Here is a 533,608-nt window from a genome sequence, read left to right on the forward strand (position 1 = left end):
TGATGACAGGCTTTAAAACAGCAAACATTATAAAGAAATAAGATGGGTAATTCCTTTGGTTCCTGTGGCAGCCAAGAAAGTACATTGCTCAGAATCCTATGAGTGAGAACCAGATGCAAAGTGTACAGTCAGTTGACAGCCTCTAGCTAAGGTCCGGTCCCAAGGCAATTTGATAACTGAGTATAGCAGGGAAACTCAGAACTGGTCATCCCTTCCTCAAAGAGAACTCCCCATTGGGTTGCCTACAGCTTCCTCATAGGTACATCACATTCAGAGATTCTTCATTCCAAATATTCCTTCCTTCCCCCATCTCTTCCCATAAATGGCAGACCTGTGTCATACTCTTAAAGTATTTACCTAGCTCCTTCTCCTTTCTCCCAGCTTTATTTTTCAAAAGCATTGCCTTCAAACATTCCCTTGCAATTCTAATTCCATCCTGAAGGGTCTTAACTGACTCAGCTCCTCCTGAAGTGCTAGATGGGGAGGGACATCTGTAGGACATCCTACACTTCTTCCACAGTGTAGGAGAGCTGCTTCCATCCACTGCAATGGCCTAGCATCAGGCACTGATGAGAAAGAAGGAGGATGTTATGCAGGGCAGAAACCAAACTCATCCATCCTGGTCTAGAGGAGTGTGGATGGGAGTGAGAGGTTGGAAAGGCTAGGCATGAATAACGTGTATGAACCTGTTGGGATAGGCACTCTGCCAAGGGACATAAGACCTCCTGCATGTTCCTGCTGAGTGAGCCAAGAATTCAAAGCCTTGACTTTTCTTACCTAGATCATTTCTCAGGGTTGAATTGGCAGCAAGCAATCATAAGGGAGGATGCAGTGTATCTCTGCAGAGCAAAGACAAAACTCAACATAAAAAGCAACAGATTTCCCCAAATCAGTGATTTCAGCAGTGAATGAAACCCAGAGTGGATTCAGTATTTACCTGAAGGCCACTGTGTCACCTCCATGGAACTTGGGGGACAGGAGGAAACAGTGCTGACACCATACTCATGCTACTCTGTGTTATGAGTAGTAAGTCCTTTGTTCTTATCTAGGGATCTTGTATCTTGTGACAGCATCTATGAAACAATAACAGAATACCTCAACAACTTGTAAGTGAGGAAAAATATCAGGACTTGATACCTTTTCCCTTTCAGTTCCTTTAAAATGCCAGAGCATACAAAAGTGGATAACAAGAAGAGGTCACTGTGGGTAAAATAACCCACATCCCACCTGGAAGACTTAGGGGATGCTACAATATAAATGGTCCATATACTAACCTGGGACCAAGTCTCACCAAGAAACCTGGCGACACAGTGAGAGATTAGGTAAACAAAGCCTAGACATCAACTCCCAAACTACACAGGCGTGTCCACTGAACACATGGAGTTGAATAAAATTAACAAACGTTCTTGTTCTCCTTGAGGAAAGAAGTGAAAGAGAGTCAAGAGTGTCATCCAGCTAACGTCCTAGAAAAGGTGAAGCAGTGCTAGAGGTGGACAATGTGGGCTAAGCATTTTATGTGGGGCAGAACCAGATTCCAGTGTAACTCAGCTCCAGGGATTTGTGAGGTGAGGTTGAATCATCAAGGTTTTGAAAGGAAATGAGTGATTTTAATAGCGTCATAATTCTACTGAAGGCTCCAGGAGCCCAAGGACATTCTTAGGCATGGCTTGGGTATGAAGATATGTACATTCATAGCGACACAAGATCACATGTCTTCTGTCCCACATAGCCCGGCACCACCTCTGCCTGAGAGACCTTGAGTGGGAGATGGCCACCTGAGAATTAGTGTCCAGGAAGGACTGTGGCCTACCTATAGGTCTGTCAGGGTCGCTTCATCAGACCAAATGCTAATAAAAAGGATTCAAGGGTGTCTTTATTTTTTTTCTGATACCTGGATTCTCAGAGCTTGTGAAGAGCACATGGGTTTGATAAAGACAATAAAGAAACCCGTGTTTTCTGCATATCCAAGTTGTAAGTGGAGGACAGCTCTATTTTATAAAGTACCAGGAGTTGAGTGTAGCAACGTAAAAATATTTTAAAAGGCCCCATATTTTTGGTAAGTTTTCTCAATTGTTATATAGCATAAAACTCACAAGACAATGCAGTTGCCTTGGATGTCAGGCTAAGGAGTTCTGGCTTCATTCTGCACAAAGAATACAGTCCTTGGAGGGATTTTTAGGAGGGTAGTAAGCTTCCCTGGTAGCTCAGCTGGTAAAGAATCCACCTTCAATGCAGGCGACCTCAGTTCAACTCCGGGGTTGGGAACATCCCCTGGAGAAGGAATAGGCTACCCACTCCAGTATTCTTGGGCTTCCCTGGTGGCACAGAATCTCTGGTAAAGAACCTTCCTGCAATGCAGGAGACCTCAGTTCGATCCCTGGGTTGGGAAGATGCCCTGGAGAAGGGAATGAATGGCTGCCCATTCCAGTCTTCTGGCTTGGAGAATGTCATGGGCAGAGGAGCCTGGCAGGCTACAGTCCATGGGGTCGCAAAGAGTTGGACGTGACTTTCACTTCACTTTACTTCAGTAAAAGATTTAGTAAAGCTGTTTGGAAAGGTTCCTTCAGGTATAAAATGTATCTATAAACCTATCTATCTAGGACTGAAAAGAGAATGACAAGGGAAGGAGATTGATAATAACATTTGAATTGGGGGCAGTCCCTTGGTGCAGAGATAATTTTTAACATAATGCAGAGTCAGCTTTGCACTGTACCAAATACAATATCAACCACATGCCTAAAACAAAGTAGATGATGGACAGATCAGTGTAGCACATAAAATAGTGATCTCCTCAGGAAAGTGCCTCAGTCTTTCATTTATGAATCCTCTGAAAACATTCTGTAGTAATTTTTTTTTCTGTATCATAAAATGAATGCAGTTTTAAGATCTCCTGTTTAGAAATGCTCTGACTCTTAGGCTACATATAGATATGACAAACTGGAATAAATAAATTCACACTGTTTTAATGTGTGTACTCACTAAACAGAATTAATTAGTTTCAGAAAAGAGGCATTCTCACATTTAAAAATAAATTCCAAGCTAATTTTCAGTTTGTTACCAAGAATATATCTGCAATATCACTCCTGATAGACTAAAAGTGTTACAGTAAATGTTCATTTATGGACAAATTTTAGGAACTAGTTTATTTTTGACATATTATTCTACATATTATAATGATCTTAATAACAAACATGACAACTAAATATACATTGAAAATTTTAGAAGATGATTTTTCAATAGAATATACTAGTATTAAGATTATTTTGCAGACAATTACATCTTTGAGGAATTAAACGACTTTTATGATGATATAACACAGAAACCTCTGCCCAAAGGTATAAGCTGCATTTTTTGGCATACTAGTTTGGTTACTCAAAAAATGTACCATCCCTAAGGAAATACTGTTGAAAACAATTATTGAATTACTTTGAAAGTCACAAGAATCTTTTAAATCAATATGTCCCGGAAAGACTTCACCTGAGATACTAACTAGCCCGAACTCTGCTTTCTGAGATTTAAGGCCACATAAAGCAGAGAAGAGGAGGAAGAACCACTGGTTTTTAAAAGCTCAGGAACTGTGCATGACGGTGGACAATTAAGTTGAAGGGGATTGTAGAAAGCACTAAAGTTTATACCTTTTCCTGAATAAGGAACAAAACAAATACAGGGAGAATTGTGTAAAAAGTCATTTTATCTCCTATGAAAATTTCTTACTTCTTAGGGTGCACATTTCTCCTTTGTTACTCTAATTTTTCAATCAAGGCCTAAACTTTTCCTTAGAGCGTTCCATTCTAAAAAGCCAAATAGCTCATTCCTTTTCTCCCTTCACTTCCTGCTCCCACCCCTACTCCATCAACAATGTCATTTTAATAGTTCGTATGACTCTAGATGGCTGACTGATCTATCTGATATTGCTGATCTTAATTCTACTTTGTCTACTCAGTTCTAAAAGAGTTATTGGCATTTGTAATGAAGGTGGCTTGATAAATCATTCTTTATCTGACAGCATTTTTAAGACTTAAAGGACTTTCGTATATATAGAATGTTATATATTTGGGCACAGGAATATACCATTAAGTCTGGTAGGTTAGCCTGATTCAGTCAAACTAAAGATTTTATAGCTGACTGACTTCATCAAAAGGTGCAAAGACCATGAAAAGACGCTCAACATCACTAATTTATTAGAGAAATACAAATCAAAACCACAGTGAAGCATCACCTCACACAGGTCAGAATGGTTTATCAACAAAAAGCCTGCAAGTAGCAAATGTCAGGGAAGTTGTGGAGAAAAGGGAAACTGCATATGCTGTTGGGAATGTGAACTGGTGCAGTCACTATGGAAAACAGTATGGAGGTACATTTAAAAACTAGAAATAGAGCTACCATATTATCCAGCAATTCCACTCCTGGGCATATATATGGAAAAAATGAAAACACTAATTTGAAAAGATACATGCACCCCAATGTTCATAGCAGTACTATTTATAGTAGCCAAGACATGTAAGCAACCCAGGTGCCCATCAATAGACGACTGGATTAAGACTTGGCATTTATGCAATAGAATGTTACTCGGTCATAAATAAATGAAATACTGCTATTTGCAGCAATGTGGTTGGGCCTACAAAACATTATGCTTAGTGAAATAAGTCAGACAGAAAACGACAATACTGTGATATCACATATGTGGATTCTAAATAAATGTATATGCAAAACAGAAACAGTCTCACAGACATAGAGAACAAACTTGCAGTTACCAAAGGGAGAGAACAGAGGGGGGAGGAACAAATTAGAGGTATGTGTTTAACAGGTACAAACTGCTCTATACAAAATAGAGGGACTTCCCTGGTAGGTCTAGTGGTTAAGAATTTGCCTTCCAGTGCATGGGACGTGTGTTCCATCCCTAGTCAGGGAGCTAAGATCCTACATGAAGTGGGGCAACTAAGCCCAATCGACATAACTACTGAGCCCACATGCGCCGCAAGGCAAGAGTCAGCAAGACACAACGAAGATCTTGCATAATGCAAGTGAGATCCTGTGTGACGCAAGGAAGATCCCGTGTGATGCAAGGAGTATCTCGCATGATGCAAGGAAGATCTCGTGTGTGGCAACAAAGTGCCCATGTGCTTGTAAGGAAGATCCCACGAGCTGCAATTGAGACCTAACATGGCCAAATAAATAAATAAATACTTAAAAATAATCCCCCCAAACAAAATACAAATGGCAATAAAGTTTTACTGTAAAACAAGGGGAATTATGCCCATTATCTTGTAGCAACCTATAATGGAATATAATTTGCAAAAATATTTAGTTACTACTCTGTACACATGAAACTAACACAATATTGTAAATCAACTACATTTCAATTTTTTAAAAAAGGTGCAGAGACAGTTCATTTGGGGAGCCATTCTTTCAACAAATGGTACTGGAAGAGATGCCACGCAGAAAGAAATAAGTCTTGACAAATATTCTATAGCACACACAAACTAACTTCAAATGGATCACAAATCCTAAATGTAAGTGCTAAAGCTATAAAATTTCTGAATGAAAATAGTCAAAAAAAATCTTAGTGACCTTGTGCTTGGCAAAAAGTTCCTAAATTTAATGCAAAAAACATGGAATGTCAATAAACTGAACTTAATAAAAACCATCTGCTGCTCATAAGACAATGAATGAAAATGTCCCCAAACTGAGAGAAATATATACAAAATTTATACCTGACAAAGGTATTATATCTAAAAAATATAAAGAACTCTTACAACTTAAAAATGAGAAGTCAAATAACTCAGTAACACTGGGCAAATTATTTGAATAGTCATGTCCACAAAGATATAGGAATAAAATATAAGCACATTAAAAGGTGCTTCAACATCATTAGTCACTGAGGAAACATAATAAAGACCACAGTGAGATACAACTGCATACCTGATAGAATGCCAATTCAGAAGACTGGTCATTTCAAGTGTTGCTTTCCAAAATAATTGTAATTCTCATATACTTCTTATATTGTGAATATAAAATTGTAAAATTATTTTGGAAAGTAATTTGGTGGTTTCTTTGAAAGCTAAACATATACCAACTACATTATATAGAATTTCCACATGTAGATACCAAGAAAAATAAAAGCTTATGTCCATACAATGAGTTGTATATGAATGTTCAAAAGACTTATTTGTAAGAGACAAAAACTGAAACAACCAAAATGTCCATCAACTTTCTGTATAACCATTATAGTGGAATATTACTCAGTAATAAAGAAAGACAAATTACTGATACGCTTACCAAACTGGAAGAATCTGAAAATATGCTAAGTAAAAGAAGCAAGATAGAGGACATACTATGTTTCCACTTATATACAGTTCTAGAAAATGCAAATTCTTCTACCGTATTAGAAAACAGATGAGTGAGTGGTTGCCTTGGCAGGGGTCAAGAAAGGGAGAGAATTAAATTAAAAAGGAGCATCAGGAAACATTGGGGTGGAATGGGTATATTCATTATTTTGATGGTGGTAGTTTCACAGATGTATACATGTATAGAAGGTCACCAAACTATACATTTTAAATATGTACAGCTTATTTTACAAAACTATATATCAATAAAGCTCAGAAAATAAAAAGTTTAAAGAGAAAGGAGTTTGGCCTCATACTAAAGAATTCGAGTTTTCTACAGAAGACAAGACTACAGAGAACTCTGCAGTTACATAGTTGTATTGCCTAAGTTATGTTGCCTGTGGGGGATTAGGAAAGTGAGTGTGCAGAAAGCATTCCAGGAAATTCTAGAAGAGGTAAGACACCAGGTAATAGTTAGGTGAACTAGGATAAATAGAAATAAATATAGCAAGTAAATAAAGAGAATAAGAGGGCATGAAAACTGGAGAAAGTTAACTCAAAAAGCATGCAAAGTCAAGTTAAGGGATTGGAGCTTTATATCAGCAACACAGAAGTCGCTGAAGCAGAAGTGGGACAGGATCCAATTGGTATTTTATAAAGATGACTGTGGCTGCTGGGTAAAGAATGCATGAGAAGGTGGCAAAAAGCAGGGAGACCAGAAGGTAGGATGATGATACAAATTCAGGAGCAAAAAAATGGAGGCTTGAACTAAAAGCTATTAAAAAGGTGAAGAGATATTCATCTAATATTATAGAAAGAAGCCCTCACACATCATCAGATGGTCCCAGAGTTCCACTTCCTTGACTTTCATGTGAATATTGTTTAATTTATTTTCTTGTTTGTAAGATCTACAGATTACTTCTGCATCCTCATCTGTAATTAAAGATACCTGGTTCAAAGAGATTTTATTTTTCACTGTTAAATGAGATTATGTTTGGAAAATATTTATTACTTAGCATAACAATTTAGGAATATAAAATATTTGTTATTATTTTCCCTAAAATTCTATCTTCACTTGACTTTTCCATAAGCCTTTCAGGAAATATAACTGTCAGTTTAGCATTCTCACTAAGCTGGTAGAATATTATATACAGCCTTAACTCATTCGATGTCATCTATCAATTATACATCATCTTGGTACTAATAGAAAAAAAACAATTTTTTCTAAAATTCAAGGTTGAGGTTATTATCTGTGTACTTCATATTAGTGTTTTCTAGGAAAAGCTATGTCTTTGATTTTGGTATTAAAAAAAAAAAGAGTCCAGAGAATGGGATAGACAGCATACATGGTAAGATGGATACTGAGAGGGCAAAGCCAAGAGCCACAGGAGAATACTCCCAGGCCTTGAAACCTAATGTGAGGTTTCCCAGCTGAATATGCAAACTGCTTTGGACTGGTGACTCCATTTTTGTCTGCCATTTTCTCCTTGTTTAATCCAGAATATCTGTAGAGTATTACCCTATGCTGACCCATCATTATATGTTGGATGCATAAAATTTGTTCCTTTAGTTTCACAGGACCACAGATGGATAGGAACTGTGTCCCAAAGGGTAAATGATGATACACTAAGAGCTTTACTCATACCTGATTTAGAAGCAGATGAGAAGACTGAGGACTTCCAAGCTGAAGCTCTAACAGGGTAAGGCATTAGAAGACCTTGAGATGGGGTAAATGTATATTGCATTTGAGAAGAATATGAATCTTTGGGGGCAAGAGGGCTTACATGGTCCTTGAAATAAACCCACACCCTAATCCTCAGAATCTGAAAATATTTTGTCACATGGCAAAAAGAACATTAGCAATGTAACTAAAATTACAAACTTTACCTGGGTGGGCCCAATCTAGTCACACAAAGCCTTAAAACAGAGATATTCCTCTAACTGGAGGCAGAAAAAGGCAGCATAAGAGAAAGACAGAGATGGTCTGAGTCTGACAGGGACTCAATAGCACGCTGCTATTAACATGGGGCAGGGCAGGGCAGTCCTGGAACCACAAGGAACAGAATTCTCCTATTTGTCTGAATGAACTTGAAAGTGGATTCTTCACCAGAGCCCAGGCAGCTGATGCACTGATTTTGAACTTTTTAGGTCCTAAGCAGAGAATCCAGCTGAAATACTTTGTGCCTGGACTTCTGATTAATGGGAATCACATGATAAATTTGAATTTTTTAAATGATAAATTTGAATTATTTTAAGCTGCTTTAAAAAAACATGTAAAATTAAGAAACTCTTTAACCATTCTTTCAAAATAGGTTAAATTTATCGAATACTCTCTAAGGGATCATCCTGTTTGTCACTAGCTCTTTTGCTTTTTTACTTGACTATTGAACTTATAATTTTGTCTTCCCCTTTTTCCAAAACCTATTTTAGGGCACAAAGAATGCCCTAACCAGATTGCTCTAAGCCAACAGTTCCAGTTGAGAGGCCACTTCTCATCACTTTTTCCAGATGTCACTTAGCTTCAGATATTTTGAAATGTCTTGGAATATTGATTCATAGGCTCCTTTTGTATGTTTCTATTTCTTTCTCTTTTTGTTAAATTACTATTTTCTTTCTTTTTATCTACCAGCTATCATTGTCACATCATTGTAGCTCCTCTGTCAAAGTGTGGCTTTTTTAATGTCATCCTGACCAGAAGTCCCAAGATTCATATTTAGAAGTACTTTTCACAACATTCCAAACACACAAGAAATTTTTTTAAGCTACACTCTTGTTGAGGGTCTTAATACACAGAGTAAAATGAAGATTTGGACTATTTCCCATGAAAACATACTCTCAGAACAAATGCAATTCAATTTTATCCATTCACATAACTTAATGGCATTATTAAGCAACTCTCCACTGCCTGGCATACAGTTTTTGAATAAAAAGATGGGTGCATACTTTTGTTCCCTTTGAATAACAAGTACGAGATTTCTAATCCTCACAATTATTTCCCTGCTTTCCCTCAACTAATGACTGAATATGTATCTACAAATCCATTTCAATGGGTTCATCAAATACTACATTAAAAGTAGGTCCTGTATTATACATACATGCAAGTGTGAAACATGTATAAACAGTTACCGTTAATGGCACTCTCTTACCACAAAGCTGCCAGAAACAGTGCTCTAGATTGCTGCCAAATTCTTCCTTTAATACATTGGAAATAATTACTTACTGATACAATAAAGTTGGCCTTGAGAACAAAACTCCCAAAAGGAGGAGTCATTTAACATTAAATCTCATTAAATGACCTCCCCAAGTAAGTAAATAAATAAGTGTTAGTCGCTCAGTTGTGCCTGACTCTTTGCGACCCCATGGACTACAGCCCACCAGGCTCCTGTGTCCATGAGATTTTCCAAGCAAGGATACTGGAGTGGGTTGCCATTTCCTTCTCCAGGGGATCTTCCAATCCAGGGATTGAACCTGGGTCTCCTGTAGTGCAGGCAGATTCTTTACTGACTGAGCTACAAGAGAAGCCCAAGTTCTTATGAAAAATAGCAGTTCAGTTCAGTCAGTCATGTACAACTCTTTGTGACCCCATGGACTGCAGCACTCCAGGCTTCCCTGTCCATCACCAACTCCCAGAGATAGGGAAGACAGCAATTTAGACACAAGTTAAGGCTTGCAAAAATCATAAACATCCGACCAGTTATCATCTTAAAAGCATTCATTTTCCAATGAATGAACTCTTACCTGGATGATGCAGCTTTGAAAGGAATTTCTGGCTACTGGTCCTAGAAACACGGTGTGGAATGCACAAATCCAACTGCTGCAAGGCAATTAGATGAACACTCTCCTTCTTAGAAAGTTGACTTATACATTTGAAACAAAAGTGAACTAAATTCTATTCTAAATTCTTAAAAATTAATGCTCATCCAGTATTGTATGTTTACATTCAGGCTTGACATTATTATGAAACTTGGGTTCAACAGACAAAAACTTAGAAAACACTCCTCAGACAACACTTAAGGGTTTCACAAATATTTATTTCTTTATCCTATAAGTTGAACTAAATAGAAATTATACATAATGGTACAAATTATGCAGTGTACATTGGCAGATCCATGTGACAGTCAAAGAGACCCATTGTCAATGGTCTTTGCAGCTTGCCACCTTGTTGTAATAAGTCTCATAGCTTATCATCAGTGAGAAGAAACAATATGGCACATGCTGTTATGGATGCAGGCAAGCAAATAAAAGGAAGTCATATAGACAAAAATACCCCAGTACAGTCCTCCAGCTTATAACTAAGCCATTTAAACACAAACAGAACACACTCATTTCATAATGAAAGCCAAAAGATAATGCTATCTTCCCAAGAAAAATAAACTTACCAGTTTAAATAACATACTACAGTCAAAAGTGTTCATTGAAAATCAATTATTTATATCTGATTCAAATGCAACAGTTGTTGGCCTGAAAAATGAGCACTGTATTTGAAGAAGTAATTCAACGTGATCTTCTATGGTAAGAAAAAGAACATCAACTCCCTACTGTCATCATGACTGTGGCACTTTTTCCTGGGATCTCAAATACCTATTTAAGGCTAGGTAATTATTTTTAATATTTTAATGTATCTGTCAAGCTGAAAACAATGCATTTTAAGGACAACAGCTGCTGTGTTTGATTCATGCTTAACACAAGCACTCAAAACGATTTACTCTATTTTACAAGTTTTACAAATGTTCATAATCACTATGAGGATTTACAAAACCCTATACCCTATAGTAAATATTAAACACTTGATAAAAATCTCCTAAGTATTTAACTAACTTTAGGAAGGAAAAAGACTCTAATATATATATATATACATATATATGTATATAGAATTGCCACTTACTTAGCAGGCAAAGACTTTCTGTTCCCTTTTTTTTCTAGAGCTTGTATTAGAGTTTACTTCTATTTTTAATCTGTTTCTCCAAATTCATAAATTTGCACTGAAATATTCAGTATAAACACAAAAGAAAACATTAATGTAAAAGACTAGATGTGTAAGAGATCTCACAAATCATAAAGTAAATTCCATTCAAGTTATAGTCCTTCTAGCTAACAAATCTCCATCTTTAGCTTAACAGGTACACAGGACTGAAAACTGAGGTGCACATGACTTTATGCCAAAGTTCATTCTATTCACAGGTCCTCTCCCTTCCCAGAGAATAGCACAGAGGGCATCTGAAGAAGCAGGAGACTGGCTTACACGGAGATGTCCCTTAGGATGAGTGGCTATGATTCTTTCTCACCTTGTGTTCCCAGAGGGCATGATGTCTGGGGAAAATGTGCAGGGGTCAAGGTAGGTGACTAAGTATGTGTCCTTCCTGAGTGGGCATAAAGAGGATCAATTCACTTGTGATTTTCCAAGTTTGCACATTTCTCAAAGGAGATTCTCCATTTGATTTCTAATGCCAAACAGAACAAAAGGCTGAATGTGTTTTGTGGTATGTTTCAGATTCTCAAGAAGGACAGGACAGCATAGGTTGTTGGTTTGTCTTTTGAGAAGGCAGTATCTTAAAAGAGTGTGTGTGAGTGTGTGTGTGTGTGTTTGTGAGACAGTATACCTGCACTCATGTATGGGGGAGAATACAGGAAGGAAAAAAGGGTGGCAGACAGACAGAAAGTAAGAAGGTGGAAAAATAAGTATATATGAAATTTAGTCCTCTCCCTAAATTGTGAACTTGTGTCCTCAAAATTTTCTTATCAGGCTTCTATGAGCATTTTAAAAAGGTTTTTTTTTTGGTCTTATTAAAATAATCATCTCATTTTAGTTAAAACAGATTGTAGAGTCATTTAATTCTTAAGAGTTACATAACAGAAAGGTTATTGTCCTCAGTTTTATTTCTTCAGCTACAAAATATTTTGGTTTACTATTAACATCACTGCTCTCATTAACTGCTTTTGGGTGTGTTATTGAGATGAAAGTGATAGCCACTTATACTGTACCTGCCTTACTTTAAAAAAAACAACTGAATACAGGAGAAAATCCTCTTTCCCTTCTCTTGTGTTAATAGAACAATGTTTTCTATGGTGCTTTGCCTTATCTGTTCACTTTGAGTACTGCAGACACAAACTTTGCTAAGGACCCTCAGGTCTGGGGTTATGGTTCTCTTTCTCCACCCTGGGTAGGCCTTTATTGAAATGTGTACAGCTTTCCCTTATACTGAAATGGACAGTAATGACCTCCAGTGGATTTTTAGGTAAATAACAACTGCGCATTTCAGAGAATGTTAATTTCTAATATATTTGTTTCCTTTAGGACTTTTGGAGCTTGGCAACTTATTTAATGAACTTTCCAAACTTTCTTAAATTTATTAATTCTTGAATGAAATTGCAAAACATCACATTATCAACTATAGCCTATAAGCTAATTTTGAAAACTGAGAATAATGTCATTCAAACTTAAATTTAAATAAATATTCATAATTATTATGTGTAATTCACTTGCATTCAGTTTTAGTTAAATGAAAACTCTCGGAATTTCATACTTTAGAAAATTAACAGCTAAATAAAATAAGAGAAAAAACTTCAGGAAATAATCATTTTCAAATATAAAAATCTCTGATAATATTTATAAGAAACAAGTAAAGATGCTCTAAACATCATGGTAGTTAATTGAACCTCATGAAACAACTTCCCTATTTAATATAAAATTAAAAGGAAATATTGATATCTGAGTGCAGAATATTTTACTTTTTTAAAAATAAAACATGTTTCTTGGAATAGCTTTTAGATTTCTGGGAAGATTATTTTTTTAAATAATCTTTACAATTTAAGTTTTAATAGGGCTTCAGTGCTTTAATAACTTCATTTTTGGTTTGTGAGGTAATAAATTATTCATAAACATTATATTATAAGAATCACATTTTTACTTTAGTTTTTTTTTTTTTTCCTGAAAATGACCTAGATGTGTTGACTGAAAAAGTGGTTCTAAATCTTTACTGGACAATCCATAGAATTAAAAAAAGAAGTGAGAATATACCCATTCTACCACAAGAGGGCAGCAAAAATGTTTTCTGTCTCTCCATCTGTCTTGACATTCTTTGCTGTCTTTGAGATGTTATATTAACTTTCTTCTTTCTGCCCTGGAGTGAAATTCAAAGAATGTGTTTTCCTTCTGAAACAGAACTATTGTGAATGTGGTTTATTACTGAACGGTTTAGGAAGGACACAAGCCTCAAAGTGACCACAATTTTTCTTTCATAGTTTACAATAATTACAATAGACCTGCTTCATAAAGCTCATGGCTTAGACACAACACTACTACATTAATATTTAAAAGAGTACAGATGGTTCACATGAGAATGTTAAAGTATGTGATAATCTACATATTTTACATTGTGATGGAAAGGCAAAATTCATAAAGATTAAAACATTTATTTTTGCCATGATTATGAAAATATCTAATTTTCAGCAATATTGCATTAATCTTAAGAGTAAAATAATAACTGCCATGGAAAAGCAGCCAACTACTCAAAGCTACAGCTATGGTCATCTTTTGATAAACAGAATGTGAAATCATTGAGAAATCCACGGTTTTAAAAAAAATTAGTTAATTTTATGAGAGGTTAACCTGTCAAATGAGTATATAGAACAATTTATGATATCACCTCTATAGTCCTTTCTATATTACAGAAAACTCTTTTTAAGCAATGCAAAGAAAGTATATGGTTTCTCTCTCTCTTTTTTTTTTAGTTTCTAAATATAAATTTTTCAGAAGCCAGTAGAAGGTTTCACTCCATCAGGAGTCCAGAGCGTGCCTCGGCAGGCGATAGTGCTCAGTTTTGGGACGGAGCTTCTTTTCCTGTGGGTTGGCATACTTCCACTTGGACGGGGACATTTTAAGCTTTTTTCTCTTCTTATCTGTGCACCATACCTTTTCACAGTATTCTTCCACTCTCTGGAAGTTGCTATAACCAATCAGCTGCAAGAATTCCTTGTACCATGGTTTTGTCCCACGTGGGATGATGCTCTGAGCTGGACAAGGCATCTTATGAAGCCTATCCTCTTCAAAGTCTTTGTTAAACATCTCCTCCACTCTCTCCTCTTCCACTACCTCCAGGGTGATTTTACGGATTGTATGAACAAAACTATGCTCTACTGTCTGGCAAAAATAGGTCCCAGCATCCATTCTGCGTACTCTTAGGAAGAGTAAACCAAGGTCCATCTTAACCACTCTATCATCTGTCTTCACCTGCACAAGAACAAGAAAATCAAAGGCACTGAAGTATTAGCCAGGAAATAGAGTACCAGCTTACACCTTTCCACTATCTAGAATTTTTTTTTTATTTTTGCAATCATATGATAAAATCCTATAAGTCATATATACATAATTATATATTATACATATATTATGTATTAAATATATAATATATTATATGCACACTGGGTCACTTCAATCATGTCTCATTCCATTGAGACCCTATGGAATGTAGCTCACCAGACTCCTCTGTCCAGGATTCTTCAGGCAAGAATACTGGAGTGTATTTCCAGACTCCTCCAGGGGATCTTCCTAACCCAGGGATCAAATCTGCCTCTCTTTTGTCTCTTGCATTGGCAGGTGGGTTCTTTACCACTAGGACATCTGGGAAGCCCATAATATACTATATAAATGTATATGACTTATGTTAATATTTTATTTACACATTCATATTTAATACATATTTTTATATTTATATTATTATGCTATATATATATAGATACATAGGAGAAAGAGGCTAAGTAATTACATTAGGTGTGTGTGCATTTGTGAACATGTGTATCTGTGCACATATGTGTTTGTTCTAAACTTATTTATATTGAGATCACTTCATTTCAAAGACTTAAGAGGTAATTTTACATCAGTATTGTTAAGAGAAAACTGAGAGGGCTTTTTCCCTAATGATTTCCAGTACCCATTAGAAAAAACATTCAGTTCAGTATAGTAGTCAAGTTCTGAGTGAAATGAAGATCTGTCAAATATAATTTTTTAATGGCAGAGTAAATACAATTTCGCACATTATTAGCTCAGAGGTTCTTATGTTTCCCATATCACACTGGTCAATCTATGAGGCCCTGTGTTGGGAGAGCTGTGATACCCACACTCTCTCTCCTTATCAAAAGGAATCCATCCATTCATTAACTCAGTGAGCGCTTCCTACAATTCTACCAGGCTGTCCATTTAACAGACTAAAAAATATCGGGTGGAGAGGGAGGTGGGAGGGGGGACTGGGATGGGGAATACATGTAAATCCATGGCTAATTCATTTCAATGTATGACAAAAACTACTGTAGTGATGTAAAGTAATTAGCCTCCAACTAATAAAAATAAATGGGAAAAAAAAAAAACAGACTGAAAAATAAACTACAAAAGTCCAGACTCTGCTCTGAAGAACCTCACAGGTCTAGTAAATATTGTCTGCATATACCTTCAGTACTCAACTATTTTCTTTTCATGTCTGTGACATAATAAATTACACACATTACTTCTCTCAGTAAATAATTATAATTCAGGGTAAGAAGAACACAGTAAGGCTTTCAGTAAATAGCTAATATTTTACCACTAATAGCTGTACTAGTGAGTGAGTAATTTGACTTTAGACAAAGCTAGATTCAAACACTGGCACCACTGTCTACTAACTGTGGCCTAGGGGCACTGATGTATATTTTCTGTGTTCATTTTCTCTGTAAAAATGGAAGTAATAATTCTAATGTAACTTGAAGGATTGCTGTGAAGTTTAAATAACAGTGAGAATACTGTGTACAGAGCTATGAATACTTACCTTTACCTTTCCTATATACAGATATACTTTATTATGGGTTTCACTCCAGATGACCACAATCAAAGAGCATATCACAATAAATGAGTCACATAAATTTTTGGTTTCCCAGTGCATATACAATTTATGTTTCTACTATACTATTGTCTATTAAGTGTGCAATAGTGTTATGTCTAAAAAATAATGGATACACCTTAATTAAAAACACTGTTAAAGTCAACTGTCATCTGAGTCTTCAAAGAACTATTAATCTTTTTGCAATATCAAATATTACTGATCACAGATCATAATGTTAGGCAGTTAGAATAGGAAAAAGGAGTCCAGAATGGTGGTGGCTAAAAGACAAGCGAGGGAAAAGCCCACGAAAACAGAACAAAGGAAGGTCAGAGAACAGGCGTGAGGACCTCAGGTAGAACAAACAGCACTCCTGGCTAGCCCAATTTACGTAGGGCAGGTCCGGGGGAGGAGAAAAAACATAAAAAGAGGAGCCAAAGGGCCGGGGGTCTCTCTCTCTCTCTCTCACTCTCTTTCTCACTCTTTCTCTCTCTCTCGCTCTTCTCTTCGTGTCTCTTGGGTTGGCATGCCCTCACATCTTGAGGATTTATTTTCCTTTATTTTCTAAATAAAGCTGAGCTGTTACACAGGGCTGTAACACTGATCTGTCCGAGAGCTGTGACACGGTCTGTTCGAGGGCTTTAACACTGACTGGTCCATCACTTCAGATTTGTGTTGTGAGGAGACAGAACCGAGGAAATTACACACTGTCCCGACAGTAACAAATATAGTAACAATGAAAAGTTGGAAATAGGGTGAGAATTATCAAAAGGTGACATAAAGTGAGCAGAGGTTGTTGGAAAAATGGTGCCAATAGACTTGCTCCACATGGCACTACCACAAAGCTTCAAATTGTAAACAACACAATATCTACATAATAGTAACAAAGCAAAGTCCAATAAAATGGACGCCTGTCCATTCCATTAGCTAAAAACAAACTAGTATGTGTTTTCTAATGGCCTAAGATCCTATTACCATGGGAGAAAGGTGATTTGCAATACACTGGCTGACTTCCCCTTTGAGAACAGACCAAAAAAACACATTAGCCTTTGCCAGTACAAGCGGGGCATGCAAAGCCCCCCTGCCGCTTTGGCAGGAAAGGCCATTACCACAAGCACAGTTTTTGTCCCAGTGTTAGGTCAGGGCAAGACCTGCCAGGCTCAGCTCTGTCGAGGCTTAATCAGTTTGGGCACAGCTAAGGTGCAGTGGTGCTCCTCACGTGCGATTACCCCTGTGTGGCCTTTTATATAATCTGTGAATGATGTAACAAATGGCATTAGTTATAGTAAGAGACTATAGGACTTCCCTGGTGGCTCAGTGGTGAAGAACCTGCCTGCCAATGCAGAAGACACAGGTTCAATCCCTGGGTCAGGAAGATCCCCTGGAGAAGGAAACGGCAACCCACTCCAGTATTCTTGCCTGGGAGAATCCCATGGACGGAGGAGCCTGGCGGGCTACAGTTCATGGGGTCGCAAAGAGTCACACATGACTTAGCAAGTAAGCAACAACAAGAGACTGCAAGCCAAATAGGGATATTAATGATAAATTACAAGGCTCCCAGCCATTACTCTTTTCAGCCCTGAAAGGTCAATTATTCAGCAGCTTCATAGTGACACAGGTGATAAAAGGGGCTCTGGAATCCTTCACAGCGGCTTCCTTGACATGTCAGGACCATGTCCTCGTGGACAGCCATTAACTTAGGAAGTTCTCCAGTGATGAGACAGGAAGAGCCCTCAAACCAAACCATTTTCACTATATAGAAACTTTTTGTTATCCTTGAGAATGTATCTTTTTCCTCTGCCACAGAAAATAACTCAAAGGACTCTGTGCCACTCTGTTCATCTTCCCCAGTCCTCTGTGGCAGTCTTCTTTACCACTAGCTTTTTCCACAAATTCATGACCTATGGAACCTAGCTGTCACCACACCATGCCTCTGAAAAAAAAAAAAAAAAATGTCTCTGAAACACATCCTCCACTGCTTTTAAATTAGTGGCTTCCTTGGACACAGATGGGCTTGACTCCTTAAATGTCTTTTGTTCTGTGTAGTACATGCCATTATACTGGTGCTCTCCTTGGTCTTTCTGTTGACTTTTCTTTCCTTCAGAGGCATAAGCCTCTCTCCTTCCTTTATCTCACATTTTATTTGCATCCATTGATAATTCTTCTATTTTCTCATTTTGATCAACTTCCCTAAGATGGTTCATCTTACACATAAATAGTCCATCATTTTGTGTTTCTTATTAATTATAAAAGACTGATGAGGACTAAGTATATGACAATTCACTAACTATAGTTCAGTGTCTTTCCACTCAAACTGAACTCCCCTTCCACTTATTAAATTCTCTCTTTCTGACCATATCATCATTATTTTTGAACTTACCCTCAACTGCTGATCATTTGTATTTCACTATCATTGTTCTATCTATGTATCAAATAGATCAAAGTCTCACCAACATTTCTTCAGTGCTGACCAGCATAAACAACCCTTCCATTTCCCTACTTTTACTACATGTTAGACTCTCCTATTTCATGACTGGTTTTTTTTTTTTTTTTGACCTTATCTCATGGCAGTCACCCCCCAAATCCTTCTTTCTGTTCCTGCTTTCATGCCCAACTTGATTCTGTTTCAGGTCCTGAAGGGACTCCCATACAACTGGCTCCTTCTCATCCCAAAGAATGAACTAAATGTCACCTCTTCAGGGCTCTATTCTCCCTTAATATCATCATTTCACCTACTACCATTTATACATTGGAGCCTGCAACATTAGCTGCAAATACATAATAGTCCCGTAATGAGTTTTCTTTTGACTGGTATCTTTCCCCTTTATTTGAACATATGGGTGGGTGGTGGTTTAGTTACTAAGTCATGTCCGAACCTTGGGACCCCCTGGACTATAGCCCACCAGGCTCCCCTATCCATGAGTACCATTTGACTCTTCAAAGTTCATTCCCTTTTGTAACATTACTGACTGAGAACTTATTCAGACTTTATTGTGCATCTGGCAGCTCATACAGTAAAGCATCTGCCTTCAATGGAGACCTGGGTTTGATCCTGGGTCGGGAAGATCCCCTGGAGAAGGGAATGGCAACCCACTTCAGTGTCCTTGCCTGGAGAATTCCATGGACAGAGAAGTTTGGTGGGCTACTATAGTCCATGGGGCCATGAAGAGTTGGAAATGACTGAGAAGCTAAACACACTGTCTGAGCAGATAAGAACTGCTCAGTTAAATAGACGTTACCTTTCTAACTCTCTATACCAAAACAGCTTCATGTGGTGTTTCTCACTAGGGTTGGTAGAAAAGGTAGATTTTGGGAGACAAGTGAATTTTCTAGAAGGATTTCTCAATGTATTTATTTTTATGATAATCAATATAAATTAATAAACTACATGGGATCATGTGGAAGATCAACCTTCTGGTGAATGTTTGTGTTTATCATTGATTCTGAGCCATTTTCAGTGCTTGAACAGTTTCCAGCTGCTGAGAACAAAGATGGATTTAATATGTTAATGATACATGCCAGCCAAATGAAAACCAAACAACACCCCTATGTACCAATGCACATAAAAATTTTTGAAGTCACTTGAGAAAAGTGTGGGGGGCTGAGTCATCATAAGGCACAAAGTGCTATGGATAGATGTTTTACACACGCACACACGTGGTAGCCTGTATCCCATAATAAGTTCATGGAGATACCTTATTTCAGTGGGAAAAAAAATCATTACATCAACTAAACATTTAAATGATGCCTACGTTTGTTTATATTTAGTTTGTAAATTTATCTTCATTCTATATTTGAATGAAAGCTATAAGCATAAAGAATGCATTTCCCACTTCAGTCTTGTGAATATTTAATAAACATTATAAGTCATGGTAGTAGCCCAAGAAAATGCTGTACTGTTCAGGGCAGGTGGTGGTGGGGGGAAACCTATACAACCCTAGAATCGAATCTTTCCACGCCTCACAACTCCTGCTGCTCCTGGCCTCTGTACTGCCTCTTTACTTCCCACTCCTAGGTCTTATTCTGGTCTTAGTGTTTCTTTCTTTCCATTAGTTGAACTCCTTTCTGTTGTTCACCCATCCATTAAAAAAATTTCTCTCTAGGTGTAAGTTTTCCCTTCTTAAATGAATACACTCTTCACAGCCCATGTAGAGCTGGCTCTTTGTAACTCAATAACATTCACATTTGCAGCATACAAGCTGGTATTTTTATTCTTCTTCAAATTATTTTTCTATACAATTTTTATCTCTTTAACCATATTATAAATTTCAAAAGGGCAAACGCCTATATCTTAATCATTCTAAACATTTTTGAGTGCTCAGAACATGTGAAAAATGAAGTTATACTAATTAGTTCATAGTGTACAAATGTACAAGGCAATAGGGGTTATCAGTAAAGATAAATCCAAAAGGTATTCACTTTTTTAGGTTAAGTTCAATAAGCATTTGGATAGAGAGGAAGCAAGCATGGTTTCTGGAACTGTTAGCAACTAATTAAGAAAGCTATGCTCCACAGATAGAATAGGAGAAACAGTTCCAGGACACAGTCTTTTCCTGAAAAGAATCTGCATACAAACATTATCACAAATATGATCCTTTGTCCCCTCCCTACCATACTTCTTATGAGAATGAATAATATGTGAGAAAACATGAAAGTCATCTAGTTTAGTTTCTGGCATATAGCAAGTAGTCTATGAAAGTGTTTTAAAATAAATCAAAAAAGCAAAAATATAAATAAATACAAATATTTCATTACTGAATCAGAAGTATTTTCATGGGCTTTTTTTCCAATTCTGATATAAAAATCAACTGTTTCTTTCATAATCAGAAACCCAAGGTTGAGAAACAGTTCACTATGTATCCATAAAGTCCAGGCTGGTTCAAAAATATAGAAGCACAACAATTCCAATGGGAAAGTCCTACACCATTTATTTGCATGTTACAGATGGTGCCTGTCTCACAAGTGTGGTCTCCACTCCTGGTTAAGTGAATCATAAATTCAGGAATAAAAGATGTTTGAACTCTTGAGTCTGTACACTACTGTTACTAGTCTTGTAACTGTACACTATGTAGGTTCAATTGTTCTGAAAGTTAAATATATCTTCCATGGCCTACAAGTACCTAAAAATTAAAAAAAAAAGGCTTAGAAATTTGTATTTGAAGTCTTTCCACGACTTAATCTTTTCACTTTTGTTAGCATGGGTACCTTCAACAATCATATCTTGATTACAGAATTGTTTTCATTCAGCACTGCTGTCTGCAGACCAGATTTTCTTGGTCAAGAAGATGGTACATAATACATCATTTTATCAAATATTCTCATAGAAAATCTATAAAAACACAAAATTTCTTACTGAAAATGGTTTTAATATTGTTAGCTATAAAGATTGATTCAATATGTTTCATAATGTTGAATAAAAGAAGTAATCGAACAAAGAACTCTGCACATCTGGTAGCTGGTCAGGAAGAAGCAGTGATTTCCATGTGTATCAACCATATGGTTCCATACTTTTTATAGGAAATGGATAGACAAAGGCCTTGAAATGGTTTAGTTCAGAATATATTTAACAATGAAATCAGTTTTAGTCGAGTGATAAAGACCACAGTTTATATATTTATTTGTTTATCTGGCCTGCCTTCGATACAAAATAAATTCATTTGACTTACAGAAAATATATGGTTTGCAATAATATAAACAAAAAATTTTCCTTTTGTTAAAAACACTTTCCAGTGTGAACTTGCTATATGATAGAGATGATTCCCCAATAGAGATAGGATGAATTACTTAGTAACTCATTTGGAGAAACATTATACTGTACGAAGAACAAACAAAGTTGTATTTATATTTCAGATTAATTAAAGACCCAAATGGAGAAGCAATGCATCTAATACAAGAAGATGCTGAGAAGAAAGTTATTATAAATAAGAACGCCATTCTGTGAAAAACTGTATTCACAATATCAGCTATATCAAAGAAGTTTGAATATTTATATTCAATAATGAAATAATGTAAACAGAATATGCAAAGAACTCTTGAAAGCCAACAAAGGGAAGTAAAAAGTGGAATGGAAAAAGTCTATGAATAAGTAATTTGAAAAAGAGAAACTCAAGTATTTTATAAGCATGCAACGTCAATGTTCAACCTTACTAGTAATTTTTAAAATGCAAATTTAAACAAAATACTACATCGTACCCAGAAGAAAGGCAAAAATTAGGAAATACCAAATATAGGTGAGGATATGGGCAAATGGGAACCCACATGAACTGCTTTGAGAGTGCAGATGGTGCATTAATTCTGGAAAGCAAGCTGACAATAGTTACCGAAATGAAGGATGTTGACAGATAATAATTTAAGAATTTGCACTCAGATTTATAAGGGGTTACCTAGAGAGATGACTATTAAAGATGTGGTACTGGGAATTAATGACAATTGGTCTACTTGTAGGGGAATGCATCAATTAGGAGCAATGAATGCACGCTGTGACATAAGCAGTTGTCAGAAACAATGAAACAGAGACATACATAGAACAGTGATAAACCACACAAACATAGTGCTGTTTAAAAAGTAGAAGCAGAATAACAGCTGTAACAAAATACATTTATTTTCACAGCTCACATATACTAAAAATGTTATATACCTGTTCAGTATACAAATGCAATGTTGGACTTATTCCAGTCCTTGTAGTGGATGCATATGGAGAAGCAAGGATGAAAGTGGAGAAAAAGTCAAACAAGAGAGGAGATTTGTGTGGACTGATGATGACAATGTGCCCTAAAACAAGGAGTATGATTAAATTATGCAACTGAAGTAAAAAAGTAAGAACTAAAAATCAAAACAAACAAAAACTCCTGCTTTTTTGTAATGATTATCCTGGTTTGGCAAACAATAAAGCTGTCTATAAGATCTGTTCATGCTCTAGAATACTGTAATCATACACTTTTACACATACTGCTTGAAAATGAATGGCAGCTTAAGAGTAATATTTTATTGAAAACTTTTATAGATAAGAATAGCAGGATGATCAGGGTGAAGGGCATGAGGACAGGGGATGAAAGTAAAGATAATGTTTGAACACAAAAATGCACAGCATAAGGCACTCAACAGCTACTTTAATTGGAGTATCAATTCAAAACTAAATTTTCTAGTAAACAAAGGAAAGAGGAAAGTATCATAAATTCAGAGACAAAAATATCTCTAAAATATACTATTAAAATTACTTTCTGCATTGCCATGCTACTTTGTTTAATCAGATGTCCAGAGTCAGACTGGTCTCAGTAGGATAAAACAGATCTGGATCTGATTTCATAGATCTAAAAGATATGTTTAATTTTCAAAGATGTTTAGCATTATCTTGGAAAATTAACAGAAGAAAGTTATTCTAGACCTATTCTTAAGATCACAAAGTTGTTTTATATTTTCCTACCATACATAAGAAAGTGTGTCTTTGCCATTGCAAAGGAAAAAATAAAATTAATGAGCTATACTGCTAATTACTCCAGAATTAAAATATGGAGCATATGATATTATAAAAACATGCTTGTCAAGGCTAAAAAACACAAGTTTTGAATATTTACCTGTAAAGAGTTGTTAGTTTAGAAAAGATGAACACATTTTTAATAGACTTAAGTATAAACATCAAAACTACTAAACAGATGTTTCAAATGAGGCAAAGAGTTCATGCATTTTAATGTCATGACAACTAGAAAAACGAAGAAATAATATTCACGTGGAACAAATCCAATGCTTTCAAAACATGTAAATAAAGACAGAAATGTAAACTTAAGGCTGTCATTGATCCCTGTCATGGATTAGCTAGCACTGGTGAAAGTCAAGAAAATGAGTCATCTAGCAAACAAGATAACCAAATGAAGACAGGATTTTACTTCAAGTCTCCTAGTTTTGATGACATAATGCAACTGCAACATTTAAAAGATGTAATTTGTGTATTTTTATTTCTTTTGTTTTCTCAAGAGAAGTTATCTCCACAAGGTATGGCTCATCAATAAAAATATGCTTCCATGGAGACAGTACAAATTTAGTATCGATGCAGTGAACTCTAAGTTACCTGGAAAGAACTACTGATTGGTAGGTTAATCATGTCTCAGATTTCTCAACAAAATTTAAAATGACTTTGAGGAATTCATCCTACTCAGTAGGTTGAGTAGACAAAGTTGAGAAGTGACAATTTCTGGCACAGAGTTAAAAAAGAATTGAGAGTGAAGTCAAATTGATGTTTTTGAATTTTGATGTCAATTTACATCCTCTCTTGAATTTTCTGTAAAAAACATGTACATTTGAGCATTATTTAGGCATTCTACACAGTGCATACAACTGCTATTTTATTTTCAAGAAACACAAACACACAAAAATTGTTTCTTTTAAATAGAGAAACTCCAATGGAAAGATTGAAAAGGATTAAGGAGAAAATAAGCCTTCCATGCTCACCAACGGATAAATTATGATGGTAGTCTTATGGACCAGCAGTTTACTGGCCTGCGTTATACCTCATTGGCATGGGCGTGAAGAACATTTTATGTATCTTGGGATTGCTCCAAATTTCCTCACTGAGGATTTATGACCTGCTTCCTATAACTCCATCTTGTTTACAGTGTCTTTGGGAAGCACACTGGCTTTGTCAGTAAAGAATAAAATCCAAAAGAACACATTCCAAGAAAATATTCATTTTGTTTGGCTTTGCTGAAAACTCATTCCAATAAAATTATAGTGCTCAGCACAAAATGAGGGCTTGGTTTTTCATAAAAATATATTTTTGTCCAAAATACAGAGATACTTAATGAGGCTTTACTTGTATACATTTTCCTTTGATCTCTTTAATCAGAGGTCAACAAATTTTCTATAAAGAGCAAAAAAGTAAAGATTGTGGTGTTTATATGTCAGGCGGTCTCTGTTATAAGCACTCGACCTTGTAGCAAGAGCATGAAAACAGTCATAGACTCTAGGTAAACAAATCAGCATGGCAGTTTTCAAATAAAATTTTATTTATAAAAGAGGCTGAGATATGGCCCCCAGGTCGTACTTTGCCAACTTCTGCTTTAAATCATTGGCAAAGTTTAAAAGATTATTCTATTTTCAGGTTAGAAATAACATATTCCAAACTTACAACATTCAAAATAAGGATCATAATAATGTGAGCAGTTATACTAATCTTCTGAATATCTTAAAGAAACTATGGCTTACTTTGTCATGATAGATGAAAATTACACAGTGAACTAATAAATATTTAAACCTAAGCAAATCAATGCATACTTAAATTTTTCCTCAATTATTAGTTTTAAAATATAATGCTTATGTCTTTTAGAGAAAGAGAAATACATGGTGAAAAAATTCAATTGTACAATCACATGCCTTAGCAAGTATGGATGCTTTCCTTTGGGATGTTACTAAGAATCAAACTTTTTCAATCATCTTGGAAGTTTGTAAATCCAAATACATGGAGTTATAGAAACTGAGAGTTCATAAACTTGGGTATATCATTTCAGGGTGATTCAGTGGTGTTTTCTAACAGTTTTTTTTTTTTCTTTGGCAAGCACACAAACACTTTATACCTTCTTCCTATAAGGAAGATTTGTGCTCTGTTCCAAATTAAAACTATATGCAGAAATATATATATGAGTACCTAATTCAAATAACTGTAGATGGACTATCGAACCGCTAAACTTGGATTTTGTGAATGAAATTATCCACACACATAAAATATTTTCTTTTCTCCCCAGTTCAGAGAATGGGGGTTTTTCCACTTCCTTCTTAAAACCCATCCTGTCACTTTTGTTTGTAATGATATTCTCTCTCCCATACTTTTTATCTTGCTCCATCACTTAGCTATACATTTTCTTCTCTATGGATACTTCCCTTCAACCTCTAAACATGACCAAGCCAAAAAAGGCAAAAGTTCTCTCAACTGTCGTCTCCTACTGCTGATCTCTCTTGAATTTCTCATCCAAACCTTTAGGTGGAGAACTCTATACTAGCTGTTTCTAATCCCACACAGCCCCATGCTTAAACCATCTAGCCCCATCACTTAACCTGTTGCTAGATGGCTCCTGGTTTAACCATTCCAATGAACATTCTCACTAGAGCCTGGGTGCTTATTTTGCTGAATTTTTCCAAGGATGCTGTTTCTTACTTCATTCTTATCCAAGTTCTTTTCTCTTGAGTTCTATTATACCACATTCCCCACTCCCGTGTCTATACCTCCTCAAGCTATACCATTCCAGTGATACTTAGCATCTGTGTACTATCAGTTACTTAACCTCATCTCTGTAATGCACAGAATAAAACTAACTGCCACAGAAAAATGTTACAAGTTTTAAATAAACTACAACACATAAAGCACTTAATAGAACAGGGTACATAAGCACCAAATGAATGTTAACTAAAATCATTACTTGTTTTTCTTAATAATTTTACTCATCTTTTAGAATTTTTTCTTTTAATTTTTCCTTACATGTGGGTTTCTCCCTTGCTTCTAGCCTTAGTTCACACGCTTCTCATTCACTCCTTCTCCAAGGTAGGCTATGGCAGTTGGAGGGCCTACTGTACTGTAACTAAGGGCTCAGAGCTGAAACCAGAAAGTCTGGCTCAAATTCAGACTGATTTCACAGGCAAGTAACTCAATCTCTCTGTGCTTCAGTTTCCTTAAACATAAAGTGGGGACAATAATACTAACTACTTCATAAGGCTGTTGCAAGGATTAAAAGTACAACTATATGTAAAATTCTCAGGACAGTACCTGGTACACAGTAAGCAATTTTAAAATGCTGATGCTTGCTATATTATTCTTACTTTTATTATCTCCATGAATTCATTGCCTCTTTGCTGAGGCCTCTCACTCATCTCCTGCCATTCCAAATCTTCTCTTTGGGCTTTATATTCCCAATCATGAATACACTGGAAGGATAGCTCTGTCTGCATGCTTTACAGGGGCCCCCAATTCAATACGGCCAAAACAGAACTCAACCTTCCCTCCCTATATTCTTGGAATCATGTCTTTGCACAATCAACCACAGAAACACCCAAAGCTGGAATAGGTGGATTATTTTTTCCCTCAAATATCAAATACACTCAATGTTATCTCATAAAAATTAGTATGTGTCTTCTTCCTTCATACTACCACTGTTTAGTTTGGCCAAAAATCTTTCATCTGCCTACTGAAACACTTTCTTAAATGTTCTTCTTGACACCCTGCCTATCCTTTAACCCAGTAAGCTAGTTTCTAGGGTAATATATCTAAACAGCTTGTCTGAGGCATTCTCATTGGCTTATAGATGAAGTGAAATGGTCCTTGACAGATCTACTCGCTTTTGCCTTCTCATGTCCACCGCAGATCTGCATCAACTGTTTTGTGTCCCCTCTCTAGCACATACACTTATGCTCCTCTCCCTGCAAGTTGGTTTCTACCTATCCATTAACACAGGGCTCAAACGTCACCTCTGCCTTGAATTTTTTCCTAACTGTCCATCATGACACCTCCACTCCTGACCTACTAGTTGAGGCACTTTCCTTTTCCTCTGGATTCACAAACAGGGGAAAAGATAATATATTGTATAATATACTGTAACAAATACAATATATTATAATTATCTGTTCACATTATTATATTCACTATAAGACTAGAGGCTTCAAAAGGGCTAAAACTATGATTTGTTCATCAACTAGTCAAGTAGGCTCTGAGTGAGTATTTGTTGAACCAAAACACTAAATTTAGACACATAAACAGGGAGGAGAACAGAAGGTTGAAAAAGTATTCCCTGTGAGATGTTAGATAGCCTTTCCGGTTTTACAGCAAAGAGTGTATGTGAAGCATTTGCTATCATGTGTATGAGGAGGCCACTTGCCCACCCTTTGACACTGCAGGTTAAGGGCACATGGAAATTGTGTCACTGAACATAAAGATGCATGTTCCTACCTCAATGATAACCTGCTTTCACCGTCACCCTACCCCCACATACCATAGTCTTAATAACCAAAGTGATCTGTTTAAAATCAAATTGTGATCATATCACAGCTCTATTGAAACCTACCTCACGGCTTTCTTTTGAATTCAGAGCAAAAACCAAAGCCCTTTATAAGGATCTACAAATCCCTCATGAGCTGGCCCTTCATCTCACTTTTTGACTCAGTTTGTTAGTTTCCTTACTGCTGTTTCCCCTCCAGCCATGCTGCCCACCGCTCTAAGCTTCTCTGGATATATCAGGGGCCCTCCTGATAAGGCAGGGCCTTTGCATATGCTTTCCTAGTGCCAAGAAAGCTGTTATCCAACACTGTCGTATGGCCTACAACCTCACCTCTTTCAAGTCATTACCTAGTGTCGCCTGGTTGGTAAACTTCTTAGTATGGCCTTCTCAACCTTCCCTGCAAGTAACCTCTCTTGTACTTTTCTCCTGTACCATCATCTGACAGATTAAATAGTGTTCTTATTTAGTCATATAATTATTATTACTATCTTTCTCTGTGCTCCAGAGTATATGTTCCATGAAAGAAGGACATAATAGGTGCTCATTAAATAAATTTCAAATAAATGAATAGAACATTATTTTAGTTAAAAACAAGGAAATGAGGTAGACAATTCTGAGTTTTATATCTACACAGGCTCAAATGATACAGCACTTATTTTGAAAGAGAATTTTGATAGAGAATCTTTGATAGAGAATTTTTGATTCTTATTTTGATAGAGAATCTTTCTTCTACCAACTGGCATACAGTAAAATCCTGAAAAGGCAGTTTGACACTGGAAATGCACGGATGTATGCATTGTATCTCAGACAGTAAAGAATCTGCTTGCAATGCAGGAGACATGGGTTCAATCCATGGGTTGAAGATTCCCCTGGAGAAGGGAATGATGACTCACTCCAGTATTCCTTTTTGGAGGATTCCATGGACAGAGGAGGCCTGGTGGGCTACAGTCCACAAAGTCACAATAAAAGAGGTGCATTTATAGGGCGTCCCTGGTATCTTACATAATAAAGAATCTGCCTGCAGATTCACACTTTAGGTTCAATCTCTGGGTCAGGAAGACCCCCTGGAGAAGGGAATGGCAACCCATTCTGGTATTTGTTCCTGGAGAATTCCATGGACAGACCACAGGGTCACAAAGAGTCAGGCACTACTAAGGGAGTAACACTTTCAATTTCATGAACTGTATAATAATGATTTCTGTGTCAGTGGGAACTGTAAATTATTGGCAGCTTCTCAGACATCTAAACATGAGAATAATACCTCTGCCACCAAAGCTACAGTGACATACTCCACTATACATTGTTGGAAAAAAATATGCATTTTTTTCTCATTTGCCCCATGTTTATCCCAGAGCATATGAAAATGCATTTAGAATTCTGATCTCAGAAGGTTGTATAATTTAGTAGAAAAAACTAACAGACCTGGATATGAATCTACTTCACTAGCTGTGAGTAACTAGGAAAGTGATTAAACATTCTGTGTCTCAATGATCTCATCTATAAACACATCTTTTAGAATAAATTGGTATATTTTATAAAATGCATATAGCAAACTCCTAGTTAGTTGGCTGATGAAGAAATGTAAAGCAGCTCAGCTTACGAGTCAGGAACACTTGAGCTCAAACCTTGGGCCTGTCATTGATTCTGTTTATAAGCTCTACCTCTTTGAGTTTTAGTTTCTGCATTTGTAAGAAGAGGATTATTATGCCTAAGGTACAGCTGTGAGATATGGGAATAATAAGGCAAGGTGCTGACCCCAGTCCCTATATGTAGTAGATAAACATGAAAAAAACCCTCATCTCTCAAGTCCCTTCTATGAAGTTTTCTCCCCCAAAATGTCATTATAATGGACACATACACCATAATTAACCAGTTCATCAAGCCAAGGGAAAATGCTCCCTTATGAAGGACTTACAAATCAGGCTTTCCATAAACATTTCTGGAATTATAAAACATGTAGTTTACATGTCATATATGTTATTTAAGGAAGCAGGAAACTATAAAGTGCATATTTGAAAGAAATGAAGTAATCCAGTTTGTAAACTAAATAACTGAACTGCTAGATTCTTTCTAGGCATGTGGTTATGGAGCATTTCTATAGATTCATGTGATCAAAAATGTTATGCACCTGATTATGTGGTTTCTGGACCACTTAAGAGGGTTGAGAGTGGACTTACAAGCAGATTCCAGACTCAAAAATTTCAGTTCAATAGAAGGACATGACAATCAAAACTTTTACAAAGGCTATGGTCTGACTGCAGCTTGCATTATCAAGGATGAGCATTGTTGGCCATTGTCAAAGATACTCTAAAAAGTATTCCCATATAAGGTAAGAACTGGACTAGGTGACCTTAAACATCCTTTACAATGGTCAAGATTTAATGATAAATTTACCTTATATGTTTTATAATAACTACAATAAATGAAAAAATGTTCAAACTCTAAACTCTAAAACAACTATAAATGGACTCTAAAAAACTCTGAAAGAACTCATACATAGAGTCAGTATGCTTTGTGTACACAACATGCCTACTGAGCTTTTGATGAAGTTAGCAACTGTGTGCTTTGTTTCAGATTATGAAAAAATCAATATACATCACTATATCTATAGAAACCAAGCACTATCTGACTATAAAACAACTCATAATGCATCGTGAAAGTGAAAGTGTTAGTTACTCACTCATGTCCAACTCTTTGCAACCCCGTGGACTGGAGCCCACCAGGCTCCTCTGTCCATGGGATTCTCCAGGCAAGAATAGTAGAGTGGGTAGCCATTCCCTTCTCCAGGGGATATTGCTGACCCTCGGATTAAACTTACCTTCTTCCACATTGCAGGCAGATTCTTTACTTTCTGAACCACCAGGGAAGCCCATAATGCATAGAGTAATCTCAAAATTTCAAATACCAATAAATATATTAGGGAAGTTTGAATTTAGTTGAAAGTAGGGACAAAAATTTTGGGGAAAGAAGTACATTATATTAACAGTCTGAGAAAGAAACTTAAAATTGAACACTGCTGGGTACAGCATGTCAAAATGACTTGGTAAAGATTTCCAAATGAGGTAGATTACAGTGAGTTTGAAATTAGAAACAGAACATACTGAGTGAAGAAAACTACTGATGAAAGAATTACTTTCCTGTCTTCTGAAGTCATTCAACTGGAGGAACAATAGAATACTCCCAGACCCTCTCCTGCCAAGTGAGTTATGACAAAACTCAAAAGCCAGTTTTACCACAGATACACAGAATGGAAAACACTTTCAGTTTAGTTCGGTTCAGTTCAGTTCAGTTCAGTGCTCAGTTGTGTCCGACTCTTCGTGACCCCATGAATCGCAGCACACCAGGCCTCCCTGTCCATCACCAACTCCCGGAGTTTACTCAAATTCATGCCCATCGAGTCGGTGATGCCATCCAGCCATCTCATCCTCTGTCATCCCCTTCTCCTCCTGCCCCCAATCCCTCCCAGCATCAGGGTCTTTTCCAATGAGTCAACTCTTCGCATGAGGTGGCCAAAGTACTGGAGTTGCAGCTTCAGCATCAGTCCTTCCAATGAACACCCAGGACTGATCTCCTTTAGGATGGACTGGTTGGATCTCCTTGCAGTCCAAAGGACTCTCAAGAGTCTTCTCCAACACCACAGTTCAAAAGCATCAATTCTTTGGTGCTCAGCTTTCTTCACAGTCCAACTCACATCCATACATGACCATTGGAAAAACCATGTGTCTTGACTAGACAGATCTTTGTTGGCAAAGTAATGTCTCTGCTTTTTAATAGGCTATCTAGGTTGGTCATAACTTTCCTTCCAAGGAGTAAGCGTCTTTTAATTTCATGGCTGCAATCACCATCTGCAGTGACTTTGGAGCCCCCCAAAATAAAGTATGACACTGTTTCCACTGTGTCCCCATCTATTTCCCATGAAGTGATGGGACCAGATGCCATGATCTTAGTTTTCTGAATGCTGAGCTTTAAGCCAACTTTTTCACTTTCCTCTTTTACTTTCATCAAGAGGCTTTTTAGTTCCTCTTCACTTCCTGCCATAACGGTAGTGTCATCTGCATATCTGAGGTTATTGACATTTCTCTCGGCAATCTGATTCCAGCTTGTGCTTCCTCCAGCCCAGCGTTTCTCATGATGTACTCTGCATATAATTTAAATAAGCAGGGTGACAATATACAGCCTTGTCATACTCCTTTTCCTATTTGTAACCAGTCTGTTGTTTCATGTCCAGTTCTAACTGTTGCTTCCTGACCTGCATATAGGTTTCTCAAGAGGCAGGTCAGGTGGTCTGGTATGGAAAACACTTTAGCACTACATTAATAATTTATCCCAGTGCAATAGACTGTATCATTTTTGAAAACATGTTTATTCTCACGATGTCATGAAAAATTTAGGAGAATTCTCCTCTCCTGATTGCCTTTCTATGTTATCTCTAAGTAGCCTATGTTAAGTTGAAGCTCCTTCTTCTCTAATAGCTAGCCCAGAAACCTAGGATTTACACATTTAGTCATTTCCCAGAATGTACTGCTGATTCTCAACAAAAAACATTTTTAAGTTTCACAACAGGCTACAGGGGAAAGAGGCAAAAAAATGTCTTTGTGCTCTACACATAGAACCAGTCATTTAGACTTCCAATGACAAATGTTTGGTTTTCACTATCAAATGAGGTGGAAACTTCTGGATTCACTATCTGCTGAGTACCTATCAGCTGTCCTCTGTGTCCTAAGGCAGGTCTCTAAAATTTCTTAACCCAATTTAACTTGTAATATCTTTACTAAGGACCATTTCTTCAATATTCACCAAGATCTATCTCCCTTTATTTTTTTTTCCATTTATTTTTATTAGTTGGAGGCTAATTACTTTACATCATCGCAGTGGTTTTTGTCATACATTGAAGTGAATCAGCCATGGATTTACATGTATTCCCCATCCCGGTCCCCCCTCCCACCTCTCTCTCCCTCTAATATAACCAAATTTTCTTCTATTTTCTGCTTTGTACCATTTTGTTGTTGTTAAAATTGAGTTCAAAGCCCACATCAACATAAACAATGTTTATCTGTCTTCCCTAACATTTATCTGCTTCACACCCTAGCTAGACCTCTCCTACATACAGCCAGCAACCTAGACCTACATTCATCTGTCCAGCGACTGCTTCCAGACTGTTCTGTATGTGTGTTTTAAATGCTACCTAATCTTCCATTACAAACAGCTGAGAAAAGAAGAAAAGTGAAAGGCAAAGGAGATAAGGAAAGACATATCCATCTGAATGCAGAGTTCCAAAGAATAGCAGAGAGATAAGAAAGCCTTTCTAAGTTATCAGTGAAAAGAAATAGAGGAAAACAATAGAATGGGAAAGACTAGAAATCTCTTCAAGAAAATTAGAGACACCAAGGGAACATTTCATGCAAAGATGGGCACAATAAAGGACAGAAATGGTCTGGACCTAACAAGCAGACGATATTAAGAAGAGGTGGCAAGAATACACAGAAGAACTACACAAAAAAGATCTTAATGACCCAGATAACCATGAGGGTGAGATCACTCACCTAGAGCCAGATATCCTGGAGTGTGAAGTCAAGTGGGTCTTAGGAAGCATCACCATGAAAGAAGCTAGTGGAGGTGATGGAATTTTGAAACAGCTGAGCTATTTCTGAAATAGCTGAGCTATTTCAAATCCTAAAAGATGATGCTGTGAAAGTGCTTCATTCAATATGCCAGAAAATTTGGAAAACTCAGCAGTGGCCAAAGGACTGGAAAAGGTCAGTTTTCATTCCAATCCCAAAGAAAGGCAATGCCAAAAAAAATTCAAACTACAGCACAATTGCACTCATCTCACATGTTAGCAAAGTAATGCTTAAAATTCTCCAAGCCAGGCTTTAACAGTAGATGAACCGAGAATTTCTAGATGTTCAAGCTGGATTTAGAAAAGGCAGAGCTGACATTCACTGTATTATCGGAAAAGCAAAAGAATTCCAGAAATACATCTATTTCTGTTTCATTGACTATGCTAAAGCCTTTGGCTGTGTGGATCACAACAAACTCTGGAAAATTCTTCAAGAGATGGGAATAACAGACCACTTGACCTGCCTCTTGAGAAATCTATATGCAGGTTAAGAAGCAGCAGTTAGAACCGGACATGGAGCAACAGATTGGTTCAAATTTGGGAAAGGAGTACATTAAGGCTGTATAGTGTCACCCTGCTTATTTAACTATATGCACAGTATATCATGCAAAATGGTGGGCTGGATGAAGCACAAGCTAGAATCAAGATTGCTGGGAGAAATACCAATAACCTCATATATGCAGATGACATCACCCTTATGGCAGAAAACAAAGAGGAACTAAAGAGCCTCTTGATGAATGTGAAAGAGGAGAGTGAAAAAGCTGGTTTAAACTCAACATTCAGAAACTAAGATCATGGCATCCAGTCCAATCACTTCATGACAAATAGATTCGGAAACAATGGAAACAGTGACAGATTTTATTTTCTTGGGCTCCAAAATCACTGCAGATGGTGACTGCAGCCATGAAATTAAAAGATGCTTGCTCCTTCAAAGAAAAGCTTTGACAAACCTAGACAGAATATTAAAAAGCAGAAACATTATTTTGCGAACAAAGGTCCAACTAGTCAAAGCTATGGTTTTTCCGTTAGTCATGTATGGATGTAAGAGAAGGCTGAGTGCCAAAGAATTGATGCTTTTGAAGGGACTCTTGAGAGTCCCTTGGATAGTAAGGAGATCAGTCAATCCTAATGGAAATCAATCCTGAATATTCATTGAAAGGACTGACACTATAGCTGAAATGCCAATACCTTGGCCACCTGATGCCAACATCTGTCTCATTAGAAAAGACCCTGTTGCTGGGAAAGACTGAAGACAGAAGGAGAACGGGACAACAGAGGATGAGATGGTCAGATGGCATTACTGACTCAATGGACATGAGTTTGAGCAAGCTCCAGGATATGGTGAGGGACAGGGAGGCCTGCCATGCTGCAATCCATGGGGTCACAAAGAGTTGGACATGACTGAGCATCTGAACAACAATTCTTTCATCTATAAAAGCAGTCCAATTCATTCATTTCTCAATATCTAGATACCTATAATAAATATAATTTCCACTACCAAACCTGCTTAGAAGGATGAAAGAACTTACATCTTTTTTGTTGTTGTTCCCAGTAGACAACATTGGAACCTCACAGTAGATGTCTTATGTGTGACTTAATAACTATATCAACTGCTTTAATGTTGCTGCTGTTGTCTTCATTCTCTTATCCATATGTCTAAGGTATATGTAATAATGGTATTTAACTTTGCTATTTTTCTAAAGCACTTCCTTGGGCAATACAGTTTGAGATATCATTTTGACAGAATGACACTAAAATCATGACACAATGAGCATTTCCTCAGTAAAAAAATCTAAGTCTAGGTTCCAAATTTTATATATACATATATATAACATTTGTTTTTATATGTATATAAATACAGATGTATATAAAAATCTACATGTATATGTAGTTTAGAACCTTTATATACATACATTATGGGCTTTCCAGGTGGTGCTAGTAGTAAAGAACCCACCTGTCAATGCAGATAGACGTAAGGGAAATTGGGTTCGATCCCTGGGTCGGGAAGATCCCCTGGAGAAGGAAATGGCAACCCACTCCAGTATTCTTGCTTGGAGAATCCCCATGGACAGAGTAGCCTAGTAGGCTACAGTCCATAGGGTTGCAAAGAGTCAGACATGATTGAAGCAACTTATCACACACGCACATACACATACATATATATACACCTATACTGATACACATATATATTTATATGAATCTAAATCACACATAATAAAAAAGCAGTACAGTACAATAGACTTTAATTTTAAGTGCTCAAATAAATAATAATCTATTTACTAATCATGCACTATATGCAAGTCACTATTGTGTGAACGTGCAGTTATGAATTACCTCCTCTTTTCTTGCATCACGTCCTTTCTGTACAAACCAGATAACTTTTGCTTGTAAAGATCGTGGGGTACATTCCAGCAAAGTACTGTTATTCTCTATGCCATAGGCCAATCTCTCTTCAGTTTTATCCAAAGCATCCCCTGTAACATAAATGTGAACATCAGCCTTGAGAATTTCGTTTTACTGGTAAATAATATTTTTAAATGACTCCTTATTCAGATCCCTATAGCAAAGTGAATAGGTTTTATTGCTTACTGCTAATATCTATACAAGGTCATATACATGAGTTATATAGAAAGAGTGGCATACTAAAATCTAGACAACAAAAAGGCACAGCAGATTATGGAGTGAGAAAGATCTATCTAGGGGTTTGGTTACAAAAGATGGGTCAGAACATTTAGAAGGTATGTCAGTGTTACATTAATAGGAAATTAGTGACAACATCCACTGATAAAGTAGGTAAGAGAAGATGAGCACCAAAAATCAAACACGTATAGGACTCAAACTCTTGTCTATACACAGAAACAGAAAGCGAAATCTAGGAGATGTGGCTCTATATAAACACAAGTGTGAGTGATATCTTGGCATAGGATTGCACCTGTCCAGATACTGTGGGAAGAAAAACATGTGAAACTGAACCAAAGACTTTGTGAACCAGAGCTACTTGATTATAATCTGCATTTTGGCCGAGAAAGGCTCTCTTTGAACCTGAAACCCAAAATGCATACAGGCATGTATACCTAACTGCAGTGGAGAAGCAAAGCAAGTGGATTTATTTTTAGTTGTTTTAACCAAGATCACATTCAATACTAGATTCCAGGCTTTTTTCCTACATCTGAGTCCTTCACGCTTTCAAAACAGATCTCTGAGTTTCTCTAAAGTTAGAATCCCACCTTTCTCTAGCCAATATTCTCAGAGGCTTACATTTTGCACCAAATCCCCAGCAGACTGGGGATTAGCAAAGTGATCCTGGGCCACAATCTCTGGACCTGTGTATATAAGCAGCCCTGGCCTCTCAATCATCAGGAGCACAGTGTGCTCACCAACTACCATCATAGTGTGGAGAGACAGGTCAGCGGTTTTCTGTCTTGTTTGACTTCCTTACATTTGCCTAAAGCTGACATTTTCTTTTTCTTTACACATTGGGCCACCCACTACCTTTTGTCAGAAATGCATGTCTGGACCACCAACCCCAGGTCTGGGCTTACTCTATTCTAGTGAAAGAGTCAAAGTACTTCACTTTCTTCTATCCAAAGCTCACTAGGTAACCTGATTCAAGTCAGATCACTCTTGATAAAATTAAGTTATAAAAACACAGTGAAGATATTCCCAGGGTTGAGGTGGTAAGATAAATCCTGCAAATTACTATGGCACCTGCCACCTAAAGTATACAACATTTTTGTTCTAAGTGTCCCCTTTTTGGGGTCTAACAATAACGCTTGCCGTCTACATAAACATTTTTCCAAACTAAGAAAGTGTATAATCCATAAAATTTTAACTATACAGAATACTCTCAGGAACGTTGTTTTAGTATATATCAATCACAAATAAAACAAGGACCATTTGAAAGAGGTTTGCATTTTATCTTCAATGCCCACACTAAATACCCATGGCAATTGATTTTCTATGAATTACCGACAAACTGCTGCCCAAGGCACTGCTGAGCTGCATTCCCATGCCGAACATCTTGTCTGCGGAACCGCCTGAAAGAAAGTAAGTGCATTTGGGAGATGTTCAGATTTCAATTTTCCAGACTTGAAAATATTGCCAACCTCATTAAAGTTTGAAGTAGCATTCTGCTACTGAAAAAATTGATCAGTCATATAAAACAAGGATAAAATCCAAGTTTCATAGTTTTCCATGTTTCCACTGAATATTATTCAATGGAAAAGATCTATAAAACTGTTTTTTAAATGGTCACATGAGTTTGAATTATGGATCCTGAAACAATAATCTAAAAAAGTTCTCTTTACATTTCATTAGGAATTTAGTTCAACAGGGAAGTCTTCTGGTTTTAAATGAGTATCTTGGTTGGTAAAGGCTATGTGCAGATAAAGACAGTCAGACTTGAGGCAGATTACCTATTTGAGTAAAAAATGGATAAAATTCCCATATATATTTAAGTGCATTATATAAAGCTATTTGGATCCAAATATTTTGTTCTACAGCAATGATGATCAATGTGATTGTTAATAAACTGATAATATACTCAATTTATTCTTTTATTCAGTTATAATATTTAAAAAGTATATGCCTTTATTAAATGTGATGGTGCATTACATATTTAACAGAATGTCTTACATAATAGTGGTCCTCAAGAAATACTGTATTTTTCCTTAATTTGCCTCTAACAGGTAAATATAGTTCCAGTATATTTTCATATTTTCTGGTTGATTAAACATATGATTGACAAATAATAATAGTCTTTATCCATGGAGAAAGAATTCCAGAATATATGTTGTTCTTGTTGCTATTTAGTTGCTAAGTCGTGTCCAGCTCTTCGCAACCCCATGGACTGTAGCCATATGGTCTCCTCTGTCTGGGATTTCCCAGCCAAGAACACTGAAGTATTCGTTTCCTTCTTCAGGGGATCTTCCCAACCCAGGGAAGATGTCTCCTACACACTGTCAGGCAGACTCTTTACCAATGAACCACCAAGGAAGTCCTCTAGAATATATACCATGTTGCCAAATTGTAGGCATCGTTCTTAGGAATTAATAATGGAATTTATCCTTATTAGTACTGGAATGCTAAAATTAAGGTCTTCAGCATATTAACTCAAGCTTGAGATGGAAACAGAAATATTACACAAAGGTAGAAAATATCACTTGCTTCTCTAATCATGGCATTTCTTCAACACTGAGGGGAAACCAGAAGGCAGAACAGAACGTTTATCCCAGAGGGAGATGGTGAAACTTCCCAAGTGACAAAGAGACGCTTTTACCATATGCAATGGTCAAATTTGGAAAAGGGGATCAGGTTCAAATTGCAATGTCACCACTCAAATTCTGCACGATCTTAAACATATCCCTGGTCTCTCCTGGTTCAGCGCAACCTCTTTTGTAAAGGAAGCTGGGCTAACTGACACTTAATTTCCAGTCTCTCTCTCTTTTTTTTTTTCATTCTAGGTTTTCCTCATGGCCACCAAATAGCGATATTAGAATGTTATCGAGAAATGGAGGACTTTCTCATAAATGAGTTCAGAACTTAGTTAAGAACTCAATCTTTTGAGTGTTTCCTTATATTGAATGCTAGGACAGATGAATATTTCCAGTCAATTTTTAGAGTTGTGATCTGTGTGCAAAAGCAATTTTTAAAGTCTATTTAAAAGAATTAGACTGTTGATCAGAAAACCTTACTCAAAGACCTGAGATTTTATGAAGTTAAGATTAAAACTGCCATATGAATCATTCTATAGAGCTAAACCAAAAATAGAAATGGACAAAAGAGGAGCAAAATTTAAAGGTTTTATGCTCCTATACTGTTTTATGCTAGTGTGTGCTTCTATTATGTAACTGATAGAAGCTCTGGATGACAATCAAATGGTTGTTGTTAATTCCTCAGTTCACTTGAATGTTGCTTTGATATTGGGAATCTCAGGTCTGCTGAGCAATAGTGCGTAATGAAACAGGAATAAATTAATGAAGTGGGAAATAGTTTACACATTGCAGAAAGGATATTGTATCACATTTATTATGCAAGTAATGTAAGGAAAAAAGGAATTACAACCAGCTAATTCTAGGTAAGCATTGTGGGTAAGTGTGCAAAAATTTTGTATAAAATCATTGGAAATATGCATTTAAAAATATAGATATCACATTCTCCAACAAGACTTCAGTTCATTTTATACTATCCTAGTATAGCTGTCCTTTATTTCAGCATTAAAAAAAGAAGGTATTAGGATCAGGAATATTAGAAAGGCTAAGCTCTCAAAGTCACGTATTTTTCTTATATCTCTTACCTCTTGGAAACTTTTCAAAAGAATGCTGGAAACAAGACAAAATACAAGAGCAAGGGGGAGAAAAAGACCTAGTTCTATAAATTATAGTGTACTTTGGAAGACTACTTTAAACAAGTGGTTTGGAGTGTGAACTGATGTTTTTCCTCTGTTGACTCATTTTCACTCTGTGAACAGAAGTGTACTTATTTTAATGACCAGTTTTCAATTTCTACTGCTAGTCAGGTCTGAAGCAAAAACAATCTACTATAAAAGCAAACTTTATGTGCTGGAACTTATCCAAAATGTTCTCCTCCAGGGGTGGGTGATGGTTTTAAAGAATCTGACACTAATGAAAGATCTGCATTTCATGTCATTGAACTGAACTAATTCATTCATGAGCATGGCTCCTGATTCTACCATCTCACTACTTCCTGTCTATGATTTTGCCCATTCATTTAACTTCCCTAAAGAACTCTTTTGTCCACCCTATAAAACACCATAAAACAAACCTATGAATATACACTTTTACAAGAGGCACCATATACCAGGAAATACTTAGCTATGGAAACTTCTCAGTTAAATTCATCATAAATGCTGCATGCCTAATAAAAAGCTTGTTATTAAGTAGTTGATGCAAGGCTTATAAATATTTTTGTTGCTGCTAAAAGCATTAGGATGATTAATGTTATTATTTTTGGTATAATTATCTTTCTGCCCTTAGATTCTACTACATCAAATCTAACCTATTGAACTACATGGTTTTCTCAGAGCACTTTTCTGTGCCTCTGTAGAAACAATTAATTCTCTTTAACTGGAATCTCCTTATATCCTTGCCTTCAAGATTGACTCAAATGTTGAATTATTCTGAGAATCAAATAATGTGTTATGTATATTGCACTTAGTCTGGTGCCTTATACATAGTAAGTGCTCAGTGGTGAGCTATCACCCTTATTTACAATTCTATTCTTCACTTCCGGTTCTGTTTTCCTATGCACAGGGAACTGGGATTGTTTCCTCCTACCCCTCAAACATAGTACAAAAATAGACTGAATGAGTGAATAAAGCATAAAATAATATTTTCAGTTAGTAACACAGCTGTATTCTTCAATAATTGATTTTCAATATCAATAAACATGGGGTAGAAAATCAACTGACTCACTCAGTTCTTCAATACAGTTGATACACTAGTTCATAAATGTCCTCTCAAAGCATCTTTTTACTATCTTCTTAATATATCCTTTATTTATTCATTGGAATGTTAATTTAGGTAAGGTCAAATTAATAAAAGTTTGAATTAGTGACTAATTTTTTCAAATGAGATTCTAGTATTCATGTGAATTTATAAAAATAACAATTATATTAAATTGGATTAAATTAGATTTTGAAAAAAGGTATAAAGGTAGCCTAAAGTGAAAGAGCAATAGTAAATGAAATTAATTAAAGTTGCTTTCAGCAGGGAAACTGTATATGGTTCTATATCTTTGCTTCATATTATCTTTAGCCACTTTATTAAGAGAAGAAGATAATTGCTTATTCTATAATAAAAATAGTTTCCTTTATTTTTTCCCTAAAGAATGCACAATTTCTTATGACTTGAGGTAAGAAAGATTCGTATTCTTCAAAATACTTTCTGTACTGTAAGATCTGTTCAAAGAATTCTAGGATTTACCTTCTCTAACTAGTGGCAATGACCCCACTGAATTGCAGATATTAGAGTTTGGAGGTCTTTAAGTACCTTTCATTTGTGTTGAATTAAATCACACATTTCATTAATTACACAGGTCATGTATTTGCCTAGGAGTTAAAATATTCACTTTCAAAATGTAATAAATGAAAACCAGCTGGTCAGGAGAACATGGGGCAAATGCAGGATGTATTTTAGAATTTATTTATTTTCCTTTTAAGTCTTTGAATTCCTCATGTGTGGGTTTACTTGCTATTTCCACATTTTAAGTTTATCTAAACTGGTTTCACGTCTTGCAGCAAAAGTTTCAGGAGGGAAAAGAGTTGATTCAAACATGGAGGAAAAATAAAACCCCTGAAAGCAAGTTCAGCCTGTCTCTACACAATAGTCAATGGAAGTTATTTTTCAGAAAAAGTGAAGTTTTCAAAGTTTATATTACGAACAAATTAAGACTATGATGATTAGGAGTTTGGGATTAACATATACACACCACTGTATATAAAATAATCAACAAAGACCTACTCTATGGCACAGGGAATTCTCCTCAATACTCTGTAATAGCCTCTATGGGAAAAGAATCTGGAAAAGAAGGGATATATCTATGGATACCTGAATCAAGCTGCTGCACACCTAAAACAAACACAACATTGTTAAATCACCTACACCTCAATATAAAAACAAAAAACCAAGTTACTTTAGAATAAATGGAAAATCACTTAAAAAAAAAAAAAACAAAAACAGATTGTTTTCATGGAATGGGTACAGAAAGTGACAAAAAATAAGGGAAAGGTCCCAGGGAAGAACGGTCTCACCGTTTTGCATGTGTGCCTGTCGGGTAATACCGAGAGCAGGAGATGCCATCCCAGGCGCAGTAAGGGTCTCGAGCCAGGCAGCAGTCTGCACAGGCACTTCCGTACATGTCACACTGGTGGAATCGGACTTGGGCCACAGCAGAAGCAGATCCAATATAGAGCTGTTGCTATAGGCATCAAGGAAGAGAGAGCTCAGCAGCAGAAATGGACAGAACTCTGAGTTCTTACACTTACATTTTCACATTCCTATGTAATCATTTCTGGGAATGTTCATTTAAATAACTACAGTTACTCAGGCCTGATGATGGAACACTAACACTTTGGTTTTCTCCAAGATCTGAAATACTTTTATAGACTTGTCTGCCTGAAGGACAAAAGTGCTAGAGTGAGGCTGACAAAAATCTTAAGTTGACTATACTTTCATTCATTATCAAAGTAGAAAGACTCTTTTGTCATCTAACATTGTAGATCTTTTTTAAAAGTCTACAGGACTGTCCAATAGGAGAGTGAAAAAGTAAATGGTCTTTTTTTTGCATTTTTAATGGATACAATTGACATATAACATTATATTAGTCTTAGCTGTATAACATAATTGTTTGATACTTGTATATACTGTGAAATGGTCACAATCATTCTAGTTAACCTCCCTCATCTCACACTACACATCGAAAAATATTTTTTTGTGATGAAAACTTTCAAGATCTACTCTCTTAGCAGCTTTCAAATACATAATACAGTATTGTTTACTATAATCATCATACTGTACATTACATCACCAGGACTTACCTATTTTATAACTAAAAGCTTGTACATTTTAATAACCTACACTCATTTCACCTAGCTCCTGCCTCTGGCAACCACAGATCTGTTCTCTATCTATGAGCCTGTTTTGTTGTTGTTTTCCAATAGTTCACATATAAATGACATTATATGGTATTTGTCTTTCTCGGACATATTTCACGTGGCATAATGCCCGCAAAATCCTTTCATGTTACTGCAAATGGCAGGATTTCCTTCTTTTCCATCACTGACTTTCACTCCATTGTGCACGTGTGTATGTACATGTGTATGTGTACAACTTGTTTATCCAGTCATTCATAGATGGATGCTCAGTTCATCTCCATGTCTTGGCTATTATAAATAAACCTTAAATGAGCATGGGGATGCATGTATCTTTCTGAATTAGTATTTTTGTTTCCTTTGGATAGATACCCAGAAGTAGAACTGCTAGATCATATGGCAGTTCTATTTTTAATTTTTTGAGTAACCTCCATACTATTTTTCATAGAGGCTGTACCAATTTACATTCACCAACAGTGCATACTGACATATAACATTTAGAAAAGTGACACAGATATATACATAGAATGATGTGGAATAAACTGTAAGATATGTTAGTAAGTAAAAAGTATAAGTAGCAGAACAATAACCTCATATGTCCCTATCTGCCTTAACATAAAAGATTACTTATAAATAAATGAGGCAATATATGTAACATCTACTCTCAAAGTTACACCAGAAACTTGTTCCAGTAAAGTAGAAAGGAGGTTTATTTTTCATTGTACACTCCCTTGTATTATCATTACCATGATTTTTTGCAAAAATATTAGCAAAAAAAAAAAACCCATGGAATAATGTTCTATTATGGTTGTACAGGTAACTCTATTCTTGTCTATTTTTCTAGAAACAGAATATGAAGAAATCTGTTACCTACCTGTAGATCACTATGTATTTCTGTCAGAATAAAGCTGTAACTTGTTAACATATAAGAACATATATGTAAGCTTTCTATCTTTTGACCTTATCTGATACATAGAGTGCACACACAGAGACACCTATACAACTTACTCTCTTTGATGAAATCTCCATAGAAATAATAGGAACTGGATCCTGAAAAATTTTAAAAAAAAGTTCATATTTAGGAATAAAAATATAGAAACATACCTTAGTATGGTTATAAATTAACTGAAATAATATTAGGTATGTGTGTGGTTCTCTGTCAAGCAGTATATAGCTTTCATTTTAGTAAATCAAAAGGAAAATACAATTAAATAAAATATGATTTCTTCCAAAAAATATTTTCTAATAGAGTAGGACAAAATATAGATGAGAAAAGTAGTGAATAATCTAATTATCTTTCAGTTTGTCTCTGCATTATAATTTTTGTGTTTGCATTTGAGTATTACTCATGTTTTGGAACTCAGTTATGTTTAAATAATGAAGTCAGAGTGGTATTTCTTATAAAGAAAATTGAACCATTAGAAGGAAAACAGTTATATCTTTGAATAGGTATTATTACCAATAAACCATGTGATCTTTAATTGTTTTAACTCAGGCCTAAACAAAATACTATGATCTTTCTTAGCTTTTTGAATGTTGAGTTTTAAGCCAACTTTTCACTCTTCTCTTTCACCCTTATCAAGAGGCTTTTTAGTTCCTCTTCTCTTTCTGCCATTAAGATGCTTGCTCCTTGGATGATAAAGCTATGACAAACCTAGACAGCATATTAAAAAGCAGAAAGGTTACCTTGCCAACAGAGGTCCATATAGTCAAAGCTGTAACCATAGCTTTTTCTCACAGATGTGAGAGTTCTACCATAAAGAAGGTGGAGATACAAAGAATTGATGCTTTCAAAGTATGGTGCTAGAGGACTCTTGGGAGTCCATTGGACTGCAAGGAGCTCAAACCAATCAATCCTAAAGAAATCAACACTGAATATTCATTAGAAGGACTGATGCTGAAGCTGAAAGCCCAATATTTTGGCCACCTGATGCAAAAGAGCTGACTCACTGGAAAAGACTCTGATGCTGGGAAAGATGGAGGGCAAGAGGAAAAGGGGCAACAGAGATGAGAAGGTTGGATGGCATCACCAACTCAATGGACACGAGTTTGAGCAAACTCTGGGAGATGGTGAAGGACAGGGAAACCGGGCATGCTGCAGTCCATGGGGTGGCAAAGAGTTGGACATGACTGAGCGACTGTACAACAACAAAATATTTTTCTGTCAATCTCCATTAATCCAGAATGCTCTGAAAAATGTGCATTATCATCATCACTGTCCTGGAACTGCACCAGAGGAAGGACAATCTACAGGAGAGTTTTGAGCGCCTCTGTGCAATTCTAGGGGTGGTGATTAAGACAAGAATATTTCTAAGGACATCACAAACTTAGTCATTTCTGTAAGTGGAGAAGTCATAGGCACATGGGATACACTCCTGGATAATTAATGGATAATTATCCTTCAAATAGTTATTTTTTGAAAGAGAAAAATTTGATCATCTATATTAAAATTTTAAATATTTAAAACTACAGAAAACTTTATTCACGTGTCGTTGTTTAGTCACTAAGTTTAGTCACTAAGTCACTATGTTCGCAACCCCACAGACTGTAGCCTGCCAGGCTCCTCTGTCCATGGGATTTCTCAGGCAAGAATACTGGAGTGGGCTGTCATTTCCTTCTCCAGGCTGTCTTCTCAACTCAGGGATCGAAGTCATGTCTCCTGCATTGGCAGGCAGCTTCTCTACTGCTGAGTCACAAGGGAAGCACATACATGCATTTATTCATTCAAAAAACAATGTTTCTTTTTTTTTTTTCCATTTATTTTTATTAGTTGGAGGCTAATTACTTTACAACATTGCAGTGGTTTTTGTCATACATTGAAATGAATTAGCCATGGATTTACATGTATTCCCCATCCCGGTCCCCCCTCCCACCTCCCTCTCCACCCGATCCCTCTGGGTCTTCCCAGTGCACCAGGCCCGAGCACTTGTCTCATGCATCCAACCTGGGCTGGTGATCTGCTTCACCCTAGATATACATGTTTCAATGTTTCTTAAGATTTATGTGAACAAGACATTGTTATGATGAATGCCCTTAATATGAGATCTGTGATTCCTAACATGAAATGAAATCTTATAGAGGCCCAATATGCAAAATAAACAAAAATATAGCTGCTCTGGGGATTCTCCATTGGCTCAGCAGTAAAAGAATCCACCTGCAAGGCAGGAGATGCCAAGACATGGGGTCGATTCCTGGGTCAGGAAGATAACCTGGAGAAGGAAATGGCAATCCACTCCAGTATTCTTGCCCGGAAACTCCCACGGACAGAGAAGCCTGGAGGGCTACTGTCCATGGGGTCACACAAGAGTCGGACACAGCTGAGCGACTAAGCAACAACAGCTGCTCTGGTTGAGATAAGAACGCAGTTAACTTTGTGTGAAGCTATGAGGAATCTAATCTTCTGAACAGCTAAGGTGAAATAAACTGTTTTCATCAAAAATATTTTCATACACATTCATTACATAGATACACAATCTTCATTATTGCACATTGTGATCTTGTACATTTAATTACTTGCCAAAATTTATGTGCAACCCCAATATCAATACTTTTGGTATTTCACTGCCATTCACAGCCATGCTCATGTCAGAATGGCAAAAAAAAGAAAATCTGAGCTGCCCAAAATGTACATTCCCAGCTGAGGTTGATCAAGGTATACCCTGCCTTCTGGTTTCAACTCTCATACTGTAAACAAATATCTTCATGTTCCATTTGGTACCACATTTTTATTTTTGTCCTTTTTGTTAATGATTTACTGTTTAAAAGGCCCCTAAGCATGTTGAAGTGTTGTGTTCCTAAATTCAAAAATGCTGTGATGTGCCTTATGAAATAAATATGTGTTTTAAATAAGCCTTGTTCAGGCAGGAGTTATTAGCGCTATTAGCCGTAAGTTCAATTTTAATTAATCAATAGGATAGTCCTGGTGGCTCAGTGGTAAAGAATCCACCTTCAGTGCAGGAGACATGGGTAGATCCCTGGGTCAAGAAGATCCTCTGGATGAAATGTCAACCCACTCCACTATTCTTGCCTGGGAAATTTCATAGACAGAGGAGTCTAGCAGGCTACAGTCCATGGGTTGGCAAAAGAGTTGGACACAACTGAGCGACTAAACAACAAATATACTAAATAAGGTGTCTCTAAAAAGAAAGACAAACAAAACAAGTTTCCATATCAATCAGCTGACAAATGCTGTGACTAGAGACTCTCAGGAACCCAATGCTGTATTTCCTCCTCGTATTTCAGTCGCTCAGTCGTGTCCGATTCTTTGTGACCCTATGGACTGCAGTGCGCATCTCCCCTAGGAGCAATGATCCTAATTAATTCAGTGTTCAAAGACCATAACTGCTACAGATGGCAATATGGCTGTGTACGTGTGTGTGTAAAAAAGAGAGACGATATATACAACTGCTTTTGTCATGCTTAATATTTCCATTATCATTTTCCATTTTTCTTTTAGCAAATTCTCTGTGTAAACTGCATGTGATAAAAAGGCAATCTACTTATCACATAACAATGCCCACAATATGAAACCTGCTATTTTTTAAATTTTTTTTATTGATAGTACATTTGCTTAAGATGATGATTGTAATAATTATTCTACAATTCATTTGTGGGATAAGTGTCATTTATGTCCCAGTTCATATAATGAAATCCTTTTCATGCTTGGTAAATACTGGCCTTTTTATCTGAATAGTGAATAGTCTATGATAACCAAATAGATGTACCAGAATTTTAAATCATTCTTCACCTTAAAGTACTCTGAATTTACAACATACTGATTAGGATAAAAAAAAAAAAACTGACGTAATGTTTTTTCTATTTATAATTCACTTGCAATTGTCTGCAATACATAAATGTTGGCTATATGTTTCACTAAAAATACCTTAAATATCTGAAGTTCTTCTAGAATTACTTCTTCCATTGATTCTGTTTCTTGGTTGTAAATTGTGATCACTTTCAGCACAATTCCATTATCTATAAGAAAACAAAAGAAGAGATAATCCAGAAAATTTGTCACAATGTGGTTTTCAAACAATTAAAAACCATGGAGAGATTATAAATTTAAATAAGATTTAAAATCTAGATGTATAAAATATTTACTCATTAGCAGTTAAAACAATATGGCTAATTATACATTCATATTTTAAATTAGTTAAAAAAAATCAATTTTGTGTATCTGGTCAAAGGATAAGACCAAATAATATAAAATTATTTTTCAACAATTTGATTCAAAAACTCAATTAAATGTTCAGAAATCAAGATGTCTTTTGGAATTAATGAAATAGAAGACAGAAAATTATTCTAGTTTTTTCTGTGATGTATGATGAAAGAATATTTTTTACCTAAAGTTACCTCCTGGTAAGACTATACCTTTAATCTTAGGGACCCTTCCAAGCAACATACAATGGAAATCTTGACATATTGATATATAAATAGAATATATTTATATCTATACACATGCATTTTTCCTCCCAATTTTAATGAGATATAATTGACATACAACACCATATAATTTTAAGGTATACAGCATAATTATTTGACCTACATATATCATGGGCTTCTCTTGTGGCTTAGCTGGTAAAGAATCCACCTGCAAAGGGTTCGATCCTTGGATTGGGAACATCCCCTGGAGAAGGGAAAGGCTACCCACTCCAGTACTCTGGCCTAGAGAATTCCATGGACTATACAGTCCCTGGGACTGCAAAGAGCCAGACACGGCTGAGCACGTACATCACAAAATAATATCACAATAAGTTTAGTGAACATACATCATACAAAAGAGTTCATTTTTTCCCTTGTGATGAGAACTTTTAGGGTTTACTCTCTTAAAAAGCTTCATTATAACATACAGCACTGTTAACTATATTAGTCATGGTATACATTATATCCTTAGTACTTATTTATCTCATAATTGGAAAGATGTATCTTTGACAACCTTCATCCAGTTCTCCCACTGCTCACCTCCAGTAAGCACAAATCTTGTTATATACACTTTCAATAAAAATATCAAGTATACACTATAGAGAGAATAGGGTAATGAGTCCTCCTGTACTAATCATTTAGTTTATATAATTATAAATAATTTTATAAATTTATACCTACATTTTAAAATCCTACCTTGTTTTTATAATTCCTGATATTCTGAACTTGTTCTTTCCAATGAAAATTTAATAAAACACTAATTTGAGTGTAAGAACAATTTAGTATAGTGCTAGAAATAACTAGGGGGGGAAAACCACTTTGGAGGTTCTGATCCTGGAGTTTCTATAGTACTTATGCAATTTCTTTAAAAATTATGAAATCATGTGGTTGGCTTAATATAATGTAATTAAAATAAAACTAATAAAAATTACCAAAAGGAACAAAATTATCATATCAAGCACACATTATAAATATCCCACAATTATCATATCAAGTAAAAAAGCAAAGAGGAACTCAAATTATCAGTTTACAACTAGTGATCTTTCAATAAAGACTACTATATATAGTACTAAAGCATGTGTCTGGTAAATTTGGGAGAAAATAACTCTTTTGTGGGATTATTCAAAGTTTTACTCATCACACATTCATCAAATATGTTCTTTAGTGCTGAAAAGTTGTGGTTCAATATAATGATATCTTTAAGCTCAACATAGGTTACATGAGAGCCTAAGTATAACCTTATATATTTCTGGAATTCTCTCAAATAGCTTTGGTCAATCTAACAAAAAAGTATTTCTGAAAACATTCTTGGATTTATATACATGACTTCTACTTTCCACGGTGGTTAAAAGTAACATGCCTTTTTCTGATTAATTTTATCAAATATTACTCTTGCTTATGAAATTATTCTTTTTTTTTTAACTTTGTTGGATACAACAATAAGTGAATTCATGGCCAGGTAATTTTAATTTTGTTAAAGAAATGTGATGCTTTGTTAATCTTGAACCCACAGTGCAGAACATATTGCCTAGTCATTTCAGTCATATCCGATTCTTTGTGACCCCATGGACTGGAGCCTGCCAGGCTCCTCTGTCCATGGGATTCTCCAGGCAAGAATACTGGAGAGGTTTGCCATTTCCTTCTCCAGTAGAACATATTACTAATCTCTTAAATGAATAAAATATAGCCTGCAAGAGACATCAATTTTTGGAAATCAGACAATTACCTCCTTACTTGTACCTCTGCTTTTTCAAAAAGCATGAGTGGGAGAGTTCAAGCACCAATATTAATACTATATACTAATTCCTGATCTGGGCATATGTAATGTCTCTTTAGAATATGTCAATGATTGAAGTTATATATAGTAGAATGCTTACTCTTCTAAATAGGATTTGCTATAGCAATTACTATAATGCATATATATAAAAAAGAAATGATCATTTTAATGATTCTTTAAATGACTATATAATTTCAAAGTATTTGACAGAATTTGATACATATTACCCTGCATACTAAACAATTCCAAGTTCTCCTCCATAAGCTAGATCTAATGAATGGCACTAATTGAAATTACAGATCTATTTTACATTTCGACTTTTAGCACATTTATTATACTTTATTTTAATAATGCAGGATATTATAGCTTTAGTCTAAAATTTTATCTCCATTATGTATAACATCGGGCTTCCCTGTGGCTCAGCTGGTAAAGAAACTGCCTGCAATGCAGGAGACGTGGGTTCGATCCTTGGATTGGGAGAAGCCCCTGGAGAAGGGAAAGGCTACCCACTCCCGTATTCTGGCCCGGAGAATCCAATGGACTGTATAATTCACGGGTCGCAAAGAGTCAGACACGACTGAGCGACTTTCACTTTCTTTCACTTTAATGTATAACATTTAGATTGTTTCATTTCACATGATTGACTTCTGATGGGGCTTGATAAGCACAGTTGAGATAATAGATTTAGGTGAAATTACCTAAACTCTACCTAAAGATTGAAAAATCTTGAGCCCTTACTGAGAAGCCGAGGGAAGCAGTGGCCCCGAGGGCCTAACAGAAGAGAACCATCCTTGCTATGGCACCCTACTTCTGCTCTGAGTTCTTTTCTGGAACCAACATTGTTTATTGACATCAATTATTCATTCCTTAATGTATGCATTTTGTTCAAACGTATTAAATATTGACCATGTATCAGGAATTACAGGCTGTAACTGCCCCAAATTCTTCTCTTCCATTGCAGTGGACAGACAGTATGTAAGAAAGCCAAAAGGGTCAACAGAGGTTTTGTTGACAGGCAGGGATTTTTAATGTAATGTGATTGATTTCAAGGTTCAATCTAAATGTCTGAGTACTTTCTAATTTCATTACCTGTCCCAATGAACAAGACATCATATTGGCCATCCTCAGCTTCTACTCGATCCACCGCTATTTGCTTCAGGTTATACTTTCCATCTGTTTTCACTAGTATTGGCTTTTTATGGGCAGGTCTTATGGGCTGGTACATAAGTGGATGGCTTCGAGCAAATCGGATGGCATCATCGGGATAGTCTTTGGTGGTCTCATACCTCCCTCCGTTCACCTTGCTGGCACACTGGAATACAAATGGATCAGATTTTCCCGTGAAATCTAAAGTCAATTAGAAGGAGAATTACAAAAACAGTATGTTCAGTTAATCAACTATGTACTTAGCAATATTTAATAACCACATGTTCTTTACTACAGAAATAAAATCTGAATTAAAAATTGCATAGTGGGGCTGAATTATTTAAAAAATGTGGCACTAGACATATACAGCAATGAAATCCTGAAAAAGAATCAAAGTATATATTGTTTGGAGATAGTACAAGCATAATATTAAAATATTTTAATTATTTTCCTGCTTCTAAAATTTATTTTTCATGTTGAAAATTAAATTTTATGAATTTATGAACAATGTACTGTTCATAGCAAAACCAGGTGACTTGTTATTGCACTAAATCTTTCCCCCAAATTAAGAATTACAACCACACAACAGCTTTCCCATTACTGACACTGATTGGTGAGAGTTTCAATTGTCTCACTGACTATAGAATTTTAGTGCTATAACAGAAACCTCTTCAAATTCCATCATTGTTAATTAAGGTGGGGAAAAAAACCTCCTCTGTTCTAGTGTAATTTGTATGAATTTATATTATATTTGTATGAATCAGACACAATAATATGAAAAAAACAGAAATACCCACTATAACACGTCTCAATTCTTAAAATCACCGAATCTAAAAACAAATGTTCAGCGGTACCTAAGCTACTTCTTAGAATACCTATAAGTATGTTGATTCATGCTTGTTATTTAGTGCTCCCTCATTTCACATATTTTCTTCTAGAACCAGCAGCACTTGTAACGGTGACCTTGATAAAAATTTTCCACTTTAGAGTATAAACACAGTACTTTATTAATCATTCTGCAGAGAGGGCATTTCTTAAATGGTTTGTTTTAAAATTTTGGACCATATTTCTTAATTTGGCATCAATATTTCACGTGAGTGCACTTTCATGATATATAATTGGAAACATTCTAGACCAGCCTGGAAGCAGTTCAGTAACCAGTCACTTCCTCTGAATCTCCTTTAATACCATGTGGTTTCAAGAAGCATTTCCAGCAAAGCCACAGGAGTGGGTTTTCTCCATTTAAATTGTAATTTCAATCAATAGAGTGAAATAAAATATACTTTATGTCTTATTGGAAGTAATAATTTTAACCTAGTGAGAGAGAGTGATTGAAATGGTAAAGCCTTACACTTGTTAACTGAGGTAAGGTTTGTTTCCACTTTGAACTGTGGCTCTGCAAAAATGATTTCTACTGACTTAAAAGTACTTGTGGAATCAGCATAGTGATGGGTTTTCACCAGCTGCTCATAATGGTGTAGACTGACTTGCATGACAAGTTTGTTCGCCATGAACAGCAGATACAATGCTGCTACCTTTTTTCAACCTAATTGTGTACAGGACACATAATACAAAATCCTTCCCATCATTTGTTATCATCATGTGTGCAATATAAAGCACAGTTTGAATGGCTAGTTAGGGAGAATCTTGGTAGCACCAGTTAAGAGGCAAATGGTGGAACTTCCTCTTGGCAAATGGGTTGCTCAGTATTCTAAGAGCCAGAGAAAAAACTTCCTCTCAATATGCTTAAGTGAGAAGCTGGGATAAAGTCTGATCTAGGGAACTGAGAGCCTGACTCAATTATCAGAATATATAATAACAATATGGTAACATTCTCTTGCTTGGAAACCACTTGGGGGCACTAATTCTTCTAAAGAGGCTGAGAGGAATATGATGCTCATTTTGTTGATATTTCTGTATTCACCAGTACCTCTAAAAATAAAAATTTAGTTAGAGTCACATAGATAGACAAAATATTAACAATAATATATATTTTATAATGCTAAGATGTATCCATTTTAGATTACATTCTTTTCATTAAATAACAAGCATACATCTAGATGTAAGAAGCAATATTTCTTTACCATGCAAGTAACCAAGCAGATTTTTAGTTGTAGAATTTCTTAACTGTTTCATGCAAATTTAATAAAGCATCTGAACAATGAACAGAATATTACTAAAAAAGCCTTTCAAAAATAATAATGCTTTGCTAAATGCCTAAACTTACAGATCCAGGTCTTGGATAAGGTACTTTTCCTTCATAGAGCGACCAGTGGTATTCAGGTCCTTCCTTATGTGCATATGGTCCATTAAAGGCTGCCCGGATGCTAGACATGTGGTAAACACATATAGCATGGCCTCTAAAAATATTACTGGGGAAAAAAAAGATAATTACTATTCTGGAATAGACTAGGAGGTCATCTAGTCAAACCCTACAGACACCCTAGATAAGGAGGAAGTCTTTTGGGTGAAAGAGTTGCAATCTCTTAGGTATAAGGCTAGAGATATTATCTACTACAATACTCCAAGTATTCAAACTCCAAACTTACTGTTTTTTGCCTTTTTATTAGAGCAAATTAAAAATGACATTGTTAGAATCACAAAAGCAGTCATGTCATTTTTTTTCCCAGTTGAATCTTAAAATTTTAATTGAACTATAATTGATTTACAATGCTGTGTTAGTTTCAGGTGAACAACACACACACACAAACATATGTAAATATATTCTTTTGTGTTTTACATGTCTTATTAAAGAAGATTTCATCAATATTTTTAAAGATTCATTTCCAAGTTGAGGAAGGTTTTATCTTCTTGCATCTCTTTCAGGTATACTGTGTTTTTCTTCTTGCCAAGCTGTTAATATTGTTGTAAATTTTATTCAAATTTTCAAATTAGTGTATATGATTTGAAGAATAAATTAAAGTCTAAAGAGAATTAGGGGCTTTGTTCCATTCTTGAGCTTGGCTGTCATACAAACATTGATTGGTTTACTGTGTATTACTCCCTCCAGGTCACTGAAAACAGTGCTACAGTGGCAAGATAACTGGGCTGCACCAGATTAATTTTGAGAAAAAGACTTAAATTATGCAAAACTCAGCTTCCTTACCTAAAGAATTAGAAGAAGTTGAAATTATTTTCTTGATAAAAATTTCTACTTATCTTGGATAAAGACAGCATTTGAGCTTTCTTTATAAAATAAAGCTCCAGCAACTTTTATTGTGAGTATTTAAAATAAGATTCTGTGAAAGAACATTTTAAAATTATTTGTTTTAAAGATTAGGCCACATTTCTTAATTTGGCATAATCTGAATGAAGTCTAACACTTCCCTAGCCTCCTTATTGTAAGAATTAAAATAATTAGATTGTGAAAGTGCTCTGCAAAATGCAAAGTTTTTTAAAAGTATAACATTTCCTACATTATGAGACACCTGTAGAACAGCAGTTATGTTACTGTCTAACGACATCAGTTCACACATTTTATAACGCACCTTGAAGCAATTGGAAATGACTGCAACACTGAGAAAACCAGAGATAGTCTTCCAGCTAACGTGGCAGTAAACCTTTGATCACTATGCTATGATATCAACCTTTATGTCAGATAACACCTGGGAAGCCTTTCCTCAAAATTATGCATATATTGAACAGCCAAAATTGAAATTATGGAGGAAAATAATTTCTGTTTTTGAAAACTCAGACAGATCAATTATGCTATCATTTATGAAAACAGCTTATAAGCTGATCATTCTAACTCATTAAAAAATCTATAACTCATTAAAAAAATGACTATTCTATAGCTTACATTTATCATATAATGCCATGGAATTATCATGCAATGTACAAATTCTTCACTGGCATAAGAAAGAAGATGAAGTGTAAAAAAAAAGTTAGGGATTTTCCATAGACTGTGATAATTATCAATCTACATTAACTACTACTTCTTGCATCAAGGAATAATTGATAGTAAAATTGTCTCTATGTTTCTGTGCTAAAGAAAAGGTCCCCTTAGGACAGCAGGATGCTTATCTAAAGAGTTTTATTATTTTTTTCAAAGTGAGAATAAGAAATTACCTGCTGAAAAACTAGACAAAAAGTTAATGCAACACCAAGGTGGGGGGACAGGGGAGATGAGCTGGGAAGCTGAGATTGGCATATATACATTATCTAAATACAAAATAGAGATGAAAACAGACTTGTACAGCACAGGAAACTCCACACCGTGCTCTGTGGTGATCAAAATGGGAAAGAAATTTTAAAAAGGGGGATCTATGTATACATATAAGTAATTCACTTTGCTGTACAGTTGTTATAGTTTAGTTGCTAAGATGTGTCCAACTCTTTTGTGACCCCAGGCTCCATTGTCTATGGGATTTCTCAGACAAGAATACTGGAGTGGGTTGCCATTTCCTTCTCCAGGGGAATCTTCCTAATTCAGGGATAGAACCCACATAACCCGCATTGGCAGGTGGACTTTTATAAACTAGTGAGCCACCTGGGAAACCCTTGCTAGACAGTAGAAACTTAAAAAGTATTGTAATGCAATTATATACCAATAAAAATTAATAAACAAAATTTTATGGAGAGATCCTAAGCAAATAAAGTACACACGACAACATAAAAGTTTAAGGCCAGTGCAAAACAAACAAGGAACTGAGTAATATTTTTCTATCCCCATCAAGAGAATTGAAGTATGTTCTTTATTTCTCATTTTAACCATCTCATCTCCACTCTGATTTATTTGGAAAGACATGCAGGGAATTATATATATAAACTTTCACTCAAACTGATTCTAATAACATATTTTCATTCACGTATCAGACACATGAAATGATCTTTGATTCATTTTTCCAGCACTCTTCAATGGATACGTAACACAAAAACATAAAAATATCAGATCATGAGCCCTAAATTTGAGTAGTTTATTTAAATTTAAAACATGGAGGGCAAATCAGAAACGTGTGTTCTCTAAGAATCCACACAGGGGCAGGACAACCAGAGGACAGGAAGTGAGCAAATGCTTTGTGATTAAGGAATCAAGGAGTGTTTCATGAAGATGGTAACTGACAAGTACTGGAAGAGAAAGTAGATAAAGCAAATCATAGTGACGGGCAAACCAGACATTGGGATTCTGACAGGTTATTATCTTGTCAAAAGCAGAGTTTGAGGGAAGTTAGAGGAAAAACTTCCAATCTTAAGTGGGAAATAGTGGGTAGAAAGACTTGAAAGCCTGACCCAGATAACAGTATATGATAACTGAAAGAATGATCCTAGACTTTACAGCATGGAACTAGTACCTTAAAACAAGCAAACAAACAAAAAACTGTATAGAAAAAAAATGTCATTCTGTTGTAGATCGGGGGTGAAGAGCTTAGGATATTGAGCAGAGGAGGATGCTAGTACTTTAAACCAAAAGAAATAAGGATTTGGATTGAGATTGTGGTTTTAAAAAAGTACAACTGCAAATACAGAAGAATGAAGAGAAATTGGTGACTTATAAAGTATAGAAAGTGAGAATAACAGATTGAACAGGATTTTCAATTACATCCACTGTAAAGGGATGAGGCATCTCTTGTTTCATGACACTTTGACTAACCATATAAATTTCTTACCTGGTAGTGTTGAAGAGTCCAAATATCACTGGGTTCTTATGATCTCTGGTATGCAGCAAGAACACATCCTCTGAAACATTAAAGATCATTACATTAACTTAATATGTTTAGCCCTCAAGACATGTGAAGAAAATACAGTGACATAAAGTAGTTTAGAACCCATGATATATTTTAAGATATATCTTATATATAAGATGATATATATATATTATATAAGATGATATATTATATATAATATGATATATGCATGATATGATATGTATATGATATACATATTATATATAATATGATACAGATTTCCATATACAGTTAAGCAACCATGACCAAGTCACAACAGTGAGATGGATGAACTGTTGAGGATGACTTTGAGCTGGGCCTGAAGGAAGGAGCCGGAGGTGCTGACTCTAAACTAAAAGGAGGGGTCTTTTTGCTTTTGCAACTCCTTTGGCCCAACTTGTAGACCCAGCTGAGATGAGAATAAAAACTTGCTCTAAGTTAGAAGTCAATGACAGTGGAAAGCAAGTTTTCTATGCATGCTAAAAACAGTGAGGGTTATACAAAGAAGCACATATATCAAAGAGGAAGATTTAACTCTCCTAATAATATTTACCTAATTCATCAAAATATGTATCAATCCCATTCATGCCCGGTACTGAGCAAACCAGTCGAGCTTTCAGGAAAGTGCTCCACTTATTCACCAGGATTCTCTGTCCTCCCATATCATTCTGTGAAAAACAAAAATCAGGTCAATGGGGACCCAGAGGACGTTTACCAACAATGGATTTTGTATTATTAAACATGAAGACGGCAAGAGTTACACCTTTTTTACTTAAGTAGAAATTTTGGTCTACTCCTCAAATAATATTAAAGATGCAATTCCTCATAAAACTTTTCCTTTTTTTCAGGTTTACACATGCTGCCTTGTCAGCGTGCTTTCACAATGGCCCAGTAAACACAGTTTCCAGGTATGCAATAATATTAGTTGAGTAGGTGCCCCCAAATAAATAGTAACTTTTATGATACAGTAGCTTTTATTATTACTTTATTGATAAATAATCTGCTTATCTCAGAAATACAGACACATCTCTTTTTCTTCTTTTAGGGAAAAAGACTTGTGATACAAACACACATGCATACATACACACAACAAGCATATATATTTGTACACATATACAAAATACATACATGTGTATATGTGTGTGTACATCCATACATGTACATATGAATATCTTAAATTTATTGAGTATCTTTTTAAATATCAAAATAACTTCTCATTTATAATACTATTAGGTTTCTCTCAATATATAAGGCTACTTCAGTTGGTTTTGAATATTCACTAAATCATCTATCTGAATTCCAACAAACTATAGATGTTTTTCCCTACAGAATCAACCATCTGAATTGTTGAAACGTAATTATGTAAAATTATTTAGAATGTGGATTACAGAAATTAGAAAGATTTTGGTGAAATTAACTTTTTAAAATGGAGCTTAAACTTCTGTATGGGAAGAAGTATAGCTTAATTATACACCATTTCTTCTTAATAGGGCTTTGAAAATGGGGAAGATAACACAAAATGCAAAGTTCTTTTCAGATTAAACTTTAGTTGACATGAAGTCTAAAGATTAGACACTAAATACCAATTTTAGGGAGCCTAAGAGAATACTATAAAACATTTTAAAGTAGAAACCTATTATAAAATGAGCAAAGGCCTGACATTAAATTGTGAGATAAGCAAGCTTAGTGAGAGAGGAAAACAGTCCTCACCACACAGAGTCGCCCCACTCTGGTATAAATTGCATGGGCACTGTTTTCTGCCTCCAGGGCCTTCTCCGTGAAAAAGAAATACACTTTGTTGTCATCTCGGTCTTCATTGTCAGGGATCATATAAGAACCTACAAATTTTGGTTCTAGATAAGTAAAAAAATAGAAGAAAATGTAATAGTTATTACAACAAACTTAAAATATTTCCTTGACATTTTGTACTAAATTTTAATATCATGTAGATATCTCCATGTTCTTTGCAAATCAACAGTTTTACGGAAGTGTTAAGAGGATTTAAAATTTAACTGAGTCAAGGAGGAAAATAATCTGATTTCAAACAACATACACTAGAGACGAATTCAAAAAAGAATAGGTTAAGAGCAACATGATGATACTCTCCACAAATTTCCTGTCTGTCTCTCTATCCATATAAAGTCAATATAAATATATGAAAAATATTTTAGTAAAGAAGTCTATCATTACTTTTTTTTAACTCATAAATTGTCTACTAGTCCAGCCCATGGAAAATCATTTTAATTTTAAGGTAGAAAATTCACTTTAAGTTTTTGTATTTCTAATCGAATGGATCTGAGTAAATGACTTTTGACTGATACAGAATGTCAAATGTTTTAATGACAAAATGCTGGCAATAACAACTATGCACTCTAAAGCTTAATAAAAAGGTTGAAAATAATGAAACTACTCACTATAAAATGATTTTAGTTTTTAGATATACCAATGTGCCAAAATATAAACATGACTTCTTACAAAGAATCCTATGTAAATGAATGCCTAGTGATGTTCCTAGAATTTTATTTGTCTCTAAAGTACAATGTGATTCTGTTAAACAAGCAAAGAAAAGCAATCAATTCATGCAAAATTATACCAACTGACAAGAGACAACAACTTATTGGATGAAAGGAGTTTTCATTCTACATACATTTGCTTTGTTCATTAAAATCCTGATTTCTAAGTATTGCTCAGAGTAATTTGGTTTTATCATAAAGCTGGTCAATTTTTATATAAAATGATATGCATATATCATATAATACTTTAATCTGAGAATATTGCTAAGAAAAAAAGCAGAAATTTGCAAAACCTATAGATTACATTTGTATTGTTATCATTATCAAAATGTCAAGTTTCCCATCCGCTCTGGACTTGCTTCTCAGTTCTGAGTCATAAACTTTTCTTCTCGACCCCACCTTTCAACAGGCGCTCATCATCATGCTCAGTGCGGATCTGAGCCAGTCGGCCCAGGCTCCTGAAGATGGCAGCATCTCTGCCCCAATAGTCACTATAGAGTCCGGTAAACAATTCGCTACCTGCATGAAAACATCAGTTAAAGAGCGGTGAGTGTCTCTGGGTCTGATGACAACATGCTATGCTGTCCTGTGCTTAGTCACTCAGTCGTGTCTGACTCTTTGAGACCCCATGGACTGTAGTCTGCCAGGCTTCTCCGTCCATGGGGATTCTCTAGGCAAGAATACTGGAATGGGTTGCCAATCCCTCCCCCAGAGGATCTTCCCAACCCAGGGATTGAACCCAGATCTCCCGCTTTGCAGGTGGATTCTTTACCAGCTGAGCTACCAGGGAAGCCCGATGACAACGTATAAAACCACAACTGCAATCAACATATCCAGGTTTACCATGTATATGGCCTTAGAAAATCAGCACTACAGTACAGAGCAGGAATGGTGCAGTCAGACAGCCAGGGTTTGAATCATGACACTACCACTTACTAGGTGTGTGACCCTGGACAAGTTGCTTAACATCTTTGCCTCAGTTTCCACATTTACAAATAGGAACAGCATCCAAAATTGTTGTTAAGAGTAAAGCATTTAGAAGAGCAGGGGCATATGCTAAGACCTATATGATCAGTTGATAAATAGGCTGACTTTATGGTATTTTAATAAACTTCTTTCAATTTTCATATCATCAGGGTATTAGTGTTGGTATTATGTGTGACTCAGTTAATTCAAATGCTTCTTATAGTAAGAAACTGCCTCCATTAACATGACTTTAGAGCAGGAACCACTAAGTCCGACAAAGTAGTATATAATTTAATTAGTTGTCATTTAATTTGTAAGTGTGTGGCTCGTTTAGATAGAAATGATAAAAAGAGTTTGTGATTTAATCAGGCAGTCAACAGAATGAATAAAGCTAGCTGTAACATGTGGTGAAGGTCACAGACTTAAATCGGGCCAAGGAATACACAAATATATGCAGGATCTCAAGAAATGACTGTATGTCTTTGGGACAAGCCTGAAAAAAAGACATTAAAATAGCTTTAAATAGCTTAAAATAGCTTTACATTTAAAATAGCAATAGAGAAAAATAAATTAACAGGGAAAAAAAAAGATAAAACTAGGCTTCCACAAAGATCAAAACCTCTCAAGCACAGGGATGTGAAGTCCTCTTTTGTCAAATTGACAACAGAAGGTAATGATTGTGCCCTTCAACTGAGGCCAGAAGGATTGTCATGGGCATATGCAGCTCGAATGTTGTCTTGGGCAAAAATCTCTGGCCATGAAATGATAGAAACAGACCACTGGAGACAACACCCTCCATTTAGGGTGATAAAATTACTTCCTTTATGAGCATCATGTAACTGCTCAGGTTTTAAAATATAGAGATGATAAGTATACTAAACTTGTCCACATGCTATTTAAAGTGTTTTTAAGTTTAAGATAATTCAAATTAATCGTATTTCCAATTTAATAAAGTTAGTTGTATACTCATTTTAGAGTTAGAACTATTAAAGCTACAGGTATAAAAATGTGACCAAGTTTTCACAGAATTTAAGAAAAACTGAGTGTCATATTTATAAACTTTATTTGCTATATTTAAAATTGGTTCAATATGTATAAAGAGTTTTCTCTAAATTAAGGCCTTTAAAACTTTAAAAAATTTGAACAGGATAAATATATTTCTATGGTTTCAAATTTGAGAAAGTAATCAGCTGAGTTGCAAATAGGACACACTGCAGGGAAGTTTAAAAATAAAGATGCGGGGACTCCAAGGCTGTCCAGGGTTATGACTCTGTTTCCAAAGCACGGGGTGAGGGTTCGATCCTTGTTTGGGAAACTAAGATCCCACAGGCTGTGGGGCATGGCCAAAAAATTAAATTTTTTTAAACATAAAGAATCTTGCTTTTATCATACCAGATTTAGAAAAAGAAAACTGATATATAAGTTGAATTTTAAAACTTATAAGAAAAATAAGTTTTTATAAATGTTATAGCAAACTAGTTTTCATTCATAAAAATGTGAGTAAAGCCATAAATGGTTTTGTTTGTTTGGTTCACAAAGTCCCCTATGGATACTTTAAAATTATATTAGGACACAATTAAATAAAATTCAGGCTTCCCACAAAGGAATTCATTTTAAACTATATACATACATAATATTATGTTATATTATATTATATTACGTAAGAGAAAGAGAGAGACAGGAGAGACAGAAGCAAATGTGGTAGAATATTAACAGTTGGTGAATCAAGGTAAATGGTATAAATTTTTACTCCTCTCTCAATTTTTCTTTGTATTTGAAAATTTTCAAGACAACAAACTTAAAGATGAGCAGTATTTTCTAAATTAATCCCATATATTCAATGTATGCTAAGTGAGAAGTATAATAAGAAAAATAACAAAAGCTAAAAAATAAAGATGCTTTGTATCTGGACTTAAGAAATATAATTTGGTAGAAAAGAATTATATCAGAACTCATGTGTAAGCAAGTTCTTTGGAACTAGAAAGGGTGGGAAGAAGAACATAATTTGTATCAGATTCAGTCAGTGTTATCTTCACTAGAATTTTCATATCCATATGTGGAAAAAGAATATTTTGAGATAAAATGCGTTCAGTGGTTAGAGATATGAACCATGGGATTCCTGCACACACAGATAAAAGAGGGTCATGCTGAATTCATTAAAAGGCTTTGGGGATCATCATCTCTATGGAATAAATGAATGAGTTGACCCATAAAAAAGCTAACTGACTACTGAGCCACCAGAGCAAGGGTTTTTCTGAAATTTTAAAAAAACTATTGTACTTGGTTATAGCTTCCACATAAAATATAAAGGCCATTTCACATGGATGAACTTAAGAGATTTTCATACAAAGTGAAATAAGTTGGACACCGATAAATATCATATGATACCATTTATATGTGGAACCTAAAAATAAAATGATACAAATGAACTTATTTATACACAGAAATAGACCCACAGACATAGAAAACAAATTTGTAGTTACCAAAGGGGAAAGAGGTGTGGGATAAATTGGGAATATGGGATAAATGTGGGATTAACAGACACACATTACTATATTCAAAATAAACAGCAAGGATCTACTGTATAACACAGGGAGCTATAATCAGTATTTTGTAATAACTCGTAATGGAAAAGAGTCTGAATAAGAACATATACATGTGTATAAATCAACTATACTTCAATAAACAATAATAAACTATAAAGGTCATTTTGTAAAACTGTCCTAAACAGAACTTATTTTTCTAATATGGCCTGGGTGAATGTTTAACACATAATAGGCACCCAAAAATTTTTTTTCTTTAAAATCACAACAGTTTTATACTTCTTAAGATTTTAACGTAATTTAATTTCCTAAAATATTTATAGAATTTTTATATGTGAAAATATTATTATGGAAAATAATCTTTATTTTATTTCACATCAATTTTGTTGCACTTATCCCAATTTGAACAGTTTCCAAGTTCTATTAATACTTGTTCTAATCAATTCTACAAATTTAACAAATAAGTTTCACATGCAGCCACTAGATGGAGCCATATGATACCAAATGTGTGTGTGTGTGTGTGTGTGTGTGTGTGTGTGTGTATACGTGTGTGTGTGTGTGTGTTTATACGTGTGTGTGTTTATACGTGTGTGTGTGCGTGCGCGCGCACACACATACATACAGAGGGCAGGTTATCTGCAAAACGGAAAAGATGATATATTACCAATTTCAAACAATTTCCCTTTTTGTATTCAGATAAAAGAAAATGGCTTGTGAACAATTCAAATAACACAATATGAACTGTATGATTTAAACTTCAAAGAAGCTAGACAGGTGCTAAAAACTATATGCTATATAAACTGAAACAAATGTGTTTCTGTTAGAAACATTAGATTTTCCTCAGAATGGAAAGATTCTCCTTTCACATTATATTATCACTCTAAAGAACAAAATAAACTCATAGTAACAGATAATAATGATTTTTGGTAAAATACTTTCCCAAGAAAATATGAACACTTTAATGAAAAATAATAAATTAGAATAAAGCTTTAGGCACAAATGTTAACTAATAGTAATTAAATGAGCAAAAAACTCAATATTACTATAAATACTGATACTATTTATGGCAACTATACAATTGCTAGCTGAAAACTTAAAAATCATAACTGTTTGGCATAGAGAAAATTTATGAATCAATATTCTGCTATTTTATAGAGCATAAAAATAGTATCTGGATAATTCAAACCTTCATGGATTAAAAAGAAAAATGTTTAATACAAATAGTAAAATATGTTTTAGAGCTTCAATGAGAAGAACAGAACTACTCAAATTTTTAGTTTTCTGTGTCTATGAAGACATTTAATAAACATATGAACTTGGCCATACACTTAGCTGGCATTTATTTTGACATTCTGAATACAAATAACCAACTTAATTTGTGAGCCATGTATTATTTTTCATTGTTATAACACTGATTTCTGATGGTAACTGATGCTATGTTAATCTTAGTTGGTCAAGTGTGGTTATAATTAAAAAATAAAACACATCTGCAGGGTATTTTGACAGGTGAATGTAACTTATCATTGTCATGTTCAACAATAGTCTCTGTGTACAGACAGGATAAGAGTGGAAACAGTTCTGCAGTGGAAACCTGGCAAACTAAGCCCCCAGCCCCAAATCTGCAATTGTGGCCAACTGTTCAGAATCTCACTGCCTCAGTTATTTGGAGAATCAGAGAGACGTACGAGTGATTTCCTGAGGTTGTCATGCTTCTCTATGTGTGAGTGCTAAGTCACTTCAGTTCTATAAGATTCTTTGCTACCCCACGGACTTCAGCTCGTTGCTAGGCTTCTCTGTCCATGAGACTCTCCAAGCAAGAATACTGGATGGAGTAGGTTGCCGTGCCCTCCTCCAGGGGAATCTTCCTGACCCAGGCATCGAACTCATATCTTCTGCATTGCAGGCAGATTCTTTACCCACCGAACCACTTAGGAAGTCCCCTCTTCTCTCTGCTGCCCTTTTATTTGTTCTTTGCCTGGAATTCTCCACCTCCCTGCTTCCCTCTTTACTACCCATTTATCTGGCCATGGCCCAGGTAAATGAAATCTTCCCTGAGCAAACTTGTGTTACTTTAGTAGTTCCCAGTACCTCCACAGCCCCATGCCTATTTCTATCATATTTCTTATAGTACTATACTTTGTCTCCTGTGTTTGACATTGTTTCTCACTAGACTGCAGACTTTTTGATGTTGCTGTATTCTTCTGTCACCAATATCTTACACAGTGTCTAGAACACAGAAGATGCTCAATAAACATTTGCTGAACCAAAGAATGGCATAATTAATTAACAAGAGAATATATCTAAAATTTTTAGTTTATGAAAACTATGAAATGCAATTTAAAGAAAACCTCAGGATGAAATACTGATTCTTCAAAAATGCTTCAGGGAAAGTAGAGCAAAAGAAAGAAAAACCTATTAGCCTTTACATGAATAACACTGCATTTTTGTTCCTCAAGAAGCTTGTTATTTAACAGTTTTAATTTATGAACACAGAGACTCTATTTTCTTCTAGTATCTGTTCCTAAAACTTTCAGCCCCAAAGACTATGTCTACAAATAACTGTTTGTAAGAAAGAAAAGAACAATATCATTTGAGCTGGAAAAATACAAAAACAAATTCATTGCAAATAATTCTAACTTAAAATGCATAATTAAAATATTTTTCTACACAGCTCCTTTTTTACAATACAAACTCTAATTGAAGTTTTAGTGAAACATACTTCATTCCCTTAATATTTTATCAAACTTATCAAGAGCTTAGTTCAAAGACAGTATTACTAATCAAAGTTTTTACTCACCATGTTGTAAATATAGGTTTTTAGTTGTTTAGTGAGAAAAATTCACAGTAGTTTTTCATGTCCTCATTTTCTTAATTCTTGCTCAAGCATTTCTCCTATTTATGTTGTAAACAGATCTGTATAATTTGTGAAACCTATTTGCCTCATGAAAAAACATGGCTAAAAACAGACTTAACTGTATCATTTTATAATTGAACTTTATCATTTTATTAGAAAATCATTATATTTTAGAGGCACTATTTCACAGAGTGACTGTGACATGCATAACTACCAACAAAATGCATTTGGGAGGATGAGGATTGGTAAGAATGGTCTATAGATTCCAACCTCCCAATTCACACAATCTGCAGAGACACTGAAAAGAAATCAGAAAAAGCAGATCCTTTTATTAGTTACTTAGTTGTTGTTTGGACTTTTTCTTTGATTTTGCTTTAGCAAACAACATTAGCTATTAGTGTTAAGAAGGTTGTTTCTGTGGCATGAAGGAAAAAGAAAAATGTGTTTAGAATCTGTTTATTTGCATTTTCTGGCATCTGTGACAATACTGCGAGTTTCCTTGGTGGCAAGCCAATGACACTGATGCCAGCATGGTCAAACCAGATTTCTAAGGGGAAGAATGTCAATGGGGAATTGAACATGACATTATTTTTCTTCTATCATTTTTTATTTTTTGTTTGTTTTGAGGAAACCATAACCAAGTAGTTAAATAGCCCTTTAGCAACTAGTATCGACGTCCAGAAGCAACAGTCAGCCTGTGGATGCTTGGCATTCAACCAAATGAGAGAGAACAGTAGTCTTGGATAAAAAATTACAGATACTCTTTAGGGACAGAGACAGGAACATGGTAAGGAAATGGATTTCTACACAGTTGGGTCGAATTCAAGAAACGAATCAGCATATTCACTTATTATGTTTATAGAGGTTGTAATCAAAAAGACATATTTTACCTTCATCTCGATGATTTTCATTTATTTTTCTAATATTTATGAAGTCCAATTTTGTGCCAGAACTATTCATTTATAATTCTACCCTGAATATATAGTTAATCAAATAGAAGCATTTATTTATAAAAAACATTTTAATAATATTAAGAGCTTGAAATAATCACTTAAATTTTCCCTGAATGAATTCTGACTCCCTTTCCTTCAATCAACATTGACCTTTAGTTTACAGAATTTGTAATGAGGGGATATATTCACAAAGGTCTCATGTTAAAACAAAAGTGCAGGAAGAAAATCTCAGTAGCTGTAAACTTGTATAATCTTATTTGCTGAAAAATGTAACATGGGACGTAAAAAGTGTGGAAAGAAAATTTCAGAGACTGTGAAATATCTCATTCATGATTATTTGTTGACATAAAAATTTGTAAGTCTTTAACTTGAAAGTATCCTAAAATATTCTAACAAAAAAACTAAGACTTTCAAAGCACAGTGTGAAAAGTTACCTGACAAATCAAAGTGGTTCTCCCCCAAACATAAGTAACATGTACATTAGCATACTTTAGGAACTTTAAGTATGGTATGTATTAAATTACACCTAGAATTGGCAATAAAAATTTGAGTCAGAATGAAAAGTTGTTTTTTTTTAAAAAAAAAAAAAAAACAGCAATAGAATTGAGTGGACAAACTATCAAAGAAATCCCAAAGTTACTTAATAAAGAGGATATTACATCAAATTTAAACTGATGCAAAAAAAAAAAGAAGCCAGCTAATAGTTTTACTTCCTAATGAAAATGACATATGACACAAAGAAAATAATTCCTGAATTTTGGTTGGCTAGCCAGCAAACCTAATAATTTTTAGTGGCAAGGTAAGTTCTCAGTATCTTTGCTTGATTCAAAAGGTACAGACAAGTAATACAGCAATTCAATTTACTTAATTCATTGTTTCAACAAACTATTTTTAAAACCAGATTGCAATGCCTTACCTTCTTCAGATATTTATTTAAGACCCTTTTATATGTAATATTTTCCAATGAGTCAACTCTTTGCATAACATGGCCAAAGTATTGGAGTTTCAGCTTCAGCATCAGTCCTTCCAATGAACACCCAGGATTGATCTCCTTTAGGTTGGACTGGTTGGATCTCCTTGCTGTTCAAGGGACTCTCAAGAGTCTTCTCCAACACCACAGTTCAAAAGCATCAATTCTTCGGCACTCAGCTTTCTTCACAGTCCAACTCTCACACCCATACATGATCACTGGAAAAACCATAGCCTTGACTAGACAGACCTGTGTTGGCAAAGTGATGTCTCTGCTTTTTAATATGCTATCTAGGTTGGCCATAATCAGGGATTGGGGGCAGGAGGAGAAGGGAACGACAGAGGATGAGATGGCTGGATGGCATCACCGACTCCATGGACATGAGTTTGAGTAAACTCCGGGAGTTGGTGATGGACAGGGAGGCCTGGCATGCTGTGATTCATGGAGTTGCAAAGAGTCGGACACGACTGAGCGACTGAACTGAACTGATATGTAATATTAGTGATCACAGTAGGGGGGAAATGTGGCTAAACATATAGAAATATTGCACCTGTGATGTGAATTTATAATGCCACCATGATAAATTATGATAATACAAAGTCGGGTTTAAAAAGAAAGTCTAATTAATGTATGATTTCATCTTGATTGGCTTCTGAACATACAGAACACGGCTCAATAAAGAGCTTGTTTTACTCTTTAAATCTTGCTTCACACAGAATCGTTTTCAGTTACTAATGTTTCCATTCTAAATTAGACTGTAAATTTAATAAAATGTTCATTAACGTCTATCACCTAGCTAATAATGTTTATTTCTTATTTGGCTTTTCATTAAGCTTTTACTCCATGTGATCTTTAGTCAGCTGAATTTAAATTAAATAAAATGAAATTTGTATCTAAAATTAACATATTATGAGAAATTATGATTCGTGAGCATGTTTTTTCTTTCAAGGCCTTGTTAGTTTTATAAGTATAGTTACAGAGTTTTTTCTTTTCTTTAAATCATGAAAGCGAATCTTAATGTAAACAGGCACTAAAAGTTAAGTGTGACCTATAATTAACACAGAAGCAGAAATGGTCTAACCATGGTCATCTTTTTGCTGAAGTCCTGTCTTAACCCAACAGTAGAGAACATACATGGTCATAAAATACCACATTAATGCATTCTTTCCCTGTCAAGAGTAAGCTACACCGAGACTGCCAATTTCCATCTCAGGTAGCTCCATTTTTTTCCAACTCAAATTCCTGCTGCTTTTTCATTTGAGTGAATTATTTCTACTTCCTGTCTTTTAAAGAGTTGCTGGCTCACAAAGGTTATCAGATTTCCATCCCAGTGGCTGCTGCATATCCACAGTAAGTGAATGATCTCTCAAAGGTACTTTGAGATGAAAGCTAGTGGATAAATTAGAAGAATTATATTTTTATTTCTTCTCTTTGGAGGGATTATTCTATAACTTTTGTGTTTAGCTTGGAGGACTCTCAAGATTTAATTTTTCTTCTAAATAAGTGAAACAGTCACCCAGATGGCAAACACTTCACATTTTAGCATAGTGTAATTCAATTTGGAGGTCCAATGAAACTCACTTGGAAATGTCCCTCCAGTAATATTTCCCCTCTTAAAAAAATTCAGTTTTAAATTTCTGGTTTCACACATAAACAAGCTCCAGAAAGGCTGAGTGGAGAGTGGTGGGATGGCTAAAAAAAGTTACTTTTAACCACGTAAAAAAAAATGTTAAAAATAAATGGTGTTCTAATTGTCTTAGGATTTTACCAGAGAAGGAGTGCCTACTCTGTAATTTTTGACTTTCGATACCTTTTATAAGGTTCTGTGAATACTATCCCCTAATTTGTTTTTGGTTTGTTTGGTTAAGAACACTTATATTTCATTCAGAAATCCTATGGACAGAGGAGCCGAGCAAGCACGAGGGTCAGAAGAGTCAGCAACTAAACAAGAGTATTCATAGGAGACTCTTCTGTGCGATATATCGTATGGTAAAAGAAAGATAAGACAGTCCCATTCTTCCAGACATATTCAAATTTTAAGTCTATGAAGTTATAAAAATCAATAAAAACATTAGAAAAATTGTGAGTCTATCAAATGCATATATTTTAATTCATATGCTGCCAACCTACTAGGAATTTCTAACACTTGTTAGAATTTGGCATTCTCCAAAAGTAGAACTCTTAAGGCTTGATTCCAACTAAGTCCAAACTGACTTAAACAACTCTATTCCCCTATTTAAAATCTCCCTTCTTCACACTGTGTTTACACACACACACAGACACACACACAGACAGACAGACAGACATACACACACACGGGTAAGTCAAGGAACTCAGGATATCTTAGTATTTTCTTTAAAATTTTATATTCTTTAAAAATACCTCTTTATTAAAGCTCCTGAAGAACTAGTTACTTTGTGAAATTCTCATTAACAGGTCTTTCAAATTATGAAACTGAAGTAAATTAAATGTCCCTACTCATTAAAGCTAACAAGATTTTTGTTCTACAAGTAAATACACATGTATAAAAGCTGTACTTATTTGGACCTGAGTACCATGATAGGCATGGCGGGGTAGGGGGAATGGGGTGCAAGGCCAATTGGAATCAACTGTCTGGAATAAATTGAGGGAATGTGTTGTCTCTAGAATATCCAGGAACATTTGCATCAACTCTAAATCAAGCATTGATTGATCATATTTTGATGATTCATCAGTGGGAAAAGAAAAAGTCTTATTCTGAGATTTAAGTGAGGTTTTCATGAATCTCATCTAATTTAACTGAAACCCAATTGAAAACTAGATCTGACATGGCCAGTTTGTTCTATTATTCCAATGCGGACACAGTTTGAGTCAGTCAACCTCTATGGCTTACATTTTAAAATAACTGGAATCTAAATAAGTGACTCAAGTTCTAAATTGAGATGACTTTCTGCTGAATTCTACTGATACAGAGAAAGGCACCAGGAAAAGACTATTAGAAGTTCCCATAAAGAATAATTAAAACAGAAAGAATAGACATATGTTAAAATAGTTTAGTTTCTCTAGCTATATTTTTATAAAGTATTTACATAATTGTATTTTGTGAACAATAAATGATAATACAAAACACCTTCTATCAGGTACTGACAATTTGTGTTTTCTGGATGACATACCCTGTAACTTCATAGCACTGTACTTACACCAGTAAAGCTGGCTCAAGTGAGCATGACTCGAAAATTAATATCCTTGCTCCCAGAACCAATGAATAGATACGACACAGCAACATATATGAAGGAATACCAAAGACTCTGAAGTTTCATAATCAATGTGATACCACCTGATGTCTACAGCCATGAGATTTACCTATTAAAGTGGAGATGAAGGAGGAGCTGGGATCAAAGGGACATCTGCCCCTTCCTCTCTCAGATCTGTGCGATTCCAGGTGAAAAAGGGGAGCCTGTCCAGAAAACCAGAAAAACCATTATGTATCTGCCAACTTTAATAAGAAGCTAATTTCTCAGAAGGAAATATATTCAACATTGATTATTTACAAAACAAGTACTTAAATAAGGCTCCAGTGAGAAACATCAAGGAATTTAGGAACAAATTGGATTTTATAAATAAATATGTGGATTTTAAGGCCCATGTGGTTTTCTCACTCCTCTCAAAAAGGATGCAGGTGCTGAAATTCACAATTTTTATCATTTTATCACACAGTATTAGCTATGTTGAGATGTCAGTTAAATATTCCAAATAAACGGAGACTTGATGGGGGGAAGAAAAGGTTAGTAAAAAGGAGACTCATTGATAAACATGGAAATGGGCTTTTATTCCACAAAAGCCATTATTGATTTTTTTGAATAATCTCTAAAAGAACATAACATGTTCTGTCAATAATTTGGAATATCTATTTTCAATCATTTTTATTCCTTATCACATTCTCTTTGCATAGACATCTAATATTTAATAATTTAGAGAATGATTACTACATAAATAATCACTGGGATATATATATCTGGAAGTTGATGCCACATTATAAACAATATTTCAGTACATTTTCACACAAATGATATAATGAAAATAAATATATTCTAGAAAATTACTACTTTATTGGTTCCTAGTGCAATTGCATAACTACAGGACTTTTCTTAAGTGTTCTCAGATTTCAAAATTCTCATTAATGGGTATTTCTATAATTAATTTTCATTAAGTGTGCTATAAGTGGCTTCAGTTTAAAAAAATGTAGTTTGGCAAAGTGACAATAAAAGTCAATATATAAAATTTTGTAGGGGAAAAACTACCTTGCAATAGAATGTTGCCAATACTGCCCATTGCAGCATCTATAAATAGCCCTGCTCATCTATAAATCATGAATCTGTACACAATCCAAAGTTCTGAGGACCCTATGAAGGTTGCATACACTTTTTTACAATTCCATCTTGACTTCCCAATAACCAACTCATTTACTCGACATTATCTATCCTGTCCTTTTCTTGGTGTTCTTTTTCAACTTTTCTCTTTGTCTCTGATATTCTAAAGTCATTGATCCTGCCATTCCAAGACTTTTCTAGTAAGTGCAGAGATCACCTGACCCCTATAAACTTCTTGTCTTGTCTTTGGAAATGAACCATAGTCTACAGAACAAAGAAATACTAGAAGGCAAAGTGGTTGTCTGAGGAGGTCTTACAAACAGCTGAGAAAAGAGAAGTGAAAGGCAAAGGAGAAAGGGAAAGCCATACCCAACCAAATGCAGATTCCAGAGAACAGCAAGGAGACAGTGAACAATGCAAAGAAATAAAGGAAAACAAAACAATGGAAAAGACTAGAGAGCTCTTCAAGAAAACTGGAGATACCAAGGGAGCATTTCATGCAAGGATGGGCATATAAAGGACAGAAATGGCTAAGCAGAGGTTAAGAGAGTTGGCAAGAATACACAGAAGAGATATACAAAAAAAGTCTTAATGACTCGGATAACCACAATGGTGTGGTCACTCACCTAGAGCCAGACATTCTCTGGCGTGAAGTAAAGTGGGCCTAAGGAAGCATTATTGTGAACAAAGCTAGTGCAGGTAATGGAATTCCAGCTGAGCTGTTTCAAATGCTAAAAGTTGATGTTGTTAAAGTGCTATATTCAATATGTCAAGAAATTTGGAAAACTCAACAGTGGCCACGGGACTGGAAAAGGTTAGTTTTTATTCCAATCCTAAAGAAGGGCAATGCCAAAGAATGTTCAAACTGTTGCACAATTGTGCTCATTTCATATGCTAGCGAGGTAATGCTCAAAATCCATCAGGCTAGGCTTCAGCAGTATGTGAATCGAGAACTTCCAAATGTACAAGAAGGATTCAGAAAAGGCAGAGGGATCAGAGATCAAATTGCCAATATCTGTTGGATCATAGAGAAAGCAAGAGAATTCCAGAAAAAAACATCTACTTCTACTTCATTGACTTTGCTAAAGCCTTTGACTGTATGGATCAAAACAAACTGTGGAAAATTCTTAAAGTGATGGGAATATCAGAACACCTTACTTATCCCCTGAGAAACCTGTACGCAGGGCAAGAAGCAACAGTTAGAACAGGACATGGAACGATGGACTGGTTAAAAACTGGGGAAAAGAGTATGTCAAGGCTGTATACTACCGATCTATTTATTTAACTTATATGCAGAGAACATCATGCAAAATGCAGGCTGGATGACTAACAAGCTGGAATCAGAGACTGGGAGATTTATCAACAATCTCAGATATGCAGATGACACTACTCTATTGGCGGAAAGCCAAGAGGAATTAAAGAGCTTCTTGATGAAGGTGAAAAGTAGAGTGAAAGACCTGGCTTAAAACTCAACATTCAAAAAGATGCTTGCTGCCTGGAAGGAAAGCTATGACAAATCTAGTCTTTATTAAAAAGCAGAGACATTGTTTGGCTAACATAGGTCTGTGTAGTCAAAGCTATCATTTTTTCAGTAGTCATGTATGGATGTGAGAGTTGGACCATGGAGAAGGCTGAGTATCAAAGAATTGATCTTTCAAACTGTGGTGCTGGAAAAGACTCTTCAGAGTCCCTTGGACAGCAAAGAGATCAAACGGGTCAATCCTAAAAGAAATCAACTCTGAATATTCACTAGAAGGACTGATGCTGAAGCTCCAATACTTTGTCCACCTGATGTAAAGAGCTGACACATTGGAAAAGACCCTGATGCTGTGAAGGATGAGGGCAGGAAGAGAAAGGGACCACAGAGGATAAATGATTGGATGGCATCACTGACTCAATGGACGTGAGTTTGAGGAAACTAAGGGAGATTATGAAGGACACAGAAGCTAGAGGGCTGGAGTCCATGGCATCGCAGAGAGTCAGACACAACTTAGTGACTGAACAACCACCACTATGGAACAAAAGTGGCCTCCAAATGCCACTTTTAGTCATAGAGGTATGACTAAACTGATATTTTAAGCCAAAAAAAGTTGACCAATTTAGATACTTCACATAATTGGTAGAGAACAGGAATGGCCATAAGTAACTTGAGACATTTTTGTGTTCACTTCCCATAGATGATAGATTTGCAATGACATGAAAAGAAAATATTTGTTGAAATAAGATAGAATTACTGGTCTGCCAAACTAACACTTAGGTTGAAAGGGTTTCTTCTACATTTGTAAAACAGATCCAAAGCATTATATGGAGGAGGGAGTGATTAAGCATATGAATATAATACTTGATACCCCTTTAGTGACTGCTACCTTGTATTGGTAAATACTTGGTAAAAAACAGGTAGGATATACATACTATACTTATTCTAATATAGTCAAATGTCCAAATGTTTGGTCACAGAAAGCAGCTGAAGAAATATACTGAAAGGCTTTCTTAAATCAAGACTCTCTATAGCATCAACATTCTGTGATGCTCAATTTTTTTGTCTCTAATGACTAATGAAGCAGATTTATCTAGTGGATATAGATATCCTAAACATTAAAATTAAAACTGCAAGAGAAAAACAAATATATTCCTTATTTACTTAAGGAATTACAACAAATTCATTTAAATTTAAACTATCAAGTGAGTGAAACAGAAAATGCAAACTGTAAGAGTGCTAAGATCAAGAGAATCTTCAATTTTAAAGAACCACTGAGTTAAATGAAGGAAATAAAGTCACAATCTTAGAAAAGTCACAGATTTTTAAAACTAGAAATCATAATCTAGTCTTCTGAAGCCAATATTGATTTGTGAATTTCAGCATGTTTCTGAGATATCAAATATCTAACAGAGTAGTACCTTCATCAGTCAAGAGAAGTAAACTAAATCAAGCAGAAACTATATTCACAAAATCATATAACCCTAACATTCTGAAAACAAATAAGTGGAACCCAGGATGCATGAAGCATAATTCTGTGCAATACATAAAATCTATCTGAATCTGTAAAAGGATATAACTCTTTTATGAAACTTCAAATTTGAAAACGGAATAGTGAATACTAAATGCTCATATATTCTCAGAGATCTACACCTGAAATTCAAGCTCAGATGTAGCTTAACTGAACCCTTCCTGACTTTCTCCAGAATTCTTCAAATATCTCTCTCTAATTAATTTGATTAACACCTAAAACTACCTGAACACATTATAAATTAAATCTTTTTGCCTGCTTCTCACAGCAATATTAAAGGTCCACATTCTTGAATAGCTTAAAGGACAAACATATCTATCATTCTAATTTTTTGAAATGTGTAGTCTCAATGTACACATATATCAAATCATCATGTGTGTGTGCATGCTAAGGCACTTCAGATGTAATTTTAAACATCTGGCAATTGTTTTTATCAATTACATTTCAATAAAGCTGAAAAATTCATATATTCCATAAATTTGTTGTTTTTCACCCCCTATACTAAAAAGCAAAGACATTACTTTGCCAACAAAGGTCTGTCTAGTCCAGGCTATGGTTTTTTTCCAGTAGTCATGTATGGATGTGAGAGTTGGACTGTGAAGAAAGCTGAGCATCGAAGAATTGATGCTTTTGAACTGTGGTGTTGGAGAAGACTCTTGAGAGTCCCTTGGACTGCAAAGAGATCCAACCAGTCCATCCTAAAGGAGATCAGTCCTGGGTGTTCATTGGAAGGACTCATGCGGAAGTTGAAACTTCAGTACTTTGGCCACCTCATGCGAAGAGTTGACTCATTGGAAAAGACCCTGATGCTGGGAAAGATTGAGGGCAGGAGGAGAAGGGGACGACAGAGGATGAGATAGCTGGATGGCATCACCGACTCCATGGACATGAGTTTGAGTAAACTCTGGGAGTTGGTGATGGACAGGGAGGCCCAGCATGCTGTGATTCATGGGGTCGCAAAGATTTGGACATGACTGAGTGACTGACCTGTACTGAATGATTTTTAAGAAAGATAAACAGTTGGAATATCTCTGCTTTAGATAAGAATCACTATCTTTATTAAAAAGGAAAAGGTTCAAATCTGTAGAGGACACAGTCATTTCATCCATACATAACCCTAGGAGTCAAATAATACAAAAATGGATGACAACATTAACAAGATTGTAAATTGTGATGCATATTTAAATTTGAAGACTATGTAATGTGTGTTTGAACTCTATAATACTTGTAACAAAATAATGAAGAGTTGTTTTGAACACCTGAAAGTTCTGTTAACTCCTGTCTTATTACTTTGACCCTACTATCTTTGACCCTGTCCCCACACCTGGCTAGTTGTTAAATGAACATTTTTAATTACTAAATTAGGGTATCAGTACATAGTACAGAAAGTCCTATACTTATTTTTATTAATCATAACATACCTTTCTTTAGAAGTATAATATAGGATTCTGTCAATATCACTTACTTAAATCCCTGAGCTTTAACAATAATATTGCATCCCTGCTTTTTACTTTGTTTTTTAATTACTAAGTTAAATGAAGTTGTAAGAAAAATGTGTTGCCCAGTTTTGTTTTCCAGTGTTTTTTTTTTTAGCAAAGGCTGTTATAATGCAATGACTAAAATAACATTTGACAATAAAAGCTAGTGAAGGGTTGGCATTTTTCATGTGAATGACTTGAGAGTCTAAGTACAGCTAATGATCGCACACAACCTTACATTCCTATTATTTTGAATTTAGCCTTGTTTGCTGATGAGGGTTTCCCTGGTGGCTCAGCTGGTAAAGAGCCTGACTGCCAATGCAAGAGATGCAAGAGACATAGGTCAGTCCCTGGGTCGGGAAGACCCCCTGGAAAAGGAAATGGCCACCCACTCCAGTACTCTTGCCTAGAAAACTCCACAGACAGAAGGGACTGGTGGGCTACATAGTCCATGGAGTCACAAAGAGTCAGACACAACTGTGCAACCAATTCAGTTGTTTGCTGATACAAGGTATACAGTTTCATTGCAGCTGTGGCCTCAGTAAATTTTATCTGAGCACCTTATGTACAATCATAACCTTAAAGCATGATTAGATGACAATTTAGAGAAGCTAAACAGACAAAGTAATGCCAGAAAAAGTCAGAAGATAAAATTATCTCACACCTAATCAATATTTTATAACATGGTAAAAACAAACAAACAAAATCTGCCTATGGTGAAAGTTAATCAAACCTAAAAATGGTTTGCCTCTTGAACATACTCAAAACTCCTATTTTTGTCACATCAATCTTGGTTGATAACAAGCATGATATTTCCATTGAACAAATCATAAATGATGAACAAGTTCAGAAAGTTAATTTCTACTGGAGATAAGATGATACTAAAACCATATTTCTGGTCTAATTTTATTGCTTCTCTGAAAATTTTTCACCATGCATTCTAAAATCCTTAGTGAAAGTCACTTAGTCGCATCCAACTCTTAGGGACCCCATGGACTATACCCATGACCATGGAATTTTCCAGGCCAGAATACTGGAGTAGCCTTTCCCTTCTCCAGGGGGTCTTCCCAACCCAGGAATTGAACACAGGTCTCTGGCATTGCAGCTGGATTCTTCACCAGCTGAGCCACAAAAGAAGTCCAAGAATACTGGAGTGGGTAGCTGATGCCTTCTCTAGCAGATCTTCACAACCCAGGAATTGAACCAGGGTCTCCTGCACTGCAGGCAGATTCTTTACCAACTGAGCTATCAGGGAAGCCCATTTTATAAGTAAACTGCTAAGACCACACTCAATTTACAACAGGCTTCAACACCTCCACGCCTTTATTAAGTCATAGCTCCCATACTCAGCATAATTATGGAGCCTCACGTTCATGTCCTAATGCCTGGAACCTATGAATATCTCATTTTGCATAATAGCAAAAGGGCTATAGGGATGCTGCCAAGAATTATCCAGGTGAGCCCAATGTTATTATATGAGTCCTAAAAAATAGAGATTTGTTGATGATAGCCAAAAACCAACCAGAGTGATGCAGTGTGGGGAAAATTAGACCTGCCATTCATTGCTGGCTGTGGCAATGGAAGAAGGGAGCCATGAGTCAAGGAATGTGGGGGGTTCTCCAGAAGCTGAAAAAAAGAATGACATGGATTCTCCTAAATCTTTTGGAAGGAATGCATTTCTGTTGACATCTTGATATTATTCTGGGAGGATCATTTTAGACTTCTCACCTACCGAATTATTAGATAAAACATATACTTCATTGTAAGCCACTACATTTGTGGTAATTTGTTACAGCAGCCTTAAAAAAATGAATGACACTCCTATGAGGATATTGTTCCATTCAGTTTCTCATCCTTCCAGCTCTTTTACAAGATTAATTACAATATTTTTTATGCAATACAAAGTGGAAACCCTTTCTTTTTTTTTATCAAAATATGAAGGTCCCTTCTCATCTTCTCTTTAGTCAGCCTTCCCTTTGTTCCTGTTCTCTCATCCACGTGTCTACCTTCCCTATTTCTATAAACCTACAGTAGTGATGCTGCTAAAGTAAACCATTCAAAAATATAAAGCAATCATTTACAATCAGAGATTTTAGCTTAGCCCTCAAAATTGCCAAGGAATGTATTAATATGTTTTCCTGGCCATGTCCTTTCACAACTCCTTTGAGTAGCTATATGCTCAGCTAGTCTGACTCGTGATCTCTCTTGACAATCAGCCGACAATCTCACACCTTATGTCTGATGGAGAAAATCAGTTTCCATTAATAATGTAATTATTTAAATAATCAATTTCCTCTATGCCAGGTCCCAGCCCTAGAGCAGAAAACAAAGTACTAAACAAACCCCAAGCCTCCTCAGTCTCCTGTTCTCATAAAATGACCCCGATAGACTTTCCCTACCCCCTCCTTTTTCTTTTACTATATCTATCTGCCATATTCGATGCTGTTGCCCACACCACGGCACTTATTTAATTCACGCCTTTACCACTTATCACCTTAATTTTAACACAGCCTCCTGAGCAGTGTCCCCAGCCCCAGCCATTAATCCTTTACTTTGTAGCCAGAGACTTCTTTCTGAACTTCCTCTTATCAACTCCCTACTTAAAATCTTTCATTGACTTCCCATAGTCTCTAGAGAACAGTCTAAAGCCCTTAGAGTTTTTAACATAGGGACTTAATACAAAAGTTCTTCACCTCTAAAATGCTGCTCTCACAGTCTGAGTACCAACCACTCTTGTAGTTTTTTTCATCTTACTTGGGCTTGTTAATGTGCTTAGGATATTAATGCCCACACAATATTAAAAATTCAGCACGGACCTTATCACTTTCAAGAATCCTGATCTGACTCTTCTGCCTGCCCTAATATTGATTTCTTTCCCTTTCTGTGTCCTCCTGAAGCATCATGTAAATTCCTCTTTTATACCATTTACTTCTCTGTATTATAATTGTCTGATTCTTTTCCCTACTGGTTTGTGAGGCCTCCTTGGGGAAACTGCCTATATGACATTTGTCTTTGATTCCCTGTATCAAATAAAATATCTGACACATAATAAATGCCCAACTGTTCACGTTTTCTAAATAGTTTTATCTCCTTTGCTGTGTGCTCTTTGTATATTTTCTAATGGACCTAAAACAATTCACAAAACATAGCTGTGGATAGGCATGTTGATTGAAAACTAAACAATCTGTACAAACTATAATGTTATGCTATGTTGTACATGATTTCTTGGGGCTTCGCATATAGCACTATCATCATTCTATTTTTCCTATGTCTTGATTGCCTTTGGCTTTAGTAAAGGTGACTACATTTTTAAAACAACTAAAGGAAAAATAAATGTGTTTTTTTAAGATCATATATTTTAAAAAACATGTTGACAGTTTATGATAAACTCTTGCCAGGGTTAATATACTAAAGGTTAGGGTGAATATAACATAATTTAATATAATATGGCAGTCATTAAAAATAATATCAAGTACTAAAGAATTCAAGAGACAACATATTTTATCTTCAAATATCTTATTAATGACAGCATGTAATTTGAAGTACTATGAAGGTGTGACTTGGAGGTACAATTACTTCTTAGATAAGGTTCCCCTTTTCCACATGACTTTTTTAATGAGGAAAGGTATTCTCTTGATGCTGTGGTATATCATCATAAAACTCCAAAATTTAAATGACAATAAAGACTGAGTTCTTAATTTTTATCTAACAACCAACTTGACAATAGGTTTTAATGAACTAATTGGTATTATGCTCCATGATTTTAGAGGAGAGGCTTTCTTTGTCTTGTTAAGCTACATGTGATAGAAAAATACATTGATTCAAGTCATCTTAATTCCTCAGAATTCTACATATTATTTTGGCAACTTTATACTGAGATGTGGAAATTTTTAAAAGGAAGAAAATTTACCATAGGTAGAAGAGTATTGATGTTATGATAGAAAACAGGCAAATTCTAAACTTTTATTGCTTTGTTTTGCATAGGTCAAGCTAACTTCAAAATTAGCTACAAATTCAAGAATTCAAAATTAGCTACAAATTCAAGAATTTTCACATTATTTTGAGAATTCACTGTGCTCTTAAATTTAGTGCACAATCCAATAAAATATTAAGAAGCAAGTAATATAATTTTCTTCCATAATGTAGACCGCAGCACCCAAACCAACCAGAAAACTTGAGTCATGATGACCCTTGTCAATGACCCCAAAGCAATCGAGTTTATGGTTCAAGTAATGTGTAATGCTGGTGTTTAACCCTACTGAGAATGCTGGTCACTACTTACACTGGATTTCCATTATCTATGTTTTAACAGCTGGAATTTCTGCTTGAGTTACGTGGCTTAAACTCACAAGACATCGCTGGTATTAACAATGTGAGACGCACTTTTTGTTTCAGTATGACACAGAGAAGTTTTTCAATAGATCCTTGTGTGCTAGAGAAAAAGCAGGACACCTAGCTTACCAATGTGTGCAGATGCATGTGTTTCTCTGAAAAATGTTTGCAAAGAATAAAGGGTACATTGTCCCAGGAGAATTTTCTCATTTAGGTCTTGAGAAGAGCCCTCAAAACCCAGAAAGCCTGCTATAAGCTCCTATCAATAGGTGTGAGTTACTACATAATCAGGTGTTAAATGTGATGTCAATGAAATGAAATGAGAGTTTCCCCATTAATAAATCAGCTTTGTGAACTAATACTATTCTTGCCCTCAGCACCACTGAGATATTCTGAAAGATGTCAAAAGTAAATTAGAAAATTATAAACACAAGATTGTTTTATTATCTATTCCAATAGAAAAATAAAAGCAAAATATATAGGCTCACACTCATGTATCCATCAACAAAGGTTGCTTAGATACAAAAATGCCCCAAATAAATAGCATAACATGCACTTAAATTCTTCACAAAAAAAAAAATAGCTATTCAACTGTCTGTATCACAAGTTAATTTTGTATGTGATTCACTACATTGTTTATTTTTCCCTTTCTTCTGCCAAGCAATAAAATCATTTATTAAAGAATATGAAACATTTCCCAAAGGCTAAATAAATAAGTTGAAAAAACTGCAAAAAGGAGTCAAGTTGTAAGTAAATGTTTTGACTTTAAAGCTATTAATTTTTCATTTTAATTTTTTTCTTTACATTTTTCCCAAAAATGATGCATTATGTTTGTAAAATACTTTAAAATTTAATAAGTATTCTTCCATATATTGTTTCATTCTCAAGATAAATCTGTAAACTAAGACAGGGTCAACAGTATTGTTCACAAATATTAGTTTCTAAGTGGGGAATCACAGGCAAGATGAGTTTTTGCGGTCTCAACAAGTGTCTTCTTGTTTCATATTATTTGACAGTATTATCCTACTTGCCATTGTAAAAGGAGAATATGGGTATATTTGTGTTGCCAGGCATTGCTGTTTTTTTTTTCATGAGATATTCAATGTATAATCAAGGTTTAAAATGTATATTAAGATTTTTTTAAAGAAGACAAGTATCTTATTTATTTATTCAATTACATGTTCAAAGGTTTTATTTCCTTAAATATTATTGGAATGGCTTGCAAAAACACTGAAATCTTTTAAAATCTTTAAAAATCTAAGTAAAATTCTAACTCAATTGTCTTGTGTTCAATTTTTTAAAAAATATTTGCTTTAACCTTTATTTGAAGGCAAACCATCTTTCCCCCTCTTTTGTGTATCCTTTAACTATTACTTCCATTCTGTCTCTCATTCTAAGTGACTTCATCACATGACAATATTATCTTAAATTCCACACTGATATCTCTGTCTACTGGATATGTATGCCAGGGTGTACTAAGAGTATTAGAAGCAAATACTCTTCAAATTGTAATTATAATGCTGTCTTGAAGCCTGCTTTTACTAGCAAACAGCATCACTCTTGCCTCCCACATCTTCCTCATCATCTTCTTCAAAATAATCATGTCGCTCTCCCTCTGAAAAGTCTTTAGTGCTTCCTCATTGTCATGAAATAAAGTCTAACTTCTAGAATGATAGTTCAGAATCTTCACAGTTTGATAAAGGCTTTATCCTTTATACTTTTCACCATCCAATCAAAATTTCAGCAGTGTGAGCTGACTATCTTTAAAATTTTATGCATCAAAACCATCCACAGCTCTAATTACACTTTCCCTTTGGGAAAAGAGAATTTTATCCTTCATTTTCTTTACAATACTAACTCCCAGTAATGACCAAATGATGCTGAAAAATTATTTCACTGATACTCTTCAAGGCTTTTCCAAGCAAAACTTCTCCCATGTCCAATGCTATAAATCTCTTGCAGCTTTATCCTCATTGCATATGCATCACACATATTGTGATGATGTGTATTTGAGTAGTTCCACAAACATTTCAGAAGCCTATTTTCCAATCGTTCAGAAAATACTGAATTTAGGAAGCAGATTCATGCTACTCCTTTTAAATCTCATAAAATTAAGTAAAGTAGCCTAACTGTCAGGGAAGATTAGAGAGAAGTTCATAGTAACAAATGCCTACCTCAAGAAACACGAAAAGTCTCAAGTAACCTAATTTTACACCTCAAGAAACTGGAAAAAGAAGACCAAATAAAACCAAAGTTAGTGAAAGGAAGGAAATAACAAACATCAGAGCAGGAATAAATGAAATAGAGACTAAAAAGGCAATAGAAAAGATCAATGAAACTAAGAACTGGTTCTGGAAAAAGATAAACAAAATTGACAAATATTTAAATAGATTAATCAAAAAAAAAAGCAGGAGGAGTCAAAGAAATAAAATAATATATGAAAAAATGATATTACAGTTGATACCACAGAAATACAAAGAATCATAAGAGACTACTATGAACAATTACACACCAACAAACTGGACAACCTAGAAAAAATGGGTAAACTCCTAGAAATATATGGCCTACCAAGACTGAATCATAATGTAACAGAAAATATGAACAAATATATTACTAGTAAGGATATTGAAACCATAATAAAAAAATCTCCAAACAAATAAAAGTTCAGGACCAAATGGCTTCACTGGTGAATTCTACCAAATATTCAAAGAAATAATACCAACCCCTCTCAAAGTATTTCAAAAACAGAAGAGGTGGGACCTCTTCCACATTCATCTTGTAAGGTCGGCATTACCTTGATACCAAAACTAGACAAATGCATGAGAAAAGAAAATTACAGACCAGTATGCCTGATGAACTTAGAAGCAAAAATCCTCAAAAAAATTAGCAAATTAAATTCACTAATGCATTAAAAGGATCAAATAAGAATGGTCCAACATTCGCAGTCAATATGATGCACCACACAAACAAAATGAGGAATAAAAGTCAGATGATCATCTAAATAAATTCAGAAAAAGTATCTGACTGTATATATATATACATATATATATATATATACACACACACATATATATAATAGACTTATTATATACGTATATATAATATAGAAAGAACTCATAACAACTCATACAGTTCAATAGGAAAAAACTCAAACAATCTGATTTAAAAAAAAAAAATGAGTGGAAGATCTGAACAAACAAATTCATCCAAAGAAGATATATGATGGCCAATTGATATATGAAAAGATCCCTACATCATTAATTCTTAGGAAAATGCAAGTCAAAACCAGAATAACACCTCAGACTTGTTAAAATGGCTATTATCAAAAAATCTGGAAATAACAAGTTTTAGCAAGGATACAGAGCAAAGGAAACCCTTACACATTGTTGGTGAGAATGTAAACTGGTACATCAATTATAGAAAATAGTATGAAGTTTCCACAAAAAATTAAAAATGTAACTACTGTATGTCTAGCAATTCTTCTAGGTATATATCAAAAGAAAACAAAAACAATAGATCAAAAATATACAGGCACTTCCATGTTCCCTGAAGCATTATTAACAATAACTGAGACAATGCCAACAATCTAACAATTTTGTTATCCATTCATCTATTGGACAAGCAGTTTGTTGCCATTATCTCAGTTATCATTAATAATGCTGCAGTGTATACACACACACATATATGTATATATACATATATATATATGGCTTTGCCTGCAATGCAAGAGACTCAGGTTCGATCCCTGGGTTAGGAAGATCCCTGGAGAAAAGAATGACAACTCACTCCACTATTCTTGCCTGGAGAATTCCATGGACAGAGTACCAAGGTGGGTTCAGTCCATGGGGTCACAAAGAGTTGGACAAGACTAAACAGTCATCACTTTCACTTTCATTTTATATACACACACACACACACACACATATATATCAGTTCAGTTCAGTCGCTCAGTCTTGTCCGACTCTGCAGCACACCAGGTCTCCCTGTCCATCACCAACTGCCGGAGTCCACCCAAACCCATGTCCATTGAGTCGGTGATGCCATACAAGCATCTCATCCTCTGTCATTCCCTTCTCCTCCTGCCCTCAATCTTTCCCAGCATCAGGGTCTTTTCAAATGAGTCACCTCTTCGCATCAGGTGGCCAAAGTATTGGAGTATCAGCTTCAACATTAGTCCTACCAATGAACACCCAGGACTGATCTCCTTTAGAATGGACGGTTAGATCTCCTTGCAGTACAAGGGACTCTCAAGAGTCTTCTCCAACACCATAGTTCAAAAGCATCAGTTCTTTGGCACTCAGCTTTCTTTACAATCCAACTCTTACATCCATATATGACTACTGGAAAAACCATAGCCTTGACTAGATGGACCTTTGTTGGCAAAGTGATGTCTCTGCTTTTTAATTTGCTATCTAGGTTGGTCATAACTTTCCTTCCAAGGAGTAAGCGTCTTTTAATTTCATGGCTGCAGTTAACATCTGTATTGAGTCTAGAGCCCAGTAAAATGTCAGCCACTGTTTCCCCATCTATTTGCCATGAAGTCATAGGACCGGATGCCATGATCTTAGTTTTCTGAATGTTGAGCTTTAAGCCAACTTTTTAACTTTCATCAAGAGGCTCTTTAGTTCTTCTTCACTTCCTGCCATAAGGGTGGTGTCATCTGCATATCCAAGGTTATTGATATTTCTCCTGGAAATCTTGATTCCAGCTTGTGCTTCTTCCAGTCCAGTGTTTCTCATGATGTACTCTGCATATAAGTTAAATAAGCAGGGTGACAATATACAGCCTTGACGTACTCCTTTTCCTATTTGGAACCAGTCTGTTGTTCCATATCCAGTTCTAACTGTTGCTTCCTGACCTGCATATACATTTCTCAAGAGGCAGGTCAGTTGGTCTGGTATTCCCATCTCTTTCAGAATTTTCCAGTTTGCTGTGATCCACACAGTCAAAGGCTTTGGCATAGTCAATAAAGCAGAAATAGATGTTTTTCTGGAACTCTCTTGCTGTTTCGATGATCCATTGGATGTTGGCAATTTGATCTCTGGTTCCTGTGTCTTTTCTAAAACCAGCTTCAACATCTGGAAGTTCACGGTTCATGTATTGCTGAAGCCTGGCTTGGAGAATTTTGAGCATTACCTTACCGGCGTGTGAGATGAGTGCAACTGTGTGGTAGTCGGAGCATTCTTTGGCATTGCCTTTTTTTGGGATTGGAATGAAAACTGACCTTTTTCAGTCTTGTGGCCACTGCTGAATTTTCCAAATTTATATACCCACACATATATATGCATAATACATATATGTATGTATAAGATTATTCAGTCATAAAAACAATGAAATTTTGACCATTGTAGCAATAGGAATATACCTTGAGGGCATTATGCTAACTGAAATAAGTCAGATAAAGACAAATACCATATGCTCTCCCTTATTGTGTAATCAAAAAAAAGAAGAAAACAAGCTCATAGATACTCATAGATACAAAGAATAAATTTGTGCTAGTCAGAATCAGGGAGTGGGGGTAGGAGACATAGCTACACCTTTTTTTAGTTTAAGTTTTTTAGTTTAATTTTTTAAGTTAATTCTAAAAATATTAAATAATAATAAACATTAATTTAACATGGCTAACAAAAATAAACAGTTGATTGCAAGTACTATGTAGTAGGCTGATTTTGTTCATTAACCAATATATTAACTGCATTTCAATAATAAAAACACTGTAATTGTTGAATCAAATTAGACAAATACATCATTTCAATGGCAGAAATGAAATAAGGTCTCTGATATGTTCTTATAAATTAGTGAAAAGAAAAAAAAATGAAGAGGAAGAAAGGAAAATTAGAATGGGAAAAAGAACAAGAATCAAGACACTTTCCAAATAAAGTCAAGTCAAAGTGGAGATAAGAAAGGTTCTGATTTGATCTTGCCCAAGACCTCTTTCAACCTCAATTTCATTACTTGTAAAAAAAAGAAATAATACTTCTATGCTGCTATCTCCTACAACTTTTGTGACAATCAGAGGAAGTAAATGGGTATAAAGACCACCGAGAAACTACAGGAACTAGAACATGTGAATATATGACAAAACCATATATAAAATAAAACATATCTTATAAAACCAAGGGTTTACAACCAAATATTTTATATTCAACCCAACAGTGCATAATGCTGATTTCATTCAGCAATTTGTTTTTTTTGTTCTACAGTGAACTTTATAAAGCCTTCTATAATATAAGAAGTCAAAGTGGTATAAGAATGCACATTAATATGGATAGTATTTCAAAGCACAGTAGATAAGTGATGGATTATTCAAAAAACAGTGTTTGGACAACTGGATTGCCATCTGGAAAAAAATAAAGTGTGATTACTACCTCATGTCCTATCGCCCTGTAGACAAATTCCAGACTGATCAACCATTTAAACATAAGAGATCGGATTATACTAGGAATAGAGAAAGACATAAAAATTTTGTATATAACCTTGGATTCAGTGACAGGACTTTTAAAATAAAACACAAAATTCAGAAGGCTTAAAAGAAAGACTGATAAATAATATGACTGAAAAGTTTTGAAAAATTCTATATGGAAAACAAATATTTTTTCACTCAAAAAACAAGACCTTTATTTTCCTTAATTTATAATAAATTTATAAAAATCAATAAGATATCACAAAATCAACCTTTAAAAAATGCTCTGGGGTCACAGATACACAAAGTATGCATGGAATACCATTTCATTCTAGAAAGCAAAGGAAGTTATCAAGACTATTAGGGTTATATCATAAAGACTTAGATATCAACTTAACAAGGTATCTACTGTACAATTATGGGACAATCCACTGATCAACAAGAATAATGACTGCAAAGGGTTGAAATAAGCCTAAACAGCCTAAGGATATAAAAAGGTGAATACTGGCAACATTTCCTGAAACTATCATAAAAGGCCATATTAGTAAGCACCCTATTAAAATTAAATATGTAGGTCTAAGATTAAGAATGCTGGTATTTTAATTATTTGAAAGATTCACACAGCCAGTTTTCTTATAATTATAACATGGGTTCTGATTTGATTCACTTACCTTATGGTCATCTGTGTTTGATTTTGGAAAAAAATTAAATTTAATGTGATAGAAAATCCATCACATATGTCTAGTCAGTCCTTGCCTGAACTACCCAGTTAATCTGACTTTGAATTTACATATTGAACTGACTTTGAACTTATACTGAGACTGAAATAGCATTCCATAACAAATTACTCAAATGGCTTACTTGCAATCTCTTTATACAAACAAATTGCACAATAGTTAAAGCAGGTGCATCTATATATAGAAAATGCTGAAGAAAATAAAGTTTTGTAGTAACTGATATCACAGTCTAGATTATGAAATCTAGCTGCTGCTTAATAGAGGGCCATAAAATTTAGTGAAGTAATTATGGCTATATTTTTGAGCAGGTATGGATAGTATAGATACTTCAGGGTAAATTTTGTAGGAAAATATAGTTACAGTAAATATTTGTCCAGTGTAAACAGATGTTTAACTTCTGGTAATCTCTATATACTGTATGATAAAATAATTGGCATAACAACCAACAAGCAATTGGATTAAACTGTTTCTTGAATAAAACATATGCTATCTGTTAATTTATATATAGGCATATAGGATAATCTATATATAAGAATATAAACATATATATTTTAATATGTAAAATATAAATAGGGGATATTATTATTAAATATCCTTTACTATTAAATTATTAATATAAAAATTAAATAGAAGAAAGCTAGAAATAATCTAGAATAAGTACTTATGAATCCCTTCAAAAATGCATGAAGGATGGAGATAATTATCTAGATGTTTACACATGGCAAGAGAAAAGCCATATTGACTGAAGTCAGCTTAGAGATCTGGGTTTCTCTTCTGCACTGCTCTTCCCGTCCACCTTCTCTGGGTTTGACTACTCTCAGTGTTATTTCTGACCACACACAATGAAGCAAGAATAAAAATTCTTTTTTGAGAACAAAGATGCTTTTCATGAAACTATGAATATCTACTTTTCATGAGAAGGAAGTCATAGCCCCTTTTCAGTATGCAGCCAGCCTGCCGAGCCATCCCTCATTTCTGAGTCCCTGTTCCCTTTCACTTGGACACTTTTGAAAACTCTTCCGTCCTGAGTGTTCCTACTGCTGACTGACTCATACATGATCACAAAGGATCCCAGTCCTGTGAGGAGAAGAAAGAAAAGAATTGCTGGTAAAAGGAAAAAGAAATCCACCATCTGCACAGCAAGGACTGGACAGCTGCAAGGGTAGGGATGCTTGCTGTAACAGCTGATTTGTGATTAGGCTCTGGCTGGAGCCATGCAGCTCTCAGAGTTAAAAGTGCCAACAAAGGAAATTTTGAAAAATAGGGTTAATGGATATAGTCTTTGATGGTTATCAAAAGAGTCTAGGTTAGGGGATAACAGGCTTTTTCTCAGGGAAGGAGGAAATGTACCTACATTGCAGTCTTCTTACAAAGTTAGAGTATTTCAAAATTACTTTCAAAGCTGACAATAATTGAACCCGTTCTGATTTTATGATGTCCATTACACACACTAATCCGGTCTCTATGCCTCAAATGGGAAGTCTGCTCCATGATCTAGTCTTGAGTGTGAAAGTATACATTCTCTTTTTCTTGCATTTCAGTCCTCCCTTTCTCAAACCTCCCCAATTAGCTTATCACACAGAAGTAAAAGGCATGTGAACATATCCTTAGCATGCTTTACTTTTTATGTGATTATTCTGGAGGCTCATACCCTGATATAGAGTAGAACAGAAATAGAGTACAAATAAAAGAGACAACCAGCATGTTACACTAAGGCCACATGGTCAATGATATAGAATGCAGGATAAACACGGGGCCTAACATGCATTTCAGAGGACATCATTTCAATGTGCACTTAAATTCAATGAGCACTTCACTCTTCCATGCAGGGCACTGTGTTACGTACTGCAAGTTAAAAGTCATTTCTGAAGAGCCCTTAACAAAGATACAAAACACTTTTACCTACATGTTCTTCACTGCTTATCTCAAGTCTTTAAGATAGATATTTAACCTATTTTAAATACAGTGATCCTTCAAAGAACATCACACAAGAAGGAACTGTGTCTTCTGGGCTCTAGATAGGGAAATATAATTAATGTAACAAGTGCATCAGTGTCAAAAAGTCCTATACTGATATTATGAGGACAGTAAATTGGAACCTAATTCTAGTACTAAGGGTAGAGTACTCTGTCTGGCTTGAGGGAGGGAATGGTAATATTCTAGGATGCTTTTCCTGAAGGAAACAAAAGAACAGCTGATTGGAATTTATACTTGGAACACTTTCTGTGTTTCAGATATTGTGCTATGAACATTGCTTATTTATTTCATTGTTTTTAAGGTTACTACAACCCTAAGGATCATTTTATCCTCATTTTTCAAATAAAATTTCTGAGGCTCAGATACCTTAAAAAATGTATCCAAATTCACACAGCTCATAACAGGAAGATCTAATTCAATAGTCTCTTGACCACTCTCTTAAAAGGAAAGCATTCTAGAAGGAGGAAAAAAAAATCATGATGACAGAATAGGTATGAAAGAAGCAAGTAGCCCTGATTAATTGTGATCAAATGTTTAATGAGGAAGTTCAAAAACAGGAAGGAGAGAGGGCTGAGAAACTACATTAGAACTAGACAGTGAAGGATGCTGAGATAAGGCGTTTGGACTTCCTTCCCTCAATGTGCAAAGGGAATCAGGAATACATATTTTGAAAAGACTTATTTTCAAGCAAGGTTAAATCTGACAGCAGACTGAGGAGCAAGTGAAAAGTGAAGGAGAGCTAGTGGGGGCAGTCAGGATTGCCAGTGATTCTGGCAGAAGGAACATAAAGAGGAATGGACGGGTTGGAAAGAGAGTTTAAAGATACAGCTGAAAGGATACTGCTACTGACTTAACTTGGAGGAAATCTAGAGGCATTAATGCATGAGTGAAAAGGAAAAAAGTATTATCTTTTAACTGTGATAAGAGCTCAGTGAAAAGGAATGAAGGAATAGGTTTTTAGGAAATGATAAATTTCATATTAGAAATGTGTTTGATTATTGATTTGGATACTTTATTAGGTTGTGTATTATTTTTACTTTGCAGACTATGCTGAATACGATTGCCCTTTTAAATAAGTCAACAAAACATTCTTGTCATTTTCCTGTTTCTGAGACTTTCCTGGTTATTGGTTTTACCTTAGAAGCATACACGATCCATCTTACCCTTCGATCTGTATACTTTGTAAACAATGACAGGAAATAACAGAAATGACATAGGATATCAAAAGATGTGTCAGGGCTAGGAATTCAGATTTGTAATCAGTTGATGCCACTGACGAAGCTAAAGGAATGAGGCTAAAGATGCCGCCACCACTTTCGACAGCTGACAATTACATAATATTTATCATCAGTCAAGCACTAGTCAAAGTGCTTTACTTATATTAACCCAATCCTCAGAACAAAACTATACATGAGATTAGCTCCATTTTATGTAAGAGGACATTGAGGCATGGAGACAAGAGTGACCTGCTCTAAATTATTACACAGCCTGTAAAAGACTGGGTGGGATTAAGCCTCAGTTCAGTTCAGTTCAGTTGCTCAGTCATGTCCGACTCTTTGAGACCCCATCAATCGCAGCACGCCAGGCCTCCATGTCCAGGTATGGAATTATTTTATACACACACACACACACACACACACACACACATATGCAATTAATATCGCCACTGAACCACTACCACTGGTTTGGTCTGTGGCCTTCCAGAGAGAAAGAGAGATCTGAAAGACACAGCCTAAAATGCTAGTGGTGATTTAGTCTGGAGGAGAAATGGAGACTATGAAAATGTTCAAGAAACACTTTCAATTTGTCTCTGTCCTTTGACTACCCCATAAAGGTGAAGGCAATGACATTTATGACTATAAATGACTGAAACAATGTAATTACTTACATATTAAATCAATATATAATTATGGAGAAAAATGTAGAATATAAATCTTTAAAGGCTAAAAACAATAAATTTTCATAATTTGACTATTTAAGGAGAACCACTGAGAAGCTGTTATATTTCCTTCTAGTCTTTAGAGCATCTTTGATGTCTTATTTCATAGAGCTCGTGTTATACTGAATTTCACTTGGATGTCCAAAACACAATATGGAGCTCTATCTCCATTTCCTTAATGAAAACCTCTCCATCTCCAGTGCTACGACACTTTATGTGCAGAACCTTTTCTTCAGCCCCAGCATTCACTGACTTTTATTTCCATAAATAACCCTGGGTGAACAAATGTCTGCCAGCCTGGTTTTTATCATGAAACACGGAGATACGCAAGCCTCCATGTATTGATCTCAGTGTCCTTTGGGCTCTTGTTATTTGTGTCCTCTCGCCTGTTCAGCTCCCATATCATCTTAGAGGGGAGGGAATGGCAGACCTACAGAAATTCCTAAAAGGAAAACACCATCTGTGCAGGGTTGGTTTACTTGCTTTCCTCCTTCCTGTGTTTGCGAAAGCTGCTGCACTGGAGGTCACATTTTTCATTGTATGTTTCTGTCCTGTTTTATAGCCTTTTTGCATACAACTTTATGTTCAGGCCAGCTTCTACAGCATGTAAGTAAGATGTTGTCACCTAGCCTCTCTCCAGATGTTCCTGGTAAAGTCCTGAGAGCTTACCAGAAACTTCTCTGCTCCCCCTGGGGAGGCACTGCTCTCTTAAGTCGCACTATGTGACCCAAAGCACCTTCCTCCAATCTGATTCTGCATTACAGCTAACAAAATGTCCCTGGATTTTCCAGCATACAGTAGCATCTTGTCCTTAGTAGCAAATGCTGATGCATTCTCCTCTTTGATGTAACCTCCCTAGAAATTTCAACAGAAAATCAGCAAGAAGGTGCTTCTTAAAACTTGGAGTAGGTTATGGCCTGTATCAGCTTGGATCCAATCAAGAGATCAAAAAAAAAAAAAAAAAACCCACAAAATTTAAACAAGGAACATTGAACATAAACAAATGTTAAGTGATGATAGAAGATTAAGCATAAAGATGAAATGAGGACTAAGGAAGGACAAACTGGGAAGGATTTCCACACATTGAAGGATGTGTGGTTGCATGCGGGGGGACAGTGGAGAAACGTGTGGGATGTCCAGGTCAGGGTTCTGCTCAACGTCTCCAGGCAAGTGGAACCACCTTCAGGCACCCCCTCAGGCGCACAGAGAAAACCGCTGGAGTTCAGAGTATCAGAGGAGAACCTGATGTGCCGGGGCGGGCGTGGCTCACTGGGTGACCAGCCCCGTGCGTCCCCCAGCTCCAGGACAGGAAAAGGTGCGGGGAAGCAGCGCTTCCGCCTGGGCTGGGGACAGCCCCAGGTGCACTCTCCCATGCCACTCCAGCCTAAGTTGAGCGCTGCAGCCAGGTGTGAGAGAAAGTTGTGTCCTCTGGGCACTTCAGACTGAAGAATACCAAAGAGGCTGAGGAATGGAGAAAAAGGTGCCCTCTCCAGAAGCCTGCTGAAGGAGCCCCAGCCCGAGCACAACCTGAATCAATGACCACCTCTTTCTTCTGAAACATCTTGCAGCGCCACCTACTGACAAAAGTTTAGCAACCTGCAGCTTAAAGGCAACTAAGGACTAATGAATTACACACCCAGAATGGAATTCCCCTTTGTCACATAACATGATCAGGAGAGTGATATCATATCTCTTTTGTTATATTCTATTGGAGAAGCAAGTTATAGGTCCAGGTCCTGAGATTAAACAGAGCACGGGGCTGCCCACCACCAACTACATTATTCACAATCACCAAAAGCTGGAAATGACCCAAATGCCCCTCAAAATGTGAATGGATAAGCAAACTAAGATACATCCATGCTATGAAATACTCCATAGTAATGCAAATGAATAAACTATTGATATACACACGGCTTGATCCATCTTAAACAATTTATGCTAAGTGATAGAAGCCAATCTCAAAGTCTGCCTTCTGTGCAATTTCCTTTAAATGGCATTCTCAAACTTACAAAACTACTGAGACAGGTAACAGTCGCTGAAGTCTGGGAAGGAGATCAGAAAGCTTGACTGGAAATCCTGTTAGTGGTGGCAGTTGTCAGACTCTATACACATGACAAAATACACAAAATAAATTTAGAATGCATTTATCAAATAAAAGTGAACTATACTGGATGCAAAACTAAATAATAATGATGCCTTAAAAGTAACAGGCAGAAAGCCTGTCCAGTTTTATGTTCCCACCAGAAAGAAGTATGTGTAACAGTTCCTGAGTCTAGACAACCACAACTGACTGAATATGTTTAAAAGTTGGGGCTTCCCAGTTGGCACTAGTGGTAAAGAACCTGCTTGCCTATGCAGGTTAGATGTAAGAGACTCAGATTCAATCTCTGGGTGGGGAAGATCCCCTGGAGGAGGGCATGGCAACCCACTCCAATATTCTTACCTGGGAAATCCCATGGACAGAGGCACCTGCCGGGCTACAGGCTATGGGGTCACAAAGATCTGGACACAACTGAAGCAACTTATTATGCAAACAAAAATAACTCTCTTTTGTTTAGGATTTATTTAATTATAATGAGCTTGCACATTCCATATATTTAGTAGTATATGCATTTAATCTTTTGAAAATTTATCTTGATGTCCATTAATTAAGTTCTTAGCACACTTTTAATGCTTTACAGACACTCCTCAGAATTTAGGATATTAATGTTTGCTACCTGTTACAAATATTTATTCATTCTGTTACTCATATATTGAGTCAATTTATGATACATTTTAAAATATATAATTTTTATGAATTACCCAATATAATCCAAACATACCAATATTTTCCTTTTGCCTTTTTTTTGGTCTTATTGACTTTTTCCTCCCTTGCTGTGCAGGAGATAAATTAATCACAAGTATGCTCTTGCAAGTCTTTTTTATGCTTGATAATTTATCTCTTTAATCAAGTTTAGTATTCAGCTTGTTAACAGAAGCTTTTTCTTTCTTTTTCTAGCACAGAAGCAGAGCATGTTTGTTTTTTGAGCAGAAGAAGGAACAGTGGAAACTTGCAGGTCTAACATCACTAGCCTTCAGTGTGTGAAAGCTGAGTTGATCAGCCTGAGCCTAGATAAAGGCCAAGACTAAAAAGAAAGAGGAAGATGAAACTGATGGACAGATGAAAGCGAAAGTGAAAGTTGCTCAGTCGTGTCCAACTCTTTGCAACCCCATGGAACTCTCCAGGCTCAGAATACTGACTGGAGTGGGAAGCCTTTCCCTTCCCCAGGGGACTTCCCAACCCAGGGATTGAAGCCAGGTCTCCCACAATGCGGGCGGATTCTTCACCAGCTGAGTCACAAGTGAAGCCAGAAAGCATAGGACAATATGGACAGATAGCATCAGATAATAGTGAATAATCAGAAGCTGTAGTGAGGATGTGGATGTGAAGGACTGAGGAAACAGAACGGGATTATAGAGAGATGAGTTTGCCACAGCTGAGACCCATGACTGAGGCCACGTATGAAGGTAAAGCCAAAAATGTAAGATGAGACCCAAATAAAAGAGTAAGGCTATTGTAGTAAAGCAACACCTAGTTACTGACCAGAGTGTTAGTAAATTCATGAAGGGAGAGAGAGCAGGTTAAAAGTGTATCTGAGTGCAGAACATATGCAGACACGGAAGCAAGATAATAGGTAAGTAAGTGACAGTCGCTCAGTCGTGTCCGACTCTTTGCAACCTCAAGGACTATAGCCAGCCAGGCTCCTCTGTCCATGGGATTCTCCAGGCAAGAATACTGGAGAGGGTTGCCATCTGGAGATAAAACTAGAAGGAGGATATACCAAGGGCTTAACTACAGTTCAAAGACAAAAATCCAAACCAAAGAGCCTACTAGAGGCCTACTTATCACGGAAGAAATGTATCAAGTGTCATCATAACAACCAAAGCATTACCATGGTATGAACTGGCATAGGTCAGAGCAGAACCATAGCAAGATAGATTAGATGCTGCCTCCTATGATTTACTCAACCAAGACTTTGCTAATCTGAGCTAAGCCAAGGTTTACATGCACAGCCTCAGATAGGGACAGCCTGCAATGGATTCCAACTGAGGGTATCGAGAGATGATTGGAGCTGAAATCAAGGCAGTTCACTCTAGGTATTATATGAGAAGTAAAGATCTAACTGATGATTATGAACTTAGTAGTATGGAAGAGGAAACATTCAAAAACACAGTCCAAAAAGCTGAAAATAATCTTCATATATACATATCTGTGATCTTTTTGAATTATCAATAAATATTGATAAAATCTTTTAAGACGTCAAATGTCCAAATGTTTGTTCTTACCTCATTTTGACTCTAGGGCTTCCCTTGCGGCTCAGATGGTAAAGAATCTGCCTGCAATGTGGGAGACCTGGGTTCAATCCCTGGGTTGGGAAGATCCTCCTGGAGGAGGGCACAGCAACCCACTCTAGTATTCTTGCCTGGAGTATCCCCAAGGACAGAGGAGCCTGGCGGGCTATAGCCCATGGGGTCACAAAGAGTCAGACATGACTGAGCGACTAAGTACAGCACATCTGGACTCTAAAATGTCAATCCAACACTCAATTCCATTCAGAAGCATCTTTTTTAGATTCATATTGATTCAACAAATATGAAGTTCTGGCAAATAGTAGGCTATAAAAAATGAGGCTAAGTAAAATGAAGAGCCTGAAATATACGAGACAGGCTGGGACCTGGGACCCCCTGCACTTGCACCTGGACAAGCATCTGCTCAACCAACAGAATACAAAGCAAATGTAAGGGACTAATAGTAACAGCACACAAGAATAGTTGGGCAATTATGAACAATAGGATACAAAAAGGACACAGACCAACTGCCTCCTCTGAGGTGCTGGGAGCAGAAGCAGGGTCCTGCACATATCCCCGCGCGCACCACCATCAAGGGGTGTGCAGACCACCTATGCCGCCCATCCAGCCCATCCCATGGATCCGCCTTTGCTCTCACCCCATTTAAGGAAACAGTTTGCTCCCCTCAAACAAGTGAACCTGTTTCTTATTCTTGCTCCCGTATGTTGCAGCACAAATCCTAATAAAGCTTTGTCTGATTCCTTGGGTGGCCTCTTATCGATTTATAAAAATTACAGAGTTTAAGAATCCAGGTCAGTAACATATATGCTCAGGACATCTTTCTTTTTTAACTGAAGTATAGTTGATTTGCAATGTGTTATTTCAGGTATATAGCAAACTGATTCTGATACATGTATAATTTATATAAATATTATTTATGTAGATAAAAATTATTTTCCAGAATCTTTTCCACTATAGATTATTACAAGAGACTGAATGTAGTTCCCAGTGCTATACAGTAAGTCCTTGTAGTTTAAATACTTTATATATAGCAGTATTTATTTGTTAATCCTAAAACTCCTAATTTACCCCTTACCCTCTTTCCCTTTTGATAAACTAAATTTGCTTTCTATGTCTGTGAGTTTGTCTCTGTTTTGTAAATAAGCTCATTTGTACATTTTTTTAGGTTCTACATATAAATGCTATCATATGATGATTTTTGTCTTTCTCTGACTTACTTCACTTAATAGGATAATCTCTAGCCCATTACATCTTTTTAGTGAATGATTTCAATGACTACTGCCAGGATTATATTGGACCATGAAGAAACTGAGATAGGAATAAATGTGTCTACCCTACAGACACTCTGGCATTAGTACAGAAATAATTAATAATTGATGTTTGTCTTAAGTACAATAAAAATCCAAAGGAAAAGTAATTAACTTCACTATGTAGAGGTCAACTTAGCCATCACAGAGGAGGTAATGTATGAGCTGGGTTTTGAAGGATGAATTTAGTTTCTAAAAAGAGAGTAAGGATAAGAGTTCCTCAAGTAAAGGAATCAGCTCATGTGCAAAAAACATGAGCAAGTGAGAGAATACAGTGTCTTTAAGACATGGCACAAAATGTAGAGATTGTCTCATTGGTCCCATAGGATCAGGGCAGTCATGATTACCAGGTAGGATCTTCCTTCTCCTCCCCACAATGAGATTCTCCCTCCTTCGTCAACCTGAATTTTCAGATATTTATTATTAAAGAAACTTTCCTTGCAATGTCTCCAGAAAATTCTTTTCCACATGTCCAGTAGGTATAGAGAATGTGGATGTAGATTACTGTCTAGCAGTTTGTTAATAATGCTCAGAATTTTATTCTAGAAATCAAACTGAATCTACATATTGATCAATTAATCAAGACCAACTACCAAGGTCTTACAAATGTGTGAGTTATGAGGCTATGGATAGACAGATAAGACCATATCTAATGTTCTAATCTTAGAAGAAGGAGGGATTGTTATTGGAGAAAAGGGGGTAAGGGGAACACAGAAGGTTATGTACTTCAAATGCTAAAACAGGAAAGTTATCTAGGAAGAGAGAGAAAAATTATGGCATCTATACTCTCCCATGGCACTAAGGATATAGTGAGTGTAAGAAAAGACAATAAATCAATAAAAGGAGGTATAGTGGTCAAATGATATTTTATCCAACATCAGGATAATAAAAGAGCTCCACTTTAAGTGTCTTATATTACTTTTTTTCTTTATTTTCCTGTAAGAAGATAATGGTGATAAGCAGTACATTAAGAATCCTGAATTCCTATCAAATTTCCTCACTTTTCTTTCTTTTCTTTGCCCAGTTGTTACATGTATGCAAATGCTAATAAGTAAGTTTTCTGTGGAAAATATATCTACAACAATGTAGGATTTTAAAAGTTAACTCAATAAATTGAGTTTACTTATGTTAATACATTTTAAAATTTCCCTTTGGAAAATAAAACCTGAGAAAATTCAATTTGCCAGACTGGAATAAGCAAGTCATTTTAATTGTCAGTATTTTAATTAGGCTAGCAAATTTAACTTTAAGTACATTTATTCTATGGGGCTTCTCAGGTGGCACAGTGGTAAAGAATCTGCCTGCCAATGCAGGTGACATGGGTTCGATCACTGGGTTGGGAAGATCGCTGGAGAAGGAAATGACAACACACTCTAGTATTCTTGCCTGGGAAATCCCATGAACAGACAGCAGTCTGGCAGGCTAAAGTTCATGGGTTGGAAAAGAATAGGATGCAACTTAGCAACTAACAACAACATCTGCTCTACATCATGTTCATGAAATATCAGTACAGCATGTGACTGAATGTATAACTAATTTAACTTAAGTCCACTAATAAGATTCAAATTAGTTGTAAAGAGCCAACATATTACTTAATCATCTAATATTGTTCAAGTGTCTTAGTGAAAAAATTCTTGAAAATAAGAAAGTCCCAAGTTAGCATATTTTACCCCTATTGTCACTATTGTGGTGAATGTCAAATGTATCTTTAGAGAACCAAACATATTCAGAGGTATTTTTTCAAAATTTCTCTAGAAATTTTCAAGACAATATGTAAAAAGTGAATCCATTTGACAGAATTTTTAACCTAAAGCAGGCTGAAGCAACTACTACAAAACACGCACCATTACCCAACTGGATAAGGAACAGAAATCACCTGGGTGCCATAGAATTATAAATGTGAAAAGTGATATGTGATGATGACACTAAGATTTTGACATGAGGTACAAAATTCCATATTTAGAAACTCTCTGCTTTTTTCCTAAATATTGAACTTACAGACACTATTCATTGTATTGCTAGTATTTCTTATATAAAGAATTATGTCATAATTATACCTCAAAGTTAAAATATGGAAAAATTAATAAAAATAGCTAGTTTTTATTAAGGTACTACTTAATTATTGAAATAAATTATATATATATGTATACATATGATTTTTACTATATTTTCATATATAAAATATTTTATGTTTAATTATATATACACATATATACATACATATACAGACATGTAAATGAAAACTCTGGTACTCCTATATCTAGGCTTTTGTCATGAATCTTTACATACTTCCTTCCTGATGAGACTATAGCATTTGTTTCCTAGATTACACTGATTGCCAAGAAAGTCAATTATCATAATTAGGACATATTGGTTTTATTCTACTCTTCCTCTTTTCACCACTTCTTTATACTGAATCCAACTGTTCTCTTCTACCATTTTCACCCAATTATATTTCTGACCCTTGTTTTTAATTTTCTATCAGTTTCAAAAGGCAAAGAAAAATGGTCCCTGTAAGAATTAACTTTCACTGACTATCTTGTCTGTGTCCAACACTGAACTGGATATTTTACATTTGCATCCTTATAAAATTCCCCAGCAAACCTATTTGGCAAATGTTAAATAGCTCTTTAGCAGCAAACTGAAGACTTTAACTCAAGAGTGACTCAATAACCCTAAGCCTCAATAAATATGTGAAACTGCTTAAGTTTATTAGTCATCAAGAAAGTGAAAATTAAAACCACAGTGTGATACCACTATGCATTCATCAAAACAGAAAAGGACAACGCTACATATTGTCTGTAGACTGTGGAGTAACTGGCACACACATGCACTGCCAGAGGGCATGGAGTTGGTACAATGACTGGAAAACACTTTGGCAGGATTTACTAAAGCTGGACATACGCATTCTCTATGACCCAATAATTCCGCTCCCAGAATAGACTAAGAAAAACACGTGCACATTTACCAACAGACATGCACAGGAGTGTTCATGGCAGCATGATCACAGCGCTGCAACTGGAAACAAGCTAAAGGCTCAGCAAAGACAGAATGGGGTCAATAAACTGCGGTGCACCCACACAAAGAAACACTACACAGCAATGAGACTACATGAACTGTGACTATACACAGCACAGATTAGTGTCACCATGTTATTAAGCAAAAGAAACTAGCCATACACGAAATAGTGTGCTCTATGATTTCACTTAAATAAAATTCTAAAAGAGGCAAAACTAACCTATGGTGATTGAAATCAGGTTAACTTGTCTGTGCGGGGAGGTGGTGGATACTGACTGGAAAGGATCACAGCAGAGATTTTGCATTACTGGTGATGTTTTCTTTCTTGATCTAGACGATGGTTACATAGATGTGTTCAATGTGTGAAACTGAACACGGATACTTCTTTTTTCACCTCTATACTTTTCTTTATAAGTTAACAAAAAGTATACTTAAAGAATGTATCTGCTCTCTGTAATGCTTCTGAATTTATATTCTAAAGGCAAGAAAAGTAAAAACAAATATTTATTGCATAATCACTGAACCTTTTCAAGAGTTGGCAGAAGCCACATAATTAAAAGAAACAAGTATGTGTATAGACAGGACTTGTTTATTATTGCATTTATAAGGTAGAGTCTATCTTATAAACACTTTTACCAATTGAATCAAATAAAATTAAAGAACAAAAAATTTTAAACTTATAAACCTCACAAGAAAGCAGAGATTCACCAAATCTAACTAAAACTTTCAAGTATCAAAATAATGTCCAGAAATGTCTCAGTTTGGATGGTTAGAATGTTAGGGTGTCAGATCGAAGTATGAATGTAACAAAATCCATTCACTCATCAATTCATTTGCTCAGTCATTCATTCATCCCATGCTTACTGGTTATTAGATTCTAAGCACTAAAGGGTTTTGAGGAGGTTCACAATCCTTCCTGTGCGTGGGTAACAAATGTAAATGCCCATTAGTGCCAGGTGGAGATGACCAACTAGCAGAGCCGGGCGTGAGTGGCAGGAACTGTGGACTATCGTTAAGCAACGTGCCCTTATGTGAGGAATGCGGCAGCAACGTCTAAGCACCCACTGATTCTTTTCATGTCCATCCAATGGAAATCACAATTTACTATGTGAAACCAACTGGCTTTCAAATGTAGGCTCTTTAAAAGAAAACAAACAAGTAACACTGTGACGAAGCACATCTGTGAGCTGAATCAGACATATGGCTGCCAGTTTATAACGTCCGACCAAACTAAAGAGGCATGAATGCTTCTGGGCTACAGCCATGAGCAGCTGATGTGCCTGTAAGGAGTCCAGCCATTCGAGTACCACATTCATTCTCTGCTTCACTGTAGCCTGAGAACTAACGGTTTAAAAGTAAATCACTTGGGAGAAAATAACAGCAAATGAAACAACTGACATAGGATTAATTTCCAAAATATACAAGCAGCTCATACAACTCAATACCATAAAAACAAACAACCCAATCAAAAAGTGGGAAAAAGACCTGAACAGACATTTCTCCAAAGAAGACATACAGATGGCTAACAAACAACATCGTTCGTTCATTGTTAGAAAAATGCAAATCAAAACTACAATGAGATATTGTAGTGGTCACACCAGTCAGAAAGACCATCATCAAAAAGTCGAGAAACAATAAATGCTGGAAAGGGTGTGGAGAAAAGGGAACCCTCTTGCACTGTTGGTGGGAATGTAAACACACAGCCACTATGGAAGACAGCTGGGAGATTCCTTTAAAAACTAGGAATAAAACCACCATATGCCATAGAAATCCCACTCCTAGGCATATACCCTGAGGAAACCGAAACTGTAAGACGCATGTATTCCATTGTTCGTTGCAGCATTATTTACAATAGCTAGAACATGGAAGCAACCTAGATGTCCATCGATAGATGAATGGATAAAGAAGTTGTGGTACCTATACACAATGGAATATTACTCAGTCATAAAAAGAAACACATTTGAGTCAGTTCTCATGAGGTGGATGAACCTAGAGCCTATTATACAGAGTAAAGTAAATCAGAAAGAGAAACATAAATATTGTATTCTAACACATATATATGGAATCTAGAAAAATGGTACTGAAGGATTTATTTACAGGGCAGCAATGGAGAAATAGACATAGGGAATAGACTTATGGACAAGAAGAGAGGGGAGAAGAGGGTAAGACGTATTAAAAGAGTAACATGGAAACTTACATTACCATATTTAAAATAGATAGCCAACAGGAATTTGCTGTATGGTTCATGAAACTCAAACAGGGGCTTTGTATCAGTCTAGAGGGGTGGGATGGGGTGGGATATGGGAAAGAGGTTCAAAAGTATATATGGTATACTTATGGTATACCTATGGCTGATTCATGTTGAGGTTTGATAGAAAACAACAAAATTCTATAAAGCAATCAGCCTACAATAAAAAAATAAATTAAAAAGAAAAAAAGTCAATCACTTAATTACATTAAGTGTAACATATGCTATGACATGCACCATTTAAATGAATGAGATAGAATTGTTATGTCCAAATATATAAATAGGAATGTCTGTGAAATATTTTTGAGCAAAAATTAACAAAATCAGAAGTTCAAATAGAGTACATGTTTTGCTATCACACATATATACACATGTGTTTGGAAAAATAAACATCAAACTATTAACAGAGAGGGATGCTACAAAAGAGGTGGGCAAAAGTTGGCACTGGAACACTTTCACTTTTGATTTTATTGACTTTTTCCATGTATTCTGTGTATTGTGAGAAAAGAATAGCCCACATGGCAGAACTCACTGCTCCCTGAGGATCTGACCTGCTACTTCTTTAATTAGAGTCCATGCCTCTCCTGGTGCCTCATCCCCAGGGAGCATTAGAAAATCAGCACAGCAATACAGTTTCACTTGCTTTTCTCTGTACCTTCTCTTTGATTGCAGGCACTGGGGCTAGAGAGTGGGTTTTCCCACTCACTGCCTCACCTGCAGAGCACGCACAAGCGTGAGCTGTAAGGGAAGTTTCTCAAGCAGTCTGCCTTTCCAAAAGTTTTCATATCATCATTCTTGGACAAAAACTAGCCTAAGGAATCTTCTTTTCCTTCCCAGCAAGAAATCATGTAACTGGCTTTCACTTTTAAGGCTGATAGAAGAGAAAGACCCTGAAGGAACAATCCCTATACCTGAGACATTTTTAAATAACCTTAGGGATATTAAAACTCATAAATATAATAGACTGCAAGTTCCTGGAGAAAGTGTCATGCTCACTTTCTGATTTAACAGGGATTGTAACAATTGCCTTTTCTACCAGTTGCATTGAAAACCATCTTTTGATTTGCAGTAAAGAAAGCAGAAAAACACTGTAGAAAATGACTGAACACCTAATGGACAAGATATGCAATTTCTTTTAAGATATTAATTGCTATTTAAGTCTTCAAATGCTGACTTCTAAATAAAAAAATCTTGATACAATGTGCTATGAAATTTATATTAACCATCTTCACCTTACTCAAAAAATGTATTTTTTTTTAAGATACAAAAGAAGAGAAATAAAAAGTATTTTTCCTTCTGAAAAGAACTCTTAGGATATCATTTCTTTAAAACTATTGATACATTGTATTTATTTGACAATTACCATATTAGTGTAAATAATTTCCTTTTTCACATTTAAATTTTAATATCTATTCCAATGAATAAAATATTTCCATTCATCCTGCTTCAATAAAAGTATTATTGTTAGGTAATCACTATGTTTATTGCTTATAATTTCCATTACCCCTCCAGTAAAAAATACCTATATAGCATATGGTCTCCAGAATGAAAACCTCAGAGACTGAGGTCAGAACAAAACATAAACATAACTTTATAAAGGCATACATATGACCTTTAAGTCACCTATTTGAAATGGGTTATAAAATAAATTACCATAATTTTTAAATCAATCAAATATTTCTATATATTATTTTCACATGTCTATCAATAAATTATAGGCCATAGTTGCCCATGAAAACATGCAAGGAATAAGATTTATAAAAATATCTTGGTGCAACTTCTAATCTGGACATTTTTGTTAACCACCAGCAAATTTTACATATAAGAATAATTTTAAAATATGAATATTGCTAAGTGTAAATTTTCATGTATTTATTCTATTCAAATAGCTACTGCCCACCCTAGATTTTTATGAAATTACCTTAAAATTATTACATTCAACATTTTTTCACCAACTGTTAAAATAACTGTAGGTAAACAAATAGAAATAAATAAGGACATAACAGAAAACCTTTAAGTGAACAAATCTGGAAATCGTTGAAATTTTTTATGTTTAAAAGTTGGGTATAAGAAAACCCAACTTTTGTGTGAACAAAATAATTTGTAAAATCAAAATATGCACATTTCTTTGTGAAAAACACAAGAAATATTAAATGCATGGCTATACTGATCTCAGTTGTGTAAAACGAACTATTAATAGCAGTCAGGCAAGCCTAATGGGTAACTTTTTCAACTTCTAAAAACTGTTATTAGCTTTGTTGGCTCTCCCAATGGAATTCTGATTCTGTACTATAGGCAGAAACTAAAATTTAATCTGCTGTGTGTGTCAGTCACTCAGTAGTGTCTGACTCTTTGTGACCCCATGGACTGGAGCCTGAAAGCTTCTCTGTTCATGGGGATTCTCCAGGCAAAAATACTGGAGTGGGTTGCCATGTCCTCCTCCAGGGGACCTACCCAACCCAGGGACTGAACCCAGGTCTCCTGCATTGCAGGTGGATTCTTTACCTGCTGAGCTACCAGGGAAGCCCTTAATCTGCTAAGAAATAACTATTAAGTACCTGTGAGGAAAATATATCTGATAAAAATCCATGTAGTCATAATATGATATTTCAATCTATTTTTGATACTTGAAGTATTGCTGCCCGAAAAGATATTTTAAATAATTATTGAAAAATAAAGGGTTCAAGCTCAAAGGGAACTGTAAGATAATATTACAAAACATATGACTCTACAAATGCAAGAAACTGTTATGTCTGGATAGTAATCTTTTACTGGCACATCACAAAATATTTAACTAGGGAATACAAACAATTAGAAAAATATATAATTTCTAGTCTATGAAGTACAAATGTGGATTAACTAGATAAAAATAATACTTGAGACAGTTTCTAACATATTTTCAAAGAGACTTAGATTGGATGAGGTATATGTATAATTCTTGATTTTGAAGCTGACAGTATCCCAATTTGAATAGTTGAGCTGCTACTTTCTGTACTTGATGAAATGTGTGTCAAAACCATATACTGAAAATCAAAAAGCACATTGTCAACTTGGTGCCAAACACATTTGCATAATGACTTTAGTCTGCAAATTTAAAAACTGATATAATAAACTTTAAATAAAAATACACTGAGAAAATTTACGCTATACTAATGAAATATGAGCAAGAGAGTTTCAGAAAAACATCTACTTCTGCTTTATTGGCTATGCCAAAGCCTTTGACTGTGTGGATCACAACAAACTCCGAAAAATTCATAAAGAAATGGGAATACCAGACCACCTGACCTGCCTCCTCTTGAGAAACCTGTATGCAGGTCAGAAAGCAAGAGTTAGAACTGGATATGGAACAACAGACTGGTTCCAAATAGGGAAAGCAGTACATCGAGGCTATATATTGTCACCCTGCTTATTTAACTTATATGCAGAGTACATCATGAGAAACGCTGGGCTGGATGAAGCACAAGCTGGAATCAAGATTGTCTGGAGAAATATCAATAACCTAAGATATGCAGATGACCCCACCCTTATGGCAGAAAGTGAAGAAGAACTAAAGAGCCTCTTGATGAAAGTGAAAGACAAGAGTGAAAAAGTTGGCTTAAAACTCAATATTCAGAAAATGAAGATCATGGCAACTGGTCCCATTAGTTCATGGCAAAGAGGTGGGGAAACAGTGGAAACACTGACAGACTTTATTTTTGGGGGCTCCAAAATCACTGCAAATGGTGATTGCAGCCATGAAATTAAAAGATGCTTGCTCCTTGGAAGAAAAGCTATGACCAACTTAGACACCATATTAAAAAGCAGAGACATTACTTTGCCAACAAAGGTCCATCTAGTCAAAGCTATGGTTTTTCCAATAGTTATGTATGGATGTGAGAGTTGGACTACAAAAAAAGCTGAGCACTGAAAAATTGATGCTTTTGAACTGTGGTGTTGGAGAAAACTCTTGACAGTCCCTTGGACTGCAAGGAGAAATCAGTCCTGAATATTCATTGGAAGGACTGATGTTGAAGCTGAAGCTCCAATATTTTGGCCACCTGATGTGAAGAACAGATTCATTTGAAAAGACCCTGATGCTGGGAAAGATTGAAGGCAGGAGGAGAAGGGAATGACAGAGGATAAGATGGTTGGATGGCATCACCAACTCAATAGACATGAGTTTGAGTAAACTCCAGGAGTTGGTGATGGACAGGGAGGCCTGACGTTCTGCAGGCCATGGGGTTACAAAGAGTCGGACATGATGGAGTGACTGAACTGAGTTAAACTGAATGAAATACAGGGATCACAACCTTGTCGTGGCAAAGGGGCCTAAGTAACTCAATGAAGCTATGAGGAATGCCTGCAGGGCTACCCAAAATGGATGGGTCATAGTGAAGAGCTCTGACAAAAAGCAGTTCACTGGAGAAGGGAATGGCAAACCATTCCAGTATTCTTGCCCCTAGAACCCCATGAACTGTATGAAAAGGCAAAAAAATGTATAAGCTCCCTCCCCAACTCCCGGCCAGAAGGTGTCCAATATGTTACTGGGGAAGAGTCGAGGGCAATTACTAATAGCTCTAGAAAGAACGAAGCGGGTGAGTCAAAGCAGAAATGATGCTCAGTTGTGGATGTGTCTGGTCATGAAAGTAAAGTCCAATGCTGTCTGGGAGAGGGTGAAAGACAGGGAAGCCTGGCATGCTGCAGCCCATGGGGTTGCAAAGAATCAGACACTAGCGACTGAACAACAATGATGAAATACTACAGCAATTCTTATTCAAATGCTAAAGGCCTGAGGACAATCAAATTTTCCCATATTTGGGCAGGCAACAATCTGGAGGTGGCCCACATATTCATTCCTTGGTCTTTATAATTCTTACAGGGAGGAAAAGAAGTTTCTTTTAAGAGGAAAGTCATGGACAGGGTTTAGAAAAAAAATGACTATTTCTCACCCTTTGCTATGTGCATTTGCCTTGCTTACCAAGAAACATATTCTTAAAACACTAAATATTAATTGGAAAGACTGATGCTGAAGTTGAAACTCCAATACTTTGGCCACCTGATGTGAAGAGCTGACTCATTGGAAAAGACCCTGATGCTGGGAAAGATTGAGGGCAGGAGGAGAAGGGGACAACAAGGGATAAGATGGTTGGATGGCGTCACTGACTTGATGGACATGAGTTTGGGCAAGCTCTGGGAGTTGGTGATGGACAGGGAAGCCTGGCATGCTGCATTCCATGGGGTCGCAAAGAGTCATGACTGAGCACCTGAACTGAACTGAAAACACTTGCACCGACACGATCTTCGTTTTGTATGAAGATATGTAAGGGAGAATATGGTAGAGAGAATACTAATGGTACCTAACATTCCCACTTCCTCTTACAGTTGGATGTTCAGGATAACTACCACACCCTGGTTATGGTCAAGAACTGCAGACATGGTGGAAAAACCCTCTCTAGATCACATTATTTTATAAGGTGACGGTATAGTAATTCTCATGATTAGGTTATATTATATAACTTGCTCTTAGTAAACTGGACAGAAGATTGTCCTGCTGCCTTCAAAGGCGTACATGGTCATGATCTGATAGGGTCACATGGCAAAGAACTGCTGGTGGGCCTTTAGGAGCTCAGAGCAACCTCTGAGTGATAGCCATCAAGAAAATGGAAACTCAAGTCCTACAACTGCAAGGAACTGAATTCTGTCAACCACAGCCCATGGGAAATGATCCTGAGTGCCAGAAAGAGGCAGCCCGGGCCATACCTTGCTGTCAGTATTCGGAGTCACGGAGCAGGGAAGCTAGTAAAGCAATGCCTGGCCTCCTCCTGCTCCACAGAACCCGTGAGGTCATAAATGTGTGCTGTCTGAAGCTGCCAAACTTTTGGTAATGTGTTTTGCAACACAGAAAACTAATACAAATAGTAGAACGCAAATCTCACTGTGATAAAGTCACTGTGTTCTAAGAGAAACCTAGTCTGTTAAGTAACAAAAGCAATCTCCATTCTGCCTCAGTTCAAGGCCTCTGCCAGTTCTCTAGAAACCTATATATTATAGCTGAACCTCTGGGATTTTTTTGTCTGAACCTCTATATTCAACCCATAATTTCCATTTTCTTCGAAAGGTGAGTAAAATTAGAGGTAGATGAAAACCTATAGTATTTTATATTTGTATAGCATTTACTATTTGAAAGGCACTCTCAGTGTCAACAGAGAAAAACAAACCTAACTGCATATTGGATCTATTCCTTTAATTCTAACCTCTGTGCTTTGTTGCTTGTGCTTAGCCATGCTAGCTCTGCATTGTTTGTAAAAGAATGTTTCCCATAGTTTGAAATACATAGGACAGCCTACTCTATACTCTCAGGGTTCTGACCTTTAAGAGTCCATTCATTCAGAGAGAAAAAGTTGTAGGACAGAGAATAGCATTTGCTTTATTGGAGATTTATAGGAACATATGACCAGACCTACACGGATAGCTGCAACAACAAAAGATTCCAGCACCGAAAATTTTGTGACAGTCAGTAACACCCCTCCCCGTTTAGGATAAAAGAAGCCCAAATCTAACTTGGGTAAGATGGTTCCTTGGGACACTAGTTCAGTATCTTCTCAGTTTGCTGGTTTTCCAAATAAAGTCACTATTCTTTGCCTCAACAACTTGTCTCTCCATTTACTGGCCCATCATGCAGCAAGCAGGAAGAGACTGAACTCAGTATCACTAGATTTTTGAGAGGATAGCAGCAGAGGCATACATTTTATTCTCTGTAAATTCTCCCAGGAAAACAGATGGATCAAGCAGAAATGCCAAAACAACACCTACAGCAAAGTGACTATGAAGACATCGTCATGAGCTCCCAAGTTACCAGCAGGAGTGGATGAACTATAGCAAGCTATAAGACACACAAGGTGTTAATATCTTACAGGAGGAAGCAGAGAGAAGCAATCAGATTTTGTCAAATGTGATAAGACCTCTCACATCTCTAGTAAGTAGTGTAGAATAGCATCATTTTAGAATGGCAGCTGAACTTGAGAGAAATTCTTGCTGATTAAATCTTTGGGTGATTGCAAGGGGCCTGTGGGAAGAATAGAGGCCTTGAATCCCCAAAATTAAGTAGCCTGCTTCCCTTCCAAGTAGAAACTGCTAAGAGTAGAATGTAATTTGCCCAAGAAAGTAATAAAGAAGGTGAAGAGAAAGCAATATCCAGACAAAACAGGAAGAGAAGTCAGAAGAATATCTATATCTATACCCATGTTCACATCTATATTCTGTATCTATATCCATATCTATATCTTTATCTCCATATTTTTGAACATTTGACAAAACAGAATGGTGAGTTCTAAAAGGTGAGGCTAGGCATACATCTATTCTGGTCTATATTTTCTTTTTAAAAATTCAGGAAAACTAATTTTATATAAAAATGAACAGTAAAAAAAGATACTACCTGAATCCAGTATGTTACTATAAAAGAATAAGAAACAGAAAAACATTATCATAGAAAGCTTGTTAAAAAGGCACACCACAAAATAGATATGAGAATCAAACATAATATTTCAATACAAGCTGAAATAAATTAAGGAAAGATACAAGAAATAAAAGAAAATATAAATCAAAATTAGAAAAAATAAAAAATGAAGTGAAAGAATTCAGGAAGGACACTGAAATGAAGACTAAACTAGAAGAGGCATAAGTAAAAGAAACAAAACCAAGAATTTATGAGGAAAGAAAGAGTGAAAACAAAATTAAAAAAATAAAAAGAAATTATTTGATTTGGTGTCCATTACTCAGGGGCATTCAATTTGTGAAAATGATCTAGCAATACATTCACATTCTATGTACTTCTTAAATTTATATTATACTTCAGTAAAAAAAATAAAAATACTGAAATGAAAAAAGATAAACGTAATTCAAGGGAAACTTGGTTTCTACTCTTTATGCCAGAAAACCATGATTTGCATCCAAATTTTATTGAAATTCCTTTCATAAATGTCTCCAAAGACTTTCTATATACAATGACACTAACTCTTTGAGACTTCAAACAATGGTGATCACATCCTCATTTCTGCATTATCTCACTCTCCTATTCCTCTCCTAACCCTCATAGTCAACTTCTCAATAGATTCCTTTGTTTTTCTTCCTCTACTACTCTTTAAAATATTGATGTTTCTGGGCACTATATTCAGTTATTTTCACTTTTTGCTCAAATTCTCTTCCTAACCAATGATATCACACCTAGAGCTCAGCTTTCACACATATATAGGCTGTTAATCCTCAACTCTGCATTTCTAGTCCGGGTTTCTCTCTTGAAAAATAGGCCTTTATCAGTTCAGTTCAGTTCAGTCGGTCAATCATGTCCGACTCTGTGACCCCATGAACCACAGCATGCCAGGCCTCGCTGTCCATCACCAACTCCCGGAGTTTTCTCAAACTCATGTCCACTGAGTCAATGATGACATCCAACCATCTCATCCATTGTCGTCTCCTTCTCTTCCTGCCTTCAATCTTTCCCAGCATCAGGGTCTTTCAAATGAGTCAGCTCTTTGTATCAGGTGGCCAAATATTGAGTTTCAGCTTCAACATCAGTCCTTCCAATGAACATTCAGGACTGATCTCCTTTAGGATGGACTGGTTGGATCTCCTTGCAGTCCAAGGGACTCTCAAGAGCCTTCTCCAATACCACCGTTCAAAAGCGTCAATTCTTCGGTGCTCAGCTTTCTTTATAGTCCAGCTCTCACATCCATACATGACTACTGGAAAAACCATAACTTTGACTAGATGGACCTTTATTGGCAAAGTAATGTCTCTGCTTTTTAATAAGCTCAGAGGTCTCAAACAAACCTTATGTGCACTAGGACCCAGGGACCCCACAGAGACTGAGACAGAACTGTGTCTGAGCATCTCCTATGGAGGTACAGGTCGGCAGTGGTCTGTGGCAGGGACAGGGGCTCTGGGTGTGGGTATGGCATAGGTCCTCTTGGAGGAGGTCACCATTAACCCCACTATAGAGCTGCCAGAACTTACACAGGACTGGGAAATAGACTCTTGGAGGGCACAACAGAACCGTGTGCACCAGGACCAGGAGAAAGGAACAGTGACCCCACAGGAGACTTGCTGATGGGTGTTCGGAAGTCTCCTGCGAAGGTGTGGGTCGGTGGTGGCCTGCTGCAGGGTTGGGAGCACAGACTGTAGCATACATGCCTGGGATATTTTGAGGGAGGTCACCATTATCTTCATTACCTCCACCACAGTTTGCCCCCAGGTAAATAGCAGGGAGGGAACATAGCTCCACCCATCAACAGAAAATTGGATTAAAGATTTACTGAGCATGGCCCCACCCATCAGAACAGGACCCAGTATCCCCCTCAGTCAGTCTATCCCATCAGGAAGCTTTCATAAGCCTTTTATCCTTCTCCATCAAAGGGCAGACAGACTGAAAACCACCATCACAGAACCACAGCCTTGTCTAACTCAATGAACCTATGAGCCATGATGTGTAGGGCTACCCAAGACGGAGGGGTCATGGTGGAGAGTTCTGACAAAATGTGGTCCACTGGAGAAGGGAATAGCAAACCACTTCAGTATTCCTGCCTTGAGAACCCCATGAACAGTATGAAAAAAGCAAAAGAGAGGACACTGAAAGATGAACTCCCCAGGTCAGTAGGTGCCCAATATGCTACTGGAGATCAGTGGAGAGATAACTCCAGAAAGAATGAAGAGATAGAACCAAAGCAAAAACACCACCCAGCTGTGGATGTGACTGGTAGTGGAAGCAAGATCCGATGCTGTAAAGAGCAATATTGCATAGGAACCTGGAATGTTAGGTCCATGAATCAAGGCAAATTGAAAGTGATCAAACAGGAGATGGCAAGAATGAACATCAACATTTTAGGAATCAGAGAGCTAAAATGGACTGGAACGCATGAATTTAACTCAGATGACCATTATATCTACTACTGTGGGCAAGAATACCCTAGAAGAAATGGAGTAGCCATCATAGTCACCAAAAGCATCTGAAACACAGTACTTGGATGTGGTCTCAAGAACGACAAAATGATCTCTGTTCGTTTCCGAGGCAAACCATTCAATATCATGGTAATCCAAGTCTATGCCCCAACCAGTAATGCTGAAGAAGCTGAAATTGAATGGTTCTATGAAGACCTATAAGACCTTCTAGAATTAACACCCCAAAAAGATGTCTTTTTCATTATAGCGGACTGGAATGCACAAGTAGGAAGTTAAGAAATACCTGGAGTAACAGGCAAATTTGGCCTTGGAGTACAAAATGAAGCAGGGCAAAGGTTAATAGAGCCCTTTATATCCAACTGTTAATGAGATCTCTCAGTGATTAGCAGACAGTATCTCTCCTTTCAATCTTGCTCCTTAACCAAACCTTCTTATCTCCAAGAAGGGAAATGATCATATCCTCTTGCTCATAAATAAGTTTCCTTGTCTACTATCCTAAGAAAACCCTTCTTTCAACATTCCACTTTTTGTTGTTGTTGTTTTTAGTTGTATTGAAATACAGTTGATTTACAATGTTGTGATTCAATTTGCTATACAGTAAACCCATTTCCATTGTGGTTTGTCACATGACATTGAATATAGTTCCCTCTGCTAAACAGTAGGACCTTGTTGTTTATCCCTTCTATATATAATAGTTTACATCTGCTAATTCCAAATCCCAATCCTTCCCTCTGCCCCCCACCCAATCCAGCAATTACAAGTCTGATCTCTATGTCTGATCAACATTCCAGTTTTATATCCTTCTCCATATTTCTTTTCCTTAACACTTCTATTTCTGGATTAAATTGGCAATATTACTGCCTTTATTTTCACTATTCAGTCATTTCTTCATCTACATTCTAATTACTCATCCGTGTACCAAAACTGCCCTCTCTTGTAGCACTGATGATGTTGTCTATTATTTTGTTCCTTTTACAAATGATTTTAGTTGCAATAAACTGATTTGCCTTACACTGCTCTGCTCAGTCTGCTCATTAATATTCCCTAAACATTCTTTCATATAAAAAAAAAAATGCCACTTTCCAAGTTAAATACCTGGATAAAGCGGACTGCAGAAAAGGGAGGTGAGAGAAGAAAATAAAGAGAATAGGGGAGAGAGACAAAGAAAATCCTTCAAGGATCCTTAACTTCCTAGGGTTCAACAACTCAACCTATTCTGACAACATGCTATCCTAGCTCCAGCATCAATATTTTAAATAACTATACATGGAAATAAAATAGTTATAATTGAGAAACACTAAGTATTTTTTTATGTTCTCTAGCTTCTTAATCCTCTCTTGCTATTAGACTTTGTTTTTCTCCCCAATCATCAAGAAATAAAATTGGAATTGCTTTCTGATTCCTTTTTGTCAGCAACATCTGATAAAATGTTAAGTTATATAAACTCCTGCTGAGTGTCTTCTCACATCAGCCCCACACTTCCTTTCCTTTGCTATTGTGACAACACTCAAATATCCTCGTGATCTCTCACGAAGACTCTTATAGCAGTTCCCTTTAATTTCTCTCTTTCATCCCTCTCCACTTGAATCAATCCTAAATATTACTAATGACATATCAATCAAACACTCTGCTCAAACTGCTCACTGTCTCTATGCTTTTTCTATAAATAACTACAGAATGCCACTGTCTAGCATTAAAATCCTCCACCAATTTGCCCCAGTTTTATCTTCTGTTGTTTCCCAACCAACTGAACTAATGTCTATGAACCTATTCCCTATATGCTATCTTTGTATTTTTTAAACATTTTTCTTGCCTACAACATTTGTAATTTCCACTCTCTTATATGAAATTTTATCAAGCCTCCAAATAGAGTTTTGGGAATAAATCTCTCACTGCCCTTATTATCATCTGCCACATATTCCTTTTTGAAACATACATTTTTTTTAAAATATGTTTTTAATCAGACCTAGTATTTAGATAGTCATATGAGAAAAATATTCAACATTATGTGTATGAAGGTGAATTACATGGAGTTTCATTTCTACTAATGACACAGTTTGTACTGAACTAATTTCCACAAATAATGTTGACTAAGTTAAAAAAAAACAATTATTTGAAGGCAATGGAAATCAGTTAAGAGCAGACAAAGATGAGAGTTTTTCATTCAAGAAAATCTCCTGATTAATTAATCTCCATTCCTGATTAAGGAATGGATAGAACTCAAGCAGAAAGCTGGAGACCTTCTAGCTTGGAAAGACATAGGACATAGATTTAAGGTATCAGATCAACTTAAAAGTAGGAAGGTATATCTAGAAACTGAAGGAGGTGCCCTGATATATGTGAATATACTCTTTCCCAAGACCTTAGCTGACACCTGAACTGCATATGGAAGCAGACCATGAGAGCAGTGGCTGGAAACGAAAGCGATGTGTGGTTGTTGACTGCAAAGCAGTTTTGAACGGGAATCCAGCCAAGTAAACTGCTAGAACAAAAAGCTTCAAAGGAAACAGAATTCAGAATCAAGAATTAAAGTATACAATCTATTTTATAATGTACAGTACAAAATAAAAATTACTGTATGTGCCAAAAAAAGAAAACATGATTCACAATCAAGAGAAAAACCAGTTAGTACAGTTCAGTTCAGTCACTCAGTTGTGTCTGACTCTTTGCGACCCAATTAACTGCAACACGCCAGGCCTCCTTGTCCATCATCAACTCCCAGAGCCTACCCAAACTCATGTCCATTGAGTTGGTGATGCCATCCAGCCATCTCATCCTCTGTCGTCCCCTTTTCCTCCTGCCCTCGATCTTTCCCAGCATCAGTCTTTTCAAATGAGTCAATGCAAACTCTCCTTAAAGTAACTCAGATGTTAAAATTAGCACACAGGGATTTGAAAACTGCTGTTAAAATATGTTAAAAGGTTAAAAGAAAGAGTCATACTAAATAAAAATATGGGGGGGAACACTCAGTCCAAAAGTGGAAAATATATAAAATGGAAGTTCTAGAACTGAAAAGTACACTATTTATATGGACCATTAATGGGATGGTCTTAAGAGCATATTGGTGATGCTGGAAGAAAGGGTTGAAACTTGAAAACAAATGTAAAGTATTTACCCACTTTGAAAAACAGAGGGAAAATAGATTAAATAAGAATGAAGAGAATCTCAGCAATCTGTGGGACAAGGCCCCAAAGTCAATCTATTTCTATCTATTTATATTCATCTTTCCATAAGTCCCTGAAGAAGGGTGAAGGAATGAGGAAGAGGTATTATTTGGAAAAATGATGGCCAAAAATTTGGTGTAAAATATAAACTCTGTTTCTGAAAAAACCTTAGTATTCCAAGAAATAAAAATATCAATTTTTTATCAAGTATCCCAAGAAATAAAAATACCCATCTCTCCACTATCACCACCGCACACATAGGCACAGTATAAAAAAACTACTGAAAACCAAAGATGAAGAGAAACTGTTGAAAGATAAAGCAATTACAAACAGGGTGATATCAATATGAATGAAAGCTGAACTTACATCAGAAAGAGATTAGGTGACAATGAGGCATTTTTGAGATGCTTAAAGAAACAAAAGAAATACTGTTAACCCCAAATTCTATACTCAGGGAAAATATATTCCAGAAATAAAGATGAAATAAAGTCATTTTCAGATAAATGAAAACTGAAAGGATTTCTTTCCAATAGGTCTGCACCACAAATTGTCTACATTCTGAACTGTATATATGTATATTTATGTGTTTGTGTGTGTGTGTATACATATATATATATATGCATATGTATATACATATGTATACTTGGTATATTTGTATATATATAAATATTCTGACTTTGCACTAGCCTCACTTGCCTTCTATATTTCTGCCTAAGTTCTCCCACTTTATCACTTGCATTGTTACTCTAAAATAATTTAGTAAATACACTGTGATGTGTTTGTGTATGCTATTTAACTTTAATCTACAACTAGAGGTGGTTTGTTAACATTTAAAATATGTTAATCAAAAATCCTGCCTATAAGGATGCTTATCAGCTGAAGTGCTTCAACCAGGGGCACTTCCTAGAGGTACTTAGAGCTAGCACTAGACACTGCTAATTATGTGTGCACCTGAGTGTTAACTAGTATCAGGAATAGCAGAAATAATCTTTCAGGAGTATCAGTGAAATGAATGCTGCTCTTCATACATGGTAGCTGAAAATACTTTACAGTCACTGCTGCCTTTTCACAAACGTCCAAGAGTCACGGGGTTAGCAGATGTAAACTATTACATATAGAATGGATAAACAACAAGGTCCTACTGTATGGCACAGGGAACTAGATTCAATATCCTGTGATAAATCATATGGAAAAAAGTATTTTTAAAAAAGGGTGCTATATGTGTATACCTGAGACACTGTGCCGTGTACAGTGGAGATTGGCATAACACTGTAAATGAATTAGAATTTTTTAAAAAAGAGAGAGAGAGAGAGTCTAGCTGCTTAACTAGAGATCATTCCAGAGCTCTGTTTCACCTGGGTCCCATCTTGATGTAGGATTCTGCCTTCCGATTACAAGGAAAGGTTACAGATCCTGACATCAGAACATTGCTTAGTATGTTTCACAGTGAAACTGAGATCTAAAGTGCTTGACATGTGCCTAAATAAACGAGAGTTGGTAGTTTACCCAGTTTGTTGAAACGGGCTATATGACTGATCATCAAGCCTGCTGCTTTATATATGCAAGTAGCAGAATTCAATTGGGATTTGCTTAAATAATACTATATCACCTAGTGGTGGGATCTTAGGGGAAGACATGGATAGCACTCATCAACTATTATTTATCTCAAGTCAGTTTGCAATCTGTCCCCCACCTCAACTCCACCTCTCCTAACTCACCTGGCCAAGAAAAGGAGTTATTATAGGATCAACAAGCCTGTGCATGTCTTTTAAAAGATATTGTATGTAGTAATTTTGCTTATATAAATTTATTTACAAATACACATGTGTGTGTATACATATACATATATGTCCAAATATATATATAAATACATTCATTCTACTCTGGGGCTTATACCAATACAAATCATATAAGAACACAATAGAGAACACCGTTTGATACTAAAAAATATTTTTAACTGGACAAATTAATTCAGTGAAGGAATGCATAAAGAATTAACTGGTTCACAGATTTCCTAACTGACAAGAAATCTTTTTGCCTCTCACTCAAGCAAATTAATTCAGAAGATCACAAATGCTCTTCTCTTTTATCCGAAGAAATGCCATAACCTTTCTTTTAAAACAAAGTTATTTTAAGCATGACTTTTGATAATTCATTCAGAGCAATGACTGAAACTGTCATACCTCCAAATGGTATCCAACTCTGATGAAGGCACAGAGTGGGTCAAAAGCTCCTGTCCCGCAGGTCAGTAGATGTGTTCTGTTATAGTGATGCAAAACCCGAACATAATTTGCACATTCATTCTAAAACCGGGAGAAAAAGAAGGAATTGGTTAGTGTAATAAAAACTGTTTAGCTTTTTTTTGGCTGTTGTTTTTCCTAACCCCAGACATCATATGTATAAGCCTCTCTTGGTTAGGGAAGGCAAAGGGGGCAGATGAAAAGGGGACAATGACCAGCAGAAAGTCGGGGCAGACGGATATAGCGAGGTATCAATTACAATCAACAATGGGAGTGCATCATTTTGAGGTATTCTAGTACACAATTGAGGAGTTTTTTTTTTAAAAGCACTGGTCAGAAGTGTATTCAGGTGTAGATTTCCAAGGCAATGTTTCACTAGGTAATTATTATCAATACTGTTATTTTTTAAAGTACATATAAATCAACATAAAGTCAGACGACCAATCAGTAGAAGTAGTTTCATTACCCTCAAGGAAACATATGCAGACTTCAGGGCACAAAGAGTTCTGATGTTTGGAAAAGTAAGTCCTGTATTTTCAAACTCATAAATTTATATAAAGTACTATAAGATTACAGTCCTGGGATCAGCAAACTTTTTCTATACAGAACCGGAGAGTGAATATATTTAGTTTGATGGGCCATCTGGTCTCTGTTTCAACTACTTAACTTCTGCAGCTATAGTATAAAGCAGCCATTGTCAACAGAAAAATAAATGGATGTGGATATGCTCCAAGAAAACTTCATTTATGGCAGGTCACATTCGGCCTCAGATCTCGAGTTTGTCTAAAATGGGATTCAACTGCAAACTTATCAGAAAACAGAACCTCAGTTTTGCACATCCTTATATTCCGTAGTTAAACAAACTCAGTACCTAATACACAGCCCACACTCAACAAAGTTTTAACAGATCAATCATTAGGTGAGTGTGCTAAGTGAAAAAACGTTCTAAAACTATTTCAAACCAACTTAACTAAATTTTAGCGAATACCTTGTTGGCAAATTAATCCCAGGGACAGAGGAGCCTGGTGGGCTGCTGTGTATGGGGTCGCACAGAGTCGGACTCGACTGAAGCGACTTAGCAGCAGCAGCAGTGCATTTAAATTATGAGAGAAATACCAAACCCTTTTATTGCTAAATATTACCTTGATATTACTAGATGCAATAGTCAGTAAAAGATACTTTATAAAGACAGATTCTTATTTTTAAAGTCTCTCATGTAACAGTATAGGGATGAAAAAAGTCAGCAGAACATCATACCATACGTGACTGAGATTATAGCATTCCCTTGGCAAGAACAAGTAATGCGCTAATGAACACATTATTTGGGGTACTAAGATTTATTTCTTTAATTTCCTATTAACATAGCATCCTAGACTATGGATGACCCACACAGTTGGGAAAACCTAGTATTCTATTCTCATCTTGCTGTAAGCACATGCTTCTCATCCCCTGAAATGGGCACATCTTGAGGGGCCAATGAGACCATGTTCTGACTCCGCCAGGTTTAGACCAACTCAGCCTCTGGATGTGTTCAGTTAGCCAGCAACACGCTGCAGACTGAGGAAGCAAGTCATCCCTTGACTGTTACCCAGTTGCTATGCAAGAATGAGGTGTTGGTAGAATGTGTGTTAATTTTTCACATGTTTTTGCTTTTTTTTTCTTACAGAAAAAAAGAACAAGTTAACTTTCTAGAGGAGATGTGTACGCTTTTTCCAAAGTTGTGAACTGTGTCATCAGCTGGTCACACCTAAAATGTTTGAAAAGTCCTTTCACTCTTGTGTTCGCGTGCTCAGAACTGTGGAATAGGGCTGCTGCTGCTGCACCACCTCTTCCCTTTCACACACTAAAGGTAAGTTATGGAGAAATGAAATACTGATTCCTTCAGGAGGCGATCTGCTCAAAACACGTGGAATACATAAAGCATGTCTATTGCCTTTGCCATCTTCTATCGAGGTTTTAGTTTTTTCTCCTTCAGCTTCTTCATTCGTTTCTAATTCACTAATCAAAGTGAAACGAAATCTCACAAAGACGGTGCTTAGCTTATCTTTAAGATACTACCTGAAATTATTTTTCTAATACATAGGAAATAAACATTACTATAAGAATGTATAAATATGAATTGATTAAATATAGTAAGATATAAGAGAAAATAAAAACAGCATCTAGATGGCACCTTGGTTCCCTACACTAACTCCACAATGAAAATAATTTTTAATTATGTACACATAGACAATGAACATGTATATATCAAATATGCATGTATGTATATGTGTGTGTTTGTGCTAAGTTGCTGCATTCATGACCAGCTATTTGCAACGCTATGGACTGTAGCCCCCCAGGCTCCTCTGTCTATGGGATTCTCCAGGCAAGAATATTGGAGTGGCTTGCCATGCCTTCCTCCAAGGGAACTTCCGAACCCAAGGACTGAACCCACATCTCTTTTATCTCCTGCATTGGCAGGCGTGTTTTTTTTTTATCACTAGTGCCACCTGGAAAGCTGTGTGTGTGTGTGTGTGTGTGTGTGTGTGTGTATTGTTGTTCAGTCTCTAAGTCATGTCTGTCTCTTTGCAGCCCCATAAGACTGCAGCATTCCAGGCTTCCCTGTCTTTCACCGTCTCCCAGAGTTTGCTCAGACTCATGTCCATTGAGTAGGTGATGCCATCCAACCATCTGATCCTCTGTCCCATTCCTTCTCCCCCTACCCTCAATCTTTCCCAGCATCAGGGTCTTTTCCAATGAGTTGCCTCTTCATATCAGGTGGCCCAAGTTTGGAGCTTCAGCTTCGGCCATCAGTTCTTCCAATGAATATTCAGGGTTGATTTCCTTTAGGATTGACTGGTTGGATCTCTGCTGTCCAAGGGAGTCTCAAGAGTCTTCTCCAGCACCACAGTTCAAAAGCATCAATTCTTTGGCAATCAGCCTTCTTGATGATCCAACTCTCACATCTGTACATGAGTACTGGAAAAACCATAGCTTTGACCAGATGGAACTTTGATGGCAAAGTGATGTCTGCTTTTTAATATGCTGTCTAGGTTTGTCATAGCTTTACTTTCAAGGAGGAAGTGTCTTTTAATTTCATGGCTGCAGTCACCTCCACAGTGATTTTGGAGCCCCCCAAAATAAAAACTGTCACTGTTTCTCTTTTTTCCTCACCTATTTGCCCTGAAGTAATGGGGCCAGATGCCATGATCTTCAGGAGAGGACACTGGTGACCCACTCCAGTGTTCTTGCCTGGAGAATCCCAGGGATGGGGAAGCCTGGTGGGCTGCCGTCTATGGGGTCACACAGTCGGAAATGACTGATGCGACTTAGCAGCAGCAGCAGCTGTGATCTTCATTTTTTGAATGTTGAGTTTTAAGCCAGCTTTTTCACTCTTCTCTTTCACCTTCTGAATGTGTGTATATATAATATATGTGTATATATCTAGATATATGTATTCTTCCTTACATGAATTGCATATATGCTTTTTAGGAAAAAATAACAGCTAAGAGACTCAATCCTTTGTCACTGACCAGGACTACAATTAATGATATATTTAGTTTATAATGAATAATACTTACAGCATCATTTCCTTTCATTATGCATTCTTCTGTTTTTAGTGCTGTACTTGGCCAGTGTATCTGAAATAAAATATAATGTACTATTATGCAAACACATATAAAAATAAACTACACTGAAAACCCATTTCATTTTTTGTGTAAGTCAATACTTTATACTTTATTTTATTTTTGTTGGTTTTATTTCTTTCTTTGAGAAGATCAAGAGGTTTATCACTTAACTCAGATATTATGGAGCCAAATCCAGGCCCTAATACATGAAAATATTGGGGACTTATAAAAGTGGTGACAATAGCATTTAATTATGATGATCTTGTTATGATTAAAGTTACTATCATAGGAGTAAGCACTACATGGTTTCAACTATAGGAACACAACATTCCTTTGATATTGTTCTTACTGTAACAGGCCCCCTAGGTTTCTTACTAACAATATCCAGCATCATGTGGTCCTTTGCTTTCACCGTGCAGTATATAAACTTTTAAATACTTTGGCCACCTGATGCAAAGAGCCAACTCACTGGAAAAGACCCTGAAGCTGGGAAAGACTGAAGGCAGGAGGAGAAGGGGGGCGGGCAGATGACAAGGTTAGATGGCATCACCAACACAAGGGACATGAATTTGAGCAAAGTCCAGGAGATAATGAAGGACAGGGAAGCCTGGTGTGCTGCAGTCCATGGGGTAGCAAAGAATTGGACACGACTTAGTGACTGAACAACTACAAACAGAAACACATGAGCACTTTTTGTTATGTTGCAACATAAAAAAGAAAGACACAGAGTAAGTAGAGATACGAAAGAAAGCCAGTTAAAAGCCAAAAGCACACATAGAAAAGCCTAGAATCAATGCTCTTCATTATATCATAGATCTATCGATGGAGCATATATGATTCAGGAAAGATATCACATTAACATAACAATGTCAGGTTCAACTGCAGACTTGCATCAGCCTGAAGAGGGTCCTTAACACTACTACAGAATAAGGATGCTGGAAGTGAAACTGTTGAATTTATAAGGATTTATTGATCCTTTTTTGGAAAAAATTCAGACACTGAGCGATAGGTTTTCCCAGATGACTTCTAAAATATATCCTAATTTGAGATTCAATTTGGTTTTGGAATTATAGTTTTACTATGGATGCATAAATCATTCAAAAGGATATGCTACAATGTATGTGTGTATATGTGTAAACACAGACTCAAAATACAAATTAATTTTAGGATTATTCATCACTGGAAAGATAATTTGCTTATTAATATGAGTAAATCAGAGAATACCTCACCCGTCAATCATAATGATTAACATTCTTAACATCTTAAATTACAAGAAGCAGGGCTTTTCTTCTTATAATATTAACACCCTTTTTTATTCACTTTTCATCATTATGTAAAATGAGACTTATTTAAACTATATTTCTACAATTTCAAAGTATTTGATAACCAATTCTTTGGAGAAAAATACCAAAGTTCAGCTTTTCAATGTTGAAACAGTATCCAGACAAGAGAATAACCTCAATTTACTACCTCCTTCTCAATCATTGGCTTCATGTGGATTATTTCTGGGATTATTTGAACACACTGTTTTGGGGGAGCAGTTCTCTAGAGAATTCCTATATTATTTTGACTAATTTTGTTTTCAGCTATCTTTTCAAACAGCCTTGGAAGACAGAGATAGATCCTCCCTCCAGGGCAAATAGATTTTTTCTTGATCAGGATAATAAAGAGAACGTCTCCCTCTGGGCAAAGGCTGGACAGGTTTGCTAGAAGACTCCTTTTAAGACTGAGAGTATTCTGAGCTGGAAGTTGGTAAAGTGGGTGCAACATATATTCACTGTGTATCCAACATCTCTTTAGGCTGCTTTGCTTTGTGGGACTTAAGGAGGAAAAGACAATGGATGGAAACATGAGGCTCATGGAGTCTGCTGTTCTGGGAGTGACAGTCCTCTGTCTCCAGCCCAGGTGCCTCCTGTCTTCTGCCAGCATCAATGAAACTATGACAGGCTGACTTGCCTAGCAAGGTAAAATTCACAGTTCTTGACACAAACAAAAAAATAATATATTCTGTGGTGGTGAAGACAATACATGGTTCTTCTAGGATTGCCAGAATGTGTTATTTCTAACAGTGAACCTAATAGTGATGACAGATCTAGGAATAATGAAATCATTACTTCAGGCACATCTTAAATGATGTTCCCAGATAACTTTCAACAGACGGCATTTGTCCCTCCTTTAATGCTCTGAATTGTTTTTCTTACTTTTTCTTCCTATGATATCACAGTATGTGTATTCAATTTTAGCTCTCTTGTTAGGCTGGAAGAGGGCAAGCCTGCGACTTACTGCTGTAGCCCTAAAATGCCTACCCGGCACAGGGTCTTTAATGCCATCACTGCTTATTCACTGGCTACTGACAGATTTGTATCAGTCAACACTTCTTTATCACATTCTTCAAAAAGTCAGTTCACTAAAGGATCCTACAATACAGTTTAAGAGAGAGATCACTGACATGAAAATGCTGCAATCGGTGTCAAGTAAATGAGACAAGCAGCACTTTCCAGTTTAATCAGGGAGGAAATCCTACAGAGTTTAGTGAGTGTGAAAGACTGGCAGGATTTCCGAGGGCAGAGGAAACGGTCTTAACCAGATCACTCTGGGTTCACAGAGGGAAAGAAGTAGAGGATTAAGTTATGAACACTTAACCACTAAAGTCCAACACATCAGAACTCCCCTGAGGAATAATACACTTGAGTTTTGCTTTTCTTGTTGTTCATACTTTAGTTTGCTTTGGTTTGTTTTTTTTTTTTTAACACAATTTAACAGGCTCAGGACTGTATTCAAATGTCCACTCAGGTGAGAAAAGATAAGAGAATGATCTCACTGAAAATCATAAGTTATTTTAAAGCCATCATGTACAGATGTTCTGCCAAGACAGTAAGGGAAATGATTTTCTTCATTTGTTTTGGCAGTCAGGATGTCTTTTGGTTCTGCTCCAAAGTATAGCATCAACAAAAAGTCATAAAATTAATCTATCTGTTCTGCATAAAACATTTTTAAAGGCAGTTAAACAACAGGGTGTAATGACATTTCCAAATTCTCTGCACCAAGAAAGGTACAAAAAGCAAAAGGTTAAATACACATGATTTCATCACAATATTCCTACTATATAATTTAATTGTTCTAAAGCATTTTAACAGGCCATTTACTACTCTTGTATAGCTCAAAGGAGAAAAATAAAATAAAAATTAAATTACAAAGTATTCTTTTCTGGACTCCCTATTGAACCTCCTAATTATACCAGGATTAAGAATTTAACAATTCTATTGTTATATGATGTTAGAACACTCAGAAATTCTGGAGAGCAAAAACAAATGAACAAAAAAGTAATAATTTAACTGTCTAAAAAACATTATTTCCTTTTTTATTGAAAAAGATTAAATAAAATGATCCAGTAAATGTAAATCTCTCTTGGAATATATTTAAGTGACTAAGACACTATTATAACTTCACCTAATATTCTCTTCCTAATTCTATTATTCTAATGAAAAATATTGTTTATATTTTAGTTTTTTCTTTCTATATTTTACATCTATATGTAGTACCAGTGCCCATCGACATATTTTAATTTAAGGTCCTACAAATGTCATTAAAATCAAGAAAATATATTTTGAATATAACACATTAAAAGAGACTTAATGGTTTATAAGTGGTAGTTTCAACCTGTCATACTTCATCTTACTGTTTATCCTTTTATAATTAGTTATAATGACTGTCATTATTCAAATACTTTGTAACCAGAATTATTATCTTCTGCATTACAGATAAAATTTGTTCTTGAAATGTTGATAATCAAAAGCTTTTGAATTAGAACACTATTATTATGACACAAACATATCTGGCCTGGTAAGACTCTGATGTTGGGAGAGATTGAAGCCAAAAGGAGAAGGGGCAGCAGAGGGTGAGATGTTTGGATAGCATCACTGAGCCAATGGGCATGGATCTGAGCAAAGCTCCAAGAGAGAGCAGAGGATAGAGGAGCCGGTGGTGCTGCCATCCATGGGGTCGCAAAGAATCAGACATAATTTAGAGACTGAACAACAAATGCCCTTTTTAATGGATGAAATTTACTAAATTGCTATCATTAGTGTGAAACACCATTTGCCATTTTATACGCAAATTATATTTTAATGCTTTTCTCCCACTTTAAAAAAAGTTCTAAAATGGAAGAATTTTTTTTCACCTTTGATTCAATAAACTTGAGTGAGAAAAGTATAAATATTTTTACAAATAGAAGTGACTAAACTTTATTTATAGATACCCAAATTAAGTAGTGTAACTTTAGCTTTAAATAATAGTGGTAGGAATAATTTTAGAATTAAAAAAAGGTGAAATTTAGAAACAGAAAAGCCATGGGTAAAAGTTAAAGCCAATATTTATTATTAAATATGGAATATCCGATGACATCTTCCCTGGTGCCTCTGATGGTAAAGAATCTGCCTGTAATGTGGGAGACCTGGGTTCAATCTCTGGGTTGGGAAGATCCCTGGCGGAGGGCACGGCAATCCATTCCAGTATTCTTGCTTAGAGAACCCCCATGGACAGAGGAGCCTGTCTCAAAGAGTAGGGCATGAATGAGCAACTAAACACAGCACATGAAGTCCTATAAAATACAGCTTAAATAAACCAACATTTCCACTTTTGATTTCTTTATGAAATGAAAAAAGAAGATTTTATATGTCGAACTATATAGTATTGCTATGTCCCCCAAAATAACTTTATTTTTCAGGAAGCCTTGGTAATTCTCAAATGTGCATAGATTGCAAGAGGCTACATCAACAGAACACAGACAAGCTAGTCCCTATGCTGTCTTTGAATACCAGAGCCTCCTTGGACTCTCAACTTTGCCACAAAATAACAAAGGGGAAACAGCTCCTTCTTGTTCTTGTCACTGGTTTTCCTCTGCTTCTGTCACCAACAACTGTTTCACTAGTCTATTAACCATCACTAAAGGAAGCACTAGTGATGCAAAGGCAGTAAGGACCAAGAGGAAAGAGACGCCTGATAACAAAAGGCAGAACTAATGGTAAGCTGAAGACGAATTTGGGAGACGCAGTTCACACCAAAGTAGCAGCCTGGTTCTCAATTCAATGGTGTAGTAGAAATAGCTTAGGCTTCTGAGACAAATGAACTTGGTTTTAAGTTCTAATTGCTACTTACTGGCCTCATGGCCTTATTCTTCTCTTTTCTCCATTTACCCAAAACGCTGCTGCTAAAGCAATCACCCTAAACTCTCATTCTCGTTATGTCATACAAGTACTCAGACTCTCCCACTGGCTCCAGCTCAGCAGCCAATGTTCTTCAGGGTCTGGTCTAAGCCATATTTCCACCCTTAACTACCATCTCCCCTGTTCCCACCCACATGCCCCCACCCCACCCATCTACTCCAGCCAAACCACTACTTCAAGTTGCTCTAAAATTTCTCAGTTTCTCCCCTGTCCTCACTACCAAACTGTGTGAATCAAAATTCCAACTACTATTCAAAGTCCACTTTTAAATTATATCTCCTCCAGGAAACCCAACTCTCAGTTTATGCATATTTTCTTAGTATTTTATTTGGACTTTTATTATAGTTCTCTTCAAATTGTGCTATCTATGACAGACGTGTATATATCTTCTCCATTGCGCTAGAAATATTTCAGGGTAGGGACTGTTTTATTAATTTCTGCGTACTTCATATTTCCATGACTAGTTCTAGAACTTAGTTGAATGTCTTTAATATGTAGGACTCCTATACCTCACTTAGAAATGGAAGCACACAAGAATCATGCACTACAATATTGTAAAGTAATTAGCCTCCAACTAATAAAAAAAAAAGAATCACGCGCTAATTCTGTGCCTTGTTTAGATAATAACCATGATAGCAAATACTTAGATAACACTGCATATTTTTGGCACTGTTCAAGGCAATTAATAACTCAATTAATTGTCTTATAAAGTGCTCAGTTGCTTCAGTTTGTGTCTGACTCTTTGCAACCCCATGGACTGCAGCCCACCAGGTTCCTCTGTCCATGAGATTCTCCAGGCAAGAACAGAGTGTGTTGCCATACCTTTCTCATGTTTTTCTCTTTCCAAGTCTTCATCTATAAGTGACTGCTATTGTCACATAATGATCAGAATCTCAAGATACTTTAATATTTTCACCCGAATAATGATTTCCTCTAGCTGAGTCCAAATCATTTTGCACCAAAAGACTTAAGACAAAAGTGCAAAGGAAAAAAAACAAAAAGTTTAAATAAATTTCTTAGGAAGTTCCTGATGAAATCAGAGTTTAAGTATGGTGTTATCTGTGGATTTTAGAGACTTTTCAAGAGCGTAATCTGCAGAAGAAATTTTTTCTGGCAGGTAGGAGGTTCTCATGAGGTAAAACAAATGGAATAATAAGGGTAGAAATTTTACAGTGTTACCACCAGGATTGACTCTTCCATTTTTGAGTGAAGGTCAAGGGTCTTTTATGAATGTGACATAGATACAAGAGAACAGAATTTCAGGGTGAAAGTATTACATAGTCTGGGACATGCTATGAATTAATTAATTTATAAAGCAAAGTCAGTATCTAAAAATACTAACAGTAAATTTACTAAATGGTAGTGAAAATGTTAGTCACTCAGTCATGTCTGACTCTTTGTGACCCGATAGATTATAGCCCACCAAGCTCCCCTGTCCATGGGATTTCCCAGATAAGATTACTGGAGTAGATAGCCATTGCTTTCTCCAGGGGATCTTTCTGACCCAGGGATCAAACCTTGGTCTACTTGCATTGCAAGCAGACTCTTTACCTTCTGAGATACCAGGAAAGCCCAGCGATAGGTAAGTTCTTACCTATTTCAAAATTGCACAGGAAAAATCAGTCTAATGAGTATATGATAGTACAAGTTCTGATAGTTATAGTTGATCCTTGAACAACATGGGTTCGAACTGTGAAGGTCCACTTACACGCGGATTTTTTTCAGTGAATACCCTAATATGTCCCCTTTAACATATGAGAAAGCAGAAGAAAAAAGGGATTAAGGAATTTGCCGAGTACTACAAATGCAAAGCCAGGATTTAAACTAAAAATCTAACTTGTGTTCCTCATTCAATCTTCATACCCCTACAACAAAGGAAGTACAGTCACAAGTAACACAGTTGAATCTAGTAACTAATACTGAATAAAACAAAACAAAAAAGCAACCCCAGAAGACTACAATAAACTATTGTGTATCATTTTTACATAGCTTAAAACAAGTAACTCTAAACAATACACTGTATAGGGAAACACTTATGATAAAATAATTCTTTAAAATTTAAAATTAATAAATAAATAAACCAAAAATCCATCAGAGTGATGGTTTCTAGGCAGTAGGAGACACAGAGGAAAAGAGGGAGGAAACAAAAGGTAACTGCAGGCACAGTGGGAATGGTGATAATGTCATTCTTGAGTTGGCTGGTGAGTTCTAGGTATTTATTTCACTATTATACCTTCTAAGATATTTACATTATTTATTATTTTATGTAACAGATATTGGGCTTCCCTGGTGGCTCAGTGGTAAGGAATCTGCCTGCCAGTGCAGGAGACCTGAGTTCAATCCCTGCGTCAGGAAGATCCCCTGGAGAAGGAAATGGCAACTCACTCCAGTATTCATGCCTGGGAAATCTCATGGACAGAGAAACCTGGTGGGCTACAGTCCATGGAGTCACAAAATAATTGGATACGAGTTAGTAACTACACAACAATAATCCAAGCAAATGAAAAAAAGAGAAAAAATTTAATCTGGGGGAGGGGGAAGAAGTGTGATCTATTTTCTTAATTATAGTAATGCATATAGTTACCACTTAGCTAAAAATTGTGGTACAGCTATAATAGGAAGATGACAGGGCAGATTAGTAGGGGCTGCTGCTGAAATTGTGCAGATATTTTAGCTATGTCACTGCAAGAAAAGGAAGCAAAAATCCTCATCTTCCTTTACAGAAAGTCAACAGATTTTGTCTAAAACTAATGATATCAAGAAAGAACAGTACACAAATGTCACTTAGACATACGGAGATAAGAACCAGAAAAAACGAGAGCTTTAAATGATTTCCTCTAGAGATTAGGAATTGGATGGGATGAAGGTGTTCTGCTTTTTATGATAATTTTTTTAAATGACTTTAAAAAATATGGACATTGTTCATTTTGACAAACATAAAAGTATACAAGTAAATTATAAAGAAAATGTATTATGTAATATATACCTTTATGCCAAAAAATGCTATAGTTTACATATATCTGAATGTTTTATGTAAGGTTGATATAGTTCTGGAAACATATTAATTCAACTCTACAAGCACAGATTATAAGGACCATTTTTCTTCTTATAGTTAACCTTTCTCAAAAAAGTTGAGTGCTTGCCTATTTTAATATATTTTAATCCTTTAGGTTTAAAGAGCATCCATCTGAATTAGTGATCTTACCAACAGAAATACACGAGTCAGCTACACTGAGTTCACACATCCATATTTCTTCAGGCTGGGATTTTTGGAGTAATAAAGCCCAAAGGGACTTTAAATCAGAATATGCAAACTTAGGTGTCAGGAGAGTGGGTGTGGTACAAGGGCCACTAGGCAAGAGAGAGTTTCAATGCATCAATCACAAGTCTTCTGGGGATTTGGGGATCAGTGGTGTGTGTGCTAGAAAAGTTTATTCTGCATTATTTATAAATCTTCTCAAAATGATTTTATTTTTAATGTATATTTTATTTCTTTCAATAATATTATCACTCAGAATGTTCACGTGGTCAAGACAATGAAAAATCTAATCCAAGTAATACCCATTCAAGAAGATTTCTCACTTACTCCTTTTCTTTCTCTCCTGAAATATAGTTTACTCTTTCATACCTCTCTATAGCCACTGCTGATGTGTTCTAAGCTGAGGGAATATACAAGATCCTTGCCTCCCACGAAGAGTCTCTCTTGATATTCATCCAGCAGCATTGTCTGGAGATTAAGAAATCCAAAAGGGCTATGAAAGACCGATGTTCTGTTTAGATCCAAGAGCTCTGAAATGCAAAACAAAATGTACCCTAAACACAGAGAAAATACAAATACCTTTATAACACTTTTTTTCATGGCTCTATTTTCACATGTATTAATACTGTGAAGTTAACATTCATTCATTTTATCATAAATACAAACTCAAATTTATTGTTCAGAAAGACTAAAAATATATAATACACTTTCAATACTTGGTTGTGTGTTTGAAAGTTTCTAAAATAGTAGATATTCTAACCATGTAAAGGGATGGATATTAACTAAACTTATTGGGATAGTCATTTCTTGATATGACTTGATATCAAATCAATATGTTGTAAACAGACTCATACAACATTACATTCAACTATAATTTTAAAAACAAAAAAAATTGTTCAGCATTTAAAAACAGAGTATAATGGAAATAAGTCACCATGTGCACAAATTAAAATATTTTTTAAGTTTATGAATAGAAAAGCTTTGACACAACTTAATATGTAAATAGCCTATGCTTTTTAATACAGAATTATTTTTCACAAACTTTAATGTAAAGCACTACATAGAAACATCATTCCACTATGACTTTTATATTTACTTCTCTGTATAATAAAAATCCTAATTCTAAAATAAATATCCCCAAAACAAGTCCATTTAATTCCAGATGAACACCAATTCAGAAAAAATGTTTCCACTTGAAACTGGTTTTGAAAGTCATGTCCAAAATCAAATCACCCAAGTCTGGAAACTATCAGGACTGTGAATGCAATGAAGTAAAACATGGTAGTATTCACTACAGTGGGAATAACTGTTAAAACTGACACGGATCTACTGTCTAAAACTGTGATTTAGGCTACTGTTTATGCACTACTCCTACTTCAGAAGGACTAAAGAGCCTCTTGATGAAAGTGAAAGAGGAGAGTGAAAAAGTTGGCTTAAAGCTCAACATTCAGAAAAACTAAGATCATGGCATCCAGTGCCATCACTTCAAGGCAAATAGATGGGGAAACAGTGGCTGACTTTATGTTTTTGGGCTCCAAAATCACTGCAGATGGTGATTGCAGCCATAAAATTAAAAGACACTTACTCCTTGGAAGGAAAATTATGACCAACCCAGACAGCATATTAAAAAGCAGAGACATTATTTTGTCAACAAAAGTCTATCTAGTCATGTATGGATGTGAGAGTTGGACTATAAAGAAAGCTGAGCGCCAAAGAATTGATGCTTTTGCACTGTGGTGTTGGAGAAGACTCTTGAGAGTCCCTTGGACTGCAAGGAGATCCAACCAGTCCATCCTAAAGGAGATCAGTCCTGGGTGTTCATTGGAAGGACTGATGCTGAAGCTGAAACTCCAATACTTTGACCACCTGATGCAAAGAGCTGACTCATTTGAAAAGACCCTGATACTGGGAAAGATTGAGGGGAGGAGGAGAAGGGGACGACAGAGGATGAGATGGTTGGATGGCATCACCAACTCAATGGACATGAGTTTGGGTGAACTCTGGGAATCCGTGATGGACAGGGAGGCCTGGCTTGCTGGGGTTCATGGGGTCGCAAAGGGTCGGACACAACTGAGTGACTGAACTGGACTGAACTTACTTCAGAAAGTCAGAATCTGGCAAACCTGTGGCATTACTTGTTTGTTGAAGCTATTTCACTGCATATGGCAGTTCATTACTTATGGTTGCTAAATGATATGTGAGAGACTTTGAGGATGAGAAAGAATATGACTCCAATATGAAAAACCCCGCAGGCTGAAAATTCCCAGGAAGGCGCCTTGGAAATTTTGACAAGTTAACAGATAACTTCATTTCCCAAAAATTTGTTCCTAATGCAAATGACAGAGAAGTTTAAATACTGGTAACCAAAACATTCAAATCCAGATAGCAATATGAAATATGACAGATCTACATCATTTTGTCCACTCTTACACTATTTCTGACAAAAGAGAAATAAAGTATTTTTTCCCCTCTATTAAGAATGTATTAACTTCTATTTCTCCACTCTGAAACTGCTGATGCCCAACATTTCATGGGATAAGGCTAACTTTAAATCTTTATTTTAAAACAAGTAATATTGCTAGCATCAAAGTATCATTTATAAAGGTAAAACCTGTGATATTGAACCATTTGACAATTCATCTAAATAAAGAACTTAAACTTTTTAGGGAGAGATAGAAATAACAAGGTGCTTTATTTAGGGAGGATGAAAATAGGAATTTGAGAGATTTACGGGTTCTTGAATCCTGGAAGACAAATTTTTTCCTACTTAGCAATTTTGTCAAGGTATAATCATATTATTTTCCTTTCTTACTAGGCATTCACAGAAAGAGATGCACTTTTAAGGAATTCAATACCATAACAAAAATATAAATCAAAGTTCTCCACTGCCATTATACCTTGTCTTTATATGTAATCAATTAAGGTGCTACATCGGGTCTGATCAGCAAACTTTTGTAGAAAAAGCTCCCCAGTTATTCTGATATAGTTCTAAAATTCTTCAAGTGTTAAGCATGGTGAAATCATTATCTGAATACACTTAACTGATCAAAGAATGGGTATATGCTAAGTAGAATTAACAGATCTCTAAACTACAGACTTACTAAGAACAGTAAGGTACAGAATTTAGGAAACTAAGTTGGCTGGAAAATGAGAGAAAGTCATGAAAGGAACAAATATGAGGAACCTATCCCAAAGTGTTGCCACAGTTGAGTACTCATTGCGAATTTTTAAAAGTATGAGATGCAAAGAGAGGCACCCTCACCAGTAAAGGAGGCCCTCTGTAAGTGAATTCCAGTAGGGATGGAATGACCTTGCTTTTTCCCAATGAAGTCATTAAAGTCTCATTACCTCCATATACACCTAGAGATATAGACATCAAAACTTCTACTTGTTTTTTTGACTTGCCAACTTCTGCAGGGCTTATTATGCTTACTCTAATTTTTATAGCGTAAAGGTGGTAGTTCCTATTTTTTTTATCAGTAATAATAAGAGACTAACTACTGATCCAATAGTGATATACAATTGTGATATCCAATAGTGAATACTGATGGCATCACCGACTCAATGGACATGAGTTTGAGTAAGCTCCAGGAGCTGGTGATGGACGGGGAAGTCTGGCGTGCTGCAGTCCATGGGGTCGCAAAGAGTCGGACACAACTGAACGATTGAACTGAACTGAACTACTGATCCACCAGTCTTATTTTCTTTTAATATATCAAATTTTATTCTGACCCATCCTCCATCTATATGACTAAGTCTATCCCATGAGATAACAAAGATGAACTCATGTTTCTGTTGAGGAGTAGTTTGGGAAATGCAAAGGGAAAAATTCCAACAATTGCAAATTTTTCACAAGTTCCTTGCTCATGGCCTTTATATTTATTGATTTTTTTCCACCACAGTAAAGAACCACAGTGTAACAGTTTGAATTATTATTGTCCTTTACGTGACTTATGAAGAAACTCAGGTGCCTAGAGAATAAATGGGAAAGAGAGAACTATCCTACAGATATGCACTATTACAATGAAAAAAAAATCACCAAAGAAAAAAAAAGAGAGAAAGAGAAAGAGAGAGAGAGAGAATTAAAGTACAACAGATATAGATGCTATTATGAAAGTCCTGTAGACTGAGAAGCTGAAAAGCCAGGTTCTGGTCTTGGCTTTGCCACTAATTACCTGAGTAACCTTGAATAACCACTTAACTTCTTTAGACTGGTTTCCTCACATGTTAATTACCCTTCTGTCCTCAAAATGATTAATTCTTTGCCTAAATTGCATTTCTAAAATGGAGGTGGTAAAACACTGTTAAAAATATACAAATCCAAAGACAGATATTTTTAGTCTTTCAAAGTATAGTGCTGAATCTATATTTTTGACATCTTCAAAAATGGAGTGATCAATGAAAAATTCTAAATAGCTGATGACCCATATTTAAACTTGCCTAAAGGGAAGTAGTTAAAACATTAATTTATGACTTTTCATATATTTAAAATATTACAGGATCAGGAAATACTTTTAGTTTATCAGGAATTTTTGATCTAATTTATTTTGATTCATTCATATTGCCTCAGAAAAAACTGCTGCCAAGATATGCCTGGATACATATGATGTACATGCCTTAGGCAGTAAGTTAAGAAATTTCATTTCACTTATAAAGACACTTCCTGGGATAGTTCCTAAGTTATTTTTTAAAAAATATAAGATCTAATAAATAGACTGTAGTTTTCTTTAAACATGTTCCCTATATGAGGGGTGGGCATTCAATGCTTCTGTAACTCTCTACTTTGACCAGCACAGCAGAATAGCGCTGATGACTGATTCCTAATAAGTTCAGGCTTATCATTAGAAATTTCAGAATCAAGGTACTAACCAAAACATATCAGTTCAATGGTTTATATTTTTCTTGTTCACTTGCATAGAGATAAATCCTGATTGTGATCCTTAACTCACTCTGAGACCCAAAGCCTCCTTCCTGTCTGGGACTCTCCAGTATCTTGAGCTCTAAGTCAGGGAAGGCCAAAAGTATCCACTATGTGTAAATGTCTGTGCTTCAGATGTATATTTGGAATAATGGACACAGAGGAGGAATTATAAAACATAAACATTTTTAAAGGTTGTGCATATTTATGCTTTAATACTAACTAATTTTCTACTTTTATTTGATTAATTTACCTACCTCTTTCCCAAAAGGATCTGAGATGACTCATGCAAATATTCAATTGAACAAACAAATATATACTTAGGGGTATTAAAATATTGGGAAATAACAAAGTGAGAGGTCTGGAATAAATTTTATTAAGTGTAAGTCATTCTCTAATATCCAATGCAATGTTAAAGTGAACATCAAAATTGACCCCAGGCTTCTAAAAAAATCCAAAGTCACTAAAATACAAGAGAAAAACTATTAACAATTGCTTAAGAGCACTGCCTGATGTGATGATTAATTTTATGTCTCAATTTGACTGGATCACAGTTGTCTAGGTATTTGGCTAAACATCTCACTTAATCATGTGGCACTTACTTGTAAGAGGTAGGACCTACAACTATTCTTGTTTCCCAAATGCAAAAAGAAAGGTTTTAAGGAGATTCAGTACACAGATAACTGGAGGAGGGCATGGCAACCCACTAATATTCTTGCCTGGAGAATCCCAAGAACAGAGGAGCCTGGTGGGCTACAATCCATGGGGTCACAAAGAGTCAGACAGGACTAAGCAACTAAGCACAGCACACAGCTAAGGCTATTTGGTCATTGCTGGTGCCAAAATTTAAACAAGGAAAGTTGACTGGAGAGCTTTGCTATTAATTATCCATGGTAGATGGGGTGTCTGTCACCACTGTGCAGCACACAGCTTAGTCTTCCCCAGTTCTGGTCCCCAGAGACAAACACCATCAAGACAGTTTGATTTCTTAAAAGTTTGTTCCTTATAAACAAGAACTCCACAATCCATTAAATCTAAAACTTCCTACAGAAGGAACTAAAAACAAACTGTAGACAATTCTTAAGGAGATGGGAATACCAGACTACCTTACCTGTCTCCTGAGAAACCTGTATGCAGGACAAGAAGAAACAGTTAGAACTGGAATTGGAACAATGGAATGGTTCAAAGTTGGAAAAGGAGTATATCAAGGCTGTATACTGTCACCCAGCTTATTTAACTTCCATGCAGAGTACATCATGCAAAATGCTGGGCTGGATGACTCACAAGCTGGAATCAAGGTTGCCACAAGAAATATCAACAACTTCAGATATGCAGATCATACCACGCTAATGGCAGAGAGTGAAGAGGAACTAAAGAGCCTCTTGATGAAGGTGAAAGAGGAGAGGGACAAGTCTGGCTTAAAACACAACATTCAAAAATGTAAAAGACAAACAAAAAAAAATAAGATGATGGCATCTGGTCCCATCACTTCATGGCAAACAGAGGAGGAAAAATGATAACAGTGACAGACTTTATTTTCTTGAGCTCCAAAATCAGTGTGGACAATGACTGTAGCCATGAAATTAAGGCTCTTGCTTCTTGAAAGAAAAGCTATGACAAACCTAGACAGCATATTAAAAAGCAGAGACATCCTTTGCTGACAAAGGTCCATACAGTCAAAATTATGGTTTTTCCTGTAGTCATGTATGGATGTGAGAGTTGGACCATAAGAAGGCTGAGCCCCAAACAATTGATGCTTTCAAAATATGACTGGAGAAGACTCTTGAGAGTCCCTTAGACAGCAAGGAGATCAGTCAACTCTCAAGGAAATAAACCCTGAATATTCACTGGAAGGACTGATGCTAAAGCTGAAGCTCCAATACTTTGACCTCCTAATGTGAAGAGCCCACTCACTGGAAAAGAACCTGATGCTGAGAAAGACTGAGGGCAAGAGGAAAAGGTGGTGACAGAGGATGAGATGGTTGGATGGCATCACTGATTCAATGGAGATGAGTTTCAGCAAACTCTGGGAGATAGTGAAGGACAGGAAACCTTGACGTGCTGTAGTTCATTGGGTCACAAAGAGTCAGACACAACTTAGGACTGAACAATAACAACACAGAAAAGTCTAGTCTATTAAGGGATTATAATATTTCTGAACTTGAATACATTTTTTTGCAGAGACTCCTACTCATAATAAAATAAAATGAAAGGTTTTCCCAATATTCAGTTGTTAGAATTGACTTAATTCAAATAATTCAACAGCATTTACAACAAGAAAACTCAGGTTAATATCAAGTTAAATTGCCTTTCATTTGTATTAAAAAACTGTCTCAAATAACCACTGAATTTTTCATGTTGCTTTATGAATTGGTGACATCCTCAATTTTATATATCTTACTTTAAAAACCTGAAATCTTTGTACTTCACTTCCTATAGTTTTCAAATGAATTAAATATTTTTTTGGTATACACTTAGGCAAACAAAACAAAAACCTTAAGCAGGAAGCTTTCCTCCTTCTTTAAGAATATTTTCTCCTTTTAGTTTTAGAGCCAGCATTTTAAGTCATAATAGTGGTCTTAGCACCAAATTATAGTCCACAGACACGGCGTATTTACCAAGCAATGGCTAACTTCTTTATCCCTCTGCACTGCTGCAAGCTGCTTAGATGAAAGAATCAGAAAATATACAGGAAGAGGAGGACAAAAGAAACTCTAATCTCAGGTAATCTCCAGAAAACACAGTGCAAATAATGGACATTGCTGACTCCGGTAAAAGGAAGGAGCTCATCTTGAGTTTTTCCTATTCTAAAAATAACACGAATTACTTGGGGGAGGCAGTGGACAAAAAAACAAGACAACTGAGATGCACCAACTCAGGGTTCATCCGGAAATTTTCTCAAGAGGGAACTAATTATTATTGCTAGGCTGCCTGCTAATTATCAGCTGTCAATGAAGATATATGCAGAGGATTTAGTCATTTCCTCTCATGGTCCTTCTTTTAAAACTGCAAGGGAAACAGTTTTAAAACTCACTGACCTCAATATATTATAGAGACAGTTCTCTTCACTTTGTCAAAATATATTTAAATTCCACACAGGGAGGCAAGAGGATATATTTTTCAGTTTTCAAACAAAAAATAGATTTCCAAGGGATGGGCGTTTTCTTAATCAATGCACACTCCTACCACTGTCACCTGCAAAGCAGTAAATTTTGAGATCCAGGACTTTAAAATTTTTCATTATTTTCCAAATCAATTCTTTTATTCAATGCCTTAAAGCTAATTCAACAATAAAATACCAAATCACAAAGTAAGCATTGTTAAGGGAAATGAAATGTATAAATAATGGTTAGAAATTTCTTCAACTTTTTAACAAGTCCAAAGGAAATGTTCTTACAACATGCTTTGATGATTTTGACAGATCTGATCAATGCTCACTAATGGCTTATAATAATGTTGAAACAGAGTTGTAAAGAAATAAGCAATTAACTTTTTTAAAGTGTAATCAGGGCTTACTAATTGGTCTTTCCAGCAATGGACTGTGCTCATCCTTTCACCTACCCTCTGAACTTATAGATTTCTATCTTTCTAACAAGTCAAAGGTCCAAAACAGGCACTGTGGTGTTCCAACTTTTAATCATATGCTGCTTCCAACAAAAGCAAAGAGTTCAAAGGTACACATGAATGGCCTAGGCATTTAGTAGCCTTTGATTTCCTCAGTCAAGAAAAAAATAGTGTCAGAACTTTAAGATTTCTTATGTTCCTATATTATATAACTTACCATTATTTGGTATTACACATGATATTCTGACTTACAGGTCTCTGAACTCCATGAACACAAGATTACCAGTGGACAAGGTTACACAGAATCACTGTCCATGCATATACTGTACATGTGTGTGAGTACTCATATTTAAAACACCAAATCAAACAAAATCATACAATACAAAGTGCTACCATCTAAAAGTCAACAATTTAACAATTGTGACTGCCTTCTAAATGTTGAATTACATTTTATTTCACTGGAGGTCAAAGGAGCAAGTGCTATGTGAACAGCTTCTGAAGCTGAGTCTATAGGGCAAGGGACCCTGCGCTGAGAGCAGAGTGTCCGTTCAGCATGCCTCTGGGGCCTTGTGACCAGGATATGATATTCTAAATGTAGTGGAAAGGCCTTCAGTGGTTTTAAGAGCAATTGTATGACTGGATTTATCTTTAAAATACCAATTGATTTTCATGTGTGTAATTGTTAGCAGGGGGCAAAACTTGAATAAGAGGAGGCTTGAAGAATTATTTTTTAATAAGCATGTGAGAACGATAGTAACAAAACAAGGTATATTGTAGAGGTAGAGACCTAAAAGGTTAAATGAAAGAAAGCTAGGCAACAAATTTTACACAATATGGTAAAAGTTTTTCTTTTTCTCAATTTAAACTGATTAGGATTGGGATAACAGATTGTAATTCATTTTGATGCAACATTCAGTATGGACTGAAATCCTCTGCATTATGTACTATATCTGGGGTGTCAGAAGGATATTAGAAATCAGTAATCTATATAATACAAATCAGATTTTGGCATTCTTCATTCTATTTCTATAAATTAATTTCAGAGGTAAGTTTTTTCATGCTAACATACTAGATAATATCAGGTCTGTTCACTTGTTTTTTTTTTAGAAAATACTTTTTAGAGTTCAAAACCAGGAAAACTATAAAGGGAGGAGGGATAAACTAAGAATGCAGGATTAATAGATAAAAACTACTATATTTAAAATAAACAATAGAGACCTACTATATAGCACAAGGAACTACTCTCAGTATCTCATAAAAACCTATAATAGAAAGAGTACATAAAAGAACATATATATATATATATATATATATTTAACTGAATCACTTTACTATACATCTGAAACACAACACTGTAAATTAACTGTACCTTAATTTTTAAAAGTGGTTTGAATAATAGCACTACAATGTATATACATGAATATATGGCAATTCACACACATGAAAATATATTTATAAGAAATATTTTTAGAAGTGGAATTTTTTTTTGTTTGTTTTTACAGATACTGCCAATGTGCCTCTGTGGGAATTATAGTTTAATATTCTACCACTGCAAGTGAGAATGACTATTCCCCATCACCAAGAGAACAGTATGTCATTATATGTCATTAAAATTTAGGATATTTGCAGATCTGACTGTGGAAATACTAATTAAATTTACATTTTTCTTATGGGTAAAGTTAAGCATCTTTCATGTATTTTAGAATACTTTCACTTTTTGTCATTTTTATGTCCATTGCCTATTTTTCTACAACTTAAGCTTTTTAGTTAAGATCTGAATTTAAGACATGTTAAAACTGTTAAGTTTTATATTTTGTGACATCATGGTTGCAAGATGGAGGAGGCTAGGCTCTTCAATGTAGAAATGTATGCTTCAACCATGTGAGATATTTTTAATGTGTTAAATTTCTGCTTTAGTAAATAAACCTAATTCTTAATTATTTAGTGTTTTGAACCAGTTTGGCATTAACAATTCACCAAAAAAAAAAAAAAAGTTATGAATCAGGGAACATGCTCAGTCTCCCAGAGGCTGAACTGCCTGTCAACAAACTCCGAGGCAGAGCTGTTCAGCTGGGAGCCATGTGGGGCAGGAGTGTGGCGCCTCGCCCACAGAGGAGGTGCCACTGCTGGGAGATGACAGTGGTTCTATAACCAGAGGCCTTGGCGAAACTGTCTTCCCTAAGGACACTACAGTTGATCCAGATTTTTTCTCATCCATTCTCCCCGGCTTCAGGGTCATGTTTTCCATTTGGCCTCTTCAGACTTCAATCCCCTTCACACTTCCTCTATACTTTTCCTATAGCTCCATTTTTGAGGCTCCCTGTGGAATCCATTTTGACTCATTTGGTTTTTCTTTAAGCAATTATTTCCAGTCACTGATGAGTCCCAAATCCACAACCCTTTCTCACACACAGATTAACTAGGAGTTACATTAAGTGGCATCATATAATATCTTCTTAATAATTTACTATCTACTATAAAATATCAGAAATGTTACATTTAGTTTTCCAAGGCCACTGCTGTGGAGGTCAATTTTTACTTATGGTCAGGCTTTTATTGAACACTAGCCAATGAGGAAGTTTCTTTCACATGGAGGGAAAAATGACTCAGTCAAAACTGATCTTTCGACCCTCCTGTTAATTTGACACTCGTTTATGAGAATTCCAAAATTCTAAGTAACAAATATTTTACAAGATGTTTTAAATGTTCAATCAAAGCAGAAGCTAACGAAGCCAAGAATATATGTGAAATACTGTAATGTTGTTGTTTTATACTGTTAGTGATTTAAAACTTTTCTAGAGGAAGCGATGAAAGGAAACACATTTCTAGAAGTCCAATAAAGTGCTCCTAGTATTATAATAGTGTGCTCTAGGTTTGATCATCAAGTGAACATCTTCCTTTCAGATTATTTTCATACAATCTGTGAAATTATCTGTGGTAATAAAGCTTTGTTTTCATTTATTTGTTACTTATTTCTAAATGTTAGACTTGTATAAATAGTGTTCATTTTATAGTAATATCTGAAAAGCCACCTTTTCTGGATTATGTCATTTCAGCATGGATTGGTTATCATTTAATATTTAAAACTTGAATAGTAAATCAACTGTTCTATATATTTACACTATATTCTGTTTTAGAATTAGGTTTAAAACAAATGAGCAATATTACTTCATAATTCATTTCCTCTAACACACTTAACAATCCTGACTTCCACTGTTCTGTCTACACCCCACCAAAAAGTGCAATTTGTAAGACACTTTTGATTTTCAAAGTTGGTTGAGGTATACACAATTGTAAATAGCTATTAAATTCTAAATATATTTTAATATTATCTTAATTCAGAAATATTCTATGCTATAAAGCTAATATACTGCTTATAATATATATGTTTAAGTGAATTTAAGTCACACTAAGAAATTGAATATGCCTATCATGCGTATTTTTCATATTGCAATTGATCATTTTGGTGTTAGAGTAACATAACATGCTGTGCTGTGCTATGCTGCATCACTCAGTCAGGTCTGACTCTTTGTGCCCCCATATACTGTAACTTGCTAGGCTCCTCTGCCCTCGGGCAATCTCCAGGCAAGAATACTGGAGTAGGTTCCCATGCCCTCCTCCAGGGGATCTTCCCAACCCAGGGATCAAAGCCAGGTCTCCCACACTGCAGGTGGATTCTTTACTGTCTGAGCCACCAGATAAGCTGAAGAGTACTGAAGTGGGCAGCCTATCCCTTCTCCAGGAGATCTTCCTAACCCAGGAATTGAACCACAGTCTTCTGCATTGCAGGTGGATTGTTTACCAGCTGGGGTACCAGGGAAGCCCAATATAACATGCCAGTACATAGCATAAACATTTATAGGCTTTTCTCCCCAATACTATTGAGATAAAAATGAGATATAACACTGTTAAAGTATGCAGCATAATGATTTGATATATGTATATATAGTGAAATGATTACTATGATCAGTTTAGTTAATATCCATCATATCACACAGTTATTTTTTCTTGTGATGAGAATTTTTAAGACCTACTCTCTAAGCAACTTGCAGACACATGATACAGTACACCATGCCACACATCACCTCCCCACAACCTATTTATTTATAACTGAAATATTGTACCTTTTGAACACATTCATCCATTTCCCCCACCTCTCAATTTTTATCTTATGTTTTGTTGAAATTCTGTATCTTTCTATAACAACAAGTGTATTGATATTTGGTCTATAATGTTTTCTTTCATAAATAACCCATCATATAACAACAAAGAAGTAAATTAGCTAAAATCAGAATTGTATTTTCACTTCATCATATATTGGTTCAAGTATTGGATGTCTGAAATTCTTCAAAGTAATATGAAGCTCAATTTCTTATTCCCTATACTGACCTCCAAATTCATACCTTTTTAGTCAAGTGCCTATGTGCTATTTTTTCCAGGAGTCTAACAAACAAGCTTCTCCAACTGAGCAAGTGAAGAATAAACTTTTGATTTTCAACTATAAACTAACTCATTTCTCAGACTTTCACTCTCAGTAAGCTTTTCTTTGTATCTTCCCAAAAATGTAGGGTTTCTCCGGATTCTCCTTCCCCTGAATGCCTCAATATCTGTCAACATCTCCACTATAACTATCCAACTGAGTCAATGAAAGGGCTTCCTAACTGCTTCCACTCCTTTCTTACCAGCCAACTGGTTTATCTCACAGTAGCCAGAGTGACTATTCCTTTAAAACTATTCAGTGGGTCATGATGTTCCTTCCCCCACATAAAACCCTCCAATTAATTCTTAGTGTCCTTAGGTTAAATCCGTATTCCGACTGTGGCATGATGTATGGTTGCTAATATTGCAATATTACCCTGATGCTGCTACACTCTTTCCCTTGCTCACCAAGCTCCAGGGCCCAGGCTTTAGCGCTTCGCCTTGACTCTTCTTCCCGCCTGCCCCGGGCCTCCCTCTGACCTCTACACTGTGGCCCTTCCTGCTATTTGGACCTTCTCTCTGTGCAGTCCTCCCAGACCAAGGAATCTGGAGTTCCCGCCTTGACAACCCCAGCTGCATCACTCTCTCTTACTAGTTTACTATTGCATGCATGCTACTTGGTTTTGAATTTTTCTTAACTTGTGTATTTTCTCTCTCCTCTGACAGGAAGTTCCATGCAAGGAGTGACATTTTCCATCTTGGTCACTGTGCTAGCCCTAGAGCCAAGGCCAGTGCTAATCATTTGTTTACTAGACACTCAACAAAGGTATGTGAAATGAATGAACTTCTCTGAATCTCAACTTCCTCAAGTATGAATTGGGGATAACAACAAATTAGGAGCATTGCTCTAAGAATCAAATGACTCCTAGAACCTAACGAATGGTCGATATGCATGGGTTTCTTTCTCCTTTCTTTTGATGTTGATAAATTATTGGCAAAGGGTATGAATTGTAATTTCTCCCATAGAAGTAGGCTTTTCTTAATTACATTCTGTCAAGCGGACATATGTACTCTCTAGGCTTTTTATATAGGCTTAAAGTGAAATAGGAAATTTTCTAAGTACATGATTACTATGATCAGTGTAAACAGCTACTCTGTATTTTAAGTTAAAGTCTTGTTTTCCTACCAAGAATAGTTTGGGATAGCTTTCTATTCCTTTCTTCAATCCACATCCATCTCCACTTGCAAGAGAATCGTTCCTTTGAAAATGTGCTTTATTTCTTTATCATCCATTTATTTATAAGCTCAATCTAAAATATGTTATACTAAACTATCTCTATTTCATCCCTGAAATTTAAAGTAGCAGAATAGCAGGCAAACATTCTTTCAACATTTTTGCTACTACTCTTAAATACTGGATGTTTATGAGCTTTTCAGTATTTAATTTGGTACTTGTTTTTATAAGAACAGAGTTGTCAAGTTTTAGACAGGTGCGTGATTTGACATGGTGTTAAAGCATCACAGTTAAACACCCTCTGCATTCTCCTCTTTTGACCTCTAATAAAGATCTTTAGTCTCATCTTTATAAAAATAAAGTCTTCTCTCAACCCATATAATTTAATCCCATAAAACATTCCTTCTAAGAAAAAAATGACTTCCAGATGTCTGAAGAACTTGGAATCTGATAATCTGACACATTGAACATTTGCACCTTTAAAAACATGTCATTTCCAGACTGACTTATTACCATAAAGTAGTGACTACTGTGTAATTTGGATACTTTCTCTATTAACATCACGTTTTCCTTACAGTTTCAACACAGACAGAATAATAACTGAATTCCAAATCTGGGTAGAATGAAAGGCAACTTTATAAGTTTTTGATATTACATGAATTAAATGGAAACAATCTATTCATCCACATTATGACAAGAAAATAATATCATTGGTAGATGTATTTCTCATATAGAAATGAGGCTGTGTGTTACAGGCCATCATTTGATAGGTTTGAAATGCAGGACAACCACTAAAAGGTCATTTGCTCTTAAATTACATCCCTCAATTACTGTAGCTGCTGCCACGTGAACCAGAAGCTCCTTAAGAGGTAATGGGCCCCCTTGGTAGGTGGGTTCTCTTCAGATGTGGCTAACTCAAAAGAAATTGAAGAGGAAAGACAAACCCATGCTATGTGTACAATTCACTGATGACTACCTTAGTGACTAAGCTGCTAACAAATTCTTCTGTTTTCCTTTCCTTGCAATCTTCAATAAGCATTGAGTCACTTCCCAGAAAATACTGTTTATAACCTGTCACAAGGCAAACAGTACCTAAAAAGACCACCCGTGATTTCTCTGGAAAGTTGAAAGGAAGGGAAACAAGAAAGGCTCCTGAGTCGCAGGTACTGTGTGAAATACCCACTTTGTGTAACCTCATTTGCCATTCATATCACTCCAACAACAGATGGATAACCCTTCCCATTTTATAGATTAGGAAACAGAAGCTCACACAGAAACTTAAAAACTTCCCAAAGTCACACATCATTTGAGGGTCAGTATCTCTGGATTTAGTAACATTATTTTGCTTATTTTGTGTATTTGACCATAACAGAAGAGTTTGTATAGTTATACAGTTTCTTCACAGACTCAAGTAAATCATAAGTTGTCAGCGAGGTAAGCCCCTGAGGAGTATGTTACAGGTGTTCCCCATGTTTCCTGCACTTATCAAATAACACTTATCAATAATAAGTGGTCATAGACAACTCTGGAGGTCATCAATGTTTCACCTATACCTCAGCCTTTCAGCCTTTTCTTGTAATTTGTCTCACTTATCCTAAAGGCTTTCTCATGTCAGCCATGTTTACATCACATAATCCAATACCAACAAACAGAAAACAATGGGGCCCAAAGGGTCAGACAATACAGGATCAGAAGCAAATAAAAAATATACCTCTTAACTTCAAATCAGTTAGAGGGGCTAATGTTCTGAAAAAGAAAAATTATTTGAAAACAGAAGTCAAGACATCTGTGTTGTGTTCCCTACTTTATCACTGAATATACCATTTATAAGGGATTAAGTTCCCCATTTGCAGGAATGAGAGAGGTGGATGGGATCATCACTAAGGTTCCCTGGAGTTTCATATCACAAACTATACTATCTCCATTGGGGAAACCATAAATTAGAAGTGTCCATGGGATGCTCTCTAGGGTTTTTTAGTTTTGTTAGCTTTTAGTTGGTGAAGGACAGGGAAGCCTGGCATGCTGCAGTCCATGGGGTTACAAAGAGTGGGACATGACTGAGGGACTGAACTGAACTGATAAATCATGAGAACTACAGAATTACTTCTAGCTGTATGGAAAGAAAAAAATTAATACTGAAGATACAATTTCATATCTGTTAAGTTCTTGTGTCAAAAAAGGGTATTACTATGGATTAAAAAAAACACAAGGAATGTATTGCTATTGATCTGTTTCCTAAAATTTTTGATATGCTCTAAATATAAGGGCCAAGCAATAAATCACATACATTCGAGTTTCATACTGCTGTTTTTAAGTTATTAAGAAAACATGAATTAGGTCATGCTACAATCAGAAAAGCTGAAAGATTTGACAAAACCTTTATAAATTACAATGCAATCACTTAAGCCCAAACCTTACTACTCAGGAAACCAGTAACTTGGCAAATGTGGACACTGCTCTACATGCTGAGAACAAGAGTATGAATGATAAATAAGAAAAAGCATAGGAATCTTGGAAGACATTTTTATGGGATAAATTAAAATGTTTTTCCTAGAACTCACTGGAGAAATGTTAAAGTATAAAATTAACTCTAGACAAGTAATTCATTAGTAGACCAAGTTGAAAGAAACAAACTTAAGTTCTGCTATGAAATTCAAGATTAGTTCCTTTTTCTACATTTTATGATAGAACCATCTCCTTTGAGAATCAACTGAATTTCTGAAAATATCATTCTGGCCAGCTGGAGGCAAGAGTGAAATGCATTAACATGTAGCTGCCCTATCCCCAGGTCCTCAACTGTATCAGAACAGATGCTTGCACCCAGGTAAATGGCCATCCATCATCAAGTCAAATATGATTTTACATGTACTTGGATCCTTCTGGCAAGGTCACTGCCCCTATCTCGGAAAAAAAATTCCACATAAAATTGGGAACAGGAGGTCAATTTTCTTTTCCTACCATGACGAGGCAGAGATAGCCTCTGCCACTGGAAGGGAGCAAATGCATTAACTCCCTTATTGGCAGACACCTTTGAAAATGATGATGCAGTTTTTCAGAACGCTTGTCACTAGTGGCTGCTAGGATTCATCACCATAAAACACATACATAGCATAAAACACATACACATGCTGTGTGCACGTGTATGAAAGAGAAAGGGGACAATTAAAGGATGTGAATGTAGTTGTGGGGAGGTGGCAAGCAGAGGCAAGTAGAGGTGTAAAATCTTTCCCATCAACATTTCCACTTACTTTGCAACAGGGGAAAGAGAACAAGAAAGAAGGTAATTAAAAGTGATGTAAATAACACCAAGAAGTGATCGTTTTGGTTACAGTTCATACTGCTAAAAATAACATAAATTAACAGATATGTTAATAAAGTGTTTAAAGCTATCGAGTTCCAGCCTGCTTTTATAGAACATATCAATTTCACCCCTCAAGAGAGCTTCCTCATTTTCCACACAAGAAACAAAAACATATATACTCTATCTAAATTATTAATGCATTCCAATTGTTAAATGGTTATAGTGAAAACATTAAAGAGCATAAAAATTACACGATTAATTGATAACACAATTTTCTTTGGCAAAGACAAGATTCTTAACAGAGGCTATAACTCCTGTAATGTCAACTGAAACATTTAAAATTCCTCAGTTACCTCATTCTTGTCTTTAATATTCATTGACATAGCATAGTACATATGAATCTCATAAGGTATTTTTTGATAATAAATTATCTGGAGAAATTAAATTTTTAAAGGCAATTATCACACAGAGTTTCAGTGACAAATTACTTTGAATAAAATAATAATTAATTAATTTCTAGTGTAATCGATACCCTACTTATATGACCAAGGAGACATCATACTTGGAACCAAATGGACCAAAAATTGTTTTTTGAACGGGTAACAGTGAGTTCTTTGAACTTACTATGAACAGAAGCTTAACGTTTTCCAGAGGGGCTAATCTAACAAGCAAAGCTGCCTATGTGGTATAATTTGAAAAGGGGTAATGAAGAGGGCCCTTTGAGTCCAATTATTTAATCCTCTCCCAGTTACTACTGTCATTAAAGTTTTACAACTTTGATATTTCCAGCTTTCAGGAGACCTTATTAAAATTGTAGAACCTCTGGGAGGGATTATACCTTAAACCTTTGTCAACCAGTAATTTAGCTTTGTCTGAACACTAGAACTGAGTTGAGCATAAATTCACCATTGGATGAACCTAGAGAGGAGGTGTCTTTCATGTGGAAAAAAGGGGTAATGTAATGTTAGGGTGTGTGGGGAGAAGTGGGGGTATGGAGGTTCACGCCGATAAATGTTCCTAGTGTCACACTAGCAGGCCAGGTTTCCAGTCCACGCACACAGCTTTGCTTTGTTGCCAATACACAGAGTGCAGAACTAACTAAATTGTTCACTTTGGCCCTAGCTGTCTGGAGGCAATCAAACACACTCCGTGACACATGAGGGTGTGTCTCAATAGTGCCACAAAAGTCTAAGCAATTTGTTCAAAAATTTACTTTGGCAACCATCAAACTGACAGGAAAACACTATTTTTATGGTAAATTCAGGTCAGTGGGGGAAGGGGGTTTTCTTCATGCTGATTTTGATTCTGTTTCTTTAGGGCAGTGGTTCTCCACTTTGATTGCACCCTGAAATCCCCTGGAAGCTCTAAAAAAGTCTAATGCCTGGGTCCCTCACCAAGAGAGGGGTGTGTATTTGATCTGGCATTGGTATGTTTTAAAAATCTCCCCAGGAAAAGACTGAGAACCTCTGCTGTAGAATGATTCTCCTGAAGATTAGCCATTAGACAAGATGCGAGCAACATTTGCACATAATCACAGGTTTTACAATCTTGGAGGTTAGTTACAAAGAATTGCCAGGATGCCAAACTTGCCAAACTTTTCCAGTCATTATCCAATTCTAAGTCAATAGTCACTGCTTGATATTAGAGACAACACTGAGAAGGGGTGAGAAAAAACCTTATTTGAATATCATGTCACTGGATTAATACACTGATACTGAAGCAAATTAAAAGACGCTTACTCCTTGGAAGGAAAGTTATGATCAATCTAGACAGCATATTAAAAAGCAGTCACATTACTTTGCCAACAAAGGTCCATCTAGTCAAGGGTATGGTTTTTCTAGTAGTCATGTATGGATGTGAGAGTTGGTTGGTGAAGAAAGCTGAGCACTGAAGAATTGATGCTTTTAAACTGTGGTGTTGGAGAAGACTCCTGAGAGTCCCTTGGACTGTGAGGAGATCCAAACAGTCCATCCTAAGGGAGATCAGTCCTGGTTGTTCACTGGAAGGACTGATGTTGAAGCTGAAACTCCAATCCTTTGGCCACCTGATGCAAAGAGCTGACTCATTTGAAAAGACCCTGATGCTGGGAAAGATTGAGGGCAGGAGGAGAAGGGGATGACAGAGGATGAGATGGTTGGATGGCATCACCGACTCAATGAAGATGGGTTTGGGTGAACTCAAGGAGTTGATGATGGACAGGGAAGCCTGGCGTGCTGCAGTTCATGGGGTTGCAGAGAGTCAGACACGACTAAGCAACTGAACTGAAATGAACTGAACTGAAGCAAATGTGGCTGCTCTTAGGTGTCTCTGTACATATTTCATGGCGCCATTAGCTGATATGCAGCACTATGCCCTGTATCTGCTCCATAAGACACCTCGCAAGTAATGAATCTATTTTGTATAATGTTCAAATAATTATATTTAAAATATCATGAATTTTGAATAATGTCTATCCCTGAATACTTGAGCTGGAAGAAAGTGTTAAAAGACGGTGCTTCATCACTCAGATTTATCACAAATAAAAGGGGAATAAACACAAAAATAAATTTCTGTACTGAGGTCCACAGGTTTGATCTTGAGCAGTTTTTCAACTCTCAGATTTCTTAATAAATTCTATGTGTCTCTTGTCATCTGTAAGGTTTGTAAGGCCCTGAGGTAAGAAACTGAACTAGTATAAAAGACTTGAGGTCCTGTCTAGCTCAAGAGCTGCAAAAATGTGGTGGGATATTTTATGAAGTGTTTATCAATATTAGACGTAAGCCCTTTCTTTGGGTTAGACTTAAATGCATTTATTTTACAGTAAAAGACAAAGCATGCATTTCAGGACACCAAGATACAGATACCTGTCAAAGAGATCTAATGTCATCTTCTCCATGGAAAAAGGCTTGAAACTACGTTCACAGTTACTCACGTCTACAGTTCTCTGCTCAGCAGATGAGCATTTTAAGAAGGTCTGAGATGATCGAGTCCCTGCCCACCAGCAGATGGAAGCTTCTAAGGGTTAAGGATAGAGAACGCATGAGATCTCCATTCATCTACGCAGGTCAGTTAGGGTCAAGGGGAAAGGCCCTCTCTCTTCTCTGACAGCAACATTAAAATAAGGCTATCACACATTCTATCACAGACTATAAGATGGCAGAGAATAAGGACGTGCGCTCACCTTCTCCTGTGAGAACTCCAAATTTACAACTCACTGCTTAACAACCATAAACAGGAGAATATCAGATCCCACCAAAAAAAAAGATACCCCACATTCAAGGGCAAAGGAGAAGCCCCAGCAAGACAGCAGCAGGGAGGAAATCGCATTTAGAATCCAACCCCATACCCACCAGACATGCTCAGAGGGATCAAACAAAGCCTTGTGCGCACCAGAAGACCCCACAGAGACTGAGCTAGACACACCTCTCAGTGTTTGAGTGTATCCTGCGGAGGTACGGGTCAGCAGCCCGCAGGGGCAGGGGCCTGGGTGCAGCAGTCCTGGGCACAGTTGCACTCATTGCACATGATAGCAAAGTAATGCTCAAAATTCTCCAAGCCAGGCTTCAACAGTATGTGAATTGTGAACTTCCAGATGTTCAAACTGGTTTTAGAAAAGGCAGAGGAACCAGATATCATATTGCCAACATCCACTTGATCATCAAAAACACAAGAGAATTCCAGAAAAACATCTATTTCTGCTTTATTGACTATGATAAGACTTTGATTGTGTGGATCACAACAAACTATTGAAAAATTCTTCAAGAGATGGGAATACCAGACCACCTTACCTGCCTCCTAAGAAATCTGTATGCAGGTCAAGAAGCAATAGTTAGAACTGGACATAGAACAACAGACTGGTTCCAAATCAGGAAAGGGGTACGTCAAGGCTGCATATTGTCACCCTACTTATTAAACTTATATGCAGAGTACATCATGTGAAATGCTGGGCTGGATAAAGCACATGCTAGAATTATGATTGCTGCAAGAAATATCAATTATCTCAGATACACAGATGACACCACCCTTATGGAAGAAAGCAAAGAAGAACTAAAGAGCCTCTTGAAGAATGTGAAAGAGGAGAACGAAAAAGTTGGCTTAAAACTCAATATTCAAAAAATAAGATCATAGCACCCTGTCCCATCACTTCATAGCAAATAGATGGGGAAACAATGGAAACAGTGAAAGACTATTTTCTTGGGCTGCAAAAATCACTGCAAGATGGTGACTACAGCCATGAAATTAAAAGGCATTTGCTGCTTGGAATAAAAGTTATGACCAGCCTAGACAGCATATTAAAAAGCAGAGACATTACTTTACCAACCAAGATCCATGTAGTCGAAGCTATGGTTGTTCCAGTAGTCATGTATGGATGTGAGAGCTGGACTATAAAGAAAGCTGAGCAGCAAAGAATTGATGCTTTTGAACTATGGTGTTGGAGAAGACTCTTGAGAGTCCCTTGGATGGCAAGGAGATCAAATAAGTCAATCCTAAAGGAAATCAGTCCTGGAAGGACTGATGCTGAAGCTGAAACGCCAATACTTTGGCTACCTGATGCGAAGAGCTGACTCACTGGAAAAGACCCTGATGCTGGGAAAGATTGAGGGCAGGAGGAGAAGGGGATGACAAAGGATGAGATGATTGGATGGCATGACCGACTCGATGGATGTGAGTTTGAGCAAGCTTTGGGAGTTGGTGATGGACAAGGAAGCCTGGCGTGCTGCAGTTCATGGGGTTGCAAAGAGTTGGACACAACTGAGCGACTGAACTGAACTGATCACACATTCTAGTTGTTACAACACATGAAAGGTATTTTCTGAGGAAGAAGTATACTATGTCAGTATTATCTCAGTACAGGAGATAAAGGTCCTAATTTATTTGTTTACCTGATAAAAATTAATATATTCATATATATATATATATAAAACATATGTATATATCACGTATATGAAATGGGAAAGTGAATGGTAGAAACTGTTTAAGTCCATAACAGTAAATCTATCCAGAAATTTCCTAGGACTAACATTTTCACTCACTTGATTCCCACAGCTAATTTAACTGAAGTGATCATCCAAGACACTGATTTCTTTAGCCCTCCCAAATCCTTACTTATACTGCTCCCTCAAAATTGTGTGCTTGGAGGAAGTAAATACACTTCTTGCACCAAAAAAGGAAGAGTCTTTGGACAGGGATGTACATTTAGCATATTTCTCAGGCTGGCAACCCTGAAGAAGCCATGTGAACACTGTTAAATTACTTATGCTGAAGCTTTTGATCTGAGTCTCCATTTATAAGGACTCAGAGACTTGAAATACAGGCTATGGATTAGTTGCATTCATTTTACTGTTTTCCTAAACACTGGATATGATGAGGCAAAGGGAGAAGACTTATATGCAAAAAGGCATTATATTTTGTTCTTATACTCTGTAAGTTCTCAAGAAAGGAAGCAGAAAAAAAAAGTCAGATAATTATTTTTAGAGATATTTGTATTTAATATTAATTTAAGCTTAACAAGAATGAATAAAATCTTTGTCAAATTTCTTTGTAACTGTAAGTTATTTTGCTATTATAAAACAGCCTTATTAAATAGTGCTTGAAATTAGCAATTTGTTCTGAATATGCACAGCAATGTGCTGAAAAGGAATTAGAGCCATACAAAGGCAATTGTACTAAATTAGGTAAATAAGGTATTTTAAATATCCTAACACAAGCTATTTCTGTACTTTGAATGTGACAATGTGATGTAAGTTATATCTGCTTTTTAATTTTGGTGTAATATAGAAACACACATAATATGATGCATTGAAATTATCAGTATCATTTTTTCTAACTTCATTTAATACATAAAAACAAAAGTGATGTGAATTCAAAGCTTCACCACTCACAAAGCATTTCACTCAGTTTCTTACATAAAGATTAAGGCTAGAATAGAGATTAAACTATTCATATGCTTTGAAATACAGATAGTGAAGAATCTATATTTTTTTAAATAGCAAAGAGAGGGTACACATCAATTATAATATGAAAGTCTCTATCAGGGTATTTGTTGTGATGAACGGCCATTCATATTTGATTGTTCTGGTTCTTTGTTTGAGGAGTTAAGCCTCATGCTCACTCATTTCCAATTAGTTAGCTGAGTCCTCCCTGGTAATAGGTCGCTACCACATCACAGCTTTCTAGTTTTCAGACTCAATTAAAAAAGTGATAGTGAGTCTTGGCTCAAAATCAAGGCTGTGACCCCTGCAACCATCACATCTCCTTTAATCTCCCACAGCTCTGTTCCCTGACAAATTCCCTGGACAGCGTAATTACCCCTTCCCACAACACTTCTAAATGCTCTGCATAGGGTTCCCAGGAGAATCAGCACAGAGATGCCATAAATGTTTTAAGATAGGAGGGAAAAGATGCACACATTTTTTCTCAAATTAGTTCATACAATGATTGTTTGAAGCTGAATGCACAAACACATTTTAAAATTGTATAAATTTAATTACATCATTTACGGTGAAGGTGAACTTGCCACAGGATTAAAAGTCTATGAGACTACATTCAGGTTATCTTTTCCTGCTAATGGCAAAGCTATCACAGGATCTTCTTTTAAAAAAACACATATACATACACTTTCTATTACAAGAGAAATGATTTAATAGGGTGACTTTGGTATACACTTTTAGGAAACCAATACACATTTTGTTTTTACAACTTACAAAGTTAGGTTTTCAAATATCATTAACTAATTATATATGTTTCAACTTAATCCCATACTATTTTGATTGAGTTGTCAAAATCTTTAGAAAATTTCTTGTATAAATATACCAAGCATTCAAATTCAGGATTTAAAGCTTCTATAATAAATGTCTACCACTCTAACTTTTCTCTTGAAGATTGTGTTTTCTTGAAAATGAAGAAAAATAACAAAAACTTTATTGTCAAAGGTAGCTGCACACCAAAGGTTACTTTAAACATAAAATATATTGTATTAGTGGATCTGATATCATGATTAATGCACAGTCTAGGGTCTGTTTCTGTCTTCATTTGGAAACCACCTAGCTGTAACAGGAGAAAAACATTCCTATTCTTAAGGAGGAAAAAAGATTAATGAAGTAAAGTTAGGTTTACACAGTCATCATTAACCAGACATTCTGTAACAAACTGAATAATTACATGGACGTATGCTGCTTTTGCCTGCATTATTCAAGATTTTTTAAGACATCAGGAAAATCAGGAAGAGGAACAGGGGGAAAAAATCAATCTTTTATTCTTCATAATGATTTAATATTATATTTACTCAGATGCTTCACCTGCCTACAGGCATGCACTTTTCTCCCACAGATGCTATACACAGTAAACAAAAACTGAAAAACAATTCTTTTTCCCACATAATATTTTCTCTTCCCTCTTGAAACAACGACCACTGTTGCTAGCAAAAGCCTGACTAATTGAAATGCGCTTTGTCCTTGCCAGGACAAGTAAGAGATTAAATTAAACTCAGCACCAGCCTTGGTCAGATGGGAGGGGGGAAACAATGAGCTTGTACCAGCCCCCCCAGGCAAGGCCTCCTCCCCTCTTCCGCCTCATCTTCTTATCCTTCTGAGTACTCCAGGCAGGGGGTAGGGGCCTCTCAGGCAGCCTTCTGCCCTGCAGGTGTTCTAATTTTTAAACTCAATAAAGAGCTTTGCTCATGAAAAGAACTGTCCTGAATTCCAAGCAAACCTTGTTACAAAGCATTTGGAGCAGTAAGCATGAACTGTTCTTCTATATTAAAGAAGATCTGAAACAGTAATATAAACTATTAAGAAAACTAGCAGAAAATTATATTGATTTCTATAACCCACTGCCTCCTCTTCTATCCTTCCTCTACTGCTTGGAAGAGGGCAGCGTTCGAGATATTTCTATTGTACATGATCCTCCCATCATAAAGTACTTCTGGAAGCTAAAGCTTTGCCTGTAGCATGATTGCTAATCCATCTGCTTCCTCCGTAGAGTTCACTACAGAAATACTTACTACCAGAAATAGTTACTATCTCTAGGAAAGTCAGGTCACCTCAGCAATGAATGGCAAGGCCCTTAGACTATTAAAAAAATTGGTTTTGATATATTTTTTTCTCCCTAATACTGAGCTTTTATATATATAGTTATCAGTGATTTTCTCTGGTCATTAAATTGGTAATTTACTATAACATTACAATCAACAACATATTAATTTTTCCCATGTCAATGCAATTACTAAGTATTTTATGCATAGCACTAATTTCTGGGTATACAGATGTATGAAACTATCATAAGCCCAGGCTTCACAGAGTTTCCTTCCTAATAAAACACATTCTTTCCTTTAAAGAAAAAATAATTTCTTTCTAAACAGGCATTTAGACAATTATAGTAACTATTAAGCACTGTCTGACAGAGTTGTATAAAAATGTAAATACAGTTTGTTTTACTTTTTTCAACACTGATTGTACTCAGGAAAAATTCATAGTAAGGTTAAATTATTTAGGGAAAAATACATTTATATTATAAAGATAATACAAATTTGAAATCTTTCAGATTATAAGAAAAATAGTAAATCTTAACAAGAATAGGACTTTCTTGCTTCTGGCATTGCTGAGACATAAATTCACAGAACAGAGAGAATACATTATAGCCATTAAATCCAATGTATCCATATATCATCACCAAATCTGAATATTCAACTTCAGTGAACACAAAATGGTGTCTAAGCAATAGTAGAAATTTGATAGTTTCTTAACCTGCCACATTGTTTTTAACTATATCACACAAGCCAGACATGCTTGAGAGAGTTTAATTCTTAATAGTACTTTCCAGTTAAACTACAACAAAAATTTTATCAATAAAAGTAAGGATGTAGAATCACAGGCATCCTGAGTGTGTGTCCTGAATATATATAGCATATAGCACATCATATATATAAAGGAAATTTGTGACTGTCAGAATACTGCATCCATTTGATACAAAGTTTTACTTCAGGAAATACAACTTTAAGCTCAATATACTCTTGTCAGCATCAGAATGAAAGACACATCTTTGGTGTTCTGAAAGCAGGGCAACCCTATTCCTTTCAGGGTCTACAAGCACATACATTTAAGCTGAACATCTGCATTGACAAGGAAAGACTTCAGCCATGGCCTTGATGCTCCAAATCATGTGTTTTTGCAGCTGCCTTATGCTAGACAGAGCATGAAAGACTCTGCTCCGTGGCCTTTATACATTCTGTTCTCTAAATACAAGTTGGCTTTGTAGAGGCAGAGGAAGAGCGGGAAATGAAGCACTGTTGCTTCCAGGCCTTGTTCTAAATACATCAACTTTAGTTACCCAAAAGTTTACAAGAAGAAAAACTATTCATGTTTTGTGACTTAACTATAATTATACTCTAGGAAATGCTGCTTTTGCTATCCTCCCTCAAACCAGGAATAAATAAAAATACTAATTCAGCATTATCTGTGAAAAATATTAACTTCACCATCCATTGTCACTCCACCCACTTCTAAGGCAACAGAATATTTTTCTTGACTAGCTAGTACCTTGCCTTACCATGAAGAATGGAGTGAAGCTTAGGGGGCAGAAGAGTGAAAGCTTAGCATAGCAAAATGATATACACAGAGGATAGAAAAAGGAAAGTAGGGGATGAGGAAAAGAGATCAACATATAAACAAAAATACCTCTAGAGAGCCAACTTCAGGTGTTGGCCATTCACCCCACATACCTGTCATGCAGTGGAAAATGAGATTTTTCCAGTTCTTAACCACTACTGAGGGCTGAAGCAAAAGCAATTTGAAAGACAGCAAGCACAGGTACATTTTTAGGGTAAATGAAAATGCTTTCATATGGAAGTCATAAATGAGGACCACAGTGATAGGAAATGATGTGGGGATTCTGGGCGAGAAAGGGAATTACTAGAGCTAATTTCATTAGAAGTTTTGAAACTCTAAAGCTCTTGTTTCCATTAGAGGCACATAAAAGTATGGGGGATTGTAAGGAGGAGACTGTATACAGAAAAAAATGACCATAGTTTCAATTTGAGAGGTATTTTATGGGGAATAGGTCACAGAATGGACAAGATGCATATAGAAAACGGTCTGAAAGGTTACAGCTGAAATTGGAGGACATAAACAAGCAAGTGTAAGTTTTGCCAAATATGTTCATTAGTCCAGAAATAAGAGACAGCAGGTGGGTGAGAACTTATAACTCATAGGTAAGGAAAGGAAAAGGTACAAGGAAATCCACAGTGATAGTAGTACCAGTGGTTGAAACTCAAAAGAGGTAAGAGGACATATAATCAAAAAAGAAGTTCACAGTTCGAAAAAATTCTATAGAAATCGCTTTTGGTATCAGTCGGACCTGAGTTCACGTCTAAGCTCACCTTCTTACTAGGTATTTGATCTTAACCAAATCATTTATTATCACTTTGTATTAGTTTCTTTATCCATACAATAAAAATATAGCACTTACCTGATAGAATTATCAGAGTCAAATAATTTATATAAAACAACAAAATAGCAGAAATCGATGATAATTCATAAAAATGGAGGATAATGGTGCAACAGGAAATCTCAATGAACCCCAATGCTCATAGTTCCCTGTCCTTCTGCATTTCTTCCTTTCCTCAGTGATGTCCAGAGATCCCAGTGCAGCACCCCCTCTCAGACAAGCTCCCCACTTTTCCCTACTATGTCACAAGCGTTGAATTTACCTTCTGTCCACCAGGGCCTATTTCTTTGCTTTGCAGCATAGCGAAACCCTCCACTCCATTCTTCTTTCTCATAAATTTCTAGCGTGCCTTGGCTTTAGGAATTAGCAGCTCAATTACATCTTTCTCACTAGACCTAAACCGAGCGAACTTTCTAGAATCTGACTTGACTAATGTCCTGCAACAAAAAGTGACATTTTTAAGTGTGGTCTGGCCCCTTCTCTAACCCCAACTTCCTTCTCTAATATGAGTCCAGTGACTCCTCCAGCAGCAGATGTGCTAAATCGTGTAAGATCCCTGGAAGGCACTGCTCTCCTCACGGCTCTGTATCTCTTCTGTAGACCTCATCCTCTTGTCTCCTTGGTCAGTCCTTAAAATCATCTCCCTCTCCTCAGAAAAGGGGAACCCCCCCACTGTGAGTGCCACAGATTTGGAACGTATCTTCTGTTACAGCATGTGGTACACTGAGTTTTCACCATGAATTTCCTTTAGATCCCACCAAACTGTGAGAATCTTGGAAGCTTTATCTTTTTTATTTCTGCATGGATAGAATCTACATAAACATGGCAACAACAGCTATTCCATCAAAGGCTACTACCATGTGTTAGACATAATCAAGCTACACAACTTGCCTATGGGATGTGTATCTTTTTTATCATCACCATTTCATAGAAGAGGAAACCAAGGCATAGTGAGGTGAACTAATTTGCCCAAAGTCACAAACTTTTAAGGGTTAGAACTGGGCCATGAACCAGGCTGTTTGAGCTGTCCAAGTCTGCTAAGCACTACACTAGCCAATAAACCCCAAATCTTTTTGAACGGTTGGTGCTCAATAAATGTGTAAAAGATGAATAAACATGTAAGCCACAGTTGAAGAAAACTTACAATAAAATCAGCCTTGATATTTTTCTAGCATTGGCACTACTAGGCTGTTACCTTCTTTCAGGCAATCTCCTGATCTCTTTATGTAGAAAAAGCTTCTCATTCTGCACCAGAGAGCTTGCATGCATTTGAATATTTATTAAGTGCCACTTACAACTCTTCTCTTAAGTTATGCCTGAGAGAGTACAGTTAGAAAATTACATTCATTAGGAGATAGGGGAATCGCAAGAAGGGGCCTGGCCAGACAGCTGCTCCCAGCTCACTTACCAAGTTCCTTCACCAATGAGAGGACCTTGGAGAGAATGTTTGGCAACAGAATCAATGATAGATTTTTGTGGGGTTTTTTTTTTTCCCCTTTCCCATTTATACTTTCTTCTCTCTTTATCAGCCAGCACAAAAGTTCGTCTGATTTCTCTGACACCTCCCATCACTGTCACTCTACTAGTCGTAAATGAGATGAATTGAAAAGTGTGGGTTCAGAGGGAGGCTGAGCAAAGTGTAAGGAACATGAAAACAAGTTCAAGGCTGGCTCTGCAAACTCCATGGGGAACAAATCCTAACCTCTATTTCATTTAAGAAAAAAGACACAAATTTAGCATTTCCTACTCAAATACTGTTTAGGGGACAGATAGGATAGTAGTTACTGATGAGTCCATGCAAACACACAGCCACTGAAAGATAACTTAAAGCCAAACTTAGCCTTGTCAATCACTGCAGATTGGCAAGTTCAAATTCTTTGTGCCTGGCGAGTTATAGACACCCTCCCTAGAAAAGAAGCTGGAGTGCTGCCAGGTCTTGCTGGCCAGCTTCCAACAGCAAGCTCTCTTGCTCTGCTGTGTGGGGCCCTGGGAGGATGGGGCCTTACGTTGTGGAATGAATGTGACATCCGCGACAGGGTTCCCTACTTCATCTGCAGCAGGAGTGTAAACAGCAGGTTTTCACTGCAGTTAACAGATACTTTGGTCCTGTTCTGGGAAGCACCCGTGTAGAGATGCACAAAAAGGGCAGAGGAAGTTTTATAGAGACCTATGCAGCCGTTCTTGCCAAGAACATTTTCATTTCAAATCATAGTCCTTCCTGTGGGTCTTGGAAACCCATCTCTGCCAGGTGTAGGTTCTGACTTTCTAAACATGGAAAGAACACTTTTACCAAGACAAGCAGACAACAGGTAGGTTCAGTCAGATTCTTTCAACCTTACCAGTCTCCCCTGTGAGCACCTCTTTAACAAATCCCTTGCACACCAATACTTATCTTAGGGTCATCTGGAGAATGCAACTTCAGAAAGCACTTGAGATAACATCTATTACACTATCAAAAGGCTACAAAAGGGATAAATAAGAGATGTCAAATGTCAACCATCTTTTATACTGACATCCTTCTAGCTAACTTTTTTTTTTTTAGCAATTCAAACTCAATTCCTCATGCTTTGGTTCACCATCTCACCTAGGACTTTTTTGCCTTAAACTTTGCTTAGCCTGTGTGAAACACGTTGTTTCACCCAGTTTCCTCCATCCCCCCTAACACTCCTGTTATCCTTAATGAACTACAAAGCACATTTCTCAAGATTGATGGAAAAATAATTGGGAGGGTGGGTAAGTGTCAGGCTGAACTGTTTGACTGACTACTAACAGGGACTTGAGCAACACAGGTTAACTGCAACACCAGCATAAAGAAGGGATGAATCCAAGGACACAGACAGGAGGCTGGCAGATGGTGGTGGCAAAAAGAGCTAGAGGGAGAACAAGGAAGGAAATGGGCCTCCACACCTCCTGATCAGTGTACACGCCATGGGCTCAGGGGTGGCTCCACCTCCTCTTTATAAGCGGTCCTAATAAGGACTCAGAGACCTGACCACCACCTTCCTGACCTCAGGAAGAACACTCAGAAAACTGATCGCCATCCTCCTGACCTCAGCTTTAAACAGAGAACGGTCTCAGGAGAGAACTGGTTTTTAGTTGAGGAGGAGAGGAGACAGCAAAGAGGTCAGTGATTCGGGGTAGGGAAACTCACAGGGTTAGTACTTAAAAATCCCCACAAATAGGGAACTCCCCAGGGGTCTAGTGGTTAAGAATCACCCATGCAATGCAGGGGGTGCTAGTTCAGTCCCTGGTACGGAAAACAATATCCCACATCCCACATGCCGCAGGGCAACTAAGAATATGCATGGAAACTCCTGAGCCTGTGTGCCATAACAAAATATCCCATGTGCCACAACTAAAGCCCAATGCAGCCAAATATATATATATATATATATATATATATATATATATATATACACACACAAACATACACACACACACACACACACACACACACACACACACATATATAATCCCTATGAATATACAAGTTCACCACAATGTGTTTCAATCTGACCAATCCATGGAGGTGTTATTCAGGAAGGTAATCAAATAACTCTGTCCTGTCAAATTCACTATCAGCTCTCTTGTCATGATCCTTTTTTCCCTCACAGAGGCATTTTTTCCTGGTGAGCCATTCTGCCATCTTGAACTCTGTCTGTCCTTGATTTTCCTGGTACCTTCTTATATGTTCTTCACCTTCTCTGGACAATCATTCTGTCTCTTTGGATTTTTCTTCTTCAATGTTCCCAGAAACACTGATATCATTAAGGCCTTTCATCATATATATTTTCTTTTGCTGTCCCTATATTACATGTATGATTTCAAAAGTATTTTATCAAATTACAAGGAATAATATGGGTGCATTTTTTTCTTTTTTAAGTCTAAAAATTCCACTATGAGTGCAAATTCTATCAGTCAGTTCAGTTCAGTCGCTCAGTCGTGTCCGACTCTTTGCGACCCCATGAATTGCAGCAAGCCAGGGCTCCCTGTCCATCACCAACTCCCAGAGTTTACTCAAACTCATGTCCATTGAATCGGTGATGCCATCCAGGCATCTCATCCTCTGTCATCCCCTCCTCCTCCTGCCCCAATCCCTCCCAGCATCAGGGTCTTTTCCAATGAGTCAACTCTTCGCATGAGGTGGCCAAAGTATTGGAGTTTCAGCTTCAGCTTCAGTCCTTCCAATGAACACCTAGGACTGATCTCCTTTAGGATGGACTGGTTGGATCTCTTTGCAGTCCAAGGGACTCTCAAGAGTCTTCTCCAACACCACAGTTCAAAAGCATCAATTCTTCTGCACTCAGCTTTCTTCACAGTCCAACTCTCACATCCATACATGACCACTGGAAAAACCATAGCCTTAACTAGATGGACCTTTGTTGGCAAAGTAATGTCTCTGCTTTTTAATATGCTATCTAGGTTGGTCATAACTTTCCTTCCAAGGAGTAAGCGTCTTTTAATTTCATGGCTTTTAATTTTTTTTAATTTTTCTTTTAATTTCATGGCAATCACCATCTTGCAGTGATTTTGCAGCCCCAAAAAACAAAGTCTGACACTGTTTCCACCGTTTCCCCATCTCTTTATTTCCATTGCCTGAGACATGAGTGAATAAATAACATACAATCAAAAATAATTCATACACTATCCTTTTGAGAAAATGATTTAAAATCTTATTTAAATATCCCATAATTAGGAACATTATATTTGCCTAATCATTGAAAGAACTATGAAAACCTCTTATTTTTGTGTGTTAACTATTATAAAAGAGTGTTACCTATTATTTTATAAACTTTGTAAATGAACCAAATTGACTTTGCACAAGAATACAGCTTTGAGAAAAAGTTACACTTCTGATTCATACTTAGCCACCTCTCTCTTATGTAACTTACAAGAATAGCTTTCCTTCTCCTTTAACAGAGAAGTCATTTTAGCACAGAAATTTACAGAAGCTCTAATGCATTGATTTTTGTGAATCTTTTCTGTGAATCAGGTAGCTGAGGCACATTAAAAGAAAAAGGCATTCTCAAATCATCTACCTTAGAATGAAATAAAAGGGCCAAAATTATCTTTAGGAAATCTGGACTTAAAGTTCCAAAAGCTGAGAAATGTCTGGTATCTCTGAGCACTTAGTCAAAGGAAAAAAACAATTCTAAGTTGTTTCATTACTCACCAAGTTAGCACTTCTAGGAATGCAGAGAACACAGTCTGTGCAGTGGCCATGCCACATTCCTAGAAGCAGGTGCTCTATTTTCTGAATTTATCCAGTCATTCATTGTATGCAACACAGAACTGGGATTTTTTAAAGTTTGTCTTAGAACACAGTTATTCATAATAAGAATATATTTTCTTTCTTTCTGGTCTTCCTTTAATCATTGGATTTAATATTCTATGTCTGATTTTTTTTATTTTCTTTATTTTCTATATGTTTAACACAAATCCAAACTCCAACCCCCCAGCTATTTTAATTCTCTTTCAGTACCTTCAGCTTTATCTGGTAGTCCATCAGATTCACTGTCACCAAAGAAGTCTCCCTTGAACCCTCTGCCCACAAGCCTCTTGGATTGACTGTCCTCCCTCGGTGCACATTCTCACTGTGAGATGGCCCATCTCTTTTATACTAAGGACTTCTCTTACTTCTTCCTGGTTTGAATCGCTTCTTTCTAGATTTAACCCTTTTTAGTTTACCAGAGCTTCCTTGGTGGCTCAGACAGTAAAGAATCTGCCTGCAATGTGGGAGACTTGGGTTCAATTTCTGGGTCGGGAAGATCCCCTGGAGAAGGGAATGGCTACCCACTCCAGTGTTCTTGCCTGGAAAATTCCATGGACAGAGGAGCTTGGCAGGCTACAGTCCATGGGGTCACAAAGAGCTGGACACAATTGAGCGACTTTCATTTTCACTTTCTTTCACTTGGTTTACTATCCTGTTTTGGTGAGCATATCTTCAGTTTCTTAAGAAATGGTATATCAATGTTAACTGAGAACTTCCATGACTAAAATGTATTTAACCTTTAAAACTAATTGAGATTTTGGCTAGATATAGAATTCACTGTTGGAAAGCATTTTCCTCTGCAATTTGAAAGCATTTTCCTGTTGCCTCCTGGATTTTAGGATTGAAGCTATGAAGAACAAAGCATTTCTAATCTCTGAAAAGCATATAATCTGTTCATTTTCTCTGGAACTTTACAGAGTTTTCTATTTTTTCCCCAGTGGTCTAAAAAGTTATGATGACTGACTGTGGTATGAGTTTGTTTCCATCCATTGTACTGGACCCTCTCAATCTAGAAATAATTTAAATACTGAGAAATGTTCTTCAGTGTTTTTATTGATGATTTCTTTTGTACATATCTCATTTTGTCTTTCTTCAATGCTTATTTTTTGAGCTTCTGAGTTGGAGCCCAATTTTCTTCTTATCTCACTTACTTTGTCCATGTACCTCCTCTTTTTCACTCTACATCTAGGATATTTCTGCATCCTTAATTTTCAAACCTTCTTTTGCAATTTTTATTCATCTCAGACTTTAAATTCAAGGAGCTGTTTTATTTTCTGTCCCTTTTAAAAACAGTACTTGATCCTGTTCCATGGATGCAATATCTTCTCTGATCTTCATCAAGATCTTTCTCTCAGCATAGATTCTGTTCCAAGTTCCTCTATTTGTTACCATTTTTAATCTCTACTTATTTTCGAAGCTTTCCTCAGCTGTCCAGTGGTCTTGAATTCAGTGTTTACATTTAAGAGGGGGCTTAAGAATGGGTGGCCTAAGACATGAATCAGTTCAGTTCAGTCGCTCAGTCATGGCCGACTCTTTGCGACCCCATGAATCGCAGCACTCCAGGCCTCCCTGTCCATCACCAACTCCCGGAGTTTACTCAAACTCATGTCCATCCAGTCGGTGATGCCATCCAGCTATCTCATCCTCTGCCATCCCCTTTTCCTTCTGCGTCCAATCCCTCTCAGCATCAGGGTCTTTTCCAATGAGTCAACTCTTCGCATAACGTGGTCAAAGTATTGGAGTTTCAGCTTCAGTATCATTCCTTCCAATGAACACCCAGGACTGATCTCCTTTAGGATGGACTGGTTGGATCTCTTTGCAGTCCAAGGGACTCTCAAGAGTCTTCTCCAACACCACCACATGAATAGGCCTTGCAAATTGAGACCTTTGCTATAGAGAGGATCAGTAGATCATTTCTTTGAGAAAGCCAAATATCAACATGTTTCTTTAGACTGGTCATATTCCTCTAAGAAGAATATTCCAAGTGTGCCCCTAGAGGGACGCCAGAAATCTAAAGTCTTAAGAGAAGAAAGGCATTTTTCAAGCAGTAGTAGGCTGGAGCTGATAAGTCCTCAATCAGAAGGACTGACTGTATATATATCTTCTGAAACTTTACACTGAGGAAAATCATGTTGATAGCTTGAAACTGAGCATGGTGGTAATATACATACCACAGAAGTCAGCAAATGCAACAAATCAAGTAGAGAGCTGATTGTTGAACATATACCAGCACAGTGCAGGTCTTACTAATTAATATTTAGCTTTTCACCTGGTTCCTCTGTTTTCAGTCCATTCCATCAGTGCAGAGACGCTCTATTTCACATACTCCAAAGAAAAAATTTCAATCTTTACAGAGATATGGGAGAAGAAGTGGCAGGGTTTTGCTGAATGAGACTGGAGATCTTGGGATATAATGCTTATTAAACAGACTTTCAAAGTTCTGAATCCAGTCTTTACTTTCACTTTCATAGGTACTTGATATTTCCAATTCCTGATGTTTCAGAGGATTCTAAGCTATGACTCAGTTTTTGTTTTTTGTTCTTGACTGGTGCTTCTGTTGGCTTAGGATTTGCTTCTCTTGGTTATGCCAAATCAATTACACTAACCCATGTGCTATTCATTTTCCAAAATTGAGTTGCTATTATTTTCTGTCTCCTTTTTGTGTAGCAGTTTGTGCCTTTAAAATCCTTTTATGGTGATTTTATGGAGGACTGGGGAACAGATGAAAATATAGGCACATAAGCTGCTATCAATATTTGACTATTTTTTAATTAAACTTTTGCAGTTAAAGTATGACAGCTTCCAAAGAGAACTTATTTGGGAACTGGGTTTTGCAGATGCAGTCAAGGCAAGATTAGGTCATACTAGATTAGGGTGGGCTCTTATCCAGTGACTAGTATTCAAACAAGAGGAGGAAAATTTGAACACAGAGATGCAAGGAAGAAGGTCAAGTGACAATGAAGAAGAATGGAAATCAAGGAATACAAGCCAAGGAATGCCAAAGACTGTCAGCAACCACCAGATGCTAGGAAGAGGAAAGGAAGGATGCTTCCTTGAATCCTTCAGAGGAATCCATGTCTCTGCCAACATCTTGCTTTTGCACTTCTGGCCTCAAAAATTATAAGAATAAATTTTTGTTGCTTACAGCAACTCAGTTTGTGGTACTTGGTTAAGGCAGCTCTAGAAAATTAATACAACCTCCAACAGTCTGCCCCCAAGACTGGTGCTTTGCTCTTTTTCTGGAGTGAGTTAGGCAAAGAGAGAAAAGGAATACCAGGGGATTCACACTCATAAAACCCCTCCTACATTAAACCCTGATCCAATGGAGTACATGATGTTTAGTTCCCTTCTTATGCCTACATTACCCAGTTATCTCAGGCATTCAAGAATCAATGTTACAACTGCATTCTAACTCCAAGGGCCTCAGAAATATATATTCACATCTACTTGTGCTTAAACACTGAAAAGCTACAGGTGCCAGAGATATAATAGCAGCATTTTGATCTAAATATTTCACCCTTGAAATTTACAGTTCAATCTTAGTTGGTAGTCAAGACCAATAATTTCAATGATTTCTTGAGCTAAAACGGTATTTGTATCATAATTTTTACTCAAAATCAAATATATTATAAATATTTATACAGCCCTAGCAATGAGTGTATTTGTTTACTTTGGTAATAGTGATGGGAAGATTCAAGCTATATCATTTGTGGTAATTATAATAAAAATATTTACACAGTGATTATATCTTGAACCTAAGTTTTAGGCTAAAGAAATTGAGTAAATATAGATGTGAGTGGTTAAAAAAAAAAAAGAAAGAAAAAAAAAGTTGTGATGAGACATAGACCTTTAAAACAAAAACAACTTCTAACTCTTGTCTATGAATATGATGAAAATGACTCTCTAGTTTATATTTATTTATGGAACTTATGTAGTTATATGCTTACATATGGTTTATGTCATAGTTGCTATGGTAATACCCTAATTGTCATCTAAGTTAAGGAAAATATGGAATATTTTCATATATAAATATGGAATTTATATGGAATATAAATAAAGTACAAATAGTATTTTTATAATATTCATTGTAAAACTAGTCTTTAGCAAAGGAGTTCTTAAGCATTTTCAAAATTTTACAAAACCTCGAAGGATGAAAAAACTAAATATCAAAAATCACAAGTGTATAATATCCAACATTTTCATCTATTTCACTGAAGTCAGACTTGCACTACAATATTATCAGGGATTGATAAGAGCTTTGTTGAAACTAAGAACATACTTTAAGACTAGCTGGAGTGAACCACTGATCAGGCCTTGAAAATGGGTGAAATAATAAGCTGCTAACTATGAACTAAGATATTATTATAAAAGAACAGTATTTGGCATAGATAAATATTATACCCAAACTTTTTTCTTAATCCTTTCAATTCACTATTTATTTTCATATTAAATACTCACTCAATAATCTATAAAACCAAAAAAAAGCTGAATAAGTAAAATCCAAGACCTTATTATAGAAGCTACTCCTACCCAGATCTTTAACTGTTTCAACATTTTTGCTAACTCCATTTGCAACATATGACACATAAAATAAATATCCATTTAACATGAATAAGATATGATTAAGTTCTGAAGTTCTTTTAAAAAAAACTTCAAAGTAAATAATTTTCAGAAAGTATTATAAGGATAAGAAGTTACAATAAAATTCAAATGAAATTGCAGTGATTTATTAGTCTTCTCTAGCTTCAGAGACTCTTTTAAATTTTGTTTAATGAATCATACTGTAAAGGGTTTAAAAATGTGAAAAATACACTCAAGTGGAGAGGTAAATACTTCTTAGATAATGAGAGTGCTGTGTCCTTACAAAAATCTTCTAGACATGTCTGAGAAGAGAAGAGCACTCAAGTTGCCTATTCTACCTTCATTAAAGGTTATCTTTTTGGTAGAGTTTTTCAAATCATTCACATAGTGGTCACTGGAATGTAACATAAGTGTTTTAAATAGTAACTAAAGAATTTTATAACTGCCAGTAGAAACAGCTCTTCAAATAACTAGAACATTATATTCTTGATCAAAGGGAGTTTATTTCCACCACTGGTGAGTGTGCTGTCAACAGGGTTCAGCTATCAGCCCATCCAGGGAACGTCTCAGCTGAAAAGAGAAAGACAGCCACCTTGCCTGATGTCCAGGTCTCAGCCTATACCCTATGCCTGACCCACACGGAGGTAAAATGCAGATCTGCTCTGAAGGATCATCCTAGTCTCAGAGCTTCCCCCACATCTGGCTGAGGCTACAGTTAAGAGAGTATTTCCAGTCAACTCACTGTCACAGTCCACTCTTGGTTTCCCCCTCTCCTTCCATATGTGTCCCTCTAAAAAGCACTCTCTAATAAACTCCCTGCATGCCAACCTCTCTCTGAGTCTGCTTCTAAGGGAACCCAACCTGTAATACTCTCCACTATTAATCCCAAGTGCCAAATTCTGTTCCACTGGGACAGAAACTCTACAGATGACATAAAATACACTGGGTTATGGATATATACTGGGTTATGGTTCAGGGTCGCAGAGAACACAATAGAAATATTTATTTATGAAGCATAAATGTGATGCAACTCTATCAAAAGATAACAGAAGCAAAGAGTGACTCTGTGTTCACTCTTTCATTCTACAAAGTGCTCTCCTATACTTCATTGCACTACTATACTCACTGTTTTCTTGTAGAATTGATCGTAGCTATCCTAGTTACTTTTTATGGTCCTGATTTCCACATCCCTAAGTCAGTTTGGTGCCTCTAAACTATTCCACAGTATAATTTTTGGCACAGGACTTGTCCTCCCTAAATTTTTTTCCTTTTAATTATCCCCAAGAGATGAGCAAGAGAGCATAGCAACTATACATATCAATTTGGATCACTGTAAGTGAAAAGCTTCATGCCTATTTGTGAACTACTTTAAATATTTATTTTGGATAAATGTTTTAAATATTTACTAAATCTTGTATTTATAAATATAATAATTATATGATAGTTGTTTCTCTTCCACAGAAAATACTGCCATTTTTAACTGGAAAGTAAATGAGTATTATTCAAAGTAGATTTCTCAGTCTTTCAAAGAGATCAAAATACCTCTTATTTCTTTCTTGGTTTTTCTAATTTTCAAAACAGCACTAACAATAAAAAAAAAAGCACTAAATAAAAATGACCATGATATCACAATGGAATAAATAAGAATTGTACAACATATTTACAATTTAAAAATTTTTTAATATATTATTTATTGGTTGAGAGGAAGTATTACAACAAACACTGAGATTTTTCTTGATGAACTTTTCTAGTCCTGGTTATCTTCACTGTGTTAGGCACATCATCTAACTTTCAAGCTTCAACTTCTCTATAACATCAACAATCTACTTTTTCTAACTTTAGGGTTTTTAGAAGAAATCAAATAATATGTTGAAAAAGAATATTGTATAAATATAAGCACTAATAATAATTCCACTGAAAAGGAGAATAATGGGTTACACAGTAATTTTGTTATATAAAACTTAACTATCTAGCTGCCTAAGTGAAATTTACAAATGTGTCTAGAAGTTATTTGACATGTAGATCATATCTTTTTTGCACTAGGGGTGGGAAGGTGTGCTCACTGATGCTCAGGTGATGTCTGAGGTTCACAGATGCCTTCTTCTAAGTCTTCTGTGTTTTAGTTTCATTGCCTCAACAATTTTGCTTACATGATTAATTCAGGAAATCACATATTTTCTCTAGCTCAGCATATTTTGCCGATGCATTACTTGCTCTAATTCTCATTTCCTTCCCGAGTTCTAAAGTTGATACTGTACCTTAAGATGGAACAGTATATAGCCATTAAAAAGTAGGAGGAAGTCTTATTTGTCATATGTAAAACCATTTCCAAGACATATATGTATGTCTTAAAAATATGTATTTAATTCAACATTCTAATCAGCATAAAATGAATCCAAGGTGTCTGTGGAAATATATGTTTCAAATTAAATACATATTAAATTAGGTATATTATTATAAATGATATATTTCACATTTATACTCTACTTTGGATTCACACATATGTCTATAAATACATGTATACATTTTTCCCTGAAATTACCATGGATTTTCTTAAAGAAAGGAAAATTGGTATTTACTGTTATATGAAAAGTTTTATTTTGACATACAGTACATCTATAAAAAATAAGAATCAGCTTTTCCTAATATGTGCCTAATATTAAAACTTATTATTAAGAATCTAATGCTATCATTTTATTCCAGTATAAATATTTATTTCTTCTTTGTAGGAAAATCAAAGAAGCAAACAAGTAGAGAACATCTGCATATCCTACTTTGTTTTAAACAAGTCATTGTGTGTGTATGCTTCTTGACTAGAATATTCTTAATATCAATGTCTTCAAAAATCTGTAGTTTTGTGCATGTTTATATGAGATTTATTTACTTCTATTTTCCAATTTAGAACAGGTACTAAGTATGAAAATGCATACATTTAAAGATACCAAAATATTTTACTTATCAAATATTTTTCTTCTTTTTCATTGTAAAAATCTTGGGGAAAGAATTGTTTATTTTCTCCTGGATTAACTTGAACCACCTTAAGACATAAGGTTGGCACCTACAAAAATAACTTCAAGACAAATATTTGCATTCCGCTGTTCCATATGGGCATCCTCAGGAGATGTGACATTTGGCTTTTGGCTCTCAAACCAATACGTGATAAACGTGACTTTTAAAAATTAGCCTGTGTTTGCTGATTGCTATTTCTTCTGGGTAAAAGCATGGACAAATTAAGGAAATCTCGAAGGAGATATTTCAATGCAAAAATTTAAGTGAACATTTAAGAAACAAATTAGGGGTCTTTTTAGAGTGTCAAGTTTCTTCATTTTATCACATCTTTATTTTTCTTGTATAGTCTTTGACTTTTTAAACTTCATTTTGAGGACATAAAATGAAGCTGGAAAGCTATTCTTACACTCTAGAGAACAGGATATTTAATGAACATTGACAGATATAAAAATTTATTAAACTTGTGTTCAACTTCTTTTCCTCTCCAGAACTGAATATTCTCAAAGTGATTTAATGTTTCTCTTCTCAACTAGAGCATGAACTTTCTACTCATTTTACTTTTAGAGAGAAGCACTTAGTAGAGTGACTGGCACAAAACATGAATTCAAAAATGTCTGAAAGGATGAATGAATCAATGCATGAATGGATTGCATAATAACATATAGTAAGGTGTAACTTTCTCTTTATGAGGAAACAGACGTTTGCTTTGATGGAAACACTCTAACCAGGAATCCTGAAACCTGGGATCAATTTCTTAAGTTATTTTGACTATCTTACTCTCAATATTTCTGTTTAATAAGAAAATAAATAGCCTGAAAGGGGACAGTCCTTTCCATTTTTAGATTAAATCTAGGTGAAATTATGATCTGTTTGAAAAAAAATAAAATAATTGTGAAGCTACAGTCTTGCTTTGTATATTTATGTTCATTCATTGATAAACTACCATGTGGACTGTAATGTAAGGAACTCTCACTAGAACATTTGTCTTATAACTTTAATGAAGATGAATGATAAATCTCAAATGTAAATGGATTAATTTTATATGGTCTTCTCATTTGCCCACTACAAATCCTTAAGATTTCTCCATCCCTGAAACAGAAATAGCTTCACTATACCAATGAAATCCCATAAGCTATACTACCACCAATTCCTTTCACACGTTTCCCTCCACTTTCTGCTGGGCACAGTCTAACTGCCCCTCTACCGGAATTTCCTTCAGGCATCAGGTACAGTCTTAGGATTTACAACCTAAAAGGGAAGCTCCCCTTTCTCACTTACATTTATGTTTGAGGCAAGTGGAAAGAAAACAAGCAAGGTCCTGAGGCAGGAGAAGAGGAACAATTAAACGCCACATGGATCTTTCGCTTGGCACAAAACAGGGAGATGGGTGGTTTCTGCTCCTAACTGTGCCTCAGCCAGGGTTATTCCCGGAGAAGGCAATGGCACCCCACTCCAGTACTCTTGCCCGGAAAATCCCATGGACACAGAAGCCTGCTGGGCTGCAGTCCGTGGGGTCGCCAGGAGTCGGACACGACTGAGCGACTTCACTTTCACGTTTCACTTTCACGCATTGGAGAAGGAAATGGCAACCCACTCCAGTGTTCTTGCCTGGAGAATCCCAGGGATGGGGGAGCCTGCTGGGCTGCCGTCTGTGGGGTCGCACAGAGTCGGACACGACTGAGGTGACTTAGCAGCAGCAGCAGCAGGGTTAGTCCATCCTACATGGAAGTTACCTCCAGCCGAAATTTCCTTCCCTTTCGTTACTCCTCTTAGCTGAGAATTTAGTAATTAAAGAGGAGGAGCAGGAAAAGTAGTGACTGACCTCCTCTGTCAGACTGCGGAGGCACCGAGGCTGGCTAAGGTCCTTCCCTGCTGCCACCATCCTGAAGAGGAGCTCACTCTCCTCACTAATTTCCATGACTCCTTTATGGAAGGGCTTCTTGCCTCTGGAGTTCTCAAGAGATATTAACAACTCAGTATTGTTCTATGTAATATATTCCAAGTGGAGACAATACAGCTCCCACTCAAACCTATGCCAGGCAATTCAGGGAAGCTTTCAAAGTTTTCAGAACACGCCCACAAGTAAACAGATTTCATTTTGTATCCATTAGACACTTTCATGTCAAACACATATCCTAAAACAAGGTTTCACAAAACAATACTTACTATATGCAATATACACTGATTATTTTAATCTAATATTAAAACAAAACAATGGCTGGACCAATTAAAAGCACAATTTCTTGGGGGTAAGACCCAGGCATCAAGTTGTTTTTTGTTTGTTTGTTTTTGGCATTTCCCAGGTGATTATCATGTGGGAAATCAAGGGTAACTTTGGGAACCACCACTCTAAAGGGCTTTTAGGCGATCCGCTTTAATTTTTGAGAAATATGGTCTTACCATTTATAAACAATAGTTCTCCTTTCATTTACAATCATTGCATTTCTTAATTTTGTTTCTTGTCCTACTGTTTTACCCAGAATTTTAAAAACAATGTTGAATAATAATAAAAACAAGCATCTATTAAACAAAACTGGCCTTTACTAGTTGTGGAGCCGCGCAGTGAGGAAGTCTTGTCTATACCTGCAGCCGTGCGGCCGAAAGATCCTCTGCAGTCTGCAGATCTTCGGAGGCGAGGAAAGAGGCACTGCAAACCTGGCTCACTGCAAACCTCACCGAGGTGAAACAAGAAGCCACAAATGGAGTCGGAGTCGCAAAAGCAGCCGCTCCGCGACCGACAGGAACTGGAGCTGCTTCTGCGCGACAAGCCACCACTCGGGGGGCGTGGTCGCACGTGTGCACAGAAAGGGCAGTGGTCTCTTGGCCCAGATTTACACCATCTGCCGCTGCATCTCCAAAGCCTTGGTGGCTTAGCACCAAAAATTGATGGATGAGTCTTCCAACATGGAGAGCAAAGATATCCTCATCCAGTGTGGCCAGACCGTGCTAGTGGCTGATCCCTGCCACTGCTAATCCAAAAGCTTGGGAGACTCGGGAATTGTTATTCGCTACCAGAAATGCTACCCCCATAGCCCTTCCTGAGGATCAGGGTTCACCTTATTTTAAAAAAAAAAAAAAAAAAAAGGTTGTGTGATTTGCAGTTTAAATCCTATATCATAAGACCTATAAAATTGATCATGCACATTATTAAGTGAAAGTCGCTCAGTCGTGTCTGACTCTGCGACCCCGTGGACTATACAGTCTGTGGAATTCTCCAGGCCAGAATACTGGGGTGGGTAGCCTTTCACTTCTCCAGGGGATCTTCCCAACCCAGGGATCGAACCATGATCTCCCACATTGCAGGCAGATTCTTTACCAGCTGAGACACAAGGGAAGCCCTTCTGAGTCCTCTCTTAAACATAATTTGTAACCAACTGATACAGAGCAGGAGTTGGCAAACTCTGGCCTATGGACCAAATCAGGCTCGCCACCTGTCTCAGTAAACAAAGTGGCATTGGCCTACAACCGTCCCTCCCTTTGAATGGATGGTCTATTGCTGCTTTCTGTAGCCACGGCAGAGCTGAGCCAATTTGGCAGAGGCTTTATGACCCACACAGTTTTAGCTATTTTTTACCTGACTTACAAAAAGTTTGGCCTACCCACCTTGCATAAAGTAAGTATTTTACCCTAGGAGGGGTGGATTTGGGGTAAGAAGCAAATAGGTTAGAAAAGATGAGGGGGTGGGCAATAATGAACCATTTCCATGTAGAAATGACACTTTTTCTAGTCTCCAGCTGGGTTCTGAAAGTTTGAAAATAGAGTGCATCAGGCAGGGATGAAATTAGGTCTTATTCCTTGTGTATTTCTAGGCCCCAATAGTTAATGTTCCCCGTGAATTCTCTAAATGTACAGTTAACCTTTGCTTCTCTTTGACTGTGAAACTGCTGGAATTTATAACCTCCTTCCTATTTTTAGATTAAAGACTCCTGCCTGAGTCTCATCAGAGGATTTCATAACTCTGGAGTGTATTCCATGGGCATTCTGGCTCCATCTAAAAAGGTGACTTTCCTCTGCTCTCTAAGGAGAGGTGGTACTGGGGATCAACTATGCTTCCTGCCTGAAGCTGCTGGGTTTTGACAATACATAAAATAAACAGTAAGCCCATTAAATTAAAGGTGGTCAAGAGACCAGTTTAAAGAAAAGAAAGAAAAAAGCTACTTTTATTTTTCAGCAGGTAATGCTAAATTAATTCATCAAACTGACACAGTAAACATTTACACTATTCATCTATATCAAATATGCTTTGTTTTAAGTAAACATAGCAGCCACTGAGTTCTTAATGGCAACTGGATTCTACATGCTTGCTTCAAAGATAGCACTGAAAAACTTGTTGACCTTGAGAATGATTATTAATGCTTTACTATTCTGATGTTATCATTTAAAGCTGCTTTTCTTTATTATCTTTTCATATTCTAAAAGGTATAGTAAGAAAAATATGCTTGAGGCAAAAGGTCTCAATTAATTATTTTAATGTTTTATTTTATTCACCAGGTGGGTTTTATTAACCAAGGTTAGAAAAAATAGATCTTCACAACATGTAGTTTAGTAGGTAAATGTATGTAAGCTTACAAATAAAGTTCCTATAAGGCTTATGAAACTTTATGAAAAGACTTCTAAAGAAAAAAAATTCTAAACCTAAATTATGGCTAAATCTGCATTATAAAGTAAATAAAGGTGGTTTCTAAAAGGTGCTTATGTGATCAAAGTGAGATGTGAAGAATGCAGAAACTTTAATAAAACCAAGCAGGATCTCATTAATCAAACATTCCCAAGTGGAAGAAATGATCTGACTTGAATTTGCCTCTATACACACCAATGATGGAATCTGCTTTTTTTGTGAAGCAGCCAAAATGTCAGCTTGATAAATGGGGTAACTCTTTCAAAAGTACCTACTCCATTTTTTATATGTTGATGAAAGTACATAGTAAAACCCAGATTAATTTTTAAAAAATCTAAATGAAGCTTTGATCACTTTGACTAATAAGATTTGGTTCTTTTAAATGAATTGACCAAATAAAATCTTTAAACTGAATCTCTGTTCAGAGGATTGAACATACAGGAAACTAACCACATCACTGAATAATTTTAGTTTACCAGGACAACATCTTAGGTTAGAATTAAAGCTACTGTTACTAATCATATTTAGGGGTTTGAATAACAATTTATAAAAATAATGTAATAATGCAGGAGACCTAGGTTCGATCCCTGGGTTGGGAAGATCCCCTGGAGAAGGGAAAGTCTACCCACTCCAGTATTCTGACCTGGAGAATTCCATGGACAGTCCACGGAGTCACAAAGAGTCGGATTTGACTGAGCGAACTTCACTTTCACCTATATATTTCAGTCCTATATGAAAGTGCTTTAAGGATGATCAAATTAATCTTTCATTTATATGTCACTTTTTCTCTTGAATCATTTGAAAAATATGGTAAATATTTATATCCAAGGCAACTTAAAGGAAAACAAAACAAGTAAAGCAAGTAATCAAAAAATCTTGCTTATAAAACAATTACTTAATAAGTGAATGTATTGAGATAGTTTAAGAAACTGCCACAAATGTAATTTGGGAATATTATTGCCAAATGAATGTGCGTGCATGCGTGCTACGTCCCTTCATTCGTGTCTGACTCTTTGGGACCCCGTGGACTGTAGCTCATCATGTCTTCTGTCCATGCGCTTCTCCAGGCAAGAAAATTGGAGTGGTTTCTTCCCAACCCTGGGATTGAACCTGTCTCTTCTTCTGCCTTGGCAGGTGGGTTCTTTACCTCTAGTGCCACAATGGAAGCCACATAAGAGCCAAATGAATATAAATAGCCAAAAACCAAACAAGAGAAAAATACTATTCCTATTATAGTTAATAACATCTCCAGTAACAGTAAATATTTTAATGCCTAATTTTATCATAGGTTTCCAGGGAAAACACCCAGTATTTAGTTTCTGTTTTATTCAGAAGTATACATTGCTTTAGACTGAATTTTGCCCCTTCCTTGAAAAAATTCATATTTTGAAACTCTCACCCCTGATGTAACTACATTTGGATATAGAGCCTTTAGGAGGTAATTAAGTTAAGAGGAACTGATAAGAGTGGACTTTAACCCAGTAGAATTGGTAGCCTTATAAAAAAAGAAAAAGAATATAAACCTCAAGGACCTACTGTATAGCACAGGGAACTAATTCAATATCTTGTAATATCCTATCACGGAAAAGAACCTGAAAAATAATCAACATGTATATGTATGCATGTGTGCATGTTCAGTTGCTTCAGCTGTGTCTGACTTTGGCCACCCTGTGGACTGAAGCATGTCAGGCTCCTCTGTCCACGGGATTCACCAGACATGAAGACTGGAGTGGGTTGCCATGCCCTCCTCCAGGGGATCTTCCTGACTCAGGGATCAAACCTGCAGCTCTTGCTTTGCAAATGGATTTTTAACCCACTGAGCCACATATGTGTATATACATATATAACTGAATTATTTTGTGTACACCTGAAACATGTAAGTAAACTATACTTCAGTTTTTTAAGTAGCATGAAAAAAAAAGAAGAGGAAGAGAGAGTGAGAGATCTCCTTCTTACCTCTCACCATGTAAGGGGACACAAAGAGAAGGAAACAACTTAACGCCTGAGAGTGCTAATCAGAAACTAAATCTTAATTGCATCCAGAACCGTGAGAAATGAATAAATTTCTGTTGCTCCATCTATCCTATCTGTGTTTCCTGTTATAGCAGTCTGAACTAAGACATACATGTTCATAGTTTAAATAACCAAACATTTCTTCAGTTGTGTCATGAAAAATAGCCATGCCTCTACACTGTAGCCCTCCCCTACACCAATTCCCAATTCCCAGAGCAGTGATTCTTATCTAAGGAAAACCAAGCCCCCAATCCCATCTCCACTGGCTATTTGAAAATGTCTAGAGACATTTTTGGTTACCACAAATGAGGGGAGAGAGGGTTGCTATTGACATCTAGTGGGTAGAGGTCAGTGATGCTTTTAAACACTCCACAATGCAGAGGGTAGCACTGCACAAAAAAGAACGATATGGTTCTGAATGTTAACCATGCCCTGGATGAGGAACTCTGCCTTAGAGAGAATCACTTTTTTTTAAATTAGTTGGAGGCTAATTACTTTACAATATTGTAGTGGGTTTTGTCATACATTGACATGAATCAGCCATGGATTTACATGTGTTCCCCATCCCGATCCCCCCTCCCACCTCCCTCTCCACCTGATCCCTCTGGGTCTTCCCAGTGCACCAGGCCCAAGCACTTGTCTCATGCATCCAACCTGGGCTGGTGATCTGTTTCACCCTAGATAATATACATGTTTCAATGCTATTCTCTTGAAACATCCCACCCTCGCCTTCTCCCACAGAGTCCAAAAGTCTGTGCTATACATCTGTGTCTCTTTTTCTGTTTTGCATATAGGGTTATAGTTACCATCTTTCTAAATTCCATATATATGTGTTAGTATACTATAACTCTTTATACTATACTCTTTATCTTTCTGGCTTACTTCACTCTGTATAATGGGCTCCAGTTTCATCCATCTCATTAGAACTGATTCAAATCACTTTTATGCTGTAACTTTTTAAGTTTATGCTATAACTTTTATAAGGATAATTTTCAAACCTCCAAATAATATGGTCATTTTCCTCCTTCTTAATTTTCCTTTAAGCAGTTTTCTGTCCGACTCTCTGCAACTCCATGGACTGTAGGACACCAGGCCTCTCTGTCCATCACCAACTCCTGGAGTTTACCCAAACTCATGTCCATCGAGTTGGTGATGCCATCCAACCATCTCGTCCTCTACCATCCCCTTCTCCTCCTGCCTTCAATCTTTCCTAGCATCAGGGTCTTTTCCAATGACTCAGTTCTTTGCATCAGGTGGCCAAATTATTGGAGTTTCAGCTTCAGCATCAGTCCTTCCAATGAATATTCAGGACTGATTTCCTTTAGGACTGAATGGCTGGATCTCCTTGCAGTCCAAGGGACTCTCAAGAGTATTCTCTAACACCACAGTGCAAAAGCATCAATTCTTTGGCACTCAGCTTTCTTCAAGTTCAACTCTCACATCCATACATGACTACTGGAAAAACCATAGCTTTGACTAGACAGACCTTTGTCAGCAAAGTGATTTCTCTGTTTTTCAATATGCTGTCTAGGTTGGTCATAGCTTTTCTTTCAAGGAGCAAGTGTCTTTTAATTTCATGGCTGCAGTCACCATCTGCAGTGATTTTGGAGCCCCTAAAAATAAAGTCTGTCACTGTTTCCATTGTTTTCCCATCTATTTGCCGTGAAGTGAAGGGACCAGATGCCATGATCTTGGTTTTTTGAATGTTGATTTTTAAGCCAACCTTTTTACTCTCCTCTTTCACTTTCATCAAGAGGCTCTTCAGTTCCTCTTCACTTTCTGCCATAAGGGTGGTGTCATCTGCATATCTGAGGTTATTGATATTTCTCCCTGCAGTCTTGATTTCAGCTTGTGCTTCATCCAGCCCAGCATTTCTCATGATGTACTCTGCATATAAGTTAAATAAGCAGGGTGACAATATACGACCATGATGTACTCCTTTCCCAATTTGGAACCACTCTGTTGCTCCATATCTAGTTCTAACTTTTGCTTCTTGACCTGCATACAGATTTCTCAGGAGGCAGGTAAGGCGGTCTGGTATTCCCATCTCTTTAACAATTTTCCACAGTTTGCTGTGATCCATACAGTCAAAGACTTTGGCCTAATCAATAAAGCAGTAGATGTTTTTCTGGAATTCTCTTGCTTTTTCTGTGATCCAATGGATGTTGGCAATTTTATCTCTGGTTCCTCTGCCTTTTCTAAATACAGCTTGAACATCTAGAAGTTCACGGTTTTAATGATGTTTAATTTATATATCATACAATTCACCCATTTAAAGCGTATAATTAAACGGGTGTTGGTATATTCTCAGATAAATATACAACCATCACCATAGTAAAGTTTGGAACATTTTCATTACCTCAAAAAGAGATCCATACCCTATAGCTATCACCCCTCTACCTCTCTACATTCTCCCCTACCCCTAATCCCACCTCACCAGCTTAAATAACCACTAATCTACTTTCTTTCTCTGTAAATTTCCCTATTCTGGACTTCCTTATGAATGGAGTCATACAGTATATGGACTTTTGTGACTGGCTTTCTTTGCTAAGCATGTTTTCAGGCTTCATCCAAGTGGTAGGTAGCATGTATCCGTACTGTGTTCCATTGTACTGACATAACACATTTAGTTAATCTATTCTTTTGATTGACATTTGGGGATGTTTCCACCTTTTAGCTCCTATGAATAATGCTACTATAAACATTTATGTACAAGTTTCTGTGTGGACACATGTTTTCATTTCTGTGTGGATATATGCTGTCATTTCTTTAGGGTATACATTAATACTAGTAGAAATGCTAGGTCATATGGTAACTCTCTGTTGAATCATTTGTGGTATTGGCAGCTGTTTTCCAAAGCAGCTGTACCATTTTGTATTCCTACTAGTACTGTATGAAAGTTCTGATTTCTCTGCATCCTTGCCAGCACTTGTTTTCTGACTTTTTGATTCTTGCCATCCTAGTGAGTACGAAGTATTATCTCATTGTGGTTTTAATTTGCATTTCCCTGATGACTAAAGGTGTCAAGTCAAACATCTTTTCATGTGCTTAATGGATACCTGTGTATCTTCTAGGAGAAATGCCTATTATCATCTGTCTCTCATCCTAATTTAGCAACCCTACATCATGCACAGGCATACATGATGTTCTCTTTCTACAATATATTGAAATTTTACTTTTGTTAAATCAGTATTTGGTTATTACATTATTATAACTATATATTTTTGACAGCTGAGCCACATAGTATATTATGATTTCATAATTTCACCTCTGGAATAATTATCTTTCTGTCATCTCTTTTATGGATTTCTCACTGTTGTATCTCAGAACCTTTTTGCAGTTGTTATCAGTCCCTCGATACATTAAAATCAATTCTACCTTCCTGAATTAAACTCACTGACCTAATCTAAATAAGCTATGCAAATATTATTTGGGGAGTCTCTCTTCACAATCACCTAGGAATTCCCTATCATCTTTCTTTTACTGAAGACTAATTCCTTCTCTTTTATACTGAAGACTGGTTTTCTGGATCCCAAGACTTTTACTTTCCTAGTTTACTTTTTTGTTTGGGCAGTAGAACACATCTTTAGTATCTTCCTGAGAAAGTGTCTCCATTTATCTGTTTTCCTTTCACCGAGATTTCCTTAATCCTATGCCCAACTCAACACCTGATGCAACTATCACTTGTTCAACATGAAAGTTCTTTTTTTCTCTAAGTTTAAAAAATAGTATTCCTTTGTTGCCTCATGATTGCCACAAGTCCTCTTATCTCTGAGGATCTCAATGGATTTCTTTTTTGTCTGCTTAGTTGTATTCCTTCTGCATAATCTCTGTTTTCCTTACATAACCTCTTTTTTTTTTTTTAATAACAATTTGGCTTCTTTATCAAAGTCTTTCCTCAACTACCTGCTGAGATGTAAGACTGTCTGCTCACATATAAGATTGGGACATTAAAAAGTTGATTAGAAGTTCTAATTTGGTAGCTGGCATTTTTTTCATCTATAAACCCACAGGGTGGTTTTGTTTGGCAACTTTCTAAGGAAGTATAGGATCTTACCTTTGGGCTAGTCTCATTCATCACAAAAGATTCTTTAAATCTTTTTATGTTAGGTATAGCTTAGTGCCAGGCTCCGAGAGCCCAGGGGAAAAGAGAGCTAGAATTTTAACATGCTCTAGTAAAATTTCTCTTTATCGCTAGATTTTTTAGAAGATTTATTCTCCCTCTCAACTGTGCCTGGTATCCCCCAGTCAGAAAGTCTCTGCTTTATCCTTTACAGGTAATAAACCTTAACTCTTCTGATGATATACAAAGTGGTAGACATCTGGTTGTGGAGAAGGGAGGAGAGTCTGATGTTCTAATTACTTTTTTTTGTTTTATTGAAGTAGAGTTGATTTACAATGTTATGTTAGTTTCTGGTGTGCAGCAAAGTGACTCAGTTATATATACATTTTCAGATTCTTTTTCATTATAGGTATTCCAAGGTATACAATACATTTTCCTGTACTATAAGCAGGACCTTGCTGTTTATCTATTTAATTATTTCTTAAACAGAATTCCGAGCGATCTACCTATATTACCCTGCACTTAGCCCAATTTTGCAGACTCTTTTGCAGCCAGTTCCCAAACCTTTGGGGTCTGCCCTAGAGTTTAAATTTACCCTCAGTCTTCTTTATTCCTATTTAGGACCCAGTTTTCTTGCTTTGCTAAATTAAGAATTACCTCTGTGGTTTTCAGTCTCCCAAATGTTACTGCAGCTAAGTCTGCTCTCATCCTCTTAAAATCATTGCTCCCCTGTTCCCCACCCCATTCTCTTTTACTATTTCCATGGCTCCCAAATTTTCCATTGGTTTTATCCACACTTACTGAGTTGTTGAAGAGAAGTTGAAAGCAAATGTACATATTTAATCTGTCATTTAACAACACCACCACCAAAAACTCTTTCCAAATTAAAAGTTAATTTTAGTATTGAAAGTGGTTAAAGAACAAATTAAATTATTCTATTGATACCTTTTGGCATAAAGGGACATGGATGTCATTTTTAGATATGAATTATCCACATAGTATAATTTTTATCCAAACATGAATCTAGTAGATCATATTAATGTTGAGTACTATATAGTGGGGGTGTCAACTAGCACTGCTGGTCTTGGAATTGGAAATAACCAAATACATATTATAAAGACATTTTTCTAAGAACATATATGGCCATAATATATTTAATAATATTTCTGCCTTAGACTCTGCCTTACTTTATGTCCCTAGAATGCATATATCCATTCTAAATATATCATCCTAAAATATGTAATACTTTAATAAGTAGATGTCAACATTAATATCCTACCAGCTATTCTGTCTCCACAATTATGGGATATATGACTTAAAGTAATATTTCTCAAGGGTTGATCCATAGACTATTTACAGTAAAAATGCTAAAATTTTAAATAAAGATGTCAATACCTTAACTTCAGCCAAGAATTATTGTGTATGACTTTTTAATGTATGCTCCTAGATAAACGTGAAGCACGATAAAATTTTAGAATCACACTGAAATGAAAAGAATGTGTTTTATGTGGTTATGGAATTTATTTTATATCTAGATTTTAATGAATTTTTTATATACCACAAATGGCATAACACAGGGGGTTTAAACTGTTTTCTAAGAAAAGATTTGGCAGATGTGTATGCACATGATTCAGAGGTCATGTTCATGTTATGTCTGGAGAAGACAGTGCAAGGAAGGAGATGAGATGTGTAGACCCTTAGTGAAGGAATGACTGAGTATTTTCGGATGCTCAGATCATTAGGAAAGGGCTCTAACAATGACTCCAAACAATTTATTTGGAGGTTGCTGGCATTTTCTGCACCTCATTAGTTTAGTGAGAAAGAATACTAGAGTCGGATATACACGGATTTGTATATGTCACACTGACTTTCTTGAGAGAAGGACTTGACAAGACTCTTCAAAAAAAAAAAAATCTTTAAAGTTATATAAAGGTTGTAATGAAAGTTTCTATATACCATAAAGGCAGGGATCATTTTTATCAAATTCCTTATTTTACCTTCTGTATCCAGCAAAGTGCCCATGACACACAGTAGGGGTCAGTAAACATTGATTGAATTTAGGAACAGATACTGACACTTGACCATGAGAGTCTATAATGCTAAGAAAATGTAAATGCTGCATAGGGTAAATGCTACTGGACTCAACCAGCGTCAGCACTGAGTCTGATTCTTTCCATTAGTCCCTCTCCTCTGCTCAAGAGAGGCAAAAGCAAAGGTTGCTGTTAGCTTATCTAAAAGGCCACTCTCAGAGACCAGTGAAACATCAGCAACATAGTAATGGAAGACTACTGAAAGGAATGATTTTGGCTTAACTTTGATCTCTTCTAAGCAGATAGGGGAACTCTGGACAACTAATGCAGTACTGCCAGCAAATTCAGGATAACTGAGAGTAGCCATGAGGCCTACTCTTTAGAGAAATTGAAAGACTCACTCTGGTGGAAGTGCACAAAATGAGATCTCTAGTGATGGTGGCAAAAATACACATGATGATAGGTGGCTTTCTGTAAGTCAGAGGAATATATAACCTCCCATGTTGTCAAGGCATGTTCTTAGAAGGATAACGCATGGAAAAATATCCTCTGAAAGAGGTCCCAGAAGGACTAGGTTAAAGAAAATAGAATCTGTGGAGATGGGGATGGAAGAGCCTGGCATAATCTCACTGCTATAGTCAGTGGTATCCTGCAGGACTTAGCTTTTGTCAAGGACTGCTGCGCAGTCAACCAGTGATAGCCGAGAGTAGGGTCTAGCTCTTAATGACTAGAATTTAAATCAAAAGAGAATGCTGAGGATTAAGTCTGAGAGCTTATATTTAAAATCTTTTAACCCAGAAAACAATTTCTTTTTGCTTATATATATGTTTATAAATTATATGGCTTTATTATGCATATATGATTTTATAATACGTTCAAATACATGTGTATTCAATAGAATATGTAGATATATATAGGATGACAGAGGATGAGATGGTTGGATGGCATCACCGACTCGATGGGCATGAGTTTGAGTAAGCTCCGGGAGTTGGTGATGGACAGGGGGGCCTGGCGTGCTGCAATTCATGGGGTTGCAAAGAGTCAGACAGGACTGAGAGACTGAACTGGACTGAAGTATGTATACATATGTATATATATTAAATGCCTATGTTCTGTTTTGTATATAATAAGAGTAGTCATGTGTATTATATATGTAATAGAATACTTGATAGAACTTTGTACTGCTTGAATAGTTGGATGAGCCAAATAAAATCCACGGGGGAAAATATGACATTTTTGAAAGTCTAACTTGAAATATTACATAATAATTCACCCTAGAAGACAGACATGGCATTGCCGATGCAATGGCCATGAACTTGGGCAAAGTTTGGGAGATGGTGAGAGACAGGCAGGCCTGGCATGCTGCAGTCCGTGAGGTCACAAAGAGTAGGACACAACTGAGCGACTGAACAACAGCAACAGAAGACAGACAGAAATACAGACCTTTAGTCCCTGCCTCGTTTTATCCTTATCATTATAATTACTTGATCTCATAATCATCTGAAATATCTGGACCTCTCACTAGACTGTCAACTCTAGAAGGGCAGGGTTTAGGCGGAAATTTATCTGTTTTTAAGCCACTATAACTGGTAAAGAGTAGATGCTCAACAACTATTTACCAAGTTTTTAAATTATAAATTCATATTAATAATTGGATACATAGTGGAGAATTTTAAACAACAATCTTTTGTGGCTTAAAAGTCCACAAAAAAAGAGAGAGAGATATGTGCAGATAATATAAAAATTTAACTAGTCCTGAGACTTTGAGAAGGTTACTTCCTATATTAATATAGGCCTCAGTTTTTCCCAACTATACTACTTGCAGGATTGATATGAGACAATGTGTAAGTTCCTTGTAAATAGTCTATGGTCAGTAAATGATAGTTGTTATTATTGATAGTTTTGCACTGACAAAATACATAGGTGGACTAATTTTGGAGGTAATGAGAGAAATAGATTTAAAGTGATATAGACAAGTCAGACAAAAACAAACAAAACAACCCTCACAAACCTCAATCTTAAATATGCCTATTAATTTACATGGATCCTCTGAAACACTAGGTGTGTTATTCCAAAAGCAGTGATAACATAAAACTAAATAGGTTTCTCTTCATTTCTTAGGCAAGATAAAAAGCCAAATCTGTTAGGGGTTGCAAACACTAAAATACCTTTCTGATTCCAGGGAGCCTGCATATGTGTCTAGACTCATACAAACTCAAGTTTGTGTTTTTGGTTACTCAATATGGTAATGTTCCAACTCATATCCTCCTCTTAACAAGCTCCTTTGTAATGGGAAGTCTGTGATTTAATGGCTCTAGAAATTTTAGGTGATATATGTGTGTAAAAATGCTTGTGGGGAATCAACAAGCTAAGACAGTTTTATTGTAACTAAAACAGTAAAATGAATCCCTTCTGGCACAAGAAAATGACATCAATGGATAGAGGTGGGGAAATTGGTTAAATATGGCTCTTTTTCTAAGCAGATGAGTCACGTATTTCCCTGGACTTGTCCTGCATGCCTGTAAAATGATGCACTAAACAGTCTTGACTTCAGAATTACAAATATGCTGCCCTTTTGCTAAGCTTGAGGGAAAATAGAAAACACAAGCTAAATCCTCAGTCAGGATGATGTTCATACTACTCTAGTTTCAAACTTATTGATCAGTTTACTTTCATCTCTATATTTTCATTAGGTCAAAATTCTTTAATCATTATATTTTCTGTTTAATCTTTCCTCCTAAAAAATCACCTTTAAATTGTGGTATTCTCTTTCCTCTTTCAGAGTGAAGGTTCCTTTTAAAATAGACTTTACTAAAAACAATTCTATAAAGTACTGATAAAATACTTCTAATACTTCATAAGACATCTTGGAAATAGGCAGTTGCATAACTGCCTATTAGGAGATATCAACACTGTATGGGCTTTTAATGGCAGGCTGGTTAAAACATGTAAGTGGACTCTGTAAATTCTTTATATTGTTTCTTTCCTTATTCAACTTTTATTTAAAACTCTAATTACAGATAATTGAGAACTATAGTGCTTGAACAAATCCAGTGTATAGCATTGCCAATAATAATATTGTATAGAAAGCAGTGTTCATTCTTCATTTGAGCAACTACACATATAAATAGTCATTTGTAAACCCCAGGTTGATGAGCATTTACTGGTATGATTTGAAGGAGACCACAGCTCTACTTGGAGAGACATGAAAGCAACACTGATGAGAGAGAAAGCTGTCTGCTATACTATGTTTAGAAGTTCCAGTTAACATAAGCGTCAGATACTAAGAGCCTACATGTCCTAAGTACTTTGTCCTAAGTACTTTACATGTGTTGCTTTCTTTAACTATCACAAGAACTCAGTATGGTAGGTACTTTATTTCTGTTGTATTCATAGGAAAACTGAGACTTAGGTTTAATTAGTTTCAGCAAGGACATACTGCCTCTACAGAGGTAGAGCTGGTATTCTAAGAGAAGTATCTCTGAACCTCAGCCGTGAAGGTGGCCTTCTCAAACCTTAAGCCAGTAGGGGTCTCATGATGTAGACTCATAACATTTATATCTCATCTATAGATCTCACTCCTTTATAGTTAAATTAGCTATGTGTTTTCAAAGCCATGATTTAGTGGTTTCCTTGAACAAAACATGTTTACTAATAAAATCAGAGGTTTCATTTCTTTTTATTATTCACAGGAAAAATAGGCTACTGGACAAAAACAGTCTCACACTTAAATCTTTGGTGCCAGCTAATAAAGGCTACCAGTTGAAAAAATTAATGAACTAGCATCATAAACACAATAATAAGAAATTTAGCTGACCTGGCTAAATCCAACAACCTAGTTATTGTTTGCTGCTCCTGAAATGAATGTTTGGAGATATGATTTTATTGCATACTGCATACCCCATTTGGCATTAGGAATGTTCAGAAATGGGAACCATAATAGAATAAGCTCTATAAGAAGCATATCCATTTGGAACTATATCCATTTGCTTAGATGGCAAATGCTCTTCCTTTTTCTTCCAAACCTCTGAAGCCAAGATAAATTCCTGGGGCCATGGCTAACCCAGTTCCTAGTCCTATTCATTTTGGGTTAACCCTCTCAGGGTGCAGTGATGTTCACCATGCCCTTTATAATGACAAAAATTTTCTCCCAATTTCAAATACCTACTGATTTTTCTTGAAAGTATTTTAGACTTTATTAAATTTGTAGTATTATATCCAGTGTGATACTCTTCTTTGGCATTTTTTTTTTTTCAATTATCCTGGATCAGTTCACGAGAAATAAAAAGAAATGGTGGAAAGAGAGACCATAGTGGAAAAATTAACAGATGGGCCAGCAAGAGTCCAAATGAGGCAAGTGTTGGACAATGTGAATTTCTAGTTGTTGAGGATGTATGACCAGGCTCCCTTGCCTTTGTTGTGAATACTATAGAAGAGAACTATATGTTAACAATATTTTCCAGTAATAGAATGGATACACAGATTTCCAAGATTGCCAGTGTTATATCAACACTGAATACTGGATGAGGCAGAACTGCACGCTTATATTTTATGTTTTAATTTTTCATTTTAGAAAAAAGTTCCATGTTTGGTTGATAGTATTAAGTATATCAGTAACTTACAATGCTCCACTAAAGCACTAAGATTTAGAAGGATCTATGAAGTGAAGTTGCTCAGTTGTGTCTGACTCCTTGAGACCCCATGGACTGTAGCCTACCAGGCTCCTCCGTCCTTGGGATTTTCCAGGCAAGAGTACTGGAGTGGGTTGCCATTTCCTTCTCCAGGGTATCTTCCAACTCAGGGATCGAACCCAGGTCTCCTGCATTGCAGGCAGACGCTCTACCGTCTGAGCCACCAGGGAAGCCCAGAAGGATCTATAATCCAAAACAAGTAAAGGCTTACTGGATGATTTGACAATTTGGCTAGTTGAATACTGTTTGATGGACTATGTTCAAGATGCTGTGTGTGTGTGTGTGTTGGGAAGGGAGGGGAATGTAGTGTATGCAGGATAAGTATATGGCCAGTGGGAGAGGGTGCCTTCCAAAGCGACAGGCTCCCAGTTTCCTAGCAGCAGGAGAGTGAGAACTAAAAAGGACTCCAGAGACCAAGACAAAAAAGACTATTTCCTATGTTACAGTTTACTTAGAAAAAGTCTTATATCCATTTCTTTTTTCTCCATTAGCTCATTTAGATTTCACTGTAGCATCAAGATTGTACTTGTATCAGTATCTTACTATGTACTTAAAAATCACTTTTTACCACTCTCAAACATTTCAGTGTTTCTTACTGAGGAGAGGAAAAGATCTCAGGTTCATTATCCTGCCAAGTCTCACATTCTAATGAAGAATAAGTCAGTGATATTTAATACAGTGAACATTTGAATGTATACACACACACACACAAACACATATATCCTTACCAACAGAGATATGAAGATTAGTGTTCAAAATGCAAAGCAAACCATTTAAAGTAATTGATACCAAATCCTAGGTCAAAATTCTATTGATGGAGATATTTATCTTCCTCAAAGTTGTTTAAAGAACGGTGCAATGCAAAGTAAATAAAAAATGAAATTAGGCAAGCATAATGTTTTAATAAAAAACAAGAATGACAACAATTGAAAACTATAAGCAAATCAAAACAAGCCTGAGGATTAATTAATAAATTATCCTTCCTAAAATTTCAACCACCTGTCTATTTGATGCTGGGAAAGATTGAGGGCAGGAGGAGAAGGGGACAACAGAGGATGAGATGGTTGGATGGCATCACTGACTCGATGGACATGAGTTTGGGTGAACTCCAGGAGTTGGTGATGGACAGGGAAGCCTGGTATGCTGCGGTTCATGGGATCTCAAAGAGATGGACATGACTGATTGAACTGAACTGAACTGAACTGAACTTAAAGTTTTGAACAACTACTGAATGTTCATTGGAACCAAATTTTCTTTTTAGAATACTGAACTAGACTCCTAAGTGCACTTTAATAAATTATACAATGCTATCTATGGATAAATTATAATAAAAATTATAATATAATTATGAATGAATTCATATTTGTGGATTTTATTATTAATTTCATTTATGAATATTATTTATTTACTACAATTTACAAAATGTACTTTTAAATAAACTTTAATAAGTTATACTTTAGAATATTAATTAGCATTTAGGCAGAGAAATCACAGTATACAGAACTGCACAGTATTCACCCATAAGCACCACATAAGTTCTAATATTCTGATACCATTTCACCAGGGTGCCAAGAAGAATCACTAGTCTATAACCTTCCCATAATTTTTCCTCCAGTTTGCAAAACTGTTGGCAAAATTTTAGCAGAAAGCACAGACTTTCTGCAAAAGTATTATCAACTATCATACAATTTTGTATATATTGGTGCTTTCTCTTCACAATGAATAACTCATTCTGCCATCTACACAGCCTAAATAAGGAAAGTAACGAATGGTAGTTTGGTTTAACTGGTTTGCGTGGTCAGACACACTTTGTTAAAAACACCACCCGGATAAAGAATGTATGGTATTATATTCTTATCAAATCATATTTAAAGATTTATGTTTAACCTTGAAAATTGGCTGCTAGCCCAAAACTTCTTGGTTGCAGCTAGAGGTGGTGGTTACGAGGCTTGTCTAATGCAAACACAGGCCAAGTCAAATTTTCTTCCACCCACAGAGTTTCAGAGGGGTATATCCTGCCTGTTTGCTGCCAGTTGAGGCAAGTTGCCAGACTCCAGTAGACTTACTGAGGCAGATATGTGAAAAAGTTCGCCCACTCTAATGCAGAAGTAATCATCAATCTTTCAACAGAAAATGAGACACACAAGAATGAGGAATTAGTAGCATTCCCCAGTCTGGATAAGGCTGCCAGATCCAGAGTAATGAACTTTGCTACCCTCAGTAGAATATCTTCTTCCATATCTGGCTCCAGTGAGTCCAAGGTAGGCTCACAAACCAAAGGTTTTGTCTCTTCTATTTCCTGTCTTTGTTCCAGGATTAATCTTTCTCTACTTTCCTTTTAATGCTGTGGGCCTATCCCCAGGCCTTTCTTTTTCCATTTTCATACTATGTGTAAGAGCTTGCTGAGAAACAGAGAACTTGATCACTTCTCACATCACATTGATGCTGTCATTATGATACAGGTAATTACAAATATTTAATGACTTTAAGTTTGTTCCACCTCAGAGCCCTATTGCACATTTTTCACTGCTTGCTAGAAATAAGTCAAAGTATAAAGGTCTATGATTTGTCTTTCCCCAGGATTTATCCTTTTTATAAAAGTTGTGAATATTACAGTACTTGTTAGGTATACTCCAAATCTCATATTTATTTACATATCAAAAAATATATATATTATTCTGAAACTCCTCTATACAGGAAGGAAAAGTTTCAGTTTAATGCACCCCTGAGAATTTTTCCCTCCCTATGGAGTCTTGAGAAGACCCAAAGGATCTTTCATATCCAGAAGAATGTTTGGTGGGTGGATTCTCTAGTTTACATGCACTTTCTTCATCTCTAAATACTCTATGGTCCCAGATAGCATAGCCCATTGATAGGCTGTCATCCCTCTGGTGTTTCTCAAACTTGGGCATCAAGCTTCTTATTGAGGTTGAGAATCCTAGTGTTGCGAGCACTAAGTACATTTCCCTTAAATAACCACACAGCATTTTTCTCTTAGATATAATCATCTCCCTGGAGCAGGGAAATCAAGGAGAGTAAGTGTCCACACTACTTTCAGGATGCCCTAACTCTCTGGGCCCTTCTAATCTAAATGACTCTTTTCATCCACAAGTTCAACTCTTACCTCTCTTATCTAAGCAGAAACCCTAAGCATTTCAGGTTTCAGAAAACAAAACCTAGGAGAGGGCTTACCTCTGTATGATAATTTCTTCTTTCAGCCTAACCCCACACATGCCTCCAAGACAAAGGTACTCACAAACTTCTGGGAATTTTGAAGTGAGAAAACGAACCAAAACACATATCTCATTTTACAGTACATTTTGTTTCCCACTGAACACTTTTTTTTAAAAAATGAAATTTGCACACTACCAGTCCAGTCCAGTCACTCAGTCATGTCCAACCCTTTGCAACTCCATGAACCAAAGCACGCCGGGCCTCCCTGTCCATCACCAACTCCAGGAGTCCACCCAAACCCATGTCCATTGAGTTGGTGATGCCATCCAACCATCTCATCCTCTGTCGTCCCCTTCTCCTCCTGCCCCCAATCCCTCCCAGCATCAGGGTCTTTTTGAATGAGTCAGCTCTTTGCATGAGGCGGCCAAAGTATTGGAGTTTCACCTTCAACATCAGTCCTTCCAGTAAACACCCAGGACTGATCTCCTTTAGGATGGACTGGTTGGATCTCCTTGCAGTCCAAGGGACTCTCAAGAGTCTTCTCCAACACCACAGTTCAAAATAATCAATTCTTCGGCACTCAGCTTTCTTTATAGTCCAACTCTCATATCCATACATGACTACTGGAAAAATGATAGCTTTGACTAGACGGACCTTTGTTGGCAAAGTAATGTCTCTGCTTTTTAATATGCTGTCTAGGTTGGTCATAACTTTCCTTCCAAGGTGTAAGTGTCTTTTAATTTCATGCTACCACACACTGAAGACTCAGTTTTTGAGTCATTTGAAACACCCCTATCAATATCCTTGATCAATTTATAATTGTAAATCTCTTTAATTTATTGTAATACAAAGAATTACAACATGTTTTCTCATTTAATCCCTTAACAAACCAGTACTACTCTTATATCTAAATATTCAATCACTGGATTACACACTCTAAAGAATACAGCTAAATGTAAATGGAATAGTTTTTCAGATGAACATGAGTAGAATCCTGATTTGTACCACTTATCATCTGATAATGAAATCCAATGATTCTTTTCCTGTTTTTAACATTTGTCACTATTTTACTTGGCACACTATCTAACAGTTTCTTTAATGATATATTTTTTACAGTTTTATGTTTAATATTTATCCCATCTCTATTATTAAAACTTAATGGAAGTTCTGCTCTTATTTAACTATTTCATCAATTCCCATTGAATCATTATTGTCTATACATCTAAGGTCTAACTCACCTTTATTTATTCATGTAACCTTAAGACATTTCCACCAATATCATCATTGAAGATAAAACAATATTTTGAAAGGAGTTTATTCACCTATCATCTTCTGCTAGATCCCAGACACAAATGCCTTATAAGTTCAAATTTTCACTTTATTGTCAGCAATATGAATATTTTCTAATTTCCTCAAAATACGATCTTTGTAAAGTCAAATTCAATTGTCTTACCCTCTTTTCTATATTCCTTGCCTTATCAGTTTTTCCACAGCAATGAATGGTGAATCACTGTATTTAAGAATTTTCATATTCAAAATCAAGGGGTTTTTCCTAGTAAGTCAAACAAGCTAGATTATTCACACTATTAGCAATGGAATATCAGAATCCCTCCCCTTAATCTGCAGAAAATTTACTCTAGTCCATTATTTTTTTCAAATAAGGACCACGGTTTTTACAATGCTTGAGGTTACACAAGTCAATCCATAGAAAATATGTTAAAGAAATATCCAGAGACAAAAAAATCAACTGTCTTCATTTATCTAATCCCCCTTCAATTTTAAACACATATGGTATTGAATATGTTGGTCACCTATCATTTGAAGAAGAGGTAACACCTATATTCACAATTGTATAAGACAGCTGATACTGTGTTGATCAGAAATTGCTGCCTTGAAGGACGTATCAGATTTTTATTTTCTTAAACCAGTTATCCTATACAATTTCCATAGGCCAGCTTCTGAATTCTTATGCATATGTGTGACACCCAGTGATATCGGGGAATACTTATATCAGTACATCTATAAACATATGGAGAAGGAAATGGCAACCCACTCCAGTACTCTTGACTGGAGAATTCCATGGATGGAGGAGCCTGCTGGGCTACAGTTCATGGGGTTGCAGAGAGTCGGACACGACTGAGCGACTTCACTTTCTTTCTTTCTATAGTTCCTTTTGGAGAAGGAAATGGCAACCCACTCCAGTGTTCTTGCCTGGAGAGTCCCATGGACAAAGGGGCCTGGTGGGCTGCAGTCTATGGGGTTGCAAAGAGTCGGACATGACTAAGCAACTAACACACACACACATACACATATAGGCATGATTGGGCAATACTTCATTTTGCCATTTTATATTTATCCTTTCCAAATAAGGGGAAATGGAGTCATTGCTTTTTCTTTTTCATTTTTTGGTGATTCTTTAAAATTTGAGCCACATCTTTTTCAGAAGGGAAACATAGCAATATACCCTCAATATGAAAAAGAAGTTAATGTCTGACATTCCATTCACTTACCAAAACAAAATATGACTTTTTAGGGAATTTTTTTCCCATTTTCTATATTCTAGCATAGCCACCAGTTTCAGTATCTCATCTCTATTACTGTTAATGTAATGTGACAGATTAAAGATAAACTATTTAAAATGGCAAAATACCACATCGCAAAATGAGATTTCTTTTAACATTCCTTTATCATCTACCCATCAGAGGATTCAATTTTTTTAAGATGAGTTTCAAAGAGACGCTAAGAGGAATTCAAGCAGACCTTGCTAAGGTTCCCCCAGTTTCCTATACTTAACTTTTACCCTTTTCCCCATCATATTTTCCCATGAATATCCATTTTTCATCAAACTTAGCATAAAAAGACAGGTTTAACCACAACCTTGGGTCTTCATTTCCTTATGAAATTTCCCATGTCATATGAAACTTACATTAAATAAATTTGTATGCTTTTCTCCTTGGAACAGAGCCACAGCTGAGAATCTAAAAGATTTTGCTTCCTTCTGTATGCAATCCTAATCCATAAACTAAATATAAAATCTCTTGCTGAGTCATCTTTAAAGAACTATGGAATGTCTCTTTTAGCTCAGGATTTTTGTATTTGTATTATGCAAATTTTCAAGCATACCTAAGAAAGAATATCACTATGAATTCCCACACACTTATCATTTAAATCCCTTGAGTAAGACTGTTCTGTTTTCTCTACCCACTTTGATTTTTTTTATTTTCTTTGTTGAATTATCATTTGAAATTCCATATGTCAGTAGTATTTCACTCCTGCACACTTAGCTACGCAATTCTAAAACACTTGAATGTGTCAAGGCTTTTTCTTACAATCACATTTTCAATAAAAATTAAGAAATAAATATAACAAATCTCTGTCATAGCATGACTTTAACTCAGAGTTATACATGTCATATGTATAAACTGATTTTTTCATATTTTATGACCAAAATAACAATTACTGACTTTCTACGTAAACATAGATCTTAGAGTCTGCAATTTCTTCTAAGATTTCAATGTAATCATAAATGAATGCTATCAAATTAACAAGATATGGAAAGACGAATCCACAGAGAAAAACTGAAACCAAATTTCTCGATATATGATCAGGCAATCCAAGACGGCTGTTCTCTCTCAGTCCATCGTCTGCTGAATCAGTCCCTGCTTCACATACACCCTACTTATGTGACTCACCTTACATACTGGCCCTGCCCCATCTAGTAATTGTTTGAAACCTTAGATTAGAACATCTCCAACAAGATAGCTTGTCAAAGGAACAGTAAGAGGTATACCCCTTTGCTGGTTTCCCGGTAACCAACTGATCATCCAACCTGGAGTCAATTCCCCCTAAAATGGTAAGCTTCCCCAGTCCTTCCCCTGCTGCCATGTCCTGCCACTTATCTGCCCACCTGTCACTATGGAGTCTTGCCTCAGACATGTAAGTTCCCCCATCCATTAAATCACAGAAGTCTCTGTTGCTGACTCCAGACTCTTTCCTCCACCTTGCAGATGGACATGAACAGGGCTTTCCCGCCTGCGGGGTACAGGCCTACACATGACATGAGGCAGCCACTCATGCTTCTCCAGACTTTGAGTAGATATGTGCCTTCACTAAGGCTTCTAAATTCTGTGTACAGCTGAGACAATTTTGTGACCATTCTACGCACATAGAGACATTTGAGAAAATTAAAGAGGAAAGAAAAGCATTGGGGCTTATAAAGAAATTCCGTTTACAAAACTTAGTATGTCAGCATTTTCCTAATCCAATAAAATAAGAGCAATTACCTTGCCACTTAAGATAAAAGAAGAGCAAGTTTCTCATACCTTATCCTTAATGCATCATTTTCAGAACATTTAATTTATAAAAACCATAAGAGCACTTCAAAGACTTGGATTTGTCATAGAAACAATCCAAGTTGATAGAGAAAATTTAAATATAAGTGAAATAATCATGCTTTTTACAGAATAGATGCTGCCTTGAATTCTGTAAAGCAAATACTACTTTTCCTATTGTTATTTATTTTGGACCAAACATTCATTTCACAAAAAAAAAAAAAAAAAAAAAAATTTTTTTTTGCCCTGACATAAGGTATACAAATAAATCAATCTAGTAATAGTTTGCTTTTTACATCAAAAAGTGTGTGGATGAATGTGTTAGTTTTTCCTTGTTTCTTTCTTCCATCTAAATGGTTTGGAAGGAACCAAGTACATGGTAGAAGTCACAGCATTTTTTTCCACCACAGAGACAGAGTATGTGATTTATTAGCTAAACTTATCTATATCCTGAACTACTTCTATTACCTTTGCTTTTTACCTACTCCTTTTTTTCCTGTCAGAGGCCAGGTATTTCTCCCATGTATAAAATGGGACCTAAGAAAGTGAGATGCAGTACAATCAAGATTTGTTCATGTTTCAATGCAAATCAGTGAACAAATCAACTCATAATTTTTACAGATGTAAGAAAGATACTAGAGGTACCCCGGCTGACCCATTTTACACATGAGAAAACTAGACCTCCTTTTTTACATCATCATTTTTTCAATTCAGTTCAGTTGCTCAGTCATCATACCTTTTCATTTTTTTCCTAAATATATTAATTTCTCCTGCCAAGCTTTGGCAAATCTGATTTGTTTTTCTTTGCTTCACACTCATATTTGGTACCATGGATCACTCTATAAACTGGTCATCAATGGATATTCTAAAACCACAAGTATAGATCTTGCAAAGAATTCCTGCCCAAGAGGGACTATGCCATGCATCCAGTATTATCTGAAATCAACTTTTTAAGCTACGGATTTTTAAATTTCTGTTCTGCAACCTGTAATTGTTCTCGATCTAACTTCTAATAAATGAAATGGCAGTTCCAAATGTCCTTTGGTTTATTCTCTTTCTGGCATGATAGCAAATATTCATATAGGTGTGAATTTTTAATCAGAAAAAAAGGGAAAAGAAACTAAAAGGAGAAAAAAAGTCTCCTTTTCCCCTTACTTTCTCTACATATTCTCTTCTCTTCCTGAAGTAACTATTGATAAAAATTTGTTATGTATTTATTAAGAAATAAAGCTTTCAGATTGCCAAGAACTTTTCAAGGATATTCTCATTTAATGTATCTTATCCAAGCCAATAAGATATTGGCTGGTTTAAGTATTATTCATTCATTCAACAGCTGTTTATTGGCCTCTTTATTAAATGTCAAGCACAATTTTTAGAGTCATGATAAATCAATGAAAAAACAAGCAATGATTCCCACTCTCATGGATCTCATATTTTATGAAAAAAAGTGTTTAAAAAAGACCTAGGTATTCACAGGATAGGGAACAAACTCTAAATGTTAATGACTCTGTATTTTGTTTAATAGAGCTTAAAAATGGAGGCATTTGTAGGTTTCGGTAGCAGGTATATAATAATGATATAGAATATTATTTGGGAATCTCAAAATATGTTTGATTTATGAATTATTGTACTAAGTTTAAAATTTGCTGAATAAATATAAAGATTACAATATATTAAAGATCAAAAAAGGCTTATGTCACTATACTTTACTTGAAAGTGAATTTGCTTTTATTACTAAATTTATTTAACAATTAGATTTATAATGTTTCTTCAGTTAGATGCATTTAAATTAAAATGAACCTTACCTAATTTTTCACTGGGCAGGTAAAAGATAAGTAATTTATATTAATCTATAACTAGGACACAAAATCAAAACAGTCACTATATATTTTAAAATATAGGAATGAATATTATGTATTAATATAGTTTAATGAACCTAATGCTATTTTATTGAAATGAATGCTTATGAGAAAATAATTTAAAATTAATTCTATCTAATTTACATTATAAACATCACAATGCTTATTATTTGCAATTTTAAAATATTAATGTATTCATTAATTATCATGAATGCCAGTTATTAATGAACTCTCAAAGGATACAAGTAGTTATTTTAAACAGTTGAGATTTTAAACAGTTGAGATTTGACAAATTATTCAAGAAAATACTTTTACAAGGTTCTATAAAGTATGAGTAAAATTCTGCACTTCATATCAGTAAAAGATGCCAGTAGTTGCACAAAGGAAAGAACTATATCCTTATTTTCTCCTATTATTCTAAAAGAATAAAATTGTTATGGCTGGTACCTTGTGTTTATTTAGCATAAAGCTTACATGATTAAATGCATTCCCCATCTTCCACAACAAAGCATTCTTCTGACAGGGAGGTATGAGACAAACTCATTTTATTCCTAGGAATAAGGCATTATCACTTCATTAAAAATGTACACAATGTGATTCTGAAATAATTTTCTTCTTATTTGCACATATATTCAAGACAAACCCAGTAGCACAGCTTTTCTGTATAAACACAGTGTAGAGGAATAAACAATAGTTTTTTTCTGTGTACCAGGTTATAGGAAAAAATTGAAGTCCTTGTCCTGTTAATCTCTCCATTTCACTTGTTCACTTAAACATATTCCTAAGAATAGCTTTCACAGGGTTCATAATTTAAAAATCTAGAAAAGTAGACATAATGTATAGCAAACAATTTCAATCCATGGTGGGAGAAAGCTCTGAAATAAACAGCACCTTAAAAAAAAAAAAAAAAAACCGACAAAGATTTGAGGATATTTCTAGTCATCAACCTGACTAGGCCATGAGATGCCTAGGCATTTGGTCAAACATTATTCTGGGTGTGAAGGTGAGGGTATTTCTGGATGAGATTAACAGTTGAACCTGTAGACTGGTTAAAGCAGAGTGTGCCTCAACCAATCAAAAACCAGAACAGAACAAAATTGCTGAGTAATAGGGAAATCCACTAGCCTGAATGATCAGCTGAGAGACTGATCTTTTCCTGCCTTTGGATTTAAACTGAAAAGTTGTCTCTTCTTGGATCTTAAGCCTGCTGAGTTTCAGATGGAATGACATCATTGCTCTCTTGAATCTCCAGGTTGCCAACTGCATGTCTTGACATTTCTCACGCTCTGCTTGCATGAGACAATTCCTACATGAATCTCTTTCTCTATGTATACATCCTATTGGGTCTGTTTATCTGGAGAACCCTGACAAATATATCACTAAACGTGCCCCATTTTACCATAAGTTAATATTTCATATAATATAGTTGAAAGCCCTGACCACCTATGCAATAGAAAATCTGCATGTAATTTATAGTTGGCCCTCCATATCCTCAGATTCAGTCAACTGCAGATTATACACTACTGTAGTACATAACATTAAAAAAAAAAAAATCTGAGTATAAATGGACCTGTGCAATTCAAACTTGTTGATCCAAGAATCAATGGTAACATATGTGAAAAAATACCAGGCTTGATTTTTCAAAACAACAATTTTTCCATATTGTTTTAATTTATAGAGACTGGTACAAAGATTTTACTGAATAATATTTGTGGTCTTCTATGCTACTGGTATTTGGTTTCAAAAGACAAATATAGGATTGTTTAAATAGCATTTCTTTAGTAATTTCCCTTTCAAATGTGAATGTGGCATTTGGGGAGGGGAAGAAAGTTATAAAAATATACATTTATCCACTTTTCAAAAAACACAGTTGTCAAATTATGAAGCAGGAAAAAATAATAGAGCCACTAATATTAGCAGAGATGTATTCCAGATGGGTTTCTTAAATTATGGTTATATTTCAGAACTAAACTAAATATTTTAATACATTTTAATAAAAATATGGTTGAGAATCAATGCTACATAACAAACCATAAAAAATATACTAACAATTCTTCTATTTTAGTATCCTAAAGAAGGAAGATTAAAATTCTTAACTACAGTAGATTAGGATAACTAATAATGTGTCATGTAGTTACAAAAATCAAATTTTCAACAAATATTTTCTTTAATAAACAAGTACAACAGAAATTAAATATAAGCTTCCAAATTTTGCTTTCTGCTTTCCTTTTCTTGACTTGATAACTCCAGTTACATCACTGCTTGAAAGTGATGTTTATTTTCAACAATACTGTACCTCGCAGGCAATAAGTAAAGTAAAAATTTAGCCAGCTATATGTTATTTGATAAATGAAGTCCATTTTGATGTTTAATCATCCTAAATTAGCACCAATAATTATTGCTTTTCTTCGACTGTATCAATTTTGATGTACCAAACAGTTTTGGATTTGGAGCAAGAGAAAAAGTCCAGATCATTAGTGTGATAATTGTTTGCTGAAGTGCTTTTAAACAGTTATCCTCTTAAGCCCTAGTTCCCTCTTCTGTAAAATGGTACCTTTCCCTAATAATATTTGACAGAATTAGAAGTATATATATATGAAAATAAAATAACATTTTATTTTTGTGTATTTATATGTGTGTGTGTGTGTACACCCTAAATCACTTTAGTTGTGTCCAACTCCTTGTGACCCTATGGACTGTAGCCTGCCATACTCCTCCATTCATTGGATTTTCTAGGCAAGAATACTGGAGTGGGTTGCCATTTCCTTCTCCAGGGAACACTCCAACCCAGGGATCCAACCTGTGTCTCTTATGTCTCCTGCATTGGCAGACAGGTTCTTTAGCACTAGAGCCAGCTGGTTAGCCAGATACATCCACTGCAACTAGAGAAGAGCCCATGCAGCAAGGAAGACCAGCACAATCAAAAATAAATAAAGTTTAAAAAGAGCGGGGGGGTGGGAAACCATGATGTCCCCTCTAGCTCACCTAATTGCCTTTCATGTAAAAAAACTGATAATAATCCAAAGGATTCTTGCTCACCGAAATGCAAATATATTGTATGTGACGATATGCAATTGATCACTGCCTTTTGAATAAACGTTTTGCATGCATTTATAAATTCATTTCAAAATTCCTTATTTCCTATACATGTGAGTTTCTTGAGTTTCTCAGTCGCCTTTGAACTGATTATAACATCTTATTAGTTCCCTCCTTAATAATGATTTAAATTAACCATCGACACATGTTCATTTAATATTTATATGAGCTGAGATTTTAACTTTTAAAAGTTATTCTTAAAAAGCGCTCTACATTTTAAATAAATTGTATGTTTATATACTAATGGAATTTACACATTAGAAAAGAATTTTTCAGAAGACTACTTTTGAGCATATTATTTTTGCTCCTTTTAATCTTTTTAATTTTCACACTAGATAATTTTTTGAAGTCTGCAATAGAGTTTAAAACATATGGAATGGGGTAAACTAACCTTGTCAATTACATAATATTGCTTTCCAAAGCATAGATTTTTTTTTTAAAATGGGATAAAAACACATGATAAACTAAACTATGATGAAGTTTATTAGAATTTCCTAATCTAGAAATCCTAAAGAGATTATAATATACACTGTGGGAATTTTAGCGTACTTTTACTGTGCCCTTAATTGTGCTAGGAAAGTATAGCTGTTTTCAAAGAATTAACAAAACCAACAAGGAATCTGTATTTACCGCACTATGTACAAATTTGCCAGTGTGAAAATATAGCATAAGTGAGAGTTAGATTTACTTTTTCAACATGACAGATGTGAAAACACACCTTTATCTAAAAAAGTAATAATCCATTTTAAGAGAGCTTTAATCTTACACAAAATAAATCAGGGGTTTATTCAAAGGAAAAAAAATTCATTCCTCTACACTTCTCTTTTGATAAAATATTTCCTAAGGGGATCCTCTCAGATTTCCTTAAAACTTTGACTGCCCATCTTCCTGTTGAACTTCTAAAATAATTTCATGGTAAAGTTTTCAGGTTTCTAAAAAATACTTCAATTTTCTCTTTCCTGTTTTTCAATTTTGCCTGCCTCTTATTCCCTGATGATACTTTTACCTCTTGCAGGCAACTTAGTTCTTAACACCCTGTCCCTGAAGCAATCAACTGAAGCTTTGAATTGAGCTGCTTTTGTAACTCATGTGGGTTCTCACAGTAACTAGTTGATAGCATTTTCAATTCACCCTATAAATTGAGTGTCAATTTTATCTGTAGCTGAATCATAACAAACTGATTTAAAAAGTTAAGCTATTCATTTGGGATAAGCATTTCATCAATATGCTAACAAAACGATATTTTCAGATACCCATTGGTGATGTATATATCATCGCTGATTTATAGTTAATAAAATTGAAAATAGACATTTTAGTTTGCATAAGTGGGGAAGCATACTAATTATCATCCAAGCATTGAGTTTTCAAACAGTCTTAAGTCATAGAACTCCTCTTGAAAGAAAGGCATACATGAAATCATCACAAAGCTCAATACTGACCTGGAGCCCTGTATGCAAGGAGGAGGCATTTTGTCCATGGCTTATATCAGAATCCTATACACATAGTATGAAAAAAGGATACCAAGCATTTCACTTGTAATTTATCAGTCTGACATTCAACATTTTAGTTATTGAATGTGCATACTTGAAATGAAAACCTTTCAAAGAAAATTAATTGAAAAGTAAATTAAAAAAAAAAAAACCCAATCCACATGGTTTTCTTAACCAACTTGATATCTTTATCATGGACAATTTCTGGTTACATTTACTTGCATGGGGTGGGGGTGGATAGCAGTTGAAAGTTTTAAATTGAAAAAGGACTATTTCTAAATATTGACTATAAACTCTTTTTAAACAGTGCAATTAAGAATGGGGATGTCAGTAAATTTTCCCACCTGGCTTTGGCTTCTGCCAAGAAGCATTTGGAATCCTAGGTACACATCCAGAATTCCTGCTGCAGGTAGTGGCACCAGCCAGAGTGAGCTTCCTAGAATCTCCTTTTTCAGTTGAATCTATAAAAGGACTGCAACAGTACAAGCACTGTCTTAGAAAGGCATATTTTGGAGGAGCCAAGATGGCGGAGGAATAGGACGGGGAGACCACTTTCTCCCCTACAAATTTATCGAAAGAACACTTCAACACAGAGCAAACTTCACAAAACAACTTCTGATCACTAGCTGAGGACATCAGGCGCCCAGAAAAGCAGCCCATTGTCTTCGAAAGGAGGTAGGACAAAATATAAAAGATAAAAAGAGAGACAAAAGAGCTAGGGACGGAGACCCGTCCTGGGAAGGGAGTCTTAATAGAGGAAGTTTCCAATCACCAGGAAACCCTCACACTGGCGGGTCTGGGGGAAGTTTTCGAATCTCGGAGGGCAAACTAACTGGGAGGAAAAATAAATAAAACCCACAGATTATGTGCCTAAAAGCAACTCCCAGCAGATCAGTACCCCAGACACCCACATCCGCCACCAGCAAGTGGGGGCGGAACGCAGAGGAGCGGGGCATTGCTTAGGGTGAGGACCCGGCCTGAGTGCCCTGAGGGCAATCGGAGGGAGCTTTTGTGAGTTACCAACTTAAACTGTGGGATAGCAAAAGAGAGAGAGAAAATTAACCGGCCCGAACACACTGCCGGCCGTTCGCAGAACAAAGGGTCTGAGCAAGTCCAGAAGAGCTAGCCGGCTGTGGACCGGCCCAGCCCCGCCGGAGGCAGGAGGCAGGGGGGAGGGGAAAGGGGCAAACTTGGCCCCAAAGACGGCATCCCCTACCACACTGCAAACAGGCCTCCAGTTTCTAGCCAAAGACTTCCTGAGATTCTGGATGGTCGACATCCCCCGGGAGGGTCGTGGCTAAACACAGGGCGCAAACACCCGACCTGCGCGGGTGGAAACTGAGGCTGGGGCCACAGAGGGGAGAAGGCGCATCGCCCCCGGGGAGAGTGTGCCCGTCAAGCTCCTGGCTGCCTGAGCTGCTCGGACTGGGGAAGGCACAAAATGCAGGTGCAACCGAGTCCATGCTTTTGTGGAGTACCTAAAAACTGGAACCGCATGCAACGCAGGGCACACTCCATATAGAGCAGCCAGGAGCCTGAGAGCATAGATGGGGAAAGCAGCGCCCCTCCCTCCCCGCCGCACTACGCAACTAGCGAACCTGAACAAGAGACCACCTCCGCCCGCCTGTGTCAGGGCAGAAATTAAACACTGAAGAGACTGGCAATCAGAGGCCAAATAAACAAGGGAACCACTTCAGAAGGGACCCGTGTAACAGATTAAAATCCCTGTAGGTAACACTGACTACACCAGAAGGGGCCTATAGATATCGAGAAGTGTAAGCTGGAACGAGGAGCAATCTGAAACTGAATCGAACCCACACTGACCGCAACAGCTCCAGAGAAATTCCTAGACATATTCTTACCTTTTTTTTTTTAATTAAAAAAATTTTTTTTTCTTTTTCTTTTTCTTTTTTCTCTTTTATTTTCTATTAAAATTCCCTATTACTCCCCCATTACTCCTTAACTTTCATTTTCATCCATTTTTATGATTTTTTTTCATTAGGAAAAAAATTTTCTTTCTTGTTTCTTTTTCATTTCTTTTTTTTTTCTCTTATTTTCTTTTAAAGTCCTCTATTACTCCTCTACTACTCCTTAATTTTCATTTCACTATAACCTTGCAAAAAAAAAAAAAGAGAGAAGCCCTATTTTTAAACTGAACTTCATATATATTTCTAAAATTATTTGTTTTTGTTTTTAATATTGTATTTTTAAGAGTCTAACCTCTACTCTAGATGTTTAATCTTTGTTCTTCAGTATGTGATATAAATTTTGGACATTTAAGAATCCAATATTCCGTTCCCATTTTTACTCAGGAGTGTGTTGATTACTCTCTCCCACTTTTGACTCTCCATTTTCTACCTCACAACATCTCTATTTCTTCCTTTCCCCTTCTTTTTTTTTTTAATTTTTATTAGTTGGAGGCTAATTACTTTACATCATTACAGTAGTTTTTGTTATACATTGATATGAATTAGCCATGGATTTACATGTATTCCCCATCCCAGTCCCCCCTCCCACCTCCCTCTCCACCCGATCCCTCTGGGTCTTCCCAGTGCACCAGGCCCGAGCACTTGTCTCATGCACCCAACCTGACCTGGTTATCCGTTTCACCCTAGATAATATACATGTTTCAATGCTGTTCTCCTGAAACATCCCACCCTCTCCTTCTCCCAGAGTCCACAAGTCTGTTCCATACATCTGAGTCTCTTTTTCTGTTTTGCATATAGGGTTATCATTACCATCTTTCTAAAGTCCATATATATGTGTTAGTATACTGTAATGGTCTTTATCTTTCTGGCTTACTTCGTTCTGTATAATGGGCTCCAGTTTCATCCATCTCATTAGAACTGATTCAAATGAATTCTTTTTAATGGCTGACTAGTATTCCATGGTGTATATGTACCACAGCTTCCTCATCCATTCGTCTGCTGATGGGCATCTGGGTTGCTTCCATGTCCTGGCTATTATAAACAGTGCTGCGATGAACATTGGGGTGCATGTGGCTCTTTCAGATCTGGTTTCCTTGGTGTGTATGCCCAGGATTGCTTGTAGACTTTTGGATAGCAGCCATCCTGACTGGCGTGTAATGGTACCTCATTGTGGTTTTGATTTGCATTTCTCTGATAATGAGTGATGTTGAGCATCTTTTCATGTGTTTGTTAGCCATCTGTATGTCTTCCTTGGAGAAATTTCTGTTGAGTTCTTTGGCCCATTTTTGGATTGGGTCATTTATTTTTCTGGAGTTGAGCTGGAGGAGTTGCTTGTATATTTTTGAGATTAATCCTTTGTCTGTTGCTTCATTTGCTATTATTTTCTCCCAATCTGAGGGCTGTCTTTTCACCTTGCTTAAAACTCTCCAGAAGGCAGGAATAGAAGGAACATACCTCAACATAATAAAAGCTATATATGACAAACCCACAGCAAGCATCACCCTCAATGGTGAAAAATTGAAAGCATTTCCCCTGAAATCAGGAACAAGACAAGGGTGCCCACTCTCACCACTACTATTCAACATAGTTTTGGAAGTTTTGGCCACAGCAATCAGGGCAGAAAAAGAAGTAAAAGGAATCCAGATAGGAAAAGAAGAAGTGAAACTCTCGCTGTTTGCAGATGACATGATCCTCTACATAGAAAACCCTAAAGACTCTACCAGAAAATTACTAGAGCTAATCAACGAATACAGTCAAGTTGCAGGATATAAAATTAACACACAGAAATCTCTTGCATTCCTATACACTAACAATGAGAAAACAGAAAGAGAAATTAAGGAAACAATACCATTCACCATTGCAACAAAAAGAATAAAATACTTAGGAGTATATCTACCTAAAGAAACAAAAGACCTATACATAGAAAACTATAAAACACTGATGAAAGAAATCAAAGAGGACACAAGCAGATGGAGAAATATACCATGTTCATGGATTGGAAGAATCGATATTGTCAAAATGGCTATACTACCCAAAGTAATCTATAGATTCAATGCAATCCCTATCAAGCTACCAACAGTATTTTTCACAGAACTAGAACAAATAATTTCACAATTTGTATGGAAATACAAAAAACCTCGAATAGCCAAAGTAATCCTGAGAAAGAAGAATGGAACTGGAGGAATCAATCTGCCTGACTTCAGACTCTACTACAAATCCACAGTCATCAAGACAGTATGGTACTGGCACAAAGACAGAAATATAGATCAATGGAACAGAATAGAAAGCCCAGAGATAAGTCCACGAACCTATGGTCACCTTATCTTCGACAAAGGAGGCAAGGATATACAATGGAAAAAAGATAACCTCTTTAACAAGTGGTGCTGGGAAAACTGGTCAACCACCTGTAAAAGAATGAAACTGGAACACTTTCTAACACCATACACAAAAATAAACTCAAAATGGATTAAAGATCTAAATGTAAGACCAGAAACTATAAGACTCCTAGAGGAGAACATAGGCAAAACACTCTCCGACATAAATCACAGCAGGATCCTCTATGACCCACATCCCAGAATTTCAGAAATAAAAGCAAAAATAAACAAATGGGACCTTTCCCCTTCTTTTCCCAATCCATTTCTGTGAATCAGTGTGGGTGTCTGGGCTACGGAGAACACTTTGGGAACAGACAACTGCATAGATCTGTCTCTAGCCTCTTGAGTCCCCCTTCTTCTGCTCCTGCTCATCTCTATCTATCTCCTCCCTCTCCTCTTTTTCATGTAACTCTGTGAACCTCTCTGGGTGTCCCTCATGGCAGAGAATCTTTTCACCATTAACCTAGAAGTTTTATTAGCAGTGCTGTATAGTTGGAGAAGTCTTGAGATGACTGGAAGAATAAAACTGAAATCCAGAGGCAGGAGACTTAAGCCCAAAACCTGAGAACACCAGAAAACTCCTGACTGCACAGAACATTAAGAAATAAGAGACCATCCAAAAGCCTCCATACCTACACTGAAACCAACCACCACCCAAGAGCCAGTAAGTTTCAGAGCAAAACATACCACGCAAATTCTCCAGCAACACAGGAACATAGCCCTGAGCGTCAACTTACAGACTGCCCGAATTCACACATAATACATAGACCCATCTCAAAACTCATTATGGGCACTCCATTGCACTCCAGAGAGAAGAAATCCAGTTCCACGCACCAGAACACCAACACAAGCTTCCCTAACCAGGAAACCTTGACAAACCAATCGTCCAACCCCACCCACTGGGTGAAACCTCCACAATAAAAAGGAACCACAGACTTTCAGAATACACAAAGCCCACTCCAGACACAGCAATCTAAACAAGATGAAAAGGCAGAGAAATACCCAACAGGTAAAGGAACGTGAAAAATGCCCACCAAGTCAAACAAAAGAGGAGGAGATAGGGAATCTACCTGAAAAAGAATTTAGAATAATGATAATAAAAATGATCCAAAATCTTGAAAATAAAATGGAGTTACAGATAAATAGCCTGGAGACAAAGATTGAGAAGATACAAGAAATGTTTAATAAAGGACCTAGAAGAAATAAAAAAGAGTCAATTAAAAATGAATAATGCAATAAATGAGATCAAAAACACTCTGGAGGGAACCAAGAGTAGAATAACAGAGACAAAAGATAGGATAAGTGAGTAAGAAGATAAAATGGTGGAAACAAATGAAGCAGAGAGGAAAAAAGAAAAAAGAATCAAAAGAAATGAGGACAACCTCAGGGACCTCTGGGACAATGTGAAACACCCCGATATTCGAATCATAGAGTCCCAGAAGAAGACAAAAAGAAAGGCCATGAGAAGATACTCGAGGAGATAATAGCTGAAAACTTCCCTAAAATGGGGAAGGAAATAGCCACCCAAGTCCAAGAAACTCAGAGAGTCCCAAACAGGATAAACCCAAGGCAAAACACCCCAAAAAACATATTAATCAAATTAACAAAGATCAAATACAACGAACAAATATTAAAAGCAGCAAGGGAGAAACAACAAATAACACACAAAGGGATTCCCATAAGGATAAAAGCTGATCTATCAATAGAAACCCTCCAGGCCAGAAGGGAAGGCAGGACATACTTAGAGTAATGAAAGAGAATAACCTACAACCTAGATTACTGTACCCAGCAAGGATCTCATTCAGATATGAAGGAGAATTCAAAAGCTTTACAGACAAGCAAAAGCTGAGAGAATTCAGCACCACCAAACCAGCTCTTCAACAAATGCTAAAGGATCTTCTCCAGACAGGAAACACAGAAAGGTTGTATAAACGTGAACCCAAAACAATAAAGTAAATGGCAACAGGACCATACCAATCAATAATTACCTTAAATGTAAATGGGTTGAATGCCCCAACCAAAAGACAAAGACTGCCTGAATGGATACAAAAACAAGACCCCTATATATGCTGTCTACAGGAGAACCATCTCAAAACAAGAGACACATACAGACTAAAAGTGAAGGGCTGGAAAAAAATATTTCACGCAAACGGAGAACAAAAGAAATCAGGAATTGCAATACTCATATCAGATAAAATAGACTTTCAAATAAAGGCCGTGAAAAGAGACAAAGAAGGATACTACATAATGATCAAAGGATCAATCCAAGAGAAAGATATAACAATTATAAATATATATGCACCCAACATAGGAGCACCACAATATGTAAGGCAAACGCTAACGAGTATGAAAGAGGAAATTAATAGTAACACAATAATAGTGGGAGACTTTAATACCCCACTCACAATTATGGATAGATCAACTAAACAGAAAATTAACAAGGAAACACAAACTTTAAATGACACAATGGACCAGCTAGACCTAATTGATATCTATAGGACATTTCACCCCAAAACAATCAACTTCACCTTTTTCTCAAGTGCACACGGAACCTTCTCCAGAATAGATCACATCCTGGGCCATAAATCTAGTCTTGGTAAATTCAAAAAAATTGAAATCATTCCAGTCATCTTTTCTGACCACACTGCAGTAAGATTAGATCTCAATTACAGGAAAACATTTGTTAAAAATTAAAACATGTGGAGGCTAAATAACACGCTTTTGAGTAACCAACAAATCATAGAAGAAATCAAAATATGCATAGAAATGAATGAAAATGAAAACACAACAACCCAAAACCTATGGGACACTGTAAAAGCAGTGCTAGGGGGAAGGTTCATAGCATTACAGGCTTACCTCAAGAAACAAGAAAAAAGTCAAATAAATAACCTAACTCTACACTTAAAGCAACTAGAGAAGGAAGAAATGAAGAACCCCAGGGTTAGCAGAAGGAAAGAAATCTTAAAAATTAGGGCAGAAATAAATGCAAAAGAAACTAAAGAGACCATAGCAAAAATCAACAAAGCTAAAAGCTGGTTTTTTGAAAAAATAAACAAAATTGACAAACCATTAGCAAGACTCATTAAGAAACAAAGGGAGAAGAACCAAATTAACAAAATTAGAAATGAAAATGGAGAGATCACAACAGACAACACTGAAATACAAAGGATCATAAGAGACTACTAACAGCAACTTTATGCCAATAAAATGGACAACTTGGAAGAAATAGACAAATTCTTAGAAAAGTATAACTTTCCAAAACTGAACCAGGAAGAAATAGAAGATCTTAACAGACCCATCACAAGCAAGGAAATTGAAACTGTAATCAGAAATCTTCCAGCAAACAAAAGCCCAGGACCAGATGGCTTCACAGCTGAATTCTACCAAAAATTTAGAGAAGAGCTAACACCTATCTTACTCAAACTCTTCCAGAAAATTGCAGAAGAAGGTCAACTTCCAAACTCATTCTATGACGCCACCATCACCCTAATTCCAAAACCAGACAAAGATGCCACAGAAAAAGAAAACTACAGGCCAATATCACTGATGAACATAGATGCAGAAATCCTTAACAAAATTCTAGCAAACAGAATCCAACAACATATTAAAAAAATCATACACCATGACCAAGTGGGCTTTATCCCAGGAATGCAAGGATTCTTTAATATTTACAAATCAATCAATGTAATATACCACATTAACAAATTGAAAGATACAAACCACATGATTATCTCAATAAATGCAGAGAAAGCCTTTGACAAAATTCAACACCCATTTATGATTAAAACTCTCCAGAAAGCAGGAATAGAAGGAACATACCTCAACATAATAAAAGCTATATATGACAAACCCACAGCAAGCATTATCCTCAATGGTGAAAAATTGAAAGCATTTCCTGTAAAATCAGGAACAAGACAAGGGTGCCCACTCTCACCACTACTACTCAACATAGTTTTGGAAGTTTGGGCCACAGCAATCAGAGCAGAAAAAGAAGTAAAAGGAATCCAGATAGGAAAAGAAGATGTGAAACTATCACTGTTTGCAGATGACATGATCCTCTACATAGAAAACCCTAAAGACTCTACCAGAAAATTACTAGAGCTAATCAACGAATATCGTAAAGTTGCAGAATATCAAATTAACACACAGAAATCCCTTGCATTCCTATACACTAACAATGAGAAAACAGAGAAATTAAGGAAACAATACCATTCACCATTACAACAAAAAGAATAAAATACTTAGGAATATATCTACCTAAAGAAACAAAAGACCTATACATAGAAAACTATAAAACACTGATGAAAGAAATCAAAGAGGACACAGATGGAGAAACATACCGTGTTCATGGATTGGAAGAATCAATATTGTCAAAATGGCTATACTACCCAAAGCAATCTATAGATTCAATGCAATCTCTATTAAACTACCAATGGCATTTTTCACAGAACTAGAACAAATAATTTCTCAATTTGTATGGAAATACAAAAAACCTCAAATAGCCAAAGTAATCTTGAGAAAGAAAAATGGAACTGGAGGAATCAACCTGCCTGACTTCAGACTATACTACAAAGCCTCAGTCATCAAGACAGTATAGTACTGGCACAAAGACAGAAATATAGATCAATGGAACAGAATAGAAAGCCCAGAGATAAATCCACCAACCTATGGACACCTTATCTTTGACAAAGGAGGAAAAGATATACAATGGGAAAAAGACAACCTCTTTAACAAGTGGAGCTGGGAAAACTGGTCAACCACTTGGAAAAGAATGAAACTAGAACACTTTCTAACACCATACACAAAAATAAACTCAAAATGGATTAAAGATCTAAATGGAAGACCAGAAACTATAAAACCCCTAGAGGAGAACATAGGCAAAACACTCTCTGACATAAATCACAGCAAGATCCTCTATGACCCACCTCCCAGAATATTGGAAATAAAAGCAAAAATAAACAAATGGGACCTACTGAAACTTAAAAGCTTTTGCACAACAAAGGAAACTATAAGCAAGGTGAAAAGACAGCCCTCAGATTGGGAGAAAATAATAGCAAACGAAGCAACAGACAAAGGATTAATCTCAAAAATATACAAGCAACTCCTGAAGCTCAATTCCAGAAAAGTAAATGACCCAATCAAAAAATGGGCTAAAGAACTAAACAGACATTTCTCCAAAGAAGACATACAGATGGCTAACAAACACATGAAAAGATGCTCAATATCACTCATCATCAGAGAAATGCAAATCAAAACCACAATGAGGTACCATTACACGCCAGTCAGGATGGCTGGTATCCAAAAGTCTACAAGCAATAAATGCTGGAGAGGGTTTGTAGAAAAGAAACCCTCTTACACTGTTGGTGGGAATGCAAATTAGTACAGCCACTATGGAGAACAGTGTGGAGATTTCTTAAAAAGCTGGAAATAGAACTGCCATATGACCCAGCAATACCACTTCTGGGCATACACACCAAGGAAACCAGATCTGAAAGAGACGTGCACCCCAATGTTCATCGTGGCGCTGTTTATAATAGCCAGGACATGGAAGCAACCTAGATGCCCATCAGTAGACGAATGGATGAGGAAGCTGTGGTACATATACACCATGGAATATTACTCAGCCATTAAAAAGAACCCATTTGAATCAGATCTAATGAGATGGATGAAACTGGAGCCCATTACACAGAGTGAAGTAAGCCAGAAAGATAAAGAACATTACAGCATACTAACACGTATATATGGAATTTAGAAAGATGCTAATGATAACCCTATATGCAAAACAGAAAAAGAGACACAAATGTACAGAACAGACTTTTGGACTCTGTGGGAGAAGGTGAAGGTGGCATGTTTCGAGAGAACAGTATCGAAACATGTATATTATCTATTGTGAAACAGATCAACAGCCCAGGTTGGTTGCATGAGACAAGTGCTCGGGTCTGGTGCACTGGGAAGACCCAGAGGGATGGGGTGGAGAGGGAGGTGGGAGGGGGGATGGGGATGGGGAATACATGTAGATCCATGGCTGATTCATGTCAATGTATGACAAAACCCACTACAATATTGTAAAGTAATTAGCCTCCAACTAATAAAAATAAATGAAAAAAAAAAAAAAAAGAAAGGCATATTTTGTCCCAACTATCCTTTGAGTTTGGCAAATATTGACAATTGAAGCAGGATCTTCCTTAGAAAACCCCATTTCTCTGTAACAAAGGGAATTCAGTTTCAGCTGACAAAACTGCCTGCTGCAGCCTTTAGAAGTGGTTATTATTTGCAACTAATGCCAGGGAAATAAGCATTTAAGCCCTAGTGTGAGCTTTTTGGTTACATGGAGAAAAGACATATCCAATCTATCTTCAAAAAAGGAGAGAAAGTAATTCGGTTCAGTTCAGTCACTCAGTCATGTCCAACTCTTTGAGATCCCATGGACTGCAACACGCCAGGCTTCCCTGTCCATCACCAACTCCCAGAGCATGCTCAAACTTATGTCCATTGTGTCAGTCATGCCCTCCAACCATCTCATCCTCTGTTATCCCTTGCTCCTCCTGCCTTCAATCTTTCTCAGCAAAATAGTTTTTTCTAATGAGTCAGTTCTTTGCATCAGGTGGCCAAATTATTGGAGTTTCAGTTTCAGCATTAGTCTTTCCAAGGAATATTCAGGACTGATTTCCTTTAGGATGGACTGTTTTGATCTCCTTGCAGTCCAACAGACTCTCAAGAATCTTCTCCAATACAACATTTCAAAAACATCAGTTCTTCAGTGCTCAGCTTTCTTTATGGTTCCTCTCTCACCTCCACACATGATTACTGGAAAAACCATAGCTTTGACCAGACAGACCTTTGTCAGCAAAGCAATGTCTCGGTATTTTAATATGCTGTCTAGGTTGGGCATAGCTTTTCTTCCAAGGAGCAAGCGCCTTTTCATTTCATGACTGCAATCACCATCTGCAGTGATTTTGGAGCCCCCCACCAAATAAAATCTCTGTTTCCATTGTTTCCCCATCTATTTTCCATGAAATGAAGGGACCAGTTGCCATTATCTTTTAGTTTCTGAATGTTAAGTTTTAAGCCACTTTTTCATGCTCCTCTTTCAGTTTCATCGAGAGGCTCTTGGGTTTCTCTTTGCTTTCTGCCATTAGCATGGTGTCATCTGCATATCTGAGATTTATGATATTTCTCCCAGTAATTTTGATTCCAGCTTGTGCTTCATCCAGCCTAGCATTTCGCATGATGTACTCTGCATATAAGTTAAATAAGCAGGTGACAGTATACAGCCTTGATGCATTCCTTTCCCAATTTGGAACCAGTCTGTTGTTCCATGTATGGTACTAACTGTTGCTTCTTGACCTATATACAGATTTCTCAGGAGGCAGGTAAGGTGGTAGGGTATTCCCACCTTGTTGAAGAATTTTCCACATTTTGTTGTGATCCACACAGTCAAAGGCTTTGGTTAGTCAATAAAGCAGAAATAGATGTTTTTTCTTGGAACTCTTTTGATTGCTCAATGATCCAAAGAATGTTGGCAATTTGATCTCTGGTTCCTCTGTCTTTACTAAAACCAGTTTGAAATTATGGAAGTTCACAGTTCACATACTGTTGAATCCTGGCTTGGAGAATTTTGAGCATCACTTTGCTAGCATGTGAGATGAGTGCAATTATACAGTAGTTTGAACATTCTTTGGTATTGCCTTTCTTTGGGATTGGAATGAAAACTGACTTTTTCTAGGCCTGTGGCCACTGCTGAGTTTTCCAAATTTGCTGGTGTATTGAATGCAACACTTTCACAGCATCACCTTTTAGGATTTGAAATATTTCAACTGGAATTCTATCATCTCCACTAACTTTGTTCTAAGTGATGCTTTCTAAGGCCCACTTGACTTTGCATTCCAGGATATCTGGCTCTAGGTAAGTGATCACACTATCATGGTTATCTGTGTCATGAAGATCTTTTTCATTTAGTTCTTCTGTGTATTCTTTCCATCTCTTCTTAATCTCTTCTGCTCTTGTTAGGTCCATATGGTTTCTATTCTTTATTGTGCCCATCTTTGCATGAAATGTTCCCTCGATAGCTCTAATTTTCTTGAAGAGATCTCTAGTCTTTCCTGTTCTATTGTTTTCCTCTATTTCTTTGCATTGATCACTGAAGAAGGCTTTCCTATTTCTCCCTGCTGTTCTTTGGAACTCTGCATTCAGATGGGTATTTTCTCAGCTATCTGTAAGGCCTCCTCAGACAACCATTTTGCCTTTTTATACTTCTTTTTCTTGTGGATGATCTTGATCACTGCCTCCTGTATGTCATGAACCTTCACCCATAGCTCTTCAGGCACTTTATTAGATTAATCCCTGGAATCTATTTGTCACTTCTACTGTATAATTGTAAGGGATTTGATTTAGGTCATACCTGAATGGTCTAGTGGTTTTCCCTACTCTTCAATTTAAGTCTGAATTTGGCAATAAGGAGTTCACGATCTGAGCTAAGGTCAGCTCCTGGTCTTGTTTATGCTCACTGTATAGAGCTTCTCCATCTTTGGCTGCAAAGAATATAATCAATCTGATTTCACTATTGACCATCTGGTGATATCCACATTTAGAGTCTTCTCTTGTGTTGTTGGAAGAAGGTGTTTTCTATGACGAATGCATTTCTTGGCAAAACTCTTCATTTTGTTAGCCTTTGCCCTGCTTCATTTTGTACTCCAAGGCCAAATTTGCCTGTTACTCCAGGTATCTCCTGACTTCCTACTCTTGCATTCCAGTTCCCCATGATGAAAAGAACATCTTTTTTGGGTGTTAGTTCTGGAAGGTCTTGTATGTCATCATAAAACCATTCAACTTCACCTTCTTCAGCATTACTGGTTAGGGCACAGACTTGCATTACCATGATATTAAATGGTTTGCCTTGGAAATGAACAGAGATCATTCTGTCATTTTTCCATTTGCACCCAAGTACTGCATTTTGCACTCTTCTGTTGACTATGAGGGCTACTCCATTTCTTGTAAGGGATTCTTGCCCACAGTAGTAGATATAATGGTCATCTGAGTTAAATTCTGCTATTTCAGTCCATATTAGTTTGCTGATTCCTAAAATGTTGATGTTAACTCTTGCCATCTCCTGTTTGCCCACTTCCAATTTGCCTTGATTCATGGACCTAACATTCCAGGTTCCTATGCAATATTGCCCTTTACAGCAATGGACTTTGCTTCTATCACCAGTCACATCCTCAACTGGGCATTGTTTTCACTTTGGCTCTGTCTCTTCATTCTTTCTTGAGTTTTTTCTCCACTCCTCTCCAGTAGCATATTGGGCCCCTACCAACATGGGGAGTTCATCATTCAGTGTCATATATTTTTGCCTTTTCATACTGTTCATGGGGTTCTCAAGGCAAGAAAAGATATTCAAAAATCTTATAAGACTTTAAGAAGAGGAAACAAGTAGTGCAAATTTCAGTGGCACAAGAAAGTCATCCGAAGCAGAGCAGCTGCTCTCAAGGATGGGGCTACATCTTCCCAAGCTGTCTTCTCTCTACCTACTGGCTTCTCTGTTTATTCTTGGTTCCCACTTGCTCATGCTTTGGGGGAATCAGTCCACTTCTTAGTTCCAGTGTACACTGTGGACAGGCATACTCTATGTGTCTCATTTCAGATTCCTGAGAGTCAGAATCTAGTCCTTAGATAGCCTGTGGGTTGAATAAATTGTGCAGTCAGAGACAGTGTGCTATAACACACATAGCAATGAACAGGACAGGCAAAGTCCCTGACTTCATGGAGCTAACAGCATCTTGATTATCACTTGATAGTTATGTGGTAATTTAAAGGCAGCAGGACTGTGGGGACATTCACTTTTCTATAAATGCACTCTAAGAAAGCACACAATGAAATAAATCCCTAACACACTTTGCTCACTTCTTTTTCTTTTGCCATTGTTTTGCCTCTGCCACTACTGTTACCACTTTTGTTTTTAATGTTAGAGGCTTTTTACTCAAAGGCTACTACTATTATCCAGACATACTCTAAGCCAGTGGGTCTCATAGTGTGGTGCCCAGATTACAGGCCATAGAAGTACCTAGCAATTTATTAGAAATGCCAGTGTTAGGGTATTTACCTAGACCTACTTAATCAGAAACTGAAGAACCACTGCTCTGCTCCTTCAATTCAAATATGTCAGTCTACATTTATTCTGCCTGCTTCCTAATAACTTCAGTGGATTCTCTGAGTTCCTCACTACTTGATTTGAAAATATAAACACATATTGTTCAAAAATGACTCTCCCATCCTCATTTAGAATCTCTGTCCCTAAACTAAACAAAACTTTTCACATTAGTCTTCTTGCCCACAGGAGTCAAAGCTATTAATCAAGTCCTACTTGGTATCTGTCTGGAACCATGTTAAAATTCAACTCACCAAAAAAGAAATACAATCTACCAATTTTAAATTTCAGATGAATCAATTCAACTAGATTGACCATTTCTGCCTTCATCTGTCAACCAGTCCAACCTATCATGTATGAAAACAATGCCAAATAAAAGCACTCAAACTTCCTATTACTTTAGATAGAGGACAACTTCGAAAAGATAATAAAATACAGAATTAAAAGCTCTCAGTGGGCAATGAACTTAGTTTCTCTCAAAAGTCATTGCTTATTTAGCTTCTCAAAATATATTCTGCAAACAAAGCCACTTTTTAAAATGAACCCGTATTCTGGGGGGAAATTACATTGCAAGGAGTTTAAAAAAAAAGCTTTGAATGTTACAGAAAAAATTGCATTCACAAAACTGCATTCCTGGAATACCGTGTCCAGGTCTTCTTGGTCAATGTTCTCTGCACTACACTTTTGTTAGCATATTTTAAAAAGTTTTCCACCAATATATCATTACCATTTTTACTAAAATACCTGCTTGCTAATAACTTACTTAGTAAATATTTTTGTTCCTTAGGCATTACTGTTATATAACAATTGTTAAGTTAATCATTTATGCAAACTTCTTACTTCCAATCAACCATCAGCTCCACAAAGCTAGGTAATTGTAACTGCTGTAACTTTAGCATCTGACTCAGTAGCTGGCTCATAGTTTTTTATTTTTTTAATTTTTTTTATTTTTTAATTTTATGGCTGTACCATACAAGATGCAGGATCTTAGTTCCCTGACTAGGAGTTGAACCTGTACCCCCTGCAGTAGAACCAAGGAGTCTTAACCACTGGACTGACAGGAAAGTACCGCTGACTCATATTTGTTGTTCAATATATGTTTGCAGAAATGATGTTCTACAAGAATGAAAATGTGTCTTGTGAAAAATAATAAATATAATTTTTTAAAAAGAAAATACTGATAGCCTTAGAAAGTATTATGAACTCAATAATACCTCCTGGGAATAGATAGCAAATGCATGAAGGTTTAATGTGTTTTGTAATTCATTAGCAATTTGTGTCCCAATGTCCAGAATATACACTTGATAGTCAACCTTTAATATTGCTTTGTGGAAAAGACTTTGAGAGTATTTGTGCCCTAGCTTCCTTACCTCAAGGCTGCAGGATATTGAAACAGAACAAACAACTGTCAGAGTTTTTCTCACTTTCCAGGGGTGGAAATTTTATGAGATCTTTGGAATTCTTGCATTTTATCATACTGACAGTAAAGAGGTTACTCCTTGAAAGAACCTAATTATGAAATCCTTAGGCAATGTATCCTAACTCCTGACTTATGCCTTCCGAATACACACCATACCTTACCTAACCTGTTGATTATTTTGATAGATTAAAAGAAGTAAGAATGAGGAATTAAGTAGTTAAAGAATGACTAGCTCTTTAGTCATATAGGCTGAACGTACGGGAAGATAACATGTGAAGAGAGTCAGCTAGTCCACAGCCTTTGGGGAATGATGCAGAACCCAACCTTCTGCCTCAATGATCCACTGAAAATCTCCCTCCCTTTTTCTCTTTAAAAATTGTCATATCTGAGCAGAATTGGTCTCAGAACATGAGTCCACCTTCTCCTCAATTGATAGCTTTTCTGATTAGAGTATCATTCCAGTCTACTGACACTTGCCTCTCACTCACATTTGTGTTGCAAGTAACTGAAATTTTATAAGAGACTGTCAGATAGAAAAAAAATTTTAGTACAGTAACTTTGGACTCTTAATTCTGGCTTCAACACTTTATAGATATTTGATAGTAGACAATCTGATTTTTCATTCTCAACAAACTTACTTTTAGAGGAATAGAGGCAATAATGTGACAACTAGGGATGACAAATCCTGAGTGAAAAAGAAACAATAAATGCTAGCTACTTTATTTTTAAAATTGGTTTTAAACTTGTATGGACTTCTCAGAATTGGTTTCTATAAGACGCTTCTGTTGAAGAAGAATTCCATTGTCAAGTTTTATTGTCTTTAACTCTTTTTTTAGCTATCTTCAAATTAGTCAAATTCATACTTTCATAGATTATCATATCTAATATAATTAAAATTCATACCACAAGTATCAGTGTATGAACACATACAAAAATGTTTAATTTGTCCTAAGACAAATTTTGTCACGGAAAAAACTGGTATTATTTGGCAAAAAAAATCAGCATTCTGGGAATGAGGGTGGGAAGTCTAGTTGGTTGATATCACTATTCTAAAATTGATTCATCAGTTAAAAACTAAAAGGAAGATAAACACATTTTGAAAAGTGAAAGTGAAGTCATTTAATCCTGTCTGACCTTTTGTGACCGCATGGACTGTAGCCTACCAGGCTTCTCTGTTCATGGGATTTTCCTGGCAAAATACCAGAGTGTGTTGCCATTTCCTCCTCCAGAAACACATTTTGACTTAAGTATAAAAAATAAGCATATATTTGTAATTTTCTTTGACCTTTGCAATTAAATATAACCTTCAAAATTTTGGAGTTCAACTTATTTAATATATACTGTTTTGACTTTCTTATCTTTCTTCTTTGAGTAACTAGTTCATCATAGATAAAGACATGCATACATTAATGCTATCTTTTTAAGTTTTGGAGGTAATAATAAAAATAACTTCTTTATTATAGATCAGACACTCCTCTCTTCTTGGGTTCTTACTTTTATAAGAAAAATAATCTTTTACAATAGTGTCTCCTTTAGCATTTTGTAAAATAAAATCACTTAAAAAATAGCTCTAATCAGCTTCATTACTGGCTCCTGGAAACGGGGGGGGGGGGGGACATTTTAGGTAAAACTTTAAAAATAGGCTTAAGATTATACATTTTATAACTATAAGATCTACTGCCTCTGATCACTGCTCATGGTTTTAATATGTATAGTAGGATTACAGCTTGATCTTCAAATATTAACCTTCTCCTTCCAGTTCTTTACCAAATTGAAATGCAAACTAAATCCTCAGTAACTTGCATTACTTCTTGTAGAATTTTCGTCATTTGGGCCTCGTTCTGCCCAAAGGGCGTCTCAAGTTTGTATCCAGCACTATTTAGGATTTAAGAACAAAGCTATAGAAAGAGATAGAATTCTGTTTTTCTAATTTGATATTAGTCAAATATCTTTACTTAATAAAAGTGGGAAAATACAATTTAATGTATTTTAACTTTTCACCTTAGGAAAAGAGGGAATGAATAAAAGAAAATGGAAAGGATAGGGATATGCGAGAGAAATCGTTCCCATGGTAAAGAACTGAAAAGAATCTCCAAAGACCATAATACATACAATGAGAAGGAGATCCATACTCTGAAAGAAATAAAAAGAGAAAGAAAAGAAAAATAAATAGAAGTTTAAAAAAAGGAGAGAGAGAGAGAGAGTGAGGGCGATTGCTACCAAAATGTCACTAATAATTTTACTGCATCTGCATCACTGGGTAATCCTCACCCACATAAACCCGTGTTGAGCCATGTAATTCTCTTTGGCCAATGGGATATTTGTAAGCATTACACAAGTGGAGACTTATCAGTGTCTACCTACTGACACTTCCTCTCTTACTGTGTTTGGAAACCTTACACCACTAAGTGAATATGCCTGTGCTAACCTGCTGGAGAATAAGGGGCCATATGGAGAAGTAAGGAGCCTCAGCCCACAGCCCACTAGCCAACCATTTGCCAATAGCCAGATGTGTGTGAGGCCATTCTAGATCATCCAGCAGCCCGCCAACCTGGCAGCTGCCCACAGAGCCATCAAAGAGCCCAGCAGGGATCAGCGAAGCTATCGCAAACCAGAAATCCTGCCCATTCCGACCGCAGAACAAAAGAAACTGGAATGCTTTAAGTCATTAAGTTTTGGAGTGGTTTGATGCACAGCAAAAGTCAACTTTCCAGGGAACAATAAACAAATGGGAGAACAATAGCTTTCGTTGAGAAATAAGACAAGGTAAACTTCTCCACTTGGTAGTTCATTTTAGCTGTTGGCTTCAGAATAAGTTACTATTTCACTTCTCTTTGAAATGTGCATTTGTTTAATAAACCTGATCCACTATAGGTTTGTTTTTACCCTAAAAGACCATCCTGCAGAAAAAAGCTAGAAGTAACAATACATTCTTTCCATCCTGTTCCTAGGGAGGTGTGTGCCAGGAGAGATACAAAATCTTGAATTTTCCTTTGGGTAGAAACAGATCACAGTGTTATCTTCCTGCTTACAAAAAAGAATCAAACCAAAGATCAGATTTAGCAGTGTATTACACTGACTGTGTTATCTTAAACATAATATATCATTCACAGACAAAGTAAAAATAGTATTTTTATTAATACTCAGTTGCTTATGTATTATTGATTAATTTTACTTACATATGCTACTGGATACAAGTTTTATTTGGCTCCACTATAAATTCAACAAGTATTTATCAACAGTGACTTTCAATGTGCCTGACATTTTACTCATATGTCTGTTCTCTCCTCTTTTTGAGTGTTATGATAAAAATTCTCATGCAAAATTATTTGGCTTCTTTTATTTTTCCTCCAGCCCTTGAGCTCATAATTACCTGGAAGAGTTATAACAGTCTGCTTTCGGTGATAAATAAATATTATAAGATGTGGGTCACTTTCTTTCTAAACACCAAAGATACATACCATCTCCTTCCTTTTTCTATCCCCTGAATAATTGAAAAAGGAAACATATCTGGCTACTTGTAGGGGAAAATATCAATTTACAAATCCTTAATAGAAGGACAAAGATACATGTTATAAAGTGCAGAGTGTGATTTCAATAAACCCATGAACAACTATATAAACTCATCTATTTACAGCACTATTAAGAAAGCTTTGTTCATGTAGTTAAACACTTGGGTGGTTAACTGTTGGGTTGGACAAAAATTTCGTTTGGATTTTTCTGTAACATCTTACGGAAAATCCAAATAAACTTTCTGGCCAATCCAATATTTATTCAATTGCAAAGCTTCAAGTCCTCACAAAATATATTGTTATATCCATTTATAAAGAAAAGGTAAATTCAAGTGAATGGCATCACATTATCATCAAAAAGTATGAACTAGAATATATATTAGGATATAAATCTACTGGGAGAATATACATACATAAAAATAAATTTCATTGTAAGAATTATTATACTAATGATAATCAACTAAAGGTTTGTTTCTCATTGCCAGCATCTTAATAAATAATTTAAAAATTTATTCACATATGCTAGATGCCTTGACTATTCTTTAATTTACTGAGCACCCTTTAGAAGCTTGTCTACTGAGTATGGACAGTTAATATTTTTAAAACTTTACTGAGAATTGTCAGATATATGCAAATGTTGATTAAATAGTATATAAATTATAAGGGACTAGGAAATACAGGCTTTAAATTAAGCCCAGCTAAAAATTAGAATCTGTTTCTTAAAAAAAGGAGAGGAAAATGTCACAGAAAGATACCCGGGAAATACTAAAACTTACCAAGGAGTTTCTACTTCATGGCTTTTTGTGCAAATAAATTTGCCATAGGACCCTATGTTAGTTAATATCCGAGATGAACATCTAAAATGTATTATGTTGAAAAAACATGACTGATCTATATTTAATAGTCATCATTAGCTAAAATTTCAATAGTTTTCATGATGGCTATGTTCATTTTATATCATTTAAAAACCTATAAAAAGGACTTAACAGTTTCTCACCTAACGAATGTTTTATATTCACCTCACATATATATTATGTACCTAATCACTATTCAAACCACCAGAGTTAGACATAAATTTTAAAATAATTATATTAAAATTTATACATGAACATGTGCATAAACACCTGATGCTCGATGTATATAGACAACAGATTAGATAGATAAATAGATAGGTTGGTACTACTCTGCCCTTAGTCTCTAATAAGAAGGTTGAGACATATTTTACATAAAACTAGAAAAAAAATAAAGAATAAAAAAATAAATTAATAGACATTGGAAGAATTACAGCTCCTTTTGTCCAAAGAGATTAAAACTTGAAGAAACTTTTAAAAATCCATGTTGTACAATAGCTCTTTGTACTTAGTTTATATTTTCCATACTCATTACTAAACAATGCAATGTCTAATTCATCTCCTAGTAGTTATAAAGTCACATATGTCTTGTAAGTAGTCACATAATCAGTACTGTATTTGTTTTACAGCTTAGGAAAGCACTGTAATGTGTTACACAGATTTGCAATGCTTAGCCTAAATGAGTTATAATACTGTAATATACAAAAACTAAATGAAATTGAAATAAAGTGTTGGCAGATTATCCACTCATTTTAACTCTAGATGAGGCATGTGAGAAGTGATAGAGGGTTTAAAATAAGAATAGAGGAAAATTTCCTTTAGGAGACAAAAAGTATAAAGAGATTTTTCCTAATTGAAATAAAAAAATACTTCAGAGGTTTGAAAATAATGTAATATTTTGCTTTCCTTTTATATTTGTCATAAGTATAAATAATCCTACAGCATTTCCACTTTAACAAGTCATAAGGAAACAGCAAAAATGTCACCACATAAGATTTTAATCTCAATTTTTATATCATTCTTTTTATTTTTAAATAGAGAAATCTGAAGTATATTGATTCTGAGGAAAATGTATGATATAAATAGCTGCCAGAATTTGAAAAATATCTAAGTATTAACTCATAATGTTGGCACATGCAAGACAAAGGATATTGCCTCATGCTTTCTACCTTTTTAAGGTTTTGTGAAAGAATATTATTTGCATTCACTTATGACTACAACTGCTTTCCTGTAAGAAAATACTGCAATAATAAAAATGTTTCACACATCCCAACAAAAGTTTTCTTAAGTTTTTAATATTAAATTTGGTTTAACGGTTATGTTGTATAATATTGCTGTGCCAATTACCTTTTAAACTGTTATAGTTATTAAAAGATAAAATCCATATTTCGGACCATTAAATGGCATCATTCAATACAGAAAAATGTTTTAAACACTCATTACAGTTTATAAAACAAATGAAAAATTAATTATTAAAATGAAGTTACAGATTATTTTCTTCCATGATTATTCCAAAACAAACTTCCTTTAATATCCTACTATTATTTCTTAGTTATAACTAAGAAGAGAAGACCTAGGAATGACAGACTCACTATAATAAAAAGCAGATGACTTCAGAATAAAAATATATTATGCCTAAATTTGATTAAATATAGACATAACAAAAGACAGCTTATTCAAATATTGGCCCTTTATAGAGTTGTGACCTTTATTAAGTCCTTGAATAATAAATCACAGAAGTTATGTAATCAGTAACATTATTTGAATTAATCAGAAGTGTATAGAAATTTAGTTAGTAAGTATTCATACTGTAGTATTTAATATATGAAAAGCTAAGTTTGGCCATGTTTTATTAGGACAAATAGATTCTAAAAGATCTAATGCAATTCATCCTATTATACAATTTAACTGTTTGCCAATATATATTAAATAGGATAGAAGTTTTGTTAGATTTTTACTTCTCATAGTTGAATGACATGTTATATAATTATATTTAAATTTAACAGGATAGAGATTTAAAAAAAAAACACTAAAGCTATTGATTATTTATATTGTGCATAAATTGTGTATTATAAACTATGCAAATGAAATCTATTCATATGTTTTAAGCTTTAGTGTGATAATCTCAGCTTGGATTAGCAGAACAATTTTGAGTATTATTTTTAAAAATTACAAACAATTTTCAAATTTAAATTTAAAATGAAAAAATATTTTAGAAAGTTTCTTTAAAAAAATCAGTCTATCATTTGTAATATAGACCAGTAGAATTCAGAGTTGCACCACCATATAATATATTTAGACATAGATTAGCATAAAGCAGGTTATAATTAAAACTGGCCCACTATGTTGGCAGATATTTCTAAACACTTGTATACCATTGGTATCTGCTAAGAAATACAGAAAAAGAAAATATTATTCTATACATCTGAGTCTCTTTTTCTGTTTTGCATATAGGGTTATCATTACCATCTTTCTAAAGTCCATATATATGTGTTAGTATACTGTAATGGTCTTTATCTTTCTGGCTTACTTCGCTCTGTATAATGGGCTCCAGTTTCATCCATCTCATTAGAACTGATTCAAATGAATTCTTTTTAATGGCTGAGTAATATTCCATGGTGTATATGTACCACAGCTTCCTCATCCATTCGTCTGTTGATGGGCATCTGGGTTGCTTCCATGTCCTGGCTATTATAAACAGTGCTGCGATGAACATTGGGGTGCACGTGTCTCTTTCAGATCTGGTTTCCTTGGTGTGTATGCCCAGAAGTGGGATTGCTGGGTCATATGGCAGTTCTATTTCCAGCTTTTTAAGAAATCTCCACACTGTTTTCCATAGTGGCTGTACTAATTTGCATTCCCACCAACAGTGTAAGAGGGTTCCCTTTTCTCCACACCCTCTCCAGCATTTATTGCTTGTAGACTTTTGGATAGCAGCCATCCTGACTTGTGGACTCTGGGAGAAGGCGAGGGTGGGATGTTTCAAGAGAACAGCATTGAAACATGTATATTATCTAGGGTGAAACAGATCACCAGCCCAGGTTGGGTGCATAAGACAAGTGCTCAGGCCAGGTGCACTGGGAAGACCCAGAGGGATCGGGTGGAGAGGGAGGTGGGAGGGGGGACTGGGATGGGGAATACATGTAAATCCATGGCTAATTCATTTCAATGTATGACAAAAACTACTGTAATGATGTAAAGTAATTAGCCTCCAACTAATAAAAATAAATGGAAAAAAAAATAAAAAAAGCTGTGAAAGTGAAAGTAAAAAAAAAAAAAGAAAATATTATTAATAAAAATTCTGGGTCAGTGCAAAATGTCTTGAATGTTAATAATTTTCCACTTTATATAGAAACTACAAAATACAGCTCAATAAAAATTCTGGGAACAAGTTTCAACTCCAGAATATTTTTCCTTAATTCACATTTACCATAGTCAATTTATGATTGTCTAGCAACAAAACTACCTGACATTAGTTCTTAGACCTGACTTCATAAATTTGTTTTTGAAAGACCAACAATGAACGAACTCATTGAAGGAGTGTGTCATTCTTTGTTGTTGTTCAGTCACTCAGCTGCTTCTGACTCTTTGTGACCCCATGGGCTGCAGCACGCCAGGCTTCCCTGTCTTTCCCTGTCTCCTGAAGTTTGCTCAAACTCATGTGCATCGAGTTGGTGATGCCATCAACCATCTCATCCTCTGTTGCCCCTTCTCCTCCTACCCTCAATCTTTCCCAGCATCAGGGTCTTTTCCAAGGAGCCGGCTCATCGCATCAGGTGGCCAAAGTATTGGAGCTTCTGCTTTAGCATCAGTCCTTCCAATGAATATTCATGGTTGATTCCCTTTAGGATTGACTGGTTTGATTTCTTTGCTATCCAAGGGACTCTCAAGAGTCTTCTGGAACACCACAATTCAAAAGCATCAATTTTCATTGCTCAGCCTTCTTTATGGTCCAACTCTCACATCTGTACGTATATATCTGGAAAAACTACAGATTTGACTATATGGACCTTTGTTGGCAAAGTAATATCATTCTTAGGAACATCATAGAGATTCTTACTCTTTTCCATTTTACTTAACCAAAGCACACCTAGTCTGACTAAACAACAAACCAACTTAGTTCTATAAGTGAATTCTGTTTAGAAAAAAAAGAAAGAAAGAAAAAGAACAACAAAAATCTTGACTTAGGTAAAAGGATGACCTTGACTACATCTTAAGTCCTTTATCCAAAATTCCTCGTCAAACTCAACATGGATAATTACAAACAGAATATTCTAACCTCTCTATTTCCTATCTTTAAAGAAGGAAAATTTCTTGACTGCTCAAGAAATTCCAGTTTCCTGATTGCTCTCAATTTTTTTTCTCCTTATACTAATCACTTCTACTGTAAACAATATAATGTGGTCAGAGGTGAATGCACCCCTAGCACTGCCTTCATTTTAGTTAACATAGTAGGGTCAAGTTGAATCACTCCGGTCACTTTCCTATCAGCTCCCTTAGTTCCATTTTCTCATCAAATCCTGTATATTCTATCCATTTATTCTCTGTCAAGTGCATCCCTTCCTCTTTACTTTCACTAGTCCTTCGTTCATTCAGACTATGATCATTTTGTGTTTGTATCTTACTAATTGAATAATTTTCCACTTGTCTCATAGGTACTTTCTTAACTCCCATTCATGTAACTCAAAGTCTTAAACACTGTTCATGAATTATCTCAGGGAGGCCTTCTTTAACATTTCAATTTGATGTTTCTTTTCTATACTTCCTTAGCCCTCTCTATTTTAGTATTTATGCCATTTACTATAATCATCAATTTTTAGAACTGTCTCCTCTTTCCCTTGAGGGCAAAGCTTATATTATTTTAATTTTTAAACTCCTGTTCCAAGCAAATATGAGGCATAAATGCTTTGAATGTTTGTTCAATTAATACTGTTACCAAGAATTTTATTTTCAATTCTTGATCCTTGTATCTAAGAATATGTTGAATTTCATGTCAAAAATAACATCAGATATTTATTATTTCTTAGTTTATTACATTCCTTAGATGAATTTGGAATATAATAAGAAAGTTAAATTAATATGAAGTATTTTACAGTTTCACAAATTAAGCCTGTGTATGTCTGAAGTGGATTTATTATCCTAGCACTTCAAAAGTGATATCAGAGTGCTAAAGTCATTCTACATGGTAACTGGAATTAAGACTTAGAACTTCACTAGATTCAATATCTTTCAAAGTACCATATCATGGCTGAGGTCCTTAGCTCCTCAAATGCCTCTAAAAATAAAAATCAACACATATTTCCTATATCCCTACCATTGTGTCTTATTTCACCATTCAAGATTCCAAACTGTTTTTTTTAATATTCCACTCACAGTCTATTGCAGCAGATTGCTACACTGCTCATAGCAATCACTTTAAGACCTGGACCTTGAATTATTTTTCTTGTAACTTAAACTTCCATGTTTCAAATAGAGAGAAGCAAATTCTATCCATTTTCCTGTTTGAAGGACCTTTTTTAGTGAATAATAATACTACTGGGTTTTAAACTACGAACACTGTTTTGTTTTTGGTTTTTAGATATGCTTATTTGTTTAACCTTCATGTTTTTAAAACTAAAATCTTCTAACTAATATTTTCAGTGTTTTCCATTTAATAAATTGAATTTTGTACTATGGAAATTTTGCAAACATCAGTAGACTAAAAACAAATATGGCATAAAATGAGACATAACTTAAATCACTGTAAGTGATCATTAAAATGTGGGATTTGATGAAAGCTATTAGCTGATGAATAGCTCATTAAACTGCTACTGAGGTCAGAGTATTAGCAATTAAACTAAAACCCCATGTAAAACAGTCTGTCAGAGTGTATAGGTAGAAGTGAACTGGAAATATTTTTATTTCATCATAAGAGGTTTCCTCTACAATGCCAATTAAGGATAATGTTTGGAGGTCTTGACTTAATAATAGGAAATCCTGTCACTATCTTCACTAGTAGAAAGTAGCTAAATTAACTGCAAAATACCAACATTATTCTTCTTCATGTGATGTGAGAAGAAATAGCATTACACATCATAAGAATACTAAAGTGTTTAAGGCAGATCTAATGGGGTGTCATAACTCTACACCAACTCTTAACTTCCAAGTCATGGAAAGAATACTAATTTCTGTTGCAGTCAGAAAAGCAAATATTTTCCCCATACATTCAAGGAAGAAAAAAATTATATTACCCCAGTTTAAAAAATAAAATCTCAATTAGAAGTCTGGCCTTATTAGGAAAAATGGAATTAAAAACTAGCTAGAGTTTTCCTAAGACACAAATTATAATTCTATTTTCTGACTGTTCATGTGCAAATACATGAAAATCTAGACAAAAAGGAAATATACCTCCTGTTACCACTGGCTGGATGAAGCTCTGGCCAGTAATCACTGTGCTATGTATACTGTGCGCACTCCATCAGGTGTTCAAGTGAGAGCAAAGTTGGGAAGCAGCATAAACAGGTAAATAATGATCACTGTTAAACAATGACATACTTCTATTTGGATAGTCAGATGCTTGAGAGAAGGGATTGCTATCTAATCCTTCCTTGGAAGAAATGATTTTTAGATAAATTTTCTCTTTTACATAACAATGAAATATATTTGACTACCATATATATGTATATATATACATATATATATTTGATTACATATATTTGACTACCATATGTATATATATATATATAACATATACATAATATATATACACACATATGTATATATACACATACATTCAATAATTATAGAGTAAAAGATTTATCAGTTTGGTTCAGTTCAGTCGCTCAGTCGTGTCCATCTCTTTGCGACCCCATGGACTGCAGAATGCCAGGCTTCCCTATCCATCACCAACTCCCAGAGCTTGCTCAAACTCATGTCCATCAAGTCGGTCATGCCATCCAACCATCTCATCCTCTGTTGTCCCCTTCTCCTCCTACCTTCAATCTTTCTTGGCAAAAGAGTCTTTTCACCAAGGCAGTTCTTCATATCAGGTAGCCAAAATATTGGAGTTTCAGCTTCAGCATCAGCCCTTCCAATGAATATTCAGGACTGATTTCTTTTAGGATTGACTGGTTTGATCTCCTTGCTGTCCAGGGGTCTCTCAAGAGTCTTCTCCTACTCCACAGTTCAAAAGCATAAATTCTTCAGCACTTAGCTTTTTTTATGGTTCAGCTCTCACATCTGTACCTGATTACTGGAAAACCATAGCTTTGAGTAGATGGACCTTTGTTGGCAATGTAGTGTCTTTACTTTTTAATATCATGTCTAGCTTTTCATCCAAGGAGCAAATGTTTTTCCATTTCATGGCTGCAGTTACCATCTGCAGTGATTTTGGAGCCCCCCAAAATAAAGTCTGTCACTGCTTCGACTTTTTTCCCATCTTTTTGACATGAAGTGATAGGACCAGATGCCATGATCTTAGTTTTTTGAATGTTGAGTTTTAAGCAAGATTTTTCACTTTCCTCTTTCACTTTCATCAAGAGGCTCTTTAGTTCTTCACTTTCTGCCTTAAGGGACCACCCTTAAGATGATGACACCATCATCTGCATATCTGAGGTTATTGATATTTCTCCTGGCAATCTTAATTTCAGCTTGTGCTTCATCCAGCCCAGCATTTCACATGATGCACTCTGCGTATAAGTTAAATAAGCAGGGTGACAATATACAGCCTTGACATACTCCTTTCCCTATTTGGAACCAGTCTGTTTTTTCATGTCTGGTTCTAACTATTGCTTCTTGACCTGCAAGCAGATTTCTCAGGAGGCAGGTCAGGTGATCTGGTATTCCCATATCTTAAAGAATTTTCCACAGTTTGTTGTGACCCACACAGTCAAAGTCTTTGGCATAGTCAATAAAACAGTAGTAGATGTTTTTCTGGAATTCCCTTGCTTTTTCAATGATCCAGAAGATCTTGGTTATTTGATCTCTGGTTCCTCTGCCTTTTCTAAAACTGGCTTGAACATCTGGAAGTCCACGGTTCACGTACTGTTGAAGCCTGGCTTGGAGAATTTTGAGCATCACTTTGCTAATGTATGAGATGACTGCAATTGTGTGGCAGTTTTAACATTCTTCGATATTGCCTTTCTTTGGGATAGGAATGAAAACTGACCTTTTCCAGTCCTGTGGCCACTGCTGAGTTTTCCAAGTTTGCTGGCATATTGAGTGCAGCACTTTTACAGCATCATCTTTTAGGATTTGAAATGGCTCAACTGGAATTCCTTCACCTCCACTAGCTTTGTTCTAAGTGATGCTTCCTAAGGCCCTCTTGACTTTGCATTCCAGGATGTCTGGCTCTAGGGAGTGATCACACCTTCGTGGTTATCTGTGTCATGAAGATATTTTTGTCTAGTTCTTCTGTGTATTCTTGCCATCTCTTCTTAATCTCTTCTGCTTCTGTTAGGTCCATACTGTTTCTGTTCTTTGTTGTGCCCATCTTTGCATGAAATGTTCCCTTGGTGTATCTAACTTTCTTGAAGAGATCTCTAGTCTTTCCCATTCTATTGCTTTACTCTATTTCTTTGCATTGATCACTGAGGAAGGCTTTCCTATATCTCCCTGTTGTTCTTTGGAACTCTGCATTCAGATGGGTATATTTTTCATTTTCTCCTTTGCCTTTAGCTTCTCTTCTTTTCTCAGCTATTTGTAAGGCCTCCTCAGACAATCATTTTGCCTTTTTACATTTCTTTTCTCAGGGATGGTCTTGATCACTGTCTCCTGTACAATGTAATGAACCTCCATCCATAGCTCTTCAGGCACTCTATCATATCTAATCCCCTGAATCTATTTGTCAGTTCCACTTTTCTCTTCACTCTATGTACCTTCTATTCTGTGTCTCAGCTACTTATGTTCATATATTTTCTATTTCATTACATCACAAATTCCAGGAAGACTTCAAGAACTTTTGTTTGTTCTGATTTACTCCAGGTAACTGAGTCCTTTTTACTAAGCGTTAAACAGTGAGAATATAGGCCAAGCAGGAACTCCATCAGTAACTAAGCTGTATGCAGTCTGGAATGTTACTTAACTTCTGTGGGTCTCCAGTTCCTCCTTGGTAATAAGTACCCTTTTTCATACTTCACGGAATTTTGGTAAAATCAAAAGAAATAGTATATATAATACCGCTTGCCTAGCACATGATCAATAATGATAACTACACAACTTAAACGGTATCCCCCCAAACATACAAGATCATCCTGATGGACCTTACATGCAATGAGAAGTGTTTCCTTATAAGTGATACATGGATAGAAGAGGAGAAGGCTATAGGAAAGTGAAGGCAGAGATTGGATTTCTTAAACTCAACATGTATTACAAAATGTTAATATACCATTGCACATGCATGTAGAGATAAATGCACTCAGCTGAACACATATTCCTGTATCATCACCTTCATCTTGTCAATTATTAGCATTATTTGTGTAACAAACAACAGCATCGGACCAGATTAGAAGTTGTGACTCTGATATTACTGGGCCTCATGGGTTGCCTGCAGATCCCTGAATCCCTGCCAACCATGCAAATATTATAGTATTGCCAAATCTGCGTTTTTCAAAGGAAAACATGCATAGAATTCAAGTCTCAAAAGGGTTTGGGATCACCAAAAGAGAAATAATCTCATATCTGGAGGATCCTGAAGTCCCTTCCTGGCTGTTATATTGATATTATGTTTCAGGTTTTTATGCCTTTAAAACAGCCAAAGAGATTTGGCATGCTATTTTAATCAGTAAAATCCTTTATTCTAAGACCAAGAGCAAGTCAAAGAAGACACTATAATAGAGGCTGTTTTAGGTAAACTTATCTTCCTCCAAACATTATAATGAAAATCTACAGCTTTCTGTTTTCTTATGTGCAGTCTGTCATTACCCACCATCCTCCAGCAAAGGAAATAATTTCTACAGTCAACAGCTTAAATACAGACTCCAGATTTCCTTGAGCTCCAAAATTGCTATATTCAAGTTAAAAGGTCATAGTAAGCATGAAGACAGAGGATAAAAAATAAATGAAAAATACAGTTTACTTATTTCTTTCAGCAAAAAAAAAAAAAAGCTTCAAGGTCATTCTTATCAGAACAGTCATATTTCTGTGTTTTTTACATTGAAGGCTATCACAGAAATGTTAGAACAGAAAGGCATCTAGGAAGAATTGGACACCAAAGTTCTTAAAGTTCACTATTTTTCTTTTAGTTCAGTTCAGTTCAGTCGCTCAGTCTTGTCCGACTCTTTGTGACAGCATGAATCACAGCACGCCAGGCCTCCTTGTCCATCACCAACTCCCGGAGTTTACTCAAACTCATGTCCATCGAGTCGGTGATGCCATCCAACCCTCTCATCCTCTGTTGTTCCCTTCTCCTCCTGCTCCCAACCCTCCCAGCATCAGGGTCTTTTCCAGTGAGTCAGCTCTTCGCATGAGGTGGCCAAAGTATTTTTCTTTAAATCCTTCTAAAATTTACCAAATAAAAACTGAAGAACTTTCTGCTGTTTATCATCTCATGAAGCTAATGTCAAAAATACAAATATAAATCATAGGTCAAGTGATTTGTTATAAGGAAATTATATATGTTTCTCATCACTTTCAAGTTAATAGAATTTTAGTTTTGAGGTTTGAAGTAATTTAAGACATAAGAAATATACTATGGATATTCTGTAGAGAGTGTGGAGAAAAGAAACCTTCCCTATTACACTATAAATGGGAACATAAACTGGTACAGTCATTATGTAAAACAGTATGAAGGGTCCTTAAAAAACTAAAACAGAGTTGCCATATGATCCTGTAATCCCATTCCTGGGCATATGTCTAGAGAAAACTCTAATTCAAAGATACATGCACCTCAATATTCATAGCAGCACTATAGATAATAGCCAAGACGTGGATGTAACCTAAACCTAAATGCTCATCAACAGATAAATGAATAAAGAAGATCCACTTTATAAATGGATAAAGTGGTATGTGTGTGTATGTGTATGTATTCAGTTTAGTTCAGTTCAGTCACTCAGTTGTGCCTGACTCTTTGCGACCCCATGAACTGCAACACGCCTCCCTGTCCATTACCAACTCCCAGGGTTTACCCAAACTCATGTCCATTGAGTCAGTGATGCCATCCAACCATCTCATCCTCTGTCATCTCCTTCTCCTCCTGCCCTCAATCTTTCCCAACATCAGGGTCTTTTCAAATGAGTCAGCTCTTCACATCAGGTGACCAAAATACTGGAGTTTCAGCTTTAACATCAGTCCTTCCAATGAACACCCAGGACTGATTTCCCTTAGGATGGCCTAGTTGGATCTCCTTGCAGTCCAAGGGACTCTCAAGAGTCTTCTCCAACACCACAGTTCAAAAACATCAATTCTTCTGTGCTCAGCCCTCTTTATAGTCCAACTCACATTCATACATGACCACTGGAAAAACCATAGCCTTGACTAGACAGACCTTTGTTGGCAAAGTAATGTCTCTGCTTTTTAATACACTGTCTAGGTTGGTCATAACCTTCCTTCCAAGGAGTAAGCGTCTTTTAATTTCATGACTGCAATCATCATCTGCAGTGATTTTAGAGCCCCCCCAAAATAAAGTCAGTCACTGTTTCCACTGTTTCCCCATCTATTTCCCATGAAGTGATGGGACCAGATGCCATAATCTTAGTTTTATGAATGTTGAGCTTTAAGCCAAGTTTTTCACTCTCCTCTTTCACTTTCATCAAGAGGCTCTTGATGTGTATGTATGTGCGTAGGGGTGTGTGTGTGTGTGTGTGTGTGTGTGTGTGTGTGTATTTATGGGGGAAGAGAGAGAGAGAGCCTTCCCTGGTGGATCAGTGGTAAAGAATCCACCTGTCAATGCAGGAGACAGGTTCGATCCCTGGGTCAGGAAGATCCTGAAGATCCCCTGGAGAAGGAAATGGCAACTCACTGCAATATTCTTATATTCTTGCCTGGGAAATCCCATGGATAGAAGAGCCTGGCAGGCTACATCCCATGGGGTCACAAGAGTTGGACATGAATTAGCAACCAAACAACAACACTACATACATACACACATATATGTATAAACACACATACACATACATACACACTCAAAATGAAGTATTACTCAGCCTTAAAAAAGAATGAAATAATGCCATTTCCAGCAACATAGATGGACCTAGAGATTATATGAAGTTAAATAAGTCAAACAGAGAAAGATAAACATATGATATCACACATATGTGCAACCTAAGAGAAAAATAATACAAATGAATCTCTACACAAAACAGAATCTGACTCACAAACATAGAAAACAAACTTATGGTTACCAGAGGGGATAGCAGGCTGGTAGAGGAAGAGATAAATTAGGAGTTGGGGATTAACATATGCACAATACTGTGTATAAAATAGGTAACAACAAGGACCTACTCCACAGCACAGGGAACTATACTCTATATCTTATAATAGAAAAGAATCTGAAAAAGAATATATATATATATATATATATATATATATGTGTGTGTGTGTGTGTGTGTGTGTGTGTGTGTGTATACACACACATGTGCTTCCCTGGTGACCCAGATGGTAAAAGCATCTGCCTGAAATGCAGGAGAACCGGGTTCTATCCCTGGGTCGGGAAGATCCCTTGGAGAATACATGGTAACCCACTCCAGTATTCTTGCCTGGAGAATCCCATAGACAGATGGGTACAGTCCACAGGGTTGCAGAGTCGGACATGACTGAGCAACTAACACTTCCACTTCACTTCATATATATATACTTTTTGAATATACGCATGCACACACACACACACATATATATATATATAAACCGAATCACTTTGCAACAATACACTTGAAACTAATACACTGCAAATTAATACTTCAGTTCAAAAAGTAAATATATTATGGATTATCAGGCAGTTTCTTTGGAAAATAAAAGCAAACAATTTTCAGTTTATTCACTATGTATATATAAATGAAAAACACAGGGAATACAAACAAACTATTAGAACAAGGTGTTGTACATCTAACAGCTCTTTTCATATACCATATGGGCAACAGATGGCATCACCGATTCAGTGGGCATGAACTTGGGCAAATTCTGGGAAACAGTGAGGGACAGGGAAGCCTGGCATGCTGCAGCCTTTGGGGTTGTGAAGAGTCTGACACAACTTGGTGCCTGGAGAACAGCAATGGACAATAAAAGCCCTTTATTATTTAAAAAGTACAAACGTAATTGTGTTGGTGAAAGCCTTCCACTTGAAAGCCTTCCACTTCCGATCATCAGATTGGTTTAAAAGTTGATTACTTTCTTTTAAAATGAACTTCACTGCAGCTTTTAAAAATAGCTTAGATGAATTGGTATGTGAGACAATGGTAAACAGTGGCTAAGAGTACAAACTCTTGCAACAGGTTTTCAGGATCCAAATGTTTCCACCAATGAAAAGTTAAATGACTTTAGCAAGTTACTTAACTTATGCGTCTCAGTTTTCTCTAAAATGCAGGTAATAGTAACTGATTTAGAGTTGTTTGAGGATTCAGTGAGTTAATACTGCATCTTAATTTGAATGTATTAAATACATGGAATATAGTAAGTGTCCAACAAGTGTTAATGTAAATCTTATTTAAGTCATTATGAAAACATTTTTTTAATTCATATTTTTCTGAATATAAGTCTCAAAAGTTTTTTCTATATACCAATATCATGGCATTGAAATTTATAGGAAATGAATTTTTGATGTATTACCAATCATGTTGATCACTCATTCTTGTATTTAGGTTTTTATAATCAGATATTTGTAATATCTTATAATATCTTTTTAAAGTCTTATAATCAGGTATTTGGATTATCTGATTCAAAAATACATAGGATATACTAATAATCCCATTTTGTGCTGTGCTGCGCTTAGTCGCTCAGTCATGTCCAACTCTTTGAGACCCTACAGACTGTAGCCCACCAGGCTCCTCTGTCCATGAGGATTCTCCAGGCAAGAATACTAGAGTGGGTTGCCATACCCTCCTCCAGGGGATCTTCCCAACTCAGAGATCGAACCCAGGTCTCCCTCATTGCAGGCATATTCTTTACCTACTGAGCCACTGGGAAATCCCATTTACATATACTATTGTCAGTTTCACCATTAAATATTCTCACAGGAATAAATCTGTTAGGTCAGAAATTTAATTATGTACCCATTATCTAAAAGTGTAAGTTTTTAACAAAGTCTACAAAAACCAGTTAACCCTTTATTAATTAATCATACTTGTTCCATGGCATTACATTCTGATGTGGTTTCCATTTCTCTTCAAGAACATCTATTCTGTATCTTGCTCAGGGATTCACTCTCTTACAATTCAGTTTTTATCATGTGTGCTCTTTCCTTCATTTCGAATTCTTTAAGAAACCATTACTCCCAACTGACACTCCTCAGCTTGGTATTTATTTTAAGGCTTCTAGATCAACCATAGAATGCATTTGTATTTCTCCTTCCAATACTTTCTGTTTCTATTCTTGCTATTATTTTTGCTTATTCAAAAATTTTTGTTTAACTTTATATGCCCTTATACAGCGTGCTAAATACTTTTGATCTGATTCAACCACCAGGGAACTTCCTCTATTAGGTAATTATTTTGGTATTTTTTTCTTAATCGGAAATGCTACTTCATCACAACTATATATTCAGTTCAAAAATATATTCTTTTATACCATCCTTAATTCAGTCAAATTTTATTCACACAACATTGACATAAAAATGGGAGGCTACCAAATACAGAACATTGACATAAAATTTACCGTTTGACCTCAGTTGATATAGAATCCGCCTGCAATACAGGAGACCCTGGTTCCATTCCTAGGTCGGGAAGATACGTTGGAGAAGGGATAGACTACCCACTCCAGTATTGTTGGCTTCCCTGTGGCTCAGCTGGTAAAGAATCTGCCTGCAATGCCGGAGACCTAGATTCGATCCCTGGGTTGGGAAGATGCCCTGGAGAAGGGAATGGCTACCCACTCCAGCATTCTGGCCTGGAGAATTCCATGGGCTGTTTAGTCCGTGGGGTCGCAAAGAGCAGAACACGACTGGGTGATTTTCACTTTCACTTTGACCTGGAGTAAGTTCCTCTGCTCTCTGGACATGGTTTCCTAATATGCAAATAGACATGATAATCCAGGGCATATGAAACCTTTGGAAACTCCCATGCTCTAGACTGAAAATACATAGTTTAGTGAAGTGGCTCGGTGGTGTCCGACTCTTTGCGACCCCATGGACTGTAGCCTGCCACGCTCCTCCGTCCACGGGATTTTCCAGGCAAGAGTACTGGAGTGGATTGCCATTTATTCTCTCATAAATAAAGCAATTTGCTTTCTTTAACTCTATAGAAAGTCATTTTACTTTATTTATTATGCATACTATAAAAATCCAAGCAGCCCTTTAAAAGAAAATGTGCTAATACAGGAAGGATACCATATACACTATTGATTAAAAATCAAGTTCCCAAATAGACTTTTTATGGTATGAGCCCATTTATTTAGAAAACAGCTAAGACCCATACTTACACATACAAAAATTTATGCATACATGGTCATGTAAATATACACACGTGTACATAATTGTAAATAACATATTGTAACTACATGAGATTATGTAGAAAATGTTTGAAGGTATACTACACAATTTTTTAAGATAATGATTATATAAAAGGAGTGGAGATAAAAAGGTATAATAAAATATGCATCCATGTTATATGACTTTTCAACCCAAACAGATATCTGAGAATTATTTATGCAATTAAAATATCTAAATACAGCTCTAATCAGCAACTTATATATATTCATAATCCTTTATACTTCAGTTATTACTAGATTAATTTGATTTGTATATATGTATCTTAATTATGTTTGATTGGTTTGAAGCTGACAATGTTCATACTAGTAGTTCTTCACTAGGTTATTTTTATAATTAAAAGTCACTCAGTTTTTATGCTGGATATAACTGATTTTCACATGCTTAAAGAAGCTCAAAAGCTGTTTATTAAAAACATACGCATTGTGAAATCCTCTGTAATCAAACACCTGGGCAGATGAACATTTAGAAACTGCCATGTAAAAGGAGCCAACTACTTATCCGGCTGGAGACACTGACAGCAAAAGAAGTGGCTCAGTTAATTTGAAGAGTCTCTGGTAATTAATTTTAATATTAATTCAATGTCACTTAGCATTCTAAGCTAGCGAAAGAGATGACAAGTCACACATTATTATAGATGCATTTGCTAATAAAGTTTAAAGGTGTTAGACCCTTTTTATTCTATCTTAATGGTCCTAAATGACTGACTTAATCTCATTTCTGAATGTTCTAAATAGTAGTCCACATTTGCCTTAGATCACATTAGCATGAAAGCTTAACAAAGGCTAATAAAAATTAAAAAATAATTGAATGGGCAATCTTAGTCACAGCCCCACAAGGGTAATCTCTGGAAATCTCATCCTCAAATCCCCATGGCTAATTCCTAAAGCTCCCAGGGGATCTTACAACTATAGCATCCTACTCCTCAGATGCTCCCAGCAGAGGCTGACAAGCTCCTGTTTCTGTGGTGACATCCTTGGAACCTTCCAAGTATGATGCCTCCCTTACTTATCTTTTGCAGCTCACTGCACTGAGGTGCATGAATTGCAGAGGGGTAGAAATCCTCTTCAGTCTCATGTTTAATTCCATCATCAAGTCAGAATCAAGAGCATCCTCATCCCTCTGGGTACTTCATTGGCTCCATCAATGTTTGTTTTCTGAAATTAACTGTACTTTTACTCCATCGTTATAGTTAACGCAGAAGGTAATTTGATTGACAGGATATTCTGTAAACTCTCAACAGTATTCCTTTCCTTAGACTTTAACAAATAAGGATCCTTATTTGATTTACACTCTACTCTCGTTTCTTCAGAGTGAGCTTCTTTTCCACCTAAGATGATTATTTTTCAGGATTCTGCATATATATATATATATATATATATATATATATATATGCATGCCTAAGTCATAATTATCTATGAGATTAAAAATTCCTGAGAGACTTAAAGATGTGAGTTTGGTAAATTTCACTTCATTCCAAGCAGGTTCTAGTACCGATCTTTACATGAGGCTGCTTAGTTTTCAGACATTGGAACCTAACTGGACCTCCTCATGGGACCTCTGGAACTCTGCTGTAAAATAGAAATACAGTGTGAGTCGTGGACACAAACCACATATGTAACTTTGTCTTTTACAGGCTACATTTTAAAATAGTAAATAAGAATCAGATGGAAATAGTTTAAATAATGTTTTTGTTAGTCAAATCTATCTAAACTATTATTTCAATATGAAATCAATATAAAATGCATTGAAAATTTGTATATTTATTAAAAATTAGAATCTATTTTACACTTACAAAAGTGAAAGAAAGAAAGAAGGTAAAGTCGCTCTGCTGTGTCTGACTCTTTGCGGCCCCATGGACTGTAACCTACCAGGCTCCTCCATCTATAGGATTTTCCAGGCAATAGTACTGGAGTGGGTTGCCATTTCCTTCTTCAGGGGATCTTCCTGACCCAGGGGTCGAACCCGGGTTTCCTACATTGCGGGCAGACACTTTACCATCTGAGCTACCTGGGGAGCACTTTTTTTTTTTTTTACACTTATAGTATGTCTCAATTTAGACTAGCTAAGACTGCAAGTGCATAACTACATGTGGTTAGGGGCTATTATACAGGTAGGTAGAGATCAGAATAGTGTAGAAATTCTGGGTACCAAGTGGCCCAACAGCTTAATGAAAAACTGTTTCATTTAAAGATGTTTCTCAAATATCATTCTAACTTCTGTATACCATGTACAATGATGAACAATCCTGAGAAATTGTTTCCTTGGATCGATACATAACAGTTTGCTCTCTGACACATGCTTTATTCTGCTTGTTTAAAAAAATGCAAAAAGAATATTTCTTTTTAATGCAATCATTTTGCAATTTACACAGAGTTAGGAAAAATTATTTTCTTTGTTTTAAACTACAAGATTAATAATAAATCCTTACTGTAAAACATAAAACACTATAGAAGCATATAAATTAAAAACTGAAAGTAATTGCTCCTCGTATTCCCTATTTTGCTTCCTAGAGTTACTTAAGTTTGCTGTGTATCTTTCCAGACATTTTTCTACATTAAATAGATGTGTAGACAGAGCTATTAAATACCCAGATGTGTTTAATGGGAATGAACAGATTCATTGGCAAGGTCTAGTACACAAACGTGCTTGATGACTTGGAAACATCAGGTTGCCTAACGGAAGGCACTACACTCTTTCTTGCTGGCAGAACCCCTATTTTGTCTGAGTATTCACAATTACTGTTGCCACATGTGCAGAGAAGAGCTAAAAAGTGAGATACTGATTAGTCTGAGCCTGTGAAGTAATTTCCTTTTCTTAGCCAATGACTGACTCTGTCAGAGGTGTATGATGTGGTTTTGTCCAATAAAAACAGTGGACAAGGGAGGGAATTTCTTTCATGTAAAAGAGCTGCATGAAAAAGAAAAGAAAATAAATAGCTGCATAGAAAAGAACAGTCTTTTTCTTTTCGATTTTGCTGTCTACCTGTGATGCCTACAACGACATGTTGGGGCTCTGAAGGGAATCAGCTTAAGGACAGAAATTAACGTATCAAAATCAATATATGAAATAGTGGACAGGATCTTTGATGTCATTGCAGAACTCTTTCTGGGATGTGAGACAACAATCCTCTTACTGCTACTGTTTAGTCCCGAAGTCATGTCTGACTCTTGTGACCCTCTGGATTCTAGTCCGTCAGTCTCCTCTGTCCATGGGATTTTCCAGGCAAGAATACTGGAGTGGGTTGCCATTTCCTTCTCCAGGGGACCTTCCCAACTCAGGGATTGAACCCACATCTCCTGCTTGGCATGCAAATTCTTTACTAATGAGCTACCTGGGAAGACCTTTCTTATTGCTAACCCACTGTTAGTTGTATTTTCTGTTATTTGAAAATTAAAACATCTTAATTGAGGCAAACATCCAAAACAATATGTTTTATAGAAAGTCAAAATGAAGTAAGGATAATTTTCATTAGTGAAATTGATTTAAGCTACCAGTTATTGATGAGGAAGTTACTAATTTTCTGCCAACTTATTTCCATACATGATCCACACATTATAATTATCTCAGTTATCTGCAAAGAAAGAGTAGTTTTCAAAAGAACAAATAAACAAATGTTTAGTGTTACTGCTGTTAGAAATAACACTGGTACAATTTAGGTAAGCAAAATGTAAGTTTACCATCAGAATTATCTGTTTTAAAATGTTTTTGTATATATGCAAATCTTTAATAGATTATAGAATATCATGAAACCTGCTGTCAGTAGCAAGTTATAACTGTTTATTTTAGTACTGTGGTGATTTTCTTCCTGTTTGGTTACAATAGTCTACACTTTGCTCAGAATGCCCAACATCCTGAGTTTGAGCAAAAAGTAATATATAAAAATAGGTATTATATTTATCATATATAATACAACCTTAGCTAAAAATAGTTTTAGCTGCCATTTAATAAAGTTGAGTTCAAATATCCTTTCAATGTTTCTATTCAATGTATAGTTTTTAAACATAGAAATTAAGGACTTTGAATAGATTTAACTGATTGGAATCAAACCATATAAATTAATCATAAAGACAAATTTTTATAAGCAAAATGATGAAAAATTAGCAATTTAACATGATGAACTAAAATAGACATTTAAAACTTTTCAAAAATATGTGAAAACTGGTATTGTTTTTAGTTTCAAAGCTTTTTTTCTTTTCATAATGATCATTGAAGTTTAGTATGCTTATGTCACTTACCTAGAAAACCCAGACTAGAGCTCGACTTGATAAGACAAGTGTAACATGGCAAATGGGACAGGGATTGGCTGAGGATATCATTTTTTTCTACATAATTCTAAGGCAAACATCTTTGATAAGTTATAACATTAAATCTGTTTGAAGATATAGTCATACAAAATATACAACCACATTTCTTTATAACTCTAATGAATGTTCTATTTTAATTGTGAGAATAAAAAATATTTATACATATTTGCATATTCAGAGTGTGATGTTAATATGCTAATGCATATTTTTAACAGAGTTTATAGAGAGCATGATGAAAATAATATTTGCCATAAACTTTAGAAATACTATACATGGTAATGCTCTTATTTTTAGAATATCATTTACATGGAAAAGGATGAAATTGGGACTTCTAAGTTATTCAGCTGCTCTAAATGAGGATTACTATTCAATATCAAACTCATGCTTTGTGCTAAGTATGACAGAAGCTAGATTAAAATGAATAAATATCTAATCAGGGTTTGTCAAATGGGTATGTTAGGGGTAATATTTTGCTTGGTGTATTTACAAAGCATTAATTATTTCTCGGTCTTAAAATCCTCTATTTTTAGCATTTTCTCTGGTTCATATCATTTTAAAATAGCAGACAAAAATTTACACTTTTTTCCTATCTCACCCCAACCAACAGCCATTATTCAGATTAAGCCAAAAGTCTTACAACTCTTCTGACATCATTGTGATATTTAGCACGTGGGATTATCAATGCTTGATGACTGAATACAGAGGGACATATAAATGGGCAGAGGAAAGTGATAGGCTCAATTTGGTATTCAGGAGGATATATCAAGTAGTAGGCAGTTGATATACAAATTTGGGATTCAGGAAAGTATGTCAGCTGAAGATACTAAACTAGGGAATTATTAGTATAGAGGTGCTAGCTAAAAGAAGGGTCTTCCCACTGGCTCAGAGGTAGAGAATCTGCCTACCAAGTGGGAAACAAGGGTTGGATCCCTGGTTTGGGAAGATTCACTGAAGAAAGAAATGACAAACCACTCCACTATTCTTGCCTGGGAAATCCCATGGTCAGAGAAGCCTTGTGGGCTACAGTCCATGGGATCACAAAAGAGTCAGACACAACTTATGGACTAAACAACACCACCAAGCTAAAATAAAATGGAGGAAAGAAATTAAGAAAACCTGGTCACAGAATATAATGGATTGAATGTTTGTGTCCCTTCCAAATTCATACGTTGAACTCCTAACACCCAGTGTAATGGTATTAGGAGATGGGATTTGGGGGAGGTAATTAGGTCATGAGAAATGCTGGGCTGGAAGAAGCGCAACCTGGAATCAACATTGCTGGGAGAAATATCAATAACCTCAGTTATGCAGATGACACCACCCTTATGGCAGAAAGTGAAGAAGAACTAAAAAGCCTCTTGATGAAAGTGAAAGAGGAGAGTGAAAATGTTGGCTTAAAGCTCAACCTTCAGAAAACTAAGAACATGGCATCTGGTCCCATCACTTCAGGGCAAATAGATGGAGAAACAGTGGAAAAAGTGACTGACTTTATTTTTTTGGGCTCCAAAATCACTGCAGATGGTGACTGCAGCCATGAAATTAAAAGATGCTTACTCTTTAGAAGGAAAGCTATGACCAACCTGGATAGCATATTTAAAAGCAGAGACATTACTTTGCCAACAAAGGTCTGTCTAGTCAAGGCTATGGTTTTTCCAGTGGTCATGTATGAATGTGAGAGTTGGACTGTGAAGAAAGCTGAGTGCCAAAAAAATCGATGCTTTTGAACTGTGGTGTGGGAGAAGACCCTTGAGAGTTCCTTGGACTGCAAGGAGATCCAACCAGTCCATCCTAAAGATCAGTCCTGGGTGTTCATTGGAAGGACTGATGCTGAAGCTGAAACTCCAATACTTTGGCCACCTCATGCGAAGAATTGACTCATTGGAAAAGACCCTGATGCTGGGAAGGACTGGGGGCAGGAGGAGAAGGGACGACAGAGGATGAGATGGCTGGATGGCATCACCGACTCGATGGACATGGGTTTGGGTAGACTCTGGGAGTTTGTGATGGACAGGGAGGCCTGGCGTGCAGCCATTCATGGGGTCGCAAAGATTTGGACGCGACTGAGCGAGTGAACTGAGCTGAATTAGGTCATGAGAGTGGAGCCCTCTAGAATGTCTACCTACGATGCACAGTTTACGCCATGTGAGGATACAAGAGAATTCCACAGTGCCCAACACTGAAGAGGGCCTTCATGAGAGCTTGTGAGATTTCCAGCCTTCAGAAGAGTGGGAAATAAACTTCTGCTCTTTATAAATCACCCAGACTATGGTACTTTGATATAGTAGTCCTAACTAAGACAAGGAAGGAAGAGAAATAGGAAAGAGAGGTATCTTAGAGGTTGAGACAAACATGTGCTTTTTTAAAAGGACATGAAATGAAGTCCATGAGGCTGAGACATAAAAAGTATTTACCCAAGTAGACTGCTAAAACAGTTGGTGACCAAATCATGAAGAGACTTGCCTATCAAACTTTAGTTACTAGCTGGCTGTCAAATATTTTGAAGAAGGGAGAGACAAGATCATAAAATCTAATCTACGAGGTAGTAATTATCTCTGAAAGTGGTGTGTGTGTGTGTGTGTGTGTGTGTGTGTTGTGTGTGTGTGTGTGTGTGTATATATCTGTGAGTCTGAGTGTGTATGTTGGTGGAGGGGATTGCTGTGGGGAAGCGGGTTGCTAGGACAAAGAGAGAATTTTGGACCAGCTAGAAAATATGTAGTTTGTTGTAAGGAGATGATCATTACATGAAATGGAAGGAATGGAAAGGAAAGCATGGATTAAAATCTTAGATATAAAAATTAAGAGCAGTAACAGCATGTAGAGACTGAAAATCAGCTAGGAGGAATTAAGATGACAGTGGGAGTCAGAGACTGTGGTCACTGGCATGGTGGTGGTGCCCTTAAATGAAAGTAGAGATGTGGGGAGAAAAACAGGTTTGGGTTGAATTATCATGAATTCCATTTTGAACAGACCAGCAAGAAATAGGATACCCGGATCTATTGACATAAATTTCAAATCTATAGATGTGGATCCAATCTTCCTCAGTGCAAGAGAAATGTACCCACATATTTTAAAATATTTTTAAATATACCATAGAAACATCCAGCAAAATATGTAGTGCATAAATGGAAGTTGGTTTCCATTGATGACATTTGTAAAACTATAATTGCCCATAGATAATCACTTTTACTGAAGTATAGTTGATCTACAATGTTGTGTTAGTTTCAGGTGTATAGTAAAATGATTGTTATATATATAATTTTTCAGATTTTTTTACCTCGTAGGTTATTATAAAATGCTGAGTACAGTTCCAATAATAATTTTTAAAACTATATTTAAATGCAAAAAGTAAATGAAAGCCACTTTATTTCACATTTGTTTAAAGTTATGCTTGCTTTTGGAGGGACACAAACCAGTTTTGTCATTTCTTTCCAACACATTCACTATTGTCATTAGCGGCTGAGATTTTTCCATATAGTGAATGGTGCCAACACAGAGAACTTTGCCAACTTATTCCAATTAAAGACTGTTTCTCTCTAGAGGGCATGGAATATTTTTACCCTCTCTGTCGAAAGACACTCTTTTGTTTTGTGTTTCATGTAACACTTTGTATGTAAGAAGGTGAAGAGCTTATGTGAGGCAATTTTAAACTGTTTAGCCAGCAGGAAGCTTATGTAATGCTTTGTTCCTTAATGAGGGCACCTGAATCTTCAAACAAAATTACCAGTTTTTCCAAGTGCAGGTGATCAAATTAGGTGTGGGACATGTGCCAAATGTATGTAAACAAAGGAACCATTTCCAAGGATGCTGACTGAAACAAGTGGAAACGGGATCAGACTAATCAGTGACGGAATTTAAAGGATTAATAAGTTAACCTACTGGGTCTCACCAGATTGCTGAAATAATTATAGCACTGCTGTAGAGAGGATGGGTACAAGCCTTCCCAGTTTTTCTAGAATGGTGTAAATTTCAGATTTGCTTGTTTGTTTGTTTCTGTATTACAATATTTACTAGTAGCGGGTCATATGTACAATTTTTATTTTGAAAAATGTTACCATGGGCTATTTTGTTCCTTCCTAATAATCACTTCTCCTTCTTAAGACTTTGATTTCAGTCCATCTACTTAAACCAGCTTCACTCAGCTTAGCATCCCACCCTCAGCTCCAGGATGGGCACAGTACTTGAACTCTACCCTCAGCTCCAGGATGGGCTAGTGATTGCTTATAGAAGCCAGACCTATGACAAATAGTCTACGTGATCCCCCTTGCATCTTCAGTTGGCTTAGTAAAGAGCATCCTACCTAACCTATTTCAGTTGGATCTTTGGGCGATGATATTTTCCTAGGGATATCTGGGAAAGACAGGTTCTTACCTTTTTAAAAATAGTCATTGCAACTAGCAGGCCTCTCATTCTGGCCACTAGTGATCAGCCTAGAACTCTTTCAGCTATCTCATTATGAGGATGAGGATAAAATGGTTTGTGAAGGAGAGCTAAAATAAAGGGAATGTAAGTTGAAAGAAGCTAGAGTCTTGATAGAACAACATTTTGGATTGATCACTGCCTTACTTTAAAGATTTGTTCAATTAAATAAGCATTCATTTAAGACAATTAAGTTGTCTTTGTTGTCAACAATTTGTTGCAGCCAAAAGCATCCTAATGGTAGTTTGCTTAAACCACATTTTTTCACATTTCCATGACACATAAAACAATTCATGCTTTCCTTCAGTCTTGTGTTACTTTATTTTGGAATGATCTGGGGTTTACAGAAGAGTTGCAAAAACAGCACAGTTTCCGGATACCTTTCATTTGGTAAAATCTGATTGTGGTACAATGATCAAAACTAAGAATTTAACAGGGTACAATGTTATCAACTACAGAATGTAGTCAGGTTTCACCTGTTTTTCATTAAGGTCATTATTCTGTATCAAGGCCCAAACCAGGGTCCCAGGTTGCATTTAGCTGTCATGTCTTCCTAATCTCTTTTATTCTGTGATACCTGTTCGTTCTTTCCTTGTCTTTCATGACTTTGACCACTAAACAGTCAGCTATTTTGTATAGTGTCACTCAATTTGGTTTTGTCTGGTGTTTCTCAAAATTAGACTGAGGTTATGCATTACTAGGAAGGATACCACAGACACATATTATGTCTCAGTGCATCATAACAGAAGCTCAGGATTTTATAAGTCTGCTGATGCTTACACTGATCATTCTATAAGGGGGCATCTTATACTTCTCTAGTGACCTGTAAAGTTACTTTGTGTTTCTCTGTAACTGATAGATTTGGGGAAGGTATAGATTGTGAGTATGCAAATAGCCTCTTTCTCCTTGAACTTTTGTCTACTAATTTTGCCACCCATCACTGTGTCTTGCCTGCAGGAAGCCCAGTTAATTATCACTACGGTGTTCTGATTTTCTATTTCTTTCACTTCTTCTACATTTTTAGTTGGAATAATTCTATAAGAAAGACTTGTCCACGGAAAACAGCAAAATTCTGTAAAGCAATTATCCTTCAATAAAAAATAAATAAATTATAAAAAAAAATTTAAAAAGTCTTGTCCATTCTCTCATTCAAATTTTTATTTAATTATTTATTTACAATATCATGGACTCGGAGATATTTGTGTCATTCTCTTGGTAATAATCAAATACGTTTATAACTTATTTGTTGCTCAAATTGTTCCAGCTTGGCCATAGCGAGCTTTTCCTGGCTGGCTCCTATGTCCTTCTGACACTTCACCCTTCCTTACTTTCTGTTCCCTTTTCTTCTTTCTTTCCTTCCCTTCTTCCCCTCCCCTTCGTTTCTCTTCCTCCCTCTTCCCTTTCTTCCATCTTTCCTTCCTTCCCTCTCTTTCTATCTTTTCTTCGCTTTTTTTTTAATAGTTCCAGACTCACTTTGCATTTTCCCTACTCCAGTCAAACCACTCCAATCACTTCACCAAAGAACCTCAGCAACTTTAAATGAAGAATGCTACTTACTAAAAATTCTTATTGCTGCTTTTGTCATTGTCTCTAGGTTCTGCCAGTGAATAAAGACAGGAGACATTTGTATGTGTATTAACACATTCACATACACTGTTGTACACTTCAGTCTCTTTCCTATGCCCTGCTCCTGCCCTCTGATCACATGATGGCATCTTGGAACTTGGACCTTTCTATGTTTATATGAACTTATGTGAATCTTTTGGCTGCTCCCAACAATTTTCCGAGGCACAGAGAAATATTATCAGTGGGGTCAAATAATCTAATTGAAAATGATAACTTCCTAAGGTAGAACTGTAGAGATCTCACTTATCTGACACTTCTATCAGTGGTTTACCACAGTTGCAGAATTCCTATTTATACTCAACACCATGACCACACCATTCTCAATTAATGTATGAATTGAAGGCTTGACCAGCTGGACAGGTAAAAGCCTGACACTTTTAGAAAGAACACTAATATTCAGCTTATAGAATCATCAGTGCGATCATCTATCTATGGATAGCACCCATATACTTAATAGTCCTGACAAGGGACACATCCATGTAAGTATCTCTTCTGACTCTAACATTGGACATAAAGTCTTATCCCACAGTGTACCAGAGTAAACAACAGCCAGGATGAAACCCATGAAATCATGCTGGAAGTCTAGTCAAAGTTTTGATCATGAAGGTCTCTTGTTAATGTAGGACTCAGATCTCATGTCAGAAAGCTTGATACTTCTTTATGTTGGATAGTTTTGCTATTTCTTGTCACTGCCAAGAAGAGACTTCAGTGATATTCACTTTGTAATCTTCCATCCCTATGGACTTTCTTATAAGAATGTATTAGATCAATACACTGTCTTGGCCCCTGTTCTTTATGTCTATCCATTTTACTATCTTGACTGTGTTTTACTTAACACAAAAGTTCTTTTGTTATCAGCTTTCACTCAGTTGTGGGTTCCATGAACTGTATTACCTGTTAATATTAGAAACTGTCCTATGAATACTTTCATACACATTGTTTCAGTTTAGCAAGCTTTGCCTCTTGCCCATTTCCAATCAGTAATCGACATTACATCTTATTAGACTATAATCGACTTTATCCAAGCTTAGGTTAAACATATAAATGACAATATAGCACAACTATACTTTTCTCAGTTATTACTGTGGTAACATAATATGAATTTATGGAAAAGACACTCTGTAGATAGTATCGGGTCAAGTTGTGATCTAACATCAAACTCAATTCAAATACCTCACCATGATCCCTCACTGTTCCTAAACAACTAATATTTCAATACTCTGATATGAAGAAAAACTTAATCACAAAAGAATATATATGAGACAAGGAGTTAGAAATAACTTAAAAGAATGACCAGGTTCACCAGATGGTGTATTTCTGAAAATTGAGAGTGAGAAAAATATTTGGAAGGCATTGCAACTAACTTTGTACTATTAATGTAAAGCCTCATATAAATACATCAGTGAGGGCTTCCAAGAGTCTCACATGTGCTAGAGTCGCTCATGAATGTGGAGACTGATGATAGTTGGCTCCACTGAAGCTGAGAATGCTAGGGCAGAGGTGAGCAAAATCTACCTGCAGTAGCAGGTGTAGGGTAATCACCCAGACAGCACAAGGACTGTGCCAAAACATAAACTCAGTGAGATCCTGGGTCTAGCATTTCTCCAGTATCTTTCCATATACATCAGGCTTTCACAATATCAAAATGTAATCATTTAAAAGATAGTTTTAAAAGGCTGTAATAATGGCACCATGATAAATGATGCCATTTTATTCTGTTGGTCAACTTTAGTAAATGAGTTAGTGAGGGAAAGGAGTGAAATAATTAAATAATATAAAGTATTGAATATGAGTGGCTTTTATAAAGTGATCTTGGGTGTTTTATTCATCCATTTTTGCTTGCCCATATAGACAACTAAGTCAGTATTTATATGTAAAAATAAAGTATTTATATGTAAAATTCAGTGGTGAGTCAATGCTGTTATATAGGCTAGAGTCCTCCCACTCGAAATATGCTGCATTCATAATGCCTAGAATTTGCTACTCTGCGTATTTGCAGAGCTTAAACTAGGAGAATTCCAATCTTCTCTTAAGGAATCAAATACTCAGAGTCAGCAAGACTCCTGAGGCTTAGTGACAGCATAATTCACCTCCAGAAAACCTGTTGGAATACCCCTCTGTGCTTCTACAGTATCTCTACATGTCTTTGTCAGCACTCATCCTATAGAATGCTATATATCTCACTGTGTATCAATTTCCCCCTTAGAACAAAATCCATATTATACATCTTTATATCTCTTAAACTTCACATCTCTCTAAGACTGCATCTCTAAATACGTGGCACTGAGTAAAGACCAGCTAAATAACTTTAGAAGCAGTAAATAGTATAGACATTTTCCTTTATAAACACAGTCTCTAGGGAAATATTTATAGGAAAAGATAGTTCTAATTTGCTGAAATGTTTGGATTTATTTTTAAATAAATATTTCAGAAAATAATGTCAAACATGAAAATTTTAAGAAATTCAGTTTTTGAGAACAAAAATGAAATCAGATAAAGCTCCATGGTTTTAAAAGTCTTAGTGAAGTATTAGGAACAGTCTTTAATTAAATACAGAATGATGTCATTGTAAGTCACTAGCGTCTAATACTTTCCACTTCGAGCTCTTTCTAAAACAGTAAATCTAGAGGAAACATTAAGTTACACATAACACAATGTCCCTTTCATTAAAAAGCTATGAGATTATTATTTTTTTTCCTTCTAGAGGGTGAAGTACTTTGTGGTTAAGCAAAAGTACAAAACTTCCTATGTGAATATGAGACACAAGAGAGAAGCAATGTAATCATTTTAATCTAATGAGTGCCAAAATAGTTCATTTATACTGTGAGCTGAAATTGAATAACCCACTTTTGCTCCAGGGTTGATTTATAGCTATTAAATATTAAATATTAATATTAAATATTTTCATAGTTCTTCCTTAATGACTGTGAAATCAAGCTGATTTTTGTTACATAAATATGAGTAGTTCTACCCGAGATGAATACAATAGGAGTATACAGACAGCCTATTGCGCACCTACTACCTAACAGTTTACATATAGACTTCTTTCAGACATTCAGAAAATCATTCAGTATTATTGAACATCATTAGAGCTACATAATGAAATGAGCGGAATAAGTAAACTCTTGTTCAAATTTATGTGTCTAAATTGTTTGAATCCCATTTTACAACCAGAGTTGAGTGAGGTACTGCTTGTATGTTGGGGGCTCTGTGTATGTGTGTGTGTAGGTATACCTGTTTCTAAATAATAAACAGTACAATTGTTTGTGAAAGACCTTTTTGTAATTTTAAAGGTCAGTGTATGTAAAAATAGCAAGCTTTTAAAAACTGGGCATTTTCCTACACAATAAACACATTTTACAAATAATGAATTTGTAGAAAACTTAATTTTGAGATAAAAGTCATTTTTTTCCCACCAATCATTATACATACGTATACTAGTGATTAATTTGAAGGTTTTAGAATTGTGGCTCCCATATTTTACTTTTCCTCTCTCGTCCTTCTATCAAATGTTCCCTGCAGACTAGTTAACACTATTTTATTTGGTTCTACCTTATATATCTTGATCTGGGCCTTTGTTCATAGAAATTATTTAAAAAAAATACTCTCCCTTTATTTCTATCTGTCAAAATTAAAACTTTCTTCAAAGTCCTTCTCCAAGAAATAGATGAATTATATCAGATATTAAGAATTCAAAAATTACCAAGACCAAGAACTATTCATTATTAGAAGTATGGCAGAATATCAAGTAATGCTAAGGAAAAACAATAAAAAATTATTTTTTGTTGCTGGTTTTTTTTTTTTTTTTTTTTTTTTTTGCTAAGCAGGGTCATGATCTAGGAGAAATAAGGATAACTAGAAATATGTGAAAGAGAGGTTACAAAAAGAAGATAAAATGATGATTGCAATGGCAAAATTAAGTAGGAACAGACTAGGCTCTAGAGAGCTGTGGTAGGCTGAATAATGGCCTCCTCAAAGATATGGACACCCTAACCTCTGGAATTTGTGAAGATGTTATCTTACACAGCAAAAGGAGTTTCAAGGTTGTAAAGAATTTAAGGATTTTGAGGTGGCAGATAATCCTGAATTATCTGGACAAACCCAACATAATCACAAGTGTTCTTGAAAGAAGGGAGAAGGAGGATCAGAGTGAGAAAAAGAGGTATGATGAAGAAAGTAGAGGTTTGAAATGATTCAAGAAGAGGCCACAAGGCAAGGAATGTAAGTGGCCTCTAAATGCTATAAAACACAAGAAAATGGATTCTCTCTAGGGCCTCTAAAAGGAACATCCAACCCTTCCAACCTCCAGATCTGCAAGATAGCAACTTAGTGCTCTTTAAAGATATTAAATTTATAATCATTTGTTACAGTAACAGTAGGAAATGAATACAAAAGTCAGTACAATTCAAAGAATGCCACTTGAACTTTAACTGAGACAAAATTTGTGCTCCTAAGTTCCATTTTGCCATTTACTTACTGTGTGAATTTGGATCAACTACTTTCCCTTTTTGATCCATCCCATCCACTGTAATATGCACACAAGATCTCTTTCCAAACACATGTCCCCAGATATGCTTCATGTGCATCTGACTCTCCAAACTAAGGTTTTTTTGGATCCATCTTAATACCTGACTCAGGCTCTCAGTAGTCAAGTTTTCCTTCCTGAGAATTTGGGGTTGGGCTTGAGAAAGAGCTATTAACACTGACTTATCTCCTGAAACTGAAGAATAACCACTTTCTCTCTTTGTCATAGATACATAGATAAACCAAGACAAAGATATAGAGATAAAAGCAAATACGAGACTGAGAGAGTTTTTTGCTTCCTGAATTCCTAACATTGTCAGGCCTTTCTCCTTTGTCAGATTCTTCTCCTTTCTTAAGGCCTGGTTATATTGTGACCATTGGTTCAGGAACCATCACTTATCATACTGTACATTTCCTCTCCTTGTTTCAGTTCAGTTTAGTTCAGTTTAGTCGCTCAGTCGTGTCCGACTCTTTGCGACCCCATGATCGCAGCACACCAGGCATCCCTGTCCATCACCACTCCCAGAGTTTACTCAAACTCATGCCCATAGAGTCGGTGATGCCATCCAGCCATCTCATCCTCTGTCGCCCCCTTCTCCAACTGCCTTTAATCTTTCCCAGCATCAGGGTCTTTTCCAATGAGTCAGTTCTTCACATCAGGAGGCCAAAGTATTGGAATTTTAGCTTCAGCATCACCTTCCAATGAATATTCAGGACTAATTTCCTTTAGGATTGACTGGTTTGATATCCTTGCAGTAAGCTTAAGTTTAGTTGTTTAACAAGTTAATTCTAATACCATCAATGAGCTGGGTAGAGTTTTATTTTAAAGTGTAAAGAAGAAGACCAAAGTTCAATGATTTTCTCACAAAAGTAAATATCTTCTAATCCTTTAAGCCACATGAATATGTTGTTTGCTGTAGAAATTTGCACTCATCTAAAATATTGTATAGGGCTTTCCAGGTGGTGCTAGTGGTAAAGAACCTGCCTGCCAGTTCAGGAGAGGTAAGAAATGGGAGCTCAATCCCTAGGTCAGGAAGATCCCCTGGAGAAGGAAAGGACAACCCACTCTAGTATTCTTGCCTGGAGAATCCCACAGAAGAGGAGCCTGGAGGGTTATAGTGAGTAGGGTAGCAAAGAGTCAGACCTGACTGAAGCGACTAAGCACACACGCATAAAATACTGTATAAAAACCTAGCATTTAATCCTTGGAGCTGTCTACTACAACCCAATGGTACTTCAAAGAAGTATTTATACAACCACTTGCATTCTTTGGATATGCCAATCCTCTTGCACATGTGTTCTTTAAAAGTTGTAAGAAAATTAAGGCACTAAGAAACTGAATAGGAAGTTAAATTCGTGTAGAGCTTATCTCACCAAATCATCTACTGTCAGAACTTTCTTCAGGTAGCGAGAAGGAAGATTGATATCCCTAATTGCATGGTTCACCTAATGAACCACAATATAATCACATTTCTGGAAATACTGACAAAGTGCTGCCTCTTAAACTGTTAGAATAAAGTGCATTAGTGCATTTTGCAAAGCAAACAGGTTCTAGGAGGAGGACTGAGGTATTTCATCCCTTACTCCTGAAAGTGAAGCAAAATTTGTTTAAGAAGCAATAAGTGTATAGAAAGAAAGAGAATGAAAAAAAATAGAATACCTTACTTCATATATATATTGTTCCCTTTAAGTCCTATGTGTACAGTCTGAATCAAGCTGTCTATAATTGTGAAAAAATACTTGGATGTCAGGGCTCTTAGATGGTATTCAGGTAGAAATGATCCAGTTTTTCGGTTTTAAACCTAAGTGGTTTCTTCTTACCAGTTAGATATCCATAGAATCCTTTTATTTTATGAACTCTTAAATATGTACAAAGATACAGTTTTAAAATTAAGAACAACTGAAAAAATTAATAAAAGTTTTCATATCTCAGATATGAAATTGCCCAAATTGCCTTTTGGTGAAGAGCAGTCATTAGATATCTACTCAACTTCTGCAGCTCTAGGTAACTTTTCATGGTAAGAAAATTGAAAACTTTCAGATTACTGACTACACCTTAAACTTCAAAACCTTTGAATATCTTGATGTTAAGAATGAAGGCAACAATATGGTTAATGGTTCTTCTTGTCAGAGTGATCTGCAAAAAACCATTGAATTGATGATTTGTTAGCCTTGACATTTTAGCAGCTCATCCATTTCCTAAGTAATTTCATGAGATTAAAAATGTCAGGTTGGATATTATTGTTTTAAACAAATATATATATTTTCCTATTTGCATATTATATGGTGACCACCATAAGATAGGATCTACTAAAGTAAAGCTTCTGAGAATATTTGAAGTGAAAGCTAAAAATAGCACAATTTCATGATTTTTGTTGTGTTAAATTTGAAGTGTAGGATGTGATGTATACCACAATTCCTTAAATGTTAAATCCATAGGAATGATGCTACATCAACTCATACCAATGCTTTCTGTTCAGTACAACTGGCAATAGTTCAGGAAGACTGAACTTCTATGTGAACACTCAAAGTGCTATTCTAACTATAGAGATGATGCTGAGATTAGGTCCTACTGAGTGAATTTGTCTTTTCTTTTGAATCCCCAGTGTGAAGTGATCTAAAGTGTGTATGTTAGTCACTCAGTCGTGTCTGACTCTTTGCAACCCCATGGAATGTAGCCCGCCAGGATCCTCAGTCCACGGAATTCTCTGGGCAAGAATACTGGAGTGGGTGGCCATTCCCTTCTCCAAAGTATTTGCCTACCCTGGGGTCAAACCCAGGTCTCCAACGTTGCAGGCAGTTTCTTTACTGCCTGAACCACTAGGGATGCCTCCAAGGCAGTACCTACATAACTTTAAAGAAATATAGATTCAGTTGGTTGGCTATTGTGTCCACACGACAACAAATAACATGTTTGACTTATTTTTAAACTTAATTGACTTTCATTTTCTCTGAATATTTGAAAGTTGCTGAATGTTTTGAGGTCATGATATCAGCCTAAATCTCAAGAAATAAAGTATAAGTGTCATAAAATATCTTCTCTACTCTACTCACTTGAACACTTTCTCCACTTTAGTGATTTTCTTACTGTACTATCTTGAAGAGGCCTTGTCTTACATATGTTAATCTTAAAGGAACAATGGAGGTGGGGGGCACCTGTATTGATTTAAACAGACAATTGTAATTCTTAACTCTCAGTATTACCTGTATAAAAACCTCCATGTTTTTAATATTTTATAAAATATTAAGTGGACTGTGGGTTTATTGATCATTAAGTCCACAAATAATCTGTGAAATAAAAACTAGAAAGCTGTATGAATAATGTGATACTATTCTCAAACTGGACAATAATGACTGTCCTGAAGAAGTATATTTGGAGCTGAAATCTAAAGAATTAGTAAGATTTAGGAAAGGACATCAAGAGTACAAGAGAATGAATGTGCAGAGACAAGCACAGAGGTGAGTAGGCTTTATCTGGGAAAGGCTGATGAATTGGGAGAAATGGTAGGGAGTTGGACACAGATCATCTCATGAAAAGAAGCCTTAGTGACCATAATCAAATGCCACTGAGAAGTTTTAACTGGACAGGTGGTATAATCAGATGGAATTGCTTTAAAAGATTATTTTAGCATCATTCAAGAGAATAAAAAGGAAGATGATAAAAGAAAATAAAGAAAGAATGATGCTCAGTGAGCACATAGGAATGACTGAAAGTGTCTAGATTATAAATTATCTCTTTTTTGGGGTTTCCCTGGTGGCTCAGATGGTAAAGAATCTGTCTGCAAAGCAGTAGATCTGGGTTTGATCCCTGGGTTGGGAAGATCCCCTGGAGGAGGGCATGGCAACCCACTCCAGTATTCTTACCTGGAGAATACTCATGGAAATGATAAATTATCTCTTTTCTAGGTTTCTCATATAACAATATTATTTTTAATACAAAGCAATATAGCATTTTTAAAAATAGGAAATTTTTTAAAGAATAAAATTCATTCATAATCCTATTATACTCTTACAAAACTACTTTTGTTTTATTTAAGTTTTTAAAATTTTGGTCCAGAGCATGCATATTTTATATCATTGTAATTGTAGCATATATGTAACTTTGTATTTTGCTTTTGTCATGCTTTATCATAAGCATCCCCTTGTTCCTGTTATATATTATATTCATCAAGATAAGTCATAATTGGTATAACCAGGCTATTACTGTTAGTTTAGAAACACTGTAATTTGAAGTACATGGATATCCATGGGTTGCTTTATGTGAATCCATGAATTATTTGAATTTGGATGCAATGTTTTGAATGTACATGCAAAGTTCTGAATTTTTCTAGAGAATTCATATTATTCATCTGGTTTTCAAATGGCATGCAACACAACTGGCTATGAGTATACATAAGCATTCAAAGTTGGTAAAATTCCAAGTCGCATTGTTTGAGAGAGTGAAGGGAAAGAAAAGTGCACTGTGGTACAACTTGCACCATAAAATTGCATTCATTTTAAGGATTCAAGGGATGCCTGCCAAGAAGTAAAAGAAAAGCCATCTGACAAATTTCTAGGAATTGAGAAAGTATAGAGAAATGTCTAACGAATTACTATGTACTGAGAAAGATAATTTAAATATTATGCCATATGCAATGTATTCCTACCTCTCTTTCAGTCACCTCTCTTAAAAAAAATTCTAAATAATGTTTTAACCATTGCTATATATTTGATCATATAGAGTAACCATGAATTTCAGAAAATGCCCCATCAATAATACAAAAGGAAATGTTGAAAATATGTATTCTAGTCTCCTACTTAAATATTTGTTATGTGTTTTCTTCATTCTCTACTGTATGTTAAACATTACATACTGAGTGAATATGGATAAAAAGTTTTTAAAAAGCCAAAGAGATTCCCTTCTAGATGTATAAATAATTTTTAAATTTGTTAAAATGAACTGGAAAATAAAATCAAGATATTTATGGAAAGTATTAAATCTTGATTTAAAGACATGCTATAGATAAAATTTTTGAAATTGTATACTATGTATTAAATATCTAAACAAAGAATGCACATCAACTTTTCACAGTGAATAAAAGTCTGTCTTAAAGACTAGCTGAAGCTGGACTTTATTCTGAAGGTCACAGGATGAAAGACAGAGAGAGTTCACTCTACCAATCTCCTCTGCTTTTCTGATTTTCTAATCTTGACCCTCTGTGGGCACAATTTATGAATTAACAAATATAAATCACTTGGCAGAAATACCTACAACATACATATGCATAGTGAAGAAATCTAGAGCTATTAGTATTTTCTATTTTATCTTCTGTACAATTAAACAAAGTATATGTAAAGAAAATAGTTTTACATTTAATTGGCATGAACAGAGTTATTAAAACTTTTAAGTTATCCCTTGATTTTCTTAGATCTTATGGATATTACAAATGACATGACCGTGACTGAATAGTTTTATAGCATTAACTGAAACACTGCCATACAATCCTCAATGTCCCCTATCCATTCTCAGGAATTTTATCATGCTTTCCTCAAATTTCAAATCCCTTTTTATGGTTTGAATTGTATCCCCAAAATTTATATGTTAAACTTTAAATTCCCAGCACTGCAAAATGTGACTATACTCAGAGATAGGCTCTTTAAAGAGTTAAGTTAAAATGAAGTAATTAGGATGGGGCCTAAGTGAATGTGACTTCATAAGAAGAGGAGATTAGAACACAAATAAGCACAGAAGGACGATCATGTAAAGACACAGGGGAAAAATGACCAAGCCGAGGAGAGAGGCCTTAGAAGAAACCAACCCTGCTTACACCCTGCTCCTGAAATTCTAGTCTCCAGAATTTTGAGAGAAAAATTTCATTTGTTTAGGCCACCCCACTTATGATATTTGTTATGGTAACCCCAGCAAAATAATACACATCTTTCTTTCTTGCTCTCCTACAGTGGAGGACCTTGCTTCACATATAAGGGGGAAACTAGAAGTTGTAAGAAGAGAAATCCCAAGTTCTCCTACCACCATCACTTCTCCCTAACCCCCCACAAGGGACATGGGTTCGACTGCTGGGTTGGGAAGATCTCCTGGAGAGGAGCATGGCAACCCACTCCAGTATTATTGCCTGCAGAATCCCATGGACAGAGGCCTGGCAGGCTACAGTCCATAGGGTCACACAGAGTCAGACACGACTGAGGTGACTGAGCATCAGTACTCCTGTACCCCGCAGCCCTCTGCATTCCTCTCACAGCCCAAACTCTGCCCTGCTTTAAAATCCTATCTCTGACCTAGTCAAGGACTTTATGCCTTCTTTGGCATCATCAACTGTTCCCTCTAACCATATCATTCCACCACCAGGCAAGCATGCGGTACATTACCCACCTTTAGCCATCGCTCCCCTTGACTTCAGGTCCCCATGCAGTCACCACACAATCTCTCTGCATACTTTCTCCTCCAGCAATATTCCCCATAAGGAAGTAGCAACTCCATGATTCCAGCTGTTTAGGACAAAACCCTTGAAAGCATTTTTTGGCTCCTCTCTTCCTCTTACATCCCATAAGAATCTATCATCTAACGCTGTTGCATCTATTTTTAACATTCATATGTTTTCTATCACCATCAATACCACTTACCTCCAAGCCACCAGATTCCTTTACCTGAACTATTTATATAGCTTCCAGATTGGTTTTCCTGCTTTAAACTTTGTTTCTGAAGTCTATAATATATAATACTTATTCAGTAGTCAGGGATCTCTTCAATCTGAAAGTCAGATCAAGTTATCTATAACTCAAAACTCAAATGGTTTCCTATTCACATGGCTTAAGTCTACTCTTCAGCACAGCAGACAAGACCCACAGATCAGCTCCCCATCGGCCTCCCTGATCTCACCTCTCACCATTTCTCCCTGCTCTGTTCACTGTTAGAATGGACAAATGACCTTTAGCTTCAGGGCCTTTGCACTTGCCAGTCTACCTGTTCATAATGTCTTCCCCCCAGGTTTCCTTATTTCTTTTAGTTCTCTTCTGAAATATCACCTCATCAGAGATACTCTTCCTGATTACCTTATATAAAACAGAACCCTTGAAACTTTTCATCTTACCCTGTTTTATTAAATTGTATTCAGGATGGGTACATTTTACAGATAATTCCTGAGACTTAGGTAGTAAAACAACTAAGGTCACACTCCCAGAATTTGACTTTTCAATTGATGAGAAAAATAAGCAAACAAAAAACCTCCCCAGCCCCCACGGTCTTCCTGATTCTGAGTATATTCTGATAATTGCATGTTTGTCCAGTTCAAGCCTTCTTTGCCTAATTTTAACCCTGGGTTTTAAAGAACAGGGTGTTCCAGTGTCATTAAGGATGAGGTAAAACACATGAGTCTCTATTTCTGGGATAGCTCTACTCTTATACTGTGGAACAAATTCTTTCCTAACTCCTAAACAAGATCTCTCTGTCCTTAAAACAGAAATATTACTGAAGCTAATATTTCATATAGAAAAATATAATGAAGACTAACCTATATACTATTGGAAAGATAGTTTGATAAACTAAATGGAAATAACCTTTCAAGACCCCTATCTATAATTTAGCCTGTTGTATTCAAACAGTACAGACGGACATGGGGTTTGAATACACTTCTGTTGTTTGCATTTAAATAACTGAGCCTCATTTAGCTTATTCATAAAGTATGAATAATAATATGATGACATTTGGAAGGTTTGAGATGGTGTACATATGTCATTGAGCAAGTAGTAGGCACTTAAAATGAGTAATTTTGATTCATGACAGAAGAAGCATGTTAACTTCATGAGTACTCTAAGACCTGAAATCAATGGAAACTTGTGTTGTTTGTATCTCCCAGTGAATCCATTTAACCCATCTTGCCCTTCTCACCATCCTCTTGTCAGTAAAACAGCACACAGAATATAATTTAAAACATACAGAAGTAAAATATGGAAAGGAACTGTCAATTCTCCTTTGTGAATCAGACTGTATGATTGCTTGAACTAAGCCTCACAATACCATGCTATTTTTAATGGGGCACTGTAAATGCCAAAACAATATGAACAGACTACTGTTTTCATAACATATTCTTTCTTATTCTTTTCATCTAAAATTAAAACAAGGGGCTCTATCTACTATCTATAAAAAGAAACAGACTCACTCTAATTTAATGTGAGAGCAATAGCTCATAAGTAGTTCATAAAATAATCCATATTAATACGATTAACAAAGTTTTGAATGAAGATTGTTTCTATTTTTCTGTATTTAATACTCTTTTGTATTCTACAATCCATGTGTCAACCTTTCATCATAATTTTTTTTCTTAATGCCAACATGGTAAAACTAATGTAAAAAATCAAGAATCAACTCAAGGCCAGTACTATTGAGGATGGTGTAAGCAAATTAAAAATAGCATTTTTTCATACACTTCTCTTAGTTGTCATTAAAACTACATATTTCATCCTGGTTTCCCATTCCTTCCCATTAGAGAATGTGAAATGTAATTTTCATCAGAATCATTTATTGAAAAAAACGTAACAAAAATGACTTCGAAGGATGTAGCATTTTTTAAAGCATTTAAAATATGAAACAATATTCATATGTAAAGGCAGGGAAATAAGAATTCCAGAAATAATGGTTCAGTCTCTCAAAGAATTACCAAGTCTGTGGAAGTGAGGATTATTTCCTTTACCCTTCAGTCTTTGTTGCTGTTGCCAAGACAGGAGTGACTGTGTTTGCCCAAGTGATCATTTAAAACTATACCTGTCACAAGTTGTCACTTCACTTTATACTTTCTAACGCATAAGCAGAGATAAAAAAGAGGATAAGATACAATTATATAGGTAAGTCTAGCTCTTCATATTCCTCCTAAATCCTACAATCCAGGAGATGACAAAACAGCCAGCCAGATTTTATTCCCAATTCAGCACTGTGGACAGCCAGCCAGAAGCTGTTTCCCTATTCAAATATAACAGATGCTGTGTTTTTTCCTTGTAAGGAAAGAATTTCACCACATGTAGTGTAGAGAAAGTTGGCATGGCACAATCAGTTAGGCAGAGAGACACCTGAACATAATTTATTTGTATTCAGAGAAAATAGTTTGCTTAGTCATGTCTAGGAGCAAAAATGTTTTCTTCCCAAATAAATGTGTTGCCAATTGTCAGTCAAGAGAGGACAGGTTAGGATGCAATTAAAAAAACAACCCGGAAATCTCAGGGGCTTGAAACAACAGACATTTATTTCTAGCTCAGTTTATGTATCAAGGCAAGTCTTCAAGTGAGACCCTGCTTAGCAAGTAACTCTGCGACCCAGGGTATCAGAGCCTCCATTGGCAAGCGCATCTGTGACTGCTGAGGCCAGGAAAGCAGACCTTACATTCTTGGTCTGAGTTTCTGACAGTTTTTGCACAGAAATGGCATTTGTCAATTCTGATTGAATTTAATTGGCCAAAGCAAGTCACAAAGCATGTTAATGTCCAAGGTGAAGTGGGGATGTGCAGACCTATCATGCATACAATGAAGAATCAAAAGATTAATAAGCTGTTCAAATGATTCTACACAACAATGTAAATATTTAAGTACTTCCTATTATTATTAAGTAGAGGATTTTATCTGGTTGAATCAAATACATACTTACTGAATACATGTATGAATATATGTATTGAATATATCTATGACTAGAACAAAACACAATATTCCTGGCAGAAAATACAAATGAACATAATACAGCTCGTCTCCTGACATATTTGAACAAGACCACCACTGCCACCATCTTCATCACAGCTGATAACAGTAGCTAATACCAACTGAGCACTTGCCTTGTGCCCAGCTTGTTCTAAGGGTTTCAGTGACAGCCACATAGCTTATAGTTCTACAACTAACCTAAAATTACTTTGTTACCCTTAATTTGAGGTTCGATGCTTCCAAACTGTTCTAAAATGTGAATATACTGTTCATAAAGCTTATTTTATTTATGGATAGCATTTAATTCACATAAGCCTGTTTCTAAACACCTTACTTAGCAGACAGTGCAGCATTAAGGGATCTAGAAACAGAATAAAACAATGATGATAAGGAAAACGTAGGGAAAAAACAAGAGCTTAGACTACAGCTTACAGAAAACAGACTCGGATGGGCTCTACCATCATGGGGTCAGCCATGAGTAAGCTCCTAGAGAGTTGGAAGGGGACGTCTTTCTGTTTTTAAGGAAGGTGATTTACATATGAAAATGACATGAAACATCTAAGGTGATAAAAATAGAAACTTTAATTATGCCACACTTTATATATCTCTATCATTGTTTTTAACACTTGGGGAGAGAGGTTTGTACACATATACCCACACCTTCCCACCTAAAGGCAAACTAAACTATAAAACAAGTCTGTCGTAAGTGAACCAACCACACAACACTAGAGAAAATGGCAGATGCATGGGGGAGTTTACCTTAGACATAATAAAGAGCTTATTTTCAGTAAGCTTTCTAAACACTAAGCCTTGCTCAATATCAAGAGTTTGTTGTGGAATCTCTCTCTCCCAAGGGTTTTATTTATTAAATGGAATTTTTTCATCAGGAAAGGTTTTAAACAATCCTGCCTAAAGCTAGTTAAATGGATTAGCATGATTACGAAAAAGGAAAAAAAAAAGTCTACAATAAGTAATAAGTACCTGTGTTGTAGGTTAAATGTATGCCCTTGAAGAAACTAGGCCATGAACTAGAGGATCTGTTAAAGTCCTTTCCAAAGCTATGCTTTTATAATTTCTATCATTTAGGTTCATTTGGGGGTAAATAGCTGCTGTTAATTATGTGTGAGTCTATTTTCTTAAGCTTTTGGCAAATAGGAGTATGCATACTGCAAAAACATTTTGAACTATGGCAACAATTGTGACACACACTACAGAAATATTTGGATTATTTCAAAGCTTGATGTAAGTAGCAAAGGCAATTGTCACTCATGTTATAAAGTATTTTATATAAGAAAAAAATCTGCTTTTTCACTTCCTAATTTTTGTACAAGCACATTCTAGATCAAATAGAAATATCATATATCTCACATTAGACATAACCAGCTATAAGATGGAACATTTTGCCAGAATAGGAAAAGAAACTATATTTGAAATTTTATTTTATTAAGGTCAAAATTTGTCACATTTCAATATCTTCTAATAGAAAGAATCTGGCAAAATGGCACCAGTCTATTTACCCAATGGTTTTTCTTGTTCTTTTTATTCAAAAGTTCAGCTTTCTCCTAAAAAGCCACCATTTCCACATTTTTGCCTTTGCATCAGTCTGTAATTTCCTCCTTCTCATTTTTTCTTTCTGAAGTCTTACCTGTCTTTTTTGTTTGTTTATTTTGTTTTTTATTTTTTTCCATTTATTTTTATTAGTTGGAGGCTAATTACTTTACAATATTGTAGTGGCTTCTGTCATACATTGACATGAATCAGCCATGGATTTACATGTCCTACCTGTCTTTTAAAGACCAGATGCGATCTGAGATCCCACCTCTGTCAGGAAACATTCTTCAAAAATTCCAACTGACTCACTTTACACTCTTCATTTAAACGTTAATTTGGTTAAAATTCCAAAATACATGCTAAGAGTAATTATTTTAAATGGAAAATAGAAAGTGTAAGACTAAAGTGTATACTTTATTGCTGTTATCAATTCCTTTGCATCATTAAAATATTTTTATATTTTTTTATGTTTTATGATCCTATACCTTCACTTTACTGTGGTATTTATATGTATATAAGTCTCTGAGAATGACCAATTTCCATTTCTCACTTGAGGGCCAATAAATGCTCTAAGGAGGTTAACTTTAAAGGAATGTCAAAATATTTTTCCATAATATTTCCAAAATATTTTTCCTCATCAAATATTTTTGCATAACTGTGTTACAGAGTATAAAGAGCTCCCATTTCCATTATTATATTTATAATTTGGATACATTGGTAACTAAGCGACTATACGAAATAGGAAGCTGTAAATCACTGTTTGATGAGTTTTTTAAAAGGTTTCTTCAAGTACTAGATCTTATCAAACAAAGATACTGATCTGGAATTCATATATAGTAAAGCGGCCCCTAAAAGGTATTCTTCCACAATAACAACAAAATAATATGACTCCAACCTAAAATGATTAAGTTTATGGATACCATATTTGTGAATAAATTTGGAGTTATCATATTTGTGAATAAATTTGGATGAACAGGCTAGCTGTGGCTCTCCTAGGGTAGAGAAAGATTCTTTTGTACCACTAAAGTATAGCTTTTCTCACATGTTTCTTGTGCAGAATGACTGCCAGAAAAGACAAGTTGACCACAACACAACACATTCATCCATGTATTTAATAAGTTCTTACTGTTTGCTAGATATTATGAAATGTGTTTGTGATATATGATGAATAAAATATTATCCCTATACCTAATGAGTTCACTGTAGTAAACTAAATAGATAAATAGACAATTGGAATACAGTAAAAAAAAAAAATCTAAAGTAAATGGAGTGCTGTGGAGGTTAAAAAAGGCCTGGCAAAAGTTATCATGTCTAAATTCCTAAAAATGAGCAGATATTAACAGTAAGCAGCACAAGAAGGGAGGATGGAGACAAAAGGAAAAGACATTCTAGGAAGCACAAACAATATACGAAGGTCCCGAGCAAGGAGAAGTTTGACAGGTGCCCAGAATGTCATGAAACTCAGTATTACTGGAGACTGGAACTCAAAAAAGACACAAAGCCAAAAAAAGGGGAAAGATAAGCAGGGTTCAGATCACAGAAAGCCTAGTATACCATGCCAAGAGGGGTGTGTTTTCTCTAGAAAGCCATATCTATCCTTCCATTAAAGATTTATTATGGGGAGCTGAAATAAGTAAGATTTGCATTTTTAATGATCACTCTATGTGTAGTATGAAGAGTAGATTGGATTGACAATAAGATATGAGTCAAGAGGCTGCAGTAATAAAGCAGATGGACCATAAAAAATTAGTGGGACCAGACAAATGCAGTGTTCCTTGGAGTTGACAACCACCTGACTCAACACTGTTCTTAGTCATTCGTTCTCTACATTCAGAATTACAAAAAAGTGTAAGTAGATTATAAACTAATAAAGAGATATAGGAAAAGAGTATTTGATAAAGTTAATCCTTTGAAACTAAGTAAGTTTGGTACAAAAGTTTATAGGTTTTTTAAAAAGTTAATTTTAATGATGCTAATTTTTTTAAACATTAAGTCTTCCACATTTTTATAGAACTTACTGTTTGATTTACATGGAGTTCATGAAAAAAATCATCCTGAAAAAATCATATGCCTCATTTTTCAAATCACAAGATTTTCTGCCAATACCCAGAGAGATTGGGAAATCTACAAAATGGCAGCAAATTAAAGTTACAAAATCAAGTGATCATAGTTTGATGGTATTTTAATTCTGTCATTCTGTGGTGGTGACCATTACAGATTCTTTTTAAATAAAAAAGTTTAAGACATTTAAAAATCTCCTATTTATTTCAGCAGTGAAGAAAGACTGTATTTTATTTCTTCATATTAAAGAATTTCAAATGAACCTTTCATTTACTATATGAAATAGATTATTTTATAATACTTGCGTAGAAAATTGGCAATGACATTTACTGGTCTACACAATCCTTGAAAGCCAAAAGCATACATTTTTATATTTTCTAATTTAAAAGTTGTCTTTTATCTATATTACACTTCTTCCAAATACTGGTATTTTAGAATGAAGCCATAAAATTATTTATTCTTAAATTTTTTTCCCATTTATTTTTATTAGTTGGAGGCTAATTACTTTACCATATTGTAGTGGTTTTTGCCATACATTGACATGAATCAGCCATGGATTTACATGTGCTCCCCATCCCATCCCTCTGGGTCTTCCCAGTGCACCAGCCCTGAGCACTTGTCTCATGCATCCAACCTGGGCTGGTGATATGTTTCACCCTTGATAATATAAATTTTTAAATACTTTTAAAGAATTTCTACAACGAATGCAAGTTTCATCATTCCTAACTAGCTAATAGTTTCCTAAAGACAATAAAATTGGGCACTGGTATTAAGAAAGTTAAGTGAGAATACATAATAGCAGAAACAGCCTGAATTTAGGAATGTTTAACTACAGGTTTTGTTCAGGACACCACAGCTGTTGTTACTCTGCTTCTGATTCACATTCTGCACAGCAGAGTATAGGAGAGGGTTTTCCTTATCTTTAACAAATAAACTACAAGTGTGAAATAAAGGAAAGAGCATGTGAAAAGCCCTTAGAAGAACTGACAGTCATCTCAACATAAACCAACAGGCTGGCATATTTGCCTAATAAGCCACTGTCAACTCAGGTGGCTTCAATAAATAAAAGACACCAGTTAGCAGTGCCACTATTTTGTGAAGGCGGGCATCTCCTCAGCATTGATTGTGGTGCTCCATTTTAAGGGGGAAATTAACAAAGAGGGGCCTGATCAGAACACTGATACCAATCAGGACAACCATGTAAGGAATATTCACCCACCAACAAGGGGCATGAGAACTATTTTTAAACATTGGAGGTCTGCTGTGACTTATGATCTTATGAGAGGAAAGAACCACAGCGAAACAGTAGAAGATTCAGTAAGGTAGATTTGGGATTAGGTATGTAAACACTTTCTCTTTATCAGAAGATTCAAAAACTGGGATGGACCTCTTTCCCAGGCAGTGACTTTCCTTTCCATGAGAATGTGCAAATTCAAAATGAAAAATGTGTCTGACCACCTGTCTAGATGCCATGAATAGGATTAAATCACTAAAATTCCTACCTTCAGTAAGCTTCTCTGATTTGGGTAAAGTTCCACAAGCTTTCCTAAACTCCAGCCTTTTTCTAATGATTGATTTTGGGGGGAAGGGATGCAGAATAAGATATATAAAATGCTAAGTGTGAAATACAGGTCTTAATAGTGTAAGTGTAGTTATTGGTTTTTCCACATTCCAGCAGTGATTCCTCCCTCTCTCCCTCCCTTCTACTCTTCCCTCCCTTTCCTTTCCCTCATTTGTTCTCTCCCCTCCATCCTGCTCCACTCTTGCTTTCATGGGCTCTCTTTCCCTCTCTCTCTCTCTGACTTGTCATCAAATACTTAGCATTTACTATGTGTCAGGCACTGTACTCCCTACATTCAAATGTTCATTCATTTAATCCTTGTCAAAGACAATCAATGACGTAGGTACTATTTATCATTTGCCTCTTGAGTCAGAAAAAGTTGAAGTAACTTGTCCAAGATCACATGAATAAATTTGCTTCTGCTGCATTTGTTTCTTAAATGGTGTTTAAAAGTGGAAAAAATAACAATGTGCAAAATGAACCATTTTGAGCAGCCAGGTATAAAAGAGTCAAATCCAGATGAGGAAAACATTTTGGAAAAAACATCATTTACCAATTTTTTAAAAGTTCAGCAGAAAGAAAGATTAGGAAATTAAATGAAATAATAAAGTTAGGAATGGACGCACCCAAAATTATTTAGATGCCAAAGTAAGCCAATCCCAGCTGTTATTCTTTACTCTGGCTGCCATCCTCAGCAAGATCAGTATGGGGGAGTGTGGGCAACCGGCTGTAGTAGCAGCTGGGCCTATTTGTTAAGAGGGAAAAAACCATCAGTGAAGACAAAAGGAAATTTCAGTGGCTAGGAGAGTGAATGGAAACGCAGAGCCTGGCTAAGAGAGCCTCAGAAGTGAAGTGCAACCGAGCTGGCGGCAACCAAACTGCAGGACTGCACAAACCATTCCCGGAGACAGTATGCCCTATAGTCATGCTTTTACTGGCAAGAGTTTATTCCATCACGAGCAAAATTTACTAAAGACAAATTATATATATATTTTCTCATATTACCAGAATTCCGGATGTTAAAAAATTAAGCAATATCAAGGTCTGTTCTAATTAAATAATGGGTATAAATTAGCAGACTAAAATGGGCAAATGGCATTTCCAATAAAAAAAAAACGTGCTGTTACATAGTTCACTAACATAGAAATGTAAATGTGTAGTAAACATAATCACATATTCCAAAGCATAACTGCATGTAATAAAATCCTAGTATTCTATTTATTTAACATCCCCTGAGGCCAATATTATAGAAGGCATCTAAATGTGTTTCTGAGTGATCATTGCTTGATTTGCATGTAGACTTTCTTATCAGTATCAATTTTCTAATTTTATTTTTCATTTTTATTTTTGCTCAATTGTATTGACATCTTAGAGACTTCCATTTTTTTCTCCAAATATGAAAAACTCTTCTACAATCCTAAAATATATCAGACTGCAGTTTGGGCATACACATTTTGGAGCAAGCAAAAAACATTTGGCAAAAAAATCTGTCAAAACCAGTGCCCAGCACACAACTTTTGTCTTATTTCTGAGAATTTTAATGACAAAGATACAATTATAGTCTTTTAATTATAAGCATAATTGACTTAATTGTAATATTTTTCTTCTTTCTATAGTTATTTAAATATTTCTGTAATGGAGTTTTGCTTTGTGGAATTACTAGGAAGTTAAAATATATTAATATGAAGTTTAAACATATCTTGTGTGCTGTGTGCATGCATGCTTAGTTGCTTCCCTCCTGTCTGACTCTTTGCGATCTTATGGACTGTAGCCTGCCAGGATCCTCTGTCCATGGAAAACTCTATGCAAGAATACTGGAATGGGTTGCCGTGCACTTCTCCAGGAGATCTTCCAAACTCAGGGTTCAAACCTGCATTTCCTGCATTGCAGGTGGATTCTTTACCACTGAGCCACCAGGGAAGCCCTTAAATATATTACCTTCCCATAACTGGAGCAATAAAGTAACGAAATTGGTATTTTTTTGGTAGCTCATAATATTCATTCCAAATTCATATATTTCAAATATTTCAAAATCAAATATTTCAAAATCACATCTTTTATTTTTCTTCATTCTAGATGAACAAAAAAATAGAGTATTTTGTGTTCCTTTATTAATGGGAAGATGCAATTTTATGGGCAATTGAACATGCCAACAACTAAAATTCTAACATTTGACTTTGAAATTTTTTTTTCCTTTTAAATTTTAAACATGGGGTAGTATGACTATTCTAAGAATTCACCATATGGTTAACTCAAGTTTATGCAGACCCTTAAAGAGCCAGCAAGCTCAATATCCTAGAACCCATTTTAAGTAATTATAAAGTATCTGTTAAGATATCTTCATCTGACCAGAAATATGTATAGCATCTATGCATTGTAATAGTGTCAAACTTGAAATTTCCTTTTTATCTCCTTTCTTTTTGGTAAGGAAAAATTAGTCATGTCATTTTGATCAATAATGAAAGAGCTACTTCAATTTTTACTTTCCATTACTTTTCCCATTGTTTTCTTTACAAAACATTATTTTTTCTACTCCTTATAGTAAAAAGCAGTGACAAATGTGTGTTTTCTCCTGAATTTATTTATGACATTTCTATTTATGTCCATTAATTTCTTCTTTTATGTTAGGTGTATTATATTTGATTAATTCATATGGTGCTAAAAAAACTCAGAGGTACAATATTTCAAAATATGGTGTCAATTTTTATAAGGTTTGTACACAATAAGGTAATTTTTTTTCCTTAGTCAAAATTTTCATTGGTTCTTTCCCAATTAATTTTGGTTGGAAAATATCTTACATAAGTTAACTATAATTATAAAACTGGTAACAATTGTTTATTCTTCTACAGTATTATTACTGATAGCTATGCTTTTAAAATTTAATCAATTAACAAGAAAAAAAGACAGCATAGTCAAATTATTCATAATATAACCTCTGCACAGGGATTAACTGATAAAAATGAAAAACATTCTTGCTTTTGATCATTTAGGGCATCCTTTAAAAATAAAACTGTAGGTAAGTTACTATGTTTTTCAAAGTCCTGACTAGGCTTTTGGCTTTGTCACTTGATTTCATGCATTACTTGTCTCTCTTTTCATCATTCATCACTCTAGACATGAATGAATTTCTACATAGGACACTGGAAGATCACAATTGGGGCTAATGGGAAGAAAAGGTAACTGAAATGGGACATTGATCATGTAATGACCCAGATGAACTCAAACCACTCTCTGCCAAAGCTTTGTACTTTATTTCAATAAAATATGAATATTTTCTGAAAAATTTTAAAGCTCTTCTGGATTTCTCTTTATAACATTTGTAACAGAAAGCCTGAAGCCAAACTAGAGCCTAACATTTTGAAGCAGGGACAGAAGAGAGGTATTCCTATCATTTTTCCTGACTTCTGAATGCTCCCTCAAGTTCCATCATCTCACTTTCTGCCACCTCTTTTTTTTTTTTTTTTTTAGGAATCTAGTTATATATTGCATCAGACAAAAGAATGAAGACAGATAATACTAATGTGAATAGACATAATGAGGGGCTTCCCTGATAGCTCAGTTGGTAAAGAATCAGCCTGCAGAACTGAGACCCTGGTTCGACTCCTGTGTCAGGAAGATCCTCTGGAGAAGGGAGAGGCTACCCACTCCAGTATTCTTGGGCTTCCCTTCTGTCTCAGCAGGTAAAGAATCTGCCTGCAATGCAGGAGATCTGGATTCAATCCCTGGGTTGGGAAGATCCCCTGGAGAAGGGAAAGACTACCCACTCCAGTATTCTGGCCTGGAGAATTCTTGCAATTTTATAGTTCATGCGGTTGCAAAGAGTTGAGCATGACCAGGAAACTTTCACTTTCACTTTCAGACATAATGAAATATTTTTACATTAAGTGAAATAGGTATGATTAATTTATTAAGTACCTTAAATTTGTTAGATTCTAAGGATTTAAACAATAAAATGCAATATACTTGCCTTTAAAACTTTCAAAATCTACTCGCAAATATGCATTAATCTCATATTAGTCATACAAAGAAAATAACAATTCCTTAAAGTCATATAGAAATGAGGCCAACTTAATTTAACATGAATAGAGAGCGCTTGTGATGCTACCAGTAGTAAAACCATGAATACAATGGAATCCAGTTAGTTAGATACCTATATGTCTAGGAGGAGACAGTGCATTATACACAGAGGGGTAGCACTGGGAGCTTAGCAGGAATGGAGGCAAGATGGCCTCAGACACATCGTTTGCCCACTGTTTTTCAACCAGTCTCCTCCTGTTTACCTCCAAGACTGAGCTCTGGTTGTTTCCTCCCCCACTCCATGCTTCCATAGCACTTTGTTCTAACCTTTAGTATGTAAAGAAAAAAAAAAAATCCTGCTTTATTACAACTTGTCTCTTTGTACAACTAGTCTTAAGCTTCTTGGAGAAAGGGTTTGGGTAGAGGCACTGTGTGTGTGTGTGTCTGTGTGTGTGTATTTTAATAAACTTTTAATATTAGAATAGTTTTAGCTTTACAGAAAAGTTGTTAAGCTAGTATAAAAGTTTCCATAAACCCACTGCCAGTTTCCTCTATTATTAACAGTTTACATTAGTGTGGTACATTTGTCACAGTTAATGAGCTAACATTGATACATTATGGTTAGCTAAAACTCATACTTCCTTCAGATTTCCTTAATTTTTACCTGATATTCTTGTACTGGTCCAGGCTACAATCCAGTATACTGAATTCCATTTAGAGAATTATGTTTTTTATTTGAAAATTCCTAGCATGATGCCCAGTATCTAAAACACTGAAGAAACTCAACAAATAGTCATGTATTAAGTGAATGATTGAGTGAATAACTATTAAAAACATATAGAAACTTCTGAATCCATTAAGGGAAAGATCAGGATGTGTAACAGGAATGAAATGCACCTAACTCCATTAGTCTGAGAAAACTTTCCATTGAGAGATAAAGGATACCTGGAATCTTACAAAATGCTTTTCCACAATCCACTAATATTAAATGTTTTCTTATCTAAACTCAATGATAGCACCATGTGTCACAGTTTATGCCATGAAAAATTATTAAAAACAGATTTAATTTATATATTAAATGATTATAAATAACTGTACATACTATATATGTATATATATCTTATCTAATAAAACACATAATAGGCAGAGAATGGCATAATAGATATTTATGAATTTAAATATATTTTGGAAGATTAAGGCTGTAATTTGGAAATTTAAATAAATGACACCTTAACCTCGTGTCACTACTGATGTATCTGGGTGATGGATCTGAAGGAGGAAGACTGAAAAAGTTAATATGAAAGCAAGGCTCCTCTGTAGCATCATCCCAAACACTTAGCCTAGTACTTCCCATGCTTAAGAGTGCATTAAGAATCCCCTACAGGGAATAGAGACTCAGACATAGAGAACAGACTTGTGGACACAGCGAGGGAAGGAGAGGGCGGGATGAATAGAGAGAGGAGCATTGAAATATACATTACCCTGTGTAAAATAGATAGCTAATGGGAAGTTGCTGTCTGTACAGGGAGCTCAGCCTTGTCCTCTGACTCTCTAGAGGGGTGGGATGGGGTGGGAGGCGGGAGGGAGATTCAAGAGGAAGGGGGTATATGTATATCTATGACCGATTCATGTTGATATATGGCAGAAACCAAAACAGCATTGTAAAGCAACTGTCCCCTAAAAATAAAAATAAAAAAGTAAAAGAATCCCCTGCAGGGCTTGTTAAAACACAGAATCCTGAGCCCCAGAATTACTGACTCAATAAGCCTAATTCTGGAATGTGAAGTCAAGTGGGCCTTAGGAAGCACTGCTGTCAATAAAGCTAGTGGAGGTGATGGAATTCCAGCAGAGCTATTTAAAATTCTAAAAGATGATGCTATCAAAGGGCTGCATTCAATATGTGAGCAAATTTGGAAAACCCAGAAGTGGCCACAGGACTGGAAAAGGTCAATCCTTATCCAAATTCCCAAAAAGAGCAGTACTAAAGAATGTTCAAACCCAGATAATTGCACTCATCTCCCATGCTAGTAACTGCTACTGCTAAGTCACTTCAGTCGTGTCCAACTCTGTGCGACCCCATAGACGGCAACTTACCAGGCTCCCCTGTCCTTGGGACTCTCCAGGCAAGAATACTGGAGTGGGGTGCCACTGCCTTCTCCGCCATGCTAATAAGTTTACACTCAAAATCCTCCAAGCCAGGCTTCAGCATTATGTGAACCAAGAACTTCCAGACATCCAAGCTGGGTTTAGAAAAGGCAGAGGAACCAGAGATCAAATTGCCAACATTCACTGGATCATAGAAAAAACAAGGGATTTCCAGAAAAACATCTACCTTTGTTTCACTGATTACGTTAAAGCCTTTGACTGTGTGGATCATAACAAACTGCAGAAAATTCTTAAAGAGATGATAAAAACCAGATCATCTTACTTATTTCCTGAGAAATCTGTATGTGGGACAAAAAGCAACAGTTAGAACCTTGTATGGAACAAATGACTGATTCAGGATTAAGAAAGGAGCATGATAAGGCTGTTCATTGTCATCCTTTTATTTAACTTACACGTAGAGCACATCATGAGAAATGCTGGGCTGGACGAGTTACAAGCTGGAATCAAGATTACCAGGAGAAATATGAACAATCTCAGAATGCAGATGATACCACTATAATGGGAGAAGGCAAAGAGGAACTAAAGAACATCTTGCTGAGGGTGAAGGAGGAGAGTGAAAAAGTTGACTTAAAACTCAGTATTAAAAAAACAAAACTAAACTAAGATCATGGCATCTGGTCCCATCACATCATGGCAAATTGAAGCGGAAAAAGTGGAAGCAGTGACAGATTTCCTTTACTTGGGCTCTAAAATCACTGTGAATAGTGACTGTAGTCATGAAATTAGAAGATGATTGCTTCTTGAAAGGAGAGCTATAGCAAACCTAGACAGTGTGTTTAAAAGCAAAGACATCACTTTGCAACAAAGGTCCTTATATTCAAGGCTGTGGTCTTTCCAGTAGTCACATACACTTATGAGAGCTGGAACATAAAGAAGGCAGAGTGTGAAAGAGTTGATGCTTTCAAATTGTGGTGCTGGAGAAGACTCTTGAGAACCCCTTGGACAGAAAGTAATCTTAAAAGAAATCAATCCTAAATACTCATTGGAAAGAATGATGCTGAAACTGAAGCTCCAATACTTGGGCCACTTGATGTGAACAGTCAGCTCATTGGAAAAAACCCTGATGCTGGGAAAGACTGAAGGCAGAAGAGAGTGACAGAGGATGAGATGGTTGGATGGCATCACCAATGCAATGGACAGGAACTTGGGCAAACTTCAGGAGATGGCGAGGGACAGGGAAGCCTGGCATGCTACAGTCCATAGGGTTGCAAAGAGTCAGACATGACTTGGTGACTGAACAACAGCAGCCTAATTCAGTAGCTCACAGGGGTTGCTACTGTTGCCAGTCCAGACACTTTGGAAGCACTGGATTAATTGCAGTGTCTGTCTCCTCTCAGCCCCTACTTTGGAGGAAGAGTGTAAGAAAAGTATCGTAAGTAACATTATCTCCTCTGAGATGAAGCTCAACTAAGCCTCTCTCAGGTTAATTATTCAGCAGTAGCTCTACCTCTTAAAGAAATAAACTTTTGTCATTTTGACAATAACATGGAAGCCAAAAACAATCATAAAACTTTTTTGTTTGTTTTTATTCAGTAGATGCTAAACCTCCAGCGTTTAGGAATGATCTGATTAAGTCACTTTATTCTGTCCACAAGGATCTCACCAAAAAAATACTCCTTGCCCTCAAGGATGTTAAAACATAGTTAAAGACACATAAGTCAGAAAATATAATAAGTCATTATTTCACAATATCCTACATCTCCATGGTATATTTCTATTTTCTACAACAATCGCATGAGATAGAAATTAGTTCCTGTGTATTTATGAGGAAATTAAGCCTCCAAAGAAGTCCAGTGATTTAGCATCAATAATATGACATCAAATAGGATAAGCTGCAGATTCAAACCTAGGATTTTTTTAAAACTCAGAATCCATACATATTCTTTCCATGAGCACATGCTGTCTCCTAATAAAACGTTCAAAGTGTTTTGGAGAAATGAGACACACTGGGAGGTCTGGGAGGAGAAGTAAAGAGACCTACATTTCTAGAATTGGAAAGGATCTCTGAAATCACATGGTCCATGATAAATTTTTGACTCAGGGTTAGGAAAAAAGCAATCAGCAGGAGTGAATAGCTATATGCAACATGGTCAGCACATTTCCTCTTCAGCTTTATTTCCACAGTGCATCCTGAGCTTTGAATTTAAAGTTTTCTCCTCACTTTCCATCATTTCCTGGGAGGAAACTAGTCAGGAGGGAAAAGGTCAATGTCCTCAACTGACCCCTCACTTTTTTATTCCCATTTTCATTGCTGTTTTTCTTTTCTGGTTCTGGAGTTGGTTGAGCCACCTAAAGTCACCACTGAGACATAGCCTTAGGGATGCCACTCTTCTGCTCTAACCTGTAAATGAAACACCCTCTCTATTGTGGTTTCAATGGGTTAAAAATCATAACTCAGAGAAAATGAGCCCAAACTACTTGGAAATAGATAGTTTTACATAATTAATATTTTTACACTAAGCTGAACATTATCCACAGAACGAACGGGCTGGCAGGCTCTGTTCTGCCCTGCTCAGGACCCTAATTCTCCCCTCCAAGTCCCCACGGTGTCATGGTGCTGGGAACATCAGGCACCCACTGGTTACACAAACAGGGTAAGTGGTCCAAGTCACTAGTAAGCTATTTACTGTTTCATTATTTCCCAAGCCATACATTTCAACACATTTTTAACACCTAATGAGTAAAGTCATGTCTTCTATTCATTGAACTAGCCAATAAAATAAATACACAGGTAAACTCAGACCAGTAAATAGACATCATTCACTTAAAATGCTTTTATTTCATCTTTGGCTTAAAGTAGGGAAGAAATCATAATATCTCTCTGGAAAAGAAAGGTGGGGAGAAAAAGAGAGAAGGGGGTGGGTGACAACACTGAGGAGAAGTCAAAGAAACAAGTGATAGGAGAAGTAAAGGAAGTGGTTGCAGTGATTCAAGAATGATGAGAGCATCAGGAAGTAGGTTTGGTTTTGTTTTAAAGAGGACCGATTGATTACAGATTAGAGAATGTGGCTGACCTGCTGGAAAGTGTCTGGAGGCCCCAGTAGCTCCACACAATGCAAAGCTGAGGTGAAGGAAGGTGGACAGGGAGAGAAAGTCCCAGCCTTTCTCCTCATGCATGTTTTATCAAAGGAGCCATAAATGTTTGTTCTGGATTCCTTAGTTTCTTTGGAACTCTTTACCCCACCCAAGTATCAGGTATTTCTTTAAAAAAAAAAGGCTGTTCTAAATCATTGTGTTTTATTCACATACCTGGTCAATGAACATTGACTGAACACCTACTAAGGGTAAGGGACTGTGCTCGGGAGCATATACCTTACCTGATTGTCCAGGGTAAAGGTAGGATGGAAAGCTTTCTCTCACTTTCAAATCAAACAATGTATGTCGGGCTGATTGCTTACAGGCCACTCTTTCGTTTAACTTCTGACAGTGTGATCTGCTCTTAGTAATATCTGTTCCATTGTGTCTTACAAAGCCGGGTCTACAATTACCTTTGTTAGTAACTTCTCTTTATTTTCTGGGTTTGGTCTCTGTCTCCAAAGTGCCATCACATAAAGTTCCAACTTTCCTTTAATTATCAATGAAATAATCTTATGGTAACTTACAAGCATAAGAGATACCAATATCCTATGTTCTTTCCAGTCATCTACTCCGTTTAGGGCTGGACTTCATTTAAAAACAAAAAACTTTGCTTTCAAGTTAAATAAAAACAAAACTGTTGATTAAAGATTCTCCCTTATTTTAAGAGGTTAAGTTAATAATTAACTCATGATTGCTTTTAGAATAAAAAAGGGAGCAAGAGTAAGGTAATTCTCCCTGAACCTCTTCTGATTCATGAGTAATTTATGAAAAGCTTCCTAAAGCTAAAGTATTTACCACACTAATTTGCAGTATCTCATGTAATTCTTTCAGGATGCTGCAAGTTAAATATTACCACATTTTAAAAATGAGAAAATTCATACCCAGAAAAGATAAGTAACTATCTCAAGTCATGCAGCCATAAGCAACATCCACAATCTAGAGATTTTAGGCTATTGACATTAGAATGTGAGAGTGTTTTGTAATTCTTGGGCCTAAGCTACTTTTCTGTGTGTACTGTGCCAAGGCTCTGAGCTAAGTCCTTGACCAGAAAGCAGTGATGATTAAAGATAGAAGTAGAAATATGTTTTTAAGCCCTAGAAATCAGGCAAGTCATGAATTTCTCTTTTCCTTTTCCATACTAGTTCTAGAGTAGTTACCAGGGCAATGGGGCCTTATGGTGGGAATATTCTGAACTAAGCATTGGACCCAAGCCACCAATTGCTTTGACCACCCACCAGGGTTATAGGAAATCAACTTATCAATTCCACAAACATTCCTGTTTCTGAAATCATCACATTCTCTGACAGAAAATGTTCTCCACTATCAGAAACTATAACACTTGGTTCAAATGAGGTACTAACATATCTTTCTCATTCATAGTCCAGGAAATCCAGCTGATAAAATATCCAGTCTTGTCATTATCATCCTTAACATGAATACAAAGAATAATGCTTGCTTAAGCCCAAGAAATAACTAATGACATTGATAGTTTCTCTTATGCTCCAAATGTTATGTAAAATCATACTTGGAAAAAATTCTTCATTAAAGTAATCATCATCCTTTGTATAATTTATATAGTATTCCAAAGTATCATATGTGCTAAAAACTACTAACAGCAATTGATCCTGTCTGTTGAAACCAAAAAAATGATCGAAATCTTTACACCTTCAGGAAAATCTAAGTGGTATAATTTCAGTTTTGTTTTCTTTTAAATTCTCTGAGACTGAACTTACCAGACCATTTTAACACAGCAGTGGCTATGTATGAAGGGGCATGCATGCATGCAAAGTGCCATTTCTGGATTCCTGCAGACTAAATTCCTCTACTAAACCACAGAAGAGTTTTACACACAAAGATAAAGTAAATCTTTTGTGTAAATCTTTGTGTCTCCCCCACTAAGGACTCCCCAGGATGATTCCAATTGATATCTTTGATGAAAGAAAACCACTCAGCAGATTGTTAACAATAATTTTTTTACCAGCAATGACCAATTTGATGTTTGGTGCTTTATTATGTGGTCATAGAACTGGGGTCACCAAGTCATCTTATCTCAGACAGGAAGAGAGGCCATCTCTATGAAATACCCTCAAAAATGACAAATCTGACATGGACAATAAAATAACACTGCAATATAAATTTTTGAAAGAATATTCCATTGTGACAACATGATTACTGCATGTATTTCTTAGTCAAGAACAACTATTGGTTCTTTATTATGTATAGAACACAGTCTTCACAAAATTTTTGAGACATAATTTTATATGACTAGATCATTTTTTGGTCCAAAATTGGCCCCATTTATTTACAACTTTACCTAATTCTGACCTCCCCTCACCCTGTTTTACATTAAAGATAACTGTTTTCTCACTGTCATACTCAACATATACATATGAACTGAATAATTCATAGAACCATTCTGAAACTTTTGATTATCCAGGTGCATTTCTGTGATACATGAGCAATATTTGTAAGTAACAGATGAAGATGCAAAGAATAGTGTTATTTAAAATCCTTACATAGACTTCTATGAAAAGCACATTCTGTGTAAACAAAACTCAACAAAACTTATTGTAATCCTTTCATCTTACCCAGTGTCTTCTTCTTTTTTTTTTTTCAAATGTAAACTGTTTCTTAATAAACTTATCAATTAATTCTCACTAACTCTCCCTCATGGAGATCTGGACAGTAAGGTTTGTATTCACCCCTGGGTCCTTTCTAACTACTTTCTTTATGAATCATACTTTATAACCACTTTTATTTATTAACCACACAGGGCTGTGTAACTAATGTCATTATTGATAATACCTAGTTACTGACTGAGAATGAGCCGGATCAGGAAAAACCGGCTCAGTCACTGCCTTTTTTTAATTGGCCCTGGATATAAAATAAATACTACAACCTCCAGGATGATCATTCAAAACTTATTTATTCTTGTACTCTCCTAGAATTTTATCCATTTTTTTTGTATAAATGGAAAAACAATTCTAAAATGTGTGATATAAGGTGAGTATGCATAATAAATAGATATATGCAGACTTCTATTGCAAAAATACTGGCCATGAATCTTGGAATATACACAGATGATGCAATTATCTTATAAATTACTATAAGTAGAGGTCAAAGGTATGAAATGGGATTTGGAGTGAATGCATCCAGGATAGATTACAAATTTTATGCAAATCACAACCAAATTTTGCTGTCATCTATTCTAGCATTACAGATGCTGGGACTTATTGATATCCAAACTTAAGGCATTTCCAAAAGTTTTTTGTCTTTGGGATATGTTTCCTTCTAACCTTCTCATTTTCTATCAGTCTTCAGGAAACATCAATAAGATAATTTTTAGGTTATAAAGTGTGTTTTTATAGCATTATTGATCTGTTTTGATCTTCTCAAAAACCCAGTGAAAAATATCATTACTATCACTATTTTCAAATTAAGGAAACTGAGGCACAGATAATGACCATTAGTATAAGTGAAAGATTATAGCTGGAGTAGAGACCTCTCACTTCAAATCTGAGCTCTCTGAACTATGAAAAATCTGCATTTAATTGCTTATGATATTAAAATACAGATAGACTAGTTAATACTCACTATCCCATATTTATATGTATAGATACATATTCAATGCTCAAATCTACATTTATAATATCAACATATTTTAGCAATGATCCTCTGTCATATTTGGGCTTCCCTGGTGATTCAGATGAAAAAGAATCCATCTGCAGTGCAGGAGACCTGGGCTCACTTCCTGGGTTAGGATGATCCCTTGGAGGAGGGCATGGCAACCCACTCCAGTATTCTTGCCTGGAGAATCCCATGGACAGAGGAGCCTGGTGGGCTGCAGTCCATGGGGTCGCAGAGTCGGACAAAACTGAGTGACTTTCACTTTTTAATTTCTGCCATATTTATGTCTTTATTGAGCTATCTTTTCATCAAATATCCTGGGATAATACCCTATGCTTATCGGCAGCCATTCTGCTTGGCTTCTGCAATTGTGAAGTCTCTTCTGGGGTCTTTGAACACCTACCCCATCTGGAACCTCCCTTGATTGCATTTCTGGGACTTTCCACATACACTGGGATTTCTTCTTCTTTGACATGGGCTTTCCTGATTTGTTTTTTTCTTCTTTGAGCTCCATTATCAGGAAGGCTATATTTTTGCCTTCCCTGTAACCTCATTAATGCAGGATGGTGAAAAATAAAGAGACCAGACATCACAGAGGGAAGTGGCTGAATCTACCAGGACACTTCTCCCTTTATTCTCTTGCCTTCATTCTCATTCCTCTCTGTCAGGAGGCTTATGGCTACTTTTCAAAGAAATCCTTGGGTAGAATATTATAAATTTGTACTAATTATATCAAAATTACCCTCTTTAGGGTATTGGCTATAAAACTGGTGATAAATTCTTAACTGTTCAGAAACTTTCAAATTCTTATCTGACATAGTTAATCTCAACCCATATCTTGACTGAACATTCTGACAGGGCAAGACAGAATCTTGCCATTTTTGGCAAGACACGAAACAAAGATACAAAGATACAACATCTTTGTATGTTTTGGTTAACCCAATTTATCTTGAACCTGTAAAATGCATTCAAAGATATATGTATTGCCTCAATAAAAGCAAATATTTCATTTCTTTATTTACAAGGCTTGCCTTAAGTTAGCGTTTTTGCTTAATATCAGAGTGGAGTAGATATTCAGCAGAAGAGGGAAGAATTCAGTATTATTTCACTGTGGGTGGAGAGCAGTGAGGAATAAGCTGGAAGATGCTCCATGTTTGATCCCAATGTCCTAATTTGTCTCCCTCCCTCTCTGCCTTTCCTCCCTTCTGATCCAAATGGTCTTCTCCTCTCAAGCTCTGTTGAAGAAGATGCCACTTGCAGGGTTAGAGAAGAATGAAGGAGAGAGGGAAAAGGGCAATTCCTGGATACTTTTCTTCTGAACATATTTTTATACAGTTTAATTCAAGCTTTATATTAATATATGACACTGAGACTTTCCCCTCCTCTTTGGGAAGAAACACGAGGCTTGTGGTCTCCAGCACCATCTTGATAATAGAAGATATAAGAAAGATGCTTGTCTTTTTCCCACATGGCATAGACCATTGCTATGAAATGATTCCCTGGATGAATCTAGCAGACCACCTCCAGGAAGCCTTCCTGGATTTCTCCACAGGGGGTCAGGCAGCAGGGCAAAGGTGCTAGATTACTTGTGTCTCATGTATCTTATTTTTAATGACCATATATTCATTTACAATATTAATCACCGAATTTACTGATTAGTAAAATTTCACCTATTTGGATGTCATTTATGATAGCAAAAGAGTATACTCTAAAATATTCTGTCCCCAGTTTTTGGACACTGCTAAAATGTCTATTGATTCTGAAGTGCAGAGAGGTGAATGTGTTATCTCTACTGTATTAATGGGACAGAATGTCCCTGCTCTGACAGGTCTGTGCTTCCCTTTCACTGTAACACCTGCAGTGCAGGAGGCATTTGCTGCTTCAGGCTGCAGCTCTGGTGTGATCTCTCAACTGACTTTGGCAATTAAACTGCACAGGTGGGAACATCCTATTTTCAGGTAACTCTATACTATCTTTATATAAGAGCACAACATTGCACATTTTCAGCTAGTGCCATTAAATCAAAAGGTTAAGAAAAGTCGAGAGGAAACCTTCTGGGACTTTTCAGTCTAGTATCCATAGATACAAGCAGTGGTCCTCCCACAGCACTTAACACAACTCATAAAATCAGTTACAGTTACTCCTCTGATCAAAAGAGATGTGTTGAAGATGAGGCTGATAACAACATTATGCACTAGAGTTCTGGTATGCTCTAAATTAGAAGTTCCCCAAGGAAAAATATTAAAATGAGATGTCTCTGGAAACACTGATATTAAGCTATCAAAAAACAAGCATCTGAGTAATGAAGTATAGAAGGTTGATACCATGCATAGCAGAATGGTAACTTGACAAATTTGGCAGCTTATCCACTTGTCTACAATAGAAAAAGAATCCATTACTATGTTTTCTTTCTCTGACATCCTTATGTGTCCATATTCCATCACATCAAATTTTAACATTTAGGTATATTTGCTCTTAACTTCTTGGGAATATGTATGTTGGTACATACCATAATACATCTTCCAAATCAAATAAATTGTACTAATCCTAGGCACTATATTTTAAATACTTGACAAATTCAGGGTCAATGTGTTTCTTAAATTTATGTTACATACTTGGGAGTATTGTCAGAAATCTATTTAAACTAAGAAAATATCCATGATTTTTAGCTGTTCTAAAGTTAAATCAACTGATAATTGTCCAATTAAAAAAAGTGTCATTAAAATTGAGGCCTCCCTTTTGGTTTCTCCTTCTGGTAAAGATTACACTCATATTTTTAAAATACAGAATATTTTCTACAGTGGGAGACAATTTAAAAGCTTACACAATTGAAAAATGTTTCTTATGTAATTTTCACTATTCCATCTATTATCTGTCTCAATGATTAATGATAATAAATATTTCTTTCCTGAAAATTTATTTCAAAAAACTTTTAAGTCAGTAAAGTCACTTTCATAGAGTATGGGTTTTGTTTGTTTCTTGTTTGTTTGTTTATAGGAAGGGTCATCGAACCTATTTATGACTCGCTTTTATGGACCTTGATGCAAAAGCTATCATTTGATCATTTATTTATGACTAAATGCTGCCTTACAAAACATAGTAGCAGAATAAAATAAGCATTTCAATTGAAGATAGATCTTCAATTAAGCCATACAAATTTACAGAAAAAAAAATAGATGCTAGTGTACAGTATCTAACACTTTAAATCAATATAAACCAGTTTACAGGGACTGTTAACTGATTTTTTTCTTGCCACATAAAAAAAATTTCTAATAATCAATTTAATTAGAAAGCTAGCTTATACCAGTTGTGAGTCATTTTAATCACACAGTGATGACTTTGTTATAATGGGCAAGGAATCATTTTATTCTCAAGAATCTTTTTTCCTCTTCTCATCCCCACTATGGACAACACAAAACAAAAAATCAATTACACCTCTATTTCTACAGCCCTTCGCTAACATCCTTGCTTCCCTTTATGCATGAATCGATATTTAAATACCCACTGCTAACTTGGTGGATTCAGCCCCTCCAAGCTCTTTACAACCTGCTTCCTTCTCTCTCCTGTTGTGTCAGCTAGTGAGTGAACTTACTAACAAAACCTAATATTTACAAGACAAAAATAATGTCTCTAAAGTTAGCCTGTGATTTTACACTATTTTCAGCTGTGGTTAGCTATGACCTATTCATTAAAGGTACTTAGAATCTTCAGTCAGTTTTGCAGTAATTTTTTTCAGGTGCATGTTAAGAGTCTGGAGACCAAAGATCAATGTTAAATGATTTTAATTTTTTTCTCATTTTTTCCTAAGCAAAAGGTCACCTACCTTTATGTGCCAGGCGCAGGCGGGGGTGCGGGGTGTCGGCTGCGTGACCGCCCGTCCTCAGCTCCAGCAAGTAGCCCCACAGAAGCCAGGTGACGAGGTGCCCAGCCGATGCCATGCTGCCTGCCGCTGCGATCCTCACTCTCTGGCGGGCTGAGTTTTACTTAGGACTCCCCTCCAGGGGCAGCGTACGAGAGAGGCTTTGTCACAGATCGAACGCGTTGTCATCAGAAAGCACAGTTCCAAAGTGCCATTTGTCAGGCTGTGTTTGGATATGTAAAACCTGCCTTTCCCCAGGACAGTTGTTTATAAGCCGGGAGCAAGAGGACATTCCAAGGAGTGAATCTTCCCTGCCATGTCCTGCCTTCAGCTCTTTTCAGTCACTAAGCGGGGAGATTCAGGAAGAAACTGTATTATCTGAGTCACTTATGCAAGCGATTCATTCAGAAAAAACAACAACAAGCCCAGCACACGCACTGCCTTCACCCCCGTGGAGCTCCTCTTCTCTTCTGGCTCCTTGAAGCCTCTCAGAAGTCAGCTTCTTGCACCGACTTGCCAAACAGCTAGTTTTAATTCACCTTTCACCTTGCTAATTAAAAACAAGAAGTGCCATTCCCTCCAGGAGTTGCAGGATCCACCCAGCAGGGATGCCGCTGTCGGCGAGCTGTGTTTACGGGGAAAGTTCAGGCGGGGTTGAGCAGCATACTTGCTGTTTCTAGGAAGTGTTTCTGGTCCACGTGCCCTCGTCGCAGCCGCCCTCCCAGGATTATTGGCCCCGCGTCACTCAGAGACAGGAGAGAAGTTCACATTTTGATGGGAAAGGGGAATCAGAAGAGAGAATGATATACAATAGGCTGATTACTTAAAAATCGGTATAACCTAAGAGGATGGAAGGTCAGGAAGGGCTTTTAAATTCTCACTCATCAGGATTAACCCTTGAGTAAATACAGATTCATTTTAAACAATGTGTCACCATTCAGTACCCAAACTGATTTTTTTTTTGTTCCGTTTCCACTGAAATTGCATTTTTTTTCACATTTTTGCCTTTTTATATTGATTGCATCTTAGAAATGTCATTTTCAACTGCTATAAGGAAAACTTTTCAAGAACCTGAAAAAATGTGTCTGTGATTGTTTTGTTGATATGTTAAAACTAACCAAGTGTCTTGTGCCTGCCGTTCTTCAAATGTGCAAATTCTTCAAATCAAAAGCAAATTCTTTTTTATAAGCAGGTCATGAATTTCATCTCAAATTTTGGAATAATTAATTTTTGAGGTGATTCTTCTCCTATATAAGATAACTATGGTAAGTGAGATTCTCTACAGGACAGATCCCAGTAGATACTAGAAAAGTTGGGATGTAAAATACCTTGGGGTTCAACTGCTATGCACTTTTAGAATTTATTTTTCAAGACACTATGTTTGTGTAAATAAGCTTAACACAATAGGTCAACTTTACAATCTACTTTCAATCAATCTCAATAACTAAACCAAACACTCCATAGCTGTTGGCATGGAAATGAATGGTATTATTTTAAGATACCAATAAACTTGAATGGATATTAGACTTGATAGCTTAAAGTTAATGATCAACAAATGATTTCAACTCTTTTTCTCATTCTGCATTTTAAAAGGTAATGATTAAGAACACTTCTTGAGAATTATGGTTTTAAAATAATGCATTTATAACAAAAAGATAACAGAGTTATTTTGCATTACATATAAACAAATGTAGAACCAAGCATTCTTTATCCATTTTCCTAAGCATGATATGTTCTACTACAAGCAAAGTATATTCAGCAAAATATAAATGTCACTGGATATTATAAATAATTAGATTTCCAAGGTCTACAAAAGATAACAAACTCTAAACATTATTTAACAGTAAAGTAACATGAAGTATTTAGATACTTTTAAGCTGGGGTGGTCTTTGTAGACACTTGCATATTTTAAGAGCCAGTCTGATGAGCTATAGACCTAAAAGTTGTTCTAAGTGTGCTATAACATACCTTTGGAATCCTCTTTTACTTTCTTCCAGAATTGAAATAACTAGAAATTAAATAGCAGCTTTTAGATGTGTTATCTAACAGTGGGATTCCAGAAAAAGTAGATATAATGGATATAACTTTTATTACAAATGCATGCCTACACTCATGCAATGAAATTCCATTTAAGCTTGTAGAGAGCCTGTCCTAACCCTATTATGAAACTACAGCAATGTAACATTTCACAACCATTTCATTCAGATACAGAATTCACACCATTAACTACTGATGCAGGGATAAATGTTATGGATGCTAGTTACATACATACCGCTACAACCCAGATTCATCTTCAGTGTTTATATGTCCTCCTTTAGATAAGGTTAGAGCATTTTGAAGTCTGTGCCAGATCCATGAACTCCTTTGGGTGCCTCAAAAATGTGCTTTGGTTTATCCTTCAGTCATCAATGTCATTGCTTACTCCCTTTAACTTCTCTCTATGTCCTTTTATCCTTTTTTCTAGTCTACACAGAGCATACGGATGATGTCCCCCCAAAATGACTATTAAAAATACTAACCATAGCCTCGGCTACCCCTGTGTGGCTCTAGCCACAAGCAAAGGAATAAAGAGTCGTTAGGACCAAATCAGTCATTCACATCATAAAATAAAAGAATTCTCAGGAGCAGGGTCATCATACAATTTACCATCCAAACCAAACTTTTTTTTAAAAAAAGTAAAAGAGTTTTCTATTAATCATCACAGAGAAAGAATGTTATAGACAAATTAGGATGTCAAAGCCACCTTCCTTGGGAGAGATTTCTAGGCACCCTTAGAAAACATGTAAATAGGAATGATAATAATAAAGCTGACGGCACCAACAGTGAATGAAGAGCTTAAGTAAATGGAAAGGCTTTTGGAACTAGCAGTAATATCTGTCTGTAATATTATATTTGATCTGAGAGGAGTGAGACTGCCAGTTTGAACAATCTCAGACAAAAACAAAAACCAAATAAGAAGGAAAATGGTAGTCCTGAAGGTATTCCCTACCAGGTCAAATGTTTCTGTCCCAACCCTTTGTTGTTAACTGTTGCAACAAGGCAGCAAGAAAAAAGGCCAGAACTGAGAATTTATCAGCAGTTCCGGGCTCCCCTGTCCCTGGTTCCCCAGTTTTAACAGCAGAAGAGCAACTGGCCTCTGAAACAATTCTCCCAGCATGTGGTCCAAGACAGTCTGCTGCTGAAGCACATAGGGTATCCGCTAAGAGCAGATTCTAATGCCTCACCTTGTACTCCCAGTTTACTTAAAGTTTTACATACTAATATTTCAGTTGCATGGTGGTTCTTTTAGGTCAATGTTATTAAAATATTAGATATCTGTTTGCTGCTTCCTACCACTTTTATCATAAGAATATAGTATCTGCAATTGAAGTTTAAATTTATATAAAATGAAGCCAAACTACAGCGTGCACTTACATTTTTCAAATACATGTTGAAAACAAGCAAAAATTGTAAAAATCTTCTCTGCACCACTTAAAATTATTTCACATATTGTGGGATGGGACTTTCTACTTACTAATACCCTTGAGAATATCCATTCTTTCTTTTCTTCGTCCCCAAGAAAATAGGATATAAATACGGGAGCCTACATTTCTCAACCCCTTGGCAGTTATGCTAAACCATGTGGCAATTTCTTTTTTTAAAATATTTATTTATTTGTAATTGATTGATGATTGGTTTACAATATTGGTTTGATTTCTGTCATATATCAACATGAATCAACCATAGGTGTACATAGGTCCCCTACCTCTTGAATTTCCCTCCCTCCTGCCACCCATTCTCATCCCTCTAGATTATTACAGGGCCCCAGTCTGAGTTCCCTGAGTTGTACGGCAGATTCCCATTGGCTCTCTATTTACTTATACTAGTATATATGCACCCATGATACTCTGTCCATTTATCTCCCCCTCTCCCTCTTTCCCCCCACCCTTGTCCATAAGTCTGTCCTCTATGTGTCTCTATTGCTGCTCTGTGAACAGATTCATCAGTACCATACTTCTAGATTCCATATATATGCATTAACATACAATATTTGTTTTTCTCTTTTTGACTTACTTCACCCTGTATAATAGGCTCTAGGTTCATCCACCCCATTGGAATTGACTCAAATGTGTTCCTTTTTATGGCTGAGTAGTATTCCCTTGTATATATGTCACCACATGTGAACATTTCTGACCAAATAAATGAGCAGAAGTGACATGTATCACATCGAGGCTGAGGCAGTGAAATACTACTAAGCAATTCTTTCTCTCTCAAATACTTTCTGCAACAAAGGTTGAAGAAAAGGAGGAGGCCATACGTCGAAATGTGAAGGTACAAGATTGAGGCATCTTGGATTACTGAATCATCATAGTAGGGACAGTTGCCCTGGAAAGTTATTCAGCCCACAGAAAACTTTATATAAGCAAGAACTAAACATGCTATGTTAAACCTTTTGGTTTACTTGTTACCATTAGCATGCATAGTCTCTCCTAACTAAATGCACCCACTTTACTTACTGTGCTTTGGGAAACAGGCTCATGGACAAACATATAACATAAATAAGTCACTAATACTGTATTTCTTCCTATCTACTAGTAAAACTTATTTCAGTAGAAGTTATTGTAGTAATACAGCTAGAGAGAGATGTGGACAGTTGAGGGTTGAGTGACTTTCCAGTTGAGCACTGCACACAGAAATGTCATGAACAGTATTTACAGGTGAACAAATAGTACTGCATCTCAAGAACATCATGATTAAACCATTAGTAACCACATGTCATGATAGCAATGATGATGATCCTTTGTGAACTAAAGATAAACTCTCTCTTCTGTGATCATGGCCTTCCAGGATCACTAAACCTTCCTCTACTCTTGCTAGCCCTACATTCTGGAGCATCTCAAATCACTCACCAGTACGGCTAGCTACTGCCGCCACTGCAGCATCAAGGCTGATGGGTTTTATAACTAAGACTGTTGATGTATTTATTGGTCAGGATTCCAGAAGTCTAGATTCACTTTTTCCCACATTCAACAATTCAAGAGGATGATGGAAAAGGGAAAACTAAGTTATCCCTGATTTTTATGCTATTGAGAGTAGTTCACTACCAGCCGGGATCCAATCTAGTTGCTTGCATGAAAGATTTGGCTGATGCCATTCTGATGTCATCGACATAGTTAATTATTTTAAAACACTGAACTTTTATTTTTCCATTTTGATCATCTAGTATTAAAAAAAGACATAAAATTTGAGCAAAATTTACATTTGGTAAAATCTTGAGTTATTTGTTTCTGACTCATACTAGATTTATTCTAATTTTCTTTTATGTCCTTGAGAATAAAGAAAAGCACAAGCATTTTGAGATAGGTATCATCTTTAATTGATTTTAATCAAAGAGTAGTGACCTTTTATGCCCTTTTTATGGCAAAATGAAATTATGTGTGCCATTAACTCTAGAAATCTTTAATTTATAGATCCTGGGAGGTTTCCCTATATACTCTTCCTTATAGGTAATAGAGAATTCCTTATAAAACCAGAGATCCAATTAGCTACCTTTAAAAATGTAACAGAGGGGGAGGAGCCAAGACGAAGGAGGAATAGGACAGGGAGACCACTTTCTCCCCCACAAATTCATTGAAAGAACACTTAAACGCAGAGCAAACTTCACAAAACAACTTCTGATCACTAGCAGAGGACATCAGGTGCCAAGAAAAGCAGCCCATCGTCTTCGAAAGGAGGTAGGACAAAATATAAAAGATAAAAAGAGAGACAAAAGAGCTAGGGACGGAGACCCGTCCCGGGAAGGGAGTCTTAATAGAGGAAGTTTCCAAACACCAGGAAACCCTCGCACTGGCGGGTCTGGGGGAAGTTTTCGAATCTCGGAGGGCAAACTAACTGGGAGGAAAAATAATAAAACCCACAGATTATGTGCCTAAAAGCAAATCCCAGCAGATAAGGACCCCAGACACCCACATCCGCCACCAGCAAGTGGGGGCGGAACAGAGAGGAGCGGGCGGCATTGCTTAGCGTAAGGACCGGGCCTGAGTGCCCTGAGGGCAATTGGAGGGAGCTTTTGTGAGTTACCAACTTAAACTGTGGGATAGCAAAAGAGAGAGAGAAAATTAACCGGCCCGAACACACTGCCGGCCGTTCGTAGAACAAAGGGTCTGAGCAAGTCCAGTGGAGCCAGCCAGCTGTGGACCGGCCCAGCCCCGCCGGAGACAGGAGGCAGGGGGGAGGGGAAAGGGGCAAACTTGGCCCCAAAGACGGCATCCCCTACTACACTGCAAACAGGCCTCCAGTTTCTAGCCAAAGACTTCCTGAGATTCTGGATGGTTGACATCTGCCGGGAGGGTCGCGGCTAAACATAAGGAGCATGCACCTGACCTGTGCGGGTGGAAACTGAGGCTGGGACCGTGGAGGGGAGAAGGCGCGCCACACCTGGGGAGAGCGCGCCCGTCAGGCTCCTGGCTGCCTGAGCTGCTCGGGCGGGGAAGGCACAAAACGCAGGCACAACCGAGTCCGCGCTTTTGTGGAACCCGAAAACTGGAACCGCACGCAATGCAGGGCATGCTCCATATAGAGCAGCCGGGAGCCTGAGCAGGGTAGACGGGGAAAACAGCGCCCCCCACATCCCCGCAGCGCGATGGAACTAATGAACCTGAACAAGAGACCACCTCTGACAGCCTGTGTCAGGGCGGAAGTTAGACACTGAAGAGACCGGCAAACAGAAGCCAAATAAAAAAGGGAACCGGTTCAGAAGGGACTGGTGCAACAGATTAAAATCCCTGTAGATAACACTGACTACACCGGACGGGGCCTATAGATATCGAGAACTGTAAGTTGGAACGAGGAGCTATCTGAAACTGAACCAAACCCACACTGACTGCAACAGCTCTAGAGAAATTCCTAGATATATTTTTACCTTTTTTTTTTAATTAAAAAAAAATTTTTTTTCTTTTCTTTTCCTTTTTTTTCTCTTTTATTTTCTTTTAAAATTCGCTATTACCCTCCCATTACTCCTTAACTTTCATTTTCAAATATTTTTACAATTTTTTTTTAATTAGGAAAAAAAAATTTTTTCTTGTTTTTTTTCTTTTCTTTTTTTTCTTTTTCTCTTATTTTCTTTTAAAGACCTCTATTACTCCTCTACTACTCCTTAATTTTCATTCTCATTTCACTATAACCTTGCAAAAAAAAAAGAGAGAAGCCCTATTTTTAAACCGAACTTCATATATATTTCTAAAATTTTTTGTGTTTTTGTTTTTAATATTGTATTTTTAAGAGTCTAACCTCTACTCTAGATTTTTAATCTTTGTTTTTCAGTACATGATATACATTTTGGACATTTAAGAATCCAATATTCAGTTCCCATTTTTACTCAGGAGTGTGTTGATTACTCTCTCCCACTTTTGACTCTCCATTTTCTACCTCAGAACACCTCTATTTCCTCCTTTCCCCTTCTCTTCCCAATCCAATTCTGTGAACCTGTGTGGGTGTCTGGGCTACGGAGAACACTTTGGGAACAGAGAACTGCGTAGATCTGTCTCTCTCCTCTTGAGTCCCCCTTCTTCTCCTCCTGCTCATCTCTATCTCCTTCATCCCTCTCCTCTTCGTCATGTAACTCTGTGAACCTCTCTGGGTGTCCCTCATGGCAGAGAATCTTTTCACCATTAACCTAGAGGTTTTATTATCAGTGCTGTATAGTTGGAGAAGTCTTGAGCCTACTGGAAGAATAAAACTGAAATCCAGAGGCAGGAGACTTAAGCCCAAAACCTGAGAACACCAGAAAACTACTGACTACACAGAACATTAAGTAATAAGAGACCATCCAAAGCCTCCATACCTACACTGAAACCAACCACCACCCAAGAGCCAGCAAGTTTCAGAGCAAGACATACCATGCAAATTCTCCAGCAACGCAGAAACATAGCCCTGAGCGTCAACTTACAGGCTGCCCAAAGTCACACATAACACATAGACCCATCTCAAAACTCATTACTGAGCACTCCATTGCACTCCAGAGAGAAGAAATCCAGTTCCACGCACCAGAACACCGACACAAGCTTCCCTAACCAGGAAACCTTGACAAGCCAATCATCCAACCCCACCCACTGGGTGAAACCTCCAATACAAAGGAACCACAGACCTCGAGAAAACAGAAAGCCCACTCCAGACACAGCAATCTAAACAAGATGAAAAGGCAGAGAAATACCCAACAGGTAAAGGAACATGAAAAATGCCCACCAAGTCAAACAAAAGAGGAGGAGATAGGGAATCTACCTGAAAAAGAACTTAGAATAATGATAATAAAAATGATCCAAAATCTTGAAAACAAAATGGAGTTACAGATAAATAGCCTGGAGACAAAGATTGAGAAGATGCAAGAAATGTTTAATAAAGACCTAGAAGAAATAAAAAAGAATCAATTAAAAATGAATAATGCAATAAATGAGATCAAAAACACTCTGGAGGGAACCAAGAGTAGAATAACAGAGACAGAAGATAGGATAAGTGAGTTAGAAGATAAAATGGTGGAAATAAATGAAGCAGAGAGGAAAAAAGAAAAAAGAATCAAAAGAAATGAGGACAACCTCAGGGACCTCTGGGACAATGTGAAACACCCCGACATTCGAATCATAGGAGTCCCAGAAGAAGAAGACAAAAAGAAAGACCATGAGAAAATACTCGAGGGGATAATAGCTGAAAACTTCCCTAAAATGGGAAAGGAAATAGCCACCCAAGTCCAAGAAACCCAGAGAGTTCCAAACAGGATAAACCCAAGGCAAAATACCCCAAGACACATATTAATCAAATTAACAAAGATCAAACACAAAGAACAAATATTAAAAGCAGCAAGAAACAACAAATAATACACAAAGGGATTCCCATAAGGATAACAGCTGATCTATCAATAGAAACCCTCCAGGCCAGAAGGGAATGGCAGGACATACTTAAAGTAATGAAAGAGAATAACCTACAACCTAGATTACTGTACCCAGCAAGAATCTCATTCAGATATGGAGGAGAATTCAAAAGCTTTACAGACAAGCAAAAGCTGAGAGAATTTAGCACCACCAAACCAGCTTTTCAACAAATGCTAAAGGATCTTCTCTAGACAGGAAACACAGAAAGGTTGTATAAACGTGAACCCAAAACAACAAAGTAAGTGGCAATGGGACCATACCTATCAATAATTACCTTAAATGTAAATGGGTTGAATGCCCCAACCAAAAGGCAAAGACTGGCTGAATGGATACAAAAACAAGACCCCTATATATGCTGTCTACAAGAGAACCATCTCAAAACAAGAGACACATACAGACTAAAAGTGAAGGGCTGGAAAAAAATATTTCACGCAAACGGAGAACAGAAGAAAGCAGGAGTCACAATACTCATATCAGATAAAATAGACTTTCAAATAAAGGCTGTGAAAAGAGACAAAGATGGACACTACATAATGATCAAAGGATCAATCCAAGAAGAAGATATAACAATTATAAATATATATGCACCCAACATAGGAGCACCGCAATATGTAAGGCAAACGCTAACGAGTATGAAAGAGGAAATTAATAGTAACACAATAATAGTGGGAGACTTTAATATCCCACTCACAACTATGGATAGATCAACTAAACAGAAAATTAACAAGAAAAGACAAACTTTAAATGACACAATGGGCCAGCTAGACCTAGTTGATATCTATAGGACATTTCACCCCAAAACAATCAACTTCACCTTTTTCTCAAGAGCACACGGAACCTTCTCCAGAATAGATCACATCCTGGGCCATAAATCTAGTCTTGGTAAATTCAAAAAAATTGAAATCATTCCAGTCATCTTTTCTGACCACATTGCAGTAAGATTAGATATCAATTACAGGAAAAAAATTGTTAAAAATTCAAACATAGGGAGGCTAAATAACACGCTTCTGAGTAACCAACAAATCATAGAAGAAATCAAAAATAAATCAAAATATGCATAGAAATGAGTGAAAATGAAAACACAACAACCCAAAACCTATGGGACACTGTAAAAGCAGTGCTAAGGGGAAGATTCATGGCATTACAGGCTTACCTCAAGAAACAAGAAAAAAGTCAAATAAATAACCTAACTCTACACCTAAAGCAACTAGAGAAGGAAGAAATGAAGAACCCCAGGGTTAGTGGAAGGAAAGAAATCTTAAAAATTAGGGCAGAAATAAATGCAAAAGAAACTAAAGAGACCATAGCAAAAATCAACAAGGCTAAAAGCTGGTTTTTTGAAAAAGTAAAGAAAATTGACAAACCATTAGCAAGACTCATTAAGAAACAAAGGGAGAAGAACCAAATTAACAAAATTAGGAACAAAAATGGAGAGATCACAACAGACAACACTGAAATACAAAGGATCATAAGAGACTACTACCAGCAGCTCTATGCCAATAAAATGGACAACTTGGAAGAAATGGAAAAAATTCTTAGAAAAATATAACTTTCCAAAACTGAACCAGGAAGAAATAGAAGATCTTAACAGACCCATCACAAGCAAGGAAATCGAAACTGTAATTTGAAATCTTCCAGCAAACAAAAGCCCAGGACCAGATGGCTTCACAGCTGAATTCTACCAAAAATTTAGAGAAGAGATAACACCTATCTTACTCAAACTCTTCCAGAAAATTGAAGAAGAAGGTAAACTTCTCCTATGAGGCCACCATCACCCTAATTCCAAAACCAAACAAAGATGCCACAAAAAAAGAAAACTACAGGCCAATATCACTGATGAACATAGATGCAAAAATCCTTAACAAAATTCTAGCAAACAGAATCCAACAACATATTAAAAAAATCATACACCATGACCAAGTGGGCTTTATCCCAGGAATGCAAGGATTCTTTAATATCCGCAAATCAGTCAATGTAATACACCACATTAACAAATTGAAAGATAAAAGCCATATGATTATCTCAATAGATGCAGAGAAAGCCTTTGACAAAATTCAACACCCATTTATGATTAAAACTCTCCAGAAAGCAGGAATAGAAGGAACATACCTCAACATAATAAAAGCTATATATGACAATATAAAGCTATATATGACAAACCCACAGCAAGCATTATCCTCAATGGTGAAAAATTGAAAGCATTTCCTCTAAAATCAGGAACAAGACAAGGGTGCCCACTCTCACCACTACTATTCAAACGGAAGTTTGGGACACAGCAATCAGAGCAGAAAAAGAAGTAAAAGGAATCCAGATAGGAAAAGAAGAAGTCAAACTTTCGCTGTTTGCAGATGACATGATCCTCTATATAGAAAACCCTAAAGACTCTGCCAGAAAATTAGAGCTAATCTGCTAGAGCTAATCAATGAATATAGTAACGTTGCAGGATATAAAATTAAAACACAGAAATCCCTTGCATTCCTATACACTAACAATGAGAAAACAGAAAGAGAAATTAAGGAAACAATACCATTCACCATTGCAACAAAAAGAATAAAATACTTAGGAATATATCTACCTAAAGAAACAAAAGACCTATACATAGAAAACTATAAAACACTGATGAAAGAAATCAAAGAGGACACAAACAGATGGAGAAACATACCCTGTTCATGGATTGGAAGAATCAATATTGTCAAAATGGCTATTCTACCCAAAGCAATCTATAGATTCAATGCACTCCCTATCAAACTACCCACGGTATTTTTCACAGAACTAGAACAAATGATTTCTCAACTTGTATGGAAATACAAAAAACCTTGAATAGCCAAAGTAATTTTGAGAAAGAAGAATGGAACTGGAGGAATCAACCTGCCTGACTTCAGACTATACTACAAAGCCACAGTCATCAAGACAGTATGGTACTGGCACAAAGACAGAAATATAGATCAATGGAACAGAATAGAAAGCCCAGAGATAAATCCACAAGCCTATGGACACCTTATCTTCGACAAAGGAGGAAAGGATATACAATGGAAAAAAGACAAATTCTTTAACAAGTGGTGCTGGGAAAACTGGTCAAGAATGAAACTAGAACACTTTCTAACACCATACACAAAAATAAACTCAAAATGGATTAAAGATCTAAATGTAAGACCAGAAACTATAAAACTCCTAGAGGAGAACATAGGCAAAACACTCTCCGACATAAATCACAGCAGGATCCTCTATGACCCACCTCCCAGAATATTGGAAATAAAAGAAAAAATAAACAAATGGGACCTAATGAAACTTAAAAGCTTTTGCACAACAAAGGAAACTATAAGCAAGGTGAAAAGATAGCCCTCAGATCGGGAGAAAATAATAGCAGATGAAGCAAAAGACAAAGGATTAATCTCAAAAATATACAAGCAACTCCTGCAGCTCAATTCCAGAAAAATAAGTGACCCAATCAAAAAATGGGCCAAAGATCTAAACAGACATTTCTCCAAAGAAGACATACAGATGGCTAACAAACACATGAAAAGATGCTCAACATCACTTATCATCAGAGAAATGCAAATCAAAACCACAATGAGGTACCATTACACGCCAGTCAGGATGGCTGCTATCCAAAAGTCTACAAGCAATAAATGCTGGAGAGGGTGTAGAGAAAAGGGAACCCTCTTACACTGTTGGTGGGAATGCAAACTAGTACAGCCGCTATGGAGAACAGTGTGGAGATTGCTTAAAAAACTGGAAATAGAACTGCCATATGACCCAGCAATATCTCTTTTGGGCATACACACCGAGGAAACCAGATCTGAAAGAGACACGTGCACCCCAATGTTCATCGCAGCACTGTTTATAATAGCCAGGACATGGAAGCAACCTAGATGCCCATCAGCAGACAAATGGATGAGGAAGCTGTGGTACATATACACCATGGAATATTACTCAGCCATTAAAAAGAATTCATTTGAATCAGTTCTAATGAGATGGATGAAACTGGAGCCCATTATACAGAGTGAAGTAAGCCAGAAAGATAAAGAACATTACAGCATTCTAACACGTATATATGGTATTTAGAAAGATGGTAATGATAAACCTATATGCAAAACAGAAAAAGAGACACAGATGTACAGAACAGACTTTTGGACTCTGTGGGAGAAGGCGAGGGTGGGATGTTTCGAGAGAACAGCATCGAAACATGTATATTATCTAGGGTGAAACAGATCACCAGCCCAGGTTGGATGCATGAGACCAGTGCTTGGGCCTGGTGCACTGGGAAGACCCAGAGGGATTGGGTAGAGAGGGAGGTGGGAGGGGGGATCGGGATGGGGAATACATGTAAATCCATGGCTGATTCATGTCAATGTATGACAAAACCCACTACAATATTGTAAAGTAATTAGCCTCCAACTAATAAAAATAAATGAAAAAAAATGTAACAGAAATTCCATAATAATACATTGTAACTTACTGGTTTTTATGCCTGTTTTAACACATATTTTTGAGCTACTGGTGGCACTGATGGTGACTTATTCTTGATCCATGATTAGTGTCTTCAGCATATAGCACTGAACTTCAAATTGATTCCATTTCAGTAGAATAAAAATGACTGCTATAATAATAACACAAATGTTCACTTGTTTTCTACATGTTAGACACCATACAGGGCACATTCACATATAATCCAATTTAATCCAGACAACAGCCATATTCAATAGAAACCATTTTTACTGCCATTTACACAGAAGAAGAATCTGGGACACAGATGTTAAGTAACTACTTGCCTGAGGTGAAGTTGGAAGTGTTAGTTGCTCAGTTGTGTCCAATTCTTTGTGACCCCCTGGACAGTAAGACCCCAGGTTCCTCTGTCCATGGGCTTCTCCAGGCAAGAATGCTAGAGTATGTTGCCATACCCTTCTCCAGGGGATCTTCCTGACCCAGGGATTGAACAGGGTCTCCTGCATTCAGACAGACTTTTTATCACCTGTGAAGTACTGATAAAGCAACAGATCTGTACTCTCATACCCAAACTCCAGGGCCTGTGTTCCAACCATTACACTTACCTTCTTGGAGAATACTATTTAAAGACTTTATATTGACTCTTCCAAATTATTACACTATCTGGAACTTATCTTTATTAAGTATTAATAAGGACGTAGCATGGTTTAGTTGCTAAGTCGTGTCTGACTCTTGATACCCCAAGGACTGCAGCCTGACAGGCTCCTCTGTCCATGGGATTCTCCAGGCAAGAATACTGGAGTGACTTGCCATTTCCTTCTCCAACAGGAAGTAGTATAGTTTTACAATAAAAACCTTTCAAGGCAGTTGTACTTTAATCAACAACCAGCTCCAATGACTGAGATTACACCCACCACATAAAAGCCTCCATCCAAGGTCATGTCAGATGGCAGTGAACACTCTGTCCATATCATCCCATAAGCTGTTAGGTTTGACTAGGGTCTTTGGAGCTTGGTAGTCAGGCACAACACTGGAGCTAAATACAGTAGGCAAAATTACTAAAGATGTAATATCAAAGGTACCAAAGAAACAGGTTTTTTTTTCTATTAATAATTGTTATCCTGTATTGCAACATGCAGTAATTGTGCAACAAATAGGTATTAAAAAAGAATCTGTCAGATAATAATAGTGACTATTTTTGGAAATATATATATATATATATATATATACACACACACACATATAGGCATACATACACACACAAACACATCTCTAGTTATGGTTGCAGGGGAAGAAAGAAGTTTCCAAGGAAGGATTTAAGGCTAATAAATCACTTACCAACAGTTACTGATGTTTATATTATTTTTTCCAAAAGATTGCAACATTTTCAAAAAAAATGTTACCACTAATATACCTAAAGGAAATAAAACAATTTATAGTCAGTCCACTTAAGAGAGGGACTCAGTATGAGGCCAACAATAAATGCCATAAACTGTAATAAAGAAGTTATCCATCCATGGGCTTCTTTAATTTCATTCTAGAATTTAAGACCACCTGTATTGTTTTTGTCTTTCTGGTAAGAAGTGATATAATTTTTTCAAGGTCGGTTTATGGATTATTTACTTTAAAAAAAGGAAGAAAGGAAGAAGGGAGAGAAGGAAGAAGGGAAGAAAGTAAGTGATAATTCAAGGTAATATTTTTTCAGCTTTCTTTTATTTCAAGTCTTGAATCCTCTTTCATTTTCTCTATGATCTCCACTGTTGTCTGACTATCACTGGTAAAACCAGACCCAAACCAGCTGGAATAGGGTAGTTTTATCAATAAATATTTGTGTGATAGAAGCAAGGCACTCATATAGCTTAAACTATCTAGAAATCAGAGATTAATTTCTTTCTGTTAATTATTTGGATCATTTTTTCAGATGTTCACTTTGACTCTACAGAGGACAGTGGCCAATACATAAACGTAAAATGAAGAAAACAATTGTATTCCATTATGAAAGAAGAAAAGGAATTACATAAAGCAATGCAATTACCCATTAGTCAGTTGGCAAGAAACTCAGGAAAATGGCCAAATATTTTGTAATATGTTATAGTATCTTCAACTGTCATACAGTTGGCAGATGGATATAAACTTTTATATATCGCATAAAGCTGCCATCAACTCAATGAATGTACCTGTTTCACATTAAAATAAATGGAAATAAACAGTAACTTTAAAGTTGTGAAGAATCTGACAGAAAATCAGAATATTCAAAATAAATCACATTTTGGCTATGAGAGTGAATCTTAGACTTCAAAGGAATCACAACCACCAAAGAAAAAACCTGGCAGAAGTCCGTGAAGACTCTTTCCCCCAAGGACTTCCTTTCTTTAACACCATTCCAAATAACCATCTATGGAAGAGCGAAAACAATCCATAGAGAAAAGAACATGATGTTGAACCCACTGGTGAGATCCCAAAGATGAAAGAAGAAATCTAAACTCGTTATTTCATTTCACCTTTTGTTTAGCATTGCTATAATTTCCACAGATGATTTGGCAAAATTGTTATTGCTCATGAGCCAGATTTTAAAGAAGGCAGGATTTCAGGTGTAGTGTCTTTTCGTTTGAATCTGTTGTTTCATTACTGGAATTATATTTGATGGACTGTGTGAGTGGTTATTTTGCGTGACCAGGTAGTTCTGGCTTGTGATGTCCCAGTACATAACACTAGCACCATATGGAGGCCAAGACTGGTACTACAAGCTTTCAATTGTAAATGAAACCACATTGCATGCCAATTTGTGCTCACAATTTGTTTCCTACTACAAAATAAAGAACGTGCTTTATCCAATGATAATGTAACCCTTTGTATTCTGAGCGTGACCACTTTATGTGGCTGGTAGATGGGTCTTGCTAGTTAAGGGAAAATAATTTAAATGTACTTTATAGAATCTTAAATTGAAAAAACACCAAGATTTCTGTTCAGAAACTATTTCTTAACTAGAGGTTTAGAATGTTGAAGAGATGACCATAAATATGTCAGAAATAAATGTATTAAATAGGAAAATATCTCTTGTGAAAATGTGCTTTATACTTGAAAATGTGTCTTATACTTGAAACAGGTCTATTATGACCATTACACAATGATATAATTGCATGTAAATATGTCTCTATATAATTCCATGTTTATACTAGGTAATAAATAAGGAAAAAATATGAACAAAATATCAAGTAAATCCAAACCTCACTCTATTTGCTTGCCAAAAAATATAACCACATAAAATAATGTCTTTCCCCAGAGATCTAAACAGAAAGAATATTTCAATCTAGGAATTCACTTTGTATTAGATTTGACTAATACATTAGCATGTTTTCAAGGATAAATTAGTATATGTGCATAGCACTCTGCCTAAAATTAATTGCAGAATTTAAACAAATTGCTTAATGATCTGAAGGTGGATCACTTATTGCAAAGGTATAAAAGTTGAATTTCAATAAAATCTGTACACTTTGAATGAAATTTTAATAGCTAAGCATGAAAAGTTAATTGGTACATCATATTCTCACAATAAACTTGATAAGCTTTATCCAGAACTAAAATATAAGAAACTGTGTGTTGCAAATAAAGGTGAGAATGAAACATTTCCTGATTGATGTAGGTTTTAAAATGAAAAGTCTACTTTGCCAGTTATTTTCAATATGCCAAGCTTTACAATATTAAAAATATGGTACATTTTTTCCTGAAAGTCTGGTTGAAAATTATGCAAAGTTGCTTGAATCCCAAGAATACTGGTTTTATAGTTTTCAACTATAATATTAACATCTATATAAGAGGATAATTCAAATATAATTTCTCCCATTCTGAGTAAGCAGACAAATAAGTATTTCTCCAAGAATTCTATTATTCCTATTTTTCAGCTCACAATTCCTTGCATCAATTTAATCCTTTTCTATAGGATAAATGTGAAAGTGTTAGTTGCTCTGCTGTGTCCGACTCTTTGAGACCCCTGGACTATAGCCCCGCCAGGCTTCTCTGTCCATGGAATTCTCCTGGCAGGAATACTGAAATGGGTTGTCATGCCCTCCTCCAAGGGATCTTCCCAACCCAGAGATTGAATCCAGGTCTCCCACATTGCGGGCAGATTCTTTACTCTTTGAGCTACCTGAGAAGCCCCATAAGATAAACAATAGCTCTCTATTAGATAATCCCCAATCTTACAGAAAAATGTGGTAACATTTCCCATCATAAAAAAATCTCTCCCTATTTTCACTAATCCTCCAACAAGGGACCAATTTATAGGTAAAATCCTTCAAAATATTGGCTATAATCTATCTTCATGCATTGACCTCTTATTTTCTATTGAATCCACTCGGTAAGTTTGAATTAGATTTGATTGCAAGTGGCAGAAAACACCAATCAATAGTGGTTTAAATGTGACAAATTTTACTTTTCCCTTTTGTTAACATGGTTTGGAGGTAAGACCAGGGCTGCTGTCACAAAATAGGGAGCTAACTAAGGCATAACTAACAGGAGCATTTTCTGTCTTGTTACTAGTTCATGCGTGCAAAGTCGCTTCAGTTGTGTCCATCCCCTTTGCAACCCATGGACTGTAGCCCACCAATCTCCTCTGCCCATGGGATTCTCCAGGCAAGAATATTGAAGTAGGTTGCCATGCCCTTCTCCAGGGGATCTTCCTGACCCAGGGATTGAATCCACATCTCTTATGTCTCCTGCATTGGCAGGTGGGTTCTTTACCACTGGCACCACATGGGAAGTCCTGTCTTGTTGCTTATCCATTCACAATAGGTGGCCTCCATCTCACAGTCCAAGCTCCAGCCATCACATCCTCTTTGTAGCCAAAGACATTTAAGAATTAAGGAAGAAGGATGTGCCCTCTGCATTTAAGGAGTTTTGCTAAAAAAAAAAAAAACCTTCATATTCTTGATCTCTACTTTGAGTGCCACATGATTCAAACCTACAACCTCATCTCTTCTCTACCTACAGTCACCCCTCCCTTCTTGTAGTTTGCAGCAGGTCAACTTGGCTACCTTTCCCAGGACTCCCTTTCTTCCCTGTTTCCATTTAGGTTGAGCCAAAGAGGAAATTCTTGGGAGATTTGGAGGGTAGAAGGGAAACAACAATCATTTTGTAACATATATATTTTCTTATATTTGTCTCTGCAACTGCTCCACCTTCCCAAGAACCTCCTTCAGCTTATCTGTCTCCTGGGTCAGATGTATGTGTTTAACTCCATGACTAAGGGCCCTGGCTTTTGCTATACACCCACAGCAACAAGGTCAGAGGGTTTCAGTCTTCCCTCATTGGGTTCCAGTTCATACTTGTAGGTTCCAGCTAGTAATTCCTCTCCCATTTTACATCCTTCTTCTCTTCTTACTGCCTGCCCTGTGGACTTCAAAGTCCAGCATCAGACATGAGTGCAACAACTTTAAGGAGACTTACTAAGCAGTTCCACAAATGCATAAGGTTAAATTTCTATAACAAATCTATCAGTATGCTCTAGAGGTTCTTCTCCTTCCACTGGTACATTCCCTAGTCCTCTTGCCCAAGACCATGACTTTTCAGAACATCTATACACTGAATATTTCAAATTCAGCTCCTCATGCCCTCCATGAAACACAAACAGATTTGTATATTTGACTGTCTTTCAGAGATTTCCACTTGTGTGTCTAATAAATATTTTAACCTTAACTTGTTCAAATAGAACTGTTGGTTTCTCCTTGTCTTTTACCTCCTCAGTTTGCAGACCTGCTTCCCTCATCCCAGTAAATGAAAATGTCTAGGTCCCCTCCCATCAATGCTTTTCTGCTCTATGTCAATTAGAATAAAAGTCAGATCTTTATTGTGGTCTCTGAGGTCCTTTTTGATCTGGCCCCTGTGGTGTCATTCACTCTACATACCATTCCTCTCTCAGGCCACTGGAACCACACTGAATTCATGGACAGCTTCCAACCTGGCTAAGCACTCCCACTTCAGAGCCTATGCAGTTGCTATTTCCTCTGCCTATACAGCTTTCACTTCAGAAATCCATGTCTTACGTTATAATAGCTCTAAATTTTTCTAGCAAATCAAGCCTAAGAAGATGTAATTACTAAGAAAAAAAAAAAAGCTGAACACAATTAAATTATAATGTAAAATATTAAACACCAATTTCTGATATTTCAACTATCTACAAATATCTATCATATTTGTAAGTGAAAGAAATTTTTTTCAGATATATATTTAGAGTAAAAAGGCATGTTTTAAATCCTGCTTTAATACTATGGAACTGGGTGCCCTTAACCTAAATATTTTTTCTGACCATCATTTTCTAGCATCTATAATGGAGAAATTATAAGAGATCAAATTGCCAACATCTGTTTGATCATAGAAAAAGCAAGAGAATTTCAGAAAAACATCTACCTCTGCTTCATTGACTACACTAAGGTCTTTGTATGGATCAAAACAGACTGGTAAATTCTTCCAGAGATGGGAATACCAAACCACCTTACTTGCCTCCTGAGAAATCTGTATGCAGGTCAAGAAGCAATAGTTAGAACCAGACATGGAACAATGAACTGGTTCCAAATTGGGAAAGGGGTACATCAAGGCTGTATATTGTCACCTTGATTATTTAACTTATATGCAGAATATATCATGCAAAATGTGGGCTGGATGAAACAAGCTGGAATCAAGACTGTCAGGAGAAATATCAACAACTTCAGATATGCAGATGACAACACCCTATGGCAGAAAGCAAAGAGGAACTAAAGAGCCTTTTAATCAAAGTGAAAGAGGAGAGTGAAAATGTTTGCTTAAAGCTCAACATTCAGAAAACTAAGATCATGGCATCTGGTCCTATCACTTCATGGCAAATAGATGGGGAAACAGTGTAAACAGTGACAAACTTAATTTTCTTGGGCTCCAAAATCACTGCAGATGGTGACTGCAACCATGAAGTTAAAAGACACTTGCTCCTTGGAAGAAAAGCTATGACAAACCTGTGTGTTAGTTGCTCAGTCCGTCTCTGACTGCGATCCCATGGATTATAGCTCACCAGGCTCCTCTGTTCATGGAATTCTCCAGATAAGAATACTGGAGTAGGTTGCCATTCCTTCCTCCAGGGATCTTCCCAACCCAGGGATCGAACCTGGGTCTCCCACGTTGCAGGATGATTCTTTACCATCTAAGCCACCAGGGAAGCCTGTGACAAACCTAGATTACACATTAAAAATCAGAGATATTACTTTACCGACAAAAGTCCGTATAATCAAACCTATGGTTTTTCCAGTAGTCATGTATGGATGTGAGATTTGGACCATAAAGAAAGCTGAGCACTTAAGATTTGGTGCTTTTGAACTGTGGTATTGCGGAAGACTTTTGAAAGTCCCTTCGACTGCAAGAAGATCAAACCAGTCAATCCTGAAGGATATAAGTCCTGAATATTCATTTAAAGGACTGATGCTGAAGCTGAAGTTCTAATACTTTGGCCACCAAATGTGAAGAACTGACTCACTGGAAAAGACCCTGATGCTAGGAAAGATTGGAGGCAGGAGAAGGGGGCGACAGAGGATGAGATGGTTGGATGGCATCACTGACTTGACAGACATGAGTTTGAGCAAGTTCCGGGAGTTGGTAATGGACAGGGAGGCCTGGCCTGCTGCAGTCCATGGGGTCACAAAGAGTCAGACAATGACTGAGCAACTGAACTGAACTGAAGCTTAAGTGGAATAAGTATTTTGAAGCTGATATGATTATATTCAAAGCCTTAATATATAAACATTTCTGTATTTCTCTATATTGTTTTATATTAACACTGTATTTACGTTCTATTTCAATTTTGAAAGCATGAAAAGATCTGCATCAAGGTCTATAAATATGTTAGCTTTTTTTCTCCTAATATTTGAATAATGGGTTAATTTCTTAATTTTTTTCTTTTTAAGAACTATCTGTTATCAGGTACTTCTAGAAGTAACATTACAAATGAATCCCTGATTTTTCAGGATTCAAATAACTTAACTCTTGTATCTGACTTTATTTTTTGGGGCTCCAAAATCACTACAGATGGTGATTGCAGCCATGAAATTAAAAGACGCTTACTCCTTGGAAGGAAAGTTATGACCAACCTAGATAGCATATTGAAAAGCAGAGACATTACTTTGCCAACAAATGTCCATCTAGTCAAGGCTATGGTTTTTCCAGTGGTCATGTATGAATGTGAGAGTTGGACTGTGAAGAAAGCTGAGTGCCAAAGAATTGATACTTTTGAACTGTGGAGTTGGAGAAGAGTCTTGAGAGCCCCTTGGACTGCAAGGAGATCCAACCAGTCCATCCTAAAGGAGATCAGTCCTGGGTGTTTACTGGAAGGACTGATGTTGAAGCTGAAACTCCAATACTTTGGCCGCCTCATGCGAAGAGTTGACTCATTGGAAAAGACCCTGATGCTGGGAGGGATTGGGGGCAGGAGGACAAGGGGGTGACAGAGGATGAGATGGCTGGATGGCATCACTGACTCGATGGGCATGAGTTTGAGTAAACTCCGGGAGTTGGTGATGGACAGGGAGGCCTGGCGTGCTGCGATTCATGGGATCACAAAGAGTCGGACACGACTGAGCGACTGAACTGAACTGAACTGAGCTCTTGTATCATTTCTAATGTTCCATGAATTCAGAGGCAGTGTTATAGATATAGCACTGTCTCCTGCATACTCTAAGAGATATGGGTACTAGGCAACCCAATACCTCTCCATTCTCGCTGGTGAAATGGATGACTTTGCAGAAAGACAATCTCACCTCAGAATAAAAGAGAGCTAATATCCTACAATCAATATAGGAATATATATGTGTCTTTAATACATTTCAACAAGGTCAGAATTTAACAGAGTATAAAATGCTTTTAAAACTATGCTGAATAGTTGAATTTGCAGAGCAAAATATTTTATAAAATCTATATCTTAGAGTAATTTATTTTAGGGATGTCTTTCTTTGTAAAAATGATTTTTTTTTTTTTTTGGTAAAAATCTCTTATCCACAGATTTAAAAAGAAATATTCATTACTTATATATTGGATATTTATTCTAACCAAATTTATACTCCTTGCTTAGATGAAATTATCCTTAAAAGCCTGAGCATGTAATCACCTCAATATTTATCTCAGGGTACTCATTTATTCATTACTGAAGAATGAAAGAACAAATGAATGAAATAAAATGTATCAAATACTTCAAGTTAAATTAACTTTATAATATAAGACATTATATTAGAATAATATAGTAATAATTAAAAACAAACTACTGGATGAATACATTCAGTATCTTGATTATAGTGATAGTTTCATGAGCATATACATGTTTCAAAACTTACTGAATCATACATCTTAAATATTTTCTTATATGTCAGTTTACCTCAATAAAGAAGTTAAAAAATTAACAATTAAAATATTAGGTATAATTTTTGAGCTTATAAACTTTTTTTAGAATATAGCCATTCAGGATTAGTCTAGTATAGAGATACTTTGAAAAACATCTTAACTGATCATGTTCTGTTCTAAATATAAGTAAGATGATCATTTAAAACTCTATTTGGCACAAACACAAACTCCTCACATGATAGAGTTTGTCTAAAAAATATTCTTTAGCTTCTTCTGGCTGTGACCAAGGCTTTGATTTGATGAGAATAAAGTGTCAAAGCTCATCTCTTCCTCTCCCAACAGGATAGTTTGGGTTTCCCACCACTCTGCTCTAGAAGCTGAGAAAGCAGCACAGAGTGATCCTATTCAATTTCTATCCTCCCAAAAGGCAATTGCTTATTGCTCTTTTAGAAAGCTCCACTATTTTAGCACTTGTACCTTTGAGCTAACCATTTTCTCCCTACAAATGGCACTACAACCTCATCATGCCTCCAATCTTTCATCAGAGACTAGAGCACTAGTTCCTGGCACTTAAAGGCCTCTACAATATGAATGAATGACTTATCCAGCAACTCTTCCAATTCTTTGACCCTCTAATCACCAGTGATTTGCTTCAAGGTTTCAACCTGGGTATTTTCACTACCAAACATCTCTATTTTCAAATGTATCAATTCAGTAATCATCTTTTGAATAAAAATTCCTCTACCCCAAGTTTGATTTCTCAATTCCTGATGTTTTTGGCCTCACACTTGAGTTCTTACTACATTTTTTACATGCCTTGAAATACCCATCTTTGATAATTTCTCAATCATTTTACAATGTAAAAACCTTTTTTCTTTTTTACTATAGGTTGTACAAAAACAGGTTCAGATTTGGCTACATCTCATCAGGACCTTTAGATTACTCACCTTTTGACTTTCCTCCATTTCGTCAGCTCTCTAATGTCTTTATTTCCCTCTTTATCCTGATTTTATTCTAAGATTGTGCTATTTTAATACTATTGCCAATAAGCTAATACCTTAGTTCCTCTCTTATTATTCAACAATCTGGCAAAACTCTTGCCTTAAAATAGCTTGATTATCTGCTTTCTTAATGACTAAAGCCAAGGTTGCAGGACACTGCTACAGAAAATCAGGGAAAGGAGGAAAGATGTTCCTTAAAAGATAAAAAAGCTGACTCAGTTGGACTTGCTATATTCCATGGCAGTCTTAGGAAGTTTTACTGTTAAACTCACAGTCCTATTCTTCTCAGTACTTTCTTCCAAAGATTTTCTTCTCAAAGGTGTAATCAACCCTTCCTTCAAATTTCTCCTTAGTCATAGCAGATTATCTGGATGCTTAATTCACAGAAAAAGCTAGAACCTTACTGCACATACAGTTTCCTTTTTCTGTTTGGTTAAATTAGATGTGGTGTCCTTCCTTCATCTGCCTTCAGATATCCATCTGTACACTGGACTCTTTCACTCCTTTTGAATTTGACATAATCAGTTGTTCTTTCTCTCACTCCCTTTCAATTGTTCTTAAAGTAAATGTTTAAATATTTCACCCTGGGCTCCCTGGTGCCTCAGTGGTAAAGAATGTGCCTGCAGTGCAGATGTGGGCTGGATCCCTGGTTGAGGAAGATCCCCTGTAAAGGGCACAGCAACCCACTCCAGTATTTTTGCCTGGAAAATCCCGTGGGCAGAGGAGCCTGGTGGGCTACAGTTCATCAGGTTGCAGAGTCAGACACAACTGAAGTGACTGATCATGCAGGCATGCACAAGTCTCTCCATCTTAAACACACACACAGACAAATCAATCTTCCTCCAAAAACCTCGTTTCCAGGAGGGGGGTTCAGGATGGGGAACACAAGTAAATCCATGGCTGATTCATGTCAATGTATGGCAAAAACCACTACAATATTGTAAAGTAATTAACCTTCAACTAATAAAAATAAATGGGAAAAAACCAAAAATCAAACCTCATTTCCTCTATTATTTCTTCATCCTTCTCTTTCTTGATGCAGCAATCATTTTCAGTCTCCTTTACTCCTTTTTTCCATTCATCTTTTTTTTTTTCAATTGTTATCTGTAGTCAGACCACCCTTCCCATTACCAAAGCAGTGTAATGTTCTCTACGTCACTAAATCACTGCTCATTTTCCAACTCTTATTTTAAAAAATTAAGCAAATTAAAAAAAAAATCAAAGAAAACTAAAAAACAATGGTCATATAACTCATATCAAGATTTACCACAGTCTCTAACCATTTCCTTGTTCTATTTAAAGACCTACTTTCTCAATCATCTATTTTATAAACATTTAGTTTTCAATAGAAAATGTCCTGAGCATGCATTTTTAAAAATCATTATCAGTATTCCTTTCACACCATCCTTTCACACCATGCACACCATGGTACATTATCTACTGCTGAGGAACAATATTACAAAGTCAAGTGTTTAAAACAACACATTGATTATCTCAGTTTCTGTGGGAAGACCCTGGTATGGGTCCTCTGCTTAGGGTCTCACAAGGCTACAATCATAGTTTCTGCCAGGGCTGAGGTCTCATTTCAGATTTCACTAGCAAAGGATCCACTTCCAAATTCCACTACCAAATGTTGGTAGAATTCAGTTTCTCGTGACTGTAGGATCACAAGGTTCAGTTTCTTACAGTCTGTTCCCGAGGGCTGCCCTCAGTCCAGGTTCTAGTCATGTGGAATCCCCCAACACTCAGTAGCTTCCTTAAAGTGAGCAAGGGAGAAAGAGACCCAACAATATCGGCAGTGCAATCTCATAAAACATAGTTACTCAGATGTTTTTCTAAATACACATTACCTTGACACTGGAAAAATATGTCCCAGTGCCTTCATTTCATATATCCAAGCGCACACACTTCCTTGAGGTGATTCCTCAATTGAGGTGCTTATTCATCTTCTGAAATCTATAATTTGCTATGCCTGCAGCCCTTCTTATTTTAGGTTTAGGTTGTTAAGCTGAGTAATCATTACTCATTCTCCAATGAGTACTCATTCTCATCCTTATTATGTTTTCCACTAGTCTCTTAAGATACCAAGGCCTTGGGTGAAACAGATCACCAGCCCAGGTTGGATGCATGAGACAAGTGCTCAGGCCTGGTGCACTGGGAAGACCCAGAGGGATTGGGTAGAGAGGGACGTGGGAGGGGGGATCAGGATGGGGAATACACGTAAATCCATGGCTGATTCATGTCAATGTATGACAAAACCCACTACAATATTGTAAAGTAATTAGCCTCCAACGAATAAAAATAAATGAAAAAAAAAAAAGATACCAAGGCCTTATGAAATGAGACAGTCTCATGCTAGAATATTAGACTGTTATTTAAAAGTATGTGTTTCAGAAGCCTATTTAATAACACATAAGAGGCTAATGAATTTAGCATTAGGTGGGAAAATTTTAATGTAAAATGGCACAAAATGTATGTGTACAAAAATATCTTGCTAAACTGAGAGTTTAACAGTGACTGTTCCTGACAGAAATAGTTTCCATGATTCAAAATTTCTTCTTTATAATTTTCAATATAGTCTATAAGCATATACTATATACATAACAAAGGGCATTTTCTTTTCATGACTGTCTTATTACTTTTAAAATTATCTTTAATATGATTTGCAGGTGTTTGAGACTAGACCTGTCCTATTTGCAGTTCTACACTTCGGTTTCATATATCCTATTACTCTGGCATCAAAAGTCACCTTATGGAAGACTACTGTGCTGTAGAATCATGCTCAGTACTCACTCTCTCAGTCATGAATGAACCTTTGTGACCAACCCCGTGGATTGTAGCCCATCAGACTCCTCTGTCCATGGAGCTTTCCAGGCAAGAATACTGGAGTGGATTGCCATCTCCTACTCCAGGGGACCTTGCCGACCCAGGGATCGGACTCATCCCCTGCATCTCCTGCATTGGCAAGCATGCGTATTCAGTCACTTCAGTCCTGGCCAACTGTTTACAACCCTGTGGACTGTAGCTTTCCAGGCTCTGCTGTCCATGAGATTCTCTAGGGAAGAACACTGGAGTGGGTTGCCACTTCCTCCACTAGGGCATAGGCAAGAGAATTCTTTACCAATGCACCATCTGCAGAGCCCGTGTTGTAGAACAGGGATCATGGAAATATAGCCCATGGGTAAAGGGAGCCCAAAGTGAGCTATAAATGATTTTAAATGGAAGGGGGATAATCAAAACAAGAATAATTTTTTTTGACATCTGAAAACTCAATTAAATATAGTACTAGTTCATAAATAGTATAGTATAGTTCATAATATAGTATAGTTCATAAATATAGCACTATTGGAACATAGCCATTCACATGTTTCTGTATATGACTACTCTTACACTGAGCAATTACAACAGAAACTAAATAGCCCACAAAGCGTAAAATACCACTTACAGAAGATCTGCTAACCCTTGATCAAGATTTTCACCTCTCAAATCTTACATGCATACAAATCACAAAGAAGACCTTCTTTTAGTACAGACTTTTATTCTGGAACCTGGAACTCTGCATTTTAAATAAGTTCCAAGTGATGTTAATGTTGTTGGTCCATGAACCATACTCTGAGTGGTAAAGTTCTGGATTGCCACTACAATGTAATATGTGAAATGTACTAGTATATTAAAATAAAACAGGAAAAATATACATTATTTCCAGGGCATTTCCATTGTACATGCGTGTGGAACCTTAGCTCATCCTTCTACTGAAAACCAATGAAAATGGATGTGGACAGTTGATAAGTAATGATAGAGGAAAAAACTAATAAAATAGTTGCAGAACATTGACATATAGTAAACTTTTAGTGAAAAAAATTTTAATGTTCTAGCATATATGAAGAATTCAATACACTGACATATACCAGTAGATTATATTTTCTAATATAATAATTCACATAATAAAAGAAGAATTAAACATGCTACATTCCTACAGATATCAAAATGTTCAATTCTAATATACTAGCAATAAATGCACATATAAAGTCTATAATAATTTTTAGCTTATAATTTCTTAGTTATTTCCCCTTCTTGAGAAAATTATCTCAAAGAAAGTAGCTCTGGTCAATTATTTTAAGGATTGGCTCTACACCATATAAATGGCCCTAAGCCTGTCTTTCTCAGCAGGGATAAAGTAGGCCATTGTGTTGGAAGAGCTTTCCCAGGGAGGAGCTAAGGGGTTACAAACTTTGTTGTGTGGAGTGGTCTCTGTTTGGATTCTCCCTTCTTTCTAAATTGCTTCCTTTCCCCTAGGCTGGTGTGGCAAAGATGAGATTGTGATTATCTCTTCTTGGGAGGTCCCTTTGTCCTTGAAAGATCTAGCAAAACCAGGGAAAGCACACCTGGGGTGGCCAATTTATGGCAGCTTTTCTCTAAACCTTAAGGAGAAATATTCTTTTAATTGGGTTGAGATTTTCTGATGCTCTGAAGAACAAGATAAGGAAAAAGTCCATTGAGCCTAATTCTAGTCTAGACCTTAAACTAGAGAAATAGTGATATTCCTAGAGTATTTTAGGGTTAGAACCCTGCTAATAAAAGCAAATAAATAACCCATAAAACTGTACATTCATCTACACTGTAGTTGCAAGAGAGAAAAAGAAACTGAGCTTGCACATAAAAAAAAAAATCATTATATATCATTTGCATATTATTAATATCAGCTTACCTAACCTATTAAATTCATTTCAGGCATTTTGGTAAGCTTCTCAATTTTCTTTGCCTATCTCATTCTGAGTTTGGTTAACAGCTAGTTTCCTTCATTTATTTCACATCTACCAAGCACATGCCCATGCTCATCACAGTGATTAATATTTTCTTACTCTGGTTTAGCCTTTAAATCAGAACAGGATCTCTGATTAAGTTATCTGTGAGGGTGAAATTGAGCCCTTTTATTTCTTACTATGTTCAAATTCTATAAATGTATAGATATCATTTTATAGTTTGTTTCCACTAAATCTATGAAAATTATATATTTTATGCATCTAAAATTCATCTACACAGGAAATCCCTTCACCTACTATTGGTATCTGGTCTTATGCCTTTACATTTTAAGTCAATTTCTCTTTGGAGATCTGGTTTAAATTTCTGCTAAACACAAGACACCTGAATGAGTAGCATAAGAAACCGATTATAATGCTTTCCTTTATAGAATATTATATTTTCTGGGAAATAAGCCAGAGTCTGATCTAATTCATCTCTAGCACTTTTAGCTTTGAATACTTTACCATGTATTGCCTTGCAAAATCTACAAGCAGTTATAAAATATATTCTTCCAAAATAAATTGATTACCATTTATATGCATTTACTAACAACCTCATAGGACTGTTAGAACAAGAATTTTAATTCCTTTTTTTCAAGACCTAAATTGTGACCAAAGGTTTTTATGAGAAATTACCATTTTTACTGAGTTTAGTGTTTTTCCTCTTTTCTTTTCACTCCAGGTAAAATGTGCTATTAAATCAAAAGAGTTCCAGTCCTAGAGTGGTTTCTAAATGGAGAGTTAGAGTAATTTATTTCCTTTTTGTAATTTAGGAATGGGCTTCCAGGTTGATTCATAAGTCTAAAAACAGGGCAGAATTTATTTTTCGCTTTTCTTAGGCAGAAGTCACTTCAACAATTTCAAAAGCACTGTAAATGACTACCTTTGACAACCTGGAGGCCAAGGAGGTACTCACAGATCTGGAAATGGAAACAGCTGGACTGGTTACATGGTGATGAATCAGCCTGAGTCACAAGCCCACACCCAGATGGAAAAGGCAAACCCTCAAGGTTTTAGGGGATCCCCTCTGAGACCTATCATTGTGTCTGGATTGGCCCAGGTTTCAGAGAGTATTTCTAACTCCTTTAATTTTTGTATGGTCCCCCATCCTATTCATTATAATTTATAAGATTCTCTATTTACATTTCTAATAAGTAAAAGGCTCCCCTGACAGCTCAGTCAGTAAAGAATCTGCCAGCAATGCAGGAGACCCTGGTTCTATTCCTGGGTGGGGTAGATCCCCTGGAGAAGGGAAAGGCTACCCAATCCAGTATTCTGGCCTGCAGAATTCCATGGACTGTATAGTCCGTAGGGTCACAAAGAGTCAGACACAACTGAGAGACTTTCACTTTCAATAAGTACTGTTGAGTGTGAGCAATTGCAGAATAAATTAAGATACACTCAGTTCATAGTTAACATGACACAGCCCAGGCATCAGCCTGCCCATACCCTCCTATAGGCTGAAGGAGCCCAGATTTCTAGAGCTACAGAGGCATTAGCACTTCATGGCTAACATTTGGGCAAGCAGATTTAATGAGATAGAGCATACAGGACCTATAGTACTATCTCCCTGCCCTCCTCTCCATTGTAACTAAAACAATAACTAAAAATTACCAGTATTGAATCTGGCCAGAAACTCTACAAAACACTCTACACACTTGAACTCCAATAACAGATCACAACTACTCTCTAAAGTAGACATTGTGACTGTTGCAGAGAAGAAGCCAATTCTGACTCCATGTTGGAACTGTTTCTTTGACTAGCTTTTCATTTCTTTTGTCGTTAGAATCATACAGAATGGCCTGCCTCAGAGAATTCTGCCCTGATGCCTGATTGTTAAACTAAAGAGCCTTTCTTCAGAACCCTGTCCACCTGTATATGGCAGGAAGGAAGAAATTAAGACATCCCTTGCCTAAGGCTTGCCATTCTAGGAGATATTTGCAAAATTAATGTCCTTTTAAAACTGCTGCTTTCTCATCTCCCCCCATCTTTTGGTCTATAGAAGAACTCGGCAGCAAGATCTCAATAAAATGGTTATTTTGAGGTGTTAGCCTGCCATCTTCTTGATCAGCCAGCTCTGCAAATAAAGTCTCTTCCTTGCATCAACCCCTCATCTTTCAGTTACATTGGCCTGCTTTGCAGAGAGCAGAGTGAGCTTGTACTCTGTAGCAATATGGTTTGCCAGCCAGGAGCCTTGCTGCTCATGGCTAACCAACCCTGATCAGGGAATATTGGGGCAAAACCTTAGCAGCTGCTGGGACAACCTGTCCTGAGGTTCTTTCCTTCAAGATTCCCTGAAGCAGCACTGGCTGCCCCTAGTACTTGGCAGTTGAGACAAGGAACCAACAAACTTCTTTGAGGCCACAGACGCGATTTCATTTGTAGGGTGAGTGTACCCAATTCAATAGCTGGTTCAGTCAGTTTGCTTGTTTTGTATGCCCTTTTATGTTATGAGCCAATGGGCTTGATTTTGGAGGGTAAGTTGCTCGGGTGTGCACATCAGCAACAATTTTTTCCCCTCAATTTGGGCTTTTTCTTTCTGGCACACCTGGAGAAGGGAAAGGCTACCCACTCCAGTACTCTGGCCTGGAGAATTCCATGGACTGTACAGTCAATGGGGTCACAAAGAGTCAGACACGACCGAGTGACTTTCACTTTATGGGAAAAGCCAATTTGTTTGGGGTACCCTGTTGGAGAGGGAAATTGTTGGACTCTACCCTGAACTGGTTCATTGGGGAACTAGTTCTTGTGGGGCAACCCCACCCTAGTTGGAATTAGCTCATTTATTTTGTAGGGTAAATTTATTTGGAATTTGGTTCATTTGGAACCGTTTCTTTGGGGAAGTAGTTCTTGGGAGAATGGGTATCCTAGTTAGAATTAGTTCATTTGTTTTGTAGGAAACATTTATTTACCTAATTGGAGAATCAATTTACCTCATTGGAAATCAGTTGTAGGGTACATTTATTTATCTAATTGTGCATCAGTGCTGAAATTTATGCTGTTTTGTTATTGAAATTTGTCTGCATCTTTTGTGTTTTGGTGTTTTAACCTCATAAAAATGGGAAATATTTCATCTATCCCAAAAGAAAAGATCTTTGGGGTACATACTAGATATGCTAAAATCAGAAGAGCAATAGCCACTGACAGGCTCACAATTATACAATGGCAGTCGAAAGCACTTCACAAAGGAGTGAACACTGTGATTATGAACAGGCCCAGGGGGTCTCTTGGACTTGAGGCATCCAGTTCTTACTTCCACTATGGGTGCCACAGGTAACTTTGACTGTGGGAAACATATTAATTGACTCTCTAGTAGATAGTACTCTCCTTTAAATTAAATCCTCAGATAAACTTGTTCTGGGAACAGTTTGACATCATGGTCCCACTGGGGCCTTTCTGACTTTGTCCAATTTGGGGAGCCTTAGTTCTCAACTGGGAGGCTTTGAATCCAACTTGGGGTATTCTCCCAGTGAAGGGAAACTCCATTCATAGGTGCTTTGGAGAAAGGTCACTGGTTTAATGGGACTGGGAAGTCACATTAACTCGACTTCCCAGCTGGCTAGGTGTTAGTTTATTCTGGTCACATTGTTTGATCCCTCGGTTGCAAATATCCCCTGGAGATGGGAAAGGCTACCCACTCCAGTATTCTGGCCTGGAGAATTCCATGGACTATATAGTCCATGGGGTCATAAAGAGTTGGACACCACTGAGCTGTCCCAGCACTTCATGGCAAATAGATGGGGAAACAGTGACAGACTTTATTTTTTGGGGGCTCCAAAATCACTGCAGATAGTGATTGCAGCCATGAAATTAAAAGACGCTTACTCCTTGGAAGGAAAGTTATGATGAATTTAGACAGCATATTAAAAAGCAGAGACATTAGTTTGTCAACAAAGGTCCATCTAGTCAAGGCTATGGTTTTTCCAGTGGTCATGTATGGATGTGAGAGTTGAACTATAAACAAAGCTGAGTGCTGAAAAATTGATGCTTTTGAACTGTGGTATTGGAGAAGACTCTTGAGAGTCCCTTGGACTGCAAGGAGATCCAACCAGTCCATCCTAAAGGAGATCAGTCCTGGGTGTTCATTGGAAGGACTGATGCTGAACCTGAAACCAATACTTTGGCCACCTGATGTGAAGAGCTGACTCACTGGAAAAGACCCTATGCTGGAAGGAATTGGGGGCAAGAGGAGAAGGTGATGACAGAGGATGAGATGGCTGGATGGTATCACCGACTAGATGGACATGAGTTTGAGTAAACTCTGGGAGTTGGTGGTGGACAGGGAGGCCTGGCGTGCTGCAATTCATGGGGTCACAAAGAGTTGGACACAACGGAACGACTGAACTGAACTGAGCGACTTTCATTTTCACCTTTTTTTGGTAATGTGAAGACAGTATCAGTATCAGTTAAGTAACTCAGTGGTATCCAACTCTTTGTGACCCCATGGACTGCAACAGCCAGGCTTCCCTGCTCATCACCAACTCCCGAAGCCTACTCAAACTCATTCCATTGAGTCAGTGATGTCATCCAACCATCTCATTCTCTGTCGTCCCCTTCTCCTCCTGCCTTCAACCTTTCCCAGCATCAGGATCATTTTCAATGAGGCAGTTCTTCGTATCAGGTGGCCAAAGTATTGGAGTTTCAGCTTCAGCATCAGTCATTCCAATAAATATTCAGGACTGATCTCCTTTAGGATGGACTGGTTGGATCTCCTTATAGTCCAAGGGACTCTCAAGTGTCTTCTCCAACAGCACAGTTCAAAAGCATCAATTCTTCAGTGGTCATCTTTCTTTATAGTCCAACTCTCACATCCATACTGACTACTGGAAAAACCATAGCTTTGACCAGACGGAACTTTGTCAGCAAAGTAATGTCTCTGCTTTTAATATGCTGTCTAGATTGGTCATAGCTTTTCTTCCAAGGAACAAAAGTCTTTTCATTTCATGTTTGCAGTCACCATCTGCAGTGATTTTGAAGCCCAAGAATACAAAGTCTGACACTGTTCCCATTTTTTCCCCATCTATTTACCATGAAGAGACAGGACCTGATGCCATGATCTTAGTTTTCTGAATGTTGAGTTTTAAGCCAACTTTTTCACTCTCCTCTTGCACTTTCATCAAGAGGCTCTTTAGTTCCTCTTCACTTTTTGCCATAAGGGTGGTGTCATCTGCATATCTGAGGTTATTGATATTCTCCTGGCAATCTTGAGTCACCTTGTACTTCATCCAGCCCAGTATTTTGCAAGATGTATTCTGCATAGCAGTTCAATAAGCAGGGTGACAGTACACAACCTCGATGTACTCCTTTTCCTATATGGAACCAGTCCATTGTTCCATGTCCGGCTCTAACTATTGCTTCTTGACCCGCATACAGATTTCTCAGGAGGCAAGTAAGATGGTCTGGTATTTTCATCTCTTTAAGAATTTTCCACAGTTTGTTGTGATCCACACAGTCAGTGGCTTTGGTGTAGTCAATAAAGCAGAAGTAGATGTTTTTCTGGAACTCTTTTCCATTTTCTATGATCCAATAGATGTTGGCAATTTGATATCTGGTTCCTCTGCCTTTTCTAAATCCAGCTTGTACATCTGGAATTTCTCAGTTCACATACTGTTGAACTGAGAGCCTTGCTTGGAGAATTTTGAGCATTAATTTGCTAGCATGTAAGACAAGTGCAACTGTGCAATAGCTTGAACAGTCTTCAGCGTTGCCTTTCTTTGGGATTGGAATGAAAACTGACCTTTTCCAGTCCTGTGGTCACTGCTGAGTTTTCCAAATTTGCTGGCATATTGAGTGCAGCACTTTCACAGCATCATTTTTAGGATTTGAAATAGTTCAACTAGAATTCCATCACCTCCACTAGCTTTGTTCATAGTGATGCTTCCTAAAGCCCACTTGACTTCTCACTCCAAGTGTTTGGCTTTAGGTGAGTGATCACACCATTGTGATTATCTGGGTTATGAAGATCTTTTTTATATAGTTCTTCTGTGTATTCTTGCCACCTCTTCTTAATACCATCTGCTTCTGTTATGTCCATACCATTTCTGTCCTTTATTGTGCCCATCTTTTCATGAAATGTTCCCTTGGTATCTCTAATTTTCTTGGAGATCTCTAGTATTTCCCATTCTGTTGGTTTCCTCTCTTTCTTTGCAGGAACACTTAGGAAGGTTTTCTATTCTCTCCTTGCTATTCTTTGGAACTCTGCATTCAAATGGGTATATCTTTCCTTTTCTCTTTTGCCTTTAGCTTCTCTTTTCTCAGCTGTGTGTAAGGTCTCTTCAGACAACTATTTTGCCTTTTTGCATTTCTTTTTCTTGGGGATGATCTTGATCACTGCCTCCAATATGATGTGACAAATCTCCATCCATCTGTCTATCAAATCTAATCCTGTGAATCTATTTGTCCCTTTTACTGTATAATCATAAGGGATTTGATTTAGGTCATACCTGAATGGTCTAGTGGTTTCCCCTTACTTTCTTCAATTTAAGTCTGAATTTTGCAGTAAGGAGTTCATGATCTTAGCCACAGTCAGCTACTGGTCTTGTTTTTGTTGACTGTATATTGTATATTCACCTTGAATGTATATTCACTTTCCAGTGTGAAGACATCTGGTACTAAGTGCTTCCTCTAAGTCTTCTTCTACAGTTTTCTCGTTTCTTTCTCCTGAACCCTCTGCTCACAGGTAGTGGCTGTGGAAACAATTGAGGAACTTACTCCAAGGTTACCCTCTGGTGTGTTCCAAAAGCCCACAGCCCGCTGTGCCCCAGTAGCTTCCACCCAAGTGCATGAAGGCTCTCCTTCCTCCTCCTCCCTTAAGCTGAGGACCAAACCTATGGGATTAAAGGGCGGATTCCTCTTCCTTGTTGCCTTTGCCTCTTTCCCCTTTGGAGGGAGCCTGGCTGTTGCCTCTGGGCTTTTCTTATTAGCCTTCTCCCTTAGGCTAGAGGAAGAAAAGGGACACTTTCCAACATGGGTGGATAGATGTGTCAGTCACTGCTGGGAGGGCCACTCAAGTCTTTTGGGAAAGGAGGGAAAAACAAAACTGTCCTTGGTTTGCAAATGTAGCCTTTACGGGTCAGGCTTCCCTGCTGGCTCAGACGGTAATGCGGGAGACCTGGCTTCGATCCCTGGGTCGGGAAGATCCCCTGGAGAAGGAAATGGCAACCCACTCCAGTGCTCTTACCTAGAAAATTCTATGGATGAAGGAGCCTGGTAGGCTCCAGTCCAGGGGGTTGCAAAGAGTCGGACACGACTGAGCGACTTCACTGGTTCACAGGTCGGAATGGTGGTTCCAAAAATCCTTTCAGCACTCCCCAAACCTTCCCTGTTCATATTATGAAGTTGTAAATATTAAACAAGTCATCCTAGAAATAACTTGTCTGCATCTTTGAGACACAGATGTCCTCTTTGTTCTTCTCAGAAAACTTTTATCACTGCTGTTTTTTTAACGTAAATTTTAGAAAGTGTAAAATAGACACGACTGAGCAACTTCACTGGTTTGAAAGTGTACAATTTTGAGTTGGCTTGTTCAAGGTGATTAAAAGTTGCTTTTTCTTCAAATATTAATATTTAGCCATGTAGCCAAGGGAGCATGACTTATTTCATTTGTGAGAATCCCAATTTTAATCCCAACTTCTTTTGCAAACTGATGGGCTTTACATTCCTGATATTTACATTCTGGGCTTTACAGTTCTGTACCTGACTCAACACTGAAATCTTGAAGTAAGAACTCTTTTGTGTCTGTATACACACACACACACACACACATATATATAACCATGTTATATATACACATATGTACACATATATACACATATGGGCCTTCCCTGGTAGCTCAGTTGGTAAAGAATCTCTCTGCAATGCAGGAGATCCCAGTTGGATTCCTGGGTTGGGAAGATTCGCTGGAGAAGGGATAGGCTACCCACTCCAGTATTCTTGGGCTTCCCTGGTGGCTCAGCTGGTAAAGAATTTGCCTGCAAAAATAAATGAAAAAAAAAAAAAAAAAAAGAATTTGCCTGCAATGCGGGAGACCTGGTTTCAATCCATACAGTCCGTGAAGTCGCAGAGAGTCAGACATGACTGAGTGACTTATTATATTATATAATAAGTGACTTATTTTATATATATATGTATATATATATACACAGCCTTGACATACTCCTTTTCCTATTTGGAACCAGTCTGTTGTTCCATGTCCAGTTCTAACTGTTGCTTCCTGACCTGCATACAGATTTCTCAAGAGGCAGGTCAGGTGGTCTGGTATTCCCATCTCTTTAAGAATTTTCCACAGTTTATTGTGATACACACAGCCAAAGGCTTTGGCATTATCAATAAAGCAAAAATAGATGTTTTTCTGGAACTCTTGCTTTTTTGATGATCCAGCTGATGTTGGCAATTTGATCTCTGGTTTCTCTGCCTTTTCTAAAACCAGTTTGAACATCTGGAAGTTCATGGCTCATGTATTGCTGAAGCCTGGCTTGGAGAATTTTGAGCATTACTTTACTAGCATGTGAGATGAGTGTAACTGTGTGGTAGTTTGAGCATTCTTTGGGATTGCCTTTCTTTGGGATTAGAATGAAAACTAACCTTTTCAAGTCCTGTGGCCACTGCTGACTTTTCCAAATTTGCTGGCATATTGAGTGCAGCACTTTCACAGCATCATCTTTCAGGATTTATAATAGCTCACCTCCACTAGCTTTGTTCATAGTGATGCTTTCTAAGGCCCACTTGACTTCCCATTCCAGGATGTCTGGCTCTAGGTGAGTGATCACACCATCGTGATTATCTGGGTGAGAAATGCTGGGCTGGGAGAAGCACAAGCTGGAATCAAAACTGCTGGGAGAAATATCAATAACCTCAGATATGCATGTGACACCACCCTTTTGGCAGAAAGTGAAGAGGAACTAAAAAGCCTCTTGATGAAAGTGAAAGAGGAAAGTGAAAAAGTTGGCTTAAAGCTCAACATTCAGAAAACTAAGATCATGGCATCTGGTCCCACCACTTCATGAGAAATAGATGGAGAAACAGTGGAAACAGTGTCATACTTTATTTTTTGGGCTCCAAAATCACTGCAGATGGTGATTGCAGCCATGAAATTAAAAGATGCTTACTCCTTGGAAGGAAAGTTATGACCAACCTAGATAGCATATTAAAAAGCAGAGACATTACTTGCCAACAAAGGTCCATCTAGTCAAGGCTATGGTTTTTCCAGTGGTCATGTATGGATGTGAGAGTTGGACTGTGAAGAAAGCTGAGTGCTGAAGAATTGATGCTTTTGAACTGTGGTGTTGGAAAAGACTCTTGAGAGTCCCTTGGACTGCAAGGAGATCCAACCAGTCCATCCTAAAGGAGATCAGTCCTGGGTGTTCATTGGAAGGACTGATGCTGAACCTGAAACCAATACTTTGGCCACCTGATGTGAAGAGCTGACTCACTGGAAAAGACCCTATGCTGGAAGGAATTGGGGGCAAGAGGAGAAGGTGATGACAGAGGATGAGATGGCTGGATGGTATCACCGACTAGATGGACATGAGTTTGAGTAAACTCTGGGAGTTGGTGGTGGACAGGGAGGCCTGGCGTGCTGCAATTCATGGGGTCGCAAAGAGTCGGACACGACTGAGCAAGGAACTCCACTGAACTGATGTATATACATTTGAATAATGTTGCCTTGGTTGATTTGTAAAAAGAACTCTATTTAATTGACTTAAGTAACAGTAATAAGCAATAATAAACAAAAAAATTCTAAATACAAGAGAAATCAAGTTAAATGAGTTTCAGGTTCACATGAACTGGGAAACATGTGATATTAAATTAGTACCTGATGTTAATGTTTAAGATTGCTGTAATAATAATATAGACTCTCTGAGTCATCAACATATTAAATATAATATTAAGTATAATACTTTCATTGTGCCTAGGTTTAACATAAATATAGTATTACATTTATTATAAATTTGTCAGCCAAAAAAAAAAAAAAAAGATGTATCTCAACGTGGAAAAAAATTAAGGAAACTAGGATATGTTTTTTTCAGTATAAGATATGAGGAAAAAAATACTGAAAAGGGTTTTGTAAATGATCAGTCAGCATAAACTAAGTCTAAAATAAGTTTAATTGAGTAAATGAACTTTTTAAATAAGCTCATGCAAAATGTAAATTTGGTTTTTCTCTCTGATAAAACACACAAATATTCTGAAGAAGCTAAACTGCCTTTGATAATAGACTTCAAGTTCATTTACCTTTGAAATGACCAGTATTTGCCTTTGAAATCTTTTGTCACTTTGACTAGGTTTCATAGTGATCTATAGTGTTGCTATATTAAAAACATAAAAAATTGGGTGGATATTTCTTTAAACAGGGCTTCCCAAAATTAAATTATAATAAAGTTCCACTGATGTCTAGCTAACTTTGGGATGCTTCAAAGAGTCCCTGAGGTACCCCAAAGAGAGATATTAAACTAATCAGGTTCATTTAGCATGTTAAACTATAAGGGAGGTATTGTCAAATGAGTAATGCATTTTAAGTTAATTATTTGGTAAATGGTACAAATACTCTAGAAATTACGTGGAGTTCCTAAAAATCTGTCTTGGTAAATATGTCTTGGTAAAATATTATGTCATAATTATAATTCTCTGAAGGTGTTATATGTCACAGCTGTAATCAAATTTAAATTTGCCATCTTTAAGTCTTTTTATGGTTTCACTCTGATACCTTTATAAAAATGCCTCATGTTTAAGAATTATAAAAAGGACTTTCAGATAACTAAAAGTTTCTGACTTTCAGAACATAATACTAAACTGAGTGAACAATCGAAAAATTCTAATAAGAAACTCGATAACTTAATAAAGCTGTTAACAAAAAGGATTATTAACATAAAACTAAACTGGTAAATATGGTTGTAATTTTTATAGTTTCTACCTGAAAAGATTACTGGTCTAAATCTTTGCTTTCCAATTATAAGAAAAGCTTCTTCAATTAATTATCACTTCCAATAGTTTGATAGATTATGCCTTTTGGAATATAAATCTTTTTCTCTCTACCTGGTTGAACTGCCAGTTACATATACTGGTCTCAAGATTAGACCATGCATAAGTTTGGATGGCCAGTGCAATGAAATGTAGATAGCTCATTAAATCAGTTATGGCTCCTTTGGTCATTTGATTATTAAAACTGGATTACAACTAGTTATACTAATCATTGTTTAAATTTGTTCTTTGTTTTCAAATTGTGTTTTGTGTCTCCCTGCCGTACTATATTATTGTCTGCATTACTTATATCCATTTAATTTACAAAATTGTTGTCTCTTGCAGTAACCAATGTGTAATCAGGCCTCCAACAAAGATTCTGTAGATAATATCTTGAGAAAACAACATTTACAAAATAAAATAATTGTAATAGTGTGATTCTCAGTTCAGTTCAGTTCAGTCACTCAGTTGTGTCCAACTCTTTGTGACACCATGGACTGCAGGACGCCAGGCTTTCCTGTCCATCACCAACTCCCGGATTTACTCAAACTCATGTCCATTGAGTCGGTGATGCCATCCAACCATCCCATCCTCTGTTGTCCCCTTCTCCTCTTGCCTTCAACCTTTCCCAGCATTAGGGACTTTTCAATGAATCAGTTCTTTGCATCAGGTGGCCAAAGTACTGGAGTTTCAGCTTCAGCATCAGTCCTTCCAATGAATATTCAGAACTGATCTCCTTTAGAATGGACTGGTTGGATTTCCTTGCAGTCCAAGGGACTCTCAAGAGTCTTCTCCCACAATACAGCTCAAAAGCAACAGTTATTCGGTGCTCAGCTTTCTTTGTAGTCCATACATGCCTACTGGAAAAACCATAGCTTTTACTAGATGGACCTTTGTCAGCAAAGTAATGTCTCCGCTTTTTAATATGCTATCTAGGTTGGTCATAACTTTCCTTCCAAGGAGCAGGCATCCTTTAATTTCATGGCTGCAATCACCATCTGCAGTGATTTTGGACCCCCCCCCCCAAATAGTCTTTTCCTATTTCCACTGTTTCCCCATCTATTTGCCATGAATGATGGGACCAGATGCCATGATCTTAGTTTTCTGAATGTTGAGTTTTAAGCAAACTTTTTCACTCTCTTTCACTTTCATCAAGAGGCTCTTTAGTTCCTCTTCACTTTCTTCCATATGTGTTGTATCATCTGCATATCTGATGTTATTGATATTTCTTCCTGCAATCTTGATTCCAGCTTGTGCTTCATTCAGCCCAGCGTTTCTTACGATGCACTCTGCATGTAAGTTAAATAAGCAGGGTGACAATATACAGCCTTGACATACTCCTTTCCCTATTTGGAACCAGTCTGTTTTTTCATGTCTGCTTCTAACTATTGCTTCTTGACCTGCAAGCAGATTTCTCAAGAGGAAGGTCAGGTGATCTGGTATTCCCATCTCTTAAAGAATTTTCCACAGTCTGTTGTGATCCACAAAATCAAAGGCTTTGGCATATTCAACAAAGCAGAAGTAGATGTTTTTCTGGAACGCTCTTGCTTTTTCGATGAACCAACGGATGTTGGCAATTTGATATCTAGTTCCCCTACCTTTTCTAAATACAGCTTGAACATCTGGAGGTTCATGGTTCACATATTGTTGAATCCTGGCTTGGAGAATTTTGCGCATTACTTTACTAGTGCATGAGATGAGTGCAATTGTGTGGTAGTTAGAACATTCTTTGGCATTGCCTTTCTTTGGCATTGGAATGAAAACTGACCTTTTCTAGTCCTGTGGCCACTGCTGAGTTTTCCAAATTTACTGGTATATTGTGGAGAAGCCAATGGCACAGCACTCCAGTGCTCTTGCCTGGAAAATCCCATGGATGGAGGAGCCTGGTAGGCTGGACACGACTGAAAGACTTCACTTTCACTTTTCAGTTCCATGCGTTAGAGAAGGAAATGGCCACCCACTCCAATGTTCTTGCCTGGAGAATCCCATGGACAGGGAGCCAGATGGGCTGCCGTCTATGGGGTCACACAGAGTCGGACACTACTGAAGCGACTTAGCAGCAGCTGGCATATTGAGTGTAGCACTTTCACAGCATCATCTTTTAGGATTTGAAATAGGTCAACTGGAATTCCATCACCTCCACTAACTTTGTTCATACAGATGCTTCCTAAGACCCACTCGGCTTCACACTCCAGGATGTCTGGCTCTAGGGGAGTGATCATGCCATTGTGATTATCTGGGTTCTGAAGATCTTTTTTGTATAGTTCTTCTGTGTATTCTTGCCAACTCTTCTTAATATCTTCTGCTTCTGTTAGGCCCACATCATTTCTGTCCTTTATTGTGCCCATCTTTGCATGAAATGTTCCCTTGGTATCTCTAATTTTCTTGAAGAGATCTCTAGTCTTTCCTATTCTATTGTTATCCTCTATTTCTTTGCATTGATCACTTAGGAAGGCTTTCTTATCTCTCCTTACTTTGGAACTCTGCATACAAATGGGTATATCTTTCCTTTTCTCCTTTGCATTTCACTTCTCTTCTTTTCACAGCTATTTGTCTCCTCAGACAATCATTTTGCCTTTCTTTTTCTTGGGGATGGTCTTCTCCCCTGCCTCCTGTACAATGTCACAAACCTCCATCCATAGTCCTTCAGGCAGTCTATCAGATCTAATCCCTTGAATCTATTTCTCACTTCCACTGTATAATTGTAAGGGATTTGATTTAGGTCATATCTGAATGGTGCAGTGGTTTTCTCTACTTTCTTCAATTTCAGTATGAATTTGGCAATAAGGAGTTCATGATCTGAGCCACAGTCAGCTCCCAGTCTTGTTTTTGCTGACCATGTAGAGTTTCTCCATCTTTGTCTGCAAGGAATATAATCAAGTAGAGTTTCTCCAACTTTGTCTGCAAGGAATATAATCAATCTGATTTCGGTATTGACCATCTGGTGATGTCCATGTCTTCTCTTGTGTTGTTTAAAAAGGGTTTTTGCTATGACCAGTGCATTCTCTAGGAAAATCTCTATTAGCCTTTCCCCTGCTTCCTCTGTACACCAAGGCCAAATTTGCCTGTTACTCCAGGTATGTCTTGACTTTCCTACTTTTGCATTCCAGTCCCCTATAATGAAAAGGACATCTTTTTTGGGTGTTAGTTCTGGAAGGTCTTGTAGGTCTTCATAGAATCATTCAACTTCAGCTTCTTCAGCATTACTGGTTGGGGCATAGACTTGGATTACTGTGATATTTTCAATATCACAAGCTTGCCTTGGATATGAAAAAGAGATCATTCTGTCATTTTTGAGACTGATCCAAGTACTGCATTTCAGCTCTTTTGTTGACTATGATGGGTACTCCATTTCTTCTAAGGGATTCTTGCCCACAGTAGTAGATATAATGGGAAGCTGAGTTAAATTCACCCATTCCAGTCCATTTAGTTTGCTGATTCATAAAATGTTGATGTCCACTCTTGCCATCTCCTGTTTGACCACTTCCAATTTGTCCTGATTCATGGACCTAACATTCCAGCTTCCTATGCAATATTGCTTTTTGCAGCATTGGACTTTATTTTTATTATCAGCCACATCCACAACTGGGTGCTATTTCCTTTGGCTCTGACTCTTCATTCTTTCTGGAGTTATTTCTCCACTGATGTCCAGTAACATATTGAGCACCTACTGACCTGGGGAGTTCATCTTTCATTGTCCTATCTTTTTGCCTTTTCATACTGTTCATGTTCTCAAGGCAAGAATACTGAAGTAGCTTGCCATTCCCTTCTCCAGTGGACCACGTTTTGTCAGAACTGTCCACCATGACCCATCAGTCTTGGTTGGCCCTACACAGCATGGCTCATAATTTCATTGAGTTAGACAGGGCTGTGGTCCATGTGATCATGGTTAGTTTTCTGTGATTGTGGTTTTTAATCAGGCTGTCCTCTTATGGAGAAGGATAAAAGGTTTATGGGAGCTCCTGATGGGAGAGACTGGCTGAGGGGAAAACTGGGTATTGTTCTGAGGGGCAGGGCCATGCTCAGTAAATCTTTAATCCAATTTTCTGTTGATGGGTGGAGCTGTGTTCCCTCCCTGTTATTTACCTGTGACCAAACTATGGTAGAGGTAATGAAGATAATGGCGACCTCCTTCAAAAGGTCCCATGCATGTACTGCTACAGTCAGTGCCCCCAAGCCTGCAGCAGGCCACCGCCAACCCACACTTCTGCTGGAGACCCCTGGACAGTCACGGGCAAGTCTAGGTCAGTCTCTTGTGGGGTCATTGCTCCTATTTCCTGGGTCCTGGTGTGCACAGGATTTTTTGTGCCCTCCAAGAGTCTATTTCCCCAGTCCCAGTATGAGTTCCAGCAGCTTTATGGTGGGGTTAATGGTGACCTTCTCCAAGAGGCTTATGCCATACGCAAGTCTGCTGCACCCAGAGCCCCTGACCCTGTGGCAGTCCACTGCTGACCCGTCCTCTACAGGAGACACTCAAACACAGTTCTGTCTCAGACTTAGTGGGGTCTCTGGATCCTAGTGCACACAGGGTTTGTTTGAGCCCCCTGAGAATCTCTGGCGGGTATGGGGTTTGATTCTAAACACCATTTTGCCCCTCCTGCCATCTTGCTGGGGCTTCTCCTTTGACCTTGGGTGTGGGGTATCTCTTCAAAGTCGCTCCAGCGCTATGCAGCCACCACTCCAGCACCTATCGCCTTGTTGGGGCTTCTCTGCTCGTGGACGTGGGATATCTCCTCACAGTTGCAGGTATGGGAAAAACCAACAAGGGAAAATGCCTCCTGGATTATAGTTAGACAGAATCCAGAGAATTTTTAATTATTAATGGGGCGTGGTCCAAAACTTAACAACTGGAGTGGCATACCAGGAATTTTTGACCAGACTGGGATCAGCCTCCCAGCACCATGGGATAAAAGTTAATCATGAAATGTTTCCCAGATAATGGTCAAATTCATGACCAAGAGGGAAAGGCCCTAGAAATAGAATCAGTGACTACAACCCTTCAACTTGAGACCCAAGGAAGGGAAATACCTGCTACCTAGCAGTCATCAGACTGCAACCATTCCAGCCACTCCCTATGGTGAACCCTGAGGAAACTCTGAGATTGTCACACCCTTTTTTCCAGAAAATTATGGAATGGACTTTGACAGCTGGAAATTGTTGCAGAGAAGAGGTCAATTCTGACTTCATGTTGGAACGGTTTCTTTGACTTGCTTTTTGATGATTTTGTTATTATAATCATACAGAATGGTTTGCCTCAGAGGATTCTGCCCCTCTGCATGACTGTTAAAGTGAAGTGCCTCTGTTCAGAACTCTGTCCACCTGTGGATGGCAGAAAGGAAGAAATTAAGATACCCCCTGTCTGAGGTTAGCCATTCTAGGAGATGTTGGCAAAACTAATGGCCTTTTTACTTTGCTTCCTCACCTCCCCTCACCTCTGATCTATAAAAGAACTCAACATTGAGATCTCAATTAGATGATTATTTTCAGGCACTAGCCTGCCATCTTCTCAGTCAGCTGGCTCCCTGAATACAGAGTCTTCCTTGCCTCAACCCCTTTTCTCTAGGATTCATTGGCCTGTCATGCAGGGAGGAGAGCAAGCTTGGACTCAGTAGCATTATTAACTACACATTGGGTAATTGTGGGGCCAAAAGTGAACACAAGATCTTTGATCCTGGAGCATAAGCTCTTATTAATTATGAGAGTTAAAAACCAATTGTACTTTCTTTTCTGGATAAATAATTGAAATTTAAGAAAGAAGCATAATCACTATGGAAGAGTCATAATCTAGATAACAAGCATATATTAAGAAAAAAAATATGCAAGCACTATTCCAGTTACTAAAAAAAATAAACAGCAAATAAAAGACAAATGACCTAAATAAACAAGCAGAATGTATTGTGGTGGATAATAAATGCAATAAAGAAAAAAAAAAAAAACAACAGGAAAGAAGAATGGATTATGGTGACATTAAAATTTAAATCCTGTGCTCAGTGATGATCTCCTGAGGTGGTAATTAAAGATAGTTAAAGACTTGAAGGAGGTGAGGAAACAAGCCCTTTTCCATCCTTGGGGACAAGTTCAAAGGCCCTGAGGCAAATACAATGAAGAGAGAAAGAGACAAGGGAGCTGAAACAGTATGCAGAATGATCATAACAACTAACCACAGGCTGTAATTAGGGAAGAATGATAAAATATGGTGGGTTAGGAAGGACATTGTAGAGATGGTAAGATCAAGGACTGTAGACTCTAGTGAAGCTGTAGAATTGTTGGAGTCTATAACTGGACAGGTGATTAATCAGCATAAATCATGGCTCCCTCAAATCAAAAATTTATTAGAATGTGCCCTAGCCAGAGTGCTTAATTGTGTCTGATTCTTTGCGATCCCATGGACTATAGCCCAACAGGCTCCGCTGTCCATGTGGATTCTCCAGACAAGAATACTGGAGTGGTTTGCCATGCCCTCCTCCAGGGGATCTTCCCAACCTAGGAATTGAACCTAGGTCTCCCACATTGCAAGTAGATTCTTTACTGTCTGAGCCACCAGGGGAGCCTATGAATACTGGAGTGGGTAGCTTATCCCTTCTCCAGGGGATCTTCCTGACCCAGGAATTGAACCAGGGTGTCTTGCATTGCAGGCAGATTCTTTACCAGCTGAGCAACCAGGGAAGCCCAGCCAGAGTCCCTAGTGGAGACCAGTTCCTGGGACTCTTCTATATTCCATTTCCATATTAACTTCAGAAAACCTAGATTCTTTAAAACATTGAAGAACTGAATAGTTTTCTGGTTATCTATAAATCAAGGTCTCTCAACACCCAGTATTTGAGTACTTATAAGATTTGGCTGTTTAGGATATATTTAAAAATTCCTGGAATAAAAGAGATTGTTTTTCATTAGCAGTCAAAACACATCTGGGCCATAAGTCATTGCATAATAAAAAGAATTAAATAAAATATATTAGTATAGAGATTTAAAGTTTCAGTATGTATCCCATTCATTTAAAATGAATTGAACTGATTTTCAATATTTAAAGCTTTAATATTAATCAAATGACTGGCAAAATTTTATGCAACCATTTTATAAATAATATTTAATCCTTGAAATATAGACTATAATAAAATTATATTTTCTGAGAAGATTTTTAAAAGTAGAAGAATGTTACTAGCTGCAATTTTGGTCATACAAACTATTTCATTCCTTGATGTCTTATAAGTAAATGTGACATTCCCTGTTTAAATAAAAATTCTACATGATAGATTCCCATGTTTGAGATTTTTCAATTTGTGGAGTTTGGAAAATACCTGGCAGTGCATTCTTCAGGGAGGTGATTTTATTTTCTGTAAACATTTGCATGCTTCATTCCTGCAGTTCTGAGTAGGTCTTATAAGACCCACTTATAATATAAATAGGTCTTCATTGCATAAAAGTGAGTGCATCCCAAAACACTTTTTACAGTGCTAATTAATCATAAAATAGAATTTGTATAGCCAGTAAGAATTTTTAGGACAATCATTGCTATTTATTATTGGCTAATATTTTACTCTTATTATTCCCTTACTATCAAAATGATTTCACTTTTATCACCCTATCAGTGTATCGATGATGAATCATGTTTGAATAGCAGAATGTGTTCTCTATGTTGTGAACATCTATCCCATTACATAGTTTCTAGAAGTATCTCTCCATAAAGGTAGCGGTTACTCATAAAAACTATACTGTTTATGATTTTTTAGTCAAATGTGAAAGAATTTTAATCTTTTCCCCATTATTATGAAAGATAACAGAACATTTTGTATTAACAAAATTATTATCATGTTGGGGAGACAGAGAAATTGATTTGTCTACCTGTATATATGTTCAAATCTGAGATACCACATAGCTTACATTTCCAAAATATGACCTTTGCTACCCATTGAAAGGCTTGCCATTATATCCATTTCTATTGTGTGTCTGAAGATCCCTACCTTAACAATATACATTACTTTTGAGGTTTAAGGTACTGGCTCAGAAGTTACTTTACATTGTCGATATTCAATCATAAAAGCAGAAAGTCATGGCGAGAATAAACAATGATCAGGTATGCTTTCATGGACAATATGGAAAGGAAACGATCTTGAGGAAGGGGTTGGACCTAAGGGACATAGGTCCAGGTGAGATGACAAAGGGATGATAGGCTGGTGCTTTGCATCTTATCAGCTGAAGTACTCATTTATAAGAAGGAAAGGAAGACAACTTTACACTTCAACAATTAAGTACAAAACAGCAACAACAAAAAGACTAAAAAAATTTTAATTAACCAAACACTGGTCCTGGAGTATTGCTTTTGATTAAAACACAGCAGATAGTCTTTTCATTATGTGATTAAGATCTTTTGTTTTTTATTTAATAAAAGGTAATTATATAATACCTACAACAGTATGTATAGGTAGAGGTTCAGTGATTTCTATTTTTTTGACAATGTAAGTGATTTTTCTTTTATAAAGTAAAAAAATACATTTTTAGGGAGAAAAACATGCAAATTAATTTTATGAATTGGGAATGCAGTGTAAAAGCCAAGAAAACTTGCTATTATATGTAAAAATGTTATTTCATAGTTATTATTGTGTTATCTATCTATAAAATGATATAAGACAGGCAAGAAAATATATATTTTAAATGGAAGAATTTCCTTGTGTCTAGAGAAGAAACTAGGGACATATATGTTTATCTCTAATATTGTATCAAATTTCAAAATTATTATTATATTGTCATTCTTTAGGCATCCTGGCTTAATAAATGATAAATGTATGTCTGGCTTTGTATCCCCACAGGGTCAGTTCTTCAAGATAGCATGTTTATTTTGAAAAAATAAACTTATAAACCTGTACAGACACATTTACTATGTATATCAACTTTTAGTGATAATAATGATGGGCCAGAAACTGTTATAAGCAGCTTCCAGGTACTAATACATTATACAAACTTTCACATGGATTCCATTATTATACAATTTATAGATGAGGAATATAAGAGAACTGTCAAATATCTTGCTGAAAATTGTACAATAAGCAAGAAACTCGGCTGGCATTCACATGTAATAGGAACATATTGTGAAGGTGCCAACATGGTCAGATGCCTCAGATAGTCCATTTTTAACAAGTCTAAATATTGTCAGTTGGCTTTTCCTATTAGCTTCAGTGGGAGGAAGTAGTAAAAGCCAAATTTGGATGGGTTAGGGAATGAAGTAAGAAAGTGAAAACATTTATTTTAGTCAAGTGACAGGTAATAATAAAATTTATTGATTGCTAAGGATATCAATCCCAGCCTGGAAAGGAAGTGGGGGGTGGATCCGAGGTTTTCAAGTGGAAATAAGACCTTTTTGAACTTAAAAGGCAAGTAGGAGCTTTTCTAAAAGATGAAAGGCTGGAGGCTGGGGCCAGTCTAGGCCAAGGGTGTGGGATGAGCAGAGGGGTTTAGGGTGGAAGGGGAAGAAGGGAAGGATGAGGGTGGAGATCCAGGAAAGGCTAAGATTAGGGAGGCCTTGGATAGTCTGCCAAAAAGCTTTATCTTTATCCTCTATATAATAGGAGGCTTTTCTTGATTTGAAGCAGAGGCACAATATGTTTGGTTTCAAGTTTTATATAAATCACTTTGGCAGCTTAGAGAATGCATTTGAGAAGGGGAGAATTGGTATTAGAAGATTGCTACAATGATCTAGGAAAAAGAATATATGATTTAAGTGATTTTTGGGAAAAGCAGACATAAGTACAAACATGTAAAAGGTGAAAACAGTAAGTCTTTGTTATTATTTGGAGAAGAGTAAAGGAGGAATCATCTCCAGGTTTTCTTGCCTGGATTGTAGGTGCACATTGGCATAAAAAATAAGAGAAAACACAACAGGAAGTGCAAAATGATGCAATGAATTCTAGGCAAGTTGAATTTGAGGTTCCTGTGGGACATAACAGTGAAGATACGAGGCAGAAAGTAGGATGTGTTGGAATAGGCCAGGAAGGATGGGCTGAAAAGACTTGTTTGCCTGTAAACAGTCTATGGATTCCAGGTGGAACAGCAGATTAGAATTTCAGAGTTATGAGAATGGATGAGAATACTCAGCAAGAGATAATTCAAAACAGCAGTTGGCTTAGGAATAACTCAAGAGAACGGTAACATTTAACTTTCAGAAAGAGAAAGAAAAGTCCAGGGGAAATGAACTATAAACCAATGGTAAGGTGTAGAAGATACAAGGGAAGAATTTTAATAAGGAAGGGGAAACTTACTTGAAATACAAACTCTATGTAAAACAAGAAACTGGCTTCAACAATGGGACTGCTGAGTCTGGTCAATGGTTTGCTTCCTGGTGCAATTACTTTCTGTAGACTCAGAAGCCAGATCATAGCTGCCTGAAGAGGGGATGGAAAACTTAGGATCCCAAGAATCCCACATTTCAGAATTCCACATTTCTCTCAATACTTCTCACCTTGATCCTACCAGGTAGATGACTGTCTTCTGGTTTCAGTGGTGGAAGGGAGGTTCATGATTTGTATCACTCGTAGCAGTTTCACAACCAAAGCTTTAGAACTTAGGCCTTTCCTGGTGGCTCAGAAGATGGTAAAGAATCCACCTGCAATGTGGGAGACCTGGATTCGATCCCTGATCCCTGGGTTGGAAAGATCCCTTATAGGAGGACATGGCAACCCACTCCAGTATTCCTGCCTGGAGAATCCCCTTGGACAGAGGAACCTGGTGGGCTACAGTCCCTGAGGTTGCAAAGAGTTAGACATGACTGAGTGACTAAGCACAGCACAGCACAGGAAACACATTATGTTATAAATGTAATGTGGTAATTTATCAATTGGTAGTAAATTATGATATTCTTAGAAATAGTTATCTTTTAATACAAAATTGTGCATAGAATCTTGCTCTATAATTTCTACCACTAGGAGAAAAAAATGTTAGACCCTATACTTAATTGTTGGGTTGTTTATTAATATACAATATATAAAAATATTATAAGATAATTTCTACTATTTAAAAAAGGCAGGCTTATAATTTTTTTACTCCTTTACAATTTAAAGGAGGTGATTATGCCAGACTCTACAATTTTTATTGTCTTAGAAAACCAAATCTGTGCAATTGTCACTATTTCATTCAATAACTGTCTATCTTTATTTTATAATCTGAGAATGAGATTATTTGCATACTCTGATAAGCATTATGAATATCTAAAGGAGAAATCAAAATCTTTCAAGGATGATTTTTACGGTTTCTATTAGGAAAACTTCCAGCTCAAAATTCAGTCTTCTTGGGTCTTTAAACTAGCCGTGGAGACTGAAAGTCCAGAGGTACAAAGTCATTAGAATATCTTACCTAGTAAGAGCTCTGTGTTATATAACATCAATTTCCTTTTTCAAGAAGGCCCTGAAGAGTGTTTAGTCCCTTGCCATCATTTTTAATAATTAATAAACTCAATGCAAGTACATACATCTTCAAGAAAACAGGAAAAATATAAAACCAAGGTGGTCATTTTAGCTAGAATTTCCTATTTGATGAAAATATTTAGAAACTATAAATAATTGTATCACTGTTTTATACTTTTACAAGCATTTTGAAGATCATCATTAAGAACAGTAGAGTACCTATTGACATTACAAGGTTATGTAATATTGCAACAACATGTCACTGAACTAAAGAATTATATTTCAAGAAGTTTTCTTTTTTTTCAGTCAATAGAGTGTTAGGATGCTCTCATCGTTGCATTTTAAATAGATTTGTTGGGAATAAGTGCCTGTTTGTATATTTTCTCAAAGAAAAATTAAATTGGCTTTAGCTGTTGAATTATTTAAAATTCTAATTTTTAGCCATAGTGTGAATTAGTGCCTATCTTTACCGTCTGAACCACCGGGAAAGGCCTAGTGCCTATCTTTATAAAAAATCTCAAGGACTTCTTTAAGAAAATAGGAAATAAGACCTTATGCCAGCATTCTGACTTTACTGCTACTCGATTTCAAATTTGGGGACATATAACAAACCTGAAATAAGAAATGGGGTGAGGAATATTCATTTGCTTCAGTGGCTGTGAGAAAGGTGCTCACGAAGCACTCTGAGTTTTTACCTGATTCACAGGAAGAAGGGAGGCGGAAAAGGAGCAGGTGCAGAGGTGAGATCCTGGGTGGAATCCTGGGGCAGAGCTCCTGGACTGACAAGGTCTAGGGCTGTGGGAATCGCCTCTGTGCTCTGTATACAGGCCTTCCTCCTTGGGCGGAATGGATGGAATGTGGATTCCCCCACTTTACCTTGGGCTGTGAAGCTGCAGGGAGCTCTTTACCATTTTGAAGACCTTAGTCTGCTGAAGGCATTCAGGACTCATGGGGAGAGGGTTCAGGATTCCCCCACAAATCATAGTGAAGACTGCACTTTCATAACCTCAGTGATCACATAATCCTGGCATTATTTCAATATATATTTTAAAATGAAAGCAAACAAACAAGTTGAGAAATGGAGAGAAGGTAAAAGAGTACATTATCTAAAACCCCTTATTACAGACTTGGCATAGCCAGGTCTTTGAATCAGATTATGGAGCTGCACAAAATTGTGGTGTAATCTTTCAGCATTTAAATAATATAAGCATGTGTACATCTACCTAATTATTTGGAATGAAGAAAACAGACTTAAAAGCATTATAGAATCGCAGGATTGGCATGCATTGGGTACTTAATGAGCTACATAGAGATGATAATTTTACCTCTTTAGGGTTCAGTTTATCTGAAAAATAAAGACTTTTGACTAGATATCTAAAATCATTTTCTCAAGTTCTTGATTTTAAAATTTTAAAAATTTGTCTGCTTTAAATATTGCATGATTCACAAATTGTCATTTTAATTTTAATTTTTTCCAAGTAGAAAATCATTTGTGCTTAATGAAAAACAAAAATCAGAGAGCTATTTAAAAATTAAGAAAACCTGTAAACTCATCACCCTGAGAAATCTAAAATACATGTTTTTGTGTTTCTAAGTACAAACTACTTATAAAAGATATATATAAAATTATAATAAATTTGGATTATACAGCACACAAAATGTGCTTTTTTTTTACTATTCCTTTTTGTCTTAAAATATGTTGCTTATGTTTTCGATGACTATATTAGTTCTCTTTATTTTTAATAGTTGTATATTTTATTGTGTGTACATTTTATATATATGTACCATCATTCATTTAAGAAATCATCTTAATGCCAATCATTATATACTGATAGTAGTCAACACCATCTATTGATGAACAATTGCTTCTTTCTGCTATTTATTTTTCAATGTATCAGTAGGTATATATACACTTTGAATATTTCCCTATGATAAATTCCAAGTAAAACCATTCTATCAATGAGAGTGTGCTATAATTTGTGCTATAAAATGTGCTATAATTTGATAGTTATTTTTTAAAGACCTCTTTGAAAAAAATTTGTACAATATATAAAAATCATAATTAGTTATAATTTTGGTTAATGTTTTGTTGAACTTTCATTAAGTGATTTTTCTATGAAAATATTTTATAATATGGCTGAATTTAAATACTTGGCAAGAATACATTCTGAAAATAACAGTGTGTTTTCACCTCCACAGAGGTTTGGAGAATGGAATAAGTACTAAAACCCAAGCTATTAATTCTCTGGCCCTGGGCTTCTCACAGAGCAATTAGCAGAGAGACATGCATTGAGCAGGCCCTTCATTCTGGACACTAGCTGCAGTTGGCCATGAAGAGCTCTGGGTTGCTGCCTGTGTGTGTGTGTGTGTGTGTGTGTGTGTGTGTGTGTTAGTTGATCAATTGTGTTCAACTCTTTGCGACTACATGGACTGGAGACAGCCAGACTCCTCTGCCCGTGGAATTCTCCAGGCAAGAATACTGGAGTTGCCATTCCCTTCTCCAAGGGATCTTCCTGACCCAGGGATCACACTTGGGCTTTTGTATCAGAGAAGCCCCTGCTGCCCCTCTGAGCCCATGTGAATTTGCTTCTCTCTCTTTTCACAAGGTGTAAGTGATGCTAGACCACTTTAATAGCCTAAAGTTGTGGAATCTATCCAATTATTTTATAATTTTGATTTGTACCAACCTAGAAATGTCTACTTAGCTACAAATGAGTCAAAAGTACTATTTTTAAACAATCTTTTTTGAGACATAATGCTCTGTACCTTAAATGCATTTTCATTAATCCACAGGAAGAAAAAATGAGTGCTGCAGTTTAGGTCTATCAGGCCTGTGGAAAGGTGAGGCAATTAAAGCATCAGTTCAGCTCAGTTCAGCCTCTCAGTCGTGTCCGACTCCTTTTGACCCCTCAGCACACCAGGCCTCCCTCTACATCACCAACTCCCGGAGTTTACCCAAACTCATGTCCATTGAGTTGGTGATGCCATCCAACCATCTCATCCTCTGTTGTCCCCTTCTCCTTCTGCCCTCAACCTTTCCCAGCATCAGGGTCTTTTCAAATGAGTCAGCTCTTTGCATCAGGTGGCCAAAGTATTGGAACTTCAGCATCAGTCCTTCCAATGAACACCCAGGACTGATCTCCTTTAGGATGGACTGGTTGGATCTCCTTGCAGTCCAAGGGACTCTCAAGAGTCTTCTCCAACACCACAGTTCAAAAGCATCAATTCTTTGGCATAGGATTGTTAACATTCCCAGGTCAAAAAGTAGTAAATAGAGAATTGAAACTAGGTTTGAAGCACTTCCATTCTTTATCCCATTATTTTTCTTAGATCATGTTTTATTTTTAGCAGATTTACTGAGCATCATAAATTCATCTCAACACAAACTCTGAAGCTCATCATTTTATCACAGAAGTGAAAATAGTTACATTCTTGCACTTCACATGTTTGTTTCTGTCTCCTACTTGCCCATCCTAAAAAACAAGCTTTGGTGTAAATTCTGTTTCCTACCCTTTCTTCTACCAAGCTAAGGATGGATAAGTTGCTCTAACTTGCTATTTTTCCCCTTCCCCAGTTTGCTTTCTCAAATAAAGTGACATTACCTATATCACTCTTATTCAGTTATGTCGAGTTTTGGGAGGATTTTTTTGGGGGGGGGATTTTTTTTTTTTTTACTATTTTATTTGCTATTTTATTTTATAAATTAAATTATTTTATTTAATATTTTATTTTGTAAATTAAAAATTTATAAAACTTTTTTTTTTACTAATTACATAACTAATAAGCCCTTTATCCTAAGAACACAAAGTATATCTCAACATTGTTAATGATCAGTAACATTTTACTCAAAGCTGATCGGAGATTTGAGAAACTACTAAATAAGATTTTACTTTTGTTTTATAAAATATGCATATATAAAAAATGTCTTCCATCATGTAAATCTTTATTTATGGAGCCTGTATAACCTCTCTATGACACATGGATTAATTTTCCCTCTTTAAGTAGTTAAGAGAAATGGAATCACAGAAATATATTATATGACTGCCCCAAGGTTATTTAGAACACCAGCTGCAAAATTGCAAAGTTTTGTTCAAATCAGCTTCAATTAAAACAAGGGAGTACTTTTTAAAAAATGAAGCTGAAGAAGCTTTTCAGAACAGATTAAAATTACATAAAATATGCTAAACAACCAATGAGGCTGTTTTATTTTCAAACAAGGGCAGGTAGATATCTAAAAGCATTTTGAGTTTTTGGGTAAATAAGATTCACACAAGGGATTACATCTATTTAGTCCTGTTCAATGTTATGGAGCAAGTACAGTAAAGAAAGCGTAACAGAGAAAGACTTTGAGAAATCTACTTGAGTAAGCCATTGTGATCTTTTTATCTGATTGCTCTTTATCTCCTGATAGTTTACATCTCATTTTTAGTGTAGGGTTAAAAAAGTTGGTTAGCCTTACTTTGTGCTGGTCTGCTTGTTGAAATGATGATTCTGTGTCTGTAATATTCATTCCACACTGTACTGTGTATATTCTTTGTTTAAATGGTTGGTGCCAGAAATATTTAAGAAGCTTTCTTTACCTAAAGTAAACATTTTCAAGAAACATTAAGGAGTTAGAGAGATGATGAGTGGTGTGTTTTTTGTTAAGCATAACTGTGGCTCACAGGGTGAAATCTTTGCTACTATTGTAGAAATAGTCTCAATTCCTCTTCATTAAAGCAAATAATTTGGTTGCCTGAAAGTCTAAGACACACATATCATCCAAACAGAAATTCAAGAGCTGAGCTATGTGTGGTATTTGTTACTTGAATTCCCATACCTTTTGGTGCTAGAGTGTTAGCTGGCAGGTAAATTGTAAAACAAAATCAAATACAAAATAAATAAAATAAAATACAAAAATAAAATCAGGTCATAAGTTGAAATATTTACAAGTTAATATAATATTTAAAAATTCTTACTGAAAGTTTTGTGAAATTTATTTAGTATAGAGGCGAAATCAATCTCATTCTGAGAAATTAACACATGTAACTGATTCTTCCATTAAAACCTGATCCCTGGGATTTGTCTGGCAGTTCAGTAGTTAAGACTCTGTGCTTCCACTGTAGGGGGCACGGGTTCAATTTCTGATCCTTGGTTGGGAAACTAAGATCCCACATGCCAGGTGGTTGCATGGCCAAAAAACAAACAAATGAGAAAACCTGATCTTTTAATGTGACACCTTAATATCTGAAAAGTCTTTTGAGTAAAGAAAGAAAAATAAATATGTCATACATTAAGATACTCAAGATCAAGAACCAAATTAATTTAAATAATGTTTTTTAAAAAAGATCTCTATATATGTACATGTATATGTACATATGTATACATACAAAGAAAAAATATATATACACATTAGTACAAAGGTTGATATAATCATCTTAAGCATTAGTTCATTTTAGAGCAACTTATTCTAAAACTCATACTTTCTCGACCCTCATTTCATAGCAGTGATCACTATGAAATTCTGGAAACAAAAAAGAACATGTTAAAAGTAAGTTTTATAAAATGGAGTTTCTCAAGAAATATCGTAGTTCCATAATTTTAGAGATCAAAATTTATATAATATACATTTGCATGTGCGTGTACATATTTAGAGAGAATTTACTTGTATACCAGGTTTACATATGAACACTTCTATAGCTTATGATTAGATCTGGCAACTTTAGGGTCTATTGAATCTAAAGAAAATAGCTGCTTTAAAAAAGTCTTTTAGGCAGAGGAAATAGCATTCATATTAAAAAAATTATAAATATGTAATCTTGGATCTTAACATTTTTAAGTTGGAAATCAGTGTTAAGCTTTACAAATGTCAGATAAAAGTAAATTTTGATCTATATTACTATCACTTACCAAAGTAACAACTTTCAGTATATTCTTTTCAAAAGGAAATAAAGGCAGATATATGATTACTATGAAAGATTAATAGTAGTTAGTATAAAAATATTAACTCTATTACTTTATAAAAATCCCAGAACTCATTGATTGTAAGTTAAAATCATAAACAGCAAAAATAACATATCCAGTAATAAAATGATGATTTCTAACTACAGCGTAAAATTACCAATTCCCATATGGCTACAAAATTTCACACCATCACATGCTCCATATATATATTTAAGTGACTATAATAAATTGACTATTTATTGCCATGCTTCTGACACTATTAAGGTAGAAATACATGGGGAATTCTTAATGGCCAGATTTTCACTCAGCAAATACATGTGAATAGAAATTATTCAATTATCTTAATGCTAATCTCAATGTAATATAAATGGTACTTTAGACATAATTTTTTCTTAGGAGACTATATCTTGAAAATTTCAATTATCTTGATTATAAAAGATAATTTAATTCCATCATTAGTTTTATTCATTAAATATTTTTAGACATCTATTACTTGCAGCTCTCTGTACAAATGAATGTTGCAAAGAGTCAGAAGGTATGGGTTTCAGCCTGAGTTCTGCCACTTAGTTATTATGCTACCTCTATCAATCAACTACTCTTTCTCTACTTCAATGCTTTCATTTGTGTAAAAGATAGATTGGAGTAAGTAATTTCTCAAGGTCCAGCTACCTCTAAAAATCTCAGTCTACAAATAAGATGTGACTTCTACTTTTAAGGAGTTTATAGTATTGTAGGAGAAAACAGAGTAGTAGAGAATGTTTCTAGAGTTCTAATCATAGGGGGAAGAAAAATCTTTCCCCTTTATCCTTCCAGGTTCTTGATTAAGACACGACACCCCATAATAAAAAAGAGGTTAATGGGAGGAAAACAACCAAGATTAATAACATACATAACTCCTGTATACATAGGAGCGACCTGCTCCTACGTTAGTTGTTAAGTAACGTACGACTCTTTGCAACCGCATGGACTATAGCCCTCCAGGCTGCTCTGTCCACGGGATTTTCCAGGAAAGAATACTGGAGGGGTTGCCATTCCCTTCTCCAGGGGATCTTCCTGACCCAGGATCAAATCCAGGCCTTCTGCACTGGCAGGTGGATTCTTTACCACTTTCCCAGGTCTCACCTTGGAAGACCAGGAGAGACCTAGGAAGACTGAATTACTCCCTGAATGGCCTCAACTACCACTTTAAATGTCATTTCCAACTAAAGACAAAAAAAGCTGGTGTAGGGAGAGCCAGTTATGGGAGTTCAGTGGGCAAAATACAGTAAACAAGCGTATAATTGTCACACAGATTTAAGTCCAGGCCTTCTTCATCAATAAGTTTCTAGAGAGTTAGTCATTCTCCTTTTCCTAATACAAAGAAATCCTTTAGTGGCCCTCATAAATGGAGATTTCCCTTATAAATGTAAATGTCTCTTACAGAATAGTAACCTACTCAGTTTTCAGGGCTTGTCCTGTGTCTGCTGTTTCTTAAAAATAACCTAAAGTAAGTCTTGTGCCAAAAAAGTATATTTTGGGGTGGCAAATTCTGCTCCCCTTTATGTCAGCCCAAAAGCTCAAAGAGTGAAGGCAGGAGGTCAGTAGGTAAAAGGGAAGTCCAACTGGAGGAGAAAGCATATGAAACTGAATCTGAAAAGTAATAGGAAATAATATTTTAAATAACAATGCAAGAATAAATTACTTTAGGTGAACTGAAAGCAATGGAAGAAGGAATAAAATTTGGAAAGCTTTTACAACTTTTGGTTTCATGACCCTTAGTGTCTCAGTAATTTTTTTCATATAAACTGCAGGTCAAAAGATATGATGGATCCATTTGTTACCCAGTTTGTTGTTGTTGTTTATCCATTATTAAGTCATGTCCTAGTCTTTGCAACTCCAGGATTGCAGCCTACCAGGCTTTCCTGTCCTTCACTATCTCCCAGAGTTTGTTCAGATTCATGTCTATAAAGTTGGTGATGCTATCTAACCATCTCATCCCTCTGTTGCCTTCTTCTCATTTGCCCTCAATTTTTCCCAGCATAAGGGTCTTTTCTAATGAGTCAGCTTATATATTAAGTGGCTAAAGTATTGGACCTTCAACTTTAGCATTAGTCCATCCAATAAATATTCAGGGTTTATTTTCTTTAGGATTGACTGGTTTGATCTCCTTGCTGTCCAAGGGATTCTCAAGAGTTTTCTTCAGCACCGGAGTCTGAAGGGATTAATTCTTCAGTGCTCAGCCTTCTTATGATCCAACTCTCACATCCACACATGACTACTGGAAAAATCATAGCTTTGACTATACTGATCTTTGTCAGTAGAGTAGTGTCTTAGTTTTTTAATATGTTGTGTAGTTTGGTCAGAGCATTTCTTCCAAGGAGCAAGTGTCTTTTCATTTCATAGCTTCACTCACCATCTGCAGTGATTTTAGAGCCCAAGAAAATAAAATTTGTCACTGTTTCCACTGTTTCCCCATCTATTTGCCATGAAGTGATGGGACTGGATGCCATGATCTTTGTTTTTTTTTTTTTAATACTGAGAAAGCCAGCTTTCTCACTCTCCTCTTTTACCCTCAAGACACTCTTTAGTCTATCTTTAACTTCTGTCATTGAGTGGTGTCATGTGCATATCTGAGTTATTGATATTTCTCTCAGCAATCTTGATTCCAGCTTGTGATTCATCCAGCCTGGCATTTCACATGATGTACTAAGTTAAATAAGCAAGGTGAAAATATACAGCCTTGTTGTTCTTCCCAACTTTGAACCAGTCAGTTATTCCATGTAAGGTTCTAACTGTTGCTTCTTGACCCACATAGCATTTTCTCAGGAGACAGGTAATGTGCTCTGGTATTCCCATCTTTTTAAGAATCTTCCACAGTTTGTTGTGATCCAAGCAGTCAAAGGCTTTAGTGTAGTCAATGAGCAGAAGGAGATTTTTTAATTTAAATACCCTTGCTTTCTCTCTGATCCAACAAACGTTGGCAATTTGATCTCTGGTTCCTCAGACTTCTAAACCCAGCTTGTACATCTGGAATTTCTCAGTTCACCTACTGTTCAAGCCTAGCTTGAAGAATTTTGAGCATTACTTTATGAATGTGAAAAGTAAGCACACTTGTAGAATAATTTGTACATTATTTGCACTGCCCTGCTTTGTGATTGGAATGAAAACTGACTTTTTCCAGTCCTGTGGTCACTGCTGAGTTTTCCAAATTTGCTGAACATATTGAGTGAAGCACTTTAACAGCATCGTCTTTTAGGATTTGAAATCGTTCCACTGGAATTCCATCACTTCCACTAGCCTTGTGTGTGGTAATGCTCCCTAAGGCCCACTTGACTTCAGACTCCAGGATGTCAGGCTCTAGGTGCCTGAACACACCATCATGGTTATCTGGGTCATTAAGATTTTTTGTGTAGTTCTTCCATGCATTCTGTGTATTTTGTATAGTTCTTCTGTGTATCTTAAAATCTCTTCAACTTCTCTTAGGTCCTTACAGTTTCTGTCCTTTATCATGCCCATCCTTGCACGAAATGTTCCCTTGATATCTCTAATTTTCTTGAAAAGCTCTCTAGTCTTTCCCATTCTGTTGTTTCCCTCTACTTCTTTGCACTGTTCCTTTAAGAAGGCCTTCTTATCTCTTCTTGCTGTTCTCTGGAACTCTGCGTTCAGTTGGGTATATCTTTCCTTTTCTTCCTTGCTTTTTGCTTCTCTTGTTTCCTCAGCTATCTGTAAATCCTCCTCAGACAACCACTTTGCCTTTTGCATTTCTTTTTCTTAGGGATAGTTTTGGTCACTGCCTCCTGTACAATGTTACAAACCTCTGTCCATAGTTCTTCAGGCACTCTGTCTACCAGATCAAATCCCTTGAATCTATTTATCACCTCCACTGTATAATCATAAAGGACTTGATTTAGGTCATACCTCAATGGCCTAATTTTTTTCCTTACTATCTTCAATTTAAGCCTGAATCTTGCAATAAGGAGCTGATCTTGGGCATAGTCAACTCCTGGTCTTGTTTTTGCTGACTATATAGAGTTTCTCCATCTTCCGCTGCAGAAAGTATAATCAGTCTGATTTGGATATTGACCATTTTGGTGATATCCATGGGTAGAATCATCTGTTGTGTTTTGGAAAAGGGTGTTTGCTATGACCAGTGTATTCTCTTGACAAAGCCCTGTTAGCCTTTGCCCTGCTTCATTTTGTACTCCAAGTCCAAATTTGCCTGTTACTCTAAGTATCTCTTGACTTCCTACTTTCACGTTCCAATCCCCTATGATGAAAAGGTCATCTTTTTTTGGTGTTATTTCTAGAAGATCTTGTAGATCTTCAAAGAACCATTCAACTTCAGCTTCATCAGCATCAGTGGTTGGGGCATAGACTTGGGTTACTGTAGTTTAAGAAATTAGGTAGTTTAAGTCCAAACAAATTACAGTAGTAGTTCATACATTATGCAACAAATATCATTGTATTTCTGTTGGATATGTAAAAGAGCTTACAGTGTCTCTGAGAATTTACTCCAGTTCTCCGTGGTATCTTGATTAAATGTTTAGGAACCATGGTTATAGTGTATTTGGTTATAGTGTATGCAGGAAATGGCAGAAGAGATTTTTACAGTGTGAACTGCATGTAAAGACTGTGAAATCTTAATAAAAGCAGGGCTATGTGGTCCAGTCTATTTATGGACTACCATGTAAACAAATCTAAAAATTAGAATTAAAAAATTTTCAATACATTGTCCTCCTTTATCCTAGGTTTCACTTGCCATGGTTTTAGTTCTACATGGTCAACCATTGTCCAAAAATATTAAATGAGATGCTTTAGAAATAAATAACTCATAAATTCTAAATTATGCACTATTCTGAGTTGGGTGAATGAAATATCTCCCCATTCTGCTCATCCCACTCAGGACATGAACCATCCTTCTCCATCGTATCCACACTGTTTATGTGCCTACCTATTAGTATAATATAGATCTCAGTACTATCCTCAATTTGAGGCATCCACTGGGCCTTGCAATGTATTTCCCTCAGATAAGGGTGCATGACTGTATTTAATTCCATCTTCTAAAGAAAGAACAAGAGACTCAATTCATTACCTACAGCAGTACTTCTCTGAACTTCTCCCCACCCTTTGCCCCCACAATGATCCCAGCTTTCTTCCCTTTATTCTTTATGCTAAATCCTTCCCTACTTTCTCTGAACTAGTTGAGTAGTCTATCTCAACTACTCTCCACATTCTGAATTACAAAAAATCCTGGAGTTGGTTGGCAAAGCCATTGAAGACAGAAGAATCATAGCAGAGTCATGATAAACAGAAATTAGTCATGTTAGTATGGAAGTAAGTGAAATGCAGGTCTTAGGTACATGTTAGATAGATCCTATTTCAGTTACAGATTCTCCCATCTCATGAAGCTCCTTAAGAGGGCTCCAATTTTAATTACTCTGTTTAGATACTCTATTTATGGTCTAATCCCATTCTATTTTTTCGTGTTTAATGTGATGCCTCTGGAGGTTCTTATTTCGTCTAAAAATTTCCTGCTTACAAATCTAATTGGAGAGAATGTGGGGGCAAGGGGAACAGAATTTGCTACCCCCAGATTATGTCTATTCAGCATAAGGTTTATTTTAGACTAGTTATTTTTAAGAAACTGCAGACACAGGAGAAGTGCTGGAAATTGGGCTAAAAGCGTGAAAATTTTTCTTTGTAAGATCTATTTACATTTGTAAGATAAATCTTGCTTTGTGAGAATGTCTCCCCCTCTATACTAGGAAGAGGAAGATCAAATCTCTAGAAATTTATCACTGAAGAAGGCTTGGACTTAAATCTGCATGACAATTATACACTTGTTTACTAGGCTTTTCCTGGTAACCTCCCACAACTGGCTTTTCCTCTCTCTAACATCTTTCTTTTGTTTTTAGCTGAAGATATTGTTTAAGGTGGTGGCTTGGACCATTCAGAGTTACTGTTTTTCTGGTCTCTCCATGTATACAAGAGGTATACACATCATTAAACTAGTTCACTTTTTCTTATCAATCTCTCTTTTACTACAGGTGGGTCTTAGTCAAGAAACTATAAGTATAGGGTTAAAGTTATTTTTCTTCCCATTCACGGGCTTCCTGGAAAATAAATGCCTCAGTGTTAGAGTTCAGTAGCTTCCTTTGCAGTTCAGGCAGTAAAGAATCTGCCTGCAATGCAGGAGACCTGGGTTCAATTCATGTGTCAGGAAGATACCCTGGAGAAGGGAATGGCAACCCACTCCAGTATTCCCTGGAGAGTCCCATGGACAAAGGAGCCTGGCGGGCTACCATCCATGGGATTGCAAAGAATTGTATATGACTGAGCGACTAATACTAATGTTAGAGTTCAAATATCATTTTCTTTTTCTTCTTAGCAGAATGAAAAAAATAAATGTATACTCTGAATTCTTTTCCTCATAAAGTGAAATTAACATAAGACATTCCTTGAGGTCGCAAGTAAGGAAATGCTAAACCCACTCAGAGCTTTCAGCTATCTAAGGATAAACACTGGATTTGGCCTACACTAATTATTTATAAAGTGCCAGAAGATGAGAGCACAATTGCTAAGAGAAGCCCGCCTGTTACACTCTTCATCACATTGTAACTAAATGAGTGGGAAGAGCCTCCCACTTTAGCTCTTGACTTTCTTAGGGAGGGATGGGGAGATGCAGGAAGAGCGTTCTCTTGAACATAATGCAGAATATATTTAACTCCAGTCCCCAGGACCTTGTTTATAGAACTATTATTGAAGCATCTATTATCACTGCTCAGACTACCAGGAAGGTAGGTCTTAGCTCCACTGTTCAGCCCTGATCAGGGAGCAGCATCATGGGAGTAACTCTTTTTTAGTCCTTGTTGGGCTGCTCCTGTAGGCCTGCAAGCCTTGTAGTTGTCCAACCAGGAGACTGAAGAAAGAGCCCAAATACAGTGACAGAGACACCAATGGTTTATAGGATAGGGGACCTTACATGTCTGAAGCAAAAGGTCCTGGAGTGATATAAAAGGCAGGACATGAATGCCATTGTTACTACTCATGGGAGAGGGAGGCTACCATTTATAGAGAGAATTGACATCAGGTTGGCTCATCGGTTGCCAGTGAAAGCAGTGGCTGGGCAGGGGCGAGCATGTAGACAGTTATGGATTAAGCCCTATAACGTAGAGGACTGAATAGTCATGTGAGTGACTGGTTGAGCAGGACAGAACAGAAAGCAAGAGAACAATCATCCTGAATAGCATAATTATACAATCATTAATTTCAACAGTGATAGGAATTCACAGATCACTGGATTTATATAGAGGACCACTCTTCTGGTCATACCTTTAAAAATCCTTTATATGTTTAAATATCTTCAACCTCATTTGCAAATATTTCATGTCCAACTGATTCCTCCCAACTTTCTAGCTCCAAATTAGAACCAAATTAAACAATCATTAGGCCCTCCTCAGACATAGCTTTTATTAATCCTGCCACATTTTAAATTTCTTCTTCCATTATGTCTTTACTTTCCTCCTATTACAGCTTAAATTTTAGACTCTATCCTTATCACTCTTTGGTATGCACGCTCAATTCTCTTGAACTTCTCCCTTCCAAGTGTTTGCTCAATCAAACTACAATAATGGTTAATTCCACCATTTGTATAAGCTTAGCCAACATGTACACTGTTGTACAAGGCTAGGGAAGAACACACACTCAGACTTTCAGTTTTCACTTGAAGCTCATGCCAAGAACATGGAAGCTACCTGATGATCATGTTTTATTCCCCAGTACCTTCACTCTACCAGTCTCCTGATTCAGTGGTTTACAAAGTTTGATCCACAGTCTCCTAGAAGCCTCTGTTAGGTAGTTAGAATAGGGAAAAGGAGTCCAAAATGGCGGTGGCTAAAAGACAAGGAAGGGAAAAGCCCAAGAAAATAGAACAAAGGAAGGTCCGAGGACCAGAGTGAGAACCTCAGGTAAAACAAACAACGCTCCTGGCTGGCCCAGTTTACATAAGACAGGCCCAGGGACAGAGAAACATATAAAAAGAGGAGCCAAAGCTCTCTTCTCTCTCTCCCTTCCCCCAATCCCTTTGTAATCTTGGGAGAAATCCCACCCAGTGCCAAGTGGTTTACAGTCTTGGATCTCAAAGATGAGTTTTTTTGCATACCACTGGCTAAAGAATCCCAATATCTTTTTGCCTTTGAGTAGGAGGCCCCAGGAGAAAAACACCAACAGATGACTCGGACAGTATTACCTCAGGGGTTCAGAGACAGCCCCGACTTGTTTGGACAGGCCCTTAGCCGGGATCTCCTAGACCTGGACCTGGGACCTAATGGGAAAATATTACAATATGTAGATGACCTACTAATCTGCTCTCCAGATGAGAAAAGTGCCCAACAACATGCAATTCAGGTTCTGAACTTTTTGGCAGAAAGGGGATATAAAGTCTCCCATGCTAAGGTACAGATTGTCAAGACAAAGGTCACTTACCTGGGAGTTCAGATTACACACGGGTCCAGGACGCTGTCCTCTGATCAAGTACAAGGAATCATCCAGTTGCCCTCCCCCATGACTCAAAAACAATTGCGAGCTTTCCTGGGGCTAACTGGGTACTGTAGAATCTGGATACCCAACTATGGTCTAATTACCCAGCCCTTGTATGAAAGCTTAAAGGGACGAGATGATTCAATCCCACTAATGTGGGGAACTCCTCAAAAGAAGGCAGAGGCTACACTAAAACAGGCCTAACTCAGGCACCTGCCTTGAGGTTGCCAGATCCAAAAAAAGCATTCCAACTTTATGTCCATGAAAGAGAGGGAATAGCCTCTTTCTCTCTTGGGAGGGAAAAGCCTTGGAGTGTTAACTCCAAGGTTAGGATAGCCTTGGGAGTGTTAACTCAAAGGTTGGGATCTGAGCCACAGCCTGTAGCTTACTTATCCAAGAGGCTTGATCCAACCACCCAAGGTTGCCCCCCCTGCCTTCGAAATCTTGCAGCTATTGCAATCATGATAGAAGATGCTTTAAAACTCTCCTTTGGGGGCAAACTAACTATTTTTACCAGCCACCAAGTAAAACAACTCCTAAATGGGAGAGGCCATTTATGGATGTCTGATCAAAGAATCCTCAGATATCAAGTAATACTGATGGAAAATCCAGGCATCACTATATCCCCTTGTGAGGTTCTTAACCCAGCCACCCTCCTGCCTACCCCCGAGGGCTCTCTCCCCTTTCACTTCTGTCTAGAAACCTTGGACCACTGGACAAAACCCCGAGAGGGATTGTCAGAAGATCCTCTGACCAATCCTGAGGAAATCTGGGTACACTGATGGAAGCAGCTTTGTCTTAGATGGAAAAAGAAGAGCTGGATATGCAGTAGTCTCCAATTTTGAGATCATAGAGGCTAAGCCTCTGCCACCAGGTACTTCAGCCCAATTAGCTGAGCTCATAGCCCTGACTCGAGCTCTAGAGCTGGAAAAAGGAAAAAGAATAGCCATTTATACTGACTCCAAGTATGCCTTTCTGGTGCTACATGCACATGCAGCTATTTGGAAAGAAAGGGGCCATTTGACCACCCGAGGGTCCCCAATCAAATATGGTGATCAAATCCTCAGGCTCTTAGAGGCAGTCCACCTGCCCACTGAGGTTTCAGTCTCCCACTGTAAAGGACACCAAAAAGGGAGCACGGAAGTGGCATGAGGGAACCAAGCAGCCGATCAGGCAGCTAAGAGAGCAGCATTACAGAACCATGACCTAGTAGGGGTTGCCACCTTAGTTCCACAGACTAACTTGCCAGAAAGTCCTTCATATACTGAAGATGAGACTCTTAAAGCTGAGAGTGAGGGCTTTCAAGAAGATCACATGGGGTGATTCCAAAAGGAGGGGCTCCTTTTTCTGCCTGGGAACCTCCAATGGAAATTGGTTAACTCCTTACACGCCACCACTCATTTAGGAGAAAAGGCCTTCCAAAGATTACTAGAAAGGTCTTTCAGAGGAACAGGCTTCCAAACAACTATAAGACAAGTGGTCTCCTCTTGTCCCACTTGCCAATTAAACAACCCCCAAGGAGCTTGAAGACCCCAGCTGGCCCAGCCCGTCCAACGACGTGGGGCCTATTCAGGAGAGGACTGGCAGATGGACTTCACCCAGATGCCAGTTTCTCAAGGGTAAAATACCTATTAGTCATGATAGATACATTCACAGGATGGATTGAAGGCTTTCCCACCTGGACTGAGAAGGCTGAGGAGGTGGTAAAAAAAAAAAAAAAAAAACTGCTCTATGAAATCATTCCAAGATTTGGTCTGCCCAGTTCATTACAAAGTGACAATGGGACATCATTTACTTCTAAGATCACCCAAGGAGTCTCTAAAGTATTGGGCATTACTTATTATCTCCATTGTGCCTAGAGGCCTCAGTCTTCAGGAAAAGTAGAAAGAGCCAACCAATTCTTAAAATCAGCGATAAAATAGATAACCCAAGAGACCTCCCTGGGATGGAAGGAAGCTTTACCAATAGCTCTCCTCTGCACCCATATTGCCCCTAAGGAACAGGTTGGTTTTAGTCCTTATGAGATGCTTTATGGGAGACCTTTTGTTTATGTCAACGACCTCTTCCTAGATCCAGAGGTTCAGACCCTCCAGTCTTATACCATGGCCATTGGGCAATTCCAACAGGATATACGCTTGGGGTATGAACCAGGACCCAAAAGACTCTAAGGACTCGCCACTATATGCTCCAGGGACTCAAGTCCTAATTAAAGTCTGGAAAGATGGGTCCCCAAAGGCTCAACTCCAGCCCACATGGAAGGACCCCTACCCTGTAATACTTTCTACTTGCACAGCGGTCAAGGTGCCAGGACATGACTCCTGGATTCACTACTTACGAGTTAAGCCGTGGAAGAAAACAGAAGAGGACACTCAATACATCTGTGAGCCCCTGGGAGCTCTCAGATACCTATTCAAAACTACAAATAAGTGTCCTTCTAATAAACAACCCCAAAATCTGGTCTTTGGGGATAAGATTTCTCAAGACAGCTTTAAAGAGCCAACACAGCTTGGCAAAAATAATACTCCAAAACAGATAGGAGATAGATCTTCTGATATCTGAACAAGGAGAGACTTGAGCCACGCTGGCGATGTAAATTTAAAATTGGCTAATGCCCCTACTAGTCCTTGTTATGCCATACTGATGCTGCTAATGATTGTTCCATGTACTGTCAATTGTCTAACCTGTCTTGTCTCTGCCCAGGTCAAGCTATGACATGCAGCGTAGGTTCAACAAAGATATAAAACTACAGCCAACCACGGAAAACATCAGTCACCTTTAGATCGACACCGCTATAAGGACTCTGAGGCCTGAGACTAGCCAGAGGGGGAGGCCCAATGCCCCTCGCCGTCCCAGTTCAGCAGGAAGTAGCCAGAGAGACCTCGACGCCCCTATTCCCAAAGAATTGGGCCTCCCATCTCTTGAGGGGGGAATGTTAGGTAGTTAGAAAAGGGAAAAGGAGTCCAAAATGGCGGTGGCTAAAAGACAAGGAAGGGAAAAGCCCGGGAAAATAGAACAAAGGAAGGTCCGAGGACCGGAGTGAGAACCTCAGGTAAAACAAACAACACTCCTGGCTGGCCCAATTTACATAAGACAGGTCCAGGGACAGAGAAACATATAAAAAGAGGAGCCAAAGCCCTCTTCTCCCCCCCCCCCCCCCCCCCCCCCGCGCGATGGGGCAATCTTCTCTTCACGTCTTTGGATCGACGTGCCCTCATGCCTTTAAGATGGATTTTCCTGCTGTCATCTAAATAAATAGAGCTGTAACACTGAGCTGTAACACTGATTTATTTAAAAGCTATAACACGGTCTGTCCTCCAAGAGCTGTGACCCGCCGAGGGGGCTTCAATATCCGTCACTCCAAATTTTTGTTGTGACGAGACAAAGAACCGAGGAGCATACACTCGCGTGACACCTCCATGACCTTTTCAGGGGGGTTGAGAAATCAAAACTATTCTCATAAAAATATGGACATGTTGTTTGTCTGTTTTACCATGTTCTTGACATTAGCTCCAAAGATACAAAAGCAATAGAGGGTAAAATTGTTGGTGTCTTAGCACAGCTAAGGTACTGGCACCAAACTATTGTAGAAGTCATCAACAAGTACTTTCAGTTAAAAGAAAAAGTCAGTTTCTTAAATGACATTTAAGAATGTCCTAGTGGAAACAGTAAAAATATAATTATATGTAATATTAATATAATTAATATTAAATCTCAACTGTTGTGTGCCTTTTTTAATATTCTGTGTGACACAAAGGATTACTATTGCATACTAAAATATGATAGTTGTCCCTAGGAAAAGCATTTATGCTTTTTTCATGGAAAACACTTTTTATTTGAAAGAACAACTGAGAGACAAATTGTTGTGATCCTTAACTGAGTGTCTGGCAGGCATTTTCTCCCAAATGAAGAAAGTGAGTCATTTCAAGAAAAACAATGGACAATTTGTTGCCAGTGATAAATTTTGAGCTTTCATGTGAAAGTTATGGTTATGAAGGATTTGTATTCATCATCTTGTGCTTCCTGATACTTAAGGTGTTGTTTTTTGGTTTTTGTTTTTTTTTTTTAATAAAATGAACATGATACAAATGAAATTGCTATTTTAGAATATATCAACATTTGGAATATTTGCATAACACAATGAACTGGTATTTTCCAAATGACCAAAACATGACATAAGATCATCGATGAATAAAACATCCAATCAAAGTGCAAGGTCAACCAATGGACAACATAGCAGAGCATAAAATGTTGGTAGATACAGCTTCAGGCTCCTTATTGCAACTAATGTTAAAAAGACTAGAGTTAATTGACCTCTGGTGTAGTGACAAAGAAGCACCTATCTGCTATTAGTTATCTCGAAAAGTAACTTCTCCCTTTCTAATCACATACCTGTGGGAAGCCTGACAAATCCACTCTCCTCTCTGTGACATAACTGAGAGCCCAGAAAGTTGTAGTCACCATTTTCTTGCAGGGAGTTCTCTCTCCCTGGTCTAGTTTATATTTGCATCTTAAAAAAAAAAAATAAGCTGTATCTGTTGGTGCAGGTACCTCTGCTTGCTTTTTCACGGCCATATTTCCCTGCTTTTGGCTTTCTCTTTTTAGCCTCAACACAAAGACCAGAGCGATTTTGTAAAATATACAAGTTAAATTATGTCATGCTCTGCTTTAATCCTTCAGTGTTTCCCAAGTTGATTACTCTAAAAGTTCAAGTCTTTACCGTAACCTAGAGGTTACACACACAGGATATGGCTCCCTGTTACCTTTCCAATTTCATCTCCTGTTGGACTTTGCCCTCATACAGCATCTGCCCTGGAATCCTGGGTTTTTGAATACTTAGTCTTTAGCTTCAAGATCTTTGTCTGTGCTCCACCCTCTCTTGAAACGCTCCTCCTCCCTATTTCCACACAGCTGTTCTCTCACTCTTCAGGACTTCACTCAGATAGAAGCTCAGTGGGAACATATGTGACTACCCTTTTTGAAACTGTAGCTGTCTCTATCGCATCATTTACTATTCCTGTTCACAGATCTAATTTTTCCCATAGAATTTACTAACATCCAGGGTACTATATCATCTGTTTTAATTTTTATTGTAAGTTTCACCATTCTAGAATGTAAATGCCATGAGGCTAAAGATTTTTTTTAGTTTTTATACATTGTTATAACACATTACCTAGAGCAGGGCCAGGCAATGAATGGAACTCAGGAATTGGATGAAGTAAATAAACATCCATGAATATCTATTCTATATGGGCCCTGTGCCAGATTCTGGAGACCAAACAATGAAAAGGACATAGAATCTAACTAAATTGCCAGTAGAATGAGGAAATGTTTAGAGGATATAGGGTATGCAGTAGGAATATAATTAGATAAAATTGGTTTACTCTATGTGACAATTTTTTATTCAAAGTTTCCCATTAACACTTACATATGCTTTCTTAAATGACATCCAGTTTGACATAATATGTTTATGGTGAAGAACTCCATAACTGTATCTCTAACACAACAGTGTCTGATATATGGAATCACATTGATATACAAAATATAGAAATTATTTTCAATAGAGGTACTTATAGAAGAATGAACTGATATTAGTACTATTTCATTTAGAATTATAATGATATAAAGCAGCTATCTGAAGCAGAAATTGAGGCACTAAACCTTCAGCATCTACCAGCCTAGCCCAAGATAATGAAATGATCTTATTTGGAAACATAACTAGGTTGACACATTTAATCCTTCTTCTAACACGTTACTCAAAATTATGTGTGAATTATATATGTAAAGTGTAAATGACTTGGCTTAAGAATTTAAAATGCCATCCTTATTTTTTTTTTTTAACTGCAATATGCTAACTCTGGGAACTACACTACCTCTAGAGGCATTGTGTATTCTGAAGTGAGCCTGCCTTATAATAAGGATTTGAGGGAACCATATCTGGATGTGACAATGAAAACAGTAATGTCATTTACTAAATTCTTTTATCATGATAATAGGAGAATACTGCTGAATATTGAAATGCATATGGGTCAATCCAGGCAAAGAAATGTTAGAAAAGTGTCAGATGAACAAAATAAACTGAGAGATTTTCATACTTGGCTAAAAGTCTATAGAGAATGGTAAACAAATTGTAAGGAAGTTAGTGATTTTCTGTTTCTTTTCATTCACATAATGCAATTCAAAATATGAAAATCTTTATAACTTTTTTACACCTCCATGTAAAATAAACTTCTAACTATTGTTTTAGTTCAGTGTTTTACTTGGACTGTTTATCAGTTCTCACTTTGAATTTTTTTAATTAAAATTTTTAATATATGTATATGAGTTAAGTATTTAGTGTGTTCTTTGCTCTGGACTTTGGAAAAAAATTTTGAATTTCAATTTTAAATGTGTTTTTGGTTCACATTTGTAGTTCAATAGATTAAGTTCTGCTATTGATTATCTTCTAATTACAAACGTGTCTCCTATGTCAAAGCTATTACAGAAAAAATTGGAAAGTAGCCAGTATTCCATGAAAGCTTGAATTTTTAGCAAAGAGAAAGGAAAATGAATTACCAGTGGGACCTCTCACTTCTTCCCACTGATTTCTCATTTTACCTATTGATGCTTGGAGGTTGCTGTATTGTTACTACATTTCAAGTGATTTCATCAGATTTATCTAAAGAGAATATACACTTGATAATGAGTCCAATATGCACTTGATAATGAATTCACATGATTCCAATACTATAGTAAATAACTAATATAATATAAAAATCATCAATTTATAGTCAAATAAATAAAACATTGCCTAAATCTCAAACTTCTATACTCTTGCACATGGCAGCTCCTGACTGGACTATCCATTCCCACATCTCTTACATCCTTCTATCCCTTTTGTTTGTTTGTTTTCACTAAAGTAAAAAAGGAAATTTTATTGGAAGGATACTAGAGTATCTTACAAAGTGCAGGACTGCTAGGCCTGGTGGCAGGAGTAGTAATCAGTAAAGTCATCAGTAATCCAGTAGCATATGCTTCTCATTTCTTATCTCTGCTTCTCTCTGGGTATCATTTTCTTTCTATCCATCTTCCCAGTCTGGCTTTCTCATTCCCTCCCTATAGATAACAGAGAATGGCAGGCTCATAATTCCTGAATTTATATCCTTCAGTTCGAGTTATACCTATCTACACTGATTAAGTCCAAATTCCTAATTCCTAGGACAGAAGATCTGGAACAGTTTGGGTCAGGGGGTTGTTTATGGTCTAGTCAATTGTGACCTACAGAGAGGACCTAATAATAACAATATGATGGTCAAAGGCAAATCCCTGGTGGAGGGTGTGGGGAAGGGGAGGGTAGTTCTCAGAATATATGGTAACTTTTACTTGGCTAACTTCTTACATAACCATCAAGGCCTAATTTTTGTGTCTCTTTTCTGGTAAAATTCTTCTACCCCTCCCCGCTTACTGCCGCCACATGGGGAAATGCATTCGTAGTATTTAGTGCTATTAATACTTATGCAGCTGTCGTCTTGTCTCTCTCACCCACTGTACAGAACTTTGTTTTTATACTTCATATCTCTAATCCTGCATTGTATTAATTATTCCATGGTAAACACCTTGAATTGTCTGTTGAATAAATATATCATACAAAGATATATAAATATCTTTATACATATAAATATGTATATATACATATGAATATATCAAATAAAGATTCATATTGGACCACAGTTATTAGCTTGCATTCCCAGAACACACAGCAGTCTCATAAGAAACATAAATGATTTGGAAATATATAGTGTCTAAGGTTTTCAAAGACTTTGGACTCTATCCTCTCTCTTGTTTCCACAGACAACTTTATTGAGATACAGTACTCATGTATGGATTTGAGGGTTGGACCATAAAGAAGGCTGAGCACTGAAGAATTGATGCTTTTGAACTGTGGTGTTGGACAGGATTCTTGAGAGTCCCTGGAACTATAAGGAGATCAAACCAGTCAATCCTAAAGGAAATCCATCCTGAATATTAATTGCAAGGACTGATGCTGAAGCTGAAGCTCTAGTACTTCAGCCACCTGGTGTGAGATGCTGACTCATTAAAAAAGACCCTGATGACTCATTAGAAAAGACCTAGGAAAGATTGAAGGCAGGAGGATAAGGGGATTACTGAGGATGAGATGGTTGGAGGGCATTACCCACTCAATGGACATGAGTTTGAGCAAGCTCCAGGAGATGGTGAAGGACAGGAAGGCCTGACGGGCTGCAATCCATGGGGTCACAAAGAGTCAGACACAACTGAGCGACTGAACAATAACAATTGAGACACAATTTGTATATAACATAATTTACCCTTTTAAAGGGTATGAACATTGAAGTGAAAATGTTAGCCATTCAGTTGTGTCCAATTCTTTGTCAACCCATGGGCTGTAGCCCTCCAGATGCCTCTGTTTATGGGATTTCCCAGGCAAGAATACTGGAGTGGGTTGCCATTCCTTTCTCCAGGGGATCTTCCTGACCCAGGGATCAAACCTGGGTCTCCTGCACTGCAGGTGGATCCTATACCTGAGCCACCAGAGAAGCCCTTTAAAGGTTATAATTCAATGATTTTTGTAAGTTTAGAGTTGTATAATCACCACAATTTTATAACATTTTCATCATCTCCTAAAGAAACCCTGTTCTTTTTAGCAATCACTTCTCATTTCTCTTCATTCTCACAGACCTAGAAAACCATCAGTGTTCCTTCAGTCTCTATGAACTTAGCAATTTTGGAGCTTTTCATATAAGAGGAATAATAAAATACTTGATACTTTGTGACTGGTTACTTCCACATGACATAATGTTTCCAAGGGTTACTCATGTTTATAGCATGCATTAGTAATCATTCTTTTTATGGCGAAGTCTTTTTCTATTATAAGGATATACCATATTTTATTTATTCATTGATCATTTGATGGACATTTGGATTGTCTCTACCTTTGGCTATTATGAATGATGATGCTATGAATATTCAAGTGATTTTATGTTTCTTGGGAGCCTTGAGGTGGATTGCTGGTTTCTGTGATAACTCTATATTTAACTTTTTGAAGAATGCAAGACTGTTTGCCAAAGAGCTACACCATCGTATGAAAGGGTCTGAAGAGACATTTATCAAAGGAAGAAATACAATTTGCCAATGAGCACACGAAAATGATTCAACATCATAATTCACTACAGCAATGGAAATTAAAACCAAAATAAAATGCCACTTCACATAAACTAAGATGGTCATAATTAAAAAGGCAACGTTATAAGGGTTGGCAAGGATGTCAAGAAATTAAAATCCTCTCTTTACTTTTATAAACACTCACTCTTGCATTGTACTCCACATTTTGTGCTACCCATGATAATATTTATGAACTGAATCAATGATCAGTTCTCCATTGTACTGTCTTATTCATTATGATTTCTAAACTTTTGATATCAATTTTAAAAGAGTAATACCTGTTAACAGTATAGGCTGATAAAATGGTAAAGAAAGATAAACAATACAGTAAAATAATTTTTTTTGAAACTAAAATTGATTTTGAAGCAATACCTGTATTTGGCTTAAAAAAAGCATGCATTCTAGAGTCCAAATAATTCTCTTTGTATTCCTGACCACCAACCTCTCAATTGTCCTCCTTATAAAAATTCTCTAATTTCTTGCTTTCCAAAAAGTTTCAGTCTCATAAGGCTCTAAGCACAAGTTAACTCCTTAAAAACAGTTGATATCAATGGCAGCATACTATTCAGTCTATACTGAGCCATGGATTTTTTCTTAACACACACACACACACAAATATTTATTTTCAAACATGGAGAGTGCAAGATTTGCTATTCTTAGACACTATAAAGGTAATTGCAAATAGGGTAGCAGATTTGACTATTTTTAACATTGTATATGACACGGGGAAAGTTGCAGACTTTTCAGAAATGAGCAAAACATTTGTGGTAAGTGTTTTGCTTTTTCCATTAACTTATCTAGAATTATTCTTTATTATTTCTACCTTGTTCTTTATAATGGTTGTAATATATTCTCATTCAAGGTTGTGTCATGGTTCACTGGAATTTTGATATAATACCTTGAGTCTGTTTATTTGGTCCAGATGGTCCACAAATATTTTTCAATGGTTTTTATATATTCATCTTCCATTCAGATCTATAAATATCTAATCCCTTTGTATTTTTATCCTGCATTTTGCTTTATTAAACTATTTATTGCCTAATTTTCTACTTTTTTCTCTCAATGGGAATATACTGACATATCCTTTACAATAGGAGGAGAAGGAAATAATTTTTATCTCTCAAAAATACAGAATATATAGGAAATAATTTGCATATCTATGTAGATATATATAAAATCTTTTAAAAGTTTCTAAAAACAATAAGTTCAAACACACAGTTTGGAGGAGCCTTGGACCTTTAAAAGTTTAAGCTATACTTACCTACATCTTGCTTGTTTTTATATTCTTACATTAATTCAACAGACATGAACCATCAGTCATCTATTGAAAACAGAACATTGTGGACATAATTCAAAGAGATAACTTAGAAGAAAAAACAGGAGAACGTGGGGGGTAAAACCCTAGGGAGCAATGATGCTGCATGATTATGTTTATGGGGACAAGCATAAGAAACTGAAAAGCCCAGGAAGCCAGAGAGGAGAGTTTCACTTAGTTCCACCCTAGCCCAGTCTCTAGGTCACTGGAAATCACTGCGTTTTCACCTCGGTAAATGGCCACATTGCCTCAAGCATGCCTAATCCTTCAGGTCATACATCTTTCTGCACAGTCTTTCCAGTCCCCGCGTGATGTAAGGGGGCTTCCCAGGTGGCTCAGTAGGAAAAAAATCCACCTGCAACGTCAGAGATGCAGGAGATGCAGGTTCGATCCCTGGGTCGGGAAGATCCCCAGGAAGAGGGCATGGCAACCCACTCCAGTATTCTTGCTGGAAAATTCCATGGACAGAGAAGCCTAGGGGGGTTACAGTCAAAAGGGTTGCAAAGAGTTGGATGTGACTGAAGCGACTGAGCATGAGCAAGTAAGTGATGTAAATCAACCCAATCACACTGCTGGTTGACTGATTAATCACTATTCAAAAAGTCTGAACTACTGGGTTAAAGATAAAACAGGTAATACTTTTACTGTAATGACTACATGCTCTCTAAGGAGGAGAAAGTCAGAATTCATACCCCTGAGCAGTTCCTTTGTCAGGAGGGCATATCATGACCTCTCTCAAATTGGACCAAATAAATGATGAGTTATTTCCCTATATTTTAATTTTTTTATATAAAAATAATTATTTTTAATTGGAGCATAATTGCTTTACAATATTGTGTTGGTTTCTGCCATATATCAAATGAATCAGCCATAGATATACTTACATCCCCTCTTTCTTGAACCTTCCTTACAATTCACCATAGTCTGTTCAAATTTCATATACTCTTATCACAGGGAACTATAGTCAATATCTTGTAAAAAGCTATAGTGGAAAATAATCTCAAAAATAATATATGTGTATGTGCATAACTGAATTAAAAAAACCATATAATCTTTTGTTGTCTTCACAATGGAGAGATTTCTCAATAAATGTATATTGAATCAAGGTCTTTGCTAATACCAAGATGTTACAACTTGATATTTATAATTTGTGGCCTGATTTTCTTACTTTTTTTTAATCTCAATACAGCGATTCATAGCTGAAAATCCTTTTTTTATGAGAACTCAAACACATGAGAAAATTATTTAATTTATACCTAGAAGACTTTTTCCACAGTATGATATTTTCCCATTAAATTCATTGACCAAAATATAAATACATGCCCATAAATGTTTTGCTACTAAAAGGACAATTTCAAAATGATATAAAGATATTAATATACAAATCTAAGAGCATTGTGGGAGATTAATCTCTCTCTCTTGCTCTCTCTCCTAAATTTGTGTTTAGAATGATTACATTGATTATTTTTATGAGAAATAGATTATATGTTTTTTATCTTCTGAGAAATATTTATCACTGAAATTAGAGAACTTTCATTATTTTAAAAATTTCTTAGGATTTTAAAGTACAAACACCATAACATGTTTTGTGACATAAGTGAATCAGTACAATGTAAAAAGTGTATATATGCAAGATGATCATCTCTCACACATCTCCAGCTTCACATCCCAGGTACAACTGTGAGGTAGTTAGAATAGGAAAAAGGAGTCCAGAATAGCGGAGGCAAAAGACAAAGAAGGGAAAAGCCCACTAAAATAGAACAAAGGAAGGTCCCAGGACCTGAGTGAGAACTTCAGGTGAAACAAACTGCTTTACTGGCTAGTCCAATTTACATAGGGCAAGCTCAGGGGGAGGAGAAAAAAACATATAAAAAGAGGATCCAAAATTGAGCCTGTCTGTCCGCTTCTCTTCACTTCTTTTGGGTTGGCCCACCCTCATGCCTCAAGGATATATTTTCCTTTGCTTGCCAAATAAAACTGAGCTGTAAATCCGTCCGTTGGCGTCAAAGTTTTGCTCCGGCGAGACAGAACCAAGGAAATTACACATTCCCCCCACATAACCAATGTGAGAAGCCTGCTGTGACCCTCTTCAACACCTTTCTCTTTGCTCACTCAGTGTTTATAGGCATATATGCATATACGGAGAGGTGTTTATCTGACTTTTAAAAATGAATAATTATACTATATATCTTACTCTGCACTTTCTTAATTTTAATTTATTTTCATTTTTTAATAATATGTCATGGATATTCCTACAATTCCACATGAATATCAGCTATATTATACAAAGATGAGTGCAACTCAAAAAGAGAATAGGCAAAGGCTATAAAATAGGAATGCAAGGAGAAAGAAATGTAAACCTGGAGGGCTGATAAACATGAAAATAAATCTCAAACTCACTGAAAATAATCAAACTGCTCATAAGACTTGCACATATTTAAATGAGTCAGGATGCTTTTAAAGAGGAAGATGAAGAAAAAGATGTAAATTATACTCTTAAAAGAATTATCTGGCAATATCTATCAAACTAATATATTCAAAATGTATCAATTATCTATCAATCTAAGCATCTATATTTAAACTTTTAATCCAGACATCTTATATATTATCTAACTTTTAGGCATGTCTTCTGCAAAAATGAAAGTATTATTATTCAAAAATATAGGCACATGATATTCTTCTGGTGTGTTACCATTGAACAGAGGAGACAAGTTATCTGAGAGGGTAGGGAAAGGAAAGAATAGAGTCAAGTAAAAGAAAAATAGAAGACTACAATACCATAAAAGAGTTAGCATGCTATGATCACATTTCTGTAAAATTATATTACATATATACATGTATCTGCATTAGTACTTTGGAAAAAAGCTATGAAGTTCCTATGAACTTAATGTTTTATATTACCCAGGACAAGACTATCTTATATGATTCTTTAATATGGCTGATTTTAACTAGTTGAAAACAATTACAGAAAAATTACTTCATTACTGCAGCTGAAAGTATCTTTTTGGTGCATAATACTATGTAAAACAGTTTTCTAAGACTCACACAGAATATTTACTCTTTCATTTGTGCCAATGAGTTCTGCCTGTTGTCAACAAGAAACTAAAGCAAGTTTTACCTAGGCTATTTTATTCAATAAACAGAAATATCACTTTCAAGAGCAAACAACAGATGTCTCCTAAATGTTTAGGGATAATGAGAGTAATTAATTTCACAGGTGGAAGTATATTTTCTTTTTCTGGCCACACCTCACAACATTCAGGGTCTTAATTCCCTGACCAGGGATCAAACCCATGCCCCTCTGCAGTGGAAGCACAGAATCTTAACTACTGGACTGTTAGGTTAGTTTTGGAAGTATATTTTCATTTTCTTTTCCCTCAATTTTCCCCCGAGTAATATCAATATATGAACTTTAAAGAAACATGTAAGGAATCTATGCTTTTGAAAAGTGTGGTTGTATTTTTTTTCCATTTTTTTAAACAATTTTTATTTTTTAGAGCAAATTTAGGTTCATAGCAAAATTGAGGGAGAGGTATAGAGATTTCCCATACCCTCTGCCCCACACATGCATAGCCTCCTCAATTATCAATATTCCCCATGAGAGCAGTACACGTGTTGCAACAGATGAACTTACACTGACTCATCACAAGCACCAAAGTCCACTGCTTACATTACGGGGTTGCACATTATAAGTAATAAGCACATTTCCTCTTCTATTTCTAAGGAATCTCTGGTCCCTTAAGGTCTCTTCACCTCTTTTCTAAGCGTCCTTGTGGGGCATTTCATGCATGCACATTTACAATTGTTCTCCATCAGCAGTGCTCCTAGCCTTCCCTCGCTGACGTTTGTGCTTGTGGTTACCGCCGCAATGCCAGTCTCCCGCTGCTTTAGATGCAGTGGCCTAAGTGCCACTACTGTGCTACTGCTTCAGACTGGGTGCCAGAGAAGAGCCTGAGGTTACCCACCACCGGCTGGGGAAATGTTCTGGACTGTGCGCTGTAATAGCGCTGTGCTGTGATGCCCATATGTAAAAGACACTGCATTAGTCATCGCAGGAGGCTACAACTCTCAGGGCCTTCTGTGAAGTTTCCAGATAACTCACACTGAGTTTTGTTTGAAAATAATTCTTGAATCTTTTTATTTATAGCTCATCTGACCTTAAAATACAACATGCAAATCTATGGGAGGCTTGGAATAGGATACAAACTACTGCAAATATTAGTGCCTTATATTCAGAGTTATGACTGCTAACTAGAATACTGTACTCCATTGATCAAGGAGCCAGAGGTTATCTCTATCTGGGGAAAATGAAATTCACTGAGACAACTTGTACAGTTAAGCACAAGCTTCACCCCAACTAATAGAGAACGGTAGTAACATTTCTTTGTAAGTGGCTGTTCCATATAAATTAAACTACTCAGGGTTTACAGCTCTAAACAGAGACATTCTTATTACTTTGGGGTAACTTTAGGATTTATTGCCATCATGATTGCCTAACATTTTGCAAAAGGTAGGTCCTGATTAAATTGTTCTAAACTGCTCCTGCTAAGTCGCTTCAGTCGTGTCCGACTGTGTGTGACCCCACAGACGGCAGCCCACCAGGCTCCCCCGTCCCTGGGATTCTCCAGGCAAGAACACTGGAGTGGGTTGCCATTTCCTTCTCCAATGCATGAAAGTGAAAAGTTAAAGTGAAGTCGTTCAGTCATGTCCGACTCTTCGCGACCCCACGGACTGCAGCCTACCAGGCTCCTCCGTCCATGGGAGTTTCCAGGCAAGAGTACTGGAGTGGCTCGCCATTACCTTCTCCGTTCTAAACTATACGTGCGTTTTAATAGATGCTTTCACTGATGTCATAAATTTTAATATGATTTTGCCTATTTCTAGGACAATAAAATGATTTCCTACTGGAATTTTCAAATTGTTATTACTGATTGTTAAGTGGAATACTAAATGTTTTCTGAATATTTTATAATTTACAAATTTTGATATGCAAGTAGAAAAGGGTCATTAAAAAACAAGTAATATATAATGTTACAGAGCATATTGAGGGAACACATGTTCTTAACTTTTCATATTAGAATTTTAAAGGTTTTGTTTTCCAGTCTTTTGGTTTATGACATCACAGAAACTTTCAATGAAATTAGAACCTTGTAATTCTACACAGAGTGCATTTTTTTCCACTGTATAATAAATATAAATATAAAATCATACCAGTAACTTGGATCTTTCTGCACTTCAGTGAAAGGAATAATTGTCCCAATTAAAAAAAAAAAAAACTTTAACAGCTTAAACTATGGAATTGTTTAGATTATTTTTTGTATAAGCAGTAAGACTAATTGTGAAACTAAGCCTGTGAAACTTATCATGTACTCAGAGTTACAAATAATTTTATTTAATGCTAATGTAAAGCCAAGTATGTGTTACCATGAAAAGACTATTTGTTGAACAGCCAATAAAGTTCAAAGAACTTGGGTTTTGCTGCCCAACACTTTCTGTATGGAAAAAGGTGTTTACTGCAAACTGCCTTCTCTTTTGCTAGCTAGCACTTGCCAGTGATTCAGAGTCACAATCTCCCTGCCACCCTAAGCAAAGTGTTTGCTGAGAATTTCTTTCTTGCTGATAAAAGGGAAAAGGTTACACAAATTTTGTGTAGCATGTTTATTGAAACGGATCCAGTGTGACATTTTAAGTAATAGTATTTAATATGGACTACAAACTGTTTAAAAAGAAATTAAGTCTCTTTTTTTTTTCATTAATTTTAAAAAACATTGATGAACTAGCATGTAAGCAGATATTTTAGGAACATGTGGTTTTTTTTTCACAAAAGTATTTATGAATGCATTGGTTTCTATGATGATATCAGTAAAAATGTTTTAGTTGTACCTAGTTATCATTTCATTTGGGCTGCCTGCAATGCAGGAGACCTGGGTTCGATCCCTGAGTTGGGAAGATCCCCTGGAGAAGAGAACAGCTACCCGCTCATGTATTCTTGCCTGAAGACTTCCATGGACAGAGGAGCCTGGCAGGCTACAGTCCATGGGATCACAAAGAGTCAGACAGGACTGTGACTTTCACTTCAATTATCAATTCAATGTCAAGCAATTAATATTCCAAGTGTCTACACTGAGATTTCCTTTCTTTCTCTGTTTTGAGTCTTCATGGCTGCACAGACATTTTAAAATTGTGGCAAGCAAGCACGTGCTACTCGCTAGCTGCCATGTACAGGCTTCTCATTGCAGTGGCTTCTCTTGTTCTGAGACACAGACTCTAGATCCTTCAGGCTTCAGTAATTATGGCACATGGGCTCAATAGTGGTTCCCAGACTCGAGAGCACAGGCTCGGTAGTTGTGGCACAGGGTCTTAGTTGCCCTGAAGCATGTGGGATCTTCCTAGACCAGGGGTCGAACCCACTTGCATTGACAGGACGATTTTTCACCACTGAGCCTCTAAGAAAGCCCTGCAATGAGATTTTCTTTTATCTGAGCCTTAAAAACTTTACACTTGCTCTCCAGCAAAATAAAATTTTCTTTTATTTGGTTGAGTCTTTTTTCTTTGGGAGGACTGAATTCATCATGATCATAATTAGAGTAGGCAATATGTATAATTCCATAGATATAGAATAGCTGTGCTATACAACAGAAAATCATGAATCATAATTATATGAGTTGATTTTAATGCACATAATCATGTTTTTACATTTTAAATTATGGAATAATAAAATTTGTTTAATAACTACTTATATAACTGGGTTCCACTGTTTTATAGCCACTTTGCACTAGGTTTCAATTTCCATTTCTTGCTTGGGAGATGGCTGGATTTCAAATGAAAGAGAGTGACATTTAGGTGATTTTTTTAAAAAGAGATATATAAATCTACCAGATGGAATCAACAAAGTTGGAAATTTCTGAAACTGCAGTAGTCCAAAGTAATGCTTTCTTTAAAATAACTAAATTTAAAATTAAATATATTTTCTTTCAAAGAATTATTAAGTTTGTCAATTACACTGGTGCATTTCAGTAAAACATTTTCATGAATATAACAACAGCATATCAAATATCTCATAATCCATGTGAAAGTGAAAATGTTAGTTGCTTAGTCATATCCAACTCTTTGCAACCCCATGGGTTGTAGCCCGCCAGCCTCCTCTGTCCATGAGATTCTCCAGGCAAGAAAACTGCAGTGGGTATTCCCTTCTCCAGGGGATCTTTTCGACACAAGGATAGAACCACTGTGTGCTGCATTGCAGGCAGATTCTTTACTGTCTGAGCCACCAGGGAAACCCCTCATAATCCATACTGTATGTTAAATATTTAGGTCATATTATAAAGAAAAAGGGAAGTTTTGTTCAACTGTTAACCTATTAACAGAATATTATCCCATTTATTTGCTTTATAGCTTCACTAATCCTTTTTCTTTGATTTGGATGTTCAGGTATGTTAATGCCTGTCTAGGAAGTCTGCCAGACTTTGGGTGGTGATATAGAGAAATTATCAAATATACTCATGAAGAGTTTCTCATGGTAGAAACCAAAAGCAAGCTGGCAGGGCTCCAAATGTAATTTTGATTGCTGTAACTTTTTTTTTAACAGGTTTTCATTGCAACAAGAGCAGGCTTTCCAGAAGATTGATCAGGCATATTTTGGAGTAAGCTTGGTACAGAGAGGATGTTGAAACTTTGAATCATTTTAGTGTGGAATGTGTATGTTTATATCCATGTTAACTTGAAACCTATCCATATATTCAACATTTGGCTTCTGTTTTTCTCATAGTATATGTAAAAACTGTGTATTTTCACTTTTAGTGTTTTTAAATACTAAGGCTATTAATAATAATTAACTCCTTGCTATTGCCCAGATGTTCGGCCATGTCCAGCTGTTTGCGACCCCAGTGGACTGTAGCATGCCAGGCTCCTCTGTCCATGAGATTCTCCCAGCAAGAAAAATGGAATGAGTTGCCATTTCCTCCTCCAGGGGCTATTCCTGACCCAGGGATCAAATTTACATCTCTTGTGTCTCCTGCACTGGCAGGTGGATTTGTTACTACTAGCGCCAGGGAGGAAGCTCAATTAACTCCTTAGTATGAGCTAATTAATTTTTATAACAAACATTTATTAGCATGTATTATTTACCATGTTAAGCATTAATGATATAAAAAGAAACCACAACTTCTATTGTCAAATGATCACATGCACTTCAGTAAAGAAAATAGATATTAACTAATTATTTAAAAAATCTATCTAGAAAGATGGTACTGATGAACTTATTTGCAGGGTAGCAATGGAGATGCAGACAAAGAGAAAAGACCTGAGGATACAAGGAAGAGAAGGTGAGGGTGGGACGAATGGAGAGAGTAGCATGAAAATATACACTATCATAAATAAAAGAGATAGCCAGTGGGAATTAGATGAATCATCAGAGAACTCAAACCAGGGCTCTGTGACAACCTGAAGGGGTGGGATGGGGTGGGAGGAGGTTTAGGAGGAAGGGCACATGTGTACACCTATGGCTGATTCATGTTGTTCTATGGCAGAAGCCAACACAATATTGTAAAGCAATTATCCTTCAATTAAAAATAAATAAGTCAAAAATCGATATAGCTATTCATAATAAAGATATGTACAAAGCACAGTGCCTGAGTGGGAGAGAATAAAATCATAACCATGAGAAATAGCAAGGGAATATAGAGAACTGCATGATAAACCATACAGTTTGGTATCATACATCAGATGCAAGAAGAAAATGTATAAACAACTTTCAGTTCAGTTCAGTCGCTCAGTCGTGTTCGACTCTTTGCGACCCCATGGACTGCAGCACGCCAGGCCTCCCTGTCCATCACCAACTCCCGGAGTTTACTCAAACTCATCTCCATTGAGTCGGTGACGCCATCCAACCATCTCATCCTGTCGTACCTTTCTCCTCCCGCCCTCAATATTTCCCAGCATCGGGGTCTTTTTCAAAGTAAACAACTTTACTGAGACATAATTCATATACCTTACAATTTACCCATCCAAAGTGTAAAATTGAATTTTTTTTAGTGTATGTATAGCATTATACAACCATTGTCTTATTCTAATTTTAAAACACTGAAAGATATACTTACTGAAAGACATTACAACATATATTATAATTATTTGAAATTTAAATAATTTGCAATTTAGAACAAACACTTAAATTACAGTTTGGGCTGGCTGCCTAAAATCACTATTTTGAACTACTTGGCATGTTTCAAAAACAACTATAAGTGATACATGAAATTTATTCTCCTTTGGATTAATACTGACTAGACAGATTGACTTAAAAAGAAGAGTTTTCCAGCATTAGTAACATTCAATGTCACTTCTGATAAAAATGGAATAAAGTGAGGTAACAATAATTAAAACATAATAAACTTTTACAGGCCTATATTTAATGAATTCATTTTTAGAAGAATAATGAGATATTTATTATGAGATAAGCAACATAATATCAAATTCACTTCAAAGCCAAAAATTTACCTAACTTAATGATCAGTTATTTACTAGTTAATTAAAATATTTTATTAGACTATGTTAACATTCAAAATTCAAAGAAGTTTTCTTTTGTATGTTATTCTGACTTAATTTAGATGTTTCTATGTTTGATATATAAGAGCCAAATTTAAATTCTACTGATTTGGAGCACAGATTTCATACAAACACATACAATATTCAATCAATTTACTTTTTTTTTTAACCAGTGTTCTCATGATCTGATGTAAAAAGTAAGTGCTATAAGCCCACTATAGATATATTTTACTTCTATCAGTTCAGTTCAGTTCAGTCACTCAGTCATGTCTGACTCTTTGTGATCCCATGAATCACAGCACGCTAGGACTCTCTGTTCATCACAAACTCCCGGAGTCTATCCAAACCCATGTCCATCCAGTCGGTGATGCCATCCAACCATCTCATCCTCTGCTGTCCCCTTCTCCTCCTGCCCCCAATCCCTCCCAGTATCAGAGTCTTTTCCAATGAGTCAACCCTTCGTATGAGGTGGCCAAAGTATTGGAGTTTCAGCTTCAGCATCAGTCCTTCCAAAGAACACCTAGGATTGATCTCCTTTAGGATGGACTGGTTGGATCTCCCTGCAGTCCAAGGGACTCTCAAGAGTCTTCTCCAACACCACAGTTCAAAAGCATCAATTCTTGGACACTCAGCTTTCTTTATAGTCCAACTCTCACATCCATAGATGACTACTGGAAAAACCATAGCTTTGACCAGACAGAACTTTGTTGGCAAAGTAATGTCTCTGCTTTTTAATATGCTATCTAGGTTGGTCATAACTTTCCTTCCAAGGAGTAAACATCTTTTAATTTCATGGTTGCAATCACCATCTGTAGTGATTTTGAAGCCCCCAAAAATAAAGTCTGACACTGCTTCCACTGTTTCCCCATCTATTTCCCATGAAATGATGGGACCAGATGCCATGTTCTTAGTTTTCTGAATGTTAAGCTTTAAGCCAACTTTTTCACTCTCCTCTTTCACTTTCATCAAGAGGCTTTTTAGTTCATCTTCACTTTTTATTTCTATAGTCCAATACAAATTTGGGAAATTATACCTAGGTCACATCAAACCTAACATATTGATATAAATATTACCCCACACCCCTCCCTTTTGTTGAGAATTGAAGTACAGGATTCAAGTTTGGGGGAAGAGAGAAACTGAATTGTACTTTAGCTAAAATTGGAATAATAAATAATGTGAATTTGAAAACAAATTTTTGAGATCTGAGATTCTCTTTGAGTGTTTTATTCTCATATAATGTATCATTCTTCATTTGAATCAAATTTTGTTGAAATACAGATATGGCTATATTGCTTGCACAGATTATCTGTGAATAATCAAGTGATTCATAAAATTTCAACTACTACTGGAATGTCTTTATAATCCATCTGTTTTCTAGCATCTGGTTTGTCAGCTAAAATGGATTAACCAAAAAAAAAAAAAAAGTTATATTCTGCAAATAATTGTGTGGATATAATGTACTTAACTCAAAAATTTATATTTACAGTATGAAAAACAAATATTTGTATCATTGTAAGTCTGTATTTAGGAAATTGCTATATTATTATTAAACATTCTAAGAAAGAGCCACGATAGATTTCTGAAATTTTCTTTCCTATGAAATACATAAAAATGAATTTTAATACCTATACTGAAAATCAAAGGTATTTTTCAGTGGCTCTAATCAATGAGAAAATGATAGAATATGAATCTTACAAGGAGTCCTAGAACTTGTGTACTAATGCTTGTAGTCCATGCACACTTCTTTGGCAATTACTCATTTTACCTTTGCTTGAATACTTTTAATTGCAGGAAAATTTGTGGCTCCTAACCTGGTCTAATTTTTAACATTTTTATTAAAAATATGCTTAGTTTATTCATAATGCTTTGAAAATATAATTCTGAGAACTGAACTAATTATTCCACATCAATTTCAATACTATGAATTTGCCATCAATATTCACTGTCATTACCACAACTTTTCCTACTGAATATAGCACCAGGTAAAGGAAAATCTTGCTCTTAAATCTCAGTTGTAAACATTTTGATTAGTTTTTTCCAAGATATAATATCCTAAGGGTGTTATGTAATGTGATTTTAGATGATTTTCTATTAACTATCATGTCCTAAAGGTCATGTATATTAGAAAATAATGACTAATGCAGTTCATTTGTAATTTCATAAACATTATTATTTAGGATAAGATTAATGTAGAACTGATTTTAAGAAGTGAATCATTTTATAGAAAAATATTGTGTTAATACAGTTGATCTTCTTATAAGTTAACGTATGAATAAGTGAAATAAGGCATGATAGTTCCCTTCTGTTAATTATAATCTACATGTGAGATAGAAATATATTATTTTTCTCTTCAAAGCAGTGAATGATTGGAGCAAAAGAATTTTTTATTTTCTAAGGAAGAACATCATTCTAGCTTATTTAATTTTTACACAAATCTTTTTTACAATGAGTTTTGCTGTCTCAGAAAATCACAACACAGAATGAAAGCAAATTCTTTAGTGCAGAATATATTCTGACTAATAGAAAGTTCTCTCTCTATGGCCAAATCATAGTAGAATCTTGCTGTACAGCATAAGTTGGTAATTAAGCACCAAAGAAGAAAACATCCTATGAAAAAGATTTAGAGGATAGAAAGAAGCTTCTAGAAGAAGAAACTCTTAAGAATTTAATGAATCTTAAGGCAGTAATTCATTTTTCTTGGGTCTGTTTAATTTTTTTTTAACCAGGCTAGGTTTGGTTTATCAATGAATATTTCTCCTTCATTAACAACTATGGTGTTTTTGAAGGAATATCATGTTTGCTCAGATAACTGTCTCAAGTTATCAATTCATATTTATAATAATTGTGAAAATTTATTTTCCTTGTCTTTGCATATAAGAAATCAAAAGCTGAAAATGAAAGGAATTAGGTATAAAACACCAATTTTATATAAAACATGTAATTCTACTAGCTTGTGTGTCTGAAAAATCAGCCCAGACCAAAAAACTGTCCAGCTCAGGCAACCCAGATTACCCAGCCACACAGTCAGGAGCTAAATAAACGATAGTTGTTTTAAGTCCCTGATTTGTGAAATGGTTAGTTACTCTGTAGAAGCTAACTACTACAAGACTTAAACTTAACTTGGCTGATTTCAGACCCAGAGAGTCAATTAAATGTCTGATCTGCTCAAATGCCTGGAAGCAAGTGAAATCCTTACAATATTTTAACTTATACAAGAAATAAATAATACCTATCATAATAAAAATTCTCCAGAAAGTGGGCATAGAGGAAACCTACCTCAACACAGTATAGGCCATATATGACAGACCCACAGCTATCATTCTCAATGGTGACAAAATAAAAGCATTTCCTCTAAAATCAGAAACAAGACAAGGATATCCACTTCCAGTCCTTTTATTCAACATAATTTTGGAAGTTCTAGCCATGGCAATTAGAGAAGAAAGAGATATAAAAGGAATCTGAATTGGAAAAGAAGAAATAAACGTCACTGTTTGCAGATGACATGATACTAATCATAGAAAATCATAAAGATACTACCAGAAAACTACTGAAGTTCATCCATTAATTCAGTAAAGTGGCAGGGTGTAAAATTAATACATAGAAATCCCTTGCATTTCTATGCACTAACAACAAACTATCAGAAAGAGAGATTAAGTACACACAAAAAAACCCCATTTATCATTGCATCAAAAAGAATAAAGTATCTAGGAATAAACCTACACAAGGAGGCAAAAGACCAGTATTCAGAAAACTATGAGGTGTTGATGAAAGAACTCAAAGATGACATAAACAGATGGAGAGATATACCATGTTCTTGAACTGGAAAATTCAATATTGTGAAAATGACTATACTACCCAAAGTGATTTATAGATTCAGTGTAATACCTATCAAATTACCAAAAGCATTTTTCACAGAATTAGAACAAAAACTTTTACAATTATCTTGGAACACAAAAGACTCTAAATAGCCAAAGCAATCTTGAGAAAGAAAAAGAAAGCTGGAGGAATCAGACTCCCTGACCTCAGACCATACTACAAAGATACAGTAACCAAAATAGTTTGATAGTGGCACAAAACCAGAAATATAGGTCAATGGTACAGGATAGAAAGTCCAGAGATAAACCCACACACCCATGGTCAACTAATGTATGACAAAGGAGGCAAGAATACAGTGACACAATGGAGAAAAGAGAGTGCCTTCAGTAAGTGGTACTGGACACCTACACGTAAAAGAATGACATTTGAACACTCTAACACCATACACAAATGAACTGAAATGGACTAAAGACATAAATGTAAGGCAGGATAATATAAAACTATAGGAAAACATAGGCATAACACTGACATAAATTGCAGCAATAGTTTTTTGGTTCCACCTCCTAGATTAATGGAAATAAAAGCAAAAATAAATAAATGAGACCGAAATAAACTTAAAAGATTTTGCACAACAAAGGAAACCATAAGCAAAATTAAAACACAACCCACAGAGAGGGAGAAAATATTTGCAAACAAAGCAATCAACAAGGGTGACATTTATATTAATTTGGGGTTAATTTCCAAAATATACAAACAACTCATGCAGCTCAATATTAAAAAATCAATCCACAAAATATGAGTGGAAAATCTAAATAGACATTTCTCCAAAGAAGACATACAGATGGTAAAAAAAACATGAAAAGATGCTTAACAGCACTAATTATTAGAGAAATCTATATGAAACTATAATGAGGTATCACCTCACACTGGTCAGAATGATGGTGAAGAGTGTGTGGAGAAAAAGGAACCCTCCTATCCTGTTGGTGGGAATTTAAATTGGAAGAGACACTTTGGAGAATAGTATGGAGGTTCCTTAAAAAACTAAAAATAGAGCAACCGTATGATCTAGGAATCCCATTCCTGGGCACGTATCCAGAGAAAACTGTAATTCAAAAAGATACATGCATTCCAACGTTCACTGCAGCACTGTTTACAATAGCCAGGACATAGAAGCAACCCTAATGTCCATTGACAAAGGAGTGGATAAAGGAGCTGTGGTATATATACACAATGGAATATCACCCAGCCATTAAAAAGAATGAAATAATGTCATCTGCAGCAACATGGATGGATCTAAAAATTGTCATACTGAGTGAAGTAAGTCATATAGAGAAAGACAAATGTGGAATCTTTAAAACATGGTACAAATGAGCTTATTTATAAAACAGAAGTAGAGCCACAGATATAGAAAACAAATGTGGTTACCAAGGGGAAAGGAAGGAAGGGGGATAAATGGGGAATTTAGGATTGACATATATACATACTATTATATATAAAACAGATAATCAGGACCTACTGTATAGCACAGGGAACTTTACTCAATACTCTGTAATGACCTATATGAGAAAAAAACATAAAAGATAGTGGATAATGTGGATTCCAGGAAAACATCTACTTATGCCTCACTGACTACACTAAAGCCTTGACTGTGTGAATCACAACAAACTGGAAAATTCTTAAAGAGAAAGGTATACCATACCACCTTACTTGTCTCCTGAGAAACCTGTATATAGGTCAAGAGGCAGCAATTAGAACCAGTCATGGAACAAAGGAATGTTTCAAAATAGGGAAAGGAGTATGCCAAGGCTGTATATTGTCAACCAGCTTATTTAACTTATATGCAGAGTACCTTACGCAAAAGGCCAGGCTGGATGAATAACAAGACAGAATTAAGATTGCCAGGAGAAATATAAACAATCTCAGATATGCAGATGATACCACTCTAAGGGCAGAAAGTGAAGAGGAACTAAAGAACCTCTTGATGAAGGTGAAAGAGGAGAGTGAAAACGTTGGCTTAAAGCTCAACATTCAAACAACTAAGATTATAGCATCTGGTGCTATCACAGCAGATATATGGGGAAAAAGTGGAAACAGTGACTGATTTTATTTTCTTGGATTCCAAAATCACTGCAGACTATGAAATTAAAAGATGCTTTCTTCTTGAAAGGAAAGCTATGACAAACTTAGCATGTTAAAAAGTAGAGACATCACTTTGCTGACAAAGGTCTGTATAGTCAAAGCCAGTTTTTCCAGTGGTCATGTATGGGTGTGAGAGTTGGACCGTAAAGAAGGCTGAGAGCCAAAGAATTGATCTTTTCTAAGAGAAGACTCTTGAGAGTCACTTGGACAGCAAGGAGATCAAACCAATCATTCCTAAAGTAAATCAACTCTGAATGTTCATTGGAAGGACTGATGCTAAAGCTCCAATACTTTGACCACCTGTTGCAAAGAGCCTGCTTATTGGAAAAGACCCTGAATGCTGGGAAAGCGTGAGGGCAGGAGAAGTGGGCAACAGAAGATGAGATGGTTGGATGGCGTCATCAACTCAATGGACATGTGTTTGAGAAAACTCCAGAAGATAGTGAAGGACAAGGAAGGCTGCAATGCTGTAGGCCATGGGGTGGCAAAGAGTCAAACATGACTGAGCAACTGAACAACAATAATATGTATATGTATAACTGATTTACTAATGTTCACCTAAAACTAATACAACATAGTATATCAATTATAAGCCCAAAAAAATTTTTAAAAAATAAGTAAATGACAGAACAAGTGTAATTTAAGCAAAAGAATAATGAGAACATCTTGGATTTTTAATTTTGCATTTTACTGGAACTAAAAGTAAGGGTTGACTATCACACACATAAAAAACTAAAGGAGGATGACAGGGAATCTGTACTGAAATATTACAAAGTCAAGTCCTAGTTTTACATTGCACCTGATTTAGAAAAACAGAATTATGATCATGGAAAGCAGAAGTTATTAAAAGAAGATGGTGGCATTTTTTGTACCAATAATTCAATCAAGCAAGAACATTACAGAGAATAAGTTAATGGAAATTATAATAAGGAAAAAAACACGATTTTCTTAGGGAAAAACTTTGACAGATTAATGAAGAGCTACTTATTTTCAGCAAGAAAAATATAGAATAAATCACTTACATTCTAATCTCAAGTAGTGCATTAAAAAATATGGCATAAAAATAGAGAAATAGTAACCTTGAAATAATAGCTATTAGTCATATTAATAACATAAGGAAACAATTGATAATTTTTCCATTGTTGGAAAATAAATTATGTCAGCATCTACCCTGAATGTTTTTATTGTTAGGTTGACATCTAATTTATATGATGCTATATAGTAATTCTGTTTAGGAGTGTGAAAAAGTCATTATTTTACATTTACCTACAATGGTCTTCTCAGGTGGCACTAGTGGTAAAGAATCCACCTCCCAATGCAGGAGATGGAAGAGAATGTGGGTTTGATCCCTGGGTCGGGAAGATTCCCTGGATGAGGGCATAGCAGCGACTCCAGTATTCTTGCCTGGAGAATCCCATAGACAGAGGAGCCTGGTGGGCTACAATCCACGGGGTCACAAAGAGTCAGACACAACTGAAGCAACTCAGTTCGCCCACACAATGGCTATACGTCAGTTCAGTTCAGTCGCTCAGTCGTGTCCAACTCTTTGCAACCCCATGGATTGCAGCAGGCTTCCCTGTCCATCACCAACTCCCGGAGTTTACTCAAACTCATGTCCCTTGAGTCGGCAATGCCATCCAACCATCTCTTCCTCTGTCATCCCCTTCTCCTCCCACCCTCAATATTTCCCAGCATCAGGGTCTTTTCCGATGAGTCAGTTCTTTGCATCAAGTGGCCAAAGTATTGGAGTATTGGAGTATGGCTATAGTATTCATCATCATATTGCCATGTAACAAGCCATCCTAAACAGTGGTATACGAGAATGACCACCATTCATTTGATTTGCAAATCTAAGGTTTGGGCTCAGGTAGGTAGTTTGCTCAGGGTCTCTCACTGACTTGCAGTCAGATAGTGGTGGGGTCATCTTTGTGTTCTTCAAGAGTCTGGTACCTGAGCTGCAAAGATTCAAAAAGTTTTGTGGGCATCCCTCTCTCTCCCATGATGGACTTTGAACACAGTCTCTCCACATGTTAAGTGAAGGTTCTCAGAGCATGTGTCTCCAGAGATGCCGGCTGCAGACACATGGCCTTTTCTAACCAAGCCTCAGGAGCCGCAGCACTGCCACATCGCGTGTGTTATGTTCTATCTGCTAAAAATTTCAAGCGGAAGGAACATAAGGCCCGTTTCTCGATGGAGGGAATGTTAAAGAATTTGGGGACAGACTTTTAACCACTATACATTTATTTTGCATTTCTTTAGTTTATATACCTTTCCTTTTTGTCTTCTCCCGTCTTCAGTATGCACACCACAGATAAACTCTGGGTTGTATATATTGAAGATCATGGGTTCAATTAAACTTACTGCTTTAATTGTATGCAAAACTTTTTGGTTTTGTTCTTCTGTGACTATTTAACATAATTGCTTAACATACTTTTGTGGGAATAGCTCCTTTTGTATGTATGTCTTTGTTTTCAGTAACATTTGTAAAAGTAAATTTCTACTTTTACTTTCCAAATATTGTCTGAAATCTAAGGAAGACTATTTGGAAAAATATTAAGTTGGAATTTGTTTATATAAATATAGTGTTGACCAAAACAGGCAAGAGAAAATTAGCATATTCTGTTCCAGTGAAGAGAATAAGGATGTAATATGTTCCAATTAGAGAACAAAATCCTTACCTTTGTGTTGAATAAAGCTTGTCTGGAGTGAAAATGAAAATATAGTTATTTCCTTAAGTATGTGATTATTATGACTAATGAGGTCAGTAATTTCAAAACTTTTAGATCAGTGATTTTAAAGCTTTTTGAAATATTGTTTTGCTGTATCCCACTTCTAACATCTTCCATGGACATTTTTCCCTTTATTTTAAATTAAATAAATTATTAATGATTCATGTAATACAGAATTGATAAATAGAATAATATGTTACTTAAAGAGGGAATTGTTTTCAATTTCATCTGAATTTTATACTTGAATCAGTCTCCAGGAGACTATATTGGGGAAATAGGAATGCATCTTTCCTCTATTTCATTGCATTCATGTAGTTGCTAATATAACTAAAATTTTAAAGACTCCAATCAAGTAAATATTTTAGAATATGAGCATTTTTGAGTTAATTGTCAAACAAATAGTTATCCTATCTTTCCTGAATTTAATGTCTGCATTCATATTAATAACCAGAGTGTGAAGGAAAAAAAAAGAATGAGGAGAATTTTTATACTTTCCCCATCCAGGCCAGAATTATATGAGCAATTAATCACCAATATGTAAGTCAGGTATTTTTAATGAGAAAAAAAAATCCTGTAAACTTAAAGAAAAGTACTTTGGAAAAGTACTGAAAAAGTACTTTGTACAAATGCAGTATTTTAGGGCTGTTAGGAAGAAGCAGTTTTGCCCTACTTGTGAGTGAAGTCTCATAAACAGTAAAGTCCTAGACCTTGATTTTACTCTACCTTGAGCTTCCTAAGAGAATATTATTGATATAACTAGCTTCAAAGCCAGGATCTGCTGGGTAGAAATAGAGAACTAAAACCAAACTATTCCATGCCCATCAGTCTCCCACCCTCTTTGAGTTTTTGCGGAGGGCTTCTTTATTACCAATTCGTGTCCTTTATGAGTATTACAGTATTTATGACTAGGGGTCAGGGGCGTGCATGCAGGCTCAATTGCTTCAGTCATGATCACCTCTTTGGGACCCTATAAACTGTAGCCCAGTATCCCAGGTTCCTCTGTCCATGGAGTTCTCCAGGCAGGCATACTGGAGTGGGTTGCCATGCCCTCCTCCAGAGGATCATCCTGACCCAGGGATCGAACCTACGTCTCCTGCGGCTCCTGCATTGCAGACGGAGTCTTTACCACTGAGCCACTGGGGAAGCCCTAGGGGTCGGGGGGGGGGGGTGGGTTCATTTATTCCTTTGCCTTGCTTTTAATCTGTAGAAGGTGTAGACTTATAGCATATGGTTTCTTTTAGGTCTAAATTCCAAATTTCTTATTCTGTAGGTAATAAAAAGTGGTGATCTACATGGCATTATCACCGCATAGCTAAAGTTTCTCCAAATTCAGCCCAGTTTTCAATTCAACTTTTCCTACAAAAGTAAGTCATGGAGAAAGTTCACCTTGATGGTAAGACAATGAGATGATTTGTGGTTTAAAAAAAAAATGTCTATGTGTGTGTGTGTGTGTGTGTGTGTGCATGCATCTGAAGCAAAGACTATTCATGCTTAGGTGGGTCCTAATAAAATTTCTTTATAATATCCCTGGTTATGTCAGAGCATCCTAGTGTTAAAAGATACTAAAGACCAAGATAAATAGATAAACAAAAAGGCTGAAAGGACTTGTGATTTGCCTGGCTTTCTCACCTTATACCTCAGTTTTGCAAAAAGCTACCTCTAGGATTCAGTCAACTACACATCTTCATAATACACAGGTAAGCAAACTCCAATTAATACCATGCAGGCTGATGGGGGGAAACTTTATTGGAAAGTGCAAAGACCTAAACAGATGAAGAAATGTAGGGATATGCAGTATAATAAACATAGCAATACTCCTCATATTGATCTATACAAAATCTATAGATTCTATAATAATAACAGAATAATAATTTATAGACTATATAAATAATAATTTATAGATTATATATAATAATAATTTATAGATTCTATAATAATACAAAAATCTATAAAAATTCTAGTAAAAAGTCAAGTCATTTTTAAGTCTGGAATATTTGTATGGAATATGAAAGGTCCAAAATTAGCTAAAATACTTTTAATGAAAAGTAGAATGGTGAAGGACACTATTTTAGATAGCAAGTTTAATATGAGCACTTAGCAATGTCTAGTGAGGTTGCCACAGCTGGCTAGGATGTGGAGTCCACAGCTCTAGGGGGTAATGTTTATATAAAGGAAATATAAATTTGTGACCTCTAGAGTTGCATTTGTGGAAGCACTGCATGTATACTTCAAACAGATTTTATGTTCATAATTTTTATAGATTATTTAAAACACTTAACACAGAACAAAGTGATACTTCTTCCTGCAAGGGTAGCCCTTAGTCATCTCTGATGATTCTCTTTCCCCCACCCTCACTGCACCCCATCCAGTCTGCTTGTGAGGCCTTTGGCTTCCAACTCTGTGCTTTAGCTGCATCGCCACAGTTTCATGACTGAGCCACTGCCAACAGTTTCCAAACTCATTCCCTTTTCTGCTGTTGCTCTCCAGACAGCAGGCAGAGAGATCTTTTTCTTCTTTTTCTTATCATCATTGCTATTTAAATTTTCTATAATGGAACATTTAAAATCTATATCAAAGTAGAAGGATGAGTGTACCTCCTCTCATTCAACTTCAATTATCAATTCATAACCAGTCTTGTCTGATTTACTCTTGTGTCATCTGCCCACTCCCCCCAGAGTTTTGGAACAACCACAGACATCGTATCACCTAATCAACTAATATGGAACTGCCTTAAAGTAAAATTTTGGCTTGGGACTTACTGGTTCATCCAGAAGATTCCATGCTTCCACTGCAGGGGACACAGATTCAATCCCTGGTTGGGGAACTTGCTGCAGTTTGCCCCCTCCCTCCCCCCACAAAAAAGCTAAATTTTGCCTATTGGTTGGTCATAAAAAGTAGGGAAGTTTGCTGCTCTAGTAGTGATAAGCTATTTGTCAACATCTTTACTGATTTCCAATTGTTTCCTCTTATTTTTTTCAGGATGAGTTTTAAGTTCCATCACTAGATAAACAGTTTAATATGTTCATTTTATGTTAAGCCAGTTTTTCAGGGCTACATATATAAGCACTATCCTACTTTTGCACAAACTGTGTTCTTTGAAGTGCGTGTGAAAGTTGAATGTACAAAAAAGGAAAACACAGGTCAGTTACACTTCAAAAAATACTCAGAAAATCTGGTTTGTGGTTATCAGAGGCAGGAATTGGGAGGGGAAGCTGGATGAAGGCAATTAAAGGTACAAACTTCCAGTTATAAGATATTAACTACTTAGGGTTGTGGTGCATAGCTTGATAAATGGAATTAACACTGCTGTATGTCATATATGAAAGTTGTTAAGATAGCAAATTTTAAATTCTTATTACAAGGAAAAATTCTTCTATTTCTTTAATTTTGTATCTACATTAGATGATACTAAAACATGGACTGAAAAAAAATAAAATGTGGACTGCTAGAACCCAGACTTTCTAATTAATTCTAAGAAGATTTCAAGAATGTACATTTCCAACCAGGTCTTTGATGATATTGATATTGCTAGTCTGGGAACCATGCTTTGAGAATCACTGGTGTAGGTTAAAGTTGACATTATTAAAATCCTTTGCAAGAGTGAGTGGAATATATTGAGTGGACTCTATGAGAATATATTACTGCTTTCTAAATTAATGAAGATACTATTTTTTATGGTACCATTGTCAAAAACCAACTTAAATGAGGGTAGAAAACCATGTGGTTTTTGCCTTAAACACTGTATATTTTGAATATTAGAATCAGAATTCACTTAGTATGTTGAACAGTGTTGATACTGAAAATTAAGCCAATTACTTAACTCTTGATATGAAACATCAACAACAGGATTTTATGAAGTTAATGTCGTTATAATTTCAAAAAGCATTCTAAAATACAAGGTAACATATACATATGTATATATATATATACATTTATACTTACACATACACACATATATTTATTAAAATATATTAGCCTTCAAAATTAAAGTGGTATTTGACATTTAGGAAATTAATAGTAAATGGATATTTGATAAGAAATTTAAACAAGTCCTTTAAATTGAGATCCAAATTTCAATATCAATTTCAGTATCACATCAGTTTCCAATACAAAAAGTATTTTAGGATTACTTGCATTTAACTTGATAACTCTCTGGGCTATCTGTATCCTTTGAGAATTAAATATGAATCAGAATTACTCTAAGGCTTTTCATCAAAATCCATTAAGGGAAATTAGGCCCGAAGAGATTATCTTACATTTGACTTTGCTTAATGTGCTACAGTATTAAATGGATACTCTACAACTAAGATTAATTTTCTATAAAGAACTCACTTATGTGGATCTTTCTTGATATTACTGTCATACCTAAAGCTTTTTATAATGAAGTTGAATAGAATTTGTATATCTACTGATTTCTTTTTAGTTGGAAGAGTTTTAATTGTGGTTTCAAAGTGATTTTTAAATTTAATCAACATGTTTTTTCCTCTAAAAATATAGGTAGATAAGTTATTGTCACTTTCTGACTGTCTTTCCAATTTATATCTTTTTAATGCATCAGAGAGGCAGTAACTACATAGTATGAATTTGCAACCATGGCTATATTTGGCAAAGTATCAAGATTTCCTGGGAAAACTTGTTAAAAATATAAATTTACCTATCACATCTCTAATTCTTAATAATTCTAATCCCTATGTCTAAGGAAGGACCCAGCAGTGTGATTTTCATTCCAAAGTTTCATGTTTTCACTTGAAATTGATCTCTTCTTATAGAAAAAACTTAGGGAACATGAGGAACCTTTGAAAAAATGACAAATGTTTCAAGGAGGCCCTGACTGACGCCAAGGACTCACAGTACTATTTTCCAATTGCTGAGGCCATGTGAAAGCTTCACTTTTGCTGACTTGGGACCCAACAAACTCCTGGCTATTGCTGAACAAGAACAACTTCTAAGAAGTGAGTTTGGCTTGGAAGTTTGTAATATCAAGGCTAGCACCACCTGTCTTCTTAAACACTAATCTTGTTTCTCTATGTTACACCTATGTTTCTCCTTTAGGATGAGGGGTTAAATATGCCTTCTCCCTTTGCCTAAGGCAATACACCTGCATGAATTTTTGTTACCAAGCCTTGTGTTTCTCATGCCTATAATCTCTTGACAGTTTCATTATTTCCACTGCCTCTTCATATTTAGTAGCAACACAGCTAATACTGTGCTCCTCTCATAAACTCTAGTTACTTTACCAGTTTTTTCTTTTCAAGACAAAAAGATGAAGAAACATGCAAGAAGACAATGATTACATGATCCAACAATTTGACTCTTAATTGACTTCTCTTTTTAAAATAGCCCAGAGTAAGCCAAAAGTATGAGTGTACCTGTGTAGGGATTCCTAATGCTCCATGCATATCTAAAGTCCTCAAACTACGTCATTATTTTAAAATAATCTGGGTGTGTGTGTGTAGTCTGTACTGGACAAACATGCCTTAAAGTACAGGCTGTCATCAACATTAGGAAAAACATCATCATGAAAATATTAGGCAATGTTTGTTGAGTGCTGACTAATGTTTTATTTTATTTAGAAATAGAAGGTCATTTTAAAATGCCCTTTACAAATAGAATGTCATTAATTCCTTTGAACTATGGGATAGGTACTTTTCTGCTTTATGTAGGTGCAGGTGTTTTTCTCAGCAGCTATCTAAAATATTATTCCCATTTTATACATATGGAAAGGGAACTTTATATTAATGGCTTTCAAATCCCTTCTATTTCTGACCTGCTCTGATTTACATTAATAGAAATACTGGAGATCACAATGTAAATAAAGTAATAGAACCATATTGGTCCTGGCATCAGGCTAGATGCTGGCAATCTTGCCTGTTGGGAGACTATTTATAACGTTAGGAGTGAAGGAGTGACATGGACTGTTGGGCAACTGTTTCACAGGTGCACACCAGCGCTACCTTTTTCTCTGCCTTGAAAATAATTTAGTTCCCTTTAACTACAATGTTGCCCTTTGATCTAGGGAAGGAGCCCGAGGGAAAAGAGGCACAAGGGTGGAACTTAGCGCCTTCAGTGTCTGTGTTTGTATAAACACACAGGAGAAAGACACAATCACCCAAGAAAAACAGCCCCAGAGAAATATGTATTCTAAGGCATGTATGATCTATTCTGGATTCATTAATATGAATGTTTATTCTGCCTCCACAGATTTGAGATATGACAAAGCCCAGAGCCCTTCATCTGCAAAGCCTCTCTTCACTCCAATTAATTTGCTATTGTTCTCTGATGTTGCTGATATTTCTAAATTAGTTTTAGTTGGACTAATTATCTTCATACTTTGAGAGCTCTATTGTTAAATACTGAGGGCCTTTGTCCAAAAGCTTAGAAATAAAGTTTCTTCAATTGTGCAGTAGAGATGGGAAATAGTCTAAGGGAACAGTAAGATAAACTTTGTTCTTGAGCTATTCTTGTTCTCTCTCTCTGTCTTTATATGTTATTACAAACTTCCACAAATATTATTCCCTAATAATTTTAAAATATACTATTTTTCTAAAGCAGATAGAGAACAACATTGCAGTCATCCTAAAGTGGCATTTCTCACTCTCTTTTCAAAATAAGTGAGAGAAATATACAAATCCATATTCTAATGCAGTATTTCAAAGTTTAATGGAGAGCAGAAAAGTAAATAGTTAAGATTCTTCTTAAGAACCATTTTTTTCAGCATTTTTCCTTCATATGCAGGACCATTTTTGTTTTCTTAATAGTGAATACTGTCTTTGCTATCCATATTATCCATAATCATAGCACCAGGACATGTAAAAAATAAGAGTCATCCTTACCCACCTTCCATTACGTTATTCATAAACTCTTAAGTCACTATATTCAACTTAGTTTTAAAATTAAGGGAACATGAGAAAAAAAAAATAGAGGAAATGAGGTAATTCAGGTTGCCTAGGAATATTGAAGGATAAATTTAGCAATGATTTTCAAGCACACAGAGACTGTGATCTCCATCTCCCCGGAGGTTAGAAAAGGAAAGAGGAGACTTAAACCACAGCCTAGGAGGATTAAGTTGGATATATAATCATAGCAGGCCAGAGTGAAAAAAAACGATCAAATCATCTGGTGAGTCCTGTCTCTTTCAGAGAGGAGGAAACTAAAGCCCACAGAGGGAGGCTCAATGTGTAAAGTTATATTGTCAGCAGCAGGCTAAAACCTGTGGTCTTCAAGGACTCAGCCTTCTGCCAGTGAAGGAGGATAAATTTGGGAGAGGATTACCAACAGACAAACGGCTTTCCTTCTCAGAGGGACAAGGTTTTACAAACAATCCAACAGAAAAATGATCATTTTCATTGTTGCACTAATCAACAGAGAACATTTTAAATTATTCTCACATGGGCCCAGTAAAGGAAAAGAGATGACATTTTCTTTCTCTTTTTTTTTTTTCTCTTTGGGTGTGGAGTTTTGTTTGGGTGATTCAATCATTCAGTAAATAAACTTAAGCAAGATATTTTGTTAAAGACAAGGATACAGTGGGCCGTCACTAAGAAATGCATAGCTCAGTACAGTGATGTCCCCCAAGATGTTATGTGGACAGGTGCACACTTTTTTATGAAAATATTTAAACAATCTGGGAAGAATAAGGTGAGAGTGTTTTATAGGGCTAAATATATACATACATACATATATATGTACATATTTATGTGTATGTTTATACATGTAGGCATTTCTACCTTGTGGGTGTTAAAATAGCATGTATTTCATTCATGAAATGATGCTTAGGAGTAAACCTGATGTTAGAATATTTTTATTGCCTGATTTATTATAGAAGAAAAGCTGCACCATGAAATTAAAAATCTGGTATAGTGGAATGAATTGGTAATTATAACACTGAAAAATGTGCCATGATCAAGTGTTGTGGTCCTTTAATAGACTGGAACCTGGTGGTCCAGAGTCGACAATAAGAAAGTGAAAGAGAGAGCCGGAGGGAGGGGGAGAGAGAGAGAAAGAAAGAAAGACACGGGGACCCAAGCTCTGATGGAGCAAGGGTGCTTTATTAGCAGAAATGCAGGCTTATGTATCTTTAGTAAGATGATTACTCGGCTATTACACAGGATGAAATTTTATCAATAGTCACAATATGGATAGTCTAATATATACAAGGTCGCTGACGCAGAAAAGAGTCACTGAAGGGAGTTACTGAAAGGAATCCAAGCAGATACCCTTTCCCATGATCTCAGTCCTGAGAACTGCGTGCTGTTTCACTCGTTCCTGTTGCCAGAAACTGATAAGGAACAGAGGGTTTATGAGAAATAGAAAACAGCATGCAGGAATCCTCCTGTTAAATGTTCCCTGACAATAAAGGTACAGGCATTATGGATAAGTACAGGAACTCTGTATTAATGTCAGATTTAGCCACATCCAACAGAAAACAATACAATATTACATGAGATCAGAGAAGGCTAGAGCTAGGAAGTACAGGGTTAATAGGATGACTGCCTATCTCTTTTCAACTCACTGCTTTATCAACCTAAAGTTTGCTTTAAAAGAACTACTGGACTCTAACATTTCATTCAGAGAAAAAAAGAAACAAGTTTTTAATCCTTTCATCACAAACTTATACAAGATACTTCTCTCAGAGTTGCCATTCAATAGACTTCTTATATTTCATTGATCAGAACTATGTAGACTGTTAGATACAAGAGTGTTTGGGAAATTGATCATTTTTATCTGGGTCCACTGCCGCCACAAACAAGACTGGGGTTCTGTAGGATTGTAGCAAAAAAACAATTAAGAGGATCTTAATTTTCAAGTTCAGTAGTTTGAATAGGGTAAAAGAGAAAGAAAAGGATTGGGGAATGATGGCTGTTAGCAAAGAAACTTTATACATTATTATTTTCAACATAGTTAATTCACTTTTTTTTCTTTACGAATCATTTTTTTTTAACATTTATCCAGAAAAAAAATCTGATTTTTTTTTTCCTATTTAGGATAACTAGTAGGTGTTTGATATTCTGTACATAGACGAGACTTAAAAATCCAGTTGTGTGTGTTCTGGAGTGAAGTAAATGTTAGCTTTGGTAGAGTTAATAGTTTCTCCTTCCTGCTGATGCCTGTTAAAAACAAATTGTTCGCACAACATCTGTTAATGGTAATTGTCTGAGGATCATTCTATTTTTGCGTATACTTAAGCAAAATTCAATCTTTATAATTAAAGAGCAAGTTTTAGTAAACCCTTTTCCAGGTTTATTGTTAATAATTGAGTGTTTTAGTTAAAATATGAACTCTACTTCTTTTGAATGGTATATAGATACATACTGTTTTATTATATGACTTATATTCTATTTAGAAGTAATGTTTTAAACTTGAAGTTTCATTGATTTCAGTAGTTTTCTATAGTTGCTGCAATGCTTGCTTAAAACTAGATAGGACACTCTTCTTTACTGCAGCAAAGACACAATCCTTAGCAACATTTTCTCTTACAATTTATGTCCAGATTATATAAAAGGTCACCAGTAAAGCATTTGTGTAAGTAATAAAATATTCCATATTAATTTTACAGTAAAGCAACTCAATATTGAAGAGCTAGGGGTAAATATTTAAGTTACCATTTACAATTTTGTATTTGGATTTTACAGTAAAGACACATTAATCTCCAAATTTGGTGAACAGTTTAAGTCACATAACATTTAAAATTTTGTCACTGAAATACAGAATCAGATTAATCCTCAGATTTTCAATATGTTTCATAATTGTATCTATAACTAAAACTAGACAAAGAAAATTATTGATTGCTTTAATTTTCTGAGTTTCATGACTGACATCTGGAAGTGCTTAAACTCCATTTTTGTTTTGAAAACCACAATTCACAGTTAGGTAACCTAAACTCACTGTAGTGGGATCTCCACATTAAAGTAGTTTGGTATAGATGTTTGTGCTCTATTGTAGCAATAAGTATACATAATTTATTTAATTCTGAAACCAAGTGGGGTCCTGTGGGGAGGGAGACACTTCCGTCTCCCATTTTTTGTAGGTGAGACTCCAGTCTCCATGACCTTTCTGGTTCCAAAGGGAAGATTTGAAGAGATCCTAGTCAAGGGAGGAACACCCAGGAGATCACTTGAGGCAAGATTAGAGGGGCTGGAGAATCTCATGAAGATTAGGAGATGAGACTAAGGGAGTGCAAGGCCTGCACACATTCTAATCTTGTCAGAGACACTATGAAAAACCCTCAGCAATTCTTCCACAGTTGGGACACAATTTGTTTTGGCAGGAGTCCACTCTACTTCCCTTTGCCTGGCAAAGCAATCAAGTCCAATCCTCTAAAGAACAATATCGTGTAGGAACCTAGAATGTCAGGTCCAAGAATCAAGGTAAATTGGACGTGGTCGATCAGGAGATGGCAGGAGTGAGCACCGACATTTTAGCATTCAGTGAACTCAAATGGACAGGAATGGGTGAACTATGACCATCAAATCTACTATTGTGGGCAAGAAACCCTTAGAAGAAATGGAGTAGCCCTTGCATTCAAAAGAAGAGTCAAAAATACAGTACTTGGGTGCAATCTCAAAAACAACACAATGATCTCAGTTTGCTTCCTAGGTGAGTTATTCAGCATCACAGCAATCCTAGTTTAAGACCCAAACACTGATGTCAAAGAAGTCGAACAATTCTATGAAGACCTAGAAGATGTTCTAGACGAACACCACAAAAAGATGTCCTTTTCATCATAGGGGATTGGAATGCAAAAGTAGGAAGTCAAGAGATACCAGGAGTAACAGGCAAGTCTGGCCTAGGAGTACAGACTGAAGCAAGGCAAAGGCTAACAGAGTTTTGCCAGGAGAACACACTGGTCATAGCAAACACTCTCTTCCCACAACACAAGAAATGACTCTACACGTGGACATCACCAGATGGTCTATGTTGACATCAGATTGATTATATTCTTTGCAGTCGAAGAAGAAGAAGTCCTGTACTATCAGCAAAAACCAGACTTGGAGCTGACTGCAGTTCAGGTCATGAGCTCTGAATTGCAAAATACAGATTTAAGTGGAAAAAAGTAGGGAAAACCACTAGGCCATTCAGGTATGACCCAAATCTTATGATTATACAGTATAGGTGATGAATAGATTCAAGGGATTAGAGTTAATAGGATGCCTGAAGAACTATGGATGGAGGTTCATGTCACTGTACAGAAGGCAGTGACTAAAACCATTCCAAAGAGAAAGAAATGCAAGAAGACAAAATGGTTGTCTAAGGAGGCCTTACAAATAGCTGAGAAAAGAAGAAAGCAAAAGGCAAAGGAGGAAGGGAAAGATATACCCAGCTGAAAGCAAAGTTCCAAAGAATAACAAAGAGTGGTAAGAAAGCCTTCTTAACTGAACAATGCAAAGAAATAGAGGAAAACAACAGACTAGGAAAGAATGGAGATCTCTTCAAAAAAATTGGAGATACCAAGGAAACATTTCATGCAAAGATGGACACAATAAAGGACAGAACCAGAAAGGATCTAACAGAAGCAGAAGAGATTGAGAAGAGGTAGCAAGAACATACACACACACACACACACAAAAAAAAACTGTATAGGAAAGGTCTTAGTGACCTGGATAACCATGATGGTGTGGTCACTCACTGAGAGCCAAACATCCTAGAGTGAAGTCAAGAGGGCCTTAAGAAGCATTACTAAAGGAAATCAACACTAAATATTCATTGGAAGGGCTGATGCTGAAGCTGAAGCTCCAATACTTAGGCCACCTGATATGAAGAGCTGACTCACTGGAGAAAGACCCTGATGCTGGGAAAGATTGAGAGCAGGAGAAGGGGATGGCAGATAATGAGATTTGGATGGCATCACTAACTCCGTGGATGTAAATTTGGACAAACTCTGGTTGACAGTGAAGGACAGGGAAGTCTTAAGCAATGCAGTCCATGGGGGTCACAAAAAGTTAGACATGACTTAGCAACTGAACAACAACATCTTCACCCAAAACTCTATCTCTGAGATTTGATCTGGCATCTGTCTAGAGAAACTGAGCTTTTGGCATCAATTTCAAGAAAAAAAAAACTGGTTCCTTCCTATGCAATTCAAAGTAAGTGCATAAAGGCAGACCTGGGAGCTGTTACAAGTTTGTTTCCAGACCACTGTAGTAAAGTGAATCACACATGAATTTTTACATTTCTCAGTACTTATAAATTATGGTTACATTATGCCATAGTCTAGTAAATATGTGATAACCACTAGTGATTTCCCTGGTGACTCAGATGGTAAAAATGTCTGCCTACAACTCAGGACACCCGGGTTTGATCCCTGAGTCGGGAAGATCCCCTGGAGAAGGAAATGGCACCCCACTCCAGTACTCTTGCCTGGAAAATCCCATAGATGGAGGAGCCTGGTAGGCTGCAGTCCATGGTCCCAAAGAGTCGGACACAACTGAGCGGCTTCACTTTCACTTTCAGTAAGTGTGTGATAGCATTATGTCCAAAGAAAAGTATACATATCTTAAAAGTGTTTTAACCACCATTTGAGCCTTCAACTAGTAATCTTTTTGCCATTGCAACATCAAAGATCACTGGTTACCGATCACCGTAACAAATATAATAATAATGAAAGAGTCTGAGGGCTTCCCTAGACTCAGTGGCAAAGAATCCGCCTGCTCAATGCAGAGGACATGGGTTTTACTCCTGGTCTGGGAAGATCCCACATGCCACAGAATAACTAAGTCCGTGCACCACAATACTGAGCCTGAGCTCTAGACCCAGGAAGTGCATCTACCGAGCTCAGGTACTACAACTACTGCAGTCCGTGCTCCCTAGAGCCACTGCAATGAGAAGCCTGGGGACTGCAAAGAACAGTAGCCCCTGCTTGCTGCAACTAGACAACAGTCCACACGGCAGTGAAGACCCAGCACAGCCAAAAATGAATGAATATTTTTTTTTTAAAGCTTGAAATATGATAAGAATTACCAGAATGTGAAATAGAGACACCAAAGGAGCAGATGCAGTTGGACAAAATGGCCCCAATAGACTTGCTCTGCACAGGGTAGCTACAAACCTTCAATTTGTAAAATACTTAGTATTTGTGAAGTGCAATGAAGCAAAGTATGCTGAAAGGAAGAAAGTCTGAATGCTGTTCTGTGTGTGTATATGTGTGTGCATGTGTATGGCAGAAAGGGAGTTCCCTTGCTTACTTATTGATAGCCACTGTCCCAGTATAGTAAAGTGACAATACTGTGTGGTAAGCCTACAAAATCCAACTTTGATCTCCTTTTAGTGAGTCATCCAAATTACTCAAAAGGACAAAAGCAACAGGGAAGAATGAGTCATTTCATTTATAGTAAACTCAGCCTTTCTGTTTCTAGAATGTGGCACACCTTGTCTTTCCTGCTTAGAAAATGACTAAGGTTTGTAATTCAGATCTGCATTTGGGTTTCCTAGTCAACCTAAAAGTTTATGTTCATGTCATATGGAAAACCCATTATGCTAAAATTACACAAGACACATTGATCATGAAGTGAATAAAATGAGCTTTTATTAGGGAATTTGGGGGAGAAGAAAACCAATTAACATGAAAAGTTTATGACAAGTTTTCCTATATAATTCCTATATATTTTCTAATAGATATTCTCTTTAAGAATGACCTTTTCATAATTGCATTATCTGGTATAAAGTTTGACTTTGAAAATGTGGGCCTTTTGAACAGCTTACAACAAATGAACGATAATTTTGACTAGGCAATATATTCACAGGGTTCAAAACCAATAAACTATAAAAAGATGAACTGAAAGCTTTTCCATTCATCCGTGTCCTCCCTCCATATAAACACTATCTACCCAACTCCTACACATAACTGCTTCTAGTAACTTCTGTATAATTCATATGTTTATCCTTCCTGTTTCTTATGCACATATATTATTTGTCCCATTTTTACAGAAAGTTTAGTATACGTATTATTTTAGGCACGAATTTTTCCTTTTATATATTGAAGATTTTTGTCATCAGTCTTTTTAGGGAACTTTTTTAAAAATTGGGGTATAATTGCAATATAGCACTCTATTAGTTTTAGGTGTACAGAATAATGCTTCAATATTTGTATATATTGTAAGATGATCACCATAATGTTAAGATCCGTCACCACATATGGGGCTTCTCAGGTGACTCAGTAGTAAAGAATCTGCCTGCCAATATAGGAGACATGGATTTAATCCCTGAGTTGGGAAGATACCCTGGAGGAGGAAATGGCAACCCACTCCAGTATTCTTGCCGGGAAATTTCCATGGACAGAGGAGCCTGGCAGTTATAGTCCATAGGGTCACAAAGAGCTGGACACAACTGAGCACACATATAGACACCACATTGTTACAGAATGCTTTTTTTTGTGTGATGAGGACTTTTAAGATCTACTCTCTTAGCAAATTTCAAATATGGAAACCATATTAATATTATAGTATTATTAACTATAGTCATCATGCTGTACCTTACTTGTGGACCTTAATACAAACTCATTAAATACAAAAAGTAGCACTGTGACTAGAGGGAACTTAGGATAAATACTGGGCCATATAGATGTGATACTTAAATTATAACCCCCAGGCAAATAAAATTGTCTGTTATCTTTAGATTTAGCAAAGTGTAATATAAACATAGATTTTTCTCTACTCTGTAGTGCTATCATAAAAATTTAACCATAAATTAATAATAATGCTAATTAATAATAAAATTGTGTTTTGAAGCAATTTAATTGTATCATAAACTTGATTTTAAAATAGTTAATATTCTCTATGTTTTAAGGTAATTATCATATAAAGTAAAAGAATGGGAAGGCTTTTCATAGATATGTTATGCAGAATAGGAATATCTGAACAAACAGAACTAAAAATAAAGGGAATCACGTTCTTCCTAATAAAACTCATTAAAGGATAATCATTATTTAAGTAATTCATTATTTTGAACTAATGCCTAATATGTTGTTTTATTTTTACCATGTGTATTTTTACAATCTTTAATGAAAAGAAGCAGAATATAAGGAAGTGGTTATATATTTATTCTTAAAGAATATACCTCCAAAGTTTTGCTGTTTAAGCTTGAATAAACCTATTATTTTATAAAATGCTTTAAAACCTTTCTAAAAGAGTAAATAAACCTATCATAAGTGCATAAAGATACATTTCAGAATATCAAATGAAGCTAAAAGTAAAAATTAGATCTCAAAACTTTCAAATTGGAAAATAGAAACCATTTTAAAGCTGCTTAATGAAAAATAAATTAGGATTTAAAAATCACTTTTTTTCCCCGCACTCCACTTTTAAATATACCAAAAGAGTTTTTGAGTAATAGAGAAAAGGTAAAGATTATTTGCTCTAAATGATCAGATAGTTTCTTAGATGCTACCTTTTGTTACATCTCTATCCCCTTGCCCCCCCACCCCCCCGCCAGAGTGGCTATGAGGTCAGAGTGCTAAAAAATCATTAGTCTCAAAATTTAAGCATGAAATTTGCCATTTGATTCAGTAATTCTACTCATAGGTATATAGCTAAACAACTGAGTGCTCCTTAGGCTACTGACTTCTACAGAACATTATCACATAATTGCAAGTAAAAAGAAGAGTGGAGAGAGTGGGGGGGGAGGTAGAAAAACCATAAATATAAATAATCATAATTTTTATACAATTTCCTGATCTTTGTATGCTTTCTACTCTCACATTAGCGTCAAATTTTCCAGCAGACATTTCTAACCATAGCACTGAAACCCAAGTTCTCCTGTGTATAATTATGTTCTATCTTCTTTAAATAAATGCCTCATGTGTTGTGGGACTAGACCTGGTCAGTAAAGTTAGACTTTCATTACAGAAGCAAGCCTATTTCCAAAACCATCCAGCAGGCTGGCCAAGCCATTGAGGCTTCGCTGCTTTTTTGAGGAAAACAAAACAAAGCCTTAAACTGATAAATATGAACAACCCAACATAGGCTGTGGTCTTAAAGTAACTACTGTGTTGAATTATAGGACTCAGTTTCAGGAAAGGAAATCCTAGATATTATCACTCAATATTGAATATGAAGTGTAATGAAAACTATTTGACAAAAAAATTCTGTACTCTTGCATCAAATTTTCACAAAATTAAAGAAATTTTTCTGTATAACGTTTCCGCTTAGTGTAGTAGGTGGTGTTGTGTAGTTGTGTGGTAGGTATATGCAATCCATTATATCTATTAAATTGTTTTGCTCTTTGCTATGAGTGAACTGCAATCTCCTATTATGTACAACTGTGTTGTTCACGTATTCTTTGTTAATTTTACCTTTTGCTGCTCAGATTAGAGGTGAACCAGCTTAACAGACACTGACCACTGTTATTAGCAATCAGAGCAAGGCTGCTCTGGTTTCATTTGATCTCATTTCATTTTTCTCTTTTTCCCTGATCCCCACTCTTGTTCTACTTTCTACTTAGGCATTTTCTTTGATATGTTTGCTATGTTTATATGTCCCTAAAATTAACAAATTATTGGAAAATAATTTTAAAATTTCTGGTTCTTTAAAATTCACATAAGTATTTATCTACTTTATTCATACAGCACTTTTTGAGCTATGTCTGTGCTATTGTCCAGTATTTAATTTCTTACTTCTACTAGTGTTGCATTCTCTAGTGAACATCAATCATTATGATACTTTTCCATTTCCCCAGCGATTTCCTCTAGGTTATTCCAACTGCCACAACCACAAACAATGCCATGATAAGTTTACTGAATAAAGCACCCATGTGATACCATGTGAGAATTTTACTACCATTTTGATAAGAGCTCATTCATCTTTAACTTGCTCACCTTATATATTTCAGAACTGCAATGGACCAAGAACAGCTACTACATCTGTTTCATTCCCTGCCCTCCACCCCCCCCCCACCCTTTGTGAATAAGAGCATTTCATGTGACTATTTGTTCTACCTGACTATATTGGCAGCGCAGGAGGCAGAAAATATTTTTATGTCTCCCAGTTGAGAAGAGACATGTGTGGGCTTGATCACACATCACCCAGAGATTCTGGACTTTGAGCTTGATGCCCATGAGTAGATGCAAATTTGGACTGAGTGTAGCTTGCCAGTAAGAAGGAGAGTGGGCCAAATGACCAGAGGGCAAATTGTGGTTACCATAATACTGCTCATGAAATATTTCTGGCTCTCTGCCCTTGGACAAATAATGGAGTGGGATAATGTGACAGAGTGACATGTCAATTCTGGCCCAAACATTGAATCCCTCCAAGACACTTTTTCATCTGCTACATCAACTAGTAATATTGCAGATTTTATTTCTTGGTCAGTCTATATCCAGACATGAGAAAACCCTCCACAAGATCAATAATGGATAAATAATATAAGAACAAAGCAGTGTCGGTTTGATATTTTGAGAGTATTTTTTACCAGAGGATTACCTAACCTAAAACTGATAAAACCATATATACCTAAATAAGATCACAGAATCACTGGGTAATTGCACTCATAATTTTGCTAAACACTGACAACTATATTCCATAAATCCTTGCTAACACTTGATATTAAACTTTTTCTAATTTTTGCCATTTTTTCATGTATAGAATATAATGATTTTCTGCATCGTTAGGTTGATTCCTAAATACTTGAAAGTTTTCCACTGCCATTGTGAACTTTTCTATTTTATAATCTCACATATGTTGTTGCTAATCTAGAGGAGAGTTATTAATTTTTGTAAGTTGGTCTGGTACTGATTGTCATTTTTGGATACTCTTATTAACTATTTATGAGGGGGTGTTTTTGTGTAGGTGACTATATGAAATAATGGCAGTATCATCTCTCTCTTCCAATTCATAAACCCACCATTTTGTTGTCTTATAATGAGAAATTCTAATATGTATCAAACATTAGCATAGGTGTTAGGTTCTAGAATTTAATGAGGGTGATGCTAAAATTTTTTTGTAAAATGAAAGTTCTTTCATTTTCAGAACAGACAATGGGTTGAGGTGAGAAAAAAAAAAGGACATGAGATCTAGAGAATATGAAGAGTTCATTGTCGTCATCTTGCTCAGTCATGTCTGACTTTTTGCGACTCCATGGACTGTAGCCAGCCAAGCTCTTCTGTTCATGGATTTTTGAGTCTTTTTCTGAGGGTAGTGCCATATATGGTGACAGGGTCTAGAGCCCAGGAGCTGTTGTAGATCAGATGACTGACCTCAGAATTGCTGACAAGTCTCAGCTAGGTGTTCTGTTATGTGAGTGCAAATACTGGCCTGTAATCTGTGATTTTCCTGCCAGCTAAGTGTCCAGATGTCATACAAGTTGTTCAATACCATCTTCACATAAATAGCAGATAATTTTAACTATTTCATCTAATTTTTAGAACAGTAGATTAAAATATACTAAAGTTTAAAATGATGAAGCAACTCACTTCTCTGGGAGACATTAACAATCAGATTGTTATATTTGATGCAAAGAAACGTATTGCATGATTCTTTATTTTTTGGTATAGCACACTAAAATAAATTAAGATTATGAAGAATATATGTGCATGTTCAAATTAAAGTCATTAGATACGTCTCAGAAACAGATACTAATATACATATTTCCTTTTTCATAATGTATTAATCTTGAACTGTGGATAAGTTAATTATTTGCAGCTATCACAGGCAAAATTACACTTCAACTAGCTACTGTAGTTAAGTTCAACATATGGACTCTTAACTTAAAAATGTATTTATTGTGTCCCTATAATAAAAATTAATGTTAAACAGGTCAGACATAAACTCCAGCTTTTGCAGAATTCCTTAGTCTGGATCCACAATTCATTGATGCTATGATATCATTCAGAATAGTGTTTTGGAGTTGTGGTTTTTCACTATCGCATGGAGAATATAATAGCTCTTTCACAAAGTTTGTATTTCTTTCACAAAGTCTGATTTTGTGTGTATACCACCAGAATTACCCAAGACAACTGGAATCTTATTCCCATAGATATTTATTAATAATACAACCTCTTTTTTGGTTGTATTCCTTGCATAAATGACCTGTGATTTATAAATTATCTGTTTAATTAGAATTTTGCACATTAGGAAGATCCACGCATGTAGCCAATTCAATCTAGAATTAGATGATAAGGAGATCACAGTTTATTTAAACATTTAAAATTTTCATTTCCTTTAAAGTTTTGATATGGTATATTTCATATTTTAAGGTTTATTTATAACACAATTTATTTTGTTTAATGAGCAGAAGACTATTTCTCACATAGTTCATTTCACTGTTAATCACCTATATTTTGAACTGATTTATAAATAAACAAATGTTTTGAAATAGCCATGATGACTAATGGGTTTATGCCAGTTATTGCTGACAGTTATTAGTGCTATAATTTGGTGATGTATTTTTCACATTATTTTGAACAATACTACAGTCATGCAAGCAATTTGTTGATTTTTCAAATAAGTAACCAAATGCAATTGAGCAGATGCAACAGAAACAAAGGCCTCAACTGACCTCTAAAATAAATCCAAATCTCTATTATAAAGATACAGCTGTCATCAAATGATTTCTAAATTTCTTTTCCTAGCCATGCTATAATTGAGATGACAACTAATTGACATAATTTTCACAAGTTCCAATCCTACAACACTAATTTCCCACTAAATGTAATAACCACTGAGAAATCTAGCCAACTGCTTTGGAGTTGATACTAACTCTAGTCTCCACCTACTTTATGATGAAGTTTCAGAGCTTTTTTTCTTGCAATCTTATATAGTAAGGCTGCTTTATTTTGTACTCCAGAGCCAAACTTGCCTCTTACTCCAGGTATCTCTTGACTTCCTACTTTTACATTTCAATCCCCTATGATGAATAGGATATCTTTTTTGGTGTTAGATCTAGTAGGTCTTATAGGTTTTGTAGGTCTTCACAGAACTGATCAACTTCAGCTTCTTTGGCATCAGTGGTTGGGGTACAGACTTGAATTACTGTGATGTTGAATGGTTTGCCTTGGAAACGAACCAAGATCATTCTGTCATTTTTGAGGTTGTACCCAAGTACTGCATTTCAGACTGTTTTGTTGATTATGAGGGCTATTCCATTTCTGCTAAGAGGTTCTTGCCCACAGTAGTAGATACAACGATGACCTAAATTAAATTCACCCATTCCTGTCCATTTTAGTTCACTGATTCCTAAGATGTCAATGGAATCAGCTTATCATCTCTTGCCATTTCCTGCTTGACCACGTCCAACTTACCTTGATTCATGGGCCTAACATTCCAGGTTCCGGTGCAATAATATTCCTTAACAGCATCGGATTTTACTTTCACCACCAGACACATTCACAACTGAGTGTTGTTTCCACTTATTCCTAATAATGTGACAAAAATCAGTGGGATTCAGATTAGATTTATTCAAATTCTTCTAGATAGACACATTTCCAGATGTAGGAAATATAATCTTCTAAATAGGGTAGTCAGTCATCTTGACTCAATAAATCCAGCAGCAATATTCACACTTCTCCATAGATGATAATCTGAGTATTCCAAGGGAGATGATTAATGCTTTGAAGTTGATTCTACACTAGTCTCCAAAGCTTACAGGGCTTAGTCAAAGGACATAAAAGTGCTTCCCTAGTGGACCCAGTGGTAAAGAATCTGCCTGCAATGCAGGAGATGCGGCAAGAACCATGGGTCCTATCCCTGGGTCAGGGAGAACCCCTGGAGAAGGAAATGGCAACCCACTCAAGTATTCTTGCCTGGAGAATCCCATAGACAGAGGAGCCTGGGAGGCTACAGACCATAGGGTTGCAAAAGAGTCAGACATGATTTATCAACTAAACAAAAACAACAAGAGCATGACGGTGACAAGCATTTGAACTTCTCACATGGTATACTTTATATTCCTCATCACTGATGTGCAGAAACTATTCCATGTCTCTCTTCTAGTTTCTGGAAGTTGCCAGTGATCTTTAGCATTCCTTGACTTGTACACACATCACTCCAATCCCTGTTTCTCTGCTAGTATCACCTTCTTCACTCTGTTCATGTGTATCCTTCTTGTCTCCTTTAAGAACATTCTCCTTGGATTTTGGGCACATCCAGTGTGATCTCCAGTGAGGAGTGATCTCATCTTGAACATTAACGTAGTTACATTAGTAAAGACCGTCTTTCCAAATAAGATCACATTATGAGGTTCTAATTTGACACAATTTTTTTTTGGATCACACTCTTTAACCCACTACAGGTATGAAAGAAATGAGGCCATTGGTAAATATTATTGAAAATCATATCTTCTATTTCTAGATATTCAGTTAAGTTCAGTTCAGTCACTCAATCGTGTCCAACTCTTTGTGACCCCATGGACTGCAGCACACCAGGCCTCCCTGTTCATCACCAACTCCCAGAGTTTACTCAAACTCATGTTCATAAAGTCAGTGATGCCATCCAACCATCTCATCCTCTGTAGTCCCCTTCTCTTGCCACAGTCTATCATTCCCAGGATCAGGGTCTTTCCCAATGAGTCAGTTCTTTGCATCAGGTGGCCAAAGTATTGGCATTTCAGCTTCAGCATCAGTCCTTCCAATGAATATTCAGAACTTATTTCCTTCGGGATGGACTGGTTGGATTTCCTTGCAGTCCAAGGGACTCCCAAGAGTCTTCTCCAACACCACAGTTCAAAAGCATCAATTCTTTGGCACCCAGCTTTCTTTATAGTCCAACTCTCACATTCATGCATCACTACTGGAAAAGCTATAGCTTTGATTAGATGGACCTTTGTTTACAAAGTGATGTCTCTGCTTTTTAATATGCTGTTTAGGTTAGTCATAACTTTTCTTCCAAGGAACAAGTGTCTTTTAATTTCATGGCTGCAGTCACCATCTGCAGTGATTTTGGAGCCCCCTGAAATAAAGTCTGTCACTGTTTCCACTGTTTCCCCATCTATTTTCCATGAAGTGATGAGACCAGATGCCATGATCTTAGTTTTCTGAATGCTGAGTTTTAAGCCAACTTTTTCACTCTCCTCTTCCACTTTCAGCAAGAGGCTCTTTAGTTCTTCTTCACTTTCTGCCATAAGGGTGGTGTCATCTGCATATCTGAGGTTATTGATATTTCTCCCAGAAATCTTGATTCCAGCTTGTGCTTCAATCAGCCTGGCATTTCTCATGAGGTACTCTGCATATAAGTTAAAAGCAGGGTGACAATATACAGCCTTAACGGACTCCTTTTACAATTTAGAACCAGTCTGTTGTTCCATGTTTGGTTCTAACTGTTGCTTCTCGACCCGCATACAGATTTCTCAGGAGGTAGGTCAGGTGATCTGGTATTCCCATCTCTTGAAGAATTTTCCACAGTTTGTTGTGGTCCACACAGTCATAGTCTTTGGCATAGTCAATAAAGCACAAGTAGATGTTTTTCTGGAATTCTCTTGATTTCTCAATGAATCAACAGATGTTGGCAATTTGATCTCTGGTTCCTCTGCCTTTTCTAAATCCAACTTGAATATCTGGAGGTTCATGGTTCATGCATTGTTGAAGGTTGGCTTGAAGAATTTTAAGCATCACGTTGCTAGCCTGTGAGATGAGTGCAATGTGCGGTAGTTTGAGCATTCTTTGGCATTGTAATGAAAACTGACCTTCTCCAATCCTGTGGCCACTGCTGAGTTTTCCAAATTTGCTGGCATATTGAGTGCAGCAATTTCACAGCATCGTCTTTCAGGATTTGAAATAGCTCAACTGGAATTCCATCACCTCCACGAGCTTTGTTCATAGTGATACTTCCTAAGGCCCACTTGACTTTGCATTCCAGGATATCTGACTCTAGGTGAGTAATCATGCCATTGTGATTATCTGCATCATAAAGGTCTTTTTTGTATAGCTCTTCTGTGTGTTCTTGCCACCTCTTCTTAATATCTTCTGCTTCTGTTAGGTCCATACCATTTCTGTCTTTTATTGTGCCCATCTTTGCATGAAATGTTCCCTTGGTATCTAATTTTCTTGAAGAGATCTCTAGTTTTTCCCATTCTATTGTTTTCCTCTATTTCTTTGCATTGATCACTGAGGAAGGCTTTCTTATCTCTCCTTGCTATTTTTTGGAACTCTGCATTCAAATGGGTATATTTTTCTTTTTCTCCCTTGCATTTCACTTCTCTTCTTTTCTCAGCTATTTGCAAAGCCTCCTCAGACAACCATTTTGCCTTTCTGCCATTTCTTTTTCTTGGGGATGGTCTTGATCCCTGCTTCCTGTAAAATGTCACGAACCTCTGTCCATAGTTCTTCAGGCACTCTGCCTATCAGATCTAATCCCCTGAATCTATTTCTCACTTTCACTGTGTAATCATAAAGGATTTGATTTAGGTTACACCTGAGTGGTCTAGTGGTTTTCCCTACTTTCTTCAATTTAAGTCTGAATTTGGTATTAAGGAGTACATGATCTGATCCACAGTAAAGAATATTTATAACTACAGAAACTTTACTATGAGTGACATTACTTATTCATGTTTTAACTCCTTTAATATGCAGGAAAGCCCTATGAAGTAAGTACTGATATGTTATCCCCAATTTACAAATGAGAAAATTATTAAAAAGAGGAGTTGAATATCTTTTCTCAGTTATTAGAGCTATGAAGTGACAGAGCTACATTTATCTGTAAATATTCTAAACAGAGATCACATTCTTAAGTACCAACATATTACCAAGGAAAAGAAAGGAAGGGAAAGAAATGAAAAGCATATAAACCAACAATTTTGCTGGGCTAATATGCCCAGGTACATGTGCTAGTAAGTTTAAACTTAATAGTAGCCCATTCTGGTAGGTTTCATCATTAGAGCCCATTTTCTTGATAAAAGAATTATAGTTAAGGGCTAGGAAGTTGTGCAAAGTTCCATAGCTGTGGCTACTTTAAAACTCACTCTGTTTGTCATGTATGTTGCCATCCACCTTCTAGGGATAATAGATTTCAACTCCTTTCTCAGAATTAGTGTGTATATTCCAGATGAATTAACTTCCAAACTTCTAAGAGTAATGTGCTGTGGAATTATTAAAGGGGTAGATTTCATTTCTCCCAATTTATTAAAGTTTAGTAATATCCTTCAAGTATGTTTGGTCAGTAAGTGGCTTTTTCTTTATCTTTTTCTAATAAAAATACTGTGGATGTAATACCAAGGTATTACATCTTCCTGGTGGCTCAGATGGTAAAGCGTCTGTCTACAATGTGGGAGACCTGGGTTCAATCCCTGGGTTGGGAAGATCCCCTGGAGAAGGAAATGGCAACCCACTCCAGTGTTCTTGCCTGGAAAATTCCATGGACGGAGGAACCTGGTAGGCTACAGTTCATGCGGTTGCAAAGAGTTAGTCACGACTGAGCGACTTCACTAATACAAAGGTACATATGTAGGAAAGAATGGTGAATAGCTTATAGATAGTAGAGAAATACAAAATTAGTAGAACTAAATGGGTTTGGAAAATAAATACATATATCATTTGAATGTATTACAGTGCATAACATATATATAAAAATTTCCCAGCCATGGAGATGTGAAGGCATAAATTATAAAGCTTTAAAGTAACCATTTAATTTTACATCAGTACAAAAATGAATTATGCTATTGGGCCAATTTCTATAGTTTAATTCTCCAAAACTTACATTTGGAAGTAAGTACTCACTGATATTTCCAGACTGACTATTTTAGAAACTAAATGGAAATCATGGTAGGCTAAAATCAGACCTTTTATAATGAGATTTTTATCAGAGGACACTGGCAATTAAAAAAATATTCAGCAGTATTTTCTTCTAATCTCTGTAACTCATAATTTTTTTTAAACAAAAAGTCCTGGTCTTAAAATCAATCTGACAAGTTTTTGTTTTACCATGTATTTTATATCCAACTGGCACTTTTAGCAAAAAGCATATCATTCTATCTTTATATTCTTGGCTTTAAAGCCATTTTATACATTTTGTGGAGAATGGTATATTAATAGAAACCACGCAATTAACTTGAAAAAAATAGCCTCTAATTTGGTTGAAAAATTCCTAAAGAATCATGCCAATCACTTATAAAAAGGAATAAATAAAAATAATTTTTTAGAAGTTGGAAAAAACCAAGATAGGACAGCATATTTATAGTTTCTACTTTAAACTGAACATTTATAAAAGAGTACAAGTTTATATTATATTCCAAACAAAAAAATGAAATGTATTATAAATTTTGTTTGAAATTCAAATAAAATGCAAATAATATTACAGTCAACAGTATTAAAAACCAAGGTCATTCATAGAATAATAAAATCACTTAAAATTTTCAGGAGAAATTTCTGTATACACAATAGTTTGTTCACAAAGAAGGTTCTGACATGATTACAATTCTTCACTGGCATATGCCATTTTAACTCTCATTTGCCATCTCTGAAACTGCTTCTAAACTATATTAGCAAAATCCCCCAATAAGGTCTATCAGCAAATATGTAATGGAGAAAAACTTGCTAAGTATGACATCAAATAACCATTTATTAATTCAGTGAATACTTACTAAGCACCTGTTTGTGATAATTTGTATTGGTTATGCAGTGAAGACTCATTGTTTAGGTAGGAAAAGGGAGACAGTCTTTGCCTGATAGGGGGCACATGATCACACAGGTTGAAAACATATGGGAGTGGTATCCAAACATTTCTGTTCACTAAGGATAGCATAAACAAAGAAGAGTCAGATCAATAATTCAGGAATATGTCAAAGAATACTTGGCATTTGACTTGACACCTGCCACAGGGTTGTTTTGCAGTGAAGGTTTTTATTATTTTTTTCCCTTTGAGAAAGGGAATGCTTATCGATGACCAAGGATCAGCTTTTACTTTTTTCCCCCGTTATTGAGCATGATTAGCAATGATTAGTTAAGGGAACAGATGCCATTCCAACTAAGGTTGCTGTTCAGTTGCTAGTGGTGCCCGAACCTTTGCGACCCCATGAACAGCAGCATGCCAGGCTTCACTGTCCATCACTGTCTCCCTGAGTTTGTTCAAACTCATGTCTGTTGATCAGTGATGTCATCCGACCATCTCATCCTGTTTTCCCCTTCTCCTTGTGCCTTCAATTTTTCCCAGCATCAGGGTCTTCAAATTTATAAATGTGTGTCCTTATGTAAGCTTAATCCAAGTATATTTACAGTAACCTAAATAGAAAAAGCAGTGATCAATGCAAAGAAATAATGGAAAACAATAGAATGGAAAGACTAGCGATATCTTCAAGAAAATTAGAGATACCAAGGGAATATTTCATGCAAAGATAGGCACAATAAAGGACAGGAATGGCATGGACCTAACAGAAGCAGAAGATATTAAGAAGGGGTGGCAAGAATACACAGAACTATACAAAAAAGATCTTCATGACACAGATAACCATGATGGTCTGATCACCCATCTAGAGCCAGACATCCTGGAATGCAAAGTCAAGTGGGCCTTAGGAAGCATCACTATGAACAAAGCTAGTAGAGGTGATGGAATTCCAGTTGAGCTATTTCAAATCCTGAAAGATGATGCTGTGAAAGTGCTGCACTCAATATGCCAGCAAATTTGGAAAACTCAGCAGTGGCCACAGGACTGGAGAAGGTCAGTTTTCATTCCAATGCCAAAGAATGCTCAAACTACCTCACATTGCACTCATCTCACAGGCTAGCAATGTGATGCTCAAAATTCTCCAAGCCAGCCTTCAACAGTACATGAACCGTGAACCTCCAGATATTCAAGTTGGATTTAGAAAAGGCAGAGGAACCAGAGATCAAACTGCCAACATCCATTGGACCATTGAGAAATCAAGAGAATTCCAGAAAAACATCTACTTGTGTTTTATTGACTACGCCAAAGACTATGACTGTGTGGATCACAACAAACTGTGGAAAATTCTTCAAGAGATGGGAATACCAGATCACCTGACCTACCTCCTGAGAAATCTGTATGCAGGTCGAGAAGCAACAGTTAGAACCAAACATGGAACAACAGACTGGTTCTAAATTGTAAAAGGAGTCCGTCAAGGCTGTATATTGTCACCCTGCTTATTTAACTTATATGCAGAGTACCTCATGAGAAATGCCAGGCTGAATGAAGCACAAGCTGGAATCAAGATTGCTGGGAGAAATATCAATAACCTCAGATATGCAGATGACTCCACCCTTATGGCAGAAAGTGAAGAAGAACTAAAGAGCCTCTTGCTGAAAGTGGAAGAGGAGAGTGAAAAAATTGACTTAAAACTCAACATTCAGAAAACGAAGATCATGGCATCTGGTCCCATCACTTCATGGAAAATAGATGGGGAAACAGTGGAAACAGTGACAGACTTTATTTCAGGGGGCTCCAAAATCACTGCAGATGGTGACTGCAGCCATGAAGTTAAAAGACACTCGTTTCTTGGAAGAAAAGTTATGACCAACCTAAAAGCAGAGACATTACTTTGTCAACAAAGGTCCATCTAGTCAAAGCTATGGCTTTTCCAGTAGTCATGTATGGATGTGAGAGTTGGACTATAAAGAAAGCTGGGTGCCAAAGAATTGATGCTTTTGAACTGTGGTGTTGGAGAAGACTCTTGAGTCCCTTGGACAGCAAGGAGATCCAACCAGTTCATCCCAAAGGAAATCAGTCCTGAATATTCACTGGAAGGACTGATGTTGAAGCTGACATTCTAATACTTTGGCCACCTGATGCAAAAAGCTGACTCCTTGGAGATTACCCTGGTGCTGGGAAAATTGAGGGCAGGAGGAGCAGACAACAGAGGTTGAGATGGTTGGATGATATCACCAACTCGATGAACATGAGTCTTAGCAAGCTCGGGGAGCAGGTGAAGGACAGGGAAGACTGGCGTGCTGCAGTCCATGGGGTTGCCATGAGTTGGACATGACTGAGCAACTGAACTGAAACTGACATAAAAAAATCAGTGGTTAGATGAATCAGTGTATGACACTCTCAGTGACAAGAGGGTTGCCAGGGAGCTCTACAAGGCAAGTATATTTTGCTTTTGATATGTCAAATTTGTGGTATATTACAATTGATAATTTTGTTCATGCATTTTCCAGAGTGAATTCTATGTTTTTAATAAATTAACGATGCATCTCAAAACAAATCAAGAATTTAAGGGAAAATGTTTGCCTTGTATTAGTTCATCTCCATGGCTTTTTTTCACTCTTTGTTCACTCTTTGGACTGCTTGGGTTCAAAACTGAGTTTTATTTTGCTAAATAAGACACCTGGAACAAATGACTGAAATGCTTCCCAGATGGCTCAGTGGGTAAAGAATCTGCCTGCAGCGCAGGAGATGCAGGCAGATGTGAGTTCGATTCCCAGGTCTGGAAGATGCCCTGGAGAAGGGCATGGAAGTCCACTCCAGGATTCTTGCCTGAAGAATCCCTTGGACAGAGAACCTGGAGGGCTATAGGCCATGAGGTCGCACAGAGTTGGACATGATTGATGCGACTTAGCATGCAGAGCATGCATGCCCGCAGGTGACCTTAAAAAAGTCTTAGTAAACAGAAAACACCCCCGTTATTTCCATTGTCTGTTTTTTTTTTTTCTGTTTTTATCCAAGTATTTAATGCAATGGTTTTTTTTAAAATTGAAAGATTTACAACAATTTTAGAACAAAATGGCCCTACCCTGTCTGCATTCTAATTCAGCCTGCTCATTCCTCTCCTCAAATACAATCACTTGACTATATATTCTAATGATCAATGGCATATATTAGGGAGACATGGCCAATATTACAGATAATATTTGCTCATGGAGCAATATAGTAATTATTCATTAATGCCAGACTTAATCACAAAATATTAATTGCATTGTAAGTAATATTTTAAAATAAAATATATAAAAATAAATATAATAGACACATGTGATTAAAATATTTACTAATACTAGCATAGTACTTTAAGATTGTTTTTCTTTCATTCTCTAGAAAAATTGTACTTTAATTTTCAAATTTCATTAGAATTTTTATTCTGTGAATATTACATTCTAGATATTTAAAATTTCTGACTTTTTCTCCCATTTTCTGTACTATAGCAGCAGGCAATGAAAGGATATTCAAAGACAATCTTTGGTTGGGTTGTCTTGATGGCAAACTCTGAAGCAGATTTTAGCCTATGGGAGGCTTACTAGGGAATTCTTTCTGTACTTAGAGCTTTGAAAGGGAAGAAGGGGAGAAACAAAGAAAGAAAGGGAAGAAGGGAGGGACACCAGTTGAATTTGACAAAAGCAGAGGCTGTGCATCCACTAACGTGTCTTAGCTAATCCCAGAGGGAACTCTGGAACTAACACACTAGAATTGTACTGATTTGGGCCAAGATGTGAGTTTCTTCTGTCTTCTGAACCCAGGCCGATTGACATATTCCCAAATCAATCTGTCATTGGAGATAGATAGCTGTGGAAGAAACATAACCTTGGGCAAGTGGTCCATTGCAGTTGAAGCAACCCTGAAGAAGCTTGCAGCTGAATGCAGCCCACTGACAGCATTCCTGCAGCTCTGAGAAGTCTTTCTTTGAAAAGGCATATATAGATAGAGCGGGCTTCCCTCATAGCTCAATTGGTAAAGAATCCACCTGCAATGCAGGAGACCCTAGTTCAATTCCTGGGTTGGGAAGATTCGCTGGAGAAGGGATAGGCTACCCATTCCAGTGTTCCTGAGCTTCCCTTGTAGGGAGGCTGGTAAAGAATCCACCTGCAATGCGGTAGACCTGGGTTCAATCCTTGGCTTGGGAACATCTCCTGGAGAAGGGAAAGGCTACCCACTCCAGTATTCTGGCCTGGAGAATCCCATGGACTGTATAGTCCATGGTGTCGCAAAGAGTCAGACATGACTGAGAAACTTTCACTTTCATATAGATAGAGGAGTCCTTTGTCCATCATGGTGGTTTAAATAATTTTTGGAAAAACTATGTTAGTTCAAGAAACATTTTCAGACAAATAGGAATACCTTGCTGAACATTTAATAAGAGACACTGACTAGTGATGAAATTAATGGAATTTTTTTGAAATGTGTTTGCTATTTTTTCAGGTTATTGTTTGATTAAAGAAATGGATTTTTAAGTTTATGTATCTAGCTTATATAACAGCTAGATATAAATATACCTTAGAAACCTAACTTTAGATTTTTAGGCAAGTTTAAGAGTTTGTAGGATAAAACATGAGATCGTGTGTTTGTCTTAACATTCAGAAAAGAATTTTAATTCTAGTTTTTGTTAAATGATTACTCAAGATTTATGGTTCAATGATTCTTACACAAGACCACCAAAAGCTATTGTGGAGTTCTGCTTCTCTGGTGTTTTAGTGAATATTGGAAGGCTTATAGCTCTAATTCACTGAATCAACTGTATTTTGGGGATCAGGGAATTGAAGACAATCAGTCACACAAATTTAAAACCAGAATTTAAAACTGAGGAGTGTGAAATAAAGTTTACAAGATGGCCACAAAGTCAAATGTCATTTGCTGACAAGTTTTGTTTATACCACTTGTGTTCAGATACTTTATGAAGTAGTTACTGTAGACCGAACTATTTGTGGGAAGAATTATAATTCCTACCTTCAGAGATATTAGTCTCGGCTGTGTGACTGTACCGTAGTATGTGAAGCATTACTAATTTTGGCGTTTAGGACTACTAGATACTTTGCCGCACTCTTGATCTCTGCAGCAACTCAATCAGCCTCAGGTGAACACGAGCCGTAGCAGACATGGAGAGCAGCTGCAGGGACCCTGTGATGCCATGTTGGATGCACAGGAAATAAACTTGGTGGTTTTAAGTCATTAGAATTTTCAGTTGTTCATTACCACAACATAATCTCGCCTATTCTTAAACATTTGCCAACGTTTATACACAAAAACTGGGATTCCTGATTTAGCCAGAATATCTGACAATTTCAATACTGAATAGCTGTGGCTTCTTTAGGCAAACAGGATGTGATCCAGTTTACTTAAGTGCCCACATAGCTTTGGTTAGATATCTGCCCCCTGTAGAAAATCATGTTTGCTGCTCTGACTTAAGTAAAACTTTTCCTGTCAATCCAACCATGCTGCATATTATGTGAATTTAAAATGGATGCATATGTTGTTAAAGTAATCAAACAAGGAGGCCATCAGACTGAAATTACTCTAATATCTTGGTAGCCCATGCAAGCAAACTGAAACCTAAGCCAAAGTCAATTGCTGCAAATGCCTCAAGGTCAGGAAGAGCTAACACCCAATTAGGCCTTCTCAAATAATGCAATTGCTTAGTAAGTGTTAGTCGCTCAGTTGTGCCCGACTCTTTGCGACCCCATGGACTGCAGCCCACCAGGCTCCTCTGTCCATAGGATTTTCCAGGCAAGAGTGCTGGAGTGGGTTGCCATTTTCTTCTCCAGGAAGCTTATCTGGAGATATAGCTTATCTATAGCCAATCAACTAATTTCTTTGCTTCACTTTCATGTCTTCCCTATAAACAACTTGCTCCCAGCTCTTGTCACTGGAATATTCCTAACCACTTTCTCTTTGGCATTCCTGACTGGAATTAATGTTTTTTCATATAAAACTTTTAAAAACTGTAATATGCATTGGTTTAACTTTTAACAATACATAAATCATATGTGTACATATACACCTATAGTCATCACAACATTATCGGAGAGTCTTGAAGTATTTCTATTAATTTCAGAAGTAAAACAGGTATATTAATGACCAGCAATACATAGAATCTTATCAGAAATATTAGCCAATTCACTAAGAGAAAAAAATTATCTATACTGGAAAAGATGAGGCAAATCATTAAGACTTACAGAAGTACAAATCACTACCAATTTATCCCAAACAATTTAGCTAATTATAGGACTTCCCTGGTGGCTTAGAAGGTAAAGCATCCACCTGCAATGCAGCAGACCCGGGTTCAATCCCTGAGTCAGGAAGATCCCCTGGAGAAGGAAATGGCAACCCACTCCAGCACTCTTGTCTGGAAAATCCCATGGACAGAGGAGCCTGGGAGGTTATAGTCCAGGGGGTTGAAAAGAGTCAGACACAACTGAACGACTTCACTTCACTTCAAAGACTAATATGAGATTATTAACATTCCTTATAAAAAGATATGCCAGAACCCATAGTTTTCTAATATATTCACAATACATAGTAATATACTATAAAGGAAAAAATTAATTTATAAGATTAAACACTATAGAGTTCCTTGAGGAAAAATTAAAAGAAATTATATCTCTTTGGGAAATACTGCAAAATATAACTGAGGAAATTTAAATAACACCTGAGATATGCTATACTCTTAAGTAGAAAAGTTAATGTTATAAAAATGGAAATTACTATCAATTAATTTGCATATTTAATACAATTTAAATCAAATACAAATATTAATATGAGGAACATGGTAAAATGATTCTTAAATTTTATTCAGACACTATAATAACAGTATGAAAAATTATTGAGGGACAAAATGTTTAAGACGTGTTGAAGGATAATATGATCAAAATGAGTATGGTACTATCTTAAAAGATAAGGAAAGCAATGAAACAAAGATAGACCAGCAAAAATATGGGAATTCATTGTGTATTGCAGGTGAGAATTAAAATTAAAAAAATAGGTGAAATAAGTAGATGTATTATGGTTTTATAAACATGCAGTCATGCCAGGAAGAAAGTAAAGGTTAAACTTAACTGAGTGAAAATATAAGAAAGTAAGATATCAAAACTCTGTCAAAAAGCACCATAAACATAATTAAAAATAAAGAGAATTCTTACAAATCAATTTTAAAAAGTATACTCCAAAAGAAAAAGGGACAAATAACATGAATTTGTATCAGTCAAGAATCTTTCAGTATTGATATTAAAAGCCCAACATGGCTTGAAGAGAAAAGCGTGTATATCTGTCATTTAGCTGGAAAACGTATGTAAAGCTAGATTCAACTGTTTAAGCTATGGCATCTGAACTTTCCCCAACTGAGTTTTGTTCTACATGTTGGCTTCAGCTTCACATAAGCCCTTTTTCTTCTGATGGCAAGGAGACCCTGAGCAATTTCAAGGTTGCATCCTACTTTCTCAGCTACCCCAAATAAGAAAGGCCTCCCTCCAGCAGAATCTAAGATAAGCTCAAATTTGCTCTTATTGGGACATGTCCTCAGTCTGGACCAATCAGGCAGTCAGAGATAAGTTCTGTGATTGGTCAGCTTTGGTCCCACAAATTGTTTTATATGGGATCAGCTCACCTAAGCTAAGTAGAATATAGCAGGGAGATAATTTCTCATAGAAAATAAGATTTGGTACTGAAAAGTGATGGGTAGGCCAGCCTACAAAGAACTGATTCAAGTTCAGATATGGACAAGAATGACAACTGAGTTGAAATTTTCTTCACTTTGATTTATAACAGAACTAGGATAAAAATTCTCAAAGGATGAAAGAAACTCCCTAATGCCTCCTGAGTTCCTTGCACAGGCATGACTGAAGGCATGCCTATATATAATGCTACAAGTGTGGCAACCTGCCAGAGTGACTGTGAGTTTCAAGTGCATTGCCAAAATTATATTATTATCCCGGTGCAGGAGACACGTCAACACTCTTGGGTTTACCTACTACCGTGTGAGGGAATTACTGCTGCTCTCAGTTGATGACTCTGTGTTCTAGGGCTTGTGTCCGTGGTTTATTTTAAAGGTGGACAGGATGTTGGGCCTTAGATGCATATCATTTAATGTACATTCAAAGAGAGAAGTCACAAAAGAAAAAGAGAAAAATTACCATAAATAGATAAAAACCAATAATATGCACTAGTAATGAAGTCACTGTAAACTAATGAAATATTGAAGGTGTCCTCTATCTTCCAAAGCAGCAATGTGTTTTTTGGTTAGTTTGTTTTTACTTATTTATTTGCTGCACCACTCTGCTTGCAGGATCTCAGTTCCCGGCCAGGGGCTGAACCTAGGCCATGGAGGTGAAAGTCCAGAATCCTAACCACTAGAATACTGGGGAACTACCAGCAATGATTTAAAAAAATCTATACTACTATAATTGGAAGAGAACATGAAGAAATAGGCACTTTAATACACTGCTCAATATATTTTAAGTTAGTAATATTTCTAATAGGCAATCTGGCATCAGTTTTTCAACATTTGAAAGAAAGTTTTTTCTCAAAATATTAATACTTATTTCACTATTCTTTACTTTCAGAAAGAGTTAAAGAAATATATACATATATGAACATACATATGCTTTAAATATAAATATATACCCTGATGGCTCAGACAGTAAAGAATCTGCCTGCAATGTGGGAGACCTGGGTTTGATCTGTGGGTCAGGAAGATCCCCCAGAAAAGGGTATGGCAACCCACTCCAGTATTCTTGCCTGGAGAATTCCATGGACAGAGAAGCCCAGAGAGATACAGTCCATGTGGTCGCAAAGAGTCAGACATGACTGAGCAACTAATACATATGCATGCACATATTATATCAATAATTAATAGGAAAATTAAATATAAATATAATAAACACTTGATTGAGCTACATTTTATTTCCTTGGCAGAGATGCTATTCTTTTATTAATATTGAATCTGAGTATTTCAAATTTTGATCATGGATATTTAGAGTTCATTTTAGACAATTTTTATCCATAATCATATATGGATTTTCCCAAAAATGTACTCTAAAAGGGCCTTAATTTTGTTAAACTAAAAAATATGCACATCATTAATCAGTTATCCTCAATGTACTTTGAGGACCACTACATTGTCAAAATTTTAAATATATATATATATACTAAAAGAAGTGTATTGTTAGTGAATTTCTACATTCTGAAAGAGAGAGCATCTGGGTATACACTATGCTTTTGTTTATAAATTTATGAGGTGATATTGAAAATATATTTCATGTTCTGGCCCACAAAATACTGAAATCACATGTATTTTAATGAAACACATATATTATGTAATGTAGTCCAATATATATCATTTGGTCACTGAATAGTAAGCCCAAGTCACCAATATTTTTTTCAATATATTAAAAGGCAATATAAATTACAGTAATAGCTATTATGGAAATACTAACTCATGAACCCATAAAATTATGTAAATACTAACCTAACAGTTTGTTTCACATTAAAAAAATGATGATTAAATACAGATGACAGTTTAATCACAGGGTAATCAATTAACTGAGACAAAAGACTGAAAAATTAATCGTCATACAGTACTCTTCTAGCAGATATTTAAAATGGAAAATTTGCAAGTTTGAGGTGAACGATTTTATTTAAATTTCAGTTTAGGTCCGCAGAAAATTTTGAGACATCTGGTTTACACAAAAAATTATCCACACTTATGAAGATTAAAAATAACTAAAACAGTGTTCTTGACTTCAAGATACCTTACATCTAGAACTGTGGTTCTCAACCACTGTTAGTATAATAGTGAAGAATAAATCTGACTCCCAGATTGGATCTGTTTCTTTTACTTTAACCTTTGTGCTGTGCTGTCTGTGCTTAGTCATGCTGGCTCTGTACTTTTTGTAAAAGAAGGTTACCTATAATCTGAAATAGATAGGACAACCCATTCTCAGAACTCTGACCTTTATAGATATAGCACTCTTTAATACATATAGAGTTAAAAAGTTGCAGAACGAAGAATCACATTTGTCTTATTGGAGGTTTACTGAAACATCATGACCTAACCTATGTGGGTAGATGCAAGAACAAAGAATACTGACAACAATAAATTTGCAACAACCAACCACAGTCCAGTCCCTCAGCTTTTAGTGTAAAAGAGGCCTGAATTCTAAATCAGGTAAGATGATTCTCTAGGACATTTGTCTGCATTTTTCTGGGTCTGGTGACTTTTGGAATAAAGTCATTATTCCTTGCCCTAACAAAGCATCTTCCAATTCACTGGCCCGTCCTGTGGTGAGAATGAGTTTGGACCAGGTAACATTATCACTTCAATGCTCCCTCCACATGTGATAGACATCCATGCTTATGAAGGCAGCCATGCCATTGTGACAAGGGCATTTCAGAATTGTCAGGATTACTGGAGGAATGAAATAGAGCATATCTGCTTTTCTACCAATTTTCCCATCTGAAAGAGGCCAAACCATCTAACAATTATAGCATTGTATCATTATAACATTTATCATTGTATTCAATAATATTTTGTTAAGTGCTTTGTAAAGATTGTGTCTTAAAAAAGCACAACACACACAAAATAATCTCTGAATTGAGATATTAAAATAAAATCAGCTTTTTAACTTATCAGATGTACAGATGATACAGCAGAAAGTGAAGAGGAACTAAAGAACCTCTTGATAAGGGTGAAGGAGAAGAGTGAAAAAGTTGGCTTAAAACTCAATATTAAAAAAATATTTAAAAAAAACCAAAAAACTCAAATCATGGCATCTGGTCCCATTACTTCATGGTAAATGGAAGGGGAAAATGTGAAGAAGTGACAGATTTCCTCTCCTTGGGCTCTAAAATCACTGTGGATGGTGACTGCCACCATGAAATTAGAAAATGATTGCTTCTTGGCAGGAAAGCTGTAACAAACATAGACAGTGTGCTAAAAAGCAAAGATATCATTTTGCCAACAAAGATCAGTATAGTCAAGGCTATAATATTTTTAGTAGCCACATATGGTTGTGAGAGTTGGACCATAAAGAAGACAGAGTGCCAAAGAATTGATGCTTTTGAATTGTGGTGCTGAAGAAGACTTTTGAGAGCCCCTTGGACAGCAAGGGGATCAAACCAGTTATTCCTAAATGAAATCAACTCTGAATATTCATTGGAGGGACTGAGACTGAAGTTGAAGCTCCAGTATGTTGGCCTCCAGTTGTGAACAGCTGATTCACTAAAAAAGACCTTGATGCTGGGAAAGAGTGAAGGCAGAAGGAGAAGAGGGCAATGGAGGATGAGATGGTTGGATGGCATCATTGATGCAATGGACATGGACTTGGGCAAACTCCAGGAAATGGTGGAGGACAGGAAAACCTGGAGTGCTGCAGTCCATGGGGGCCACAAAGAGTTGGACATGACTTGGCGACTGAACAACAAAATCAGTTTTTCTAGAAAACTGAGTCTTAACAAAGTTAATAAGGGTTGCCTGCTACATTTCCCAAGATTTTGCTCACTTCTCACAAGATTTAGTCTCTTATAGATAATACTTCTATCATTTAAATATACTCATAGGCCCTGGAGAATCTGAAAGTAGACCCTGGACCCCTGAGAAAGAAAAGCCTATTGCCAACTTTCCCACTCAAGTAATACTAGAGAAATCTGTTCAATATTTCTCCCTGAACCAAGAAAATGGAGAGGAACTCCTGTGTTGAACTCAAATAGTATTGGATCAGTAAAAAGAGAAAGGTATATTTCTAATCTATGTTCCTATGTTCTACCTTGTATAGATTCAATGACAACCGATTGATATAATACATATAAAAATACATACTTTACTGTAATAAGTGAAGTAAATCAGAAAGAGAAAGACACATACAATATGGTATCATTTATATGTGATTTTACAGTCAAATTTATTTATGAAACATAAACAGACTCAGACATAGAAAAGAAATTATGAGTGGAGGGGGATAAATAAGGAGTTTTGGATTAGCAGATACCAGCTACTATAAATAAACTAGATAAACAATAGGTCCTCACTGTATAGCACAGGAAACTATGCTGAATATCCTGTAATAAACCATAATGGAAAATAATATGAAAAGTAATATGTATATATATGTATAACTGAATCCCTTTGCTGTATACCCAGAAACTAATGCAACACGGTCAATCAACTATAACTCAATTTTTAAAAAGATACTTTAAATAATTATAGAAACAAATTTTTTTTTTTTATTATTCATTTGTCACCTCAAATGCATTGGCTTATTTTGTTACTTTTGCTCTAACTAAACATAAAAGTCCCAGGACTGTAGTTGGTTTGTGAATTGTGCTTCATTGTAGCTCTTTGCCTTCTGTGAGCTTTTAGCATAGTACCTTATATTATAGGTCCATAGCTTTCATTAGCTGACTTATTCCAGGAAGCTGTAAATGTGTTTGGTGGCAAAATATATTGGACCATAAATAAAAAGAGGAAATGTGAATGAAAACTTTGACTTCAACTGTCACTGCTATGAATACTGAGTCATACACAAAAATGTTCAAGGTAAGTCTCTGACACTGACAAGGAAATAAATATAGTGTTAACATAAAATTATTGTGGTTTCTGAAGAATGATACCTTATAAAATTCAGTTCTGAGTGTACTAGAGTGAGGATGGGGTAGGTTAAAAAAATTGAGTTCTAAGAAAGTGAGCTTGTTTTAAAATTTTCTTGATAAGGTTCTAAGAGATATCACTTGCTGGCAAAGTAGTAGTTTATAAATGATTCAATCTCATCTCATTGCATAATGACAATGAGTTGGAAGTTTTATCAAATTAATTTTTACAGAATAATTATAAAGTATAAATGCCTTAATTTTTATAGTTTAATTCAAGGAATTTAATAAAGTAATCAGAAGTCAAACTTCAATAAGAAAAAGGAAAAATAGATATAGGCTTATAATTCTAAGCCCAATGTCTTCTATAAAATTAATTATGTGATTTGATTGATGTTGAGCACAGTTTAGACTACCAATTTAGCTTTGTATTAATAGTCTACATTAAAGACTCATTCTAGTTTTGTCTGGGGGAGAAGGATGAGATAACTGGTATTTTTCCCTTTCAGAGTGATAGCTTCTCAGACTGTTTTAAATGCAATTAATAAAACTACCATGAAGAAAGTATAATAAAGTAAGTACAGAAGTTTTGTGCTGAATAGGTTTTAGGTGGGAAGTGCAACAATAATGAATATGAGGTTAGGAAAATATAAGATAGCAAAATGCATGATAGAAGAAATTCCCTAAGTATGTTCTTCAACTAAAATCTACTTTTGTCAGTGAATTGACTGAACAAACTGGCCTGAATGAATAACATTTCTATTGGTACTTTTACATGTGTTATCTTTATTATTTAAGTAAGACTTTAATATATGCTATGAATTATACTGCAAAAGGGTAACATGAAGGCAAATTGACATTTTTTTTCAGGAGATACCCACAATTAAAGACAGACATAGCAAATATTTATGATAAAATAAAAGTGATATGTAACATGCAGTGAGGCATGGAGGCAGGGCAGAAAAAACAACTAAATCCTGACATGACTGGCAGCTCTTCATTATGAGAAGACTTGAGAGATGAATTGAAAATTTCCACAAAAATGAAACTGGCAAGTATTCAGAGACATTAAAAAAAATGAGTCAATAAAAGGCAGTTTGAAACTTTATATTCTATATAACTAATTTGAAGATGATGTAACAGTCAAAATTTATAGAATATTTATAAACAAAGGAATCCAAATATACCTATAATATTACTCTGTGATTTGTGTGGATAATGTTTTAGAATGAAGGGATTATGTGGACTGAATGGAAATAGTAATGATGGAGGAAATTTGGATCAGTGATATATTTCTTAGAATGCTAGGTACTATGACCCACAAATTCAATGACACTTGATTTCTCATGACTTCCTCTTGTGGCTTCCCTATAAGAGGGGGTTTGGAGATGATTCCATTTTTGCTACCTCTATCTTGAATGTAATCAGATTGATTATATTCTTGTAGCCAAAGATGAAGAAGCTCTATACAGTCAGCAAAAACAAGATCAGGAGCTGACTGTGGCTCAAATCATGAACTCCTTATTGACAAATTCAGACTTATATTGAAGAAAATAAGGAAAACCACTAGACCATTCATATATGACCTAAATCAAATCTCTTATGATTATACAGTGGAAATGAGAAATAGATTTAAGGGACTAGATCTTATAGAGTGCCTGATGAACTATGGATGGAGTTTGTGACATTGAACAGGAGACAGGGATGAAGACCATCCCCAAGAAAAAGAAATGAAAAAAAGCAAAATGATTGTCTGAGAAGGACTTACAAATAGCTGTGAAAAGAAGAGAAGCAAAAAGCAAAGGAGAAAAGGAAAGATATGCCCATTTGAATGCAGAGTTCCAAAGAATAGCAACAAGAGATAAGAAAGCCTTCCTCAGTGATCAGTGCAAAGAAATAGAGGACAACAATAGAATGGGAAAAACTAGAGATCTCTTCAAGAAGATTAGAGATACCAAGGGAACATTTCATGCAAAGAAATGTCTGAAAGAAAGAAGAGGCTCAATAAAGGACAGAAATGATATGGACTTAACAGAAGCAGAAGATATTAAGAAGAGGTGGCAAGAATACACAGAAGAACTATACAAAAAAAAAATCTTCACAACACAGATAATCACGATGGTGTGATCACTCACCTAGAGCCAAACATCCTGGAATGTGAAGTCAAGTGGGCCTTAGGAAGCATCACTACAAACAAAACTAGTGGAGGTGATGGAATTCCAGTTGAGGTATTTCAAATCCTAAGAGATGTTGCTGTGAAAATGCTTCACTTAATATGTCAGCAAATTTGGAAAACTCAAGAGTGGCCATAGGACTGGAAAAGGTCAGTTTTCATTCCAATCCCAAAGAAAAGCAATGCCAAAGGATGTTCAAACTACCACACAATTGCACTCATCTCACACGCTGATAAAGTAATGCTCAAAATTCTTCAAGCCAGCCTTTAACAGTACATAAGCTGTGAACTTCCATATGTTCAAGCTGGTTTTAGAAAAGGCAGAGGAACCAGAGGTCAAATTGCTAACATCTCTTGGATCATTGAAAAAGCAAGAGAGTTCCAGAAAAACATCTATTTCCGCTTTATTGACTATGCCAAAGCCTTTGACTGTGTGGATCACAACAAACTGTGGAAAATTCTAAAAGAGATGGGAATACCAGATCACCTGACCTGCCTCCTGAGAAATCTGTATGCAGGTCAGGAAGCAACAGTTAGAACTGGACATGGAACAACAGACTGGTTCCAAATAGGAAAAGGAATACATCAAGGCTGTATATTGTCACCCTGCTTATTTAACTTATAGGCAGAGTACATCATGAGAAATGCTGGACTCAATGAAGCACAAGCTGGAATCAAGATCACCAGGAGAAATGTCAATAACCTCAGATATGCAGATGATACCAGTGTTATGGCAGAAAGTGAAAAAGAACTAAAGAGCCTCTTGATGAAAGTGAAACAGGAGAGTGAAAAAGTTGGCTTAAAGCTCAACATTCATAAAATTAAGATCATGGCATCTGGTCCCATCATTTTATGGCAAATAGATGGGGAAACAGTGGAAACTATGGCACACTTCATTATTTTGGTCTTCAAAATCTCTGCAGATGGTGACTGTAGCCATGAAATTAAAAGATGCTTGCTCCCTGGAAGAATGGTTATGACCTACCTAGACAGCTTATTAAAAAGCAGAGACATTACTTTGCCAACAAAGGTCCTTCTAGTCAAGGCTGTGGTTTTTCCAGTAGTCATGTATGGATATGAGAGTTGGACCATAAAGAAAGCTGCGCACTGAAGAATTGATGCTTTTGAACCATGGTGCTGGAGAACATTCTTGAAGGTCTCTTGGACTGCAAGGAGATCCAACCAATCTATCCTAAAAGAAATTAGTCCTGAATATTCATTGGAAAGACTGATGTTGAAACTGAAACTCCAATACTTTGGCCACCTGATGTGAAGAACAGACTCATTAGAAAAGACCCCAATGCTGGGAACGATTGAAGGTGGGAGGAGAAGGGGATGACAGAGGATGAGATAGTTGGATGGCATCACTGACTTTATGGACATGAGTTTGAGTAAACTCTGGGAGTTAGTGATGGACAGCGAAGCCTGGTGTGCTGCAGTCCATGGGGTCACAAAGAGTCGGACTAATATTACTGAGTGACTGAACTGAACTGAACTGAATTTTGAATACATAACCACAGATCATAGCCAAAAGACAAAGGGGATCTACATGACACTCTCAGAAGAAATATTAACAGTCAAGTGTTCATCATTTTCTCATTTTCTCCCACTTTCCACTTAACGAAGCTGTTCATGTTTAAGTTAATTGCAAAGGCTTGCAGATACAACTGTCCTCTGTGCCAAGGAAGATAAAACAGGTTTGATGAATATCTAACCATTTTCTAACACAGCCTAGTCTTTTGATCATTGAATACCAAATATATTTTTCTCTTTTCACATGAAATTTTCCTCTAGGGGAAAAATCAAGTTCTTTCCAGTGGCTGCGTTAAACTGAAAGTGTTGTTCCTTTGAGTGAGATGTAGTCCTCTCCAGTAGTCCACAGAATGCTTGTTTTCTATCAGAACCTAGGGATCAAAGAAAAGTTCCTTACCTACCCTTTTTCTCTCTCCTTCTGTCTGCCTATATCTCTTTCTCTCTCTCTCTCTCACACACACACACTCACTATACACAATGGTGGAACATAGAATGGAATTTCTTAGTTAGGGGAATAATAGAAGACAGTGGGCTTGCCCATTGCCATTCTGAAATCCTGCTGGGAATACTTTGTGAAGGTCCCTACTTGAGCATGAGGCTGAGGAAAGAATGTAAAAATGAAAGTCGCTCAGTCATGTCCAACGCTGTGACCCCATGGACTATATAGTCCATGGAATTCTCCAGGCCAGAATACTGGAGTGGGTAGCCTTTTCTTTCTCCAGGGGATCTTTCCAACAGAGGGATCAAACCAAAGTCTCCCACATTGCAGGAAGATTCTTGACCAGCTGAGCCACAGGGGAAGCCCAAGAATATTGGAGTGGGTAGCCTATCCCTTCTCCAGTGGATCTTCCCGACCCAGGAATCAAATGAAGGTCTCCTGCACTGCAGGTGGATTCTTTACCAACTGAGATATCAGGGAAGCCCCTGAGGTTGAGGGAGTACCTGGATTAAGTTCTAATTCATCTCTCTAGAAAGAAGTATTTTATCTATTTTCCCCATGGCCCCTTGGTCCTCCCATTTGGAAACTACGCTCAACTCATTACTCTCCATGACTATGTTGGAAGTGAGTGATAGAATACCTTTGGGGCTATACAGCCTTCAAAGTTTGCCTCATTCTGGTGGAAAACTGGGGGTTCAAGGTTTTATTATTGTTACTTATTTGTTTAAATTGGAAACAGTCAACGGCTTCCTTAGTTCAAATTTGTGATTTTTGGCAATGAAATTCTCTCAAACCAATAGGCTGCTGATGTGTGTGTGTGTGTGTGTGTTTGTTTTTTTTTTTATATAATTTTACACATATCACATACCCAAAGTTTGTTTCCAGATGTAGTTCTCAAATATCTTTATTTTATTGCTTTTTACCAACTTGTTTCTCTCTTAATTGGGACCACCTTTTTAGAGTGGGAAGCCTGTACATACACTTTATTGGTTTTAACCTTGGTTTATTTTATTCATTTGACACATCTTATTGGATATTTTTTGTTCAATCCTTTAAAAACACCATCAGCAACTGCTCACAGTCTATAAGTAGCTAGGCACAGAATCTCAGGACTCTATATTCACTTTTATTTCTGCCTGCAAAATAGTCAATATAATTCTGATTTCCTCTCTTTATTGTTAATATCTTATTGAAAGTAGTCAATTATGTTCAAAATATACTAGTTTCTGTGATTTTTTTCCTCTCTAATCATATACTCCAGAGTTTCTGACTGAATAGGCAAATAGTCTAGTCTGCCTTTCAAGTTATTGCACACAACAGTTTTTACCGAAGGTTTGCCTCTACATAACAGGGATCATCATCTTTCTAAATTCAATGTCATTTTCCCTGATCTCTAAATCTTTTAACAAATATTTTAGATCTCTATTATGGCAGAAATCTGGTTCCAAATCAGGAATTAGAGTCCATGGGGTCGCAAAGAGTCAGACACGACTGAGCGACTGAACTGAACTTATGATACACAAAGTGCCCAGAATGTATCTCTCAGATACACATGAAAAACATCTAAGGTGCTTTTGTTCTCAAGTTGAGCATTTTATGCTTTTTTGGATTAAAGTGGAAGCATGAAAAAAGAAAAAAAAAAGTGGAAGCATGGCTTTTAATTACAAGCTTAAAGTCATGGGGGAGATATAACATGTTCCCTCTCAGAGTCTTGAAAAATTTGTTCTGCCAATTGGAATTGTAAAATAATGTTTTCCACATTCTCTTGTCTGCTTCACATTTGTGATATTTGTACAGAACTTTTAACATAATGTGCTTCTAGAATCCAGTTTATAATGGAGTTCATTGATAATCCCACATGACTCATAAGAAAAAGGAAACAAGAAATAGTGTCACCGTGTGCTTTGTTTTGAACATGTTAACTAAACATTACAAGAGCAGATTAGAAAAGCATTCCCTTTATTTAGTTGAGTAATTGCCCACTTGAATCCCTAAAGATCAGTTATTGTAACATGAACTATAAGATTTACACTAAGAGTCTTAAATGAGTCAATAAAAGGTCATGTTTATATACGTTAAAAACACTTGAAAGAATAATATTATCATTGACTCTTAGGCCATGCCTACACTTGCCCAGTGAAAGGTATTTCTCTAAGAAATAAGCTGCTTTCAACCTCAATATTCTTCTAAATGTACAGCTATGTGACCATTGAAAATAATTATCAGTATCTTTTCATTTACTTTTCAATTTAAATAATTTCAATTTACTTTTCTCTGTAGTAATATAAAGCACTCAGAATTAAGTTCATTGGTATGGAAGGAAGTCTTGTTTAATGCCATGTCGTTGATTATGGCCACTCAATTCATAGATGCAGAAAGCCTCAGAATTTAATGACTAATGTACTATTTCAGCACTGTTGGTTTTAATCTAGCAAAGTGGATATTAACAAGAAGAGTTTTCTCACAATTTTTTTCACTCCAGCTTTAACAGACACATTAATACACATGATGGAATTAGAAAAAGTCACTGTGTACTTTGCTATTATATAAGATTATGGATTCTTCTTTCCTGTGTAAGATTTGAGATCTCCAAGGATATTGTGATCTCTAATAAAACTTGATTTAAAAGTTTTCATAGTCTCAGAATACACTTGTCAGTTACTTATACTGTAAAATGATGTATTGAAATATGTATGTCACATGAGTTGAGTTGTAAAAGTCAGAAGTGAAAACATAAAAGATAATCAAAACCCTCTACTTTAAAATTAAAAAATAAAAACCTTTTGACTTTTCATTTTTGATGAATACCTAATCATATACCCAAATATTCAATGTATTCTCTTAGACCCAGGTAGTATGGCCTTTTCTTTTATTTATTAAAAAAAAATTAGTAAAAATTTTTACTGTTTCAAATTACTTATTTGTTAGAATATTTCTTTGTCATATTGAAGAATTTGACCTCAGAGATCTTTGGTTTATAACTTATATTTTGGGAGTTACCATTTAGAATTTAGGGCCTAGGATTAAAATCATAATTTTAGAATTAAACTGAGAGTATACTTTTATTATAGTTTCTAATCTTTTGGGGAGGTAGGGAATCTTTTGGAAAAAAATATATGACTCATTAACAAATAATAATAAGTCATCACAACTCTTAGACTAGCACTAGAAATCCAAAGAGACTGTGTGGATGACACCTAAATTGAAGTTTCTAACCTGGTGAAAATGGAATGCTTGAGAACAGTTTATATATCAAAGCACTTCAAAACTAAGCGTCCATTAGTTCAAAGTTTTCTAAAAACACCTTTGTAAAACCAAACTTTGAATTGGTTTGTACACATCTCCAGAAATTCAGTTTCTTACAAAATCAAGTCCTTTGGGGTGGGGCCAAGGGGAAGACTTTAAGGGCAACTACATTTGGGCAGGTTCAAATCTCTGCACTGTGCCAGCAGAAGAAATCAAATCCCTGGGTCTGGGACTGTGCCTGGAATCTTGCAAGTAAACAGGATTTGCAACTGCAGGTGCAGAATAATTGCTAACATAAAATTGAGAAATTCTTGAAAACACCACTCCAGGAGTCAAAATTTGGAACTTTGAAGAGTGGCTAGGATATGCAGCAGAACCAAGAAAGTTTACTTATTTTTGAAGTCAGAATAATGCTCATACTTCTGCAAACATCTCCATGGCCTTACTCAAAATTTACAGACTTTCATTTATGAGAAATCACACTCTGTACAGGTGACTCCTGCCATCTTATGGAACTGACAGGGATTCAGATCTCAAACTCATAATACAATTGATTTGGTAGCTCATTTTCTGACATTTCCCAGATAGCGGAGTCTAGTGGGAGTGAGATAAACTCCAACACCATCTTCTAAGTGTCTTTCTCTTTTCCTCAAAACCGTGGGGAGTGAATGTGGTCCAGCACTTGCTTTGGTTTTGTCAAACTGGGACAGGGATTACTGCTACCATGAAATGATTTATTCTCTTTAATGAAGAAAAATGACCAAGGGGGCTAAGGAATCAACTCTTTGGCAAGTCTCCATAGGAAAGTTCCCACTTGTAAACTGTGAAATTCCAAAGAAGGGAGACTAATAGAGTCTTCCGTCCTCAAATGTAAGGGAATAAATTAAACTGTAAGACCAAGTAAATGCTCAAATTATATGCTGAAAGAGAGAAGTTGAAATGAAAACTGATGTTACTGTTAAAAACAGGGGGAAAGTTTTATTTTTAGGAAACTGGAATTGAGTGACATTATTTTAATGAGAATGTATAAGGGCAAAAGAGGGCTGGGCATTTGAACTAATGAAGTAATCCTTAATAAGTAATTTCCATACTACATATTGAGATTCTTCTTCCTATGATTGAAAAAAAAAAAAAACAGTAGAAGATACATTGCATATACTAACTAGATCTTATCAAATTCTTCTTCCTGGAAGTACAGAATGACTTAATATTCTTAGAGCTGGATTGATTCCAGATTTCTTGCCTCTGGCAAGAAGCAAGGTGAAGGAAGAAAGTGAAATTGATGTGTATATTTCCTGACTTACCTCTAGCACCTCTTTTTAATGCTCCTTAGGGGCATGAGTTTAAATTATTAGCCTCAAAGATGAAAAGACTGAACCCCTAGGTACTTGCTTGAAAGCAAACTACCAGAGAGTCAATCCCAATACACAACAGACTGTGACAAAAGCATAAACCTTTGCTATTACTAAAATCCTAAGATTTCATGCTTTATTTTTAACCATGGCATAACTTAGTCTATCCTAATCCATAAATTGGCATTATATGAAGATTCCTGCTATCAGTTCAGTTTAGTCGCTCAGTCATGTCTGACTCTTTGCACCCCCATGGATTGCAGGACACCAGGCTTTCCTGTCCATCACCACCCCACAACTTACTCAAACTCATGCCCGTTGAGTCAGTAATGCCGTCAAACCATCTCATCTTCTGTTGTCGCCTTCTCTCCTGCCTTCAATCTTTCCCAGCATCAGGGTTTTTTCCAATGAGTCAGTTCTTTGCATCAGGTGGCCAAAGTATTGTAGTTTCAGCTTCAGCATCAGTCCTTCCAATGAATATTCAGTACTGATTTCCTTTAGGACTCACTGGTTGGATCTCCTTGCAGTCCAAGAGACCCTCAAGAGTGTTCTTCAGCACCATAGTTCAAAAGCATCGATTCTTCAGCGCTCAGCTTTTTTTATAGTTCAACTCTCACATCCAAACATGATTACTGGAAAAATGATAGGTTTGACTAGATGCACCTTTGTTGGCAAAGTAATGTCTGCTTTTTAGTATGCCGTTTAGGTTGGTCAGAGCGTTTCTTCCAAGGAGCAAGCATCTTTTAATTTCATGGCTGCAGTGATGTTGGAGCCTGCAAAAATAAAATCTGCCAGTTTCCACTGTTCATCCATCTATTGGCCATGAAGTGATGGGACCAGATGCCATGATCTTAGTTTTCTGAATGTTGAGCTTTAAGCCAACTTTTTCACTCTCCTGTTTCACTTTCACTTTCACGAGGCTCTTTAGTTCTTCACTTTCTGCCATAAGGGTGGTGTCATCTGCATATCTGAGGTTATTGATATTTCTCCCCACAAACAATTCCAGGTTGTGTTTCATCCTGCCAAGTATTTTTCATGATGTATTCTGCCTATAAGTTAAATAAGCAGGGTGACAATATACAGCCTTGATGTACTCCTTTCCCAGTTTGGATCCAGTCTGTTGTTCCATGTCCAGTTCTAACTGTTGCTTCCTGACCTGCATACAGATTTCTCAGGAGGCAGGTCAGGTGATCTGGTATTCCCATCTCTTTTAGAATTTTCCACAGTTTGTTGTGATCCACACAGTCAAAGGCTTTGGCATAGTCATTAAAGCAGAAGTAGATATTTTTCTAGACCTCTCTGACTTCCCTGGTGGCTTAGATGGTAAAGTGTCTGCCTACAATGCGGGAGAACTGGCTTCAATCCCTAGGTTGGGAAGATCTCCTGGAGAAGGAAATGGCAACCCACTCCAGTATTCTTGCCTGTAAAATCCCATGGATGGAGGAGCCTGATAGGTTACAGTCCATGGTGTTGCAAAGAGTCGGACACAACTAAGCGACTTCACTTTCATTTTCTTGCTATTTCAATGATCCAACGAATGTTGGCAATTTGATCTCTGGTTCCTCTGCCTTTTCTAAATCCAGCTTGAACATCTGGAAGTTCAGAGTTCACGTACTGTTGAAGCCTGACTTGGAGAATTTTGAGTATTACTTTGCTAGCATGTGAGATGAGTACAGTTGTGCGGTAGTTTGAACATTCTTTGGCATTGCCTTTCTTTGGGATTGGAATGAATGATTGCGTATCATACTGAGTATGAATTGTTTTTGTAATGAATATTGTGAGAATATAACTATCACTGATTATCCAATATTGAAGTAGAGATATGAGTTGGGTGAGAGCTGGGAACTTTGGGTTGTGATTGAAGAATAGAACACTATAAGAGTTTGTGATCATTTTCTAACACTTGTTCAGAGGCACATACAGAAAAATAATTTCCTTTGGTAAACTCCAGACAGATGGTGACCAAAATATAACATCAAAGTAGCAAGGGCAAATGAATATAAGCAACTTGATTTCTGAGCTAGTTACTCACTCAGGATTATTCTGCAAAGTGTGCAAAGTGATCAGTGTATTTTCTCTCATTAATACAGACCCAGACACTCTACCTCCCCTGTTCCAAGGGCAGCAGCATCCTTCTCTTTTGTATGCACTCTGGTGAGAACTAAGATTCACTTGTAGTTTTTATGATCCTTTGCAAACTGATGACTTTTGATCCTTTCTTCCAAGATTGACCATCTCTTGAACTTTAAGCGAGGCCCTTTCTTTGGTGTCTCATCACACTTCAACATTAATATGCCCCACACTGAATTCTTTATGCCCACCTCTGCTTCTCACCAAACCTAATACTTCACACCATTCACATTCCTGCTCCTCCTATAAGCTCCAGCCCTGAGGGTAGCAGAGCTATCTACAGAGTCACTTAAGACCTGGAACTCACTCAGTGGGGAAAAAAGTCCAAGGCTATAGACAAAAAATAAATAATAAAAATGAAAAAAAATGTGATTATTGGTATGGATAATAGAGATGTATTGTATTTATATGTAAAGTGTTTAAAACTTATGGATACAGCACATATTCTAAACATATAAAAAAGTGTTGCTGTTGTTGTTTTTTAGTTGCTAAGCTGTGTCTGCCTCTTTGCAACCCCATGGACTGCCTGCCAGGTTCCTCTCACCATCACATTCTTCAGGTAAGAATACTAGAGTGGGTTGCCATTTCTTTCTCCAGGGGATCTTCCCAAACAAGGGATTGAAACTTTGTCTCTTGTACTGGCATGTAGATTCTTTACTAAGATAGTAATTCTGAGTGGCAAATAATTCTAAAGTTGACAAATATCAAGCAAATACATTTTAATTCCCACCAAAAACCTGTTTTTGCAAATCCTCACTCCAATAAATACTCTAATATTTGCCTTCACAGGGCAGGGTCTGATGGGCACTTGACCTTTTGGGCTCAACAAAAGGCCTTTAAGCAAAGCTTCTATCTTCAGAGAGAATTTTCTAAATCCTTCTCTTTTAGCATTTCCAGAACTACGCCTGGAGGGCTCAGCTCAAAACAGTCTTTCGCATTATGGAAAAGAAACAATTGAGTCTAAGGCATTCTGTCCTATGCTGAAAAATAGTCATGGAGACTGGGGAGGAAAATAGGACTGAGAGAGAAATAGGGAGTTCCCTACTCAGTGTTTAGAGTTCAGAATGCTCAGAGATATTCAGTGTTCAAATCCATGCAGCCGAATTTTGTTCTCTGGACTTTCAGGAGAATGTGGCATAAAGCCTAAAATTTAGGCACAATATTATGTTTGCCTTGACATCTGGGGAAAACTGAGGGACTTCAATGACCTAACCACAAGTTCCCCTCCCCACTCTGCTCCTGTGAATAATATCCACTAGCCAAACAACCTCCTTATCAGAGTGACCAGATCAAGTTTATACTTACCTCTGAGTAGTGGGCTTCAATTCCTTGTAAACTGCTGTAATTATTCAAACAAACCAATCATTCTTCTGTGGGGAATGGGGTACCATATCCTAATCAGGGCATCTGGTCCCATTACTTCATGGCCAATAGATGGGGAAACAATGGAAACAGTGACAGGCTTTATTTGGTCACTGCAGATGGTAACTGCAGCCATGAAATTAAAAGCCGCTTGCTCCTTGGAAGTGTTAGAATAGGAAAAAGGAGTTAGAATAGGAAAAAGGAGTAAAAAATGGTAGTGGCTAAAAGACAAAGAAGGGAAAAGCCCACAAAAATAGAACTAAGGAAGGTCCAAGGACTGGAGTGAGGACCTCAGGCAAAACCAACAGCCCTCCTGGTTAGCCCAATTTACATAGGGCAGGCTCAGAGGGAAGGAGACAAATGTATAAAAAGAGGAAGCCTAGAAGGATTGGTGCTTCTCTTCTCTTTGTGTCTTTTGGGTCAGCCTGCCCTCACACCTTGAGAATGTATTTTCCTTTGCTTGCCAATAAAACTGAGCTATAACACTGCTGCAGCCAGATAGAACAGAGGAAATGACAAACTTCCCCGACAGAAGAAAAGCTGTGACCAACCTAGATAGCATATTAAAAAGCAGAGATATTACTTTGCCAACAAAGGTCCATCTAGTCAAAGCTATTGTTTTTCCAGTAGTCATGTATGGATGTGAGAGTTGGACTATAAAGAAAGCTGAGCACTGAAGAATTGATACTTTTGAACTGTGGTGTTGGAAAAGACTCTTGAGAGTGCCCTGGACTGAAAGGAGAACAAACCAGTCAGTCCTAAAGGAAATCGGTCCTGAATATTCATTGGAAGGACTGATGCTGAAGTTGAAATTCCAATAATTTAGCCACCTGATGTGAAGAACTGACTCCTTGGAAAAGACCCTGATGCTGGGAAAGATTGAAGGCAAGAGGAGAAGGGGACAAAAAGAGGAAGAGACGGTTAGAAGGCATCACCAAGTTGATGGACATGAGTCTGAGCAAGCTCAGGAAGTTGGTGAAGGACAGGGAAGCCTGTTTTGCTTCAGTCCATGGGGTCGTAAATAGTTGGACATGACTGAGCGACTGAACTGAACTGATCCTAATAATATTAATAAACCTACCTCCCACGGTACAGGGTACAAACCCACTTGGCCCTGAGTGGTGTGACACTGTCTGCCCCAGGCTATGAGTACATGGGAGTAATCAACTGTTGCCCGTCTCATCTGCCCAGTGTGGGTGTCATGCGTTCAGTCATGCCCATGGCCCGAGGAAGAGAATCCCTTCCTTACCAACAGGATGAAGAGGAGACAATTAAAATAGGGAAGTATTTTAAATATGTCTGGGGATTCCACAAGAATACAAGTTTCTGCTCTTTTTCCATTCAGGGCTTTGGACAGTCATCCCTGTACAAAGAATGAACAGAAGTGTAAGCAAATAGGGTCCCCAGAGAAGCAGGCCTGACTTCATTGACACATGAGAAGTCATTTTTGGCTTAAGTCATGCTTGTCTTTGAACAAGTCTCCATAGTTAATGATCTTGGGGAATGAAAAAACACATGAATAAAGGACTTTTATCAGTCAAAAGAAGTAACAATAGCAAAGAAAAGTAGATCAGTTGTAAAGACCCCCAGTTTCGTTTCAAGGGTAAAGATTAGCCTGAAGCACTCAACCACTAATTCAACTGGAACCTAAGGGATAATGATGTTGATTTTTTCTGACCCTTGTGACTTCAATCAATCACAGCTTGGACTCCGTAGACCTTTGCCCCAATTCTAGGCTGATTTCTCCTCTACTCAAACCCCTTCATGAATATGCATATACCACTCAAGCCACTTTATGAATATGCATGCACCTTTAGTTAAAAACCTCCCTAATTGCGCTGTTGGGGGAGACATAGCTTTTGGGAGGATCCTTGGTATTCTTACTTGCTGCAAGTAATAAATCCTCCCTTCTCCCTTTGTCTGGCTTGGTTGTGTCTTTTTGCTCTACACCTACCAAGAGGCAAATCTAGTTTTTCAGGTAACAAAAGTACATCAGAGTGAACTTGGTGGCAGAGCGTGTTAAAATTAGAGAAACTAATATTTTTTATTTAGGCTGAATTTCTGGCTGGCATGCAAGGAACAAAACACTTCTGCTCCTCTCTCTCAAATCTCCTTGCTCCCAGTCCAGCTTCTTTATCAAAGTGAGCCACGCTGATATCATTTGCAGTGTGTGCCTTGACAAGAAAATCTGGGGTAGTCCTGATTAGAGTGAGCAGCATTTTAAAATGCTAGTTATTGATTATAAATATTATTATGTTTTTTCTGCCAATTTTTCCTCTTTTTTCCAATTTTTCTGCCTCTTTCTTGGACTTTCATGACACTGCAACTGCAGCATTTGTTCGAATTTTAAAAATTCTCATTTCCTTACTGATCTCTATAAACCCAAAAAGTCACTTTGTCAAATACTCTTCTCATATACTACACAGCTGCAAAAGTTTTTAACCATTGCAAAATAAAATTCTCATTTCCTGGCTTTTCCTCTTGCATGTAATCCTTGTATAGAAGAGCTCATCATGACTCTTATCTTATCCTCTTTTCTCTTCTTCCACATGCTTTCCTTCAACAATCTTATTCATTCTGGTGGCTTCAATTACTGTCACTGTAATGTTTCTCTCTCAAAGGAATATCTCTCTGACCCATATCTCTCCCCTGAGCTTCAGCCCATCAATCCACTGCCCATTGAACATATTCAGTTAGACATTTCACAGGCATGTCAAATTGAATATCCCTGTCTCTAAATAACTCTGGACTTGCCTCTTCTGATCTCATCTAATCAGATCCTAAATATATCTCTTATCTCTTCTCTGGTTTGCATCCTTACTACCACAATCCTTGCTGAAAGCTCTAACATCTTCATAAACGACTATATTAGTCACCTAACTGGTTTCTCTGAATCTACCTCCACTTGGTTCTCACATTGTTTCCAGAATTTTTTGTTAAATATGCACATCTGATTATATTGTTCCCCATCTTAAAACACCGGGATGATGGCTTGCTGATGCTTTTCATCTGGATTTTTAGCAAAACTTACAAGGTCCTCCATTTCCTGCCTCCTTCTCTCCCCTTACTTATTTCAAGCTATCTACTTGCTTATTCTCTTTCTTACAGTTTTGTTTAATTTGTTGGACATACTGTTTTCTCCCCTTCCAAACCTTTGGATATAATCTCTTTTCTTCCCTGTAATGAATAACTCAATTAACAGGCACTTCTCATTTAGGATGCAGATTAACTATCAATATTTAGAGAAGTCCTATTTTGATGCATCAGACTAAGTCAGGCTGCTCTGTGAAGCCTACCAAAACTTCTGTGCTACCTTTGTGAGGCCATCTATTATCTTTGATATTATTTATTTATTATATTTGATATTATTTATTTTAGGGCTCCCCCTCATAAGTTGTAAAATCACAAATCACAGGGCAGAGACGATGTCTCTTTTATATGTTTTGATGCCTTGCCCAAAGTAAGTTTTTAGTATTTATTAATTCAGTCGCTCAGTCCTGTACGACTCTATAAGACCCCATGAAGCGCAGCAGGCCAGGCCTCCCTGTCCATCACCAACTTCCGGAGTTTACTCAAACTCAGGTCCATGGAGTTGGTGATGCTATCCAGCCATCTCATCCTGCTGCTGCTGCTGCTAAGTCGCTTCAGTCGTGTCTGACTCTGTGCAACCCCATAGACGGCAGCCCACCAGGCTCCCCCATCCGTGGGATTCTCCAGGCAAGAACACTGGAGTGGGTTGCCATTTCCTTCTCCAGTGCACGAAAGTGAAAACTGAAAGTATAGTCGCTCAGTCGTGTCTGACTCTGAGCGACCCCGTGGACCGCAGCCTACCAGGCTCCTCCATCCATGGGATTTTCCAGGGAAGAGGACTGGAGTTGGGTGCCATTGCCTTCTCCACATCTCATCCTAGTGAGCTATAATTGAAAGGTTGTGATGTGCTCTATATAGAAGCAAAATGAAATGACTGATGTTACAGATTTAGGAGTTCAGGGAAAAGACCAGAGTGAAATGCCTGATGACAAAAGCAAAGAACCATTAGGAAGTGAGTGTCATGGGGGTAAAGGCAGAGTCACATCGAAATCCATTTCTCTTTCTGCTCAATCGAATTATTTTTAACTCATATTTATTCTGCAATCTCAATTTCTTTTCTCTTTCTGATATTTTCCTCAGGCACATTAATTTTTCAGGAGAAAAGGATGCAAAATGCCCCTTTTACCACATGTCTCTGTTTTTCTATATCTTATGTAAGGTTTCCCTTTCACCTCTTCTCCCCTCCCTTCAGTTATGTAAGCCCATTGAGTTAAGATGTTCTCTGTCTTTGGTTTACATGTTTACTTTACAACATTTATTGGAAAAAAAGAAATTTTTCTGAGGTAAAGATGCCAGTTTTAGGTTATGATGTGTACACTATTATTCATTATCCACATTAAATACAATTGGATGGAACATGTATTCACACTGAAAAGCAGAGATTTTTTAAAAAAATTCAGCTCTCTCTTTGTTAACTTTTTAAATATACTGTTTTCTTAATTCTGGCTTCCCAGGTGGCACAGCAGTAAAGAACCTGCCTGCTAATGCAGGAGCTGCAAGAGACAAATGTTCGACCCCTGAGTCAGGAAGATCCCCTGGAGCAGGAAATGAGAACCCACTCCAGTATTCTTGCTTTCTTAATTCTAGAGGTGTTTTTATATAATGATACTTAATAAAGATTTTTAAATTGCTATTCATCAAAAGTTTAAGCTTTATAATTTAAACTATATGATTTTTTTCAATTTTCACATTCTTTCAAAAATTAGGTCTTCCTAAAAATCAGATGGGGTAAATAGGGCAAGAACTTAACAGCTATAGCAATAGTTGCACAATCCAGTCTATATAATTTTCCAGATCACACATGGACGTGAAAAGGATATTTGGATTTTCTAACTTAGACATAGGGAAGAAAGTCTTTGAGCACAATAAACCCTCACACATACATAAACACACTATACCAAGGCTCTCCTGCTTATGAAGTGGATAATAATTCTTTATCTTGTAACAAATTCCTAAACTGAATTTGTTTGGGAATTTCTTGCCTGAAGTGTACCTTAGACAAAGGAGACTGGTGGCTAGAGTCCATGGGGTCACAAAAAGTCAGACACAATTGAGCGAAGAACATGTTCACTTTTCAAAGAATTTTGTGCTTTTTGGAAATCTGGGATGATACATATATTTTTTCCACATATTGTAAAATAAATTTAACTAAAATCATCTGTTTCTTATCATCAAGAATTGCTAAAATTATTTTTTGAGTAAGTGAAAACAAGTGACCAGGAATTCTATGCCACAGCCATCAAGACTCTTTTCTTGAGCATGTAGTGTTTATCCCTTGAGATCCATAAGTCTCTACAAACTGTGTTTCATGTGCATAAGTGCATTCTGAAAGAAAGGGGCGTTTTAAAAATTCATGGAGTAGGTAAGTGCATTCCATGCTGAATAATCACTGTTAGTATAGTGTGCACGTTTTAAAGCACTTGGGCAAAAAGATTAGGCTTTAAGATTATTGCTATATGTAGAGCCATTTCCACTTAGAAGCTGAACATGTAAAACAAAAAGCATTGTCTTTTAAATTTGTCAGTATCACATTATTAATAAAGAACACAGTGTATTATACATTACCACAATAAGAAACCCAAGTTTTCAGTTTTCCTTATATTCCCTTTAAAGATCTTGCCCCAACTTTCATCAGTTGAAATGAAAACTGGATATTACATTTTTAGTTTCTTTGAAAAAAAGAGGATGAGAACAAAATGGAAGAATAGAGGGAAAAAGGAAAAAAATCTACTGAGTCAGATTAAAAATTGATGCAACTGTATTCATACTCAGAGCCCGTGACCTGGCTTTAGTAATTCTATTACAACTCTTGAATGGTTATTTTTTCTATTATAGTTAATTTGGTATTTGTCTGATTTTTCTTTAGAAGTTGGGGATCTGTTGTGTTTATTCTTAGGCATTTGTGTTATGTACCACTGTCCTCAGCAGACAGATGCTTCTCAATAAGTATTTTTACTGAACTTGGTTTATGACCATTACAAGCTTGAAACTGTGAGATTCACAATTTTCTGTTTCTCATATTGTGAGAGAAATAGAATGGGACCCCCTGACCCCCGATTCATCCTTTTAATTAAGGAATAATGCTTGCTGGTAAAAAAGAACCAACTCACAGAGTGCTGGTTTAACTTAAAAGTGGGAACCAAATACCTGGGGGGATTTTACCTTATATTTAACAAAGGAACATAAGTAGAAGGCTACTTGGTTGTGTTCTTTCTAGATAATATAAAAAGTACAACACTGTTTTCTTTGAGTGATTAATAATAAAATACATTATGAACTGTGTCATTTTTAAATTGAAGTGACAGTTTGGTCAGACTTGAAATTATGTTATATGATTTATTTGATATTAGTAGAAAAATATAGTTTTGATAAAGACTACAGTTTATATTTAAAGAGCTTTCATTATTTGCTAAATGCCTACTTTGTCAATTTTATAAATATTTTAAATTTGTTATAGTAATATTTTTTTAACATGTCATAAAACTTGGATTTTTAAAAAAAATCTTAAAACTCACATTGCTATCACTAGAGAAAACTTATACTTTTAGCATTTTAATTTTAAATCTAGTACACTTTAAAACATACAATTTTTTTTGCTACTCTTTTTAACTTCAACTTTTAGCAAATATGATGTAATTAAATTGTATTCAAATAAGGGCATGAAATACATCAAGGTAAGGATGGATTAAACTGGAAGATTTTAGGATACTAAATTAGTTGCATGTTTATAATATCAAATGTTTGTTATAAATATTTTTATGTGTTATATGCAACAAATATTTATAATATCATTGGTAGAGCATAAAGAATATCATGAGAACCCTTTTCAAAGTAGGCCAGAATGATTCATGACTCTCATAGGAAAATGTTCCTGAAAATAGTGATTCCCTTCTGGAAAGAGTGAAAATGAAGAGGGGAAAAAAAAGAAAAAGACATTTTTCCCTGTCTTTTTCATAGCTTTTCATCCCTTTTAAAGACATAGCTATAAAAGAGTGAGTGAGTTCAAGAAAATGAGTTAATTTTTAGAAGGAAAAAAGGGGGGGGCATAAGCTGAAGTAATTTTCAAGTTTCTGATTTGCATTCTTTTTCCTTATTTGGTGACCTTCAAATTTAACTTTTAGGGCAAAATCTTGCACAGAAGGGAAAGTAGTAACAGTAAATTACTACTAAAACCCTTTAAAAAGCAATAGTATTATATCTTTCTGCAAGTAGCAATATTGATTTTTGCATAGCATTTTCTGTTGGGTCTGTATTTTCTTTCTTCTTCTTCTTCCTTTCCTTCCTCTCTCCCTGCACCAGTCTTTTCTCTCACACTCATGAGCAATGCAGCATATGACGGTCTCCACTCCACCTGTCTGGCTTCCCGTGGGGATTCTGTCCTCAGAGCCTGCAGTTGTCCCCTCCGATCGTGCTTGGGCTGCAGGGACACACCTCAGACTGTCCATGCCACATTCCACCAGCCCTGAAACCATCAGGAATGTAGACCACCACCTCATCCCAGGAGATTCACTCAGAGAATAAAGTAGGAAAATGCTGCCAGTTGTTTTTCTCTGTTCTGTTATCTTACCCATGTTTAGCCATCCTTCAGGAATATACCATGAAGATGAGACAAGAAGAAATTTTGAGCAACAGACATAATTCTCTCACCCACACCAGCCCCATGTCCATGACTCTTTACTGAGGATAGGAATCTTCCCTCCTCTGCTTCATAGGAAGTTCCACATTCCTTCGTGCCAACTGAATTCTAGCAGACCCCAAGATAATCCTTTGGAGGCACACTGTGATCTCTGGCACCTGTGATCCTTTAGTTTTGTCTTTCAAGTCGGGACTCCTACTACAAATTAAATAATTAAGCCTCTGTAGCTGAAGGACCAGGATGTCTGAATATGATGTAAATAATCATAGAATTAATGAGAATTTGTCTCAATTTTGCCAACTACTCTCTCCTTGTAAAATGATATCCTCTTCCTACCTCTGGTTCATGACATTTCAGTAAGTACACAAGTAGTAGATGGGGAAGGAAATGGCAACCCACTCCAGTGTTCTTGCCTGGAGAATCCCAGGGACAGGGGAGCCTGGTGGGCTGCCGTCTATGGGGTCACACAGAGTCAGACATGACTGAAGTGACTTAGCAGCAGCAGTAGAACAAGCCTTCAGAAAAAAGAAAAATGCAAGACAGCTTCATTTAGCTCTACACAGAGAGAGTTTGGTTTTAGAAACTGGTTACTAGCATTGACATTTTTCAGACTATATTGGAAACAGATAACCTCAGATCTGTGTAAGCAAATGCAAAGATTACTAGAATAATAAAAATTCAGGTGATGGAAACTTACAAATTAAATCTGAACTGATTTTATTTGTGGCTGGGTGGGAGGGTGTGGGGGTATGGAGTGGTGTGTGTAGAGAATGACTGAGGCTTTTTTTTACAGCTGGTTTTAAATGTTTCAGTAATAAACAGCTTACCATTTCATTCAGACCAAAAAAAAAAAAAAAAAAGCAGAATGAAAAAAAGATGGCTATTTTCTTTATATTCACCTAGCTAAGTATTCTGAATTTTCACTATTTCCTGAATTGGGAAGCATTGAAAACTTATGTGAGAATGACTTTATTATTTTTTCTAGTTTATCTTATCTATGGGCTTCCTGGATGGCTCAGTGGGTAAGGAATCCACCTGCAATGCAGGAGACGCAGGTTTAATTCCTGGGCTGGGAAGATCCCCCGAAGGCGGTATGGCTGCTCACTGCAGTGTTCTTGCCTGGAGGATCCCATGGACAGAGCAGCCTGCAAGGCTGCAGTTCACATAGTCACCAAGAGTCGGATGGGACTGAAGTGACTGAGGACACAAACAGATTATCTGTATCTCTATCTACATGAAAACCCCACCAAATACAATTGTCTGAATAGATTTGTACAAATATACATGTAACCTTGTTTTCGTTTTTGTAAAGTTTTCATTAAAGAAAATCTGTTCATGTATTTTTATCTATTATACCCAAATACTGAAGTTAACTGCAGATTATAGTCATGACTTTTATGCACTAAGTGGCCTGAACAGGCATATAAGAGCACTTTCAGTGTTTACGCTAAGTTGCTATACTGTATACTGAACACACACTTGCTAATGTATTCATATATTTAATGTCTTTTCAATGGTATCAAATTACTGGGTGGTGAAATACATTTATGAAAATAAATCATATATCACATTAATGGTAGTTCATATGGCCTGAATTATCAAAAAAAAAAATCTTATTTATAATTCCTAACTCACATTTCTAGAATACTGGATACTGATTTATAGAAGGTCTTTTATTTACAGAGAGGAAGCAAATTTGGAGTTTAGAGTAAACATACTTTCAGGTACAACATTAAGTAAAAGTGAGAGGGTCCAAATTTGGAGAAGGTGAGACAAAGCTAAGTTCTGTGTGAGAAGTGGAGTGGTGGAAAGAGGTCATTGGTGTGGGATGCAATTTTGGACAAAGGGGGCTAAAGCAAGTGAGCCTAGTAAGCACCAAACAGGACTAAACAGTGGGGGTGAAACAGGAAGGAAGGGGGCAGGGAACAACTTATGAAAGAATGACACAGCCCAAGGATACAACATGAACTGATCAGAATCGAATGGGTCCAAGATGGCAGACAAGTTAACTTCCATTAGACTTTGATCCTCAATCAGCAAGCTAAATGAAGGACCCAGAGGTGCCGTGACAGTTCCAAGGCACCGTCAAAAGGCCAAGAGGGGGCGGTGGCTCCATCCTTTCATCAATACAGTTGGAATAATCCTCCCACACATTAGGTCTATGACATTACCCAGACCATAAAAACTAACCACGCCACATTTCGTGACTGCCGCACTCACCCTCTGCAACGGCCCCTACTCTGCCCCTGGAGTGTCTTTCTATGTAAATAAATCCACTTCTTACCTATCACTTTATCTCTCGCTGAATTCTTTCTGCAATGGAACGTCAAGAGTCTGAGGTTCATTAGGTCCTGAAACCAGGTCTGAGATCTCAGTTGGAAGACCATGTGTTTTGGCTGGGCTTGAGTCCCAGCCCCATGGGTTAGAGTCCCCATCTGAGTAAATGGTTTTAGGGACACTCAGAAGAAGCTGCAAGAGAAGAGCCCAAAACAGAAGTAAGAGAAGTGTTTGAAGGAGATGTGTGTACGATGGGTGTACATGATGCAAAGGATTGTGTGATGTGAGTTTTCCCTCATGCCAGACATAAGGTAATAATAGCTTATGCAGCACTAATTATGTGCCAAGCCCTGTCCAGAGACTTCACATCTACTTAGCTATCTTTCACAATAAACCTATGAAATCAGTAAATTATTTCTGTTCTACAGGTGAGGAAACTGCAGATCAAGAGATTAAATGATTTTCCTGATGTCATTCAGCAAGTAAATTGCAAAGCTAGGATCCCAACCCAGGCTCTGAAATTAGTGCTTCTGACCTCAATGCTGTGCTGCATTTTCCTTTGGAGAAAGAGGAAAACCATGCTGCTCCAAGGTTGGCACAAGGTAGAATCAGAGGCCGGTCTCCCGTCCCAAGAATATCTGGGGACTAAGTACATAATAATATAAAGGAAAGATTTATAGATGACTTCTTTGTGTTTCACTTGTTTAAGAAGGTTAATTCTGTGTCAAAAGGTTTGCTATAACCTCAAAAACAATCAAAGCATTGTTTCTTCTAAACAGCTATAAACTTGCTTTTGGATTCATTATGGTATGCCTTTGAAAAACTCATAGGGTATCTAAAATATGCATGTATCTGAGCAGACACAACTTTTAAGACTGCTAGCTTAATGTAAAGTTGGAAACTGATCATTCTTATTGCATTCCATTGTATTATTAAATAAGCTTATAGTTGGTTATAAATGAGTTGGGAACTAATTGTATTTAGTGCAGGCCAGTTGCTACAATCTTTTTTATAAACTGTGGCTTTGCTGATTTGAATCCTTACAATAGATGAAAATCTGAGCTTATTTCTTTTCTTTTATGAAACCATAATTAACTCATTGAGTCTGGCACACAAATTTGCATGTGCTCACACTTACTTTCTTACTTTCTCTAGAGGTAATACAATGAAAGAAATTACATTCAGTTCCCTGAAATCTTCTCTTACAAATAAATATCAGAACTTCAAATTCATGCTCACAGATACTTTGCTGGAAGATTGCCCTCTTAAAAAAAAAAAGAAAACTATAGGATTTCACAAGTGGATATGAAATTCAAAATGTTAAGATTCTGCAGTAGAGTTTTTCTTTTTTTTCTCTTTTATCACTCCCTTACCCCTATGTTACTCCCTTTTCTATTAGCTACCTGGCTAAATATGATTCAGGAAAGTGAATTTATCCATTATAATTACCTTGGGAGACAGACTCTTTCAGTACTTATCTGACTGGCAGTGTCGGTTAATACTGACTTGCCCAAGAGAAGGAAATCCAGAGGACATGGTTTATAAGATTCTGACTGCTGAATGGAGCCTATGTGAGCAGATGGCAGATGCTGTGAGTAAATCACTGGGCAGTCTACCATCAGCCACCTGAGTATTTCTCAGTTCCCACTGAATAGCCATAAATTACGAGGAGTGCTGAAAAGTCTTGTCGACAATGTCACATGCCTGGAGTGACCAGGCTTTCATCTTTTCCTAGAAAAACAAAACAGGGATCAACCTTAAAATGATTAATAGGTTGAAAGGGCTACTTTATTTCTTAACTTGGAAAATCAGTGGAGGCTGCCCTTATTAAAGCTTTATGATTAAAAGATCCTATGTACCATAAAAACTTGTTACATATCTGTCTCTTATTCAACATAATATTTAAATAGCTAAGATTTACAGAATGAAATATCTTAAAACATCAGATTAGTTGCTCAAACTAAATACATGTAATATAGGAGAAAACAACATACACCCATAAAACTTAAGCTCTACTTAGCAAATAAATAACACAGTCCAGTTTGTCAATTTTGTTACCTCATTCCTATTCTAAGGGTTTCCAGGCCTTAGGCACATTTCCATTATTTGAGACAAAAAAAAACCCAAAACACATTCTTCCACCCCCTTATGACTATTAGGAGGTTTTTTTCTTTTTTTATAGTTCAAGACACACCTGTGCTCCTACTCATGTAAGTAAATTTAATATATTACAGTCATAAAATACCTCTGATGGTTGGAATTTGGTCCCAAGACATTACCTAAATACTAAGTTTCAGAATTTGCTTACCAGAAATTGCTGCTGCTACTATACCCCTTCTCCATGTATCTTCTGCTCATAGCTCCTGAACTTGTTCTAGTGGGATTAGCCTCAAAGGCCCAATAATGACTTCAAATTATAAGCCTGGGAGCAGAAAACTGTTTCAGCCCTCAAATTCATTTAATATTGGCCTTGCTTCTGTTTAGTGTTAAGCTGCTATTGAGGGCTGCCCTACAAATGAACAGTTCCCCTAGAGTCAGGAAGAAATGTCTGCTCTTTGGTTAACAAAATTTGCTGTATTATTTTGTCAATCTTGTTTCTATTCTGGTGACTTGTTTGGCATTGACCTTTCTTTCAACTCCCCACAGCACTTTACATATGCCTCTATTACAGCACTTACCTTATTTTGCCTTCAGTTATAGCTATATTTTTACTTATTTCATCATTAAGTATTATGATCATAGAAGGAACACAGCACCTTTCCCTCTCTATAACTATCCCACAGTATGAACTAAGTGTCTGTCACTTTCAATTAACTCTTGCTCTGGTGATGAGCCTAATTTGGGAAATTTCAGTTTTGGTAATTCACCCCTCTCCTCCTGTTTGTTTTTTTTGTTTGTTTGTTTGTTTTTTAGGTTCTAAATGGATAGTTTCTTTTCTTTTGCCATAAAATTATCTAATTCTCTATTAATTTTAAACCCAATACATTGTTAAGCACCTTGATTCAAGCGCACCCCAAAGTTTACATACCAAGTACAATTTTCTATTACCAAACGTGGTGGTGATCTATCATTCTGTTCCTGCTCTAGGTTGTTCTAATGTTCATCCCAATAGTTTGTTACCCAAACAGGTTTTTTTTGCTTGATAAACAGCAAGCCAAAACTCTGAGATGCCAAAATTTTAGGTGAAAAGGAGATGGGAAATAAGTCTCAGATCATCCATTCTAAAGACAAGGGGTTCAGGGCATTTATGGGATAAAGAATAAAGGATCAGGGTGGTCTGAGGCATGAGGAATGTGGGCAAAACTGTTTGGACAAAGGTACAGTGATCACAGGCATTATTAAGCTACAGGTCTCTGCACATTAAAACTTGGAAACATTTAGCAGCACCTGAGCATGGAGTTATTGGTCCTCTGATGTTAAAAGGTCACTGAGGGAACACCTGCACACCCCCATTGGGTAGGTAACTGGTCTTGTACTGTCTTAACTCAGTTTAAACTACATACAACTGACTCCAAGGTCCTGGAAAGCAACTTGGCAAACGTCTTGTCTTGTAACAACACGCTGCTTGGAGGACATGCAAGTCTTCTGCAGCAGCAAAGAAAACAATCTTGATTAGTAAAGGCAGGTGAAATGGATTTGGCTATTGATTACCCACACTTTTAAGTTTTTTGATAACCATAGCTATGTGTCATTGGACAAAGCAAGGCAAATACCACAGACTCAAGAAGGCAACAGAATCTTGATGCTTCACAGATCAGTGACGAGATGCCCCTCAGTCATAAGAGTGGAGGGCAGCTGCAGGATTAGCCTGAGGGAGAGGCATCATGGTTTTATAGAAAATTAAGAGAGCACTGGGGTCTAGTTTGACTCTCACTAACTAAAGTATAATAAGATTAAATACGTGCTCTTTTTCATCTATAAAATGAAGATAAGAAAACATACCTTAAAAATTGCTCTAAGTATTAAATCAGATAGCAGTCATTCAACCAATTTACTGAGGTTCAGTCGCATGTCAGGCTCAGTCAAACCATGTCTGTACCATCATGGTAAGTTTTGGGTTAAATCTGATATCTGGATAGGTCCAGAGGGGGCATTTGAAGAGGGTAACCATAGCAGAAGACCTATAGATTAGAGAACTGGAAATGTTAATCTTGTTAAAATAAATTGAGTAAAAGGATATGGTAGCTGTCACTTGGCTAGTTTCCAATTTGGAAGCTAGTTTGGAATGCCTATCTCTGGCAAAGAAGACATTCATGTTGAGAAATACCTTTATAATAATTGAGAAGTCTCCAAATAAATCTCTGTGCTTATGTGCTTAGTCACTCAATCGTGTCCAACTGTCTGTGACTCCATGGACCATAGCCTGCCAGCCTCCTCTGTCTATGGGATTCTCCAGGCAAGAATACTGGAGTGGTTGCCATGCCCTCCTCCAGGGGATCTTCCTAACCCAGGGATCTCTCACACTGCAGGCAGATTCTTTACCATTTGAGTCAGGGAAATTTATCTATCGTTGATACTGTAGAAAAAGGATGTTCAAAAATGATTCCTAAATATCTTTCAAGTATGATTTTATATGTGTATATATATGTATGTATATATGTATACATGTATACACATATAGACACACACACACTCTGCAGTATTTTTCAACATCAACAACCAATTCTCCAATTCTCCATACAAGAATTGAGTGTCCAACAAATTGATTCAATTCTGACACCAACTACCCAGAGTTTGTACAGACCCCATAATTAAGGGCTCAGTCCCACAAGGCTGCCGCTGACGTCAGCCACCACTCATAAGATCTGGAACTTCTGTACTTCTAATCAACTGGCTACAAATGGATAATTCCATGACCCCTTCTCAGGTGCAAAAATTTTCTAGAATTGCTCACAGAGCTTAGGAAGTCACTTTAGATATTATTATTGGTTTATTATAAAGGATACAACTCAGGAACAGCGAATGAAGAGATTCACAGAGCAAGGTATGGGTAAGGGGTGTGGTTCTTGCTCTTCCTAGCATTCTACTCTCCCAGCATCTCGGCAAGTTCACCAACCCAGAGGGTCTCCAAACTCCCTTGTTCAGGTTTTTGTTTTTTATCTTACAGAGGTTTCATTATGCAGGCATGATTAGTTATTAACTCAATCTTTTGCCCTCTTGGGAAGATGGGGCTGAAACTTCTAGACTTCTAATCAAGGTTTGGTCTTTCTAGTGACCAGCCCTCATCTTGAAGCTGCCTGTTTAGAAGCCCGTTAAGAGTCTCCTCGTTAGAACAAAAGATGCTCTTCTCACTCAGGAAATTCCATGGGACTAGAAGTTCTGTGTCAGGAACTAGAGATACAGACTATGTGTGTGTGTGTGTGTGTGTGTATATATATATATATATATGCCATACCTATAAATTCTCCAAGCTAGAGTTCAGCAATACATGAACTGTGAACTTCCAGATGTTCAAGCTGGTTTTAGAAAAGGCAGAGGAACCAGAGATCAAATTGCCAACATCTGCTGGATCATCAAAAAAGCAAGAGAGTTCCAGAAAAACATTTATTTCTGCTTTATTGACTATGCCAAAGCCTTCGACTGTGTGGATCACAATAAACTGTGGAAAATTCTGAAAGAGATGGGCATACAGACCACCTGACCTGCCTCTTGAGAAGCCTATATGCAGGTCAGGGAGCAACAGTTAGAACTGGACATGGAACAACAGACTGGTTCCAGATAGGAAAATGAGTACATCAAGGCTGTATATTGTCACCCTGCTTATTTAACTTATATGTAGAGTACATCATGAGAAATGCTGGGCTGGAAGAAGCACAAGCTGGAATCAAGTTTGCTGGGAGAAATATCAATAACCTCAGATATGCAGATGACACCACCCTTATGACAGAAAGTGAAGAGGAACTAAAAAGCCTTTTGATGAAAGTGAAAGAGGAGAGTGAAAATGTTGGCTTAATGCTCAACATTCAGAAAACTAAGATCATAGCATTTGGTCCCATCACTTCATGGCAAACAGATGGAGAAACAGTGGAAATAGTGTCAGACTTTATTTTGGGGGGCTCCAAAATCACTGCAGATGGTGATTTCAGCCATGAAATTAAAAGACGCTTACTCCTTGGAAGAAAAGTTATGACCAACCTAGATAGCATATTAAAAAGCAGAGATATTACTTTGCCAACAAAGGTCCGTCTAGTCAAGGCTATGGTTTTTCCTGTGGTCATGTATGGATGTGAGAGTTGGACTGTAAAGAAAGCTGAGTGCCAAAAAATTGATGCTTTTGAACTATGGTGTTGGAGAAGACTCTTGAGAGTTGTTTGGACTGCCAGGAGATCCAGCCAGTCCATCCTAAAGGAGATCAGTCTGGGTATTCACTGGAAGGACTGATGCTGAAGCTCCAATCCTTTGGCCACCTGATGTGAAGCACTGACTCACTGGAAAAGACCCTAATGCTGGGAGGGATTGGGGGCAGGAGGAGAAGGGGACAACAGAGGATGAGATGGCTGGATGGCATCACCAACTCGATGGACATGAGTTTGAGTAAACTCTGGGAGTTGGTGATGGACAGGGAGGCCTGGCGTGCTGCGATTCATGGGGTCACGAAGAGTTGGACACGACTGAGCTACTGAAATGAACTGAACTGAACTGAACTGATACAAACATGGGCTTCCAGATGGTTCAGCAGTGAAGACTCTGCCTGCAATTCAGGAGACATGGGTTTGATCCTTGGGCTGGGAAGATCCCCTGGAGGAGGAAATGGCAACCCACTCCAGTATCCTTGCTAGGAATAATTCCATGGATAGAGGAGCCTGGTGGGCTATAATCCAAGTGTCACAAAGAGTTGGACATGACCATGTGACTGAGTGTGCACACACACACACACACACACACATTGTTAAACAAGTAGATATGCTGTAGTTGTTAGAACAAGTTTAACCAAATGCCTAATATTATGCATGTGACTGGATCTCACCTTGAACTACAGAGAAAAGAACACCAAGCTGGATTCATCAGTATACAGACAGAAAACAAGGAAATTCTTGATAATACCCACACAGGCAAATGTGTGGTGGATCCATCAGAGGATGGATGGCATCACTGATGCAATGAACATGAACTTGAGCAAACTCTGGGAGATGGTGAGGGACAGGGAGGCCTGGCATGCTGCAGTCCATGGGGTTGCAAAGAGTTGGACAGAACTGGGCAACTGAACAACAATAACAATGTATATGTAACAACAGCAATATAAATGTAAAATATTTATATAAAATATAAAATATGTATATATAGTATAGTATATTTACAGTATATAAAGTATATACAGGAGCTCTGATATCCAAGGGCAGGAGAAAATGGACATCACAGCTCAAGAAGGATAATTTACCCTTCCTCCGCCTTTCTTTTTCTATTAGGCCTTCAGTGGATTGAAAAATGCCTGCCCACGTCAGTGAGTGAATCTCCTTTACTTTGTTCACTGATTGAAATGCTATCTCTTTCAGAAATACAGACACACAGATAAATAATGTTTTATGGACCATCTGATCATCTCTCGGTCAACACATAAAATCACAAGTCCAACCCTCTCAACAGTTTGCCTATATACATCTTCTTAAACCATACCTAGTCCTGAAATAAAGACCTTAACAAAGTCATAATTCCATCTAACATGATACAACTATCCTTCTTACAACTGAAAATGCACTAATCCCTTCCCTAGAAGGGGACATAAAGTCCTCGAAATGTTTACTCATATCTTGATATTGCATAATTTTAAGTCTGATGTAAGATTAAAAATACTTAAAAATGCTATAAAGTTATAAAGTTAGTATAACTTATAAAGTCAGTATACATGATTTAGGAGTAAAAGAGGAAGAAAACAAAGATATTTGTTTAATATTTGTATATATATTTACACACTAATATATTCATAAAAAAGGAAATACTTGTGACAATTACAGTCCTTCTTTTTGGGTCACATCCTTTGTGGATGGAAAGCAATAAGAGTATAGAAATGAAGAAAATTCATCCTCAAAGATGAAGATAAAATATCCACGGAAATCTAGGAAAGGCAAAATATAAGGATACACATGTAGAAAAGGGCTAGATCTGGGGGTAAAAAAACAATGAAATTTCTCTCTTGAATTTCAACATTCTCAGTAGAGAAGCAAGATCATCATCAGAGGATGGTAAATGGAAAGGAAGTGTAAGTTGCAACAGAACAGATGATATAACAAAATGAAAAAAAAAAAGTAGGATTAACAGGCAGGAAAAAGGCCTTCTCCAGGATAATGGTCATTAATTTAAAATGAGATAATTAATCATTAGTTGTGTTTTTTTTTAACAGTCATATTTAGCTTTGCTGGTACAAGCATAGAGAAAGAAGAAAGTTATATTTAACCAGGCTTGTAATTTTCTTTGTTAATAGGGATAGTAGGACCTATTGATCCGGGAAAAAAAAAAAAACCAGACTTCCAGTTATTTTTCCAGTGAAGATAATATTTTAGAATCAATAGGAAATTGCAATACAGTGTCTGCAGCCACGGTGAGCCACAGTAAGTCCGCCCACAGCAAGGGAAGGAGAATACTTTTATAAACAAGAAAAAGAAGTTGGGAAGGCTAAGCAAACAGAGTTCTTGGTTTTCCACTGACTGAGTTCCAGCTACAAGAGAACTTTCCCCTTCCTGTCGGGCTCTGCTATCTCACAGGGCGTGAGAGCTCCCCCTTCTGGTCTCCCAACTCTATTTGAATGAGGTTTCTGTTTATTCGTCTTTTACAAACATGAGATGAGAAGGAATTAAAATGTTTTTGCCAGGAAACTACGACAATGATTGCCATGGAATATAAATTGGATTAGAATGCCAGAGAAGGCATGAAAAGGGGTGAAGGAAAGTGAAATGGTAAGAGTATCAGTGAGATGGAGTCTCAGTATTTTTGCAGTCAGGATATTAGAAGAGAAATGGAAAGAGGAGATGGTCAGAAACTGAAAATACCTGGAATTAAAACTACAGAAAGGATACAGCTACTGGTAATTACAAGCCTAGTTTATGACTGTTGAAGTAAGTGACTGAAGTTGCATGAGGAAAATAACCTGGAGAGAAAAAGATGAAGGGACTCAAAATCTGGAGAAATAAAAGTGTAACCTATATGGATATTGAAGTCACTTAGAAATGTTACAGAAGTCATTTTGGAATAAGTGATGATGTATTAGAGTTCTCCAAAGAAACAGACTAATAGGATATACATGTTAGTGTGGTTTGCTGTCCACTGAACTCTGTGATCTTGTCTATTATGACCAGCTTTGGACTAAAATCTACCAGACTCACAAATGCTTGTGCATATTAAAATTACGCTCATACTATTTTGTAGAATCTTGTGAGGCAGCTCTATCTACATTTTGGTTGATATAGGAGTGAACAGTGACTAAAGAGAAGCAAGAGCTAAGGAGGTAGAGGATACCAGAAGAATATATGCCTTCTGTAACTCTGAAAGCTTCGGGAGTGTTTGGAGATATCAGGTTGGGAATTTGATGAGCTGTGAGTTCAGGGTAGTCAAGTTTCCTTTTCAAGAGGCTGGGAGACCATAGGTCCAGCTCTTTCCGTCTTTATCTTCAGACATACATGGTGCAACTTACTTAGAGCAACATTCCTTAACTGATTTTTTTTTAACAGTCACTTCTCTAACGAACATTTGTAGCCTACTTTTTCCTAATTGCCCCCGCCCCGTCCCCACCACCATGAAATTGTAATACTACAGATATACTGTTCATATGTTATGGTCCTTTGGAGGGCCACAAACCACTACAGTTTCTAAATTTTTTTCACTTTCCCCAAGAATCAACTGCTCCCGCTCCTACCCCAGGGGTGATATCACCCTTATGGAGCTTGCATGATCTGGAGATACAAGTTTTCAGATGCTGAATTTCTCTGTCTAGTGTTCTTTTTACTATAATCATGTTTTCTTCCTCTAGGTAAACTTACTGCTTTCTAAAATATTTCTTCAGGAAAAATGATTTGTCATGTGTCCTTGTCAAAAATGTCATTCTGCCATGTGGTTTTTTTCCTTATAACTATCCCCAGTGAGGATTTCCAAGTAGATTTTCCAAAGCAATTTAATTCCTTATTAGAGTGGTTGATTCATGATCATTTAAGCAAGTTTCCACTTTCCTTGAGGAGCCAGTGACTTGTTAAATGGCTTTGTATCATCATGGTCTAATCCTAAGTAATAAAACATGATCCAGGAACAGCTGGTTAAATGACTTGGCCTCCTGGTAGCCCTCTCAATTTTTCTAGGACCATAAATCTGTGATCATTTGTAGCAAACGTTCTCTCCATTCACAACAGATGTGGCTGGAAGAACATGATGTGGGTGAAGGAAGATAAGGAAAATTGTATAATGGCCTCTTTCACAGCAAAGTCCAAATTCTATGTACAATCTATCTTAACATCCCCTTGATGTTATGGGTTAGGGTACAGATTTCCACCTGAATATCACACTGTATCTTTTAACAAATATGGTTAGATGGTTTTGTGTAACCTTACACATATCTGAGTTTTTATATAAATATAAAACATATTAGCTTGATCTTATACTCTACTGTCTCCAGAATGGTGACAAAATAAATTTCTTTAGGCTACCTTGGTATTTCATTAAGTCTATCCTAGCAGGTGTATTGGAGAAGGAAATGGCAACCCACTTCCGTATTCTTGCCTGGAGAATCCCAGGGATGGAGGAGCCTGGTGGGCTGCCATCTATGGGGTCGCACAGAGTCGGACACGACTGAAGCGACGTAGCAGCAGCAGCAGCAAGTGTATATGTGTGTGTGTGTGGATAACAATTGTTTATTGTATGATAACATATATAACAGGTTTTATTGTATAGTATATTATGTATGTATACATGTCTGTTAGGGCTGCCATAACAAAGTCCCAGAGAGTGGTGGCTTAAATAACAGATATTAATTTTCTCACTGTTTTGAAGGCTAAAAGTCCAAGACCCAGGGGTTGGAAGGTTTAAATTCTCTGGAGGTCTCTCTCCTTGGCTTCCCCTTTTGTCCTCATATGGCCTTTGTTCTGTGTGTGCACATCCCCGCTTTCTCTTTCTTTCTCTTCTTATAAGGTCGTCAGTTATACTGGATTTCAGCCTAAGCTTATGACCTCATTTAATCTTAATTACTTCCTTAAAGGCTCTATCTCCATATACAGTCATATTCGGGGCTTAGGCCTTCAATACATGGATTTTGAGGGGAACATTCAGTCCATTTTATTTATTTGAAAAATAGCATATCTAGTTACCATGAATTTGCTTATAAATATATCCCATTTAATGACTCTAGAAATGATAAAGTGATAACTTCACATACAGGAATCATACTATTAATTTGTATCTGGACTGTGTATCAAATTCTCTCTTATTCCACTGCTTCCTTTCTGATCAGAGATATTAGTGAAGGGAAGTATATTAATTTTTCTGGATATTAGCAGGGGAGTTGAAATTTAGGAAGTACTTCTAGTCACCTATTACTTATTTTAGAACTTGAACTTTCCTTTTTAAAATCAGTAAACTCAAAGTGAATAAGTTACTCCCGTGTTTCTTCTGTCTGAAACATTAAATACTTAAACAAAATGTCTGCGTGACAGCAATATAGAGTGTTAAACCAAGCCAGATGTTCAGGTATTTTTATATGTGATTTGACTTAAAACTTAGATAGCATAAATTTGTCCTTAAGTTGTAGCTATACACACCATTACATATTGCCACTGCCTGCCGCAACCCCACTTTGTTCTTAGACAATGGCATATCACTGGACACATGAAAACACAATTTGCATTTTTCTCCTCTAAACATCTTGTAATTACTTGCTTTTCAGGTCAGTATCTACAGATTTAACTTATGTTTTTAAAAGTGCAATAGCTCTATAATATGGATATTAAATAATTTATTCAGTTTTTATAATAATGGTCATTACTGTTTCATTCTAAATAATGATGTAATAAATACTATTATAATATATTCTTACTTACTGTTGCATTTGTTTCAGAAGGGGGAAATCTTACAAGTAGGATTGCTTTGTCAAATGTGTGCATATTTCACATTTTACCAGAGCTACCAAATATCTTTATATATAGAATATATAATTAATTATATATATACTTTAAAATATAAAATAATATATATAATATATATAAAAATATATATAGAAATATATATTAGCAAACTTTATACATATTTATACCACTGGCTTTTAAGATTCTCAGTTTCTTATGCTTAATCAACACTCGATATCATCAAGCTTCATTTATTATTTTTCACTTTGCAAATTTTTAATTAAAAATATATTTGAGACATACATATAAAAAGAATATCCAATTTATTACTTAAATTGAGGTATAACTGATATACAATATATAAATTTTAGGTGTATACTATAGTGATTGAACTTCTGTATACATTGTGAATTTTCCACCAATTTATGAGGGGTATTGTGGATATGTATACATGTTTGTTCAATGTGGTTTTGATTATAGTAGTCATGTAGCAAGTTTAAATGATTATGATTCAATGCTTATAATAAAATAGGTTTCCATTGCCAAAATTAAGTGAAAATGAAATAATTATCTTATATGGATGATTTATGAAAAAAATGTTCATATTGTAGCCTTAATTCTCTAGGTAATGTCTTTGCAGTTCTAGGTCTTCAAAAGCTGGTGGTATACTCAGGATAAATGGGGAACACCTTTCCTTCAATATTTAATATGATGGCACAGTGTAAACTGCCACACTGCCACAATTAATTTTTCAAATACAGTTTTGTCAAATGCAATTTAGGGTAGGCTCATTTAGCTTAAAAAAATCCTCTTATAACACAGAATACATTTCTGCTTTAAAATTTAACTAAAGTTGTGTGATACACAAATATACATAAGAAAATAAGCTTGGAAAGCCAAAAGATCCATTTTGGCTTGACAGAGAAAGGAACTTGCTTCCTTTCCTGTACAGAGCAGCTGTCATGTCAGAGGCACCTTGTCCTGGTAGGGAATTTGGCTCTAAAAACCTTGAAGCTTCCGAAGCAATTTAAATATGATCATTAATGACTTTGGAGTGGATTAGCCCTTGACCTTTCTGTTCCCATGGCATTTTTCCATCCAGCTCTGACATGTGTAACAGAAAATTGTGTTCTTCAGATCACTTAGAAACTTCCAATTATGTCAAGAGGCTTAACTTGATTTTTGATTGACTTATAATGACAAGAGCTGATCTTAAAGGGGGTTAAGATGCAAATCAAGTGCTCATTGGGACTCTATTTTATTAGCTGTAATTCTGTTAATACTAAAAGGAGATATTTAAAATAATAAAGTTGTGATTTATGTTTATGTGATTTGAAAAAATTGTAATTGATTTTCAAAGGAGTCCACATTATATTATTTGACACAATGTTTGTTTCTGCATTACTTTTCATCATTGCCTCTTTACTTTTAAAATTTATACAAGAAGTCTAAAAAATACAGTGTTTCATAACTTCAAGAGATAAAAATTGTATGTACTATAATTTGGGAAAATGTAGTTAGATAACACACTATAAAAGGAGTAATAAGGAAACCTATTGAAATAATGAAAATGAGTAACTGACATATAAAGCTCTTAAAAAACAAAGTTTCAACTGCAAATAGAAGAGGAAGGAAGCAAATATGAAAAATAAGCTGAGACATGAAAAAGAAACATAGAAAAGTCTAGCATGGTAAATAGAAACAACCAAAATGATCACTAGAGTACTTTGTGCTTTAAAAGGATAATGTCAGTTTTATACAAACATTGTTGAAGAAGGGAAAGAAAATTTTATATATATATATAAAATTGAACTTTAGAAAAGAATTTTATAATTATTTATGTAGATCCACACAGGATGAAAGTATAAACTATGAAAAATGGATAATTCATATTATGAATGTGTAATTTAAAGGTACTGATAATAGTATATTTTCATTCAAGTTTATAACTCTGGAATATATTTCTAAATGAAACATTCTAAATGAAACAAACCAGAAGGAAGACTTGAAGTTATTCCTGTAAGTGAGGAATTTATATTCTTTTTAAAAATCTGCTTCTTTTAGCCAAGTATAAATCTGTTAGGTCATGATGTTGTTTTGAATTTCATTCTTGTGTCCTAGCAATGTAAACCCTAACCTCATTTATGGGATATACAGTGAAGGTGTTAGATAAATGTATGACAACTTCTCCTAGTTTAAATTATACATTTATTTAATTTCTCTACATAGTCTTGCAAAGATAATAAAAATATGGGTTGAGTTATGTACTGCAAAATTTTAGATACTGAAATCCTCAGAAGTACTGCCGAATGTGACCTTATTTAGAAATAGGTTTTTATAGATATAATCATTTAAACTAGGATGAGGTCATATTCGAGCAGGGTATGCCCCGAATCCAGTGTGACTGGTATCCTTATAAAAGAATGTCATGTGAAGAGACAGATATACACACAGGCAGATAAAGGCAGAGATTTAGATGATGCTTCTACAAGCCAAGAGCCATAAAAATTTTCACCAAACCACCAAAAGCTGGGTGAAGAAGCATGGAACTTACTCCTTTTCTTAGTCCTCTGAAGGAACCAGGCCTGTTAACATCTTGATCTTAGCCTCCAGAACTGTAATACAATATGGTTCTGATGTTTAAGTCATGCAATTTGTGGTACTTTGCTATAGCAGCCCTAGCATACTAATATAAATGAGCATCCTTTAATCCCATTTTTCTATAATGCAGTTAAAACCAATAGAAACACATAGTACAGAGTAAATCAATAAGTTTAGAGCAGAGAAAGTATGAGTTATAGTGCTAAGAAGAAGACAAGTACAATTTAAACAATTCAAGTGGATATTTACCAATAATTTGCAAAAACATAAATTAATGACATGATGAATAAGGACCAATGCTGTGGTAAGAATTCCTTCTTCCTGCACAATGGGAAGAACAGATCTGACTCCATATTATATCTGTTCCGCTGCCTGTGCTCAATCATGATTTGTAAAAGAATGTTGCTTGCAGCCTGACAGGTGCAGAATAGCTTTTCTCAGGACTCTGACTTTTCAGAGTCTATTAATATAGAGATAAAAATTTACAGAACAGAGAATAACATTTGTCTCACTGGAGGTTTACAGAAATATCACTGTATGTCAACTAAATCTCAATAAAACTAGCTGAAACAAAAGACTCATGTCTAACTTTAGGTGTACAAATGAACTTTGTAGGATGGAGTTTCTTCACACGGTCCCTTCTTTTTGTTCCAACAATTTACTGGAAGAAGGGGTCTTTAGGTAAGATGAGGATGGAGAGGGAGACTAGTAACATCATGATCCAGTTAAATTCCAACAAAAGCTACTGTAATTTACCTCACCTTAATCAACTCGTGAAATTGATTGATAGTCTGCAAGGTCTATTTTTTCACTAAGGTTTACAACATGCTGAATGGTCTAGGGTATTAGGCTGTTCATTAAAGAATCTGACCATTTCTTCTCACTTGTAGAGCTATATTCATACTGAAAGTCAGTTGTTAACTTCTCAAGGTTGTTTATGCCAATTTTACTTGTTAACATAATAGCATAATTTAATTCATATACAGAGCAATGAAATATGAATGCAAATAGAATAGAAATTAAAGATATAGTTTCCACTAATGGAACACTTTGGAAAATCTTGATAAAGACAAGCCAATCAAAAAATTGCTGTCAAATTTAGTATGGTTGAAATGACTATTAAAAATTGAGAGAAAGTTTCAAAATCTAGAAATACTATTCACTCAAACAGATATGTAAGTATTTTTATGTTCTTAGTCTCTTTAACAAAGAGACTATTTTACTATTTTGAAGTGAAAATCCTAGATGATTATGGGTGTACTTTATATTAAATACTATGAAAACATCATTTAATGAATACATTTTCAAAAAATATATCTGGTTATACATCACAAAATTGGTAAATGAACACATATAAATAAGATGTATATATTTTTTATATGTTTGTTTTAAAATTCCACACCTAAAATACGTTAATTAACCCAGCAAACCACTAGCTCTACCCAGATAGGAGGATGTCAGAGATCTTGTTCTCAGTCTGAAATGATCTGCAATCCCCCTCTCTATGTTCACAGAAAACTTCATGGAACCAAGTGATCGAGAATCTGCATATGGTTGGGAGGACTGAGAAATAAAAATGATGGAAATAAACACAAGTGGAGAAAGAATAGGATAGGAATCATGCAAAAGAAAATCTCTTCATGGATTGGACTGTAAAATTACTGAAAGGCAAAAGAAAAGACAAGCACTTTGCATTTCTTTTGGACTTTTGGTGTATTCATAGTGTTAGTCACTCAGGCCTGTCTGACTTTATGCGACCCCATGGACCATAGTCCACCAGTCGTGGAAGTCTCCAGGCAAGAATACTAGAATAAGTTGCCGTTCTCTTCTCCAGAGGAATCTTCCTGACCCAGGTATTGAACCCATGTCCCCTTCATTGTGGGCAGATTCTTTATCATCTAAGCCACCATAGTGAGATTTCTAAAATATACATTTTTATTTCTTTTATCTCTGTTCACCTAAAGTTAAATGTTAAGGGCATAATTAGTTTGCTATAAGGTAATATTTACCTTATTCTGTGGAGAGACTAAAGTGGACTGACCTTGAGGTGGAGCACAGAGTGGTATGTGACAGTTCTGCATGAGGACAGGGTTCAGAGCCCAAGTTCTCAACCACTTTGCTATGTTTCCTCATCAACAATTGCTTTTGGGAAAATGACACAATATTTAAATTGGCCAAAATGTCTCACACTTGATCATAAAGAATTTTTATATCCACAATGTAAATTTTTTCTTTCCATTTTGGAGGCTATGGAAGGACTTGAAGTTATAGTACTCTGTTTTAAAGAAGGAGGAAGGAAGGAAGGAACTGAATTGAGACTCTTTGTAAAAGAACTGTAATTTGATGTGAAACATTTGGTGAGAGAAATAAAATTAAAAAGCACATCCCTAATACATCCTTACTTTTAAATAAAGCTGTATTTTGAATATTTTATGTGCTTTGGCCAGCTACGTTCAGAAACCAAGAAACAGGTCTAAACATTTTCTTCAATTTTCCCAGACCTGAGTGGAGGAGACAAAAAAATAAGTCTGGAGAGATTAAGTGGTAAATAATTAAAGAGTTTATTTATATTGCATTTGTATATTATTAATAGTTCTAGAACAATAGGGCCTCCCAATTTGTCCCATAGGTCACCAAATGCTACATATATCTTTCACAGGTTAGCTTATACTCTGAAATATTAAACTTACATCCTGTTGCAACATGACCTATACCTTAAGGCTCTTAGATACACAAGAAGGTATGAACTATACAGGACAAATAGTTTTCTTTAGATAAGCATGTCTTATGGAAAATCACTATAAATGTATTGTTTAGAAATATGTTTTTAACGTTTCCCAAACTGAGGACAAAGAGATAGTCAAAAATAGCAAAAATACTGTGGTCTCATTCCACCTAAATTAGAATAGGCTAATACTATATTGACCTTGAAACTCTTGAGTACACTACAGAGTCAAATGAGGCACAAGAATTGAAAGCAAAGCTCCATTTTTGTGAAATTAATGTGTTTTTTTTTTTCCTTTTAAAAAGAGAACTGAATCAACACAGGTTGACCAGTAAGAAAACTACCAAAGAGAAGATTGTAGTAATCCTGGAAAGAGACAATGGTAATCTGGAACTCAGTTTTTTTAGAAATAAGATATAGTTTGAAAGAGTTCCTAATTATTTGTAGAATCTGAGAAAAAGCAAATCAAGAAAATCCTATAATTTTTAGTAACCAGAAGTATGAAACTTGGGGGAAGATAATGCATTTAGTTTTGGACAGGATGTTTGAGATGCTGCAATTAGACATCCAAATAGAGATGTCAAATAAGCATTTGAATATATGAATTTGGAGTTTGAGAGAGGGAGAAAAACAGATATGGGTAGGGACACAAATTTGAAAATTCCTATAGTAAACACGGTATTTAAACCAGGAGATTTGATAGTATCACTAAAGGAACATACCCAGAAAAGAAAGGAAGAGCACGCCTCAGACTGGTCCACACCAACATTAAGAGATTAGGATTGAGGAGAGGAGGAATTGACAAAACTGTTAAGGGAGACTGGAAAAAAAGAGAGGTGTTTTGTAAACCAAATGAAAAAGAGTTCATTGTGCAACAGTGTCAAATACTTCTTATATATTAAATGTGGCTCAGCTCAGTTCAGTCCCTCAGTAGTGTCCAACCATTTGTGACTCCATGGACTGCAGCACACCAGGCTTCCCTGTCAATAACCAACTGCTGGAGCTTACTCAAACTTATGTCCATCAAAATGGTGATCCCATCCAACCATCTCATCCCCTGTCATCTCCTTCTCCTGCCTTAGGTCTTTCCCAACATCAGGCTCTTTTTCAGTGAGTCAGTTCTTCACATCAGGTGGTCAAAGTATTGGAATTTCAGCGTCAGCATCAGTCCTTCTAATGAATATTCAGGACTGATTTCCTTTAGGACTGATGGGTTGGATCTCTTTGCAGTCCAAAGGATTTTCAAGAGTCTTCTTCAACACCACAGTTCAAAAGCATCAATTCTTTAACACTCAGCTTTTTTCATAGTTCAACTCTCACATCCATACATGACTACTGGAAAAACCATAGCTTGACTAGAAGGACCCTTGTTGGCAAAGTAATGTCTCTGCTTTTTAATATGCTGTTTAGGTTGGTCAGAGAATTTCTTCCAAGGAGCAAGCATCTTTTAATTTCATGACTGCAGTCACTGTCTGCAGTGATTTTGGAGCCCAAAAATATAAAGTCTCTCACTGTTTCCACTGTTTCCCCATCTATTGGCCATGAAGTGATGGGACCAGATGCCATGATCTTAGTTTTCTGAATGTTGAGTTTTAAGCCAACTTTTTCACTCTCCTCTTTCACTTTCATCAAGAGGCTCCATAGTTCTTTGCTTTTTGCCATAAGGTTGGTGTCATCTGTGTATCTGAGGTTATTGATATTTCTCCCAGCAATCTTGATTCCAGTTTGTGCTTCATCCAGCCCTGCATTTTGCATGATGTACTCTGCATATAAGTTGAATAAATAGAGTGACAATATACAGCCTTGACATACTCCTTTCATGATTTGGAAATAGTCTGTTGTTCTATGTCCAGTTCTAACTGTTTCTTCTTGACCTTCATACAGATTTCTCAAGAAGCAGGACAGAAGTTCTAGTATTCCCATCTCTTTAAGAATTTCCCACAGTTTATTGTGATCCACACAGTCAAAGATTTTGGAGTAGTTAATAAAGCAGAAGTAGATGTTTTTTGGGAACTCTCTTCCTCTTTCAATGATCCAGTGGATGTTGGCAATTTGATCTCTGGTTCCTCTGCCTTTTCTAAAACCAGCTTGAACATTGGGAAGTTCACAGTTCACATATGGTTGAAGCCTGGCTTGGAGAATTTTGAACATTACTTTACTAGCGTGTGAGATGAGTTCAATTGTGCAGTAGTTTGAACTTCTTTGGCATTGTCTTTCTTTAATATTGGAATGAAAACTGACCTTTTCTGTTCCTGTGGTCACTGATGAGTTTTCCAAATTTGCTGACATATTGAGTACAGCACTTTAACAGCATCATATCCTTGACTTCACATTCCAGGATGTCTGGCTGTAGGTGAGTGATCACACTATCATGGTTATCTGGGTCATGAAGATCTTTTTTTGTATAATTCTTCTGTGTATTTTGCAACCTCTTCTTAATATATTCTGCTTCTGTTAGGTCCATATCATTTCTTTCCTTTATTGTGCCCATCTTTGCATGAAATGTTCCTATGTTATCACTAATTTTCTGGAAAAGATCTCTAGTTTTTCCTATTCTATTGTTTTCCTCTATTTCTTTGTATTGATGACTGAGGAAGGCTTTCTTATCTCTCCTTGCTCTTCTTTGGAACTCTGCTTTCAAATGGGTATATCTTTCCTTTTCTCCTTTGCCTTTTGCTTCTCTTCTTTTCTCAGCTATTTGTAAGGCCTCCTCAGACAGCCATTTTGCCTTTTTGCATTTCTTTTTCTTGGGGATGGTCTTGATCCCTGCTTCCTGTACAATGTCACAAACCTCTGTTCATAGTTCTTCAGGCAGTCTATCTATCAGATCTAATCCCTTGAATCTATTTGTCACATCCACTGTACAATCATAAGGGATTTGATTTAGGTTACACCTGAATGGTCTAGTGGTTTTCCCTACTTTCTTCAATTTAAGTCTGAATTTGGCAATGAGGAGCTCATAATCTGAGCCACAGTCAGCTCCCGGTCTTGTTTTTGCTGACTCTAAAGAGCTTCTCCATCTTTGGCTGCAAAGAATATAATCAGTCTGATTTTGATATTGACCATCTGGTGATGTCCATGAGTAGAGTCTTCTCTTGTGTTGTTGGAAGAGAGAGTTTGCTATGACCAGTGTGTTCTCTTGGCAAAACTCTGTTAGCCTTCGCCCTGCTTCATTCTGTACTCCAAGGCCAAATTTGCCTGTTACTCCAGGTCTCTTGACTTCTTACTTTTGCATTCTAGTCCCCTATAATGAAAAGGATATCTTTTAAAAGTGTTGGTTCTAGAAGATCTTGTAGGTCTTCATAGAACTATTCAACTTCAGCTTCTTCAGCATTACTGGTTGGGACATAGACTTGGATTACTGTGATATTGAATGGTTTGCCTTGGAAACAAACAGAGATCATTTTTTTTTGTTTGTTTTTGAGATTGCACCCAAGTACTGAATTTCAGACTCTCTGGTTGACCATGAGGGCTACTCCATTTCCTCTAAGGAATTCTGGCCCACAGTAGTAGACATAATGGTCATGAGTTGAATTCACCCATTCCAGTCCATTTTAGTTTAGTGATTCCTAAAATGTTGATGTTCGCTCTTGCCATCTCCTGTTTGACCACTTCCCATTTAACTTGATTCATGGACCTAACATTCCAGGTTCCTATGCAGTATTGTTCTTTACTGCATTGGACTTTAAGTCCATCTCCAGTCACATCCACAAGTGGGCGCTGTTTTTGCTTTGGCACCATTTCTTTGTTCTTTCTGGAGTTATTTCTCCACCCTTCTCCAGGAGCATATTGGGCACCTACAGACCTGGGGAGGTCATCTTTCAGTGTCAGATCTTTTTGCCTTTTTATACTGTTCATGGGTTCTCAAGGCAAGAATGCTGAAGTGGTTGGCCATTCCCTTCTCCATTTTGTCAGAACTATCCACCATGACCCATCCATCTTGGGTGGCCCTACATGGCATGGCTCACAGTTTCATTGAGTTAGACAAGGCTGTGGTTCCTATATCAGTTTGGTTAGTTTTCTGTGATTGTGTTTTTCATTGTTTGCCCTCTGAGGTATAAGGAGAAGAGGCTAATGGAAGCTTCCTGATGGGAGAGACTGACTGAAGGGAAAACTGAGTCTTGTTCTGATGGGCGTGGCCATGCTCAGCAAATCTTTAATCCAATTTTCTGTCAATGGGCGGGGCTGTATTCCCTCCCTGTTGTTTGACCTGAGACCAAACTGTGGTTTGATCATGGAGGCTGTGAAGATAATGATGCCCTCCTTCTAAAGGTCCCGTGCACACACTGTTGCATCCATTGCTGCTGACCCTGCAGCGGGCCACCGCCGACCCACGCCTCTGCTGGAGACTCCCGGAAACTCACAGGCAAGTCTGGGTCAGTCTCTTGTGGGGTCACTGCTCCTTTCTCCAGGGTCCTGGTCTGCACAAGGTTTTGTGTTAAGTGTGGTAAGTACTGAGAATTGGCTATTGGACTTTGCACAATGGAAGTCATTGGTGACTTTAATTAGTTTCTATGGACCTAGGAGAACAAAACTCACTGAAGTGAATTTAAGAGAATGGGAAGATTGGACAACTCTTCTAAAAGCAAAGAAATTGAATGATAGATGGTAATAAAGAATTAGAACAAGAGATTTTAAATTTTGTTTTATTATATTTTCAGATAGTAGTGATCACAGTATATTGGAATGTTGATGAAAAGGGTTCAGTAGATTATAAGGCATTGATGATTTAGGAGAAAAATCCTGAATTGCTATTCTTGAGCAGAAAAGTGATAACACCTAATCCATGTGGGGAAGGACTAGCTTTAGACAGAAGCAAGAATAATTCATTCAAGGCTTTCAACTCCTGAAATTTCTAAAGTACAAATCAATACAAACCATTTGCTTCTTTGTAGACTTTTGTTCATATTTGAGTTCATTCTTTAGTAGATTATAAGGGTTTTCACTCAATGATGTGTTTTAATATTACAAACTTCATTGGTATCTGTCATTATCACTCTCTCCCATTACTCTTCTAGTTAATTTTTAATTTACTATCATTCTTTCTGTAAGATTTATAGAGAGAGATATAAGACAAGTTTTTAAAAAGCATTCATATCAAAGGATCTTTTAATTTGCTATTTTAGACTGTCATAAGACTGCTTATATTTTAAATGAGAAAGGGTAGATGAATTCCTATTTCATTTTTTCTGTGTCTGTCATATTTTAGGTAGTGCATGGATAATATTTTCAATTTTCATATTTACTACCTTATTTTAATGGATTTTCATCTTTATCTACTACTTGGAAAGTGACTGATTTTCATTTACCACTGTGATATATGTTTCTTATACTAAATAAATTTATTAAAGTCAAATAATGAGTTGGCTTAAAATTTAAAAGGTAACTAAATAATAGTACATGTGATTTGCTGATACGGGAATACTCATGACTACAAATGATATTAGTTTTGAAAACATATGTGTGCACGATGGCTATTTTATGTGTCAACTTGATTGGACCTAGGAGAGTTCAGATAACTGGTAAAACATTATTTCTGGGTGTATCTGTGAGGGTATTTCTTGAAAAGATCAGCACTTGAATCAATAGAGTGAGTGAAGAAGATCTACCCTTACCAGTGTGGGCAGGCATCATACAATCTGTTGAAGGCCCAAATAGAGCAAAATGATGGAGGAAGCATGCATTTAATATCTCTTCTTAAACTGGGTTGTCTATCATCTTCTGTCCTTTGACATTAGAGTTCCTAGCCTCTGAACCTGGACTCCGTTACACCACCAGCTTTCCTGGTTCTCCAGCTTGCAGAAAGTGTACTGTCAGACCTCAAGGACTTTAAAATCTATGTGCCAATTTTCACAATAAATCTCCTCATCGCTTCAGTGGTGTCCGACTCTTTGTGACTGTTTGACCATAGCCCACCAAACTCCTCTGTCCATGGGGTTCTCCAGGAAAGAATACTGGAGTGGTTTGCTGTGCCCTCCAGCAGGGGATCTTCCTGACCCAGGGATCAAACCTGTGTCTGTCTCCTGCATTGGCAGACAGGTTCTTCACCACTAACGCCACTTAGGAAGCCCATATACACATTGTGTATGTGTGTGTGAGTGTGTGTGTGTGTAAAATTTTGGTTTGATTCTCCAGAGAACCCTGACTAAAACAGTCTGCTTAGACTATAAAGATTTCTCTTTCCCTGAAAACAGTACCTTTTCCATGGACATCTCTGTTCCCTGGACACTAATAATAAGGTATACACAAAACAAAAGAAAGAAATATTTGCTTCTCATGTTGTACAGCATCATCATTTTCAAGCTACAATATAGAGTTGTTAATACTGATGGTAGCTATTAAGCTATAAATATTCACCAAGCAACTAACATTTTGGCATAAATAAGATTATCTATCCCTTTTCAATTTGATTACCAACTAAAAGGTATGTGAAGATATGTGTAAAAGATGTGTAAGGTATGTAAAAGATATGTGAAAAATCAAACAGACTATTAGACATTTTACATGAAGGGAGGTTCTACAGATTTAGGGGGATATCAAGAACAGATGAACTGAAAGGAATATAAAAGGCAAAAGTGTTCTGTGGCAGCCAGAAGGGTTGGTAGTAGGAAAAGGATTGACAGGGAGTAAAGATGACAAGAGGAATAGCTAAAGAAGACATGAATAAGCTTGGTTTGTTTCAACATTTTTGTCAATGTCAGTCTGCAAGTAAATATTAGCATCAATTTATAAATCTTTTGAACATGAATTCTGTATGTTATTCTATAGTCTAATTATTTTATATAGGTTAATGAGGATAGCAATTATTGGAAGTTATTTGTGCTTGTTTACCAGCTTTGTGTAACTCTCAGATAATCTTTTAAGCACACATATTTCTATAAACATCTTCAGTTATAAAACATACATTTATAAAATTATTTTTAAATCAAGTATATGAGTTTTTTGGACTCTCATGATATTTCACTACTTACTTAGTAATAACTGAATTGTGCAGCAGCACCAATTCATGTGGTGATTGTTTAAAGACATAAATAATTTAAGTAAAAGTAACAAGAATAAAGAGCTAAAGAAAATACTAATCAGGGAAAATGCATACCTACAATTAACAGTTACCTTTCCATTCTTCATCATCTAAATTAACTACAATGCCTGAAATTTATGGAACATATTTCTTTGGCCCTTGGAAACACCTTATTTAGTTATCATGTATCATTCAAATTTTACACTGTATCAAAATTAGTTTATATGTTTAAATATTTATAAGAAATAACCCAAACAATTAAAATGTCTTTTCAATTAAAATCTATTAGACTAGCAATGTTGTCATTGGAAATTTAACTTATTAAATATTCATAGTAGTATTAAACATTTATTGTACAAAAGTTGAAACAATATTAGATGAATAATATGTGACCCATTTGTTTCTTATTGAAGCATTTGACTGAACAACAATGTTTAAACAAACTGAAATACTAAAAAATATTCAAAAGGAATCTTAGATTTATAACACCATGGTTGTGAAATCATGTGTTTTTATTCTAAGAGGTTTAATTAGTAATCACATTTCCCTTCAGATCATACAAAATTTTTGTCTTTTACAAAATGGCTTACTCATTACTCACTACTCACTGCTATTCTTTCCCAGTTCCCATTTTTCCTCTAAATTTCTTCAGAAAATGAACTTATTCAAAAACTGCAAACTAATTATCAAAATCTATATTTTAAAATGACAAAATTAAGATAAATAATAATAAAACAAAATATCAAATATCTGTGTTTTTTTAGGCTAGAAAACAATGGTTTATGTTTTTACATTTTTACTCCCTAAAGTCTGGTTTTAGGTAGAGGATGCTGAGGATGTGAAGAACCACACAAAGTCTATGGTTAACTTATGAGAAAATTTCTTATTACCTAGTTTTTACAGGATAGTTTCAACATTGCCACTTCAACAGGGCAGGTAAAAAAGAATTTAAAAAAAATACTTAAAGGGAGTTATGGGGAGGGGAGGCTCCAAATCAGTAGTTATTAATCTAAAAGAGTTAACTTTCTTGCATTAGGAAAATAATCAGAGTGATTTAAGTTGCAATATTGCTATTAGAATCACTCAAGTTTATCACCCTAGATCAAGAGGGAACCTATGTATAATATCTTGCTTTCCTATTCTGTTTTAAACCTACTCTAATCAAGTTTTCATCATCATCATGACACTGAAACTTCCGTTATAAAGGAACAATCTTCATATTATTTGTCTGGCAGCCACAATTAACTTTCAGTCTCTCTGAAAGTGCAAATGTTAGTCACTCAGTCATGTCCGATTCCTTTGCAACCCCATGGACTGCAGTCCACCAGGCTTCTCTGTCCATGGGCTTTCCCAGGCAGGAACACTGGAGTGGGTTGCCATTTCCTACTCCAGAGTATCTTCCTGATGCAGGGATCCAACCTACGTCTCTTGTGTCTCCTGCACTGGTAGGCAGATCCTTTACTATTGCACCACATGGAAGAATAGTATTTAAGACTAACCGAAAAATCAAGTGCAAAGATTCAAGACTCTATGTGTTTAAGGAGCAGTGAGAGGTTGCGGAAGCTGGGCAGGAGTGAGTGAGGAGTAAAGCTGCAGGACTTTGGTCAGAGAGGTAACTGGTGTCACAACCTGGAGGCCCCATAGGGCAGTGGAAGGAACATGGATACTATTCTAACTGGAGAGATACTGGGAGGTTTTGACAACATATTTTGACAGTTTGTCTTATGTTCCACCAGTGATGCTAATGACCTTAACTCTCAAGTTTTCTAGATTTGCGTGTAAAAAAATCACTTAAAATTATGCTAAATATGAGGCAGTATCGCACATGCTACAAAATTTCGAAGTCCTTTTTCCATCATCTGAGTTATTTTTAAACAAAAATCCCTTGAAGTGTACAAACACTACCACAGAGTCAAAAAGCAAAGAACTATTGAATTAGACTGAGAGGAAAGAAGTGCAGCATTTTTCACAAGAATATTTTAAAGACCAGCTTTTCAATAGGTACAGACTCCCAGGGATAAGATAAACAAAAATGGGATGTGACGTACCACATGACTGTAATTTACACAGTTGTATGGTATATTTGAAAGCTGTTAAGAGAGTACATCCTAAGAGTTTTCATCACAAAGGAAAATAGAAGTTTTTCTTTTTGCAGCTATATGAGAGCTACACGGATGTAACCAAACATTGTAGTCATCATTTCACAATATACGTAAGCCACAACATTATGCTCTAAGCCTTAAAATTATATAGTTCTGTATATCGATTATATTATATCTCAATACAGCAAGCAGAAAGAAAAGACTTGTATCTAATTGCCTACTCAAGCTTCTATCCACATCTCCTGTAGACAAATCAAACTGAACAGTTTCAAAACTTAACTACTGACCTGTCCTCAAAATTCTGCTTCCTGTCAGTATTACAGTGACCAGACGAAAACCATATAATTTATCATTCAAACTAAGTACTTTCAAAGTAAAAGCTGTACTATATTGGATTACAGGCACAAATTGAGATGGAAGAATCTGGAATGTAGAGTCACCCAAGAAATCCATTCGTCAATACTCAGGTTAAAAGAAACAGGCACACAAACCAACAGAGAAACCACCTTGGAGTCACCTCTGACTCCTTTCTTTCTCTTAAACAGCCACCATTCAATTCTTCTCCAATTCTCACTCATCTGTGCCAATTGTCTCCCATTTCATTCAAAGTCAAAGCCAAAATCCTTAACATGACTTACTATACAACATACATCCAGGCTTCCTTCACGTTTCGACTGTGTTTCTTACCTTTCTTTTGCCCACTCAGATCACCCCAGCTGCCATGATTTCCTTGCCTCAGCATCTTTGCTCCAGTGTCTACAATATCTTCTAGATATCTTTTTGGCTTGCTCTCTCAACAAGAGAAAGGTTTACTGAATGAGTTCTTGTGGCTCCATTGATATCCTCTCAACAACCCCTTAAAAAAAAACTACAACATTAAAGTAATTAGCCTCCAATTAAAACAAACAAATTAATTAAAAAATTGCATGTGATCCTTCAACACCCCTCCTGACATTCCTCACCACTTTTTAATATGCTATATAATTTACTCATAGATGTTTTATTTTATTATCAGTTACCCCTGATAAATACAAGTTCTGTATGTTTGTCAATATATTTCAGGCGTCCAATGTGATCCCTTATGTAGAGTAGATGCTAGTTATTTAAGAGAAAAGAATTAATGAATGGTATTTTGTAGATTGTACATGGGGCATAAGAATTGCATTGATCAAACCTAGGTATAGTGACTAAGAGATTTTAAAATTATATAAAGATTCTTTAATTTTTGAGCAAATATTTGTTGGGTGTTTCACTCCTATAATTAATGTTTCAATATGTGAATGCTATTTACACTTTATGCAACATTTGTATTTTCTTTACATTTTAAGCAACATATGTATTTTCTTTAAGAAAGCTTTCTGATGTTTGTTTTTGTCACATACTTGTTCTCTGTGCCTGAAATTATTAGCAATTCTTAGAGAAAGTGAAAGATGTGTGCAATCTGTTACATGCTGTTTCCAGCTTGACAGTTCTGTCAGCCCTGTGATTTGCAGTCCTGTACATGTTTTGATTTCTTGAAATCACATGTCAAACCATTTTTGCCTTTACCACTTGGTATAAAATTAAACATAATTGTCTCAAACATACATTAGTTTTAAAAACATAAAACTGCTATATCTTTAAATAGAACCTTATTACTTATTTTGTGGTTGTAAATAAATATTGTCCTAATCTCTCTCAATGTGATGAGGCTGTGATATGCTCTTATCATAGCAACTGCTGTTACTTTGTAACAGATTGACTACCATGGAAATTAATTTCTTAGTCATCATTTTAAATATAATCTTTTCTGAAAATATTTCTTGGCTCTGATTAAAATGTACTCGAGTCAGGTATTTACCCTGTGGAAGGAAAACTAATTATTCATTTTATAAAAAAGTGAAAATGATGTACAATTTACAACTGCTTTTTTTTAATCCTTTAAAAATTTACCTAAAAATAATGATTTTCTTAAACTTTAGTTTTTGGTGAAGTGTCTTGAAAAGATTACTAAAGAAATTATTAAAACTAATGAAGAAACCAATAATGTGTTTATATATTTTCCTTATTATTTTACCCTTAATCAATCTTATTAAGAAATAGAACAATTCATTATTTACACTTTACAACAGAGGTAATCAGCTATGATTCTTTAGGTTAATTATATATTTTTGGCTCTGATAGCAGTTTGTGCTTAACTTTATCAAACTGAATGGGCATTCTGGTTATCAGAGATTTTTTTTTCAACTAAATGGCAAACTCCCAAATACATAACCATTGAATATATTTAAAAAGTAAAACCCTTATTTATCTACTGTAGATGTTCAAAATTACTAGGTAAGTCAATGCATAGTATTTTTATGATGTGTATATTGGGAATCATGAAAATATACTTACCAAATGCCAAAACCCAGCAGAAAATATGTATATCCACAAATACATGCACAAAAATTTCCCAAGAAATCTGAGTGATAGAGGCCTTAGACAAAAGAGCATAAACTGCTATGATAATCATAAAATTTATTTTTTGGTGAAGTGTGGCTTGAAAATGTTACTAAAGAAGATATTAAAACTAATGAAGAAACAAATAATGTGTTTATATATTATTATTATGTTACCCTTAACCAATCTTATTAAGAAATAAAAAAATTATTATTTACAACAGTTGAGTTATTTAAACTTAAGTGATATAAAATATAAGCTCGCTTAAAACTCAACATTCAGAAAACTAAGATCATGGCACCTGGTTTCAACATGTCATGGCAAATAGATGGGGAAAAAATGGAAACAATGATAGGCTTTTTTTTCTTGGGCTCCTAAATCACTGCAGACGGTGACTACAGCCATGAAATTAGACACTTGATCCTTGGAAGGCAGGCTATTACAAACAAAGACAGTGTATTAAAAAGCAGAGACATCACTTTGCTGACAAAAGTCCATATAGTCAAAGTTATGATTTCTCCAGTAATCATGTATAGATGTGAAAATTGGACTATAAAGAAGGCTGAGTGCCAAAGAATTGATGCTTTCGAACTGCGGTGTTGGAGAAGACCCTTGAGAGCCCCTTGGACAGCAAGGAGGTCAACGCAGTCAGTCCTAAGGGAGATTAGCCCTGACAGTTCATCGGAAGGACTGATGCTGAAGCTCCAATACTTTGGCCACCTGATGTGAAGAGCTGATTCATTGGAAAAGACCCTGATGAAGGGAAAGATTGAAGGTAAGAGAAAGAAGGGGCCACAGACGATGAGCTGCCTGGATGGCATCATCAAGTCAATGGACATGAGTTTGAGCAAACTCTGGGAGACAGTGAAGGACTAGGAAGCCTGGTGTGCTGCTCGCATGGGGTTGCAAAGAGTCGGACATGACTGAGCAACAGGAACTCTAACAATATTTTTTACTTATATAAATGCTTATAAATTGTCACAATAAACAATCCTGGGAAGATGTGTATATTAATTTTTAAACTTTCTTCAAGGATTTTTAATGAAATTATACTTTCCTTGCTTTGAATAATTGAAAAATCATCAGATGTTCATGCTATCACAGCTGTGACAGAATTCTATGAAGACTAGAATCTGTTTATATAATTTCAGTGTTAGTTACATTTTATAAGCATCTCAGTCTTTATTTGTTAATAAAATTGATTTGAGTTCTCAGATATAATAAAAGTAATCATATTTTCTTGCCCAAGAATTACTATGTAAGAAAAATAACTATTTCCTATTTTAAAAACCCTGTTATTTTTAGGTTCTCTATCCCAGATAACTGCTATTTGTATACAATCCAAAAATTACAATATCTTGACCAACATGTTTTATATAATTCATGATTCTCATGTAAATATTTAGCTTAAAATAGGATTCTCTTGAATCTCAGGAAAACATTGGCATAACATCTATTCAAATAGAAAATACTAATTATGGATTTGTTCTAACAGGTTTGACGATGCATTGGTCTCTGATCAGAAAGAATGCAGTGTACTAAGTTATTACTTTGGTACCGGTTTGTTAAAAGGGCATATGAAGCAGAGCAATTAAGCAACTAATCATTTGCTGTTAGACTGAAAGGCAAAACAATGTCAGTAAAGTAATGGCAGAGTTGAGAAAGATGATGTGTAATAGTTAATTTTATGTATCCACTTGACGAGGGCATGATGCCCACTTGTTTAGTCATGTATCAGTCTAGATGTTGCTGTGAGGGTATTTTTTTAGATGTAATTAATACTTAAATCAGTACGCAAATAAATGTATTTACAAAACAGAAATAGACTCACAGACTTGGAGAGAATGAGCTTATTGTTACTGGGTGGTGGAGGAAAGGTATGTAAAGGCGGAAGGGTATGTAAAGGGTGTTGGGCGTTTGGGATTCATATGTACACTTTGCTATGTTTAAAATAGATAACTAACAAGGACCTACTGTATAATACAGGGAATCTTGCTCAATACACTGTGATAACCTAAATGGGAAAAGAATTTGGAAAACTAGATACATGTGTGTATGTAACTGAATCATTTTTCTGTATACCTGAAACTAATACATTGTTAATCAACTCTACTTCAGAACAAAAAAAGAATGTTCCACTCATTTTCAAAAAGCAGTTTTTAAAAAATCAGTAGACCTTGAGTAAAGCAGATTATACTCCCTAAAGTGTGAGTATAACCCTCGTCCAATCAGTTGAAGACTTTAAGATAAGAGATTGAAGTCCTGAGAAGGAAGTAATTCTGCCCTTAGTCTCAAGAATACAACTTCAACTCTTCTTTGGAACTTTGATTTTGCCAGCTCTCGCTGTGAGGGCCAATTCCCCCAAATAAATCTTTCTTTCCCTCTCTATGTATACTTCTTAGTGATTATATTCTTCTGGAGATTTCTAATACAGATGATGAGGATCCAAAAACAAACAAAACAAAAATCCGTGACATAGGCAGCAAACTAATTACTCAATGTCCATTTTTAGCACAAACCTTACTTAACTCTAACAGTGAATATGTAAATATTCTACTATAAGGCAAAGCTATGAAAAAAAAATTGTATACAGTGCAAGAAGCAATACAGATTAGTCGTTAAATACAGCTTTTGAACTGGAGATATGATAATTAAACTTAGAATGTTTAAAAGGAATAGTTTTTACATTCACATTGACTTGTAATCCAGCAATGTAAAGAAGGTAGACTGTCATAGTCAGCTTGGGCTGCTATAACAAAGTACCATGACTAGGTGGCTTAAACAATCAACACTTACTTCTCACAGTTTGGGGGGCTAGGAAGTCCAAAATCAAGCTACCGGCCAGCATTGTCAAGTTCTGGTGACAAACCTTTCTGGGTTACAAACTGGCTACATCTCTTTTTATTCTCACATGATGGGAAGAGCAGAGAGAAAGCAAGCTGTCTGATGCATCTAATAAGGGCACTAATCCCATTTATGAGGGCTCCACACTTATTATCTCATATAATCCTAATTACCTCACAAAGACCTCACCTCCTAATATATCACACTGAGGGGAGATAAATTTTAGCAGACACAAATGTTCAGTCCAAAACATAGACTAAACAATGAGATGAGAAACTTTAAGAAACCATTAAAAGTTTCTGTAAGTCCATTAACTTTTGTTTAGGATTTACATGAAAATTCTATTTCAATTTGGGTATATGGATAAGGTAATTCATATTTAAGCAAAACACTCAGATATAATCAATAATAAATCATCTATTCAATAACTCAAAACAATTTGGGAATTACTGTCAACTATTGCCTCTTCTAATATTCAAGTTTATAAACAAAAAAGTTCCACCAATTTTATCCCATAAATAGTTTTTGAATATTTTCCCTCATCCTTTTCTCTATTATTACCACTTATTTAGACTTCCATTAGCTTCCACCTAGGTTCTTTTAGTGATCATTCTTTCTCTGCCTTTATTCTGGGCTTCCATCTAGCTTCACAGAACAGTGCTGTTTCTCTCATTACTCTGATCTCATTCTCTTTTCTTCTATCAGCAGTATTCTATTTCTGTATCCTAAGAAGTAGACATTTTTAATGTGTAATTTTCAACTGAATTAGAAGATAATTTTACCAATTGTGTTCAAGTGGCAACCTAGCATAGAACGAAAGGAAGTGGGCTCTTGAATAAGAAAAGCATTTCAGTGCTGTCTCTGACACTTAGTTGCCTGATCTGAATAGACTGGGCAATTTTCATAATTTCTTTAGGCCTCAGTTTCCTCATCTCTTAAATACAGATAATAAAAGCCTCTACTTCATGCTGTTGAGAAGACTACAAAAGGTAATGAAGTAATGAATGAAGGAGCTCACAGTAAGCATTTGAGAATATGAAAAATGATTTGTTTTCATAGATGAATATTTCAATTTTTAAAAATTATACTTTAACCAATTTAAATTTGCTCTTACCAGAAATAACATCTTAAAGAATGGACCTATAAGAATGCAATTTATTCATTCTTACAAACAATTTTCATTTCTATGTCATAGTCTAAGATTTGTTTTCCTCAGATTCTTTCTTTGCAGCATATTTAGATTAACAAATCTCTGAAAACTTTCCCCTCGAAATTGTTTTTAAAATGATTTTAACTCACTTCTAAAATTCTTACTATCAACAATAAAACTTGAAAGATGAAAATACATAGTAAATAGCTGCATTCTACTTCTAGTAAAATCCTCCAGCAAAATACTAGGTGATTTTACTTCACTATGATGACTTAATAATCAGAAAATATGTTTTTGACTTCTGGTTATTGTTATACTTAATGAGTATGAAGTTTTAAGTAGTTTTTTGAGGCTAGCCTTTGAATTTCCAGAAGATGACATTGTACCTTTTTCCTCATGTGGAGTTCATTTGAGTGTATAACATATACATAGTTACACAGTTACAAAAGAGTGCTAAAGAACAATTTTGAAAGAAATGATGACAATAAAATGACAATATTTTCTTCAGCTGTATTCATTCAGTGATATCAAAATTAAACTTAACATCAGGTAATGTTTTTGACTAAGAAAAAGAGTTACTCTAAAAATGGACAAAATTAAGTTATTAAGTTTGGAACACTTATTTAGCATCTAAAAATGCCTTTATGTTTTGAATTATGTTACTTGGTACAAAACATTTTAAAAATTTGACAATGGTGTGAAAACAATAATGTGAGAAATGGTGAATTTGACAAAGTAAATTATAACTTATTCTATAATTTAAACTCTGTGAAATAATATTTGTAAGTTTAAGAAAATTACACTATGTTTTTGAAAGTTTGGTTGTTAAAAGAGTATGTCATTAAATTATGTAGTTTTTCAATTACTCAGTATTTAAAATAAATGAAGCTTAATTTGTGATCAAACTTTATTTCAATTTTTAATTATAAGAAATTATAATATATTTTAATGTTATATAATATAATTATTTAACTTATGCTAATAAAAGTTGTTAGTAAATGGTGATATAAATTTGATCTCTGAATTATCCCAGACTATTTTATCCAGTAGCCAATTCTGATCTCATAAAAGTTTGCCAACTCTAAATTTACTAGATGCATTATTCTATTACATGGTTATCATTTTGGTCTTTCATAAGAAATCGTTCCATGTTCTTTATAGTATCCAAATTTCAACAGGTTAATTATATGTACCACAGGAGAGTAGAGCCTACAATTTGATGAAGAATATTTCTCACTTGGAAACAAGATCAATGAACAGTATATATAGTAGTGTTAATCCAGAACCATTCAGTAAGATAAATATTTTGTTAAATTTCATATATAGAATAGAGAAGTATCTCAGAATGATTTATCAAAGCTAACAGCAGCCAAGCTACTTGTAATGTTTATTATATTTATACTATTCCAGATGTTTTACTAGAAGAAAGATCATTTGGTTGATCAATCATTTTTATTCCCTTGAAGAATAAAATCAGTTCACTTCTGCATATAAATTTTTAGTGTGGAAAATTGCCAAATTTATGAGTTATGAATTCCTGTGCTATGAAAAATCTGTGAACTTTGAAACAAATCTTTCAGCTAGTTAAATACTACATTTTTCTACAGGAACATAAACATGATGAGTAAATATTATTATTTTAAAAATATATAATTCTTTTGCAATGTTTTATAGAATATACTACAATGACATGTTTCAAATTCATTTTCTTAATGATAATCAGAGAGTGAGTTGGATTCAAGCAAAATATATTTTGATAATCAACAAATCTCAAATAGCCAGGAATATATACATGTATATGAATTCAAAACATGGAGTTTGAAGTCAGAGTAACCTGGCTTCCTTCAATTACTATGTAATCTCAGGCAAATTTCCTAATATCTTAGAGACTAATTTTCCTTATTCATAATGTAGTCATAGGCATAACTCATCATAATGTTTTTGTAATTAAATAAGGGATCATGTCCAAAGCTCAACATAGTCAGTCAACTAACATAGTAAATTTCTTCTCCCTATAATTTGACTAGCATTCAAAAAAAAAAAAAAAAAAAGCAGTAGGAAAACAAGCCTCTGAGTATAAATAATTTTATTGTATCCTTCAGCATTACTCAGAATTGGGCATTTTTCCCCCTCTGCTGTCAAATTTTAATTGGGTTCCCTACTGGGAACAAGAAAATTGCACTCACTTTAAACAATGCACTTGTTCAAAACCAATTCAAACAAGTACTTAAGCTAATTATTTTGCTGGAGTGGGGAATGGTAAACCACTCCAGTAATCTTGCCGTAAGAATTGTATGAAGAGGCAAAAAGAGATAATACCGGAAGATGAGCCTGCCAGATTGGACGATGTCCCATAAGCTACTGGGGATGAACAGAAGGCAATTACTGATAGCTCCAGAAAGAATAAAGCAGCTGGACCAAAGCAGAAACCACGCTTAGCTGTGGATGTGTCTGGTGGTGAAAGTAAAGTCCACACTGTAGAGAAAAATACTGCATAGGAACTTGGAATGTTAGGTCCATGAATCAGGCTAGATTGGATGTGGTCAAACAGGAGATGGCAAGAGTGAACACAGACATCTTAGGAATCAGTGACATAAAATGGACAGGAATGGGCGAATTTAATTCATATGACCATTATATCTATTACTGTGGGAACAAATCCCTTAGAAGAAATGGAGTAGCCATCATAGTCAACAAAAGAGCCTGAAATGCAGCACTTGGGTGCAATCTCAAAAATGACAGAATGATCTTGGATCATTTTCAAGGCAAACCATTCACATCACAGTAATCCAAATCCATGTCTCAATTACAGACGCCGAAGAAGCCGAAGTCATATGGTTCCTTGAAGACCGACAAGATCTTCTAGACCTAACACTAAAAAAAAAAAGTCCTTTTCGTCATAGTGGATTGGAATGCAAAAGTAGGAAGTCAAGAGATACCTTGAATAACAGGCAAATTAGGCCTTGGAGTACAAAGTCAGGCAGGGAAAAGGCTAACGGAGTTTTGTCAAGAGAACGCACTGGTCATGGCAAACACCATTTTTCCAGCAACACAAAAGAAAACTCTATACATGGACATCACAAGATGGTAAATATCAAAATCATTTTGATTATATTCTTTGCAGCCAAAGATGAAAAAGCTCTATAGCATCAACAAGACCTGGTGCTGACTGTGGCTCAGATCATGCTAAGTTACTTCAGTCGGGCCTGACTCTTTGCAATCCTATGAACCATATCCTGACAGATTCCTCTGTCCATGGGATTATCCTCTGTTTATTGTGAAATTGAGACTTAATTTGAAGAAAGTAGGGGAAACAACTAGGCCATTCAGGTATGATCTGACCATATGCCTTATGATTATAAAGTGGAGGTGATGAATAGGTTTAAGGGATTTGGTCTGATAGAGAGAGTGCCTGAAGAACTATGGACAGAGGTTTGTAGCATTGTACAGGAGGCGATGACCAAAGCAATTCCATGAAAAAGAAATGCAAGAAGGCAAAGTGACTGTCTGAGGAGGCCTTACAAATAACTGAGAAAAGAGAAGCAAAAGGCAAGGAGAAATACCCAACTGAACGCAGAGTTCCAGAGAAGAGAAAAGAGAGATAAGAAGGCCTTCTTCAGTGAAAAATGCAAAAAAGTAGAGGAAAATAAGAGAATGGGAAAGGCTAGATATCTTTTCAAGAAAATTGGAGAGATCAAGAGAACATTATATGCAAGGATGAGCAGAATAAAGGACAGAAACAGTAAGGCCCTAACAGAAGCAGTAGAGATTAAGAAGAGGTTGCAAGAATCCACAGAAGAACTATACAAAAAAGTCTTAATGACCTAGATGACCACAATGGTGTGGTCACTCACCTAGAATCAAACGTCTGGGAGTGTGAAGTCAGGTGGGCCTTAGAAAGCATTACTGCAAACAAAGCTAGCAGCTAGTGAAGGTGATGGAATTCCAGCTGATCTATTTCAAATTCTACAAGATGATGTTGTTAAACTGCTGCCTCAATATGTCAGCAAATTTGGAAAACTCAGCAGTGGACACGGGACTGGAAAAGGTTAGTTTTCATTCCAATCCCAAAGAAAGGCAGTGACAAAGAATGTTCAAACTACCATACAATTGCACTCATTTCACATGTTAGCAAGGTTGTCCTAAAAAAACTTCAAGCTAGTCTTCAGAAGTATGTGGACTGAAAACTTCCAGATGTACAAGCTGGATTTAGAAAAGGCAGAGGAAAGATCAAATTGCCAACTTTCGTTGGGTCATAGAGAATGCAAGGGAATTTCAGAAAATCATCTATTACACTTCTGCTTCATTGACTAGGTGAAAACCTTTGACTGTGTGGATTACAAAAAAAACCGTGGAAAATTCTTAAAGAGATGAGAATACCAGACTACCTTAACTGTTTCCTGAGAAACCTGTATCCAGGTCAAGAAACAGCAGTGAGAACATTATATAGAACAACTGATTGGTTCAAAATTGGGAAAGGAGTATGACAAGGCTGCATATTGTCAGCCTGCTGATTTAACTTATATGAAGAGTGCATGATGCAAAATGCTGGGCTGGATGAAGCACAAGCTGGAATCAAGAAATCTCAACAACTTCAGATAAGCAGAAGATACCACTCTACTGGCATAAAGTGAAGAGGAACTAAAAAACCTCTTGATGTGGCTTTTTCTCTTTTCTCAGTGAAAGAGGAGAGTGAAAAAACATGCTTAAAATGCAACATTCAAATAATTAAGATCATGGAATTAAGTTCTATCACTTAATGGCAAATAGAAGGGGGAAAAGTGGAAGCAGTGACAGATTTTATTTTCTTGGTCTGCAAAGTAACAGAGGACTGTGATTGCAGCCATGAAATTAAAAGATACTTGCTTCTCAGAAGGAAAGTTATGACAAATCTAGAAAACATATTGAAAGCAAATATATCACTTTGCTGACAAAGGTCTGTATAGTCAAAGCTGTGGTTTTTCTAGTAGTCATGTATGGATGTGAGAGTTGGACCATAAAGAAGGCTAAGCACGAAAGAGCTAATGCTTTCAAAAAGTGGTGCTGGGAAAGACTCTTGAGAGTCCCTTGGACAGTAAGGAGATCAAACCAATCAATCCTAAGGAAGATCCATCTTGAATAATCATTGGAAGGACTGATGCTGAAGCTGAAGTCCTAATACTTTGGCCAGAGTGGACTCATTGGAAAAGACCCTGATGCTGGAAAGACTGAAGGCAAGGAGAAGATGGTGGCAGAGGATGAGGTGGTTAGATAACATTCTTGACTCAATGGACATGAGTTTGAGCAAACTCTGGGAGATTGTGAAGGATAGGGAAGCCTGGTGTGCTACAGTTCATGGGGTCACAAAGAGTTGGGCATGACTTAACAACTGGAGAGGCTACAGGTAGCAAGTCTCATTATAGAGTTTGCATCTACAGTTCACTCTTTCTAGAAACCACACAACTAGGACATGGTGCTCTTATTAAGTCATGAATTACCTAGAATGATCTATTCTCTAGAATTTCTACAATATATTATATGGGAGTAGAGGTCAGATCTACCATTATTAGTTAGCATTTATGTCCTTAGTGCTTTGGAGAGACTGAAAACTCTTGAGAGACTCTGAGGTATATATTAACATAGTTCTGTGCTTTTTAAGAAAAAATAAAATGAAAAGATATAATTCATAGCCTTAAGGAACAAATTATCTTTTATTCCATCTTTTACTCCATCTTTTTTACTGTATCTCCATCCTCCATCCTACAATTCAGGATATATTGCCAAATTTTCATTACAACTTTCCTTGTTATATATTTTATTACCAAGATTTCAAGTATTTTATTAAGAAAGTTGAGATAGAAAATGCAAGATTTTGTTTAAAAAGAACAGAATATATACCATCAACAGTAGGAGACTAGATGCCTAACTGGAAAAACTGATGTCAGATTTTTCAGTGATTGAACTCCCAGTTGCCTAAGATCAAGAAACATTTTGTACTTTTATCACAGTTTCATTATTTTATACAAATTTAGCTTCTTTTCTTCCTAAAAAATGTCTAAATATGGGGAGAGGCTTGGGGAGTCTCTTCCCTCGGGTTGAAAAGTTGCAAAAAAAATCTCTCCTCTCACATCCACGTTATCACCTCACTTCCTTTTAGGAGGCAATATGTCTTCAGAAACATCACATGGTTGGAGTCAGTCAAATGTGGTTATTCTCTCGGTATCTTAATTTCACTGTTTACAGAGTGGGGTGAGTAATCCAAGCATTAAGGATTGTATTGAATATTCACTGCAGATTAGACAAATGGTAGTATATAAAAAGAGGCTTCGCAGGTGGCTCAGTGGTAAAGAATCCACCTGCCAATGAAGGGGACATGAGTTCAATCCCTGGGTCAGAAAGATCCCCAGGAGGAAGAATGGGCAACCCACTCCAGTATTCTTTGTTGGAAAAATCCCATGGACAGAGAAGTCTGGTGGGCTAGAGTCCATAGCATTGCAAAGAGTCAGAAACGACTGAGCTACTAAGCGTATACACACACACAATATGCAAAGATGGTAAATATCACAGGTTCACAATTCCAAAATCAAAAATACTTTGAAAACTTTCAAAGTTTTTGTAGATTTTTGGAATTCATTTGACAGCGATATTTAACCTGATTTGATATAAAGCTGCTTACAGAATGAATAATTTATTTTTCATTGTAGGCATTTTGATGAGTTTAATTGTATATCGTAGCCCCAGAGTCTAGAGGATACATGGCACAAGATACAGTATATGTGCCATTTAACTTTTTAAAATTTCCATATCCTGAATTCCAAAAAACACCTAAAGTTTGTGAAAACTTATATGGACATATAATTATTGTTATTAAATACAATTTAATTCTAGACTAAAATTTCTATATAAAATTTCTATATAAAATATGAAATGGATACAGGCAGTAATACTATTAAGCTTTATATTGAACTTTCAAGATTTATATCAAAACACTTTTGACTTGATGTGACAAAATGATCCTTTTAAGTGGCAATTGGTAAAATTAGTATGACCTTTTCAAAGCTAAAGAAATTGAATTACAGAAAGATATATTTAATTTAAGCAAAATTATGATAAAAATTAAGATCACAGGTGGGATCAAGAACACTTAATTTACTTCCTTTGTGTTGAGCTCCTTGATTAGACCTCTTCCATTTTCAGCTCAAATACTTCTGGAAAAGATGTTTTGCAAAATAATCTCATTGGCAACAAAAAAAATAGCAGATCATCGTTTCGACTTTTATACTTTTTCAGATTAAGGCACATAGCCTAAAACTTAAAATGCTTTAACTTATTCATCCTATTTGCAATTTTTCATACAATTTTGCTATAGCACATAGTTTGGAAAATATATGCATATGCAAGAAAGCAAACACACATATACGAATCTATACAACTATGCTTGTTAGCCATCTAGTGGCTTCAAAATAAAATTCATGGCAAAAGTAGAAATTACTATCTTAACTACCACTACAGGATACATATTGTTTATATTATATAGCATTAAAAAAATACTTATATAAAACCATTTATATACATTTTGAAGTCAAGCCTCATTTAGCAAATTTTGCTTTCAATTTTTTATGAACTCCAGCTACTCATTTTACTCTCATTAACAAAATTTGAGCTACTTGCTATTTTAACTTAGTTTCACTCCTTAGTGAAGTCTATGACAGTGGTAAAACAAAAGGTTTGCTCCATTTTCTTATGCTAAAATCCTTGACTTTCTGCCTCAGTACTGCTGTAGAGTTGAAGAACCTTATAGGCTATGTTTTGTGTATGTATTAGAGGACGGTAAAGTGGAGTCATAATTTGAAATTTAAACACTTTCTCATAATCAAACTTGTTATTTTTGTGTATGTGTGATCAATCGCTAAGTTGCATCTGACTCTTTGCAACCCCAGGTTTCCCTGTCCTTCATGGAGAATTATTTACTGTGAAGTTTTATTTATTTTATAACATCAAACAGCAAAAGACATATTGAAATATCAAATATGTTGATTTGATATCTTGAAATGTATTGGGATTATTTTCCATTTTGGAGCCCTTATTCTATTTATGAGTTCTTGGATTTGCCTACTTAGAGTTTTTTTAGTCTCATTTATCCATTATTTTACATTTTGTTAGATTTTGTGAATGTGTATATAGGCACTTTAAAACTTGGCAGGCATATGTATTCAGATGGAAGAATTAAATTGCTGCACATTCTATTTTACTTAAAGGTTTGCCATCCTTTACTCATATAATAGCTATATTAACATATAAAGGAAAATCTTGCTATTAATAGTGTCACATGTATCTCAATACACATTCCTCATTAATTGATGACATCAATTTATTTTTTAAGTTTAATGAAGCAGAAAAGAAATTCCATAGCAAAAATCTTTATATTTATTAATTTAAGCCAATCTAGCAAAATCTATTTTTTTATTCATTGCCAATTAGCTTTATAAAGCATAACTGTAAAGTGTTGATTTATAAGTTTATTTATTCCTTAGCCACTATCCTTGCAGATTTAAGAATTAGTGGGTCTATATGCAGATCAAAAATAGTTGCCCCATCCCCTGGAGGCCTCTGGGTTCTATTCCTTTGGAGTTACACTGGTGTGACCAGCTCCATTTGGTCAAAGTCATTGAACTTCTTTATCTTAAAAAGGGAACACAGACTCAGCTCCACTGCAAATATTTAGGTTCCAGATAAAAAAGAACTAAAATCATACCTATATGTTGTCCCACCAACTACCTATGTTAGAGTGATCATTTATCTTATTGATAATTTTATACGTTATTATCTTTACCCACTGACATTTGACACCACCTCAGGATGGTAATCTTACTAAATCAGAATCAGAACTGAACACTTTTTATATCAATTTAAAATTTTTCAACTGAGTTGGAAAGTGCTTCATTCTTATAAGTTTTCTAAATTTGTATTAATCTATGTGAAGGGCTTTTTTATTCTCTAGAAATTTTGAGCTACAATGCGTCTATTCTCTTATAGTAACAACTTGTTATAGAAGGATGTTCATCGATGATTTTTCCAGAATGTAAAGAAATATGTCTGACATCTTGAGGTTGTTTTTCTATTATTTTCTGGGATGTCATTAGATTATTAACATTCATTGAAAAACAGAAGTTAAATGAAGATTCCTTTAAGCTGGTCTTTCTTTAGTGTCCTTGTGGATATGATTCTTATCTTTCCTTAATGGGAATTTTCATCTTCATATCTCAGTTTAAATTAAATTTAAACACTTAATTTTTTTTCCATTTATTTTTATTAGTTGGTGCTAATTACTTTACAGCATTGCAGTGGTTTTTGTCATACATTGAATTAGCCATGGATTTACATGTATCCCCATCCCGGTCCCCCCTCCCACCTCCCTCTCCACCCTATCCCTCTGGGTCTTCCTAGTGCACCAGGCCTGAGCACTTGTCTCATGCATCCAACCTGGGCTGGTGATCTGTTTCACCCTAGATATATATGTTTCGATGCTATTCTCTTGAAACATCCCACCCTCGCCTTCTCCCACAGAGTTCACAAGTCTGTTCTATACATCTGAGTCTCTTTTTCTTTTTTTGCATATAGGGTTATCGTTATCATCTTTCTAAATTCCATATATATGTGTTAGTATACTGTAATGGTCTTTATCTTTCTGGCTTACTTCGCTCTGTATGATGGGCTCCAGTTTCACCCATCTCATTAGAACTGATTCAAATAAATTCTTTTTAATGGCTGAGTAATATTCCATGGTGTATATGTACCACAGCTTCCTCATCCATCGTCTGCTGATGGGCATCTAGGTTGCTTCCATGTCCTGGCAATTATAAACAGTGCTGCGATGAACATTGGGGTGCACGTGTCTCTTTCAGATCTGGTTTCCTCAGTGTGTATGCCTAGAAGTGGTATTGCTGGGTCATATGGCAGTTCTATTTCCAGTTTTTTAAGAAATCTCCACACTGTTTTCCATAGCGGCTGTACTAGTTTGCATTCCCACCAACAGTTAAACACTTAATTTTAAAAAACCTTTAAAAGTTAAAAATCTTAATCACCTATATTAGGGATTTTTACATTTAAATTACTTAAATCTTTTAATACTGCCAGTGAGTTAATTACATGAATTAGATATTTATACTTTTGGTTTCCTGGCACCCAAATAGATATTTGGTGGAAATTATTTTGAGGATTCAGAAAATAGGAAATAAATTTAAAATTTAATGCCTCCTTCAAATAGAGCAGAATCTGGCAAGTGTTTACAGTCACGGATGAACAAAAGGATTTAGGAAATCAGATCCCTATCTAGGAGAAATAAATACAAACTTAGAAAGCAATCTTTCCCTGTTTCTGCCAAAAAAGTGAGGCTCTTAAAACACAGAAACAGAAAAGAATAAAAAAGATAATTTGCAGTGCATTCAGAATACTGTGGCAAGAGGAAAATAAAATTCCCATCCCTTTGAAAAGCATTGAAAAAAGTTGGGACATAATTTACTCACTAATTACAGCTAGCTAATATTGGTGACATACTGATTGACAGAAGGCCAGATACAAGGTGTTCAATACTATGTATTCCCACGGAGCTAATTAATGCACCTTCAGGCTTTAGTTATGGGCTCCATTTTCAACAGAAGGAAAGATCCAGGCCTTCATATTCCTCAGTGCTCAAACATCTGAGTGCAAAGATGAGCATTAAGATTGGACAGAGTTGGCAACACCTGTTACACATTTTCACATCCTCTAACATTAAAAATAATAGTTTTAGAAACTCCCATGTGTTAGAGCGACAGTTGGTAACAAGCCGCCAGTGCTGTCATTTGGGCATTAAAATAATCAACTGATTTTTTACTTTAATTAGTTTGCTTTCCCTATTCTAATATCAAGTGAAATTTGGAATTTAAGAGAAATAATAATGAGCCATGTTAGCATCCGTCTGTTTTTCTCCTTGGTGAACTGAGCTTTTGGAAGTAGTTTCATTATTATAAATACAGCATAACTTTTTTTGCATGGAAAGTATGCATGTGTCATCTGAAATAATTATACTGGTGATGCTGGAAGATAGGAACTTTGATGTGTTAGGTGACATCCTGAGTGGATTCATGTGGAACTCTAAATATAATCTTTTAAAATTCGATTTGTACAGTGCTTGTTATTTCTAAGAAGGATGTAATGTTTGGGTAGATGAGATAGAGATGTGTCCACTGAGATAATTTTAGCATTAGCAAACCAGTTTTAGATTCCAGTTCCTCCACTCCCCAGGCAAGCAGATTAATGTCTCATTTTCCTTCTTTGTAAAATGGGAATGATAAATCAGAGGTTGTTTTGAGGTTTCAATTAGATGCTGTGTAGTGCTTAACCCTTTTATACAGTTGATGAGATTCTCATGGCAAGTATACTGGGGTACTTTACCATTCAATACTCCAGTGGAATGTCAGAAAATTGGCACAATGCCAAAAGAACTGATGTCTTTGAACTGTGGTCCTGAAGAGGACTCCTACAAGTCCCTTGGATGGCAAGGAGATCAAACTAGTCACTCTTAAAGGAGATCAACCCTGATTATTCACTGGAAGGACTGAAGCTAAAGCTGAAGCTTCAGTATTTTTGTCCTCTGATGCGAATAGATGACTCATGGGAAAAAGTCCCTGATGCTGGGAAAGATTGAGGTCAGAAGGAGAAGACAGCATCAGAGGATGAGATGGCTGGATGGCTTCACTGACGCAAAGAACATGAACTTGGGCTAACTCCAGGGGATGGTGAAGGACAGGGAGGCCTGGCGTGCTGCAGTCCATGGGGTCAAAAAGAGTTGGACAGGAGTGGGCAACTGAGCAATGACAACAGTGCTTAAGCCAAAGGCTAGCAAATAGCAAGTACTCAGTAGGGTTTTTAATGCAATAATATTAATGTGATGATATTAAAAGTAATTTAAATAAATAACACACTCATGATTAGCTATAATTAAGACAATTACATAACAAAATAATAAGAGCACATATTAGTTAATATTTTTATTTTATAATGGATGTCACAATATTCCTTTAAAATGTATTAATAATAATGTGTATTTCATACTACAACATAATAAATATGTAAAAAGTAAGCTATCTGACTATTAAAAAGAAATGCTTTGATATTAGGATACTTTTTTTAACTCTAGAGATAAAGAACTAAATAAACTCTAAAACAGAAAAGATACAAGAAGTTTAATACAGAAAAAATAGATTTATAGTTTTCTTTTCCAAAAATAAATCATCCACTTATAATTTTAAAGAGATTTCTTATTGATGACAATCTTTTATAAGATGAAATTGTCATAAAATAAAGCTTAGGCAAAATATACTGTAACCTTTACTATTTAACTTTCATTAAAATACAAAAAATGAGAACCTTATAGATTTTAGGTCACAGGCAAAGGTTAGTTAGAATGTTTTCTTTCTTTTCTTGATTGTGATGTGACTCTGGGAAATGCCAACACTGATATTATGATGTTAGGAAGATTGTGCCTATACGGAGAAGGGTGAACTGCATCATAACTTGAAAATATTATGCTTAAGACCCTTTTGTTTTGATCTACTATCACAAAATAATATGTTACTATTCCATGTACGCATTCCTATTGCTAGGAGATCAGCTGATCAAACAAAGATTTTAGGCTGATTGGCAATGTAAATAAGTATCATCATAATAAAACCCTTTCAGGATTTGATTGCCATGAGCTCTAAATACTCAATAAATAAAGTACACATACATGAACACACACACACACACACACAATTAGGAAACTTTCAAATAAGAAGGCAAAATCTAGATGACCAAAGGAAAACATTCTACTTTTAGAGCAAATTATCATTTTTATCATGAAATTCTAAAACAATAAAGAACTAATCAATTATGGGCTAAGTATATTTCAGGACATAGTCACAACAAAATGAACAGAACTAGAACACAATTGATAGATCTAAAAATTATAGCAAACAACCAGTCTTCTACTTATGAAAAACAATACTTAAATGTCTTATTTTCTAACATTGTAATGTTAATTTTACTATATATATTTATTACACTATACTGTATTATACCTTTTATTTCATTTTTCTTGCTTCTCCAGTTAAAATTTTAATTGCTGGATCATACGAATCATTTGTGTATTCTTTTGTATTATTCACATGAGCTAAACATCAGCTCAAACATTAGCTAAACATCAGCTAAACATGAGCTAAACATCTAGTATCAAATACATATTTACTGAATGAAATATATACATAATATTTCATCAGGCTATATATTGCATAGGAAATAAAACAAGTATATTGCACAAATATGGTGCCTCATTTGTTTCAGTAACCAGAAGAGTATCATGTAAACTGACAGCTTAAAAAAAATAGTCATATTTATATAGCAACAGGTTAGATTTCTTACTTCTAAATAAATGTTATAGCAGGAAACATCTATTTAAATCATAGATAATAATCCTTGCTCTATATGTTGTGATTTATAATAAATACATTGTAGCAATAAAATTTTCCAAATATGTGGCAGCATCAAATTTTAATGGTAAAAAAATGTTTTTCAAGGCTCTTTTGAAAGTATGCATGGCTCGTTACACTCTTTGAGAATTGTTAACTGATATGAATCATTATGAAAATTTGACTGATGGAAAAATAAAAGACTCAGAGATACAGTCATTCCTGATGTCACTCTAGAGACACTGAAAATATAGATGACTTTATTAGTGCATTACAGACTGTTTACTTACAGACCTCACAGTTTTTTTTGACTAAATTCTCCAAGACTAGTCTAATTTTTAAAAAGTTATGTTTCCTGGCTTATGGTCTAGGGGAACTTAAATAGAATTTGTATCCCACTGTTGTGTGAAATAGTATAAATCTCAATTATGTTGAATTTGTTCATAATGCTTTTCAGGTCTACTATATCCTACCTTTCTGTCTATTCATTCCATTAATTTTTAAGAGCTTGATATTGAAACTCCAACTAAAAATCTTAATTTATCTACTTAAAAATAATTGCAATATATATTAGAATTATATTTATCTTTGTTCTGTATTTTCTAAGTTCCCTGTAAATGTGTTATCATACTTTCATAATTTAAAAAATAGAAAAGAAAGAACTCTCCCAAAATGAAGTGAATTTTTTTTTAAAAGTTGGGTATTCATGATATTGTATAGTGGTAATCTGGGAATTGGTGATGGACAGGGAGGCCTGGCGTGCTGCGATTCATGGGGTCACAAAGAGTCGGACACGACTGAGCGACTGAACTGAACTGAATCATGATATTTGTATTTATTTTCATAGCTGTTCTTGAGGATCAAATATTTTGGCTTTCATAGAGGTTTGAATATTTCAGGTTCCTTCACTTTTCTAAAGCTATATGTTGGGGCTTAGAAGCAGAGACGTCTGTTGTTCACCACTGGATGCCCATCTGTCAGGACTGAAGCCAGGACAGTGTGGACACTTGACCAATAGTTATGCATTCATGCATACTGCCCTCTGCCACTGACTTTAACTTTCAGGAATACTACTTTTTAATATTAGCACTTTTTTACAGCAATAATACCTATCTACATCATTTTGTTTAGAGGACTGCCATGTTTTGGGCTTGGCATTTCTCCCTCTCTGATTAAATAAGCTTTAGCTATTAAAGACTTTAGAAAAGATAGGAGTAAAAGTAAATAAAATATTACCTTCAAAGTTATTAATATATCTACCTTTTCCTTAGCTTAAGTAACACTTTAGTAAAGGGGAGTTTAAGTCTTTTTTAAACTGTTACTTTATTCTGTTGCTAGAGTTGTCTAAAGATTATCTATAATTAATTATTAATTCAACTATGTTTATAAACAAAATGCTGTCTTCTAAATCTATTATCATTGGTATTGAAAAGGATTTGGTAAAGTTAATGTAACATTACCTCTTGTCTTGACAAAGAAATGTCACTCCTGCCCTAGAGATATTTAAATGTACCCTGAATAAAAAGTCTCTTCAGTGTCTCCATGTTATCATCACAAATAACTAGTTCAGCGTTTATAGTTATCAGCATTATGGAAATAGCCAAGAGGGCTAATTAGCTTATTTGGAAAATGTAAATTCAGAAAGATTGATAAGCTCCTTTGTAAACTAAATTTTAGCCATCATTACACTACAAAGGGTGAGGCTCAAAAATGTATTGAACATTTGTCAGGCCACATTTGTCAATTATCTATATATTTTATGTCCTTAAGTTTTATTGAGTTGTATCACAAGCCTTTTGAGTAGGATTTCTGTCTTAGTAATTAGCATGGACTACCTGGTTTAAAATCCACACCTACAATATTTAGAGAAAACTGTAAAAGATTAGCAACTTCAAGTAAGAAGAGCCGTATAATGCACTGAGTGGACTCAATGTGCATAATGCACTTCAAGAAGATAATTTCTCCCACACTTTGGCGCCTAAGTTTGCTGAATTCTTTTTCTGCAGTAATCTTATCTTCCAACCTGTTTCAGCTGTACAGTCTCACAGTGATACTGCAGTATTCGACATGGTAGATGTGGATATTCATATTTAATTAAAACTGAATACAATGTACAATTAAAATTTCATTTCTCAGTTGCAATGAAACACATTTCAAGGGTTCAATATCTATGTGTGCCTAATGGCCATCATATTGTACAGTTCATATATAGAATATTTCTATCATCACAGAAAATGTCACTGGCTAGCACTGCTATAGACATTGCATTCAATAACTATAATCTCGCCCCATGCTCAACTGCATGCACTGTACTTTTATCAACACCTCCTATGTTTTCGGCTCACTCTTTGTTTTATTATGACTTCAAAAATATTTTGATTCTATCAGTTACTCTAATTCATCAATTCCCAAAGTTTCAAATCTCAGGAACACTTTACACATTAAAAAATTTCTGAGGATGCCAGAAAGCTTTTATTTATGTGGCTGTCTGCTGCTTTTTGTTGTAGCATAAGTAAAAAATTAAAATAAATTAAATGTATGTTAACAATACAAATATAACTTTTCACATCAATTGGGAAAACTGTTGTATTTCCCAAGCAAAAAATAAACTTTAAGAGAACAGTAACACAGTTTTATATTTTGAAAATTTCTTTAAAAGAATGCAGATGGATTCTCCTATGTTTCTGTCATTAGGTTTTGACATATACATCAGGAACTTCTATAAAATTCCACTGTAGATTTATGAGAACATGAGTGAAAAGACAAGTAACATGTTAGTAGTATAATGGAAAGAGTTAGGATTCCTTGAAAAGATCTTGGAGTAACTCCAGGGGTGTCCAAACCACACACAGAGAACTACCATTTGCGATGCTACCAGCTTTTCCTTGTTCCTTACTGCATGAAGTTCTCTATCCCCTTTTACCCAATTTAATACTCCTTTGTATACAAAATTAATTTTATTACCTAGATTTCTTTATCACACTAGTTTTAGCCACAACCATGGTTAAATACTTTTCTGCCCTATTCCACAGCTGCTTCTGTGAAGATTAGAGCTGAGGAAAAGACACTTGATCGTGTAGACTGATCTCATTTCATGCCCTTTAACCTCAACAGGACTCTCAGTATTGCCAGATACTAACACTATGCATCATAAACTCTTAAATGTCTATTTGCTAGTTTTTCCTTTAAATTTTCAGTTCAGTTCAGTTGCTCAGTCGTGTCCAACTCTTTGCAAACCCATGGAATGCAGCAGGCCAGGCTTCCCTGTCCATCACCAACTCCCGGAGCTTACTCAAACTCATGTCCATCAAGTTGGTGATGCCATCCAATCATCTCATCCTCTGTCGTCCCCTTCTTCTCCTGCTTCAATCTTTCCCAAATCAGGGTCTTTTCCAAGGAGTCTGTTTTTCACATCGTGTGGCCAAAATATTGGAGTTTCAGCTTCAGCATCAGTCCTTCCAATGAATATTCAGGACTGATTTCCTTTACGATTGATTGGTTGGATCTCCTTGCAGTCCAAGAGACTCTCAAGAGTCTTCTCCAACATCACAATATAACCCTTAACTCCCCAAATTTCTTCCCTATGTGCACTCTCAATCAGCAACCTCTAACCTCATTGAGGAATGCAAGCATTCAGGGAACTTCACACCAGCTACGGTACCTCCTTCAGCATTTATCCATTCATACGCGATCTCTGCTGCCAGCGAAGACTATGGAAGAGCACTCCACAAGACTGTCTAAAGTCATCGGTTCCGGGGGAGCACAGATACTATCCTCTGTCCTCTACACCAATAATTCTTCCCTTTCCCTTTGACATCATCAATATCCTTCTTTATTGGATCATCCTCATCACCATCAACACGAGCTGCTAAGTTCTTTCTGTTGATCCCATTTACATGTAGCTACTTATGTAGTAAAAATGTTCAAAAAGTCACATATAAGCCCTTTTTCCAAATTCACTTTTCAGTTCATTCTTAAACATACTCTAATCAAGCTTTCCCCCCTATCGTCTCAGAAACTGCGTCTGTCAGTTGCCAAAACCAATAGTTAGTTTCCAGTTCTCCCTATGGTTGATTTATCAAAGTATTTGACACAATCGATTACCTTTTCCCTTTGGATATGTCAAAGGAGTGTGTAATTTCCTTGGTTTTATCTTGTTCACAACATAAATGTGAAGCAACAGATCAGAGTTACAGCTCATGGACAGACCAGTGTCACAGCTCTCGGATGGAGCAGTATCACAGCTTGGTGTTACAGCTCAGTTTTACTTAGAAAATAAAGGAAAATACATCCTCGAGGCACAAGGGCCTGACGACCCAAAAGACGTGAAGAGAAAAGAGAGAGACCCCTGGCCCTTTGGCTCATCTTTTTATGTTTTTTTCCTCCCCCAGGCCAGCCCTGTGTAAATTGGGCTAGCCAGGAGTGCTGTCTGTTCCACCTGAGGTCCTCATTCTGGTCCTTGGACCTTCCTTTGTTCTATTTTCATGGGCTTTTCCCTTCCTTGTCTTTTAGCCACTGCCATTCTGGAATCCTTTTTCCTATTCTAACTACCTAACAGATGCATACCTTTTCTTGGCTTCCAGGACACTGCTTTCCTATGCTGTTTCCTCAGCTTCTACCTGATCTCTTAATTTTGCAGTATGTAAATCCCATAGTCCTTCATCTTCTCTTCTCTATCTATACTTGCTATTTTGGTGAGCTTATGCAGATTTTGACATCACCTCTATGCTGTTAATTTCCAAATTAAAATCTTCAAGCCAAATCTCTCTGTTGAACACTAGATTTGTATAGCCAAACACACACTCTCTTCACATCTCCACTTAGAGATCAGATAGATAATTTACATTAATTTTCAATTATGATCTCTATCTACAGACTTTCTCCTCTTGGTAGTTAGCAAATTTTTCCTTAGCAGTGCTCAGGGCAGCAACAGGATCCTCATCAATGCCTTTTTCTCTTCACCCCTCATTCAGTCCATCATCAAACCCTGCCTATTACCTCTGCTAAAATGTGGCTAAGAAACGGAACATTAATGAGTGAGAAACTTAGTGTGGCTAAGAAACTGAACTTTAAATGTTACTTAATTTTAATTAAATTAAATTAATAGTCATCTATGACTGGTAACTGCCATATTAGTACAGATCTAGAATAACTACTAAAATTATAAACCTTGTCTAAGCATTGGGGAAAAATAACTAATAATAATAGCAAATTTATATAAAAGAAAGTAAGACAGGAAAGAAGAAAGAATATAAACCTGTCAAGGTGAAGAGAATGCAAAAGGATCCTTGAGTGCTAGGCTCATGTATATGTTGCATGTGCTTGGCACAGAATAAGTACTAAGTATACTGAGTGAATGTTGCCATTAATGGTTTTATATGTTATGCCTTCAATTAGTAGACCATAAATAGGTTAAGATTGTGTATGTTTTTTTGTATTTTTTGTGTGCATGGTTTCAATTTTGTTTCTACTATTTTCAAATCCAAAGAATTAATGTTTTATGTCACAACTTAGAAAAATACCATCATTCTTTATCATTGTTCACAAAAATGTTTTAGGTGGTTTTATGTCCCTTATTATTTTCTTAACATGCAATCCTTTGCATATGAAGTAAGATGTGGTTTACATGATAAAGTTATTTGCTGCTCTGCTGACTTTTGGGATTGCAATTATCCACAATCAGACAGAGAATGTGTTCTAAATCACTGGAGAGGGACCAAGTTTCTTTATATATTATTTAGATGATCTTAAGTCTCTGGATATATTACAGATTAAATGCATTTTCTCTAACAAAAATATTGCTGTCAATGGAACTTATATTCCTGTGGCTATGCCAATACATTAATTTCTAGTACTTAGAAGGATATAAGTTTCCTAAAGTTTTCTGTTGATTATGTATGATGCATTTTACTTTAAGGGATTTCTGACAGAATAAAAGCCGTATATAAAAAAGTACCTGTATTGTCTTTAAAACTTTGCTTGTTGACTGCCTAAAAGGAAAGCAAATAGTAAATACCTAAGGAAGATTCTGTTATTTCATTCACTGATATAATTAATTCATGGAAACACTCTTCTCTGTGTGATAGCATTAAGAACTGCTTTATAGGGATACACTTACAAATCTCAGAACTATTAGGTGACAAAATCTGTACCTTTTACCAAAATAAGAACTTTTCAATAGTGGTCTGTAATGATCTATGCTATAGAATAATGCATATTAGATGTTACAGTGTATTTTTTCTTCTTTATTGATTTTTATCAAGTTTAATTACCTCCTATACATCTCTGCTTAAATCTGGATGTTTAAAATTCAGAATTGTATGGGAAAAAAGCTTAAAATAAATGTTTAAAATTCAATAAATTTTGGAGAAAATAATCTATATTTTTTTATTTTACTTTTTAGGCAAGCCTGCCCTTTTGGTTTTCTGGAAAAGTAAGGATTCTTCTTTTTACATTATTGCTCTATTAATCATATCTACCTAAAGTGTGTCAGAATTTTTGGCGGGGGGGGGGGGGGCTCCAAAATCACTGTAGATGGTGATTGCAGCCATGAAATTAAAAGACACTTACTCCTTGGAAGGAAAGTTATGACCAACCTAGACAGCATATTAAAAAGCAGAGACATTACTTTGCCAACAAAGGTCCATCTAGTTAAGGCTATGGTTTTTCCAGTGGTCATGTATGGATGTGAGAGTTGGACTGTGAAGACAGCTGAGCACAGAAGAATTAATGCTTTTGAACTGTGGTGTTGGAGAAGACTCTTGAGAGTCCCTTGGACTGCAAGGGGATGCAACCAGTCCATCCTAAAGGAGATTAGTCCTGGGTGTTCATTGGAAGGACTGATGCTGAAGCTGAAACTCCAGTACTTTGGCCACCTCATGCAAAGAATTGACTCATTGGAAAAGACCCTGATGCTGGGAGGGACTGGGGGAAGGAGGAGAAGGAGATGACAGAGGATGAGATGGCTGGATGGCATCACCGACTCTATGGACATGAGTTTGGGTAAACTCCAGGAGTTGGTGACGGACAGGAAGGCCTGGTGTGCTGTGATTTATGGGGTCGCAAAGAGTTGGACATGACTGAGCAACTGGACTGAGCTGAATATGTGTGTGTGTGTGTGTGTGTGAATGAGTGTATGTATTTATATCTACTTATATCTGCTACTTTCTAAAGCAAAAAAAAAAAAAAATCAATCCAGAATGTACTGTTTAACTATATTCAGTATCATATCAGATGGAAGCAAAATGTGGATTATTCTCTCTTAGAAAATCAAGAGAAAACACTTCTCTTAACATAAAATAAAAGCATCCTAAACATAAAATTTTAAGCTTCCTAAAAGTTTCTGCATGGACTATATCTTCCACTATAATTTATCTTCTGGGGTAAATTATCCCTAATAAAACAGAGTTAACTTGTATTAAGACCAAACCATGTTTTACTTTATAACATGCTAAACTTAACCCTCCTATGAGATAGCAGTCTCCTCTTCAGTCTTGCTCCTTTATGACACTTTAAAGATTGTTTTTAAAGTTTAAAAGCAATAAACTTTAAAGTTTATTGGTCTAATATATACAGGCTAATAGGATATTTTCACCTTTCCAATCTCATCACATTAGTTAAAGACAAATTTGTTGTCAGTCTGTAACCCACAGTAAATAACTTCATTACTTTTCTAGAAAAAAAATGATCACAACCTAAGAGTATGATCACACCTTAACTGTGACCAGTGGATGTATTCCTAGAATTAAAGTTGATGTGATCATGTTGCTAGGCTGACACAACATTTACAAAACTAGGAGTCCTTCCTTGCTTTGGTGCATCATCTATGCAGGTATAACTGTGCTCGCACCCACACATGCTCATCTACTCACTTGTAAGAAATGTAGTCACTCTGGCTTAGTTTAGATTTATCTGCAGAAGTTTTAAAAATAAATTGCAGTGCTTCAATATAACTTAAACGTTTGTAGAAAAAAATCATAAGGTTTTCATTTAAAAACATTTGCCTACAAATCTAAATAGGAATTTACCAGAAAGAACATTATAGATTATCTAAATTATCTAAACTATTAAAAATCTGTAACATAGTGAGTTAAGGAAACTTAGACACAAAGTACATGCTATCTTTTAACCAAAGCTGATCAAGGCAGATGGAAATAAAACTAGGAGTGTTGGTTAGAGTACATCTAGAATTTCACATTCAGTGTTAGATGCTCCTTTTAAAGCTGTGTTTATAAGCTAGAAAACATTAGAAGACAGTGACAGGGAAAACGAGAACTCCAAATCAAATGAATTTATATACTAATTTCTTCATATACTTTCCCCTTGCTGGTGGCCTCCCCAGTGGCTGGGTAGATAAAGAATCCGCCTGCGATGCAGGAGACACACGAAACTAAAGTTCAATCCCTGGGTCAGGAAGATCCCCTGGAGAAGAAAATGGCAACTCACTCTAGTATTCTTGCTGGGATAATCCCTGGCAGGCTACAGTCCATGTGGTCACAAAGAGCTGGGCACGACAGAGTGACTAAGCACACACGCCCTTGTTTTATTCCACAATTGTTTTGAGGTAGATATATGTAGGTAGAAATTCAAAAAGAATGAATTATCAAGAGCAAGAGCAAAATTAAAACATGCAATGATTACATAGTAACGTAGGTTTTAATAGCCATGTAGGATGTTGTGGACACATGGCCTCCTTTAGAGTTCTAGAGTTTCCTAAAATTCACTTAAGAAATATGGCTATTAATCTGACTCACATTGTTTCAAAAGGGGAAAAAAATGCATGTGTATTACTCAGGTTCTTCCTGGCACCAAGCCTGAGAAAAATGACTCATGTGGTTCTTTATACTGGGAACACTGAGTAATGTCAAAGGCAATGTCCTCAACAACATTTCTCCAATAAATAAAGTAACAGGTTCCATATGGCACTTATGGTATCCCATAGCGTAAGCCCAGGACGGAATACTGCGGAGAGCATTCCTTCAAGGAGCCAAGACCATGTTACATACACACAGAATTTTCTGCACATTAATTTGATTCAGAGATAAAACCTAACTATCAAAATATGGATGACTTCAGACCAAGACACTGGGCATGTTGAGGACATTTTGGTGATGGGGAAGGAGAGTGGAGGAAGTCATGTGAGTGTTTGTTTATCTGTTTCCCCCAGTATTTGTGCCTGGGGCCAGGCTGCTTGCATTTAATTCTACCTGTGCTCCATATTGCCTGTATAACTTGAACAAACAGTCAAAGCCCCCCGTACTCCTTGGGGGATAATGATATTTCTACTTCATAAAACTGTTGTGAGAACAGGAGTAAACACAAGTTAAGTCCTGTGAAAGGAGCCTGACATCCATCAGAGACTGTGTAACTGTTACTTTATCCTCAAAGCTGAGAAGGGCTAATACAAGAAGTGATAGGCTTGTTCTGTTTGAGAGGTGGAATTAGGATAAATTCTGTCAATCCTCAGTGTTTAAGAGCTTGGTATTTGCTAATTTGCCCACTCACTAAAATTTATTTGTAAACTCAAAATTAATACTGGGGTGAGCCACTTAGTTACATGCAGACATGTTCTGAGTGACAAAATATGTATTACCCATTGTGCATATTCTCCACAGAGGCTAAACAAGGCTAAGCTTTGCCTCGTTCCAGCTTTTATACTGTCAAAAAATTTCCTTTTCACTGTCTAGTTACTACCTTCTCTCCCTCCCTCACCCACATTTTTGTGCCTTTTTTTTTTTTGTAGCTTTGCTGTTTAAAATTTGCAGCAACATGGATTGGCCCAGAGATTATCACACTAAGTGAAGTAATTGAGACAGAGAAAGACAAATATCATATAAAATTGCTTATATGCAGAATCTAAAAACAATGGTACAAATTAACTTCTTTACAAAATAGAAACAAACAAAAAATGGGCCAAAGAACTAAACAGACATTTCTCCAAGGAAGACATACAGATGGCTAAAAAACACATGAAAAGATGCTCAACATCACTCATTATCAGAGAAATGCAAATCAAAACCACAATGAGGTACCATTACACGCCAGTCAGGATGGCTGCTATCCAAAAGTCTACAAGCAATAAATGCTGGAGAGGGTGTGGAGAAAAGGGAATCCCCTTACACTGTTGGTGGGAATGCAAATTAGTACAGCCACTATGGAAAACAGTGTGGAAATTCCTTGAAAAACTGGAAATAGAACTGCCATATGACCCAGCAATCCCACTTCTGGGCATACACACCGAGGAAACCAGATCTGAAAGAGACACGTGCACCCCAATGTTCATCGCAGCACTGTTTATAATAGCCAGGACATGGAAGCAACCTAGATGCCCATCAGCAGACAAATGGATGAGGAAGCTGTGGCACATATACACCATGGAATATTACTCAGCCATTAAAAAGAATTCATTTGAATCAGTTCTAATGAGGTGGATGAAACTGGAGCCCATTATACAGAGTGAAGTAAGCCAGAAAGATAAAAACCAATACAGGATACTAACACATATATATGGAATTTAGAAAGATGGAAACGATAACCCTATATGCAAAACAGAAAAAGAGACACAGATGTATAGAACAGACTTGTGAACTCTGTGGGAGAAGGCGAGGGTGGGATGTTTCAAGAGAACAGCATTGAAACATGTATATTATCTAGGGTGAAACAGATCACCAGCCCAGGTTGGATGCATGAGACAAGTGCTCGGGTCTGGTGCACTGGGAAGACCCAGAGGGATGGGGTGGAGAGGGAGGTGGGAGGGGGTACTGGGATGGGGAGTACATGTAAATCCATGGCTGATTCATGTCAATGTATGACAAAAACCACTACAATACTGTAAAGTAATTAGCCTCCAACTAATAAAAAAAAAACAAACAGAAACAGACTCCCAGACTTAGAGAAGGAGCTCATGGCAATCAGGGGGAAAGGAATGGGGGAGGAATACACTGGGAGTTTGGGATTGACATGTACACAAAGACTTGTTTTACAACAAGGAAGCTCTATTCTATATTCTGTAATAATCTAAGTGGAAAAGGAACTTGATAAACAATGGATAAACTGATAAACAACTGGATCACTTTGCTGTGCACCTTACACTAACACAACATTGTTAATCAACCATGCTGCAATGTAAAATAAAAATTTAAATAAATTTATTTATTTATTTATAAAATGGTCCCCAAGCATAGTTTGAAAGTGCTATCCGGTGTTCCTAAGGCAAGATGGCTGTAAGGTGTTTTTGGAATGAAATTTGGCAAGGACAAAAGAACAAAAGGGCAGTGAAAAGAGTCTGGAGTCTGAGGTATGACCACTAACCTCAATCATAGAGAAAGCAAATGGGGTTCATGTTTCTATTAGATTCAGGCAGGAATCTAATAGCTATGAGGAAAAATTAAGACACGTAAAAATCAAGTATTTTCTCTTTAAAAATATTTTGGAATTAAAAAATGTTAAAGAATTTTGCTTTTTATAAGAATTTATAGTTTGGATAAAACTACTACTTTTTTGGGTTGTTTTATTTTGCTTTTTTATAGTTGTTAGTGCTTAACTGATTTTTCAGATGTTTTCATTTATAACTGCAACAGGGCAAGTTGAGTTTGCCTGATTTTATATATAATGTCTATGATGTGGTATATTCTAGATTAAGAAAATTACACTCAATGAGTTCTTATTTTACTTAAGTAATCTATTTTACTTGCTGTACTAATAATACTTTATTATATATCTATCACTGGGCTCTGTTGAAAAGGGAGAATTATCTGAATATGTAAACATTATAGCTCCACACCTGGTTACAGACCAATTTTCTTGTCTATCACTTGAACACTGTATGTTCACATGCCCACAGGTGAGGAGGGTGGTTCAACCTACTGCTTTGATATTCTCTACAGTTTTGGTTAGGTGGCTTTTGTAGAAAACACTTACTTTTATAACTAACAATTCCTCCTATGGAGTTGCAAGATTGTTTACCCACTCTAAATAGCAGGAACTTCCCCTGAAGTGAAATATTATAAAAGGAGTAATTTAAGCTACAGTCATAGAGACACTTTTTCCCTCTGTAAGTAAGGATTACATTTTCTATAATTCAAAGGAAATGCTGGCTCATTATTTAAAGCTATCTCAAAATGGATTTATCCCAAAGATTGAACCCACATCTCCTGTGTCTCCTGAATTAGCAGCTGTATTCTTTACCACTAAGCCACCAGTGAAAACTAGCTCAGTTTTGAATCATTTATTTTTAATAAATGATAAAAAGTCTTGGAAAAATGGTCTAGTATAGAGATACACATATAGAGTAGTTATATGTTAAACCCACACCTCAGTTGACTTAGACCAAACTGTTTTGGTTTCAATTCCTAGCACAATGAGAGGGCTTCCAAAATAGCAATTTTATAATTTACAGTATTCTCTGGGAAGACCTAGCCAGAGCAGAGCTGGCATGACAGTGATGACTGTCTTCCAAAGTCAATTTTTCTCATAAATCAGTAAAATGTAGTTGGATCTTCCAGCTTTTATCATAACTGTACCAGAGAATCAGAAGACTCCAAGACTGCACGTCATCTACCCATGACAGAGTAGATACAAGTCTATGATAAAATCAACTAGAATCACATGCATTGACTCACATCACTGGAATGAAATGGACCAAAGTTTGCAGTAAGGCCTAAAGGTTAGATCCTATGCTTTCTTGTATGTTTGAACAGGAGCTTCTGCTGATAACTATTATGTATCTTTCTAGAAAGTTTAAAGTTGAGAATCAATCCTGATTTTTATTTCTATATTTTGATAGAATAAACTTTAGAGTTGAATTTTGTTCACTGTGACTTAATCTTTTGAAAAATAAATTATTTCTTTGCTTGGCTACAATTGTCTTTGTCATCTTTAGAAGAAGTAAAACTGCAAGGTGACTAATGTGTTCTTTGAAACTGAAATTCCCTTAAATTTTATAAATACTTGCCATGTTTTATTGATAATTAATCACTGAAATAAATGGAAATTGTGAAAATGTATCCACACTAAATGTAATTCCTCAAGGAAAAAAATGTAGTATTCACAGAAGTTAGGAAACGGAATAACAAAGTGCATATCTTTTATTGTCACTACCCAGCTTTGGATCTAGATTACTGACAGTCCCTCAAGTCTACCTGTGTATGCTTCTCAACCCATCTCATAGTCTCACCTCCAGACTCCATCCTGATTTTGAAGTTTGGGCTGATCATTTATTTTTCTTTTATTCTGTTTAAATTTTCTTATCACTTTATGGATGCATGTGTGTAAGTGCTAACTCACTTCAGTCATGTCTGACTCTTTGCAACCCTATGACTGTTGCCTGCCAGGCTCCTCAGTCCATGGGACTCTCCAGGCAAGAATGCTGGACTGGGTAGCTATTCCCTTCTCCAAGGGATCTTCCTAACCCAGGGATCAAAACCATGCCTCTTCATCTCTTGCATTGGCAGAGGGCTCTTTACTGCTAGCACCACCCCAGAAGCCGTTATATGTGTATAGACAACTTACATATTGTTAGATTTTGTTTGCTTTTGAATTCAATAAAAATGTTATCTTACCACTGTAATTAATATCTTTCCTCAAATATTTATCTCTAATGTTATTCTAGTGCTGCATATATATTTCATTTTTTCATTAATCATTTCAATAATGGCTATATAATGCTTCATTTTTTATATACTATAATCTGCTTCTATATTATTTTCTCCAAGGATATGTGAGTTGTTTCCAGTTTTATCTGTTGCAGTATCTAAGTACCTGTATCCTGGCACATCTTGCAAGAGTAGAACACAGGGTTGCGGAAAATGCATATGTTTATCTCCACAGGGCAGCACTAAACTATCCTTCAAAGTGGCTGTGCAACAAATATACCTCCAACTATACAAAAAAGTCCCATTGATTCCCATGCATAACAGCCCTCAGCATCATCAGATATCTTAATTTTTTCTAATTTGGAGAAATAAACATACATAAATGATTATGAACATTTCTTATCATTAACAATTTTCCTATAGTTAAGATCTTTAATGGTTCCTTCTCAGTGAAATGCTTGTTCATTATTTTTTAAAACAGATTATTTTTTAGAGCATCTTCAGGTTCACAGCAAAACTCAGAAGGTGCAAAGGTTTCTCATATAGCCTGTACACAAATGGACAGACTCCCCCACTATCAACACCCTGATCTTCATGAATTCAGTGTACTTGTCTACTGATTGGTATGGGTTCTTTCTGAACAGTCATATATTTGAGTGTCTGGCTTGTCTTTTCACTGTTTTATGGTGTCTTTTGAAGAACGGAAGTTCTTAATTTAATTTTGTAGCTTATCAATCTTTTGTTTTATGGTTATCATTTTCCTGTTTGTATGAAAAATCTTATTCTATCCCAAGGCCATGAAAGTATCTTTCTACATATTCTTACCAAAGTTTTTCTGTTTTTGCCTTTCACATTTAAGGCTTTAATCTACCTGGAATGGGTTATTGTATTCAATAATTCAAGACTCTACTATAATGCTTTTGGATAGCAATAATATAATCCAAGTTTAATGAGTATTTTAAATCCTATCACTTGAAATAGAAGGGCTTTAATAAACTTTAATGGAGGTAGAAAGAATAAATGCACTGTCCTAACTGGGTCAGTAGGGGAATCAAGCAATCAATATAAGTAAAATTTGGACACATAATCACAGGCACAGAGATATTCAAAATAAGGGCCCTAAGTGTTAAATCATGTGAAAACCATGGAAAAATGAGAGTGTGTGCTCACAAGGACTCACACAAACTTCTGCTTCACAGATAGGTAATGTGATTTGGCTTTTATGCTTGACTGTGGATTCTTTCATCTTTGGCCTCCAAAATTCTAAGACTTTATCTTAAGAGTGGTAAATGTCTTTTACATAATATACTCAGTAAATGTTTATGCAACTGAATTGAATCACATACTATAATATAATGAAATGAAGAATTTATGTTATAGTTCAATAGATGATTGACAGGAAGGAAAGAAGGGAGAGATGGAAGAAAGGAGGGGAATGAATGAAAGAATAAAAGACTTTCATTTTCTAAGTCACAATAGCATTCAAAACATTTTTTTAATTTTTTTTAAAAAATTTGTGAATAAGAAGACTTTCCATGGAAAAGTAAAGGAAAGAAACACATGACAAGAATTATTTGCAACCTTCAACTAGGATAGATCTATATAATGAAGGGTGAGCGTGGAGCAGGAGCAGGGTAATGTAAGCACCAGAGAGGTAAAGGCACATCTCATAAGATGCTGTAGGCTATTCTTCCTTCCCTTTTCTTTCCTTTGTTCCTTCTTTTTCTCTTTTGTCACAAGAAAGCTGCTTTAAGCAATTTCTGATTATTTTGGAGCTCCTTTCCGCCCATGCTCTCATGGGCTGTGAGACAACATCCTCTTGTTGCTTGTCTACCATTACCCATAATGTTTTTTTAATGACCTTTTTCTACCTTCCTGAAAAGGAAATGGCTTGACAGTGAATGTTCCATGACTTCTAATGGGTTCCTTCTTCCTGAGTACTGAAATAAAGTTATTTGGTAAAGGAAACTCACTTACCCTAAGCAATTTTGTTTTAAAATGATGCTCATTTGAATTTCTTACCTAGCATGCACTCATGCACTAAGATGCATGTACCATTCAAGTGCAATAGGGCTAATGATGTAAATGACCTAAACGTAATGGTAGCTGTTAGTGGTATTACCCATTCCTTGCAACACAAATACCATAATTAGATGTAGCTGAACACAAATTCACTTAAAATTTTTCAGACAAATATTTTCACCAATGTGTAACGAAAATACATTTCTTTCTGGTTATTCCACTGATTAATGCAAGCTTAAAGACTTATTTAGAACTGTAGAGCCCAAAGAGAATGAATACAATATTTTCCTAATGTATCTAATTGAAGTGGATGAGTGATATTTAAAAAAAAAATTGAGAAAGCCTATTGTTTTTATTGGTTAAACGAAGCAAAGCTTTGTTCTGTTAAGGTTCTCTGCCAATCATACTCACACTGCTGCTTTGTACATGGAAGTGAAAAACATTCCATGAAGATACACTTTTTAGAGGTATTTGAGGGTATTTCAGATTGTGTGAAGACATTGGTTAAATGCCCATGAATACTGATAATCATTTAAAATTGGATATATTTTCAAAAGTGTATCTTTAAAATATAGACAAAATTGAAAGAAAGGCAATAAATCATAATGTAATAACATATTGAATAATAGCCTGTGTTTCTTAGCTTTGGTATGCTCTTAAAAATGATAAAGTGTTTGGGATACAAGTAAATAGGATGGAAAATATGACTTTATAATAGCCTTCAAATAAAAGGGAGGTGATTGAAATATGACCAATTATTCTTTAGAATATGACAAGAAAAAATGAATTGTGTTATCCTGAGAAATGCTGGGCTGGATAAAGCACAAGCTGGAATCAAGATTGCCGGGAGAAATATCAATAACCTCAGATAAGCAGATGACACCACCCTTATGGCAGAAAGTGAAGAGAACTAAAGAGCCTCTTGATGAAAGTGAAAGAGGAGAGTGAAAAAGTTGGCTTAAAGCTCAACATTCAGAAAACTGAGATCATGGCATCCGGTTCCATCATTTCATGGCAATTAGATGGGGAAACAGTGGCTGACTTTATTTTTGGGGGGCTCCAAAATCACTGCAGATGGTGACTGCAGCCATGAAATTAAAAGATGCTTACTCCTTGGAAGAAAAGTTATGACCAACCTGGACAGCATATTAAAAAGCAGAGACATTACTTTGCCAACAAAGGTCCGTCTACTCAAGGCTATGGTTTTTCCAGTAGTCATGTATGGATGTGAGAGTTGGACCATAAAGAAAGCTGAGCACCGAAAAATTGATACTTTTGAACTGTGGTGTTGGAAAAGACTCTTGAGAGTCCCTTGGACTTCAAGGAGATCCAACCAACTCATCCTAAATGAAATCAGTCCTGAATACTCATTGGAAGGACTGATGTTGAAGCTGAAATTCCAATACTTTGCCACCTCATGCGAAGAGTTGACTCATTCAAAAAGACCCTGATGCTGGGAAAGATTGAAGGCAGGAGGAGAAGGGGACTACAGAGGATAAGATGGTTGGATGGCATCGCTGACTCAATGGAGATGAGTTTGAGTATCCTCTGGGAGTTGGTGATGGATAGGGAGGCCTAGTGTTCTGTGGTTCAAGGGGTCGCGAAGAGATGGAAATGACTGAGCGACTAAACTGAACTGAATAGTAAAGTGGGGGATACAAGCAAAACATGGGGAAAGTCTGAGAAAACTAAGTTGAACTGTTTTCCTCCATTTGGTTTGTAAAACCAGCATTCATTTATATGTGCAGAAAGTTGAACTGATTGGGCAACTGGAATGAAATGATGACAAAGTTGTGTAGTCTGGGACTCTTGTCATAGCAGAAGAGACATTATGCTTATCATGAAACATTAGCAGAGTTCAATAAAATGAGAATATTTGGGTTGAAGCTGGAAGCTTGTTTTGAATATGATTTTTAATACATTCCTTCTGGAATTCCACACCTTTGCACAAAATTCATTTTCTGAAGCTCATTCCAGGGTGAACCACTGTGGGGGTCCAAAAAGATGAAACAAGATGAAACCAGAGAAAGCAAGAGAATAGTGATGAGTCTGTAAGTTGTGACACTAATAAAATTACTTTAAAAATATTGTCATATCAAAGCATTATCGAAAGGAAGGTAAAATAACTTAGGAAAGCATATAGTCTGTGTTTGAGTGCAAGCCTTAATTGTAAAAAAAGTTCTATATGAAACAAAATAGGAAAATTATGTAATATATACACACATATGTGTATTTATATATATATGTATATGTGTGTATTTATATGTAGATGTATGTATGAATGTGTATATATATATACACACACACACACATATATATATATATATATACCTATTTATGTTGATATACTGTGCTGCAGTCACGTCTGACTCTTTGGGACCCCATGGACTATAGCCCACCAGGCTCCTCTGTCCATGAGGATTCTCCAAACAAGAACACTGAAGCAGGTTGCCATGCTCTCCTCCAGGGGATCTTCCCAAACCAGGGACTGAACCCGGTTCTCCCTCACTGCAAGCAGATTCTTTACCACCAGCCATCGGGGAGGCCCTTATGTTAATATAATCTATCTGTGAATCACCGTTGTTGAGCACAGTTCTAGGCACATTGGACAGATGTAAGAAATACGTTCTTAGACAAATGTAACACATTACATGCAGCAGCAGAACTGAGACCACAACCCCAAAGCCATTCAGTGCCTCAAGAACCATGTTAGAGGAAAACCATTTTCTAAACTGGGCCATTTTTTGCTTGGCAGGATAGGATAACAGAAAAATAAGAAACTGAGTGGGGATAGAAAGGGAATTTTCCTGGGAGGGGCCTAAGAAGGAGAACAAGATAGGTAACATCTGCCTTAGGGACAAAAACTTGTAAGAAGCAGGGGATGCCCAAGGAGGTTTGGGAGAAGTTTGGTTTGTGATACGTGATGACAAACCTGCATACCTCCATGACTCATTCAGATACATCAACCATACCCTTTAATGCGCTGGGTGCTGAATGTGGGATTTTCTTTTTCTCAGATACAACCATAGGTTGCTTAAAAGATCACAACTGGCTTTTACTATACCTCATTCTTCCTCTTCGCCTCACAGCATGTCTTACATCTTAGATTGCCTCCTTGAGACAATGAACAATTTGTTTCCTTAAGGTAGAGGAAATCAACTAAATTAGCTACATAATTTTATATACTTCTGTTTCTTCTAAAGATGTAATATGGATTTCACAGAGATTAAATCATCTATGTATAAAAAGATACATATATATATATATATCATTATAATCAACAGTGACATATTTTGAATGACCAATATAGAATTTAATATTTAACAAATAAGCTAATTGTTTTATTAAATTCTACTTCAAATATTTCATGTAATTCTGGAAAATGAGACCCTCAATATTTGTGAAATTTCAAAATTTCTTAGACGCCATTTCCATTGCAAATATAATAGTTTCTAATTTGATTTAGACTTCACAAGGTTTTAGAGAAATTTCTCTCAAACTTTAGTTGTATGAAAATATTTATATGAGAAGTATGATTTGACTATATATGAAGTGGCAAAATGAAGGAATCAATAAGTCCTTAGCACTCACAATTCTAATATGTATCTGTACACACACACATATATTTGGATATAGGTTGACAGAATTTTCCAGTTTCAGGCTTATATTACTGATTTCATTGCAAATGAGTATTTTTAGTACAGAAAATTAGAGCTAAAGAAGTAATTCATAATCTAGCAAATTAATCATTTTAATCAGTTGTCTGTTGATTACAGTTGGTTCAGACATTCCTAAAACAGAAATCTTTACTTAAGTTTCTCTTTGTATTCTACAGTTAATTTGTCTGCTACATACAAATACTTAAACAATCTGTCAGTTGGCAATATCACTTGATTTAGAGAAAAACAAAATTGTTGGGGTTTTTTTTTGCTATAGAATTGAAAGCCTAAAAAATTTGGTTAGCATTTAAATCTATTGAGTCTATAAGGCAGCAGTAATTTTTCAAGTGTTTCATAGGATCACAGATGAATTTTAATAAGGTAATTGCTAGCTATTGAGAAGCTTAGGAAAGACCACTGAAGTGATTTTGTTTTGACTAATCACTATTTTTAGGGGTCTAAATGATAAAAAGGTGCTGACATCTGAAATAGATAAAATCAACAAAGATGTAAAACTCTGCGTTATCACTGTTCACTGAAAAGCTATTTTCTTGAATTCCACATTCATTTGGTAAATTATATTAGCATTTGTTATGCTCACAAACTATATTTGATGGTGAGATTAAAACCATATGTTTTTAAATCACACAAGTAAGGAACGTTGCTGCTAAAGCAAAGCAATGCCTATCTATAGACAATTGCAATATTTGCTCCTTCTGATCCTCTCTCCTCCTCCCTTTCTTCTATATTTCCACTTTTGACTTGTGGAGAATAATTACAAATATAATTTAAAGTTGCTCTATTGATTAGCATTTGATCTGTTTTCTGAGAAACTTCAGGTATCAGAACACTTACAACCATAGATAAGAAGACCCAACTTAAAGTGGCTAGAAGATAGAGATATCCCTTACTTATAACACAAAATCTGAGAGCAAGGCAGTTTTGGCTTCTTCCCTGTGGTCCAAGATGGTTACCACAGTCAAAGGTGTCATTTGGAGAGGAGAATATTTACCATCTGCGTGCTCCATGCTTTCAGAAAGGGAAAAAACAAAACAAAGCAAAGCAAAAACAAATCCCAGACATTCTCTCAGGTTCTCCTCGTCTCTACTAGTTTGCATGTTCATGCTTTAACTACACGTTACTGGGAAAGCAAGTAGATGATATTCAGCTATTACAGTGGAAGACAGACTCTGCTGGGAAAAAGGAAGTAGGGGAGGATGATGCTCTATATCTTTGGCAGATAACTCACTTCTGCCAGCTACACATAACAGTGTCTATTTCCAGAGAGCCTCAACAATACTATGAATTGCTTAAATTTTCCTTGACTGATAAATGAAAAATGGTATTATTTTAACTTAAGCTTTCTTATAACAAAAGGTTGAACAAACCTATTACTTCAATGCTCCTGCAATAATGGGAAAACTATTTAATTGGATTTTGTTATATGTGAGTATTATTGTAATTTCTCTGATATTTAAAACATAATTTCCTTATAGGTGGTGAATTAACATGGTTTAAAATTCAAAATGTATAAAAAGGTATGTAGAAAATATTTTTCACGTAAAGAGATCTTTTCATATATATTTGTACATTGTTCTACATAGTTTCATATAAAACAAATATATAAAATATTTTCTCATTCTTTTTATTTAACTAGTCCTTTGTTGATAGATTTTGAATTCTTTCCAATAATTTATTATAAAAAATGAGGTACTATAATAAGAAAACACATTCATTTTGCATACATGTAAATCAATTTGAATGAAGTGCAGGATCAAATTTGTATACATTTGTATTTTTGAGAAGCATTGCTTAATTTTCCACGGAGTTTGTTAAAAAAACAAAAACCTACACTTCCACCCATAATATATGATTGTCTGTGATTCTCCATAGACTCATAAACATAGCATGTAGTTAGATGACTTTGACATTAGAATAAAATTTATATAATAAGGCTTGTAAATTTTCCAAAGTTCTTTTCTGTAAATAATCTTGAATCATATTTCTTTGATTTGTATATCTTTATTCTTTCTGATTTTTTGAATTCTTTATATATTGAGGAGATTAATTTTTTTCTGAAAAACATTGCAAAACCTTTTCTTTTTCCAAAAAAGTGTCATTTCTACTTTTCCTTTGTTAATGGTATAATTACAGAAGTAATAAATATATAGTCAAATTAAATAAGCATTTATGGCCTTTTGTCTTTATTGCATTCTTTGCTATGAAGAAGTCTATGCAAAAAAAAAAAAAAAAGGATAAAAACTGAACTTGTTCCCAAGTTTACATTCTGCATCACAGAGAAAATTCAGTCACTGCAGGCTAACTCAGGATACCTCAGTTAATTCAGGCAATTTATTCTCCCTCAAGTTCCTAGTTTTAAGCTTAAGTTCGAGGGCTAATATACTGCCACATCTTTGTGGGCATATATTTGATTCGTATGTATACATTAATTCAGTTCAGTTCAGTGGCTCAGTTGTGTCCAACTCTTTGTGAACCCATGAACTGGAGCATACCAAGCCTCCCTGTCCATCACCAACTCCCACAGTTTACTCAAACTCATGCCTATAGAGTCGGTGATGCCATGCAACCATCTCATCCTCTGTTGTCCCCTTTTCCTCCCACCTTCAATCTTTCCCAGCATCAGAGTCTTTTCAAATGAGTCTGTTCTTCACATAAGGTGGCCAAAGTATTGGAGTTTCAGCTTTAACATCAGTCCTTTCAATGAATATTCAGGACTGATTTCCTTTAAGATGGACTGGTTGGATTCCCTTGTTGTCCAAGGGACTCTCAAGAGTCTTCTCCAACACCACAGTTCAAAAGCATCAATTCTTCAGTGCTCAGCTTTCTTTATGGTCCAACTCTCACATCCATACATGACTACTGGAAAAACCATAGCCTTGACTAGATAGACCTTTGTTGGCAAAGCAATGTCTCTGCTTTTTAATATGCTGTCTAGGTTAGTCATAACTTTTCTTCCAAGAGCAAGCATCTTTTAATTTCATGGCTGCAGTAACCATCTGCAGTGATTTTAGATCACAAAAAGATAAAGTCAGCCACTGTTTCCACTGTTTACCCATCTATTTGCCATGAAGTGATGGACTGGATGCCAGGATCTTAGTTTTCTGAATGTTAAGCTTTAAGCCAACTTTTTCACTCTTCTCTTTCACTTTCAAGAGGCTCTTTAGTTCTTCACTTTCTGCCATAAGGGTGGTGTCATCTGCTTATCTGAGGTTATTGATATTTCTCCCGGCAATCTTGATTCCAGCTTGTGCTTCATCCAGCCCAGTGTTTCTCATGATGTACTCTGCATAAAAGTTAAATAAGCAGAGGGACAGTATACAGCCTTGATGTACTCCTTTTCCTATTTGGAACCAGTCTGTTGGTCTATGTCCAGTTCTAACTGTTGATTCCTGACCTGCATATAGGCTTCTCAAGAGGCAGGCCAGGGGATCTGGTGCTCCCATCTCTTGAAGAATTTTCCACAGTTTGTTGTCATCCACACAGTCAATGGCTTTGGCATAGTCAATAAAGCAGAAATAGATGTTTTTCTGGAACTCTCTTGCTTTTTCGATGATCTCTCAGATGTTGGCAATTTGATCTCTGGTTCCTCTGCCTTTTCTGAAACTAGCTTGAGCATCTGGAAGTTCATGGTTCACGTACTGTTGAAGCCTGGCTTGGAGAATTTTGACAATTACTTTGCTAGTGCGTGAGATGAGTGCAATTTGTGCAGTAGTTTGAGCATTCTTTGCATTGCCTTTCTTTGGAATTGGAATTAAAACTGACCTTTTCCAGTTCCGTGGCCACTGCTGAGTTTTCCAAGTTTGCTGGCATATTGCGTGCAGCACTGTCACAGCATCATCTTTCAGGATTTGAAATAGCTCAACTAGAATTCCATCACCTCCACTAACTTTGTTCATAGTGATGCTTTCTAAGGCCCACTTGACTTCACACTCCAGATGTCTGGCTCTAGGTGAGTGATCACTCATCATGATTTTCTGGGTCATGAAGGTCTGTTTTGTATAGCTCTTCTGTGTGTTCTTGCCACTTCTTAATATCTTCTATTTCTGTTAGGTCCACGCCATTTGTGTCCTTTATTGAGCCCATCTTTGCATGCAATATTCCTTTGGTATCTCTAATTTTCTTGAAGAGATCTCTAGTCTTTCCCATTCTATTGTTTTCCTCTATTTCTTTGCACTGATCACTGAGGAAGGCTTTCTGATCTCTCCTTGCTATTTTTTGGAACTCTGCATTCAAATGGGTATATCTTTCCTTTTCTTCTTTGCTTTTTGCTTCTCTTCTTTTCATTACATACATATATACATAAAGTCAATGGATTTCCCTATATTAAGATTTTTTTTACTATTTTACTTATTTTTATATATAACAGGCTTTTATTTAATATAAACATTTTTAAACTTTTTAAAAGGACAAAGGATAAAGAGTACATTGCTGAGTTGTAGCTGACACATATTAAAGTCACAGAAATGAAAACTTCATGTAGAATTCTTGTGTCACATAAAATAAGCCACAAATATGAATGTATTTGACCTTATACAAAAGTTATTTAATGGATATTCTGTACCACACACCTTTTTTTCAATGTTACTCTTTTAATTTACTTAGCTACTCATTGCCCCAGATCTTTTTTGACTGAGTCAGTTTATTAATATTTTATATTAAGGGATGTGCATGATAACATGCCAAGTCACTTCAGTAATGTCTGACCCTGTGTGACTTTATGGATTGCATTCTGCCAGGCTCCTCTGTCCGTGGGGATTCTCCAGGCAAGAATCCTGGAGTGGTTTGCTGTGTTCTCCTTCAGGGAATCTTTCCCATGTTAAGGGATAGCTTTTTCTAAAAGAAATTATTGAAGGGATAACTGCCCATGGGTAATAAAATAAATGTTTCATTGTCAATAAATAAGTTATTAGTAGCAGTACCTCTTTATTGAATGCAATTATATGTACCAGGCACTATAAACCTTTCGTATTTCTTAAATCCTACAACAATCTTCATAGCAGAAGAAATTAGAGACAGAGAGATTATATGTTTCAAATATTTATTGCAAGCAAATGGAAGAACTGAGACTGGAACTCAAGAGGACTGGTTCCAGACTCTATGCTCTTAACCACTATAAAATCCCATACTAACTCAAGAGTAACTTCCTCGATCCCTGCTGACTTTCCAGCAAACATTTCTTATCCTAAGACAGCCCAGCTGTGCTTCTTTCTTTTGGGTCTCATGAGATACCCCACATGAGCTTGCAGAAAATCCTGTTGAGACCTGCTCCAGCAGGTTTCAGTTACTTGCTATCAAACATAACTTTGATAATGATGGCAAAAAAGACTAAGTACCAAGGTCTGCTTGTCTCATTTATTCTGCTTTCTTTAAAACTCAGTGCAATAAACAGGTACTCATACTGAGTTGAAAGACTTCCTGTGGGAAGAGAATATTTCACTCAGAACTAGAGGTCATGAATACCTCTTTCACTTCCAAATACCAGCATCAGTCAACTATGAGTGATGCCTTCTGGGAAACAATATACATAGAATGAAGCTTCTTTTTTCAAAACTTCATGTTTTTTCATTGTTGAGAATTGTGAGACCCATAGGGCCTCAATTGACACAAGAATACTGCCATTTGTGTTTAGAATAGAGGCTTTGTGCTTGGGTCTAAATTGGATATGTCAATCCTTCCCAGTGAGACCAGAATCTGGGTCAAGTTTCAAGCCTCAGAGATCAGTTAGGTTTGGCCCTGGTAACAAGTTTATTTGATGTGCTTGAAGAAAGAACTATCATTGTTTGCCTGTGCTTTTCTGAAAAGATGACAAAGTTGATGGTCGCGAATTGACTCTCAGTTCCTAAAAGACAGACCTGTTCCCCTGTCCGGGGAACCCATATATCAAAAACTATGACTATAAACTCATATTTAGAACACTTAGTCTTGGGAAGTGTATCCCATCTAGACAAATATAGGAGAAATAGGAAACTGGTTGTATTGAAATTGAAATGTCAAAACCAAATATGCTTTCTCAATTTAATTGATTTATACTTAGTTATAATAAAAAGATATTTATGATGTCTGTAAAAACTAAGGTATTGAATTATGAATTGAGGTACCAAGGCTTCCCTGGTGGCTCAGATGGTAAAGAATCTGCCTGTAATGCAGGAGACCCAAGTTTGATCTCTGAGTTGGGAAGATCCCTTGTAGAAGGGATAGGGTACTCATTTCAATATTCTTGCCTGCAGAATCTCATGGACAGAGGAGACTGGCAGGCTATAGCCCACAGGGTCACAAAGAGTCAGACACATCTGAGTAACTAAGCATGTACAAGCATGCATCAAGGGCCAAGCAATGTGTTCAAAAAATAATCAAGGCAATGGCTATAAAGAGATGGCTTGTGAATATGATTCCAGACAAGAGAAAAAGCAGAGTCCACAAAACAATCCTGGAAACCTGTATCAATAACCTTCACCAATAACCCAGAAGAAAACCCTGGCTGGGAAGGAAGTGCAAATAAAATGTATATAATAATTATAGTTGCCCACATGTCTATGGTGGCCTCATTTCTCTGAGTTTATCTGGGACATGGTTCCTGCTATTTAGAAACTTCTTCACATTGTATTTTATCTCCTATCTCAATTTGAAGAACGTAAAATGGCTTGGGTGCAAAAAAATATAACTGATTCTGTTTCTTTTCAAGATTCAGGGCTTCATTAGAAGACACTCTTAAAAAGAGAGTCCCCAGTCATTCCTTTGTAGGGCCTATTTGCTTGTAGCACCAAAAAACAGCCAGGACTCAATGAATTGCACTGAATTGATTTGACTAGCGGCACCATGTACTTAGAATGTCCCTCCAAACTCTAGCTTAACAAGCCACTATCATGTCATCATTTAAAAATAAGTTTCACAGATTTCTCTTTCAGATGTTACAGGACCTCTCTTTCAGAACGGATTTTAACTTGGTGTGTCTAGGACTCTTCCCCAGGCATGTATGCAGTCTTGAAAAGAAATAACACATTTTGTGGTACATTGTACAAGCTGTAAATACTATCGATCAACATTCTTTTTTAGGAAGAATGAATGAATTCATAATGTCTATGAATTTTTATCAACTCCCAGAAAGGAGAAATTGGATCTGGGTAGCATTTTATGGTACAGTGTCATGCACTGTCAGTAACCAGTTTTTGCTACCCTGAGGATTTGTCTTATGGTAAAGTTTTTTTTTTATTCTAATCTAGCAAATAAATGTCTTTCTGCTTCAGATATATTTAAACTAGTTATAGACACATTATGGCATTACTGACTACTCAAAATAAATTATGATGAAATCTATAATATTTTTTGTGCATGTTTTCCCTTAATTTATAAATTTATGTATAATTTAAAGAAAAGTAACCCACGTGGTTTCATTAATTCATATTTAAATTGTGAAAATGTTCATTTAAGAGCTCTTTGAAGTTCAAGGAGATTTTTAATAGCCCAGTGAACTCTTTTTACTGCTCAACTAGGATCGCATTTTGTCACGAATAAACAAACACCTAATGGTTAGGTTTCCAGTTAGAAATTTCAAATTCTTATATTTCCCCCATGTGTTCCTAAAAATTTAAAACAAAATATATTTTCTCCAGTACCAACTGGAAAAACGAGCAATTGGACAAAGAGCAATTGGAATGGGGAAACTGTCCTTTTTCCTTGACTCTATTCATCAACAGCTAAAGACAGTATTCACTTATCTATCAGCAGTATTTTATAGGTAATAATGCTTTATACTACTGGAATAAAAAGATTTATTTTGGATACTATCTTAATTGAAAAGAATATTTAATGCTATAATTTTGTTTATTTTAATACAGTTCAAAGCCATTATTTTTATCCTGTGTTCTATTCCCATAGTACTAAATGCCAAGTATAAAGAGGGAAATACAATTTAGCAGGGAAACAGTCAACAAAAGAAAGTAGTAAAGATCTAACAGAAGTGAAGTACGCTGTGCCATTAGATTAGGACATGTTACAATCATAGATCCTTGACTAATTAATTACAAAGCATAAATCAAGATGTACTGCAAGATACAATATATGCATTCACTTTTCCTTTGCTTGTGTTTAATCCATTATTCATATTCCATCCCTGTAGCTCACCAAGTTTTTCATTATTTTTCTCTATAAATTAGTCCAAGAAAGGGTAATTGCAGGAACAGAGCTTGCATGGATATTGCTCTTGATTAATAGATACGTGCAATATTGTTAGATGCACTGGTGTATAGGCATACCTGCAACATGTCAAAATGTCAATAGTATGACAGCCACTTTGACTAAATGGGTATGAGGTTGGGATATAAATAAAAGTATCTAGTTAAATTGCATTGTTTTGTTTATGTCTGTGGTCGTTGCAAACAATTAAGTTGTAAAATACACTCAAGGTAAGTGCATCTGATTAAAAAAATAGGATGAAATATTAATAGAAAAACTCATTACTTTTTATTTAAGTAATGGTAGGTTTGCAACATTAAATAATAGGCATCTAATTATGTAATGGATGAAGAGTATCAATCAAACCCCTCTATGTTTCATATTCAAAATTTATTCAGTAATGTTTTTATCCTTATTAATGCAGTATTTCTGAGGCTTACAATGAAATTTGGCTATATATAACTATGAATATGCATGCACTTAATCTCTCACTTGTGTCCAACTCTTTGGGACTCCATGGATTGACTGTAGCTAGCCCTTCAGGATCCTCTGTCCATGCAGATTCTCCAGGCTACAATACTGGAATGGGTTGCCATGCCCTCCTCCAGGGATTTTCCCAACCCAGGGATTGAACCCAGGTCTCTGGCATTGCAGGCAGATTCTTTACCATCTGAACCACCGGTGAAGTCCAATAATACTGGAGTGGGTAGCCTATCCCTTCTCCAGGGAAATTTCCCAACCCAGGAATCAAACCAGGGTCTCCTACTTTGCAGGAGGATTCTTTACCAGCTGAGCTAACCAGGAAGCCCAACTATGAATATAAGTGAGAAATATAATAAGTGAATATTAAAGAACTCTTATGTGACATTTTATAATCTATATTTTTCTTAAGTGATTTTGACATAGTCCATTTCAAAAGATACACAAACTTTCAAAGTCTGTAACTGTTTGGAGTGGTATTAATAACAGTGCTGTTTCTAGTTATTCCCTCCCTTATAACTGTGCCAAAAATGATGTCCTTTTTAAAATAGAGTTTATCTTCTAACATATAAAGTAATTAGGCTTTTCATGTAAAATATATGTCTTACTATATAAATTCACATATATGTTCTTCTATCAGAAATGGTAAATCACATTGCAGTTTACACTGGGTTTTGCTATTAAGAAAAACAATTGAAAATCACTCAGTTGAGCCATCTTTCTTCCTTTCCCTTATTTATTTTCCTTCCAAATATTTTCAGTTCAGTTCAGTCGCTCAGTCGTGTCCAACTCTTTGCAAACCGATAGACTGCAGCACGCCAGGCCTCCCTGTCCATTGTCAACTTCCGGAGTTTACTCAAACCCATGTCCATTGAGTTGGTGACGCCATCCAGCCATCTCTTCCTCTGTCGTCCCCTTCTCCTCCTGCCTTCAATCTTTCCCAGTATCAGGGTCTTTACAAATGAGTCAGTTCTACGCATCAGGTGGCCAAAGTATTAGAATTTCAGCTACAACATCAGTCCCAATATTTTGTTTTTAAAATTTACTCTGCAGGGTGTAATTTTTTTCCCCCCAAGATGACACACCATGGCCTGACTCTGACGGAAAGCAGATTTGTCTGTACTTAGGAAGTTCAGTCCACTATGGGCTTAACCATGTGGCTGAAATGGTTCTCTCATGTGCATTAGCAGAACAGCCATATTTTCCCCTATTTTTTCATCCATATGTTTCTACCCTATTTATACAAAGAGATTTGGAGTAGGGCAAGCATGCTGCTCTCTGTTAGCCTATATTTGGAACTTACCTGTTAATAAGTGTCCTCACTGAGACACTAGGACATGTTGGCATTTTCTCAACTACTAACTACCCAGCAACTTTATGATTAGAGAGGAAAGAGTTCCTAAGGAGTTTTGAACTGAAGGTGCCAAAGTAGACTGATTCTTTGTTTTAAATAAATATTTGTGATCCATCTCAAAATAAAAATGTCTAACAATTATTAAAATGAAATCTTTTCATCTCAGTTTATGTGAGGCATTCAGACTAGAGATCGTACATCCCAATGTGAGAAAATGATACAAAAGCATCAAATATACATAGGTGAAAACTTGTTTAACAACTCAAACTTATTTTTAGTGTATCAAACATTAGGAGTGGAAGATCAGGTAGAGTATTGAAAAAAAGTTTTAATTAATTTTTATTGGAGTATAATTCTCTACAATGTTGTGTTGCTTTCTACTGTTAAGTAAAATGAATCAGCTATATGTATAAATATATCCCCTCTTTTTGGGGTTTCTTTCCCATCTAAGTCAAAAGCATCAAGTAGAGTTCCCTGTGCTATACAGTATGTTCTCATTAGTTATCTATTTTGTACATAATACTGATGGTGTGTATATGCCAATCCCAAAATTCCAATTCATTGTACCCCCTACAGAAAAGAATTTTTAAAGAAAGCTGTTGGTGTGCTATGAACCCCATCACTCTCTTCACCTCACAAAGACTAGTGACAATGGCCAAATGAAACTGCTTGCAGAGTCAGGTATGGACTCAATCAAGTTAGGAACATGGTGGTGGACCAATGTCTGACATCCAACAGAAATGTACAAATGATGCAGAGTTGCAGGCTGATTAAGTGCTACTGGATTAGGAGGCATGTATGTGATGAAGGTCACCAATTGCTTTTTCAAAGTGGTTTTAGTGTAGTATGGGGACAAAATCCGGATAAAATTATGCTGAAGTGGTACGGGTTGGTGAGAATATATAGACAGTGTGTATAGACAAATGTCCACAAGGGGTGCAGAGAAAATGGTGGTGGGGGATGAAATTTTTATTTTTTAATATGTGATCTCTCATGTTATATTCACATTTTTGTAGAAATGATCCAGTTGTTGTTTAGTTGCTAAGTTGTGACCAACTGTTTTGTGACCCCATGGACTGAAGCCCACCAGGCTCCTCTGTCCATGGGATTGCCCAGACAAGACTACCGGAGTGGGTTGCCATTTCCTTCTCCAAGGGATCTTCCTAAACCAGGGATTGAACCCACATTTCCTGCACTGGCAGGTGGATTCTTGGCCACTAAGTCACCAGGGAAGCCCATGACTCAGTAGGGAAAACAAAAAAAATAGATTCAGGAGAGAGAGTGTTGACTGCAGGAACAAAGTCTTTTGAAATGTTAGATGAGATGGCTTTTGATAACTGCAGGGAGAATCCAGCCTTTGTAGGAGGAAAGAAAGTAGAGCTCTTAGGATCAAGTCAAAATTCTGAAGTCAATTAGAAGACCTCAAAGTATTTTGCCATTATCACTAGCTTTATTATCCTATTCTTTCTTTCAGTGTCTCCTCTGCAAAAGTGCAGACTTCTTTTAATTTCTTCTATAGTCCCTCAGACAGAAGTGTAAGCTTCTAAAGTTTACAGATAGGCTGTTATTCCTTCTACCTCAACCACTCTGTCATCCAAAAATACCTCCCTCCACTATTATTATTCTTAAGCTAATTCTAATTTGTGTTTTAAGACTATACTTAAACATCCCTTTTAAAACTACTTCTACAGCTAGGCTGTAAACTCTGTTGCAAACACAATGCATTATTCTATAACTTGTATCTCATCTACACTCACATTTGCCTTCCTTACTTCATTGTGATTATAGGTGGATAGTGATTAGGGCTTTATTTTGACACTGTTGTACCCTATCATGGCTGACATAGAGAAGACACTGAATCTGATGACTGACCATCTTATATGGTCAGTCTAAGAGAAATCCAACCCTTAGTTTATCTTGAATTGAGTCTCTAAATCCAGAAAGCTCTATGCAACATGCATTTAATATAAGGGAAAATATTATACTAACATTTATCAACACAAAATTTGAGGTGAGTAAACAACTACTTTGCAAAGAATAGAGCAAGAGAGTAATGGTGCCAGGGACAGATAAACTGAACGGGGACAGAGGCACTGATAAAGATCTGAAACATCACCTAAGTTTTGGCACAAAATTGGCTTAATGGAGGGAATAAAGGCAGTTGGTTCTCCAAGGGAAAAACACAAATTTCCCCACACTCTGTTTTCAATTCAGTCAAAATAACACTGGTCTTTTCTTTTTTGTTAACTTGATCATGCTTCAGACTTCTGCTCAAATTAAAGAGCTTGATTACTCTTAAATAGGACTTGGCAATAGCATTTCCCATCTTGCTCCTATTAACTGAGTATCTGCTTCATATTATTTTTTTTTCCAGATTTGTTTTTAGAAGTTGAATGCCAACCAATTTTCCAATGTAAATATTAAGTTTTTGTTTCCCTTCTGTATTTCTGACACAGCTACCTTTTTCAAATTGTCCTTGAGGAGTCATTATGTGTTCAATTCATATTTTGTGCATGTGATATTTATTGAGAACTTCTTAACACATAAGGCATTGTTCTTGGTATAGAGGAGAGTGTAAGGCCTTCACTTCCTACACAGTGACACAAATAGGTATACAACTAATTATCAAACACAATGAAGGGTAATTAGAACTATGGGAAGATTGTAAGTGGTGTGCCTTTGAAACACAGATGAAGGAATAATAAATTGTCTCCAGAAAACTGAACAGGCTTCACAGAGAAATTTTAAATGGGGCCTAGGCCAAAAGTAATTACTCAAGAGGGCATCCAAGCACCAAGAAAGGCATGATTACCAGCACAGAGGTATCAGAATGTCTTTGGATAAATAACTTCGCTGGTGTGACAGGACCTGTGTTTGTGTGTGTACATGAGAAAGAGCAGGGATGAGAGGCAGAAGGAAGTGAGGGCCAAAGTACACAGGACAGCAAATGCCTCCTTAACATGAAGAAATTTACTCTGTATGTGACATAGTATAATTCAAATTTAGACTGAAATAGAACTAATCTGCAGTACTGATTAAAATACTGGGAAAAAGATTACATAAAGTTACAAGGTTTCTAAACGGCAAAACCAGGATGTGAACTCAAAAAGCACAGCTCCCAGACTCTCCTTCCTTGAAAAACCTCAGCTTTACTGTGTGATAAAGAGAAGGTTAACATACTGAGCATCAGGATGCAGCATTATATGGGTTCAGTGCGTACACACTGGAGCCATTTTGAGTGACTATAGAACAAGTGGAGAGAGAGCAACAGTGAACCAGGTATGGTTTCTTTAAATTGATTTTTATTTTTGCTATAAATTTGAAAAATAAAATTTAAGAATTTCTAGCTTTATAATTTATCCTTCCACTAGCATGTGCAATGGTTAGGAGTATGGACTCCAGAGAGAGAATTCCTGGATTAAATTCTAGTTTTGCCAATTACTAGCTGTGTGACTGGCAGAAAATTATTTAACCGCTCTGTGCCTGTTTCCTTCTCTGGAATTTATGGTGTCACATAAGTGCCTATTTTAGTGTGCTGTGCTGTGCTGAGTCGCTCAGTCGTGGCCGGTTCTCTGGGACCCCATGGACTGGCCCACCAGGCTCCTCTGTCCATGGGGATTCTCCAGGCAAGCATACTGGAGTGAGTTGCCAAGCTCTCCTTCAGGGCATCTTCCCAACCCAGGGATCGAACCCAGGTCTCTGGCATTGCAGGCAGATTCTTTACCATCTGAGCCACCGGTGAAGTCCAATAATACTGGAGTGGGTAGCCTATCCCTTGTCCAGGGGATCTTCCCAACCCAGGAATTGAACCAGGGTCCTGAATTATAGGGGGATTCTTTACCAGCTGAGCTACCAGGGATGCCTCTATTTCAGTGTACTGGGGATTAAATGACATAATATTAGAAAAGCACTTAAAACAGTACCTTGATTATATCATAATTAGTAGTGTATGTGTTTGTGAAAGAAAATGACAATATGTATCAACTAAAAATCTCAGTTATAACAGTGTTTCATTAAATAAACCTTAATATAGAGCAAAAGAAAAAAATTTTTCTATGTATAGATTTCAATAATATATGCTAGGGGAGAGGGTAAAATTTATATCTTAGTAAAGAAAGGGGGCATTCAAATAGAACTTTCATTTTTTTATTCTGAATTGACTTTCCCTCTTCCTTAGAGGGCCTAGCACTAGTCTTCCTGCTTGTGTAAGAAGTTTAAAAAAGTAAACATGATATAGAAATGCCTAATTTTGTAAATATTAACAGACCTCTGATGAATTTCCTCAAACATCTTTCTAAGAATCAGTCTGAACTGCTCATTGTTACTTATTGAATTTGAGATTATAGATAAGTAAGTGTATCATTTTTTTCCCTCAAACTATAGCTACATAGAGTCAGGCTGCTTTGTTTAAAATGGAAAATCGAGTAATTGTCATTTTATAAAATTCTTGAGCTTATCCCAATTTCAACACCTTTGGAAAAATAGTCATATACATGAAATACCTGATGGGATTTGAGGGGAAATTTTGTTCCAGAGTGTTTATCTTTAGACTTTGATTCAACCCAATATGCATCATAGTCTCTAAGGTTTAGAGCTCATGTCTAAATAATCAAGATTTTTGTGATGAATGCTTCCATCATTTTTAAGCAGTATATTTTTATAATCTATTGCCAAAATTAGTGCAAATGCAGTATATCAAGTATGGAGCAATACTTGTTTTGCATAGAATGATGGTGCAATTCACTAGGGGAAGTCTGTATTTAGGCTTATTTTCAAATTATTTGGAATGGTCCTCCATATTATAGACATTTTCCCCCTTTCTCAGTGTTCTTCTATTAAGAAAGAGAGCTGCCTTTGGATCAGTAAATAAATCATAAAAGAAAGCCTTGGGCGAGCCCAGCAAGGTGCTAAAGCAGCTTACCAGAGAGCCTGGAAGGATGAGGGAAAGGACACCGAAAACAACCCCAGGAGATTTCCGATAAGACGCCTACACTTGTGCTTCAGAGGACAGCTCACCCACCTGGCTGATTTCCTCAAATTAGTGTCTGGTATCACAACCTTATTTAATGTAAGTGGTATATCTTTAGTAATGTTTAGCAATGTCTGACTTTCTCTCCTGGCATAAGAAATTCTATCCGAATTCATCTGCTAAGGGAGAAAAAGGAACACCCTCCGAAGATCTAGAATCTAAGTGACATACAGACCAGAGAAAGATAGGAGAACATCTGAGGCTGCAGGATCAGTGAGAGAGGCATAAAGCTGGATAATGTTCTCCAAGAATGTGGCATTTAGTATTTTGACAGGGACCCCATGTGACAGTTCTAACAGACTATTAGGATAGCCTTGGAATTTGGAGAAAGTGGTGATCTGCACTACCTGCTAGCTAAAGGGTTTCGTTTGCTAGGGCTGCTATTAAAAAACATCACAGGCTGAGTGACTGAATCAACAAATATTTCTCACAGTTTTGGAAGGTGGAAAATCCAGTATCAGGGTGAAGGCAGACTGATTTTTGCCGGCTTGCAGATAACAGCCTTCCTGCCATATCCTCACAGGGAAGAGGGAGGAAGCTGTGACATCTCTTCCTCTTCTTGTAAGAACACTAATCCCATTTTGAGGACTCCACCCTCTCACCCTCGCCTAAAACTAATCACCTCCTAGAGGCCCCGCCTCCACATAATATCACATTGAGAATTAAAGTCTTGAACATATAAATTTTGAGAGGACACAAACAGTTTGTCCGTATCAGTCTCCAAATGCTCAAACAGGTGTGTACAATGCAATGGCTAAAATAGGTAAGGCTGAAAAACACACCAGCAAGTATGTTGAATGGGTTTGCCAAAAAATAACTCTATCAAAGCAGATAGTTTATTACTGAGTCAGAAACGTTGAGAAGCTCCCTGGTGTTTGTCCTCGATAGGTTTGGCTCATGTAGAAAATGCTGATTCAGAACAGAGGTTCCCTGAAAGTAATAAGTATCCTGAAATAATAGAGTCCATCTGGTAGCACTTAACTATCAGCATTCAGGAATTCAGGTGGGAGCGATTACCATGATGAGTAGCAAGGTCTGAGTGGCAGCTATGATCCGGCTAGAGAGCTAGCTAGAGAGCTATTGAAAAAATAGAACACAATGTTCTGAGGCACAGGATAACAGGTAAGCCAACAAGCATATTGCTTAAACTATACAATCAAAAAAAAAATGAAGATAGATGATGAGGAATCTAAGGGCAGCTCCCCTCCCCCAAATAAAATGTCACATTCGCAGGTCCCATTATCTAGACATGAACCAGCCTTACAACTGGGAGAGAGGGAGAGGCGCCACATGCCCACCGTAAAGAAGTTGCCAATTTGCACGGCAATGGCATCTGCAGTGCTTTTGTAGAGACACTCATGACCATCTACTTGGAAACTATGAGCTGGGAGAGAGGAGTAGGGATTTTAGACCTAGGACACAGGGTCTGAATTGATACTGATCACCCAGGTCCCAAACTGTCATCATGGTGTTCCTATTAGACAGGTGTCAGGACTTGGTATTAAATGAAGTCTGTGCCAAGGTCTCACTCACAGTGTGAATACAAGGTCCCTAGAACCACCATGTGAATTCTCCCACTGGTCCCTGCACTGTGCTGAGGCTCTGTATTCAGAAACAGAGTGAAGGGTGGTCTTCTGAAGGTTCAGCTGCAAGGCCAGTTTTGAGACGTTACGCTGTGCCACTCTCTATGAGGACACAGTATACACCTTAAATTAATGGATATTATTTTCTACTCAAACGGTAGGGTGCGTGGCTACTGGAAGCAAGTTACAACCAAGTGTTGTCACTCCCAACAAGGCAGCTGAGCAATCTGTGTTCCTCATTCCCTCAAATTTAGGCTCTGAGGGCCTAGACCGATTGGAGATGATTTTGGTGCCTCTGCTGGGATGGGCCAGTGGGGGAGTGGGGTGCATTTGGTAATGTCTACAAATATTTTCAGTTGTCATAACTGGAAAACGCTACTGGTGACTAGAGGTTAGAGAACGGGGATGTTGCTTAATCTCCTGCATTGTACCAGAAAGTCCCCCAGAACACAGTATCTGGCCCAAATGTGAATAGTATCAAGGTTGAGGAATGCTCATCCACATGGCCTGGCTCCCAGAGAAGAAAATGCTCCCAACATGGGACAGAGGAAGAGTTCTCTTGAACATTAAGCTGTGGGTGCCACCCAACCTCCTCAGGATCCCTTGCTGAAAGTAAAGTGTACAAAGAAAGAACACTCCGGCCAGAATAGGCGACTGGGTCAGGAAGAGGCTGCTGCCATATCACAGGACAGGGAGGCACTCGGCACGTTTGGTTTTCTGCTGACCAAGTAAGGTGACAAATGAAAAAATATACAGTAGCCATGGCCTGATAAGGACATGGTGACTGGGGCTTAGGTCTGGGGCACTTTACCAGGTATGCCTCTGAGAGAAGCACAGGTGCTGCCCACAAGAACGGGGAATCTAAAGGAAGGGGATGGTGAGGTTTTAGGTCAGTTGCAGCAATAAAGATTGTCATCCTTTCTACTAATCTTCAACTTTTAAGTTTCCCCAGAAAATAAGACAAACCAGAATCCTCAGAAAGTTGTCCCAGGAAGGCTGAAATTACAAAAAGATGCAACTGGATCTGAGTGGACAGTAGAGATATTTGGATGCACTATCCTTTAAGGCATAAGATACTTAATCTCCCAGCTGATAGGTCTTCAGCCGCTGAGGTCTCAAAGCTGCATTCACTCCCCAAATAGTTCCTTCTTATTAGTGCAGGGGTGGGTATACAAGACCTGGCACCCTTGCCTCCACACCAGACTACTCTCAAGGAAAACTGTGGCACAGCTGAAGTCACTTTTGCAACCACACTGCAACATTTCCTCCCTCTGCCCAATTCTGCTTTCTTCACATCTCAGAAGTGGTGCTCCTAAGAGTGCTCTTCAATAAAACTCAATGAAAAGTCCCATCTCAGACTCCATTTGCAGGAACCCAATCCAGGTAAGAATCAATGAAAAGATTCTGCAAATTAGATGAGAGAAGAATTGCCCTGAAAATGCACATTTAAGAGGAACATATAAAAATAGTGTAGTAGATAAAACAAAAATTTTTAAATCTCATTTTCACTGTCAGTAAAATTTAAAAAAAAAAGACTCGATACCAAATGTCACAATAAGCTGAACAAAGGGATGATTGACATAAGAAAAAAATGCAGTCATGCATTAATGACTGCATGCAGTAATAGTAATGCTACTACTAAACAGTAATAGCAGAATTAACAATACCATTAATAATACTGAAAGCAAACTTCAACTGCTTTATGCTTAATTGGTGATAGTCATAATATCAAAAAGTTTTGGAAGAAAACAAGGGTAGAAGAAGGGAGATTAAAAAGTTATATGAGAGAAGATTAAAAATGTGTCAACCAAATACAGTCACCAAGTTACCAAAAAAAAAAAAAGTAATCAAAGGAAACCATAAATTAAGAAAAATAAATATAAAAAAACTGGGATTAAAGTTTAAAAAAAGGTGTATCAGACAAAAACTAAAATGTTGCTTCAGAGCCAAAAAACATGTCACAGGATGTGCAAATAAATCAACTTAGAAAAGCTCAGAGAATGAAGGGAGACATGGTATAACACAAAGCTGAAGAACTGAACAAGGGCAAGAATCTTCAGGGCATATAAGCTTAATTAACTTGTTTAAAGTTTGAGAGAAATGGAACTACAAAAGTCTATGAGAAAGGAATAAATATGACTGGATCTTCCTTCAGAAAGATTTCTCTGGCTGTATAGGTGTGGTCTAAGTTTTTTTTTTACATTTGATTGAAGAAAAATTTAAACATGTACAAAGGTAGATAGAAGAATATAATGACACCTCACATGTCCTTTATTCATCTTCAATAGTTATTAATTCATGGCCAATCTTGTTTCATTTCTATTCCTACTACTCAATTTCCCATATTTTTAGATAAGTTCCAGATATCATTCCATTTATATTTCAGTATGTATTTCTAAAATAAAAGGAAAGGATTCTATTAAAAACATAACCATATTACTATTGATGTTTGTTCCTTGGAAGAAAAGTTATGACCAACCTAGACAGCATATTAAAAAGCAGAGACATTACTTTGCCAACAAAGGTCTGTCTAGCTAAACTCATGGTTTTTCCAGTAGTCATGTATGGATGTGAGAGTTGGACTATAAAGAAAGCTGAACGCCAAAGAATTAATACTTTTGAGCTGTGCTGTTGGAGAAGACTCTTGAGAGTCCCTTGGACTGCAAGGAGATCAAACCAGTCAATCCTAAAGGAAATCAGTCCTGAATACTCATTGGAAGGGCTGATGCTGTAGCTGAAACTCCAATACTTTGGCCACCTGATGCGAAGAACTGATTCATTGGAAAAGACCCTAATGCTGGGAAAGATTGAGGGCAGAAGGGGATGACAGGATGAGATAGTTGGATGGCATCACCAACTCTATGGACATGAGTTTGAGTAAACTCTGGGAGTTGGCAATGGACAGGAAGGCCTGGAATGCTGCAGTCCATGGGGTCACAAAGAGTCAGACACGACTGAGCGACTGAACTGAACTGAATACTGTTGTCAGATCTAAAATTTAAAAATAATTACCTAAGATACAGTCAAAATTTTATTTTAAGATATATCTACATATAAAGTAAAAAAAGAATACCTAGAAAAGTATTTATTTGGGGCATAAGATTATGTCTTTATTTCTCTCTTCACACTGTTTTTGAGTAAAATGATATGGCATAATATTGAAACTAAACTGTAGGATTTTTCGAATTCAAATAGTACTTTGAACATAGACTAATCAATCTTACATTAAGAAACAGGGTACATGATGGAGTTAGTTGCCCTGGGAATTCAGTCTCAGACCCAAGCCTGCTCTGAACTGCTGTGAGAAGAAAAATGGATAGGAGTCAGGAAGAGCGTTTTCAGACAGTCTTCTGGCATCACAGTATACATGTGCTTCTAGAGCCTTGTTCTGAGCAGTTTTCTACCTTGTATCTGGGGTACAGTTTAGAAATTAAGGTGTTTCCTGACTGAGCACTGCATTCCCAAGCAGCCTTTGATTTTAAAAGCCTAATTCTCAGGAGTGCTTAATTTGATGAGCTTCCTCCAAAGAGGAAGTTAGATATTAGAGAAATTAATTAGGAATTACACCTTGACTTTTCCCATTGAATTATTTGCATTGGGTCTCATGGTTTGCAGTTTATAACATAGGTACTTATCAGAGTTAATAGAGGAATTAAAGAAGAATCAGATTTCTGTGGAAATTCTGATTTACAAAGTGAGGTACAGAGCCTAAAAATCTGGGTGTGAAGTCAGTTCCCTAGTTCCATTCTATTCAAAGTGTGGTTCTTAGACAAGCAGCCTGAGTATCACTGGAGAGCTCTAAAACATGCTCAGCATCTCAGTCCCCACTCTAAACCTTCTGAATCAGAATCTGCATTTTAGTAATATCCCCAGGTATTTTATGGACACATTATAATTCAGACACACTGGTCTACATTGTCTAGTAAATACCCAACTTTGTTAACCTATTGATGGAAATTTCAGGGAAGGCTTGACATCATTTTTTGCTTTGATTTGGTTCATGTGCCTTAAACATATTTGGTTTATAAATTGTTTTATCAAGATAGCCATGCATAATTAAGTTTTGGGAACTATTTACCTACCAAAAAAAAAAAAAAAATGTCATAGCCCTAGAATGAACCTATGTCATAACCCCAGAAGCAATAACTACTGTACACAATTCTTTACAGAATGTTTACAACTGTGTAAATATGGAACACATCAGGATAGTTTGACTGAACTAATGTGGTGAAGCAAGTTACAACATGAACAAAAATTGCTGGGACATAACTCAGAGCAACATGTCAGCTCTGCTATATCTGGCAGCAGTAGCAGCAACAAAATCAAGCTGGTCGGAGGTTCTTTATACCCTACAAATGTGAAAAATTAAAGAAAGAAGCAAAAAGCAACAGACTTTTTTCAGCAACAACCCATGTATGGTCTATTCATGCTTATACATACCACCCCATTTAAATACATGTTTGTCATAAATCCCAAAATAGTACCAACACAATTAGCTGCATTTTCTAATACAATAAATAAAAAAATTAATAAGTTATAGAGACAGTATGATGAAACAAATTTCTAAAAATCTTTTTAATAGAAGTAAAATATTGTTTCTGCATGATTAAATCCTGGCATCTTTCAGGGGAATAATTAGCACCATCAGTCCAGATCTGATAATAACACCATAAAATCTGACAAATCACAGCTGGAATCCTGGTGGAAGGATGAAGAGAAGGCTTAGGATTAAACTGCTTAAAGGTTTTGTTTGTATCATCAAAGAGTTTAAAGATGTATGTCAGCTGATCTGGAAGTAAATCTTGGTCTTTTCATATATCAGGCCATGTTCTTACATTCAAGCTTCCTAATTATTGGTGTCACATGGTTTATTTACACAGAGGTAATTTAGTTTTGATTTGCTTCTCTACTTCACACCAAGGAATCTACATTTTTCCAAGGGCAGAGAATGTAAGTGAGCTGTGTGGCCCATTCCCTTATTGTTCAATGAGACCTGATTTCTTTCAAGCTCCTGAAGAAGCTGCTTCCTGCTGTTTGGCTGGGCTCATGGCCATTACTGTGAGAGCTGGGAGAGACTGAAGGGGTCATCGTGCCAGCACTTTGGCTGAAGACAGAGAAACGTAGAAACTATTTTTTGAGAAGTCTCTCTGAACTCTAAGGTGCTTAGTCGCTAAATCATGTCCGACTCTTTGGAATCCCATGGACTGTAGCCAGGCTCCTCTGTCCATGGGGATTCTTCAGGCAAGAATACTGGAGTGGGTTGCAATTTCCTTCTCCAGGGGATCTTCCCAATCCAGGGATCGAACCCAGGTATCCCACACTGCAGGCGGATTCTTTACTATCTGAGCCACCAGGAAAGCCCTTATACTCTAGAAAAAGAGACAAATAGAGACATAGCAGTGCTGGTTAACGGATTGTGTTAGTAATAGTTGTGTACACTATTTTCACACATCTATTAATCACAGGCAAGAAAGAGGCTTTCAATAGATAATAGGTACTATAGCAAGTAATGTTTGCTTGATAAGAAATGGTAACATCAACATCTAATCATTGAATGGGAAACAGTTATAATAACAAAAACAATTTCATGTTATTTGAAGATTAAGTCTGACTTTTGAGAAGTGATGCTATTTTGTTAATAGGAAAATAAATCATCTGATCATGGATTTAATGCAGAGATAATAACTTCTAGTCAGAAACTAGGCCTTCCTAGGTGACGCAGTAGTAACAAATCCGCCTCCCAATGCAGGAGACGCATTAGAGGAGGGCTCAATCCCTGGGTCAGGAAGCTCTCCTACAGAGGAAATGACAACCCACTCTAGTACTCTTGCCTGGAAAATCCTATGAACAGAGGAGCCTGGTGGGCTACAGTCCGTGGGGTCACAAAGAGTTGGACATGAATGATTGAGTGCACATGCAGTTATAAAGTAATGCTGGCATTTTTTTAAAATTACCGTAGAGTTTATGTAGCTTCAGGTAGATTCTTCTCTGAAGTAACATCAAATATGATGTTAATTATACCAAATTATCACATGTTACAAAAGAGCTTGGATGTATTTAGTAAAAGAAAATCCTACAAAATGTATTTCCAGATAATCCCCGTGGCCTGCAAATAACTGCATCATTTACATACAGATACACATACATATGTATCTCTGTGCATACAAATACACATGTAGACATATGTTCTGGAGTATATACTTGCCCAGGAAAATACCTAGGACAACACAAGACAGATCTGAAGCTACTGCAGCGGTTTGCAGTCTTGGATGCACATTCAGATCACCTGGATTGCCCTTAAAATGATCAAGGCTTGTGCCTCACCCATCCTAGGTACGTCGATTTCACTAATTTGGAGTCAGCACTGGGATTTTTTTCAGTTTCACAGGTGATTCAAACATACACCTAAAAATGGGCAACTACTGAGCCAATATGATTACCTAATGCTTTGATTTTGAACAAACACACCAGCTGGCCTTCTCTGTTTCTCAGAACTTGTATCCCTCCTTCCAAAACAAGAGCTACTAACCCCCTCATAAAGACATTTCTTCTTCTAAAACTGTCTTGACGGCAGTTTGAATGAGCAAAGTGGGGATGAAAAGCACTATGGAATGTAGGTGCATGAGTGACAGGCTCTGTCTTGGTGATCGCTGCACCTACAGTATCTTCAGGTACCCATACATATTAGCCACTTAAGAAATACATTTTGGATAGATAAATGAATGCATGTAGCTACTGTGGTTACTTTGGCTTCAATCTTGTGTCCCAAGAATCTCTATGTGTCATCAGAGTTACAAGATTTTCATCTCTTTGTTCTTATCATGTCTTTTGCTGTGTGCCTCAGTCTTCGTCATTGTAACTAAAGAAGAGATTTTTGCAGCGGCTGCCTTGATAATAATTTTCTCCCACATCAGTTGGAAAAGATCCAAATGCACAGGGCCAGAACTCTGCCTCATGACTTACTGCTGGAGGAGGGAACAACTGGGCCAACAGAGCCAAATGAATTCCTCTTAATTTTTTTGTTCATATTATTTGGTAGAGCAAGCTTCATTTGGCAGTAATGTCTCAACTGCAGACAGCGCATGGTTTTCAGAGTTTTTGGTTGCATACAGGAGACAAAGAATTGCCTTCGGTCACATAGCTGACTTATGCCAAGTAAATGACTCAAAACAAACTCTTAACTCACTTAGTCAGTCAGCAGTCACTCCTAGCACCATCCTCTTGGTGGCCTGGAGGTTGCCAAAGCCTTTTGAAATTCCACAGTCCTCAGCTTCAGTGTGAAGGGAAGTGAAGCCGCTCAGACGTGTCCAGCTCTCTGCAGCCCCATGGACTGTAGCCTACAAGGCTCCTCTATCCGTGGAATTTTCCAGGCAAGAGTACTGGAGTGGGCTGCCATTTCCTTCTCCACAGCTCCAGTGTAACCACCACTTAAAAGAAGACAGTGACAAAAATAGCAAATCAACAATCTTTGCAGTTTTTAATGAATCCCTAAGATTCATGGTCTTAGATGTGATAATACACATATGTTACTTTGGGAAAAAGCACATATATTTAATGTTTTAAATACTTACTGAGTTGACTCTCACAGTGTAAAAGATGTTTTATCAGTGAGTAATTCTGAAAGACTGCTTTAAACATTATAAGCATTTCATAAGTCAGATTATGTCTCAAACAGACTCTGTTTGAATCTGTTTATAATACCAAAGACTTATCATCATACTCAGAATATAATCTAGTGTTAACTGTATCAGGTTACCTATGATTCCTTAATCATCCCAAGCAGGGTCTATGCTTAAGGTTTTTACACTTGCTGTTTATAGTTCCTAGAACTTTGTTCTCTTAAACAGCAAATAGCTTACTTCACTTCACTCTCTTCAACGTGACCTCATCACAGAGTCCTTTTCTGCCCACGTGTGTGAATCAGTGCCTGTATCTGATACTCTCTACCCCCTTACTTATTTTTCTTTTCTTACTTCTAACAATTTGACATCTAACATATTCACTACTGACTTGTGCTCCAACACACAAGCACACACCCACAGGAATGTAAACTCTAAGGACTTTTTATTTTCACTGTGGTATCCCATGTGCTTATAAAATTACTATAGTATATATGCAATAAATACTGATTAGAAGCACAAGCAGTATGGCAATAAAAAATCTCTAGAAATGGCTTTTCAAGCTGTAAAACTTGGGAGCTTCTGGAATCCATATTTCTGGGTTTTCTGAATACATTCTTTTAGTCATTTAGTTGAAGAATTTGATTAGTTGGATCAGTGATATTACACACCTGGCAGACTGAATGCCAAGTAGGTTTCCAGGTAGGTTTTTCATCTAGATGATGAATAATTTTTTATGTACATGAATTGTCCTTATTTGGATAAATTACATATAAATATGAAAATAATTGACCTTCATCTCTAACGTTTGTGGTATTTGACTTGTAAGATCATGAAAGATGTGGGAAATTTTCAGTTGTATTGAGTATCATATTTGCATTATCAGAATACGTCACAAGTTAAAATACAAAGCAAGATATTTACAGAGGAAAAAAAAATCATGTGATGTGCTGAGGAAATTTATGCTGCAGTACTTTACCAAGAGCTAATGAATGAAAGATTCTTGAATTGGTGAATACAAAGAGATAAGGGAGATAATACATGCAGAGGCTGAGAAAATTACAGTGCAAGGTAGTAAGTGACAAATTAATAGTAGAGAAAGCAAGTTAAACTCTGATCAAAGAAGACAGATTGCAGTCAGAAAAGGCTTCATTGAAGGGGAAGGATAGTGTCTATATTGGAAAATGAAATAGAAACATTCTCCTCAATTATCCAAAATTAAAGCCAACTTAAGAAATTAATAGCATTTTAACTATACAAGGCTGAAATAATTAGAAAAAAGAATGAATATTTATGAATAAACCTTTCTACCCCAGTCAGGATCATATGTAAAACTCCAGGTGATTAATCGACTACCACAAAGGCATAATAAATTCCTACTTACTCTAGACATAAAAAGTTACTGCTTGCACAGCTTTTCTTTTGAAGAGGAACACATACCTTTAATGTTTTAAATGCCTGCTGAGTTGACTATAACTCACAGGTATAAACCATGTTTATCTTTCTAATGAACCCCCAAAAGTGATGACATATTGGAATAATGTGAACAAGAAGTCCTTTTAATGCTTACAATAGTGAATGGGTCTGAGCAATTTGCAACCCAGATCAAACTAGAAAGGAAACTAATCAAAAGCTGCAGGGATCAGTGACATCAATATAACTTCGAATTTGATCCTTATTATTCAAAGGATCTGAAAGTTCCTTAGTCTCAGGCTGTATTATGTTGCCATCTTTTTTATTAAATCTCACGGATTACATAAACAGGACAGTTCTCCTTAGGAACTGCTTATTTTATGTTCCACCCAAATCTATTTGCTGGGTGATTTCTATATTACGCTGTCTTTTTCACCTAATTTATGTCTTTTCTTTCTTCCTCTCTGTTCCGGCCTCCGTTCAGTCTCAACTACACATGCCCATACATACACACACACTGCTGTACATCACAGCAACAGATGAACAAATAAAATACTATCATTTTCCTTTTAATATGAATTAATATCAATTTCCTTTTAATAGCCTAAGGTAAGCCTCAGGTTCCCATCAACCAGTGAGAATCACTTCAGATATTGAACAAAATGCTTCTCACGGAAGTATGAACAAAAAGACACTAAGTCATTAGGTGACATGATCTCTGTTCAGTTCCCTTAAAGTTTCAAAAAGTATTTGCCCACAGCTAACTCCAAATGAATGATTTTTACACTAAATTCATATAACTTTTTTTTTCTTTTCCTCCTATGCCCATGTGTAGAATTTTTAACAAATCTGCCTGATATCCCAAACCACAGAGAATTAGAGACAAGTCGAACAAAAAAATATGAGATTAAATTAAATGAAAATTCTCTAGTGACAAGAGGCGGCTCTGGTTTAATTTCTCTAAAATAAAACCCAAAGGCTGGAAGCATGACAAGTTCAAACTGGGCAAACAAGAAACATTATATTCAAGCATGTAGGAGAGGCTTGGACACAGTATCCCCGAAATACCCATTCCTGGAGTGTGTAACGACTCAAGACGGTACTCAAACAGGGAATTTCCTCCTTATGCAGCAAAGGATTTGAACCCCACACTGGGCACCTTCGCTGTTAAGACTGGCACCTGAGAGACAACCCCCCCCCCCACCCCAAACTTCTAGCTTTGAAAATGATGGGGTGTGTGTCCAAGACATCCCCCAGGCAGTAACAGGCTGAGAAGGGACCCGCAAACTGCCCGCAGGCTCAGACTCACCGGCTTCATGTCCAGCACAGTTGTAGCTGCTCACGCGACCAGACTTCAGGAGAAAAGAGGCTCATTTACTTATATATAAGCAGCCTGAGGGGCAGGTGTCCAACTTAACACGTACTTCCAAGAGCTTCTGGATGCCCACCGGAGAGTACACCAGGGGCGCCATCTTTGGCGTCCCCCTCTGCCTGCTCTAGCTCTGGGATGCCATCTTTTTCTCTCTTTTTTTTCCCTCCTCCCCACAGGTGTCTTAAATTTGTAAAAAATTTGATTAATTTATTTAATAAATTCCAGGCCTGGGACTTCCCAGGTGGTCCAGTGGCCAAGACTCAGAACTCCCAATGCAGGGAGCCCTGTTTGATCCCTGGTCAGGGAACTAGGTCCCACACGTGGCAACTAAGAGTTCTCAAGTCGCAACTAAAGATCCTGTGTGGGGCAAGGAAGATCCAGATCTCACGAGCCTCAGAGACCTTGCGCAACCAAATAAATAAATAAATCCAGGCCCGTTTCTCTTTTTCTTTTTTCCTTCACCTCCATGCCACCTGCAGGTACTTTTCTTTCTTTTTTTTCCCCAAGGACACATCTTCCTCTACTCCCGCCCTGTCAGGGGCATCTTAAAAGTTTTTTTTTTGTTTTTGTTTGTTTGTCTGGGGGTCTGTCTTTTCTTCTTCTCCTGGCCACCTTCCTGTAAGCGCCATCCTCCCACTGTCCCTGCACCATGCTCCAGAGGTCCTGTATTTCCTAGAAGGGAGGTTTAATACATGTCTGGTCCCTAGTTTCTGTAGCTGCTGCCCCGGGGACACTCCTCAATGGCTTGGCCCTCATGGCCAGCGAGTTTGTGTTCCTGGGTCCCAAGGAACTATAACAACAGGAAAATTAGCTCTTAGCAGGCTATGTACTGCCTCCAGGACACTGTTCAGGTAGCCAACTGAAACAGCCCAGTCTTCCTCTGAAAAGCCTATTTGCTCATCTAGGCTTTGGCCTGAGGGGCAGGGCTCTGGTTTGGCATATGCATAGGGGCCTACAGAATGGCTCTCCAGAAACAAGACTGATGGACACCATTTTTGGGCTCTCTCTCATTCTCACTCCAGCTTGCTAGTGTCTCCTAGAAAGAAGTTTATACTCTTGTCTGGTGCCCCAATTTTTGTGGCTGCTGCCAGGGGACACCTTACTGTGGCCTGGCTTTGGTGGTAAAATTTCAGATTTGGGGGAGCGCTAGCAAGGCTTTACATATGTACTCCAATTAAGACATTCAGATGTTACAAAATCATAGTATTTTAATGTGCTGGGCCATTTTATTCAGGAGTTCCTAAACTGTCTTCCCACATCCTAAAACTTATCTCAAAGATGTTTCAGGAGTTTCCACTACAGGCAAAGGAGTTGTGAAAGTGACAGTGCATAAGGAACTCTCT

The 533,608-nt window shown here is 36.4% G+C and overlaps 1 protein-coding gene across 1 annotated transcript; it reads right to left on the reverse strand.

Moving 5' to 3' along the window:
- Nucleotides 1–10,336: 10,336 nt before the first annotated feature.
- On the reverse strand, nucleotides 10,337–285,917 carry SEMA3E (semaphorin 3E). Its single transcript, XM_070470016.1, has 17 exons — nucleotides 285,121–285,917; nucleotides 131,130–131,290; nucleotides 122,229–122,288; nucleotides 118,612–118,731; nucleotides 71,528–71,621; nucleotides 60,299–60,418; nucleotides 59,097–59,239; nucleotides 57,940–58,054; nucleotides 57,330–57,399; nucleotides 53,951–54,095; nucleotides 51,667–51,889; nucleotides 48,262–48,353; nucleotides 44,388–44,429; nucleotides 42,540–42,706; nucleotides 37,739–37,806; nucleotides 36,104–36,243; nucleotides 10,337–14,556 (listed from the first exon to the last, which is right to left on the reverse strand). The coding sequence occupies exons 1-17, from the start codon at nucleotides 285,233–285,235 to the stop codon at nucleotides 14,104–14,106; spliced, it is 2,328 nt and encodes a 775-aa protein (XP_070326117.1). The 5' UTR covers nucleotides 285,236–285,917; the 3' UTR covers nucleotides 10,337–14,103.
- Nucleotides 285,918–533,608: the final 247,691 nt, after the last annotated feature.

This window comes from Odocoileus virginianus, chromosome 1, assembly GCF_023699985.2.
Source record: "Odocoileus virginianus isolate 20LAN1187 ecotype Illinois chromosome 1, Ovbor_1.2, whole genome shotgun sequence".
Lineage (NCBI taxonomy): Eukaryota > Metazoa > Chordata > Mammalia > Artiodactyla > Cervidae > Odocoileus > Odocoileus virginianus.

Bases quoted from the DNA above. Each gene is read 5' to 3' on its own strand.
- SEMA3E (XM_070470016.1), bottom strand. From the start codon at position 285,235: ATGGCATCGGCTGGGCACCTCGTCACCTGGCTTCTGTGGGGCTACTTG. The intron at 118,732-122,228 runs GTAAGTATTATT...TCCCGGTTTTAG, and splicing joins TAATGAAAGGAAATGATGCT to AATGAATGTGCAAATTATGT. The intron at 37,807-42,539 runs GTGAGACCGTTC...ACTTTCTTTCAG, and splicing joins ACAGGCACACATGCAAAACG to GCGGTTCCGCAGACAAGATG.